Here is a 424,302-nt window from a genome sequence, read left to right on the forward strand (position 1 = left end):
TCTAATCTCTCTAGGATGTGTCTGCTTGCTCTAGTCTTAGAGAGGCTTTCATATTGTGCCGTACATTGCGCTTCAATGAGCTCGTCTATAGTGTTGTGTTGGCCTAATTGCAGCAACTTGTCCGTGCTGGTGCTGATCGGTAGTCCTTTGGATAGTTTGTATATTTTCCGAATGAGGCATTCTAGTTTGATCTTTTCCGCGACCTGCCATTTTAAGTACGGCGCTACGTACACTGTTCTACTTATTACGAAGGCCTGTATTAACCTGATTGTGTTTTCCTCTTTCATCCCGCTATGTTTATTTGTTATCCTTCTGATTAGCCTCATGATTTGCGCTACAGTTCCCTCCAGTCTTCTGAGGGTTTCTCCGTTGTTGCCCTTAGCTTCAATGAGGAGCCCCAATACCCTGATCCTATCGACCTTGGTTATGGGTTTCCCATCGGCCGTCTTTAACTGTATCTCCTCTCTATGGGTGAGCTCTTCCCTGTAGTTGCCTGGTTTGCGACCTCTGCGAGTCGGTCTGTAGAATAACAGCTGCGATTTCTCTACCGAGCATGTTAGCCCTGTCCCGTCGAGATATTTTTCGATTGTTTCGACCGCTGTTTGAAGCGTTTGTTCTATCTGCGCGTCACTTCCGTTTCTCACCCATAGGGTGATATCGTCTGCGTATCAGGTATAATTTAAACCCTCGATTTCCTGTAGCTTGGCTGGCAGCCCGATTAGCGCCAGATTGAATAGCATCGGTGATAAGACCGAGCCCTGTGACGTACCTGCGCTGCCTATCTCGATATCCTCCGAAACTAGGTCCGCTATCGTGATCTTTGCCTTTCTACCAGTTAAAAAATTGCGTACATAATCGTACGTGCGTTTTCCCAGTCCTAGTTCGCCTACTCTATCTAGTATCGTTGCATGTGTTACGTTATCGAAGGCCTTTTTTAGGTCCAAACCGAGGACTGCCTTTGTCAATCTGCCCGAATCGTCTATGATCTGATGTTTCAGTTGTAACAGAGCGTCCTGCTCTGAGAGCTTTCTCCTGAATCCTATCATCGCAGGCGGGAGCGCGTCGCAGTCTTCGAGGTAGGTGGTTATCCTCGCTAGGACCACGTGCTCCATGAGTTTCCCACGCAAGAAGTGAGAGATATGGGTCTCAAGTTCTCAATTTGCAGTCACTTGCCCGGTTTAGGTATTAACACGATTTGTGCCGTCTTCCATTGCTGCGGAATCTGCCCTGCCTCCCAACATTCGTTAATATATTCGGTTAACTTAGCTATAAACTCATCGTCCAAGTTTCTTAGCGTTTTATTCGTTACACCGTCGAGTCCGGGTGCCGACTTGGTATTGAGTTTCTGCAGGGCTGCCCTGACCTCTGACTCGCCGATTTTGCTGTCTAATTCGTCATTTACCTGCCCTTTGTAGTCAGGGTGTACGACGGGCAGCGCTTGCGAGATGTATCTTTTCTCGATTTCCCTATCTTTTCTGCTCTGTCCCTCGGTATGTTTGTATTAGCCGATTTATATTTTGCCTATGTGCCGACTTTGTCCCGTCCGGGTCTAAAAAATATCGAAGGATGTTCCACGTTTTTGCCATTCCTATCTCACTGTCCATGTTGTTGCATTTTTCCTCCCACTGTTGTTTGCATAGCTGCTGGGCGTACTGTTCTATGTCCCTGTTCAATTTGGCTATCTTTCTACGAAGCGTCCGGTTGTGTTCTTGTTTTTTCCATCTCCGTTGCAACCCTGCCTTAGCTTCCCACATGTGTAGAAGCTTACTGTCTACGTTCTCTAAATGCGCCTCCTGCGGGACAGTTTTCGTAGCTGCCGCCACATCTCCCTTTAGTTTTTCGGTCCATTCCTCAATACCTTGTGTCGTGTCGTCGGCCTCCTCCCTTATTTTCCTGAATTTGTCCCAGTCGACGATCTTAAGTGGTCTACCCTTTGTCTTGCGCGGTCCTGCCCTTACCGTTATTTCTAGTATATTGTGATCGCTCCCAAAGTCGCGTTGCGTATTTGTCCACTGCGCGTCCCGTGTGTTCTTGGTGAATGTTAAATCTGGCGTAGTATCCGCGCAAATACTAGTACATATTCTCGTGGTAACCGATGGGTCGACCTAGAGGGTCAGGCCTTCCTGTTGCGCGTCTAGCCATAGGTTCCTGCCTTTTTGAGTTTCGATTTTGTAACCCCATGCCGCGTGTTGGGCGTTAAAATCGCCTCCAATCACTACCGCTCGGTTGTCCGCTATGGCTAGGGTTTTTTTAAAGAGCGATCGAAATTTATGGTGTCTGCACTTTGGACTGCTATAAATATTTATTACGAAGAGGCTGTCCTTCGTTTTCCGCATGGGTATGAGTTCTAAAAGAATGTGATCGATTGACTTAACTTCCGTGTCGTGTTGAACGACCGAGTGATTTCGCTTTACCAACGTCGTTAGCGCCTTCGTCTCCCCTTCGGCACTACCAAAGGACTTGTAACCCCACAATTTTCCCAGCCCATTTGTTTCCTGCATCATTATAATATCGGGGTTTTCTTTGTCTTTAAGGTGTTGTTGCAAAATGTATCGTTTTCGATCGTATCCTCTACAATTCCATTGCCAAATCGTGTATCTAATTCGTCTGTCCATGGCAGCGTTATAGGTTCTCCAATCCTCGGCGGGTACGGGGGGCCTAGTGTACGGCTTAATGGCCGTCTTAACCGGTCCCCCATACTCGTTTGCGGTCCCCATATTGCTAGTTTGGCTTCGAAGTCAGCCATCGTTTGTTGCACTTGCTGTAGTATCGCCTTTCCTAGCGCCTCCATCTTTGCCTCTATCTTCGCCTCAAGCCTCACTTCCAGTTGTTCTAGTTTAGTTTCAAACTTTGTTTCGTTTTGTTTGATGCTGGTTTCAGTTTTCTGTTCAAATTCCTTTTGTCTTCCTTGGAGCGTCGTGGCTGGCTTGGGTTTCTTTACTCCGGTTTCAATCGGAGCGTTCTCGGTTTTACGTTTAATGGCGGTGAGGGCTACGTCTTCTTCCATTGCTGTCTCTTTTTCCTCCCTTATAACTCGCGAGGTTTCCTCGTTGCGTGGCACTTTCCCGCTCCTGAAACGGTCGTTCTCTTGCCTGAGTTCTTTAATTTCATCCATAAACGCAACATTACTCTGCCTGATTTGCGCCAATTCTTTCTCTAGCGTCTTAACTCTATTTTGAAAAGCAGCCTCTGCCTCCGCACGTGCCCCGGAAGCCGCGTCCCCCCAGCTCACCTGTAAGGGTCCCGCGGCGCCGTTGACGTGGCTCTTTCCTTTTGGGCTCTGGGATCTTCCTCCCCCCTGTGCTCTGGGAGATTCGGTATTACTGGTCTTGGTTCTGGATCTCGATCTGGACCGCGATCTCGATCTGGTTCTGTTCGACGTCGAGCGGCCCCTTTCCCTTGCCTGGAGCTTGGGGAAATCTTCTAGTCCAGATCCGTCCCTTGTCCGATGTTTCGACCGCTGTCTCCAGTCTTCCCGTCCTGTCCTGTAGAGTCTTTCAGCTTCCCTTTCGTGGTACATCGCTGCTTCCTCCTCTCGTCTGACTCGCTCCCAGCGGCGCCTCTTTACCAAATACGGTAACTTGTACCTGGCATTACATCAGCGATCCGCCGTAGGGTGGTCTTTGCCGCAGAGCTGGCACTTCGCATCGCACTCGTGGTCCTGTGGCGGGTTCTCGATGCCGCAGCCTCTGCATATCCTGCTGTTCGGGTTCCGGCAGACATCGGCTCTGTGTCCGAGGCGTCCGCACTGGTAGCATATGTCTATTTGCTTCCGGTATAGTGAGCACTTGACCAGTGCCCTTCCGTATCTCACGTAGTTTGGGACGTGATGCCCGTCGAAAAGGATGATGACGTTCGTGGTGTTTCCCATCCTTTTGGCCATGAGGATCGTCGGATTCCTTGGTGTTACAAGCATCTCCACTATTTCTCTAGGAGACACCTCGTTCGTTACTCCTCTTATCACTCCCTTAGATGTATGCTCCGGAGCCGACTCGTGCGCGTTGGCTTCGAACTCCTTGTCTCCCATCCTCAGTCGAGTGATAGTCCTGTATTTTTCGGCGCGCTCCTCCGATGGCGTGCTGATCACTACAATGTTCTGTTTGTAGTTAGCACACACCGTGTCATCTTCCGATTCCTTCCTGGCGATTCCCGCGGCGTTGGCGACGCAGCATTCTAGGCGATTGATCCCATAGTTGGTGACCTTGAAGCTGTCACGTGGGCGCACTATTATCTTGTACTCCGCCTTCGGCAAACTGGGCATCCTGCTTGCCGCCATGATTTGTCTTGCTTTTTGTCCCTTGTTCCACCTATTATTGAATGCGTTCTCGCTGGAGAAGCGCGCTGCCTGATCCTTGGTTCCGTGAGATATTGTGCGCTCATTGGCAAATCCTCCTCTCTTCACAACACGCCAACCTGCTTCGTCTCAATACTCTTCTCTCGTTCTATCATCCCCTTCGACGCTCACCGCTGCCATCTTGCAGCTCTAACCCGAAAAGAGGCGGGGCTCCAGCCACCAGCTTCGTTGGGTCAGGCTTAGCGGCCGTGTAGGCGTGGCGCTATATAAAGTGGTCGATGTGCCTAAAATAAACGGTCCACCTACTTGAGAATGATATCAGGGTGGTCCGTGGAACTTGCACTTCCTTCTCGATAATAAGGCGTCGGTGAATTCTTCGAATGTACGCCGAGAATCAATCAAAATCTGCGGAGCCGGCGCGACACACATCCGCACTTTGCGTCTTCTTCTTCTTCCCCCTCAGTTTTAGTGGGAAAGAATAAAAAATGTAAAACGTTGTATGCAAGTTCGTTTCACGTTCTTTTTTTCTGAGGCTCGAGTCAGCTAACGGATGTAGTTGAAACTAGGCCTAACGTGTGCCCTCTTGTTGAAATTCTTTCTCTACGGTAACATTCAACCAACCGTCCTACTCTCACAACCTGTACAGTCGATGGGGCCAATGTTAAGGCAGTGCCACGACGATACTACATTGTATAACCCACGTAGTTTTTCTGCTTACCTCTACAAATTTTTGTCCAAATTTCGTTGAGTCCAAGTAATTTGAAAAAAACTCAACAAACAATGGAATGCAATTCGACATCGCGCGTGTGACTTTTATATCCATGCCTCGGTAGAACGCATGAGAGAAACAAGTATCGTCCTTTTCTAGCAGAAATGAAAGCACATTTCTGCAGACTCACTAAAGACTGGGAGTGCGAAAGTACTAGAGCCCCTTTGGTGAAACGTATCTTTCCATGCTTTCCTCATCCGCGCAAGCTCTCGCCTGCGTTCAATCTGTGCCTCGGTAAGGCCAAATCAAAACGCTCAAAACGCCTCAACGCGCTCGCTTGCCCGCTTGGAGTTTGTTGCGGCTCGAGTTGGTGCTTGGGCCGTGAATCCACCAAGCCCATCGTCGATATGTCCGGCAGAAGGAATGAAGGAAGAAATCACAGCCCAAGCATTCATTATAGATGGTTAAACAGCCAAGCTGAAACGCGCGGCCCAAGTTTTTATCACTGGGTTAATCCCGACGGTTCATTAAATAACGGATTGTTAGGGATCTCAATCTCCAGCACGGAGTTCCTGCTTGCGCTCGGCTGCACGATCCTGTTCTTGTGCCCGGGCTGCAGCATCGTAACGATGTTCTCGGTTCTGCTCGCGGCGTTGCTGATCGAAAGCTGCCTGCTCCTCAGGAGTACGCATGACGTGTGGCCTATCCATTTCGGACCCGGAGAGGCTGCTGCGCGAGCGCTCGGCTCCGACTGAGACCAAAGATGTCACTTCTGGCGCAGCCAATCGCGCGACTCCCATTCTCTCTTTTTTTTTGCACATGCGCATGGGGTTCCACCGGAGGAGTTTGTGGCGTACAGGCGACAGGCCGATGGACGGACGAATCTGCTAGCCATACACAGCTTCACTGTAAAAGAAGGTACAGAATCGGCCCCAGAACGGAATCTTGCGCCACCCCGGATGTAGCAGTAACATTATCTGAGCATCTCCCATTCAAAACAGCCCTTCGAGGTACTTACTTAACATTGTGTTAGAGCATGCACATTCGTAAAACTGTTTACTGGTTCTTATTACCGCTAATCTCTCCTGGTCAACTTATATCGACATTAGTAACAATGCGAATCGAATCGTGGGTTTCTTTGCTCCGCTAATTTTAAAATACCACCATCCCATCTAAAGTTACTACTATATTAAACGCTAATACAAACAATATTAGAGTATGCATCCACCGTGCGAAATTTCATGAAACCTATTACCTCATTAGAAAGTTTCAAAATTCCTCCGCTCGTTTTATACCTTCAACTTATGATCGCAAACCGACTCTAACCGTACGTAAAAATAACCTTGTATTTCCAACTGCTAAACTAATACCTCAATCGAAAGATGTAGCGCATCGCAATGGTCAGCTGTATAAAGTAGGCCTCCAATCTAACCACATTAACTTTTTTCAGCTCGTTTTAGCCAAGCACATCCCATGAATGGAATCGCCTTCCGAAATAAATCCTAAAGAGTTCTCACAAACGCAAGTTTCATTTCACATTAGCTAGCGTATGTCGTGTAATCGGAATTACTGATCATTTTTATTATTTTGCAAGATCAGCTAATATGGTATAATTGTAAGCTGCCTTCCTGGCGCGCACTTAGTTTTTTTTTCGGACATAGAAGAGTGTTCGAATTACCATCCGCTAAAATTGCATGATTAGAAAGACAATTTTTAATCATTGCATTTTTTATGCGGTTCCATTAGCGAGAAATATACACAAGGAACGCGCTCGTACGGCAGCTCAAAGATCGCAAGCATGCGCCATTACTCCTCAACGGTTTAGTCGCGTCTTTGGGGGAAAAAAAAGCGGGGAGTGACGTCATTTTTTAACTACAGGCTGCCACTCCTGTGGTTATTGCAGATGACGATTCGCGCCAACGTACCGGGAGTTCTCGTGATGCTGTGATGGTTCATTCTTTAGAGACGGCATTTATTTTTGTTCGGCGACATTACTTACGCCATCAGGGCCGATTTAAATTTCTACCTATCAGGTGGTGGTACCTAAGAGAAACGAACTACACCCTATGCACTCACAGGGTCACTTTCTTTTGGAAGGAATGATAACGTTAAAGAACTAATTAAATCATGAGGTTTTACGTGCCAATAGCGCGATTCGATTATGAGGCACGCCGTAGTGGTGGCTTCGGAAATTTGGACCATCTGGGGTTCTTTAACGTGCAAATGAATCTAAGTGCACGGGTGTTTTCACCTTTCGCTCCCATCGAAATGCGGCTGCCGTCGCTGGATTCGATACTGCGACCTCGTGCTTAGGAGCCCAACACCATTGCCACTAAGCAACCACAGTGGCTTAGTGATAACGCTGTAATACACAAGAGAACTTCATACAGCGTGTTTTTCCGGTAGCTTAAATAGAAGGCTAAGGAGTCCTAATATTATTGAACATATCACTTTTTTATTGGAGACCCTCCATATGACATTAATATATAAAATAAAGGGTTGTGGTATTTTCACCGTTACCTACCGTATGTACCTTGGCCTACTTCACGTAATAATTCCAGTTAGCCTATTCCCATATAGAGCACTACTAATCACATCTACCATGGCATCGGCTACATCACAAGAAGCAACTGCCTAACTCTCATTGAAAAAAGCAGGCGTAAGACAGGCGAAAATTCGAATAGGTATGCGTGGTATGAAATGCACGATATGAATGCGCGGTAGAAATGCAGAAGTATGAGATCGTTATATCGAATTTAGCTCTCAATCTACGGTTAAAGCTGCCGGAATCAAGAGAGCGATATTTTAATGTTAAGCTTCGTTGCTTGTGACAGAAAATCCTGTTAAATTTTCGCAATCTTCGTCCCAAAAAACCAAACTTCGGAAATTTTGACCACCTGGGGTTCCTTAACGTACACCTAAATCTAAGTACACGGGTGTTTTCGCATTTCACCTCCATCGAATTGCGGCCGCCATGGCCGGGATTCGATCCCGCAACCTCGTGCTCAGCAGCCCAACACCATGGCCACTCAGCAACCACGGCGGGTCACGGTTATGCATCGAAAGTTAACACTAAAGAGGAAAAAATTGGTTTGTTCTCGCATATAATTACCTGGCTTGAAGCATATGCATGCAACCGTGATCAGTGTGTTAGCGTTGACATATCATGCTCGCGGCTTTTAGACATATGGTTAGGCGTTCCGCGGGGGTCTGTTATGGGACCATTTCTGTTTAATATTTATAATAATGATTTTGTAGTCATAAAGAAATTCTGGGGTTTTACGTGCCAAAACCACTTTCTGATTATGAGGCACGCCATAGTGGAGGACTCCGAAAATTTCGACCACCTGGGGTTCTTTAACGTGCACCTAAATCTAAACACACGGGTGTTTTCGCATTGCGCCCTAATGGAAATGCGGCCGGCATGACCGCGATTCAATCCCGTGACTCGTGCTTAGCAGCCCAACACCATAGCCACTAAGCAACCACGGCGGGTCGTTGTGGACGTGGTGCAGTCGTTTGTATCTTTGAACTTATTCGCAGATCACTGCATACTATTTACCCCTGTAAGTTCTGTCTCTGACAAAATAACTTGGAATAACTGCTTGAATATAATGGCATATTGTAACGCTAAACGGGAAATGGTAATTAAGCATCAGAAAACATCGCACCCCCATTGTGCATCGCTGATAAACACAACAAACCTCCCTTTGTCTACCATGCAAAAACAACCTCCTTGAAGAGGTTGAGGAATGAAAATATTTAGGACTGGCATTACCTACCAGTCTGAAATGGTTGACCCATTTAAATAAGACATGTTCTGCAGCCCCCCAAAAATTAGGCATTTTGAAACATACATTGGGTGAATCTTTCGTCTGTCTAAAATTTCCGACATACAAAATTTTACTAGAGCCTCTTTGGAATACGGCAGTGCTGCATGGGATCCTCTTATACAGGCAAATGCAGAAAAGCTTGAAAAAATTCTAATTAGCTCCCCGCTACACTTACAAACGTTTCAAATGTCTTGAGTCACGTTCGGCGATGTTACGATTGGCCGAACTTGAACCACTTGCTCAATTGAAAAAAATTTCTTAGCTCTTTTTTGTTTCCGTAAACTGTGAATTAAACCTTAGGACTATATACTTGGCGAAACACCATTGTCGAGCCTCACGTCATTAACACAGTCATGCAATAAAACCTGTATTCGCAAGGACTAACTATTATAAATATGCATTCTTTCTGCGTACATTTGCGGAGTGCAATTCAATACCGTCAACTTCTTCCTTACTTCGTAATAATTTGTGATTTGTTAACGTGGATCTCTTCCTTTTTTTGTTTGCACCCTCTCCTGCTTGAACTGTTGCCCACAGCAATGTACCAATTAAAAATGAAATAAATAGTATGCAATATTCAGTGGTATAGAACCTATGCTGCCATTCGATTCTGTCCAAAACAGGATGGTAAGATTCATTTGCTCTAACTATTCATTCATCATGAATGTTGCTAAACAAAAAATATTCGCAGTTCTGCCGGGAAGGGGAAGCATAGATTGCGCTACAAAATTAGTAGATATTTGCACGAAGTAAGCATAGTAGTTATTTCGGCTGTATAAACGTGTAGACATTCGGTAACTAACTAAATTGACAATGATAGAATCTGTAAGCGGGACTCAAGGAGGACGTAGAAGGAAGCAGTCACACCGAGACAGCGCTTTCTTTGTGCGTCTTCGTCTTTCTAAGTCCTTCTTCAGTCGCGCTTACACATTCTATCATGGATTCAAACCAAGTAGCCCGTCTACGTGTTTTAACTAAATTAACCGGCATGGTGTCACGCGGGCACAGGTAAACATGAACACACATTGCTCGATGATAGCGGAAACTTTCTGTGAAAACGCTGGAGTTTGGAATCGCGGCAGCAGCCACGAGACAATTGACCTCCGTGCATCTGTCGCTTCAACGAGCACGAAACGTCGAAAGCACAGAGCATACGAAGCTAGCAGCCCTACGCGCACTCTTCAAACATCACAAATTGCTTTGAAAAATTGGAGGACGCTTAAGCTTCGCCTTCGAGAGTGGAACGCGACAGCGTTCCCGTCGACCCTCCAAGGGGTGTAAGACAATGGGCTACGGCGCAGCGACTACGCGCCCCGCATCGGACGTGGTGAGCGTCGAGCAACGCAGCGTTCGGCGCGACAACGAAATGTGCGCCTGAGGAAGCGACGCACGCCTGAGCCTTAGAAACAGCTCGTTTCTAAGGCAACACCGCGTTCACTAGAGGCGCTTTTGTACCGCTTTGAAGCATCGTGGCTCAGTGGTAACGTCTGCGCCTCACACTCCGGAGACCCTGGTTAGATTCCCACCCAGCCCATCTTGGAAGTTGCTTTTTATTTATGAAGTGCCTGCCGTGATTTATCGCTCACGGCCAACGCCGCGGACGCCGACGCCGACACCGACACCGACGCCGACGACACCGGCTTTTCTGCGACACGAGCTCCTTAACGCTATCGCGTTAAAATGAGGTCCGCGCGGCCACGCACTTTAGCCACATCGCAGACCGCTTTCAAGACACACGAGCGCCGGCAAAGCGTCCCTACGGCGTCCCCCAAAAGCTTCTGCTACGGCGTCCGCGATTCGCGTGGACAACGTAGTAGTAGACGCCGCGGTTGCCTCCACTGTGTACGGAGCGGCGGGCGAGGAGGACATCGAGGCACCCTATAGCAGCCGCCGGAGAAGTGCGCCCCTCCTTCCTCGCCTCACCCACCTGCCTCCCGCGCCGCAGGATAGGGCACGCATCCGGGCCGCGTTGCAACCTTCACACGCTTTCACTCATACAGAACCTCACGGCGACGGCGACGTCGGAAATGCGCCTGGAGTGTCCATGTAATTGCTCTCGGAATAAAAGGTAAGCTGAAGCTTCTCTCACTAGAATTACATCCTGAAGTTGCCTGAGCTTGCATAAGTTCCACCATTGTATCATCAAGAGATCGGCGCTTTTGATCACGTATAAATTAAAAAAGCAGCCTCGCCTTCTGAACGTACAGTAAGCATCAAAAGCTTACGGAACGCGGAATTTGATAAATGCCTAATATTTCTACCTCCTATGAGCGCAGCGTGGTATTCTGATTTACGGTATCTACTGTCTAGAGTAAACAATATTTTTGCGTACTCTTAGTAGTTGGGGAACTAGCTGCGTGGAAAATGAACTTACTCGCAGGATCTCGACCGCGTAAGCTTTTAACGGCGACTGTGCCATTGAGCACAGCTATTTTCTTTATTCTGCAGACAATTCTTTAAAGGAATAGCCTTCCAGGCAACGTCGCACATTGCTTACACCTGGCTAATTTTCGGTACATCCATCGCAAACATGATGTAAAAAGTATAGCAACTCATCTCCCATGTATTACATCATTATTAGCACAAATTAGATATACTACATATGTAAATAAATGATGGTTCATAACAAACTCCAAAAAGTTTCACTCAAATGTCAGGACTACTTCAAAAATTTACCTATCGTCTTGTGTGCCTCCCAAAGCTTTATGGGAAATAAAAGTAAACATATCTGCAATAGGGATTAGTAAGAGGCGATGGGAGGATTGGTGGAAGAAAATAGGGAAACAGCAAAAACGAAGACGTACAAAAGCAAAGTTCGCAATAGGGCATCAGAAAATTTGGTTGTGGGAGTACGTAGCGTTGTTTCTTCCTTATTTTTTCTTGTTTAACCTAGGTACGACATCAGGCAATATAATAGCAAGAGCTTGGGGGCGCAATCCACCGCCCCATTCCAAAAAGGACGCTCATAACATCCATCCATCCATGAATCCATCCATCCATCCATCCATCCACCGTGCCATCCATCCATCCATCCATCCATCCTAATTCTCGGTCATGACGGAGGCCAGGGAAACCATCATGCACGGCCCTCCAAAAAACTAGCAACGACAAATGGCTACAGCAGCTACGTCTTGGATTCCTGAAGGGCGCAATTGGGACAGAGCGACTACGCGACCATGCCCCACCATTCGTGTTTATCACGAGTTTAGAGAACTTGCCACCCTAGACACCAACTGAAGACACATAGACGACCAGGTAGAGGGGATACCGTTAATAATAATATTTGGGGTTTTACGAGCCAAAACCACTTTATGATTATGAGGCACGCCGTAGTGGAGGACTCCGGAAATTTTGACCACCTGGGGTTCTTTAACGTGCACCTAAATCTAAGCACACGGGTGTTTTCGCATTTCGCCCCCATCGAAATGCGGCCGCCGTGGCCGGGATTCGATCCCGCGACCTCGTGCTCAGCAGCCCAACACCATAGCCACTGAGCAACCACGGCGGGTGGATACCGTTATCGCACTGTGACACACTAACAGAACATGTTCAGTGCGCTGGGGCAGACAGGGAAAGCAGCAAGACTGCCATTGTATCCACTACATGGTATTAGCGGACGTTTTTATCAGGACAAACGTGTTGCACATGGAGATAAACTGCCACTGCCATAGCCTAAAGTGAAGACTCGTTTAATATCTGCGACCCGCAGTTCAGGCATATGCCCGGTAATAGGTAGAGAATTTTCGTTCCAAGCAAAGCGCAGCGGAGTTCCCGCACCGGACACTGGTCCCCATGTATCAAGTGGAGGTTCCATAGGTGCCCACTACAAGAAATGGAGGGGGGAGGGCAGGGGCTCCGTGGCGCGAAGCCCATCTGAAGATTTCCGGACGATGGGGAGGGAGCTGTTACTATAGTTCGGACACCCACATCATTTGAGGTGTTTTTTGAGTTGCCTCTACCTTTTCATTTAAGATTTTGTTTTGGCCAAAAACATACTGCATCAATAACATCAGTAGCGTACTATGCTGCGAGAAAGACGCGGGCCGAAAGAAACGTATCTCACTATTCGGAGGCCTAGAGCATCAGCTTGAGCGTCGACATCGCGGTTGCTATGGTACCGTTGGCGTTTATGGTACCAGTTCCAGTGCTCTTTTGAGAAAAACATCACGTGGCCTCCACCATACTTTTTGCAACACGTCCGTGCGGGCCTGGGCCTCTCCTACGCTTCCCTTCCTCCGTGCAGCCTCGTCAGTCGTCTCTGTAAGCCTAACTGCGCGAAAACAAAGAGCTGATCTTATAACAACGACAACTTATACCCAATGCTCTGCCCTCAACATGAAGTGAGGCTAAGCGATGGCTGACTTCATATTTTATTTCTTGCCGTCGGAATGGAGAGCAAGTAACAAGCGTGCATTTGGATTGAAGCGGGCGCATGCGAGGCGCCATGGCTGGTAGTATAAAATATAAAAGATGCCAGACTTCAGTAGTTCGAGAGCCAGCATTACGCTTCTTCCTCTACTGTACCTTGTACTTTGAACTAAGTAACTGCTTATTCTACATGCGCTTTACTTCTATCAAAACTTATGTGTTTATATTCGGCGTGATAACACAAACCACCCATTACCTATTTTATGCACGCCGTCATTAGTTTGGACCCTCCTTTGGGGCACTTCAGCCCAGTTCGAGAAGGAGGAAACCAGCAGGAAAGGAGGGGTGGCGCTACCTTAAAAACATGTTTTACCTAAGGACCTTACGTCCGGCACGCCCGTAGTGTCTGGCGCACCGCGGATGGTTGTGTGACCGAGACAAGACCTGCATACTATGGTGTGGTGCGGTGTGGCGTGTATTCCGGGGCGGGGGAGAGGGTGTTGAGGAGGGTGCCGTTGCGAACATGCACTACACCCATTTTAAGATTGTGGCTAGTATCATCTCCAGCCAATCTGCTTCGGCGGTAGCCACTTCATGCTCACATCTACTCTCGATTACGGGAGAGCCAGCATTTTGCTACTACCAAAGCGCTCTTAGGTTTCTTCAGTGATGTCCTGTTGTATGTTAATAGTCCAGATCTCAGCTACGGGAACAGCCATATACACTGGCTGGATCTCGCGATTCTGATTCCCCAGCGTGCTTAGAACATGTCAAGGTCGCCAGTACGAATCCGATCTCTTTCAAAAACTGGCATGACTATTTTTACGTGTGCCATGTCCATACTACTACTTACCACCCATCGGCCAATGGAATGACCGAATACATTCTTCGGCAGCTTAAAAGTACCATCGTGACCAATGACGCTAATGTGATTAGAACCGACGGCCTTCCTCTTGTCCTGCTAGGTGTGGGGTCATCCTTGAAGCAGGTCATCGTGCGTGCAACTGCAGACCCTTTTTCCGGCACAACGTTGCACTTTCCCGGCAAAATAGTTCGCTCCGAATACTGTTTCCGCGTTACCTCCCGGCAGCTATGCTCAGCAGTATCACCTTCTTTACAACCAGCTGCGTCTGACTCCTAGCAAGTGTTCATCGTGTCGTGAAGTTATTGTCTGCGAAGAAGTGCCACCAGCGTGCCACTTCCTACTCTGCGAATGCAACGTACTTATTTATTTCCACTCCCATATGACGGCTCAAATAAACTTCTGTAACGACCACAAAAGATTTTTCAAGTCATCTTCAAAGGACGTGAATACATCGTCGTCGCGATTGGAAGGGTCAGGCATGGCTACCAATAAACTCGTCATTCATATCCGCCATCCCTCACTTTCCTCCTGTTCCTGCCACTGCAACTATGCTGGAACTGCGCCGCTACCCACCCGCACAGCAGGTGCGGATGGTTGCGAGGAGGTGCTATTTATTATGGGCTTACATCACAGATCACACAGCCGAATAGGGCTGGGATATGTGAGGTCACAGCGAGTGGACGCGCCTAGTAGATGGACGCCACAAGGAGTCGTGCTGTCGCCGACACTTTTCAACGTGGCCATGATGAAACTCCCAGCCCATCTCGAGAAAATACCGTGGATCATATGTACCTTGTATGCAGACGACATCAAGATAAGGACGGTCGGAGGGTACATAGGACAACAAGAGGCCTTACAGCGGGTAGTAGACGTCGTAGCAAGATACGTGGAGGCATGGAGACTGCAACGCGTGCAGAGAAGCAGGAGCTTCTCGTAATTATGAAGCGCTCACGAGGATGATCAACAACCCTGGCACCAAACACCCACCTGCGAATTTGGTTCTATAGAAATCTCCAGGGCGTGCAGAATTCGTATCCTCGGCTTACACTTACAAAAGGGCGGGGTCGCAGGAAACGCCGTACAGAACTAGAATGCACGACCCCGCAGGACTTGTGCATGATGCAACGAAGTATCAGCAGGAAGAGGATAATCAATGAACAGGACTTGATCTGACTAGTGATGGGTGTGATTGTGAGCCGCATTCCGTACTCGGCCTCATATTTAAATTTCAGCTATGCGCAAAGGGAGGTACTCGACCGCCTGATACGAAAGACGTATAAGCAAGCGCTAGCTCTCCCACCCGGAAAGGCTACTTTTCGTCTCGAGGAGACCAGGGTGTACAACAAGTTCAACGCAAGGAAAATCTAGAGGCCCAGCTGATAAACCAGAAGAAAAAGCTACAACGTAAAATAGCGGGACGTTGTGTCTTGAAACGGCTTGGATATTCCGTACGGAAGACCAGCGCATACAAAAATGCCAACACGAATACTTGAGACCAGGCAAGTTTCGCTGATTCCCAGGAACATGCACCCGAACTTCCACATCGGATGGCGACGTGGCCGAGCGCAGTTGCTCGCCAGGAAGTACGAGAATGACTCTAATATTGTATACCTAGACGCCGCCAGCACCGCAAGAAGCACCGCAATGGTCACCTGCGTAGTCGACAATCACTGAACCGAAATAAATGCCTCATCGGCTTGAAGAGCGAGTGCTGCAGAGGCACAGGGACTAGCGATAGCGTTAGCTATCACGACGAGACTGCAGTGGGAGTGCGGCGTAGGACTCTCAAAAGGCATGCAGAAAGTTTTCCAGGGCCACGATTTCCAGGGCCGCACACCGCATCCTGATTGGGGCGCTCAAGCTCACGCCACGCATACAAATCGTGTGGACTCTGGGGCATGAATCCCTACGCGGCTATCAGCAGGCACACGCCTACGCCCCAGCGCATGCACACCGGAAGCCGCGCGAGGGTCACGCCGAGCAGTTCCACCCCGAGCGCATACCATTAACCTACAGGCACATCCTACAACACTGTCGCCTTTCACAAAGAAGGCTGCCGCCGCCTCATAATGCTCTGGCGCGAGAGGAAGCCGTAATATGACGAAAACTCCAAACAAACAAATATCCACATCAAACTCCAAAGAAACATATATCCACATTTGAGTCCCTATCATATCGTACACCTTGTGTTGTATGCATATAAATGCCCACACTGCGATCTCAGAACACTTTTCGTGTTCAAATTTTATTACATACGGTCAAGCCACCCTAGTCAAACACATGGAGCATAGTGCCATGGAGTAGAATTGCCATTTTGCACGCCAGCAAACATAACCTTCAAAGGCATGATGGTCAATCGCTTGACTTTGCTTTATATATTTCATTTATTTTTCAACTATTCACTCGGTATGAAGACCACTGCTACAACACTTCATCTGCGGGCGTAAGGATTTATTTGATTGTATTTCAAATGGAACTGTAGAAACGCAGAAAAAGCAACAATCACGATTGCTTGCTGGGTGTCGCACCTGCAGCTGGAATTCCAAAAAAATGTGCGCGATGATGGTTGTGTGACGCACGTACACAGGGCACATTTCCTCTCCAGCTCAACAGAGAACATTTTCATGTTAAATAACATTTCTGCGCTCCCGTGCATTCGGATAGGAGCCCCCGAGCAAAAGCGTCCTCTTTACAGCTATTACTATTGCCATCTATTTGGCCATCCCTTGAGCTTGCATCATAACACCCCATTTTTATTACTACTTCAAGAAAGCAAATCTAATGTAGACTAACCACCATATTTTCTGCCACTAAACGCACAAAATAGCACAGACAGTAGATAACCTGTGCGCGAACCAGGTGTTGTATTGTGTAGAGATTTCGCGATGTGGCTTCCGTATGACCTAGATAGATATAATTGAATTTGACAATTACGCAGCGTTAAACTGGGAAAGAAAAAGTCTAAACTAAATAAAAGTAGGAAAGGGAGGAAAATAATGCGAACAACAAAGATAGCTAGAGCATCTGTAAAACTAATAGACAGTGCATGACAAGGAAACAATTTGTCAGTACATAATTATTTATTTTTGACACTGTTGTGTAAAACGCTTTTTACAGAAACAACTTCGAATGCTATACATGCCATGCGACATTTCTTTTCACTGGCCTTATGCTGCGATGTGAAAATTCCAGTCAGCCCAAAAATTCTGAAAAAAATGAAAGAGAAAACAATAAATGCTGTGCCTAAGGCAATTATGTGCAAAATATTTATGTTATCATATGATGCAGACTTTTTGCGGACAAAACATCGCTTATCAAATGTTATATCAATAAAAAAATCCTGTACGCTGTTTCTCATTCGCGACATGCATGTATATGAACAGGCTTCACTGCGTAAGTGTGCTTTGAGAATTTAAAAGTCGAACAGACCATCTAGGTACAGAGCTGAATCAAGAATAAAAATCAACTGATCACGACACGCGAAAACTGCAATTAAACAATTTATCTCACATGTTTGGCAGAATAATTATTTAACACAACAAGAGTAAATGAAGGTGGAACTATCTTTTTTATATTTTGTGCCGGAAACGTATCTGAATTCTCTTATCGCGTAAAAAAGTTACAAGGGTTGAGATGTGTAGTTTCTATTCGTTTACACGTTACTGTAGATAAGGTCATGAAATACATAACTATTTTTGTTCATGCAGATCCAACCACAATTTATTGCACATGGAGCTGGTTCATACAGTACTACTTCTCATTTCTATTTATGTTGCATATTTAGCAGAATTCCGGAGTCCCAAGCCTCTACACGTTGACCAACTTGGTAGTCTGGCCTGCTAAGGCCCAGCATTGGAGTATTTGTCCAATATGTCGCACATTATAAAGCTGCCTGCAGCTGCCTGAGAGACACCGCTGACGCTACGAAAAATCGTTTTCTTTTTTTCTCTTTATTTTTGTAGGACAATCGACAGGGTAATAACAATGTGTGCTTTTTCTCGCCAAAGCAGGAGTTCTTGAAATGGCGGAATGGGAGCTTTGCCCTCGCGCGAGCTCCCATAAGAGCGCTCATCGCAAAGGCGAGGTAATGTATTGGTATTTATCTAAGTAACAATGTGTTTTCAAAAGCCCTTTCAGTGGTTGCGATGATTCGATGAATACGTGGAAACTAAAATCTGGCCGCTCAGTGCAGTAGACTTCTTGCAATATCAGCAGTCTTCAGTATGCTGACCAATATATTGTCCAATTTAATATGGGTTTTATAATATATTTGGAAATGTCCAATGTAATGCACGTTGGCGTGCTCGCTACAATAACTTTGAACCAATATAGAATTTGGTTTTATGGTTTTCTGGTAACCAAAATAACAAAATATAAATACGTGAAAAATTCATAACAGAAAATGCACACCAGGCCTCGGGAAGCTTGAGGAGCAACGTACAAAGCTTGCTAAGCATTCCTTTTTCGTGAGTTCGCTTCGACGTACCATTCGTTCTTAGGCTCTAATTGGCCAATATTGGACAAATAATGTCTAAAAAACAGTTAATGCGACTAACCAGCTTTGACTGTGGTTTAGTGGTAGACTATCGCAAGCCAAAAAAAATCTGTTTTTATATGTGTTTTGAAATATGTATGTTTTTCAATTGTTCTGAGGAGCGCTTTGAAAATAAGGTTTGCACATTGCGGAGCTGACCTGTTTCCTCACTGGAGACATCGTATGCAGCGCTGTGGAGGTGTTCTTGCGAGCCCCTGCAAGAAAGGTTTCAAGTTGCACTCACTGCATGCAGTTGACTCAAGAACGTGCTCCACAACACTAAGCTACTACATCTTTTGTCAGAAGAAAAAAAAACGTGAAAAACAAAACTCTTGTGAAAAGTGGGCTTGCAGTGTGATAAGAATAACAAAAAAGATTAACATAAACGACTAACAGTCAAAACAAGAATTTCACGTCCCGAGCCTCACCTGCACGAAGCATTCGACGTAGTGAAGGACTAGTTTTAACCATCTGAAGTCAATAAGCTTCATCTTACCATCAATCTGCTTCATCAATATATAAACGGCACAGAAGCTTTTGTTTTCTTATGCCACAACACTGCTGCTGCCACGTAAGCAGCACTCAAAACTGTGACCTTCTGCTCAGCTGGAAAACCCTATAACTGCTCAGCTGATGCCATAAAGCAATAGTAGTGAGAAATTAAGGAGCACCGTTTCATATTTTTAGAAAAGAAATGAACCTTCGACCATAATGCGGAATTCATGTGGCATTAAGCAGCAGTAGGCAAGGTATGATGCTATATCAGCGCACTCCTGCATAGCAGCAAACTATTACTCGCGTTAGGAGAGTGAATGCGACGGTATTGAGATAAATGTCAGGAACAAAAGTGGCTTATTGAACTGTAAATGCCCGTTTAGGAACATTAGTGTACAGAGATGCGCACATAAAAGAGAGACAAACGCCAGCACTGTGTTTTATGTGTGTGCTACATTTTAGCGCTAATTCCACTTAGCGGGTAACTACGAACAACTAGCAGAGCAGTCAGTCTTCCCGAAAAAGACAAGGGCTTGCGAAGTTTCCTAAACCATAGAAACTAATCAGGTTAATTGAAGTACGGAATAGTATCGTAAAAATGCTCACATACTTGCTGAAGTTCGCAGTACCGTATAGCACTTGGGATGTCATTCTACGAAGGAAACTCATAACTTCTTGCACAATAGCACCGGTCGGAACAAATAAAACTAAAGATACAATCAGTCCGCGCTAAACACTTACTTCATTGCACGTCGTCTTCTGATAATGATGACTGCAATTACAGTTCCAATTAAGGCTATTGCCAACACAACCAGAATTCCGGTGACGATGGGCCCAGAGCTGCCCGATGCTAAAGAAGAATAAAAAAAATAGCGCTTAGTGCACGTAGCATAACTTGCCCCTTGCTGTTACAGCAACAAAATGCCCCCGTATAGGAAGCATATAGAATACTAAGACTAGACAACGAAGCCGTCCAACGAAGCAGATAATTTTTATTTTGAGATACATTTAAATTGTAGACAGAAAACCTACTAGGATGTCATGAAAGTGGCTTTCTAAGCAAGATATTAAGAGTTGACAAATATTTATCCCTCGGCAAAGATTCGTGGCCTTCCACTTTAGATGTGTGCCTTCAAAAAATTGAAGAAACAGTGGACTGCTGCATACTGTATTACAATTTTGTCTCAATTTATTAAGACTAAAGTATTTGTCAGGCTGTTTAAGTTGAAGGAGAATCAAAATGATGTGTCACGTTATGTAAGTATATAAATGCTTGTTAACATATGTGGCTGCTTCCAATTATTACTATAAATCATTACAGTTTTTCAGCCAGATCACTGTAAATATGACTTCGTGATGCAAAGACAGCGTTGGCGCCTATTATTTGTCAATTTATGACTCTACCATTGCACATATAAGAGAGACGCCGCATGCACACAAGACAAATTATAACTTGGTAGGCGTGTAAATCTAAAAAAAGAAAAAAAGAACCGGACCAAACATTGCTTCATGAATGCAGTCATGAAAGTGAATCCCTTATCCTCGATTTCATCATTGACACAGCATGGATTCCGTACGCGGTGTCGATGACTTATTTAGTTTAGATGAGCGAACGTACCTAGTATGCGATAATAAGAGAATACACCCATATTGCTAACTTGCTTTCGTAGTGCGTTATGAGACCAGTATGCACTAGTGTTCAGCACATTGCCCGGAAAGGTTACATTGCTACTATCTCAATTTCCGTTAATGCGGGTTTACCTTTGACTGCATCCTTCTCTCCTTCGAAAACACTATTCCTGAAGTACTGGCAGCGTGCTCCCGCATAGCTTCCGGTACAGTTGCAAACTGGGCTCCGCTTGTTCTGTGTCCATGAGCAGATGCCGCCATGTCGGCAGTAGGAGTCAGGGCACACTGGTAAAAAAATGAATGGCATTTAACATGCTGATATTCACTTTATTGCGATTACCATTCTTTGTGATGTCTGCCTGACTGTCCGTTCGTCCGTCCGTCCAAGCGTCTACGTTTAACGTCTTTCACGCTAACTTAGGTCACTAGCGAACCTGCAGATGTTACAGGAAAAGGCAAGCGAGAACAATTTCAATTATTCATTTGAAGAAATGTGATTCATTACAGTTACCGATGACTGCCACACGAAAGTAATGTCGCGATTATAAAAACGTAATAGATTGCTTTAGCGTTACTTTCATTCCTGCATTTATTAGCATCAAACAAATACACTGAATAGTACGAGCTAGCATGACCCATTTATTGCGCTGTCCGCTGCCTTTCACACGTTTTTTTAACATCACTTAGAAATGCTTTTGAAAATTTCCTGATGTTTCTTCTCTAGTTTTCTGGTGACGACATCGTCAGGAACAGTGCAAGTTCACTCGATGAGACCACTGGAGGGAAAGGCGGTCTTATACAGGACGAACACATTCGCATGCACAATATGGGATATATGAATGGATACTCAATGCCACAGTGGCATGGGTTTCAGTCTCCTATGAAGTGCAGTGCTTCATCATTGCTGTGACTATCGAGGAAAGTGCTCCTCAGTTAAAACACTTTGTCCATAGGACATCCGAATCATGTCTTAATGTTCGTGCGCCATATAACATACAAAAGTGACATCCACTGAACGTTCAGTTCTGGATATCCTACCCGGACCGTCCCAACAGTATTCCACATAAACTTTTTCTTTTTTTGGTACACATACGAATATTTATGCTTCAAGAGTCTTTTGCCTTTGAGGTTGCTTGTAACGGAATTATGTACTCTAGCATGTTCGAAGCTCATTTCGAAGCTTTGCATGTCTGCAGCTCACGTGTTGGCCCTACTTTGCGAATTTTCTTATGCAATTTACTTTGAAATGTTTAGTTAGTTCAATGAGGCACATTCACGGGGTGGAAAGCCGAGTAGAATTAGGAATATACTGCACTTCTGAACCTCTGAGTGCGCGTATAACGTAAGCGCTTGATGTATCTGTTCTTGGTGTGTGCACGTGTGCTCTGCCTGTTGCATCGCTCACACAGCATGTGCTTGGAACGCAAGAGACATTATAGCAAACACTGTACAAAAGGCGCTAGCGTACGCCCGCATATGTACGCATTATGTGCCCGTGATGTCGCTCGCCGATGTACAAGGGATGTCTTCAGGACGCGGGAAGTCCGGCCAAGTGATCGCGTGAGGAACGGTCACAAGACATTCGGCACATCAATAGGATATCGATGTCCTGGCACTGGAGGTAGAGAGAGAGAGAAAGTTCTTTATTGAAAATGCAGAGTGTTTCGCCAGCGTATTTTTGCCTACATGCTACTCTGCAGGGGATGGGATGGCCATAGAATATCCATAGGACATCATTGTTGTCACTAGGTCCTTATAAGAAAGGCGAAAAAATGAAAAATCTTTCATAGATGATTCCACGGCATAAACCTCCTAAGTAGCCATAGCTATCAAGCTATAGAAGCCAAGTTTTCATTTGTCGGCCAGTATCTGGTGGACTTCGACTTTTTGTTCATTATCCATTTTGAATTCGACTTATTGTAACGGACAACAGCGAACGTTCACATTCTTTGAAAAGTAGACCAAATCTGTACTGTAATACTATATAAGGATCTGCGAGTATATCATAAAAGATGGGATTAGTTTATTTACAAGATACTGGAGGGTTAGCGCAGTGCAAGGGACAGGACGGTCATTCAAGGCCAACAGGCAGCCGCCAGCTCTTCGCGAATTCCTCAACTTTCTTTGCCTTCGGCACCGCTGCGCAGCGTGACAGCTTCTCTACAAGGGAAGATTGGTTAAATAGCCCGATGATGGTGCAGTTTCCGTCCGGCAATGTGCATAGCTTGGTTTTCAGTGACGGCTGCTTCTGCGAAATCACTCCTGCGATGACGTATTGCACGTCACTCAAACGTGTAAGTATGACGTATTGGCCGATGTATCTTGACAGAAATTTCGTGTACAGCCCCTTGTTTCCGTGCAGGTTTCAAAAGCCAAAAGACTCCCTAGGGGCAAATATGACGAGCGTATGTCGAGCGTCGTAACGAGTCTTGGCATAGTCATCAGAGACGAGTGTCCTGATGCTAGCCATTCGACGCGCTTCTTCGGCATGACATAGAGTCTGGCTTACTGAAGAGTCATCATGTGGGGTCCATGGAAGGATAGTGTCGATAAACCTTTGGTGGGTGGCGGGCACAGAGAAGAAGTGCCCATAGCCTGTCACTGCGTGACTGGCAATATTGTAAACGTACATTAGACATGGTAAAATAGAATTCCAATTTTTGTAATCTGTGGAGACATTCACGACAAGCACGTCTGTCAGGGTGCGATTCGTGTGCTGAGTGAGGCCGTTTGTCTGCGTCTGGCATGGTGTCGAGTACCGGTAATTAGGTCCACAAAGGCGTAGCAGATCTTCAGCAACGTCCACCGTAACCTACCAGCTACAATCACTAATCACAATGCGTGGAGCACCGTGATGGTTAATGACGGAGTAGAGCAGTAAAGACGGAACGTCTTCTGCTGTAGCCGAAGCAAGCGCCGCCGTCTCAGTACACCAGGTCACATAATCGACACTATATTTCGGCGAAACCTTGTAGTAGACTTGGGGAAGGGACATAGCAGGTCCACAGCAACTTATTCAAAGGGAAAGGTTGGCGGCTTAACTGGCTGCAAGGCACCTGCAGGAGGTCACGTTGACTGCTTATGGCGTTGGCAAATAGCACAACGGGAAACGTACTGCGGCGCTGTCCTCCAGAGGTCAATCGAAACGCTGGCGCACTCGGTGCAGTGTCAGAGCAAATCCAAGGCGGCCTGACATGATATCATCGTGCATGGCGCGAGGGCTAATAGGTGTCAATCTCTGGGGATTCACGAGGAGAATTGGAGCGCTTCAGCATAAAAAATTCTTTTTGTACTATAATCGTGAAAATGAATGAAAGATGAGTCCTGTGCAGATGACCGAGCGGCGCCAACAATTGTACTGATGTAAGAGTCATGCTTTGCCCCAGACTTGAAGGCAATGGCATCAGGAAACTCTGCGGGTATGGCACGGAGGTATTCACATAGGTCAACATCCGTCACTGGCATACTTGCTGACGGAAGGCGAGATAAACCATCAGCATCAGTGTCGTATGTGATAGAACCGTCTTGTATGTGAGATAAAAGTCGTATTCTTGAAGCCCTAAAGACCACCGAGCTAATCGGCTTGATGAGCTGCGTAGTCCTATCAACCAGCAAAGAGAATGGTGTTCTATCACCACCCTGAAGTGGCGGCTGGCCAAATAGGATAGAAAGTAGAGGTTGGTGAAGACTACCGCTAGGAATTCAAGTTCCGTTGCGGTGTCAATCCGCTCAGCCGTGGTAAGAGTACGGCTTGCGTAGGCAATTACTTTCTGGCGCCCGCCATGTACGTTTATAAGTATTGTCCAACGCACACGTCACTAGCATCTGTGGGAAGCTTAGTTCGGTCTCAGCGTCAAGGTGACGCAACATTGAACCTGAGGTGAGCAGAAGTTTAAGTTGGCACAATGCAGACTCACACACGGTAGTTCAAATGAACGATCTCACCTTCTGAAGTAGTGAGGTGAGCGTCCTTAATGAAAGAACTTTACGAAAAGCTAAATTACGAACACAGTCCCAGGAAGCAAAGGAGGTCTTTTGCTGTCTTCGACTGGTTGAAGTAACGAACTGCTGCAAGCGCCTAGAGGGTCGGGGTGGATGAGTTTGCCATCGAGGAAGAACTACAACGCAAGGGTATGACGCTCGCCAAAGTGACATTATTTTACAGCTTAGAATAAAGAGGAAACCAAGAGGTGCTGCACATGACCCACCTCAGAAACATGAGTGCGTTGCTTGCATGCGTTGCGTTGTGAACACGACTTCACCAAAGCACCAAAGATGCGTAATCGCCCTCTTAATGAGTTTTTATTTTGTGGAGATAAACAGAGGAATAGATTTTCTAGCTCGTGGTTCATAGCACCAGCCCAAATGATTGTCAGTAAAAATGCACCCAATACCCAGGAACCGGATGCTTGCGTTGCTGTGCAGTTCATGCGGAATTAGCAGAGCTTTTAAACATTCTTCAGGAACCGGATGCTTGTGTTGCTGGGTAGTTCATGCAAAATTAGCAGAGATTTTAGGCATTTTTCTGCGATGGACAGTACTTTAGGGGCTCCTCAATTAAATCTGACGTGTTGCTATCTAAACGAAACAAAAATATCATCGATATATCTAAAACCTTTGAACACCTTCTTATGTGGAAGTTGAGTGGCTAGTCTTTTGTCCAGGTGCGACAGAAATAAATCGCTGAGTCTGAGGCCATACATCATCCTCTGCATGTCCTGCTTTTGCAAATAGCAACTGTTCTCGCACTTATTAAAGTCAGACTTAAAATAATACTGTAACAGCGCTACAGGGTGCCCTCACAGACGTCATGTCTCAGGGCTGCCACGCCAACGTGGTAATCCTTCACACATAAATTAGTATGTCGTCATGAGGCAACGATTAGTAAAATTCACTAATGTCAATTAAAAAGGCTCTTAAATTCTTCTCGGGATTCGATCTCACAAAGCGAGATATCCCGTCAGAACACGAGACTTTTGACATACGCAGTAGGTTGCCGATTGTTTTCCTTGCAGACAAGAGAAACCAGAAAAGTCGCAGCTTCACCCGAAAGGCGAAGCATCGATTGCGAAACCAAATTACCGGACAGCCATTCGAAGTAAGGATAGTACTTTTATCGGCCATATCAACTTGAAAACAGTCGCCTGTTAACTACAGTAACAAGGATGTTGTCAGTGCGCACAGCAAACATGAACACATCGTATTCTATGACCGCGGACACTCCCTCTCAGAACGCTGGCGTGAGGAAACGCGGCAGCAGCAGCGAGCGAAGTGATACTCGTGCTATCTATTGCTCCAGTGCAAAGTGAACGCCGAGAACACAAAGCACGCACTAAGCTACGACCCGCCGGCACAACTAGACTTTTCCCCAACGCAGGTCGCTCTCAAGATACGGCCGCACAACCGCACGCAGCCGTCACATGCACAGTTGCAGCCGGAATAGAACGCCGCCCCTACCCTTCTCCCCCTCCGGTCACTCGCAACGTTAGGTGCCTAGCCCGCCCCGGAAGACGGCGTACTTCCTCTCAGCCTCTGTCCCTTTCGCGCGTGTGAGATTCAGCCGTGATCGTCGTCTTTCTCTCGCACATACAGCGTAGACTTTCGGCTATGTTGTTGCCGCCCTTCGAATTTGTACGGAACCTCACGGTGACGACGACACCGACGGAAGGAATGCGCTTGGAGTGTCGATGTAATTGCTACCGCAGCAAAACGAGTCCGAAGGATATGCTTACAATCGAAACACATTTGTACACCATGTGCAGATTTGGCTTTTCGTGCACGGACACATCATGACTGATTACCCCCGCTATCCTCGTACCGCCAACAATGGCTGCTGTGTAAACTAATAAAAGGGGAAAAAATTTGTTGATATGTAAATTGAAGCTAACTGACCTCTTGCATGAATCTAAACTAATTTTGCCCATTTCTCTATAACGAAAGTATTCTGCAATTTAACAGGCCAAAACTATTTTTACCTCTTAAATGCCCATTTGCTTGAGATACTCATATGAGATACTTCTATAATTACACATTTTCATATCAGCTCCTACTAGTTTGCACTAATCAATTGGCTAGCGTGTCGAGGCCGCAAAGAAGGCGTAGTGCTATGACACCCCATAGTTATTTTGCATGCTGGCGCATATGCAAGTAGTGCTTGAACAGAACGATTTACCAACGTTATTAGCAGCACCTGGAACTCCGATGTTGATAATTTTGATGGCAAGTTGGATTTTAACGCGATAGCGTTAAGGAGCTCGTGTCGCAGAAAAGCCGGTGTCGTCGGCGTCGGCGTCGGTGTCGGCGTCGGCGTCCGCGGCGTTGGCCGTGAGCGATAAATCACGGCAGGCACTTCATAAATAAAAAGCAACTTCCAAGATGGGCTGGGTGGGAATCGAACCAGGGTCTCCGGAGTGTGAGACGGAGACGTTACCACTGAGCCACGAGTTCGATGCTCCAAAGCAGTACAAAAGCGCCTCTAGTGAACGCGGTGTTACCTTAGAAACGAGCTGTTTCTAAGGCTCAGGCGTGCGTCGCTTGCTGAGGCGCACATTTCGTTGTCGCGCCGAACGCTGCGTTGCTCGACGCTCACCGCGTCCGATGCGGGGCGCGTAGTCGCTGCGCCGTAGCCCATTGTCTTACACCCCTTGGCGGGTCGACGGGAACGCTGTCGCGTTCCACTCTTAAAGGCGAAGCTTAAGCGTCCTCCAATTTTTAGACTTTGCCGTGGGCCCACTTTGTGCATCGCATGTATCCGATAAAAGAGCCTCGTTCAAAGATTGAGTGTCGTATAAGTACAGCAAAACTTCGTTCATACGTTAAAAAAAAGAAAACGCGAAGAAAACGTACTAACTGGGAAGACGTACGATCCGAAGTAATATTTAAAAAAATTGGAGGACGCTTAAGCTTCGCCTTCAAGAGTGGAACGCGACAGCGTTCCCGTCGACCCGCCAAGGGGGGTAAGACAATGGGCTACGGCGCAGTAACTACGCGCCCCGCATCGGACGCGGTGAGCGTCGAGCAACGCAGCGTTCGGCGCGACAACGAAATGTGCGCCTGAGCAAGCGACGCACGCCTGAGCCTTAGAAACAGCTCGTTTCTAAGGCAACACCGCGTTCACTAGAGGCGCTTTTGTACCGCTTTGAAGGATCGAACTCGTGGCTCAGTGTAATAAAGAAAAAAAATCTCATGGCTCAGTGGTAACGTTTCCGTCTCACACTCCGGAGGCCCTGGTTCGATTCCCACCCAGCCCATCTTGCAAGTTGTTTTTTATTCATGAAGTGCCTGCTGGGATTTATCGCTCACGGCCAACGCCGCCGACACCGACGCCGACGACACCGGCTTTTCTGCGACACGAGCTCCTTAACGCTGTCGCGTTAAAAATTGAGAGATACAACTATTGTTTACATCTACGTACTGCGAAGCGTCGCGCGGATCCTAGTGGCACGAGACGCGGACGCGCATCTAGCTGGTGGTGCTCGAGCGGCCCGAGACGCGTTTTGTTGTTTTCCTTTTGCCTGGTATTTTTTAAGAGGGCGACGGGAAACCGAAACGAACGAGATTTGGTGGGCGATGCCGGATGCAGCCAAAGCGAAACGTAATACCCAAATCGTGCCGCCTGCAGCAGGGAACGCCGGTGCGTTCGTATTGTCGCCTACTAAAAGTGTAAAGCACGCTAATGATGGCACTGCGCACCACGCGCAGTAAAACAGATAAGATGCTTATCGCAATAGGTTTGGCGCTGATAACTGTGAACGCGGCGTGCGACGACCCGGGCGGAGATTTGCTGGTACCGGAATAAGAAAGTGTGCGCGCAGTCGCTTTCACGTGAGACGGGGAGCTATATACTGTCCTCGCTCACGCGCGCCTCCCGCCTTTTCTTGTTCACATGGGATCTAGCGGCAGGAAAATGTATACGATCGCAGTATGCAGGAGCGTTTCGGTTATCTCCTATTAAAAGCGTGCGCTACGCTTCCTACGGCACCACGTGCTGTGAAACGCATAGGTTCAGATGCTTATCGCAGTAGTATTGGTGGTGATAGCTATAAATGCCGCAGCAACGACTCGGGAGAAGATTTGCTGGTACCGGCCAACTATATGCTGTTCGCGATCGCGCGCGCCTCGCGCATTTTATTACATGGTATCTAGTTGCAGGAAACCGCATCATACGATCACAATTTGGCGACGTGTGAACGTCAGCGGGTAAAAATGTGCTTCCCGCGATCGCATAATCCGGTAACAGACGAGCGTATCTCTTTTGGGTCATTGTTTGTGTTCTCGATTGCGAACGTTGGCGCCGGGAAAACGTACCTAATGGGCAGGCATGAAAGGAGTTCTACTGTATTCAGATGAGCAGCTGCGCTAAGACAGAGGCTATAACATGAAAGTACATGTCACAACATGCACACGCTGAACCTTAAATTCGCCACAGGGCGTTAGTTCAACTGTAGCACAAGCAGCAGGTCCGCGTTTTTTTCCCCACTTAGATCAAGCCCATCCCCGCCTGGGAAAAAATGAAACTGTCTCAGGCAAAACTTAGAGAACGCATCATTGCACTCGCAACAGCTTTGCGATGCGGAGATTCGCAACCCATGTGGCTCTTCGGCGCCAATCTTCTGGTGCAAGGGGAAATTTCTCAAAGGAAATAGACTTGTCTGTGCATCTTGCTGATGAACGCTGCCGCAAGCAGAATGATTTTTTGGCTGTAATGCGTTTCTTACGCTGCGGCACCATCGTTCTAGAAGCGCACCTGATCACAGTATTAGGGCTATACGAAGGCTGCAGAAGGAGCGTCTGCTTCGATCTTCGTGCGAGGTTTCCTGCGCTTGCCGCTAAGTTTCACATTAATCTCTGGATGCGCGCATAGCAACCAGCGTCTTAGAGTCTGTCGTGATGCAGTGGCCAATCACGGGGGGTACTCCAAGTCACCCTGGAAGTTTTGTGAATACTTAAGACTGAAATTCCTCCTTCGAAGAAAGTGAGAGCTGTCTGGGAACTCGTGAACGCCGTCAAAAGTGAACACCCTTCATCCCACACCGCCCCTCCCAAAGAAAACCTTTACCTAATGCTAAATTCACAAATTCGCATTATTTATCGCATAACCTGATGCCGTGTTTTAGTATATTGGAGCAACTATCCAATAAGCTAAGCGAGACATCTGAAAATGTAATCAAGAAAATTTTTGTGAATTACGTGAGAATTTTCATGAACGACTTCATACTTTCCGAAAGTTGTCAACCAATATTGAATTCGTGGAAGTCAAACATTTACCACACCCAAATCCCTTCCTATACTCACCCCCGCAGAGAGATTCATCAGCACTGCCGAAGCAGTCTTCATGACCATCGCAGAGGAGCAAACGTGGAAGGCAAGTGTCAGGATACTTAGTTGGACAATAGAACTTATCTTCGCTACATAGGTTGGTGCTCTTCTCACCTGTAAGATAGAAAGTATTGACGTAGGTATTATAAAAAAACGTCACAATTGAGCTCGATGGGCGAAACATTGACACCGACAGCAGTACTAATATATTGCACAATGCATGGCGCACAGTCCTATGGGCACTATGAATTACAGGAAACGTTCACTTTCTAAATTAACACGCAAGGTTTGATGCACACAAGAACGCTCATAAACAGGGTCCTATCGATGATAAAGAGCACACATGGCCATCAATGACAACATACAGATGTGGAGACTGCGTTTTTTTTTGTTCAGAATGAAATAGAACTTGCTCATGAAGATATGTATATTCTGTGTAACATTAACTGGGTGCGATTCTAAAGACGTAGTCATAAGCGAAGTTTTTTATAGTAAATATTACGTGGCACACTATGAATACAGATACATGCAATTCTCAAATACTTGACATGTTTTGCCCTGGTAGTCTGCAGTTTGTATGATTGTTGCAGTGCATTTATAGTAATTATTTTCAGTGTCCTTCCATCCAGCGGGCAAAGGAAGCCGCCGGGAGGCAAGTACTCTACGCCGCAACCTCGGCGGGTGCCCGAGCCCACTACGACGCGAATCTTTCTGATTCGAACTAAAGTCTTGCTACTCACTCCTTCCGATTTAAATGGCAAGCAACGCTCTCAATACATTAAATCGAATGGCTTTGACCAGTATTTTTTGTTACTTAGAGAGACAGAGAGATGCAAATGAGAGAAAGGCAGGGAGGTTAACCAGAGTTAGAACCTCCGGTTTGCTACCCTGCACTAGGCGAAGGGAAATGGCAATTAAAGACGGGAAGAACAGCGTGAAAAAAATAAAAGCGTGAAGTTTGTCATTCACGTATGAAATGGTTCTGACCTGTCTTCTTTTGTTACTTTCTTCGTTACTGCGGACAGCGTAATTGAAATTGAGTGCCTCTTTCACACAAAATGTACACCTTGTTCTTCATGCTAGGTAATAATGTGTTACCATTTTGTTATCAATTACTTGCAATGAATAATTAGGAAAGATACATGCAAAGCAAAGTTCCGAACAATAGGAAAATTGTGCTTTTGTTGTAGATTCAGAGCTATGATGAACTGATAATCAGAATGTGAAAACTAATTCATCGAAGACTATTCCGTATGACATATGCTTCACGCTCAAGGACCGCTAGATGCGTCATTCAATGGTCGTTGAGAGATAGGCTGGCATTGACAAGGTGTCGTAGAAAGCAGTAATGAAAGTAGCCATAGCAGATCATATGGGATTTGGAGCCTAACCTTTTAGGAGCACTTTGGCCGACAATGGTGTTGTTCGCTTTCGTTAAGCCATAATCGTTCTTGAAATAGGTATATGCACAGTACCTTAGTGGTTATGGCAGTCAGCTGCTAAGTTCGAGGACGTGGGTGTTATCTTTGGCACTGCAACCGCAGTTCGATGGAGGACAAACGCAAAAGCGCTCGTGTACTCATATTTTGGTGCAGGTTAAAAAACCCTACTTGGTGGAAATTATTCCGGATCCTTCAGTATATTGTGCCCCTTATAATGAGACCGTGGTTTCGCACGTAAAACTCCAGAATTTATTAATTTTTCATGTGCCGAGTAATAATTTTTGCATGTGCAAAAAATAACAATTTTCGCATTCGAAAACACCAAGCATTCGCTTTTCTCACCTATTTTCCAAATGTGGACGAAGACGCTGGTCGTATGCAAGAGTGTGTTATACCTCGATAATGGAGGCACGCCACCGTACGGAACAAGGTCATGCAACTGCCATTCTTTCTGCAGGCCGCCCTTCAGTGGGCCATCGCCCCTCTGCCCAACTGCTTCGTACGTAGCGAGGTAGCCTGGACGCTCCATCGCCGCCTGCCATCTCACACGGAATACCTGCCCGTCCAACCCGAAGCGGATTATCGTCTTTTCACTTTGCCTCCGTTCCTGGCCACGAACGCACTTTCCGTCTGGCAACGTGGCTGTACTATCAGCGAGGCCGCCCCGTCCCAGCTGCTACTTAAACCGGAACTCTTTCTCGGCCCGTCGGGGCACGCCACCGTACGGAACAAGGTCATGCAACTGCCATTCTTTCTACAGGTTAGTTACCTTGAAAACGCAAGCTGCTTCCGTGCCAATGAACGTTTTGTAATAGCGGTGTCGTGCACTCCTGAGTTGATTAACAGTTGTCGCAATCATTTATGCAAGTTGTTATGCTCCTGTTACGTTACCTTTCACAATGTATCTCTTTTGCTTATACTGGCTGGCGACGTGGAATTGAACCCCGGCCCTGTCACAGGCACTGCTTCTTCACTTGAATCTATTTCCAAAGCACTAACTCGCTTAGAATCTTCCCAAAGCACCATGTTAAATGAACTCGCACTAATCCGCACTTCCCAAACTAACATTGAAGCTACGATCAGTGCTCTTTCTGCTCGTGTTGATATGTTAAAAAAAAGAGTTGATGAAGTTAAATCGCTGCACTCACAGCCTTCTTATGGCACAAGTGACGCTAATCTTTAAATTAAATTATGGGGTTTTACGCGCCAAAACCACTGTCTGATTATGAGGCACGCCGTAGTGGAGGACTCCAGAAATTTTGACCACCTGGGGTTCATTAACGTGCACCTAAATCTAAGTACACGGGTGTTTTCCCGAATGCGGCCGCCATGGCCGATGTCGCTAATCTGGGTTGCCAATTAAAAGCGCTGGCTGGAAAATGTGACGGCGTGGAAAACCGACAAAGGCGTCCTAACCTGCTGTTCTTGGGAATTGCTGATGCTAACAACGATAGCTGGGCACAATCAGAAATGCACGTAACCTCATTCTTATCCGAGAAGCTTAACATTTCCATTGCAGCGGCTGATTTAGAGCGTGCACACAGACTAGGTCAAATTCATCATCGCCAAATTCGCACGTTTTAAAGATACAACAGCAATCCTTCAAGCAGCTTCCAAACTTAAAGGCTCCTGTTTTGCGGTTCGCGAGGATTTCTCTACGCGCGTGCGCGCAGCACGCAAAAGTTATATTCGTTTGGTATACAAACGGGCTCCCAATTTAAAATTAGTTTTGACAGGCTCATCATAGAAAAACCAGCAGTTTGTCTATGACGCCGAGTCTGATTCAGTCATAGAACTAACAAGGTGACCATCAACTCGAATTGAGAATCTTCCATTATCCCACTCTACCCAACCCAGTTTTGCGCCGTCAAGGAGCCCCACGTTTCACACAATTAAAGTTATGTTAACCAATGCTCGAAGCTTCATGCCGAAAAAAGAAACACTCTAAACGATCATCACGGATGATGACACTGACACTGTTGTGATCACAGAGTCATCGCTAAACTCTGATATCCAGGACCACGAACTTCTGAACAACCCATCGTATACCGTTTATAGGCAAGATAGGACCGGTCGTCGGGGGGGGGGGGGGGGGGGGGTGTCTTGGTATTTGTCAAACAATGGCTCGTCTCTTTTAGCTTATCTACTGAAAGTCACCACGAGATCCTTTGTCTCAAGATAGTACGGCCGACAAGCACGACCATACTGATTTCTTGTTACCGTCCCCCTGATTGTGACATTACTTTTACATCATCATCATCATCATCATCAGCCTGGTTACGCCCACTGCAGGGCAAAGGCCTCTCCCATACTTCTCCAACAACCCTGGTCATGTACTAATTGTGGCCATGCCGTCCCTGCAAACTTCTTAATCTCATCCGCCCACCTGACTTTCTGCCGCCCCCTGCTACGCTTCCCTTCCCTTGGGATCCAGTCCGTAACCCTTAATGACCATCGGTTATCTTCCCTCCTCATTACATGTCCTGCCCATGCCCATTTCTTTTTCTTGATTTCAACTAAGATGTCATTAACTCGCGTTTGTTCCCTCACCTAATCTGCTCTTTTCTTATCCCTTAACGTTACACCTATCATTCTTCTTTCCATAGCTCGTTGTGTCGTCCTCAATTTGAGTAGAACCCTTTTCGTAAGCCTCCAGGTTTCTGCCCCGTAGGTGAGTACTGGTAAGACACAGCTATTATACACTTTTCTCTTGAGGGATAACGGCAACCTGCTGTTCATGATTTGGGAATGCCTGCCAAACGCACTCCAGCCCATTCTTATTCTTCTGATTATTTCCGTCTCATGATCCGGATCCGCCGTCACTACCTGCCCTAAGTAGATGTATTCCCTTACGACTTCCAGTGCCTCGCTGCCTATTGTAAATTGCTGTTCTCTCCCGAGACTGTTAAGCATTACTTTAGTTTTCTGCATATTAATTTTTAGACCCACTCTTCTGCTTTGCCTCTCCAGGTCAGTGAGCATGCATTGCAATTGGTCCCCTGAGTTACTAACCAAGGCAATATCATCAGCGAATCGCAAGTTACTAAGGTATTCTCCATTAACTTTTATCCCCAATTCTTCCCAATCCAGGTCTCTGAATACCTCCTGTAAACATGCTGTGAATAGCATTGGAGATATCGTATCTCCCTGCCTGACGCCTTTCTTTATTGGGATTTTGTTGCTTGCTTTATGGAGGACTACGGTGGCTGTGGAGCCGCTATAGATATCTTCCAGTATTTTTACATATGGCTCATCTACACCCTGATTCCGTAATGCCTCCATGACTGCTGAGGTTTCGACTGAATCAAACGCTTTCTCGTAATCAATGAAAGCTATATACAACGGTTGCTTATATTCTGCAAATTTCTCTATCACTTGATTGATAGTGTGAATATGGTCTATTGTTGAGTAGCCTTTACGGAATCCTGCCTGGTCATTTGGTTGACAGAAATCTAAGGTGTTCCTGATTCTATTTGCAATTACCTTATAGAATCAGGAACATTACATTTACAAACGAACTTAATTCCTACGTATCCAATCCAATCTCCCGTTTTCCTCGTGCTAATCTCGTGCTATGCGGCGACTTGAACTTCCCGGATATTGACTGGGAAAACTGCATGGCTTCTACCCGCGCGTCCAAAGGTTTCCTAGAAGCAGTTCTTATGTACAATCTTAGCCAAGTAGTTACCTGACCTACTCGCAGTAATAACATTCTTGATTCAGTACTTACTACCAATAATGAACTAATAAATTCATAACAGTATGTTAAAGGTGTTAGCGACCACAACATCTTGTTTTTTAACATAGCTATAGAACTTCCCACGCGCCAGCCGTCTACTAAATACAGCCGAGATTACAATAAAGCAAACTTTGCAGAAATTAACAATGAGCCAGAATCATTTCTTGGCGACTTCCATCAATCAGTCCCTTCCAGAACAGTTGAGCAAAACTGGTTACTCTATAAACATAAACTTTTGTCTCTTCTTGATGCTCATGTTCCTCTTGTACGTATTCGCGGGGATGCCGGCAGACCCTGGTATTCGAACAACCTTAGAATAACTCTCTAGGAAAAAAAAGCGCATTTTTCGCGAACTCAAACGACGCAACAATTCGCAAAAATGGGAAAGATACTTGACGGTATTGCGGGAATACACAAGTTTGCTGAGACAATCTAAACGCAAATATTTCCACCAGAACCTGCTGAGCATTCTGCGTGTCAACTCTTGCAAATTCTGAACGTCATTATCACTTAAACGTTCTTCATATCATAGTAACGCATTAATCAACTCGGACGGGTCTCCTAATTCAGTGAATCAGCGTCCCGATGTCATGAACTGTTATTTTTGCTCGGTTTTCAGTAATGAACCTCCCACTGATATTCCTACGTTGCCATGCACTCACTTTTCGGAAATGCCGGCTGTTATTATAAATACTCAAGGAATCTCCAATTTAATCGATAACCTTAAGCTTTCCAGTGCGCCAGGCCCAGACGGCATAACGGCCAAAGCTTTCATGATCATCATCATCATCAGCCTGGTTACGCCCACTGCAGCGCAAAGGCCTCTCCCATACTTCTCCAACAACCCCGGTCATGTACTAACTGTGGCCATGCCGTCCCTGCAAACTTCTTAATCTCATCCGCCCACCTGACTTTCTGCCGCCCCCTGCTACGCTTCCCTTCCCTTGGGATCCAGTCCGTAACCCTTAATGACCATCGGTTATCTTTCCTCCTCATTACATGTCCTGCCCATGCCCATTTCTTTTTCTTGATTTCAACTAAGATGTCATTAACTCGCGTTTGTTCCCTCACCCAATCTGCTCTTTTCTTATGCCTTAACGTTACACCTATCATCCTTCTTTCCATAGCTCGTTGTGTCGTCCTCAATTTGAGTAGAACCCTTTTCGTAAGCCTCCAGGTTGCTGCCCCGTAGGTGAGTACTGGTAAGACACAGCTATTATATACTTTTCTCTTGAGGGATAACGGCAACCTGCTGTTCATGATTTGGGAATGCCTGCCAAACGCACTCCAGCCCATTCTTATTCTTCTGATTATTTCCGTCTCATGATCCGGATCCGCCGTCACTACCAGCCCTAAGTAGATGTATTCCCTTACGACTTCCAGTGCCTCGCTGCCTATTGTAAATTGCTGTTCTCTCCCGAGACTGTTAAGCATTACTTTAGTTTTCTGCAGATTAATTTTTAGACCCACTCTTCTGCTTTGCCTCTCCAGGTCAGTGAGCATGTATTGCAATTGGTCCCCTGAGTTACTAAGCAAGGCAATATCATCAGCGAATCGCAAGTTACTAAGGTATTCTTCATTAACTTTTATCCCCAATTCTTCCCAATCCAGGTCTCTGAATACCTCCTGTAAACACGCTGTGAACAGCATTGGAGATATCGTATCTCCCTGCCTGACGCCTTTCTTTATTGGGATTTTGTTGCTTGCTTTATGGAGGACTACGGTGGCTGTGGAGCCGCTATAGATATCTTCCAGTATTTTTACATATGGCTCATCTACACCCTGATTCCGTAATGCCTCCATGACTGCTGAGGTTTCGACTGAATCAAACGCTTTCTCGTAATCAATGAAAGCTATATACAACGGTTGCTTATATTCTGCACATTTCTCTATCACTTGATTGATAGTGTGAATATGGTCTATTGTTGAGTAGCCTTTACGGAATCCTGCCTGGTCCTTTGGTTGACAGAAGTCTAAGGTGTTCCTGATTCTATTTGCAATTACCTTAGTAAATACTTTGTAGGCAACGGACAGTAAGCTGATCGGTCTATAATTTTTCAAGTCTTTGGCGTCCCCTTTCTTATGGATTAGGATTATGTTAGCGTTCTACCAAGATTCCGGTACGCTCGAGGTCATGAGGCATTGCGTATACAGGGTGGCCAGTTTCTCTAGAACAATCTGTGCACCATCCTTCAACAAATCTGCTGTTACCTGATCCTCCCCAGCTGCCTTCCCCCTTTATATATCTCCTAAGGCTTTCTTTACTTCTTCCGGCGTTACCTTCGGGATTTCGAATTCCTCTAGACTATTTTCTCTTCCATTATCGTCGGGCGTGCCACTGGTACTGTATAAATCTCTATAGAACTCCTCAGCCACTTGAACTATCTCATCCATATTAGTAATGATATTGCCGGCTTTGTCTCTTAGCGCATACATCTGATTCTTGCCAATTCCTAGTTTCTTCTTCACTGTTTTTAGGCTTCCTCCGCTCCTGAGAGCATGTTCAATTCTATCCATATTATACTTCCTTATGTCAGCTGTCTTACGCTTGTTGATTAACTTCGAAAGTTCTGCCAGTTCTATTCTAGCTGTAGGGTTAGATGCTTTCATACATTGGCGTTTCTTGATCAGATCTTTCGTCTCCTGCGATAGTTTGCTGGTATCCTGCCTAACGGAGTTACCACCGACTTCCATTGCACACTCCTTAATGATGCCCACAAGATTGTCGTTCATTGCTTCAACACTAAGGTCCTCTTCCTGAGTTAAAGCTGAATACCTGTTCTGTAGCTTGATCTGGAATTCCTCTATTTTCCCTCTTACCGCTAACTCATTGATCGGCTTGTTATGTACCAGTTTCTTCCGTTCCCTCCTCAGGTCTAGGCTTATTCGAGTTCTTACCATCCTGTGGTCACTGCAGCGCACCTTGCTGAGCACGTCCACATCTTGTATGATGCCAGGGTTAGCGCAGAGTATGAAGTCTATTTCATTTCTAGTCTCGCCGTTCGGGCTCCTCCACGTCCACTTTCGGCTATCCCGCTTGCGGAAGAAGGTATTCATTATCCTCATATTATTCTGTTCCTCAAAGCTTTAAAGGGTACCAAATCTCAATCTAGCCACTTCTTGAAATTGATTTTCACTCAATATATTGCCTCTTCCACTATTCCGAATGCTTGGAAAATTAGCAGTATTGTACCTGTGTACAAATCTGGTTGTCGTTCCAGGCCATGAAATTACCGCCCTATTTCCCTAACCTGCATACTTTGTAAAATTCTAGAGCATATATTGTACTCCAGCATTGCATCTCGTTTAGACAAGCACTCTTTTTTCTTTCCCAATAAACATAGATTGAGACGAGGATACTCATGTGAAACACAGCTGTTCGAATTCACCACAGATCTTCACCTCCACCTTGACTCCCGTTTCCAAACCGACGTTATCTATCTTGACTTTGCAAAGGCGTTTGATCGTGTCGCCCATCTACGGCTTAACGCGAAACTTGCTTGCCTTAATCTCGACCCACTTGTATTGTCCTGGATTGAATGTTTTCTCACAAACCACTCACAACACACTGTCATCGATAACCTCAAGTCGACAATTAGGCCAGTCTTGTCAGGTGTACCACAGGGCTCTGTGCTCGGACCTGTTTTGTTTCTAATTTTTATAAATGACCTCCCTAATAGCATTCTTTAATCAATTCGGTTATTCACTAATGACTGCGTATTGTATCGGCGCATATCCTCCCATAATGGCCAACTAATACTCCTGGAAGACCTAAGCAAAATAGCAAATTGGTGCTCTATTCGGCTCATGTCCCTCAACGTTTCCAAGTGCAAGTACATGTGTGTAACTCACAAGCGGGACATCATTAACCATCATTACTTTCTTAATTCCACACCCCTGACTAAAGTTGACTCTTACCGTTATCTAGGCGTTACTATCACTAATCAGCTTACGTTGTGTGCGCACATAACTCAATTACAAACGACTGTTCTAAATCACTTCGCCTACTCAAAAGATCGATTTTCCTATCTCCTGTTCCCGTACGTAAGCTCGCATATGAAACATTCATTCGGACGAAACTTGAGTATGCCTCAGCAATCTGGAACCCTCACCAGTCTTATCTTACTAACTCACTCGAAGCAATGCAGAATCGCGCAGCGCGTTTTATCGCTTCAAACTATGACTGACATACAAGTATAAGCGGCATTAAATAATCCCTCAGCATCCCTAGCCTAACACTTCGTAGCAAGATTTGACAACTTTCCCTTTTCTACAAACTATATTACAATTCCCCCCCCCCATCTCAGGAACACTCTCTTACTTCCGCCCAACCGCTTTTCTAAGCGTCTCATTAGCAACCTGAGTCTACAACGTCTCCATGGTTCCTGTAATGCCTTCAACAACTCTTTCTTACCTAGTGATATTGAATTATGGAACGCGCAACCCAACGGCATAGTAAATGAAAGTAATCCAGATAAATTTAGACACCTCTTGTCATGTTTTCTAAACCCTTAACCTACCACTACTATGCTTTTACTCTAATGTCTAGCTTTGTTTTACTACTTTTCTGTCATATTGCCGGTTGTGTTGCCATTTCTACTGCCGGTTCGTACCTTACTTTGTTTTGTTTTTTAATTTTTCTTGCCCAGTGTCTACTAGCATGTATACTAAGTTTGGTTATCGTTGTACAAATGAGTTAACCATTGTATAATAATGACCATAGTGTTTGGTGATGCTCTTGCCCCCCCCCCTTATGTGATACCCTGAAAAGGGTCCTTCAGGGACAATAAATGATGATGATGATGATGATGATGATTATTATTATGATGATACAGCATATTTTCTGGACAAAAAAGACTGTTGTACGCTGACCTAGGGAAGTACTTACTGCATATTTCATCGAGTCCATTAGGACAATCAGAAACATCATCACACAGCAACAAGGCGGGAATGCAGGTGACGCCATCTCTGCAGCTGAATTCACCGCGAGAGCACTCCGACGATGGTTCTGTCGAGTGTGGGCCTGGTGCTGCAGTTGACGCTGTTGTTAATTTAGCGCTTGCTGATGGAGTTGCTGGTCGCTCTGAAAGGTAGAAACAATACTAGCTCGTTACACGGCTCAAAATAAAAGTGTGGTACGACAGATCTACATAAGTTGTCATCAACGCAATTTTGTAGAGAGCGGGTACTTGTAGAAGATGGGTGTTGTTATTTTATCAGCAAAATCAAACAGCTTCTTCTCTACCTCGAGTGGTATCGTAGAATGAAAAAATAGAAGTGAATTACCAGCGTCGTAACGCGAGTGGAGGAAAACTGTGCATGTAGAAATGTAACACTCCAGATAAGAACGACGTTACAGGTAAGTACCACCGTGGCAAGACGACAGCGTGCGATTTTTTTGCATGATTGCAAGCTTCGCCCTTTGATTGAACGCTGATATATATGTGGGATTATCGGATCTTTTTGTTGCAAATTAATAAGAATGTCCCACGACTACTAAGAGTGTAATAATTAACGACAGCACGCGCTTTTCCTATATATTACGTCTGAGTGATCGCCAGCATCCCGGCCTGTGAATCGAGGTTGTTTTTTTTTAGTGTGTTTGCCTGACTACTCAGCTTTCACAAGTGTTACCGCACATAACACCGCATTGTGAGTAAGTGTCAATGAAAGTTTCCTGGATCTAGTAATGTCGGGGCCTATGGCACCCATCCAATGTTTTCTACACTACATAAAGGATGCGACAGAGAGCATGCTGCACTTCTTCCACAGATTTTAAGCAGCTAGTAATAAATCCACAAATGCTTAGAGGGCCATTTCTTGATATGCTGATACCCTACTAGTAATAATAACGTTTTATCTAAGCCATATTATTGTATAATTGATCCTAATGGCAAAATTCAGAACTTTTCCCGTTTGTCACGTACTTAAGGCCTGCGAAAGAAGTGGCGCCTTCAATAATTTCTCGCATAACATACTGTTCCATAATTCGAAGGTGAATGTTCATTAACCTAAAGAAAAAAATCACGACATCGAAGGCTCAGAACATTTCCATCACCTGTTGGTAGCTTTCCTACACTGTTTTAAGGCATTCAAAGACGACAAGAGCAACCACTTTTTGCGAACATTTTTGATGACGCGAGAAGGCTTCAGAACTGCTCAGTGCAGCCATAGCTCATTGACTGGCAGAGTTCGTCGGAACTAAATGCGATGCAACAGGAACATCGCCGGCTTAAGTTTTTCAGAAAGATATAACTGCGCAAACACAGCTAACAATATCTTGTGGCATCTGTCTTCGAAAGTGCGTATCTAAGTGAGCAACCATTTGCTCTTTTTAATGAGTAGATCTGAACTAGAGTTACCTTGAACTCGACCATTGGACGCGGTTCCTCTGATTGGAAAGTAAATTCCTATTAGAAAAACAGTACGCTGAAGACAGTGGTGTTGTCAAAGGGGCTGACCTTTCGGCTTCCACACGGAAGCATTGCTTACTACGGATCACAAATGGAGTCAAAAGGATTTCCCAGTCTAATCCATAATTTCACGGCGTTCAAGAACACCTTCATTGGGGGCATAAGCTTTTTTTTCTGTACCTAATATGAACAACAAATTTCCGTCCTACTTGCACAACGTCAGATTATAAAGCTTGCTGTGGAGCGCTATGAAGCGCTGAGACGAAGCACAGATGGCTTTTCTATAAGCAAAAGTTGCAGCACTTCCCCTATTCGCATAGGCTAGTTTTGAGTGGTCCAGCCCTCTGTCATAAGAAAAACTACCAGAAATGTGATCTACGTCAAAAAGTGACCTTAGCAATAAAATGTTTAGTAAAATTTGACAAGCATTCGCTTTTCTTCAATAAATGCTCTATGTGACAAGTACACTAATATGCGACTTTTACTGTGCCGGCAAAATAGCGGTGTTGCAGAATTCAACCCAAATTTTTTATTCGTAGAAATCTCCAAAGGTAGTTATGACGCCTGACGGACTCCTCAATATGACCAACAGTGAGCAATTTTTATGTTTTCCTTCCTTACCCATGCCGCTGCAACTACCGTCCTCACCTCACCCTCACATTGAAAAATTCAGCCGCCCTTCCTCACCCTAACCTTCATTTATGAAAATATTACCCACCCTCCTTCACCCTCGCCCTTACGCTGAAAACAATATCATCCTTCTCTTACCTACCGTTTTCTACAATTTCAAATAAACTATTTTCTCGACCCATGAGCTTAGTTCACAACACGAATTTTCTAGGGTCATTCCTGCTGTCAAAGCCTGCCACACTGGTTTGTTTTTAGGCGCTTGGCCATAGGTCGGAAAAATAAAGGGCACTCACTCAGACTCAGACTCACTGAAATTCTACTCAGCCGGAATAACTGGGACTCAGTCTTATCAGAACTATACCAAGCTAGGCTCACTCGGACTCAGTCACCTGATCTATACTTAACAGGGCTCACTAAGGCTGAGCCTCACCAAAATTCCACTTAGCCGAGTTCTCTCGGACTCAGACTCACGAATATACTACTCAGCCGGGTTTACTTGGAAGCAGACTCACCAGAACTGTAATTAGTCAGGCTCACTCGGAATCAGGCTCACGAAAAGTCGACTCAGCCGGGCTCACTTTGACTCCGAGTTATCAGAATTGTACTCAGCCGGGATGACTCGGACTCAAACTCAGCAAAATTCTACTCAGCCGAATTCACTCGGACTCACTCATTCAGCTACAGAAACGTCTTCTTGACCCAGGGACCTCACGAACTCAGATTTTCTCTTGACCTGAACTTATCAACGATAAAGATATATTCATACCAGGGAATATTCATATAGGGAATGCAGAGTGATTTCAAACGCGAATAATTTAGATAAAGAGTATGAACAAGAGTCGTTATTGTACGAGAAAATGCCTTATAGACTCTAAACAAGATTACACCCTTTTGCCACACAACAATAATCGTCATATGTCCTGTCCGTGTTTCCTTTCTTTAACGCTGCGAGCCCTGTACTTCCCAGCAACGAGCGGCATGCGCGTTATCAGCATGACATGGCATTCCCGACAGGAAAGTAGCGGGTGCGGCGTTTTCAAGAAAGGAAACGCAAGCAAGGCAGATGACGATTATTGCTGTGGGGCAGATGTACACCTCAAAGGGTGTACTTTTTGTCGAAGAGTCTATATTGTTCACCATGTTTTCATGTATGAACTAAATCAGTATGGCGCACGACCTTCGCAGAGCTCAATTTATTTCACCTAAACATAATATGTGCAAGAGTGTTCTGTAAAGAATACGCGAATTCTTATTTGGTTTTACATGCGTGAGTGCATGCGTGCTGTGCGCACACGCTTTTGTTTCTGTAGCGCATGCGCATTTTTGACAGTTCGGGAGAGATTGCACTCCTTTCTAGCACAGTGCTAAGTGATGGCTTGCCTTCTAAAGAAAAGTTTTCCCTGCTGGAATTGTGCACAAAGAAGTTTGACAATACGTGATGCCACTTATCCACGATTAGTATCGAAACGCCAGAGGTCCAGCTCACTGTAATGTCTTTCTGAAGCATCGGACATAACGCAATAAGCGCTGAGAATTTCTTAAGTACTGTTTGGTGCACGAAATCAACCGTAGCTTCGTCTGTGACAATATAAGTACCTTAATTGCAGATGCCAAGTTTTAGCAGTGACATTGCTCACAACCATATTTGCTGTCAATATGGTTCACGTGCATCAAACACTGGAAAAGACATTAGAGGGAGCTTCACGTGATCATCTTGAATCGTAGTCATAAAAATATAAAAAAAGCTCATTGGAACTAAGACCCCGCCACCTGATGCGTAAGCATTAATTTTTTATTTATGATTACGAAGGCAAAATAAGCAGAAGTTCCTCAGACTACTCACAGAATTATTTTCTTTTTTGCTCAGGACTCACTCGGACTGAAACACACCAATATTATACTAGGCAGGGTTCACTAGGACTAAGACTCCCCAAACATTTACTCAGCCAGGAGCCCGGCTCATTCCCACTCAGACTCACTAAACTACAACTCGCCCGGGCTCACTCGCACTCAGACACACCAAATAATGCGCCGCGTAACAACGTTAAAACGTTTCCTTCTTGTTTTCGTAGTGCTAAATCCTCGGACGGCGTTGTTCATATTGTAGAAATACGAAATGCCACTTGAGATGTTAACATTATCAAAGCTTAATTTTAGAGAGTGCATCCTAGCCCGGATCTCTCAGAAACTAATGGTGCTTTTGTCATGCATGAGGTCACGTCTTCAATTTCTGCCACAGCGGTTGCATATCGGCAGTGGGAAACATAAAAAATAACATCAGTATCAATTACTACACTTCGCTAGTAGTTACATAAGCCCACATTATTGCTTGAAAAGGCGAAGCAAATACTTTTCCACTAATAGATGTATTTATTAACAGCATGAAGTAGTCTATTATCTTTTACAATGAATGATGAATTAGATGGACCATGAATGTATGTACTGAGTGCTATCACGTTTCTAATAAATGGCTAGAGATATTTTTCATGCCGGATGTGTCAGGCTATTCACAGAGATTTGAAAACGGAAAATTTGTCGGGATTCATGAATATATACTAACCAACTACGAGTTAATCTGTTCAACTATTGTCCTATGCTTGTTCTTGAAAATACGTGCAACTGGACGTTGTGTAGGTTAAGCTAAAACACTTAAGCTGAATGTTTACTGTAAGTAAATTAGATCGGCTGTTGTTGCCAAGCTAGAGCTTAAGAATAAAACAAGCAAGTTTCGGTTGCAATGTAGACATACTCTAGGTACATGAGATATTTTTTTTCTTCACCTTGATGTTTCCTTTAGTTCATATGTCAACAAATGCTATCAGTGCCCGAAAATGCTCAAATTAAATTTTATTATTTCATTTAGAGCAAGAAAATCTAAATTCCAAGCTGTTCACTTCAGATAAAGGAGTGTGTTGATGGGTGGTGATCAGTAAAAGTCGAATTCTCGCCCGAAAGGCGAAGCATCGATTGCGATAGCATATTAGTAGACAGCCATTATAAGTAAGGATAGCAGTTTTATCTGCCGTATAAACTGGTAAATATTCGCTTATGAACTAAGTTAACAAGCATGGTGTCAGAGGGCACAGGCAAACGTGCACAAATATCACTTCATGACCGAGGTCACTTGCTGTCAAGACGCTTGCATGAGGAATCACGGCAGCAGCAGCGAGTTAAGTGACGTTCGTGCTGTCTGTCGTTTTAACAGAAACAGAGCGGTGAGAAGGCAGCGCACGCAAAGCTACGAGCCGTCGGCCCACCTCGGCTCTGCCCCCAAAGCAAATCGCTTTGAAGATAAAGTCCGCGCGACTGGGCACGGCCGCGCCATACGTAGTTAACGCCGAAGCACAACGCCCCCTACTACTTCCCTCCACTCCTCCCGGTTCCATGGGCCTGACAGAGGACGCCGCGCTTCCTCCACGTTTCGTTTTTGCTTGCACGTGCGAGATTGAGTGGCTATCGTCGGCTCACCCACTAATGCTTTCGCTCGCACATACAGAATACGGCGCGCGGCGAAAATGCTATCGCCCTTCGACCTTATACGGAGCATCACGGTGGTGGCAGTGGCAACGACGACGCCGCCGACGACGGCAGAAATGCACCTGAAGTACCCATATACACATTAAAAATAACCTCGGGGTGACATCAGGAAAGTCGTTGTCATCTTTCCATAGGTATAGCTACAGCTAACATCTAAAGCCGTTTATGACTTTATGCTGTTGAAAGTGGGCTTTGACGCATATCTTCGCTAGAGACTACTTGCCAGCGCACTCGATAAAGACTTTTGGACTTTTAGCCCACCACGCATACTATCGCAGTGAATTTTCTCCACTTCAACAATATGAATCGTCTTTCCCTCATTTAAGCTCACATCGTCACCACACCCGTCCTCACCCTTCCCTCCCAACCTCCGCCCTCCCTCACCTCACCCTCACCAATCTTCCCAAAGAGGATCCTCAACTCACCGTCACCTCACCACGTGCGGGTGAGAGCAGATGAGGGTGAGGAAGGCCCTCGTCAGGGCTCGCCCTCGTGGGGTGCCCATGTCTGGACATGACATCAGGGCATTTTGCTGGCAAAGACGCAGCATTTGAGGCATTGCGGAAGTGTTTCGCTGCGATTCTGCATCTGCTCACTGACCTGTGTTTCCCACCGAGTCGCAGCTGCAGTAGCTGCACTATCGTGTTACGCGCACAACACCTGGCACTACCGTTCTGAAATTAACCCTGCACAATATAGTACGAGGACTTAAACTGGTTGTTGTAAGCATAGTGTAGCCTCGCTTAGTGAGAAACGTAAGCTGCTTCTTTAGAGCAACAATTCTAAACTTCATTTCACTGCATGAGGCTCCAACAGCACTTTCTACATTTCCGACTACGTACGTCTACAAATTCTCTCCCGCTATCAAATAACAGTTTTGAACCTGCAAAATATTTCATATACCTAAGATAAATGTAGGGTTATCTGCTCTCAGGTAGAAAGCTTACGGCCAATGTTTGCAGCAACAATATTATTTACTTTCATTGCTTCTGAAATCCAACAGCAATTGAGAATTTTCCTACCGTATCCAAACACCTACAACTATCAATGTTCCCGAGCGCACACCCCTACAAATATTTTGCTCCTACTAAGTTTTATCTTTGGATTCCCAATATTTCTGAAATGACCATGCTAATAAATGTGATAACTTCAGACAGCCTTCATTACTCCATGGTTCATTTAACTTCGCCAAACATGGCTACAGAAGTGCCCAAGGTAACCTTCCAATCTGTTTGTGGTATACTTATTCCGTTCCCAAAATAATTTGTGTTTCATATTTCCGAGGCATTCTACACCACATAGGTCTGCCACGGCAGCTTCATTCTGAAAGATGCTGAAGCAGCTGATTGAACATTTCAGGTTGCTTCCGTTTAAGTTCTAGCTAGAAAGAATTTCATTTCAGGCTACAGCCATTACCATGCTGAAGAATTTTGAATGGCGCATTGGTGCTAGATTAAGCAGGACAAAAGGCAGCAAAATTTACCCCCACATGTTCTATACTTAACTGCAACACTTTCTGTAAAACATCATTAGGAATAATGCACTGATTGTCTATTTTTATCGCTCAAACCGGCATCGCTTTTACTGCTATGATTAATGGCGAATCGACTTAATATAACCAGAAATAGGGCGGACATGCTCCAAAAGTTGAAGTGTAGAGCATGCATGTGTTCTTGCACTTTTGTATATTACGGAAACCATTTTAATAGCAACACTGGTGTTGTTATGCTCAGTATTTTACACTCGAGCGCGTATGTGTACGTGAACAGGGCGGGAGGGGGGGGGTATTACAGAGGGAATGTTCGAATATTGCAGCCCAAGACGATTGGCCAAATCTGCGCTCTTGTTTGCTTAAGCAGAAATTTTGTCCGAGATGAAAATCAAACACAATTTTCGACTGAGATGTTTGCGCACAAGCTCTTCATTAAAGAAATTACATTAGACATGATGCCGAGGAAGAAGTTGGGGTTATTACATTACTCAATTGGGCGAATGCTGAAAGCAAATAACTAAAGAGCATTCACGTGGATCAAACGTGATGCCTCTATCAGCTATATATGGGAAAACAAGAAGCAGGACAAGGATGCAAAGTCCTTGGGGGAGACCACACCGTGAAAGGTTTAGTAAAGCAATAAACGGGGCTAGTTGGTGAACGTTGATGATTATGTTGCGCTTAGTGTTACACTGACGATCGTAAGTGACGGACAGGACATGGACGTACGTAGTGCAAACTACCAACTGTTTACTACTGTTAAAGAACGCGCTTATATACAAGGAGATATGGCGCGGGGGGAGGGGGTGAGATATAAAAAGATGTGACAAAGTGACGACATGTGATCATACTTTGGGTCAGGCATACATCGTTCACTTGCACCCGTTCGACCTGGCAAACTCGCGCTGGCGCTTATCGAAGCTGAGGTCGAGTTTGCCAGGGCGAACGGGTGCAAGTAAACGATGTATGCCTGACCCAAAGTCGTCACCTTGTCATATCTTTCTATATCTCCCCTCCCCTGCGCCATATCTCCTTTTATATAAGCGCGTTCTTTAAGAGTATTAAACAGTTGGTAGTTTGCTATACGTACGTCCACGTCTTGTCCTTCACTTAATGTCGTCAATGTAACACTGAGCGCAATATAATCGTGAAAGTTCCGACATTTGAAACAGCTGAGTTTTCCCATCATTTAATTGGCTTTCCTAGAAAGGAGTGCCAAGGGTATCACATGAAAAACTGCATCACCTGTGATTGGTGGCACTGCAGTCTCAGCTGTGGATGGCTGCTCAGGAACCACTGAAGACGTTGTTGGTCTTGTGGTGTCTGTAATGAAAATTCACCGTCCATCGAAGATAGAACAGTGCGTAACGAAGACTAATTCAAAGAAAACTAAACATAAAAACAAAACAAACTTACAGAACTCCCTTGGAGATCAGTACTCTATATTGTATATCAAATACTACACGTTGTGTGTAACGTGCTCTGACCAGTAGCGTATTTGAAAAGATTGCGTCGCCAACTCTAGGATACAACGTTAAAAGCTGTCTGTTGAACCACCATTTTTCTTCAACTATCTTATTGCCAAAGCTGCAAGAAAATACTTTTATAAAGGCGTTACAATTAGAAGAGTATTGCTGTAAGGAGGTTCTATTATCCCGGCGTAGTAAGCGCCTTTAGGCCACCTGCACAAATGTGGCTATTATTTTCTTTAACTATATGACAGTGTAATATTAGAATTGTAGTTAACATGACGCCCATTGTTACAAATTAATTCTAGCGACTTATTAGCCCCTTCTGTCCCATCAAACTTTAAAGTACTCAAAAGCGTCTTCGACGCACGGGTGAACGTTTTTAAGCTAACATAGTGCAGCGCAACAGGACAAGGTCAGGAAAGAATTTCCACACACACAATTTTTAGTACTTTTCTTTCTAATAAAGTTTCACAAGCGTTTAGACAGGTAAAGCTCTCTAATAATAAACAACCTGCTTCTGCTGTGTGCCATATTCTGCGAAAATTTCCTTGTATTACCTACAGTGCAAAGAATCATAGTTGTGTAACTTTTTATTCCACTATGTACAGTAATAAATTTCATATTTCTTCACGCAAATATGCGAAAACTTCATATTTCTCTTGATCAATACAGCTTTTTCGCGATAGTAACGTTAGAGAACTTGGATCCCCCTTAAGACAAGGAGTATCGTCTTTAACCGGTCACGCAGGATCACAGAGAAAACTTAGCGAAGTAACTTAGGAACAGTCAGTAATTGTCATAGATGCGTTGTTCCCATATGAATAAACCGTAATGTCAAATTGATATCAACATATTACCCGAATGGGCTTCAATTCTGCCATATAGCCAATACTTGCCCAATATATATGGGAAGAGACTTTTTCCCTAGTGCACACAGGGTGGCATCCCTAATTTCTTTATAGTGTAAAAACTCTAAAGACAGTTATAGAAAACCGTCATGGCCTCTAGAAAACCATTATAAATAATTAAAAATTTATGCAGTGAAAATTTTCACGTTAGGCCCCCCATTTCGATATATTCACTCAATTTACTGGGCGCTGTAGCAAACAGCCTGTGACTAATCACCAAAAAATATTATTCTAATCAATGTTTGTCGATTGTACTTTGTACCAGACTTACAAGTTCGTGCGGCAGTTGTTGCTTGTGACGTTGCTCCACAGTTGCCAGAACGTACATAAATGTCGTCAATAGCAACATTGCCAGCAAACTCTCCTGCCGTCGCGGTGATCACAACCTGCACATACAAGGAGTAGTTAACAGAATGATAACCCTGAGCAAAATAGATTTTTTTTACTGCGGTTGTGAAGGGTTGCATAATACATTGCATCGGTTGCGCACATAGGTGAACTAGGTAAAGTAGTTTATGCAAGTTTTTTCCGAATAGCCAAACTGTATACGTGAAGAAAACAAGACAAATTGAAAGCTTTTTTGAGATTTCTCATAGCACAAATTTCTGACAATATCGTTGGCCCGGTTGGTTCAGGCAGGAGGAAGAATTAATAACTAAGGTAAGGATACGAGGGAATGAATAGACGAGGCAGGCGGTACTCGAAGACGATTTTTACATTGAGCAGACAAGCGTACATTATCAGAAATTTGCAAGTTGCACAGAATGGCTTAACTGGATGACCATTATGGGCTACTGAAAATTACAATTTTAAGGACCACATATGCGACAGCTAACTTTGCTGAAACAAGTTCGCGAGCTCATTCCATGAGCAACAATTCTTTACTGCTGCGCATTATCGCACGTATCACTAATACAGCCCCGAAAAATGTCTAAATATGAAATGCGTCAATTAACGCAAGAAGACGTGACTGCGCTTAGCGAGGGTTGAAGTAAATAAATATTAAGCGCACACATTCATTGCAGCGAATACAAGTGCGCATAGGAGAGAATATACCGTTCATTGCGAGGCCGCTTTATTATTCGCATGTGACTGATTTACACGAGCTCAGTTACTCACGCAACGGTCCGTCTTAGATGTCATAGCGCTGCTATATTTCTCATGTGACAAGAATGTAAATTATGCACACGGGCACAGGAAATGTAATTCCTAAAATGTTTTTCAATACAAGGGTAGCTTGAGTCAATTAGAAGTGCATGAGCAAAAGCCTATCAAGCTCACACAGGACATGAAATAGAAGGAGTGTGTTGTATTTTCACCAGGTTTTCATGTCATGCGACATTATGTGTTTAAACAGTAACGCTTGTGGTAGGAGCCTATATTACAATTCATTTTACGAAGGAGAGTGTAACGGAAAGGCTATATTAACAAACAGTAGGATAGAGTAGCTTAATAATAATATCTGGGGTTTTACGTGCCAAAACCACTTTCTGATTATGAGGCATGCCGTAGTGGAGGACTCCGGAAATTTTGACCACCTGGGGTTCTTTAACGTGCACCTAAACCTAAGCACACGGGTGTTTTCGCATTTCGCCTCCATCGAAATGCGGCCGCCGTGGCCGGGATTCGATCCCGCGACCTCGTGCTCAGCAGCCCAACACCATAGCCACTGAGCAACCACGGCGGGTGATAGAGTAGCTTAAGTCGTTCAATCCTTATATAATACTATTTTGCAGTAAATGAGCACACCAACATATTATAGCCAACCCAAGACACAAGAAACCTATCATCCTTTTCATTATCGTTATTTCCACGGAATCTAGCACTTTTACTTGTTCTTATAGTCACTCTCGCACACTTCTCCTACTCTGTGCATAGAAAAAACTAGCACTTACCGAAAATATATCAGGCAAATCATCCCGCTCTACAGAAAGCAGCGTCCAGTCAATGGAGTTTGTGGAATAAACAGTCGTGTGACCGCCAGAAAGCAACCCGGAGGGCTCCACAAACGTGACGTTCAGCCAGGCTTTGGCTATAAGTGGACCAACAAAAAAAAACAATCATTTTGGTTTATTAAAAAGGTGCATTTCATCCCTATCTTCAAAGGCGCATTTCAAGGGCACTTTCTCAGCCGAATTGTAGCGCTCCGTTTCGTTTCTTTGATTTTTGATTGCCAATTATTTGACTACGAATATTGCTGTACTAAGAACGCCTCACAGCAACTCTTCACAAAAAAAGTGGGGATGCGCACACGCGCCCCTAGCATAATACAGCCCTTACTATCATCCAATCAAACAATCTTGAGGTGTGAAATTTCGTTCATTAAGATCAACACGCTGATCAGACGGGCTTACAAGACGGTGCTGGGTTTAATGGAGACCACGAGTACGGCTCGGCTCTTGCAGCTCAGCGTCCATAACAACCTAGAAGAAATAGCCGAGGCGCAGCTCACCGCGCAATTCGAGCGCCTCTCTACCACCAAGACGGGCCGCAGTATACTAACGTCCCTGGGTTACAACACACAAGCTCCCAGCCGGCAACCGTGCGAGATCACGATGAGGCGCGGGCCCACATTTACGTGGACCCCATACCGAAGGACATGCACCCAGAGTACAACCAAGAACGGCGGCAGGCGCGGGCCAAGGCCCTCAACGAACAACACGCCCAAGACCCGCACGCCCGGTCCGTGGACGCCGCGGAATACAGGCGGGAAGGCTTCGCGGCAGTGGTCGTTGCGGCGGCTACCGGCACCAAGACAACGGCAGCGAGCGTGCGGTGCACGAACGCCACAGACGCTGAGGAGGTTGCCATAGCTCTGGCGATCACCGAGGCCGAGTGTCGCACCGTGCTCAGTGACTCGAGGAATGCCGTGCGCAATTTTGCCAAGGGGCGAATATGCGCGCCGGCGGCCGCCATCATCGGCAAGCTCCAACTTCAAGACCGCGGAAGCACCGTCCGTATCAAGTGGTTCCCGGCGCACGCCGGCGAGTATGCATCTTCACCGAACCACAACGAGACGGCCCATTCGGCGGCGCGAGCGCTTACCTTCCGCGCCCCCGAGAGTGACCGTTCCGTGTGGAGGTTCGAAGCCAAGGACAGATTGACTAGTTATGCCGAAGTAACCAAGTGTTACCGCTTAGCTCGACAGACAATGCCGCTTCGCCACCCGGCACTCAGTCAGGAGGAGGCCGTAATCCTAAGGCAAATACAGACCGCATCACTCCTATTCCCCGCAATGCTGCACGTGCTTCACCCAGAGCTCTGTCCGAGTGGGCTGTGCGGTGTTTGTGCCGCGGGTCCGGCGGACCAATGGCACATCATATGGGACTGTGCCAGGCAGCTACCTACAGGACTTGCCCACCCGAACTTCAAGGTGCACTGCAATGTGAAGACAAGGACTCACAGCTATGGGCCGTCCAGCAGGCCCGGCGTGCGCTCAAAAAGCACAAGCCTCATGACCCGCTACAAACGGGCCCAACTGGGCTAGTGCAGAGTAGGGTATAACCCCGGGTCGACGCTTGGCCAGCGTCACGACGCGTTAAACTGTCGTTTGCCGGCACTTTATGAAAGTTATCCCTATCCTTTCCTATCCCCCCTTTTTCTACGAGCAATACAGCTTCAAATGGTTTCCGCCAATGATCTCTGTGCGGTGACCTGTAGTGCGTGCGTGCGCGCGCGCTTGTGTGTGTGTGAGTGTGTGTGTGTGTGTGTGTGTGTGTGCTTGTGCGTGTGTGTGTGCGTGTGTGTGTGCGTGTGTGTGTGCGCGATTACTTGAAGAAAGTATGATTCGTTTGAAGTGGATCAATGACCTTACTAATTACGTACCGACTTCATCAGTCTCTGTGTGAAATTTTACTAGGTGTCTATACACTTCACATTTACCGCGATAGCAAATAGCTTTATCTTGAGGCGCTATCGCAGCCTTTGGAACCACCTCTACCTTTGTGCGGTACATTGATTCATTTCACTTGAGTTAGGGGATGAATTTCACTTTACTGCCTCAGCACTAAATTCATGGTGGTATATGAGCAAAGACGGCGTGCTTGTTTCTCTTTGCTTTACCTTATGAGGCTTTAGCAACGACATGCCTTGAAAGCGTTATTGTTATAAGCACCAACCAATTTATGCCCTTCTAGATGGGGGATTTTCTGAGCAACACACCATCCCTCCGGTCTTGCATCAACCGATTTCTTGCTAATCCTAATCCTATACTAATGCTAATTTTATAAACAAGTCGCATTACCTCGTTCTCATTTATACTCTAATACACTGCCGGTACACTTAGATCATCGCACCTGTACTACATGATTCTAAGACCGAAAAGCCCTTACACTTCACTCAATACCGCTGCCTTCCTGTCAATTCGCAGTACGTCAGTGGTTTTCAAGGGACGGTATGAAAGCGCATTATATCAGTGGCTTTAAACTGCATGCATTCAAGTGCCATCAAAAGCTTTTTTTTCAATTACGTCTGATTAAAACTTTAAATTCTTCACGTTTTATTTCCAATATGAGTTACAGTAATAGACTTGGAATTTTCCCTGAACGCCTACTAGCAGAAGCACTCATGTGTGCATGCGATGATTTCATATGGTTATATATCTTCATAAACGGACATGCCAGTTCTTATACAGGATGCTATTGTTTGACGTGTCCCATTACGTATATGGGGCATAGGAGTGATACAAGATGCATTCACTATGGCTCGAGAAAAAGTGACTACATTTTCGTTTCTTTCATTGAGCCGCGCAGGCTACCCAGACATCTCAACCCCCCGATGCCTTTCCCCACGCGGAGTAACATGTACGCGATTATGCGCACGCAGCTTTAAGAAAAGTATATTTCCTGTGAGAAAAAGCTCATTTATAAAGGTGCTTTATTTCTCTCTCTCAGAATAGGTCACTAAAAAAATTCGTCTTTAAATTGCGCGGCACTAGTGTGAACTAAGCTTTTTTGTAGAAACAGCAGGAACAGATTAATACAAATAATTTTCAAGATATCTGGCACCATTTTACCAGTCGAGGAGGAAACCGCAAAAACGGAAGCTATGATGGATGATGCATACCGGTACATGAACTTGCTCAGTGATGAATGATGTAGTGACTGACCCTTTGGTATGCCAAAGTACATGTCAAGCTTGTTTATCAGATGAAGTTGAAGTAGTACGTTTACAAATAACGAGACGCGAACAAGCAGACAGTCCAAAAAAGCAACCCGTTAGTAGCAAGATTTTAAATTCCTACGCATGCTTGGGCAACAAAATCCTATAAACTTACTTCCTTTTTGCATGTGGTAATAGAGCTGGAAACACACGGTAGGACCCAATGCAAGGGTCTGACTCTGCAAAATTCCAACTGGTATTGCAGCCTGGTCCTCAGAATCCAGAAGCAGGTAGTATCCTGTAATACATGTTTACCGTGAAGACAATTTATACAAAGAGTGAAGCCTATTATAGAGTATAAAACAAAATTTTATTTCATCAACGGCACCTTAATGACAGAGGACTGCCACGTCCTTGGTGCGGAAAATACCTAAGTATTGAGTTTAACGTGTTTGAACTCTACATTTCTACATTACATAAGTATTTGAAAACTTAGCCGAGATGGTGCTTCTCAACAAGCCATACTGAACACCGCTGTTTCAGCATAGTGGCTGCGAAAATTATACCGCACAAATTTGTTGTTTTAAACAATTAAGATACATTTGACCTTCATACGGTAGACATAATTATCACTACAACATCCGTGAAGTAAAATATTTGAAGTACAATATTCTCTTAGCTTGTATGTCCCCATAACTTTCTATCTGCAGAGGATTAGTTGCGGTTGTTTCTGCTGCATGATGCAATGTCACTGGTTTGATGGCCGGACGCGTTACACAAGGTGCACATATTAAAGCCCTCGTGTAGGAAATTCAGACGGCATTTAAAAAGTATTAAGGAGTTTAACATAGAGGCCATTTTGAGTACGCGTTTAGAGCATACCTAAAGGTAAAGTAGCAGCTTTACATGAAGACCATAAATGGCTTATATGCTTCCTATAAGCCTTTTCATGTAACTCTCACGTTGCTTTAGTATCTTTAATCTGGTTGTTCAGTAATTGTTCTGTTTGGCAGCGTACCATACAGCATGTTACTGCACGTAGCTTAAAGATTTACAACCGCGATACTAAAGCAGGAGGATTGGATGGTACCTTGCTAGTTTTAGCAATATTGATACAAATGGTTTCTCTTGTGGGGAAGTAAGGAAGAGAAGCTGCCGTTTCTTTATTCATTTTTTTAGTTAACTGACTTCATAGCAGTCACAAGTGGTAAACAGCGCAATTCTATCACATCAGCTCGATTACTTGAAAGGTATGAGCATTGCTTCTATGGTAGCTCACGATGCAAGGAGTGACATAGACAAGATCACCGATGCTCTCTCTTGTAATGCATTTGACGCTACCAACCAATGTTTCATCGACAAGAGATGAGCAGCTTTGCACTATACCCATCTGCCTGTGGTCACCTCCTCTCTTCTTCGTGCCTTTCCAAAGGACTCTCAACCCTTTCTTCTTTTTCTTTCCCTAGGTGTTGGCGTAAACAGGTGTTGGTGAAAACCCTTTCATATATCAAAATATTCGGACGCCGTATAACGTACTTTTGATGTTGTCACCCCGAGAAGTGGTACGGACGGGATTTTTTCATGCGAACGCATTATATGCCCGATTACGCGAAAATCCGGCGTCGTCCTGGACGGCGTGACCGAGCAACGGCCCTGATATGGTCGACAGCGCAAAAAGTAAAAAAAAAAAAAAAAAACCCAAAAATGCCCGAATGTTCGTCAATTTTTCAGGAAGGTCCCCGTAAAGAAATTAAAGTAATGGCATTGAAAGTAACCTTAGTTAAATTTCGCTCTTGTTAGGAACCAGAACCCTGGGCTCCGGGTGCAAGACGAGCAGGCTTCCTCGACGCCATGGCGGTTCTACGGTTGTGGCTGACTGAAGCTGTTCCTAGTGCGTGCGTCATTGCACACGTCACGTCGCAACCATCTGACTGGCTAAAGGTGTGGCCTAGTGTGTGCGTCGCCGGGCACGTGATGGCGCAGTCAATGGTGAGGAGGTGGCGCCACGTCTTTCGTGTACAAAAATGAGCGCGCTGCCTTCGGCATCACCTGCTCTCCGGATTTCATTGGTGCTGGGTCTACTGTGATAGTATCTCGACGCCACGTCATGAGTGTATAAAATGAACCGGTCTGTGGCCAACGTATACACAAACACACAGATTGAATAAGGAGAAACAACTTTAATGCATGTCGAACAAATCAATCGAAAATGATTCGCCAAAGAGACTACAATGCTTCGGAATTCCCGCAGGTAAGCAGTCTTAAGTGTCTCCGCCGAATTTCTTTTATCGGCGTGACGGCAATCAGTAAACGTACGATCAGCCGAATTAAGTTACCCATCGCACTTCTATTTGCGGCGATGTAGGCGATAACAGCGCATCGTTTGAGTGCACCACCACGGCATCTTGGCGTTAATGGTGCTTGCGGCCACGTAACTAATCTAAGTAGAAAGCCTCATGAAATGCTTTGTGCTTGGATCGCACAATGAGACTACATGCGCGAGCATGACCTGAATAAAACTGCACTTTTTTATTAGGCGGAGTTCAAGCATAAAACGATTGGGTTGACCCTCGTGAAAACCTACAGTGTACACTCTGTATATTTAGGGTATTGCTGCCACAAGTACCAAAATTAAGTGGCGTAGTGTGTGGTAAATACACCTGTAGTCTTTAATTGAAGCTGGAGTTTTAGCCTGGCTGCAGGACACTTATAATGTATATCACGCTGCCTGAACCATGTCACAACATAGGCCAAAGTATACGGTCAATAAATATTCAGGAGCGCAGACGCTATACAAGAACACGAGCAAGTAATCAGAGCGATACATGTGATTTTTTCTTAGTAACGATCTGAACTGCCTAGAATCAGGAGAAATTGCTTAAAGTTTTATTTGTATTCTTCTTTAATCTTACCTAACGTAACTTCTCTAGAAACATGCCGACGTACAAAATCCGATTGTTTAAGAGCTGTTACCTTGTCACTGGCAGTTGCTGCGCGAAATTTGCATCCATTTAATATCACTGAAATATCCCGCTAACTTCGGTAGGCAAAAAGCGGACACATCAGTCGCGCACACAGCGCCACGCGGGCAATGGTGTAACGCGCACACTGTTTTCGAAGCGATTAGTCAACAAACAGGAAGCGTGCTTTGCTTTGTGACACGCCTCATCATCTGCAGAAAACTGCAGGCGACGCAGTGCGACGGAGCTCTATGTGCTAGTAAGCTTTCCACGCCATCCGGGACACAAATGCCTTATCACACGAGTCAGCACTCCTATTCTTCATACTCGGTGTTACCGTGTGTACGTTTTCCCGTTAAAGAAGCCTTCCAATTAACATCACTAATTATTACTTTAACACTACATGTTTATGAGCTGAATTGAAGTACTGCCGTTGTGAGGACATATCTGCAGATGGGTGGCGAAATGACTGAGTTGGAATGTATGTATAGTAAAACTATGCAGGAAACGTTACACCCATGAAAAAAAAAACATCTTTGTTTAGCAGGAGTTCTAGCGTTGCACCAGTTTCTATAAATAGGCCCTTTAAGTCTGTTCCGAAGAGCATTAATGATTTAGTTAACGCTCATGAACGCTGTAAAAAATGCAGTCCTTATAAGCGTGCAGTAGACCTCCAACGTATTTGGTCAATGGCATCAAAGATCGTTGTCTTTAAACAGGTACGGAACTTTAAATGCTCAGCGAATTTTACTGCCCTACCGCGCGGAAAACCGCCGTGGTTGCTCAGTGGCTATGGTGTTGGGCTGCTGAGCGCGAGGTAGCGGGATCGAATCCCGGCCACGGCGGCCACATTTCGATGGGGGCGAAATGCGAAAAAACCCGTGTGCTTAGATTTAGGTGCACGTTAAAGAACCCCAGGTGGTCAAAATTACCGGAGTCCTCCACTACGGCGTGCCTCATAATCAGGAAGTGGTTTTGGCACGTAAAACCCCAAATATGATTATTATTACCGCGCGGAAGTCATGTTTTCCTCTTCAACTTGTCGATAATTTATTACAGAATTGTGCTTCCTACACTGGCGAATGCTGAAGAACAACGTTCAGTCCCTTTATACACAAAAAAAAATTTTAGCACACTGTCTTTATTTATCCAATGACAAATCCCCACTATTACCCAAAATAACGCGGGCCGAAGGTGCCCTATCTGAATTTCATGCTTCAACCTAATTGCTGGTACTCCAGTGCGACAGCACGGATTTGAAATTATCATTTTGCGTTTTCGCTATTTTAGCGCTAGATACGTTCTTCAATTTTGCGGCGTTCAGTTTTGTTTCTTTTGAAATGCAATATAATACATCATTGCAGATAAGCAATTACGGGCGTCTTATGGCTGACAGTATCGAAAGAAGCAAAGTCGAAACACCATGAGGTGTTCGATTTCTTTCAATAAACGGAAAACGAGAGGCTACCGTTTGAACGGCACGAGTATGTCGAGAAAGGAGAGTTTGTTGCGGCTCTCCACTTTGAAGGTAAACTGTATGGCCAGCTTGACTGCACTGAGGTTGAACAAAGTTGGTCGACGTTATCCTTGTGCAAAACCGAAAGCCTGTATTTCACACAGCGTACGAACAGACTGGGCGTGGGTGTGAAGTTTACCAGTAGCTTGCAGTAAACACTACGGTATTACTGGACAGCACTGCCTACAACCAAAACGTGCTGGACACGGTCGAGACGGACGAAACGTATGCATGACTGCAGACTGACCCCAGGAGCAGCCCCCCCCCCAAAAAAAAAATAAGAAAAAGCTGCAAGAAAGGCTGGATAGTGTATTTCCATCGACGACTACAAAACAAGAAATAATATTACCCCTTGCTTCTTGCCGATGACTCCACTCCTTCACCTTACCCATGAAGATATACTAATCGGCCGTAATTCTTCGGCAAGCAATTGTTTTTACTCGGTCCGCATTCTACAGGCTGTCGATACCTACACCAAGTGCGGAGCTCGCTAGCCACCAGCGCGATCGCGCACATTGGGAACTCTTCAGCGTTCGCGCAGACTCAACACATCGGTCACAGTGCTAACTAGAAGTTGGTGTGGTATGACGTCACATTATTATTCACCTCTATACCAATCGACTTGGCCAGGCAAGTGAGCCTTGACTCGCGATTACAACTTCAGCAACAGGGTACGTATTGTTACGCGGGAACTTTGTGACTTGCTTCAGTTTTGTTTGCGCAACACGTGTTTTTCCTGCGGTTCCAGGGTAAACCGACCAAAGCAGATGATCGCTATGGCTGCGTCAATTTTGGTAACTACCAGCCTGATGATGGAAGAACTGGAGCAAGGAGTACTAGCAAGCTTCCCACTTGTGGCCAAAGTGTTCGTACGTTATATGAATGTTTTTTTGTATTATACACAAGAACCACGTCGATCGACGTCTCCAGTGCGTCAACGCAGTCGCGCCGGCCATGAAGTTCATTTACCGCACAATATAGGACAACAGCCAATTGCCGTTTCTCAACGTATTCAAGGGACATTCTCACAGCAGCCTCTTCTCGGTTTATCTGAAGAAAATGAACGCAGGAGATCAATTCGAGTCTTGCAACTTGATCGGTCACACGACGCGCGTTGTATCATCTGCAGTGACAGGAGCAACACGCAAAGGTTCTCGCAAAGGTGAACTTCAAGAACAGCTACAGACAATATGCCAGTGATATTCGGTGAAGAGTGAGAAGCGTGTCCTAAATTCCTAATTAACAAACAAGTTGTGCTGGGCACCGCTAAAGTGTACCGCCTAAGCGTCGGCAGCCCATACGTGTCTAGAACCAGTAAAGTTTTGTCACACCTGCCCGACAGATATGATTTCGATTTTGCATAGATACAATCAAACAATATCGGCAACAGCGTTATCAAGGTAAAGAATTAGTTCGAAGATGAAAATTCTTAAGGGTCGTTGCAGAATTCTCTGTGCTGGCGGTGGCCTGTACTGCAGGGTGAAGCCGGAAAACTGTCGAGATTGTTGCAATAACTTAAGTCGTCGCGTCCAAAACGTCTGTTTTGGACGCGACACTAGCACACCGTGCGCACAAAGATGTTATTATTGGAATTTTGCTCCTTCAGTCGACCCGTGATATCGTGAACAGGACGGATGGCACCTTGCCCCAAGTGTACATATATATATTACGTCGCGTACTGCGTGCTTAAACTGACGACGTCATTCGGTCTACTGTATTCCGAATAAGAATTCCATATGGTATCCAAAACGGCAATAAAATTTTTAGTTGGTCAACGAGCAGAAGCCTCTGTATTTTTTAACATGTTAACAGACAAGTTCTCGTCAAACCCCTCGCTGTGTGAGCTTACAGTACAGCTATCTTTTCTTAGGTTCCTCCCACTGATAATTCTCACCATCACTAGTGCCTCTTGTGTGGTCCTTCTCCAGCCTGCTCAGGAAGGAGACAGTGGGGCCCTTGTGTCGGTACCACTGTGCGTAGGCGCGGCTTTTGTTGTTGTACCAGTTGCACATGTCTTCCTCAAATGAACAGCTGCCTGGTGCTGGACAAGGCGCCCCACTCAGACCAATGTCGTCCACAGCTACAGCAGTGCCGGGGTCGCCGGAGGCAACGCCTTCGAACACCGTCTGCATGGAAGGAAAATATTTTTGCTGCACAGTGAGTGCAAGACTCTTTACTGGAAAAGCTGGCTCTCTTGGCTTTGTTGGAGGGCTAGAATAATAACAGTTATGATCAATCAATCAATCAATCAATCAATCAATCAATCAATCAATCAATCAATCAATCAATCAATCATTAGTTTAATGAGCACAGGAAGCTTTTAATGAGCACATTAAATGAGCACAGGAAAAACGCGAAGTTCTGAGCATTGGTGCGCTGAGAAACAAGAAAAGCAGAAATGTAGAATGACTACAACAAGGGTTATGGCGTGAAAAATGAGATTAAAACAAGAACAAAAAATTACTGCATAAGCTGGTTAATAATGTGCAAAAATACAGCATTAAGAAACAATCGCGCGATGTAGTAGACATGCGGAAAAGGAGGAAAACAATGTCAAGACAGGAGAGGAGACAGGCTACAAAGAAGACAACATACTTTGAAAGTTAATTAGATGGAGAAAATGACAATTACACTGACTTTGCACTTTATGGGGAGGCGATTGTCCACTGAAATAGAGAGAAACGTGAAAGAGTCTAGCTTCCCTGGTTTGCTAGTCTGCTGCGGACTCCACAGGATCGATGTTGTAGAAATCGAGAACATCAGCACAGCTACATGTACACCTAAGTGACATGGGATAGGATAATTATTCAAACATGAAAAATTGTATAATCCTCATAAGCTTTTTCTCTACCCGCTCAAGTAGTATGTAATTTTAGTCCTTTGTACCTTTTCACAACAATGAGGTGTATTCATGAAATGGGAGACACGTGGATAAAAACAATTTGATGAAGAGAAGTAGGATACGGAATTCTCTTGTAAGTCGGCAGGCAGAACCGAGGATGCGAAGGCCTCATGATGCTACATACAGTATCAAAAAGTAACAGTTATTCAAAAATTTATTTATTTTTGATCATTTTTTGTACGTGCCAATTTACTCATTCATTGTACGTGCCCAGGAGCAAGGTGAGTTGTGAGTGCTGGCGCACGCATACATTGACATCAAGAAAAAATAACAAAAAATCTGTGGCACAACAAAACAACAATGCAAAGCTAAGAAAAGAACAATGACAGTGAGTGATGAAAAATATTAGGATCTTGAAAATAACAGTTAGAAAGAGTCAATATTCTTTGGATGGTTCAGCGTTAGTGACAACTGGCAGGAATATGGAAAGGTCTGTGTTTTTCGGTTACATTGCACGCAATACGAAACATCATACGCGTACATTTAAGGACTTTTGGGGCGGATGAGGATGACATGTAGTTTGAAAAACAAAAACAAAAACAAGGTCAAGATGATTAGGTCGGCAGCGAAGTAAGGGTAGGGACAGTATTTCAACAGTACTCGAATAAGGTGGCAACGGCACTAGGGGAACAGTAACAGTAACAGTGATAATAATAATAATTTCTTCAGTTAACATTCCAACACGCTATGGAACGAGCATAAAGTGTAAACACTGCCCCACAAGTAGAGTTACAGAAAATTAGGCCATAAACAATTACTTTCAATTTAGATTATTGCGAAAGAGAAGATGCAGCAAAACAAGTGCTTTCGGACACGAGAAAGATATCGAAGTAGAAATATAGTTTTAACGCGAGTTAGTAGAGAGTTATTTAACGCGAAGTTTTCAGTGCAACAAGAGAAATAATTGTACGTTGCCGAGAAATAACTACGATTTAACACTCACGAACCTTGCACAAACCAATGTCACCGCTTTATTAAATTTTGTGAAAATAGTCAAAGAGGTTTTATAAAGAATGTGTGTTCTATGTACTGTTGGAAGATTGCTGTAAGAGGCAGCAGTGACGAATAGTGCATGCTGCTTGGCAATGTTACGTAGAAATCGAAGACGAGCCAAATTGTCAGTTCGCAGCAGGGGAGCACACCAATGAATGATAATTATAATCTATACACCATCAATCTAGATAACTAATAGTGGAACAGTCGTATTTTATCTTGTACTGCAAGGAATTGCATAGATACGGAAAACCTTTTTGGCACTATCATAGAAAAACTTCTTTCGAGCGATTTTTTGCCACCTGTCCAGGGTGTATAAAAGTGATTATGCGTGCGAGAATGCATATGAAATAGTATCCCAATATATGTTGCGTAACGTTGTAATGCCCGCCCTATCATATATTAGGGTGTATTGGTAAATAAAGGATTAGATTTAATCTCGGGAAGCAACCTGTAGGCTATTGTAGCGTGTTGAAGCGAAGCTTTCCTTGCGCACCTTTCCTTGCGAGTGTTTAGCTGCGAATCCTTACAGTACAGAATGTATAATTATATTGACTGTTACGTATTAATTGACTGCAATAAGGCTATATTTGGAAAAAAAATCATCATTTTTTTGTGGTGCAATGAATTCTCCATGACCAGAAATCAAGCGAACAAGTTATATTTTATTTGATATTAAACAGTTTTTTGGGCATAGGAGCGATAATAAACTTACCTAAATGTATACAGCTTTGTGTGCAATAAATTTTACTGACGTCATGTCAATATACGTCGAAGTGCAAACACCAAATGCCGCTAGAGTATTTTGGTATCCACCACGGGGCACTGTGATCACTCGCCCAGAATTGAAGGTCAGAGCAAGTGAGGCACTCACGACAACATCTCCTTGATGACTGGTCAGGTTGACAGCGGCAGAGTACCAGATCTTCGAAGGGACGTTAGTTGCTATTTCGGACCATATGAACTCCTGGCGGTTCTGGTCCAGCACCCGAGTGACGTTAAGAGTCTCAGCCGCCGTGCCGGAGAGAAAGAACCAGAAGCGGAGACATCTGTCCTGGGCAGCATCGAACCAACCCGGCGGGCTTGTCATGCGGCCTCCCGGGGACTTCACCAAGGCGAAGTTTCCTGCACGTTTTCCAACCACATAGTGTATAAGAACAAAAGTGATAAACGTTCTTTCAAGAAGGAAGCTGGGTCAGTATAGAGCAATGATTCTACTCCAGTACCACTCCTTTTCGCGTTTCGTAATAGCCCGAGTGGATTCCTGCCCACGTATCAGCGGCATTGGCTGGTCGTGCACGGGAAATGGTAAGAATGGTATAAAACTGAGCAGAATAAGTCCTTACGTTATACCGGCGCTGTGCAACTATACGCCAGCAATAACGTAGTAATAGATCCATCAGAAGAACGCAGCAATCAAAAGAGGCCACGGAATCAACATTCAACAAATTATTGCTACGTTGGCAAGCCAAAAGTCAAAAAGGACAATTCTTAGAAGATATCAGCAAATATACATTAACGTGATGATGGTCAGTTGTATAAGAATGCTGCGTTGGTAGTAAATTGGCCAATTGGCAGTAATTAACACAATGGCGAATTTCTCCTACTTGTCTGCGCTGTTTTGATATATTCGGTGAATTTCCCCTCCGAGGTAATATTATCTTTGTCTGAACGACAGTAATTTATATAAATTTTCTCAATTTTGCTCGATTAATGCGCTATTCTGCGTCGGTGCTGGCGAGCCAACGTGAAAAGATACATACTCGTAACTAAAGTTTACATGCCTCCAACCATGACATAGTAATGAAGAAGTTGAAATACTGCATGAACTCGCCATTCTCAGAAGTGCGACGGCATCTCATATTGCACTACAAAGCACATTAGCCCACTTGAGTAGCGTCCAGTATTTTTTAGAGCGCAGCTCTTTGGCGTCCGTTCCTGGGTTTCGCGTCGTCGTCGGCGTTGTCGTCGGCCTCGTAACCAGCTCCGCCCCCCTTTCATCCCCCCAGCGCTAGCAGCGACCGACTGATACCGCTGGATGCCGCTGACGCCGCTAGAGAGTCAAGATAACGTGACTGCATAGAACACCGTCGCCGCCATGCAGAAAGAGGAGGAAAGGGTCCCCCCCCCCCTGTTCTTGTGTGGCGGATAGGGTGCTCTTCAGTTGCCGACGCGCCGGTTATTTCACGTAGGCCCCGGCACGTCGACGAATACGTGACCACCTTCCCACGGCTAGACCTGGTTCTTAGCGCTGCGGAAGCGAGGGTATCATATTGTTTGTGTCGGCATCGGCGGCGTTGTCCCTGAAACCAACTCCGCAGCTGGGGTTGACTCACTATCGGCGTCAGCGGCATCAGTCAGTCGCTGCTATCTCTTCCCTCCTCCCTTTATCGTGTTGTCCGCTTGCTGCGCGCGCTTCTGCCCCCATCGTTTGCCGCTGGGTGTACACGCCGCCCCCCTCCCCCCTCTTCCTGCGAGTCTCCGGTTGTCAAAGCGCCGGCTCGAACTTAATTCCTTTCTTCGCTCCTCCTCCAATGCAACCCCTGTGCGATGGCAATCAGAGAGCCAGATCGGTGGCGGCGGATCTGTATATGTGCACCGCCCGAGCCGAAATTGCCGCTGCCGTTCGCCCTGTGCGGTGGCAATCAGAGAGCCAGATCGGTGGCGGCTTGACATAAAGACAAACAGCAATTTCCTAACACTTATGCGGGAGAACATCCCGTTCCTCTCGCTCGTAACGCGTCCCACGGCTGTGACAACCTCGCGAGGCACTTGTATAGATCTCGTCTTTGAGAATCAAGCATTGGTGTACCAAGTCGAACATATATCAGTCTATTTCTCCGACCACAAAGCTTCCTTCATGACTGTCAAGAACTGTTAGTGGAGTCTTTGTTAAAGGAATACGTGTGAAAAATAAAAAAAAATTCTGTGATAGCGCATACATGTGTTGCTCGATTTCTTTGCCTCAATCTATCGAAAAGGTGAAACAGCTTATTTGCTGCGCTCAAATTTCGCGTTAGGAAGTAACGTAATCGTCGGTAATTTTTTCTCGCTTATTATAAAGTAATATTTCTGACCGTGTAGTGCGGACTGTTGCAAACATCGTATTATGAACACATTAGACACCCGTCATCACCCGCACAAACTTGGCTTGTTGAAGCTTGTTGTTGTTAATGACAGCCAGGCTGTCATTAAACAGTTGGTAGTTTGGCGCTTCACTGTCTTCCTTTCTTCTGTCCCTTTTCAAGAAATGTATTTTGCGCCACAGAGTATACCTAGGAAATCTAAGCACCAACTTGCCCAAGAAGAAGTCCTTTCAAAAATAGGTCTCAGCGATTAAAAAATGTACCAAAAAAGCGAAGGCAGGAAGTATAACGGATAAAGAAAACAGATCATTGCGGCATAAGCTGCTATTCTTTATAAATAATGTTCTGTAGAACGCTATATATAAGCAACACACGACAAGCGAATGACAGCGTATATTACCGGTACAACTTGTACAGTGCGACAGAGATTACACACTGTATCCCACATCGTAGGTACGTCGGAATTCATGTGTTCCCCCATCCTTATTTCAGTAAAACACTCAGCAACGAAAATACGCAACGCTACACGAAGCGCTCTCATGCCTTTCATCGCTTGATGGTAAAACATAACGTGTGCCGTCATTCGGGTGACAGTGCGCAGAGTCACCCCGATATTGAGTGTGTCGAAGTTGCTTTCCGCCCCTACTCTTCACAGCATATCTGTTAAATGGGAGCGAAATGTTTCCGACTAGTCAGTGATTGAATTAGATACCAACACCTGTGCCACGGCCGCTTTACGACGAATCGCAATCTCGACCGGCACTAGCCAGCGAAAGATCTAGTTACGCTGGCACCATTTGGCAGCAACAAGTGCAATTTTTTCCTTTTCTAGCTTCTCAAAACATGCCCTCTCTTAAACCAGCAACAGGGCTCATCCGGTGTTGAAATTTCGCCGGAGCGTTCCGAAGTTGTACTAGTCTCGGCGGTGATGAGCCTGCCAGTCTGAGTTGCGTCCCGCTTAGACAACGTGGACTAAACCGTAACACACAAATGAATAACCGTGACGTAAACCCAGCGTGTACTCAACCAGCCGTAATTTCATCGGCAAAGTCCTTTTGATGCTTCGTTTATTAATGATCATTTTTATTTGCTGTTTTTTTCGGTAATGCTCTACTGCGCTGCCTTAGCGGCTATGACGTTGCTCTGCTAAGTACATGGGCACGGGTGCGATTTCCAGCGGCAGGGGCCAAATGCAAAAGAAACTGTCATGTACTTGGATTTATGAGCATGGTAAGGAACTCCAGGTAGTCAAAATTACTCTGGAAGCTTACGAGGGACTCATAAATGTCATGTGCTTTCATAAGAAAAACTCCAAGAGGAAGATCGCGAGAAAAAGCAAGAAGACGAAAGGCGGGCATGTCGACCAGACGAGTGCCCGGTTCGCTACCTGAAACTGGGGGATAGGGAAAGAGGGAATACAAAGAGGAAGAGAGTTAGCACTGAATACCCGCGGGAGCATGCTCAGGAGCACTATAAGCGGTCGTTCAAATCGGTGTACCTCTAGAACTGCTCTAGGGCACGAATCACTAAAATTTATATTTCTTCGGTAAAGCTGGATTCGCGTGGCGGGATGGACTCACACGACAGTCAGAGGACAGCTGTGACGTGGCTGAGCTGGAACTAATCATACCGCAAGCAGCTCGTCAGCGGCTTTCTTTTGTGCGACGTGATCGGGCGGCACGTGGGCACGTCATGCTCGTCCGCAGACCGAACCATCGATCCGTCCCATCGTGTGACGCCAGTTTAAATGGCTTTCTTCACCCGTCGTTGTTGGCTCGGACGTAATACACCTGCTGCCGGACCGTTATCTCTAAGGTCAGCCGCACGGCATGACCAGTGATAAGAAAAGAAAAATGGAAAAAGGAAATGGAACGCTACTGTACGCCGGCGCTAAGCGGTATATTGCTTAAGTTTCATTGAGCTACCGTCTTGCTTTTTGTCGTTGATTCACACATGAGTCGCACCCTGCTACATTCTCATTATCAGTGGAATCGGCCACGTGGCGTCCCAAGTGTGCACAAAACCCTAAATTCTGGGCAGGCTCGATGTGATTGGGAAATTGCAATGTGCACTTAGCGAATAACAAAGGCCAATATTTCACTCATTGAACTATTACCTTTTAGGATTGTATGTTACAAAGGTGGAATATCAATGACCCATGCTGTGACATCTAGCATCAATTCAGAGAGTAAACAGGTAACGAGAAATTTGCCCACAAAGCTGGCAAAACGTATTTGCGGCTGGCTTTATTGCTGATAACTTCGGCCATTCAGCAAGAAGCACAATAAAGTGGAAGGCAAATGTGTTCCATAGCATATTGGGATGATTAAAATTAACCCCGGCTCTCAAATCTGCAATAATGGCTGGTTATTTAAGAGGGAATACCTGGAATTAGCTGTAACAAGTAAATGAAATATTTATTTATTGGATTGTTCAGTAAAACCTTGAAGATCAGCAGATAACATGTTTCCTCGGCCTCGGAGAGAATAGCCAATATGTAATTCATTCGAAATAAAAAAGTTGTGTTTGCCCAGGCATATTCCACCCCATTCGAGAATGGTTTGTGTGATTATTTCCGGCGGGTAACAATGGTCATCACCCCCGGAAAAGTGCCGTGTGACTTCACTCCGTCGCCCTACGCCGATTGTTTCTATTCGGAAGAAGTTGCAGGCTAGATATTTATTCGTGTAGTACTGGTGTACTGATGAGCCCGTGGACACTTTCTAAAAGGTGGCAAGTGACATATCTAACCTGAAGGTGCTCTCGTACTGTGGTCTTCCCAAGGCAATGTGGCACTGTTGCCTTTCGTAAGCTCCCAGTTGTGAAGCTCCCAGCCGCATGTGCCTGTTTCAAACGTGCATTCTGTGAAGAGAAAGCAGAGGAAATAATCATAATTAGTCTTTATAGCTGCAATATATGTAATGCACTCTTAATCAGTCCTCGAAAGTTAGTAAAAGAAAAAAAAAATGATAGGGAGTCATCCCATCTCTTGCCTGTCTGGCACGAAAAGTATTTCTGGTTAGTAAAATCAAGATGAAATTGTTCAAGGGGCATCCTTCGACTTAACTGAATGGCTAGTCTGCCAGCCATTCGTAGAAATTAAAACCATGTAAAAACCTAATGCTACCACTTCGGTGTGATGTAGCAAATAATTGAACCGACATAAGGAAAATTAGAGCACTTGAAGAACACCAGCACATAAAAATGAAAACGTATATTTACTCTGCATCGTATTACATTGTTTTCAACAGCCGTTATATGTTTTAACGCCCTGATTATACTTCACCCATGAATACACAACTAGCCTATAAGTATGAATCAAACCAAGATTGTAGAAAAAAGCTGGTTATTCCCACGTACAAAAAATTGCTACGACGAAAAGGTCTAATCTTGAGCAGCCACGGTGCAACTAATCTCAGTAGGCATTTTAGCACGATAAAAATATTACTTGACGCGTCGAATTGATCACGTAACCCACTGAAAAATATCATTCGATATATGTGGTTTCCGATCCTCAAGCAATACTGGGGTACATCAGAGTGTTATAATGGAATAATCTTGATTATCTTTCTGGAACCTGTTCTTTCTTTTTTCTAAGCGTGTACCTAAATCTGAGCACCCGACCGCTTTTGCAATTCTCTTTAATGAAATGAGGCCTCCGTGGCTGGCAATCGCACCCGCGAACTCGTTCTCAGCTTTAGAACCCTTAGCCACTGAACCAGCGCGGTAGGGGAAAGTACTATTAATAATGCATTTAATAACACGTTGTTGGGCTAGATGACGGATTACCGTAATCATCATCATCAGCAGCAGCAGCGGCAGCCTGGTTACGCCCACTGCAGGGCAAAGGCCACTCCCATAGTTCTCCAACCCCGGTCATGTACTAATTGTGGCCATGTTGTCCTTGCAAATTTCATAATCTCATCCGCCCACCTAACTTTCTGCCGCAACCTGCTGCGCTTCCCTTCCCTTGGAACCTAGTCCGTAACCCTTAATCGCCATCGGTTATCTTCCCCCCTCATTACATGCCCTGCCCATGCCCATTTCGTTTTCTAGATTTCAACAAGGATGCCATTAACTCGCGTTTGCTCCCTCCCCTAATCTGCTCTTTTCTTGTCCCTTAACGTTCCACCTACCATTGTTCTTTCCATAGCTCGTTGCGTCGTCCTCAATTGAAGTAAAACCCTTTTCGTAAGCCTCCAGGTTTCTACCCCGTACGTAAGTACTGGGAAGACACAGCTGTTATACACTTTTCACTTGAGAGATAATGGCAACCTGCTGTTCATGATCTGACAATGCTTGCCAAATGTACCCCAGCCCATTCTCATTCTCCTGATTATTTCAGTCTCATGATCCGGATCCGCGGCCACTACCTGCCCTAAGTAGATGTATTCCCTTACCACTTCCAGTGCTTCGCTACCTATCGTAAACTGCTGTTCTCTTCCGAGACTGTTAAACATTACTTTAGTTTTCTGCAGATTAATTTTCAGACCCACCCTTCTGCTTTGCCTCTCCAAGTCAGTTAGCATGCATTGCAATTAGTTCCTGAGTTACTACGCAACTCAATAACATCAGCGAATCGCAAGTTACTAAGGTATTCTCCATTAACTGTTATCCCCAATTCTTCCCAATCCAGGTCTCTGAATACCTCCTGTAAACACCCTGTGAATAGCATTGGAGAGATCGTATCTCCCTGTCTGACGCCTTTCTTTATTGGGATTTTGTTGCTTTCTTTATGGAGGACTACGGTGGCTGTGAGCCACCATAGATAGCTTTCAGTATTTTTACATACAGCTCGTCTAGACCCTGAGTCCTTAATGCAGCCATGACTGCTAAGGTTTCGACTGAATCAAACGCTTTCTCGTAATGAATGAAAGCAATATATAAAGGTTGGTTACATTCCGCACATTTCTCTATCACCTTATTGATATTGTCATTATGGTATATTGTTGAGTAGCCTTTACAAAATCCAGCCTGGTCCTTTGGCTCACAGAAGTCTAATGTGTTCCTTACTTCTTTTGCGATTGCCTTAGTAAATACTCTGTAGGTAACGGACAGTAAGCTGATAGGTCTATATTTTTTTATGTCCTTGGCGTCCCCTTTCTCATAGATTAAGATTACGTTGGCGTTCTTCCAAGATTCCGCTACGCTGGAGGTCATGAGGAATTGCGTATACAGGGTGGCCAGTTTTTCTAGAACAATCTGCCCACCATCCTTCAACAAATCTGCTGTTAACTGATCCTCCCCAGCTGCCTTTCCCCTTTGCACAGCTCCCAAAGCTTTCTTGACTTCTTCTGGCGTTACTTGTGGGATTCCAATTTCCTCTCGACTATTCACTGTTCAATTATCGTCACGGGTGCAACTGGTACCTGCTATATCCTTATTATTCAGGAATACCGACTCCTAGTTCTCGTCTCTCCGCTAAGTCCCGATAGCACAGGACGTGCCCGCTTTTTAGCACTGTATGTGCTTCTTTTGTCCTCCTAACTTCACTGAGCCCTATTATATCCCATTTACTGCTCTCTAATTCCTTCAATAGCACTGCTAGACTTGCCTCACTAGATGAAGTTCTAGCGTTAAACTTTGCCAGGTTGACATTGTAATGGCGGCCTGTCCGGACCCAGGGATTCTTAGCACCAACTGCTACGTCACTGGTCTGACCACCGCCGTAGTAAGTAGCAGATTACAGTAAATGAGTGCACTAATTTGCGAAGCAGGTGGTCCCCAAATAAAATGGGCAGTATCGCCCGAAGGCCCATGCACTCGCGGTGATTCTAAGGTATAGCGTTGCCGTCGAACTCCTCGAATGGTGTTATAGCGGTTCTAGCATGCGCCACGTTGGCGTGGCGTAGCACTAAAAGCAATCGTTGCACGGAAGAATAGATAGCTCACCGGCAGCTCCCATATTCCTAAAAACACTGGAGTGCTTAGGAGCGCTGCCAATGACATTGCAGTCGTTCTACCTCGATGGTGCACAGTGGGCGTTATTCAATGCCCAATGAAATACCGGATCACGTTGTCTTGATGTTCACTATTAGGCATGTTCAAACCAGTTCTTACACGTACCAGTTCAGTAGTAATGCCGGTATGGTATTGCATACATGTGCACAACGCCCATGCGAGCCGCGGAAGGCGCAACGCTATAGTTGATTCAGCATCCCACCGATGGAGCGGAGCGTTGACGGTGCGCCCACTTAGCTTCGTTACTTCTAGCGCCGCTCTTCGATTGGTTCAAGTATAGCCCCACCACCCGGCAAGTCAAATAATACAATGACCCAAGAACACAGATTGTTCGCCATCATATGGAGTACTGGCATTCGTACGAGCTCGAGCAAAGTAATGCGATGGTAAACCACTGCTTGACAATATATGCTCCGCGTGCCATGTGTGCCTGTTTATTTAATGAATGCAGGTCTACTGCAGAAGCGCTTGTCAATTACTGTTCTGTTAAACCTCGATATGACGAAGTCGGTAAAATTTCCAATGTGCTTCTTTGCATCGAAATTTCGTTGTATTGAAATTCTACCTTTTATGGAAATAAGTGCAGTCACGAATTGATCTTTCTTACAAAGGAAGGGGCCGCAGAATTTTCCGAATTATCAGGCAATCGAAAACAAGCAAATTTGAATGAGGAAACAATTCATTTTGATAAATTTGGGAAACGGCGACCAATTACAAGGTTTCACGCCACGTGCGTCGACGATATTTTCCCACCCGTGGCACGAATTAAGCGAAGCCATGGACACGCTTTTGCGTACACTATGCCCCTGCGGCTGAGAGCGTCCCCCCACTGAAACGACGCTACCAAAATAAAAAGCGCCGGCCTTCGTCTTCCTTTCGCTCGAATGGATCAAGGAAACGGGAAATTACACAACCTGCAATATTAAACACGCGGGAAGACAGCTTACATGGTGCGATGCCGTCTCGGCACGACCGCTTTTTGCACACGAAGCAGATTACGTCTAAAGCAGGGTGCGCAGCTGCGTGCGCGCTCAGCTGCGCTTGCACCCATGCCCAGCCAAGCCTGAGACGCGCGCCATAAATCGAGACGTACGCCAACACCGACTCCGCCTCTGTCCGCCCCCTCGCGCGTTCTTGATTGCGTTGCCGCGATCTCGGTCCTCTCCCTTGTTTGCTTTGCTCGCGCGGGAAGGCATCACTCGTGCACCCATCATCTTTCTTGTCTCACCCTCGCAAACTTGCACTCCCACCAGTAATACTGTTTATATTATATTAGTGAAATATATATTCGATGTATGCTCGCCCCTCCTTTCAAGCAATACCATTCAATAAGGGAATTTAGGATTATTCAGTCTAAATTAAGTGTTCATCTTGTGCAGTTGTCTACATATTACCTAAGGAAGCAATAAATGTTGGCTTGAAGTCACTGCAGCCTATTATCCCAGAAACTACGTCATCATTTGGAAGCTTTATTCACCCTAACAGAAGAAAAATGACATGACGTTTTGATAATATCCGCATTACCTATTACAATAGAACTTACGAGCTACTTCAAAATAATGATGAAACCCCAAACCTTTGCCAGTGTCACAGGGACCATCCTTCAGTGTAAAAAGGTCGATGGCTATTTTGCCAGGTATGTTGGGTTTCAAGACAGCTTCCATGACCAGCTACATGGAAAAGAAATAATACACAACCAGTAGTAAATAACATCTTGGGAAGCTAAACGAACGTTAAAGGAATGTATTTGAACACTTCACTAAATATTTCTAGGTCAGCTAAACTGAATAGCGAGCAAAGCCGCTTCCCACGCCGACAAACACACTGCTCTTTTATATCGTGGACAAATCTCTACTATGTTCAGATTACAGTTCAGATGCACGCGTAGAAACTAGCACTTAGGAAGTATTAGGACAAAAGAAAGGCAGACAAGCAGGTATTTCCAGTGCAGCAACCTTGAAGTTATTCGCTTGCTTTGAAGATACCAGCAGTCGTCAATAAATTCAGCGGCTGTGCAAACAAAGAGAAAAACACAGGGAGTTTTTTTTTTAATCTCGTGTGCGTTCAATGCGCTATTTGTTTGAGTTCTTTCTTCATATAGTGATAATGACGTGTGGAGACGAGATGAAAAAAAGCACGTTTCTAATATGTCATAAACCGCAAAATTCGGGGGAGGGGGGTGCTTTGACCTTCTAATTATAATAAACTGAAAGGAGACATCGCTCTTATATCTAGCTGACAACTATGTAAGTTTCGGATATTCCCTTCCACAATGCGCAGTTTTCGTAGTGGTAGGAGCAGTGGGCGATTTCACAAAAAGAAACTAAATATTTGGCGCAGATTGTGGAGTTAACCATGCGGTGCTAGAATAATAGTAATAAATAACACTCGCAATAATCTTAATATTATTGTAGGCAACATTGGCATCATCATCATCATCATCATCATCATCCTTGTTACGCCCACTGCAGGGCAAAGGCCTCTCCCATACTTCTAAAACTACCCCAGTCATGTACTAATTGTGGCCATGTCCTCCCTGCAACCTTCTTAATCTCATCCGCCCACCTAACTTTCTGCCGCCCTCTGCTAAGCTTCCCTTCCCTTGGAATCCATTCCGTAACTCTTAATGACCATCGGTTATCTTCCCTCCCCATTACGTCTCCTGCCCATGCCCATTTTTTTCTTGATTTCAACTAAGATATCATTAACTCGCGTTTGTTCCCTCACCCAATCTGCTCTTATCCCTTAACGTTACAACTATCATTCTTCTTTCCATAGCTCGTTGTGTCGTCCTCAATTTAAGTAGAACGCTTTTCGTAAGCCTCCAGGTTTCTGCCCCGTACGTGAGTACTGCTAAGACACAGCTGTTATAAACTTTTCTCTTGAGGCATAATGGCAATCTGCTATTCATGACCTGAGAATGCCTGCCAAACGGCATTCTCAGATCATGAACAGCAGGTTAAGAAATAGAATAATATTAATGATAAAGTATCAATTATTCTAAATATTCTTAATATCAATTGTTTCTCTAAACATTCTGCAACGGCATCGTTGACAATGTGCGACGCTCTTGTGGAAGATTCCATATAACCGCATTTCCACACGTCTAACACGATCACGAATGTCGTGGGACGGGGAATCCTTAACAAATATTATTTTTATACAAATTTTTATTCTTCCTGTCTCTTCTACTTACGTTGTACTCAAGCACTATAAACAGTAACCAACTGTTTCAATCCGTGACATATACGCAAGCCACGAAAAAGGCTTTCAGCATAGCTTCATTGCCAATTCATTACCGTAATGGATGCTTGCGCAACTGGTGGCGGCGCTTATACATAGGGTAAAAAATTTGTCACAACGCTTTGTCTGGCTGTGCTAAAACGGAGCAAAAGGAGCCCACAATGCGCAGCACTTAAGAGTTCACCGAGGCACTTAAGCTATCAGAGTCGTGACACATCATAGGGCATGGTCCTAGGCGATCCAATCGCAGAATGTCATCTCTTGGATAAACGTGTTACTGTAACTGCACTGCTGCCTCGTTGGAGCTTCGTCGCGCTGAGTTACGTCTTGCGCAATGAGCCCGAGCCTACTGTAAATAAAGGGTTAATTCTCCCGTGGTTAACTCCACGGGAGAGTTAACCCTTTTACCTCGGGAGAGTTAACCCTGCGGCTGAGTTCACCGCTCTGTAATTGCTATTGACCTCACATTAAACAGCCCGGTTCTGATTATACTCTAATATACCTCGTCTTTTACTTTAGAGTTAACTATAATCTATAATCTATAAAACTCACCTGTAGCATAAGCACAAATCTACTCGGTCAACTTGATTGTTCCAGCAGGTAGATATTACTTGCACAAGAAACCAGAACGCATAATTAACCAATTAACAGAGCTTCCCTACACCATTTTCTAATTACCTTATGGCAGATATTGCTGCTTAAGAAATGAAGTTAATGTCTCCAAGGCACAACCACTTTCACCGATATTGAAAGCCAGCACCAGTTTTAAAAAAAGAGCTATCGAACTTCCAAAAATTGCCCCACTGCTTCGCTTTCCATAAGATCGAAACGTTTTATTATGCATTTAGGAACATGAATAAGTAGAATGTCGATGTATTTCGTCACATGTTTGGGAAAAAGAAATCGCAAAATGAGGGAGATCATCAGAATTCGTTCCAAGTGGATATGCCCTGCGAACTCTCAGACTACAATTTGTATATTGCAAAGTGTGTCTTAAAACAATAACTTTAGAAAGCTTTGCGAGAATTAGGTAATAATTTAGAGCACGTATTTCAATGTATCACGCAAATCATGACCACCGGTTACAGTAATCCTGCCGGAAGAGTAGAATCATGATATATTTAACAGGCGACTTGTACAAACTGCGTGAGCTATAATAAAACGGGTTTTTCCTACAGATGTCGTAACACGTAAGCTACATCGGGGGCTAAAATGCGCTTACGATTCAAGGCACTCGCGCTTGTATGCTCACTCATCCCATTGGAAAGTGACGGTGAGGGCTTGGAATGGAGCATGCGGTACAGCAGACGGACGCCATAGTCGTGAAACCAGGCATGTGCTCAATACTACGGTCACTCCTGGCGCCACGTCCTGATGATTGGGTGTTATGCACACTGCTGAACCTTTAGAATCAACGCCACATCTTCACGACCAGAGAGTCAAGTCTTCAACTCAGTGTGAAATTTCGGCTGCGGTCGCCTTATCGCCGGTCACCTTTCGTTACGTTCACATTAAAACCTACCCGGTAGTCTAAATTAATCATCCTTTCCCCCTTCCCTCGCTATGACATCTCATTAGCCCATTGTGCCACTTCAAGATGGTAAACCCAATGATTTATTTTTATTATAGACAGCAATTTTGATACAATCGTGCCGAAGCCGGAGAACCTCTGCTCCTAGTGACAGATCATGGGACGATGACTCGGTTCGTCAGGATACCAACAGTGAAAAGCGTTAGACAAGCCAGGTCCTGGTGATTAAAAGCCAATGTGCATTTTCAAAATATGCCGAAAAACAAAGATTCGGTACTTGGTCATTAAACAGCGTAATGATCAACTGCATAGTAATGTTCAATAAGCAGACTCGCCGAAGGCACGGCCTGGTCTTCCTACCTGGTGGGACTCATAACTGTGCAGCTGCACCTGCCCAAGGTGCCATTCCTTGCCCTGTGGTCCCGCCCGACGCCAGAGCAACGTGGTTGAATCATTGACTCCACGTTGAAGAACGTGAAGCTCCCCGCTGTTTGGATGCCACATGTTGTACCTGCGATAAAAACGCCCCTGCTTTAGGGTATGAGCGATGCATTTAGGCATCGTTGTTCGCCTTTACAAGGCCGACAGCCTAACAGAGCCAGCAATAAATTTAAATGAAATTCTAGGGTGCTACCCGCAAGAATCCAGATAAAGTTATGAGGCGCTCCATAGCGGGCAACTACGGAATAATTTGCACCATCTGGGATTTTTTAACACTCACCCAATGCACGGTTCACAGAGGTTTGTGTATTTAACCCCCATCGATATGTGGCTGCCACGGCTGCGATTCAACCGCTTTCTTCATCTTAGCGGCGCAAGACGAAAGCCACTACGAAACCACGGTGGGTAAGCATTGTATGAAACTCCCAGTAACAACAACACCGCAGCGGAAGATATGAAAATGGCAAGAAACGCTAACAGCCTAACATCTTCTTTTTTTGAAAACGCCAGGATAACGCACAAAGTTACAGGTGGTTTGGCTGCTCTAACCACAGAATATCATACGAAGGCACATTTTATTAGACCAAATTAGCCATTTGCTTGCACCAAGTTTGGCATTGCTAGGCCTTTGTTCGACCATTTGCAATAATAGCCTTTGCAGTCGCGATGTTGTTGTTAAACTGTTGTTTTATGGCACACATGATATAGATAGTCATGCACGCTGGTTTGCATTGCGCAGGCAGGGTTAGTCGGCGGACACTGGAGGAGGAGGATTGCATACTTGCGCAAAAACGGTTTTGTCGTTTAATGTCGGTTTGTCCGGTGAGGTAGAGCAGCCTTCGCGCTTGCATAAAAGGTTTTCGAGGCGAAATCACGCGCTCCGCTATACAGTTGAGCGGCGAGAGATGCACAGGCTTGGAGGGATATTCGTGCCCATTGCTCCCATAGTACACAGGCACTTTAGCACAGGCGAGGGAAGACTTTCACGTTCTACACACACCATAAGCGAAAGGAACCCATCAACGTCGGGAAAGGCCCAAGCCAAGGTCGCTTACATGGGGACAATGACGCAGTCAAAGTCCTTCTTTAGCGATAGTCTGTGATGAAGTCCCGCTTGAAGATGGCCATCGCAGCCGTTGCCAAAAACCGCCGTTCCTCGGCCTTTCGATGAGGGTATGCAACGTCCGAAGCTATAGTCGGGCTTGTCGCTGCTCACTCGTTTTGGCAGCGCACTTGGCACGTTTGTGCAATCTGTCGTTCTCAAATCACTTCTGTCGTTCTTCGGCAGTTTCATTTGCCATGAAGTGCCTTCTTTGTTGGTGCGGTCGGAATCGCTTGGCCAGAACTTCTTCGTCTTCGTCACTGCGCTTGGTGCGACAAGCCTCTTCTTAAAACATTTCTGGCGACGATCCCAATACACTTTTCATATTCATTTTACACGTACGCACGCGGGCCTATGTGCGAGCAGAAGAAGCAGATGTGCACGCGAAACGAGCGTGATTAGACGCACGTAGGAAGACGCTTCACACAGAGGCGGACGGCAGGTTGGTAGGCTAGTGGTGCTCTCAAACTAATAAGTATATTGAATGGCCTGGGACAGATAGAACAATTATACTTTCATAGGTATGTTGGACGTAGAGGTGGAGATTATTCTGCTGAGAAATAAAAATGAATGTACAACTATAATATATATTTCATATCGAAAATAGTGGCTGATCACTTTACCACATAGCAATTGATGAATTGAAGCCCCTGAAATCACAAAAAAATAAAAACCTGAAAAGCATATTAAAGGTAGGATCGCATTTCCTAGCGTCTTCAATCTTGCGGCTAACAAAAATATTTTTAACCAGTGAATCTAGAGCATTTCAATATGCATGAACTCTGATGTTTGGGGGAATGCATTCGAAACATTTCGCCCCGCAAAGGGTTCGGTGACATTTGCATGGCGCAGGCTCCTTTAGAAGGCCAGTTAACCCCCTAAAGAAACTGGAGTTTCCGGCCGAGGGATAGCTGTGCCCATTTTGGCATGAGGTCGGTTACCAAGGGCCGCGTGCTTTCGAACCCATGTCTTCACGCAGCCGAGGTGAAACGTAAAACTGGTTGCGGCCTCAGAATTTTTCCTAAGCATATATATATCCCTACCGAACTCCACAACTCCAATCCGTTAATTTCCATATGCGCGCCAAAGTAATCAAAAGACAAAATTGATGTCAATGCATTTGTCTAAATATAAAGTTACTTATTTAACGAGTTATGCTTGCCCGAGACAGACTATGCTTTCACTGACAAGTATATAAGAATATAACAGTACATCAACATATCCGTAAGCATATTACTGATATTGTTACGCAAACAAAGTATTAAGAACGTGAGGCTGTTGACAAGGTATATTTATACAGGATAACAGCAGCGCTGGTCACTTCAGCCGACAGCTCGAATGCCAGGGAGCGTTGGTCGTCTTCGTGGGGGCGCCCGTGTGCCTCGGCCACAAGAAACACGCAATATGCATGTCTGCTTACCGCCGGCGGCAGAAGCATCGTCCCGGGGCGTTTAAATATCGGTGATAACATGAGTGTAATACGGTTTGAGGCGTGCAACATGCACAGCGTCAGTGAAATTCGGGGCAGATGAGGCACTCGTACTGACCGAGGCGATTTCGCACGTAACTGGAGTCACGGCACGGAGCACGCGGTATGGTCCAGTGTACCGAGATAGGAGTTTTTCTGGCAGGCGATCGCGACGAATCGGGTACCACAGGAGTACCAGAGATCCAAGCGAAAAGTGGACGTCTCTGTGTTGGCGATGGTACAAACGACGTTGCTTCTCTTGCGAGGTCGGGAGGCGAGCGCGGGCAAATTAAGCTTGCTTGGGCTGCCCTTGTGATGGCGTCAAGTGCATGCTCACTGATCTCTGCTGTAGCGGATGGAAGGGATGCGTCCAGTGGCAATGTTGGTTTTCGGCCGAACAACAGAAAGAACGGGGAATAACCTGCAATGTTGTGACGCGAAGAATTATATGCAAAAGTGGCATAGGGTAGGGCATGGTCCCAATCAGTATGGTCGGACGAGAGGTACTTTGCAAGCATGTCTTTTAGGGTGCTATTCCGACGCTCCGTTAGGCCATTAGTCTGTGGATGGTAAGACGTAGTCAGCGTGTACTTGGTTGAGCAGGACAGCAGGATGTCGGCGATGACTTGAGAAAGAAATGGCCGACCACGGTCTGTGAGCAGTTGGTGTGGAGCACCAAGCTGCAGAATCACGTCGCGTAAAAGAAAATTGCCAACATCTGTGGCACAGCTTGTTGGAAGCGCTCTGGTGATGGCGTAGCGCGTGGCGTAATCTGTCGCCGCAGCGACCCACTTGTTGCCAGACGTGGATAGAGGGAAAGGGCCAAGTAAGTCTAAGACAATGCGAAAGAACGGCTCCGAAGGAATGCCGAGCGGTTGAAAGCACCCGGCAGGGAGCGTTGATGACGTTTTTCGGCGTTGGCATTTCTCACACGCCGAAACATATTCCCGCACGGAGCGGGCAAGGCCCGGCCAAAAGAAGCGTCGGCGAATCCGGTAGTAGGCGCGGGAGACGCCAAGGTGGCCTGCCGTTGGTAAATCGTGAAGTTCGTGGAGGACAGCTGACCGGAGGTGCTTAGGAATGACGAGGAGCAGGGAAGGACCGTTGGGACGTGCATTTTAATGGTATAATACACAATTCCCGAGAACAAACAGGTGAAGGGACGAATGAGAACGCGAAAATTCCAAACCATCAAGGATGGCGCGCAAAGTGGCATCACGGCGTTGCTAGTCGGCAACGTGTAGCCGCTGAGAAACTGAGAAAACCCAAGCGTCGGTATCGGGGTCAGGCTCGACGGGTAGCTACTCCACTGTATAGCGTGATAAACAGTCTCCGTCTTGATGTAATCGGCCCGACTTGTACACTACTGCATACGAATATTCTTGCAGCCGCAGAGCCCAGCGACCAAGCCGGCCGGTAGGATGCCTGAGTGAGGAAAACCAGCAGAACGCGTGGTGCTCCCTGATTACGGAGAAGTGCGTGCCATACAAATATGGGCGGAATTTGGAAACCGCCCAGACGAGAGCCAGGCATTCACAATCTGCAATCGAATAGTTACGCTCCGCTGCTGAGAGGAGGCGGTTAGCGTATGCGATCACACGATCTTGACCCTGTTGGCGCTGGGCTAAGACGGCTCCGATACCGTAACCACTGGCATCGGTACGCACCTCTGTAGGAGAGGATGGGTCAAAGTGGGCCAGTATAGTTGGTGTGGTGAGAATGTTGGTGAGGGGGGCAAATGCGGCAGCTTGAGCGGGGCCCTACGTGAGCGGCATGTCCTCTAGAAGATCAGTAAGAGGTCGGGCAATCGCTGCGAAGTCTTTAACGAAGCGTCGGAAGTAGGAGCAGAGTCCTACGAAACTTCGAACGTCTTTGACAGACTTAGGTACAGGAAAAGACGTGGCAGCACGAATTTTCTCCGGGGCTGGTTGGATATCTGAAGGGTCGACGAGGTGGCCCAGTACTGTAATCTGCCGACGAGCGAAGTGACACTTCGATGAATTTAGTTGGAGCCCAGCCTCGCGGAAGACTTAAAGAACAGCTGATGACCGCTCAAGGTGTGTTTCAAATGTAGGCGAAAATACGAGAGCGTCGTCTAGGTGGCAGAGGCATCTTGACCATTTGAACCGTTGAGGCAAAGAGTCCATGATACGTTCGAATGCTGCTGGAGCGTTGGATAGACCGAAGGACATAACTTTGAATTGATATAGGCCATTAGGGGTGACGAACGCGGTCTTCTTTTGGTCCTTTTCATCCACAGAAATTCTCCAATAATCTTACTGAGGGTCTATCGATGAAAACTAGTTGGCACCGTGGAGACAATAGAGGGCGTCGTCAATGCGAGACAACGGGTAGACGTTTTTCTTGCTAATGCAATTGAGATGACGCCAACCTACGCAGAAACGCCATGTGCCACCTTTCTTTTTAAAAAGCACCACGGGCGACGCCCAAGGGGTCGACGAAGGTTCAACAATGCCTTTGGCAAGCATCTTGTTCACTTCAGCTTCACTAACCTTACGCTGTGAAGCAGAAACTCGGTACGGCCGGCGATGAATAAGTACTTATGTGATGCTTAGCAATTGAAGTCTGGCCCAATTGGCAATTGTTGAAGTCGAAGATGTCGTGGTAGGAAAACTAAAAGCGACATAGGTGCTGCTGCCATAGGCAATAGGTCCACAGCAATCATAGGACGAAATGTTGCATCCGGGCAAATAGCATCCTGTGGACATGGTGAAGAACCTGAGCAGACGTCTACGGAAAATGTCGTGGCGTGGTCATCTCCGATAGCACGCAGCGTTGCAACCGATATGCCTTGGGGTAGAACTTCCTTTGTCAGGCCTAAATGGAGAACGGCGAGGCATGTCCGGTTATCGGCGACGGTTACGACGGAGTGGGGCGCAGTGGTATTGCGCATCAAAAGGAAAACAGGAACAGGTGTGGCGACGTAATCACCATTGGGCGCAGGAAAAGATGTTAGCAAATCGACGAAAGTCTACGCTTTAGACGGCAGGCGGACGAAGGCGGTCGTAGTAAAGTTGTTCTGCAGTTCGGCACGAATAGTCGCGCGTAGAGGAAGTTCGAGGCAAAGGGTACCGGCAGAAGAGTCGATCAAAGCAGAATGCGCCGTAAGAAAGTCGAGTCCGAGGATTAGGTCATGATAACAATTGGTCAGCGCTATAAAAGGAACTGGAACGTGGCGTTCGGCGATACTTACACGGGAAGTACACATTCCAGTGACCTCAACAGCGCTGCCATCGGCCACGCGTACGGCTCTTGTAGTAGCAGGCGTAAGGACCTTCCTCAGGCGACGACGGAGGTTAGAACTCATTATGGACACCTGGGCTTCAGTATCTAATAACGCCGTCAAAAGGACACAGTAGAGGTGTACATCAAGTAAGTTCTGGTTCGTTGGGAGCGTCAGTGGAGGATTTCAACACGACGAAGATAACTGAGGAATATATATAATAAGTAAGTACGAGAAATGTTTGGGACCACTGCAATCATGACGCGCGAACGGCAATGTCACGTGGTATTTTTTTTTTGTGTTTCGCGGGCATCCGCAGTAAGCGGAAAAAACTAAGCCATTTTAGATAGAAAGTTATAAACTGTCAAATCAGAAGTTTTGCAAAGCGCTCTAAAACTTTCGAATCACAATTTTTCGCCTAACTGCGTTGCTTCAGAAGTTAGTTATTTATTCTGAACTAATTACGCAATTAAGCAGAATACAAAAATATTTGGCTTACCCCCTGCAAGATTGAGCAACATGCATTTGGTCACGTCGTCTTAGATGCATCGCCACATTTCTAAACTCTACTAATTTATGTGTATTTGAAATGGCATTTGTATTGAATTAGTGATGAAGTTTGGATGTGGTTTGTGGGAATAATTTTTTTTGTACAACTTCTTTTGTAGGCTTAATTCTGTACTTATTTTTTGTTGTACAGACATATATTAGCGTTTTCGTTTGCTAATGCTATGTACAAGAGGGGCTCAGGTTCCCTACAAGCGAAGTTGTGCCTTTTTGCCTGGTTGTCCGCCATCTTCCCGAGGTAAACAAGAAAATGATTCGCTGAACTGGATTACCTGTCATGCCATCATCACATCAGTCATCTATCGCTATAAGCATTATTATCACTGTTCACATCAAGAAGACTTCATGGTAAACCTGTCTCTTGTGTTTTGCAGATGGAAACGCGACTTTGCCCGGACTTTCATTCCACGAACACCACATTGGGAGAACCTACCATAAGACATAATCAGAAACTCTGATCCTCACAAATATGATAAATCAGTTGCGCAGGCTCTCTAAAGTATTGCGCATATTTTTTTTCTATCTAGCTGGAGGTCGTTGTCATTTGTAGTGTTCGTCGAAGTAGCAGCGGTTTTTGTTGTGACTATTCAGCGGTTGTTTCTTAAATTCTGTTGAAAATTGTTTTTCTAGCTGTTACAGTGGTTTTGAATTGCAACTTTTCTTTTTCATTGGTCTCTAAAACACTACTGGCGCTTTAGATAACTGCACCATGAGTTTTACGAGGTATTTTAAGACTCATTATAGCATTCCTTGATTATTCTGGGCTGTTCTAAATATTCGTAGTTATAAGTGTATCTAAATTTGTATCCTCCACTATGTAAACACTCGCCAAAGAGTCTTTGTGGGCAGTTAGAAAAACTAAAATAATAATAAAAACGTTTTCCTAAATGCTGTTTATTCAGTCAGTAACCGATTTTGATTTTTCTTACAGGTACTAGTTACCACTTTGCGTAAATTAACTGATGGAGTGCAACTAGCCGCAGGCGATTTTTATCAATTCCGTTAAGATTCAAAGAAGACACGTGATACATTTCGGGAATCTTTGAAGAATGTAATATTGATAACGCAAACTAACATGCCTTCACATGGTTTAAAATAAGTAAGTTAAGCAAGCCGTCATTTCATATAGATTGCCTGCTATGATTACACTAATTAAAGCTTCGCGGCAATCACCTTTATATCACCTATTGAGCTGTATATTTTAGCTACGTCCAGTGTAGACCAAACTTTCACTTGCCAGAAGGTGAAGCAGCGTCCACTGTCAGGTGTGGGACTCATTCGGATTGAGACAAGATGGGCCTTCTTTATAACAGGAAACTTGCTCTCGGCGATCATGAATGCACCTGAAGAAGAACGGATGATAAAAAATAAACACAGTTCATTTCCGTTGATTGGGCCCCTACAGGACGGTCTAAATTGATTGAACTGTCCGGTTGATAGAATTAAACAAGATCATTAAAAAAGGCCACAGAACACCGCCGATTCATTTGGCAGTATTTGCCCGAATAGGCTTCCGAATTAATCGCGCGCCTACTTTCTATGTGTTCGAAGTAGAGCACTAACTTAGCAATGAAATTAAAGCTCCTAAACAAAGCAGAAATCTCAAGTGAACCTGTGTTTTAGCGAGAAAAATGGGCAAAGGTCTCATATGCGTTTCACAGTAGCGGCCGGTTTCCTAACGTTAACTTCGCCGCATGGGTTTCTAACGTCCGCTTTGCCACAATATCATATTGTAACGCAGTATTGCATATGAGCGCCGCGAAGGCGGTTTTGGTTGCATGTCTGATTGTAGCGGGAAGGCAATTTTCAAGCAAATTTTATAGAAAGAAAGAAGACACGCGTTAGCTTCGAGTAAGTACCGTAATGAAAAATTGTGAGCTACGGTTACTACTTGAAAATTCTGTCGTCTATGCTCCGCCGACACAGCTATACCACTAATGGGGCCGCTACTGGGGTCACCATAGGGGTCAGACAAGTGCGTGCTGACGGCTGAAGTTCTACTTATCCGGCAAAAGCCAATATTAGGATCGAAATAATGAAAGTTCGGGCCCATAGAACTGCGCAGGTGCAGGCAGGGACCTCCGGTCGGGATTCAATTAACCCTAAAATGGAAATAACCACATTCGAATTAACGGTAGTCTAAATATTAGAATACATTAGCAGGCCTATAAGCACACATACAGCGCACGTTAGTACGCACCTTGGCACACATACAAAAGTTTCCTGTGCTGGTAGAATAAAGTCCTTTAAAAATTTAAAATACTCATTAGTAGAGCGATTCTATTTCGTTAACGTGAAAACATATTGCCTGTCACTTTTCATGGCATCCATCATATTATTCAAACTTAAGAGTAGATTAAATGTTTCACCCTCTGCTTTTCATGCATTGGTCACTCCTACGTAACCTTCAGGATGCTGACATGTGATTGCAGTTTGCAATAAATATCATGACTTTAAGCCTACAACAAGAAAGAGATATCTCTCCCTCATCCTTTAATACCAGTCTTTTGTCATGCGACACTGACCAATGGATGAAAAATTCATGACCTCCACACATTATCTAATGCTCTCCTGCCTTTCACTGAACCTGTGTTGCCTTCATACTCATGTTCTCACTCTTATTGAACACCAGCTACTTTCTCCACCCACTTTAAAGCCGCCCCAAATGCACTTCTCCCGCCCAACGTCAACTACAAGATCGCCTAGCAAAATTTACCCTCTAATCTGCGCGGTCGTGCTGTCCTTGGCAAATGCCAGAGAACATAATTTATGTTACTTGTAGTAAGCTACATTACATCAAGATTAACTTTAAAGCATTTACTTTGCATTTTCATAGTAATGATATAGAGGTTATTTGTGTTTGCAGACAAGAATTTCGTGTTGCAAGTATATTAAATGGACCTTCATTTAAGAGGAAAATTTAGCTCGGGAGCTCCTACCTAATTACAAGTTAAGGAAGAAACTGTCTTCTGCGGCAACTACAGCACCATTTTGAGTTGTATTTGTTGCATTGAAAAGAAAAAGATAAAATCTGGTGAAGGAATGAAGAAGGTTTTGGTACTAGAGTTGTCAATCTTTCTTATTTTTAACATTGTGATATTATAGGAATATAAACTACAAAGTTTAGAACTCTCTAACTGACCAATAACAAACCTTACCACAGTTCTGTAAATTGCGCGTTATATTACATACACAGCGGGCAAACTTCATGTGTTGTACAGCGCTACGAAATATGCCATAAATTTGCGAATGTGACTTCGCAAAACTCCCGTATAGGTGAAAATTTCGCGTAAGCTGTATACTTACATATGAAATCCGGTTGCTTGACATTATCTAACAGATGAAGTGTATAGAACTGCGATTGCCTGGGTTTGGTGCAGAGTTACGGATTTGTAAACTTAGTGTTTACAGTTTACAAATTTTCGCCAATGTTTGTTGAAAATTAGGCGGCTCTAAATCACAAATTGGCTTCCTAATGTTCTCTGCTAACCGCAGCCAATTCATTCAAATTGGTACAACGGCTGTCTCATGAAAGTGTTTCTGAGTTTCACATGTGTTTTCATAAAGGAACTCAAGTAGCTAAAAGTTCACCTTAATCATCAGCTCCAGCAGCCGATATAAGTGAAAAATCAGCTCCGCAAAAGTGTGCTCAAGAAGGGCACGTTACTCTTACCAACTTTCGCGAAGTGAAGACTCACAGCTTTTCAAACCTGCTTTGCAAAACAATTAAAATGCGCGTTTCGGTGCAATGTTTGTGTGAATGAAAACTACTGACTTTAGCTCAGCTGCGACTGCGCATTGCGGCGTGGCAATCTTTGAAATTAATTTTGAAACTACTTCTTTGGCGCGAATGGTACGAAAAAGTTGTACTGTTCTCCAACACAGTAATGTAGACGCAACTGCGTAAACGGAATTCCAAGTGAACTTACCCACCAGCTGAATGAGCATGCCTTAACCGGTGTGACAATCTTTGAAAATCGTTCCAAATTTTTTTTGCCCGAATGGCAAGACTAAGCTATAGTGTTCTCCCCTGCAGTTGTGTAGGCCCTACTGTGTGAGAGGAATTCTAAATAAACAACTTACCCACAAGCTGTATGAGCATGCTTTAATCTGTCCGCACATCTTGCTTACTAAACTGCGTACTAAAGTTTGCCTGTGGCCTATGCTCAATATTTCTGATCTGAGATACACTTGCTATCGCAGGGTTTATCTTGCAAATATGATGCTATATTGGGCGTTCTGCGTAAAAAATGCAAAAGTTTCCCGTTGGATGATGCACGCGCGCAGTGGACCCAACTGGGAGGCTGTGCACTGGTTGCTTTATTTTCCATGCTACAAGACTATCTCCGTTCTCCCCAAAAGTATGCCTAAGCAGGGCACGTCACTCTTGCAAACAACGTGAGCAACCACATTGGGCGGCTGACGCCACTGTTATGCACTAGACGGATAGCGGCAGTACATTTCATGTTTTCGACTGCTTCGTAGAGGCACCCCTAGCACTGAACACAGTAAACAGCTGATTGGTTCATGATCCGGGCACATACGTCACTTAAAATTTTCAGGAAATGTAGAAAAGAAATGCTGTCACTGTTTTACCTAGTGTGGTTATTGTCATCGTGGGCCGATTCATTCCAACTACACTTTTTTTATGCCTTTCGCAGAGATCTCCGTATCACTTGAAGCCAAATTCATCTTGTAGGCTCCAATTCCCTAATTTCTTGATGTATTCCTTTACAGCCATTGACCACGCTTCCCTTACTTTGATGCCCCTTTTATCGCTTTAATAACCCACTGCTTTTATCTTCTACGTTTCAGACAAGCTGGTCTTACTCTACCGTCCACTGTTAAAATATACTAGAGTTTCATGTACCGCATTCCACATATACCAAAATCACATATACAAAATCACGTAACAAAATCCACATATACCAAAATGTTATTATGCTCAAGACGCCACTCCCAAAGCAAACAGCTATGTAACGTACCGCTGGGTGCGAGAACAAACGGGGGTTGCCACATAGGTCGAGGTAGACCATTACCGCCCGTGTAAAGAACCCACTCGATGTGGTTGGCCTGACGCTCGGGGAACCAGCCACACTCCTTTGGGTTGGAGAAATCGCAGCTCACCTGTTTAGTCAATTCAGCTGAAGAAAAAAAGGTCAACCATGACAATACCTTCCACACATATAAGTATTCGACAGATGTAAGTTCAAAGCTTCTGGGAAACAAAATCGGGTACGAAAGCCAACTGGAAACAGATCATAGACAGGCGGTCAGAAAACAATCACAGGTTGAATATAGCTACTAAATAAGCCGGCAGTCCCTGATATACAGAAATGAAAATCAGAATAATTGGTTTTAATATTAGTTTGTTTAGTTCGTATAACAGAATAATATTTGTTCTCTTTTCTGTAGAAAACAAAGAGAAAAAGTGATCATGGCAGAAAAAAGAACACGTCATCCAAGTGTCCTTCCCGCCTGCTGTTATAGCGTTTCCGTTCAAGTAATATAGATGAAAAATGGTAAATAAAAAGAGGATTTACACGTATCTATGTCCAAATAAAATGCAACAATTCTATATATCGAGTAAGTGAATGCTGGCTTCGTATACTACCTTGAATTAACGCAATGAATCTCACATGCATAAATGTGGATGGATTAAGATGATTTATGTTTTGTTTATCGTTTATGCATTTCAATTTATGTTTACAATGCATGATCATGTATATTATGAACTGCCTGGTAGTGTCTGCAGTAATGTACTTTGATGGCATCTAACTCATAATTTCAAAGCCCGTGCAAGGCTTGATCATCAAGGCCTGCGACCCTATTCGACGCTGTTGATGCGGTCATTTTTCGCACTTTTACACATGAACATAAAGCAGGATCAATTGTCATCTACAGGTATAGCACGCTAGATGCGTCTTTCACAACGTGTGACCCGTAACAGCACAACCATCCTTCGCTTCGCATAATTTGTCTATTTGATTTATCATTTATTTGTTTTCATTGTTACAGTGATTCACTAGATAGATTTTTCTCTTTTACGTTTCGGGACACGATATATATGTCTAGACGACGCGTTATTGTGTACACATTTCAGCTGAACAGTGGTCTGTGTAATGATTAAATCAGAAAGGAAGTTGCGCGTGAAACTCTTGTGAGCACTTCATTTACTGCAGTGCTGATAAGCCTACATAGAAACATCAACTTAACTTCAGTAGATTTTGCGGCAGTATTTCGCAACACTTGCGCTAACCATGTGATTTCTGCCAAAGGGACATTATTTCATTACTGCTTGGCTTCAGTTCTGCAGTAGGCACTTGAGCTCTAATGTAAGAAATTTTGCAATTGAATCGGACAACCGTTAATTAACGCATACCCTGCAGTTAACCTTGCTAATGGTCTTCCCCATTTCAATTATTCCAGTTGATGTGACAAAATGTCGACATCAACCGCAGGAGATATTTAGTTGGGCTTTTTGAAGCGTTAGTGGTAACGTGGTATATTTCCTCATTCTGTGCCGTGCGCTTTTCCATTCAGGCATTGGTTCAACGAAGTACTAAGGAAACGGCTACGATTTTGCTTAAGGTGTGTCGCTCCTGTGGATAATTTGCTTTATTGCAATAGCAACTGCACAGACACAGGAGGCGAATTTCCGCCGTCGCCGTCGTGTTGTTCACAGTGTAAACCAAGCTCAAGGAGAATGGGCAGGTGGCAGGTCGTTGAGGCTGTTCGCTCTATATGCGCCGTCTTCCCATAATCCCAAGGTCCCGTGATCGAGAAGCCATGCCCTACAAGCTGGACAGAGGAGGAGAGTGCGCATCTCCTCGTCTAGCCCAGCCGAGGCTGTGCGTAGCTGCCAGCATGACCTACCGCATATGTGAGTCACGTGCCACATGTTGTCGTTAGAGGGAGAACGTAAGCAAGAACCGCAAGGACACGTGGCTTCAGGCTCGCTATCTTTCAGCGCACATAGTGTTCTGGTTCGCGCAGTCTGATTTTTTGGGATGAGATGCAATTGAAACACTGAAGCTGTTAGAAGCGCGAAACGTTCCCTTTCCGTAAGGAGCATGCGCAGATCCCGCTGTCAACGCTGCTGATCACGCCAGTGTTCCCGCAGCGAGCGCTCGCCGGCATCACGTGAAATCTCTTCAGATTTGTATTTGAGTGCATGCCGCAGCTTGTGTAGTCAGTAATCAAATGTTTACTGCATATTATACTGCCCATAACCTTACCGATGCTACTTCGTGTAAATGCCTACTAGTGTGCTACCGCTATCAATTCTTTGCCGTTCGGACCAAACTGTTACATTCTTGTGACCACGGCCGCTTCATTCTCCCCTTATAATAACCGATTTTTGTTTGAAACCACCACACTTCTGCAGTAGCAACAAAAAAACCTAATCTCTCGAATAATGTTCGTTTTAGCGCGATTAAACATATGCAGTCTTCATTTGCATGAGTAGGGATACAGACGCCGGAAAGCTTGATAGCACACTTTGGAAATTTGAAACTAAGCCCCGTTTATGTCAATATTTCCAATAGTGCACCCACTGAAGCTTGAATTCATGCATGCGGGGAACCTCCACGTGTTGCATCACAACATATGAACTTACATCCTTCGCTTTGTGCATCTGGATGGCAATTGATGTATTTCGGACGGTCTACGCTGACACCCACGTTTCCGGCACGGTAAAAAAACTGCAAGAAATAAAAAACAATATTACTGCAGTGCATAAGATTCAAGCAAGGTATGCTACTGGGAAATTTGGTGCATGTATATAAATAACCAGAAAAATACACAAACCCCTAGAAGAGTCGACAAGAGATGACAGAAAACGTGCTCCTCCTGTACTCATTCGTGCATTCCTGTCTTTTACCTTGCCCTTATTTATGTTTATATATGAGTTATAATACAGATTTAGCAGCTTTGGATGCTTTATTTAGACTTATGCGTTATATACCTGTTTTTCTATTTTACAAATTTTTATTTCCTCTATTTCTTTCTATTTTTTCGTCTTGTTTTTTTCTAGGGCACGCTCTTGCTTTGCTTGCTAACTGCCGTCTTACAGCTGAATAATAACGTTTTGTAAACTGACAAGTCAAGCTGCCATGACCTAACAGGCTAATGTCCATAAGACAATGCCTAAAAGTAGTACATCCTGATCTGATAAGAGATAACTGTTGAGATAGCTCAACCGTGTTCCCAGTTCTCTGCTGCAAATCATTGCTAAACCACAATCTAACCTGTCTTTTTATCGGTGTCTGTTGTTCTTATTCTGTTTACCCTGATTGTTTATATTATGTGTTTCTTTCAATGAAACATTAAAAGTCAATAGCCGCTCTTGTCGTCGTCTTTCATATATGTTCCGGTCGTACTCCAGCTTTCTTTCACTGTGCAACTTTTCTATTCGCTTCTGACAGAGAATTACCAAGATTATGCTGTGGTTAGGCGGGAATAAAAACAGATAGACGGGCCACAGATACTATACTGGTCTGCGGGTACATTAACTACAAAAATATCTTCTTTTAACATTTCTAGTCTATAATGCACACCTGGTCGAAGCGACCACATTTCCATTGGCGATGAAACGCAAAAGCACCGGTAGTGTGTGCTTTGATGTCCGTGCCCTTTAAATTGACCCAGGTGCTCAAAACTAATGCGCATCCCTGAAACAATGGCGTGTCTCAAAGCCCCCATACTCTCTTGCGTTTTTAAACCTAATTAATTAATCTGAACCACTCATAAACTCGTCATCCGCTCAAGCGAGCTCATATCTTTTTTTTCTACAATTCTCATCAATGACATGTACACTATACGCTGATGACACCACAGTATTATATTCAGGTACGTCTGCTAGACTGCTGGCTTAACCGTGAACTAAGCAACATTACCACTGAGTATCAAAAATATACATGGAGAATTATTCATTCGAAGACTCATTTGTAATAGTTACTTTATACAAGGGCTCACAAAGTTGTTCCAGTGCACGCACATCTATTATTCAACATATGAACTCTGCAAGTCATGGCTGCGCATATTTAGCAGTGGAACTCAACTGAAATATTTGGCTTCCTCCGAAATAACTGATGTCTAAGCGAACTGTATGGCATACGGACGATATACTTTACCTTAAGTGCGTTCAATGTTTGTGAAGCGATGGTGATGTCATTAAGTGATTGAGCTTCAAGCTCTTGGTTGTTTACAAAAGCGCTGGCTTTTGCAGCAGACGTTTGTAAATGTAGCTTGCTGCAAAAAAATAATTTTCACAACTGTCGTCAATTTGCGAGAGACCGATTGGAATTGGAATTCGCATTAGGATTAAACGCAGCATTCGAGATATGATATAGCGATAGTCGCCAGATTAATCTTTACCACGGACGGAAATATCGGCTGGCGAGGAGTTGCTTCGAAGGCATATTCAAGTGTTCCCCTTGTATTCTGATTCATGTCGTTACGCGGCTAACCACTCTCTACTCCTCTGCCATCTATAAATAAATTTATTTATCTGTGTGTTATAAACCACGTTATATCATTACTGCAGTCTACATTAATAACTTCAGCTGCGCCCAGCGACGGGTTTTTGTCTACCTTACTGCAATTGCCAACATTGGTCAGCCGCATAAGAGGATACTCACACATACTCTCAAGTAACTCTGTAGGTTATACACTCACTTGCAATGATATGCACTCACAGACGTCGGCACTCACACTACTACTCATGCTCACCAGCACTCGCTTACGCCCCTAGTCGCTGCCATTTCCGCACTTGCCGCCACCGACTCACACTCATACTCGAGCCCATTCCCCTAACCAGCACCTGCACATTCACTCACTGTAGCCGACAGTCGCTTACTTTTGTTCGTACTTACGTATGTCGGCATTAGCCCTGTTCATACACACCTCCGCTCAAACTCACCAGCGCTCCTTGCCAGGCATACTAACGGTCACTGGTGCCTTTCTTCCCTCACTGACGCTCTCACACTTTTCAATTGAGTTTGCAGCTAATATGAAACAGTGTACTCGTGAGAGGGTATGCAGAGCTGCGGTCGCGAAAACAAAATGTACTCTCTCCGGAGTGCTTAGCTGTTGCGAAACGGCAAATCAAGTTTGCCATCAGCGTTTGCCTATAGGGCTCATCAGCATGTGTTAAGAGCTCATCATCCGCGAGCTCCATTTGTATTTACCTGGCCCCTATAAGAACGGTGTGACAAAGTATCGATATCGAACCAACAAACTAGAACTTAGCAACTAGTTGCCACAGCTTGCTGCGCCATTGTACAAATAATGCGGGCAATACGTCCGGGTACACATTACTTAATGCAGAATTGCCCATAGGCATCGAAAGCTTACGCTATTTGTTTGCGGTGATAAAACAGCAAAACACTTACCCTAGCTCCTGCGTCCCAGTTGCCAACCTTCACGGTAACCTCTACCCATTTGCCTTTGTCGCGGTTACCACGCAGTTCAGCCAGCTCAAAGACGTCGTTAGATTGATTTCCAGCCGCTGACGGAGGCAACACTCCAAAAGTGAGGATTGAAGATGCTGCAAATACGGAAGACATTATACGTCAAGGTTTTGTTTATGGCTTCGTCTAGCCCCTATGAAAATGGTCATTGCCTTTATGTTTCCTTTATGTTTCCTTCTTGTGCCCTATGTGACCTTTATGATTCCTTGTCCTTTGTGTGACCTCCGGGACGCCAACTTTGTGTGTACCACATGTTTACTCATCCTAACGTATACCTCGAAGAAGTGACCTTTATGATGCCTCTAGGATGTGTCCTTTATGTTTACGGCAGGATGTTAACTGGGTGTGCTATGTGTTACCTGCGCGTACACTTGAGTGCACATGTAGGTGACATAGAGAGCACATAACAACTGTCTGTACATATAATACAGGCAGTTATATCTGTACTGTGTGACAGCCATTGATACACTCTGCAGAGTCATTGTAAGTACTAAATCTTGACTTATCCTTTCCTTTGCCCCAAGAAAACAACCCTTATTATAATTATTGTAGGATGTGCGCTTTGTGTTTACGGCGGGATCTTACCTAGGTGTGCACTTCAGTGCACACGTAGGTAACATAGAGCATTAATCTATATATGGTGCATGCACTCTTTATATGTTACCTACATGTGCACTTGAGTGCTCATGTAGGTAACAGAATGTGTGCAGTGAGCATCTTTTGCAAATAGTACAGTTGGAGCTATCTGTACTGTATGTTAGTCACTGGCAGATTCAGGGAAAAGGCACTGCTTGCCCCCCTCGCACTAGGCATGCCGACCGGCACTAATTGTGGCTATATTGTGCGGAAAATTGAGCATGCCATGAAATAGGATGTTGTATATAATGATTTATGCCATGCATTCTCTTAATATATAAAGTATTTCTTGCTTTTTCAACCTGCTATTCTCCAGTAGCAAGTGAGATGCAGAAATCTGCAGTATTTAACCTAATATGCAAGGATTTCATGAAAGTTTTGTGCCAGCAAACTATGAAATATAGTTGATTGAATGTTTAAGACGGTTCTCATAGCAGAGGCGTCTTTCAGATGCTCCGCTTCGCCTCCAGTTTGGGAAATAATCTACATAATTTATATATATATATATATATATATATATATATATATGAACACTATGTTACCTGTGTGGGCACTCTATGCTACCTGGCTGTGTACTCCCTCGAGTGCACATCCAGGTAACATAGAGTGCGCCCAGTGATTATCTTTTTACTCATGCTACAGATGGATCGTCTACCTGAAAGATGTATTAACTTTAACTACTGGCGTATCAAAGTAAAAAAAAAATGGGGGGCGCCTGCCTCCCCCTCCCTATATATCTTGGCCGTATTGATCACCACGCGCCATCAAAGCCTCATGCAGCGAATAATGCCTCACGACAAATAACAATTGCGCGGCGGCTGGAGACGCGGTGGCACGACGCGCAGTGTTCGATGGCTTGCGCTACATGAACCGCAAAAGAGGCGGACGCCTCCGCGGCCAATCCGCCGCTTTGCTGTGAGCGTATATGATTACACAACCATTTAAGTAGCTGTTCGCGGTGTTATATTGGTTTCATGATGGCCTCATTACACATAAATATCTAATACGTACATTACGATTGTCTCTATATTACGCTCGTAAGATTTTTTTGCAGCCATCAGCGGGAAATGCAAGCGCTGCCACCTCCAAAGCTGAACTGGAGCTGCCGCTAACTTTCACAACGCCTAGTTCAAAAGAATGTAGTGAAATTGAATATCTGTAACGTTTCTGATGCTCTAAGCTAAAAAAAAAAACTCGAACATTGGGAGACGCTGCCACTGCTCCACCTCAAAACCGTGGTCTTCGAAGCACTTTTTGACATGTTGCTTTTTCTACGCTATTTTTTTTCAGCCCTCGGCCTTGTCATGATACTTTTTCTCTACTACTCACACAGATTATACACAAAAGTTTGGTCACTAACCAATGCAGAACCGGCGGTTGATGCTATAGGTGCCTTTCTTTTCAAAACTGCGTGGGATTGCTGTAGCGAGATAGCAAAGGGGGCGAGTTGGTTACGATTCATCGTAGCTTTAGCAACAGCACAAAAGCAACGCGGAATCAAGGAACAAACACTCCGAAGAAACAGCGCCGTGTTGTTGTGTTTCTTCCTTTTGTCCGTGTCGCTTTCGCGCTGACCACAAGTACGAGTAACTGCTGTGTCGATATTAGCACGCGTAGAAGTAGGGCAGCGCGGATTCCGTAAATGCTAGCTTGGGCGTACAACTGAATAACTTATAATTGTGAGTTGGCTGACTATGAAAGTTGTGTGCGGAGTATGGCCGTATTTGATTACGCGAGCATGCAAGCAGTACGCCTGTTTCACTTTGGCCGAAGTTCCGCTGCCGCTGCAAGCCAGCCATCGCCACATTTTGTCGCCTTTATTCCTTACGCTACGAGGAAATATGGTTCCACCTATTCAAGATAAGGCATGACATTCTCAAAAACACGCCACTGGGCGCCATAAGCAGCGTGTATATGTGTGGCGATTCCGAATTTCTGATCGGTGGGTGTCACAGCTATCGCGGCTGCACGCACACCGTACGCCATGATGCGCGCTGATTGGCTCGTGTCCGCCGGCAAAAGTTCGCGCATAGTTCGTCTAAAATCTCTGCATATACTTTAAAAAACAAGGCAGTGCACCAAGACACTTTAAGCTCAATAATTTGTGTTTAAATACCAGCCTTCCTTCCAGCTACGACTTTTTTTTTTAATCTCGAAGGCCGTGCTTTTCCAAAATGCACGCCCTAAAATTAAATGTAGATCTCGGAGGCTAAATTCACTTGTTAACCGCAGTGTGGCGCTGCCGCAGTGTGACGGTTGACGGTGAGCTAAGCCACGTTGTGTTGCTGTGAGCGGTGAGAGTGCTCGTTGCAGTTACACGGTAATTTAATCATATTTTCGAAGTGCCTAAGCAAACTGTGATCCGTACTGTGTGCATTAACCATCAGGAAACCTCTGGAGTCGTGTAACGCCATTAGTTCGCCTTATGTTTCTTGTGATACGCCAGTGTCTTATGTGTACTATAGTACATACAGCGCCCGTCCGAGCTGCCTTTGTTCTCGCCTGTCCGCGTTCGCTCGTGGAATACCTGGTACTGTGGCTTCGAATTATGGTGCGTGGAAGAATTTGTTGAAAGTTGTGCTTTCGGGCGCTGGTGTTCATCGGCAATTCGACAGTGTTCGCGCCGGAAAGAGCGTCGTCGTGTGGTGCCTGCGAGACGAAGCCGTTTGCCGACCACATTGAAGGTAAGCAGGTCTGACGCTTGCGCGCATTCTCGCAGCTTTTGGTTCATGTAGTAAGCTTTGTGGAATGACAACAGAAGGCTTTCTGAGCGTACGTTGACAATGTTGCTGTGCACATTTAGCAAAGCGTTTCACGAGGGGAGTTTCCGTGAAATGTATTATTTCTTACCGCTTACTTGCTTTATGGGGTGATGTGCTACCACCGCTGATTGTTGGGATTTAATGGGCAAATATTTACGTAAACGCTGAAAGTTACTGTTTTCTCGGTAGTTTCCCGGCAAGAAATTCTTCCGTAGATATGAATTTCCGCAAGTTACGTGTGTAATGCATGTCGATGTGTCACGGACATCGCAAGTTGGCACGCGACTGCGATGTTTGACACTTGAACAGATATTAGATTGTGTGAAGATTACTTTATTGATAGTGTTCAGTTTGAAGTCCAGCTTCGCGAGAACTTGTCTGCATTGTTTGTATTCTTCGACGTGCTCGCGTATTTGTCTTTTATATTGTAGGGCAAATATAGACCGACATTACAACAGCGAAATTTGTTTTTATTCGAGGCATGTCAATCAGACGCTCGTTTTTATTAATATTTTCATCCGAAGAACAGGATGTCAGTTCCTGCGATTGTTACAGTGGCTTGTAGCACTGCCTAACAAGGGATGCGATTTTCTTGCGATGCTTTGCGCTCAATGTTTGCCACTCTTATAACCCACCTTCCACTGCTGGCTGTTCTAGTTAATAACGATAGCGGAATGTCGGTCAGATAAATGAGCAAAAGGTGTAGCATCGGAAAAGGGATCGCTGCATAATCGCGGCCTAGGTTTTAGACCGTTCATAATCGGTTGTTCGTTTGATTTACTAGATAGTTAAGTTTTGTGATAATTTCCCAGGTAGTCTGATGTTTGCTGCTGGTTTTATTCCCGCCTGAATTTTACCATATAACAGTGTAACCTCTTGAGATATAACTACGAGACATCTGTACAAGCAAGCACACAAAGGTTTATTGGCCAGTTGCCCACTTCTAAAGGTCATGTACTACTTAGCAGCTGCTGCAATAATGTTTAAAAAAATTTGTGAGCAGTTTAATACCTGAGTGGACTGGCAGCTCAGTCTGTTTCAAACAACAATTAGTTAAAAGCTTCTGTGTTGCCCTGATGTTTTTATGAGCTGTTTTTGACTGCTCCACGTTTCTTAGCTGTGTGCATACAGGCCAGGCTGTTCTTGCTTATATGAATATTTTTGAATAAGTGAAAGATTGGCTTTTGTTTTCTTTTTCAGGTGCCTTGTGAGCTCTCACCCAAGCACCACATTCCAGAGGTCTGCTGTGAGCAGACGTGGCAAATTGAAGTAACATCCAGATAGTCCAATAAACTGTTCGTAGTTTCAGACACACCTTTGCAAAGTATAGTCAAAACTTTCTTTTAGAAGTGCAAGCACTGATCGAACCTGATCTTTCTATCCAAAAATTACATTTTATATTAGTAACAAAGGTATAACTACAACAGCAGCACTGCAGTGAGGAACTTACAGTGGTACTCCAAGTGTTATACTGAAATAATCTATGAAGTCTAATTAGTTTGTAACTTTAGAACAAATTGGCATGAATTTCTCTTCCATAGCAGAGTTCCAATCCGTGCGCTGCATCATGTACGGAATAGTAACCTTACAATGAAAACCAATGCAACACTTTTTAACTCAGGAAAAGTTTATAAATATAAAATGTGTACACGGAACTCTTCATCTAAGCATGTCTACGTAAAATACAGGATTTAATCATTGCGGCCACATAAAGGATGCATAAAGGTAGGACACACGAAGGAAACATAAAAGCAGTGGCCAAATTTCAACATGGAGGAAACATAAAGTACGGTAACATAAGGGATATATAAAGGGAGGACACATGAAGGAAACATAAAAGCAGTGGCCAAATTTCAACATGGAGGAAACATAAAGTACGGTAACATAAGGGATACATAAACGGAGGACATATGAAGGAAACATAAAAGCAGTGGCCAAATTTCAACATGGAGGAAACATAAAGGACATTTCCTCATGTGAACTGCAGGAAACATACAGTAAACATAAAGGACATAACCATTTTCATAAGGGAGTAGTTATTCGCAAACTTGCCGAAGGGTGCTTAGGCACCATTGTAAATGGCAGTATAAATGAGCAAATACTGCAACAGAATACTAAAACAAAAAAGTACTACTGCAGTCAAGCCAGCTCCTTCCACTAAAGCATTCGGCGCCTGGTGTGCCCCACTCCGTGCTAAATGCATTGTACACATACTCAAATTTGGAACTAGCGGCAGCATTAGCTAGAGTATTATTGCGATGCCGATTACACGAACAATCAGGGTAAGCTTGGCTCGTTGCTGTCAACATGCTGTCCAGGGTGCGGCAGCGCATGCTCAGCCGTTGAGCCAACTATTGGGCGACACGTGATATTTTGCTAAAGAACATGTGACCGTGAAGGCGAGTGCGAGATTTTAAGGTAAGAAGGCCGTAGCCTTGACGGGAAGCGTCTTTCCGCGTGCCCAGTTACTTGGAACGTTATGTCTGGGACAAGCATACTCGTGAAGCGAGGCTCCTTGCTTCCGTCGCTCCTGATTACGCCAGCATATAGACCACCAGTGTTCGCGGTACCTTCGAATGAACTCTGTACCCGTTAAATTCCATTGGCGTAGCGCATACAAGACGGGACGAAGAGGCGCAGAAACACATACGCACCGCTAAGTTTCAACAATCGATTTAATTCCCGAGATCACCAGTACAGATATCCTTCACTAGCTGTGTCACCGGACACCTTCGTCGCAAAATGTCAGTAAAAGCGAAAAAAAAATCCTCAAAACACGGGCAACTTCGGCTTTATCAAATGCGCAAAAATTCTAATTCTTTTGTTTATAGTGCGATGGAAAGTTCGCTGACGCATGCGTCACCACACATGGCTATTGTAACGCTATGGTGTTTCGGTGGTCACTCTAGTCATTTCGTTTGCGTTCTTACACCGAATAACGGCGTCGCTAAAAAGGTACTGGCAGGCGCACTTATTGCAGTGAAGTGCAAGGCAACCATGGGATTGGACCTTGCTTACTTTATTCCTGTGTTCGCGCAGCCTACCATTAAGGCATTCACCAGTTTGGCCAACACAGCTCGCTCCTCATGTCACTGGGATACAAAAGATCAGACCTTTTGCAGTCACCTACGTAACGTTCTCTATGGTTGTTATGTCAATTTGTTTTGTCTCTATGCTCTGACCTAGTTTTCCAGCACAGACTGCTCAACGTGTTTGTTATCTACCATACCCGAATGACATGTGGAGCAAGCTATGTGCCTAAACTGGTAATCCCTTAATGATAAGTTGGGCAAACACAGCAATAGAGTCAGCAAGGTCTAAACGCATGGTTTCCTTGCACTTCACTGCAATAAGTGCGCCTGCCAGCTCCTCTTTCGCGAAACTGCTATTCTTGCTAAGAGCGTTCACGAAATGACTAGGATGATCACCGAAGCACAATACACAGATATGTAAGGTGACGCATGCGTCAGCAAACCTTCCATCGCATTATTAAGAGAAGAATTATAATTTTTGCGCATGTCATAAATGAACACGACGAGCCTCCTGTTGTAGTATGTGTATTGTGAGCTTTTGCTTTTTTTTTTTTTGCTTTTGCTGACGTTTTTGAAGCACGTGTCCAAGGAAGCACCTAGTGAATGATAACTGTACTCCTCATTTCGGAAGTAAATCTTCTGTTGAAACTTAACGCTGGGTGCGTGTGTTTTGGTGCTTCTTCGCTAAGCCAATGGCCATTATTATGAGGCCCCAACAAGCCCAACATGGGACTTTAGTCTCCTGACGTGTGTCGTTCGGCTTGTGAGAACACGCCTATTTAGTTGTTGAGCTAACGCTCACTTCAATATATGCAGCACACAAAGCTCTGAAACTTCGTGAATTCTAATAACTTATTACCGCTGTCAACGCACAACCTTACGGAAGAAACTGTGACTATTTCTATCGGACGAAATAAATGCAGTCTTCTGCTAGGTTTTGATGAAAAAAATTATCAACACTTGTGTGCGGAAATTTTGCTACGGTAGGGAATGGCATTTGCTTCCTCAAGTTTATGACCATATGCTTTCCTGTGTGCCACCTCCGCTGCATCCCTGGGCGGATTTTTCATGTGTCATGCAGTGTACCATACATTGTAAACCTCGACTCGCAAGCTACTACTGCTCTTCCCGCTCACACTGCGTTCATTACCCTGTGGCACACTTGGTGGGAGCGGCCATTTTTAAAAGACAATGCCGTAAGTTACACTTGACTGGAAAATGCGCCAGAATTCTTTGGAGTTTCTTATATGACAATCGCGCTGTCGATAAAGCGTGATTAGAAATCAACGCAACTCATACTTCACAGTTCTATTTTGTAATTCAAATACAAACCTTTTTTTGAAGGAACATCTAATATGGTTTTTTGCAGTTTTGGACTGGCTTCAGGTAGAAGCCAATTTTCCCTTTCGTCTAATGAAGTTTTTTCTTTTACGGTGACAAATTTTCTGTAACCATTTAGGTAAACATGTGGCATCAAGCACTTCATTATACATATAGACCTTGCCTCGAATAGAAAACAACGTTAAAGGAAATAACCTACTACCTCAAGAAGTCTTGAAACATTGCGCTGTTCCGTGATTCTAGAGGTATTTTGCGACATGGGCTAAATAGCATGCTCCTGTCATGCCATTGCCTTCCAATCAGCCGCATTACCCTTTGTCATCTTCTTCGGGTCAGGCAACAAAAATGCATTACCCATTGACGTGACGGGAAATCTTACGGAAACGTTTCTATTTTCTTGCAGTTGCGTGACGTCAACAAAGGTAGCAGCATTGATGCCACTTATGAATGGACATGCGAAACACGCGTTATTCTAGAACAAATTTTTGTAGATAGTATTGCCGAATTGACTTCATAAAAATGCTGCCATCAATCTCTTAGTTCATTTTCACCGGTACTAAGCACGCATTTTATTTTCTCTAAGGGTTCAAACTAGCGAGAGTTTGGTGGTAAGTGCGGCTGGTGAAATGGTGACTAGGTATTCGCGAGGCTCAGACGTCTAACCGAGGGCGCAATGGGCAGCACTAAATCAAATAAATCATCGCTAGTCTTCTTAAGAACCTGCAGCTTGTACACAAAAAAACACATGATGCAGAATTAAAAATTCGCTTACCGTCGTCGGCAATGTAGGCATAGAAATTCACGACGCAAGAGTGCGCAATCTGGCCCAGTCGCGGTGTCACCATCAATATGCCACTGGTAGGCACGGGTACATCTGCAAATCGATCAACGCCAACCTTACATGTGGGAACGTGCGTGTTTGTATAAAAAGAACTACCTCTCCCTTTGTAACATCTGTGACATGTGAAACGGAAGGAAAGTAATGAAAACAAATCAATATTGCACTTATAGCCACATACACCTACATCAGCGCCTTTGACATCTAATAGCGCTAGAACTTCCTACTGTAAACGGCAATTTATCTTACGGGTTAGTGAGAACATTAGCAAATGCCAGTATTGTTTCCGTACTGTAGAATAAATTAGAGACGTCCATTGACATGCCGATGTTGCTATGTACAGTTTTTCAGCGACCTGGTTCATGAAACTCTATATCTTAAGCACAATCGCTGAAAATAAGAATGCTCAAAATAAGAATGTTCTATTTTGTACCTGACAGACTAATGTACCGGGAAGGACAGTGTAATCATTACCCCAAGCTCTGCAGGACAAGTGTATATGCAACACCTGCATATTTTTCGCCACCTAACAAATGTTATCGCACAGCACGAGACGCGCCTGCATGTATCCGAACTTTCTGGAAAGTTATCGATGCTTCTATCCGCTGTCTGTTGTCGCCCAACCTTGTGTTATCTGATTTCATCGCGTGACGCGAATGGTGTAGAACTTTGTGGAAGGCACGCGGGTCCCAACGATTAGACTGGAACATTCGATGACTACTGTATAAAAGCCGACGCGCTGGACCCGCTGATCAGATTTCCGACGATCGCCGACCGTGTTCGCCGCTATCGTTGTGCTATAAGTGTAGCCTGTTTTTGTGGGCACAGGTTCGCCCAATAAAAGCTAGTTTTGTATTCCACCGTATTGCTGCTTTCTTCACCGTCACTACCACGTGACAATATTCTCAAAATGTTTTCGAAACTCGCGTATCTTCACAAGATTCCCATGTTCCCCTTGGCAAGTCTGAATATGTTCCTAACCGATATTTATTGAATGCGAGGTTCTGAATCTCTGTTACTTAAAATTCAATCAGTGATGAGCGCATTAAGCCCGACATCTGCCATGTCAGCTGATATGTCGCCAAGAGAAATCACATCTGCCCCTTAGCAGAACTGCTTTTTTTAACAGTGAAGCTGTTTAAGCTTGAGTTCCAGCCGGGCCCAGCGACCGCTCAAAACTCGGCGCAGCTATGCAAAGGATGTGGAAAGGAGGAAAGGCTAGGCGAGATATAGAGGGGCCACATCTAAGAGCGCGCGTCGCGGCTCAGAGGTATGGGTGGGAAGGCGCACATAGGGGATTCACTGCGCCTATCGATGACCTATCTTCTGACGTGCACGTGCACTCCTAGTTGACAGACGCGAGATCAGTGTTCGATCCACCAATAAAATGGGCAGACTAGGAAGGTGCTCTCTCCCGGAGAAGCGATGGCGAAGGATTACGAGGAGACCAATGAGAGGTGGCGCAGGGCGAGAGGAGAAGAGGTGATGGCAGGTGTTTCTGTGCGGTGCGCCGTTTCGAAAGTTAGAATCCGCTCGTCCCAAGTGCCAGCGGGAGCTCTCACGAGGATGCGGTCAAGGAATCGGCAGCGGCACCAACGGCCACCTCCCCCGCCGTGGCTGCTTAGCAACATGACTGCGGCTGCTGCTGCCTCAGCGACACAGCTGCTTGCAGAAGCCGCAACCTACCGCTGCCACTACCGCGCGTGTTCAGGTCCGTCATGTTCAGGTCCGTATGTCCTCCAAATGTAGTTTGCAGTGAATTCTGCTCGATTTGTCTTCCCGGACTGCATCTGGACTGTCTAAGCAGCTGCGTGCACCAAATCTCATTGGGTACCTCTACTGTTTTCTTGACCGTCACTACCACGTGACAATAGTGCACTACCCGGCCGACCTTCGGTGGAGATGAAGAAGGCTTTAATCACTCCCCATACGTGGGCAGATCCTGAAGATAGTGAAATACCGGGCCAACCCGCGGCGGATGTGTAGTTCGCCATTAAGGGGCCCACATATATACACAGCTTCGCTGGTCATCCTTCTTCACAGAGGGGAAGGGCATTGAATTTTTTTTTCACTGTTTTGAAGACAAGGCATCCTTAGTCGAACTTAGCCCGATTTTGTATTTGGAAAATCTCGGTGTATGGCGCCATTCGTCTCGCCAAATTAGATTATTTGAGGCCTTCCATTACACGTAGGAAAACAAAAAAGGCGTTAAAATGAAACTTGAAACAAAACAGACGCACCAAGTCCGCGTAGAACTGTATAGGCAACAGTATTAAGGCGTAATTATCACAAAAAAAACGAAATAAAAGCCATATACGCTAGGTCAAACAACGGAACGCCTAAAACAGGAACAGGAAGTGCAGTTTTACTCAAGGAAGAACATGGGCTCATCCTGGATATTGCACAGTATACAAATATGGGCTGATCCCAAAAGTAATTTTGTGTAAAAAGAAATCAAGTAAAGGTTACGCAAAGGGCCCTAAGTAAGCCTAAAATGGCACTAAAGCAGGATAAGACCGCATAGGTGAAGTCGGCTTAAGAGCGGCAGACATCGAAGAAAGAAAGACAAGGCGTACTGGGCAAAGCTTTCTTCTCTAACGAAGAACAAACATAGAAATACATGTAACGACAAATCGGACGGTACACTAATGCCTCCTTGAAGCACTTGTCTTTATGCAGCGTCAACTCCTGTTGAGTAACCTTTCTTAATTGTTCTTGAAGTTAAGATCTCTGCCGTAACACCGGGTTACCGGCGCCATTTCTCGCTTTATCAAGTGTTCCTTTGTGCACGACGAGACGACATGGTTGCATACCATGCAGCCTGATATCAATGCTTGCCTACTGTACTTGGTACACACGTGCAAGTTTCTCACCAGCGTTGAGCACGGAATATGCAGCGTAGGCGCCATCTGGGTTGAACCTGCTGTCGGTGGCCGGGTAGAGCTTGTTCTGCTTAGCGTCTCGAGCTGTCGTCCGCTTCCATCCATAACGCCCATTCGGCTCTTCGTTTTCAAGGCCGCACAAATTTGTCGAAAAACCATCACAAGCACCTAGAATGGCAGTAGTAAGTTATAAATCTCAGCATTACGATTCAAGAAAAAAAAAAACATGTCTTCACCAAGAAGATAGCGGAATAAACGTCCGCCATATGGCTGAGTTGTGAAGCTCTGTAATAAGAACAGAGGAAACGTGCGCTGTAGAATTTCTTCATCCTCATATTTGCGCAACTACAATGATGGTACGGTAATCAGACTCCAGATATTTTAAAGCCCGCATCTAAGGGTAAATTTACAACGCCACAGTGGTTTCACCTTCATGTAATTAAGAGTAACATCCTCGTTCCTCGATAGCAAGGCAAGGAAGCAGATGCCACATGTTTTGTGTACCATACTGTTACGAATTTTAATCGAAACACACAGGCTATTTCACAAATTAACTTGTTTTGTCCAGATATCTGATTCAAACAACCAATCTCGGTCTTTCTTTTATTGCTTTTGAGAAAAACAAAGACGCGAGTGCTTTCTCGAACAACCGTGAGTGCTTCTGTCAGATATCGAATATAATTAGCGAATAAATTTTAAAAATACGTTTGATCATGCAGCGCTTACAAGTATTTTCACGCGATATTTTCTATCGAACATCAGGCAAAGTGGAAACGAATTTTGAAACAACGGTTCGAAATATTCCCAAAGAAAATCCATCCTCAAGCACCCCTAAATACCTGTAGGCAGAGTCCTGTCCAAAAACAAAGCTATTAAGAATCTAGGAAATGCAGATTTTCGTAGCTTTTCTTGGTAAAACCAACCTGTACGCACTTAGTGGTCAAAGCCATTCTGTCTAGTCTGCAGTAGGCTTGAACAGAACAGAAAGAAATCTTATTGCGCTCCGTTCCACTGACCACTTGCACATAAGGAATCACTATCAGCGAGCAGCAGTACACCTGACTTGATTTTTTTTTAAATGTCATTGATAAAGATCAGGAACAGGAGTACAACACGAACAGAATCTAACATCCCGGCTTTCTTGGGGGGTTTACCGCAAAGGACTTGAGCTGACACCTGAGTCAGCTAAGAAACTTACCACATTGAGCTTCGTCTGCGTTATTGGAGCAGTCATTTTTGAAGTCACACACTTGAGGCACGGGAATGCACTGCTCACTGTCGCCACACTGGTACTCGTCGCCCTTACAGGTGAATGATGGTGGACTTGGTGCCTGGTTCTCTGGCAGGCCTTCGGTAAAAAAATGAAGACGTATAAAACACTGCTCAAGCATAAGGAGGACATGCTCCAGTAAAACCGGTGTCTATAGGTAAAGGAAAAGCTGATTCCAATAGGTGTGACAGTGCATGGGAGGGATTTAGTTACAATCTTGTGTCATCACGCTAAAAAATTCACAATAATTTGGAATAGGCCATTGTGTCATCACAGATGACGTAATGCAACCATGAAGTGTGTTGGGAACACATCGAAATGACATGAAAGCCCAGCATGCAACATCAGCATGATGAACCGCTACACGATGCTGCGTCTTCACCTCTCTGATAAAGCGAACAAAACAAGGTTTTACAATAACAAACAGGAGGAAGTGCTCACTTTGTCCACGTACACAGAGACGCTGTTTCTGGCATCTAACTGGCATATTAAAAACGGGGGTTTTCACGCTTGTAGGGTACCAGTCAATAAGAACCAACTTCAAAAGTGATTACGCCTTTGACTTACCTTAGGGTTTCGGGTTGTTATAGAAAGAGAAGAAGAATAAGATTACACTTTCACTCAGAATGGGGCAAGGCTTATGTTCATCAAAATTCGTACACCTGTGTGACATTGTATATGAGCGAATGGTACTGGACATACATCTGGCATACAGCCACAGCACTCACCTTCGTGGTAAAGCTCGCATTCTTCTGAAAACGTGATGTCATCAATGGCAATGTAGCCGGACTTTCTAGATGTCCCATGTTCTCCAATAAAAGCAATCTTTAGCAGAAAAGAGAATGGACGAGAGAAAATGAACTTTACACTCAATCAAGAATACATACCTCAAACCTTTCAGTGACGTTAGCTTCAATTTGTGCAATAATTTACAGCATGAACAGCCATTTAACTTTATGCAAGTTTGTTCGAGTAAATGTAATTTCACTTCAAAGAAAGCACATCCTAAACCGAAATTAAGATACCACGTGACAAGTTGCCATTGCAACCATTGAAAGCTATCTGCTCAATTTCGCCTTTTGTAGTCATGTATGGCTGAGCACGTACGCGTCCTCAACGATACTTTGCATTTATTGCAACATAAGGGCACGAATTTCGAACGACATCAGCAATATCCGGATTTGTTTGCCAAGACCATGTAATAAGTCTGCGTAAATCTTTTGTTGCATAAGAAGAAATGAGAAAAAAACATGTACGTCTCCAAAATGCTTCTCACCACACCTAGTTCCCAAGTAAGGTTGAAATACAAGAATTCCTCAAGAAATTACAGTTCATATCCGAAGCACGCTGGTGTATTTACCCTTTCTTACACTGGGCACCATATCTCACGTGAATGCTTCACGGTCAATCTTTTAGCTAAAATTACCATATAGTCCTTTGCTACAATGCAGTTAGAAATTTATTTTCAATATAGTTAAATTACCAAAAGGGCCCTGACGACGTACTCAGGTGGCACGAGGAAACAAAGTGAGCTAAACAGGTTCGAAGGATATATCGCATAAAGTTTGAATATTTAGAACTAGCAGGCTATTTCGTTGTTTGGCAGCGTCAAGCCGAAGTAACTCACCAAAACAAGTACTAGCTCTATATCTGAGCCACTGATTACAAAAAAAAATATTTTACCCCCAAACGCGTCACGCAGCTATGGCGGGTTCGACAGTTTGCTGCTTCACAGACATTGTAGCATACGTATGCGTAATTGCGCACCTCTTCAAGCTCTAAGAAAACACTATCAATAAGAGGAAGCACTGCATGTGTAAAGTTTTTCAAGTTAGTGCGAGTGGCTTCAACAATATAATGTGAGTTAGCTACAACGCCAATGTTTAGAAGAGGCGTGTCCAACTCTTTTCTTTCTTGCCGCTATGATTTCAATATGACTTTTGAAAAGCAGCACAATGTGGTTTGGAGTTATGCGCTGTCCCATATGAATCTACTTCGCCAAGTAAAGTGAACAGAAGGCAATCACTGAAGGTGACGCCTCACAAATGCTTCTTTGGTCGTATCACACGATCGTCACTCAAAAGGACTACAAAGCCTATGCGTTATAAATGAATTGCGTCACTTTCTTTCAATTACAATTGCCCTCGTTCAAAATTATTTCGCAGCTAATGATCTTTAGAGAAACTTTTTTGCGCAGCTTCCAGTAGCTGGAGGGTAACAACTTTAGCATGGTAGCTAGCCAACTCACCCTAATGGGCTCTCTGCAATAAAGCTTGATGTTAACGCTTAATATTTTGTGTTCTTTGCTTCCTCATCTTATTAGCCTCCCCCTGCTTAGCTCCCTGAATTTCATCACTGACAAGAGAGAACAAGTATACGATCTTTTGAGTTTTGTTGCCTGTAAAACCGTTTGAACGCCTTTAGTTGCAACAACGGCCCATGCTATCTCCCTTGAAGTAAGCATCTCACATTGCTCAACGCTCGTGCTGCAGTTTGCGAAACCCGCTTTGCTACATGCGGCAGCACGCTTTTGAATTTAACTCGCATGGCTGTGTACACACAACTTTTTGTTTCGTACAACAAAAATCACTCTGATAGAACAGTAAAGGAAGAACGATCGCCACTTTCATATAGGCAAAACCATTTTCTCCCACCACTTTCAATCTAGTTGACTAATACAAATGTGTGCACAAGCGTGTTTTGTTATGGACTGAAGCTGAATAAAGTGGTGGTGTAGGGAAGATACTTGCTGAATAGCACTTAGTCAACGCTGTATACTAATCAGCTGCACTCACAAAGGTTGAAATGACACTCCAGTATTAAAAGAGAAAATGCGCTGACATTGCCGCATAGAAATGTTAATGAAAGCAACACCGATAATGAAAGTAGTCAGGATTGGAGCTTATGAGCGGAGGAAAGGTATTCACCGCCTATATAAAAGTGGTCAGATCTCTCTAAGAGTGGCAGCATCAAAGTCGAGGACTACAAGTTAATGAATGAACAATACGGTGAACTGGAAAAACTCATTACCAGTGTAAAACGTCCAGTACAATTTTAGTGCGGAGCTAACATAGAACGCAAAAGTTTAATGTTACCTGTGCGCAACCATGGCTAGAGAGAGGTATTTATCATGATATAAAAGGTGAGAGGTCGGCCTGAATCAATGTTTTTACCTGGTACTTGGCGTTGGGAAAGGGGAAAGGGTGCAGACAACCAAGGCTGACTGAATGTTGGCAATGTGTGGACAATAAGTAGCAATATGAACAAACTGGTGGTGGCCTTACCTGGTATGGCTCCTTCTCCGTGAAAAATACAGTCTCAGGAACGAAGTGCCAGAATTGGGTAGGATGAGGCTGGGCCCACACACGTTTCCAAGGCCCATTTTTAGTTGTGCGCACATTCAGCGATAGCTTTGGTTTGCTCTCGCCTTGGACAGTGTAGAAGAATGTAATCTAAAACATGCACAAAAAACAGCGAGCTGTACTGACCAGTAGCAATCTTCAGTGAAACAATTTTTCCATATGATGAGCAAGCTCACCTTGCTGTGATGTTTTGGTCACTATCAATAATTTGGTTGTCACTGTGTATATTTCGACATCAGCCTTTAGTTCAACATCTCTCTGTCGGCGTTTTGCAAACGAATACTGAAAACATTGCGCACTTATACAAAGACTGATGTGCCAATGAAATTGAATAAAAATTATAAGGGAATCAGAAAAGAAAATTAGAAACAGAGAAAGAAAAAAATGCCTAATTTCAATATATATAAAAAATTAGCAACCACTTCGCGATTGAAAACATGCAGTTTATAAAATCAAGGCAATCAATATATCCTTAAAAGCCACACAATTCCTACATAAATGGTATATATGTTATTGACACAGTGTCTAAGTATGTGCGCGCCTTGATTTTATGTCGAACGTTCAAATTCTCCGTCTTACGCGGTTATCATATTTAGGTTTTACCGAACTTTTGAAAAACCGCCTGTGAGAGCCTAATCATGCTTCCTGAGATGGATAATTGAAAGAGGCGCACATAATTGCCTAAATATTCAAATTTTACTCATTAACTTGTCGGTCAATTACCTTAGAGTACATACCGCAATTTACTCATTGTAGCCGGTCACCTTGTAAGGCGAAATCCACTTTGAAATAATGTTCAGGATTCTACCAGTTTCGAGATATTGATTCTCAAAGTGTGTGAAGAAATACACGTGTGTTCGATTTACATTAGGGCTTCAATACAGAAAATAGCGTTTTCTTGAAAAAAAAAGATAATGGAAAAATAATGTGTTTTATCGTAAGTTTAATGCCATATATCTCGAAACTCACGCCATCCTCAACAATTGTTCCAAGCACATATGCTTTGCAAACTCAGCGGCTACAATTCGCAAATTGCATATGTGTCAAAACGCAAATAATTAGGAAGGTATTTAATGATATTTTTCTCATTTATTTGATTATTTGTTTTATTTCTCGCGCAAGTAACATTCGCATTTTTAACATTCCAGCTCAAGGACTGTAAATATTCCATCTGCCACAGGCAATTAAAAGAAATACTCTACAACTTATACATAACCACTATGTATAAATAAGAGCACGAGCCAACCATAAAGTTGAAGAATTGACCTTGGTGGAACTGTGTCTTAGTATGGCGGAAAAACAAGAATCCACACACAAGTACAGTTAGTATATAGTAGTGAATTGCTCTAATAAGTACAGCCTTTAACCACGCAAACTTTATTCGTAATAAGCGTCTTTTCACTGGCCCACAAACTTCTCATTCTATATTTATAACGAAATTTTGATTGCTGCAAATGTGTGAAGACTGAAGTTAGCAATGCTCCTAGTAATGAAGTGCTCAATTAAGTGCAGCCTTAACCGCGCAATCTCTATTCACAATAAGCGTCATTTCACTAGCCCTGAAATGCGCAGCTTCTCATCCTTTATTGATCACGATATTTTCATTCCTGCAAATGTGTTAAGGGTGAAGTTGAACAATGCTCCGGATAATATAAAGTGCCAATAAGCCGTCATGCTTTCTGAATTCTGCCCTTAAAATGTGTTGTTGAATCTGCCTAATGCGAGAGAAATGGCGAAAATGTCGAGTCAGCCCTGTTTTCCGTAAATAGCCAAGTAAGCGTGGCAACAGTCGACCCCCTATTTAAGTACTTTATGTATTATCCTGGCAGTTGTTTAGTTAAGCATATTTGTGCTAAGTATGACTTGGAAAGCTGAGCTTGAGGTATCACATTTCGCACTCATTGGGCAGCCTGTACATTACAGGTAAAAATGTTGCGGCGAACACAAACACTCTGCGTGTAGAATGAAATGCCGGCTTCTAAATGATTATCCATTCCATTCTTGTTCCATCAGTTGTAAAACAGTTTTGATACCGGCTAGAAAAAGTTATACTATTAAGAAGCACGATACACTCATATGATCTTGTGCAGAGCAATTGTTTACTATATATTTCCTTCATGGTTTCATTGTTTTTATTAGTACATGCCTCCTCAGTGGAGCAAGCAGAGAGGTAAGTACCACAGAGTGGACAACCAGCCGTAGCAAATTAGGTTAGTGTAGTAATATAGTATCTGTCCCTTTTTTTTCTTGCGCTTCCTACTTCAAATACATTTTTTTAGATTTCCCGATAAAATTTTGCGTTTTTCTGCCTTTTCAGGCACCTTTATGGAACACATGAGTCTTACCTTCGCAAGAATCACAATGTTCAAGTCTCTAGCTGAAAAATATTAATTAATTCACTTTTCAATCACTGACTTCAGCACACATGTTGCAATAGGACAACGAAAGCCAAGCAGCAGTGAAATCATGCGTGCTTAGCAGAAATTGTGAATTTAGCCCGATTTTAGAGACATAGAGCCTTTAAAGTACGCTACAAATACAACGGCGCTCCACCTAACCGTTTCCCAAAACGTGAATCGCGCAGTTAGGCCTGATCTTAACCCCAACGTCAGCGCACTTTTTTAGCAGATATCGAAGCATCTGCAGCTTCACCATTGGAGTATATGTTGTACGGTTGGCAAAAAACATTTAGTTATTGATCCTTTTCATTTGCAACATCGACGTTGCAATTGGTGCTCAGACACTGACGGCATCTTCATGTAACCCAGATAAACAGGCCGACATGTCTTATACGCTCTATCGAATGTCTGTTTATTTATTTCGAATTAAAAACGACACCGTATATTCATTACAGTGAGTAGATCAAGTTTCTAGTTATCGCAATAAAACATCTTAAGCGTGAACGCAACATTATACCATTCCATTTTTGTTTGCCTTTTTAGTGTTTTGCCCGCGTTCGTTTGTTCCAAATGACATATAGAGAAGCACACCACAGCAAAGGTGACGACATTTGACGAGTGTGCGGTGCACACGCTATGTTGCAAAATGGGCTCAAGCAAATTGCGTGATTTAGAGGTGGTTGCAATACCTCAATGTTGGGATTAGCTAGGTAGATGTGTCTGGTGCATGTTAACACAATTATAACTGTGGTCACTACGCCGCGCGTTCTACTGCATTAGCTGTAGCATGTTATGTTACATGGTGGATTTGCATAAAGCCAACAATCCTGCAGTACCTACAGGCACTGCAGTCAACCGAAGCTGGTTTTCGGCCGCTATTGTGAGAGATGAACACAGACGTGCTGATGTAGCCGGTATTATCAAGACCTCCCTACCTGCTTATTTGTTTTATCCTGCTTCTCCGGCCTTCTTTTACTGAAATTCGATATGCCGTACTGCACCTGCGTGCCGCAGTGCACGCAGTGCTCTTTATATCAACAGTTCCGGCCGTAAGGTACAAATAAGTGCGCATAATTTAATACGGCCTTCAATGCACCGGCTTCACGCGCCAACGGACATGTACAGCGCACACATGACTACACATACACTTTTCACACCTAATAGCTACGGTAATGTTTTAATGAGGTAGCTGCGCCATCAGCCTGAAGCCATATGGGCGACACCAGTCACCTTTCTTGAGATCAGGATAATATGCCGTGCAACGATGGCTTCCACAAGCTTACCCTATCATGCGGTAAAACGCTCTAGTTTGCGACACCACTCGTGCTTTTCTAGATTACTATGCGATATAGTTTTAGCTTCACTACTCTAGACAGCTCAGCATGCAGCGATTCTTGTTTTTGTTTCCCAGTTTTTCGTTTACTTACTGTTTAATCCTGTCGCGGGCAACAAAGCTTGTATTCGAGGGGTCGTGTTAGGCGGACACACGCTATACGTATATGAGAACACCAAAGGAAACTGAATTAGACCAGTAGTAGAGCCCGTGGGGCTCGCAAACCTACTACGCTTGTCCTACGTTGGCCCGCACGTCTATCCTTCAGGACAGAGGCGGGAAACCAATGCGTGCCTGGTTGGTTGCGTTATGCAAAATATTTATAATGCTTGCATTGGTGCACAATATCTTTTGTGTTTAAGACACCCTATAAAAAATAAATCTGCAGATCTCCTGCGCTGTGCGAGTCGCTTTAAGTTAAGCTTTCGTTGGTGTTCTTGAAGAACGTGGTTCCTGCTTAGCGGTAATTTACAAGCACAGATTACACGGCCAAATCGGACGCGTTTTCCCAGGGAACCGCCTCTCTGAGACAACATTGTCGACGCCCTTCTGCTTCACGTTCCCTCAGCTCGGTATCCACATCTCTTCAGTTACGTTTGACATCGGCTTGGCGCACACTGAGCTCGGGATCCGTGTGTCTTTGTTGTCGTAACGCCTCGACTTAGCGCTCCCTCACGGCGAGGTCGGACCGACGACGGCGAGCCTTTTGTCGAGCGAGTTCCCGGCGGCATTCATCAAGCGACGCCTGGTCTTCGGCCGAGCGCACGACGCGCGGCCGACCCATCGCAGATCCGATAGTGTTCTGACGCGAGAAACACCCGGTTCTCCCATCTTACCAAACCAAACAACTCCTATTGACGGAGAGAATGACGTCCACAGTGCGGTGGCGCAGCAGGATGCCCCGTTTAGCGGGTCTATTGCTTGTTTATATATATATATATATATATATATATATATATATATATATATATATATATATATATATATATATATCCCTGTACCTGCGCAGCTATAAGAGCAGCTGGTTTTTTTTTTTATAATTACATCGCCGGCGCAGGCTAGCGTATACAAGCTTCACTTGGATAGGCACAGTCGTGCTATTATGTGGCTTGGTGAAAGACTTTCAAGGTTTGCTCGACATTTTATTTCGGCGACACTAGCACGATATGAGTATTCTGATATAATGAATAGGGCTGCACAGTTCTGTACAGATTCTAGCACTTTATTAGGGTTACTCTGCTTATGGCCCCAAACAGCACATGCGTATTCAAGCTTCAGTCTGATTAATGTCTGATAGGGGACAAGGCGAGAAGGAAGTGCTAGATAATGTTTACGATGTAAATAGCCAACAACGCGGTCATCTTCATTACTAATGTGCGTTACGTGAAGAGAACATGTTAAATGTCACGGCAAATTAACACCTAGGTACTTGTATGTATTACACATTAAATTTAAGATTTATAAGGCAGATAATTCGACGATGGGTAATATTGCCAGCGATGAAAAGAAACTGGTGATGTTTAGTTCATGTTGAATTCCGTGAGCCGCTCATCATTCCTTTGCTGATGAATGGTTAGCTAGCCTGTTTGCAGAATCAACTTGTAGCATGTAATTTGCCATCTATATTTTCTTTCGGACATTTTCTGAATGTTTTGGTACTGTCTGAAACGTAATATTTATCTTCGAAAATTATGTGACAACGATGGTCATTGTGAAATAATGACGATATTGGTATGCTAATGATGCCATCACGACAATGTCATGGCGGTTCTGTAATGATGCCGATATATTTGTTTATCTATGTGTAGTTGTTTCAGTAGCGCTCTTTGAGCATATTTCGGAAAGAGACCTAACAATAATGAGCGTCGGCGTAACAGAAAGGACGCGATGACCCACACAGCAGAACCAATTTCAATTTGAGACTGTGGTCGCAGTAAAAACGGGATGGGAATTCTAACGTACTCGCCGAGTTCTCCCTCAGCCGCGATATGAAAAAAAAATGAGGAAGCCAGGTATGAATGTCACTCTAGGGCGCTTGTAGAGGCAATGAAAGAATGTCCCTGCTGGGGAATGGTTGGCTAGGCTATTTGCACAAACGACTTTTATCATTTAGTTTGCATCTATATTTCGTGTCACTGAATTTCTTTTCAATACCTTTTCAGTTAAACTCTTTCAGCAAGGTGCTTCGCAACTTCCACCATGCGACCAAAGTTTATAATTGGGTCTGGTAACGGACCTTTAAATCACAATTATTTAAGTCATGAGCAACTTGTGAGCATATTTTGCTTTCGAACATTTTCCGAATGTTTCGGCACTGTCTGAAACGTAATATTTATCTCCGAAAACCATATAATTAACTGGGTGCCTCAGCAAAGACACAGACACACGCGACCTCGAATAAAAGCCAGAATAACAAACTAAGTTACAAATTTCAGCTATAATTCATTATTACTATTTTTTTCCTGCCTCTAGCCTAGTGTATCTCTTATTACAAGAAAGGGAAACGGTACGCCAAAATCTGGTGCATAGAATGGTGCATAGTGCATAGAACTTAGTCTCATAGTTTTAGACTTGTATCGTCATCACCTTATTATGTAGCGAATATGCCGGTTAACTTCTAAGGTTTATTAATAATGCTTGCCAGCCTCTATATATCTCACAATTGAAGCAATTCCAGGCCAGAATACCATATAATATGGTCGAACACATAATGGCTACAAATATAGTAGAATGTCTGACCTTGTGCGCAGCCACGTCAAAAATATCAGCTTAGCGTGAAAATTCCAGTACCCTCGTGATGCCATTAGTTTCAAGAAAGATGGTACCAAAGCAAATTTTTAACTGAAAAGAAAGCTCTCGCCGTTTTTCAGTGCCATTGCTATAAGCTTGAAAATGATTTCGCGAGGGATTTTTAACTCGGCTGTCAACGCCACCTACATTTCGCAGTTTGCGCTTCACTTCTGCTCGTAAATTTAGCATAAATGTGTGTACACCAATTATAATAATCATAGCTGATTGTCCAGCAAATGATTCAGTTGAGAATTCAAAGAAATGTCGGTTTGTAAAAAAAGAATTCAAATATATGAGTCGTAGTTAAACTCCTATACTAAGAGCAACGCTTGATTTTGACTTTATCATCCTATATCACTGCTTTACTATAATAAGCATCCAACGCTGTTTATATTATAGAAAGCAACAAGCAATAACAAAAGCTCAAAATTGAGTTGAATGTCTAAAGGAGCAACGTGCGCACTTACTGCACAGAATTTCGCGTTATGGAGAGTTGGACCGATGATTGTGGCATTCTTCTGTGACAAAGTTGAATGCAGGACAATAAATTTTCCTGAAAGGCAATATACAAAGCACACATAAATATGAAGCCATAGTCAAATACACAAAAAATCACCAGTCAAAGAAGTCGACAGCTCTTTCCAGTAATTACGACACGCGAACTAGCCCTAACCACTATCCTTTTAATTCCAATGCTCGCCCGCATATGTGACTTCGCAAGCAAGTGACAACAGTTTACTTTTTTTTTGCCGCACGTTATGAAGCATTCAGCACGACATTTAAACTAAGAATGTAATCCAAACACTGACTGCTGTTTATCGCTTTTGATGTAGGGAAGTTATTTTTATTGGTGACCCCATAATATTTTGCAGCTAAATGCCGAACACATCCCAGATTCTTCAAGCGCAAGTGGTGAAAAGCAGTTAAGGTGGTTTTTTGAAAGTTCACTAACCTGTCTACAAAACAAATATTAAGTTTCGTTTTTAGATGATCCTACTAGAAATATTTGCGGAAGTTTTGTTTTTCAATATCAATCTACACTACCTCCAGCACATCCACACTCTAGGCTACCTATAATTATTGGGCATTGACCCTCCTCCCAGACATCACAGTCACGATCGCTATGCGAAGACAATGGCTTGATTGCATGTGGTCCGTGGGTTGTTGCTTTCTCTCCCGCTGTCGCAGTGCCGTATCCGGCAAGCCACTTTCGATGAAAAATAGGTAAAATTCCACTCTTAATAAGTTCTGATGTCTGGGACGCAGATATGGATCAGATTTAAAGACTTGCTTTAGAATTTTCCAAGGAGCTTTTCTTTTACGTCAAGGACTGTAGAAACTACTGCGAACGACATTTATTGTAATTAAATAGCTTCATTGTATTCTAAAGTGTAATAAAATTAAACTACAGGGTTTATGGTTAAAGTTACTACAGAACGAATAAGGGGGGGATATAGCCGTTATAACACTTTACCCTACAGGGTAGAGACCGAGAGTTTCTACTTCTTAATGTTAGCTTATTTCCTTATTACTCATTTTGTACATTGAAGAAGAAACTATGAATACGCAAGAATCAGGTGTATGCGTTAAGAGACAAAGCCGACAATATCATTACTAATATGGATAAGATAGTTCAAGTGGCTGAGGAGTTATATAGAGATTTATACAGTACCAGTGGCACCCACGAAGATAATAGTTGAGTGAATAATGTAGAGGAATATGACATCCCACAAGTAACGCCGGAAGAAGTAAAGAAAGCCTTGGGAGCTATGCAAAGCGGGAAAGCAGCTGGGGAGGTTCAGGTTGCAGCAGATTTGTTGAAGGATGGTGGGCAGATTGTTCTAGAGAAACGGGCTACCCTGTATACGCAATGCCTCATGACTTCGAGCGTACCGGAATCTTGGAAAAACGCTAACATAATCCTAATCCATAAGAAAGGGGACGCCAAAGACTTCAAAAATTATAGACCGATCAGCTTACTGTCCGTTGCCTACAAAGTATTTACTAAGGTAATTGCAAATAGAATCAGACACACCTTAGACTTCCGTCAACCAAAGGACCAGGCAGGATTCCGTAAAGGCTACTCAACAATAGACCATATTCACACTATCAATCAGGTGATAGAGAAATGTGTGGAATATAACCAACCCCTACATATAGCTTTCATTGATTACGAGAAAGCCTTTGATTCTGTCGAAACCTCAGCATTCATGTAAGCATTACGGAACCCGGGTGTAGCCGAGCCGTGTGTAAAAATACTGAAGGATATCTATAGCGGCTACACAGCTACCGTAGTCCTCCATAAAGAAAGCAACAAAATCCCATTAATGAAGGACGTCAGATAGCGACAAACAATCTCTCCAATGTTGTTAACAGCGTGTTTATAGGAGGTATTCAGAGTACTGGATTGGGAACAATTGGGGATAAGAGTTAACGAAGCATACCTTAGTAACTTGCGATTCGCTGATGATATAGCCTTGCTTAGTAACTCAGGGGATTAATTGCAATGCATGCTCACAGGCATGGACAGGCAAAGCAGAAGGATGGGTCTAAAAATTAATCTGCAGAAAACGAAAGTAACGTTTAACAGCCTCAGAAGAGAACAGCAGTTTGCGATATGTGGCGCGGCACTGGAAGTGGTAAGGCAACACATCTACTTAGCGCATGTAGTGACCGCGGATCCGAATCATGAGGCTGAAATAATCAGAAGAATGAGAATGACCTGCGGTGCGTTTGGCAGGCATTCTCAGATCATGAACAGCAGGCTGCCATTATGCGTCAAGAGAAAAGTGTATAACATCTGTGTCTTACCAGTACTCACGTACGGGGCAGAAACCTGGAGGCTTACGTAAAGGGTTCTACTTAAATTGAGGACGACGCAACGAGCTATGGAAAGAAGAATGATGGGTGTAACGTTAAGGGATAAGAAAAGAGCGGATTGGTTGAGGGAACAAACGCGCGTTAATGACATCTTAGTTGAAATCAAGAAAAAGAAATGGGGGGGGGGGGGCATGGGCAGGGAAGATAACCGGTGGTCATTAATGGTTACGGACTATATTCCTAGAGAAGGGAAGCGTACCAGGGGGCGGCAGAAAGTTAGGTGGACGGATGAGATTAAGAAATTTGTAGGGACAACATGGACACAATTAGCACATGATCGGGGTAGTTGGAGGAGTGTGGGAGAGGCCTTTGGCCTGCAGTGGGCGTAGCCAGGATGATGATGGTGATGATGATGACGACGACATCGAACAGAGACTGAGAGAATGGAAAGTTTATGCATCCGCAATAGTATTACTTCTGCCCTGGTTCTTTCTTTGATCCCCGTTCCCCCTACGCAAGTGTTCGTTTTGCTAAACAATACGCATTCAATTTCCTATAATTATAGAAGCTTTACCTGCTTGCGTGCCTGTTGTATGATCCCTGGTGGGGCCACTTGACAAGCGTGACGAAGGTGTAGCCAATTCCCAACCCCTCACTTTCCCTTCAGACGGCACTTGTGGCAACCAGTCACAGAAGGATGAGTCGAAGTTGCATCCAAGTCGATGGTCAGCTGGAAGTAAATGATTTCTGCAGGTCATTCTACTGAACCCACTAAATGGTAAGTAGGCACTTTCCAGCCTGGTTGCCAGCTTCTTCTACACAAGAATGAGACGAACTTAAAAGCACAGGACATTTTCTAAGTGGCAATACGCCATCTCCTTTAAATAAGATTCAACTTGGAGATCAGATCAACCATCCCAAACGAATACGTATTCCATGCAGATGCGAATGTGGAGTGGTGTATATTCATTCTTGCCACTTGGAGGCTATTACAACACGCCTAAATCAATGTACAGTCGGCGTGACACTTGTGTAGAGCGCGGACAAGGCGGCATCCGGGGCTCTGAGGAGCAAACCAGCGACGTCTAACGGTAGCTGCTGGGCCTAAACGTGCCCAGCAGCTGGTGTTAGAGGTCGCTGGTTGCCTCTGGATGCTGCCGTTCTCATGCTTTACGCGAGGGTGACGCCGGCTGCACATGTACACTGTGTTACTCGAGTACTCAGGACGATTGAGTGTGGCAGCACATTACGGCCTACTTTCTTGTTAGAAGCATGGTGTAATTGCCACTTAAAAATGCTATGCGTGGCTTACCCAAGGCATAAAGATTGCGCTGCCTATGTATCTATAATTCACAGTATGCGCCATGTTCTTGTAGTGGTCACACTTTCTGTGGCACCGTTTCTTAATGCACCAGCCAGGTTATTTATCGTGCGATTTGTTTTTACAATGCAACATAACCTCTAAACATTCCATAATGACTGAAGTTTAGAGCAGGATCAACAATAATATTGTTAGGAGCCACCTCCTTGGCCTAACGAAGAAGGCGACGATGTTCGGGACGTTGCACTTATTCAGCCATCTTGCCCACCTCTGTAAATAGTCTGTTCCTAAATCGTGCTTCACTTTTCATCTGTTTGACGCCCCGTCAAACTATTATTGTTCATATTTGTCCGCAACTATCCTGTACCTAAGATCAGTGAACCACTTTTATGCAGTCAAGAGGAAAGTGTCAGTTAATACAAACTGCTATTTCACTTATGCTACAATCTTAAACAAAGCGGTCGATCCTACCTACCCCCGTAATTATTGGCAGATGCAATCTGCATACCGTCGAGCAGATTCCATTAACAAAGCACGAATAGAGCTTCATTTCGTTTGTCTATGGTAAGCGAAAAAATCTTTCAGTTGGTCTGGTCATTTCCTTGTACTTCCAGTTATACTGTACACACAGAAACAATTCGTAAATTAAGGCAGTGGAACTCACCGCAGTCCTCTTCGTCACTATTGTCACCACAGTCGTCATCATAGTTGCAGCGCTCGTATGAATCCACACAGGCACCGTTCGCACAATGAAACTTGGATTCGGTGCAGTTCGCCACCTTAGCTGTAAATGGCACACCATATTTATTACATTTCTAAAAATATGTTTACAATAAATTATAGGAAAAGCTTGATAACGAGCTAACACTGGGAAATGCTTGCCGCAATCCTCAGCTTTCAGCCACTTGTATGCCGAACATTTCCCTGAGTATTCCCGCTGAAGAATACTTGAAAATCAGAGCTTCCACACGATATCCGCTATTCTTACAAGCGAGCATGTCCAAATATTTGCATTAAGCAATGGAAGTGTAAATGCGTAGAGTAAGCTTCTGTAGAGTACGCCTGCAAATAGCCACTACAGAATAATGCGAATAATAATGAAAGAATAATGGGATAACGGAATAATACTGCAGTAGCCCTACAGAATCAATTGAATTCGGTTTATCTGTCACTCACACCAGCGGGTGTGAGAGAAACGTCAAATATATGGCCATGTGACTACAGCATTCGCAATAGTGCGCCTTATAAGTAACTAGTGGGATAATGCCGAGAGCGGGACACCACTTGGAAAGCATACCAGGCACCAGCGGACAAGGACAGAATACGAGACGACCAACACGATGTCTTAACTTCAACAAATTAATTTCCAGAAAACAACCACCTATATAACCCATGCACAGTGTAGCCACGCCATCTACGTTTATCCTTTAAAAAAGGCCGTCTCCTTATCTAACAAGTCCACCGACGCGACCCCGTAGATCGACTTTACAAGAGTTTTCAACTGCTTCCACAAATGCCAAAGATGACACTGCAAATTCGGGTGAGGTAACAAATTGCGGCTCCAAATTAAATCAAAATTAGTAATGGCTCAACTTTCAGCATTTTTCTCAAGGCCAAATCACCCTCCTCTCATGGTTAGGTGGAAACAGTAACACCACAGCTATATATACATCCCTAAAGCTCTGCGTAGCTTGCAAAATTAAAAGAAGCACCTCTACAGGGTAACCAAAGTACATGATGCAACTGAATCCCTGGCAAAATGTAAGATTTCCGATAAAGCTCATTGCAGTATTCGGCGTAAAAATCGGAGTGCTTAACAGCACAACACCAAAGCCACTAAGGTACCACGGCGCGTACGCTCTTTCTCTGACGACTGCGAAATTTATCATAAAATCTGCTCACTATCCGGTCACGTCACTCTTCAACGTGATTTTTACACCATTACTAACTATTACACTTCTTCGCAAATGGTCCTAAACACTGATGAATGTAAACTAACATCACTGTCCCACAAAAACGCATCTTCTGCTTTCGATCACTCAGAAAATACTATGCCTGTTACACGCACCAACCTTCACAACTACCTTGGCGTACTCCTTGCACCTAACTTCTCATGGTCCAGTGGGCATCGAAAAGAAACACAGTTTTCAGCCAAGTTAGTGGTGCTCAAGTGCAAGCACCAACCTCAACGGAAGAATTAACGTAGAGACATATTTATGGAAAGAAAAATATGCGTTCACAAGTCTTTCACAGGAAGCAATAAGCCTGACTCAAATAGGAAACGTTCCTGTAAAACCCTTACAAGTGCTTTCCCACAAGGTTTCCTACAAATATTACTGCGAAAACTCTGGCAATGTGACCCTGCATATATTATGGAAATTACTGGTAGTACATATACTTGTTTACTCTTCAGGCTTGCGGCTTCAAAATTTCTTCTGACATTATGCAATGCCCTTAATCGAAATTTCAGGATGACGATGGTCTTGTAAAAACAGCAAGGTAATATCTGTGTGCGCATGCATAATCCTAGCGGATTGTTACTTATACCACTCAATGCTTTGTGAATATGGGCACTTTGTAAAGTTACAAATACGTTTGAATCCAAAAGGATGTACTTCAGGCCTAACCATGTACTGCCTAAATAGGATGTTGTATATTTATAAGAAACAATAAAGATTTATTTATTTATTTATTTATTTATTTATTTATTTATTTATTTATTTATTGCACATCCTTCCCGTGTTAGGTCAACCGCCATACTTATAGCTTCTATAAGACATTATCACCACAGTCTCCTCTGGTAATTTCTGTAGAAAACTCTATGCATTCACAACTTTATTTTAGAATGATGTGAATGCAGAGCAACTTCAGGTTTCACTATTCCGTGAACATTTTGATATATAAATATTGTCAGGCTTAGCAGATTTACTCAATTGAAGTTTCAGTGATGCAGGACAACTAAGTATCTGGTCTCCGCAAATGCTAGCCATTCTCTATAGTGTTGCTATTAGTTTAAACTCACATGGTAGGGTGCATGTACTGTAGTGTATGACGTCCACGGCAAACAGCGCCCTTGCTTGAGGGTACTGGTTGGTTGAGAAGTAGAACTGCAACGACAATGTGGTTCGCACTTCAGTACTCAGGGAAAGTACAGTGCAAGTCAAAATCAAGGCACATTGTCCTTCGTAATGTGAAAATATGGTTATTAGTAGTGACTTCAGGGCACCGTTTCAAATATTTTTAATGATAGATTATAGTTCAATGTGACGTACAGAAGAAGCACGGAGTAAACATATTCATAAGATTTGGCACCTAATCACTCCCGAATCGTGGGAGATCTTTTGTAGCTTTCTAACAGGTGTGGGTATTTTGGGCCGCACCACTTCACTGTGAGCGCTTCGCCGCAGTGTATGACTGCGGCACTTTTTCTTCGCCCGTCGTTTCCCAGTCAGATTCAGCCATACAGTGGCCGCTTTCAGTGCTGTAGCAACTTTTGCTTGCCCTGCTTTCAATCCATCACTAATTCAATCACTAACCAACATAAGATATGGTTTGCCGGTACCGCACTAACCCATAGTGCGCAGGGACGCAACCGACTGTGGGTTTAGAGAACCCTCACGTGTTTTTTTTCCTACATGTATTATGCCCACCAGTTAGACTGTTACAGTTGTGACAACAGTAAAGCTTCAGCGAAATGGCGCTGGTACTTAGGTGGATTTATCACAAGGACAAGCTTGTAATAGTCCTGGCCGCTGTTTTTAAACACAAGTCGCACTGCAATCAGGCTGGATCTGTGATAGCGTACGGATCACGGAGGTATGTTTTTTTGCTTAAAAAATTATGCTCGGCCCTGTTATCGCAAGCACCAGATACCAGAGAGCTGGCGGAAGTTAAAGCTTCAGAAAAATCCATGCCGTCTTCCTCTGTGAAGGGTTTCGGTTGGGACGGCATGCCATTAGAGGCGCAGCCGCAACACAAGCGGTTTGCTGAGACGTCACATCCCGTCCTCGTGCCGTAGTCGCCGTCATACAGTCTTAAGGGAACAGGGTAGGCAAAGTTTCCGAAAAAAATAGATTTTTTGTTTTTGTGTAATTTAATATCTCTATTCTTTCCGTAACATGGCCCAGTGTGTCATTTGCGCGCACGTGAAATATTTACCTCAAAATCAACATTTTTCGAAACCTAGGCAGCATCCAGCCACGCCCCCTTCGACACATGCTCGGGATCTGTGCCTCTCCTAAATTGAAAAAAAAATTTTTTTTCACCACCTATTTTTTGTCATGTTTAGCGGAATGGCTGCCACTCATCTGGGAACAGTGAAAACCTAGCTAGCATATTTCACTTAGCAAAACGAATCCTAAGACGCAGCTGGATTACTCGCGAGGCGCGGCGTTTTGCTCGTGCTTCGACGTGTTTTCGCGGACAATCGAATTTCTTTATACTTTGGTGCTGGTTATTTAGCGGTAATGCAATGACGAAGCAAAAGAAGTGCTTTAAAAACGTCTCTTCCACGGAAACCGGCATAAGTCGATTTCCAATGACGCGAATTCTCCGCAACGCAATCCAGGAGTGGGCGCCGCGGCCACCACGTGCGCGTCTGCACTACCATTATGATGAGATCGTGGTCGTTCAATGACCATCATTCCAGCTTCGTGATCTGACTCTCGTCATGCTGCCACCCGCTCACTTTCTGCTTGTCCAAGCTGTCCAAGTTGTCCGAGTTATCTAAGATACACAATATGTGCGGGATCGTGATGGTTTCGTGTTTGTTGCATTGACATCATTCCAGCTTTGTCACCCGACACTCGCCATACCGTCGTAATCACGCCATCGTTGTCATGCCGCCGTCGTCCTACCCTCTTTCTCGTTCCATCAACGTCAATCTTTCATGGTCATTGAGTTACAATCACACTGCCCTCATTCAATCTTGATTATTCCTCCCTTGTAAAGCTGTAATCATCTGTCATTCGTTATCATGCATCTGTTGTCGCACCGTCGTCGCCATGGCGTCGTGGCCGCGCCAGCGCCTTCACTTCAACTTCGTCAGCCGTCTTTCGTCATGCCATCATCACCATACAGGTTTCATGATACAGCCACTGTGACGCCATTGTCATCGTATACTCGTCATCATCTCATTGTTCTCATCTCGCTGCCGTGGCATCGTCGTCATTGAGTCGTGGTCATACAGTTCTCGTCATACAACCGTTGTCATACCATCAATGGGCTGTGGTCGCATTCGTTCCATCGTCGTCATTAGAAGTTCGACATTTCACTATCCTGATGCTATCTTCGTCAGCCATTCTCATTGCACATTCGCCGCATTGTAATCGTCATGCCATGGTTGTTACGCTGTCGTTTCACCATCGTGATCGCTTCACTAACACCATCCTGCTGTCGTCATACCATCTTTGTCAATTTATCGACATAATTTCTAGCTCTTCATTCTATGCTAACCATGCTGTCGCCATTCAATCGTGATTGTTATGTCAATCGCTGTTTTTATGTCACCATTGTGATAACGCCCTCTTATACAGTCGTCGTTATGCATTGGTTGTCATACCACCATTGGGATGCCGTCGCGGTCCTTCCATCGTCGTAATTGTAACTTTGACACCCGACTCTTGTCTCCCAGTCGTCGTGGGCCATCTTCGCCAAGCAGTAGTTATGATGATGTTGTCGTTAAGTCATCGTCGTCGCGCTGTAGTTTTACCATGGTCATCACTTCAGTAACGACATGTCACCATGTTTGTCCCGTCTTCGTGATTCCAGCTTCTTCATACAAAAATTGGCATCGGATTGGGGACAGGTCATCGTTGCTATACCGCATTTGTCCCACAGATATCATTCCTTCATCATACTACCGTCACGGTGTAGGCACCATGCATTTGTCGTCATGCCGCCATTCTCATAGGTGGCCTTGACAAGCCAGTACTATAGCAAAGTATAGCGTGTGGAGCACAACCAAATCAATGAACATCTCAGAATGACAACTAGACGCTTTAAATAAATGTGGCTTCAGGAATACGGTCTCCCGCTGCTTTGCTCAAACGCTATTCGCATTAGCATCGACCGTCATTGTGAGATGAATTCTGCCGCAATTTCTTTATATTGTATTGAAGAAGAAGAGCACAAGGACAAGGGCAGCCAGATCGTCTGTTCCGTGCCTGCAGTGGAACTAATGGGCCAGCCGGATCGCCAGTGCTTAGCAAGAGCTTGAGCCGTTCGGGCAGCCAGCTGTTCCTGCTCTGCGTGACCTTCCTTCTCGATTACGAACAGAGGCTGCCAACTGAACTGTTCAAACACTCCATTACAATTGGTGGAAGGTGCGGGGTATTCAAGAACATCTACACCCTGGAACTCCGGTCTCGGACTCTGCCTCCCGTCATGCCTGACTCTCCCCAGCCGACGTCGCCGCCACCCTCCGTTGCCTGCTCCGGCGCTGTCCCGCAACGCCATCCAGCGGTTTTCAGGGGTACGGATGAGCAGGACGTCAATGACTGGTTGTCTACATACGAACGGGTGAGCTTGAACAATCGATGGGACGATACCGCCAAGTTAAATGCCGTCCTCTTCTACCTTGCGGGAGTGGCTCACCTGTGGTTTAAAAATCACGAAGCCGACTTTGAGTCCGCGTTCAAAGCCAGTTTCGCTGAAGTTTCCGGTCGCCCCGCCGTCCACAAGTTGCGCGCCGAGCAGCAGTTACGAGAGCGAGCGCAACAACCCGGTGAAACATTCACCTGTTATATCGAAGAGGTTCTGGACCTGCGCAAACACCGATGACATTTTTCAAATGTTAATCGCCAAGAGTCCGCGCACCGTAGCAGAGCTCATAAACTTGTGCCAAGGCTAGGACGAGTTGAGGAGGCAGCGCGATTTGACCAGGCGCCCCTCAGTGGCTGACGAGGCCCTCTCTTCCATGACCGTCTTCCATGACCGTCTTCACTGATCGGTCCCCCCTGCTCACACAAATCCAAGCTTTCGTGCGGGAGCAAATTGCACTACAGCTCTCTCTACTGCCCTTCGCTGAGCTACCCCAACAGCAGCCGCTGCCGTCACAGCCTCCTACAGAGCTCGCCCCAACGCTCCGGCGGGTTATTGAAGAGCAAGTTGCTGAGGCTCTACCTATGCAGTATCAGCAGTACCCTGTCGCCGCGCCACTTACTTACGCATCCGTCGCCGCGCAGCCTCAAGTTGCTGAGGCTCTACCAATGCAGCATAAGCTGTACCCTGGCGCCGCGCCACCTACTTACGCATCCGTCGCGGCGCAGCCTCCTCGTCAACCACTCGTTGCGCTACATCCACGGTCGCTACCACCCGCTCGTCATCCCGTTCATCGACCTGCTCCTGCGTTTGCTAATCCTTGGCGCACACGAGACAACAGGCCCATATGTTATGCCTGCGGTATTCCCGGCCATGTTGCACGACTCTGCCGCCGCCGCATGCTGCACTCTGATGGGCTGGTGCAGTTGCCTCCGTACGCCGACGTGCAACCTTTTCATACACTTATTTTAGTCGGCAGACGAACAGGCCACCAGCCGAGCATCCTGTCTTTACGCGTAGTTCGCCTTCCTCGCGTTGCCACTCGTTATCACCCATGCGTCGACGCCCTTCACCCACGCAAGAGGAAAACTAAGCGCCGCAGTTCAGGAGGCAAGAACTGCGTCGCCATCGATCTGTACAAGTCCTCCATTGTCGCCTTCGAACGTTGTCGACCCTACTGTTCACGGCGTCCCTACCGTTGCGCTAATGGATACTGGAGCAGCCGTGTCTGTCCTAAACGAACGCCTCTCTCGCGCCTTACGAAAAGTTACGACGCCACTTTCTGGGTTTTCTCTTCGCACAGCAAGCGCCCAGCCAGTGCAGCCTTCTGCAGCATGCACAGCTAGAGTTGTTATTCAGGGCGTTCTCTATATTGTGGAATTTGTGGTTCTTCAGTCCTGCTCTCACGACGTGATACTTGGGTGGGACTTTCTTTCGCGAAGTCATCAATTGTGCACGTGCTGAAGTCGAATTATCGCCTCTGTGTAACGTACCCCTCGTCGGCGCCACTTCTCTTCCCGCTAAGCTTGTCCTTTGGGAAGACATCGCCATACCGCTGTACTCGTCCGCCGTTGTTCCCGTCTTCTGTGGCGCTGTCTCTGAAGGCACTGTCCTCTTCACTCCTTCGGAACTCTTCATAACCCGCAAAGATGTTCCCCTTCCTTTCGCCACGCTTGACATTTCAGCCGGTCTCAGCGCCATCGTTGTCTGCAATCCTCTTCCTACAGCCCTGACGGCTCTTTGCGGTGAAGCACTTGCCCAAGTTCAGCCTCTTGATGACATGTTTATAACCGACGTACCGGATGCTTCGTATACAGAGCTCACTGACTTCTGTACACTTTCCACTTCTGCTCCGCCATCACCTGACTTATTCACACCTTTCATTGCCGATGATCTTACTTCCGAGCAGCGCTCCCAGCTTCTTCACCTGATTGCCCAGTTCCGTTCTTCTTTTGATGTGGCTCAGCCTAATCTGGGTCGCACGTCAACCGTGAGCCACAACGGGCCATTGCGGCAGCGCCCGTACCGCGTATCCGCCAAGGAACGTCAGGTGATCAGTGAGCACGTGGACGACATGCTTCAGCGCGGCGTTATTCGACCTTCCAATAGCCCGTGGGCATCACCGGTGGTTCTCGCCACAAAAAAAGATGGTTCTATTCGGTTCTGCGTCGATTATCGCCGTCTTAATAAGATAACGCGAAAAGACGTTTACCCTCTACCACGCATTGACGACGGTCTGGACAGCTTGCAAGGCGCTGATTTTTTTTCTTCGTTGGATTTACATTCGGGCTACTGGCAGGTCCCGATGTCAGCAGTTGATCGCCCTAAAACTGCATTCAATACTCCGGATGGTTTATACGAATTTAATGTGATGCCATTTGGCCTATGAAATGCGCCTGCTACGTTTAAACGAATGATGGACAATATCTTGCGCGGTCTAAAATGGAGCACGTGTTTGTGCTACCTCGACGACATCGTTGTGTTCGCCCCTGATTTCAGCACACACCTTCTTCGCCTTAGGCAAGTGTTGACGTGCTTGACCAACGCAGGCCTGCAACTGAACCTGAAAAAAGTGCCAGTTTGCCGTGCGCAAGCTCATGATTCTAGGTCGCGTCGACATGTGCCCCGACCCATCAAAACTTCGCGCTGTGACAGAGTTTCCAAAACCTAAGACACTCAAAGAACTCCGTGCCTTCATCGGCCTCTGTTCTTACTTCAGACGCGTTGTTCGCAATTTTGCCTCAATTATATCACCTTTGGCACAACTCTTAAGTGGCGCCAACGACCTAGCCTCCTGGTCTCCTGCTTGCGACACCGCGTTCGTGACCTTAAGCCGTCTCCTGACGTCTCCGCCTGTACTGCGACACTACGACCCCACCGCCCCAACTGAAGTGCATACCGATGCCAGTGGTATTGGCCTTGGCGCTGTCCTTGCGCAGCGCAAGCCTGGCTACTCCGAGTACGTCGTTGCTTACGCCAGTCGTGCGCTGACCAAAGCGGAACGCAATTACACCGTCACAGAAAAAGAATGCTTGGCCATCGTTTGGGCACTCGGGAAGTTTCGCACTTATTTATATGGCAGGCCTTTCCATGCCGTTACTGACCATCACGCCCTTTGTTGGTTATCCTCTTTAAGAGACCCGTCTGGACGCTTTGCCCGCTGGGCTCCGCGCATTCAACAATACGGTGTAGACGTCATCTACCGCTCAGGTCGCAAGCACGCTGACGCCGACGCTCTGTCCCGCTCTCCGCTGCCAGCCTACACGGCCTCCCTCTCCACCACTGAGGCGGTATGCTCGGTGGACATCGCCACCTGCGCATCAGAGCAGCGCAAAGATCCTTGGGTGGCCTCTCTTCTGGATCTCCTTTCTGGCTCGCCTGCATCTCCCATCCCCGCTGCCTGCGTCGCCAGGCTGCCCACTTTGCTGTCCGGGATACTCTCTTGTATTGACGCAACTAACAGCCCGATGGTCGCAAGTGGCCCCTGGTTAGTCCTAAAGCTTTGCGTTCCGACATGTGCGCGTCTTTCCATACTGACCCACAATGTGCACACGCAGGCGTTTTGAAGACGTATGAGCGCCTGCGGCAACGTTACTACTGGCGAGGCATGTTTACTTTTGTCCGAAAGTTTGTCCGCTCGTGCCCGCAATGCCAACGCCGCAAATCTCCGCCTCGTCCAGCCCACGGTTTATTACAGCCGCTTCCGTGCCCTGCTCGTGCCTTCGACCGTGTGGGAATTGACCTGTACGGACCGCTACCGCTAACACCCGCTGGCATCATCATCATCATCATCATCATCATCAGCCTGGTTACGCCCACTGCAGGGCAAAGGCCTCTCCCATACTTCTCCAACAACCCCGGTCATGTACTAATTGTGGCCATGCCATGCCTGCAAATTTCTTAATCTCATCCGCCCACCTAACTTTCTGCCGCCCCCTGCTACGCTTCCCTTCCCTTGGGATCCAGTCCGTAACCCTTAATGACCATCGGTTATCTTCCCTCCTCATTACATGTCCTACCCATGCCCATTTCTTTTTCTTGATTTCAACTAAGATGTCATTAACTCGCGTTTGTTCCCTCACCCAATCTGCTCTTTTCTTATCCCTTAACGTTACACCTATCATTCTTCTTTCCATAGCTCGTTGCGTCGTCCTCAATTTGAGTAGAACCCTTTTCGTAAGCCTCCAGGTTTCTGCCCCGTAGGTGAGTACTGGTAAGACACAGCTATTATATACTTTTCTCTTGAGGAATAATGGCAACCTGCTATTCATGATCTGAGAATGCCTGCCAAAGGCACCCCAGCCCATTCTTATTCTTCTGATTATTTCCGTCTCATGATCCGGATCCGCCGTGACTACCCGCCCTAAGTAGATGTATTCCCTTACGACTTCCAGTGCCTCGCTGCCTATTGTAAATTGCTGTTCTCTTCCGAGACTGTTAAGCATTACTTTAGTTTTCTGCAGATTAATTTTTAGACCCACTCTTCTGCTTTGCCTCTCCAGGTCAGTGACCATGCATTGCAATTGGTCCCCTGAGTTACTAAGCAAGGCAATATCATCAGCGAATCGCAAGTTACTAAGGTATTCTCCATTAAATTTTATCCACAATTCTTCCCAATCCAGGTCTCTGAATACCTCCTGTAAACATGCTGTGAATAGCATTGGAGATATCGTATCTCCCTGCCTGACGCCTTTCTTTATTGGGATTTTGTTGCTTGCTTTATGGAGGAGTACGGTGTCTGTGGAGCCGCTATAGATATCTTTCAGTATTTTTACATACGGCTCGTCTACACCCTGATTCCGTAATGCCTCTATGACTGCTGAGGTTTCGACAGAATCAAACGCTTTCTCGTGATCAATGAAAGCTATATATAAGGGTTGCTTATATTCCGCACATTTCTCTATCGCCTGATTGATAGTGTGAATATGATCTATTGTTGAGTAGCCTTTACGGAATCCTGCCTGGTCCTTTGCTTGACAGAAGTCTAAGGTGTTCCTTAGACTTCTGTCAAGCAAAGGACCAGGCATACGATGGATTATTGTCGCAGTTGATCACCTTACATGCTATGCTGAAACCGCTGCTCTACCTGCAGGGACCGCCAGTGACGTTGCATCCTTTCTGCTCCATCGTTTCATTCTTCGTCATGGCCCACCTCGGGAGCTGCTGAGTGATAGAGGCCGTGTGTTTTTGTCGCAGGTGGTTGAAACACTGCTTGCTCAATACCGCATAGTTCACCGGACCACCACGGCGTACCATCCTCAAACTCACGGGCTTACGAAGCGTTTCAGTCGCACCCTAGGTGATATGCTCGCCATGTACGTTTCATAGGAGCATACAAACTAGGACATCATCCTCCCGTTTTTCACGTACGCATATAATACGGCTACAGAAAGTACTACAGGATTTTCTCCATACTTTCTTCTCTGCGGTCGCGATCCTTCCCTTACCATCGATACGATTTTGCCTTATAAACCAGATGCGTCAGAGTGTGCTCCCGTTTCAGCCGTCGCCCGATACGCCGAGGAATGCCGTCAATTAGCCCGAAAGTTCACCTCCGCCGACCAACAACGACAAAAAGCCAATCGTGATGGCGACGCTACGAATCCGGACTCCGCTCCCGGCCCACTTGTCTTGGTGCCTGTGCCTGCTACCACGCCTGGACTTTCGACAAAACTTCTCTCGCAGTATGATGGACCATACCGCATCGTCGAACGCACCTCTCCGGTCAACTATGTCATAGAGCCGCTTACACCGACATCCGACAAGCACCGCCGTGGACGGGATGTTGTTCACGTTCACCGCCTGAAACAATTCTATGACCCGCTCGTCTCCACGTCGTAAGCCGCCAGGATGGCTCCACTTTTTGCACCGGGGGTAGTTGTAATGAAGAAGAAGAGCACAAGGACAAGGGCAGCCAGATCGTCTGTTCCATGCCTGCAGTGGAACCAATGGGCCAGCCGGATCACCAGTGCTTAGCAAGAGCGTGAGCCGTTCGGGCAGCCAGCTGTTCCTGCTCTGCGTGACCTTCCTTCTCGATTACGAACAGACGCTGCCAACTGAACTGTTCCAACACCCCATTAAAATATAATAGAAGTAAAGTGTTATGTCATAGATAGCTTTAATATTGCTAAATATGTATAGATAAGCGAGCTGCTCCAGATAATTGGTCGCAAATTATTTTATCGCTGTGTTCATGGTACTGAAGTTGGTCGGAGATGCCATTTTTAATGCAGCATGAACGCTAAATCACAGCTTACGGTACACAATGAAAAACTTCAGATGGCCGGAATTTACCATGAGCTGTTTACTGCACTAACTCCCATACCGAGGGTGCGGCCGTACTGCCACCCATGTGGCCTTCGCCACAACGCCCCGTGAAGCACTGAAGCACGAGTACGTTTAGCGGAACCTACGCTGACTTCACTCGGGTGTCGCCCAATTTGCACGGCCCCTCCACTCCAGATTCCTTCTGGCGGGGATTTTCCCAAGGCGTTGAGGGTCCACACTGGCATGGTGTATCCACCCGCCGTCATATACAGGTCCACGTCCAGGTCAGCTCCTGCGCAAATTTCCAGAGAATCACAAACGTAGTGTGTTAATGCCGCGGTGGCGAATGTGATTTATGCTTTACACACTATATTATCGCGTCTCCAAAAAGGTAGCGCACAGATGCTACATTCTGTAAGAAGCGCCCAAAACAGTTTAGGCTATCTTTATTGCGTGCATTGTATTCCAGGTTGGTTTACACATATATGATGTAGCGTGCCGGCAAAACATTCGTTTCAGTCGCGTGTTTTTCTTTCTTCTCACCCATCATTCACGACCAGCCGATCGTGATGGTACTGTAGGTAGAGCGTCCGCGGATTGCTGACGAAGCAAGAGAAGGAATTACATTGGAATAGAATCGATACATTATCTCAGCCTTATATTGATGGGCAATGGGGTGCTGCATAACCTACATATCTACAACTATTACCCCGGCCACGAAGACAGGCATCTAAAATCACAGTTTCTTTTTTTCAGTTATTATTATCCACAGTGAACCACTATTGCCAACTCTTCATTCGATGTCGTTTTACGTCGATGAAGTGCGCAGACCTACAAGACAGGTGAAATTGTTCATAAGTAAACAACTAAACATGTTTTTTTTCCGCACAACGTATTTGTGGAACACACACATAGCACGAGAGCTACAGCCAGCATCTCTTTTATTTACTTATTTTCAAGAACACACAACACCAGACCCTGCTGGAGTTTAACGGAGAACTTGTCTGCATTTCCATACCGCATGATATCAGAAAGAGCAGAAATTTTCATCCTCGTAAAATAAAAGTTTGTAGAATACGTAATGTACGCCTGCTTATGTATGTTGCGTTGTTGCTACGTTACTCGGATTATCTTAATTTCACTGCTTAACTCTCTTTGCTACAATAAATGTTGTTCAGTAACATTCACCCGACACTAGTCATGCCAGCCTAGGATGCTATAGGGTTTGAAACACGCGTGTATAATCATTCAATGAAATATTAATGCATTATTTAGTCTATCGAACCCATAGCATGAGGAGTTAACGGTAAAGCTAACGAATTACCAGTAAGAAGGAAACGAGATGCGCCCTTGAAAACACAGTTACTGCGCAGACTGAAAGTGAAGAAGGGGTTCGGTAGCATTTAGTAAGTTTGCAAGCACCTTTCTTGAATAATAGGCATTCCAACGTAGAGAACTAAACGGGTGCTGAGAGGAGGCGTGGAGGAAGTCAATCTGTTCATTGAACATTAAGCACCGTCAGCGACAGCAATGCACCAGATTTTTATCATAAGGATTGAGCAGATTTTGTTGCTCCCTTTTACTATGCATAATGTACATAATACAAAAGTCTTGTAAACTCGATAAGACGATAAGACCACACACAAACACACACACTCACACACACACTCACACATTTGGGCCGTATCAAGTACCGGTAGGTATTTGTCCCACAGGCCACTGCAGTCCGTAGGGGATATTACATGGTCGGGCAAACACAAGCAGTCCCTGTTGTTCAAAACCCATGTGGTGCTCATCTTTCTTCAATGTAAACCATGTGCATATACAGAGGGTTGGCGTCGTCTTCTCGGTCTGTCGACTTCTGTGCGTACCTTGTGTGCGTGCATTCTGTGCGTGCCTTGTTTGCAGACACACAGGGTCGTCCTTTACTAGCAATCAGGCCAGCATTTGCCGAAAAAAAGAACATTAACTGACAATTACGACACTCCCTAATGCAAAATTTGAGAGCACCTCTGTACGTGTTTTTATTAAGCGACATATGGAGACAAAGAATTTGGGAGAGACATGTAGCAGAGTCTTCGATCGCCGAAAATCTGATCCGCGGGTCAAGCACGTTGGTTTTTATAGATGACAAGGCCAAGCTTCCAGTGTAATCACTAGTTTGCGCATTGCTTCCAGAAAGTACTACACGATTGGAGTGGTGCACACAAGCAGATTACAAAACAATCGCAAGGCAAGGCAATCGAAACAAGCGCGAACGATAGTTGACATGCGCGCACGATACTACATATATATATATATATATATATATATATATATATATATATATATATATATATATATATATATATATATATGGCTCATGAGCCGTCCGAACTTTGAGACAGAGTGCAGGTGGACTAAACACTGCGTGGGTTTCTCACCGGCTTTGACGTAGTTGTACCAAAAGAATAGAGTACACAGTTTCCCGGTGTTTCTGATCGTGGGTGATTCGATGCTGGCCCGGCCATGCTGTGTCACCATTGTACTGTTTGCGTACACCAGCAAATAATTTCCTGAAAAAAAGAAAAACAGGCCCAATGTTGGCGCTCATAGTTAATGCAAATCATTGTGCCACCAGCAGATGACACAGTCTCACCTCCACATGCGATGTGCGAATGAATTGGTCAGGGCGATGAGCCCAATTACGACAAATAAAGCAGCCGGCCCTCAGCCAGAGAGATTATTTGCGTCGAGTACTGCTGTTTAGACGGGCTAGGAAATGAACAAGTCATGAGCAAGAAATTTCTTGCTCTTTTTGCATAAACGTTAGCCTGCGTTTATACAGTTAGTGCAAACTCGGTCCTACTATTTCTTTAGTGGTTGTGCCTTTCGGGTGCCAAGCACTAGGCCATAGATTGAATTTCTGAACACGGTGGATGAATTCAAATAAGAGCAATATTTTCGGCGCCGGCTCTTTTAAGCACGCCACAGAGGCCAGGCCATCACATTTAATGGACATTCCTCTACAACTACAAGAGCTAAATCCCAGCAAGCAGTGCCATTTTCGTTTAAGAGCTACCATAAGGTCAAACTGAAATGCTAACAGAGAGTAACTGGTCCCACTGCCGGTTAAGCGTAATTACATGGAAGCGCGATGTGTAACCGTTCCCTGTAGCAGGTTTCCAAGCGAGGAGTAGTCTTAAGTTGTTTTCGGGTTAGCCACTGTTACAAACGTCGACGAATATGGAAATAGAACAACGCATAGTAGTAGATTAGTTGTTCCCGTTTGAATTCATCCTGACAATATATTGTAATTAAAGCAGAGGTACAAGGGTATAAATTTTTCTTAACTAAATCTAGAACTCCGGGAGAAACCTGCCAATCCAAAATAAAAAAAAAATTGTTTTATGCGGAAAACTGCTACATTCGATGTTTCCGATCACTGCTGTAATATGGTCGTTGCCTTTTCTTAAAATAGAAAAAAGTCTTCACGCTTCATCGGGGAGTGGTAAGAAGCGCAGCTACAGCTGTGACAACAGCTTTATCTTCTTTCTCTTTCTTTCCCAATGACTCCAATTCTGAACACCAAATTGAAAGTCCTGCTGGCCAAGACCCCATAGACTACAGTGTTCAACGTCGACCACGGCCATAAACCTGGCGCAAGCACGGGAAAAGTAAATGCGAGAATTGGGATAGCACGTGATTTCGCATTGCTACGACACGGAGAACCTGTTACAGTGCGGTGAACGTGCCACACTAAATGACCTTCTCTTTGTGACGTGGCACTACGGTTTTCATCCCTGCCATCTACGTTTACTCGGATGATAGGGCGAAATATAAAAAGAAAAGCACTGCCGCGTGTTGGAGGGCTTCATCGACATCTATGTAGGGATGTGCGTGTTTATGATTCCTTGCTGGCACGCCAATCGCCTGTCAATATTGACCTGTATGACTTTATTTTCCTGCATAAAAACATATTTCTTCAATGGACTACCTAAAGACCGTGTGTCTAGGACTACCTGGTTGCCTCGAAAACCTCTATTATGATGTCGGCCCGCCGAAATGGCAACGTGCAGGAAGCCAAGGAATCCAGTTCCCATATCAATGTCCGGCCAAACGCGCGCTGCTCTTTCTCGCGTTCGGTTGCACATGGCACAATATCCAGTACTAACTGACCACGGCGGCGGCGGTCGGCGCCATTGGGTGGCGACTTGGGAACCAGTCCTATGGGGACCAACTGCCAGGCTGTCGTGCCCTGGTTTCGGGCACCGTCCAAGTTCCAACCGCATGCGTCCTCGCTGAAGCCGCACTGTCCGCAGTTCCGCTCGTCGGCGCGGTCGTCGCAGTCGGCCACGAAGTCGCACACTCGTTCGCGCGGCACCATCTTGCCGTCGCCGCACTGGAACTCGGCGCTCCGCGACTCACCTGCGCGAGGGGCAACCAACGGCAGGAAATAGTCGGCACTGTGTGGCGCTGGGTTCGTGACTTCGAAAGCCATCTACGATTGAACCACAGCAAATTATAGCATAAATTATGGTTAGCAACGTTACAGCAACGGACCGGGACCCGTGTTCACAAAAAATGTTCTTGCATAAAAGCTCTTCGTAAAAGCGCATGCCAGCTGCTCGTGATGCTGGACGTATTATTAACGAAGACCCCCTGTCGAATGCGAGGAACACTTACGAACAGAAAGCTCTATGGATCATGAGAAAGCTTTGTGAATACCGCTCTGTTCTTCCGCTCGGACACTAACACTACAGTATAAACTTTAGCTTCGAGCCCGTTGTCTTTCACAGACGTGACTTGACCTTATCAGCAGTTCTTCGCTCCATATAACCTTTAAAAGGTGCTGCATAACACCTCATTAGAGCTCTCAGCTTGCACTGAAGCTTTCGGCCAGTCATACTTTCGTAGCTGTTTTAGTATCTTTTTATGCTTTATTTCCGAACCTGTTTTCCGCTGACTTTTTAATGTTATTATCAGGTTAGAATGCCTGATAAACGGTATTATATAGCGTGTTAACGACGTCAGTTTATTTGCTGATGCCGACATTGTTTTCAGAGTTCCTTATCAGTCTATTTGTAGGTGTTGCACTGCGTTTCCAAAAAGAAAGCGAGAGATTCACGACAACTTCGAGTCGCACTGCGCAAGGCAGCTCAATTTTCTATGCCATGCTTCCGGAACATGGCTTAAGCAACCTCCGCGGCGCCCCTATACCTGTCGCCTATACTCACAATACGGTACCTTAGCAGTCAGTACATCATATCCCTTCCTTCATTAGACCCCGTGACATTTTTCCCGCTAACCATCGACCAACACTATCGCTGGTCGCTCACCTCAGGCGTGCCTCGACCACACGCGAGTTCTCGACGACGCGTTTTTAGTACATTAGTATATTTTCATTTGCGCCGGAACGGCATCCTCAAACCTTTTCCCATCGGTCATCGTTGCTAATGATTCGCTCCCGCTAACGAACTACACCTTTTTATTAGGAGGCATGTCATCACTGTATACACTGGTGCCGCTAAAGGAGTGCGTAAATTCTAGACGATGTATGCGAATAGAATATATGTTGGACGCCACCACATATATAGATTGGGGTATACATTATTTCACCACCACAATATTTGCATGGAAGTGGTGGGTATGGTGACACAAAAAAAAAACGGTGGCCCAACAGCATCTTGGCTAGCACCACATCCTCTAGGAAGCAGGCCAACAACATCGCGTACGCACAACATACGTGCAATACGAAATGTGGGATCGCAGAATGTAATCATAATTAGTTCGAGCTTAGAAAATTCGGAAAAATGTCAGACAAGGAAAAAGAGAAAACAATCCACTCAAAGGAACAAGTGAGAAGCATGTTATGATACATGGGAAAACTCTTCATTAGTTCGTTTACGTTTATTAGGTTAGTTGTAAAATATTAAGCACATGTCTGAAATTCATAATTGGTGAGTGGGCTTGGAATTAACTAGTATTCAGTGCGTTGGCTGAGGCAAAATGTCGTATGTTGACGCAAATTAGCAAGGTTCGTAGGAGTTAGCTTTTGTGGAGTACCTCGTTTCTACAAGATCTTGAGGGAGGATAGTCATGCTCACTATTAACTCACAAGACCTTGTACTTTGCAAGCAAATAAGTAGTGAGTTTCTTTTTGAGTGGCTTAACATAGTGCGCATGGCATTGCCCTGTAAAACTATTAAACTACTTAGAGATGTTTCAGTACCATTGCATCAAAAAAGATTGCAGTTGCGCAGATCAGAAGCAAGGAGTGAGTTATTGTAAGACAAACGCAAGACTGGCACACATGATTTGTTTAATGTTGCTGGTAATGGCTTCCACCGCGCAATTAGACACTTTTTTGGCGTATTCTTAACTACATAAACGCTATCGCCACTTTTATAGCGTGATAGGCCCCTCTAGTCAGATTGTACGTACGCCAGGAATAGCTACGTATTACATCCTCCTACTAATGCGAGCGCCAAATTAAAAAAGAATTCTCTGAATGAAGTGTCGGATGTTTTCATTCGTCATTTCTGCTGATGTTTCCGGGTTTTACTAATCTATATGCCGTTGCGACGCAAATTACTTACTAACTTTCAAACGAGGGGACGATGTCAATGGCGGGCATTCAAAGTTACCTATTGTTTTGAGCCACTGTTCTCTCAGATGAAATTTCTATCTGCTTATTTGCGCTCGAAATTGCTGAAGCAACGAAATAAAGTACACCCTAGAAATTCATTCAAAAGGTTGTCTTGCAAAAAACTCGTAGTTTCCTGATTACTGTAGAAGCTAAACGAACACAATATAGCTATCAAAAAAGAACAATAAAACCTCTGCCATTGCCTTGAGTTTCAATTTTCTGGCAGAATGTCGTAGCGCAGGCGGCACTTACTTTGGTCGTTGCAGTCGGTATTATCAATTAGCAAGTCGTCGATTGCAACAAATCCATCGGCGTTACTTCCAGCGATCGCCTCAATGGGAACTTGCTGGAAAAAAGAAAAAATATATATATAGCAGGGAGAACAACGAAGTTGCAACCCGCATAGATATATTTATTGATATTTAAGTGTTACAATATAGCACGTGAATGTGCCTGCAACAAAAGGCGGCCGAACTGAATTTTTGGCCTATGGCAATTATGATCATGGTCATCGGAACGTTCAGTCTCCACAATCATCAGCTGGGAAGTCAGATCATTACAATAACGTAAAAGGTTTGCAATTAGTAAGTACCTACAGTCATGCTGTGTTAATTTCTAGTGCCCCCTTTCTCTAACCCTGACATGCAATGACAAGCAGAATTTCATGCCGCTAATATGAACAGGATAAAGAAAGAGTAAGGCAGAGGAATAGCTACGCTATTTTTTTAACTTATCAGTCATAAGGAATATACTATTTCAGAGTCCAGTGAAACAGATGGTGAAAACAACGTTTCTCGCGGTCTAAAAGCCCTTCACAACACCAATGTTATGCATGTCGTTGATCACGATTACGAAAGTTTATAACACAAGCGTGCCAAATTTTAATTCAACCCTAGTGGGCCCAGAAAGCTTACACTTTGCAGTACATGTTAAAAGTACATGTTTAATCGTTGCAGTACATGTTTAAAGGTTGTGCAAAACCTTTAAACATACAACCTAATGGCACTAGTGCGATTCATTTGCGCAGATTTCACGATGCTACTGATAAGAGTTAGTGGTCGTCTACGCATTCGCATTCCTTGAGTAAAGGATTCTAGCGCAGCGCAAATTGTAATGTATAAAAACAAGCAATAAATCAACGAATAATGGCGAGTGGTCGTTAAAGGCATTATTTACATTTATTTTCCGCAAGAAGTTTGAATAATAACGAAGGAAAGGTGAAACGTTCGTTTTAAAATATTTAAGAGGTACGGCGCTTGCGGCCTCAGTGCGATGTCGCTAATTTTACTTTTTTAACCGTTGGACATGCTTTTAAACAGGTGACGTTACAGCAGACTGGGAGATTAAGCGATTGCCTGCGTTCTGAACGCAATGTAAAATATGTTCACTAACAGGCAGACATGTAGCGCTGGGTTGGCGCTGTCGAAATATATGACACCACGTGGAGCCACATTCGCGGGAAACGTCCGGCCCATTTTCCATTTCACGAGTCTTTTGTAGCTTACCAAGCCCCCGCTCTTATCGAAACTCAATTATTTGGCATTTCATACGGTTGTTCTAACCATTTAGCTCACCGCAATATTTCTCTTTGATGTACTTCTGTGTGGACGTTGTAAGGAAATTGGTGAGGTTAATCTTTAAAGACAAGAGACATTTAAGTAAATACGCCGATGTCACGAAACCTAGTGTTTCTCCAAAGCACTATATATGTATGTGCCATTAACGTGCGTCCTAATAAAGGCTGAACCCACACACCGCGCCCCTCCGACGATGCCGATGATTCGGAAAACGTCCAAATGAGTTAAGTGCAGATAACAGCTACCTGTGCAAAGGTAACTGGTTTTACCGAGACAGCAAACACTGGAAGAGAGAAAGCCGGCACAACTGCAGAAACGCTCGAACGATGTAAATTAAGCTCCCTAAAGATAGCCACAAGGGGAAGCACCCCCGTTCTGTATACAGCCAGCGCCATTTTAGTGAATGTATTGTTCTTTTTTTTTTTTGGTACTCTTTCTTTTATCACTGATTGTAATGAAGGTGATTCAATGCTTACCTTAATTAGTGAACTTACTGATTGGCGTTGTTTGTGTGTTTTATTCCGTCGTCGCCATATCATCCCGCGCTTGCAATAGCATGAGCATAAGGCTAATTTTTATCTCTACCCATTTGCAAAAAGAAAAGGCTAACAAAAAAAGCAACCTCACACACACTTTAATCATCGCACTATAAATATTCAATATCACTTACTCTTGCACGAGACAAGCGAAACCGCTTCTGGTTCCAGGTGCTGGTTCCATCGGTGACGCTTTCTGAGTGTAGCAATAAACTGACTCCATTCGGTACAGAAGGCAGGTAGTACCATAGGGATATACATGAACCTAGGTAGCGTGACGGCTCGCGCAGTTCCAACGATGTCCGGTTGCCCTTGATACCGGGGCTTCTGTAGAGGAGATAGTAACCTGCCAACGAGATATGACAGCATGGCACTGCGTGAATGGGGTAACATAATTACTTAAGTGTGCGAATTGGACAAACGTTCTGTATTAATTTTTATATTTTGCTAAGGGCGTCCGTCACGAATACGGTGCAGTACCATATATATATATATATATATATATATATATATATATATATATATATATATATATACGACCAAATTTAAATGCAATTATTTTATTTTTACTATTGCAGTTGAGATACTTTCTCTCATGCCGCCTCACTTTCCACAAATTCTAAAAGTTTACAAGGTGGATGACATTACTAGGGGCCCTATAACGTAAAACTATTCCAATATGTTTCTATTCCAATCTCCTGACGTCAAATTTGCGTAACCACCGACGCGAGCACCAGGCGGTCACCCACAGGGTTGTCTGTACAGACCAATAAAACACTCTCCTCATTCATAGCAGGTCCCTTTTGTTTGCTAGAAACTTGTTTGCTTGTTTGCTTTGTTGCTTGTAAAACGAATAACATTGCCTACACTGAGCGGCTTGTCGTATATAATTGGCTGACAAGAGGCGAGGAGAACGCTCAAGTGGAGAGGGATCCGCTGCGGCAGAACCAGTGCACTGAAAATTGACAACCGGATGAAGAGGGTGGTGCCAGCGTCTGCGATTGGTCGGCTTTCCCGGCGGCATGCAACGGAAGCTTAAGAATGACGCTAAAACTGACCCTCAGCAAAGAAGAGTTGGCAGAATGAGGGGGTAAACGTGCCGAAAGTGCTTGAAAACGTTACATGGCGACGCAAGAAGTTTTATTGTGCGCAAATACACCCATGCTCTCCGGCAGGTGCGAGTAGCCAGCGTCTCAGCGATCGGCGGCAGCCATCTTTTATTTCTTTCGGAACGGGGCAGCCTGCGGCTATTCCGAAGAAAATTCAGTTTTGTTCGGCATATTAATGCATCTTTATCGCGTACACGTCACTTTGACGCGGTGAGTTTGTGCGGTTTTTTGACGTCGCGTGACAGGCAGGTGAAGTGGGCGCAGCCCTAAAGCTCTTTACCAATAGCCGAGGGCTAATGGCGAAAAGGGGTCGAATCAGAAATAAGTGTTTTTCTTTTTTCTGTCAAATCATGCATAATCAGTGTGTACACATCATATCAGATGGGGACCTATCGCGGTTTTCGTGACGTCGCGTGACAGACGGGTGAAGTGGGGGTGGTCGAAAAAAGTTTTTGACCAATCGTAGAGGCCTGATAGCAGAATTGGAATAGAAAAGTTTGGAATAGTTTTACGTTATAGCGCCCTAGTTCAACTTGGATATGTTGCGCCATATGTATTACACATGGCTGACATGACCTCCTGTCACCTTTATCGCTCTTCGTCGCACGGTCTAGACATCGCGTGCTTCACGAAGCAGGAGCTGTTGAATCAGGTGATGTTAGAGGACACTGGCCCACGTCACGAACTTATGATTAGTTGTTGCCGGACTAGTCGGCTTATGCTGGAAACGACGCCAACTCACGCGGTAAAACGACCCTGACAGTAAAAAGTGTTTTTAAGATGGTAAATCGTCTTTTACGCTCTTATAAAATTATGAAGAAGCTTGATTAAAACTTTTTGTGGCACTCGTCTGCAGTTTTCATGAAATAGACATGCTTGATCCGGTGCGTTGTGCCTAGTTCTCGCTTGTTTTTCGTCATTTCTTTTTCTAGATTAGACAGGCTGGCGAGCCTGGTGTTACTTTCAAGAGAGAAAAAGAGTGTTGGGTAGCCGTGTGAGACTGCTTGCCAATCCACTTTTTCACCTGAGCATCGCCTTGGAGAAGACTTAAGGAACCCTAAAATCAATATGCGTGTCATTTAGTCCGTCATAATTTGGAAGTGTGGAGAGTGCTAGACATAAAGACAACGCTCACAGCTTGGTAGAACAGAAAGCGATTCAGTCGTCTGTAAGCCATCCCGGGCACGATTGGTTTAATAATTATTGCTTCCTTTATTTTGTGCTATTTATTTATTTTTATGTGCAGAATTGCAACAATACTGCTGCAATAAATTGTGCTGCACTTCATACGCTGCCAATGTCTAAGCAAAAGCTCTTTACCAATAATCAATGTTCGTTCCTAGTGAACTAATCAGTCCTCCGATTTGGTAATCTTCTGAGTGGTATTTTAGGCCAATAATTTTTCTTATTCCAAACTACAAGGCACGGAAAATATTACCGTCCGCTCTTACCGGACTTCTTGAAGCGTGTACTGAGATCATCTGCGATACATTTAATAGCCGCTCCTCCAGCCGCCTTTTGTCAACCCCGTTCTAGTTCGCAGGTAGGTGTTAGATCAGCCTTCTGTGTGCGTGAAATGCACGATGTAGGAAAATGTGCGGCCTCACACAGCAAATAAGTCTCGAATATATCAAATGCTCTAGGTTTACATACATCAGTGTGAACACTACTGCTTTCGCGTCCATAAAATTCAGTTTTTTAATTGAGCCAACTCAATTAGGCCCACCACTTGAAAAGGATCTTTTCCTAAATAATTCTTATTCAAAAATAAAGCTCAGCGAAACTGTATGCGACCAGCAAAGAAGTTTCGTTTTTGAACGACGTAAAATTTGCGCTGTTGAAAATAACACACACGCTTGATAATCTGTCAGCCTCTGAAGTGAAGTTGGTTTCATCTTAGAATGAGTGAAGCCAATTTTTTAAAAAAATCGCGTTCCGTGTTTTAGAAGACGCGTTCATGGACAATTAGACTGGCATGTTACTTTCCAAAATATTTTCGGAGCGTGAATACACCCATGGTTACTTAAGTCTGCTGTTATAGACCCGCTTAAAAAATTTTCAACATTTTTGTGCACAGACACAAGAGGCATCAAGTTCTTTTGGGCAATAAGCGATGTGCTGCTTCTTCTCTCTTGTTCGGTCTCCCGTTGAGAGCCCTGTTGCTTGTTAAAAGTATGGACCATTCATATGGACGCTATCTCGATATAATAATTCTGTTGGTAATGACATGTTCAAGCAATCATTGAGTCGGCATCACAGTGAAATATGCCTTCTGATACGTTGCGCGTCCAATGCGGTGTATAGTTTCGACAGCTATATTATGCTAATCTTGCTCTTTTTTGTGAGCTGACCGGTGGCAATAATTTCTGCTCCAATTGGTCCCTCTTACGTAATATCTAGGCGAAAAAACGCCGCTGGTGTCCATTCGCGGCAAGAGCTTTTATTTTCCGTTTTAGTTTGTCAGCATCAGTGCACTGATTTAGCCCTATTCGCATTCCTAGCTCCGCTATATATACATATGTTAGAATGTATTTGTATAGCCGCAGGTCTATATCCTGCTCAGACCAGACCAGCTCAATGACATAATCACTTCTCAATCCGGCGCATGTTGCTGACTGGTTGTTACCAAGTTGAAAATCATATCTTTTGTTTCCAATCAATGTTATCCAATCATTGTTACTTGCCAGAAGAAGCATCTACGTCAACGTGGACAAAGTAGCCTTCTTCTCGTAGTTTTCTTTTCTTTGTACAAGTATGGAGGTGAAGATGCAACATAGCATGGCGCGTTGCCAAATGAACATTGCATATTGTATTTGATTTTCATGTCACTTTTGTGGTATTCGAAACGTATTCCATGTTTCTTTTTTCCCAACTGTGACGACACAAAGGCCCGTTTTAAACTAGAGACAAGTTTCTGAAAGTTCGCACCAACAATCAGAATAAATCCCCTTTGTCTACGTTTCGCTTGCATCTGTCATCATATCCGGGCTACATATGTTACGTAATCTCTTCCTTAGTAATTACTGATAGGGATTAAAATCGACGTGAAATATAAGGTTTAAGGGGTCTCACCTTCTTCGGTAGATGTTGTGTGATCTTTAGACAGCTTACTGAAGGATCCTGCCCGTTCAACCTCGAACCTTGACTCTTCGCCTGTTGGGAGATCAGAAGCAAATAAGGAGTGTTCGAAATACACTAGTTAAAAATAAACATCATTGCTGATGACCGCTTGCGCAGATGTTCCAAGCAGAACATCAACCATGCACTAGAGAAAAGTAGTTGACGCGGAAAAGGTTGCAGAGCTTGCCAGAGCTCGTAATATTCCTCTGCTATGGCGAAGGGATTGGGTTTTACTTCTTGAGAATGCCTACAATGTGTTGCAGCCGCAATGATACCTATTGAACGAATAATGTACCCCTTTCCAGGTACAAAACACAAGGCTATCAACCCTATCACATCAGGTTTTCATTTCCGTGCTTGATCAGGTAAGTCGGCTGTCGTAGTACTAACTACGTTGGAATGTTACGCACGCAGATGGCTACGCATTATAGATCGATAAACAAAAATTGTGGCTTCAGGCAATGCATCGCGGTAGTTCAGAAAAGGGGGACCAGGGCGGTGGAAGATCTAGAGTAAATTTTTACACAGTAGTTCAGCTGTAGGACTAAAGAACTGTTATGGACCACGAATTTGGGCTGGTAGGTGCATATTGCATACAGGAAAATGTAACAGCGCAAGACACGGGACATAAGGAGACTGACAAAGCACTAATTATCAAAAATGTTGTCCGCTTCCTCCTTATGCCATGTATCTTGTGCTACTACTGGTTTTTTAAGCAGCATGTATCAACCAGCCGAAATTCTTACTTTATAGCAGCTTTCTTTTCCGATAATCTAAGCAACCTTTCTGCCATAGCATTTGAAAGTGGTTCATTACGTTCCACATTTTAAATGTTATTTACCCCCTACTAGTCTTAAAAAATAACAAGCCTGCTTTAGCGAAAGCATATTTTTCAATGTCTAACCGCTTTCTTTATTGCTGTAAGTGACCACAGCAGTTCCTAACACGCACGATCCCACTCGGTGTGTTGCGCTCGCCCGCTAATTTCCAGGCGCTGCGGACTCATTGCGATTTTTGCTGCCTCTGGTGGCTTTCTCGGGTGTTCCCGCTGGCGCATGAGAGCACAATTTACAAGACATTTCTGTACAAAGCAAGGCGCGTCAGTTTTTTACAGCAGTTTTTAAGAGGATAGCGTTAACGGCCCCATGTCGCAGAAAATCTGGTGTCCGTGTCCAGCATCGGGGGTCCTATGAGGAAAAGTTGCCCTGCGTATCTGTACGGCACTGAAGTTCCTTTTCTACAACTAAAATTGCTCATACCTTGTGTTTCATTCTTTAGAAAGTTGTGCCTCGGAATTTTGGGAATCACAGGCAAGCAGGAAATGTCACGAAAGAAAACACCGGCAGCGCATGAGTTTTAAGTTAAATCTTCTTAAACTGAAATATTAAAAGTCCGAAACAATAACCGAAGAACGGCGCATACACGAGGCTGCGTTTCTATCATAAAGCTCGCCTTCGTGCATAGCGTTCGCCGCCAGGGTTTCCCGGAAAACAGTATGGTTACATAGGTTGCAGTTGTCTGGAAGCGGGAGAAGTAATCAGGGATCTTTAAATGCTGTCGTGTTCCGCTCTTAAAAGCCAAGCTTAAGCGTCTTCCAAAGCTTTGAAGCTGGCGAATGGCGGTGCCAAGCAGCACGCGATCATAGAGTTACTGTATAGGTTTGAGCATATACATTAACTCTACGCTCTCTCGCTCTCTCGGCAGGAAGAGGATACTGTGAATTGCTTGATCCGCAAGATACAAAAAGTCGCTGCTGTTGTTCCAATTAGAGCATCTACACAAAGGGTGATGGCCACAGCCACGCCAAATGCCCTTCAAGAATTAACCGAAGCCCATCTGTCATCGCGATACCACAGACTCACCACCACTGAATCTAGGCGTGAGATACTGAGACAACTTCATCATTCTCCACCATTCAACGAGAGCAAGCGACATCAACTTCCTCCGAACATACACGGCCAATACCACATCCAGGCCCTACCCAGAAACATGCACCCCGAATTTCACGGCAAACGCCAGAAACTTCGAGCCAAGGCGCTACAACACAGCTATGGACAGGCGGAAGGAGTCTACTATGTGGACGCTGCAGCCTATACCACTAGATATCGTTATGCTCTAGCGGTCGTAGACAACCAGGGCAACATTGTTTGTTCAGCATTAGTCAAGAACACCTCGGCGGGTGACGCGGAAGAGGCCGGCATTGCACTCGCATGGGGCTACCCGATAGCGACGTCATCATTAGTGACTCTAAGACTGCAATCCGGAACTTCAGTAACGGCTACATTAACAACTTCGCGCACTCTGTACTGGTCGCTCGCCCACCAGAAAACGACGTCGCTCTCGTCTGGACTCCAGCACATCAAGGACTCCAAGGCAACGACATGGCTCATGGCGCTGCTCGAGGATTCACGGACCGAGTGGCCGCAATTTTAGGCCTAACTCTAGAACCCAATGACTCCCAACAACACGCCAACAAAGGCCCACTCGTCATATTCTATGAAATTTTCACACATTACAGATACCATCGCCTAATGTATCCACCTCTCTCTGTGCCTAAAATGCGCCAGAGAGAAATTCTGTGGCGCCAACTACAAACTCGCACTTTTCTTACCCCGCGCACTTTGCACTTATTCTTTCCCGCCACATACCCGACACCCAAATGTCGCGCTTGCCCTGTCTCGATAGTCGATCTCTCCCATATCATGTGGCAATGCCCCATCAAGACTCCCTCCCGCACGCTCAAACCATTCATTAGTAGCGAGGAGCTGCGGGAGACTGCCCTGCGCAGCTGCGGGCCCACCCTGCAGGACCGAGTCCTGAGGTGGGCTGAGGAAGTAGCGGAGGCCTACCACGACTGGTAGACCGACGTCTAGCCACATAATGTGGGGACGGACGCCTGCTGAGACTGGAGTACTTAGACATCCCTCTGTCCCCCCAGCCCCTCCCCTCACTTAAAAGGGGAATAAAGTTCATTCATTCATTCATTCATTCATTTAACTCTACGCGACCTGCTCCCGTGCGTGCCAATGAACAATTCACCTCACTATTTTTGCATCCGGCCAAATACAGCTGCTTCGTGGCCGCGCGCTTCGCTACGTATGTACCCTCTAGAGCGCTGCGTGCGTGTGTGGTTGCTAAAATGTACTGAGAGCGTTTAGGTAGCCGATCGATTCCCTTTGGAAAGCTTTATGCTCTCAACGATTGATTTTTTTCAAGCGAAGCTTGTATTGCCTGACTCGCCCCGTCGGTGTGGCTGTCGTCGTAGGCTAAAAACCAACTCCTACACACCCGCAGCTGGTGGCCGGAAACCCTCCGCACCCAGAGCTGCTTGAGAGGTTCTCCTCCTTACTCGCTCTGCGAGCGTCGTTTATCGCCATTTTCTTTGCTCAAAAGAACTATGTCTCTTTAATGTGTCTCGGCAGTCGTATGGGGAGGCCTCGTTTGATTGGTTATGCCGAACAGCAGGCTGCGTTGAAGGAATGGCAGTGGGACCGGGCCCGTGAACGTGCTCGCCAGGCGAATCTACCCTTTCTCATCCACCAACAACCTCTTTAGTGCGTCTCCCCTCCCCTAGGGTTGGACAGGCTTCGCGTGCACCACTGTTTCTGGAAGGGCAGGGTTCTAATTCAATTTTTTTTAAATGCAAAGCATTGCTTTGTCTAGCCGGAGCCCACAAACGCGAGGCTCACCAAGGTCACTGAGTTTGTCGCCGTTGCACAAGCACTCCCGTACGCGCGCTCGTTGGCCGCTATTGGCTCGGCGCTCGCACGCCGCTACTCGCTGGGCGCCTCCTCTGCTTGCCCCACTCGCGGGTGCACGTGTGCACTTCACAAATAAACGTGGCTTGGTTAAGCTGACCTTGGTACCTCTATACTTGCAGGTACCTCAATGGGCCCTTAACGTTTCAAGAGGAAGATGAGTGAAAGAGTGCGAAGGCTCTGCACAGACGCGTACTTTAAAGAGCGCTTTGTCGAAGACAAATTTCTTGCGATGTGTAGTGTATGCGACCGCCTGTGGTTCTGATCGTGTGCCGTCACGGCATTGCGACCCGCGAATGTGGCGGTCTTCAAGCGAGCGTTTCCCGTGGAGGACGTTGTTTGGTGTTGGCGCCATGTGCAGGAGGGAAATGCTTCGCATTGACTTAGATATCCGGGAGGGTGGCTAATGTCGAAATTTTCTTTGTATTTCTCCCAAGAACTGCTACACAAATACCACTAGGTAAATAGCTTTTTTTAGTGACTGGAGGGAGCGAATTGGGGTTGTTGCATGAGAACAAAGATGTACATTAGGTGATTTTTTTTGCCGAAACGTTGACTTGCCTTTCGCCGGAATTATCCACGGGAGGCACTCATCTTCGAATGTGCACAAATCTGCAAAAGGTAATACAGGGTGGCTGAAAACTTCGTTGATATTTTTAGAAATATCGACTCGGAGCCTCTGGGGCTGGAGCTCGTAAACGAAAACACCATGCTTTCTTCGCAAGTACGTAAATCTAAAAAAAAAGTTTAAATCTTTAAAGCTTCAAAAAGGTTGTACGAAAATAAATGTTTAAACAAGTAATGAGATATCCTTAAAATTTACTCACTGTAAGGTGGGCATTCGCCGTCCGCGTATTCGATGGTGTCGACCATGACACCAGACTGACGCTTTTCACCAGCGGGGGCCACGACTTCGAAGACAAGCTGCGCATGAAAGAGCGGGCTGTTGGGAAGTATCGCTTCCGTTTTAGTTTGAACCGAGCTTTAAAAAAAGCGCTTGCGGGAAATACCGCATTTTGAGTTTAAAGAGATTGAATACCTGCATAGGTGGACGTTGATTCACTGAATATAGTTTTAATTATTCTCTTTAGGCTACCTTGTGGCAATGGTAATGAACCGTTCCCGAGCTTTAGGTGAGACTACCGTGAACATGTGAGTCAAATACTACCACCCAGTTGACAATCTCGTATAATGGATCGCTTACTCTACTCTTCGCTATGACGTCAGCCACACCATAACAAACTGGCGAAAGAGAGCCAAGCAGCTCCTATGTGTTATTGGGCAGATTTCGTGATTACAACACCCTCACCTGAATTGTGAGATATCAGGTTGCGCTGATAAGGTGGCGCGCAGGGAAACTGGTATAAGAAAACGTGAAACGAATGCGTACCTTATGATCTGTTATACTATTACCGCTAATTTTGAGTTCGATGAATTAATAATGAAATACCTGTGCGATATGAAAAGGAACGAAAGACGACTTAACTTTCGAACTTCCTGTCTCCATTGACGATCGTCTGCTAAAGGCTCTGTTTTCTCCTCTATTGCGATCAGTGCCGTAAGCACGATGGCCATCGGCGGTTTCGGTAATCGCTGATTATTCGGGCTCTTGCAGCTTCGTGATTTTGCTTTCACTTCTTGCGTGAGCACTGCGAAATTCGCTACACGAAAGCTGAGTGTCCTCCATACAGTTGTGTACTGCGGTTCCACCTCTATTCCTTGCCACTTATGTGCTGGCCAACGCTCTCGTTGATGTTTGAATTTGTCGATATCTCTGGCAAGCAATAGTACTATTGAGGAGTTGCACGCTGTAAGGATGTCATAAGTAGCAACAGAACGCTCTATCGAGTTCCTCAAGACGGCCCAATGGCGGCAAACGTAATGCTTGCGCGCCCAACTGACGGAGCGGATTCGAGGACGCTTACTCCAAGCGCAATTTGGGATCAAAACTCATCTCAGCTGTCATCTGGTCTATACAGGCGGACAAATACGGGGTTCATGGATGTTCAAGTGCAGACAACACAGCGAACGGTCGCCCATTGTTGAAGCAAGCGTAGTTGGCCCAGCGTGGCTCGTCAGCCCGTTCCAAGAGTCGTGACCAATGGGCCAACTACGCCAAAAAAATAAAATAAATCTGTGGCCTGGACGAGTACGAGCGAGCAATGCCCACTCCCCAATCCGAAGTAGTGGCCAGCACACCGTAAAGAAGAATAACGAACAAAACAAAGAAAACATTCAACAGTTTGAAGCGCGACCGACGTAATTCTGGGTAGGGGCGTCGGGGTTGGTGCCGCCTCCCTATTCTCGCTGCTCCCCCTCCCCCCCTATTCGCGTGCACTAGCGGCAACGAATGAGGAGAGGAAGGCGCGCGGCAATGCGGAGCCCACCTTAAGCTACTGCTAATTTGAAACTTGAAGGCCAATAAACAATATTTGTGGCAGTAGATTCGTCAGGTAAATCACTTCAACACTTAGGCATTTTCATTATCATTTAGAAAGTGTCTCCAGGGCCCCTTACAAGTACGCTTTGAAAAACATTAACGTTCCCATTAACAGCTTACCAGAAAAGTGTGTCAAGCAGCTCCGGATAATCTTAGATGTGACGCAAATGCATTTTCTCGAAGATTTTGGATGCATATCTATAGTCGGTAACAACCTAAGAATTAAAAGCTTATTTGTACACTGTCCCACTAAAACAAAATTTGCATAGATGCGCCAGCCAATTAGATTCGCTTATTTACGTGTAGTCAAGCGGTTTCAGATTTTCGAAGCAACACTTTTCACTTTACAGATTGGTCTTTACGTCTACAGTTTGCGGAAGAAACGAAGTCATATTTTACAGGAGATCCTGATGTCACTGCTCAGCCAAAGGTAATATTGTATCTTGGAACCACTAGCTTTTATTTTCTAATTAGCCTACATTTACATTAGCCGACCATCAGTAATTAGGCTGTGGGCGGACTCCAGCTGGTTAAGTTCTCTTGCAAAGGTTAAGTGCAGGTGTACTGCATTTTTATGGGTGGAGCTTTCTTGTAATTCTTAGGTTGTCAACGGCTACAGAAAGTGACACTTATCTGAGCAGACATGGCTACCCTACTTATAGTTAAGTTAGCAATACGAACTTAAGATGGACCTAAAAAACTTAAAACGCTAGTTAACTTGTGAACGTTTTTTAAAAATCCACCTCCACATTGTAATTTGTGAGGCATGTAACGTCGGCCTCTTTAGTAATTCACCTGAAGGGGCTCAATTACGCTGTAAACTCCATGGCTTAAATATATGTTTTCCAGATAAACACGCACGCATGGTACACACCATGGTATGGTGTGCCTTTGCAAGCACACACATGCATCTTGGAAAAAAAAAACGCACTTTGCGCTCTTACGAGAGAATTCTGCTTCCAAGTAGCGGGACGAATATTGAAATGTACTTTATGGCTTGCATGCCAACATCACGAGTGAACAATTCCGCTCACTGCTAGACATAATGCAGCAAATGTTCTGTGACTCGGGAGTAGTGCTTAAAAAATTCATTTCATATGTGAACGTCCTTGTAATAATCACTAATGATTCATGTAATCACTAATGTAATAATCATGTAATTCACTAATTATGAATTTATACCATATTTCACTTATTCTTTAGTTACAACCACAGGGCACATTTTTTGGGACAAGCTTGCTCAAACCAACTAGTGCGTAAGGCGCGGCAATTTGCCAGAGAATATTTGCGAAGTAGTTTGGATAATACGTACAATAACGTGGGCGCTGAGTGCACGTATTGCTGTTCCATTAAACATTGTTCCACAAGCGCGTCACACGCAATGCCTTAAAAAATGAACACTCTTGTAACTCACTGTGCATTTTAACTCTACGGTGCGTAAGGTCATCAGACAACATTCCACACCGCCATTAGCAATATATATATATATATATATATATATACATATATATATATGTGTGTGTGTGTGTGTGTGTGTGTGTGTGTGTGTGTGTGTGTGTGTGTGTGTGTGTGTGTGTGTGTGTGTGTGTGTGTGTTTGCAAGCACTATCAAGGCAATGAAAAATGAGCTTTTGGCAAACGTCCCATTAAGTCCACTTGTGCGTTCTTTCAGAAGCTTCAGTAAAGTACAATAATAATAATAATAATATTTGGGGTTTTATGTGCCAAAACCACTTCCTGATTATGAGGCACGCCGTAGTGGAGGACTCCGGAAATTTTGACCACCTGGGGTTCTTTAACGTGCACCTAAATCTAAGCACACGGGTGTTTTCGCATTTCGCCCCCATCGAAATGCGGCCGCCGTGGCCGGGATTCGATCCCGCGACCTCGTGCTCAGCAGCCCAACACCATAGCCACTGAGCAGTAAAGTACAAGAGAGAGAGAAAACTCACGGCCCAGTAGGTTTTCGCCGAGACGGTGACCGAGCGCGCATTCCACCAATTGCCTTCATCATCTGTGCGCACTGAAAGCAGCGGGTCCCGAAATGCCGTCTCTTTTGTGTACCTGTAGAACGGTGTCCAATAAGATCACCGTTCAGCACACATCGCGAATGCGGGAGGTGCGGCTGAGCTCCAAACGTCTGTTTAGTATAATACATGGCTACAGCGCTAGAGAATACCATGACATAAAAACAAGCTGAGCAGGACCCGGCGCCCGTCCTGTGTAGCTCGTCTTTATGTCATCGAGCTCTCTAGCGCTGTAACCATGTATCATAATGCCAGCAACCAAGTCGGGCCGAGCAATCAACATTAGTCAGAACGTCTTCTCACTTTTCCTAGAGACAACGGGAAAATAATACATTTCTTTATTTAAGAGTACCTTAAACATAAATATATAACATTGCCGAGGTAAGAAGTTACCTACCCACTGAATTTTAAAATTTTTAAATAAAGCAAGAAAATCAATATTACAACAACATTTAAAGCACAGAAGAGCCCAATAACTTAAACTAACGCTAGTTTGTTAGTCTAATATATTACCAATGGCAAAATGAAACAATGAAACAACAAGAATTGTGAAAACGGTGGAGGGACCCATGGGCAATTCTAGTCGTAGCATGTGCGAGAGCTCATGAAATAAAACATTGCTTGAATTTTAAAACTGTACGCACCCACGAGCACTAGCCTTGAATATGATAAATGCAAATGTGTTTAGCAATGCGTTCGGTATACGCACGCTCTCACGGATGAGGTGAAGAAGTGCGCTTAGATTTCCTCGGTTAACCTTGTAATATGCTGCTTAATCATTTGGTGCCTGGTCCACACACTACAAGAACGCACGAGTACACCAACACGAATGTTCTTCTTTTTCTTTTGCCTATGTATATGCTTGAAACTTTCATGACCAGGGCTGAACGTAATAACAAGGTTCCCACAAGAGGAGATACCGTTCAGCTTTTCAACTGCGTTCAAATTCGTGCAATTTCCGTCCCAGTCAAGGACTTTATTGTGAGAATTCTTTTGTAAATTTAGATTTAACTCATAATTTCATCATGTTGGGCTCACAAGTAAGTGCACAAGAGAGTGGTGGATTTGTGTGGAAGTTTAAAATGTTGCACCTGCAACACAAGCACAAAGAAAGGTTATGTCATGTGAAGTAAGAAGAGAAATGCAACATTACATTACTTCTCCTAGTGTGTTCCATGGTGCCCACAGAAACATTGTGATGGCAATTTGTGATCGTTCATTGCAGTTGCAATGGATGAAATATTATAGGTATAAGATTAAAAAATATATTTTTTGTATTCCTTAAAAAGAAATCATAAAGAAGACCGGGCTTGTAGCTTTAGTAGTTGTAGAAACGCCTGTATTGTTGGCGTAGGCCTGAATGCCTGCGAAGGGCTGGGGGAAAATGTCCCAAGCTCATCTATCCTCAGACTTGTATATTACCCTTACTGAAATACTCGTGGTTTCAGCCTGCCAAGAAAAAATTCGAAAAAGAGCACTCGAACGTAGATGAACGAGTTCCTACCGTTACCTTTAAATTTTGCCCCGACGACCCCATCGCTGCGTCAAAGATTCGGCGGTGTAGGAGACATTTCCCTATTAAAAACATTATTCACACATTGTGCTCACGTTTTCGCCCTTAAGTTTATTTCTAACGCTATGTGATTACTTCATGTGTTTGTTTATTGAACAGCTTGCCTCGTCCAGAAGTCACGAGAGCGTATGACACTATGGGGACCCGATGCAGGGATAGCAAGGTCGGCTCGCACACCATCCTTCTCTCCTGGCAAAATTTTTCGCCTACCCCACCTTTGAAACTAGTAACGGGTTTAGTGTTTTATATTGCAGGTGTCACCTAAACATGTAGCCTAATTTATTATTGAGTAGTCGCTCAGCTTGTTCATAGTGGCCCACCTGTACACATTCAGTTGGCTTCGGGCGCCCTTGCCCCTCCACCAGAAGGTGACGCAGGTGGCTTCAGTCGGCTTCCTGCTGGACATGAACACTCTGGACATCGGGTGGTGTGAGTCCAGTGCCGTCGTGTTCAAAAACAAGTAATAGCCTGCAGGGTATCATGTCATGGAATAACCATTACTGAGTAAACCAGTGCCCCTAACGCTTAATGCGTAATAACGGTCATCGCTCACACAGATTAATTGAGCAGTTGTGTATAGAAAATGAGCGATTTATCTAATAAGGCCACTCCTTCAGTTGCTCTTGCTTAACCGTATGTGATCCGCAGGTTTTGCGCCAGTAGTGCAGAATACAAGTCATAAGGCAAGGTAAGGTCTGTAGGTATATACAAAACAGGTTTATTTTATTGAATAGACTACAATCCTGTACAGAAAAATAAAAAATAGTGATGCAAAGTAGTCCTCCAGACTTTATACACCCGCCGTGGTTGCTCAGTGGGTATGGTGTTGGGCTGCTGAGCACGAGGTCGCGGGATCGAATCCCGGCTAAGGCAGCCGCATTTCGGTGGGAGCGAAATGCGAAAACACCCGTGTACTTAGATTTAGGTGCACGTTAAAGAACCCTAGGTTGTCACAATTAATCCGGAGTCCCCCACCACGGCGTGCCTCATAATCAGAAAGTGGTTTTGGCACGTAAAATCTCATAATTTAATTTTTTTAGACTTTATAAGCAGGCTAGAGGCTGTGTAAAGTTATCTGCGTTAGGATTGAGTAGGGGAAATTCTGGCGCAATTAAATAAGAGATAATTGAATAAGTGATCTTGTGAAAAACTATGAAGCGTTTTTAATGTCGTATAATTATTATCATGCCAGGTTGCTCTCAACTATACTTAAAGGGGTCCTGAATCACTCATTATTTAAATCGAAAAATGCACTACTCATTAAAACAGACTATTTCAGAAATATTTTGCCGAAAAAAGTGCATCAATGAGGCCAGCAGAAGCGTAATTATTGGCGATCAAAGATCACCTGTCATCTACTTCACCATGTTTTCAATTTTCAATTTATTTCCGTAAGAACGGAGGAAGTCACGAACAAAAAGTGCGAATGTTTCCTGGTGCTCTCGGTCCTTCTTCAATGCCTTGCACTGCGAAGGCTACAGCGGACCGGGCCGGTGCCCACAAGGCTTCGACTACTGAACGTCAGCGTGGTGTGCAGTTCAAATTTGATATTAGATGTTCACATAGACGTCAATACATCCGATTTCGGTGCAAACTATGCGCCATACTTCGAGGCTATCGCTTAACTTACGGCTGAATTCACGGTGTCGCATTGCTTTGCCGCGCTAAAATGTAATATAGGCTATTCCCGGCTGTGTTTTCTCGCACCGAGTGGAAAGTGCTACGCTGCCCTTTGCACTTAAACGTCGTGGTGATGTTCCCTCGCGTGAGTGCCTCGGCAGTGCCCACATCGAGTAAGCGATGGATGCCCCACTCAGCGCTCGCATTTGAAGTATTCCTAACCAAAAGAGCTTCGACAATGTTGGTGACAACGTTTCGAAGCTGAGCAACCCAAGAAGCAGAGGGCCTGTTCTTGTCGGATTTCGGCGCTCGGGCTGGCTCGAAAATCTGCCTGGAGCCACGTCAGTCACCCTAAGTGTCCATTCTGAGCACGCGATTATGCTCAGCGAGCTGCACCGAGCTCAGCAAACGGGCTCGCCTTGGCATTCCGCGGCGGCCGTGGTGTCTAAGCAATGTAGCAGAGGCAGCTGCGTGCTACTGTAGTGACCAACTGTAGTGCGCAATATTAGCTATGCTCAGGGGCTGGAGTGTGTAGTCACGCTCATGGGCGCCAGGCTGGCTGTGTTATGTAGGGCGGATCGGCTTTGTCCTGCGCCCGCTTGCCGGAAACTTAGTATAGCCTGATATAAATGGCGTATTTTGGAGCGATGAAACTAAATCAGTACGAAGGGAAGTCTGCCAAAGCGTCTAGCCAGGAGCGGGAAGGATTTAGCGCGCGTTGGCAAGCATACATCTGTTCTGACCTTAAGTTTCGCGCGGTTCAGCGCTAGTTCAGTGTTCAAAACTAACTGAGAAAATAGCGAGACCTGACGGCTACCACACTCATCAGCCGTGTGACCAAAGTTTCATTCCCACGTGGGCGACGCGCGGACGAGCATTACCAGACTACAGTCGGCGATAGTACGAAAGTCGTACTTCAGGAAGTACGCAGTCTTTATTGAAATTTTTTAACGCAGATTCTCGCTTACTTCAGCCTGCTTATTGCGCTGCGTCAATAAATATGCACAGCGGCAACAGGAACAAGCGCACTGATCTCAACACCCGTGTTGGTTGATGTCAGCTATTAGCTTATATAGCAGCCGCGTATGGGAATCTCTCTTATGACGAAATATAGCAGCCCGAAAGGAGCGAGACGAAGGCTTCTGTTGGAAAGTGAGTCTCTGAGAAAAAGATGACTTCGCGCTACGCTTGCGAGCCCCGCGCGCCGCGCACGCCTGCACATTTTTGGCTGAGATGCTTACAGCAGCATGTGTTACCCGAGGACTGTGTGTTCACCAACTACGGCGCTGCTTTACCGTTCCACAAAACTGTCAGCAATTGTTCTAGGCACTAGAACGTACCCGCTTATGCATAAGTTGCAGCCGTAGTAGCTGACCTATGTTGGCGACAAGATCAAAGCACGATGTTCCTGCCTTGCTTTTCAATGGAACGCGCGACAAACGGTTGATCGAATGATCGTTGTAATTGCAAGTGAATCCTTCAGAAGGCAGCACGAATTCTAATGGTAAATGGTACAGTTCGTCGAGGAGGGTCGTGGTCTTTACATATTTACCACGAATGGCAAGTATAGGACAGCGTACCGAACAACAGTTAATGCACTGAAATTGCGGTATCTTAAAATCATTGAATTCGAAATGAGGAATAATTCAAACTGCTCCATTGACCCAGGCAGAATCTGATGTATTTCAATCAGGAAAAAGTTCCTCAAACTTCAGCTTCAGGAACAGTGTGACAGCTGCTTGGAGCCAAATTCTTCGTGCCAACCTTTTGTCTATCGGAAAAATCCGAGCCAATGACCAATGTATGATGCGTCGCTGGCCCCGGTAACGTCTCGCACTGTTGAAATGGCCTGTTTTGGCTTTTGTAACTCGTGACACGTTACGGTGATACGCCATACGTTACCTTGGTACGTAACGCATTAGGCAGGCCGCAGTGCAAGTGCGGCCTCACTGCGGAACCGAGGTAACGTCCTTTCAACTCTCCCCTTTTTTTGTATAATCGAAATATTTTCACAGCAGGCAGCGAAACGTGATGCCATGAGCTGGTGCCCAGGGTCCGAATTTACACGGATTTCTACTCGTAGGCGCTGTTCTTTTTATTGGCTGGCGGCCTTGCTATTAATCATTCGCGTGTTAGAAATTGTTCACCATGCCACTAACATCTTCGGATTTTTTAAATGAGTGATTCATCGTGAACAGCTTTCATTACTGTAGTGTCAGCAGACAGATTGCTATTTTCATTCTCTATAGGTGTCAATATTTTTTTTTTCATATTTTGAGTTGCAAATAGGTGAGTTGCAGGTAGACAGAAACAGTCTATATAAAGAGCTACAGTTCTTGAAACAGCAGTCAAGTGTGCTTTCGTTATCGTCCACTTGACGGGTTAATGCTAGCCGGGCCTGGAAAATAAATCACAGAGACATCGGCGATAAATCGTTTTTGTCTAGCCCCCTCTACGCCAGAGGTCACCAGAGATTGTAATTAAACCTTTCTCGCAAACGTGAGTACTAAGTTGAAGCTACCAACACTGCTCACTAGTGCTTTGCAGGTACAATTGTTTACTTGAGGCGAAGCAAGGTGCAAAGGCACTGAAAGTTCGACGAGTTGTTAGGCATTCATGGTAGAGAAGTTATTAGCAACGCGAAGGAACGTAGACAGAGGGGGGGAAAACGGACAAGCTGTGTCTTGTCTGTTTTTCTGCCTTTCTGTCCACGTTTTCTTCTTCTTTTTTTCGTGCTGCTTTTACCTTCCCAAAATAAAATGAAACGTCTGAAGATATCCAAATACGGGCATCAAGGGGCGGCTGTTGTCGCTGTAATTGTCCGTATAGCCATTTTTAAGATTCCGAGAAGGCAGACTTCCGTTGCGTTTCCGCAATCTGTGCACTCAAACAGTTTTCTGGAAGCGTGTTACAGCGCAGAATTCACCCCAAAATGGCGAAGAAACTGCCACTCATGCGTGACACTCAGCAAATTAAAGGAAGTTCTTCGACCAGTGAGATCCGCAACTGTCACATTTTGGAGAGAACATCTGGATGATTGGGACTTGTGCTTGGCACGGAAATTGTTGATATGTCTATCATAAATATTGGCTTGAATTCCCGTTTAGTAAGGATTATAACATAGGAGCTCTTGCGAACATAAGTACAGTTTTGGTATAAGGAGAAGGGATGGCGATTCTCGTTTTGTAATACCTTCGCAGGAGCTTTTGCGCGCCCTTCGCATAGGAAACCACAGAAACCAGTCCCTTGGGCTCTCTGGAATGCAGTTACCGATGAGTTCTAGGCTTTAGCCTCATAAAATAAAATCAGATAAACGTATAATTTCAAATGGCCGCTAAATAGAAGTAATGAGTCGGTGTGCACGCCAGCCTTCTTCAACTGCACTGTGTGGCATAGGGGGGGGGGGGGGGGCAGGCGGTTTTCACCTATAGTGTCTATCACAGCTATGCCCGCTTTTACAAACGGGCAGCCTATATATATCCGCGGCAAGTTAGGCCTGGAGACACTGCACCAACTGTACACACGTGGTGAACACACTTCCTCACGGTGTAGCTACGGGTGGAGACGGACTGCCTTGTTTCTCTGTGCGCGGATTTAAAAGCGAGGTTCGCCACATACCTTCGAGGCTGTTGAGCGTGTGGTCAGGGACACCAATTTTCGATGCGAGGCGACGTCTCCACTGGGCGACATTGCCTGGACTGTTGAAAATCTTGCACGACAAACCATCCTCCCAGGAGCAAGAATCTGAAGTGGAAGATTTATGTTTGTCATGGAACCCTGATAGCGAAGAAGACCTTGTGCAGGAGCTATTTCTGCTCTTCTGAACGACTCAAGCGCATATCAAATTTTGTATCTGCCTCCCACGATATTATTTCTGCACGCTTCTCTAAACTCTCCGTTCTTTCTTAAAAAATAATTGATTACCTATCTTTATCACCGTCGATTGCAGCTTTGCACTGATTGACAATCCATGTTGGTAAAAAAAAAAAACTTCAGCGCTGAAGACACACCGGGAGAACGAAACAGGCATGCGTACTGTACCCAAGAATGCACGCACAGTCCCTTATTAGAAAAATTCATCGTACTTAATAGACCTCTGTGACAGCTGAGTTAGCTAAGACAGCTGACGCGAAAAAGTCTAGGAAAACTTCAGAAAAATGTCTCAGTAGGCAGTCACATGCTATGCGTAATTTGACGACTTAATATGAGCGAGCCTATCTTGGGTAGGAATTTTGGTATAAAAGTGTCGATAGAGCTCAGCCTGAATTCGCCATTGTGTTCATGCGTTTGTTTTTAGTACACTGCCACTTGGTCCAGTCAATCTAACATATAAAATCAGCTATTCTCTGTGTATCTTATGACTCATTTCGCACTTTTTAGGTATGTAGGCCTGTCATTTCCTTTTCATCACCCGTCGCTGTGCCCTCAGATTTATTCGGAAACCTTTTTGTTAGCATTAAATAACAGAAAGTGTATCCCACGTGCGCAATCATGACCTCCTCGCTACTGTTGTTCACTTGAGAAAACTGCTTAAGGAGCGCACTCATTATCAATGTATTCGTTTTGTAATACTCGGTCGACAAAACTATGACAATCTTAGCGACATTCATTTGTAACGAGAGCTCAAAATCGTTAGTACATTTCGCACCTCTACTTATTTGAGTGAAATTGTCAAAGTAGCCACGATTCACAGCAAGAAGACTGAAACACGCAGTTATGGACACGCGACCACATACAATCGGCTGCGGAGCATTTTAATGCGATTAAGTTTTACAAAGATTATAAAAAATGAATAACGCTTCTGCAGGTAATTGTCATCAGTAGAAAATTGTCGATTATGTTATATACATTATACTAATGCAGTTCATTACACCTAAGAAAGATAAATATTTATGCTAAATATGTATTTTCTTATGTATAATCAACTGCTCGATAGCCTATACTAATCGCAAAACTTATTTTACACCCTAAATTAAAACGCAATATATTATCGAAATACTTATCACGGCCATTCGCGAAATCCCCACTTTGCTTTCTTCCTAATATTTACTGCAGCATTCATTATTTTTAATGAATGTTTCGTTCAGAAATTATTTTCAATTGTTTATGAAGTAGTAATGGGGATTTAAGGGGCAGCACATGTGCCATACTGCGATAGCCACTGCGATAGCCACTCTGATCTAGTTCAACGTAATTTATTCAAGCAAAATAGAGCGGCAAACCGCGGGCGCAGAACGAATGCGCACAGCTAGGTTCTCACTACAGAATTTCGTGCATTCATTATGTCTCTTCTTCAGAAAATCGTCCTCTTCTAAAGTTCCGTATCTTACCGAAAGCTGTGATCTTGCTAATACACCTGCCTTGATTCTGTCTCTTTTGTAGCCGTGAAACAGAGCTCTAGTTTGTAGTCTCCCCTTGTCTGATCTAATAATGTGTTTGTAGCATAATATTCAGAACACCATAGGGTGGCTCTCAATAGCCTCGCAAGAAAATTATAATACTCCATTGGCTACTAGTTTCTATAATCTCTGCAAGTGTTCGTTTATGAAGGTCAATTTATGAAAGCCTCATTTTATGCACCACGGAGGCCAAAATATAATGACAAATTCATCATGGATCCTAACTTTCACTGTATTGAATGGCAATTGGCGATGTTTATGGCAGAAAAACAGAGGTAGCAACCTTATTGCGCAAGCCATCCCTCAACAGGACATTGATTAGCACAGGACATGCCAGTATTATGCCAATCGCTTTATTGCAAACAGCATGGTTAACACGTTAATTTTAACACAAAGAGCGGGTAGCGTGAATTTATTAGCCAAATTTAAATTCTTACAATGGCATCAAGTGGAGCAGGCACGAAAAACGCAAAATGCGTAGGAAGCAGCTGAACGGTTGCAGCAAGAGGCTAAAATTTGTGCCTAATGAACTGAAGTCAACAAATGTTCCAGCGAAAAAAGAACAAATAAATACTATACGTGTATAAATCTTTTGAAGACCTATCACACTAAGGCGTGGTTATCATCTGTAGTTTTCGAAGCTCAAGATTACGCGTTTTCTCACTCACAATAACATTTTATAGGTTGAAAACAAGCGCTAAACATAGATACAGGTGAGGGTATCATTTCTGTACCTCTCTATTTTTGAGGGCGTCACAATCTCTGGGATTCAATTAGTGTTTGCTTGTACGAATCTCGGAAAGTCATTTGATTAGAAAGAACGTTGTTTCTTTTTTAACACAGACTCCCATGTTGCAAAAGCTTTTTTTTTTTACAGCTGCTGTAAAACACATGGATGCATTAAACTTCTGTTAGTATAGTGAATGACTAATTTTTAACAGTTCACAAAAAGCGCTCGGTCAGTGCCTTACTATATGTCTCTAGGAGTTCATCCTTCGCAAAGTTTTTTTGTTGTACTATCACACGTTGGGGCACTTCGTGTATCTTCATAATACACTTATTTAAATGAAGAGATCAGGGCGAACGGCAGATCTTACTGCTGTAGATAAACCGCGATTGGCTAAATACAACCACGAGTGCAACCATACGAGAGCGGAGGCGCTGAAAAGGGATACCACATAACTAGACTATAGTGGCTCCAGTGAACTTTGCACTCTTCCTCATAAAATACCCACAATGTCCTCTACAGTCTGCATTCTATCCGAGGTATCTCTATTGAAATGCTATGCGTTCTTATCTCAAACCATAGCCTGCGAAGTAACATGGAGTTGCATGTCCATGGGCGAAGAAACAGACTTTTAGGAATCTTTTTCTCTTTCACTGCTAACAAGTGTCCGGGAGGTGTTGAGAAACCCTAGAAAGGTCATTAGGCCTTGCAACGCGATCCCTTATTTGTTGTACCACATTACTGGGTGCACTGTCATTAGCAAGATCGGCCTGTGCTGCTAGGTCTTGTGGAAAGCAGAATGTGCTTTGAAAACAAAAAGAGCGCCAAATGAAGCATTGTCAGGCGCTGAAGGCACGAATACGAACATATACGAACAAATGACCTAAATGGACATATATAGGTGAAATACAATGTGTGCTAAATGACTTCTTATCACATAATTTGTGCTCAGACACAAATAAGGCCTTATGGTGCGGGAGGAAATAGGCATTTGCCTATAAGTCAGTCTCCAGACATTAAAACATAAGGGACAGAAACTTCTAGTCTAACAAACAAGCTCGAAAAACTCTTCGGTAATAAATGATGAAACGACAAATGACAAGCCTAGCTTGAATAGACAGGAGTACAACACTTTGGATTAGAGAGGAGAAAAGGTAGCCGGCATTGCAGTATAGTTGCATGTAAAAGGAAAGGAGAGTTGGGCAGGCCATATAATGCGCAAAACAGATAACCAAACATGGCCAATTAAATTTTGCCATCCCAATGGAAGGAAAATGCAGTAAATGACTGCAGATAAATAGGTGGTGTGAGGAAATTAGGAAATTGGTGGTCCTAAGATACAGCCCGCCGACAAAATCAGACCTAAGTATTTACAGGTGACTGTGAGGTGCCTTCATCGTGCAGTCTGTAAAAATAGAATGATGAATTTAGATGACAAGTAGAAACGAAAGCATACTAAATGAAAAACACTGTAGTTATAGGAGAAACGTATAGCTCGCGTACGTGTATTATCTCCAAGTTCTTTATTTTTCTCACTGACCACCAAAGTGGTGGGAAAGTCAGGTAACACCCTGATAGTTAAAATGTCAAATAAGCTCACAGTAGCTATGTTAAAGAAATGATTAGGAAAACGTGAACTAACCTCGTTGCGGGCATGGTCCAGCGGTTACCTGCAGATCGTCCAGCGACACTACACCAAGTCCTATGGACGCCCGGATCTCCATCTGCATAGGCCAGAGCAGTTTGGTATAGTGGCAAAGAACACCAACTTCGATGCACTCTCTGAGATACCGCCTATGACAGTACTCGAAGTAGCGAATAACATTGAGCGTGCTGTAGTCTGGTCTGGCATTTTCGCTTGCGTTCTACAAGCATTACAATACAGACGTTATTTCATGACTCCATTGAAAATAGGCGCCTCGTACGCGTCAGGAGAACGCGCAAGCGTAGCGCAATAATTGGTAACTGTAGTGGAGCCTTAACGAAGCTCCATTTTACCACTGGGCATCGTATCCACAGTGCCACGTCACAACTTCCTCTATAGCTAACATGAGAAGGATAATACATGCAAACAGCTCAAAATGCAATCAAGATGGAGACATAGGCAATCTGCCTAGGTATCTGAAGAGCAACCCATGCTTCCAATAAGTCAGTCAAATTTCGCAAGCTACTCTTGTGCCACATGCACACTACGGACATAAGGTGCAGATGCCGATTTTTGGTCTTACAGGACGCCTGTCACATGTTAGGTTCTGGCAAGGACTAACGAATAAAAAATTGGGTCATGCAAATTAGTGAAAGGCGAAAACAGAACTGGTCTGGCGTGTTGTCCACGTGTTTCACGCTGCGGCTTTGCGATGTACCTATTATCTCACACTGCCCAGGAGCGTCAGAACATATTGATGGCTTTGTGAGGGAGTTAGAGGAACAGGCTATCGGGAGAGAGAGCACTCCTTTTATTGTTATTGAGCTGCGTGGCTAACAGTTGTAGTGGCACACGGGCAGGGAATCGACAAAGGAGCCAATACCTTTGACGTATGCCCCTTGTATTCTGCCTGCCTGCCATTTTGAGGCCAGTCAATCTTATAAGAAGAACGTTTCGCTAGGTTGCAAGGAATGCACCTCTACGAACTTACTCTTGTGGAAGAAAACAGTAAAAAGGCAGGTGGTCATTGCCATAAAAGTACTATGTATTTTGGTCAAATGCAGCGACACAAGACATCGTCACCAATGCTACTGGTGCTGTATGCACACTGGTATTGTAGTGCACGTGTGCGCTCGTGCATCGCTTCTATGACAAGCTCCTCTGTTATGTAAAATTCGTCATTGTTTGCATCTGGTCTTAAGAGGAAGCTTTAGCTCAAGTGCTCCTATCTAAATACATGTAAAAGGAGAATTCGTTTTTCTCGGCAACCACTGCACCAAATTTGACGAGGTTTGTTGCATTTAAAAGGCAAACTTAATATATAGTGACTGTTGGTTTTCAATTTTTGAGTTAGATCGTAAATTTTTTATTAAAAATTGGCAAAAATCGAAAATTTTCAAAAAACGAAACTATCAAGTTTACAACTCTGTAACTTAACCACTAAAAATGATAATACAATTCTGTGAATTGCATCTAATAGTATATCTAAAGCGGACAAAATTGATATGTTACACATGAATATAAAAAAATTTAATCATAGAGAAATACAACTTTTGCAAAACCGTCGTAACCAACGTAACACATTCACGTAAGATGTAAAATGACATATTGAATTTGTCCGCTTTGAATGATCTAATGGATGCCGCTTACAGAACCGCGATATCGGTTCTTTATGCAGAGCTATGAATTTATAAACTTCGTGCTTCTATTTTTTTCTAACGGTCAAATATTTGAAAATCGTTTTAAGAAAATTCAAGCCCTAAATCGAAATTCCGCTTCCAACAGTCACTAGAATTTAACTTTCTCTTTCAAATGCGACAAATTTCATCAAAATTGGTCCAGGGGTTATCTCATAAAAACGTTTTTGCGTTTCACATGTATTTGAATAGGCCGCGTCGGAGTTGGGCCCGAGCTAAAGCTTCCTCTTAAGTGGTTGTCTACCGCAAGAGACGTAGGGGCGCGGTAACTTCCAGGCTACTTCTTAGGAGATGTCTAATGGGCTGACAGTACTATATAAGCTTAAATGTCAATGAGTGTAACGGCATTACAGACGCGTACAATCCGTATATTTAGAACTCAAGAAAGTTGAACAATCTGGCTACTTGGTTTAGACTTTTGATGTTTTCTAGGTACCTTCACTGTTGACGTTAATCCCCCCCCCCCTTCCCAACATTAATTTTGCAACAATAGGCTCCTCTCCGGCACCGATGACATCGGGATTTGTCTTCAAAGTTTGTGTTACCCGTGCTTCGGGTAAAATGTGGGGGTTCTGATACTATAGTGCTACTTCAAGGTAAGCCAGAGAAAGAAGGCATACCTCGAACCCTTCTTTAGGTATGCTGAAAGAGCCCAGTACGTGCTCCCAGCGGTTACCGGTCCGTGTGACCACACGGAGCAGTTCCTGCTTCCCCGAGAAGACGGAAATCCTGCGGAAGGTATTGCACCATGACACGTTAACCTCAAAGTTGACGAAAGCACCCGAAAATGCGACATTGTATCTGTATATACTTTTTTGTTGCTTGGTGTACTTTTTGCTTAGTGCTTAGTATTTAGTAGTGTACTTGGTATTTCTTTTCTTTTCTCCTTTAGTAGCATGGCTCGCATGAATAAATGGAGCTCTTTTGTATAAGGACTGGTCCATGGGCTTACTATTACCGACATTTATTAACATTGTGCAAAATTAAACGCATATAGAAATATCCCAGATAAATTTTTTGAACGAGCCGCATATAGTTACACGTACATGTACTGGATGGCTGATTACATACATGTACTCAGCCATTCTCACATGAATAAATCTTTTTTTTTTTTAAATATTGTGCGGATGTGGGTGAGTCAGCATAGCGAATGTAAGGTATTTTCAGCACAGTGTACACAACACACACGTGAATGCAAACATGGATACAACATAGATTGAGCATTCGATATCCTACCCATTTTTTTTTCGTTCCTACGGGTTTTGTTTATTTGTTGTAATGAAAGCTACCATGTTTTTAATGCGTAAGCATTCTTTGGCGAGCTCCTGAGCCCTCTCACGCGAAAAATGTAATGCCTTGTATCTACACAAAAGTGCGTAACTTTGAAAGATATGACATTTATTCGTTGTGATAGTGTAAATGTAGTTGATCGGTAGCTTTTAGGTGATAATGAACAATTCAAAGCAAAAAAATACAATAATACGCGTATAACACGCAGGGTTCCTTAGAAAATGCATGGGAAAGCTTACAGTAGGGGTACCTCAATTGGGGGCGGGGGGGGGGGGATTCGAGGGTGGGTCAACTTGAGACATGCGGTTGGGTCATCTTAAAATTCCGAGGTAGGCAAACTGAAATTTGAGTGTGCGCCAGCTTGACATTTGGGAGTGGGCCAACTTAAATTTGGAGGTGGGCCAACTTCAAATCGACAAGTGGGCCAACTTAAACTTGGGAGTAGAACAAATTGAAATCTGGGGCTGGACCAACCGAAATCTGGAGATAGGCCAAGGGGTGGGCCAAATCGAAATTTGGGCGCGGGCCAACTTGAGATACTGGAGTGGCCCAATGTTCAAAGGAACGCTGTTGAGCGTCCCTAAACTTGTGAACAACTCGCGGGCAAGCGGGCTAGAGAGCAGACGCTTGGCGTGTTTGGATTGGTCCTTACCAAGGCTCAGTCACAACGCACACGAGACATTGCGTGGAGACGGAATACGCGTGTAACACAGGCTTGCGAGAGCGACAGCGATGGTCACATGGCATCGCGGCGATGCATTCTCCCCTCACGCAACGCCTCATGCGCTACTGCGGCAGCTGGTGTTCGCTTTCGGCCACTCTGCTCCGTCGAGGCGCGCCGGTGCCCGGAGTTGTGGCTCAATTGGTACGACTGCATTGAATGGGCTGGATGCCGCGAGAAAAATCTGACAATTGTCTACTAAAGCCTAAGCATTCTTTGCCGCCGAAATGGCCATAGGTAGACGCATATGAGCTAGGAAAAGCAATTGCGCGAAACTAAGCAAAAGCAAAGTCTGAGGCGAGCCAAACCGTGCTTACGCATTAGTACACCATTCTGAGCATCTCTGTATTTTTTCTGCTTTTCTCAATTTGAAATTGCTGTTTTATTTCAAATACGTGCCACTTCGTGTTTTTTAAGAGTTACGTTGTGAATCTGTAGCTTGCAAATGGCGACAATCAACTATTTCACGTTTACTGAATACCTGCGCACACGCTGGCGCGTACACAAACACCCGCGTATTCACTTAGGCTAGCGGTAGTATTGCATTATTACTGATGCAGCTTTCAAGCGCATACAACTCTCTGAGTGTTCACTTTTATTTACTCACTCGCCCAAGTATTGGTGAGCAGCAAAGTGCCAGAAGCTGAAGCAGGCTCCGCCTGTAGCGTTCACATCCAATACGGGGCTCTTGAGAACAGTCGTCTCCTCCGTAACATTCTTGTTTTCCGCGAAGATGAAACGACCTGTCAAAGCAAGCGAAATTCCGAGGAATCTTTCTTGTGACGGGTGAGAAATATGAGACATAGAGCCATAGAGAGAGAGAGAGGGCTCTTTATTAGAAAAACAGAGAATTTTGCCGGCGCGTATATAACCGCTGGCATGCTACTCTGTATAGGGATGGGGAATGGGATTAAAAGATTCCAGAAGAGAGTGGGAGAAAAAGAGGATAAAAATAAATATGAAATGTCCGAGTGGTCCTGATACTAATATTTACAGGTGACATGGCGGGTAAATTTAGGCTTTTGTATAGGAAGTGTGCAATTTTTAAAGCTTTCCTATTGGACCAATTTCTGTCAGGTATTTGAACAATAAATCCAAAACCCGTCGCTGTTTTGAAGGGCCGGGCATCGGACCTAAGATACTCGGTAACGTTAACGGTTCGTGGCAAATCATGTCCAGTTGGTGCTCAGAAAATTGTCTCTCGTCGCGGTACGCGGGGCATTCTCGTAATATGTGCTTTATTGTCTTTAAGTTGCCACAGCAATCACAGTAGGCGTTAGTGGTAAGCCCTATGCGGTACAGATAATTGTTCGTGTATGCAACGTTCAGTCGAAGACGATGGTACAATGTCTCTAAGTGTCGAGGAAGTGGTGGTGGAATTTTCGGTCTCATTTCCACGACCATATACTTATTATATAGACTATATAATATATTATATATAATATTATATAGACCATATACTTATTATATATACTATATATATAGTATACAGAGCCATATAGTTATTTTGTCTCTTATTGATACCATACCGTATGTTACTTTCAACAAATTCTAGCTTTATTATCTTGGTTTCCTGGGTATGTTGTATTGAACACAGGTTTTATACCATTTGACTGGGCCCTCATATTTTATGTTTCCTCAACTGGTTGCAATTGACGTGTTTGTTTCGAAGAACTTAGATAAGTACGTGCGGCAGGGAACACTTATATCGGAGTTACGGGATAGCATTCCCGGCAAAAAAATAAAATTTATCATTCAATTTTGGTTTGAACGCTGCATTTTGTATTAGCGCGACGTTCCGAGGCATACAGTGTAGACTTTGAGTGAATTTGAAAAGTCTTAATAAACGGGTGAGGAATATCATCCCTGCATGGTCGTTGTGCTTTTATGCATGGAATTGTGTATATGTTCTTCTCGGACAAATGTCACAGACATAGTGCAAGACTGACAGAACTAATAGAGAGGAGGCTAAAAGTTTACACAATAAAGCTTTTACCGCATCAAAGAGATTCTCAAAGGCGCACACCGAATAAGAGGAGGCAATCAATCCTCTCATTGTCATTGAAGAAGGTCACTCGGAAGGTAAATGTTCTTTTTTTACGCCGACAGTATTAGCGTCACAAATCACATTTCTGTTATATACTGTTATAAAGAAAGAGAAAGAGAAGGACAGTTGAAAGACAGGGAGATTAACAAAGGCCAAGCCTGATTGGCTATACCCCGCGCTGTCGGATGTGGAAAAGGAAGGAAAGGTTATTTTTTCATTATTAATTTATATGAATAGGTACAACACCTACAGCTAGTAATTAGCCAGAAATTACAAGACAAAACTTATATTTTGCCACTGATAATGAAAGACATTCACGGCCTCTCAGTCAACCGTCAATATAGGAGCCGATCTATTAAGATATACACTATAGAATCGTCTATTTATAAACATGTATAGAATGCATTAAAACAAACCTACTGTAGTATTCTTCCCCAAGATCGTGCAGTATATTTTGTTAGGATAATGTAATACAGAAAATTATTTTATAGACTGAAACCTCCCAAAGAGTAGTCCTCTTCTTTTTAAAGGGAAGCTTTAGCTCGAGGCCAACTCCGATGCGGCTTATTCAAAAAACGAAAAAAGAAAACGTTTCTCTGAGATAGCCCCTGGATCGATCTTGATGAAATTTGTTTCATTTGAAAGAGAAAGTTCAATTCTAGTGACTGGTGGAAGCGGAATTTCGATTTAGGGCTTGAATGTTGTTACAAGCATTTTCAAAAATTCGAAAGTTTGAAAGAAATAGAAGCGGGAATTTTACAAATATTTAGGTCTGCATCAAGAAGAGATATCGCGGTTCTGTAAACGGCATCCATTAGATCATTCAAAGCAGACACATTTGTTATGCCATCTTAAATCTTAGGCGAATGTGTTACGTTGTGCACAAGGGTTCTGCAAAACCTGTATTTCCATATTACTAAATTTTTCAAGATTCATGTGTCACATATCAATATTGTCCGCTTTAGATATGCTCTTAGATGCAATTCACAGAATCGCGGTATTATTTTTTCATTGTTGAGTTACATAGTCGTAAACTTCATATGTTTGTTTTCTGAAAATTGACGACATAAATAAAAATTTGATACTAATGGTCACTATATTTCAAGTTTTTCTTTTAAATGCAACAAACCTCGCCAAATGTGCTGCAGTGGTTGCCAAGAAAAACGAATTCTCCTTTTACATGTATTTAGGTAGGAGCACCCGATCTAAAGCTTCCTCTTATTAAGAAACTGCCGCTCCAGTAGGCTCAAACGTGCGGAACACATGGGCTTGTGACTGTGAGAAAGGTTACGAGGGTAGCCATGATCCTTAGATAGCTTGAAAGGAAGGTGACACATTTGAGAACTGAATATTCAATGTGTGCCGTACATTGTTTTGTTAAATGTTTCTTTCAAATATTTAATTTTTTCCCTTTGTCCTGCGGGTTTTGCGCGTGTCTGCGAGGTGCCAAACCAGTTGAAGATCATTTTATTGTCTATAATATTTTCTTCCCATCTCACAGGTATAGTTTGAAGTGCTGCAAAGAAACGGCGCGGCGCATATTCGACTGCGAATTCTCGTGAATTAGTAAAGCAAAAAAGATAAACAAATGTAGGCCGTCAAAGCAAAGAGCTGTTCTGCAAAAGACATAAGTTCAACAAGAATACTAAGGTATGTTGACCAAATCTAGCGCCAGCTGTCATTGGTTATTAGCTTTCGTACAACAAAGATGGGATTTTAACGGTCTCATATCTACATAAAGAAAGGCAAGGCGACATTTGTTCTTTTTTTTTTGCTGATTGTGTATTTTTCTTAGCACGCTGCAATTTACAAGCACAGTACATTTTTCTATACGTCAGGAAATCGTGGTCAGTCTTTTGCGGTGCAGTAGTAAATTACTATAGGCTCATATGGGAACTGTTGTTGCTGATTGTGAAAAAAATTGTGAACCTGAGAAGAAAGCCCAACATAGAGCTGACTCATCCTGCAAGTATTAAATGAACCTGCGGAACTAAAATGTTAAGGAAACAAAGAAATACCAAATGAAGGTAAAAAGCAAGATGGGCGGAGTCAAATATCACGCAAGTAGACTAAGTAGACGTAGACGTAAGTGGCATGTCATTAGAAGTTTAAAGCTGGCAACATACGATATTCTCGGGCACGCCGCACGATATACGAATAAAACAACAAAGTTTGACCTTATCGCCAGAACACGTTGTCGAGAAACTGTATCTCAGTACAAAGCAAGGCTTTGTCCGTACACATAGAAAACGAACAAGACAAAGCCTGGTAAACAGGACCGCCTTAAACAAAAAGTATCGCTATAGCTTTTGCGAGAAATTAGAAAACAGCATTTAAAAAAAACTGGGCCAATTATTGTGCTTGCACTAAATCTTACCAGGGACTGCTCACGACGCAGCACGCGAGTCTCGCGAGAGTCTGGTATCTACTGTAAGCGGAATACATTCGCTTACTCGTTCTGAAATATAGCTTGAGCCTGAACTTCGACATTTTTTTTCTGGTCCCATAATTTATATTAATTCTGACTATCCTGCACAAAGCATCAGCAGACATAAGGCTCATCTAGGTGAACCAGGAGCACATAATGGCGGCCGATCTGTGTAGGATTCTGAGCATAATCGCTCAAACTAGGCCGTCACCTTTGTAAGATCGAAGGGTGCGGTCGAAGCGCGGGTAGTCCGGGACTTTCTTTACTGGATCGTTGAGCGTCCACGTCAGCGAGCCACCGCCTGTTTTCCAACCACACATGGTTCCGTCTTCAAAGGTGCAATGCTCTGCAATTGAAGGACGCTGGTGAATTACATGGCGCAAAAAACAGGTTGCAAATACAGCCCTCATATATATCAAGCTACGCAGCTGTATCAAGAGCCCTGATTAGCTTCGAATTAAGCGACATACTGCATTAAAGACGGCCCTAAACAGCTTAGTTACAATGAGATTGTAAGCAAAGGTGCAAGCACTTGCAATTTGAAGTATAGCCCTAAGAACGGAACTAAACCCATGCAGCAACTACTGGACACTGCTCACATCTGAACACGTTCAATCTAAAGTGTTCAGCGATACAACGGTACTCCCAGGTTACAGCTGCCACGCTGAGAGACGAAGGCCCAGTTTTGCCGACACTTTGACACGCTACGTCTTCCTACCACTGTAACAAAATGTCCCATCTATAGGCAGGCTTGAACCACTCCCACAATCTTCACAGGACAAAGGAGGAGGAGCAGATTTTAATGAAGAGAAAGAAGGAGGGGTCGGCCTGGAGAGCGTGTCTTTAGCTTGCTACTCGTCAATGCGGTAAGGGGAAGGGAAGATACAGAGAAAGGTAGACGGTAGGTGATTATGATATGGTGTACAATGAACTACTGTAACATGTTCCCAAAGACAGGGATGCGCACTTTACACACACTACACGCAGGAGATAAAACACACAATGGAATGTACGTCAATAGGGTCAGTTCTTTCGCACTGCAACATCCACTGTCGACGTTTCTTTTGAATTAGAGACAACTTTTTTGCAGCATACGCACCTCTAAAACGTAAGATTTGGTGGTTTGTAACAGGACACAGCGAGCAGCACGCCTGATAATTCCTAGCAAATAAATGTTGGCGTCCTTTTGTGAATTTGTAACATGGGTGACCCTAAACAAATGTCACGATCGCGGGCATTCATTTACCTGCAAATATGCCTATTTTCGCAGACTTTCTCTCTTCTTTACTTGAAAGGGCTCCGGATTACATGTTTGTGAGCTTCTTTTTAAGAAACGGTGCTCTTCGAAGAACCTGTTAAATATTCCATGATATATTCTGCGACTCTACGTGCAACTATTCCCCAGTAGTTTTCCTAGGCACAATAAAAGGATGTTTATATTACCAAAATACGCTATCTGATCGTCGCTCATGCAGTGGATAATTCAGAGCTGCGTAGCGCAAAGGAAGGGTTCTGGCCTCGGTCAGACTGTTATTTATTTTATTCTGAAATAATAGTGTCGTAATGCCCTTGTGGGTGTTCGAATGAGCTGATATTTTTCTGCAGCTGTTGACCTTCATAATATGAATTACAGCGCGGGAAGAACTGCTGGAGTAAAGGGAACGCCTGCCACTTTCTGTAAACTTCTTCAAGATGAGAACGTCTGAACTAGCCCGACATAATGAAATAAAATAAGTGAGAGTTTACAAATACCGATCGCTGAGGATTACGGGCGCTATCAATTTCCAACGTAACTGTTTTTAGGTACAGCCGATGCTGTCAGTGTAAGGAAATGTTTTCTGTTGAAAACAAGAACAGGGGGAATCTGCGAAAAAACATGTGCAAATATCAATTCTGTAATCACGCTGAATGTACACTTATAAAGGCAGCCACCATTGGGATAGGGACGACGCCATTACACTTTACTAATTTACCTACGGCTTCGCCGGTAGTTCGCGCTCTTAGCGTGTGCGCTTTTACAGTCACGTGAACACCGACAACGTCCTAAACTCTCCTTCACGCTCGGTAATTTGTAGGAATTAACGGTTGAAAAGCGGATTGCTGTCAAACAAAAGAGCGCACTCACCCGCTGATTCTTTATCCGGTTCTTCAATGGTCTCTAAAAGCAAGAAAGCAACGCTAATCAATAATCAATAATAAGACCAACGCATTGCTGGGTTAGTCCGTGCGCGGCAGTAATTAACAGTCTTGGCCGAATGGGATGACCATATCACAAATAGATGGGTATTGTCTATGTGTGCTTGGATGTGGGGCCGTCGATGCGCAAGAATTTTTACTTATTATTGATCAATATCAACAGCAAGAAAAAAATATAGTTTATTATTATTATTATTATTATTATTATTATTATTATTATTATTATTATTATTATTATTATTATTATTATTATTATTATTATTATTATTATTATTATTATTATTATTCAGAAGAGCCGCTAACTGTCAGCTTAATAAGACTCGACAAAGCAAAACCACAAGCAATACTTAATTGCAAGTAGATTTCACTGGATTGCGACCAAGCAAGATAAAAGAGAATAAGCAAGATAATTAACGCAACGGAAATAATTTAATGTAGTATAGCTGAAAATTAAATTGCATTAGGATCTCGGACGATACAGGCACTACTAGTATCAATGCTTAGACATCACGCCATGCTCTAGTAGATGGTGGAAAACCGTGACGTTTGATGGCGTGATTTAGGGAGCACAGGCAAGCACATCGGTGGCATCACTGTGTGCACACAACACAAGAGATAGAGAGAGGGACAAAAGGGAAGGAAAGACAGGGGTGGTTAGCCAGTGCAAATACCTGCTGCCTACCCTGTGCTGGGGAAAGGGGTAAAGGGAATAAAAAGAGAAGGAAGCGAGAAAAAAAAAAGAAAAATGCACACAGTAACGCGATGTTACGCTCAACAATAGTCAAAGGCGGTCGCACAATTCACATGTTCTTAAGAACTTGAGCAAAGCCCTTAAGGCCTTGAGTATCGAAACCCGTCTGCGCTAGTGTCCTAGCCTTCAATGTTAATATCTAGGTTTTTATTCTCGCAAGTTGAGGCCTTACATTCGCGATTAAGGTCGATCTATTCGCACTCAAGATTGCTAGCGAACACGTTTACTTTCAGAAATTGCTGAAATTGATGTTCTCCACGTGCCGAAAATCCACAGCAGGTTACAAGGGACGCGCTCGTGGAGGGCACCAGATGGGGTTAGACACAGGAGGTTCTTTAGCCTGTACCTAAATCGCAGCACATGGGAGTTTTTTTTTTTTTGGAATACAGCCCCATCAAAATGCGGCCGCCGCGATTGTGGATTGAACCAGTAAGCTTATTTTCAGCTACACAATGCCACAATCATGGATACATGGCGGCGGGTCGATTTAAAAACGCAGAGCTTACATGTGCGCTTGAATAGGAAAGAGAGAAAGTGTTGGTGGTAAAGAACGCGAACTTCGAAAGACATTTGCTTTACCTGACTGCACTCGGATGGCACCAATTGCCATTGCCCCGTCCATGCCATCTCCTCGTGTGACTTGCACCGACAGTTGGCAGCTGGTGCCTTGCTTCAAGGACACGCTCAGTTCACTCCACTCAGACACTTCAGCCATATCCGAGGAAAACTGCGTCTCAACTTTGTCCAGTTTGCCGTCGCCGTAGCAGGAGACGGACAAGTTTGCTGCCACAATGTCTGGGTATGTTGAAGCAGATGAAGCACATTTGAGCAATTTACGTGTTCACTAGCGCTACTTGCCAAGGCCCTCCGGAGAAAATGCGACGATGGAGTGTTTTGAGAAGCCTCTCTATGGTAGCCAATGCATTATGTGTTTATATTTGAGGTACCCACACAACATGTTCTGGGATCGAGTTATGGCTGTGTTGCGAGGACTAAAACAACGATAAGAAGACATTCTCAGGAGGACTGCTGATAGCGCCTGCATTTTTTTTCTTTTTGGCTTCCGCGTAAGTTTCAGAATACAATGGTTTTTAAATGATGGTTCTGTGTAACACTACCGTTAAACCATTGTCGCCTTCTGTAGAAAAGTCAGCAGATACTTTACTTTAACACTGGGGCGAGGTATGACAGTGAGTGTCACATAATATAAACCAAATGTTGTACTCGTTAAATTACTCAGACATCACTCACCTGGCCCCTTTCGGTAGTACTGGATGACAAGAGTGGTTTGGTTGTCAACGACGTTGAACAGAGGGCTCAGTAGGTCAACCGCTGTTACTTTTTTCGACTTGGCCGTGGCCGTGTTCGTTGCTGTTCCCGTCGTCAGATCCAGGTAGGCGAATGATGAGCGAGCACCTATATGATAAACTCTCGTGTGAGTCGTCTGGTACAGTACGTAGCTAGAAGACGCAAGCTGGCTAATGCGACGTACGTATGCATTTAAGTGATTCTGCTGTGATTTACTTTCTTTTTAAATAGTTCTTCTTTCACTTTTCCACTTTTGCAGGGATAAATTACTATACAGCACATTGGCGGTCTCTATGTAGTGCACGGTTTAATCACACTCTCACTATACTACGGGGGAATAACTTGGTGGAAATTAGTCATGTGATTTGGCCTTGGGCAATCTATGCTATGAATACCCGGTTCTTTGGCAGCGTTATCGAGATTAAACTGTGCAAACGAACCAATTGCGTCTACCGTGATACATTAGCCTATTTAATTAGCAGTGCTCTTTCACTGACATAACCAATTTTTTAGCTTATAACTGCTGCTATAAATCTTCATATTGCGTAACGGCTGTGATTTCTTTGTCCCTTCGTGGTTCGGCATTTCTTGCATTGTTAACGGCGCGCTTCTGTAGCACAGCCTCTAATCCTTCTAGAAACACGTGACGGCTGCAAGATTCATGTTATTACGCCATCTAGATGGCACTGCCGAAATTTCGATACCTTCGCTTCCAAATTTTCAGATTCACAAGCCCCCTATTCTGAATGACCTTCCATACGCGCCCCTCAGCGCTGGTCGGTAAAATGTCTGCCGCTTCACGCGATATGAGCATGTGGGTCGTAATCGTATGTGCCTGCCGCTTCAGGCACTCACCTTTATTCAGATATGCTCCTTATCAGGCTAGCAAATAGTTTGTATATAGGGTGTTCCCACTGACATTCGCGAAGTTATACGAAGAAAAGAAAGAAGAACAAACAGTGTAAAAACGGCTATAATACCTGCAGTTTTCAGTGGTAATTAAGGCTCGTGACGAACGAAGACCGTAAGTAATGCAATTGCACCTTGCATCACGGTGTTTTCTTCTTTCTTTTTGACTGCTTGGCTAACAGATGGGATACCTGGTGTAGAGAGCACGAGAGAACGCGACACAGGTCTCGTGCCTTTTTCACTGTGTAACCACGCATACGGTTACCGTCCGGTCCTGCAGCTGACAGTCGCTTTATTCATGGATCTCCCGACGTGCTACAGGCTGCAGAACAAAACCGGCCTTATGACGCGCAGTCGTTGCGAGCCTGCTGTGCCACATAGCAAGAGGTGGGCACAGGTATCTGTGTGGTAGTGGTTTTGTTACATTTGCTAATAAGGCTTTAGCACTCAGAAGAGCGAGGCGATCCTTCTGCTTACGTTTCCAGGGCCCGCTACACAGTGAAGAAGACATAAATGTGACAAGGCCACTCCACCAGTGATCCCCGCTTTATTTAATCAGGGCTTTCCCTCAAAACCCGACCATTCTCCTTTTTTTTCGTCTTTTCCTTGGCCTAAGTTGCCACTTGGCATAATGTGAGGATGAAATTACATGTAAGATTGGAACCCTGCTTCATGCAGATACTGCAAAGTCCATTTATAAAATGTATGTTCTTCATGAGCCACCGTTCAAAGTCCTCAGTTTGATCACTTTTTCACTTCACATGTTTAAGTTCTAATACGTCGACTGGCACTGTCCCAGGGCAGGTCAAAGGTACATGACGGGCGTGCGCTGGAGGTGCAAGAGCAATTCGGACATTGGAGATTGTTTTCGTATGATTAACCTGAAGCACAAGTGATAGATGTGTTAAGGGCCACCACAGACCGAGACATGTGGTGGAGATGTGGGGATATCGATACAGTGCCCCGCCGCAGAAGAGATTTTCGGAAAATAATAGCCGAACAGCAGTCGGAACGAAGGGAAAGAGAATGCCGGGACTTAAAAGAGACGCAATTCGTATAAGAAAGGTCATTGTTGTGGTTATTACCGCGTGGTTGCACCCAGTGAAGAGCCATGTTTACACGTAAGGACTTATGAAGTCAGTGAATGTGCTCACAAATCAGCAGCGTCATCGCTATTCTATTTTTTTTTGCGATGATCTTGTCATAACTACGAGTTTGGACAATTCTATGCCATGACATTATACAACGATTACCTCTAACAAGACAAGGAAAATCAGCTGACGGATTCTACAGTTTCCAGCAATTGAGACGACCGTTCCTGTGGGACGCTGTGTGATATTGATGAACGTGGCAGTTAGTCCATTAGGAAGACAGGTATCTTTCTTAAGGCTGACATACACTGCGACCCAGGCTGCTCGCAGCTATGTGGTATACTTTTCAGATGGTGTTATTACTTGAGCTTCCAGCTACATAAGCGGTGCGCTAGAAGACCTTTTCAACTTACCTAACGCCAACGAAGCCTGCATATCTACCGCGATAAACGCTGCTGCTATGAGTACCAAATATTGGCTTCATCGAAATTATTAGGACTTTTCAGTGCTTACCCTGAGGAATGCGTTCCTTCGGTTGCATTTGAGGAGTTTCAAGTCGACCGCTACCGATGAGCCAACGGAAGTCTCCATCGAATTTGTTCACGTATCCGCACAGGCCTTCTGTGAAGTCGCACTCTACTGGGTGGACGCACGGCTCAGGCCGCACTGCCACATTGTCGAGACTCAGCGACACCGCATAATTGGCTGGTAAGGTCGCCCGGAACGCAACCTGTGCATGAGGAAAGCAAGGCAAGGAAGTCAGGAAAATAAAGTGAGGGAGGCGCGAAGAATGAAATTACCTCAGCACTCCGAACCAATATGAAATGCAAGTTTATTCTAGTAACACATCGACGAAATTTAAAAAAAAAACTTATAACGCCAGTAACGGTCGGTGCCATGGGAAAATTTGGTGCCTGCTCGCTTCACCATTGTGATGCGGGATCTACATAAGAATACTTTCATCTTATTTCGAAAGAAATGATGAAACGGCACTAAAAATCCATACACACGAAGTGACCATGGGGGGTAAAAAGAAAATAAATGGTATTACATAATAGATCTAAGGAAGCGAGACATTTCGTAGAAAAAACAACAATGTAAGGTGGGCTCTGTTTACCTGTAGAATCATTCTTGAGTCATATTTAGATTCATGGCTTTGAGATATCCCTTGGTTATTAAGGAGGTTGAGAAAAACCAATAAATAAACTTTCGTCATCACTGCTTACGAAGTTAACCTGTGCAGATCGCAAGAATACGACGGAGTTCGGTTTGTGTTTCTGCTTGCTGACGACAAAGAGTTATCTCAAAGAATACCGCAACCCAGGTCACCGAAAGATTTACCCACGGTATGTAAACGGGCTCATGAATGTTTCAATATGCAGTGTTTTCCGCCTCGCCCGGGCAAAGCTGCTTAAAAAAAAGGGAGCAACGCGATATGAAAGTGCCACCAACGCCGTTTTATTGGGGCTCGTACATACTGGTAAATTTCTTGGTTGTCAATGCTATTTTAAACAGTAAAAATTCTTTGCTTGAAGAAGTAATTACCTGTATTTAAAATTGCGACCTCCAATCCTGCATCGTATTCGAAAACTTCATGCGAAAGAAATTTCCGGCAGGCAACATCACTCGTAGTAAAATTTGCTGCGTTTCAACTTGTGGCGCCAAAGACGAAGAAAGATTAAAAGCCAGCGCGCACCCGCGACATCAGCGTGCGAGATGTCACTATTTTCGCAACTATGCTAAGAAATAATTATTTGGACAATTAGTTTCATCAATTAACTAAGCATTGGCAATTGCCAGTATGCGCGGTGCTGCAACTTAGGGACGTCGTTGATAGCATCTTCTTATCCCGTCGCACGTTTCTTTTATTTGCTTGGCCAGAGTTAGCTGGGACCCGCTTTATTTATAATGCCATTTATTATTAGGAACCGCCTAATTCCAGTAATGGAGAACAAACTATAAAAGCGATTGAATTATATTACGGGGAAGTTTGGGCAAAGAGAGAAAAAAACGCCAATTCTGAATAAGAAGCGGCCCAAATTATTTCCCTAAAAGATGAAATATTGTAATTGCATGATGATCACAGTAATAAAAAAAGACGTGTTCCTTTGATTTCTCCTGGCGCATCGCCAACTGGCCGCAGTTCCTCGATTTTGCGTTTAAATGCGTTAGCATTGTCAGGGTATGTCATGCTCTTTACGGGGGCAATGTATGTTTACCTCTAACAGTTTGCCCAACTACCTAGGTCACTGGGTTGTCTATGGTCCAGTGGATAGCACATCGGGCTACTGTGCGCTAGCGAACAAGGCTCGAAGCCAACCTTCGGACCAACTTGGATCACTGAGTATGTTGTTGCTCTTCAACGAAACTCTTCCACGCCGACATGAGTGACTGCAGATGCGGGCTGAATAGGTAACGCTGTTCAATGCAACACTGACGCCGACTTTGAAGTACTGGGTTTGCGCCAGTAGATGTACGTCGCTCTTCAGCGAAGGTCGTAGACGCCAGCTTCGGTAACTAGGTATGCCGTTCTACAATGACGAAGAAGATCCTTCAAGTTTATGCGATGATGGACGGAATCGAACTCACGTCAGAGGGGTTCCTCAAGGACAGTAATCCAATGTTTTAGCAGGCAGGGCTACAAATGCACTCGCTATGGGTCGCCGTTCAATGAACCTCGCTGACGCCATCGCCTTAACGAACTGCACTATGAATGCAGCGGGCATGTGCCGCTCTTGAATGAACGACTTGGCAACTTGGTTCACTGGTACGCGCCATTGGGTGCGCGGTAAGTGCGGGAACCATTCTCAGCGTTCGCAGGCACCGGCGGTTAACGCTTCTCGTCACAGAGGCCACGCTCTGAGTTCTCAGTAGTGCCACTAGATGGCCCGTCGTGTCGCGCACAAAGCGCGAAAGGTTCGGCTGCCGTCGCACGCCTCATACATAACTCGTTTCGACCGAGTTAAAACGTTGTGTCGCTATAGTGATTCAACGCTAAACGCGATACCGTTGCCAGCCATCGTGAGGTGGGTGCTGCCGGATTTTGTATTTAGACATGTACATAAATAGTGCCACCAAACCATATACAATTAAACAAACATTCTGCAATTGAATATATTATAGAACCCTGTCTTTTTCTCGGTAAATCTACCATCACAAGAATCCAGCACGTACAGTCACTAATTAAACGTCTGCTGCGAGAGACAAGGCTAGTCGCATTACCTTCGCCAGTCTTCATAGGGTGAATGGAATTACTTCAAAAGCATAAGTTCAATTCCTAGTGGTGGTGGTTGGCAAAGATATCGTATGGTGGCAGGGTCGTTGACCAAAACTAGAGGGTAAGAAAATAACGGAACATAACTGTCGCCTTTCTTCTTACGTTCTGTCTTCGTTTAAGTAGACCTGGGGCCATATAACGTAAAACTATTACAATACGTTTTTATTGCAATCTACTGAGGGCAAATTTGCGTAACCGCAGATGCAAGCATCGGGCAGTGACCCGCAAGGCGATCTGAACAGACCAATCAAACGCTCTTCTCGTTCATAGCAAATCACTTTTATTCGCTTGAAAGACTAATAACATTGCCTACACTGAAGAGCTTGTCTTATCTAACCGGCTGACAAAAGGCTAGGAGCATGCTCAAGTGGAGAGGGATTCAGTGGGGACGAGCAACTGCACAAAAAATCGATAACCGGGTGAAGAGGGCGGTGCCGGCGTCTGCGATTGGTCCGCTTTCCCTCACTGAGCTTGCGGTGGCTGGTCGAAAATCGCGACGGCATGCAAAGGAAGTTTCGGAATGACGCTAAAACGGATCCTTAGCAAAGAAGGGTTGGCGGAGCGAGGTGGTAAACGTGCCGAAAGTGCTCGGAAACGCTACATGGTCATGCGAAACGGTTTATTACACTCAAATAAACACCTGCTCTGCGGCAGGTGTGAGTAGCTAGTTCCTGAGCGATCGGCGGCAGCCATCCTTTTTCCCTTTCGGAACGGGACAGCCTGCGGCTATTCAGAAGAAAATTCAGTCTTTTTCGCCATATTAATGCATCTTTAACGCGTACACGTCACTTTGACGCGGTGAGTTCTTGCGGTTTTGGGATGTCGCGTGACCGGCAGGTGAAGAGGGTGCAGCCCAAAAACTTTTGACGAAATGCTGAGGGCTAATGGCGAAAAGGCGTCGAATCAGAAAAAAAGATGTTTCATTTTTTCGGTCAAATCATGTATGCTCAGTGTGTACACGTCAAATCAGATGAGAAGCTATCGCGGCTTTCATGACCTCGCGTGATAGACAGGGGAAGGGGGAGTGGTCCCAAAAATTTCTGACCAATCGCGGAGGCTGATTGCAGATTTGGAATAGAAAAGATTGCAATAATTTTACGTTATGGCGCCCCTGGGCGCTATAACGTAAAGCTATATTCCAAACTTTTCTATTCCACATCACAGAACAAGATTGGAGCTCTGCCATCCGGAGCTCAGAATATGCACGTCAAACTTGGGCGGTCCAGAGAGCCCACGATGCGGCGGTTAGGCTCGGCCTACCCGTCCCCACGTGGGAGCGGCCCGCAGCTCTGCCCTAGGGCAAAGCTTCTCAGGACTTTGTTATTAAAGTTCTTTGTCTGTCTGTCTGTATCAGCCCTCCACGATTGGCCAAAAACATTTTTGGACCACGCCCGCTTCCCCAGTCTGTCACGCGACGTCACGAAAACTGCGATATCTCCCCATCTGATATGATGTGTACACACTGATTATGTATGATTTGACAGAAAAAAGAAAAACAGTTATTTCTGATTCGACCCCTCTTCGCCATTAGCCCTCGGCTATTGGTAAAAAGTTTTCGGGCTCCACCCACTTCACCTGCCTGTCACGCGGCATCACAAAACCGCACAAACTCACCGCGTCATAGTGACGTGTACGCGATAAAGATGCATTAATATGCCGAACAAAACTGAATTTTCTTCGGAATAGCCGCAGGCTGCCCCGTTAAGAAAGGAATAAAAGATGGCTGCCGCCGATCGCTGAGACGCTGGCTACTCGCACCTGCCGGAGAGCATGGGTGTATTTGCGTATAACAAAACTTCTTGCGCGGCCGTGTAAGGTTTTCGAGCCTTTTCGGCACGCTTAGCACCTCATTCTGCCAACTCTTCTTTGCTGAAGATCAGTTTTAGCGCCATTCTTAAGCTTCTGTTGCATTCCGCCGTGATTTTCGACCAGCCACCACAAGCTAAGTAAGGGAAAGCCGACCAATCGCAGACGCCGGCACCACACTCTTCATCCGGTTATCGATTTTCAGTGCACTGGTTGTGCCCCAGTGAATCCCTCTCCACTTGAGCGTTCTCCTCGCCTCTTGTCAGCTAATTAGATACGACAAGCCGCTCAGTGTAGGCAATGTTATTCGTTTTTCAAGCAAACAAAAGTGACCTCTTATGAACGAGGAGAGCGTTTATTGGTCTGTTCAGATAACCCTGCGGGTGACCGCCCAGTGCTTGCGTCAGTGGTTACGCAAATTCGACGTCAGCAGATTGGAATAGAAACATATTGGAATAATTTTACGTTATAGGGCCTCCTGTTTCATACAACGAGTGTTCACCAAGTAACACGTGTGTGTGTGTGTGTGTGTGTGTGCGTGTGCGTGTGTGTGTGTGTGTGTGTGTGTGTGTGTGTGTGTGTGTGTGTGTGTGTGTGTGTGTGTGTGTGTGTGTGTGTGTGTGTGTGTGTGTGTGTGTGTTTAAATGGCTGGTTACTCGAGGTAACCAGCCATTTAGCCCTGTTTCGTCACTATGCGTCACCTTGCCAATTGTCTTTCTCAGCAAGTGCATTTTATTTACGTCTTCGCCATTGTTGCATCTTACAGACTATTTCTCATCCGTACAGTTTTTTTTTCATCTTTTACCGGTGATCTACATTTTTCAAGATTTTCCATCATATTTATTTCATTGTCCCTTTTCTTTTAGGGAGACCCTAGATGTAAACTTCAGGTGTTCTTTTTCTAAATCTTGAAAGTGTTATGAATGTGTTATGAATGCGTCTACTTTTCTAATGAAATAACGAGTGCGGATAGCTTTTTTTGCACGGTGCTTTACATCTTTCAGGTTTTACGGTCTTCTGCACGGTTTTCTCATGTCAGCCTCGAAGAAACGCGCTGAACAACACACACATGCCCTGTCCTTACCCAAACAGTGACACCTACCTTGAAGTTCCGGCCCTGCACAAACTGCACTCGAGCCAGCATCCAGTCGCCCTTTGAGAAAGATGGCTTGGTCCAGAGGACTTTGTTTTCTTCCTTCGCCGAAATCTCGGCCTGCGTGCACAAAAAACAGAATCTGTTTGTCCGCATGTGCTTCCAGCCATTTTGGGGTATACGCAGTCAATGCGGAGCTACGCTATACCGTGCGCTCCATGAATGTGTTGCCTGTCACTCAGGCCAGTTCACCCATGTTGAAGCGCCAGATTTACCTGCAGCTGGGCGTCGCCGGTACCCGTGTGAGCGTACCAGAACTCCAGGCACTGCGGCCCCCTCTGGCCAGGGAATTCGGCGCTGGTCACGGTGGCAACTTTCTCAGTGTACGAAGCCACGGCGGCCATCAGAACGTAGGCTGCGCGGGCAAGGAAGGATAAATTGAGTGGCGTTACTTTCATGCATTTATTAAATAAACAACCCTGGAATCAAAACTGTAGATCGTGCGCGAAAAGTTGAGAAGGACTATCAAAAAAGCCTTCCACCGTGAGGATTTTCGTTAAGGATCTAGCAGCAGCCGTTTAGCAGCAAATAAAATGTGGTAGTTAACTATCCCAGCAGGCGAGTTGCCGTTCACACAGGTGAGCTTCCGTCTCGTTCCTTTACCAACGCCCGCAAGTGACGTTTCTCTCCTGCCTTCTATATAAAGGAAGTGAAGCACTATCGCTCTTGCCGCATAATCCAAATTATTGAATTAAGGGGCCGGATAGATTTGACCACGTGGAGACCCACTTCGATATTATCTAGCCCAAAAGTAAAATTGTAGAATAAACTAAATTGACCAGTTTTACCCGAAGGCGGTATCATTGAACTTGATATTAAGATTTAGCATTATGCTGAAGCTCCTTGGACGCTGTTCAACAGTGCGCTGGCTTGACAGGTTGGTGCAACACAGCAGCTGATGTAACTGCTTGTGCGGCGTAGCGGATACCCGACGTCTCGCAACGCTTGAGTTGTGAGGGGCGCAGCCAGCGGTGTTGAAGGGATCGAGTCTCAATGGAGCCCGACGTGAGACCGAAGGACAGCCATTCGGTGGAAAGCCTCTTCCATCGAGCGTCCGTGTCGTACGGAAACTGTAGGCGCCCGCAACTTACTGTGCGTTGCACTTAGACCGTCGTATGCACTGTGGTGTGGCACGAATACATCTGCTCAGCAGGTACGCCAATGTTTTCGCGGACGAGGGTCATGCCTGCAGCGAAAGCTATAAGCCTGCCCCGGCTTCGCTGCTGAGTCAATTGAACGGAGGGGCACTGACGGGTACACATATCCACGCGCCAAGCATTCTGGCAATACCGAACTACCTTGCCTCGTTCGCAGCCGACGCATGTGTCCGTAGGAGCAAGCTGACATGACAGGGAGGGTTTGCGGGAGTCCGGGGTTTCCGCGTCTTGCGCGCTTTCTCTGCTAGTAAGTTTAGCTTTCAGCAAGTCTGGAAAGGGGCAAAGAGCGTACACGTAGCTCCCACGACGTCTTTTGTTTTAATTTAATATGGTCAAGATAGATTATATCGATGATGAAATTCAAGTGCTTTAAAACGATGTGAATAAATAAAACGTCAATCAAAGCATTTTTGGAAATTACGGCAATACTGCTTTGCATTACGTATCTGTTGGCCTACAATATGAACGTTCAAGTAAGAAACCGAAAGCCACCACAATTTATCACCCCTATTTTAGAAGTTATGTATAGGAGTAAAAACGGCTGATATATTTATTTAATTTAACTTCATTTCATTTCATTTATTGAGCCTTCAGGGCCCGAATGCATTACATAAGGGGGTGCGTACACCACAGTTGCACAGCTTCATAGGAAAATAAGAGTAATAAAGTCCACATCGATTGTAATAGGTATAAAAAAGAGAGAAAATTGCAAAAGATAAAGAAAAAGGAACATATAAACAATACCAACGAGGCGATAAATAAATAATAATAAGACAAGTGCGGTATTTAGGTGGTAACGTTGGAATTGTCAAAATTGTTTAGTTTTTCGCAAAAATGTTTTGCGGTCGCTGCACGAAACAATATTATCCGGGAGTGCGTTCCAAAGTGTTACGGGATGGGGGAAGATTGCAATAATTGTGGGTGTAAGCTGCAAACCTTGTACGAAAAGAGCAGTAGCAACTCCCTCACGTACCAGAATTGACAGGTCCAGAACGCAGGTGGTGAGCCGGGTCATCATATGAATATATCTTCGGTCCCCGCTTCCAGACCGAGTGGGACTCCCAGTCACATTGGTCGATTTCAAAGTCACAGTAGCCTGGACCGAAAAAAGCCGGCACGTTCGTACTATTGAATTTATCAAATAACTTTCGCACCATATTAGTTAATACTGATGAATGGTGATTCTGTCACCCTGTCTGGCCGCTTCAGCACCAAGGCTACGACACTTTCGTCCCTAACTTCTAAGCAGAACACTGACAATATGCGTCTTGCTACAGCACGACGTCATACGCAAGCCTCACTACAGCCGCGTGCACCAGAATGGGCATTGCGTATTTTATGATACATATATAAACAGTAGTAGCGCATTCATATGAGGGTAACAATATCATCCAGTGCTTCCACATTAACATTTAGAAGGTTCGGTGTATTCTCGAAATAAAACATATAATAATATTAGCAGGGCTTACCTTTAGAGTCTGTAAGCACGTCGCATGCACCTTGTGTGAAATCTAGCGGTCCCAAGGCAACAACAGCTGCGTTCGGATTTTTACGAATGGCCATCGAGGAGAACGCGAACTGCGTGACGAAAACACAAAATGGTGGAAGATAAAGAACTTCACTTTGCCTTAGAGTAATCTTCTCAATTTCGGTTGTCTCCAACAAACAAAATATATCGGGCCCTAAAATCTAATTTGCTACAAATCCGCCCTACCGGGACAAACAACCTGTAACTGACGGCGAAGATCCGAAATATTTCTAACGCATAGCTGTCATGAACCCCGTATTTTCCATCATATTGCTAAAGCGTTTTAAATACTTTTAACAGCTTCGCTGGCCCATCAGTGAAGATCACCGTGACTGTATAATTTTATCAGGGAAGTGTAAACCACCGCGGATGAAGTAATAGCTCGCGGTATAGCTTCTTTTGGCACTCAAACCACGAGATCTTGCTTTACTTTAAGATAAACTGTCCACAACTTGCAGATATGTAGTAAAATATGACGACAAAGCAAAAATAAATCAAAGAAAAAGAAAGTCAGGAGGTGAATCACCTAGCAAACTGCACAATTAATGATTTGTTTGCAAAAATTTGTTTTTTGGAGCTCCCTGATGGTACCGACAGTTTGTTCGTTGAGCAGTAGCCCTCAATATAGCATGAAGGATAAATACGGAGTGCACAAAAAAGTGAACCTTGCAGTCAACACCGAAGATGTCATTCTATTTTGTCGACTGACAATGTAGCGTGGCTTTCACTGAGTCTTTCCTTAACTTAACGCTCGGCCGTGGAGATATATTACTTCGTATAATCTCGTCTTTGCGTGCCGGTATACATAAGCTACGCATACCTAACTCTTTGTTTCCTCAACTGTCCAGAACATACGCTAACGAATATACGTTGAGCAAATTACGTCACATTTAGCGTTTCCTCGTCGACTGCCTATTATAGTTACTCGTATCTTGCTTTCGCTCCTTTGATGCCTGCGGGGTTACTGGTGCACTGCGTTGTCATCTGGCGCACATTTACGTAGCAAACGCAGGAAGCAGGTGTAATGCAGGGTTTGACGGAGTCGAGTCTGGTTGGGAAGAGGCATGATGAAAAACAGATCGCTGACCAAGAATTGAAAGCCTTTCGTGAAAAATTAAAAGGTGTTTCGGTTCCTACACAGGAGCCTTGTAATCCTTGGGTTTCAGCGTTGATATGCTACCTATATCTAGCTGTTTACTTCTTCAGTTCTTCTGAAATGTCATTGTGAAGAAGGCTTTTAATGTTTCGCTAAATGTTTGTAGTTCTTGGTGGACGATTTCTTTTTTCATCATGCTCCAAGGAATCATATCTAGAGAGCAAACGTATAGGGAGGATCAAATATATGGATATATAGTTGCCATCCGCATTATTATTTCAATCACATGGTAGATAGGCTAAGGAAGTGTATCACTAGAATAAACCTCCTTTCCCGAATTGCTGCAACAAGCCACGTATCGCAATCGAATGAAGAAGGAATACTTTGCTCTGGAGCAGGTTCCTTTTGCCACTTGCCTTATTGCTCTCTTCCTCCAGGAGCACAGTTCGGCGCACGTTGTACCACCGGTCTGCCGTTGTACGGTCCTTGTGGCTAAAGAGCTGGTCGTTCTTCCACTTGGCACCAGCTGAACGGTCCAACTTTTTCAGGTACAGCTCCAGCTCCACACCGTCGCCTCCGAACATGTGGTACCAGAAGGAAAAGCAGGCCGCCTCTGTCTGCGGCCCTACCGCAGTGGAGTACAGTAGAGCGGGCTTGGTTTCGTTCGCTAGTGACGATCCAGTAAGGTGAATCATGCCGTCTGCACAGAAGGTGAGCACACGCAAAAGATTGCCCATTCAGATTCTTTCTGCTGCGGATCTGTAGGTTGTCCTAGTGTCTGTACCCTATTTGACCATTTTCGGAAACGTATCTGTCATTCTGTATTTAATCCTATGTGTTCATATGTGCTATGCGCCGCTATACCTTCGCTTATTTCTTGCATCGTGCTGCGGTGCACATATTGAGCGATCACTGTCTTAATTTCGTTATTCATTACTCTTCATTTTAATGTAAAGCATGGGCCCTATAACGTAAAACTATTTCAGTATGTTTCTATTCTAATCTCCTAACGTCAAATTTGCGTAACCACCGATGCAGGCACCGGGCAGTCAGACGCAGGGTTGTCTGAACAGACAAATCAAACGCTCTCCTCATTCATAGGAGGTCACTTTTGTTTGCTTGAAAAACGAATAACATTGCCTACACTGAGCGGCTTGTCGTATCTAATTGGCTGACAAGAGGCGAGGAGAACGCTCAAGTGGAGAGGGACTCACTAGGGCAGAGCCAGTACACTGAAAATCGATAACTGGATGAAGAGGGTGGTGCCGGCGTCTGCGATTGGTCGGCTTTCCCTTACTTAGCTTGTGGTGGCTGGTCGAAAATAACGGCGGCATGCAACGGAAGCTTAAGAATGGCGCTAAAATTGACCTTCAGCAAAGAAGAGTTGGCAGAATGAGGTGGTAAACGTGCCGAAAAGGCTCCAAAACGTTCCACGGCCACGCAAGAAGTTTTATTATACGCAAATACACCCATTCCCTCCGGTAAGTGCGAGTAACCAGCGTCTCAGCAATAAGCGGCAGCCATCTTTTATTTTTTTCGGAACGGGGCAGCCTGCGGCTATTCCGAAGAAAATTCAGTTTTGTTCGACATATTAATGCATCTTTATCGCGTGCACGTTACTTTGACGCGGTGAGTTTGTGCGGTTTTGTGACGTCGCGTTACAGGCAGGTGAAGTGGGTGCAGCCAGAAAATTTTATCAATAGCCGAGGGCTAATGGCGAAAAGGGGTCGAATCAGAAATAACTGTTTTTCTTTTTTTCTGTCAAATCATGTATAATCAGTGGGTAGACATCATATCGGATGGGGAGGTATGACAGTTTTCGTGACGTCGCGGGACAGACAGGTGAAGTGGGCGTGGTCGAAAAAAGTTTTTGACCAATCGTGGAGGGCTTATAGTAGAATTGGAATAGAAATGTTTGGAATAGTTTTACGTTAGAGCGTCCCATTATTCGCACTTTGCGTTAGGTAGGTATGTAGGTTCCAGTCTAGCCTCGCTTGAATGAAAAGGAAATAATGTGAGCCCGAATTTGGATTCGAACCTCTGCCGTGGAGCACAGAAGCCATGGGCTCTAACCGCTAGACAGCGATCGGTATTTCTGTCTTTGTTGCAAGCAAAGCTCAGTGCACATAAGAATACACAAGAGAAAATGCCACAGTAATACCTCGGATGCTAGCTCAGCATGAGCTCACGTTGTTGAAATTACAAAGGTTTCATGCGCAGTACAGTTTCTACACGTGACACCCACTCCAGAAAATAACTGTGTGTTTTTTGAACTTCGAAGAAAATAGCTATTACAGCCTCGCGAAAATACTTGCGTACCAGTTTTGCATCAACATCATTGTGGCTAAAAGCCAACAGAGATCTTCATATACTGTGAAGGCCTAATACCATTAACACATCACAACGTATATGATCATCGTTTTTTATTGCTAAAAATATTATTTCATGCACACTGAATGGCAGGTCCTTCTTCAAGGTACTTTAAGTACATCCCAAATGAAAACCGCGTCCCAGCAGTCAAGAAACACGTGGTCAATCGTCTCCGGCTGGCGACATAGTAAACAGTTTATACCCAAAGAGAACGAGAGGTTTTTCTGTTCCATGCTTGCTTTTACAAGTACCGTAATAGTATTAAATTAAAAAGAATGTCTTGACACCAGATGGCAAGCATCCTCCCCTCGTTGGAAAGGCAGCCAGATTTTTGGCATAATTTGAGCGTCCGACACGTGTCACTTGATCGTCGTCTTTCCTTGTGACTACTCGTGCTTTGAGGCGCCGTGTGGGACTGCACTGTCTCCGTGACCGGCCCAATTTCCCCAGCACTCTGCTCGTAGCAGTTTATACTAAGTAGAAACTGTGCGGCGTTGTACTAACTTCATGATCGCCCATATTAATCATGTTTTAATGTTTCTTCGCCACATGGCAAAGAGATATGTGCGTAAGGTTCTATAATACGTAGTTCTTGATGACTTTACAATCCATGTTTCTCTCTCTTACGCTCGCCTCCTACCCGTGTAGAATCTAACAGTAGCCCTGTCGTAATCTCGCGTCATACGACTCCCCTATTGCTGCCATACCATCGCTATCAACGCGGTTGTCGTCGGGTTGCTGTCGTTACACATACGTAGGGTCGCGGTCCACACAAACAACTAAATATACACTAACACCTTGATTCATCTAGTAACAGTTTGCGGAGGCCAAGACATTGCCGGATAGCCGGGTAAACGCGAAATGATTCGCATAACATCGATTGTCCCCTGTGCGTTGCGTCTCCACACGTTTTCACTTGCGTTCTCTAGGTTCTTTCAGATGCTCCTCTACTGGGCAAGAATCGTGCTCTTCCATAGTGACAGCGGCCGGTATGTTACTCTATGTCATGGGTTCAAGCAACCTTATCAAAGATAACAAGGACCAGCATGAAATACGGAGACAATAACACAATGGTAGAGGTTTGGGTCAACCAAATAGTCTGCCACGTTGGTTTGGCCCAAACCGAACATGACAAAATGCTCAACTGATGGTAAAAGGACAACAAAAAGGCGCGTAGTTTTAGACTGCGCACGTGATCCGGCTAGTACTGGGAGACACACGCACACGCACACACACACGCACACACACACACACACACACACACACACACACACACACACACACACACACACACACACACACACACACACACACACACACACACACACACACACACACACACACACACACGCACGCACACACACGCACGCACGCGCGCGCGCACACACACACACACACACACACATATATATATATTCGGTGAGGAGGAGGAGGAACCACATTTATTATAAAAAAATAGAAAGGACAAGCAGGTGTCTTCCTGCTTGTGCGGGAGGCGCCCTTATTTCAGGGCTCCTGGTACTCTTGCTGTCTCCCGGGCCCGCTGCACCAGTTGCTGCTGGTTACGAGGGTGAAAAACTACGAATGTGAAAGCCCGGGAAATAGGCAAAGAAAGATTCCTTTTAAATGTGTGGTAGTCTCTTTTGCAATATTCTCATGAAGAGAGAAGAAGAATTTAGGTGTGCCCGTACAATCAGCTGTCGGCTCGGAAAACACTTTATCAGAATCATTGTTTGCATGTGTTGGCTTCGTGTTCGTTCATTAGAAGATTTATACCGCCCTTATATGAAAACAATGCACACAGACTGCCTTCATTGTTTCTGACAAAGTAATTCAGCATTTGCGAAAGAGGTGATATCTATTGGTAAATACTACCTCTGTCTTCTGGCGGCTGAAGAGGTCCCAGGGAGGTGCTCATGGGTGGTCCAAATTTCCACACTGTCACAGCTCGACCTTCCGAAGTCCAGTGGCAAAGGTTTCCTCTTTCGAAGTCACAGCTGATAACGTCATCTGTTGAGAGAGTAAGTAGAACAGTTCACAACGCGTGTTCTAAGAAAGCATCCACGGGGACAATACATAGAACGCCACGAAGGCCGAGCATGAATAATAAGAATGCCTAAACTTAACGATAGATTCCGGCACTACTTTTGTTCCCTGTGTAGTTATCGTTTGCCTCTAATCCATAGAAAAATGTAAGCATAACGAGTCGCTCAAAGCACTCGTGCTCTATTGTGGTTAGATAAGTTGTCGCCCTGAGTACACTTGTCACTCTAACCCTGTAGTGGTCATTCTAACCCGGTAACATACATTTCAAGAAAAAAGTATAAAGAAAGGAGAAAGCATACGTTTTGGTCATTCATTCTCTCGGTTTCCTCTTTCACAAGTACTTGACATGTAGCACCCTCTTGTTGGAATCAAGTTTGTCGCTTGCACATGTATCAGTGCGCCGACGCCGCTCAATGCTTAAAGCAAAATTTTGGGGTATGAAGCTAAGCGTATAGCAGAAATGATGCGTTGGATCAGGCAAGAGCTAAACTACGGCAAGATTGTTAATTTCTGTGGCTCTATACGTGTAGAGAAACACGATATGAATATGAGGAACGCCGCAGCTGCTCCTCCTCTGCTTTCCGCCTCGCGCTTTCACTGCAGCCTCCTCCTCCGCTTTCCGCCTCGCGCTCTCTTCGCTGTCGCCGCCTTTCAAGAAAATCAGCTACAACTTGTTTTTGACGGAAAATACTGGAAGATAGGATAATCTGACATTTCAAAGGTAACATATCGCGAAAAGCAAGCAGTATAGTGTCAGAAATCAATCCCGAACGGGGTTTCGATACGAGAAAACACGCTCGTAGCTAATGTCCGACCGCCGATGCACAGCGAGGCAACAAGCTCGTACTCATAGCAGATCAGGAATATAGAAGTTATGGCACGCATTCATCGCTCAAATTCGCTGCGCGTCGTTCAACAAGTCCTAGCACCTGAGTGTAAATGAGCTTAGTTCGGGAGTCCAACGGCGTTCCTCCCTTGTCTTGCCTGCCATGGACCATTTTAGTTTTGGAAAGAGAAGAATCATCCCTCCCAAGCAAGAGGGAGGAAATTACCAATTAAGAACAAATATTTCACTTTCATTTTTTTCATTTTTTTATTTTTTTACGCAAACAAAGGCCACTCCATTTTTTCTTAGAGAAGTTCCACATGAGGGAAACTTTTGAAAAGATCTTCCCTTTCATTTCTTGCCATGGAGAGTTGATCTGTTCAAATAATATATGGTATTTTAGTGAAACGTAATTGCTATTGTAAATAATTCTTCAGCCTTTCTTTTGTTGTGGAAGCCGTACAGGTAGCGCAGTACCGGGCGCAGAAGACGGCGCCAAGAACTACCCACAATTTAGAGCTCGCTCTAATCTAAGAATAACGCTTCTATAGTTTATATATTGTTTCGCGTCCTTAAGTCATAATTTTGAGGCGTCAAACTCAGCGCAGCATGCGTTACACATAGGGAATTATAGGGTTAAATCTATATACCTTAGATTCGCATGCAGTTAAACGACTTTTATTCACTTAGAAACAAAACCACAGGTTATAGCCAAATCAATGCCATTTTTATTTGAAATCAGGAACATATGACAGCATTTGCTATCATCATTTTTTTTGCCTCCGCTTTCTTTATTTGAGTAAGCAAATAATTATGCATGACTCTGCTATCGCAAACACCAGAGACCAGTGGAGCTGGCGGAAGGCCAGTAAAGTATTGCCACACCACACACAAGAGACACGAACTCCGGCAAAGCGTCGCTGGGGCGTCTGCCAAAGGCGTCTGCTACAGCGTCCGCGATTCGGGTGGCCAACGCCGCAGTAGACGACGCGCTTGTTTCCGCTCTGCACAGAACGGAGGGCGAGGAGGATATCGAGGCACCCTAGCAGCCGCCGGAGAAGAACGCCCCTCCTCCCTCGCCTGACTCCCCTGCCTCGCGCGACACAGTAGAGCGCACGCATGCGGGCCGCGTTGCTCGCTCGCGTGCGCGCCGCTCCTTCTCGCGCGCTAGGCTCCACCAACCCTCGACATGTCGCTATGCTGCGCGATCTCAGCTCTCACCCGCGGCCACTCCGTGCTCACGGCTCGGCGATGCTGAGGACGCATTGCGAAACCCAACGAGGTGCTAACAGCTCCACGGTAAAACGTATCCGTGGTACGGCGCAATAAAGAGTGCAAGATGCCCCAATATATGTGCGGGCAATAAATCAAGAACGGATTCGTATCAAAGTGTGCAGTCATAATTATTGCCTTACTTCGGCACTTTTACTCATAAGAGTTTCCTACAAAAATTACTAGAGGGAACTCTGGCGCTAGTGTCTACGGGAGCTGCAATGCGAGCGGTTGTCCCAGCATGGGAATTATGGGAAGTACATGGATTTGCCTAAACTTTGTCTTTTTGGCTTCAAACGGCTTTGTGACTTTGTAAACTCGTCATTTTCAACAGTATTTTACGTAATAAATAATTAAATAAACCACATTAAAACTGCCCGACGGCAGGATTCGAACACTGGGACTCTAGCACAGAAGCCTGATATTGAAACCATTGAGCCACGGACGCATGTATCGACAAGCAAATGAAACGCCCTTATGAATTCATCGCGAGCATGCCAGTGCCTTGAGAAGCTTGGCGCGTTCCGATTTGGCCACCTGGACAAGCTCAATCGTTGCAATTAATAACAATTGTACGCGTTCCCGGCGTCTTCTGCACTTCGAAGAATATAGATTGCGCTGAAATATACGACAATAAGGTTTATATAGCGTAATATACAAAGCCACAAAAACGTCTGAATCCACAAGCACGAAGATCAGACAAATCTATGTACTTCCCATCATTCTCATGGTAGGACAACGACTGCAGCGCCAGAGTTCCCTCTAGTAATTTTTGTAGGAAACTCTATGCTTTTACCAGAGTCCTTCCATGTTTTTCTGGTCACGAAACTCCGCCGTCACGCTATGGGAGAGGTTCATATGCTGCCCAAAGGTGCCGCGACGCGGCGCCACTGTGCCACAGAGGGCATCGTTCGCGTACCGAAATGCGTGCGCAGTGCGAGGCGAGCTGACTTTTCGGGTACGTTCTGTGCATGTGCTGTGCTATTTTTCGAGTGTTGGGCTGTTTGGTTGAAGTGGTGGGGTGGGACAACGATGCCGAACACGTGTTGCGTGCCTGGGTGCCGTTCCGGCTACAAGGGCACGACCGAAAAGGTGTCGTTGTTCTGTTTACCTAATAACAAGGAGCAGCGCGAGAAATGGAAGCGGGCCATACCGCGGCAGGAAAGTGGCGGTTTTAATTTCGAATCGAAGTATACACGTGTGTGCGCGAAACACTTTGACGCCTCGGACATCGTCATTGCGTACAATTTCAACATCAACGGCGACGACGTGTCCCTGGAGCGTGAGAAGCTGACGCTGAACACATTTGCTTTATGCTTTGTTGCAACCTCAATTTGTGTTATACCAGGATAGAGTAGTTCACAGCAATAGCGCCCTTACCCCGACCATCTATGAAAGGTATAGCATTAGAATTCCTTTAAATGCAAGTGTTAAAACAGAATAATATGCATTGTTTTATTTTCCATTGTCCTTTAGTCTTGGCTAATGATGGGCTACAATTCTTCAATTGCAGGTACTTTTAAGTCTATAAGCTGCTATGAGTAAGAAGGTTATTAGCACACTGTTAGCTACATTTGTATTGTGATTTGCTGAGCAAGTTTTGTCTGCATGTTTAAGTAACAGCTGAAGAAGTAGAAAGGTGGTATCTCTAACAAGCCATTTAAGAAAAATTGCTGTATTTGTGATGTGGCTACTTGTGTTCATTTGAGAGTTCTTTAGCCGTGTGTTATGAAATGCTTATGCTTTACACTTTCTTGTTTATAGAAACAATCGACTATGCATTCTGTACTTATTGCCATTCGTTTGCTGGTGTTTGTTTCCTGCCTCCCAATGCATACCTCTCACGTTTGATCTTATTTCTTTATGCGTATTATATCAGTGTCATGCTTTTAACAAACTTCTTGCATTGTGAATGGTGGACCATTTGTGACCGGACGCCTCCGTGCTATCTGTATTTCGCTCCGCTTATTTTACATGATAAATAAATGATCGTACTTGTATTTTGTTTTTGCACCAACACGTTTTATTTATTTTCTTAATCGAATTATAAAGTTTTTTTTTTTCATTTTTCGACCATGATAAGAATATCAGGACCGGCGATTGCAGCATTTTAACATATTGTAAATAGTTGCGAATTAAGAACCAAAATACCTAGTCTCGTCGTTTCTGCGTCGAAACCACGAGCAGTGAAGTGCTGGGCTTACTGACGCTTCTAAACGACTGCTTGCTAAGGCAATTGCCTAATTACAGCTAGTTTCAACTGTGCAGGTCCTAACACTTCAGGTTCGCCTTAATCCGTTGTTAAAAGCCGCACCGAAGGCATTTAGCAGGATGCGTTGTTGGGCAAGTTGGTTCATTGTAATAGGAAACATTGGTTGCGCTTTCTAGACAATCACATGTAAGAAGACAGGACAGGTCTGTCTGTCTGTCCTGTCTTCTTACATGTGATTGTCTAGGAAGACATTTAGTAGCGAAGTTCGTCTTGCATTAATTCTACCTAAATCTTATTCAGAAATGACATCGCTTTGCAAGAAATCTTAAGCGCATGGAGCAGCTCAGTTCCCTTTTCTTTGTCATTAAGTATTCTACGGTAGCAGCCCTTTGCAATAGCAATTTCATTCTTTTGATCTCGTTATAAGATACTGCCCACAGAGTCCTTCTATGCCACAGTTTAACAGAAACTGAACAGCTGTGCTCGGCGAACAATCTGGCGCTATGCGCAACGGAGAATTGGCGCTTACTCCTCTGGTGATAAGTGGGACCACTGGCGTTTTGTTGCGAATGCGCGGTGTTTAATTTAAGGCAAATATTAAAAAGCGGAGCCCACCGAAGCGTTGAGGCGAACGGCGATGACGAAGAAATCCGGACCGGGACCGCCCGGCCGTGTACAGCGGACTGTTGCGTTTCGCCTGCGACACGTGGTTTTGCCGGCGCGACTGCGGCGGGGCGGCAGACATTTTGGCCCGATCGTCGTCGCCGCAACACTCATCGGCAGGTGTTTCCAGGCGCGACTGCGGCGATGCGACCGCAAAGGATCATCCTCTCATTCCAGTCATTGTGCCCGAAACAGGCGATGCCAAAGCAGGGATCATCCTCTCATTCCAGTCATTGTGCCCGAAACAGGCGATGCCAAAGCAGGGATCATCCTCTCATTCCAGTCATTGTGCCCGAAACAGGCGATGCCAAAGCAGGGATCATCCTCTCATTCCAGTCATTGTGCCCGAAACAGGCGATGCCAAAGCAGGGATCATCCTCTCATTACAGTCATCGTGCTCGACATGGTGCTACGGCAGCGCTACAACAGGGTGCTACGAGATCGTGCTCGACATGGTGCTACGGCATCGCTACGACAGTGTGCGTCACCATTAGCCCATTGTACATTCACGTGCTCGTCTTTTGAGGGGTTCCTTCTTGCCCTCAACTGCGAGAGTATAAAAACAGCTGCCCCCGGACGCCAAAAGGAGGGCTCCGATTTCTTCTGCTGAGTAAAGTGCTCTCCCGTCTCTCTACTTCGGTCAAACCTGACCGCCAACTCTTTGCGATGTTAAAATAAACAAGTTGTTTCGTTGTTACCAGTCGACTCATGCTTTGCCGGGACCTTCGGATGCTTCCAGTTGTACCCCAGGCCGCCAGGCCAACGCTACCCTTGGGGCTTGCGACCCAGGTACAACCACGGGCGTCAGCGCCGAGTTCCCAACAGATCGTACCAGCGGTGCGATCCCAAACATCTGGTTGGCAGCGGTGAGATCGCCTCCGACTTCAAACAACTGTCTGCCAGCGGTGGGATCGCGACAACGGAGGCCAGCAGCGAAGAGATGCAGTTGACTGTATGCTGAGCAGCTCATCGACGATCCGGGAGCAGTGCAACGAGCCCTGTGTGATGACTGGTTGCCTGCAGCGGAACGACTGCGCTGGACTCTTGGCTGCGAGGTTTGGTGAGTGCGGGACTTTCTTCTTCTGAGCTTTGCCAGGCTTTTGTTAGTGTTAGAAACAGAGCTGGTATTTGTGGTTGTCGTTGCTGCCGGGTTAGTTTGCGGCAAGACAATAGTAAGCAGTAGAGAAAGCAGCATTCAGAGCAGCCATGGATTTGAAGTCGTTGCGCAAACCGAAATTGTTGGAGCTTGCAAGAGAGTTGGGTCTGGATGTCTCAGACAAACTCAGAAAACCTGAACTGCTAAGGACTATTCTTGAGTTAGAGGCTGAGGATGACGAGCTGTCGGAATGCCTTGAGACTATTGAGGAGAGGTCAAAAAGACAGGAGCGCGAACTTAAAGAGCAAAAAGAGAAACAGGAGCGCGAACTTAAAGAGCAAAAAGAGAAACAGGAGCGCGAACTTAAAGAACAGAAAGAGCGAGAGCAACAAGAGCGTGACCGTCAACACGCTTTGGAAATGAAGCGTCTTGAGGTAGAGATGGAACGCGCTCGTAATGGAAGTCAGGCACACGGTGCAGGAGAACGCGTATTGTTCAAAATGACTGACCTGATGCGGCCGTTTAAGCTTGGAGAGGACATTGGTTTGTTCCTGGTTAACTTTGAGCGAACGTGCGAGGAGCAGGGGTTCTCTCGGGAAACGTGGCCACAGCGCTTGCTCACTTTGTTACCCGGCGAGGCGGCCGACGTAGTCGCTCGCTTGGATAGAGAGGAGGCAGAGGATTTCGACACAGTGAAATCGAGTCTTCTAAAAAAGTACCGGCTGTCTGCGGAGGCGTTCCGTCGGAAGTTTCGGGAAAATGAGAAAGGCAGAAGTGAGTCATATACAGAGTTTGCGTATAGGCTTATGTCGAACATGCAGGAGTGGCTCAAAGAAGAGAAAGCGTTTGGTGACCACGATAAAGTTCTGCAGTGTTTCGGGCTAGAACAGTTTTATAGTCGGTTACCGGAGAACGTGCGATACTGGGTCTTGGATAGGCCAGACGTTTGTACGGTGGCTAGAGCCGCTGAGCTAGCCGAGGAGTTTGTGACGCGTCGAGCTCGCGGAGCTAAGGACGGTCAAAAGGGTGAATTTGGCTCGAAGTTTAAGAGGCCGAAGTTCACGCCCATGAGATTAAAGGGGGACACGCGTAGTGAGGATGCGAGTGAAAGCAGTCCGACCAAACGTAAAGAGACGGCGGCAGCCAAACGCAGAAAGCGGTTCGAGATGAGGCGAGCGCGCTTGTGTTATACGTGCCAGAAGCCGGGTCACTTTTCGGCGCAGTGTCCGGAAACAACACCAAAAGTTGTGTTTTTTTCAATAGGCAGCACTGACGAGAACATGAAGCTTCTCGAGCCTTACATGCGAGACCTCCTCGTGAACGGGAAAGAGTGCCGAGTGCTTCGCGATTCCGCAGCTACGATGGATGTAGTTCACCCGTCTTATGTAGAACCCCATATGTTCACGGGCGAGTGCGCGTGGATCAAGCAAGCCGTGGAAGCTCATAGCGTGTGTCTGCCAGTAGCAAAGGTGCTTATTGAAGGACCTTTCGGAGCGCTTGAGACAGAGGCGGCAGTGTCATCTATGCTGCCACCCCAGTACCCGTACCTATTTTCAAACAGGTCCGATCACCTCCTGCGCGAGAAGGGGCTTTTGTTTGGTGAAGCTAGTGTTCTGGCCTTAACCAGATCGAAGGTTCGGGAGCTCGCTGCAAAGGCGGTAGTTGCGGGGCCGACGTTATCAAACAACGAAAAAGGGTCAGAGGCGCAGCAAGCTGATATTCAGAGCACGCCCGAACAGAATAAAATTGAGTCTGTAGCGTTGAAGGCGCCAGATACTGGAGAGGAAAATCCCGATTCGGGAAAGTTAGAAGAGCTATCTACTGATTTGCTCATCGCGCCTACGTCAGACGGACTTGATAGGTTGCTAAAAGTCAGCCGGTCGGCTTTGATAGCCGAGCAAAAAAAGGATGGCAGCCTGGAAAACGTGCGCTGCAATGTCAAAGAAGGTATCGCCAGGAAAACTGCGCGTTTTGTGGAAAGAGGTGGAGTCCTGTACCGGAAGTATCTAGACCGCCGAGGAGTGGAGTTCGATCAGCTGATCGTGCCTCAATGCTATCGTCAGGATCTGTTGCGCTTGTCACACGGGGGTTCGTGGTCCGGACACCTAGGAGTTAAGAAAACTAAGGACCGTCTCTTGCAAGAGTACTATTGGCCAGGGTGTTTTCGGGACGCAGACCATTTCGTGAGGACATGTGACACTTGTCAGCGGGTGGGCAAACCAGGGGACAAATCGAGGGCGCCGTTGAAATTGGTACCTATCATTACGGAGCCTTTTAGACGGCTCGTTATTGATACTGTGGGACCTCTGCCGGTAACAGCCACGGGGTACAGACACATTTTGACTGTGATCTGCCCAGCGACAAAGTTCCCTGAAGCAGTGCCGCTTAAAGAACTCAGCTCAGTTGAGATAGTTAATGCACTACTGTCCATATTTGCGCGAGCTGGTTTCCCTGCGGAAATCCAATCAGATCAGGGCACAGTGTTTACTAGCGCTTTGACGACAACTTTTCTCGAAAGGTGTGGGGTAAAGCTGTTACACAGCTCAGTGTACCACCCACAGTCGAATTCCGTTGAGAAGCTCCACTCCGTCATGAAGCGCGTGTTGAGAGCCTTGTGTTTTGAACATCAAACTGACTGGGAGCTGTGTCTGCCTGGGGTGATGTTTGCTTTAAGGACCGCGCCGCATGCGGCTACGGGGTTTTCGCCAGCTGAACTGGTGTACGGTCGCTCGCTTCGGTCTCCGCTTCGCATGCTTCGAGAATCATGGGAAGGTAGGGGCGACGACCCAGTCGTGGTGGAGTACGTGCTTAAGCTCCTCGAACGCTTAAGAAGGGCACAGGAGTTGTCAGGTGAAGCAATGGCAAAGGCCCAGCAGAGGGCCAAGGTTTATTATGATCGGACAGCCAGGGCCCGTCGTTTTGAGGTTGGAGATGAGGTCATGATATTGCGCACATCGCTAAACAACAAACTAGACGTGCAGTGGGAGGGCCCAGCACGAATTGTTCAGAAACTGTCGGACGTTAACTACGTGGTAAGTCTGCCAGGAAAGCGGAAAGCACAGCAGGTTTACCACTGTAATCTGCTCAAACCTTATAGACAAAGGGAAGCAGTGGTGTGCATGATGGTAAACGTTCCTGAAGAGCTTCCGGTCGAGCTTCCGGGACTAGGCTCAGTGACGAACAGGGAAGACACCGGTCAAGTCATTAGTGACCTTATCAGTAAAGCACCGCTGTCGCCTGAGCAGAAAACCGAACTACACCAGCTATTACAAGAGTTTCAAGGTCTGTTCTCTGAGAGGCCTGGTAGGACTTCTGTACTTACTCATGATATAGAACTTACCTCCACAGAGCCAGTACGATCCAAGGCGTATCGGGTGTCACCCCGCCAGAGCGATATTATGGAGGCTGAGGTAAAGAAAATGCTACAGCTCGGTGTTATTGAGGCAGGTGAGAGTGATTATACCTCCCCTTTGATTTTAGTTGAGGTACCGGGCAAGGAACCTCGTCCTTGCGTCGACTACCGCAGGCTTAATTCCATCACTAAGGATCAAATTTATCCGATCCCTAACATCGAGGAGCGCCTTGAGAAAGTTAGTAGCGCTCAGTTTATTTCCACCCTAGATCTTGTCAGGGGTTATTGGCAGGTTCCACTTACAGAAGAGGCTAGTAGGTATGCGGCGTTCATTTCACCAATGGGAACATTCCGTCCTAAAGTGTTGAGTTTTGGTTTGAAGAACGCGCCATACTGTTTTTCAAGCCTCATGGATAAAGTGTTGCGGGGACAGCAAGAATTCGCTTTACCGTATCTAGACGACGTAGCGATATTCTCCGCATCCTGGTCTGAGCATATGGCACACTTGCGGGCAGTGCTAACCCGCCTACGCGAAGCGGGCTTGACAGTCAAGGCTCCTAAGTGCCAGTTAGCACAGGCCGAGGTTGTCTACCTCGGTCACGTGATTGGTCAGGGTCGTCGCCGCCCCTCTGAAATAAAAGTGGCCGCTGTGCGAGACTTTCCGCAACCGCGCACAAAGACCGATATTCGGTCGTTCTTGGGTGTCGCCGGCTACTATCAGAGGTACATCCCTAGGTACTCTGATATCGCGGCTCCCCTGACGGATGCTCTAAGAAAGACAGAGCCTCAAACAGTCGTCTGGGACGAGACAAAGGAAAGAGCTTTTAGCGCCCTAAAGAGTGCCCTAACAAGCCAGCCTGTGCTACGATCGCCAGACTATACAAAAGGGTTCATTGTTCAGTGCGATGCTAGTGAGCGAGGCATGGGCGTTGTACTGTGCCAACGGGAAAATGGAGAAGTAGAACACCCCGTCCTGTATGCTAGTCGTAAGCTGACCAGTCGTGAGCAGGCGTATAGCGCCACCGAGAAAGAGTGTGCGTGTCTCGTGTGGGCCGTTCAGAAATTGTCATGCTATCTAGCCGGCTCGAGGTTTATCATTGAGACGGATCACTGCCCTCTCCAATGGCTGCAGACCATCTCTCCCAAAAATGGCCGCCTCCTGCGCTGGAGCCTCGCTTTACAACAATATTCCTTTGAGGTGCGTTACAAAAAGGGGAGTCTCAACGGTAACGCCGATGGCTTAAGTCGAAGCCCCTAACGTAGGAATCAGCCTCAAAATTGTTTGTTACTGATGTTTTTCTTCCTGAGGCAGGATTTTTTTTTTAACATATTGCTTTTGTTTAGTGTTTCAAAGTGATGATATGCTTTCTAGTGCAATTTTTCAATTTGTGGACGCGTTCTGAGTGATGCTAGACTACTGTAAGGAACTAGGCAGTGGTATAAAAAGGGGGAAGAGCCTGGCAGGGCTTAGTGAGGGTTGTGCCGTGCTTGCTGACTGAGCGGTTGAGTTTCAGCGTAGTTCTAACGCTTGCCGGGAACGAGAACAAAAATGTGAACTCTCCCGAAGTCACTTTGCAGTGTCCCGTGCGAACCTGAACTAGAGAACGAGGCCTTCTCTGTGCGCTGCGCTCAAGAAACGTCAAGGGACGCCCGACTTCGGTTATGAGCATCATCGAGCGACATCCCTCCGGACAGCGGATGCAGTCCCCTGTCCATCGGGATCTCCTTCCCCCGGCGGGGCGGTCTGTTGCGTTTCGCCTGCGACACGTGGTTTTGCCGGCGCGACTGCGGCGGGGCGGCAGACATTTTGGCCCGATCGTCGTCGCCGCAACACTCATCGGCAGGTGTTTCCAGGCGCGACTGCGGCGATGCGACCGCAAAGGATCATCCTCTCATTCCAGTCATTGTGCCCGAAACAGGCGATGCCAAAGCAGGGATCATCCTCTCATTCCAGTCATTGTGCCCGAAACAGGCGATGCCAAAGCAGGGATCATCCTCTCATTCCAGTCATTGTGCCCGAAACAGGCGATGCCAAAGCAGGGATCATCCTCTCATTCCAGTCATTGTGCCCGAAACAGGCGATGCCAAAGCAGGGATCATCCTCTCATTACAGTCATCGTGCTCGACATGGTGCTACGGCAGCGCTACAACAGGGTGCTACGAGATCGTGCTCGACATGGTGCTACGGCATCGCTACGACAGTGTGCGTCACCATTAGCCCATTGTACATTCACGTGCTCGTCTTTTGAGGGGTTCCTTCTTGCCCTCAACTGCGAGAGTATAAAAACAGCTGCCCCCGGACGCCAAAAGGAGGGCTCCGATTTCTTCTGCTGAGTAAAGTGCTCTCCCGTCTCTCTACTTCGGTCAAACCTGACCGCCAACTCTTTGCGATGTTAAAATAAACAAGTTGTTTCGTTGTTACCAGTCGACTCATGCTTTGCCGGGACCTTCGGATGCTTCCAGTTGTACCCCAGGCCGCCAGGCCAACGCTACCCTTGGGGCTTGCGACCCAGGTACAACCACGGGCGTCAGCGCCGAGTTCCCAACAGATCGTACCAGCGGTGCGATCCCAAACAGGACGCACTTCGACGGGGGCGAAATGCAAAACGCCCGTTTATTTAAATTTAGGTGCATTTTAAAGGATCCCAGGTGGTCAAAACTAATCCCGAGTCCCCCACTACGGCGTGCCTCATAATCGTATCGCGGTTCTGGCTCTTAAAATTCCAGATCTTTCTTCTTTTTGGTCTGAGACCGCCGCAAGCTCCATGTTATGAGCGGCTTTTTTTTCGTCCCGTGCGCTCATATCGTCGCAGAATACACGCTCAGGCAGTAATTTAATTATATTCAATGTTAAAAATAGTTACGTGAAACTAAAGCGATCGTTGAGGAAGTTGAGAAAGCTAGAATACCGAGGCTGCCCCACACACAACCACAGCGGTAGCGGCGTTCGCATGCCCTCTCATGCACGGTTGCGCCTCTAGCGGCGGGCGCTGACGCTATATGAAACTGAGGCGGCAGTTTCGTGACCAGAAAAAACATGGAAGGACTCTGCTTTTACTCAACTGCCGGCAATCGCGCGCCAGTTACAGCATAGTGATAACCACGACAAAGACGACGGTCTATAGCGGAAACTAATTAGGGACATTTAGCTTGTCCGCTATTCCGGCAAACGGGGGTGGTTTGGGCGGATTGACGGATGGGCGGGGGCATAAACGTGAGCGGCCGGAGCCGTGCAGCCGCCTGGTGGCGCAGAGTTCAACCAGACGGACACAGTGCTAAAAATGCAGTAACCTTCTATATCCTGCTTCGCTGCTGGTACAAATTTACGGCAGCGGCGTAATTGTGAACGCGATTCTGCCAACGTAGAAAATTTACAACAGCAGCTAAGTAGAATATAGTAATTGGCTCTATTTTTGTGCGGCTCAGCTTTGCACCACCAGCCAGCGTCACCAATCTGACCGGACATGTTTACGCCCCCGCTCATCCGGCCAACCGCTGGCGCTTGCCAGAATACCGGACGCACTAAAATTCTCTATTAACTAAAAGTTTTCCGGATGCGAGCCCCAATTTTCCTAGTGGATATAGGACATCGAAGTAAGCTTCTGATGTCGTAAAATATAAGAATACCGTCAACTCTCCGCAAACTTCCATCTCCATGTTACCGACATTATTGAGTAAACGATTTTTATTGTTGCAACATACCTATTACAGTTAAACCGCACCTGAAAATATGTATGGCGGTGCCTCGTTTTTGTCGTGTCATAAGAAACTATTGATGATAGGTACTCGAAGAAAATTGTGTGAAATCAGTCTATAAATTTGTAACTGAAGGTAAATTTTGTTACATTTTCGGTCATTTTCTGAGTATTCTGACCAGCAGAGGCGGTTGCTATATTTTTTAGAGTTTCAGCGACATATATATAATTTAAGTCACGGAAAGCGACATGATTACAGCTGGCAGCGCATTTACCATATTAACTCGATAGCGTTAAGGGCCCCGTGTCACAAAAGAATCCGTGTCGGCGTCGAACTTCATTTCGCGAAATTTCATTGTGAACCCAAACAACGCAAGCCCTCCACGAGACGCAGAGGCGTTGCTGAACCTAATTGAATTCCTCAAACTGTAATGCGTCAGAAAAATGGTAACATATTACCTCAGCATAACATATGGACATAACACCGTCTGAATGTAATTTGAACATACCAGAAAACGTAATTCTGGTACGGAGAAATTCAAACACAAAGCTCTTTTTTTTTCAGCGTTTCTATCATTTACAAAGCGTCGCGGCCCGCTCAGGTCCTTGTAACAACACCATTCCGACGGCACTCGCTTCTGCGCATTCGCAAGCAAGCTGCGGTTGCCGGGAAGCGTGGCAAAGCTTCAGGGACCTTTGAATGCTATCGCGGTCCACTTTTAAAAGCGAAGCGTAAGCGCCCTCCAAACTTTAATAATGACCGACTGAACAAACTTTTGGGACAATTTTTGATGTGCGTCTTTTTGTTTACTGAATGTCTTTCAGGCGCAATATTTTACGTAAATTTTGCTTTGAAGATTTTAACACAACTAGAACCTTTCAGAAACGTTATGTGCTTTGTGGCACGGTTTTCTTAATAAAACTAGGTCAGTCACGAAGTTTATATTTCGAGGAATTTTGAAGAATATAAGTTACAATATGCAGGCATAGGTTGAAGAGTGTGTGTTAAGGGGGTGAATGAAAATTGGTAAACCTTTGGATTTCACCTGTTTAGAGAAGTGACATCAAAAACAAAACTGGCCCGCTTCCCAGGGTGGCCTGAACACAGCAAAAAGTGCGTGTTTGCAGACAGTTGGGGCCACTCTATGGGTGACTAGTAACGAAAGTTTGTAGCGTAATTGTGTAGGGTAGGCAGTCAATCTATTTCGAAGATAATTGCATAATACCTGTGTTCTCCCAAATTGAATGCACTAGACGAGGCATGTAGTCGGTTTTCCTAGTCTCCTGGGTGAACTATGTTATGTAGATTGTTTATATTTTGTTATAGTGGGAAGCATGTTCGCAGCGACGAACCTCAAATGTTTAGTTTGTGTAGGTGAATACAAGCTTTTGTAAATAATTACTTATGCAAGTTCTCCAGGGTGTTTTACTATCAATGTTTTTTTTTCAATGTTCTAAAGCAATTGTACAAGATCAAAAGTTGAAGATAGGGAAAAAACGGGGAAATTTTGAGCGTAATATGCGACGATACTTTCGCACTCATGAGTTTATAAAAAACGATGCCAAATAGTAAATAAGATCTCGTTTTTTTTTTCAATCATTACGCATTATAGGAAGTTCATAGTTTCGTTTCTCTGAGTCCTCGGTGAACTACACAAGGCACCTTATTAATATGGTGAAAATAAGGGGCAGGTTATGAGCAGGGTGTAGATCTAGTTCAGAGTTGTGGGTGGTTTCTATCTTTCCAAAAGGCTGCGCTCTAAGGAAAATTGCATCCTTAAGATCTCACTACCTTAGACAATAAAAAGTATGATAAAGCGAATGTTTATTATTATTCTAACCGTTACTACATGAGATATCGCAAGGCCTACCCCGCATGTTATTGCACCACCCTCAATGATACACCAGAAAGAACATGCGCTTAAAGAACTACGATTGGCTGAATAGCTATGATTGGCTAATGATTGGAAACTGATCAGTAAAACAACAGCGAACTGTAAGAACTTTAACGAACTCAGGGGTGAAAAGTGAAACGCAGGATTGGAAATAAGTGGAAAAGCTGTCGCTTGCCCCGCACCACTGGGGACGCCAGGTATACGTGAAATAGGAGGTTGACACCCATAGCCTACGATGAGCATATGGCGTCATCAAACGATGGCACGGCACAAACTGCTGAAAATAGGCATTTACGGCTTTTTACTTGCATAAGATGTTCATGTTCCCGAGCACCCTTAAATTCTACAACATGAATGTTTCGCACAGAACACCTTTTTAACACCGTGAAATTAATGAAGGGTAGCAGCAAGGGTGTTCTGTGAACGAATGCAGGCGGTTTTTCTTTCTTCAGAGAAAGCAAGGATGTTAAACGGGTGCTTCGACATCCAATACACCCTCAAGGGAGTAATTCCCTGAGTATTCAGGCGCGCTAGTGCCCCGGAGCAGTAGCAGTGTATTTTACAGGGCGGTAAAATATTTTACTCGCGGTCGTAGCCTAAATACTAATACAATACAGATCATATTTAGAGAACAGTAAAAATTACGGGTGACTTAATTTCAATGTGCTGCGAAATTTGAACGATTACGCTTAAATTGGGAGGGTCCGCAATACCTTTAAAACCTTCGTTCTTTCAGTATTTCATGTGTTATACGAGGTTCGCCCGGTGTCCTGAATTAGCTAAACGAGGAAGCTTGTTTAAATTTAGTCAATGCAAGTACCAGGTGGTAGATAATTTACAGTCAAAGCACTAAGAAGATGGGTCATGTTTGGCCTTTGCAATGACTCACGTACGCAAGTGCTTCGGGACGGCATGAGGGTGTCTTACAAATGGCGCAGAATTTAGCCCTTTGGCCTGACAAAACTACAAATATCCAGCGAGATGAAATTCAGTGAATAAAAGGGGAACACTATGGTACATTTGTGTGCAACGCCAAATACATGTTCATAAAATACAGCATTTGGAAGACATTGCTTAAATAAGTGTTAACGGCCATTAACAGGTGTGCTTCCCAACGTCCCTTGATAAGTAACCTTAGACCAAGCTTATATTTGGTTGGAATGGGAGGGGGGGGGAGGGGTCATGTCAAGTGCAACGTGTGCCGATACTTTAACGTCTGTGGCTTATTAGAAAACGTTGGAAATATTTACTGAATACGCCTTTTCTCACGTTCTTATGGAGGGAGAACAAGGGGTAGGCGAGAGATGGAAATTCAAGGCGGTGAGCCAAACGAGAACAAGGGAGCCAACATTTCGACAAGTGAACATCTTTTTCAAGGCGAGTCCACTTGTCGAAAGATTGGCTCCCGCTTTTACTTAGTTATCGTGTTGCTCATCTAGTTTTCATGCGTTATGTGAAGTTCGTTGTAGATTTGCCCGCTGTTCTCGGTGATCTGAACAATCTTCCTTGTCTATATTTCTTTTAAAATCAGGGGCACGTTTGAATAATGTGCAGGAGAAGTGGAATTGTCTGCACAAATTACGGCTTTACCGGTATATTACGCATGTAAAAGATCAGGAGCCTTATAGGTTTGGTATACGAAGAACGCAGAACTTATGCCGGTGTTCTGGAGCAGCTGAAAACTCAACCTAAATCAAATTTAGCTGAAAACGAGTGGCAGAAAACAATATAGCCAATGTTCTGGCGAGATAAAATGTAGGTCGAGGAATTTGGCCCGTCGTAAACAGATTTTCATGAGTACTAGGAAGCGTAATACCTGGGCCAGGTATGCAATAGACAGTCACATACGGGTAGCATGTGAAAGCACTTGATTTAATTACGGTCGATTAAGATTATTATTGAAACTACTCGGAAAATGCAGCTTCGCCGAAAGTTAAGCTCCGATTCGGCCGGGTTACAGAAGTAGGCTTTCTTTTTTATATCAGTCATGTTCTTAGATTTCACAAATTCTGGTGCCACACACGATTTCATTAGTACCTTCTATATTAAGCAATAAAATTCCCAAATAGCTATGCACCCGTTAAAAATATAACAGTGCACACTATATCGGTGAACGAGATCCTATTTTTGCAACTATGCGAATTAAGACCTCCCTCACTCCATTTTGCCGTTTACTTACCTTGTAAAAGACTCATATATAAGACGCTTCTTTTATTTCAGAGTAGAAAAGAGGGAAATTTAGCGTCAGTAAACTAAAATATTTTATTCGGTTTTCTATTGGCGCGCGATGGCATTTTAGTGGCGCTTTCCTGTTTGCTTACTCACCTATTCAGAGAGTTCGCTCTGCTCTACCACATCTCTAGGTCTCGCTTCTTGTACGCGTGCTCAAGCATTTCTTTCTGATGTTTTCCTTTTCAGTGGTAAGCTGAAATTGCCTGTGTTATCTGCTGGTATGCCCAGCATTTCATTACGTCGCTTCAGGGCGAGACCAGCGTGTCATCTATCCCTTCAATCACGTTTTCAGAGTTCCTTTGACCTGAAAAGCTTCAATTAGAAGTAACTTCTGCAATTTGTACACAACTGATGGGAAAAATGCAGTGGTGATATAGGTAGGGGTAATTGCCTCAGAATTGGGCTCGCACAACCTCACACCTTCTTGATGTCGCGGATCCATGATTTCAATCGCGTTCCCCACATACCAAAGTGATGTACGCTTTTTGAATACTCGCGCTGCAAAAAAAGGACAAATGTAGAACGTGGTGTACGCGCTGCAAATTGTATGAGACCAACGTCAGTCACGCAAATGTCACCTGCGTCTAAGTGGCCAGCTCCTTGGGGCAGCGTTTCGCACCGATCGTTGTCACTGACACTGATGTCGTCGAGTGCGATGTACATTGGCTCCACTGATGGTCCAACGGCTCCACGAAAGATGAGCTGGAACAGGATGAGAGCCATAGGAAGGTAAATTGCTACATTTGTCAGTGTTGGTTAACTGCGGCCATAAAGAAGTTCTTAATGGATCAAACTGAATTAGTGCTTCAGTTCAGTGCCACTGGACAGGGTATGACAAACCACATCACCAAATAAGACAAGCTACTACAGAGCCCTAACATTTCAAATGCTACGATAAAAATTTGTGCGCTGTTTTGTTGCAATATCGCAATGAAAATGTTCATAAATTACACGCATGTGTAAAAATGACTCCAATTATTTACGAAGTTACTATGGACGTTATTGTAAAATAATATAACATTTCGAAAATAATCGAGAAAACCAACAACACAAGACTGTTATGAACTCACAACACTGACGCTCACTCGAACTAATACACCGAACTTCATGTTGAGATTACGAAAAACTTTTATTGTTGACCGAACCACATAAGTCAAAAGCTGAGATAGCGGCTGTAGCGATTGGTCCAATGCTTGTCGCGTAATGTCTGGCTTCACATTAAATAAACGTAGAGGCAGGTCAACGAAAAGAGGACCGTACAAGGAAAACCAGGTAACCCAGTTTAACATGCGCATACGCGGACACGCATAACCACCGCATTTCTCACAAGCCAGATTACTTCCGAAGAAGCAAAGTAGCAGGGAAGCGTAGAGGCAAGCATTGTCCGATTAGCCCTTACACCCTGCGTTTAGTGTTATGAGTGCAAGTGTCGTACCCGGTTGTATTGAGCCGCAGCGACTCGTCCCATCTGCCAGGCGCTTCGGTCGGCACCTTTCTGCTTCCACAGGGGTTGGGCCTCGTGCGACTTACTGGTCGGATTGACGCTCAGCACCTAAGCGAAACAACAGCACGAAACAACAGGACAAGATCATCATTTGCATGAAACTCGACCGGAGTGAGTCGAGTCAGAAGTCGAGCTGACAAAGCACGACCATGCATCTTGCAAAGCGCAGCGGCAGGTGAGAGAGAGAGCGAGGAGGTTAGTGGAAGAGTAGGCTACAGTGAAAGCATGAGGCGGAAAGCAGAGGAGGAGCGGAGGGTTGACGGCCTGTGCATGCGCTGAATTGCCGGCGGCCACGGCATCCGCACCCGCATGGACGATCTCATCAGCGCTTCCGAGGGGGGAGGGGTACGATGGCGTATAGTTGGGAGGGCTACGCTCATCCGCCGCGTCAGCTGCTTAGGTCAGTCCGCGTTATCATCGTGCGTGACGGGGATGACTGCTGCTGCAAGAGACGATAGTGAGCGGCTACGAGTATGACTCGACGTGGTGTCGCCTTGGGTGTTGTCGCCCCTGACACTGGTGGCACGATTTCCTCGTGAAAAAGGGCCGCTCTCGTCGCTGGTGTAACGAAAGCGCACGAAGAAAAGCGTAGTGACGCGCAAGACGGGCTGCATGGAGACGATGGCTACTATATGGCGTCAGAGTAGTGCGCTTCGTCTGCATGGAAATAAAGTGCTGCATAAGTGGAGATCTGTCTGCGGCGGCTGCTCGGAATCGTGCCCACGCGTCACCCATCCGCTGCCTCTCACGATCTCCCGATTAACGAAGCAGTAACGCCAGGCTTCGCTCTGTTTACAATGTACCGCACAAGACAAACTGTCTGCGCCATCGGCGCAAATCACAGCGTTCCCTTCCTAATATAAAGCGCGTAACTATATATCACGATACAAAATATTGGCATGCGAAATGAAAACACGTATAGAGCTGCGCTGAAATTTCGCATTAGGGAGTAGCGTAATCGTTGGTGATTTTTTTCAATATGCAAGTTGATTTAGTCTTGCAATAGACTAGAAATATATAAGGGCAATATTGAAAAAATTACCAACAGAAGTAGCTTATAGTGGCGCCATGAATGAATTTCCAAGAGCAGGGTTATAGATACCGCTAAAACGATAGGGAAAATATTCAGAGACCAGCCGGCACGATTGATGAGGAATCAAACGGCATTAGATGGTATTTTATGGGCACATAAGGTAAAAGAATGGAGGCGGCTAGCTCATGTGATACGTAAAGTAGATAACCTGTATATCTCCGCGATTTCTGACTGTCTTCTCTAGGCAGTGTAGCGCATATGCAGTTGGATATGCGCTGGAAAATTTTGCGCTTTTCTTAAACAGTTGCTTTTTTTCTCTCTCATGAATGGGTGCAATGGAGAGGGGAAAATATTCACTGATGATTACGATAATCCCTAATGCGAAATTTGAGCGCAGCTCTGTACGTATTTTCATTTGGCATGTCAGTAATTTTATTACGGTTAGACAGGTGCAGGCTTTATATTAGGAAGAGAACGATATGGAGTAGCGTAGCTGGCGCAAACAATCTGTCTCGTGTGGCGCACTGCAAACGGAGCGAAGTGTGGCGCGACTGCCTCGCTAATCGGGAGATCACAGGAGGCACTGCGTGGCTGCCGCCTGGGCGTGATTCACAGCGGCCTCAATAGAGCCCATGCAATGCCTTGTTTTCATACAGACGGCGCACGCTACTATGGCACCACATCACATAAATTGTCGCCGCAACAGTCCGCCTTGCGCGGCACTACGCTTCGCATACTTTCGTTTCACCAAAGACAAAAGCGGGCCCTTCGTCGAGGTGAAATCGTGCCACCAGCGAAAGCTGCGACAACACCCAAGGGAGCCTCGCATCGAGCTTTACTCGTAGCAGCTCGTCATCGCCTCTTGCAGGAACGGTGCTCCCCGTCCCCCACAAGCTGCATTGTTTATTCGGAATAACGATGGCTGTGGACCATCGAATGCGCCATCTACGCAAAGTATTTCAATGTATTTCAAGTGAGCTGGTGTGATTGAACAAGCCGTTCGTTTCTGTTTTGATGCATAACGCGCAAAATCTGATCTTACTGCTCCAGCACCCTCACCTCCAGACTTGTGTCCTTGTCTCCGTTGATATCGTACCAAAACTCGACGCATTGCGTAATCGAGCTGGATGGGAAAAGGACCTCACCGATAAGATCGGCTTGGTCACCTGTGTTCCTCTCGAAGTTGCTGAGGAACAGATATGACCCTGAAAATATAAGAAATATTTCAGTTGAACTTTATCATGAGAGTAGGAAATGCATTACGCGTTGTCACTGTGGAAATGAAACTAGGCGTGGATGCATGGAACAAGCTGTTGCAGTCTGCAACTGCAATGCTAGGCGATTTTAGCGAATAAATGGCATGGAATATGCGTACGAAGCAACGCCTTCATGTTATTAGGCTTCAGAACACGCACTAATTGCCGCAGGACGGTGTGTCCGTACACTTCCATCCATAATGACTGTTGTTTCCTTTTGAATATATATTCCGCTTCACTCACGGGTATCAGTTTATTCCTGGTAAAAAAGAGCACATTAACTATGAGAAATGAAAACGAGACTCTATGGCCACCCTCAAGGTCAGCGAGCGACTCTAATCGAACGACTGACGAGTTGAACAATGAATACACCAAAACTGATGTTGCCAAAACAAGTGCGTGGACAATTCAGATTGGGCATGTTGCGGCAGTATAAAGCGAGTAGCATTGGTGCTCTTTGTCATGTCGGGTATATTTACTATCGGCTGGCATGGCTATTATATACGAAATGATTATGTCCTGTCCATGAGTTGTAGAGATGTTTGCAAGAATGGGAGAAATCGCTGACTATTACTGACAACCATAATGATTGTCGGATTACGATTGCAGCAATGCATACAATTTATTCGTAATAATAGTTTAATAACGTTTCTGACAATTATGCTTTTTTTCTCCAGACAGCAGTATTATTTTACTTCAGCGCAGCCTCTAAAATACTTGTGCTGCAGCAATCAACATGAGAAACTATAAATTACAAAATTTTATGCTACACATTTGGGTGCTGTGGGTCTCAAAGGGTAAAAACGTGGCAACGTCTCTGATTTTGAAGTCACTGCCTGACATTGCCGTTTGCGCTTTCATGCCTAGATTTTCTCGTTCATTCGAAGTGCCAGCGCTTCATCTGCGATAGAAACTTATCGAGGTAAACCACGCGACTCCTTTGCATCGCCTTCAGTGCAGTCGGGTCGCGGTAATATTCAACATCTCAGCCTTTCGGGAAGGACTTGCTTTTTACTGATTATCGCACATTTGCTGAATATAATAAGTTGGTAAAGCTGCGTCGAGAATTGATGAAGATTTTAAACCGCCATGACTTGCAAAATGAGACTCCGCATGCTGCAGTCGACATGCATAATCATCGCCAGACTGCTTCTCAATTGATCGCATGACGCCTACAAAGGCGAATCCAAAGCTCAAAGCAGAGAACCACCAATACTCCATGTCAATTTTTCTTTACAGTTTTACAAGCTGGTAGTTCAATTACCCCCATGAATGTTTCTAGTAAAAATAAGTATCAACACGCGCCCAGAAGAAACAAATTTTATTCGCGGAGCCGAATACAAAGCGTAATGCAGTACATGCTTTTTGCCGAGCAATGTTTTACCTACAGTTGGTTGAAAAGCTTGAACATTGCGAGCTTCTGATGACTGCCAATTTCTGCAGAAGTAAATTGATACAAATGGCGATGAATATTTAAGAGATTTCTCTTTTTGCTTACGAGAGCACTTCTATGAACTACAGCGACTTTGTTTTTTGTTCAGAATTCACCTTTTCATGACAATGTTACACTGTCCAACCAAAGTGACAGTATGAAGCCGTCCTGGCCAAGGATATCTTTGTCAATCCAGTGGAAGAGCTGTTCCGCACTAGTAAATTGAAGCTTATTAAAAGCGTCAATATATGTTCTCTTCTGGCTTAAATTTTTCTTTTCTCTGCGTGCGCGGTTTCACTTGCTGATTTCCCGCACACAATAACATATCCGAGTGCTAGCAGCAGTGCGCTAATTTCGATCATTAGACTCTTAGAAACGGCATTGAAGGCCTCGAGGTAACATGTGGCCGTAAAACGGGAAATAGTTAAGCGACATGGCCGAAATGATAGCGTATGTCGAATCCATGAGATTATTGAGGTTGGGAGCTCTGGCTAATTTCTTTTGCAGTTATAATTATGACATAGGACGCGTAGAATATACATATATATATATATATATATATATATATATATATAGTGATATATCATGAGTGTCCTAAGCTGCGTTCTGGTTCAGCTTTCATATGCAAACATAGTTTTTCTGCTTGTAGTTCAGTAAAAGTGCGGGCAAAGGCAATTCCACACTGTCGCACGCACATACACACACTTTCCTCCAGATATGTACAATAAGAGATGCTTCCGTCGTCTTGCGGATTTTCTCTGGCCAATAAGCAGGCAAGTGCATGATTGCGCTAAGAATATTTATACACCCGACAGTTTGTTTGGTTGCCTTTCCTTGGCAACAGCTAGGAAATAGTGATTACCAGTTTTATTTCCGTAGGTGTGGTCGTGGTTTGGCCTGAGGAGCGTAGTTTTCAGATTTTCTCCCCCTAGCATCCAGGCGAGATCGTTGTTCGACGTGTTGTTGTTCTTCCATGTGCACCAGCCATCCTCGAAGTCGCACTTTCTGAGTTCGGGCACTGACGAATGGAGGTAAAACGTTAACGTTTGAGCGAAGTATAAGCGCTTTACATGACAGTGGCTGGTGCATTTCGGTGGTTGACAATGCGAGAGCAGCATGCGCGCGTTAAGTAATTAGGTATACGAAGACTTGCATGCAATTTTCGAAAAAAGCCTTTGTCGAGAGTTTTCGCGCGCTTTCACTCCTACGACCAGGCTTGTATTTCTTCGCACGATTTTGAGTTTTTTGGTAATGAAGAGACAGCTATTGAAGTAAAGCCGCGTTTCTCTCCTAGTCGCAACCACTGCCTACACTTCAAATGGTCATATATTGCCTGGTGACCAGACAAATATTCAAAGGCAAACAGATTTAACAACGTGCTTTAAAAGTCACTAAAACTCACGTGCTGCGGAGACTTCTTTGCTTGATGACAAACACGGGTCTAGTTCGTTTCCATATGCAGCCCATTAAAGATTCACAATGAATGACACGAAGACTCTGACAGCGCTAACGCTTACTCATTTATTGAAGCCAATAATGTTTTAGAAGAAGAAACTGAATATGCACAGTCGTAATTGGCAACGAGGGTAAGAATAACACCCAACTTGTGATAAAAGATGCAAACAACTGCGCCGTCAACTACACATCACCGTGCACGTGGTTGATCTAGCATTGGAAGACTGACTTTTCTTCTGCGGTGTCATGGCAATCGCAAGTGCGTAAACCAAATCAGCCTGTGAAATCACAAGCATTACGACACAAAGAAAGCATCAATACAAGGCCAATCAGAATGCAATCTTTTAAAAGCAACGGATAGGAAATCCAGGCTATTGTACTGTTCGGCATTGAGCAGGCACAGAGGAACGCTAAACGCGAGTGCCACGGTAAGCTGTATAGTAAATTAGGCTAACCCAATTGCAACAAGGCCGCTTTCACTGTGACAGGGAGCGTGATATGCTCAAAACAATGCTAACAATGAAAGATGAGAGTGGACCCCGTCTTAAAGCTCCCACACCAACCAGCAGCCGCGTCCTACATTTTTGAACTGTCTGCTCTGGTCTGGCCAAGCGTCTTGTTGAAGAAGGATGTAGCATCGCATTTTGAAGATTCCTGCTCCAGGACAAACGAAATGCCAGTTTTATATTCAGGATGCTGCACTGACCTGTCGCCACAGCCGTTGCTTGGAGAAGTTGAAGCACGTAAGTTTGACCTCCCTTTCTCCACTAGTAATCAACAACTTCCCGCTCAATGAACGAAACCAAGATTTTCAATGAATGCTCTACCAAGACTAAAATTTTCTTATGTTGCTCTTTAGGTTACCTTCAAATGTGCGGCTAAAATCCCTTCAGTGCATGACGGCTACATAAGGCACACATTGCCACCTGCACCTAAGAATAATCCCCACTATTGCTAAAATTCGGTACACAAACTTCACTGCGGTGTTCCGATAAATGTCAGCGATGGTGTAATTTAAGGCCGTCATTTGGACCTTACCTTTTGTTCCCGCACAGTCGTCAAGCTCGATGGCATCTATCGTGCAGGCAGGCTTTGGGATGGACTTGTCTGGAAACAGGCTGCACGTGAATTTCATCTGCGCATGATATATTTAGCATGAAATTTTGGAGAATTCGGAACAATATTTCAAGCTCAATACATCATAGACACCTGCAGACGCTTCATATAAGGCGCAGCTTCGCACAGAAATAGAGACCCTGTCAGCGTGAAAACGACTTGTTAACAAAGCGTTCGTTTAAGCCCTTTCACTCTGATTTCGTCTACCAGAGGCTTAAAAGCATCAAAGCCTGTATACAAGGTTTGCCTTAACGACATCGTACATAAAGTCCATTTGGAAAAGCGTTGATTATGTAACACAGAATGAGAAAACTATTAAATTTATTCGGTTTCACCACATTGATGATCATTTATTTATTGCTATACGTTTTCATGGTGGCTGAAGACCAATTGTGAAAATAAGATAGGGGCAGGAGCGCGATAACGCGCACAACCTGATCTTACACTCCGTGAGACGCTAAGAAAGAATAAATGAAATTACTGAAATGTTTTTACACGCCAACTCCAGAATTGGGTAAACAGACTGTTATCGGATGCTCCTTAATAATACTGAGAAGTTTCGTTAAAGTGGAATAAACTATTTGCACACGAAATTATTACAGCACTGCGCGCGCATCGGAGTGCAGTCGCCACCGCCGAATACTTACAACGGAAAAATCTTCAGCAGTTGTATGCCAAAGCGAAAGACTCCTAAACATGTAGATGACGATGCATACTAGTGTTATCACAGCCTTCGGAATTCCAAAGCCTCAGCTTTGCAGGTGCCTCGAAATATAACCCAAAGCTTTGCGAATGCTTCATTCCTCCGGGGAAATTTTATCGCTATACCCCTGCCTTTTAATATGACTCACTATACCCAAATTTCGGCGTATCTTCCCGCACGCTGGTCGGCTCTGCCGACGCGAGCATTTGGCTGCACGCTCCGACAGCCTGCTATGAATGCGTTCCTTGCTGCTAGCGTTAGCTCATTAGTTACGGATTAATTATGCTGTCTATATTCCACTAGTGGCCAGGTCATAAGGCTGCTTAGGGGCTCTATAGGTGCCTACTGCGTTGAACACCGTTCTCTGATTGACATTTGGCACCGACTATGCCGTCGCAAGCCCTCGTGGGCTCTCGCCAGCTTCCATGGCCGCCTCAGGAAAATGACATTCTTGACACAGTATTCGGATAGCAAACAGAACATCGCATTTTGATTCCTACCACCTTTATTCAATCATATATAAGCATTGATAAACATTGGTTCTTTGAAATTGAAGAGTGAGATGGAATTGGCTAGCGGCATGTACAATAGATAGACAACAAATGGTTTTGCTATTAACTGCTGCATAATTGTGTGGCAAATGTAGGACGGACGTTCATAGCGCACATTAACGCATTAGCTAGAAGACCCAGATTATGTATTTGTTTATTTTCTTTACCTGACTATATTCAGCAACAGTTCCTGCGGAAAGCTTGATAGAGTCAAATTGGTCTTTAGCAAAGAATCTCTGTGTGCCAAACCGGACAGAGGTCGATCGGGCCTGGCTCACACCTACGGGTCAGGTTTCAAACCATCTTGCCTGGGTCGGGTGGTTGAGCGCACGGAACTTTCGGGCCATACGGGTGGATCGGAGCTAAGAAAATGGTCCGTACAATGGTCTAAGCGTATTCATGTAAGTCACATATTCCGGTGGCACTTTAGCGGAGTCCTCTGACGGAGGGAATGCATGACTAACTTGTTTTTTTTTTACTATGGCCCCAGGATGTGAAGGCAAGCCCCCTTTACTTGGCAGATGTTGCTAAAATGCTCACATTTAGCGCAACCAAATCTTCGGATGGATACATGAACAAAGAAGTTGCTGCAGGAGTTTACTGCATTGGGTCACTAAAAAGCAGCCCCGCAACAAACTATCAACCAAAACAATGTGGTTAAGATACAATGACGAGGAACAAAACTTTTCCGGACGTTTTTCAGAGAGCACTCACGGTAAATTTTTGGGTATGCTTGAAAGCCACGTCCACTGCGGTCCAGGTGTCCCGGATAATTCCCTTCGTTGATCGCTGCCAAATAGTCTTGTTCTTCCCTGTTCCTGAAATATACAAAAGATAATGACTATTAGCATATGGCAGGATGTAGAAGTGCTAGATAGATTAAAGTACAGTGATCATAGGTTAGTGAGGTCTAGCACATAGCACAATTTGAAGTTGGAAAGTTGAAAATTGGTGATGAAGCAACAGGCCAACTGTCAGACGCAGTAAGGGTAAAAGCAGATGAATTCAGGCTGGAACTTGCAAATAAATATGCAGATGAAGATAACATACAGGTAATCAATGAAACCGTAACTAGGTTGGCTTCAGAAGCAGCAATTGAAGCGGGAGGTAACACACCAATCAACCAATAGGTAAGTTCTCCAATGTAAGAAAGGACGTAATAAAGAAACAACAAAGAATGAAAGTGTTCAACTCAAAAGATCAGATAGAATTTGCGTAATTGTCAAAACGGATCAACAAGGAGAAAATAAGGTATATTGCAAATTATAATGCAAGAAAGACTAAGGAAGCAGCAAAAGATTTACGCAGCATGAAATCCCTGAGAATAAAACTTGGCATAGGACCAGCCAAGATGTATGCACTGAAAGACAAGGAGGGTAATATCATCAATAATTTTGAAGATATAGTAAAAGCAGCGGAAGAATTCTATACTGACCTGTACTGTACCTAGAGATGTCACGATACCTCCATTCGTAGTACTAATGAACGGATTAAGAGGCTCCTTCTATAACTAGCGATGAAGTTAGAAGGGCCTTTCAAGACATGAAGCTAGGAAAAGTGGCAGGAGAAGAGGGAATTACAGTCGGCTTAATGAAAGATAGAGGAGATATCGTGCTCGAAAAGCTGGTGGCATTTTACACGAAATGTCTCATGACTTCAAGGGTCCCGGAGAGCTGGAATAATGCCAACACTATACTAATCCGCAAAAAGGGAGACGTTTGTGAACTGAAAATTTATAGGCCCATTAGCTTACTTTAAGTACTGGGTAAAATATTCACCAAGATAATTTCCTATAGAATAAGGGCCACACTTGACTTCAGTCAACGAAGAGAACCGGCGGGCTTCAGGAAGGAATACTTTAAAATGAATCATATCTATGTCATCAATCAAATTATCGGGATATCTGCTGATTACAATCAGCCTCTCTACATGCATTTTCTATATAACGAAAAGGCATTTGATTCAGTAGAGATACCAGCGGTCATAGCGGCCTCACGTCATCAAAGAGTGCAGGAGGCTTATTTAAATATCTTCTAATATATCTTCAGTTTCCACCGCTACCTTAATTCTCCACAAAAACATAGAAAGATACCTACAAATAAAAGAGTCAGACTAGGAGACACAATTTCTCCAATGCTCTTCGATCCCTGCATGCTTGGAAGAAGTATTCAAGCTATTAAACTGGTAAGGCTTGGGAGTAAGGATAAACGGCGAATATCTCAGCTACCCTGTGTTTGCAGATGATATTTTCTTCACCATCTATCACAGTTTTTTTTCTTTTTGATTTCGCATACTCACCGATTACTTGTAGAAAACACAGCAGTTTTTATTATCAACCTATTTAGTAGCTTTAGATAAATGCTCACAAACGGGCATATTTTGCGTTACTTTAGCGCCATACGTTTGTTGAATTATTTCGCAGGAAAATTTAATATTGCAATGAGCGAAGCAGAACTAAAATATCGGCATATAGTTGGCAATACTGGGTAAAAAAATGAAAATATAATAAAAACACTCTAGCTTTCAGTTTTTAGAGTTTTATGTGAATGTTCCATTTTGGAACATTGGCGTTTTACGGTGTCAAAAGCAACGTGGACTCGCGCATGGATTTTGCCGTGTTTTTCTGCTTTTTCGGCGTGTTGATGGCGCCCTCTAGGTGTCGTTTGCACAAAGTTGAACACTATCTTTCCTTGGCATTATTTTGACATTGCGTTTTTGCGTGGCACATGGAAGGAGCAGCATTCAACTGCAGCGCATAGCATCATCAATCCATGTGAATGTAAGTATAAAACGACTTCGCAGCTAGTTTCATATTGTAGTACTATATTTCTCAACGCAACAACTGTCGTTGTAGGTCATGGCACAACGCTTCCTCACACTAGAGGCTGCAAATCATCTTTTCTTCAGCCTTCACGATGACGAACGCGAAGGTGCGTCTATATACCGATTGCCGTCTGATGATGGCAATATTACTCACGAGGAGCACGTGAACGAAAATTATTTTCGGAAGAGTTTCCCGATGATGTGTGCGGGAACGTTGAAGTTACGCAGTACTGCGATGAAGACGTTGATTCGCTTACTGCATGTTTGAGTCCTGAGACACGACAATAGAAACCAGCGCGGATGCAGTTGACTACTGGAAAAGGGCGCAAGTTTTCAAACAAGGCTGGAAAAACAAAAACCCCAAAGCGCTCCCTTAGCGCAGTATAGGGTGACCGTACTAGATTCGACAGAATACTTCCAAGAGAGAACCCTCCATTGTTTCTAGAGGTATTTACTAGGCTAGCGGACATGAGCCCATTTGTGCTGTTCAACAAAATTGTTTCGGCAGAATATCTTGGTTCACGGGCTGAACTGACTGCAAGGTACGCACTCCTGTATGGGGAGGAGGTGCACGTCCCAGGAGCGGACATAAGTCAGCTTTTCGGTCTCTTACTTTTGAGCGGATATCACTTTTTTCCATCTGAGGACTCGTATTGGAGCACCCCCGAAGACCTTTGTGTGCCTTTATTCGCGACAGTAATGGCCCGCAATAGGTTCCGGCAGCTGAAAAGGTTTTTTCAAGTACTGGACAAAACTCAGTTGAAAGTAGGTGAGAAGATGGGCAAGATTCAGCCGTTTCACGACGAAATCTCCAAATCTTTCCGCCAGTTTGGCGTGCTCCATGAAAGCCTCAGCATCGACGATTCAATGGTGCCCTATTATGGCCACCACTCGTGTAAAATGTTGAATCGCGGTAAACCTATTCGATTTGGGTATAAGATATAGATGATGTGCTCTTCAAATGGGTACCCCTATGCAATGGAAATATATTGCGGGAGAAACGAGAAGGCACCTCTCGGGTGAGGGTTGTTAGCAATATGGCATCTGTCCTGCCCGTACCTGAACAGCACCAAGTCTACTTTGACAACTTTTTAACTTCGCATGGTCTCTTGACGAAACTGGCTTACCAGGGGATTCGAGCGACGGGGACTGTACGAGATACAAGAAGCGGTGGTTGTCCACTGAAGAGCTTGAAAGGCGTCGGAAGAGAGGAAGGAGGTTCTTTCCACTACAAGTGTGGCGGGGTGCTCTACACATACACGTGGAACGACCATGCAGTCTTCACAGTTTCTTCAAACCACCTCGGCCATGAGCCTCTTCGAACTGCAAAACGCTTCTCACGACGCGCAAACAAAAAGGTAGACATTCCTCAAACATAATTTATCAAAAAATGCAATGAAGGCATTTGGGGAGTAGATGTTCTCGACTGCCTCCTCGGAAGTTATCGGCCGAGAATTCGTAGCAAAAGATGGTGGTGGAACTTTTTCGGCAATGATCTAAACATGGCTGTCGTCGCAGGATGCCTCCTTCACTGCGAGCTTCACAAAGAAACTGATGCCGCCATGACGCACATAGCATTTCGGCGGGACGTCCTCATGTCCTTGCTGCACCTCAAGGAGAGAATCACTGTGCGGCCTGAACCTCGGGTTCATCCGAGACGGGAGGATAGGAAAACCGATGGCCACTACATCATCTCAGCAACTCAGGGGACGTGTGCAGAGCGCAAGAAAGACACGACGAACGAGTGTCAGCAGTGCAAGAAGCGCCTGCACACGAAATGCTTTGCAGCATACCATGACTTGTGAAGTGTTCACAGACCTACAGCTAGTAGGATGAAAAAAGAAACTTTCGCAAGCATTGTCATAAACATTTATACTTTTGAAAGGCCTTGTATGATGCTAATAATTATTCTTCTGTTAACATGAGTAAGCAATCCCCATTTAACAGTCAATAAAAGTTGCTGCAGACAAAATTTGTGTTTTTCACATGGGAAATGCCATTGTTCCAAAAATGGAACATGCAAAAAACCTACCAAGTCTTTGTGAATGCGGCTGTATTCTTTATCATAGGTAATTTAAAAGACCAATGCAAATTATCAAGATCAATTTCAGTTTTTTGACAACTGCTTCATAGTGCGGCGCTTAATAGGCACAAGACAAAAATAATGCTCAATAGCCGGGCAAGGGAGCAAGAGTTTAGGATCCGCAGTCAGCCTCTAGAGTCTGCGAAAGAGCACGTTTATCTAGGTCAATTGCTTACAGGGGACTATTGATCATGAGAAGGAAATTTACAGAAGAATAAAATTGGTAGGAGAGCATACGGCGAACACTGTCCGATCCTGACAGGCAGCTTACCATTACCATTGAAAAAAAAGCTCTAAGTCAGTGCATTTTAGCGGTGCTGACATATGGGGCAGAAACTTGGAGACTGGCAACAAAACTCGAAAACAAGTTGAGGACCGCACGAAGTGTGATGGAACGCAAATTGTTAGGCGTAGAATTAAGAGTAAGGAGAAAAGCGGTTTGGATCAGAGAGCAAACGGGGATAGGCGATACTCTAACTGACAAAAAGAGAACAAAATGGAGCTGAGCAGGTTATGTAATGGGTAGGTTAGATAACCGGTGGACAATTAGTGTTACAGAATGGACGCTAAGGGAAGTGCAATCGAGGACGGCAGAAGAATAGGTGGGGCGATGAAATTAAGAATGTCGCGGGCGCTGGTTGGAACCAGTTGGCGCAGGACAGGGGTAATTGGAGATCGCAGGGAGAGGCCTTCGTCCTGCAGCGGACATAAGATAGGCTCATGATAATGATTATGATCATCATGATGAGTAATTAATTTCTTCGCCGGTTATTCGTAGACGTCGATATCAGCTTATTCCACATTTTCGTGCGAAAATGTTACATTTTGACACGCTGTGAAATATATGTGGCAGCAATGAAAATATGCTATTCCAACTGACAACGCTCACTGTTTTCAACTTGGGCTTAATTGTTAACAGAAATTTCCCTGCTATTACGTTTCAGAAATTATGTTTAAAACCTAGTCGTAAGTTTCACGAAATCTTTGTCACTTTGTGAAACTACTAGTCATATAGGTTACTAAAGAAACTTGAAACGCTCAATAACATAAATCTAAAGTAGTCCATAAAATGTAAATGAAAGGAATATTTTCATAAAGAGTGACAATTCATCTGCACTTGTAGTAATGATTGACAGCGAACTTTGCAAAATGAAGTTTTTTTTTTTGCAGCGACAAAATTGTCTCCTCTTTCCTAAGTATAATAAATTTATTTCAGGAACGTTCAAATGGTGTAATAGTAATTTAAGAAAAAATTCAAATTGTGTATTAGTAAATTAGAAATAAAAGTAGAAGTGAAAAAGAAGTTTTCCTATATAAACCCAATTCTCATTATCAGTGTGGATCGGGGGAAAACGACGCATGGGGCAAAACGCATCATTTTGGGCTTACCCCTTCTAACCTTATAAGTGCGCCACCGAAGTGGCGTGATATTCCGCGTACAGCTGTACCCACATGTATGTCTAGCCTGACTTGACAACTGTCGTGATCGTACGATGGACATCACTAACAAAATTACCACTTCATTAGCTACGCTTTTCCATTGTTGTTCCTCGGTGAGCCTTCGTTTTCCCTCTGCTAAAATTGTTTGAATAATATTCAAAGACATGGCCAAACGCACCACGGATGTTTTCATGAACCCTAATATTATTTTTAAGGAAGTCATTCTTGTGGCTTCTCTATGTCATGGCCGCCTTCTTGCAAAAAGCGTACGGTCGCCCGTGAAAAAGACATCCGGTGCTGGTTGCGCCGAAAATGGCACGCAACGAGCACATTAAGCCGTACATAAGGGGAACCGCTTTACACGAACTGCAAGAAAATTGTATTGTACTCCGTATAGGCGTTTCCGAAAACCGATGAGGCTACTAAAAGTGACAAATTTTCGGGAAGTCCCAAATAAAGTAAAAATTAGAGCAAATATGGCGAAAGTGAGCACAATTCTCATATCACCTCTCTACAAGACCACTTTGTTGCAAAAGGCTGCGAGAAGGCTTTGAGTCTCGCTCACCCTCAAAAACGGAAATCGAAAAATACTAAAAAAACGTGCAGGAAAAATATCTCTGTGAGCTTCCACTCTGGGAACAAGGATGTCTAGCGAAGCTGTGTAAGTGGGCCCCTTAATGGTGAACTACACCTCCTCCGCGGGTTGGCTAGTCATGGCACTATCTTCGGGATCGGTCCACGCATGGGGAGTGCGTAACGCCTGGTTCACCTCCACCATGGGTCGGCCAGGCATTGCACTATCTTCGGAATCGGTCCACGTATGGGGAGTGCTCAACGCCTGCTTCCCCTCCACCGCTTGTCGCCCCGGCATTGCACTATCTTCGGGATCAGCCCACATATGGGAAGCGCTTAACGCCTGCTTCACTTCCACGGCGTGTCCGCCCGGCATAGCACCATCTTCGGTATGAGCCTATGTATGGGGAGTGCTTAACGCCTGCTTCACCTCCGCTGTGGGACGGCCCGGCATTGCACCATCTTCGGGATGAGCCCACGTATTGGGAGATAGAGAGAGAAAACATTTGTTTGTAACGAGATTGGGCCACTCTCTCGTAGGGTGGAGGCCTTAGTTCGGGGTTCCATTGGCTCGCGCCACTCCGCGAGCCTGCCTGATAAGCCGTCGCTGCTCTTGCCGGTCTGAACTCGTCAGCGCAGTCTCCCAGGAGGAAGGTGAACGTGAAGGAATAGGGGAGTAACCCGGAGGGTGTGGGCACTCCCAGGTGCAATGATATACTGCGGGCTTTGCTCCACAACAGCGACAGTATGTGTGCTTAACGCCTGCTTTAGCTCCGTCGCGGGACGGCCCGGCATTGTACTATCTCCGGGATCGGCCCACGGATGAGGAATTTTTTTTCTTACCACAACGACACAAAAATTTTCTTGGACAGTAAAGGTATACAGCTTCGCAGTAAAAGCACTCACTCGGTGCAAACGCATGTGAAAAAAAAATGATTCTGCCGGCCACATGGCTTGAACCAAAAGACACTGGCTTTCAGTTGTCTGAAATTTTGTATGAATTCAGCGCACCAGAGGCAGCGAACGTGGCCATAAAGCTTGCTTGGGGGCCCACGTAGACGGTTCCCAAAGCCTCATTAGCAAGCAATTAATTATGTTATTTTTTCGGCTAGTCTCCATTTGTTCCCTCTACGTGTTTCCTTTTTCTTCAGAGTAGGGGCAAAATGAGAGACCTCTGACATTTCTAAAATAATTATTATTTATTACTTCTGCTAATTGTAGTGGCATAATGCTTGCCAACAAAGAATTCAAGGGCACAAAGAACATTATAATTGCATTGCTTCCGAAATTATCTATAAAGACACAATATCGACATGAATTTGTAATTTTTCTCCTCAATTTTTCCTACCTTACAATATCAGGTATGGTTCCCTCTCGGCGATCCAACTTCGTTTACAGCTGCTCTTCCATACTTCAGCAAGTACGGAAGTGAAATAGTGAATTAGCCCGTAGAACGAATTGGGACCCAAAGAAAAAAAAAGTTGTTGGAAGCATACTTTATTTATTTATTCATTTCCTGATACCTAATTAAACGTAACTTGATTGTGTAAAAAAATTCTACATATTAGTTCCACTGTTTCAATGTGAACTCCATTGTAGAATCGGAAATTTGTATATCCAATTATTAGATATTGCTTCATGTTTTTGCTATGGCAAACAGTTGTATTATTGAATTAAAATTACTGCCTATGGTTATTCATTGTTTCACTGGAGTCAACTATTCTACAATTTCAATATCTACCACATTTTGCTGTGCAATATTTCATTACTAAATTCCTGGCTTAATACGTTTCAGCATTATCCTTGCTTTCATTTTTTACAAGTTTCTCATGTATTCCTTCTTTGTATTTTCCAGGGGGATGCTGTGTTCTGCTTAGATGCCAGTAAGAATATATGGATTTTTTTTAAATAAGAGCAAAAGAGAGAGAACACATTTAACATGCATGTAACTGAGTGAAAATTTCTGTCGTACTGCACTTTTTATTCTCCTTATATGACAGCGAAACAATTATCTTTTAAAAAGATATCTGCCGTCTCGTTTGTAAAGAAAGAACACGTTGTTTTATGGTATGGCTCCAGAGAGCCCTGATTTATAGCTTTTGAATTTACTGGAACATCATTTTCGCTTCCGCGCTGAGTTGCCAACGCATGTATAAAAAAGGTTGCGCAAGAAGATATAGCAAATATCAAAATAGGATTTCTTTATTAAACCTATTTGCAAGGCCCGCGTAAATTAGGGCGCTTCAAAAGCTAAGTGGAACGCGATGGCAGGCCTGGACGCCGCGGCATAATCACTGCGACGACAACACAAAGACAGCGAAGCGACAAATTCACTGAACTCTCCTGCTTCCCCGCGTGATTCTGAAATGAAATGTAGGACGCCCATTTTATGCGCATTTAAAACACATGCGTATTGAAGGTTTTGCTAATGCAAGAAAGCGCAAAAAAAGGAAAGATGCGAATCCAGCTGCGTACCTGGAGAAGAAATAGTAGTTGACAGCATTCCTGTTGTTTTGTCGCTCCCTGATACGTAGTAATGAAAGCGAAGGCACTGCACATCCGCTCGGCCGGGCAGTGTTGGTGACGTCAGAGATTCTTGCAGAAGCCTGCCGTCTGCTTCCAAGTAGGCCATGCCACCTGCAGGAATGGATATATCGGTATTCAAAGTTGTTGTGCAAGTTGGTTGATACGTGTTGAAGCCACGATAGCGCAAAGTAACAAAGACAAAGAAGGAGACAGGAGACCATTAGCCCTAGGTGTCTGCTGAGCGCTCCTGGTGGCATGCCCTCTTCACTGTATCTCTTCGTTCGCGCTACACGTGTAAACACTGATTATGCATAATTGGACCGAAAAGAAAAATAGCTATTTCTGATTCGACACCTTTTCGCCAGTATCCCTCGGCTACTTGTTCAATAGTTCTCGGCATGAACCCTCTTCACCTGCCTTTCAGGCGATGTAACAAAACCGCGAAAGCTAACCGCGTCAAAGTGACGTGTACACGTTAAGGATGCATTATTATGCCGAACAAAACTGAATTTGCTTATGAGGCCCTATAACGTAAAACTATGCCAATATGTTCTTATTCCAATCTTCTGACGTCAAATTTGCGTAGCCGCCGACGCAAGCATCGGGCGCTCACCTGCAGGGTTGTCTCAACAGGCCAATGAACAGACGAGGCTCTCTTCGTTAATAGGAGGTCACTTTTGTTTGCTTAAAAAAGGAACAACATTGCCTACACTGAGCGGCTTGTCTTATCCAATTGGCTGAAAAGAGGCGAGGAGCACTCTCAAGTGGAGAGGGATTCTATGGGGACGAGCCAGTGCACTGAAAATGGATAACCGGATGAAGAGCGTGGCGTCTGCGATTGGTCCGCTTTCACTTAATTAGCTCGCGGTGGCTGGTCGAAAATAGCGGCGGCATGCAACGTAAGCTTAAGAATGACTCTAAAACGGATCCTCAGCAAAGAAGAGTTGGAAGAATGAGGTCGTAAACGTGCCGAAAGTGCTCGAAAGTTTTACACGCCCGCACAAAAGCTTTTATTATAGGTAAATAAACCCATGCGCTCCGGCAGGTGCCAGCAACCAGTGCCTGAGCGATCGGTGGCAGCCATCATTTATTTCTCTCGGAACGGGGAAGGGTGCGGCCATTCAGAAAAAAATTCACTTTTGTTCGGCATACTAATACATCTTTCACGCGTACTGGTTACTTTGACGCGGTGAGTTTTTGTGGTTTGGTGAAGTCGAGTGACAGACAGATGAAGTGGGTGCAGCCTGAAAACTTTTGACCAATAGCCGAGGGCTAGTGGCGAAAAGCCATGGAATCAGAAGTAACTATTTTTCTTTTGTTCGGTCAAATCATGCATAATCAGTGTGTACACGTCATATCAGATGGGGAGCTAATGCGGTTGTCCTGACCTCGCCTGACAGACAGGTGAAGTGGGGATGGTCCAAAGTAGTTTTTTACCAGTCGCGGAGGGGTGACTGCAGAATTGGAACAGAAAAGTTTGGAATATCTTCATGTTATAGCACTCTAGAATAGCCGTCGACTGCACCGTTCTGAAAGGAATAAAAGATGGCTGCCACTCATCGCTCAAGCACCAACTACTCGCACCTAGTGGAGAGCATGGGTTTATTTGCGGACAATAAAACTTTCTGCACGGCCGTGTAAAATTTTCAAGCACTTTCGGTATGTTTACGACCTCGTTCTGCCAAGTCTTCTGTGCTAATTATCCGTTTTAGCGTCATTCTTAAGGTTCCGTTGCATGCCGCCGCGATTTTCCTCCAGCCACCACTAGCTAAATAAGGGAAAGTGGACCAATAGCAAGCGCTGGCACCACCCTCTTCATCCGGTTATCCGTTTTCAAAGCACTGGCTCGGGCCCATCGAATCCCTCTCCACTAGAGAGTGCTCGTCGCCTCTTGTGAGCCAATTAGATAAGACCAGCCGCTCTGTAGAGGCAATGTTATTCGTTTTTCAAGCAAACAAAAGTGACCTCCTGTGAGCGAGAACGTTTGATCGGTCTGTTCAGACAACCATGCGGGTCATCACCCGATGCTTGCGTCGGTGGTTACGGAAATTTGACGTCAGAAGATTCAGATAAAAACATATTGGAACAGTTTTACGTTATAGAGCCCATTGTTGATTATTCTGTTAAGCAGAAGCCACGAAACAGTGCAGGGAAGTAATGTTTGGGATCAATGTTTAAATATGCATCCATGAAGCATGACATTTTTTATCGAATGATCTGGTCCTTTTCTAGAAACACGGAGTGGCTGCATCACGCAGACAGGCTGCGTCAAGAAAGACTATGTACGTCAAGGAAATTGTACTGTTTGATTGTGAACTAAATAAAAAACTGCTACAATATATTCAATTTTTGTATAGAAAGATAGGCCGCCGGAATATAAGTAAATGACATGTGAGCACAACTAACTATGCAAACAACGCAAAGCATATAGTGACCTTCATGACAGCGACAAAAGCTAACGTTACTTAAAACTGCTGACGCGTCATTGCGGGATATGTGGGGTTATCCAGTGATGACTCATCCAGTGACAGTAAGGCAATTCTCGATTTGTGTTTTGATTTCCACGTTACTCAGCTGATTACTCAACCAACTCGAACTACAGGAACCAGCGCTAGCATCCTCGACTTAGTTTAGATTACCGCTCCCGATCTTGTCATTTCTTTAAGTATTTTGCCAGGGCTTAGCGATCATTGTTTTATTCATTTCCAGCTTAAATAAAACGTCAACTGTCCCACTAGCAAACAAAAATACATTAGAGACAACAGTAAAACCGACTATGCATCAATGAACAAACAACTTGAAGCTTCTGTAGAAGAATATGTGCCACTCGGAGCGTTGAACAGAACTGGTCGCTATTTAAAAATAAAGGTAATGAATTAGTACTACAAAAACACATACACCTCCGAGTTTCTCGGTGTAACCATTGATTAGCGTGGCTTACTGCATCCCTAAAACGTATCTTGAACAGGATGAAGCGGCTGTTTCACCAAGCTAAAAAACAGGGCACAACTGATAGCTGACGGGTGTATAAGCAGGTTGCTTCACTGTCTAAAAACGCAGTCAAAGAAGCTAAACGCGTTTTCATTTACAGTGCTTCCATCTCTGCTGACTGAAAATGCTAAAATATTTTGAAAAACTGTCAAAGATTTAGAATGTAACACAATATCGTTAACTGATGTAGATGGTGCTGTTGTTCTGCAAGAAGAATGTTGTTCTGTACTCAACGATGTGCTTTGTAAATCATTTTTGAATAACGTGCTGCCCTGTACTTCTTTACCTGAAGTTGTTAAGATTAATTACCTTCTGATTGAGCTATTGCTCACTGATTACGATGGTGTCATGAACTTAATTCGTAAATTAAAGATTTCGTCATCGTCAGGAATACACGATATTAATTCCAAGTTTTTGAAAAATACCGAAGTGTACTCCTCCATAATTTTGTGCAACATCTTTTCGCAATGTATTCTGTCGTGCTCATTACCAAAGGATTTTAAAGTCAGCAAGGTGGTTCCATTATTTAAGTCTGGCGACTTGCATTCACCTTTACATTAAAGGCCGATTTCTCGAACAAGTGTGCCACGCAAAACTCTAGAGCATATAATATACTCTAATCTCGTCAACTTCTTGGAAACGAATTCATTTTTTTTTCATCTCCTCAGCATGAGTTCCGCAAATTGTTTTCCTGCCATACTCACCTTATTTCATTTGCACATGACATCTGTGCCGCGTTGGATAATAGATTTCACATCGACAACATATTCTTAGACTTTTCTAAAGCATTTGATCTCGTCTCTCACCAATTACTTCGTCTAAAATTAGAGACACTCAACATTGACCGTAATATTATATCATGGATTGAAAACTTTTTATCCAATAGAACACAATTTGTCTCTGCTAACGATTTTGACTCGTCGCTTTGTGCTGTCAGTTCCGGGGTGCCGCAAGATTCTATTCTCGGGCCCTCACGTTTTGCATTTATATTAATGATTTGCCTAACTGGTGTAGCGTCCTCCATTAGGTTATTTACAGACGATTGTGTCAGTTACAGAGTAATGTCATCAAATTCTGACACTCTCAAATTACAATCTGATCTAAAAAAGCTATCTAACTGGTGCGACACTTGGAAAATGCGACTTAACAGCCAAAATTGTAAACTAATGAGGATTTCCCGCAATACTGCTCGCTCTAACCTATCCAATTATCACTTCAGGAACTCTCTACTCGAAGAAGTCACTTTCTATAAATACTTAGGCGTCCACGTAACATCTATTTTGTCCTGGCAAACACACATAAACCACATCAACAACAATGCTAAAGGCAGGCTTGGTTACCACCATCGCAATTTCTCTATGGCCCCCGCTAACTTAAAGCTACTTCTGCACAAAACATTAACACGTCCTAAGCTTGAATATGCCTCTTCTGTCTGGGACCCTGGATTATATTACTTAACAAATGCAATAGAACCAATACAAAATCGTAGCGCCCGTTTGATTCTTACTATCTATTCCCGGAGATCAAGCGTAACATCTATGAAGGCTACTTTAAACCTCCCTCTCCTCTCATCCCGTAGGAAGTTAGCACGCTAATCACTGCTGCACAAAATTTATTACTACAATCCGTAATTAAAAAGTGAACTTTTTCTCTGAACCTGCATACGTATCATCTCGTACTGAATATCACCAGAAATTTAGCGTTCCACATTGTCGCATGAACATATTTTTTATTCATTTGTTAAACTGCCAATCAATCGAATCATCCGCCGCCCTCAATTCTTAACATAACCGATACATCTGCTTTTAGAACTACTATTGAAGAATACTTTTGGTAATCTGCATTTTTTATTTCTTTAATATTATAACCTGTAATCTCTACATGCTTGTATTTCGTTCCACTCCCTTCTGTAACGCCTTCGGACCTTCAAGGTACACCGAATAAATAAATAAATAAATAAATAAATAAATAAATAAATAAATAAATAAATAAATGTCTTTGTAAAACTAATAATTGCGCGCTTCCCAATTACTGAAATAAAGATTGGTGCCGCAGAAATAATATTTTCATTACAAGGAAACAGAGTAATAGCGAATGTTCCACAGGTAATATAGCCGACACGTCATGTGGACTCAGAAATGTTATCCCCTTGTTGGATCGTCGCACAACGCATGCTGAGTTAACTCTATAATCTTAGATATCCACCGGGTGTAGATGTACTGAGCCAACAATTATTAGATTCTGCTGCAAAACATATTTATATTCAATATGAGTCATAGATCATATATATTCTATTGGTATTTAAATCGCAAATAGTTGCTCACCCCATATCGAGAGATGAAACGCTGCTTCGCCTATACTTCAGGGTAGCGGGCGCATCGATATATCTTATGCAACTCTGGTGATAAGAACCTTTACTACTTGCAAAACGCGTCTTTCTTCTATGTAGTTGACCGATGGTGGCTCATTGCACCAATCATAGGGGTCTTATATCATGTGTTTGGTTAAAATTTATCGTACACAAACAAAGGGTAATATTACACTTATCGGGAAAGCTTAATATGTGTTCCCTTTAATTATCTTAAGTACCTTAGCGACGCGTACTTCTGGGAGTTCGTAACAAGAACTGCGTTAATGAAAGACAATAACTGTGGCTCGTGCTCACAAGCGACTTACCAAGCATTCCACCGGTTGAGTAGTCTTTGAAGGGCAATTCGCCTGGACGTTCGTTGTGCTTCCATGTGCTGTTTTTGCCTCCAAAGTTGTACCCACAAGTTTCGCCCCAGTCGAAGTCGCAGGAACCATCTTTAGGCTCTGAAGTTTAAGTGTAAAGCATGAGAATTAGTGTCAGGACCAAGATAACAAGAAATGAGCTCCACAATTTTTATTTCAGCAAGTCTCATTATGGGGGGCTACCGAACATGCGTTAGATGGATATCCTGATTGACGATTTATAGGCAACAAAAAATTTGATACACTTCAGTGCAAGGCTGTGTGTGATTGTAAGGGGCGGACCCTCACTTTTGATATAAGACAATGTCACGTATGACCTCTTGATTCTCGTGCTGAGCTGGCGGAGACTTCTATATAGAAAGCAAAATTTGCTTTCCGGAGAAATATGTTATTGGTTTTAAACAAAATTTCATGTCTCTTTCTTGAACCCTGTAATATAAAACAGTTACACATTACCATATATATATATATATATATATATATATATATATATATATATATATATATATATATATATATATATATATATATATATTGAAACAACTTCTTCACCTTTCTTTCTATGCACGGAGCATACAACAAACTATCCGACATAAAAGCGAATTAAACAATTAGTAACTGACGTGTTCAATGATCAACCACTGCAAGTGCACTATAGCATTTAAAAAACGCAATTGTGGAAGTTAAGCAATGTTTTACGTTATTCATGCATTTCGCCGTAGCCGAAACAAAGACAAAAGCGTGGCAGTTTGAGCGAGTTGGTATGTCATGACTGTTTTAGGCTTATAGCGCTTATAGCGTGTAGCTAACTATCTGCGTGACAATTCGATTTGCGTGTTACCGGCAGATAAAGAAGGCGGGTTCTGTGTACTCTCAGACGGAAATTTTCACGCAAAAACTGGTCAGGCAATTTCTGCCGTTTTAAGCGTCAGGATACAGTGTCCTTAAGTAAGGTAAAAGCTAAAGCTAAGAAACTTTGCAGGGAATGCAACTTGGACAAAATGTTGAGAAACATTGCCAGCAGCAAACGAGATCACCTAGAGGTGTTCTTTAGCGGGAAAACGCACAAACCTGACGTCGCGTTGAGGGTTATTGTTTCAGAAAAGGACACGTGGCAGAAGTCTATCGCACTATTTCTGCAGGCCAAGCTAGCTAGCCATTTTACCCGTGAATGACCCGTTGTTAATACGCAACTCCGATGAAGTAATTGGATTTTTAAAGGACAACTCTGATCGAGGCTTTTAAGTCTTCTACATCAATGTGAAGGACCTCTACTATTCTATTCCTCACAATAACCTAATGTCAGCTATTTCGCACACAATTGATGAATTTGGCGTCACCCGTTTTCAAAATAATGCTGGGCTGTCAAGTAATCACTTTTTAGAACTTTTGAGGTTTTATTTGTCATCAACGTTCATTACCTGGAATGACCTAGACGTCGCCATGTCAGTGAACCTTTATCAGACTAACATTTTTAAAATATTTCGTTATGTGGACGATTTTTTGTTTTTTGTTCAGTGTTCTCTGGCTGACCTTGAGACTGAGGTTGCCTCGGTAGTGCCAATAGTCCAAGAATGCCTTGCGCCCCTTGAGGTTACTTACGAGCTCCCACAGGATCATAAGATCCGGTTTTTGGATTTGCGCTTAGCTTGTTCGGATATTCATACGTGTTGGTATTATGAACCTCGTGCTAACAAACCACTTCTTCCGTTTCATTCTGCCCATTCTATGTTGGTCAAGAGAGGCATTGCTAACCTTTGCCTTAATAATGCTTTGAAAAAGTCGTGCCACCATAGTGTTTCGTCTAGCTTCGCCTTTCAGTGCGAACGGCTTTCGCAGGCTGGTTATCCCGTGTCCCTACAAGTGTCAATAGCAGAACGAATTCTAAGAGAGTGTAGAAAAGACAACCAGCACGCAGATAATCCTGCAACTACTCGGGGCAGAACAAGCATCATCCCTTATATTCACACCGTCTCACATAATCTTAAGAAAATCGCCCAGCGAGCGAATGTTCGTGTAGTGTTTTCTGCCCCTAACAAGCACATGAGGATTTGCGCGCTCACTAATCCGAATAAGGTAGCTCCTCTTTCCTGTGATAAGAACCACAAAAATAAGTTCGTTAATTGCGCACATTGTGTTGTTTATTGTTTTCCACTCAAGTGCGGAAAACGTTACGTTGGTCAAACTGGCCGATGTCTGAATGACAGACTGCGCGAACATGGTTACAATGCCAAGAATTGTATTACAGCTGGGGGGTTTCTTGCACAGCACTGCAAAACGTGTGGTTGCGAACCTGTCTTAGAGGAATGCGTCATTCTAGGTCGCAGTCGTAAGCAGCTCACAAGAGAAATCATCGAAGCAAAGGCTATCATTGGTCTGGGCCATGCATGTGTAAGCTCACCTTCATTATCATTATCAAGCAATGAATTGGCATATTTCCGACTGAAGCCACAGACTGTCTGAATATCTTGCCACTTGGTTACTATCGGTTTTGTTGCTCGGTTTCTTTGTAATCTCTTGATGTCGTATGGTTTGCCAAGTGTATAAGTAGTCTTGCGTCACGAAATAAACCATCAGTTGGAAGTTAGCGCTCACTCTGTTTTCCGTTCCCTTTGATTACCCCTACCTCCTTCCTTTTTTGCTCTTTCTGAGCTGCTCTATAAGCCTAAAACAGTCATGAAACAAGCAGTTGAATTCAACGGACGCTGAGTCTGTTTCCCGCCAGAACCAGACAGCTCACGAATCACCGTCCACCGGCTTTGTTATTTGCATCGTAAAAATAAAGCGCCAATAAACAGGGGACCTAAAAAGCATACAGATACCGGCACTGGTGCCTGTCTGATTTACTACGTCTCCCGTTTGTTAGTGCTCTGTTCTAAAGATGGCTGTTTTCCAACTTGCCTAGGTTTCGATTCTTTTTATTTTTATGCGCTGGAGGAGAACCAGACTTTTCTGTACGTTACACAAAAAATAGACACTTACAATGACTGTTACTTGATTCAAAAATTTAATTGATTGCAGTGACCCTTTACTCTTCCGTGAAAGTTGTGGAGCAATAAAAATGTAATTGATAATATACTTTTCAAAGTTTTCGTTGGTCATCTTCCCGCATGCTCTCGTGAAGAAATTAGCTGCAACGCTCATCACGCTGGAGGGAATGGCCGTGCTCTAACGAACGAATACCATGAGCAAAAAATTGAGGTAACTCAATGTCGCGTTACTGGCGTCTGGGCTTTTATCAAGCCCAACGCTTTATTACTGCTGGGGCTCAGAGAAAGCGCTCCAGGTAGCGCCAGGGGAAAGCTGGAAATTATCGTCCGTAGAAGATTTACGGGCTTTCAAGCCCGAAGCGTCCATAAGCTATCCACCCATAGCAATGCTGGTTCAAATTGGGAGCGGACATCTGATGGGGCGTTTTGCTCAGGAAACACATAACTGAGCGACCGTGTTTTCCGGCATAGGCACGCGCATGCGCGAGGGTTCTGCATGGCACGGCAGCGGGCGTTCTACAGTAGATCCCCCAAAATCCGTGTGCTCAAGTTACATCGCCTGTTACCAGCTGGTCTCGTCAATAAAATAACTGGTTCCATGTAATTGGTTACCGTAAATGTAATTTATTTGCGTACAAGGTTACGCAGTAAAAAAAAAGAAAAAATTATTGACACGCCGACTATAAATATAATCGATTAGAAGTACTTAGTTACGTAAATTACGTTACGTAAAAATCTCACACGGACTAATTCGCATCAAAACAACGAGGTTCGCGGAATGCTTCGCAAAGCTCCCGGTGAGATATTCAATTCAATATTTACTGAAGAAATTGTAGCACAGCCTCACATATTACTGCGGAAGGAGAAAAGCGGCGAGACGGAGGAGGTAAAACTGCGCTCTTGCATAAGAATACCTGCTTCGAGGAAAAAGCGCCGCAGCGACTGCAGTAAATTCCAGCAGCACGGGTTGGCAGACAAAACGATTCACTGTTTCAACGATGTCACGCTAGCACGGTAGAGTACTACAATATACACAGACCCGGACACACATTCCGCATATGCTTACCGTTGTGTTGGTCACATGGGTGTCGCCACAAAGTGGCCTTTATATCAGTTGTAAACAAAAGAATAACTTAAAGGCCATTTAATATGAGCCCTGCTAGCGAAACCATCTCCAGAATGTAAGCACTGCCATGGGCACCATGTCATCATGCATAAAATCATGGAGATCAGGACACCGGCCACCATCACTCCACACTAAAGCGGTGCTCATCGTACACACAGCCTTCTCTGCAGCTGCTGGCTTGTGTCATATCCAGTGAGGATTGGCGGTGCATGGCCACTTGCCTCAAATTCGTAATTATGAAAGTGGCCAGTCAGCCTTTGGAATAAAAGGTTTGGTCGCTCACTAACCTCTATTAAACCGTATTTTTTAATTATCTCTCCGTAACACATGTTTGTTAAAGTATACAATTAGGACCTTACATCATGTCATCATAGACACATCGTATTTGATTCTAATAGTCGACACTGAAGACAATCGCAGGATCACGCTGAGCAGCGCACAAATTTTGTTTTAGCCTACCCACAGTTGCGAAAGAAGCAGGCCCTGTGTACACACAAAAAAAATACGTATCTTTCTTAAGGCAGGTTGAAAAAGGAAATACGAAAATTGCATCAGTCCCTTACCCGCCGGACACTCTCTCCTCTCCACTGTGAGGTCGTCCAGTGCAAGGGTGCCCCTCTCCAATACATCTCTGATGTGGTAGCGTACACGAATCTGTACACAATAATAACACAATGTTTACAGATTGTATACCAATTACCATGGCAGGAGGAAGAAGCTATTTTTTACATGGAAACTACTAGCAGACTCCTAATAAATTATCTACAGACCCAAGTTATATAAACTTCTGTTGCTAATAATATAATTAAGAACTCTCGCCGTCATTAAGGATTTACGGAAGCTTGTTCATTCGCAGCCCGAAACTCAACCATTCTTAGCCCTTTTGTGTTTGACATTCGAAATAACAGTTGAAGGCGCACTTTCATGACTGTGTAATTTGAGGGAAAGCGCAAGCAATATTGCGCACGACTGGAGCCCTCATGCAAAATATCAGAATAGAATTTATATGTCGAAAAACTGGGCTTAGTGCAAGAGACAAGGAACATTTCACCTTGCAGAGAAACAAAATTACGCACTGAAATGGCAACTCCTAATGAATTATTGTTGTTGCGTTCCTATTTCAATGGTCTTATCTCATTTCCATTTTACATATTCGCACAGAGCAGTTACGAAAGTGACAGTAGGCGCCACTAAGGTGAGAACTTCGCTATTTATTCGAATGCGAGAAACTGACACTTCCACGTATACTCTTTTCTTTTTGTTTGTTTCTGTGTCTGTTTACTTCTTATTTGTTTGCATGTAAAGCGGGTTCTTTTATCAGCAACACTGAGTAACGATAATTCGTGCAAAGATCTTCGAATTAAATGGCTAGTGCCCTATAATAAATGGCCAGAAAAAATTTCATTCTATTTCCGAGCTCTACCACCTTCAGAGCACACAAACACGGTGTCGGAACAATCAGAGTTTGCAAATTCACCGACGATTACGATACTCCCTAACAGAAAATGTATTGGCTGGTCCGGACAACGTGTGTCGTGCGGCAAGTTGCGAACGGAGCGAAGTCTGGCACAACTGCCTCGCTAATCGAGAAATCACGAGAGGCAGCGCGTTGTTGACGCCTGGGCACGATTCACAGCAGCCGCCGCATTCAGACCTCCACTCATGCAGCACTTTGTTTCCACACAGACGACGTGCGCTACTGTGGCGCCATTTCGTAGCCATGGGCGCCGCAAAGCCCGCATTGCACGGCACTAAGCTTTTCTTCTCACGCTTTTCCCATACCCTCCTCCTCCGCTTTTGAACTCGCGCGCTCTTCGTAATAGCTGTCTTTCATCTCCCGTTGCGTTCCTAATTCGCATTCATCTTTCGCTGTGTTCATTCACTCGGTTGCGAGGGCCGACGCCGACACTCGCCGCAGGAACGGGCGCCTAAGAGCTCCGCTCTAATATTCAACATTGAGTTTTTTTAGCTGCAATCGTTCCAACCAGGAATTGAACACATTAATTTCGTCTCATGTGCGGCACTCATCAATAACTAAGGAACCGCAGTTTTTTCTCAGAGCACCGAGTAGCGTGCTGTATTCTGATGGACAGCGAACGTGATAATATTCTCTAATATGCTTGCTTTGCTTAAAAGCCCTAGCAACACTCTTCGAAACTAAAGAACGAAACCCAGTCATCTAACCAATACCAGTGAGCTGGTTGGCAGGTATCAGTTGCTGGGAAATAAATACATATGAACATAAAAGTAACGTTCGTCCCCTTTTTTGTACTTGTGTTCTTGTTCAATGTACACCCAGCTATGGCTTCTATTCTACGTAGACCTAAATCATCATCAGCTTATGTTTACTTCCACTGCAGGACGAATGCCTCTCCGTGCGATCTCCAATTACCAGTGTTTTGCGCTAGCTGATTCGAACTTGCCCCCTATAAATTTCCTCATTTCATCACCCCACCTAGTTTTCCGCCGTCCTCAGCTCAACTTCCCTTCCCTTGGGACCCATTCTGTAACTATAATGCTCCACCGGTTATGTACCCCACGAAATACATGGCCTGCCCAAATCCATTGTTTTTCCTCTTAGTGTGAACTGAAATACTGGATATCGTTTACTCTCAGATCCGTACGGCCCTCTTCCTGTCTCTTAACGTAACGTCTAGTATCTCTCGTTCAGTCACTCTGGGCGCGGTCCTTAACTTGTTCTCGAGCTTCCTTGTTAAGCTTCAAGTTTGTGTTCCGTATGTTAGCATCGGTAGAATGAAATGATTGCATACTTTTCCTTTCGAGTACAGTGGCAAGCCGCAGTAATAATTTGGTATTGGCTACCATATGCACTACAACTCATTGTTATTCTTCTGTAAATTTCCTTCTCATGCTCAGAGTCCCCTGTGAATACCTAATCTTTTCATTATTTGAACGAAAACAGTTTTAACTGTCCTCCCGGCGTTGAAGGCGTGCTATAGCTTCTGCTGCTCTCTGCACAGTCGTCTGCTCAGCCCATCATTACCTGCTTCTCTCCGCGCGCCTAGTTCTGCGATTCTCTTCTTGAGCAGCGGTTCCGACCTGGCGAGAAGGCGCCATGAAATTTACCGAAGAATAAACATGTCCCATGCCTTAACCCGTCGCTCGATACAATGCTGCTGCTGCTGATTATTATTTATTGGCATCCCTTTAATACGGGGCAGTGACAAATAGTCCTCTAGCTTTTAAGAGTTAGCCAGGTCCAGCTACATGCAAAATACAACTGCTACATGACGCGTCACAAGGAGGAATACAACCCAACTCGAGTGCGAAGTTTGAACATATGAAAGCTACGCTGCGTGCACCTCACATCGCGTGTCAAGTGGCACGACTCGATGCTGACCCTGCTACTGCTGACGACAATTTATTCACATCCTATTTGAAACGGGGTGGTGAGAAACAGTCCCCTAGCGTTCTTGATCGAATCAGGTATGCTATATATGTTTTACATTGTAGCATTAATGCATACTTCCGTTAATCTTCTTGTTCTTTAAGACAATTCCTCCATTTCTTCGTGAATACCCCATAGTGGGCAGGAGCCACATACTTGATATGCAACATCCTTGTACCGCTACCTATGGAACTGCTACATGGCGTGCCACCTGGTGTAACAATATGCAACTGCAATGCAAAGTGCGCATGTATAAACGTTAGGCGACGCACATGTCGCCCCGCATGACAAGTAGCACGTACAGTGCTCACGATGATATTGACAATGATGAGAATGATTTAGTGGCATCCCTTTTGAAACAGGGCGGTAACAACCAGTCACCAAGCCTGTTCAAGTTATTCCGGTATGCCTTACAGGTTTTTAATTCAAGCATTTTTGATACATCTCTTTAATCTTCTTTTCCTGCTCGAGTCAGTTGAACCATTTCTTGACCAATCCCCCCTAGTGGGGAGGAGCCTGACGATAGCTGAGATTGATACTGGGGGCGGCGGCGGCGGACAACATCGCTAACCGAAAAAGCTATTGGAATGAGCCTACAACAGCTTACGTTGCAAAATAGAGTACTCAAATTTATGAAATTCTACTCTACATTAGCAACGGCTGTCAAGTTCTTTGTGTCATTACTAAGCAACCATTTCACTTATTTTTGTACGCGGTGATTGAGCAGCAGCGGTCCTATGTTTGCAATCAAATGTTTGCCCTTAACAGCACAATAGGATCCAATTTGATATTCTATGCCAACTGTTTCAGAGAAAGTATTACGTCACCTTTTAATAAATCCTGACCCATGCGGCACTGCCGGCCGTATGACGTGTCTCTATCTGCTGGTTAAGACGGTCTTCAAGAATAGATGCCACTGACAAGCACGGATACAGCAAGAGCTGTCTGCATGCATGCACACTACGTTACTGCATCCTTGTGGACCTTGCTGATCTTATCACCCAAACGACTGCAAAACTGGACCTTCTTCTCTGCCTCTTACCGCCTACCTTGTTCATCATTCAACTTATCTTGTACTGCCTGTTCTTTCCGGTTTTGGCAGTTACAAGAACTATAGCTTCCCATGTTCAAAGCTTCCTATGATAGATCTGGCACCAATGGCCAGCTGAAATTTGCCAACTTGATTCCTCGTAACAGCCAAGTCACCCAAGTTGTATACTGACTTGTGACAATAGGTTCGGGCTCATGATCATGATTCCATCGTGGTCGTTGCATCGCAATCATTCGAGCTTTGTCCTTCGACACTCGTTATGCCGTCGTCGACACGCCCTCATCGCCATAGAGTCGGCATTCATTCCTTAACACACCGCCATAGTGCGGCCGGCTTTATCGTTCAATTGTCGTCATTCCAGCTTCGTGATGCTGTCGTCGTCACTAATTCTACTCCGAGCAGTCGAGCAAATAGCTTGGTCACTATATGTGTTATGGGTCGTAATGCCGTCGTGGTCTTTGCATCTTCATCATTCCAGCTTTGTCATCCGGCTGTCGTGATACCGTCGTCAACACGCCATCGTCCTTACATAGTCGTCGTCACGCTGACTTTTTATCGTTCTCAGCGCTTCAGAAACGTAGTCCCATTGCCATCTAGGTCACCGTCGTCATACTGCCTTCATCATTCCATCGAATTAAATTTTTTGTTATTGTGTTGTAATCATACTGTCGTTCTTGAATTATTATTATAACCTCCTTGTCATGCCGTCGTCGTCCTTCGGTCTCATGCCTCCATTATCGGACCGTCGTCGGGATGCCGTCGTGGTTGTTTCACCATCGTCCATCCAGATATGTCATGCGACTCTGCTCATGCCGTCGTCAAGCCATGATGGTCGTACAAGTTTGGTGATACACTAATTGTCATACCATTGTCTTGGTACAGTCATCGTCATCACATTGTCCTCACTCTGGTATCTTGCCATCATCGCCACTACATCGTCGGTCGTCATCCATTCGTTTTCATACCTTTGTCGTCATGCTACCATCATGAAGCTGTCGTTTCTCCACACTCATCACATGAGTACCTTCATTATATTGTCGTTATGCCGTCGTCGTCACACCACTATTATCGATCAATTGACGTCATGCATTTTTCCGCATTCTATGGCAATCATGCTGTTGCCATTTAATCGTCATTATATCGTCGTTGTAATGAATTCGTACTCGTCATTTCGTCGTCGTCTGTGATAGGATTTGACACTACTTGAATTACGCGGCCGAATGCGCGTGACTGTTGTGGTGCCGCGATGGATGAAAAAGAGGAGGAGCCGGTGACTGGCGCTGAAGGGGCAGTCACCAGCATCAATGAGATTTGAACTGTGAGGAGGAGGAGGAGGAGAGGGAGGAAATATCTTGAATGTGTGTCCTGCGAGTTGGTGAATACTCAATATTTGAGCCTCCTTTTCCTTCCCCAAAATTGAACTTGAATTGCTTTTACTTTATGGTCATGGTACAATTTTCAGTTTCAAAAAATTGTGCAGGCTCTAAAATCTCTTTCATTACAGCTTACCTATTATAAATTTTTTACATATTTTACACTCTACTGTAACCTATCCGATTCCTGGCCAATCCCCCAAAGTGGGTATCTGGCAGTAGATCACAAGGACCTACATCTACATCATACCAGTGATCGTGTTGGTTGGAGGCAGTGTTCCAGCACGTCCATCACGTTCGATGCGAGAGAGGAGGCAGAACAGTTGTGCCTTCTTGACTCGAATTTTGTGGTCCGCTGCCAGAGTGCCCTGTCGTTCTTGTGTGCCCTGGTACAGACCTCATCCGGGTTTGCTCATCCAAGTAGCCGACGGTTAAATTTCTTTTCTTAACTTTATTGTTTTGTTTCTCAGAGCCAGAGGGCTTCCCTCTGGTCTGCTTCCATTTCCCCGCAGGATCTAGGAGTGGAATTGTTCATTCGCAGTGGAACCAGTAGCGTTCCTGTGGCTTTGATACGTACGAATGGAGGAGCTATTTGTATGAAGAACCCCAAGGCTATTCAATCAGATCTTCTCGCCATCTCGTGGCACTTCTACAAAATAACCGAGGTCCGACAGTTTCGACGTGGGTGGATCCTCTGTTGCTCACCACTCCAGGCCTGTGTACATGAGCTGCTGAAATGCTATAATTTTGCCACGCAGCCGGTGCGCTTCTTCAACCTCCTCACCTAGCTCGCTACAAAGGCCTAGTTCGCGGTGTAGACATAAGCTTAAGTCGATTACAAATTCTAGAGATATTTTCTGCAGCAGATGTAGTTTCCGTGTACCGCTGTATCAGGCTTGTAGACAATAAGATAATGCCTACAGAAACAGTCATAGTAATATTTGCAGGGACAGTTCACCCATCAGAGAGAAAGGCGTGACAATTAATCTAGAAAGTAGTTGCCTTAGCTCTACGACCACTACAATGCCTCAAATGCTGGCAGTATGACACAGCACTAATAGCTGTCGGTCAAGTGCTCGTTGCCGTTTATGCGGGGAACATCATATTGCCAACGATTGCAGGTCTCAGGCTGAGTAATGCTGTTTGCGCAGTGAAAATCATGCTGCCGACTATTCCAACTGCCTCGCAAGATTGAAAAAGATCCTGGTAATCGAAATAATTTGGAGGAGGTGGTGCTTTCATCGAGAATCCTAGTGTCGTCGAGTACCTCGACTCGTCGGGGCTCTCGGCGAGACTGTAGGAAATTTCTACAAAGACGGATAGCCTAACGGCCATCCCACTACCTCGGGCTTCCTGATCCGCCACTACTCCACTTCTGCTCGGCCACCTCCTATACGGTCTATCACCAGCCTACTTCTCCAGTCGAACCCACTGGGCCCGCCCGGCCTGGCTGGTCTGATACTGCTAGGACGACCCTCTACCTTTCTCCCGCCTACCCTCTCTCTCCTTTACTCCCATCTCCTCCACCCCGCATGGGTTGCAAAAGATAGTGCTAGCCTTTCCTCCTTTCCCCGCAAGAACCACTTTTCTCTCTCTCTCTTGCAGAAGTTCAGAACAGGCCCCAGGGTTATGCAGGTGTAACAGCCCGTCAGTCACTTGGCATGGAGTCGTCAGTTTCCCAGACAATTGCAACAGAGATAGAAAAGCGATGGAAGAAGCACTAGAAAAGATTCTTCTAAACCTATCTCGACTTTTTGGCTACAGTAGTATCCACTCTGTCTGGTATGTCTCTGACAGTAACAGAAAGCGTGGCAAATGCGGCCACCCTATTTATGAAATCACCTGACTGTCAGGCAGATCTTCCCCCCACAGTGTGGATTTAGCAATACCTTCAACTTCAACTCAGGCTAATCATGAATGCCATTCTGATTCCGACTCTCTAGACAATCGAGATGTGGATATGGACACTCGAGTTCTTATACGCATAAGATCACCTAACAACAAACTGCCTAATTTTTCTAACCCTAAAACACAAAAGTGCGCGTAAGAATCACTTACGAGGGCTGACTTTCAGAAAGATAGTATTCTGGACCAAGCAGTTGCGGCTACTAGTCTACCGTCAACATAGGGTGCCTGGGAATACTTCAGTTGAACTGCCGATTAATACTTTCTGCAACTGCATATTTATTATATTTAACCACCCGACAATGTACAGACGTTATATTATTATAAGAAACTCGTACGTCCACTGACCAAGATTTTCATTCAAACAACTTCAAGTGTTTTCGATTGGATAGACCTTCCCGAGGTGGTGGATTAGCTTTTTTGCTTTCGTCTAAATTCTGTTATAAAGTAACAATTTCACATCAAACTCTATCATGCGAGCCTGAAATCTTAATATTAGAAACAACTATTCTGGGTTTCACCTCGCTCTCCATAATTGACGCTTACTTTTCGGCTGGGGTGCAATACGTATGCTCACTTGATGTCACAGTGTCCTATTGCAAAAATAACATATTGTTTGTGCGAGACTTCAACTCATGTCAGGTGTCATGGGGATTCCGCACTGACTCATCTACAAAACATTTATGGGATTGGACTAATGTGAACCATTTCACATGTTTAAATGCTCAAGTTGACATTTCCGTGCGTTCGCAGTCGCGATCTGTCCTATATTTGTCATTTGCTACCACAGACGTTTCCATCTCTTCTTGGGCTGGGGTCGATGCCGCCACTAGTAGTGGCCACCACCCGATTGTCATAGATATTAACAAGCCCCTCATTTCTATAAATAAACATGCGCAGACTTTGGCGGAATAATCAAAATTTAATATAATTTATACTCAACTTTGCCTTCCATGACAGGTTTGGAAAGGGATATTAAAGCGATGGGTCTTCGTGCAATATTGCAAGATACCACTAAAAATCTGAGTTTGCAGTGTCATCAACAAAAGGGAGTACGATTGTCCTTGGTGGAATAGTGATTGCGCACGAGAGTAGAGACGCGGAAAAAGAAAATACGCATGGACGAAACTTATTTTCAATCAGTGCCCAACTAATTGGAGTATTTATAAGTATATGTATGCTGCTGCTGTGTTTAAAAGAACAATTTCATTAGTGAAGCACAATTATGATAAAAATGGTAGTATATATTATAGAAAAGCGGTAATAAAAAAGGACTGCTTAGCTTTCCCGGCTCTCGCAAGGCCATTTCAGTGCCCCGCAATATTGACTCGGTTGCTCTGTCACCAAAAGAATTCTTAGAATCCTTAGATAAAATTGCTAAAGGCTTAGAACAGTGCTTTCCGACTCAGCTGCAGGTGAACTTCGTAGGGGATAATTTCTTAGCGGTAACAGTTGAAGAACTTCAGCACCTTGTTCAGCTGCTCCCTGGCACAGCTCCGGGTCCAGAGTGCATTACATCAGGCATGTTAAAAATATTGTTGGCCTCTCCCGCAAGACCTCTACAATATACTTAAGAACTCCCCTCGTGAACACACGGATACTTCCTTACTGGAAATTCGCAAAAAAATCCAACTGCTTAAAATCAGGGAGCGGGAATGAATATAGATAATATACGGCCCATCGCACTTACTTGGAATGTTATAAAATTAATAGAAACGGTATTGCAGATTCATATAAAAAATTTTTTAAAAATAATACATTATTAACCTCATGTCAGATTAGATTCAGACCTTGATTCTCGTTATGGTGCGCATATGTCGATTTAGCAGGACGGATTAAGCTTGCTCAAAACAGGCGCCAGCATGCGGCTTTAGAGATCCTTGATTTAGCTAAAGCAAGCGAACGTAGAGCATATCATACTCCTGGACGCTTTAAATAGCATGAGTTTTACTCGGTATATTATAAATTAGATATACGAATTTTTAAAAGGTGTAGGAACTTTTATTGTTCCCAACGTGACTTGTTGACGCAAATATATAATCAATCTAGAGTAGTTCCGCAGGTATCTGTCCTTTCTCCTATATTCTTAAAGGAAAAATCTGACATCCACCCGTTCGCAAGGCTCCGTCATAGCACCATAACTCTTTAATGTAGTTCTACTAGGCCTACCCGAGAAACTAACAGAAGTAGAAGGATCGCACCACAATCTCTAAGCGGACGAAATTACCCTCTGGGTTCCCGGGGGAGGATGTGACGGTCACGTCGAGTGCACGCTACAATCGGGAGTAGGTGCGGTCCAGGATTACTTGCGAGGAACGGGTCTCGAGTGGTCGGCGACCAAGTCCGATCTCTTAATTTATAAACCCTCAAGACGAGGTCGTAAATGCCTGCGCGATAAGAAACTGGAGTACTTCAAAATACGCATTATATACGCTAACGTACCGCACGTTGACAAAATTAGAATCCTAGGGTTAAACCTGCAGGCAAATGGCCATGACGGAGAGTTGGTGCGAAGACTCTGTCGTTCGCTGGACTACACAATCTGACTCTTGCGTCGCATCACGAATAGACGCAACGGTACGCGCGTAAACGACGCGATCCGTCTTCTGCAGGCGCACGCGATAAGCAGCATAACGTATGTTGCCCCCTACATGACGCGGATAGGATAAAAAAAAACAAGATAAAGTGCATGATGCGATAGGCTTTCAAGAGGGCGGTCGGCGTTCCACTCAACATGAGCACCGACAAGTTTCTAGAGTTCGCACTTAACAGCTCACTTGACGAGTTAATCTGGGCGCACAACGTTGCGCAATACAAACGATTAGCCAAGTCAAAGACAGGTCGACGCATCCTTGAGTCGCTCGGCATCACGCACAACACTCACCATGGAGAAAAGACGGCGGTTCTCGCGTCGGCTCGCGACCGCCTGATCATCCCGCCGCTCCCCAAGAACATGCACCCGACGCACCACGTCGGGAGACGCAACAAACTTGCAAGAAACTTTCAAAAGACGTTTGACAACAGCAACGAGGCGGTGTACGTAGACGCCGCGCGGTATGGAGAAGGAAGAAGCGCACACGCCATCGCGGTTGTAGAGCGCCACGCTGACCACGGGACACACGGAGGCCGCCGAAGGAGCCGCGATTGCCCTAGCACTCGCCGCGGTGCCAAACGCTGCGATCGTGATCAGCGACTCGCAGGCGGAAATCCGCCGCTTCGCCCGCGGCCGCGTCTCGCGGGAAGCGGCTCGCATACTTCAAATTTGTGACGACGGCAACTCGACATCGCCCTCACAACCCGAAAATTTTACGGTCTTCTTCTTCTGGACCTCGGCACACACCGACGTACCGCTCGCGGGTAAAGAGGTGGCCCACGTCACTGCTCGAGGTCTCACATGCCGAGCCACCGCAGATTATGTGGCCGCCGAGAGCGGGAAACAATGACAGTAACGCAGCAACAAGAATCACAACTGGCGTGGGGCGATCTCGAGACCACGTTCAGAGACCTCACCCAACACTACAGAATCGAAATCGACGCACCTTTACGCCACCGCGCGATAAATTAGACAAGAATGAGGCCGTAACCATACGCGTACTGCAAACACGCACCTACCCTAGTCCAGCCGTTTTGCACCACTGTTACCCAGGAATATACAAAACAGGTGCGTCTAAACGTGCGGACACAGAGCAACGCTGCGACACATGCTCTGGGTATGTGCCAGCATAGACGGTACTGAAACCGCCGCCGTTCTCGAGGCTTCCATAACGGCGGCCGTTACCAGCGTACAGGACGCCTCGAGCTCACTGCATCCCGACGCCGCCCAGGCTGCGGGCGCCGCCGGCGACCTTCTCCGTTGGCGTAGCCACAGCTGAATAGCGGCTCTCAAAAGTACGGAGTTCGAAGAGCAGCGCTGGGCCGTCCGGCAAGCCGAACGTGCCGCCCGAGTCTAAGGACTTTGAGCCGCCACCTGAGGCCACCACAACAAAAACTGTTGTACCATTCTTTTTAATAAAAATTAATTAACTTATTCCATTATTCTACAAAACTGAAAATCCAAAACGTCAGAATTTAATCAATTGTCCTTTTCATGGGGTAATAAATGGTTTCCCACACGCAAATTAAAAATATCCATAAAAAATTACGATGCCGCATTCCACCATTAATTTTTTATGTAGACAGGTCTGGTCTGGCACCGTCCCACCTGTGTCCTACCTGCCAGGATCCCGAAAACATCGATCACTTTCTACTAGCATGCCGTCGATTTAGAAATCAGAGGAACAACTTATAATTTTCATTCCGAAAATTGGGTATTTCTTTACCTACTCAAAATCGCCTCGCCTTCGGCACTTATTCGTTGGTCTTTAGCCACAGGAACATAGGCGTGGCCATTGGCGACTATTTCTGTGACGCAAGAAGGCTACGATGTTAATTCTCGAAATCGATGATTGGATACATCATTAAATCGCTGATTGTGTGTTCGACATTATTCTAATTCACCCAAAAACAAACACAACATTTGCTGCTTGTATATAATTACAAACATTTTTATTTCTGTATCTGCCCAACGTAAACCTATTTCTTAATTAGCGTGAACGTTATACATCACCCTGATTTACTTTTGCGATTAGGTTTTTCTCTCTCCCCTTCCCTTCAATCTTTAACCGCCGGCTGGTTGGCCAGTGCCCCGTAGTCCGTAAGCGCCACAAGTGAGGAGCAAGCAAGCAAGTAAGCAAACAAGCAAGCGGGGCAGTCATGTCACTAGCCTCAGTTGTTTGGTCGGGGCATTAATGCCGAACGAGCCAGGCTGTCCGTCTGCCCAAGGCATGTGTCCCTGAGTGAGCTGGGAGAACAGGTCGGGCTGTCCCTTTGTTTGAGCCGGCCTGCACCACTGCTGTGTGAGGATCCGACGCCGGCGTGTTTCGGTGCAGCAGAGGGTTCAAGTGGGTTGTCTTGTGCAGACACACGATCAGACGTCATCCTACATTGCGCAGCGCATGGATGTCTAAGCGACAGACAACCATGAAGTCAATCATGTGTGTTATCGTGTGCGTTGCCCTAGTCCCGTCCCCGTGCCATTAAAGCCTCTCTGTGTTCATTTTGTCATTCCTGTGTGTCTGAGGCCTGCACCCACACTTCCGATCACACGACACACAGACACAATCATGCATCCGTTGCCATGCGCTCTTCGCCATACCCTCTTGGTCGCTTCATCTTATTGTCGTCGTACAATGATCGTCACATGATCGTTGGGATCTCATTGTCCACATGTTGTCCTTATAAAACTGTCGTCGATGTACCATCGTCATCATTTAAGTATTGTCATGTAAATGTCGTCATGCCGTCGTCGTTATACGCCACTGTCTTTCCATCGATATCATTCCTTCTTCCTCATACCATCGTCACTGTGTTAACACCACACCGTCTGTAAAGCATTCATGTTCATAGGCGACCATGGCGTGCGGGCGCCATATCAAAGTGGAACGATGTCCAATAGTGTAGCATATAGCTGATTCAATGGAAGTCTCAGAATCGTCACTACATGTGTTAAATAGGCTGGACTTCGGGGATATGGTGTGTCACTACGTTGCACATTTGCTATTGGCACTGACGTCTCCGGAAACAACTCCCTTTCCTCAGTACTTTCCTCGTGGCACGCTACGTAGAAATTTTGCGACATGTGTGGTGATATTAGGATGAGAGGAAGAGAGAAGTGCACTGCCGCAACTGTCTCTCAAAGGAGGACACCTCAACAGCACTCTACAGGGTAAGGGGAGTGGGGAGAAAAAGATCAGAGAGAGAAAGAAAGAAAGCGGAAAAAGTGCGACGTTGTACCGACTCCCACTTAATCATGTTCGAAGATTTCTTCGCCAGAGTGCAAGTGTCATCGTCGTTTTAACGTACACTAGATGACATACACTATAACATGTTTTAACATACACTATAGGTACGTACGATTGCATTACGCGCTGATGACGTAAAGTTCCGTGTTTCATACGCTTACCGTCCACTACCTAGGTAGAGACCAACAACGGCCATGTCGTAAGATCGCATCGAATAGCCGGCTTAGATAGCACGCCATATGCCGACATACGAGCGTCTTCAACGTAGTCATCGTCGTGCTGCTCTTGTCACATGCACGTACGCTAGCGGGCCATGCACAAAGCTACCTAATTTGCAGAAACACGTTGGCCCAGCTCGTATGGCATTGCGGAAATACAAGAAATCGTAGAAAGCCAAGTACCACCAAAATGCTTCGCATAACATCGATTTCCGCAATGCGTGGTAATTGCACTTTTTTTCAGCTCATAAGTCGCACCATAAAATAAGTAACTCAGTTCATTCATTAGTCAGGAATTATTGAAGGTTTTGCCTTCTCAAGTGGTTTCGCAGAGTTGTTTTATACAAACCTATCTTTCACCCAAGAGCGCATTTCTTGACTCCATTGGCTAGCATCCCTTTTAATCTGAAGTCAGCCACAGAATACCAGTTGGTAGATGCGCCTGGTTTATAAAGTTATCGGAATTGTTAGTCTAGAGACAGTTGACTTAAGTCTAAGCTCAAATGCTGCATTTTCTAGGTTTGAGGCAATTAAATGCTTCTGTGGGCAAGCAAGAAAATCTGGGGACCTTTACTCCTTGAATATGTGACTCTGCCTAGGCACTACGGTGAAGTTTCTTTGCGCGTGTAGTGTGCGTTTGTCCCTAAGCGTGCGGGCATGGCGGAGGGGGGTCGAGTTTGTTTACACTCCGCCGCTGACTGCCCGCGCGGTGAGGCAGTGGGCACGGATGTCCCATTTGGTGATCACTGTCTCTGAAGGGGCAAGGTTCTGACTGATGTTGTATAAGTAGCGGGTCACTTCGTTAGTCGCGACAATAAATTGCATTTTTTACAAGCACTGCTAAGGAGGGCCTTGTAACCGGCAAACCGAGGCCTCAAGAGAGCACCTGAGGTTATATTAAAGCCGGCGGCGCCGGATCCCCGGGACACCCAAGTGGTAGCGGGCACATCAAAGTTAGAAGCAAGGCGGCCCGTGGGTTGGGACTACGGAGTGCGAAGCGTGCCAGGGGGTGTTCGCATAAAACATTGGTTGTCCGTTATCGCGGACAGCCGATCTTATACTTTCCTGGCACGCGCAGGCCTATGCGAACCCCAACCCATGAACCAGTCCGGCTTCTAGCTTTCATGTCCCCGTTGCCGCTTTGGTGCCCTGGAGGCACCGCCATAAATGCGAAATAGTGACACGTTGTTTTAATTCGCAAACAACACGATTGAATAAATATAATTGCGTCGAGCCGCCAACTTGCGAGGCTAGGTTCAGCACTACAACGCCCCGCGACTTCTGCCGGCGCGCCTAGGGACAAGCGCATACAACACACGCTAAGAAACTCCTCCGTAGTGCCTACGCAGAGTCGTATATTCAAGGAGCAAAAGTCCCCACATTGTCTCTCTTGCACCCACTCTTACTCGCGCAAACACTCGTCGTCTTTGCAAGTGCCACGCCCCGCTGTACCTATTAGAATTTGGAAATACGCCGCCCGGACAGCTGTATCTTGAACGCCAACTGCGACGGCGACACGGAACGTCATGGCTAGGGTGAGGTAGGTGGGGCGCGTTCTACTCAGGCTGGCGCGCCCTGTGCGGGCCGCTGTGTCTTCAAAACCATCTGCGACGTATACAGAGTCCGCCTGGCGCAAGGGTGCCGACTGTTGCGGCTCAATCTCGCGCGCCATATATTCGGCTGCGCCAACAAGTGTGTAGTTTGCACGTGCGCGCGCGGTCACGCGCGCCATATATTAAAAGGGATCTGCAGTCGGCTCATATTTTTGTGCGCGCTGTGTTCTCGCGACTCTTGCGTTGAAGCGATAGGCCACGCGGCCGTTTCGCTCGCTGCTGCTGCCACGCTTGCTCACACCAGCGTTTTGACAGCGACTGTCCGCGCTCATCGAGTATGATGTGTTTGTTTTTGCTTGTGCACGCTGAGACCACGCTTGTTAATTCGGTCAGTAAGCGAATGTTTTCCAGTTTATACGGCCGGTAAATTTACTATTCTTACTTCGTACAGCTGTGAAGTAATTTATCATAATCAACGCTTCGCGTCTCCAGCGAAATTGCGATTTTTTTTTTACTTTTAATACTACCTACCTGTACCTCCCCGCTGTGCTTCTCCGAGTACCGCACGCGTTGCCAGCGGCCGGCGGCGTCCCGCCGGGTGGCGTAGAAGTCGGTGCAGACGCCGCCGTCATGTTCCATCGAGAACACGGCCGGTGGATGGTCTGTGCCTGACTGGTGGTACCAGGCAGTGAAACACAGCGGGCCCGTAGCCTTGTACGTCAGCATGGCGGTGCGGCTTCCGTCGCCAACGGAGCCGGTCGTTGCGTAGTAGCACGAGCCCTCGTCTGGGTTAGAAAGAAATTAGAGTGTTTTTTAGGTTGAGTTAATAATCCGCCATCTGCATCTGTGCGATCCTCTTTCTATATGACTTAGAATAAGCTGCGCTACACATGTTACTAGGAAACAAACACGGACGGGAGGCGTAATAAGACACGATACGAAGTGAGCAAATACCACATGAGAAAATAATATTCTTGAGAAAATGTATCAGTTCACGCGACGAACGACAAGACAGCATAAGGACTTAAATAAATTACGCACATGACGAAAAAGCAAACCAAAGAAAACCCGCCACTACGCCACTACGGTGGGTGTGGCAAAGAAAGTACTGAATATCGTTTTTATAGAACGCGTTTTGCTTAAATGTTCCCCCTTAGCGCACAATAGAACGAAACGAAAAGTTTGGCCGATATCTACAGCATGGTGCTCATATTTTAGATGGAGGCCAAAGTCTCTTCTGACGTATACGTGGTGGTGGTCAATGTCCTGGGAATCTACTTGGCCACCAAGCACAATCTACGCTGCTAGGCTTTTCCGGTGACAAATCCTATAGCGCACAAACACACGCTCAAATTATTAAAAAATTGTACGACAGACCGTCTGCGGTATGCCATGATATCGAACAGAGACAATTCCGTACTCTTCTGGTCAATAGTTCAGTTCGCGTGGGTTCTGCATGCGTTAGTTATTTTTTTAATGCATACGATGAAAACTGTGCGTACAGACATGGCTCGGCGTTTGCGACGTTTGAATTTTCCGCCATTTCCCGTGCACTCAATTAGCTCCGGCGGGTGCACTGCGCTACTGCGATAAAGAATGTAGTTTATCAAGGAAGCTAAGCAGAAAACTTCAGTACACTTGCAAATCGCAGCAACTGTTAAGGAATAACATTAAATTCTGAAATTTTTTACTAAATATTACAATTCATGATGATATAAGCGTGTATTTGTATGCATGTACTTGTACGATTGCGCGTTTGCGCTGTTGACGCTTCGGCGCGTTCCGGGAGTTTGTGCACGCCGTTTGCTTAAGAGCTTCCTGCGTTTACTGCGTTCTTTCTGTGCTTTCCTGTGACTTCTTTGGGATATTCATGCGTGTTGCTCGCTTTTTATGGGCATGTTGCCTCGAAGATCACCATGATCGCCTCCGACTGAGCGACATCAAAGCTGAGTGGGTGTTTCGAATTCCCCTTATTCGTCCGTTGCGAGGCGGTGAACAAAAGCGCGGAAATGCGTACAGCGCCTGTGCGTGTATTCAGCGCGCCTCTTTTCTTGTTTTTATTCCTAGTACTATCCTTCCGTTGCGAGAATTCTTTGTACAACACTGGATTTGTGGTATACAACGTGGACTTTTGTCCTGGTGTAACTTCACAGTCCGCCTGTGGTGGTGGTTAATTGTAGCAACAGGCAGGTTTAGCCTGGCGATCAAGGCCGATAATTGCTCGTGACGTAAGGCGGTGAACAGCTAAAGCAGGGCATGTTGTGCGCCAGGATTTCTGGTACGGTGTTCGAGCAACGACTGAGTTAGTCTTATCGACTAACTTGAGAGTGCAAAACAGTCCCATGTGAAACCATCCGAACTCTATTGTAATCGAAGATATTTCATTTGCACCACGCAGTTACGCAGTTTAGTACATGGCGTGTGAGCGGACTTGTGGCAACGGGGGGCGGTGACATCGGCGACAATGTATTCTGCTGTGCTGTTCGCTTCAGGATAGAGTGCTCCCGCGTTGCTGCAAGGCCCCTGACAGGCCATGCGGCCGACATTTGCGCGATCAGAAAACACATAGGAGGCTATGGCGCGATAATTATAAAGAATTTCAAGGGTGTAAATGTGATTCTATGTGACAGGGATCGTGCCACCGAGTGCTGCGAAATCATCGAGTTATGCGCCTTTCCAACCGCGTGTGTTTTGTTTTACACCAGTTCGCGCGCATTCAGCTTTCTTTTTTCATCTTCTCCGTTTGACGCCATCGAATGCTTCGAGCAAACAGCTTCACGCATGCGCTCCTTGCATTCACGGAAAAGGCAGATTCCATGGCACTCTAGGTCCTACTTTACTGGGACATAACATTCAAAATAATGTAATAGCGTGAAATTTCAGCTTTTCGCACTTCGGTAACTGATTGATTTAACCAAGTTTTAAAATCAGTAAAGCAACGAGATGCCTGGGCATATAGGCCCTGTCGTTCCGAGGTGTTTCCAGGTGGCATGTATACGTAATCGTAAACACAGACGTCAATAATTAACAAAGTTTCTTGTGACCATAGAAAGAGCTAGTTAAGTCGAAAAGCTATTTTTGCTTTAAATTTCAGCACTATAGAGAGAACAGATACAAAGGCAAGCACATCGTTCTGAACTAAATGACGCTTTGCCACAAGCCTGAAATAATGCTTTGTCGGTGAAGCAGTTCTGTGTAATACTTTCTTTGAGAGTGAGCAAAACTTCAGCAGCATCAAGTAGACCGGGAGTAAAAAATTCGACACTGTGGCTTTATATGACGGAGCTTCCTTTAACACGTGGTCATAAGAGTTACGTAGATCAGTAGGAAATATCTTGAAATTAAGGAGAGGAATGAGAAATATATTATTTAACTAGCTCACACTGGCATTGGCAAGAGCAGCCACACATTAGTGTTTTCAATCAGTCATTTATATTCGCACATTTATGTCAGCCTAATGGCCCATGTAGCTGTTCTGATTGTTGCTTTTGGTGCATCGTGGCTTCACGTTTTAATACTGACCTACTGACATCTTTTTTCTTATTCAAAGTGAGCCGAGAGACACCCCAGCTGGAACGCGAAAGGTGAATAGTTTGGCCATTGATTCTGTAGCGTCACCATAATCAAATCCAGTGATGCCGTGAAAATGTATTACAGAGAGCAGAAAGAAAAACATTGCTGATGTAATTACAAGCATTTCCTCCAGTGATCAATTGGTGTACAGTGCCTTCAGTAGCAGACCTGATGCCTTTAAGCACTCATCTTAAAGACTTTGCAACTGCACTGGGACTTGGAGTGAATTTCAGTGTCACTTGTGAAAATATTAAACGTAGAATGTGCCTTTGTCAGAGTATATGCTTGATATAAAAGGGGGCGTTCAGTAATTTGGTGTAACATTAGTGGCCTACATGAGTGCATGTCTTTCTAGTTTTACGAGAATAAATGCATTATGTCCAACGTCCTACAGCAGTGCACTGCTTGGAGCATCAAACCAAGCCAACAGCAACCGTTGACAAAGTTGCTTGAAGAACGAGCAGTGATCTAGGCTTTCTGCATTTCAAGGGACAAATTCCAAAAAGATTGATTTCAGAGCTGGACGGTGAGCAGTGCCGGTCACCACATACTGTAGCCAGCGCGGCATGAATCTATTTGGCATTGTTTCTCTTTAAGGTGCAGGAATCGCATCACTGCTCATAGAACGATAGGATAATGGGAGGTTGAGGTGATGTGACAGGACTCCCCTCTGGAGCAACCGGTGCATGCCCTCTGCTATACTAACAATCCTACCTTAAAGAGAACCAGTGATACATGTTATTCTATTTGAGTTGAGTTGAGTTGAGTGGTTGTAGGCTACTGGGGGGATTAGCCTTGCAGTTGCTGTTATTCTATTACATAGCCAAGTGCATTCTCTGTTTTGTATTTAGGGGACACTAATGACACCCTAAATCAATTTAAAATAAAAAAGCATCGCTTTAAATATCTGCTTCTGTAAATTTCATGGTAGTTCTTTGATTATTACACAAAATAAAGCTCGAAGTAGAATTTTTGAGTATCGCCCCAAAATCTTGGTGGATTTTGGTGGATCTTGCTGGATCTTGCTCACATCGTGGATTTCAAGTATTTTTACAAACTTGTGTCGTTTTGGTTTGATAAAAGTTCCTGATGCTTTTTAATTTGGGTTTGTGGCTTTTTGGAATAGAATGAAACATACATTTATTTGTAAAAAATAGCTACATCTGAGCAGACGCCATCAAAATCCAAGACGTCACAGCAAGCTGGTGTGCTAACTTCGAGACAGCAGTGCCACCAATCATTCTCCTTGCACCTTTTACAATTTACTCGACGTCTTGTCAGGGTATGAGTGAATCTCTTGAATTGCAGGAGGGTCACTTACAGATACATCTGAAATTACCTTTTTCTTTAGTGCTTTTATGCAGTGCTTAGTTGCTTAGTTGCTTAGTGGCGTTGGCACAGCTCCACTACAGACGATGTCACAGGATCAAACAACCGCATTTTGATGCAGGTGAAATGCAAAACTACCCGTGTACCGTGCAAACCGAGGTGGTCAAAATTAATCCGGGTTCCTCACTATGGCGTGTCTCAAAGTCAGATTGTCATTTTGAAACATAAAGCCCCAGAATTTAATTTTTTAAGTATTTCTTTAGTGCCCCTTTAAGCTGCAACATTCATTATCTCTGCAAAAACTCATTCTCTAAGTATTCTCCATAAATATTTTAGAAACAGTAGATATACGTGTGTATTTATATTTTAATTAATAGTGATACGTGATGACTATGTTTAGGACGGTGGCACTAACGAGAAACACAGAATTGTGATAGTGTGAGGGCACGATGACGCACGTCGAGCAAATCACCGAGTCTCCCTCGAGGTCCCTGACGTGGACATCAACTGACTGTCCGCAAACTTTTCTGAGTTCATTCCGTGATCCTGTATAGCCTGTGCTTTGCGAGTCGAATAACTTAATTAATGAGGTGGTGGTTGGCACACACTGTCTTTGTAGCTTGTGTACATTTCATACAGCAGAGTAGAGTCTCGGATATTACTTCTCGAGCACAGGAAACCAACCTGATGTGTAGTGGTAATCTGAGCAATGATCGAGTTTCATGTCCTTCTTCGAGCTCCTAATGCTGCTTGCCAAGACAAGCAGCAGCAGTTGTCCAAGATGGCGTGAAAGATATTCTTGAAGAGTGGTACATGCCCAGAGTCACATACCCAGTGACCCAAACTGGTCTGACGGTTGATTATGAACCCGCTTCGCTCAACATAGCAGCCCGATCCTTTCCCATAAGACCATGGAACACCCACTGACTCAAATGGGTGGAAAAATAGAGAAAAAACACCCCAAAATGTGAAGTACACTAAGAATGAATTGCAGTAAAGAATACTAGATGCTTTGGATACTTTGGTTTACTTATTGTTTTTCTTTTGGGTGCTGGATAAATCGTTGTTCTTCTGAAACAGGTGGCATTCAGACAGCATAAGAGGCTAGTTAAAAGACAAGCAAGTTTAGCATTCTAGATCGGCAACCGGCACTATTGTCGTGATTTATTTGTAGTAGGGCTTTTATGTAAATGTACTTGAAAGGCTTAAAACTGCTCTGCTAACATTTACTTAAACATGCAGGTTCACATAGGTTGGAGGAGTGCGCATTGAGAAGGTTATCTTGGCACAGTTTACCATGGCCTCCCACGGTGGACAAGGAAAGTTTGTAAGAGCCTTGTTTCCCCACATGTCCACAGAGGAGGAGCTCATGGGCCATTTACACTTTGTAAGCAACCCCAAGGGGCAAAACAGGCTCTTGACCCCACCAGGGTCAATACTGTTTAGGCAAGTATCATACATTCTTTCCCGTTGCATGTTTACATTCACATTTTGTATCTTAAGTTAGCCACTTCCAATTGGCACAACAAATGACTTCCATGTAGTCCGTGTGTGAAGTTGTGTGCTACAATAGCCTACCATTTGGAATGATTGTTCATATGATCTTAAGGGCCTAATGCCACCTACGCACATGCTTGTAAAATTTAAAAGCTGCCTTCACTGCCAGATATTTTTGGCGGCTCCACCAGATGAAATGAGCTGGATTTGCGCATTAGCAGTACTGCTTGGCTGTCATTGCAATAACTAGTCTGTGGAGCACGGTCTAAATCTAATGGCATGGAGGACATGTGTAAGTAGCCTGTAAGCGTTATTCTAATACACAAATTGCGGAGAAGCTATGCTCAAGTGTGGTTACTGCTCAGTTCGAGGAGCAGCACATTAACCAAATTTAATCAATAAAAACAGCTCTCCAGGTTGGTAATGCGAAACAATGGTTTCACCAATTTTAACAGACCACATTGAATTAAAGTTGCTCGTATCATGAAGGAGGTCCATGTGATTCCAGACAGCTGCTATTCAGCAGAGGGAACATGAGTTGTGTGGTATTTTTCTTTGGTTGTTTCAGTCCAAGAAATAACAGGGACAAAGTTGCGAGCGTCTTAACAGCTCTTAACAGTACTACGTTTAGTGCATGCTTATTCATTCTAAGCACCTTACCTATTTATTAACGTGCTATTTATTACTTTCTATTTGAAGATATGAAAAAGAAATATTGATCTGGCTTTTCCCCATATGTCTAAAAAAATTGAGCAGCACTGAATAGGCCCTTGGCGACTCCTGTCTAAAGCTTGTTACAGACCATTTGACATCTATACTACTCCCATTCTGAAATTGTTGTAATTGTCTCCTGTTTCCTTACTTCCCTTGCCTGTGTACAGGGTTATTGTAAACCGTTCATAAGAAGCCTATATGCTTAAATTTATCAAAAGGATGAATGGGCTTTCGCGCCGCTCTTGTTTAGCCCGTTGAGGATCACATTTTGTGGTAAAATGTCTCCAATTTAGGAGTTATGTATTGTTGAGTGGGTGTGCAAATACTCGAAACTTCCGAATAACCAGTTGAATAGTGTCCAATTCGATACGGTATTTTAATGTTCACTATTCGTAAATGCAAATATTATTGAATTTCGAAACACCAATGCAACATAAAATTTGAGCCAAAGTACGCTAAATTTTCTCCTCCAAGAACATAGTATAAACACTAAACATGAAAACTTGTACAAATAGCAGACGAGGCTATGTTAAATAAGTAGCTGTACTTTAGAGGCTGTACAGCAATTATTCATACCTACTGAAGAGTCCTGTGCATGCGAAGAAACGTTTTGCTGCTCCATTTGTGCTTTCAATAAACAGCTCTTCATAACATTGTATGCAATGACACAAACTTGCTAAATTTAAGAATACTAGGATGTGAACATCATTCTATATTAATTGTGACATCATCTGTTCACTATTCAAAAGCTATCCAATATTCGGTTCGCTCCTGGCATTATTCGGTTCGGTCTGAAGATTCACTATTCGCACTTGCCTAATACTTTTATTGCAGATTTAAGTTCTTCAAAGTGACTTTTCGAGAAAAAAACCAGGTAAATAAGTTTTTGAAGGACAATAAAGCGACAAAACATATTTATTATTTGCAGTTTTACACATTTTATTTTTCTATGCAGGATAAAGCTGCATAATTTTTGTGTAATGAAACCTACAAAATCTTCTCTTATAGTAAAGTAGTTGAAGCGGCAACACTCCCAAACTACTGAAGTGACAGCCACCAAGCAGGTAAGGGAAAAATCCCTTTTGGAGAAACACAAGGAGAACAGCACAATAACAATTTTTGTATAAGTCTCAGATGGCTGCACCACCTGGAGTGGGATGCTAGGTGACAGCTTGTTCTGAAAACGCACATTTTTTTTCAAAATGTTCCGTCGCATCCACAGATGGGCGGCAGTGCACCTCAAAGGGTTAAAGAAGTGAATCCACTGGCGTATGGCTTTTACAAGACTGAACGTTTATTCGTATGTGTCACATTCTGCATCTGTCATGGTAACTAGCTTGGTGCACAACTACAGTGAATCCTCATTATAACAGTCGTTCAGTCGTTGAGGCAGAAAACACAATTTGCTGTAAGCTGTATTTTCTTTAAAGTAGAGAGTCCTAAGCCATTGTAAGGCGAGAAGTGCGCTCCATCCATGTGAACTCGTGAAACCTAACTTGAAATGAAACCACACTCAATTCTAGTGACATGACAGTATTGTATTTGGAGCATGGAAAAGCACAGTAAATTACTGCACATTGTAATTATGGAAGTTACAAAAAATAATCTTAGTTGTCTGCAGTTTAGGTTTCTTCCTGAATGACATGAAGATTTCTTTCACCATTTTGTTTATGAGCAAGCAAAGTCCACATCTTCAACATTGAGGATATTCCTAAGGTTATATTGCTACAGTGTGTTGCTGCTCTTTGCCGTTTTTTTAGATTTGACACTTAGTGGAGCCCTGTACCACTTTGAATAAATTTAAATGGACATGCTGTGAAGCTGTACCCGTGGAAAGTCGGAATAAAACAAGACAAATGCATAAATGAATTTTCCTGTTACGAGGGCATATTGTATGCCACACTCTTGTATGTGCAAGTTTCTTTTTAAAGCTTCTTCAGGCTTTTTGTCGTTTTTGCAGGCTTCGCGTGTCGCAAATTTCTTGGAAAGACCACTCTGGCCTCGCTTCTCGCGCGGGAATAAAAGCCTCTGAAGAGCCCAAATTGGACTGCTCAAACCAAAACACAAGTGTTGTGGTTTTGTGTAACTCTCGACATTTTTATGTTCGTTTTTGTTTGTTAGTCTCCTCAAGAGCCTAATAAGGATCAGACGAGCGTACAAATGTTGTGCCTTTGTATCCATTGACATATTAATGTTAATTTCACTGATGGTAATTGTGTTAATCTCCTGAAAAGCCCACGTTGGATGGCTCAATCAAGCATGCAAATGTTATGCTTTGTTATATATTACTACATGTTTATGTTGGTTTTTTATATAGTTCCTGCAAGGATAGTGTTTCCTTATAATTATATATTTTATGTATCTTCAGTTTTCCATGCCAAACCGCCCAGTTAATCAAGAACTGCTCCAATATCGCAAACCATTTCTAGTTTGCTTGATATGCAAAAGTAGGTACAATGAGAATGTTCTTTGAAAAAATTTGTTTTTGTGCATACACCTGTATCATTCCACATCAACCAATCCGCGTATTTTTGACCATCGCAGATATAGTTGAAAAAATTTTATGTTTCTTGAAGCTCTAAACTCTTTCTCCTCATTCAATTTTCATCGCAAATTTTTTTACAATTTTGCCAAACATTTATTGCTCTTGCCCAGCTAAGCTATAAGGCACTGATCTACGTTTATTTTCAAAGAGAAATTGTATGATCCAATTATTCAGGTGGTGTCCATGTCAAGAGAAGGAAGTGCTGTGGCTGCCAGAATTGCAAAGCTTACATTTTTTTTCTTCCAACACAGGGTAATACAGCAGGTACACAATAAAACATAGAAACGCAGCCTGGTTGACTTGGAAGCTGCAAAATATTTGGAGCCTTGGAGGTTCAGTTGATCGCCTAAAAACTGTAAAGTGCTACTGTTTCGCAAAATGCTTCGTGTTGAAGGTAAAATTAGCTTTGGTGGCCAGCGCAAAAGTATGTGACCCATCATTACGTAGCCCTACTGGTTTGCTATTTATGTGACAAGTTACGAAGAGCTATTATTCTTTAAGTGCGATAAATTATTTTTTTCTAATATTGATTTGTAGATCAGGCATACAGCATAAATATATGAAGCCTTGTGATTTAGCAAGGAGAGATTGTTAATTTAATGAGCCACAAAATCTATTCAACAAACTGTAACTGCCTTTTTTATCAATACAAAGGCAGGTGATATGATGCGGAGCAGTCTCGACTCGTATTTTTTAACAGGAACGCGAAAAGGGGTCGCCAACCACATCTGACTACATCAGCGTGAACACGGCACATATGACTTTTATAGATATGCATGTTCCTGCTCTCAAACAGTGGTAACACGCAACACCACAAGGATTTTTCATACTCTTGTAGGTTTTCAGTTTTAATAATCAAGCTACTTTCTACTTGCATCGTCACAAGGTTGCAGGGAGCAGGGCCGAAAGTGTCTCGCTCCCTGTATGTCGCCTCTCATGTTGATATGTCGCATCGCATTACAGTGCGACTGGCCTTTAAAATGCTTTGCATGAACAATATCAGTGCTCTTTCTGCATTTACTGGCTATGTAAAAGCAAATATTTCTTTTTGTAAACTACGTGAAACGTATCTTTTAACACTGCAGCACTCCCTCATGAATTTAACACATATTCATATATTATGTGCAATGGCTGCGTGGTTTACCCGGCCCAAACCAAGCACAAATCTCGTTGCATTAGAGCGTGCATCTCTTGGGAATAAAATGCAGACCCAAACACCACTTCTTCGTCATCTGTGTTGCAGAAAAAGCCAGCTTTGTCGTCTGCCTTCCTGGCTGGCAAGCTTGTGCGCACATTGTAGAAAAGCCAGTGCTGACAAAAAATGAAAAAATAATTTTTTTTTCATTTAAAGATAATGCCTTTTTTCTTAACTTCACCCATACATAGCAGACACGTAGAGCTATTTAATATTTTATAACATCTGTTTTTTTGCCAACCACTAAAGCTGTTTTTACCTTGAACATGAAGGTTCTTGCAAAATATTAGAATTGTAGTTTCTTTACAGGCGATCGGCTGAGCCTTCAGAGTGTCAAATATTTTTCTGGTATACTATGTCACCTGGGCTGCTATTCTGTACCGTAATTCCCGTCTTCTGAATTGTCGTTAAGGGAGAAAATTAACGCATTGCAATTTTACTCACTTTTGCCGGTGCCAAAAGCACTCGAAGCATTCGAATATATGAAAAATTGGCTATTTTGGCAGTCACATCAGTTCAGTGTATTTGCATGGACTCTATGAAGGTCTCGGTTCATACAATGTGTGTTTTAAAAAATGATGACTCCCGTCCTCTAGCTGAGCTGAGCGGAAAAAAACTTCTGGAAGAAACAAAAAGTGGGGAAGGAGTTTAGAAATCCAGTAAACATGTGGCAATGTTTTTAGCCATATCTACGGTGTTCAAGAAACGCTCATCGATTCGGCATGGAATGAAACACCTGCAAGTGCATCGCTGCCATTGTCAGAGTGGTTCTGTTAAGTAAAAGCTCCATTTTGCACAACGTTGCAAAAATTGTTTATTTTGCTATCGAAAATAAATTTAGAATTAATAGGTATAGGTTGGCTTAAAATTAATGTGCAACAAAGGCTATCCGGTAACGACAATGACGTGCCTTTCATGTTTGCATGAAACCAGATTTCTCTGTGAATTGTTTCGTTATTTTTCTGCACTGAACAAAACTGAAATGGAACGCACACGAGGAATAATTTTTTTGTCTTCCAGCACGTCACTAATAGCTGTTTTTTTTTCATCTAAAAATCTGAATTAAGTATGAATAAGTCGCTTGATACAGAATGACCTCAGCAGGAATGTTATCATGGCACAAAGCATAACTGGATCATGCAACAAGCAATGCAGCATAATAAGCTGTTCCCGTGGCATCACTTATTGCGATCAAAAGTAGATAATATTTACTGAAATTGGCACGCGCCATTCAACCAACAAATAAGGATTCTACAGAGTGATCTGTTTTGAGTTTTACAGACTTCTTTAAGTGGCCTGCGCCAGGTTGCATAATTCTTGTTCTTGAGCTGGATTATTCAGAGGTGGACATTACTAGCAAAAGAAATGCAAACACATTCTACTGAGTCTCACAAATTAACTAATTGACTTTAACATTACAGCACATATTGCTGTTTACAAATTGTAACCAGTGAGTTTTATAGACGCATTGACTTGAAATTAATTTCCACGATGACAACAGTTTAGAGATATTTCCATAAATATGAGACAAAATGCATGGACATTCCAGTTACTTTTGTGCTTCAATGCATAATAGCGTGTTTTGTTAAAAAAAAGTAAGTAGAACAACAGTGAACTTTTCCGGCCAGTTTGAGGGCATGTGCCTGGTCACTTGTATCTTTCTGGAACTTCATTCTAAGTGCACACACCTTGTAAAATTACTGGCTACAGTTCATAAAAATTATTAGGAAGTGAGTTGTTGTTAATTATTTGAATATGTGGCTTGATTTCTTATGCAAGTAATATCTGGCACTCTGTATCTAGGATTATGTTAGCTGGTACAGCCAGTCCTTATTAAATTCCATAAAACTTAAACATAACCTCCCTGTATATCAGTGTCTGAGCGACTGCTATAGCCTCGAGCTAATGGTGTCATGGTTATAGTACCACTACTGACCTAATAAAGAAAGCAAGTACCTTTTTTGAAAGTTCTTATTTACTGTCATGTCCGTGTGCGTGTACATTTATTAATTTAGGAAATCGTTTTTTAAGATTTATTTCTTTTTGGAAAACTGCTTTAAATGATGCCGGACAGACTACATCTGTCAGTATTCAATATTGTTATAGTGTCAAGCTGCAGAAAGCTTGTACGTTGCAATAGTTTATCAGAAGTTTCTGATGTTCTCAAAGTACAAATGGTCGTACTTTTACGCTTTTGGTTACAATTAAACACGTCACCTTGAAAAATGTTTTCTTTGTCTGGATCAGTTCAGCACTCTTGGTTTTGTGAAGGACCATTCAATTTTAAATTGAAAAAGTGGCATAACAGTGCTGCTAGGAGCATACTTTTTTGCCCAGGGTGACCGAGGGCTGCAATACAGAAGCGCCTGTATTTAAATGTGCCCCTATCTTTTCACAGCAAACATGTCAATGTGACATCAAAGATCATGACATGCACCACAACATAGCACAACAATATTTTAAATGCAGTTTTAAACTGCTAAATACATACTGGGGGACTAAGGGGCTTTCAACATAATTTGATTGTTGCCGTTCAACACAGCTCCAACAATATTTCAATGGACTTTCAATTTTGGCACTCGACGCATCTGCAACAATGCTTCAGTGGGCTTTCAATATTGACAAACAACATATTTCACTAATACTCCAATGGGCTTTCGATTTCGAGACCCAAAACATCTTCAACAAAGCTTGAATGGGCTTTCAATATTGAAATATATCATAGTTTCAACAATACACCAACGATCTTTCAAATTGAAAGGACCCAATGATGTTCTGAAAAAATGTCGCGGGCCAATTATCAACATTGTCCGCAACTTTCTCTATAATATTTCAACAATTCCCGAATGAGCTTTCCATACCACTTGCTGACGTTGAACAACGACATTTGAACACCCTTTCACCAATTTTTTTGGAAGAGGCAAGCAGCTATCAATACGCACGAACCGGCCAACGCCCTTTTCAAAATGTTTTTTTTTATTTGGCTATCGAGTGGTATGTCATGCGTCAGCAATATGCTTGAGCGCCTACGTACGTGGGTTGAGTGAATCAGAAAAATCATGCTATGGAAACAAAGAGCGCTTGTGGGATTGTGTTGAGCCGTACTTCTTATATAAGTGACTGGTTGAGTCCCCAAGGCGAACGGCGGGCCCAAAGTTAGCGATCAGATATACGCGCGAGGAAGACCACTGGCATTTTCCCGACGGTCCGCTACCAACGGTACCGTAAGCATGGCCCCGGCGACGCTGTTGCCGCCTCGCGGATTGAGCTCAGTGCATACACCCTGTACCCAGACGAGCATGCCCTTCCCAAAAATCGATAGCACGACAAATTAACGGATTGATAAGTACCCGTGCCTCACCTGTGTGTAGGGTGTGGTCTATGGTGGGGCCGTGCTTCATGTCGGACACCTTGTGCACCTGGAAACAAGCACCTTCGCTGCAGTCGCTGGACACCCACTCGCTGCAAGGACCGTCCTCGAATGTGCACGTGTCTGCCCACGAACGGCATGAAAAAAGAAAACCTGTTACTCAAGAACACCTATAACGCCGTCGTGTTGCGTGATGTATGGTTAAGAGACACATGCCCTGTACAGAATGACAAGGCTACAACGTTTCTCCAGTGGTTGCGATTTAAATGCTTCTGAACTCGCACTGAACTTCTGTTCATTGAAATTTTGTTGGTAAGTTTTACAAGTTGCTTAGTAAACTATTTTATTCGGTGATTAATTAATTAATTTATGGGGTTTAACGTGCCAAAACCACTTTCTGATTATGAGACACGCCGTAGTGGAGGACTCCGGAAATTTCGACCACCTGGGGTTCTTTAACGTGCACCTAAATCTAAGTACACGGGTGTTTTCGCATTTCGCCCCCATCGAAATGCGGCCGCCGCGGCCGGGATTCGATCCCGCGACCTCGTGCTCAGCAGCCCAACACCATAGCCACTGAGCAACCACGGCGGGTTTTATTCGGTGACGGAGTTGTTCACAGTGGCAAAGGGTAAAACGGTAGTTCGCAATAAAGAAGCACGAGGGCAGAACACGCGATTGGCACTGTCTTTCTACTAAGGTTTGTCGAAGGAACGTGACATTGAAATGCAAGCACAAGATCAGCATCGGGTATCACATTCTTGATAAAGCAACCGTTTCATCGTACCGATAAACCACGAGGACCCCTATAACCACCCCACGAAGCCGTGCTTCATGTCAGATTCGCGCGAAGTAATGTTATACAGAGGGGATAAAAGACGATCAAGATAGCGCTGAACAATGCTTGCTTATAGAAATGTACGGGAAGGCAAGTAAAATATACACATTGGCTTATCTACCAAATAATAAAGTAACTGAAAAAGAGACTGAATAGCAAATACACCGTTGACAACCAGCCCCTGGAGGAATGCATAAAAGAAACTGCAATTCAAAAACCGCCAGAGAAACCGTGGCACTCGTAAAAAAAATAACGACAGCGGGTCAAGAAAAACAAAATATCAGCACTTGAAGATCGAAGCGCTGCGTCAATATTCAGGAACACTGCACATGTCCTTATAGGAAGGCCATTTTATTGGCAAAGAACGCTGCAAGGGCGTTTTAATGCACTTGCCATCCGACATCAAAATATGAATCTCATTATTATTCCTCTCTCTCTTATCTCGAGACCGCCTTAAAGAGGTGGCGCGCGCAAACTCCGGAGTCATTTCACTAAATTGTGCGTCTAATGTGCTTCGCTGAGTTGTGAAAATGTTTACATAGGACGGGCAAGAAAGCACAAGTTATAGATTAAGATCAAATCATGAGGGCATCCAGCAAAACATCCCGCTCTTTGCGCGCAATCTTATAGATATTATCCTTGAAATCAGTTCTAGCCTCCGATTTGTTATACAGTGCTCTGCCGGGTCTAGGCCGAGTAAAAGCTGAGGAAGCACACACTTTGCGACTTTGAGATCATTTACATAGCTTATTGTCGATTGCTCATCGATTGCGGCAAAGTAGATGTCCATTTTTCTTTATTTTATAAATGATTAGGCGTGTGAAAAAAAAAATCAAGATATCAAATACCAATCGAATTATCTTTCCTATGACCGCTTCGAATTTCTATATTATTTGTGGTTGTTCAAATGCTGCAAGCAGTTTATAAAAAAGCTATTTCAGTTAGGGAGAAAGACCTGCATATACACGTACGAAATAAAGGTTAACTGCAATCGTTGAGTCAGCAGACCAGTCACTGAGAGAATGCATGAACAGGATCACTTCTGCACATAGGCCGAGTCATATAAAAATACATGCTTTTTTCGATGTCTTTATTCCCGCCAGACATTTCATTATATACAGAAAACATTGTTAGACCCTATAGCCATCGCGGCTAGTGGCGTGTCCGTTTAACAAAATACGCGTTTTTATTCTTAAGCAGCATAACATACGGCGAATGTAAATCTCAAAAAATAACAATAAATACAGAAGAATGTCATAGCTCGCAGTAATATCTATTGACATATTAATAAAAATACTTCTTGTGATAGTAAAATACGATCAGTTTCAAGATTATTCAAGTTCCTTATCGATCACACGAAGATATGTACATGAGGTATGGTATAAAGGTGGGGCCCTATAACTGTCCCAGGTGTTGTGAAGGGGGCCCCTATGGTAAATGCTGTTATATAAACACTAGAACACATGATAAAAAAGAACCATGCGTGAGTCAGTAGTAATAAAGTACACACTCATTGAGCAAATGACGCCAGCATAAAAGAGTGAAGCCTAGTTTTGTAGCTCATAAATGGCTGTTGCACTGTTAGATCTGTTAGTAATTTATTCCTGTGCTACGAAGCGCCATGGGAGAATGTAAATGATCCATAATTAGTGCGACATTTTGGAACGGTTAGCATTTTCGAGGTGACTGATCGTAATAGGTGTGTGGTATTTTGATAATTAGTTTTTACAGTAGGACATGGCGTAATTTTGTGCGTGAGTTGGTAGTGCAAAATGAGAACGGTGTAATCAGTGCAATGTTTCGCGGGTAGTATATAAAGTAATGTTTACGTGAAAGTGATTGAGTGCGATCTTTTTAGATAGAAAATAGCTTCAAGCGCCGTAGTTTGTGCCGCAGTAGTTCGCAATAATGTGTTGGGGCAAGTGAATCCGTATATGGTAATAGCATACGTAATATGCGAGTGTGTAAAACTGACAGAGTACAGAGTGTGTTCAAAGGGAAAATGTAACGCAGTTTATACAGCATTAGGATTTTTTACAGATGGTTAGTGTAGTTTCATTCATATGTTTATGCCACTTTTATTGACTGTCAAGGTAAACGCCTAAAAATTTCGCATCGTTAACTTTTTGCAAATTAGAGTTGTTGACGTTTAATATTTGTGCATTTATTTGTCGAGTGTTCTTTGGCAGTAAAAACTGTATAGTTACATTTCTTTGTGTTTGCAAGCAGACAGATTAAATCCATCTGAGTTGTTTTACCAGGACAACATTGCCTTCTTCGTAAAGATCTGTTTGCGCAGCAACTGTCAGGAAAATATTGGTATCTCCGTGTATAAAATGCAGTCTTGTTAGAGATAGTCGGGTAAATCGTTGATTTATGCTACAGAAAGAAAATGACCTAATATGGATGACTGAGGGATGCTGCTGTTAGTTATCATTTGGGATGGCGGGCTATTGCTCCCCACTGTGTACTGCTGCCGGTTTCTCAAATATGTGCTAATTATGCTTAAGGGCGCTCGAGAAATAGCATACTTTTCAACTTTCCTTATTTAGTAATATGTCGTGGTTCACAAGGTCAAAACCCTTGGTTAGGTTCATGAAGATACCCATGGTTACCAATCTAATTTCTAAGTTTATTTCAGTTTTTCTACAATGTTAACTAGCTCTTTCTGAGTCAAATTTTTTTTTATATATCCGCAGTGCTCTTTAGCGTAAACGTACATAATAGCAATGTGAAAAACTTACTCAGTAGGGCTTCCACTACTTTTTCGAAGCGATAGAAAGCGGGGACAAAATGAATTTTGGTCGGTAATTGGACATGTTCATATTACCCCCCTTCTTAAACACTTCCGCAACCATGGAAATCTTTAGCAGCGTCGGGAACTACCCGGAAACGAACCCAGGCGGCACGTCAGGTTGGGCCAACGTTGGAAACATATTGGCACTTTTTGGCACAATGACGGCCTAAGATTAACAGCTTGGTTCCAATATTGGCAGTGCCGTTCTGATTCCTGGCCCAATGATGGCCTAAGGTTAACAGCGTGGTGCGAATATTGGCTGTGCTATTCTGATAGAGATCCAACGTTGGCCCAGATTACACAGTCAGTAAACAATATTGGCTGTGCCATTCTGATAGAGATCCAATGTTGGTCCACATTACACAGTCAGTAAACAATATTGGCACTGCCGTTCAACAAGGCGGGAATTATTGAACCGACTTTCGTATGGATTTGCCAATATGGGTTACTAGTTGGCTTTCTTTGGAGGACATTGGCCCGTAATAAGCCAATTTTCGCCTTGTCAGCTAGCTTTTAGTGCTCTACGACTTGCTGAGATTGAACAACGTATTTTGAAAACTAACGCACTGATCACAGGCACACTGCGCAGGAACCAGAAATATGTTCTCCCATGTCAACTCCATGCAAGGTATACCGCCATTTTTGCACTTCACCTTTACCGAAATGCGTCCCCTAAAGAGAAAAGCCAGTCTACCACGTAGCATGCAGGGGAAGTCGCATAAATTTACCCGCTGTTTTATTGATCGTGAATAAGAACATGAGCTTTCCATAAGAAGCAACGGTATTGCGAATTTGCCTGCGCATTGTATATTTTGCTTGTACGCTCCGCGGCTTTGGTGGGTCAGGATTCTGAGGAGAATCGAGAATTACAGTGCCTCAGAGCTGATGGAACCGTTTTATATTGCATCGAGATGGAGCGCATATGTATTAGTGAAACTTTTGTTTGTTTTTTTAGCATGCATGGCATGTTGCAGCGACATAATCATCATGCTCCTATTCTAATATATTTGTTTGTTCGTGCATGTGCAGTAAACTCCTTGTTTGAATGCCCCTGGCAGAAAAAAAAATAATTGCACGTTTTGGCATTTGCGTGTACACAACCTCTTGTCTTTGCCTTTAGAAGACACGGCGCATTCCGGATTTTTTTTTTCGGCCTAGCTTTCCGTCCTTCAGCCCCCACTTGCCTCTCCCCCACGCACCCACGTGAGCCAGGTCAATGCTATCAGTCAAGCGTTCAGACAGCCATAAGCTGCTGTGTCGAATTGGGTGCTCTCGGAAGCACGGGGGAAAGCGGCGGGGTCACTATTGTCCTCCTTGTCGCCCTCCCTCGCTACCACCCCAAAACGCGGTCGGGCTAGGTCCAGCGGGGGAAAGTGGCGTTTACGCCATATTCTTCGTTCACCCTTTCCTTTCACTCTTTCCTTCTATGCGTCGCTAGCACGCCGACTGGGTGCCACACCGCCTGAGTGCTTGCCGTCTTGTCCGTTCTTGCCAGCGCACTCCTCTCGTGAAAAATGCTCGCTTGCGGTCGTCATTCCTACTGAGAAGCCTACATCTTGAAATACGCAGCAATGTGGCCACGAATTTTTGTGAGTGTTAGAATTAATATAGGCGAAACAACAATTACAAAAAAAGTCGGCGCTAGTGGCCAACGTCTTCGATGTGGGATGAACTCGGATACACAGAAGCATGGATCTTACAATGGTGAGTGCATTTTTCTTGCGCATGTTATATGTTTTATAAGGAGCAATATCACCCAAGCAATATCACGTGGTATATATATTACTGAAACAGGCCTCGCTAATGTAGAGTGCCTGTAATTACATAGCTCTCTTTATTTGCAGCCTTTGGATAGTGCCCGGAGTAGAACCACGTGTAAATCTCTGTGAATTTCACCTAAATTCCAGGACTATGATTTTATCAAGCCACGCGCGCGGCCTGATCCTGCTAGTGATACCGAGGAACCACGCTTCTTCTCACTGTTATAGGTCAAGCATCATTTCCAGCCGACAGCATTTCTTTCTTTTCGTATAATAAATGCCTCTTTTACTAGTGTTTTCTGACGGAACTTCTCGGTTTCCACATTAAAAATTTCGCACGAAGGCCGCATTTTGTCTACACAGTCTGAAACTAGGCTTTTTGTGCTGTAGCAGGTATTGCTGCAGTTCTTTAATTATAAAGTGCTACGCTGACTAGGTGTGGGCTGTAAACAAGGCGGACGGATCCTGCGCATTTTATGTCTGTTCTAAATATTACGTTACACCTTGTACAAGATATGCCATATATGTCGAAATATTAAGAAGTGTTACCTGACAAATCTCTTGCAAGAAAGTTTCTTGATTCACCCCTTCGAACTCTCTGCTCAGACTTATAATATTGTTGCAGTATATCGATTTTTCAAATGAAAACGCTGCCACATACATTTGTCATACGAACATCTCTGATAATGTTTCTTTTTATTTTACAGTACAAGCATTTCCTCCAAGTAAAGGTGAAGTCGCTATGGGATATGGTAGCAATATCAACGAAACCACCGCGTTATCGTGGTCCTCGGGGGCCTGATCAGCCCGCCGTCATCCAAGCACTGTCCAACCTGCCTACCGACGTCAGCTCCCTGCCCTGAAACCCCTGGCCAGCCCACCGTCCTCGGCACCTCGCCCAATCCCTATCCTGAGGGCAGTGCCTTTAAATAAACTGTTTGAAGATAACCGAGCGTCACCCATCTAGGTCCACGGAAAATGCCTGTTTATGAAAATTTATCCGCAAATAAACTGTCATAAACGTCAATTTCAGTATTCTTTTATTATTATTTGCAAGCATATATGACTTCTGCTTCTTGACATCTTTTTGTCGAGCTTTCCTAGCTACTATTGAGGAAGACGGTGAGGGGACAATTGCTACAAAAAATGCCGCTAGCAAAAGGTTTGCGGTAAGAATGTGTGCGTGCTCTAAAGCCAGCGTATCTAGAATATTCGGCATGCAAAGGGCATTGGCTCAAAGCTGGCATTAATAATGGCAACGATATGGCTCAACACTGGTGCTACGCTGGCAGCACGATGGCTGCTGCATTGGCATAACATTGGTCCAATCTTGGCTTTAACGCTGGTCCTACGCTGGCAGCACAATGGTTGCTGCATTGGCATAACATTGGTCCAATCTTGGCTTTAACGCTGGGCCAGCATTGGATTGTGTTGCGCTTTGCCAATATGCCAACATTGGTACCAATTTCTGCCAGCATTGGGCCATGGTTGGACCAATGCTGGTGTGCTGTCTGGGAACAGTTCCTAAGTGATATGTGTTAGGGATTCGCATATAATAAACGAACAATATTTGATCAGTAATTCAGGTGCGAAATCTCGACTTGTTGATGAAGTAGTTCTTAAAGAGAGGATTGTGTTGTTGACCTCATGAGCATCAGTAGGCTTAAGAGAGAGAGAGACAGAACTGGAAGGATTAGTGGTTAGGACGGTGCCTTATTGTGATCTGTGTGAGTTATTTACAATTGAAATATCGGTCACTGTAGTGAACTAACTGTTGAAGCTCTCAGCAATATTAGAAGGATCACTTACTTTCGTGTCAGTTATCGAGACTTCACATATAGTGTTTGTGTTGCGCATGTTTGGGAAGCTACTTATTACTTTCCGTTTAGCTTTCGAGTCGCCATGTGCTTGCTTAATTTTAGCGTGAAAATAATTTCGATAAAAACTGTGATTAGGCTTTCAAGCTTCTTGTACGTCCTATACTTGTTTTCTAAATTGACGTTTTGTGGTTTTCGCTTTAGTTTCTTGAACATGTTGTCTATGTTACATGCTATCATTAACTTTAGAATGCCGGTTGTTAGTCACAGTTTTTGCTTTACGTTTCTCCTGGATGCCATTGAAACCGATTTACTTAGTTTTTTACATCTAATAAAAATTTCATGAACTGTTCATATTTATTGTTAGCTCTATCTGCCGCATATACAGAGTGTCAAATTTCTTTCATTAGGGCGTCAGAACAGTCATATTTGTATCTTATACACTTGTTAACAGGCCCATGTTAACAGACTTCCGCCGAGTACGTAACCGGCTACAGGATGTGATGGTTGCAAAAACAGAAAGGTGCTCAGCAGTATCATAGGATAATGTTCCAATTGAAAATTTGGTGTCCGATATGTTTGTGGTTATGTGATCAAATGTGTTCTGTTTTGAGTTAGTAATACATGTTGGTAATGTAATGTTGTCTTTCGAAAGAAATTTTTACAAGCAGACAGGCTAGTGGTAGTGTAGGCACTCGTATTTCGTGCAGGTGATGTAAATATCATTAATTAAAATGCTCGTTCTTAGCTACCACTTAATCAATTACTTAGCTGATCTTGTATATTTGTACGCTCTTGAATCGAAAAAATATACTGGCTCTCCCATAATCGAGCGCAGATATCAGCATCAAATGGCTACCGGGAAAGCAGACTGGTTGGAGATGATACTAGTCACAATCTTAAAATGGGTGCAGCGCATGCTCGCAACGGTACACTCCACCACAGCACACCGCATCACGCCATAGTGTGCACTCGTTCATCTGGAGGCAATAATTTCCTGTCACCGACAGAACCCCATTGCAAGTCTCGGCTCGGTCAAACAGCCATACGCGGTTCGCCGGACGCTACCGGCCCTGCCAACGCGCCGGACGCACCACGGACCCCACGGACCACCGCCTTCGAAAAGAGTACAGGCAACTCTACCTCAGCGCCATAAAATGAGTGTCAAATGTATAGGGCCCTGTATCTGCCTTTTGAACGTTGCTGTTGAAATGACAAATAAAATTTCAGCGTACTTGAAGTTACAGCTTGAGTCACATTGTGAACAAATATTTGCAAAAAGATGGAAAGAATATTTCTTGTAACTTGTTTGGGAATTAGCTAGCGTACGTAATGCGGTCTTGACTGATTGCTCGAATGATCTCGTTTTGTTCTCGCAACTTAACCGGATGTTCTCGTTTGACTGTCCGGATAACGGCTTTAGCTTTTGGCTCAAGGTCACTTGAACGTCACCGACAGCGATGGTAAAATCATTTCATGCTTAGTATTCAAAGTGGTTCATGATACGTGCACTATGGTCGGTTGAGAGAGAACGTTTTTATATTTGGCTAAGCGGTTATGAACAGACAGGATCCCCAGGATTCAATACAATAGACTAGGTCTGTTTGAACAGACCAAATAGAGTGAGCGCAAAATATACGTAGTTCACGGGCCCTCAGCAACGTAAGGCACCGATATCCGGCTTTATTGCAGCGGACGTGTTCGGTGATCCTACTGCTGCGCAGCACAAACAGCACCCAGGCAGCTGCCAGGCTTCTCACAACGCTGACGTAATGAGAACGCCCGTCGCCGGCGTTGGGAGCGTTGCATCTCGATGGTGCACAAGACAAGACCGAAGGAATACCATCCACGTTTGTAGCTTGGAATGCATGGCCTGTTTCGATCATACCACTGTGTGCGCACCACATTTTAACGCGACAGCGTTAAGGAGCTCGTGTCGCAGAAAAGCCGGTGTCGTCGGCGTCGGTGTCGGCGTCGGCGGCGTTGGCCATGAGCGATAAATCCCAGCAGGCACTTCATGGATAAAAAACAACTTGCAAGATTGGCTGGGTGGGAATCGAACCAGAGTCTCCGGAATGTGAGACGGAGACGTTACCACTGAGCCACGAGTTTTTTTTTTTTTCTTTATTGCAACTGAGCCACGAGTTCGATGCTTCAAAGCGGTACGAAAGCGCCTCTAGTGAACGCGGTGTTGCCTTAGAAACGAGCTGTTTCTAAGGCTCAGACGTGCGTCGCTTGCTCAGGCGCACATTTCGTTGTCGCGCCGAACGCTGCGTTGCTCGACGCTCACCGCGTCCGATGCGGGGAGCGTAGTCGCTGCGCCGTAGCCCATTGTCTTACACCCCTTGGGGGGTCGACGGGAACGCTGTCGCGTTCCACTCTTGAAGGCGAAGCTTAAGCGTCCTCCAATTTTTGTTAGTCACATAGCTGCAGAGCTGAAGCACTGGTGTTTCTTTTTTTTCTGCATCCGTCGTCACAGTAGCGGAAGCCAGAACCAAGGTCCCTTAGTATATATATATATATTTTAATATTAAGGGACTCTGACAGAACACGTAATTGGTTCAGCTGTGATAGCAAGGCGTGAGACCGGGCTCATTGGTAATCCATGATGAGCAAAGCGCAACTGCAGATAAATGACGGAAAGGCACGACGGAGAGACGCTGCAAAGACGATTGCTCGGAGCGTAGTGGCGCGCCCATTTGGTTTGTCGTTTTTGCAGCCAAACACGCTGCGCGACTATCGCGTCTCTGGAGACCATCGAATTCTCCATGAGCGACCATTGCATGCGTCATCGCTACTTGACAGAACGATGGTGGCAGCAGCGCAAACGCACCGCGAGTATTCGTATAACTACCGCCGCAACAAAAAATCCTAACATTTGCTGCCACTAAATGCCTAAGGAAAGCTAGTTCACCACGCGGAATTTATGGCTTTAATGTCGACCTTACTCGATAGATGCTAAGAACAGTTTAATTCGTTTGTCGTCTTGCCCGATTAATAAAAGTACTGCGCGTTGATATATATATATATATATATATATATATATATATATATATATATATATATATATATATATATATATATATATATATATATATATATATACTCCCATAATACATTTTTACACGTACAAAGGGGGACAATCTTGATGGAGTTCTTAATTTTGCTACTGTGTTGTCCCGATAGGTGAGTGTAGGTGAACACTTCACAAGTCTGTAGCCAAGCCTGCGGCAATGCAACTTATCTTAAGGGTTGGTGGTTGCCGTTGTACCAAGCGCTGCTCTTGCGAAATCGGGATCTATGTTCGGAATGTACCGAGACTGTCATTGAGATTTCGCTTCCCCTTTCGTAACACAACCAAGCAAACACTTGACGTACTAGAAACGTCGTTTATGTCCCCAGACAAATGACAAGATTTTTGAAGCTCCTGATACTCGTTGCAGGTGCTGTGAGTGGATCTTGAGTGCGAAATTGGGCATGAAACGCGTCGTCATAATGTTTGTTCCCCGCCTGCTCGCAAAGGACAAAAAAACAAAAAAAAGATAAGGAATGCATGTTTCAGTTTGTGCCGGCATTTGAAAACTCACATCGAAAGTGACCCACACCTTCTTTCGGAGATCTTCACAGATGAATAAAGTTGGTGCTATAGATATGGCAAATCGGTTCTGCGGAATTCCACAAGGTGGAGCATGCTTCGTGTAAAGAAGAATTGACATCCACCCGTATGTGAAATGAAGCTACAAAACAACTTAAGCTCAATTCCTCATGTTATGAAACCTCCTCCACCTTACAAAGTTCCGCAGAATTAATCTGTCATACTTACTGTCCTTGTGATTCGAGTTGTCGATTAATTTGCCCACGTGCTACGATCTGCTAGCCTCCTAGTCAACTGAGATGGTAAAGCGACCGACCCGGAGAGCCGTTGGTCGCGGATTTGAATACCGAACCTGGACGAATGTTTATGGAACTACGAAGCTTTTTATCTGAGAAACACGTGTGGTTTTCCTTTGTAGGTTTGTGCTACATTCGGCTGGTGCTACGTATGTTACCTCGAAATCAAGCTAATTTCAAGCCACCTAATGCCGTCTTCTACACGGCCGAAAAAAAAGTGACAAATGGGCTCATGGCAAGATGATAATTATCATTTCTGTTTTTATTCTTTGGTGTTTTCGGAACTGAGCAGAGGGAACTTGTTCCTCGTAATAGACCGACAATCAGAAATTTGATTTAAAAGTTATAAGATGATTGTAAGACCTTGATTTCGAGGAATCGATTGCGGCAACAAGTTATTATACAGCTATAAGATGTAACTGTGGTTATTTTCTGGACCGTATAAGCACGTAAACGTTCCCTTAATAACTAAATTAACAAGCGTGGTGTCACGCGCACACCGGCAAACGTTAAAACGTCTCATTCGATGAACACGGACACTGGCCGTGAAAACGCTGGCGTGAGGAAGAGCGGGATCGGCAGCGACCTCCGTACTGCCTCTCGCTTGAATGCGCACTAAGCGCCAAGGACACAGTGCACGCGAAGCTATTAGCCTTCGGCGCGCCTAGACTCTGTACTTATTGCAGAGCGTTTGCAAGCTAGGGTCCGCGCAGCGGCGCTCAGTCGCGCCTACACAGCCGTCGGCGGAGTAGAACGCTCCTCCCCCCCCTCCCCCCGCCACAACAGTGCTTCGCACGCGGTGGAAGACGGCGCGCTTCTTCCCCACCTTCCTCCTTGCGCGCCCGAGATCGAGCCACCATCCTCGGCTTACGCCCGCGCGCTTTCACTCGCACCTACAGCATACAGCGCGCAGCCAGGATGCTATCGCACTTAGACTTTATACAGAACATCCCGGCAACGTGCACGGCGCCGGGATGTCTTGAGTGTTAAAAAATCATTATGGCAATTAAGGTAACATGCGAAGGAAGCACGCGGAATTGCAGAATACGGGTGATTGGCTTCACTATAACGACTGCGCCGCAGCTCGCGCTGCTTTGGCTGTGATATGTTGTTTAGCTTCCGAGGCATGGCCCGCGCAAGTCCCGAAGGACCCAGTCTGTCTAAAAGAAGTCGCTGTGATCGTTCTTTATTTTAAAAAAAGAAAATTAAATAAAACACGACAATTTACGACTGCGCACGAGGTCAAGACAACTTCGCTAGGCCACTCAAGTACATTAAGCTTCGGAAGCTCCACAGTTACTTCGAACCATGACTCAAAATTTGAACAAGTGTGTTGACTACGTTGGAAAATATTTTAAGTGTAACTAAGTGGTTTTTGTCCTAAATGAAAATAGATTTTTATTTTGCTTTTGGAAACTATCCGGATATCTTGTGCTCCCCCTTGAGCACAGACCTACAAGAAAGCGGATGGGTGGATAGAAACCACTGCAGCTTAATTGCTCAAGCATCTTGCGGTGCGATGTGGAAGTTGTGGTTTCGTTCCCCACCGGCCACAGGTTTTCTGGTTTGCTTTCATTTCCTTTATTCTTCATTATTTTCCACATTCTGATTTCAACGATAGACAATTGCCCCGTTGCTCTCCTTGACTTCATTGCTTGCTGGCTTTATATGGTAATGATTAATAAAAATCGAGCCCCTCTGCTTCCCTTCTCCTCATTTATTCATTGTAAGGGTCTCGTATAGGGCAGTCTTGATGCCCTTATGTAGCAAGCGAGGGTTCATTACGCACGTGCCGGCTGTCCTTAGTTCCTGTGCTGCATGACGCCAACGTGCAAAAAAAAAAAGGTGCTCTGTATCTGCCCGCTTGACTGGGAAAAGTGCTGGCTAACACTCCTATGGCCAGATCTAATACAACACAATAAACACCAAAGTTTGTGGACAGATTAATGGCTCTCATGGTTGCACAATTGGTAATGCGTCTCAAGCCTAATGCGAAGGTGGTGGGTTCATCCCCACCGGCCACAACTTATCTTTTCGTCCCCTTTATTTTGCCTTTATTCATTTGTAATTTTAGATTTCAACCACATTTAATCACCCCTATGCGTTCCTTGTCTTTATTGCGTACTGTCTATATAGGGTCGTGATTAACAAGAATCCGGCCCCCCTGATTCACTTTTTCTCCAAATACTATCGATATATTTTCCGAGGCTTCTATTAGGAACTTCACTGACGTGCCTATAACGGCCAAGGCTGTTTCTTTAGCGAAATAAGGCTGCAGATTTCTGATTCTACAAAAATTTTCGTATGTCATCATATTTAAATTCCTCCCCATGTTAGTTTTTAGAGTTGAATGAGAGTACGCTGTCTTGTATTCTAATGAAGGGGCCATTGCACAATGAGCATACGCGACTAGTCTAGTGCAGATGTCTATGAAGACCACGTCGCTGAGCTTTTATGATCTATGGAAAGTAATAGCTGAAACGCAAATGACTATGCATTCGCCTAACTGACCTGAACTTACAAGCGGCACATTTCGAATGTCTCCTAAGTTGCCAAAGAAGTTCACACTGGTTGTTTCTGAAACTAACGTTCTGCGTGCCACGATACAGATTATAACCACTGAGAAACTTGTGTGGCAACAACAACAACAAAACAAATGAGATGTAGGCAGAGCTTTCGTGCAGAAAATTCAATTCGCACCATGGTGATATATATTCCTACTGGCATTTGATGACTCGAAGTACTTGAAGTAGCCCCGCAATCTGCGCACATGCTACTCGGCTTGATTGTCGCGTACCCGCCTCTTCCGTTGCCGCAACTACTGAACTGAGCTTGGAATTCGGGGCAGCAGGCTATTAATTGATTAGCTTATCGAACAATTGGCACATCATTGTCCATGCGATAATTTCCACGGGAAAGGAAGTTCACTGAACTGGATGGCACGAGTACGGACCAAGTGCACTCGCCTTATCATATCTGGCGTATTTGCTGGCTAGCATCATCCTTTTTTGGCAACAGTGCCCAATGGTAATTTATCATCTCAGATAAGCGCGAAGTGTCAATCGAAGGGATATTGCAGATTCTGGTCGTTTGCCCGTTATCGTCCGTCGTAGTTGGCGCAGCGGAATAAAAGACTAACATTGTAGTGGTATTTCGCCGAACATGAAACCTTCGGCGTTTGCCTCCACAACAACGCCCTCAAAGACGTCTGGCCATATTGCTCTTTATTCTGCTTTGAACTTTTGAGAATTTAACGTTTGGATCTACTGCTCTCCTAGTTTTTCCGTTGCCTTTCTGTTTCGGTTCCTGTGTGATATGCTCAACAAATTTATTTTTCTGTAGATACTCTCAGGGACAAAATGTCAATGAGATGTGCTCTCTCTTATATCAATTTACAATGTGTAGTTTCTTTGTCAATGGGGTGTTCGAATCACCAATTCATTACGAGAATTACTGATGAAATGATTGGCTGTCCGCTATATACTTTGAACTTTAAGTAAACGCATTGCTCAGGCAGTTAAAGCCAGCGGCGCTGCAACGTTTATGCTTACTGTCCCTCACCTTGGGAGCTCTGATGAACGACCGCGAGCTTTCAGCACAAACCACCGTATAATGGCCATTACCATTAGGCAAGCCGCGCAAAGCCGTGCGATAATGTAGGGAAAATTTGTAATTCTTTATGCTTGCAGAACGGTGACCGACGAAAGCTTTCGTGCCCCTTATTTGTGAACTATAAGTACCTCTATTGCATGGATAAATCTGCGTCCAGCTTTGCATTGTCATACATGGATAGCTTTGTGATGCTGAAATAAAACTGTCGACTAAATGAGGTGTCGCATGGGCCCTAATGAATATTAATTTTGAAGGGAACCTTTCTGCGCCCCTTCTCGCCACTTGTAAAGCTTGAACCACTTGGTATTTGGTTCTATAGCACCGGCGCGAATAGATAACTTGGACAATTGGGTAGAAGAAACTGGGCATGTGCTACTGCACATGTTTTCGAATTGAACTCTTGCGTAACTGGGTATGTCGAACTGGTCATGATGATAAGAGATATGTATCAAAAAGACAACTTGGGCCACTAGGTATGTTCGACTGGTCAGGCACAATTGGGTAGTTACACGAATGACAAATTTGGCCACTGGGTATGAGGAACTAGTACTGTGCTATTGGTTAGGTGTCCAAGTAGACAACTTGTGTCCCTGGGTATCTGCAGCTGGTCATGTACTACTTGGTAGGTACTAGAATAGACAACTAGGTTCACTGGATACGAACAACTAGTTACCTTCTACTGATTAAGAATTCTAATTAACAACTCAGGCCTCTGAGTATGTGCTACTCGCCACGTACTACTGGCTAGGTATCCGAATAGACAACTTGGACCATTGGGTGTCAGCCACACGGTAAGTATCAGGACACACAACTTCGGTCACTGGGTATGTGCAACTGGTGATGTGCTACCGGTTAAGTGCCCAGACCAGCAGAACAAAAGGCAAGCAGTGACGAAGTCCGTAACAAAAGCAGAGTGCAAAAAAAGATGTTGAGGGAACAAAATTTGAGCAAAGCGTTCCTTGAGCGAGGAACGTTGAGCTGCAGAGCAGCGAACAAGTCAGCTACAAAACAAAATTCCGGCAGACATTATCCCTGGATGACTGTCGACGTCAATGCGAATTAACATAGAAGCAATGTAGGGAGACGCCATGTTGCCATTCCCTAAACGTGTCACGCATAGAGTGTGTGCTGCAGCAGGGATCCTCTCACGCGCTTTCCCGGAGCACGTTGCGCCATCTAACGCCACTGCCGCAAAGTCCGCGCATGGCTCATCTCCGAAATTATATTTAGAAAAGATTGTCTGAATATGCGCATATGACTCGAGTTTGGTTTCGCCAAGCACCAAAGCAATTTGAAAAGATTCTTTTTTTTGTATTTGAAGAGCATCACGCACCTAGTGCCCTAAGTTTGCATGAAAGGGCTTCATTGGCGAGGGCCGCATGCCTAATGATGCAGACCCAGGAACCCTAGTTGGTGTGAAAGAACTAGATACAAACGGACAGATCAGAAAGCGGGTAAAGGCCATAAGGAATGCTAACCGCATTAAAAAATGACGTTAGGCACAGAGAATCGAGAAACTCGGCAACAGAAGCCGCAGAATAAAGTAATTTAGTGAACAAAATGGAAACAGAGTATTCACTGAACGAGAAGCCTCGAATTACTAGAAGGACAGAAGGGAATTAACGTTTAACTAAACATCAAAGTAAACAAAGAAAGCTTCAGTAGAGCAGCTACCTGGGCAACTTGCTACAACTTCACATGACAGCCAACTACGTAAACGACAAGGAAGCCTTTCTTGTCTGCTTCTACAGTCCCTTGTCCTTCGCGATGTTCCCTTCCATCTAAGAAAGCTTGGCTCATTAATGATTCCCACATATGTGTGCGATTCACTCAACTTTTGTGTGCAAGAATATTGGTTAAACGCTCCATTTTTATTATACTACATACAAGAATATCGAAATATTCACACCAATTTACTAATATATAACGTGTACTTTATACACGGCAACGTAGCTCCAGAAGTTTGTTTCGCCTTGGCGAAATCACCGTGGGGCAGAACATGAGGATCACGGTAGCTAGTAGCCCTTTGGACGATAAGGATGCGCACATTCAAATAATTATTCAATGAACAAAAACTCAAATTTTCTATCATGGTGTTTCGAACAAGCCACCGTCAAGCGTAATAGAATTTTGTTTCTGTGTAGTCACTATCTGGAGAAGCCTTCTTTTCGCACTCTTGGTACATAAGAGCTAGTGGTGATAAAACAATAGACAAGCGGCAACTCCCAAGGTTTTCGATAATGTGCTTGTTCGCAGAGGCCACTTGACAGAATTGATAAAGGACAAAAGACACTCACTTAAACTCTCAGGCGCACTGGCCAAAGAACTGATATTCTTCCCGCTAAGGCGCCAAGCAAATTTCCCGCACACAGTGGTGCGCGCCGTTTGTGAAACAGCCGCATTTCTCTAAAAAAAAAATACCTGCCTTCTGCTTGCGTCGTAATCGTAATAAATGTTCCAAGCAAGCCCTTTATAATGCTCATGGGTTAAAGCATTAAACTAACAGCTCTGACAAAACACGTTTACACGAAACTAGTTCCAGGACATCCCGCATGTCTAAGCGGGTGATGCCAGTGCGCGGTCGCCGTCACCTACTTAAAAGACATAAAAATTGGAACCGCGGCCGCACAAGCAAAACCAGCTTTTTTGATATTCAACAGTATTTGCGACTACATTCCTATTTAGATACCTCTGACGTCGCACTCGCAACGTGCTCGAGCAAACTACGCAGCCGCAGACACAAGTATTCATGCCTAAAACGTTTTCGACAACATTTATCAGCGTTTTAAAAGTTGGCTAAGTCTAAAGTCTTTTGCTATGACGTCAAAAATGAAGGAGGCTTTAAATCATAGGTACTTAAAGTGGTATTACACTTTACCACTCAGCCTCGCTTGCAATGACTTGGTGATAATCTTTTCTCACAATAATTGTTCCTACAATGAGGAGCGGGCACTGAAAATACAATCAGGTTCGACTGCTCGACAGCGTGCGCCTGTAGCATGCGCCGTATGCGCATTGCAGGGGGTTGCACCTCGATGCTATGTGCACCTCGATGCTAGCCCCTCGATGCTATGGGATTTTTTAAACAAGCTGCTGACTAGCAACATAGACTTGCAGCTGTTTCTCACTTTAAAGCAGTGACAAACGAAAGAGCTTCCACTGTTTTTCCACACTGCACTGCTCTCCACACACCTGACATTTTCTCTGACACAAAAGAAAGAGTACACAAACGCTTACTATTATCACCTCGAAAATAGGGGCTGCCACGGGATCTGGTGTATCCTAGTTTAGGGCACAAGTGCGTGCTGGCATAGCGAAACGTTCCACGTGATCGAATCCAATGTAATCAGGCATCATTTTCCAAAAAGGGGCATGGGCGATGCCTTGGGCTTTGCGGCGTAAAGTACATTATTCAAGGCATGAAGACGAACCCAGAGTAATGAACAACCGACACATTTCGTAAATGTTTGTCGACGTTGTTCGCTCTCCTGTACGGGAATTTTTCACATTGACCCTTCGATTATATGCCGAATTTTACCGCAGTCCACCAGTGTAACTCAACATGCACCATTCTGGAAAAAAGTGGTATTTCAAAACACCGCCGGAATTTCAACAACTTTCTGTTAGCAACGACGCTTCGGTACGCGCTTTTATTAACGTGCGTATTTACGGCCCTTGGTCGCAACGTCCCCGCTGCGTTGTAGCAGAATTTTGGTTAGCCTTAAAATACCACTACTGGACTCTCCGCGGTGAATGCGTGGGCGCCACCATGATTGATAACGTGGTGACGCGTCCAGTCCTTGCCTCAGCTGCCTCCGTTGCCTCCGTTTTTACAACACATATGCATGACGCCTTTGCGACCCACAAAACCTCTGTTTCGGCGGATATCGTAGATGATGACTGAGCCGATGACCGATTGGCCGCAGTGCTTCAGAGGACATGCAAGCGCTTCCGGAGCTCATTACGACTACACGGAGCAGTGCTTACGAAGTGGGGCTAGAAATGTATTCCAAGCTGTACAAAGTTTCCGCTTAATACTTAAATCAGCATGGGTGTGCTTTGCTATTCGTCCTTATTTTTGGCAAATACTTTTAAGCAGCGGCTTCCCAGATTTATGACTCCGTAACGCTGCTCGGTGGGGTCACTGTCTGATTGCTTATTTTCCACCTAATCGGTCACTGTGAGCTAAGCAGCGGTATGTTTGTTCTTGCGGCTCAGCAGGCTTCGAAGTTGGATGGTAGATATTGAGCACTTGGTAACAGCCTGTGGCAAAGATATACTATCTCTACTCGCTACATTACTCTATGGATCATCAAACAACGTTCAGCATTGAACATTCCTGCGCTGTCAGAGTAGCCGCCGTCACCCATGCTTTCCTGCGCTGTCAGAGTAGCCGCCGTCACCCATGCTTCGGCGAAATGATATAAGGGCGCACCCATTCACACTTATTCTCCACACGTTGGCAATATAATGGCCATCAGTTTGGGACGTTGGAGTTTGTGGTGGATCTGTGTAGATAACGCATGAGAATCTTGCTATGACAGGAAGCGACGCTCCTTCTGTCACTTTGTAACTAGTGGTACTCACGCTTGCCGGCGTTCTGGAATTGAAGTTCTTTATGTGGAGGTTTGCGGTACAACACAGGTGGATGAGTGAATTTCTTTATTCTCAAGGAAAACCATGCATTGCGAAATGCGGTGGCAAACGCAGGCAGTCCTTATGTAGCTTGGTCGATGCACTTCACACAGTAGCAGGGCAGAAGCGGTAATGGTTTTGCATTGCTGCGCTTTCGTTGAGGCAACGTGTTGCGCGACGCAGAAAGCGCCATTTTGTTCCTCTACAGCAAATTGCTCCGCGAATAAGGTCTATAACGCATAATAAAGTTAGGAATAACTGGAATAAACACGCATATTACTAGAAGATTGTATCCCCTATATGCTTGTAAATAAAACTTCTTGAAATCTGAGCAACTTTTCGAGTAATCAATTTTAGAGGTGCTACCGAATCAGTTACCCTGGTGCATTACCATTAACTTTAACAGATACCTGCAGGGGCAATGTCATTAATTATTGAGTATGCGATAGTTTTATTTAGTCACCGTCTCCATCTACGCCGTTACAGGTCTTGCTCCTCTACCGAATGTTACTTATGTCTCTCTGAAAGCTTCCTTCATTCTTAACGTCAGCTGGTACAGTTGCATACCTGGCGGATGCAAGTTGCTAGATTAGTTGGTTTAGATCATAGGCCAATTAACAATGCATGCTCTCGGCCACGGCGACCTAGAGCTGTAAGTGAATCGTGTTAAGTTGGGCTGATTAGCACAATTAAGATTCATTATAAGAAGACGAATCATCGATTGCGGTAGTAAATTAGTAGACATCTATGCGAAGTAAGGATAGTAATTATGTGGGCTGTATTACCTTGTAAAAATTCGCTAACTTAAAAGCACGGTGTCACGTGTGCATAGCTAAGCATAAACACATCTCACTCGATGAGCGTGGAAATTCGCTGAAGAAACGCTAGAGGGAGGAAGCGTGGCAGCAGCCGCGAGCGAAATAACCTTCGTACTGCCTCTCGGCGAACTTATCGTCGAAAGCAATGTACGCATGGTAGCGAAGCTCCCGTATAGAAGTCCATACGTCCTGCAATGGCGGCTCGTGGAAGCATGAAAGCGCCATCTACATCTCGCGGGGCCAGCTTCTCGGTGGAAAAAGATCAACGTTTCCGTTCGAGGTTTCTTGCGCAAAGTCGTTAACTGTGCCAGCTCGCATCACATGGCATACAAAGTGCTAGCAGTAAAAATGAAGCTTAAGTGAGAACGTTGGCCACAACGACGCGTCACAGTAAATTACCGAAGCACCCATCCCTATTTATAAACCTCATTCTATAACAGTAGTAATTACACCGGTGAGCATTGAGAGTTGTGCGCCAATCCAGAGCAATTGGTTCATACATTTTGAGCACATGCACCGCATACATGTGTTCTTAGTACCAAAACGCATTTATTATTTCGGTGTTAGTATAACACTAACATTATATTGAAGTAATTAACAAAACCCACAATTTAACCTTGATGCAAGTGCCACGTTTAGTTTTTTCTTTGATGCTGAAGATGTAGCTAAACCATATCCTTTAGCGAAGAGGCAGTAAAAAAAGTGAGGGATCAAATATGATAAGGGTAGTACTATATATATTGCCATTACTCTTTATGGCTACTCATAAACGAGTTTTTCATGACATTACAGTGTCAAATACGCTAATACAATTTCGGCATATCTCAGCATGCGTCGCCCCAAGAAAACTTCAGAAGCCTGCCGAGTTGCGCACACACAATTATTCTTGAATGAAAGCAAATGGAATGTGACTTCATATTTTCCTACTTTCATGACATTACCCGTACTTTTTCACATGTTTCCATTCGTGATGCGTTGGATGCACAGGTTTCATGAACTAATTCGTCCCACGAGATGTAGTCGCACTTCAATCGCACGCAACCGTATCTCAGCCTCGCCTCGACCAGGTCATTGTGAACTGACCTTGGTCGAAAGCACAGTGCACGCTAAGCTGCCAGCGCTCAGCGCATTTTGTCCATATCGCAGATTGGTTTTAGAGTGAGGCATGCGCACTTTGTCCACATCGCAAGTCGCTTGCAAGATAAGGCGCCAGCGCGTCCGTGCCATTTGCAGCAGCCGCCGGAGTTGAAAGCGCTAAAGGCTTCAGAATGCCCCCCTCCGTGTCCCTTCCCTACCCCCAGAGCCCCACGTGCGATGGAAGACAATGCGCTTCCTCCTCCTTTGCCCACGTGAGATTGAGCCACGATCGTTGGGTAACCCTCGCAAGTTTAGCTAGCACATACAGCATACGGCTCGCGGCGGCGATGTTATCTTGCTTCGACTTTAAACGGAAAATCACAGTAACGGCGACGGTGACGCCGACGACGACTGCAGAGATACGCCTGGAGTGTCGATATAATTGCTATCGCAATAAAAAAAAGCGCGTATGCGGGACACATTGGCAAGAAACGGACATAACGAAGCGCTCTCTTTTGTATTCCCACTTCGTTGTGCCAAATACCAGAACTATAGCAACACATCACAGGGATTGGCTGGTGTTTGCAGAGCAGCGCATCTGTCCATGAATTTGGGCCGCATCTGTCACAAAAAGAAAAGCTAGAGTATACGGAGGACGGGTGAATTTCTCAAGCTAGAGAGAGAACTCGTGGTGATACAGCAGACGTAAATTTGACATATATTGTAGGCAATATCTGTGATAGACTTGCTTGTTTTAAAATTTATGTTGGTAGGTCTCCCTTCGACAACGCTTTGTTGTTGTGCTTCCTTTTAAATGTTGTAATTTTACAGCACTTCTCACTACTGAACACACAAAAGCGAGATTTAAAGAGGACAAAGTATCAGAGGCCTATCAAAAGATCGACTCTTTGGCCTGATTCAGTGCAATAATGGCAGCTGACTATGCATTAACGCAATGAAGTATACAGAAAGCGTTCAGTACGCGCGGTGTCCGAAGCATGTCAACTCAAAACGCCCATTGCTTCCAATCGAAATCACTACCAAGTTGACCAACAAGTTGACCACTGCAGGATGAGGGGATCGCATAAATAATAACCGACTTATTGTCGACTTATAATTATTATGAACAGAGACTCTTATTCCTTTGTGCTGACGCGGCACTTCGCTTTGAAATTTACTCGAATGTTAGCACATTTCGCGTTTTAGCTACAAGAAAAAGCAAGTCCATCTCATAGAAAGGAAATGCGCCCCCGATGATGTCATGTCAATTCAGATTGTATGACGCCTAAAAACATCCATCTAGAACGCCAAAAATACTAGCAACGAAGCACTATGGTTTGTATAGGCCCGTCTGCTTCGTCAAGTGGTACTATCTTAATACGTGGCGCCTATTTCGCCGTGCACCATCACATGAGAGGCGTGCATTGGCGTGTTTACCACAAGGGAAGCTTCTTTGTTGTGTTAGCACAAGACAGTACACGAAAACACAACAGAAACGACGAGGATCGCGAAGTGTTTGTTCTCGATAAGAAACTTTAGCTTCAACTTAGTAAACCAGCGTAGGTGCGGGGCGGTAAGCAAAGATGTATTTTATTTTCCTTTTCTTGATGCTTCCGTGCAATGCTTACCCTGCATGAAACTTCGAAAACTCAATTTCTTCCTTTCAGTGACCCATAAGAACATTATCCGGTACCTCCTGGTCCGCATAAATCAACACCTCCCGTCATATATGACTATATCAGAGTCCCGTAACATTGTTCAGAGATTGAAAAAAAAAAATACGGCGTGCTGGCTTCGATAGCGGGCAGAGTGGAAGCGTGGTCATGCTGAGGGGTTTAGTGGATATATCAAGCGCGAATCATTATCGCCAACATGCTCTATATACAATGTAGGACGATGGCATTTTCTAGTGATCTTCAGGTACTAATTTTTTCAGAGGATCTGATCGTCGGTGACCTTAGACCATGCTTCTATACCCTTGGAACCCATTATGTTTAACTAGTAAATAACAATGGCTATATTAAACTAATTACCACAAGTACCTTCGTCATTGCATGGGAGGGGATCTCTATTGCAAAAATTCGCAACCTCCCTCTAACTTCTTTCAACTTTTCAGAAAAGGCAATTACTTATTGAACACATGAGAAATGATGCTTCCTCAGTGTTTCGTTGCTCTGCATCATAATATAGGCTCACACGTATAGCACAACACTGCAGTCACGGCGACCGAGCTCAGTGAGCTACGGTGAAGTTCTTCTGCTTTCCTACACTGATCTCTACAGTACACAGATCAGTAACACAATCTCCATATGCATACAACTAACTCGCGCCAAATGCCACGCTTACCTGCGGGTATTGTTGACGCCTGTAGCAACAACAATGTCAAAGTAGCGGTCACACATCGAGTGAGCCATGTTGGCATCCCGAGCTCCACCATCCTTGGATCGCACACCGTACGTAGAGACCTGCCTGTCTCGCGTCGGCGGCTCACTCCCGCGTGGTCAGAGTCCGGCGTCTCTCACGGAGGAGCGCTCATAGGCAACGCGACAGCTCTGGCAGCGGCTACTTACCCTCCACCGATAAGCAACGTACGGAGGCGTATGTCGCTCATATCGCAATGATGCGGGCTGGCCGTGATGAACGCAAAGATAACTTGTCAAGATAATGCCGAATTTATTGGAACAATAGCGGGCACAGGGTCGCCTTTCGGAATTCTGCCGTTTCCTAATAAAATTGCCTAAGTGATCGGCCTCACAGAGCAGACAAAAGGCAAGGGGTGTGGGTGTTTGCTTTAGCTTAGCGGTTAGTGGGCCATTTTCCCTATTACCACAAAAGTGCCTTTCGCACTGTCATTGTCGCATATCACTCCTTTTTATTTTACGGCAGTAATCAAACAATGGCTATCTGTCGACGGGATGTTGAAAGAATGTGGCTTTTTATTTGCGACATCAACCTCCCATTTGTTTCTCATTAAAATGGAATATGTCTGTCTCTATCAGCTAACTCGAACAGTGGCAACAACACGAGAAAATACCTGGTGAGGGTGTTTAACAGTTTCACGGGAATAATTCTTCAAGACGAGTAGACCGTTCGCCGGTGTGCAATGATTGCCCCTTAAGGTGTTTAGATATTAACTTCAGAAGCGGTGTCTTAAATTCATTCTGTTGCCGGTACACATACAGCCCTCGCACATCTTTTAAGTCTGTTTTTCGTTCGGGAATAAAAAACAAAATTTAGTGGTGATTCAGCGGTAAATGCGGGACAAATGCGTTAGCATTAGGTCGGGCCACATTGAAGTCCCACACTGCAAAGTGTTGCTGAGGAGCACACTTGACAGTAGTACTACCTCTATGCTTGACGATGTAAGTGCAACTGACGGTGAAATGAAGAACGAGACGACAAGCCTTTCGGAAGAGGTATTAACGCTTTTTTTCAGCTGATGTATCAGCCTTCGTCCACCAGTCCACCAGCCGAAAACGTCAAGTAGATACGTGATCCAAAAAATTCATCTCTTACCAGCCTATATATATATATATATATAGTCTATCCCTTTCTAGCTATACAGCGTGACCAGCTTCCCACCAGTCACACACATACACATTTGTCAACTTTACCGCTCCGATACTCGCGTATCCGCGAGTATCAATGAAAGCCCTTTTCATTGTTTTGTCCAGCTATACGGCTATCGTTTTTTTAACATCGATAGCGCCGCATGGTTTACTAAGCACTCCCGTTGCGTTGATTTGACAGTATGGCGGCTGCGGTGCAGCATAGATCTATCAAGACTACGAAAAATCTGAAAACTAATTATCCTGGCGATAATCCAGAGAAAAGACGGGGAATGCGGGAGATGGGAAATTCAAGACGATGAGCAAAACGTGAACAAGGTGAATGCAGGAGCCAACGTTTCGACAGGTGGACTTGCCTTCTTCAAGGCGAAGTAGGCTTTCCTCACCACAGTATATATAGGTGGGGTTCTTCTAAAGGGGAGAGGGTGTGAGGCGGGATGATGCGGAAACGAGGGAAAATGTGTTAGCGTGTCGAATTGATAGTAAAGGAACGCTGTGTACAAGGTCAAAGCCAGGGCACCCCCCCCCCCCCCCACCCCGGTCTCTCAACGCACGCGCGTTAGCCGGCGTGTCAAGGGCGTCTGACACGCCGGCTGACACGTCTGACACGCCGGCTGACACGTCTGACACGCCGGCTGACACGCCGGCTGACACGTCTGACACGCCGGCTGACACGTCTGACACGCCGGCTGACACGTCTGACACGCCGGCTGACACGCGTGCGTTAACAGACCGGGGTGGGGTGGAGGGCGGGTATTGTGCCCTGTGTTGCGTACTCCAGGGTAGCGTACCGTACTGCTGCCGAGAAGTAGCGACGCCTGCCTATCGAAGCTCGACCGACGTTACTTATTGCGTAGCGTGGCATTGTCGGCGGGCTGCAGGCATCCGGTAGATCATGGCGACCAAGCAGGGGCGAGACGATTTGCTAGTGCGAAACTTGCACGGTTTATTCAAAGGTAGTTGAAAGAAAATAAGAAAAGCATGAAGTATAAAGTATCAAGTCTGAAGTCTCACGAAAGTACATTTAGGAGCCCCTTAAATAGGCTCTCTACAAGTGTGGGCGGGATCTCGCTTCCGTCGATGACACGTGACAGGCACGGAGAGAGGGCCCCTCCTCCTGCAATACCGAGCACGGTTAGGAGAAGTCGATCCTCTTTTCGACGAATCCGGGGAGAAGGTCGGGTGAATGACCTCTCCTGCGCCGTGAGGGCCGGCCAAGAGAAGGTGAAGGGGATGAGGTCACCCGTGTGCTCAGGCTCAGGGGGTAGGGTGAATGACCTGTCGCCACGTGGTGTCAGACGCCAACCCTAACACAATCTCCGGCGGGGGAGAAAGATCCCGATGTGTAGGGGCCAGCAGCCGCTGTACGAGGGATCGCCGTTTCGGTATCAGGATTCCCCGTAGAGGTCACGAACCCTTCGTTCGTAGCAGGTAGATTCCGGGGAGTGGTCATCCGTCCTCGTGGCGCTCTTGTGACTTTTCTCCTTGGTCCGGTCCGGTGAAATTGGTCTTTGCAAGCAGTTCTCGCAACTTTACGTCTCCTGCGTGGGCAAGCAATCACCCCAGAACAGTGCCGGATCCACAACCACAAAGCAGCGAGCACAAGGCCACTCTCTCCCAAGACACACCCGGCTTTTAACAGAAAAAGAAAACCCGCTACACCTTTCACATTTCCTACGCGCGTCCTCCCTCCCCCCCCCCTTAACACTAAAAACAGCCATTTCTTGAAAGCGTTAAGACGTGGTTATTAAAATCAGCTAACAATCGGCTTCACTTCGGAAAAACATATGAATGCACGAAAAAAATGCCACGGAAACCCGGATGAGCATGAGGCTTTCGATACTTTAGGGGCAACGACTTAAACCGTCGGCATTGCCGTTCAGCTTACCCTTCTTGTAGCGAATATCGAAGGTGTACTGTTGAAGAGCCAAGCTCCAGCGCAAGAGACGACCGTTTTTCGTATACATGGACTGCAGCCATGTGAGGGGGCAGTGGTCAGTCTCTATGGTGAATCTTGAGCCAGCGATATAGCAAGCTAGCTTCTGTACCACCCAAACTACGCAGGCGCATTCCTTTTCTGATGCACTGTATGCTTCCTCACGAACTGAAAGCTTTCTACTGGCGTACAGTACAGGATGTTCGTTCTCGTCATCTTTCTTTTGACAGAGCACCACCCCCATACCCCTGTCACTGGCATCACACTGAAGAATGAATGGCTTAGAGTACTCGGGCGCGTTCAACACTGGCTGACTCGTTAGTGCGTTCTTCAGCATACTAAAAGCCGTTTCTTTTCCGTCATCCCACTTTACCGCTTGTGGTTCTGTTTTTCTGAGAGCATCCGTTAAAGGACTCGCAATCTCGGAATACCGCGGAATACATCTTTGGTAATAACCCGCCAAGCCAAGGAATGATCTGATGTCCCGCTAGGTGCGTGATTGCGGGAAGTTGTCTATCGCGGTCAGTTTAACCTCGGAAGGACAACGATGGCCTTGTCCTATTACATGACCTAGATAAGCTACCTCCGCGCATTTGGGAGCCTTAACAGTTAAGTTGGCCTCTCGTAGCCGACACAACACGGTTCGCAGGTGTTGCATATGGTCCGCCCATGATGAAGAAAAGATAGCTATGTCATCGAGATAGGGAAGTGCAAAGTCCTCCATTCCTCGTAGCACGTGGTCCATAAGGCTAGAGAAGCAATATGGCGAATTCTTCAATCCAAAACTCAGGACTTTCGTACGAAAGGTTCCCATCGGGGAAATAAACACTGCAAGCCTGCTTGCCCTCTCGGTCAACGGAACCTTCCAATACCCTCTAAATCGAGCGTAGAAATGAAATTAGCACTGCTCACTTTCTCAAGCCTTTCCTCGATATGCGGTATTGGATAAGTCTGGTCCTTCGTGATTAAATTGAGCCTGCGGTAGTCGATAAATGGCCGCGGTTCTTTTCCTGGGACCTCAACCAAGATAAGAGGTAAGGTATAATCACTCTCTCCTGGCTCGATTACACCTAGCTCTAACATCTTGTTTATTTCAGTGGTCATGACTTCACGTTGACGAGGCGAAATGCGATAAGCTTTCGAACGAACAGGGTCCGACGAGGTTAACTCGATATCGTGAACGATCGCAGTCGTCCTGCCCGGTGTGTCTGAAAATACGTCTTTAAATTCAAACACGAGTTTCCTCAGTTCGGCCCTCTGAATGGGATTCAACTCCGAGTGTCCTACTAACTTATCAATGGGCTCGTCAATGTCTTTTGTCTCCGTCACTGCTGGTAACTCTGGAAAGTCGACGGGCATTTCCTCAGGTTGGTTAAGGGACATGTTCCCAATCATTCGCTTTTCCCCAACTTCAAAGCGTCGCGTGCGAGCCGTCCTGTCATAGTAATGCTCATCATTGTTTTGTGCTTTACGCATTTGCTGCTCGGCAATCATTGTGGCAGGGCTTACGTTTAACAACTTTCTCCTACATTCTGCCTCTCGCGACATTTCAGGCTTCGTTGCTTTCCTGGTTTTTTCATTAGCTGTCGTACTTTCCGCCTCATCCCCTATAGGGCTATCCTGTTCAGTACTAGTTGACCAATCAGCTGTCAAACAGGTTTCTTTCACTACTGGACTTTCATCCACTGCTTTAGCCGCGAGCTGCTTTGCCTTGGAACGAGTTAGGGCTTGCACTATTCCCTCACTAAACCCGATTCCCTTGCGTCGTAGCAAATCCTCTGATTTGTTAGAAAACAAATACGGATACTGCGGCGGAAGATGTGCCGAGACGGCGGCTTCAGTGTCCAGTACTCCGAAAGGGCCTTCAACACGAATTTTGGCCACCGGGAGACAAACACTGGAGGCATCTACGGCTTGCTTTATCGAAGCACATTCCCCCGTGAACTGGCCTGCATCTACGTACGACGGATGCACTACGTCCATTGTGGCTGCCGAGTCGCGAAGCACTCTACACGGTTTGCCGTTTACCACGAGGTCTCGAATGTACGGTTCTAGCAAGCTCAGATTTTCTGCGTTACTACTTAGTGACATCAACACTAGTTTGGGATTTCTGCATCCCACGGAGATATGCCCCGTTTGCCGGCAGTTGTAGCAAACTACTGGTTTCTTGGCCTCGAAAGCCTTTTTCTTTTGCTTTTCTGCCCTCTGTTCGGGTGACTCCTTTTCTCCTTCGCTGTCCTCGTCACTACTTTTCCCTGAATCTGATCTTTACATTGTTTTATACCGACTCGACTTTGACCATCGTTTTGGCTTGTCGGGTCTGCATTTATTCATCTCCTCCTTAGGAGCTTCGCTGCCTTCGTCCGCACGGCGAGTTACGTACTCCTCAGCGAGATCGGCCGCTCTCGAAACAGTGTCTACGAATGGCCTATCCTGAACCCAATGCTTGATGTTTACTGGCAGCCGGCGGTAGAACTGTTCTAAGGCAACGCACTGCATTGTCTTTTCGGCATCGCCGAGTGCACGCTCTTCTCTGAGCCATTCCTTCAGCTTTACCTCCAAGGTGTACGCAAAATCTGAATATGACTCACTTTTGGTCTTCTCGACTTCCCTGAACTTTCGCCTGAATGCTTCAGCTGATAATCTATACTTTTTAAGCAAATTTGCTTTGACTTCATCGATGTCCTCTGCTTCTTCCTTCCCCATGCGGGCGATACTATCAGCTACCTCACGTGGCAGTAACGTAAGCAAGCGTTGCGGCCATGTGTTTCTCGCGACTTTTGCCTTCTCACGCGTGCGCTCAAACTGTACCAGAAAAAGACCTATGTCCCCTCCTACTGCGTAGGGTGCCATCAAGTCTGTCATTCTGCGTTCATTTTCGCGTGCCTCTGTGCTTGGTCTTTCAGAATTTTGTGCTTTCAAGAGCTCAATCTCTAGGCGCTTCATTTCGAGGTCGCGGTCTTCTTTGGCCTCACGTGCTGCCCGCTCGCGCTCTTCTTTTGCCTCACGTGCTGCCCGCTCGCGCTCTTCTTTTGCCCCACGTGCAGCCCGCTCGCACTCCTCTTTTTCCTTTAGGCGCTTACGCTCTTCTTTTTCCTCTCTCTCAAGACGCTTACGCTCTTCCTCTCTCTCTTTAATGCTCTCTAGGCATTCCGTCAGTTCCTCGTTGTCTGCCCCAGCCGCTTCGATCGCCTCAATGATCTCCGGCTTTCCCTTTGATTCGGCAATTTGGAGGCCCAACTCTTTGGCCAAGCTCAACAATTCCGGCTTCTTTATTGCCTTCAAGTTCATGGCTGCCATTAGTGCTGCTAAACCTTCACTCTATACAACCTTGACGTACTCAAACTTCCGTCAACGGTTTAAAGAAAAATCACTGCAATGTACTTTCCAAAAAATACGTAAAAGCCAAGTGATATCTCAGGGAAGAAAAGCCGTGCACTCACCATATGCAGTCATGATCCAGACACCTTCCTTCCGAACGTTGTTGCCAGGACGAAGAGGCTGCGATCTCGTAGTTGTCGTCCAAGTTGGGGTCTCCAGGATTCCGTATCCCAATCGCTGCCAGCCAGTTTGTTGCGTACTCCAGGATAGCGTACCGTACTGTTGCCGAGAAGTAGCGACGCCTGCCTATCGAAGCTCGACCGACATTACTTATTGGGTAGCGTGGCGTTGTTGGCGGGCTGCAGGCATCCGGTAGATCATGGCGACCAAGCAGGGGCGAGACGATTTGCTAGTGCGAAACTTGCACGGTTTATTCAAAGGTAGTTGAAAGAAAATAAGAAAAGCATGAAATATGAAGTATCAAGTCTGAAGTCTTACAAAAGTACATTTCGGAGCCCCTTAAATAGGCTCTCTACAAGTGTGGGCGGGATCTTGCTTCCGTCGATGACACGTGACAGGCACGGAGAGAGGGCCCCTCCTCCTGCAATACCGAGCACGGGTAGAAGTCGATCCTCTTTTCGACGAATCCGGGGAGAAGGTCGGGTGAATGACCTCTCCGGCGCCGTGGGGTCCGGCCAAGAGAAGGTGAAGGGGATGAGGTCGCCCGTGGGCTCAGGCTCAGGGGGTAGGGTGAATGACCTGTCGCCACGTGGTGTCAGACGCCAACCCTAACACCTGGCTTTGACCTTGTACACAGCGTTCCTTTACACTCAATTCGACACGCTAACACATTTTCCCTCGTTTCCGCATCCTCCCTCCTCACACCCTCTCCCCTTTAGAAGAATCCCACCTATATATACTGTGGCGAGGAAAGCATACGTCGCCTTGAAGAAGACAAGTCCACTTGTCGAAACGTTGGCTCCTGCATTCACCGTGTTCACGCTTTGCTCATTATCCTGGTGATAGAGGGAGAATGTTCCATAATAATGAAAGCTTATTACTGTTTTATTGTCCGTAGGTCCATGCCTTCGAATTCAGACATTTTTGGTTTACTTTCTGCGAAAAACCATCCCGACTCTACCTTCCTACAATTTAAGTTTACTAGCCGCACGGAGACGATATTTCAACAAAATTGCAATATATCAAGACCATAGATGAATGTATCAAACACGATCCTTGCACACCTTGTCAAAAACGCAACAGTGAAAGACAACCATTGTTTTAATACCAGAGATAAAATCTTCGCTGTACGTTACAGGCTTTATTACCGCTACATAATACGACCCCATGCTTTCTCTAACGGAAGAAATGACTGCGAGCGTACAACAACAGTTGCATGAATCCAAATAATAGCATTTACTATGAGTAAGTTTAAGATTGCTGCTCCTATACTGTGAATATCAAGAGAGATAACAAAGAAAGAACGACGCATACCAATATGCACATTAACAAAAGTACAAAGCGCGCACAAGGAGGCAGACAAACGAAAAAGAAAGACATCACCACCATGCCCGCTCGTCCACCCTGCGAAGAAAGAAGAATAAAGGCGAAAATTTTATTTCTAGTAGGAAAACATTATTTCAATGAAAAGCAATGCAGCAAGACCGGCAGTACTTCGGAAGGGGGGCGAGAACTCGCTTCGCTATATCAGTTGCCAGGCTGGCACGCTTTTAGCTTGAATCCAACCAACTCTTCAAAATCAAATCACCTCCAATACGTAACCATGTGAAAAAATATTTTAGCTCCTCAAACTTAGTCAAACATTGGCTTTTCCATGAAATACGTACTTTAGGTTAAAAAACATGGGGGAAGCTTGAGTGGTACCAGCTTTCTCGTGATGAAAAAATTATCGGCGATGTTTGAGTGCTACCAACCTAATTTAGGGAATTAGCGTGACATTTATACGAGATAAGCCTCGTAAACTTAGGATGTGTCTCCGGCTATCCCGGCTGAGCTGTGGCGATTTTCGCGTGGTTCCAACTGACGCTTGCCGTTACGCAGAAACTGCAGCTTAATCTCATGAGGCAATTCATGGGCGCTTTAATCGCCGAAAGAGACACCTCCAGGAAGAAGTTCTCCTATTGGACGCGAGAAAAGTGCGGGAAAACCGCCTGCGCCTGCAAGTGCCAGTATAATTCCTGCGGACAGCACATGCGGTACCTTGTCGATCGTGGTCTCTTTCCCCCGGCGGGTCATTCTGGTAAAATTCACGTCTGTAAGAAATAATTCTTGTCACTGCACCCAAACGTACAAAACCGTGGAAAAGTCCTGAGGTTTAAAAGACGCCGAGGCACTCGCCAAGCTTAATGACCGCTGCCATTCGTAGCGCGTTTGTGCCTCCTCTCCCCCTCAGCGCACGCAACGGTTGGAAAACTGTTGGACTGACTCCTGTGTGATAAACGCCGGCTGTAAGCGTGGCGAGAGCCCGCTGCCTCCCTCTCCTGGGCAAGGGCGTTCCGGTGATGTTGTCAAAGCACCCTCGCCTACATCATCATCATCAGCCTAGTTACGCCCACTGCAGGGCAAAGGCCTCTCCCATACTTCTCCAAGTACCCCGGTCATGTACTAATTGTGGCCATGTTGTCTCTGCAAACGTCTTAATGTTATCCGCCCACCTAACTTTCTGCCGCCCCCTGCTACGCTTCCCTTCCCTTGGAATCCAGTCCGTAACCCTTAATGACCATCGGTTATCTTCCCTCCTCATTACATGTCCGGCCCATGCCCATTTCTTTTTCTTGATTTCAACTAAGATGTCATTTACCCCCGTTTTTTGCCTCACCCAATCTGCTCTTTTCTTATTCCTTAACGTTACACCCATCATTCTTCTTTCCATAGCTCGTTGCGTCGTCCTCAATTTTAGCAGAACCCTTTTCTTAAGCCTCTAGGTTTCTGCCCCATATGTGAGTACTGGTAACACACAGCTGTTATACACTTTCCTATTGAGGGATAGTGGCAACCTGCTGTTCATGACTTGAGAATGCCTGCCAAACGCACCCCAGCCCATTCTTATTCTTCTGGTTATTTCAGTCTCATGATCCGCATCCGTGGTCATTACCTGGCCTAAGTAGATGTATGCCCTTACCACTTCCAGTGCCTCGCTACCTATCGTAAACTACTGTTCTCTTCCGAAACTGTTAAACATTACCTTAGGTTTCTGCAGATTAATTTTCAGACCCACCCTTCCGCTTTGCCTCTCCAGATCAGTGAGCATGCATTGCAATAGGTCTCCTGAGTTACTAAGCAAGGCAATATCATCAGCGAATCGCAAGTTGCTAAGGTATTCTCCATCAACTTTTATCCCCAATTCTTCCCACTCCAGGTCTCTGAATACCTCCTGTAAACATGCGGTGAATAGCATTGGAGAGATCGTATCTCCCTATCTGACGCCTTTCTTTATTGAGATTCTGTTGCTTTCTTTGTGGAGGACTACGGTGGCTGTGGAGCCGCTATAGATATCTTCCAGTATTTTTACATACGGCTCATCTACACCCTGATTCCCTAATGCCTCCATGACTGCTGAGGTTTCGACTGAATCAAACGCTTTCTCGTAATCAATGAAAGCTATATATAAGGGTTGGTTATATTCTGCACATTTCTCTATCACTTCATTGATAGTGTGAATATGGTCTATTGTTGAGTAGCCTTTACGGAATCCTGCCTGGTCCTTTGATTGACAGAAGTCTAAGGTGTTCCTGATTCTATTTGCGATTACCTTAGTAAATACTTTGTAGGCAACGGACAGTAAGCTGATCGATCTATAATTTTTCAAGTCTTTGGCGTCCCCTTTCTTATGGGTTAGGATTATGTTAGCGTTCTTCCAAGATTCCGGTACGCTCGAGGTTATGAGGCATTGCGTATACAGGGTGGCCAGTTTCTCTAGAACAATCTGACCACCATTCTTCAGTAAATCTGCTGTTACCTGATCCTCCCCAGCTGCCTTCCCTCTTTGCATAGCTCCTAAGGCTTTCTTTACTTCTTCTGGCGTTACCTGTGGGATTTCGAATTCCTCTAGGCTATTCTCTCTTCCACTATCGTCGTGGGTGCCACTGGTACTGTATAAATCTCTATAGAACTCCTCAGCCACTTGAACTATCTCATCCATATTAGTAACGATATTGCCGGCTTTGTCTCTTAACGCATACATCTGATTCTTGGCAATTCCTAGTTTCTTCTTCACTGCTTTTAGGCTTTCTCCGCTCCTGAGAGCATGTTCAATTCTATCCATATTATACTTCCTTATGTCAGCTGTCTTACGGTTGTTGATTAACTTCGAAAGTTCTGCCAGTTCTATTCTAGCTGTAGGGTTAGAGGCTTTCATACATTGGCGTTTCTTGATCAGATCTTTCGTCTCCTGCTATAGCTTACTGGTTTCCTGTCTAACGGCGTTACCACCGACTTCTATTGCGCACTTCTTAATGATGCCCATGAGATTGTCGTTCATTGCTTCAACACTAAGGTCCTCTTCCTGAGTTAAAGCCGAATACCTGTTCTGATGCCTGATCCGGAATTCCTCTAGTTTCCCTCTTACCGCTAACTCATTGATTGGCTTCTTGTGTACCAGTTTCTTCCGTTCCCTCCTCAAGTCTAGGCTAATTCGAGTTCTTACCATCCTATGGTCACTGCAGCGTACCTTGGCGAGCACGTCTACATCTTGTATGATGCCAGGGTTCGCGCAGGGTATGAAGTCGATTTCATTTCTAGTCTCACCATTCAGGCTCCTCCACGTCCACTTTCGGCTAACGCGCTTGCGGAAAAAGGTATTCATGATCCGCATATTGTTCTGTTCTGCAAACTCTACTAATAACTCTCCTCTGCTATTCCTAGAGCCTATGCCATATTCCCCCACTGACTTGTCTCCAGCCTGCTTCTTGCCTACCCTGGCATTGAAGTCGCCCGTCAGTATAGTGTATTTTGTTTTGACTTTACCCATCGCCGATTCCACGTCTTCATAAAAGCTTTCGACTTCCTGGTCATCATGACTGCATGTAGGGACATAGACTTGTACCACCTTCAATTTGTACCTCTTATTAAGTTTCACAACAAGGCCGGCCACCCTCTCGTTAATGCTATAGAATTCCTGTATGTTACCAGCTATTTCCTTATTTATCAGGAATCCGACCCCTAGTTCTCGTCTCTCCGCTAAGCCCCGGTAGCACAGTACGTGCCCGCTTTTTAGCACTGTATATGCTTCTTTTGTCCTCCTAACCTCACTGAGCCCTATTATATCCCATTTACTGCCCTCTAATTCCTCCAATAACACTGCTAGACTCGCCTCACTAGATAACGTTCTAACGTTAAACGTTGCCAGGTTCAGATTCCAATGGCGGCCTGTCCGGAGCCAGGTATTCTTAGCACCCTCTGCAGCGCCACAGATCTGACCGCCGCCGTTGTCCGTTGCTTCGCGGCTGCTGGGGACTGAGGGCCGGGGTTTGATTGTTGTATTCATATAGGCGGTTGTGGCCAAGTGCTGCACCAGGGTGGCCAATCCGGTTCTGGTCACCGGGATCAGGCCGCACTCCAGGCCTGTTTGTGCAATTTTCTCAACACACGGTTTTTTTTTATTTTCCGGTGGAGAATTGCGCGGCACCAGGATTTGAACCACGGTCCTCTTGCACGGGAGGCGGATACTCTACCGTCCCCGCAGGAGTTAAATTAAAAATTAAATTATGGGGTTTTACGTGACAAAACCACTTTCTGATTATGAGGCACGCCGTAGTGGAGGACTCCGGAAATATCGACCACCTGGGGTTCTTTAACGTGCACCTAATTCTAAGTACACGGGTGTTTTCGCATTTCGCCCCCATCGAAATGCGGCCGCCGTGGCCGGGATACGATCCCGCGACCTCGTGCTCAGCAGTCTAACACCATAGCCACTGAGCTACCACGGCGGGTCCCGCAGGAGTTGTGCGCCTCATTTCACCTACAGTGGTGCCGTATTTGATCAGTCAAGGTGGACCAATCTGAGCTCGGTTATACCGCACGGATGGCACTCGGCTAGAGAACCTGGTATTTATGACCAGCACATGTGTGGCCATATATAATTGACCATATATATCTTTTTTTTGAAGGAGGGTTCCCGTACAGTGATAAAATAAAGGAAAAGACATTAAAAAAAAATTGGGGGGAAAAAAATGAACATAAGAGGTGATTTGAACTCGTGACCCTTGGATGTTGCCCGGAAAGATAGCTCAGTCGGTTGGTTCGTCAGGCCGCAGGTTACTTTCAAGCGCCATAGCTACTGCTCCAAGCCTCATACTTACGTGGAAAGGGACTGATGATGTCCGCTATAGTCAGCAAGATAGAAGCATACTATAGAAGCATACGATAGTCAGCAAGATAGAAAGCATACTTTCTTGGAAAAATGGCCGCCCGAGGAGAAGAGCGAACTTGAGCGGCTTTAGAGACTAGGAAAACTGCCTTAAAATATTTAGACTTCAGGGAAAGCTTCGTTAACAAACTATAACGCGGCAATCAGCACTCGAATACGACGAGATAAATTATTGAGACGTGGAAAACTCCCTTGAAATAAATATGGTTTGCGAGACAAATGCTTGTAAGTATTGAACCTCTTAAAAGATAAGGGGGAATAAGCGCTCACCGAAAGGGCATCGTCCGCGCGAGACCACCACCAGTCACCTTACTGAGACGGGGAGGACTCTGCGGCCGGAACAAAGCCTCCGTTCTCCGCCGGCCAAGAGGGGAAAACGCGCTTTCCGATCGCTCAAGGTTGCGCGGACCTAGTATAACTCTAGCGGCTAGGAAAAGCTTAAACAGGTGCGAGGGCGGCACGCATAGCGTGGGAAGCTAGCCGCCAGAATAACTATCTCAGGGACTGCTGCTGACGAGGGCGAAATACCATCGTGTAATTATAATAACCCTAATAGGACTATTTTCGAAGAAAAAAAAAGGAAACTGCCCAGAGAGCTATTCTACGAGAGCTATGACTGATAATTTTATATATATATATATATATATATATATATATATATATATATATATATATATATATATATACATATATATATATATATATATGGGATCATATTTATCTCATCTATGGGATCACATGCGCGCTGTTGCTTTGTCTCTGCGTGTAGTAGTTAAGAGAGCCAGTTTAAGGGCGGAGAAGAAGGAAGGAAAGGAAAGTCTCTGAAGCGAAATTGCAGCGCCGTGGTTTTAAACCGCACCCGGGGTAGAGAAACGGAAGGCGATATAAGCGTGCGTGGCCATGATACGCACACAACAAACTGCCTTAAAATATTTAGACATGAGGGAAAGCTTCGTTAACAAATATGGTGCAATGCAATTTTGTATCCTTGCAAAAGTACCCTTGAATTGTGCATTGCTAGTAGGGATTATTTCGCTATAAGCTTGACGAACAGTGTATCGTATACAGGTTGCCCCACATCAATTGAGCCAAAGCTTTAAGAATGAAAGGCACTCGGGTCACGCGGACAACACTCTTTAAGTATTGGCTGCAGGCCCTAAGTGTGATAAGCAAAGTTGTAGAGCACCTTGAGAAACATTTCAATAGAGTGTGTTGCAAATGGGTCGCAAGCCCCATGGATAGCGTTGACCTGGCGGCCTGGGGCACAGCTGGAAGCATCCGAAGGTCCTGGCAAAGGATGAGTCGCCTGCTAACAGCACAACTTGTTTATTCTAGCATCGCAAAAGAGCGGCCGGTCAGGTCGACCGAAGTGGAGAAACTGGAGACCACGTTACTCGACTGAATAAATCGAAGCTTCTCCGGCGTCCGGGGCAGCTGCTTTTATACTCTCGGAGTCGAGGGCAAGAAGGAAGGGCTCGGAAGAGGCGCACGTGACGGCGGTGCACGGAACACGTCGCGACAAGTCTCCGCCGAGCCGGCGCCGGTCAGACCTCATGGCTTCACAGTTGGGGAGCTCCTCTCCCTGGCTGCGCGCTTTGACAAGCGTGGGCACCAACACGCACACGCACACGCACACGCACACGCACACGCACACGCACACGCAAACACACACGCACACGCACACGCAAACACACACAGGCGCGCGCGAAGACACGTGGCATTGAAACATGCCTGGACGCGCTTAGCAGGAGGCGTTGGGACAGCGCTGAACTGGCCAAAATGTCCGCCGCTGTGAACGAAGCCCCGGCGTCCGCTGCATCCGCGCCGGCTATACCGCACGTCGGAGGCGAAACGTAACAGACCGCCCCGCCGGGAGCAGGAGATCCGGATGGTAAGGGGACTGCATCCGCCGTCCGGAGGGATGTCGCTCGATGATGCTCATAACCGAAGTCGGTCATCTCTCGGCGTTTCTTGAGCGCAGCGCACCGAGAAGGCCTCGTTCTCACGTTCAGGTTCACACAGGACACTGCAAAGTGACCTCAGGAGTGTTGCCTTTTTTTCTCGTTCCCAGCAAGCGTTAGAACTACGCCGAAACTCAACCGCTCAGTCAGCAAGCACGACACAACCCTCACTAAGCCATGCCAGGCTCTTTCCCCTTTGATACTACAGCCTAGTTCCTTACAGTAGTCTAGCAGCACTAAGAACGCGTCCACAAATTGGAAAATTGCACTAGAAAGCACGTCATGACTTTGAAACACTAAACGAAAGCAATATGTTAAAAATCCTGCCTCAGGAAAAAAAACATCAGTAACAAACAAATTTGAGGCTGATTCCTACGTTAGGGGCCTCGACTTAAGCCATCGGCGTTACCCTTGAGACTCCCCTTTTTGTAGCGCACCTCAAAGGAATGTTGTTGCAAAGCGAGGCTCCAGTGCAGGAGGCGGCCCTTTTTGGAAGAGATGGTCTGCAGCCATTTAATAGGGCAGTGATCCGTCTCAATGATAAACCTGAAGCCGGCTAGGTAGCATGACAATTTCTGAACGGCCCACACGAGACACGCACACTCTTTCTCGGTGGCGCTGTACGCCTGCTCACGACTGGTCAGCTTATGACTAGCATACAGGACGGGGTGTTCCTCTTCTCCATTTTCCCGAAACTTCCGACGGAACGCCGCCGCTGACAGCCTGTACTTTTTTAGCAGACTCGATTTCACTTTGTCGAAATCCTCTGCCTCCTCTCTATTCAAGCGAGCGACTACGTCGGCCGCCTCGCCGGGTAACAAAGTGAGCAAGCGCTGTGGCCCCGTTTCCCGAGAGAACCCCTGCTTCTCGCACGTTCGCTCAAAGTTAACCAGGAACAAACCAATGTCCTCTCCAAGCTTAAACGGCCGCATCAGGTCAGTCATTTTGAACGATAGTCGTTCTCCTGCACCGTGTGCCTGACTTCCATTACGAGCGCGTTCCACCTCTACCTCGAGACGCTTCATTTCTAAAGCGTGTTGACGGTCGCGCTCCTCTTTCTCTTTTTGCTCTTTACGTTCGCGCTCCTCTTTCTCTTTTTGCTCTTCACGTTCGCGCTCCTGTCTTTCTCTTTTTGCAGTCTCCCTCTACTCAATGGTCTCAAGGCATTCCGACAGCTCGTCATCCTCAGCTTCTAACTCAAGAATAACCCTTAGCAGTTCTAGTTTTCTGAGTTTGTCTGAGATATCCAGAACCAACTCTCTTGCAAGCACCAGCAATTTCAGTTTGCGCAACGACTTAATATCCATGGCTGCTCTGAATGCTGCTTTCCCTACTGCCTACTATTGTCTTGCCGCAAACTAACCCGGCAGCAACGACAACCACAATTACCAGCTCTGTTTCTGACACTAACAAAAGCCTGGCAAAACTCAGAAGAAAAAAGTCCCGCACACACCAAACCTCGCAGCCAAGAATTCAGCGAAGTCGTTCCGCTGCAGGCAACCAGTCATCACACAGGGCTCGTTGCACTGCTCCCGGATGGTCGTTGTGCTGCTCAGCATACAGTCAACCGCATATCTTCGCTGCTGGCCTCCGTTGTCGCGATCTCACCGCTGGCAACCTGTTGCAAGTGGGTCGCAACACCCAAAGGTAGCGTTGGCCTGGCGGCCTGGGGCACAGCTGGAAGTATTCGAAGGTCCTGGCAAAGGATGAGTCGACTGCTAACAGAACAACTTGTTTATTATACCATCGCTAAAGAGCGGCCGGTCAGGTCGACCGAAGTGGAAAAACGGGAGACCACGTTACTCGACTGAATAAACCGAAGCTTCTCTTCGGCGTCCAAGGACAGCTGCTTTTATACTCTCGGAGTCGAGGGCAAGAAGGAACGGCTCGCAAGAGTCGCGACAAGCCTCCGTTGGGCCGGCGCCGGTAAGACCTCCTCGCTTCACAGATGGGGAGCTCCTCTCCCCGGCTGCGCGCTTTGACAAGCGTGGGCACCAACACACACACACACGCACGCACGCACGCGCGCACGCACACACACACACACACACACACATACACACACACACACGCACACACGCACGCACACACGCACACACACGAAGACACGTGGCATTAAAACATGCGTGGACGTTCCGCAGGAGGCGTTGGGACAGCACTGAACTGGCCAAAATGTCCGCCGCTGTGAACGAAGCCGCGGCATCCGTTGCATCCGCGCCGGCTATACCGCACGTCGGAGGCGAAACGTAACAAGTGTTACCAACAATTTAGATCTCACGTGGTCCTTTATTCCGCGTTCGAAAGAAAGCCCGCGCAATAATAAAAAATACCACGTGACTGGGCGATTGCGCACTGTTATGGTATCTTCGACTGGTCGCCTGTATGCCCCGAAGCAGAGTCGGGTAGATCGGTCGTTTCCCGAGCTCAAAGGTAGGGGACAAACGCGCAAGCCGAACGTGCGACTCGCTATCGGAGGAGGAAATTGCTGATGCGAAGCCACGTGACTGCTGCCAACGTCCGATGTTTCGCCTATCCAAAGCTCCCGGCGCTGTCGGAAAAACCGGCGGACGTGCCGGCGGGACGAACGTTCGTCGAGACGCCAGCATGCAGTGGCCTAGGTTGCTAAGGTTACGGTGGGCCGTCGCCTACAGCAGCGATGCGGCGCTGCGATGACGTTTCAATCTCGATGACTGCTCCGACGACAGGGCTCGGAGCGCCTCAGAGGTCTCCATGATAGAGGAGAGCAATCGAGAAGAACCAGCCGAACGCAGGGCGCGCACGCTCTTTCAACCAGCCCAAGACAACGGCGCTCGCGAGAGCGCTCCAGAGTGCTCAGAAACGACCAGCCGAAAATAGCATTAGTGTGCTGCTGGATGAACAAGGTCGGCTGCATGGTCTAGGCCGGAATTATTTTCCAGTGACCTCGAATCTAAAAAGCGCCCTTTGATTGTAATGCGTGTTCGAAGAGGTCACCATGTGCTGCAACAAAGATTTTACATCTTAAAGGCACATTTTCCTTGGCGTTCTTGGTAATGGTGTCAGGGATGGAGTTACAGACTTGCCTTGAATATAGTTAAGGTTTATTTTTTCCATTAGTTAGTTTTATCCCCGTGTGATTTATCCGCTGTTATTCGAGCCCTAACGTTTAAAGTTCTAACGTCATCGCTGAATTCGAAAACTACTACAAGGTCATTTGTGTACAAAGGCAAAATTGTAGCAGCCATCATCGCCTTCTATCGTTCGCATGCGCTTCGCCCTTTGCTTTTTTCAAGCAGAATAAAATCTGCTTTCATCTGTTCTTTTTCGTAACCTTAGACGCTTTATCATTTCGGCAACTCCGACCAGCAGCATGCATTTGCACCGTCATGCGATAAAAGCCGCATGCCCTGATACCTACACAAGACATAACACGCTGTCGCGGGCCAGTCTCGCTGCAGCCGACTTTCTTCATCCATCACATGCTTGAGAGCAGCACAATAACAGTGCGCAATCGCCCCGTCACGTTGTATTTTTTCATATTTCGCGAGCTTTCTTAGGAACGCGGAATAAAGGACCACGCGAGATATATCGTGTTGGAAACAATTTATTGAGAGCTTTCTGCAGGTGCTCTACAACTTTGCATCACACTTGGAGCCTGCAGCCAATGCATAAAAAGTTGATTAGGTAGACATAACTGCGTTAGTTAAGGGGAAAATAAAAAAGATTGCTTGAGTAATTCTAGGCCCGTGCCAACATAACGCATTTGGTTTAACCGGCGTATGGAGTGCCTTTCATTTTTGAAACTTTGGCTCAAGTTATGTGGTACAACCTGTATACTTTGCCACAAAGCTGAGGCCTTCTAAACAAGATCGTAGGAGAAAAAAAACCTAATAAGTTTAGGTCAAATTTTTTACCACAATTGGCGGACCAATCCATAGCTGGTGAAACTGAGAAGCTAAAAACGAAGAAAAGTCTTTGACAACGTTGAATACGAAGCTATCTAAAAAACAGCAAAAATATTAGGTCTAGGTCAAAGAATGTACAATTACGTTAGAGATTTCATTGCGGGCAGGCGCTTACGTGTCGTCACTGGCGACGAGGAATCGCCGGAATTCGAGAGGGGTTGGTCTGACACGCCGCAAGGCTCCGTCATACCACCATTACTCCTTAATTTAGTTCTACTCGGCCTGCACATGAAAATAAACAGAAGTAGAAGGATCGCATCACAGTCTCTATGCGGATAACATCACCCTCTGGGTTCCCGGGGGAGGAACGCTACAGGCGAGAGAGAGCAGATGCGGTCCGGGATTAGTTGCGAAGAACAGGCCTCGAATGCTCGGCTACCAAGTCCGAACTTTTAATCTATAAAGCCACAATGAGAGGTCTCAAAACGTTGCGCGACGAGGAACGGGTGTATATACTGCAAAATACGCATTATATTGACAGACGGTTCTCCCATACCACACGTGCACAAAACTCGAATCCTGGGGTTACACCTGCAGGCAAACAGCCATAATGGAAAGACTGTGGGAAGACTTCGTCGTTCGCTGGATGACAGGATCCGACTCTTGCGTCACACCACAAATAGACGAAACGGTATGCGTGAAAATTGCGCGATACGTCTGGGGCAAGCGTACACGATAAGCGGCATAACGTATGTTGCCGCCTGCCTAAAGTGGATAGGGTAGTGTTTGGATCGCACCGCTGGCGCGATCGGTTGGGAACTCGGCGCTGACGCCCGTGGTTGTACCTGGGTCGCAAGCCCCAAGGGTAGCGTTGGCCTGGCGGCCTGGGGTACAACTGGAAGCATCCGAAGGTCCCGGCAAAGCATGAGTCGACTGGTAACAACGAAACAACTTGTTTATTTTAACATCGCAAAGAGTTGGCGGTCAGGTTGACCGAAGTAGAGAGACGGGAGAGCACTTCACTCAACAGAAGAAATCGGAGCCCTCCTTTTTGCGTCCGGGGGCAGCTGTTTTTATACTCTCGCAGTTGAGGGCAAGAAGGAACCCCTCAAAAGACGAGCACGTGAATGTACAATGGGCTAATGGTGACGCACACTGTCGTAGCGATGCCGTAGCACCATGACGAGCACGATCTCGTAGCACCCTGTCGAGCACGATCTCGTAGCACCCTGTTGTAGCGCTGCCGGTCGGGCACAATGACTGTAATGAGAGAATGGTCCCTGCTTTGGCATCGCCTGTTTCGGGCACAATGACTGGAATGAGAGGATGGTCCCTGCTTTGGCATCGCCTGTTTCGGGCACAATGACTGGAATGAGAGGATGGTCCCTGCTTTGGCATCGCCTGTTTCGGGCACAATGACTGGAATGAGAGGGTGATCTTTTGCGGTCGCATCGCCGCAGTCGCGCCTGGAAACACCTGCCGATGAGTGTTGCGGCGACGACGATCGGGCCAAAATGTCTGCCGCCCCGCCGCAGTCGCGCCGGCAAAACCACGTGTCGCAGGCGAAACGCAACAGACCGCCCCGCCGGGGGAAGGAGATCCCGATGGACAGGGGACTGCATCCGCTGGCCGGAGGGATGTCGCTCGATGATGCTCATAACCGAAGTCGGGCGTCCCTCGACGTTTCTTGAGCGCAGCGCACAGAGAAGGCCTCGTTCTCTCGTTCAGGTTCGCACGGGACACTGCAAAGTGACTTCGGGAGAGTTCACATTTTTGTTCTCGTTCCCGGTAAGCGTTAGAACTACGCTGAAACTCAACCGCTCAGTCAGCAAGCACGGCACAACCCTCACTAAGCCCTGCCAGGCTCTTTCCCCTTTTTATACCACTGCCTAGTTCCTTACAGTAGTCTAGCATCACTCAGAACGCGTCCACAAATTGAAAAATTGCACTAGAAAGCATATCATCACTTTGAAACACTAAACAAAAGCAATATGTTAAAAAAAACCCTGCCTCAGGAAGAAAAACATCAGTAACAAACAATTTTGAGGCTGATTCCTACGTTAGGGGCTTCGACTTAAGCCATCGGCGTTACCGTTGAGACTCCCCTTTTTGTAACGCACCTCAAAGGAATATTGTTGTAAAGCGAGGCTCCAGCGCAGGAGGCGGCCATTTTTGGGAGAGATGGTCTGCAGCCATTGGAGAGGGCAGTGATCCGTCTCAATGATAAACCTCGAGCCGGCTAGATAGCATGACAATTTCTGAACGGCCCACACGAGACACGCACACTCTTTCTCGGTGGCGCTATACGCCTGCTCACGACTGGTCAGCTTACGACTAGCATACAGGACGGGGTGTTCTACTTCTCCATTTTCCCGTTGGCACAGTACAACGCCCATGCCTCGCTCACTAGCATCGCACTGAACAATGAACCCTTTTGTATAGTCTGGCGATCGTAGCACAGGCTGGCTTGTTAGGGCACTCTTTAGGGCGCTAAAAGCTCTTTCCTTTGTCTCGTCCCAGACGACTGTTTGAGGCTCTGTCTTTCTTAGAGCATCCGTCAGGGGAGCCGCGATATCAGAGTACCTAGGGATGTACCTCTGATAGTAGCCGGCGACACCTAAGAACGACCGAATATCGGTCTTTGTGCGCGGTTGCGGAAAGTCTCGCACAGCGGCCACTTTCATTTCAGAGGGGCGGCGACGACCCTGACCAATCACGTGACCGAGGTAGACAACCTCGGCCTGTGCTAACTGGCACTTAGGAGCCTTGACTGTCAAGCCCGCTTCGCGCAGGCGGGTTAGCACTGCCCGCAAGTGTGTCATATGCTCAGACCAGGATGCGGAGAATATCGCTACGTCGTCTAGATACGGTAAAGCGAATTCTTGCTGTCCCCGCAACACTTTATCCATGAGACTTGAAAAACAGTATGGCGCGTTCCTCAAACCAAAACTCAACACTTTAGGACGGAATGTTCCCATTGGTGAAATGAACGCCGCATACCTACTAGCCTCTTCTGTAAGTGGAACCTGCCAATAACCCCTGACAAGATCTAGGGTGGAAATAAACTGAGCGCTACTAACTTTCTCAAGGCGCTCCTCGATGTTAGGGATCGGATAAATTTGATCCTTAGTGATGGAATTAAGCCTGCGGTAGTCGACGCAAGGACGAGGTTCCTTGCCCGGTACCTCAACTAAAATCAAAGGGGAGGTATAATCACTCTCACCTGCCTCAATAACACCGAGCTGTAGCATTTTCTTTACCTCAGCCTCCATAATATCGCTCTGGCGGGGTGACACCCGATACGCCTTGGATCGTACTGGCTCTGGGGAGGTAAGTTCTATATCATGAGTAAGTACCGAAGTCCTACCAGGCCTCTCAGAGAACAGACCTTGAAACTCTTGTAATAGCTGGTGTAGTTCGGTTTTCTGCTCAGGCGACAGCGGTGCTTTACTGATAAGGTCACTAATGACTTGACCGGTGTCTTCCCTGTTCGTCACTGAGCCTAGTCCCGGAAGCTCGACCGGAAGCTCTTCAGGAACGTTTACCATCATGCACACCACTGCTTCCCTTTGTCTATAAGGTTTGAGCAGATTACAGTGGTAAACTTGCTGTGCTTTCCGCTTTCCTGGCAGACTTACCACGTAGTTAACGTCCGACAGTTTCTGAACAATTCGCGCTGGGCCCTCCCACTGCACGTCTAGTTTGTTGTTTAGCGATGTGCGCAATATCATGACCTCATCGCCAACCTCAAAACGACGGGCCCTGGCTGTCCGATCATAATAAACCTTGGCCCTCTGCTGGGCCTTTGTCATTGCTTCACCTGACAACTCCTGTGCCCTTCTTAAGCGTTCGAGGAGCTTAAGCACGTACTCCACCACGACTGGGTCGTCGCCCCTACCTTCCCACGATTCTCGAAGCATGCGAAGCGGAGATCGAAGCGAGCGACCGTACACCAGTTCAGCTGGCGAAAACCCCGTAGCCGCATGCGGCGCGGTCCTTAAAGCAAACATCACCCCAGGCAGACACAGCTCCCAGTCAGTTCGATGTTCAAAACACAACGCTCTCAACACGCGCTTCATGACGGAGTGGAGCTTCTCAACGGAATTCGACTGTGGGTGGTACACTGAGCTGTGTAACAGCTTTACCCCACACCTTTCGAGAAAAGTTGTCGTCAAAGCGCTAGTAAACACTGTGCCCTGATCTGATTGGATTTCCGCAGGAAAACCAACTCGCGCAAATATGGACAGTAGTGCATTAACTATCTCAACTGAGCTGAGTTCTTTAAGCGGCACTGCTTCAGGGAACTTTGTCGCTGGGCAGATCACAGTCAAAATGTGTCTGTACCCCGTGGCTGTTACCGGCAGAGGTCCCACAGTATCAATAACGAGCCGTCTAAAAGGCTCCGTAATGATAGGTACCAATTTCAACGGCGCCCTCGATTTGTCCCCTGGTTTGCCCACCCGCTGACAAGTGTCACATGTCCTCACGAAATGGTCTGCGTCCCGAAAACACCCTGGCCAATAGTACTCTTGCAAGAGACGGTCCTTAGTTTTCTTAACTCCTAGGTGTCCGGACCACGAACCCCCATGCGACAAGCGCAACAGATCCTGACGATAGCATTGAGGCACGATCAGCTGATCGAACTCCACTCCTCTTCGGTCTAGATACTTCCGGTACAGGACTCCACCTCTTTCCACAAAACGCGCAGTTTTCCTGGCGATACCTTCTTTGACATTGCAGCGCACGTTTTCCAGGCTGCCATCCTTTTTTTGCTCGGCTATCAAAGCCGACCGGCTGACTTTTAGCAACCTATCAAGTCCGTCTGACGTAGGCGCGATGAGCAAATCAGTAGATAGCTCTTCTAACTTTCCCGAATCGGGATTTTCCTCTCCAGTATCTGGCGCCTTCAACGCTACAGACTCAATTTTATTCAGTTCGGGCGTGCTCTGAATATCAGCTTGCTGCGCCTCTGACCCTTTTTCGTTGTTTGATAACGTCGGCCCCGCAACTACCGCCTTTGCAGCGAGCTCCCGAACCTTCGATCTGGTTAAGGCCTGAACACTAGCTTCACCAAACAAAAGCCCCTTCTCGCGCAGGAGGTGATCGGACCTGTTTGAAAATAGGTACGGGTACTGTGGGGGCAGCATAGATGACACTGCCGCCTCCGTCTCAAGCGCTCCGAAAGGTCCTTCAATAAGCACTTTTGCTACCGGCAGACACACGCTATGAGCTTCCACGGCTTGCTTGATCCATGCGCACTCGCCCGTGAACATATGGGGTTCTACATAAGACGGGTGAACTACATCCATCGTAGCTGCGGAATCGCGAAGCACTCGGCACTCTTTCCCGTTCACGAGGAGGTCTCGCATGTAAGGCTCGAGAAGCTTCATGTTCTCGTCAGTGCTGCCTATTGAAAAAAACACAACTTTTGGTGTTGTTTCCGGACACTGCGCCGAAAAGTGACCCGGCTTCTGGCACGTATAACAAAGGCCCGCTCGCCTCATCTCGAACCGCTTTCTGCGTTTGGCTGCCGCCGTCTCTTTACGTCTGGTCGGACTGCTTTCACTCGCATCCGCACTACGCGTGTCCCCCTTTAATCTCATGGGCGTGAACTTCGGCCTCTCAAACTTCGAGCCAAATTCACCCTTTTGACCGTCCTTAGCTCCGCGAGCCCGACGCGTCACAAACTCCTCGGCTAGCTCAGCGGCTTTAGCCACCGTACAAACGTCTGGCCTATCCAAGACCCAGTATCGCACGTTCTCCGGTAACCGACTATAAAACTGTTCTAGCCCGAAACACTGCAGAACTTTATCGTGGTCACCAAACGCTTTCTCTTCTTTGAGCCACTCCTGCATGTTCGACATTAGCCTATACGCAAACTCTGTATATGACTCACTTTTGCCTTTCTCATTTTCCCGAAACTTCCGACGGAACGCCTCCGCAGACAGCCGGTACTTTTTTAGCAGACTCGATTTTACTTTGTCGAAATCCTCTGCTTCCTCTCTATCCAAGCGAGCGACTACGTCGGCCGCCTCGCCGGGTAACAAAGTGAGCAAGCGCTGTGGCCACGTTTCCCGAGAGAACCCCTGCTTCTCGCACGTTCGCTCAAAGTTAACCAGGAACAAACCAATGTCCTCTCCAAGCTTAAACGGCCGCATCAGGTCAGTCATTTTGAACAATACTCGTTCTCCTGCACCGTGTGCCTGACTTCCATTACGAGCGCGTTCCATCTCTATCTCGAGACGCTTCATTTCCAAAGCGTGTTGACGGTCACGCTCTTCTTTTTTCTCTTGTTGCTCTCGCTCTTTCTGTTCTTTACGTTCGCGCTCTTCTTTTTCTTTTTGCTCTTTAAGTTCGCGCTCCTGTCTTTTTGCAGTCTCTCTCTCTTCAATGGTCTCAAGGCATTCCGACAGCTCGTCATCCTCAGCCTCTAACTCAAGAATAGCCTTTATCAGTTCTGGTTTTCTTAGTTTGTCTGAGACATCCAGACCCAACTCTCTTGCAAGCTCCAACAATTTCGGTTTGCGCAACGACTTCAAATCCATGGCTGCTCTGAATGCTGCTTTCTCTACTGCTTACTATTGTCTTGCCGCAAACTAACCCGGCAGCAACGACAACCACAATTACCAGCTCTGTTTCTGACACTAACAAAAGCCTGGCAAAGCTCAGAAGAAGAAAGTCCCGCACTCACCAAACCTCGCAGCCAAGAGTCCAGCGCAGTCGTTCCGCTGCAGGCAACCAGTCATCACACAGGGCTCGTTGCACTGCTCCCGGATCGTCGTTGAGCTGCTCAGCATACAGTCAACTGCATCTCTTCGCTGCTGGCCTCCGTTGTCGCGATCTCACCGCTGGCAGACAGTTGTTTGGATCGGAGGCGATCTCACCGCTGCCAACCAGACGTTTGGATCCGACTGCTGGTACGATCTGTTGGGAACTCGGCGCTGACGCCCGTGGTTGTACCTGGGTCGCAAGCCCCAAGGGTAGCGTTGGCCTGGCGGCCTGGGGTACAACTGGAAGCATCCGAAGGTCCCGGCAAAGCATGAGTCGACTGGTAACAACGAAACAACTTGTTTATTTTAACATCGCAAAGAGTTGGCGGTCAGGTTGACCGAAGTAGAGAGACGGGAGAGCACTTCACTCAACAGAAGAAATCGGAGCCCTCCTTTTTGCGTCCGGGGGCAGCTGTTTTTATACTCTCGCAGTTGAGGGCAAGAAGGAACCCCTCAAAAGACGAGCACGTGAATGTACAATGGGCTAATGGTGACGCACACTGTCGTAGCGATGCCGTAGCACCATGACGAGCACGATCTCGTAGCACCCTGTCGAGCACGATCTCGTAGCACCCTGTTGTAGCGCTGCCGGTCGGGCACAATGACTGTAATGAGAGAATGGTCCCTGCTTTGGCATCGCCTGTTTCGGGCACAATGACTGGAATGAGAGGATGGTCCCTGCTTTGGCATCGCCTGTTTCGGGCACAATGACTGGAATGAGAGGATGGTCCCTGCTTTGGCATCGCCTGTTTCGGGCACAATGACTGGAATGAGAGGGTGATCTTTTGCGGTCGCATCGCCGCAGTCGCGCCTGGAAACACCTGCCGATGAGTGTTGCGGCGACGACGATCGGGCCAAAATGTCTGCCGCCCCGCCGCAGTCGCGCCGGCAAAACCACGTGTCGCAGGCGAAACGCAACAGTAGGAAAAGAAACAAGGTCGAGTGCATGATGCGAAAAGCTTTCAAAAGGGCGGCCGGCGTTCCACGCAACGCGAGCACCGACAAGTTTCTAGAGCTCGGACTTCACAACTCACTTGACGAGTTAATCGAGGCGTACGACGTTGCGCAATATGAACGATTATCAAAGCCAAAGACAGGTCGGTGCATCCTAGAGTCGCTCGGAATCACGCACCACATTCAGAATGGAGAAAAGAGTGCGATTCCGGCCTGGTTCCGCTACCGCCTGATCACCCCGCCGCTTTCCAAAAACCTGCACTCGACGCACCACGTCCGGAGACGCAATAAACCAGCAAGTGACCTTCAAAAAAAGGTTTGGCAACAGCAACCAGGAGGTGTACGTAGACGCCGCGCGGTATGGAGAAGGAAGAGGCGCACACGCCATCGCGGTTGTAGAGGGTACGGGTAGGTAGGTGCCTCGCGATCGCCACGCTGACCACAGGACATGCGGAGGCGGCCGTAGAAGCCGCGATAGCCCTGACGCTCGCCGCGGTGCCGAACGCTGCGATCGTCATCAACGAGTCGCAAGCGGCAATCAGAGGTTTCGCCCGCGGCCGCTTGTCTCGAGAAGCGGCCCGCATACTCCAAATTTGTATCGCCCTCGCAACCCTAAAACTCTACGGTCTTCCTCCTCTGGCCCTCGGCACACACCGATGACCCACTCGAGGCCACCGAGGCGAAAGACGCACACTCCCGCCACCGCACGATAAATTATACAGGAACGACCCCGTAACTTTACGCTTGCTCCAAATACACACCTACCCTAGCCTCGCCGTCCTACACCACTGCTACCCAGGATTATACTCGACTGATGATTATACTCGACTGACAGAGCAACGCTGCGACACATACGCTGGGAATGTACCGGCAACAACGGTACTGAAACTGCCGCCATTCGCGACGTGTCCGTAACCGCAGCCCTTTACCAGAGTACAAGAAGCCTAGAGCTCGCTGCTTCTCGACGCCGCCCCAGCTGCGGGGCCCGCCGGGGATCTTCGCCATCGGCGTCGCCACCGCAGGGGGGGCGGCTCTAAAAAGTTTGGGGTTGGAAGACCATCTCTTTGCCGTCCGGCAAGCCGGAGCCGCTGACCGAGTCCAAGGACTTCGAGGCGCCACCTGAGGCCACCACAACAAAAACTGCCGGACCATTCTTTTTAATTAAGTCCTTCTTCTTCTGCTAATATATTTTTGATAAATTGGCAGTTTGGTGGTAGCATAGCACGACTTGCGAAAAGAAAATACTTAAATGATTACCCACTTTTTATTATTATTACATCTGAACGCATATCCGTAAGGATCCGTTTCCGTGGCCAGGCTGACGCGTTAGCTTGCGTAAATGAATGCACAGGAAGCTTGACCCCGTATTCAGAAATGCAACTTAACTTGAAGCCTATGCCTGACTTGATTTAAAGGACGCCTAGCGTCGATGAGCCCAAGACGTTCATTGCGCTTCATTTGGCGCGTTCTCAGATGGGCGTGATTTATATCAAGTCAAGCATGAGCTTCTCGTTAAGATGCATTTCCGCGTATGGGGCTTCTTCTACTTCACACTCGTATTTGTTGGTGTGAACAATGTGAGGTGGGAGCGAGCTATCTGCTTTCGAGAAGTAAAAGACGTGTAGTCGTATTCGTTTCTGTAAGTATCGCCTCCTTGTGGTGAACTTTAAAGAATCGGCTTTTCTGCGAGCTGTCAACTATCCACACTTACCAAGTGCTGTTTGCTAAAACAACCCTTTAGCTTGCTGCTGCTGGGTTCGTTCGACGTTTTTCATATTTTGTTTTTGCTATTCCAGTAATAAGTCATGGCACGCATGCATAAAAAAAGATAACGTCAGCTACATCTCGTAAACTTATGAAGAAGCCGAATGATATAAGAAGGAGGCTACAGAAGACAAAAGTAGAGCCTAATAAATACCTTGGAGTGATTTATAACGCCTCTCTCAACTAACGCCCTAGCATATATTTTGTGAATGGACAAGATGCCCGTGCAATGGACATTTTGCGTAGACTGAGCAGTCGTCCAGTAGGATTGAGAAGGTACACTCCTAATGATATCTCGTATGTATACTCGTCCTGTACTTGAATTTCGTTGCGTGCTCTTCTCTGGAGCTTTCGCCTACAAGTCACGCCCGCTGATTCTCTTAGAAAGAGAAGCATTACGCTTGTGTCTAGCGCTTCTAAATGTGTTGCAAATTCTATTATTTATCTAGAATCCCTAGTTCTCCTCTTTACAGCAGGTTCCGTCTTTTGACAGTGAAGATGTTCTTGAGAATTTATGGATTGCAGCTGCGACGTTCTGAAGCAATATTTATTTCCCTGTCTGCATTGTTATTTTGTTGTCAATTGGCCGCGAATATATCTATACTGCGCTATTTGCGTTCGTACAAAAACTACTTGACCCTTTAGATGTGCGCATCTGCGATGCAGCTCCTATTCCCAACAACTCTGTTACTATTGACGGTCATTTCTGTGATAATTCAAGTAATTCGAGACGGTGTAATACAAGATCATCTGCAGAGCCTTAAAACTATGTAACCGCGTCAGATGCTTCGCAATGGGAATAAGTCAGGTATAGGTATAATTCCCAAATTTTTGTCTGACTGTTTTCTCTTCGACTGTCACCTTTTATATCCATCATTCTGGCTGATTCTATGGAAAAGGGCCAGGCTGGGATATGACTTAGTCCGAAGGCTTTTAACTCTACTTGCCCGGATTCTAGGGCTTTTAGCGACCTCGCACACATGCTCTGGCGATGCTCCTCGTTACAGGGACCCAATCGTATCACGGAAGAGGAATGTAGCTCTGCCATCCAGAGCTCAGAACTTTCATGGCATACTTGGGCTGTCCAGAGAGCCCACCATGCGGCGGTTAGGCTCGGCCTACGAGTCCCCGCGTGGGAGCGGCCCGTAGCTCTGCGGCAGAGCAAAGCTTTTTAGGACCTGGTAAATAAAGTTCTTTGTCTGTCTTTCTGTATTCTGACTGAGTTTGTTGCAGTGGTGCTGGCTCAATGCAAATTAAGTCCATCAATTGCACCAGCCGTGATAGTAACTGATTCATTGTCGTTGTGCTCATCCCTTACCGCTTCTCGCTGCTCTCATTTAATTAGGACGTTTCTTTCATTGGCACATGGATACATGAGGAGTGTGCGTTAGTTTTGGGTGCCTGGTAATAATCGATGAATTATAAATGAAATTGGAGATTCTCTTGCGAAAACATCGATAAGTGGCGCATTTTCTCCGGAATAGTCCGTTGACTGCTCATGTCAGTTCTGCTAGCTAACTAAGCCTGTGAATTACTTACATCTTGCATACCCATGGCGCAGAAATTTTTGACAAACGCGAAGAAGACTTGTAGTGGGCATTGAGAAGCTGCGCTGCACTTCAACCTGCACTTGTCTGGACTACTCCCTCCACATTACGCTCATTCTGTGGCGAAGCGTGGACAATGGGCAATTGCTTGTTAATCTGTAGACGCTTTTCGGCAATAACAAAAGGATTGCTGCGAACTCAGTTTCGCAATGTTGGTTTTCGCAATATTTCGCAACTCACCAAACGCCTGCTGCCGCAGACGCCCCAGCGGGGATCTATTATTGGGCTCAGGCACACGAACGTTCGCTTAACAATCACAAATTGCCTCATTGAGTCTGATTGGTTACCATTCTAGACTGATCGTCTCCTCTCCCCATAACAGTTACTTTATTTATCTATATGATTATTTACTTTCTTAATTTTTTTCTCTTATACTAATTACGGTTCTCTTCAGATTCAGTTTTTCCTGTCGCAAGAATTTTACTAGCTAAGTTCAAACAACCAAAGTTCTGTTTCCTTTCTTTTCATCCGCTTAACTTAATCCCGCGCTTCATGACAATCCCCCCCTCCCCCCTTGGGTATGCGCCACAACCACGCAGCTCAACAACAACATTAACTAAGCGAACCTACTCAATCATCGTCTTTACATGCAGAACAAGAAGAAGAAAAAGTTAATTTAGAACCACCTGCGCCATTTGTGCGGAGGATAATTATCATCATCATCTAAATTGGGACGACGGCGACAGCCTTGTACACGAAGACATGGGCGCCAGCTATATCCACTGCACACACCTTGAGCGCGCATTAGCCGATCGTGGCAGCTCTTGGTGCGATCGCGCTCTACCGATTAGTATTCTCCACTGCTGTAGCCTAGGCGGAGTGGCTCTGCGGCAGAATACTAGACTTCCCATCTGTTGGCGGTAAGTTCGAGTGTTCTCGTAAAAAATAATATTTGGATTCCAGTGACGAAACCGAAGCACACGAAACGATCCGGTTACTTAGCCCATAACATAGATCGTTCTCAAATGTCAGAGAATTCCATTTTCCAGTAAGTTGCAATGCATTTAAATGCAACGTTTGAAATGCCACCAGATTAAACGCTGTCGATTGGTCAACCGACGAGAGCGCCGACGTGATGAGAGTCGGCTGTTTGTTCAGGGAAGGATGGCAGGCTCGCCCTTCGCGCGCCATTGACCCTACGGATAATCATCCGTTGAGTGGGCGTCGCGCTAATTGCGATAAGAGGTAGATAATAGAAGACCCATTTTTCTGGTTCTCACTTCGGGTTGGCTTGCATTGCTTGTAGCTTTGGCTGCAGTACTCTGAGTTACGGACAACTACGCGGCGGGGAGGAAAGAGCGTCTGCGGGGAGGGCAGCGTAGGCGACTGAGAAATTGCGATGGTTGCCTACTTTTCCACTATGACATCCCTTCAAAAATTTATTGCTGATTCAGGTTCCCTGTACGCTGGTACACTTAGGCCATTGTATGACAAATGATAAAGCTAAGATCTGTCTAGGAGCTCTAAAAGACATGAGATGTCGTGCTAGTTGAGGAGAGTATTCATTCGCCTGTAGCATATGGGACATATCATTTCGTTGAGGGTATTTTTGTACTGTTGAGTGAGGACCTGTTTGACATATTAAGAATTTGTCGGAGAAAGGTTGTGTTTTGCACTTTCTTTTGTTTTTCAGCAACGCTACTCTGCTGGACCAAACATTTAAGGAACGGTGCCCGGATTCTATATTATAGAACGTCATGGTAAACCAGCAGCAATCATTAAGAACGGTGGGAGAAAGCAAAAATTACTGCAAAGCTCATCACACCAAGACTGTTCTCGATGATGCGAATAACATGCGAACGATGTAGCGGCATACTGTATTTCTGAAGGGACGTGTATTTAACACGTGTAATATCATTGCACACACTTTTGTCGCTTCAGCTGAAAGCCATATACTCCGACATCGTCCCACTTCGCTATGGCACTCGCTTTCCAAAGTCACCCATGTCCATGCCGCCATGACGAGGACTGTCTGAAGCCGGCGCAGTGACAATGCAATAACGAAGGAATGGTATCGATGGAACGACAAAGGTGGTACAGCGACAAAGACATGAGGACATTGAGATGTCAGATCTTAAATTGTGACGATGTTCCAGCGAAAACAGCTTGGCTACGATATGGGGACAACAAGCGGGCGAAGATGACCTGACGACGATAGTGCGACGACAACCGGATCAAGAAGGTGCATTGATGACGATGGAATTACCCTGGCTTCATGATGACGATGGCATGACAGCGGATACATGACGACATCTGTCTGACGATCACGCAATGATTATGATGGCATGACAACAGTGGCATAATTACGATTGATTGACGACAGCACGATTAAGATGGAATGACAAACCAGGAATAGCGTCCATGGATCGACGAAGGTGGTATGACGACAACGGGATGACAATATGAGGATGTTACAGAAGTTATGACGGTCCTGAAACGTCAGTGTAACGACGATGGTATTACGAGAGATATGACGATGACTGTGTGATGACGACGGCTGACGACGAAGGATTGACATGAGTCAGATGTCGAAGTTACAAAGACGATGATGTAACGAGCGCGATTGCATCCCGAAGAGGGTATGACAACGAATGCATGATGACAACAGTATGGCGACTACTCAATGACAACGATGGCGTGACAACGGCATGTTGACGGATGACGATATGTGTATGGTGACAACGTTGTAACGATGACTATCGGAAAAGCTGTATGGTGGCGATGGCGTGCCTACTACGGCAAGAAAAGAGTCAGATGACGAATTGTTTGAAGACGGTGGCATGAGCACGACGGCATGGCGACAACGGTCTGACAACAGACGCGTGATAGCCAATGTCAGGCGATGACATCATCACATTGGCGGCATAATCAACATGGGATAGCAACTATATGATTAAAATGCAATAATGAAGAGAGATTAGGACCATAGAAGCGCTATGAAGACGATGACATGAAGACAATGAGATGATGGTATTCAACTGATGACAATGATAAAACGTCAGCGTGATGACGACATCACGACATCTGCGTGATTACGTTTGGCTGACGACAGTATGACGAGAGCTTGATGACAAAGTTGGAATAAAACAGTCTCATGATAACGATGATATGACCACCAGGGACGCATGATAGAGGGCCAAGCTATTAGACAACTTGGACCGCTGGGTCGCTGTAGAAGGCGTGACGACGACAACCTGATGAGTGAAATCACGAAGCTCGGATGACGACACTTTAACGACCGCGACGGCCTCACGGTGGCGGTGCGAGAAGGAATGCTGACGTCGCCATGACATTGATGGCCTGACGACTGCAGCATCAAAACCATAAGCTCATGCCTTATGGCCCAAGTTAGTAAACGATTTGGGCCACAGGGTTGGGGTATAAGGCATGACAACGACATCATTGCGCTAGCAAGATCACTAGGGTGTAATAACAACGATGAAACTACCATAGCGGCATCACAACCAGGAGCACATACCTAGTGGCCCAAGCCTGGGGCCAATGATCAATTTAATAGGATGGATGGATATATGGACTGATGGATGGTTGGATGGATGCATGGATGGATGGATAGGCTCAAACGGCTGAAAAAGGCAAGCAATGCGTTTCATATTAAACGAGTTCTCTTGATGTTCTAAGTGATGGGCAAGTCAGGCTGAGGGAGAATTGCTTGCAAGAAAAGACAACGGATCAGATGGAACGGGGAACTTAGCGATAGCTTCAACTCAGATGCGTAAGTTAGCACTGCGTTCAGCCTGTTTCTCTAGTCCATCCTGAAATGCTAATTTCTGAAATAGCTTAATTCTCTCTTTTATACATTGAAGACAGGGAAAGCAGAGTAAGAAGAAGCTTGTTACAATATTGTATACTGCGATACTTAAGGCCTACAATTGAGGGAAGTTATCAAACCCGTTCAAGTGAACTAAGAATAATACCTATCTTTCCCCTTGAAACAATACTACAACACAGATTCTTAAAACATGAGAACACATTGAAGTGAGTGAGGTGTTCTTCATTGAATATATTCCTGCACAAAGTTTTGATGCGTATATAGAAATAACGGAGACGTATAAAGAGCACAATATTTACTTTCTCTGCTCGTCATCTTGTAAATGTAAATCGGTTTCCGGTGCTAGTCATCAATGAATCAAACGTGACAAACATCCTCGGACTATCGGGATACCAATTTTTTGTTTCCGTCACTTGTGACAAAAGCACAAGGTCCTCGTTTATGTTCGCAAGAGCTCATTTACGTGGCCCAGGCCGTGCCTCCCCATGACGACAACCAATATATGTGATTAACATGAAGAAGAAGAGGCTCTTGTTCACACTTATCGCAAGCTACATTTCCCCACCAAGTCGTTTAGACTGCAAAAGGCTTGAATATTTTTATGACGACCTGCAGTCCTTGGGTAATCACAGGAGGTTTTAAGGCTCACCACGCAATTTTTGGAAGTACAAGAACCACTTTAAGAGGCAGGATTCTTGTATCTTTTGCTTCGGACCATGACCTCCGCCTTTTGAACAACGGCAGCCCAAGATTTTTGAAATGGTCGTCGCCCAGCGGCTGCCTAAATCTTACTTTCGTGTCACCATGCCTTACTTCGAGCGCTAACTATTTTACTGATTTCAAAACACGTGGAAGGGACCATATTCTTATGACGTTGCCATCAGCAGTATGCCTTCCACTAAGGTTTCTCGAGCCATTGATTGGCCTGCATTTCAAGCCTTTGTAAACGCTGAATACAAGCGCAACCTTGCACATAGCATAGAGCTTGTGATTGCGGACGCGACGCATGTTGACTGACTGACTAAAAAACATTTATTTACAGGAGTTTTGTACATTGAGGGCGCCGGATCTGTCCTTGAGGGGCGGACTCTTACAAAAATAAGGTGGGCTCCCCCTTAAGAACTCCCCTTGGCGTCGGCTGCCGCCCAGGCCCGCTCTACCAAGGCCCGTAGGGCCGTCAGGTCAGAGCCACCAAGCACAGCTACCTCCCAGTCCTCCCGGGAAGGGCTGGGTAGGGGTCGTAGATTTGGGGTTTTTTGACATGCCCACACTATGTGGAAAATGCCCGAGAACTTTTCCTCACAGTGCGAAAAATAAGTCCACTTGCACTTCCCCCGTGCAAGCGGGGTCAAAGTACTTTACGACTGCCGGGCACAGCAGAGGTTTCAGTGTAAAGGCGAAGGAGAATGCGCCCCTCCGCCTTTGTGAGGCCCTTACAGAGCTTAGGATAGATGGAATGGTCGAATTAGTAGAGTTCAATGATTTCTTTGAAAGTATAGGTGGGATTGGGTTCGGGGTTCGAATCAGTAGGGGACAAGGGTTGTGCCTGGAAAGTGAGCGCGCGGGCGACGGCGTCGGCCCTCTCGTTTCTGTCGAGGCCCGTGTAAGCCGGAATCCAGGTAATTGTCCGGTGTGCGGAGGCACCGAGATAGTCGCTCTTTTGCAAAACTTTGTAGGCATACTATGGCGTGTACCACTGCTCGATATCGCGGCCGGCACCCGTCGATACAGTGCGCCGGCTAGTGCGATGGCAACCACCTCCGCGTGTGTAATGATGTGTGCACGGATAGTGAGTCCGTCTACTGCAGTGTTTTGGTGGACGACTGCCGCCGTGTACCCACGCCCATGGTGCGGGCCGGAGGCGTCCACGTAGAAGACTCCGTCTTTGTATCCGTTTCGGCGAGCGAAGGCTTCGGCCCGCGTGAGGCGTCTGCCACTATGGTCCTCTGTTGTCATTATGGCCGGAAGAGGGCGCACGTGCAGGGCATACCTCCCCTGTGATAGGATATGTACGCTCTCTTTCATATGTATTGAATGATGGATGTGTAGTCGGGCAAGGAGGCGGCAGCTAGATGACGTTTTAGAGAGTTTTGTGTACTCGTTCATCAAGTGTGCCTCTCGCAGCTCTTTCAAGGTGCTCAGCGTCCCCAGGCCCAGAAGGCGCTGGTGCAGAGGTACTGACCGGGAGGTCGAGGGTACGTTTGTAGATTTTAAGGAGAATGACTTGCAATGCTTCCTCGTCATATTTTCTTAGGTGGAATTATGGAGCCGAGTAGAGGAGTCAACTGGTTATAAATGCATGCGCCAGCCGCATGGTGTCTTTGCATCGTAAACCCTCGCGCTTGTTCGAAACCCGGCGGACCAACCAGACCATCTCGTCCCCCACCTTACGCAATTTGTAGAATGTTGTGTCAGCTCTGCAATTTTGGGGAATAAAGAGCCCCAGTACTCACATGTTATTGTGTTCGGCTTGGTCCAGTGTTAAGGGAGAGGTCGACATTGCTGGTGCACTTTGGTGAGGGGTGTATGTGCGAAAATTCAGATTTGGACGCGGAACGTTGAAGGCCGCAGTGACGGGCGTTGTTGTCCGGGATGTCCACCGCTTGCTGCAGCTTCGCCTCCATTTCTTCTACCGAGCCGTGCTTAGCCCATATGGTGATGTCGCCGGCATACAGCGTGAGCTGGATGGCGTCGACCCTCGCCAGCTGAGCGGGAAGCTTCATCCTTGCCAGACTGAATAGGATGGCCGAGGGGACCGCTCCCTGCGGGGTCCCCCGCGTGCCTAATTTGTATGGGCCGTGTTCGGTGCCTTGATTCCAAATGTATGATTGTCGGTCAGTCAAAAATTGCCTAATGTGGTTGAAAGTGTTTTAGCCGCAATCCGTTTAGGAAAGATGTGTTAGAATAATTTCACGGGTGACGTTGTCGAAGGCCCCCTTCAAGTCCAAAGCGAGTACTACTTTTTCATTGGGGGGATATTCGATCGGGTCGAGCATTTCTCAGTCAAGTTGAAGCAGGGGATCCTGTGTGGACTGGTGTGGGCGGAACCCGAACATGGTGTAAGCGAAAACATTTCTTTTCTCCAGAAACTCTGAGACCTTTCGCGCACAATCCTCTCCATTTATTTTCCCACACAAGTACCAAGGGAGATGGGGCGGAGGTTGTCTGCGTTAAAGCCTTGACCAGCTTTGCGAATGAAGGTGACCAGAGCAGTTTTCCAATCATTTGTGACGTGTGTTTCCCTGATCCAAATCGAGTGGATCTAAGCGAAGAGTGTAGAAAAGGCAGAGTCGGGAAGATTGGCAAGTAATTTGTGATTTTGTCTTTTCCCGGTGCCATTCCTCGCTTCATTTTTGCTGGGCCCGCCTTTACGTCATGTAGCTGGAACGGTTGGACCCTCTCCGCGTTCTCGGAACCTGCATACGAGTACGCGGGCACTCGGGGATCCTGCTGTGTACAGAGGATTCGATCTCGTAGTTTGCATACCAATTTTGAGGTGTCTCTATCCAAGCTGTGAATCGCTCGTTGGAGATGTTTTTGTGTTTCTGTTCGAGTTTGTTTGGGGTCAATTAGGGCGCGGAAGAGGCGCCACTTAATGCAGCTGAACATTTGTCGTGCGGCCGTGTTGCATCGGTCCACCCAGTTAGAAGAAAAATTATGGGCTTTTACGTTCTTTCTGATTACCACTTTCTGATTATGAGGCACGCCGTAGAGGAGGACTCCGGAAATTTCGACCACCTGGGGTTCTTTAACGTGCACCTAAATCTAACCACACGGGTGTTTTCGCCTTTTGCCCCCATCCAAATGCGGCCGCATAGCCACTGAGCAACCACGGCGGGTTGTCCACCCAGTTAGAGTCGGCGAGTGGGGCCGCATACTCTGCCGCTCGTTGGGTGAGCCCAGCGAGGCGAAGTTCGAGCTTCCTATTGTTTTTGCCGGCGCCATCGGCGGACAAGGCTGTGCCGGGCTTCCCAGAGGTGAAAGAGGTGGTTGCCCACCTCCGGGGTGGCGTCTGAGAGTTGAATTTTGGTTTCCGTGGAGCGAAGGGTGGAGACCAATTGCTGGGAACAGACCTGGTACCCTTGCTCATGAATGGGGTCAAGTTGGTGTATGTCAGAATTTGGTACAATCGCGTAATTTCCCTGTGCAAAAGGTCTTGCCAATGGATGGGTGCGCATGGTTGTATTGAGCATGCAGTGGTCGCTGCCAACGGTTTCCTCGTTGTTGACACAGTTTGCATATTGAATGTTTTTGGTAAGGGTAAGGTCCGGACATGTGTCCTCAGTTAAGGAATTGCCTACGCGAGTTGGGTGGGCAGGGTTGGTGTGGAGAGTAAGGCCCAGCGTGGGCATAAGTTCCGTGAGCCTACCACGTGTCGTTTCCCGCGCGTATCCCCAGAGTGGGCTGGGGGCATTAAAATTGCCCAAGATCACTAGGGCAACCCTGCCCGCAGCCTTTAAGGCGCGGCTAAAATGGTCAGCGAAAGTTATGTTGGCTAGTCTCGGGGAACAATAAATGTTGAAAACATGTAGTGGTGGGTCCTGTTTTCGGAGCGGAAGGAGGGTCACCATCACCTAAGAGAAGTCCGTTTTGAGGTCAAGATCAAGGACGTTGGCCGTGTGATCCTTCGAATGCTATAATTTTGTTTAGCAGCATCTCATCTAGTGACCGGAGAGCGGCGACCATGTTTTGTTCGGCACTGCGCGCCCCAGGAGGGGTAGAGGGAGGGGAGGAGGAGGTGGCCCTGCCCGTGCCGCTCACCTTTTTCCGTTCTTCACGGCTTAGGCCCAGTCCCGGCCTCGCGGCGTGGTGACGCCGTCGACTGCTTCCCAGTTCCGCCGTGCGGTGACGCTCCTGTCGTCGGCTGCTTTCCGGCTCCTCCAGCAGAGGGAGCTGGCGTGTCGGCCTTGGTAGATTGGAAGGTTCACAAAAGAAAAGCGAGGAAACGACAAAAAAAAACGGAGACGTGCAAAAACAAAGTTCACAACAGGGGGTCAGGATATTTGGTTGCGGGAGTTTATCATTTCTTCTTTTCTTTTTTTTCAACCTTGGTAGGACATTAGGCAGTATATAGGTGTTCTGGATTTCAGCCTACATGAGTAACTCGGACTATCTTCCGGTCATTATATGGTATCCTCATACTAAGCGCAAGATTGTCTTGAACGTATTCAGTGAGAGGCCATAAGATTTATATTTAATAAATTTTCAGCTTTAGACTCACCTTCCGATTTATTAGAAGCAAATAGCATTCCCCTATTACAGGCACGAAGGCAAGAAGTTTAGATTAGAATTTCTTCAACTCTTGGAAAACAAACTAGCACTAGATTCATCAACATATTTGTCATCCTTAATTAGTAGGCCCACCCGACACCACAATGAAAACGCTCTAACCCCATATTTTGCTCGCACAGACTTACTTAGGTGTTCTTATTTCCCGAGAACCATTAGTGAATGGAACTGCCTAATCAAAGCAAGCGCACTGTGAAGTAACCTATCTGAGCCTGTATTATTGTTGCTTTTTTTCGTAACTGTTTCTATTGTATCTCTTTTGTAGTTGTATCGACCACCCTGCTTGGACCATGAGTCCGCAGTATTGTATACATAGGTAAATAAATAAATAAATAAATAAATAATAGCAAGATCTTGGTGGCGCAACCTACCGCCCCTTTCCTAAGGCGACGCTCATAACATCCATCCATCCATGGTAGTGTTCCTGTATATGCTCCCGCAGGAAGCAGAGTTGCGAATAACTTTTCCGGCGCCGCTCGCAACGGTATTCGCTTAGCGCTATCAGGTGGTGTCAGATGACGTGAAATGTTCAGCTGACATATTGAGAAGCCAACTTTACAGGCGCGCCGCCGACTCGTCGTTTCCGTCTCTGCCATCGACATCACAATCAGCGGAACATGGAGCCCGCGTTGCATTCATCGGCTCCGGGCTGTAAGTACAGTATTCGGCCATATCAATTCAAGGACCTTGTTTAACTGATACGAAACACATCACATTGACACTTGTGTACCAGTATGACGGGGTGCAGCGTAGGAAAGGGCACAAACAGCACGGAAAGCGGCAATGCTTTTTACGCGGTGCCTTGCGGACACACAGACACTCGCCGGTGACTGGTATGGCTACTGCGTATGGGCGGAGACTGGCCGGCTCCGAAAGGGACCAGGAATACGAGGTTTGTTGGCCTTGTTTTCACTAAAGCAACATTTATTTCGGGTAACGCCCCTGTTAACGCTGAGATGAGTTCGCCTGGCATGATAGGTTGTACCATTTTTGGCGTATATGTGCAGCGCAACACAGACGCGGGTCAAGGAATTGACACGTCTGTGTCTTGCTGCAGATATACACCAAGAATGTTGGCCTACCAATTTGTCCAATTCGCTGTGCTGCTTGTGTGGTTGTACAATGTCTTCTAAACAGAGTAAATACTAGCAGATGCATTCTGCCCGTTGCACCCTATTTTTCTCTCCTGTTTCTATTTTATTTTTTGTCGGCTTTCTGATTTTCAGGTAACGTTGATGTGCTAGTGTTCATTTCTTGTAGTAAGCGGCAATCTCGCGTACTCTCGCTTATGAGACAACTCTATTAGCTTCAGCATTTATTGCCCGCAATTAATGCTCTTTAGATCGACCTTAGTCTACATGAGAAATTTAAAATTCTGCCTGTATGCTTAATAAGCGCTGTGTTATAGTAAACTGAACTGAGTGGTACGAAGAGGCCAAGAAAGATATGTTCTCCTATTACAGACTGTAACGTGTGAATAATTCATTGGTAAGTTTGCCATCTTTATGTGATTAGTGCAATAAAAATGACCTCTTATTACTAATAGCCTGTTGCCCTTCCAGTTACCTTAAATTCTGCATCCCCCCTCCCCTCAAGGCTCCAAGAACCATGAATTTTGCCCTGCTGCCAGTAGCCATTGGTCAACCATTGCTTTGTCAGAAATAAAGTTCATCTAGAAGCTCCTGTATCTTGAATCTTTTTCCACCTGCAGATTTTTTCTCCTGCACGCGCGAGGATTGGTTTCACTGCATAGCTGGAACATAATGCTGGACCTATGCACAACTCTGCTCCCTGCGGGAGCATATACAGGAACACTAGGTCTTGGTGATCTGCCCAGAGGTCGATTTAGGCACCACTGGCCTCCTTGAAGCCCTTGGGGTCAGCGACAGAAGGGGAGCAGGGTCATGTGCGCAATAAAGATTAGTAAGAGGCGATAAGAAGATAGGTAGAAGAAAAGTAGTGAAACAAGAAGAAAACGGAGATGTAGAAAAACAAAGTTCACATTAAGAAGTAAAAAAATTTGGATATGTGACTTCATCGTGGGTTTTTCTTTTTTTCTTTTTAACCTAGGTAGGACATTGGGCATTATAATACTAAGAGCTTGGTGGCGAAACGCACCACCCCGTTCCAAAGGGGACGCGCATAACATCCATCCATCCATCCATGGTGATGTCTCGGTGCAGTGACTCACCAGGAGGCTCAAGATCTTTTTTTTTTTTTTTTTTGGTCACCATGTTACTCCTTCCGCCTTTGTGCGGCCATCTTGTAGTTGAGGAACCTTGCTTTACACTCGCGGGAGTTTGTGGCGTGTCCACCGCCACACACTGAACAGTTGGGCGCGCATTAGTGAGCCCCTATAACATTCTAACATTCTTAGCATGCTGTTTATTTGATGCGCCGAATTTTATCACCTCAACAACGGTGCCTGCTCTCCAACGCACTTTTTGCTGAAGTGTCGCCGTCGTGTCCGAGTTGCACAGCACGATGACGCCTCAGGAGATCTTTCCGCCATTTTGCCGTAGGTATCCGTGGAGCGGGACCGCTCCGCGTTCGGCGTTGACAGCAAAATCCCAGAAGACTCGGTCGGCCGTCGAGAGGTCCGTGGTGTGGATCACAATGAGATTTAATTCTCTCGAAGGGAGAATCGAGGCGGTCTCTGCCCGCTCAGACCCAAGGTAAGCCATGAAAGTGGTCCCGTATCGATTCTCGGAGAAAGTTTCGTGGAAGGAAACATGCTTACGTGGCTTTATAATGATCACGTAGCTGTTCGGGTTGGGCCTTGGTAGCGGGCGAGGCTTCCAATTCGTGAGGACCTTGCCCTTGCTTCCTGCAGCACGTGAGGCGGGAGGCTGCGTATTGCCGACCGGGTTGTCAGAGGTAGAGGCGGCGGCGGGCGCCGCCATCTTCACTTTCTCTTGCAGGCTGTGCTGGCTGCGTTGAGGAGCGCTTGGCTTCGAATATTCGAAGGAATTGCAGAATTTGGCTCCTCGGTCATCGGGACCGTTGTCCAGGACATGGAGTCCGGGTAGTAACCGCGCTGGGTTAGTGTAGAGACGACCACCTTGCTTCGGAGAGGAGTCTCCGTACCGCCGGGCGTCGGCGTCGCCCTTAGGCTGAACGGCGTTGCCCACGTGGTGGGGTGAAAGACTGCTCTAAGACTGCCAAGAATCGGCCCACCTGGGTGAAATTTATTCGCACATGCGCCGGGAGACTTGCTTCAGAGGGTAACAAATTCGGTGGGGTACGGTGGAGTTATCCGTGGTTCCAGCAGAGAAGCGGCGGAGCCCATACTGAGCACGTCTGAAGCGAACGCTCCCCAGGCGCACTTGCCATACCTGCTGCGACGCGCTGCTTCTCATGGTCAGCTATTCGCACGGACTTTAACATTGAATTAGAAAGGATTCGAGCAGTCCGTCGGTGCGCTGGGAGTAGATATAGACGCACAAAGTCGATTCGAGACCTTAGGAGGAGGAGGAGGAAAAACTTTATTAATTATTGAGGGGGAAGAGAGAAATAAGGAAAAGGGAAGAATGGGAGGGAAGTGGTTGGGTGGGTCCCTATTCCAGGACACCCGTGATCCTGGCTACTCTCTCCACCTGGTCCAAGAGGCCGTTTTGGGCCTCTAGTCCCGGCAGGGCGAGGAGGATGAGTTGAGTTTGAGTTGAGTGGTTGTAGGCTACTGATGGGATTAGCCTTGCAGTTGCTGCCGGCAATTGCTCCACCGTAGCGACACTTAAAATACATAAATCATATAAATGAGACACAGACCTCACAACTACACATAGTCGCTCCTAAGGTCACCATATGGAGGCCAAATCCGTGTCCTGCAGGTAATTTAAAAGAAGGCGAGAAACCTCCTTCCTATCTGACCGGCTCCCGCGCGGGAAAACAATATCTTGAAGAGAACTGTGAGTAATTCCTGTCTTCTTGAAGGACCCGAATAACAAACTCCTTTCCGCGTTATACAGAGTACAGCACATAAGGTAATGTTCTATGTCACCACACACACCACACGTCGAACATAATGGAGACAACGCCAGGCCAGTCCTGTACATCCACGCAGGGGTACGAGCAGAGCGCGTGCAAATGCGGAGCAGTAAAGTGGCTTGGTTTCTTTTGAGACCCTTGGTCACCTTAATTCTGTGTGGCGAGGAGGATCTCCCACGGCTCCCTATTTAGGTAACCATCTCAGGCAAGTTCGCTTCTTGTGGTCTTCCTTTTTTTTTGTACATTTGTACTTTTACCCGCCGTGGTTGCTCAGTGGCTATGGTGTTAGGCTCCTGAGCACGAGGTCGCGGATCGAATCCCGGCCACGGCGGCCGCATTTCGATGGGGGCGAAATGTGAAACACCCGTGTACTTAGATTTAGGTGCACGTTAAAGATCTCCAGGTGGTCGATATTTCCGGAGTCCTCCACTACGGCGTGCCTCACAATCAGAAAGTGGTTCTGGCACGTAAAACCTATTAATTTTTCTTTACATTTGTACTTTTGCAATTCGGGGGAGTATGTGTCGTATCTCTAACTGTGTATGCGTTTGTGTGAGTATGTGCGAACGTACGTGCGTGCGTAGATTTTTGTGCGTGTGTGCGTCCTTTAGGACGTGTAAATGTGAATGCGGGCTAGCCTGTGCCGTATCTGTGTGTGTGCGTGCGTTTCTATGAATGTGTACGAACGTGCGTGTGTGTGTGTGCATTCGTACGTAGATTTTTTGGGCGTGTGTGCATGCGTCGGCGGGTGTAAATGTGATTGCGGGCAAACATGTGTCGTATATCTCGGTGGCCTGCGCCCTTGTATTAGCATGTGGGAACGTGCGTGCGTGTGTGCGTACATTTTTGGACGTGTGTGCATGCGTGGGCGCGTATAAAGGTGAATTTGGGCGAGAATGTGTCGTATCTCCGTGTGTGTGTGCGTTTGTGTGCGAACGTGCGTGTGTGCGTACATTTTTGGGCGTGTGTGCATGCGTGGGCGCGTGTCAATGTGAATGCGGACGATTATGTATCGAATCTCTCTGTCTGTGTACGTTTACGTGAGTGTGCGAACGTGCGTGTGGGCGCACATTTTTGGCGTGTGTGCATGAGTGGGCTCGTTTCAATCTGAATGTGGGTGAGTATGTGTCGTATCTCTCTGTGTTTGTGCGTTTGTGCGATTATGTGCGAACGAGCTTGTGTGCGTACATTTTCGGGCGTGTGTGCATGCTTGGACGCGTTTAAATGTGAATGCGAGCGAGTATTTGTCGTATCTCTCTGTGTGTACGCATTTTTGTATGTGCGAGCGTACGTGTGTGTGTAGATTTATGTGCGTGTCTGCGTGCGTTGGCGTGTTCAAATATGAATGCGCACTACCATGTATCGTATCTGTATGTGTGCGTTTGTATGAGTGTGTAGGAACATGCGTGTGTAAGTACGTGCGTGCGTAGAGTTGTGGGCGTTTGTGCATGCGTGGGCGCGTGTAAATGTGATTGGGGGCAAACATGTGTCGTATCTAGGTGTGTGTGCGCGTTTGTGTTGGTGTGTGCAAACATGCGTGCGTGGGTACATGTTGGGGCGCGTGTGCAAGCATGGGCGCCTTTAGATATGAATGAGGGCGAGTATGTGTCGTATCTGTTTGTGTTCATTTCTGTGAGTGTGGGCGAGCTTGCGTGCGTTCGTACAATTTTGGAGTGTGTGCATGAGTGGGCGCGTGTAAATGTGAATGCGGGCGAGTATGTGTCATATCCCTCTGTATGTGTGCGTTTGTGTGAGTGTGCGAATGTGCGTGTTTGCCTAAATTCTTGGGCGTGTCAGCACGCAACGGCGCGTATAAATTGGAATGCAGGCGAGCATGTGTCGTTTCTCTCTCTGTGTGTGCGTTTGTGTGTGTGCGAACGTGCGTGTGTGCGTGCATCTTTGGGCGTGTGTACTTGCATGGGCTCGTTTAAATGTGAATGTGGGTGAGTATGTGTCGTATCTCTTTGTGTTTGGGCATTTGTGTGAGTGTGCGTGAACGTGCGTGTGTGCCTACATTTTTGGGCGCGTCTGCATGCATGGCCACGTTAATATGTCAATGCATACGAGTATGTGTCGTACCTCTCTGTGTGTGCGTTTGTGTGAGTGTGTGCGAACGTGCCTGCGTGCGTACATTTTTTGGCGTATGTGCATGTGTCAGTGCGTGTAAATGCGAATGCGGGCGAGTATGGGTCATATATCTCTGTATGTGTACGTTTGTGTATGTGCGAACATGCGTGCGTAGATTTTGGTGCGTATGTGCGTGCGCTGGCGTGTTTAAATGTGAAAGCGGTCTAGCATGAATCGTATCTGTGAGTGTGTGAGGTTGTATGAGTGCGTGCGAACGTGCGTGCGCGTGTGTGTGCGTGCGTAGATTTTTGGCGCGTGTACATGCATGGGCGCGTTTACATGTGATTGCGGCCAAACATGTATCGTATCTCGGTGTGTGTGCGCGTTTGTCTGAGTGTCCGCAAACGTGCGTGTGCGCACATTTTGGGCGTGTGTGCACGCGTGGGCGCCTTTAAATCCGAAGGCCGGCGAGTATGTGTCGTATCTCTCTCTGTGTGTGCGTTTGTGTGAGTGTGCGAACGTGCGTATGCGCCTACATTCTTGGGCGCGTCTACATGCGTGGGCGCGTATAAATATGAATGCAGGCGAGTATGTGTCGTATCTCTCTGTGTGTGTTCGTTTGTGTGAGTATGTGCGAACGTGCATGCGTGCGTAAATTTTTGGCGTGTGTGCATGCGTGTTCGCGTGTAAGTGTACATGCGGGTTAGATTGTGTCGTATCTCTCTGTGTGTGTGTGTGTTTGTGTGAGTGTGTGCAAGTGCGTGTGTGCCTACATTTTTGGGCGTATCTGCATGCGTGGGCGCGTTTAAACGTGAATGCAGGCGAGTATGTTTCGTATCTCTCTATGGGTGTGCGTTTGTATGAGTATGTGCGAACGTGCATGCGTGCGTAAAAATTTGTGCGCGTGTGCGTGCGTTGGCGCGTTCAAATGTGAAGGCGGGCAAACATGTGCCGTATCTCAGTATGTGTGCGCGCTTGTGTGAGTGTGTGCGAATGTATGTGCATGTGTACAATTTCGGGCGTGCGTGAAGGCCTGAGCGCGTGTAAATGTGATTTCGGGCAAATATGTGTCGTATCTCTGTGTCTGTGCGTTTCTGTATGTGTGAACGTGCGTGCGTGCCATGATTTTTGTGCGTGTGTGCGTGCCTTGGCACGTGTCAATGTGAATTCGGGCTAGCATGTATCGTATCTCTGTGTGTGTGCGTTTTTATGAGTGTGTGCGAACGTGCATGCTTGTGTGAGTGCGTGCGTAGATTTTTGAGCATGTGTGCATGCGTAGACGCGTGTAGATGTGATTGCGAGCAAACATGTGTCGGTATCTCGATGAGTGTGTGCGAACGTTCGTGCCTGCGTACGTACAATTGTGGGCGTGTGTGCATGTCTGGGCGCGTTTAAATGTTCATGCGGGCGAGTATGTGTCGTATCTCTCCGTGTCCACGCATCCACGCTGTCAATGCATAGCACGCCCTGAACGCCGAACATGAATAATAAAGAAGTGTAAGTTTAACGATTGAATCCGACAACACTTTTGTTGCCTGAGTAGTTAGTATTGGCCCCTAATCCACAGAAAAGATGTAAGCATAACTATTTTTTTCAAAAGCACTCGTGCTCTTCACACTGTATTGTGCATAGATAACTTGTGGCCCTCAATACACTTGTCACTCTAACCCTGTGGTCGTCATTCTAACCCTGTTACATACGTTCCAAGATTATAAAGAAAGGAGGAAGCATGCGTTTTCTTCAATTATTCTGTTGCTTTCCTCTATCACAAGTACTACTTAACGCGTCGCACCCTCTTGTTGGAATCAAGTTTCTCCCTTCCACATGCATCAGTGCGCCAACGCCGCTCATGACCTATATATGAGCTATAACTTGTTTTCGGTGGAAAATACTACCAGGTAGAATAATCTCATATTTCAATTGTAACATATGTGAAAAGCAAGCAGAATCGTGTGAAACATCTAGCGCAATACCAGAAAAAGACCTATAGCCAGTGTCCTGCCACCGATACAAAGCGAGGCAACAAGCTCGTGCTCATAGCAGATAAGGAACATAGAAGTTACGGCAAGCGTTCATCACCCATATTTGCTGCGCGTCGTTCAAGAAGGCCAAGCACCTTGTGTACTGTGATTCAACAGATTTGAACGCTGCATAAAACTTCCCCTTCATGTGCAATGTCCACCATGGTGCAGAAGAGACGTCTTCGTCACTTAATTCTGCTGCATGTTTGTTGTTGTAATGCGCTATTTTGCCTTGCTAGCTAATGAAAGTTTCACTCCCCGATTCCCAGAGTATGAACGGCCTGCATATCTTTGTTTGTTTATATATAAAATTAGACGTGAAGAACTTTGATTTATCTGAGCATATGCAGTTTATAAAGGTGAACATTTTTGGTTTTTTTAAGCATCATACGCTACTGCTTCGAAGGTAAATCAGGACAGGCTTAGTCGCCCAGTCAGCCCCGAACTGATTTTTGGAAGTCACTAATTGAAAGACGTTTAATATAGTACGGCTCTATAAGAGGTCTATGTGGCTTCGAAGTACTGACTGTATACATAAAAGGATTCCGTGGAGACTTATTGTCTGAATCCGTAGAACATAGATGCGTCCACTGGCTCAAATTATTAGGTAAAAAATCATTTATATAAGCCTGTTAGTAGATCAAAAACATTGGGAACCATGGTAACAGTTGCCATGCCAGATTTCCTTTCTACTACAGTCATTGACCCTCGTAACACGATTTCGTACTCTTTGGGCGATGTTGTGAAGTCCTATCGGTTCCCCAGGGCAAGATTTTCACTTGAATACGTGCCCAACCTAAAAACAAGCGTCTTATGAAGAATCCTATTGAGAGCATGTTCTCTCTACCAATGTATCCGTTAATGTTTCAAGAATGGCGTAAGTGAAACGTACTCAATAGGGCTAAAAATATGTGGATACCGGCGAATGTTACAGCATTTTTCTCCAAGCTTCACAGGGAACCTTGCTTGCTAAAAAGTTGTTAGAAGAAAAAGAAAATTATGGACAATAGGGAAGCAGATGCTTTCTGCAAAACAAAGCTTAAACCTTTGAACATGTTTCCATTGATTTTATTGATGCCTTATTCCTTTGTCATATGTTATACAGAACAATAAACATAGACCTACCCCTCAATGCACGTGTTATTAGTTTTTTTATCGCCTGAACGTGATTTTCAACAGATGGACGCTGTCGTTTTACTCGCCCTACATGCAGTCTGGCGTAGTCTGTTTGGATACAGACACTGTGCTGTTAAAAGCCGATCAGTGCTTTAATACTTTGTAGAAATCGTTGTGAGAGTACGTGATGTGTCTAAGGTGATTGACTGTGAGGAACATGCGATGTCAATGTTCACTGCTGTAATATATTTAACAAAAGTAGGATCTGCGATCACAAACACCTATTTAGGCTTGTAGCCCGGATGTACATAAAGAAAAAAATTCTAGGACGAGCAGTCTTTCTACTGGATATCCTTGCACGCGGAAGTGTTTGCATGCGAATGTTCTGTTATGCCATCTGTATCTTTGACTTCCCTTGAATCTTCATCCGCTGTGACCTTCACTTTCTCACCACCGCTTAATATTTTTCTTGCAGATTTTAATGAATTGGTACATCCAGTAACTACCACGTTTTAGTGGTTGTAATTCTCTCCAGGAGGCGCTAAGCACGCTCGTTACGTTGAGCGTGGATGTATGTGTATGTATGGAGGTTGCTTGTACTAGCGTGAGTGGAACGCGCGTTCTTGTGAGCGTGTAGTACTTGGATCTGGTGCCTTGTATGCGCTAAAGAAATAAAGTAAGATGGTATGCGATGCGGGTAGGCACGGGTTTGGCGAAGGTTAGGATCTCCGTAAGCTCTGGCGATGCCCTCCAGGTGATCGAGCTTGTTTTGTCCATACATAAAATTGAACCCTCACCGTGGCTCCAGTTTCATAGGCTTATCTCAATTCACTCTTGACTTATCATCAGTCGGGTGTTACCACTGGGGTGGCCAAAAAGAACCGACTCGCACGGTCAAGCTGTTAGGGCTTTCTTTCATTTGTTTATCGTTCCACACAATGCATTAGCTGTGCAAGTCAGTTATATAAAAAGTATCTTTTAACGTATTTGAAAGAAAGGACTGAGCTTGCGTGAGAATGCAGCGTGTCTGCACTGTTCACATTCGACGTTGGATATGCAGATTATGTCCGAAAGAGCAGACTTGCACATGACGCGCTCCAAAAAGGCGCAGGAAGAGGCTATCGCCGAGGGTGGAGATAGACAGCGGGAAACTCACGCGATTCCGACATCGCACGCTTAACAGTAAAATGCACTGGCGCGTAACATTGGCCTTTCTTCTGTGCTTGAAACGCGGAAGTGGCATGCACAGGGCACGCTCGTGTCGACGTACGTAGTTTGTTCCGACATTTTATTGTCTGATCCTGCGCAGCTTCGCGCTTTGTTCACTGACTGCTGTCGTGCAAGCTCGGACGAGTGAGAAATTTGGGTACCCTGTATAGCAAGCCTGCGCAATCTTCTTTTTTATTTTGCAAATAATAATACATTACGCTTGTGACGTGCCCGTTGGTTCCTAGCTGTATATGAGTGTAATTCGAGAGCCCAATGGCATCCATCGCTTCTCTTGCCTGCCATAGACCATGTTGGTTTTGGAGGGAATCTTCCCGCCCAAGAATGAGGGAGGAAAATTGCCTGTTAAGAACGAACGTAAAAAAATTCACCATTTCGTTTGACGTGAAACAATGATCACAACATTTTTTCTCTGAGAGTAGTTCCCCATGAGGGGAACTTTTGATAAGATCTTCCCTTTCATTTCTAACCATGGAGAGTAGATCTGTTCAAATAATACATGGTATTATAGTGAAGCGTAAATGTAATTGTAAATAAAGATTCACTAATTATTTTGTTGAACTACCCATAATTTAGAGCTCGCTCCACTGTATGAAAAACGCTACTATAGTTTAACCGCTGTTTCGCTTGCGTAAGTCATAGTTTTGAGGCGTCAAACTCAGCGTAGCATGCATGGTGCATTGGTTATTACAGAGTTAAGTCTGTGTACCTGAGCTTCGTATGCACGTTCGCCATTAATGACTTTTATCCACTTAAAAACAAAACCACACTATGATAGCCAAATCAATTCCATTTTCCTTTGAAACCAGAAACATGTGACAGCCTTGCCTATCATTATTTTTTTTTTACCTTCGCTCTTTACGTTCCAGTAAGCAAAAAATTATGCGTGGCTATACTATTGCGAACACCAGACACCAGTGTAGCTAAGGGAAGGTCAGTAAAGCAGTACCAAACCACACACAATAAGATACACGACCCCTGGTAAAGCGTCCCTACGGCGTCCGCTAAAGGCGTCTACTACGACGTGCGTGATTCGTGTGGCCAACGCCATAGCAGACGCCACGGTTGTACGGAGCGGCGGGCGGGGGGAGGACTTCGAGACACTCTAGCAGCCGCCGGAGAATAACGTCCCTCCTCCCTCGCCTGACCCCCTGCCTCGCGCGCCATAGGAGAGCGCACGCATCCGGGCCGCGTTCCTTCTCCCCTGCTAGGCTCTACCAACGCTCTATACTCTGTTTTCCCTATCTCTCACCTGTCTCTCCCCCAGCTCGGCGAAGCTGCGGACGCAATGCGAAACCCTGCGAGGTTCGAACAGCTCCACTGTAAAACGCCTGTGTGGTGCAACACGTTAAAGGGTGCGAGATGTCCCAATAAATTTGTTGGCAATAAATCGAGAACATTATGAGGATACCAAAGTGTGCAGTCACAAAATAGGCCGTACTTAGGCACTTTTTCTTCTTCTGCCGACAATCGTGCGCCAGTTACAGCATAGTTATAACCACGACAAAGACGACGGTCAGTAACGGAGAGTAATCAACTAAGAGTTTTCCATATGCGAGCCCCAATTTTCCTATAGTAGATATACGAAATCGAAGTAAGCTTCTCATGGCGCATATAAGAGAATACCGTCAATTCACCACATTAGTGGAGATACTTCCATGTGCACGCTGGCGACGCTGTTGAGTAAACGCGGACTTGTTAATTGTTGTAACATCGCCATCGACAGTTAAACCGTACCTCAAGGGGTGTATTGTGGTGCCTCATTTTTTTTCGTCTCATAAGAAACTATTGATAGCTACTCAAAGAAAATTGTGTGAAATCAGTCTACAAATTTATAACTGACCGCCATTTATTTTACATATTCGCTCATTTTCTGAGTACTGTGACGGGCAGAAGCGGTTGCGATATTTGTCAGAGTTTCAGCGACACACCTATAATTCAAATCACGGAAAGCACAAGCATCACTGCTGGCAGCGCTTGTACCATATTAACGCGATAGCGTTAAGGTCCCCATGTCACAAAAAAAAAAATCAGGTGGCGGCTTAGAACTTCATTTCGCAAAAAATTATTGCGAACCATAACCATGAAGCCCTTCACGTGGCGCAGTGGCGTTGCTGAACTAAATGAATTCCTCACATTCTTATTCGTCAGAAAAATTGTAGATTACGACCTCGGCATACCCTATAGACATAATAGCGTCTGACTGTAATTTGAATACACCAGAAGACGTAATTCCTGTACGGAGAAACTGAAACACAAACCCCCCCTTTTTTAAGCCTTTCTACCATTCACAAAGCGGCGCGGCCGGCTCGGTTCCTTGTAACAACACCATTCCGATGGCGCTCGCCTCTGCGCATTCGCAAGCAAGCTGTGGTTGCCGGCAAGCACGGCAAAGAGTCAGGCATCGTTGAATGCTATCGCGTTCCACTCTTAAAAGCGAAGCTTATGCGTCTTCCCCGACTGAACAAAGATTTTGGATAAATTTCAAAGTGCGCCTTTTTGCTTGTTGGAGGTCTTTAAGGCGCAATATTTTATATAAATGTAGCTTTGGAGCTTTTAATGCAACTAGAAGCCCTCAGAAACGTTATATGCCTGGTTGCATGGTTTTGTTCATAAGGTATATAGGTTGGTCACGAAGTTTATATTTTGAGGAACTTTGAAGAACATAAGTGACCATATGCACGCAAATGTTGACGAGTGTGTGTTAATTAAGGGTTGAATAAAAATTGGTAAACCCTTGGGTTTCACCTATTTAGAGAAGTGATATCAAAAGCTTAGAAAGCTTGCCCGCTTAATGCCTGGTTGGGCCAAACACAGGAAAAATTTCATGTTTACAGAAATTTGGGAGCACTCTATCAGTGACAAGTAACGAAAGTTTGTAGTGTAATTGTGTTGTATAGGTAATTACCCATTTTATATATAATTGTAGAACAGCGGTTTTCTCCCAAATTTAATTGGATGGGACGGGAATTTAATGGCACCAGATGAGGCATGTAGTTGGTTTTCCTCGTCTCCTCGGTGAACTATGCAAGGCAGATTGTTTTTATTTCGTTAAAGTGGGAAGCATATTCTGAGTGACTAACTTCAAGTGTTTAGTCTGTGCAGGTTAATACAAGCCTTTGTAAATGATTACTTATGCAGGCGCTCCTGAGTGTTCTTCTTCCATTATTCTCAATGTTTTTTCAATGTATTAAAACAACTGTAGAAGATAAAAAGTTGGCAATACGGGCAAAACGGAGAAATGCTAGGCGTAATGTGCGGCGAAGCTTTCGAACTCATTAGTTTATCAAAAACGATGCAGAATAGTTACAAGACACTCGTTTTCTTCCGTAGTATTACGCATTGTAGGAAGTACATAGTTGGATTTCCTCTGAGTCTTCGGTGAATTACAAGAGGCACCTTGTTCATATATGGTGAAAATAAGGGCAGATTATGAGTATTGTGAAGATAAAGTTCAGAGTTCTGGGCTGTTTTCCTGTTTTCCAATAAACTACAGACTAAGGAAAATTTCACCCATGAGATTGTTTTCTCGTGTCTATGACTCACTCCCTTAGAGGTACAAAAAAGGGTGGTAAAGCGAATTAATTCATACATATGAAAAGGGGGAGTATTTTTAGAATTGCACCTATTCTTCCAGTGCGTGTTTAGCAGAGATTCAAACTACCATTCATTTTTACAGCAATATATTTTTATTCTATTGCTACCCTATTCTCTCTAACATCCGCGGAAGCATGGTGTTTTCGTAGATATTCACAAGAAAATAAATTGAAGAAACTAAAGGAAAAGCTGCCTGAATTCGAAATGCGGACTTTCTGATTGACAGTCGGAAGCATTACCTGCCGAGAAGTTTTTTTTCTCTTTATTATTCCCTGTGGTCGTGACGGCTTAGTGGTCGACAGAGATCTCACACACTGGACCACTCAGGCGACATAACCGCAGGGAATAAGTCAGCTCGCTAAGAGTGCTGCACTAACTCTATCTTCTCTGATAGGTTGACATCATGTTCTTCAGTCATTTATTTCATCTATAAATTGGCACCAAGGGGAGACAATCTAAGCGAAGCTAACTGTAGGATGAGAAAGACAGAACGGAGAAAACAGGACAATGTAGTTATGTCTTCCCGCTTTATGACCGAAGCGTCCCACTTCCAAAATAAATGTTAATGATGGAACAGTGCGGCGTGTACGTCTGCGAATGTTTATTATTCTAGCCGATGTTACATGATATGTCGCGAAGCTTACCACGCAAGATATTGCACCGCCATCAATGATACACCAGAAACAACATGCGCTTAAAGAACTATGATTGGCTGAAGCGCTATGATTCGCTAGCGATTGGAAGCTGATCAATAAAACAACACCGAGCTGAAACAACTTCAACGAACGCAGTGGGGAAAAGCGAATGGTAGGACCAGAAATAAATAGAAAAGCTTTCACTTTCCACTTCACCACTGGGGATGCCATGTTCATGAAATAGGAGGTTGACACCCATCGGCTACAATGACCATGGGCGCTATGACATAAAGTTTTTCCAAAGTTTTGTATTCCAATTCTGCAATCAGCCCTCGGCTATTGCTCAAAAACTTTGTTGGGCCTTCCCACTTCGCGTGTCTGTCACGGGACGTCACTTAAACCGCGACAGCTCCTCATCTGATATGGCATGTGCATACTGAAAATGCATGATTGGACTTAACAAAGAAAAATAGTTTTTTTTCTGATTCAACGCCTTTTCGTCATTAGCTCTGTGATATTCGGCAAAACGTTTCGGCCTGCACGCACTTCACTTGCCTGCCATGCGACGTCACAAAACCGCGAAAACTCACCGCGTGAAAGTGACGTGTACGCGTTAAAATACATTAATATGCCAAAAAAAACGAATATTTGGGGGGAATAGCCACGGGCTACCCCATTCCGAAAGAAATAAAAGATGGCTGCTGCCGATCGCTCTGGCACTAGATACTCGCACCCATAGTGTTTCTCACTATATTACCTAGAGAGAAATCTAGTGCTGCGGCGCTGTGGTATGCATGGGAATGCCGGTGTATTAAGAATTCGGATTGACATCGTTCTCGGATAGCCAGGCAAGCCCCATTCCGTCTGTCAGAATGATCCATTTTCTAATAAAACAGCACGTAAAAAACTGTTTTAGCTTTATTATTAGACAAAAACATGTTTTGTTTTACTATAAAAACTTGTGATTGCATGCACAATTATATGATACGTAAGAACTATCAGCGGGCCGCTGAAGTTGGAGGACGGACAACAAGGTTCGCGCTCGCTTTGAAGCAGTTTGTCGTCTGTTCTTGCTTTTCTTCACTTGGTCATGCATTGCAGGTGAGCAAAGATGTAATGTGCATGAATGCAAACATTTTATGGAGATTTTACTTTAAGAAAGCGTTATTTGTGTAGTCATATCCACGTTTTAGACGAAGCCTCTTACAACACCAGCCAACACAAGCCTCGCAGACACATATACCGTCATTCCCATGACGGCACGGCGCCCCTTAAGAAACACCGTAGACGGTGGGGCCAGATTTCCCTCTAGGTGTTATAGTGAGAAACTCTATGGTCGCATCTGCCGGAGAGCTTGGGTTTAAATAAAACTTTTTGCGCGGCCGTGTAAAGTTTTCGAGCACTTTCGGCATGTTTACGACCTCGCTCTGCCAACTCTTCCTTGCTGAGGATCCGTTTTTTCGCACGCCGCCGCGATTTTCGACAAGTCATCGCAAGCAAAGTAAGGGAAAGCGAAAACCAATCTCACACGCGGACACCGCCCTCTTCATCCTGTTATCTATTTTCAGCGCCTTGGCTCGGCCGCTTCCAAACCCTCTACACTTGATCGTGCGCCTCGCCTCCTGGCAGCCAATTACAAACGAAAAACCGCTCAATGTGGGCAATAATCATCTTGAGAGCAAGGAAAAGTCACCTCCTATCGACTAGGCGAGCGTTTGAGTGGGCAGTTCCGACAACGCTGCGAGTCACCGCCCGTCGCTTGCGTCGCGGTAACGCAAATTTGACGTCAGCAGATTGGAATGAAAACATATTGGAATAGTTGTACGTTATAGTGCCCCATATGGAGAGATCACACGATGGCACGGCGCATACTGCACGAAAATAGGCATTTACGGCTTTTTGCTTACATAAAATGTTTATGTTCCCGAGCGCACATAAATTCTACAACAGGAATTTTTCGCGCAGAAAACCGTTTTGACACCGTGAAATTAATGAAAGGGTGCAGTAAGGGTGTTCTGTTAACGAATGCAGCCATTTTTTTTTTTCAGAAAAAGCAAGGATGTTAAACGGTTTCTTCGACATCCAATACACCCTGAAGGGAGTAATTTTCCTAGGTATTTCGGCGCACCAGTGCCACGGAGCAGTATCAGTGTATTTTACGTGGCGGCGCAACATTTAGGCCACTGGCTTAGCATAAGTAGTAATACCATATAAGTCACATTTAGCCACAAGTAAAAATTACGGGCGACTTAATTTCAATGTGCTGCAAAATTTGAACGTTTACGCCTAAATTAGGAGGATCCGAAATATTTATGGAACCCTCGTTTCTTTTTAGTATTTTCTTGCGTTATACCAGGTTCGCCTGATGTCCTGAATTAGCTAAATGAGGAAGCTTGTTTAAATTTGGTGAATGTAAGTGCCAGGTGGTGGGTAATGTACGGCCAAAGCGCTAAATAGGCGGGTCATTTTGAGGCCTCTGCAATTAACTAAGTATGCAAGTGCTCCTGGGTGGTATGAGGGTGCACTACGAACGGCGCAGAATTTAGCGCACACGCCCTACAAAATTTTTATATACAGTGTATAGACATTTGTCTATCAAGTCTATAGACTGTCTATAGACTTTTCTTTAGACTTATGACCATACACTTCTTATAGACTAGTCTATATAAAGTCGAGGAACCTAGACTGTCTATAGATTCTCTATAGATTAATGAAAACTGGTTTGCAGACAAATGCCTGCAGGATATCCATAGACAAAAGTGTGTTGGCTTTACAGTTCTACTTTTGTAGGCTGAAGTCTATAGAATGTCTATAGATAAAAGTATGTAGACTGTCTATGGAGAATGACCTATAGACTGTCTATAGACCTTTCTTTAGACTAGTCTATAGATTTATGGCTTTACACTTTTTATAGGTTTGTCTATAAAATTTATTACTCTACAGACACCCTATAGACTGTCGATAGCCTAATGAAAATTCACGTTTGTAGACAAATGTTTGCAGAATGTCTTAGACAAATGTGTATGGGTTTGTACAGTTCTACTTTTGTAGACTGAAATCTATAAAATGGCCATAAGCAGATATGTATAAACTATCTATAGTCATTTGTATGCAGACATTCCATAGACATCAGTCTACAAAAATAGAGCTATGTACAGTTTTACTTTAGCAGACTGGAGTCTATGAAATACCTATAAGCAAGTGTTTATTGACTATTTATAGACGTCTATAGGCATTCTACAGATTTCAGTGTACAAAAGTAGAACTGCATATTCCGATACACTTTTCTCTATAAATATTCTGCAGACATTTGTGGACACACAATAATTTTCATTAATAAATTGACAGTTTATACAGTGTCTATAGACTCGCACATCTTTTAGCCGTCTACAAAAAGTGTAAGGTGTCCATAGAGTGACAGTAGACAATTCCTGCAGAGTAATTATAGCTAATCCATAGACTTTAGCCTGGGACTATTTGTCGTCTATTGTGGATACAGGGTGTCCGAGTTCACATAAATTCAGTGAAGCTGTTCAACGAAGAATAATATAAAAAGTTCGGTGTGGTAAGATCCGAATTTAAGATTTATGGTGTTCAGCCGTCAGAGATCTGACTTGTAGATACTTTTTAAAATATTATATATTGCACCGTGTTCTTTTAAATCTTTTATTTTCATTGCCAAGATGGCTAAAATAGCCGGGATCGACAGGCTATATACTAGCTATATAAAGCTCATTTTGCTAACTATGTTTCAATTATATAACACTCCCTGCTGGGGTTGTTAATAAGCAGTCTATTGCAAACGTCTATAAATATGCACTGCCTCCAGCATGCATATGGGTTCATACCCAGGGAACTGTACATAGAAAACCATGCATGCGGATGGAAGCAGTCGAAAAATCTCGAATACTTGTAGTCGTGAACCTTTATGCAAGACTGCATGAGTATTCGTGCACGAGCGTACTTAAGAAATAATACAGTTGCATGCAATGCATCCGCTTGAACGAAATCTGCTAGCTATCTGTGACCTACAAATCAGTTTATATCTTTGTTAACATATGGCAGCAAAAAATGTTTGAATGTATATTATGTGTGTTCACGTGTTGCTTCTCATCTGTACTTATGCATTAATGTCGATATCTCGATAATTCTCCTGAACCAGAGGCACTCTCATATTTTGCATAAACAGAAAAAATCGAAGCAACTCCACTAGTGCTGAATCATGCAATGCAAAAAAGAAAACAAGCGCACCGACATTGAATAAACTTTTTTATTGCGCGATATATTTTTTTTCTTAAAATGCAGGTCTTATGCTATGATCGAAAGAGACAATTTACAGATTTACAGACTACTTCCCCAGTGCAAGCAAGTCCACCAGGCGGGCCTTGACCTTCTTGTCAAATATTCCAGAGATGCTGTAAGCGGATGCTGCAAATGAGCAGATGCAACAACGTGAGGCAAAAATAACAATTGTGTATTCCTTGTAGGTTCATTCGGCATCTTAATATATTTATTCAAACCACTTAGGTCAATACTCAATGCGGTTTAACCATGAGTAATGGCTGCATGTGAATACAAATCAGTACTTTTCATTTTATGCCATGATGAACAATTAAACAGTCCAAATTGCTGCTGCTTCTTGCTGAAACAATTTGCTCAAACAATGCTGAATCAATTGTTGAAACATTGTTACCGGCTTGGACTGTCTGCGCATTTTTTTTGGCTGGTAATTAAATATACCCGCGCAGAGGGATATGCTCAGAAGAGTGACTGGACTATTCAGAGAAAAGACGGGGAATGCGGGAGATGGAAATTCAAGACGATGAGCCAAATGTGAACAAGGTGAATGCAGGAGCCAACGTTTCGACAAGTGGACTTGTCTTCTTCAAGGCGACGTGTGGCCTTGACGTGTGACGTGTGGCACACGTCGCCTTGAAGAAGATAAGTCCACTTGTCGAAACGTTGGCTCCTGCACTCAACTTGTTCACGTTTTGCTCATCGTCTTCGACTATTCAGAGTATCATGCCAAATATGGTAATTTATTTTTCTTATCACGCAGTTAAATGTATTTGTCATACTCTTAAATGAATGGGTCATTGACCAACTCTTCAAGAGAAGGCAGATGGATTGATTCTGATGACATGGTCACTTAGTTTCATAAAGATAATGAGGCCTCTTGGGCATGCTAACATGGTTGCAAGTTAGGTATACCATATCAGGACCCGAAATACCACGCGAGAACTTTGTGCGTTGGCATCACAGATATGCAGCTCCTGGGATACAAAACTGACACTATAGTTCGAAGGAAGGCTGTCACAGTAAATTATTTAAGGTGATCTCAAACATGAATAATTTTCTAGGGTTTGGAGGTTCAGGACTTTTAGTTAACGAAAAAAATGAGTAATAAATGTCATGTCAGTGGGCTTGAATTTAACTTTTTTAAAATAAATTGGACCAATTTGCCTCAATTCTTTATGAGATGAAACGCTTTAAAAATATATTCCACAGGGAGATTCTCTGGAAGCCTGGCATGACATATAACAAGAGAGCATACCTTTGTTGCCATTATCAAATTCCCCGAGCTTTTTCCAAGCCTTCTCAGACTGTTCTCATGAAAATCACCTGGCAATCAATAACACCCGCGGCTTAAGTGCAATAAAAAATGTTGTGGTTTAATGCTTGCCAAGTACTGCCACTCCGTGATATTTAGATAAAACGAATAACACGCCAGTCACTTGACAGGCAGTATTATATTCAACTGAATTGAATCACTTGTTTAATAAAGCTGGCAAGGGCTTGGGCAAGTTCGGAATTGATGGCCACACGAGCACAGCACGGAGGTCAAGGACACAGAGACACACACGTAAAACAAATGCCACAATGTGAGGGCAAACTATTCGATAAGTTATTTTTACGGTTTCGTAGTAGTAGTAGTCTCTAGTTAACATGGTTTACTTCTGACTAAGGACTACATGACAATATGAATCAGTACCATTATGATGTTTCTTATTGAAACAATATGATGAGCAGTTAGACAACCGTAATGGTCGCCAGTGCCTGCAACGGCATGATTCGTTTCAAGACAGGTTCATGTGACACATAGTGTAGTTATCAAATTAAGAGACAAATGCGAGAATTACAAACGATTTCTGTAATAACAATTGCTGAAACAAAGATACCCAGCGGGACTGTGCACATTTTTCGGGTGCCAATGCAATGTGCCTGTGCCGAAAGAAAATTGCTCAGAAATGTGACTGAAGTTTTGAACAATCACGTTAGGAATTGCAATTTATTTCCGCTTAGAACAGTCCGCAGTGGATCTTTTCTCATACTCCGAGATGCATACATTTGCCACCCTTTCAGTAGAATGCACATGAATGGGGGCGTATTGATAACGTTACTGATCAGCTAAAACATGTTATCATCTTTTAGGTGTGTTGATAAGGGTAGAACAAGTACAATGTGCCCTAAATTATTTCAATAAGCTTTTTCAAGAAAAGGACACGAAATGGATAATCTGGCTCTTATTACGCCATACAAGGACTTCATACCATACACGAGTGGCAAAATGTGAATCTGCGCCAGCAGCCGCCTAGTGATTAACAGCACGTGAACTGCATAACGTCGAAGCATTGAAAGTCGCTTAATGATTTTCAGGTAGCCCTAAATATAACTTCTGCTGCTAAACTGTTTATAAAAGAGACAAAAAAGAAGAAATCTTCCAACTATCTTGAAACGCAATGCCTTCAGTTTGAAACGTGTGAAGGTGCTTCCCCGAGCGACGAATTTATTGTTCTCTAATTTTTTCGGCTAATTTGCCAAACTGCGAGTGATTTACCTTATCTCAGGTTTCATGCTCCAAAAGTTTTTGTGGTTGCACATATTTAGATTCTGTGAATATAGATATATGCATGAACATATAAATGAATGTAACCGCTTTGTATTGTCCCTTTCTTAGGGTCTCGTGTTTTACTTGCGGTACCTTCCCAAATTTATTGAAAGTGGTTGCCAGGAGCCTCGACGATACCGCTACATTTACCCTAAATGAAAACGGCAGCGCACGCACAGCTGATGCATGCCCCGTGTTTGGATCGGACTGCTGGTACGATCTGTTGGGAACTCGGCGCTGACGCCCGTGGTTGTACCTGGGTCGCAAGCCCCAAGGGTAGCGTTGGCCTGGCGGCCTGGGGTACAACTGGAAGCATCCGAAGGTCCCGGCAAAGCATGAGTCGACTGGTAACAACAAAACAACTTGTTTATTTTAACATCGCAAAGAGTTGGCGGTCAGGTTGACCGAAGTAGAGAGACGGGAGAGCACTTCACTCAACAGAAGAAATCGGAGCCCTCTTTTTTGCGTCCGGGGGCAGCTGTTTTTATACTCTCGCAGTTGAGGGCAAGAAGGAACCCCTCAAAAGACGAGCACGTGAATGTACAATGGGCTAATGGTGACGCACACTGTCGTAGCGATGCCGTAGCACCATGACGAGCACGATCTCGTAGCACCCTGTCGAGCACGATCTCGTAGCACCCTGTTGTAGCGCTGCCGGTCGGGCACAATGACTGTAATGAGAGGATGGTCCCTGCTTTGGCATCGCCTGTTTCGGGCACAATGACTGGAATGAGAGGATGGTCCCTGCTTTGGCATCGCCTGTTTCGGGCACAATGACTGGAATGAGAGGATGGTCCCTGCTTTGGCATCGCCTGTTTCGGGCACAATGACTGGAATGAGAGGATGGTCCCTGCTTTGGCATCGCCTGTTTCGGGCACAATGACTGGAATGAGAGGATGATCTTTTGCGGTCGCATCGCCGCAGTCGCGCCTGGAAACACCTGCCGATGAGTGTTGCGGCGACGACGATCGGGCCAAAATGTCTGCCGCCCCGCCGCAGTCGCGCCGGCAAAACCACGTGTCGCAGGCGAAACGCAACAGACCGCCCCGCCGGGGGAAGGAGATCCCGATGGACAGGGGACTGCATCCGCTGTCCGGAGGGATGTCGCTCGATGATGCTCATAACCGAAGTCGGGCGTCCCTCGACGTTTCTTGAGCGCAGCGCACAGAGAAGGCCTCGTTCTCTTGTTCAGGTTCGCACGGGACACTGCAAAGTGACTTCGGGAGAGTTCACATTTTTGTTCTCGTTCCCGGTAAGCGTTAGAACTACGCTGAAACTCAACCGCTCAGTCAGCAAGCACGGCACAACCCTCACTAAGCCCTGCCAGGCTCTTTCCCCTTTTTATACCACTGCCTAGTTCCTTACAGTAGTCTAGCATCACTCAGAACGCGTCCACAAATTGAAAACTTGCACTAGAAAGCATATCATCACTTTGAAACACTAAACAAAAGCAATATGTTAAAAAAAAATCCTGCCTCAGGAAGAAAAACATCAGTAACAAACAATTTTGAGGCTGATTCCTACGTTAGGGGCTTCGACTTAAGCCATCGGCGTTACCGTTGAGACTCCCCTTTTTGTAACGCACCTCAAAGGAATATTGTTGTAAATCGAGGCTCCAGCGCAGGAGGCGGCCATTTTTGGGAGAGATGGTCTGCAGCCATTGGAGAGGGCAGTGATCCGTCTCAATGATAAACCTCGAGCCGGCTAGATAGCATGACAATTTCTGAACGGCCCACACGAGACACGCACACTCTTTCTCGGTGGCGCTATACGCCTGCTCACGACTGGTCAGCTTACGACTAGCATACAGGACGGGGTGTTCTACTTCTCCATTTTCCCGTTGGCACAGTACAACGCCCATGCCTCGCTCACTAGCATCGCACTGAACAATGAACCCTTTTGTATAGTCTGGCGATCGTAGCACAGGCTGGCTTGTTAGGGCACTCTTTAGGGCGCTAAAAGCTCTTTCCTTTGTCTCGTCCCAGACGACTGTTTGAGGCTCTGTCTTTCTTAGAGCATCCGTCAGGGGAGCCGCGATATCAGAGTACCTAGGGATGTACCTCTGATAGTAGCCGGCGACACCTAAGAACGACCGAATATCGGTCTTTGTGCGCGGTTGCGGAAAGTCTCGCACAGCGGCCACTTTTATTTCAGAGGGGCGGCGACGACCCTGACCAATCACGTGACCGAGGTAGACAACCTCGGCCTGTGCTAACTGGCACTTAGGAGCCTTTACTGTCAAGCCTGCTTCGCGCAGGCGGGTTAGCACTGCCCGCAAGTGTGTCATATGCTCAGACCAGGATGCGGAGAATATCGCTACGTCGTCTAGATACGGTAAAGCGAATTCTTGCTGTCCCCGCAACACTTTATCCATGAGACTTGAAAAACAGTATGGCGCGTTCTTCAAACCAAAACTCAACACTTTAGGACGGAATGTTCCCATTGGTGAAATGAACGCCGCATACCTACTAGCCTCTTCTGTAAGTGGAACCTGCCAATAACCCCTGACAAGATCTAGGGTGGAAATAAACTGAGCGCTACTAACTTTCTCAAGGCGCTCCTCGATGTTAGGGATCGGATAAATTTGATCCTTAGTGATGGAATTAAGCCTGCGGTAGTCGACGCAAGGACGAGGTTCCTTGCCCGGTACCTCAACTAAAATCAAAGGGGAGGTATAATCACTCTCACCTGCCTCAATAACACCGAGCTGTAGCATTTTCTTTACCTCAGCCTCCATAATATCGCTCTGGCGGGGTGACACCCGATACGCCTTGGATCGTACTGGCTCTGGGGAGGTAAGTTCTATATCATGAGTAAGTACCGAAGTCCTACCAGGCCTCTCAGAGAACAGACCTTGAAACTCTTGTAATAGCTGGTGTAGTTCGGTTTTCTGCTCAGGCGACAGCGGTGCTTTACTGATAAGGTCACTAATGACTTGACCGGTGTCTTCCCTGTTCGTCACTGAGCCTAGTCCCGGAAGCTCGACCGGAAGCTCTTCAGGAACGTTTACCATCATGCACACCACTGCTTCCCTTTGTCTATAAGGTTTGAGCAGATTACAGTGGTAAACTTGCTGTGCTTTCCGCTTTCCTGGCAGACTTACCACGTAGTTAACGTCCGACAGTTTCTGAACAATTCGCGCTGGGCCCTCCCACTGCACGTCTAGTTTGTTGTTTAGCGATGTGCGCAATATCATGACCTCATCGCCAACCTCAAAACGACGGGCCCTGGCTGTCCGATCATAATAAACCTTGGCCCTCTGCTGGGCCTTTGTCATTGCTTCACCTGACAACTCCTGTGCCCTTCTTAAGCGTTCGAGGAGCTTAAGCACGTACTCCACCACGACTGGGTCGTCGCCCCTACCTTCCCACGATTCTCGAAGCATGCGAAGCGGAGATCGAAGCGAGCGACCGTACACCAGTTCAGCTGGCGAAAACCCCGTAGCCGCATGCGGCGCGGTCCTTAATGCAAACATCACCCCAGGCAGACACAGCTCCCAGTCAGTTTGATGTTCAAAACACAACGCTCTCAACACGCGCTTCATGACGGAGTGGAGCTTCTCAACGGAATTCGACTGTGGGTGGTACACTGAGCTGTGTAACAGCTTTACCCCACACCTTTCGAGAAAAGTTGTCGTCAAAGCGCTAGTAAACACTGTGCCCTGGTCTGATTGGATTTCCGCAGGGAAACCAACTCGCGCAAATATGGACAGTAGTGCATTAACTATCTCAACTGAGCTGAGTTCTTTAAGCGGCACTGCTTCAGGGAACTTTGTCGCTGGGCAGATCACAGTCAAAATGTGTCTGTACCCCGTGGCTGTTACCGGCAGAGGTCCCACAGTATCAATAACGAGCCGTCTAAAAGGCTCCGTAATGATAGGTACCAATTTCAACGGCGCCCTCGATTTGTCCCCTGGTTTGCCCACCCGCTGACAAGTGTCACATGTCCTCACGAAATGGTCTGCGTCCCGAAAACACCCTGGCCAATAGTACTCTTGCAAGAGACGGTCCTTAGTTTTCTTAACTCCTAGGTGTCCGGACCACGAACCCCCATGCGACAAGCGCAACAGATCCTGACGATAGCATTGAGGCACGATCAGCTGATCGAACTCCACTCCTCTTCGGTCTAGATACTTCCGGTACAGGACTCCACCCCTTTCCACAAAACGCGCAGTTTTCCTGGCGATACCTTCTTTGACATTGCAGCGCACGTTTTCCAGGCTGCCATCCTTTTTTTGCTCGGCTATCAAAGCCGTCCGGCTGACTTTTAGCAACCTATCAAGTCCGTCTGACGTAGGCGCGATGAGCAAATCAGTAGATAGCTCTTCTAACTTTCCCGTGTCGGGCGTTTCCTCTCCAGTATCTGGCGCCTTTAACGTTACAGACTCAAGTTTATTCAGTTCGGGCGTGCTCTGAATATCAGCTTGCTGCGCCTCTGACCCTTTTTCGTTGTTTGATAACGTCGGCCCCGCAACTACCGCCTTTGCAGCGAGCTCCCGAACCTTCGACCTGGTTAAGGCCTGAACACTAGCTTCACCAAACAAAAGCCCCTTCTCGCGCAGGAGGTGATCGGACCTGTTTGAAAATAGGTACGGGTACTGTGGGGGCAGCATAGATGACACTGCCGCCTCCGTCTCAAGCGCTCCGAAAGGTCCTTCAATAAGCACCTTTGCTACTGGCAGACACACGCTATGAGCTTCCACGGCTTGCTTGATCCATGCGCACTCGCCCGTGAACATATGGGGTTCTACGTAAGACGGGTGAACTACATCCATCGTAGCTGCGGAATCGCGAAGCACTCGGCACTCTTTCCCGTTCACGAGGAGGTCTCGCATGTAAGGCTCGAGAAGCTTCATGTTCTCGTCAGTGCTGCCTATTGAAAAAAACACAACTTTTGGTGTTGTTTCCGGACACTGCGCCGAAAAGTGACCCGGCTTCTGGCACGTATAACAAACGCGCGCTCGCCTCATCTCGAACCGCTTTCTGCGTTTGGCTGCCGCCGTCTCTTTACGTTTGGTCGGACTGCTTTCACTCGCATCCTCCCTACGCGTGTCCCCCTTTAATCTCATGGGCGTGAACCTCGGCCTCTCAAACTTCGAGCCAAATTCACCCTTTTGACCGTCCTTAGCTCCGCGAGCCCGACGCGTCACAAACTCCTCGGCTAGCTCAGCGGCTTTAGCCACCGTACAAACGTCTGGCCTATCCAAGACCCAGTATCGCACGTTCTCCGGTAACCGACTATAAAACTGTTCTAGCCCGAAACACTGCAGAACTTTATCGTGGTCACCAAACGCTTTCTCTTCTTTGAGCCACTCCTGCATGTTCGACATAAGCCTATACGCAAACTCTGTATATGACTCACTTTTGCCTTTCTCATTTTCCCGAAACTTCCGACGGAACGCCTCCGCAGACAGCCGGTACTTTTTTAGCAGACTCGATTTTACTTTGTCGAAATCCTCTGCTTCCTCTCTATCCAAGCGAGCGACTACGTCGGCCGCCTCGCCGGGTAACAAAGTGAGCAAGCGCTGTGGCCACGTTTCCCGAGAGAACCCCTGCTTCTCGCACGTTCGCTCAAAGTTAACCAGGAACAAACCAATGTCCTCTCCAAGCTTAAACGGCCGCATCAGGTCAGTCATTTTGAACAATACTCGTTCTCCTGCACCGTGTGCCTGACTTCCATTACGAGCGCGTTCCATCTCTATCTCGAGACGCTTCATTTCCAAAGCGTGTTGACGGTCACGCTCTTCTTTTTTCTCTTGTTGCTCTCGCTCTTTCTGTTCTTTACGTTCGCGCTCTTCTTTTTCTTTTTGCTCTTTAAGTTCGCGCTCCTGTCTTTTTGCAGTCTCTCTCTCTTCAATGGTCTCAAGGCATTCCGACAGCTCGTCATCCTCAGCCTCTAACTCAAGAATAGCCTTTATCAGTTCTGGTTTTCTTAGTTTGTCTGAGACATCCAGACCCAACTCTCTTGCAAGCTCCAACAATTTCGGTTTGCGCAACGACTTCAAATCCATGGCTGCTCTGAATGCTGCTTTCTCTACTGCTTACTATTGTCTTGCCGCAAACTAACCCGGCAGCAACGACAACCACAATTACCAGCTCTGTTTCTGACACTAACAAAAGCCTGGCAAAGCTCAGAAGAAGAAAGTCCCGCACTCACCAAACCTCGCAGCCAAGAGTCCAGCGCAGTCGTTCCGCTGCAGGCAACCAGTCATCACACAGGGCTCGTTGCACTGCTCCCGGATCGTCGTTGAGCTGCTCAGCATACAGTCAACTGCATCTCTTCGCTGCTGGCCTCCGTTGTCGCGATCTCACCGCTGGCAGACAGTTGTTTGGATCGTAGGCGATCTCACCGCTGCCAACCAGATGTTTGGATCGGACTGCTGGTACGATCTGTTGGGAACTCGGCGCTGACGCCCGTGGTTGTACCTGGGTCGCAAGCCCCAAGGGTAGCGTTGGCCTGGCGGCCTGGGGTACAACTGGAAGCATCCGAAGGTCCCGGCAAAGCATGAGTCGACTGGTAACAACAAAACAACTTGTTTATTTTAACATCGCAAAGAGTTGGCGGTCAGGTTGACCGAAGTAGAGAGACGGGAGAGCACTTCACTCAACAGAAGAAATCGGAGCCCTCTTTTTTGCGTCCGGGGGCAGCTGTTTTTATACTCTCGCAGTTGAGGGCAAGAAGGAACCCCTCAAAAGACGAGCACGTGAATGTACAATGGGCTAATGGTGACGCACACTGTCGTAGCGATGCCGTAGCACCATGACGAGCACGATCTCGTAGCACCCTGTCGAGCACGATCTCGTAGCACCCTGTTGTAGCGCTGCCGGTCGGGCACAATGACTGTAATGAGAGGATGGTCCCTGCTTTGGCATCGCCTGTTTCGGGCACAATGACTGGAATGAGAGGATGGTCCCTGCTTTGGCATCGCCTGTTTCGGGCACAATGACTGGAATGAGAGGATGGTCCCTGCTTTGGCATCGCCTGTTTCGGGCACAATGACTGGAATGAGAGGATGGTCCCTGCTTTGGCATCGCCTGTTTCGGGCACAATGACTGGAATGAGAGGATGATCTTTTGCGGTCGCATCGCCGCAGTCGCGCCTGGAAACACCTGCCGATGAGTGTTGCGGCGACGACGATCGGGCCAAAATGTCTGCCGCCCCGCCGCAGTCGCGCCGGCAAAACCACGTGTCGCAGGCGAAACGCAACACCCGCAAACACGGCCTTTCATCCGAGTACGCAGCATTTATTCAACTATACGTCTGTGTTTCAAAATTCATCATTCTAACACAATTTCGAGATATATACGTAAAGCGTATTTCACTACACATTCATGGCTGCCGGAGCGAGCGCCACGAAAGGAGACCTACCACAGAGGCTGCTCAACACAAACAATCCGCTTAAAGGCTACTCAGTAACAAGGTAAAACATGGTGTATGTTCTTTTTTAAGCACATCAACAAGCGTGAGCGATTGTTGCCGTAAAACATTCGGTATAGCAGAAGAGAGAGGAAGAGCGCGTTATGAAATCATGTAAACGAAAAACCGACACTATGCCCGAGTCGCCTGCGCTACATGCAGCCGGATCGCACTTCGAAATGCGCTGCCCTAATCGTGAGCTATTGACGCAAAACATATTTGCTAAAGCTTACCGTTCAGTGTAGTTTACGTGTGATGCCACAAAGAAGACACGCATACACAGACACCAACGTTCAGGAAGACGCCGCACACCGCTAGAAGCGTTTAGGTGCCTGGCGCAGTCGTCGAGAATTCAAATTGACGCGGACAGATGGCGCACCGCCGTCGATGCCATTGCGCATGCTGAGGAGCTCGGATCGCCGAGGCGTTCGCGCTTTGAGAATTCTGAGCGCCTTTTCCTTTTTCATTTTTGGTCTCATTCTCTCTCTGCGCGCCATGCACGTGAAACGGGTTGCTATACTTTTCCACTTTTCATTTTTTTTCATGGATCAAGCAAGTGCACTGGCAAGTTGTACTACAAACGTTGTGGGCTACCGTATGGAATTGGAACGCGCACTTGGATGAATGCGCTGTTTGTAAAAACCGTTACAGGGCCCGTTCGCGCTTCCGTTATCGCCAGCGACGACGAGTAATACAGTGCATTTCTAGCATGTCATCCTGCGTACCACCAAGTATGATAGCCGCACATATGGTAGGGCAAATTTTCTTTTCCGGTGATAGGTCAAAGAAATCAGTACAGGAATGACCTACTCATATGCATGGCCGCGAAGGCATACCGCCGGCGAAATACTGGGTAGGCTCAGAGGATTTGACACATACTTTAGTGAATGAGAAAGTTTGATGAGTTTATGGTGCAGGATATCGATCAACAATAAACCACACGATGTTAGTCATGCAGCCGAGATATGAGGACAGCGTGAAAAGTATCTGAGAATCGGATGACACATAACGCGCACATCACATGCACAACATCTGTTCATCACACACTCACAAAGTCTGCGTTTTGCGCGTCTCTGTGCTGTTAGCTTAATGGCTGTTTGGAAACCGCTTGAAGCTAAAGTTGGCGTTCATAACATCTATTACCACGATTGGATTGGCGCTTTGTTTTCTTTATTGTACTGCCGCAAAAGTCATGCTATCACAACTGTGACGGCGGTCTTGGGATCGCCAAGAGCAACTACGTAGATCATATCATGTGGTAAACAAATGCAGAGGTATACAGTATGTGTATGCTAAAGTATACAAATAGGCTCTGCAGCAATCTCAGCAGTATACAACTTCAGTGGCTTATATCAAACGTAGCTCCGTATTACCGGTATCTGCACCGGCATTCTCTAGCGGTACCTGCGCTTGGTTATAGCGTACACGGGTTGGGCTGAGATTAACGACTTTTGTCTATAGTCACTCTATAGGCAGCATGTAATACTGAAGCAATAAGAATTTTACAGTACCGGCTGTTTTCTACTTCGTCTCACGCCTTACCCAATCGGTATGAGGGCTGTTCGCACAAACTAACACGACCTTTGGTGACGTCCCACTTTATGGCCTTCACCGGCGTTGATGTACGAAACAGTGGAGAATAATTCGAATCGCAATGAAGTATAGGGGGTGTTTCACTTAATTTGAGACAGACTTTAACATATGCAAATGCTACGTAGCTGCAGAGAACCAAGGTAATGTTGTTTGTCGTCGCTTGGAGATACTCAGATTATTTTTCCCATTCCCTCTGATAAGTTAATTAGTGGTAAATAATTTCTCAATTATCATGACTATATGAAAATTCTCAAGCAGAATATTGTAGAGTAGCATGAGAAACGCCACATGGACGTCCGCACGCGAAGTTTCATCCCAGACGCCAGCAATCGTTCCTCCCCTGGCGGCACAATTTCATCTCCAACGGGTGTAGGTTTCCGCCGCCGCTTTTCTTTACGATGGCGCCCGCGTTCAGTTCGCGCTGCGCGCGAAACGTCTCTTGCTTGCGACAGCGTCTCTTCGGATGACCGGAAATTATTATTTTGTTGTTAACTGTCACGTCAGCAATGTAAACACGAAATGGTTGATGCCACCAGTGAAATTCTGCCGATTCACAAGAAAATGCTACGAAAAAAGCAGACGACAGACATGGATTAGTGCGGTGCGCCGAACGAAGTAAACAACTGGCAAACGAAGCGAGCTCGTTCATTGATGACTCTTGAGTGTATGACGGTTTTTATATGTTACCCACATGAATTTAATAATTACTCGCTATATAATCTTTTTATTCATATAAAAACTTTCGGTTGTTCGACCAGCGCTTGTCCTGTCTTCTTTCTCGTGTTTCCTTTGTGTGTGCGCTGCCCAAGAATGGAAACCACTTCTGCTGTATGGCTGCATATTTGTTTACAAGTATCAGGTTGAATTTGTCTGCTTTTATCCTTACTGCTTCTAGGTTGACCTGTTTCCTCGTGACCAATTTTACTCTATATCTTTTCAAATTGAGGCGAATCTTAGCTCTCACTAACCTATGATCACTGCACTTCACCCTACCTATAAATTCTACATCCTTCACTGTGCTAGGATCAGCAGCAAATATGAAATCAATTTCATTTCTTGTTTCACCAGTAGGGCTCTTCCAGTTCCACTTTTTGTTGCCAGGCTTTCTGAAAAAAGGTGTTCATTATTGGAAGCTTATTTCTTTCTGCGAATTCTACCAGCACCTCTCTTCTAGCCTTGCTAGAGTCAACGCCGTAGTTGCCAATTGCCTGTTGACCAGCCTGCTTTTCCCCACTTTGCATTGAAGTCGCCCATTACTACAGTATACAGAGTTTGCGCTTTTCTCATCGCTAATTCAACAGCTTCATAAAACTGATCTAATTCGTCATGATCGTGACTGCATGTTGGAGCGTAGGTTTGTACTACGTTTAACATATACCTCCTTTTAAGTGCGATTAAGAGTACCGCTACCCTCTCATTAATGCTGTAGAATTCGTCAATTTTCCCGTTAGTCCTTATGGAGTCGGAATCCTACCCCGTATTACTTCTTATCTGGCAGACCTCTATAGCAGAGGACATGTCCGTTATTAAGCAATGTATGTTATTGTACGTATGTATGTATGTATTGTATGTAGTGTATTAATGTATGTTATGTACCAGTTATTCTTATCCCACTAAAGCCGATAATATCCCAAACAATGTCTGATAGCTCCTCAAAGAGACCTGCTAAACCAGTCTCACTGGACAGAGTTCGGCAATTAAAGGTTCCCAGAGTCAGTTTCCATTGGCTATAGACTGTCTATAGACAGTCTATAGCCATAGAATGGACAAATGTAAATAGAGATTGTATCGACTTTCGTCTATACGTAATCTATAGACGTGAAGTAGACAAAACAAACACTTCATCGACATTTTTTTATAAACGGTCTATAGAATTTGAGTAGACAAGAAGAAATATAAAGTTGGTCGACTCTCGTCTATACACAATCTGCAACCAAGAATGGACTAAAGTAAATAGAGATTGTATTTACTTTCCTCTATAGAAAGTCTATAGGGGGAGCACAGACAAAAAAAAACAGAAACCTTATCGACTTTTTTCTATAGACCCTCTATAGAATGCTAGTAGACAAATATAAATAGAAATTTTATTAACTTTTCTTTATAGACAGTCTATAGACTTTGTATCAACAAAAGGCCAAATCTATAGAAAGGCAAGGTCGTCTATAAAGTGTCTATAGACTTTCTGTACACAGTCTAAACTCATTTTTGTAAGCGTTCTCCTGACAACTACAAATATCCAGCGAGCTGAAATTCAGTGAGACGGAGGGGAACGCTATGGTACATTTGTGTGCAACGGTAAATACATGTTCATCAAATACAGCATTTGCAAAACATTTCTTAATAAAGTGTTAACGGCCATTACCAGCTGTGCTTAATGACGTCCCTTGATGACTTAACGTTACACCATGTTTAAATTTGTTTGGAATGGGGGGTGATGGTCATGGTAAGTACAACGTGTTCCGAAACTTTAACGACTGTAGCCTACTATGAAACGTTGCAAATATTTGCTGAAATATTTGCTGAATGCTCGTTTTTTCCCGTTTCTAAGCAGGGGAAACATGGGACAGGCGGGAGATGGAAATTCAAGGCAATGAGCAGAACGAGAAAAAGGGAGCCAACGTTTCGACAAGGGGACGTCTTCTTCAAGGCGAATCCACTTGTAGGAAGATTGGCTTCCGCTTTTACCTAGCTCTCGTGTTGTTCATCACGTTTTTATGCGTTATACGAAGTTCATTGTAGATTTCCCCGCTGTTCTCGGTGAGCTAAACAATCTGCCTTGTCTATATTTCTTTTTAAATCAGGGTCACGTTTGAATAATGTGCAGGAGAAGTGGAAGTGTGTGCACAAAAACGGCTTTAGCGGTAAATTACGTACGCAAACGATCTGGAGCTTTATAGATTGGGTTTGCGAAGAATTAAGAATTTATGGCGGTGTTCTGGGGAAACTGAAAACTCAACCTAAATCAAATTTACCTGAAAACGGGTGGCAGCAAACATTATAGCCAATTTGCTGGCGAGATAAAATGTTGGTTGATGAATTTGTGCCGTCGTAAAAAGATTTTAATGAGCACTAGGAATCGTAATACCTGGGACAGGTATCCAATAGGACAGTCATATAGGGGCAGCGTGTCAAAGCTGGTGACTTCATTATCGTCAATTAAAATTCTTATTGCAGCTGCTCTGAAAATACAGCTTCGCAGAAAATTAGGCTCCGATTCTGCCTGGTTACTAAAGTCTGCTTTTTTATATCATTCGTGTTCTTACATTTCACATATTCTGGCGCCACATACGATTGCCTACCATATCAAGGAGTCAAACTCCCTAATAGCGGCGCACATATTAAAAATAATAGAACAGTGCACAATTATTCGGTGAACAATATCCTATTTCTTCAACTATGCAAATTAAGACCTCACTCACTCCATTTCGCCGTTTAGTTATCGTGTAGAAGACTCGACTTTAAGACGCATCTTTTATTTCAGTGTGAAAACAGGAAAATTTAGCGGGAATAAAATGAAATATGTTGTTCGGTTTCCTATTGGCACACCATAGTATTTTAGTGACGCCTTCCTGTTTGCTTACTCACCTGTTCAGACAGTTTGCCCTGCCCTACGACATCTCTAGGTTTCACCTCTTGTATGGGTGCTAACGCATTTCTTTCTGATGTTCTCATTTTCATTCATAAGCTGAAATTGCCAATGTTGTGTGCTAGTATGCCCAGCCATTGAATATGTCGCTTCAGGATGAGACTAGCCCGTCATCTATCATTTCACTCACGTTTTCAGAGTGCCTTTGACCTGAAAAGCTTTAATTAGAAGTTAATTCTGCAATTTATGCACAATTGGTGGGAAAAGAATGCAGTGGCAATACAGGTAGGGGTCATTGCCTCAGAAATACGCTAGCCCTACATCACACGTTCTTGAGGTCGCGGATCCATGATTTGAACCGCGTTCCCCACATTCCAAAGTGGTGACCATCTTTTTTAATACTAACGCTGTAAAAAAATTAACAACAATAAAACTGGTGCAAACGGTGCAAATTGTAGGATACAAATCTCAGTCACGCAATTGTCACCTGTGTCTAAGTGGCCAGCTCCTTGGGGCAGCGCATCGCACCTATCGTTGTCACTGATGCTGATATCGTCAAGCGCGATGTACATTGGCTCCAACGATGATCCAACGGCTCCACGAAAGATGAGCTGGAACAGGATGACAAGCCATAGGACGGTAAATTCTTACATTCTTCAGTGTTGGTTAGCTGCTGCCATAAAGAAGTTTTTAACGCACCAAACTGCATTAGTGCTTCTGTTCAGTGCCACGCGAAAGGGTATGACGCACCACATCACCAAATAAGACAAGCTACTATAGAGCACTAAAATTTGATTTACTACGACCAAAATTGGCGCCCTGTTTTGTTGCAATATGGCAATGAAAATGATCATAAATGACGCGCATGTGTAAAAATGACTCCAATTGTTTACGAAGTTACTATGGACGTTATTGTAAAATAATATAACATTTCGAAAATAATCGACAAAACCAACAAAACAAGACCGTTATGAAATCAACAGATCAGATAGAATTTGTCAGATAGAATTTGATAGATAGATAGAACTGTCAAAACTGATCAACAAAGAGAAAATAAGGGATATTCGAAATTATAACGCAAGGAAGACTGAGGAAGCAGTAAAAAATTGACGCAGCAGGAAATCACAGAGAATAATACTTGACATAGCATCAGCTAAGATATGCTGTGAAGGACAGGAGGGCAATATGATCAGCAATTTTGAAGATACAATAAGAGCAGCGAAAAAAATCTATATTGACCTGTGCTGTACCCAGAGCAGCCACGATACCTCTGTTCGAAGTAGTAATGAACACGTTACAGAGGCTCCTTCTATAACTAGAGATGAAGTTAGAAGGGCCTTGCAATACATGAAACTAGAAAAATGGCAGCAAAAGATGGAATAACAGTCGACTTAATTAAACGTAGAGGAGCGTTCATGCTTGAAAAGCTCGTGGCCCTTTATACGAAATGTCTCATGACTTCAAGGGTCCCGGAGAACTGGAAGAATGCCAACATTATACTAATACGCAAAAACGGAGACATCAAATAATTGAAAAATTATAGACCGATTTGCCTACTTCACGTAATGTATTTAATATTCACCAAGATAATATTCAATTGAATAAGGGCCACACATGGCCGCACTTGACTTTAGTCAACCAAGGGAACAGGCTGGTTTCAGGAGGGGACTCTAGAATTGATCGCATCCATGTCATCAACGACGTAATCGAGAAATCTGCAGATTACAATCAGCGTATGTGCGTTTCATAGATTACGAAAAATACATTGATTCAGTAGAGACACCAGCAGTCATAGCGGCATCACGCAATCAAGGAGTACAGGAGGCTTACCTAGATATATTGGAAAATATCTACAGAGATTCCATCGCTACCTTAACTCCCCACAAGAAAATTTGAGAGATACCTACAAATAAAGGGGTCAAACAAGGAGACACATTCTCTCCAATGCTATTCACTGCATGCTTGGAAGAAGTATTCAAGCTATTAAACTGGGAAGGCTTAGGAGTAAGGATCAACGGCGAATTTCTCATCTACCTTCGGGTTGCAGATGACATTGCCCTGTTCAGCAACACTGGGTACGAATTACAACAAATGATGGGGGCCTTAACGGAGAGAGTGTAAGAGCGGGGTTGAAGATCAATACGCAGAAGACAAAGATTACGACTAATAGCCGGGCAAGGGAACAAGAGTTCAGGATCAGCAGTCAGCCTCTAGAGTCTGTGAAAGAGTACGTTTACCTAGGTCGCACCCGAAATTGGTATATAAGTATAATACTGTCTTAAAACATAAAAATCTAAAAATGATTCTCCTTATATGTTTCTATTCGGGATCAATATGTAGATTTTGGGGGTTACCAGTCTAGCACTCTACCCGTTGTCTCTGGGGTACCACAAGGTAGTGTTCTAGGTCCGCTTTTATTTTTGATTTTTATTATTGATATAGAAAAAAAAACATTTATCTGCCATTAGAACTTTTTGCTGATGATTGTGTTATCTACAGTAAGATGAATTCAATCCAAGATCAGAGTGAATTAAATTCCCTCCTTCAAAAAATATTGAAATGGTGTGAGGAATGGCAGATGGAGTTAAACCTTAAAAAGTCAGTGTTCACGACCATAACTCGGAAGGCAAATATTCTTAATTGTAATTATCAAATTACCGGGCATACGCTTGAACGAGTGAATCAATATAAACATGTACAAGCAACATTTACATTATACCTACGATGAAATACCTATATAGATTCGGTAGTCTCCAAAGCTTCCAAATCACCATGCACAGTGATACTCCCGATGAAAATAGTCTCGCATACAAATCTCTCGTAAGGCCAGTAATAGAATATGCAAAAATAGTATGGGACCCTTACACAGTAATTAACTGCCTCAAGCTTGATAAGATTCAACGACTTGCCTCAAGATTTATATTTAATAAATACTGCCATGTCTATTTCCCAACCCAGCTTTGCGAACAAGCTCAACTTCATGCTCTTGAAGCAAGCACCAGATATAGAAGATTGAAATTTCTTTACCTTATTATCTACAACTACATTAGGATAGACAAATCGGCGTATTTCGAAATTAAAACTAAGGAAACATCCAGACACCGCTTCCTGTAAATTTATTCAATTACCCGTTTTAAAAAATGACTGCTTTAAGTTCAGTTATTCTCCCCGCATTTGCAACGATTATGACAGTCTCCCAAACTCCGCTGTTTCATCTTCCACGTTGACCGAATACCTTCATAATATTGAGAATATAACGTTTGCTAGTGAGACCGAGCTGTATTGCCTGTGCGAACTGATGTTTTTTAGACTTTATGATGTCCTGTTGTTTTGTTTTGTGCCTAGAGATTGTACCTTCCAACGTCCGTGCGTGCATTTATTTTCAGTTGAATATCTGCCCATCTTTGCATCTTGTACTTTGTATTATGTTCAAATTTGTCCTCTCCCACCAATGTTATAGTCCCACCAATGTTATGTTATAGTTATGCACGTAACTGAGTAAAAATTTGTCTCGTACTGCAATTTTTCTTGCGCCCATATGACAGAGAAACAGTTATCTTTTAAAAAGACGTCTGCCGTCTCGTTTCTAAAGAAAGAACAGGGCGTTTTAAGGTGTGGCTGCAGAGAAGCACACATGTAGAGCTATTCCTTTCACTGGAACCCGATTTTGGCCTCCACGCTTAGTTCCAGCGTATTTGTAGAAAATCTTGAGGAAGAAGGTATAGCAAATATCAAAATAAGATTTCTTTATTAAACCAGTTTGCAAGGCCTGTGTAAATTATGGCTTCAAAAAAATAAGCGCAACGTGATGGGAGGCCTGTGCGTCGCGGTAGAACCGCCGCTACAACACAAAGAAAGCGAAGCAACAAATTCACTGAACTCCCTTGCTTTCTCGCGTGATTCCGATATGAAATGTAGGACGGCCATTTTAAGCGCATTTAAAAACACATGCGGTCCGAAAGTTTTATTAAAGCAAGGTAGTGCAAAAAAAAAGGACAGATGCGAATCCAGCTGCGTACCTGGGGAAGAAATAGTAGTTGACAACATTCCTGTTGTTTTGTCGCTCCCTGATACGTAGTAATGAAAGCGAAGGCACTGCACATCCGCCCTCCCGGGCAGTGTTGGCGACGTCAAAGATTCTTGCAGAGGCCTGCCGTCTGCTTCTAAGTAGGCCATGCCACCTGCAGGGATGGATATATCGGTATTAAAAGTTCTTGTGCAACTTGATTTCTGCGTACTGCTGCCATGGCAGCGCAAAGAAACACAGACAAAGAAGAAGACAGGAGACCACGAGCCCTAGGCGTTTGCTAAGCGTTCGTGGTGGCCTCTCCTCTTCATTGTATCTTGTCATTTGCGCTAGAATGGCCTCACTATATATATATATATATATATATATATATATATATATATATATATATAACTGCACAGTGCCATAATGTCTTCAATAGAGGTGCAATGTATTCCGATGTCTTCTGCAAAAAATAATAAGGGAGCTGTCAGATTCAATAGACAATGTATCGCAGAAGCGTTTGGTGCATTGCTCACTAGTGCAGAGGCGCTTACGTTTACAGTGGACTTTCTGGTCGGTGACTAAAGCTCCAAGGAACGCCAATTCTCAAATGCTTCCAAGAGCTGCAGGAAAGCTCAAGTACTTCACGGACAATATTAAATTAGCAGTCCATAAGCACAGATATTTGGGCTAGTTGGTTTGTTGCAATAATTGGGGTCATAACACTAGAACATCAGAATTAACACATAACATTAGATTTGCAGAATTACAGAAGGGGTGCCCAGAGCGCAGACGAGGATGGCGTAAAATAAGGGCGGGTGTTGGGTGATGAAATGAGGGAAATTGCAGGTGAAACTTAGAATTAGCTAGAGCATGACAGGGGCAATTGGACATTTCTGGGACAGGCATTCAGCCTACATTGGACGTAAAGATTACTGCTGCTGATGATGATGACTTTAGCTTGAGGCCGATGTAGTGCATTGTTTGGCTTTAGCAAGCATGCTTACATTGAGTGGTAGTTAAGCTTATGTGCCATGTTTATTTATTTATTTATTTATTTACTTACTCTCAAGGTCCAAGTGCATTACAGAAACGAGTGGTGAGTAGATATATTTAGTTGTTGACAATCTTGTTGAAATTAGTGCTGTTACAGATGGCAGCAATGGAGGCGGGAAGATGGTTCCAGTCGTCGGCAGTGCGTGGTATAAATGATTGAAAGTAAGACTTGGGGTTGCATGGTGGTACCCCCACCTTCATTTGGTGGGGGTACTTGCATAGTAGAATGTTTTTTTTTTTTAAAAAGCTCAGATAGCTGAGCAATTTTAGTGACATAATTTTTCTGTTTCCATTTTTTTTTTAGTTATGCTGACTTTGTTGTTCATGCCATTTTCCATCCTTTTATATAGCTCAGCAAAGTCGGCTGCATCGTGACTGGCGACGAGGAAGCGGCAGGGCGTTCGTGATCATCGGCAGCGCCCTGCCAGCAGCATGCATCTTCGCCGTCATCTGACGGGAGCCGACCTTGTTCACCTAACGCACGCTTGAGAGCAGCACGATACCACTGTGCAAACGCTTCGTCACCTGGCTTTTCTTAATATTTTGCGGGCTTTCTTTGCAACCGGGAAAAAAAGACTATGTGAGACGTATCGTAAAGAAAACAACTCGATCGGTGCTTTCTGAAGGTGCTCTACAAATCTACGTATAATACTTGGGGTCATCAGCCAATAATTAAAAAGCTGGGTAAATAAACTTAATTAATTAGTGAGTTATGGGACAAACAAAAAAATGTCTGAGTTACTATAGGCTATCGCGAATGGTATGTGATCGGTTCAATTCCCTTCCGACGCACCTTTCATTTTTAAATTTTTGGCTCAGGTTATGTGGGACACCCTGTACTGTGTCCGCATCAGTCGGATTCGAGTATAGCTAGAACAATGTTTTATCGTACAAATAATTTATCGTACACAAACACATGTTTCATCATCATCATCAGCCTTGTTACGCCCACTGCAGGGCAAAGGCCTCTCCCATACTTCTCCAACTACCCCGGTCATGTACTAATTGTGGCCATGTTGTCCCTGCAAACGTCTTAATGTCATCCGCCCACCTAACTTTCTGCCGCCCCCTGCTATGCATCCCTTCCGTTGGAATCCAGTCCGTAACCCTTAGTGACCATCGGTTATCTTCCCTCCTCATTACATGTCCGGCCCATGCCCATTTCTTTTTCTTGATTTCAACTAAGATGTCGTTTACCCGCGTTTGTTGCCTCACCCAATCTGCTCTTTTCTTATCCCTTAACGTTACACCCATCATTCTTCTTTCCATAGCTCGTTGCGTCGTCCTCAATTTCAGCAGAACCCTTTTCGTAAGCCTCCAGGTTTCTGCCCCATATGTGAGTACTGGTAACACACAGCTGTTATACACTTTCCTTTTGAGGGATAGTGGCAACCTGCTGTTCATGATTTGAGAATGCCTGCCAAACGCACCCCAGCCCATTCTTATTCTTGTGGTTATTTCAGTCTCATGATCCGGATCCGTGGTCACTACCTGCCCTAAGTAGATGTATTCCCTTACCACTTCCAGTGCTTCGCTACCTATCGTAAACTGCTGTTCGCTTCCGAGACTGTTAAACAATACTTTAGTTTTCTGCAGATTACTTTTCAGACACACCCTTCTGCTTTGCCTCTCCAGGTCAGTGAGCATGCATTGCAATTGGTCTCCTGAGTTACTAATCAAGGCAATATCATCAGCGAATAGCAAGTTGCTAAGGTATTCTCCATCAACTTTTATCCCCAATTCTTCCCACTCCAGGCTTCTGAATACCTCCTGTAAACATGCTGTGAATAGCATTGGAGATATCGTATCTCCCTGTCTGACGCCTATCTTTATAGGGATTTTGTTGCTTTCTTTGTGGAGGACTACGGTGGCTGTGGAGCCGCTATAGATATCTTCCAGTATCTTTACATATGGCTCATCTACACCCTGATTCCGTAATGCCTCCATGACTGCTGAGGTTTCGACTGAATCAAACGCTTTCTCGTAATCAATGAAAGCTATATATAATGGTTGGTTGTATTCTGCACATTTCTCTATCACTTGATTGATAGTGTGAATATGGTCTATTGTTGAGTAGCCTTTACGGAATCCTGCCTGGTCCTTTGGTTGACAGAAGTCTAAGGTGTTCCTGATTCTATTTGCGATTATCTTAGTAAATACTTTGTAGGCAACGGACAGTAAGCTGATCGGTCTATAATTTTTCAAGTCTTTGGCGTCCCCTTTCTTATGGATTAGGATTATGTTAGCGTTCTTCCAAGATTCCGGTACGCTCGAGGTTATGAGGCATTGCGTATACAGGGTGGCCAGTTTCTCTAGAACAATCTGACCACCATCCTTCAACAAATCTGCTGTTACCTGATCCTCCCCAGCTGCCTTCCCCCATTGCATAACTCCTAAGGCTTTCTTTACTTCTTCTGGCGTTACCTGTGGGATTTCGAATTCCTCTAGGCTATTCTCTCTTCCACTATCGTCGTGGGTGCCACTGGTACTGTATAAATCTCTATAGAACTCCTCAGCCACTTGAACTATCTCATCCATATTAGTAACGATATTGCCGGCTTTGTCTCTTAACGCACACATCTGATTCTTGCCTATTCCTAGTTTCTTCTTCACTACTTTTAGGCTTCCTCCGTTCCTGAGAGCATGTTCAATTCTATCCATATTATACTTCCTTATGTCAGCTGTCTTACGCTTGTTGATTAACTTGGAAAGTTCTGCCAGTTCAATTCTAGCTGTAGGGTTAGAGGCTTTCATACATTGGCGTTTCTTGATCAGATCTTTCGTCTCCTGCGATAGCTTACTGGTTTCCTGTCTAACGGCGTTACCACCGACTTCTATTGCGCACTCCTTAATGATGCCCATGAGATAGTCGTTCATTGCTTCAACACTAAGGTCCTCTTCCTGAGTTAAAGCCGAATACCTGTTCTGTAGCTTGATCCGGAATTCCTCTAGTTTCCCTCTTACCGCTAACTCATTAATTGGCTTCTTGTGTACCAGTGTATTCCGTTCCCTCCTCAAGTCTAGGCTAATTCGAGTTCTTACCATCTTATGGTCACTGCAGCGTACCTTGCCGAGCACGTCTACATCTTGTATGATGCCAGGGTTCGCGCAGAGTATGAAGTCGATTTCATTTCTAGTCTCACCATTCGGGCTCCTCCACGTCCACTTTCGACTAACCCGCTTGCGGAAAAAGGTGTTCATTATCCGCATATTATTCTGTTCAGCAAACTCTACTAATAATTCTCCTCTGCTATTCCTAGAGCCTATGCCATATTCCTCCACTGACTTGTCTCCAGCCTGCTTCTTGCCTACCCTGGCATTGAAGTCGCCCATCGGTATAGTGTATTTTGTTTTAACTTTACCCATCGCCGATTCCACGTCTTCATAAAAGCTTTCGACTTCCTGCTCATCATGACTGCATGTAGGGGCATAGACTTCTACCACCTTCAATTTGTACCTCTTATTAAGTTTCACAACAAGACCTGCCACCCTCTCGTTAATGCTATAGAATTCCTGTATGTTACCAGCTATTTCCTTATTAATCAGGAATCCGACTCCTAGTTCTCGTCTCTCCGCTAAGCCCCGGTAACACAGTACATGCCCGCTTTTTAGCACTGTATATGCTTCTTTTGCCCTCCTAACCTCACTGAGCCCTATTATATCCCATTTACTACCCTCTAATTCCTCCAATAACACTGCTAAACTCGCCTCACTAGATAGCGTTCTAACGTCAAACGTTGCCAGGTTCAGATTCCAATGGCGGCCTGTCCGGAGCCAGGTATTCTTAGCACCCTCTGCAGCGTCACAGATCTGACCGCCGCCGTGGTCAGTTGCTTCGCGGCTGCTGGGGACTGAGGGCCAAGGTTTGATTGTTGTATTCATATAGGAGGTTGTGGCCAAGCACTGCACCAGGGTGGCCAATCCTGCTCTGGTGAGAGAGTCACCAGGCCGGGATCAGGCCGCACTTCAAGCCTGTTTGTGCAATTTTCTCAACACACGGTTTTTTTTTTGTATTTTCCAGTGGAGAATTGCGCGGCACCGGGATTTGAATCGCGGTCCTCTTGCACTGGAGGCGGATACTCTACCGTCCCCGCAGGAGTTAAATTAAAGATTGAATTATGGGGTTTTGCGTGACAAAACCACTTTCTGATTATGCACGCCGTAGTGGAGGACTCCGAAAATTTCGACCACCTGGGGTTCTTTAACGTGCACCTAATTCTAAGTACACGGGTGTTTTCGCATTTCGCCCCCATCGAAATGCGGCCGCCGTGGCCGGGGTCCGATCGCGCGACCTCGTGCTCAGCAGTCTAACACCATAACCACTGAGCAACCACGGCGGGTCCCGCAGGAGTTGTACGCCTCATTTAACCTACAGTGGTGCCCTATTTGATCAGTCAAGGTGAACCAATCTGAGCTCGGTTATACCGCATGGATGGCACTCGGGTAGAGAACCTGGTATTTATGACCTGCACATGTGTGGCCACACATAATTGAGGATATATAACTTTTTTTTTAGGAGGGTTTCCGTACAGTGATAAAATGAAGGAAAAGACATTAAAAAGAAAGAAAAAAGGGGGGAAAAAGGAACATAACATGTGGTTTGAACTCGTGATCCTTCAATGTTGCCCGGAGAGGTAGCTCAGTCGGTCGGTTCGTCAAGCCAACGGTTACTTTCAAGCGCCATAGCTCCTGCTCCGAGCCTCATACTTATGTGGAAAGGGACTGATGTCCGCGATAGTGGTTGGAAGGCATAATTTCTTGAAAAAATGGCCGCCAGAGGAGCAGCGTGAACTCGAGCGGCTTTAGAGACTAGGAAAACTGCCGTAAAATATTCAGACTTGAGGGGAAGCTTCATTAACAAACTATAACACGGCAATCAGCACTCGAATACGACGAGAGAAATTATTGAGACGTGGAAAATTCCCTTGAAATAAATCTGGTTTGCGAGACAAATGCTTGTATGTATTGAATCTCTTAAAAGATGAGGGGGGAAATATGCGCTCACCGAGAGGGCATCGTCAGCACGAGACCACCACCAGGCACACATGTTTACATCACACTTATTGGGAAGGCTTCATATGTGTGCCCTTTAATTATCTGAAGTACCTTAGCGATGCGTACTTCTGGGAGTTCGTAAAAAGAAGTGCGTTAGTGAAAGGTGATAATTGGTGCTCATGCTCACAAGCGACTTACCAAGCATTCCGCCGGTTGAGTAGTCTCTGAAGGACAATTCGCCTGGACGTTCGTTGTGCTTCCATGTGCTATTTTTGCCTCCAAAGTTGTACCCACAGGTTTCGCCCCAGTCGAAGTCGCAGGAACCGTCTTTAGGCTCTGAAGTTTATGAGTAAAGCATCCAAATTAGTGTCAGGACCAATAGAAGAAGAAATGTGTTCAATAATTTTTATTTCAGTCGTGTCCTTATAATTACTCTATACATGAGTTACATGGATATCCCGATTGACGATTTATAGGCAACAAATAATTGTTACACTACAGTGCAATGCTCTGTGTTATTGTACGTGACGCACCCTAAGTCTTGATATAAAACAATGACAAGTCTGATCTCTTGTTTCTAGCGCTGAGCTGGCGGAACATTCTATACCGAAAGCAAAATTTACTTTCCGGGTAAATATGTTTTTTGGCTTTAAACAAAATTTGAAGCCTCTTTCTTTCTTTAACCCTGTAGTATAAAGGTTATAAACAGGGAAATAGGGAAGGCTGGCCAGCAGATAAGGAAGGCTGGCCAAAATTTGTTTCCTGCTACTATTCAATTTAATATACTCTTTCATGTTTTTACGTTTATATAAACTGTACGACCCCTTTTCCCCAAGCACACCTGCCCCCACCCGCTTCTGCTCACGTCACCCTCCTATTTGTGATTCCGGTTCCGGTTCCCCCCATTTTGTTTGTTTTTATAAAAAATATATATTTTTCCAAACGCCCTCACCAACAAATTCCAAAGTCCCAGACGCCAGAATACCTTTTCCGGCGCCTCAGGCTCACAGCGTATCGCCATTTCTGCATACCGCCGTAACGACACCTACGTTTGAGATACTGGGGCTAACGTCCCTTGAAAGACCATGCCGCTGATATCCAACTACCCCATGCATTTCACGCCAGACTCCTTATCGCTATCTCAACTCCTTAAAAATTACTCGACGCATTGCTGCTACGCTACTAAAGTCTTTCTCTCAACTGATGTCCTTTTGAGTATTTTTTGTTACTCGCGCACTGACAGCCTGACCGGCTATTTTAAAGCCACAAAAACACATCGCCAATGACAGCCCTGAATGATCCCTAACTACTCGCTTCCCCAACACCCTCCCATGCTATTCTTCTCCCGTGCCCCGTGGCAATGCTGGTACAAATTGCGAGCCGACATCTGGTGGGGCGTTTTGCTGAGGAAACACGTACTGAGCGACCTGTTACAGCTTTATCTCGTCAATAATGTAACCGGTTACATGTAATTGGTTACGGTAAATGTAGCTGAAGTGCGTAGAACGTTACGAACTAAAAAAAGAAATAATTATTTACATAACAACTACAAATTCATCAATTAGAAGTATTTAGTTAAGTAAATTTCGTTACGTACAAGTCTCACAAGAACTTACACGCCGTACCAAAACAACGAGGTTCGCGGAAGCCTTCTCAAAGCTCCGGATGAGATATTCAACTAAATACTTATTGAAGAAATTGTAGCACAGGCACACATATTACTGCGAATGGAGAACAGTGGAAAGACAAAGGAGGTAAAACTGCGCTCTCGCATAAGAATGTCTGCTTCAAGGACAAAGTGCCATAGTGACTGCAGTAAATTGGTTGAAAGGCAAAACAATTCACTGTTTCCACACAGGGTACTAGAATACACACAAACCTGGACATAAGCTCTGCATATGTTTACCGTTGTACTGGTAACACAGGTGTTGCCACAAAATGGCCCTTATATTAGTTACAAACAAAAGAATAATTCAAAAGCCATTTACTACGAGCACTGCATGCTAGCGAAACCACCTCCAAAATGTAAACACTGCCACGGCGACCATATCACCACGCATATTCATGAAAATCAGGACACCAACCACCACGACTCCACGCTAAATGGTGCTAAGCGAGCATACAGCCTTCTCCGTAGCTGCTGGCTTGTGTCATATCCAGTGGCAATTAGCGCTGCATGGCCAATTGACTTAAATTTACAATTATGCAAGTGGACAGTGAGCCTTTGGAATAAAAGGTTCGGTCGCTCACTAACCTCTATTAAATCGCATTTTTTAATTATCTCTCCGTAACACACGTTTGTTAAAGCATACAACTAATTAGGATCTTGGATATCATCTTGGATACATCGTATTTAATGCTAGTAGGCAACACTGAAGACAATCGCAGAATCACGCTGAGCAGCGCACAAATTTTGGTTCAGCCTACCCACAGTTGCGCAAGAAGCAGGCCTTATGTGCACAGAAAAGTATACGTATATGATGAAAAGTTTCATTAGTCCCTTACCCGCGGGACACTTTCTCCTCTCCACTGTAAGGTCGTCCAATGCCAGGGTGCCCCTCTCAAATGCATCTCTGATGTGTTAGCGTACACGAATCTGCACACAACAAAACACAATGTCGACAGATTGTGTACTAATTACCACGGCTGCAGTCAGAAGCTATTGTTAAATGGAAGCTATTACTAGACTCCTAATAAATTATCTACAGACCCAAGTGATATAAAAATATGTTGCTAATAATAGAATTATGAGCTCTCTGCATCGTTAAGGATTTACGAAAGCTTGTGCATTCGCAACTCCAAACTCAACCGTTTTTATCCCTTTTTCGTTTTATATTTGAAATAACAGTTGAAGGCGCACTTTTTTTTCATTGTATAATTGGAGGGAAAGCAGGATCTGCTAAGTTTGAGCTAATGAAATGCTTTTGCAAGCAAGCGTTAAGCATATCCAGCGCAAGAGAGCGGCAAACAGTGTAGCGAAAATTGGGTTGTGAAGCGATGCGCACGTTTAAAATCAGCGAACGTCTTTTTAAGTCGTGTTAAGTCGTTTCGTAACTAGACATAATGCAAGCAACGTTTTCGCGCGTAGTCCGTTGCACCAATGAGGGTGCCAAGTAAAAGGTTTGATTGTGAACTTAATTTCAGGAACTGAAAGTTTCGCGAGTTCGTACACGAATGCATGGTTGCCATAACTGCGTACAAAAGACGCAGACAATGACCGGTTAACTACTCTCTTCGTCTATCTAGCGACGTTGGGCCAGTATTGGCTATCTACCCTTCAGGGCGGGTGTAATTTCGGCTTATCGGGTACTTTAAGTTAAACAGAGCTCAAATCCTTTTTTGGGAATGCGGTATCTAGAAGTAAATAAATTAAATAAATAAAGCGTTTTCTCCGAAGCCCTTGCCATCAACACCCCTCGTTATTTATCTCCAGTTTAAGGTACACATGAAACACCCAACTATTTCATTGCGATACCAATTATATGAACACTCAAGGTGCATTTCTGCCGTCGGTGTTGGCGTCGCCGACGCCGTGAGGTTCCGCATAAACTCGAAGGGCGACAAAATCGACGCCGTGCGCCGTATGCTGTATATGTGCGAGGGAAAGCGTGCGTGAGTGAGCCTGCGATCACGGCTTAATCTCGCTCATGAAAAACAGGAAGCGCGCCGTCTTCCTACACGCGCAAGTCTCCGGGGTAAGGTGAGAGGGGGGAAGGGGTCGTTCTCATCTGATCAGCAATCCTGGCCACGCTCGCTTGCCCGGACATCTCTATCTCTAGCTCTATCTGGAACGCCTGTTAGGAATGGCCGGCCGGGGTGGCAACGTGCCAGCTGTTTCAGCCCGCTGCACGTGCTTCGACCGAACCGGGGTGGTGGCGCACTACGGAAAACTGCGGATGACCGGAAGTCACGCGACGAGGGGTCAGCTCAGGGGAGTTCTCAAGGGGAGGTAATTGGCGGAACCTCCCCACGCGATTTTAGAGACACCAGACAATGTGCAGCGGTGGAGGCCGCTGTGCGAAGTCCGCTCTGGAATTTAGAGGCGCCGGCTAGGGTCGGGCGTGACCACCTTACTATGGGGACGCAGGACAATGGATCCCACGACGCCTGCGCTGTAAAGGTCGTCTGACCTCGAGACGACCTTTACACGGCCGCACGGCTCACGGGCTCACGAGACGACCGCACGGCTCACACACGTGCCGTGCGGCACGTGTGTGAGCCCTCCTCCTCCAAAAAGGCGTGTAGTCTGCGATGCCGTCGAACGGAGTGGTTATAAGCGGCTGTTGTCGGCTGCTAGAGGGTGCTCGTCGTCGTGCTCTGTGCTCGAAATGTACTCGTGAGCTTTGTGCTCGTTTGCTGTATGCTTCGTCTTGTGGGCTCCATTTGGGAGTCATGCTAGACCGTCGATGTATGCCTTGTTTACACTGTAGATAATGTAAATAAACCCTGTTCACCTAGTTTCTCCCAAGTTCCTCTCTACAACCTTCAACTCCTTCAAATGGTGGCAGCGGTGGGATCGTCTCTAATCCTGTACGCCATCTGCGACGGCAACAAGGACCGTCGTGGCAAGGAAGAGGGGGGTGGGGCGCGTTCTACTCGGGCTGGTGCGCCCTGTTCGGGCCGCTGAGTCTTGAAAGCCATCTGCGACGTGTCCACAGTTCGCCGGGCGCAAAGGGAACTGACTATCGCGGCTCAACCTCGCGTGCCGTACATACGGCTCCACCAACAAGGGCGTAGTTTGCACAGCTACGCGCGGTCACGAGCACCGTATTTTGAAAAGGATCGGCACGCGGGTCATACCATTGCGCACGCTGTGTTCTCGCCGCTGTTGAGTTCAAGCGATATGCCACGCTGCCGTTTCGCCCACTACTGCTGCCGCGCTTGCTCACACCAGCGTTTTGACAGCGACTATACGCGCTCATCGAGTTTGATGTGTTCATGTTTACTTGTGCGCGCTGACACCATGCTTGTTAATTCAGTTAGTAAGGGAATATCGTCTACTTTGTACGGCCGATAAAATTACTATTCTTACTTCGTACAGCTGTGCACTAATTTGCAATCGCAATCGACGCTTCCCCTTTCCGGCGAAACTGGGACTTCTTTCTTTTAATACTACCTACCTGTACCTCCCCGCTGTGCTTCTCCAAGTACCGCACGCGTTGCCAGCGGCCGGCGGCGTCCCGCCGGGTGGCGTAGAAGTCGGCGCAGACGCCGCCGTCGTGTTCCATCGAGAAGACGGCCGGTGGATGGTCCGTGCCTGACTGGTGGTACCAGGCGCTGAAACACAGCGGGCCCGTAGTCTTGTACACTAGCATTGCGGTGCGGCTTCCGTCACAAGCGGAGCCGGTCGTTGCGTAGTAGGCCGAACCCTCGTCTGGGTCATAAATAAACGAACGTGCACTTTAAGTGGTGTTACTAATTTAAAGTCTACTTCTGCGCGATGCGCTTTCTGTCTAAATCCGAATAAGCTGCGCTACACATGTTACAAGGAAGCAAACACGGACGGGAGCCGTAACAAGACACAAGAATAAGTGCGTAAACACCGCATGAAAATATACTACTCTAAAAAAAATGTGTCATTCAACGCGAAGGACGACCAAGACAGACTAAGAACTTAAAAATATATACACATGACGAAAGGTCAAACCGAATAATGGATGTTCCTAAACTTCGCTAAGTAAATAAATCTGAGTCGATATTCACAATGAAGTTTCTAATGCTAAAATTGTAAATAGAAATGTAGGTACCAGGCATTCGTGATGAGAGATACATTATTATCGAAGGCGGTCGGTCAACAACAAACAGCACTAAGAAACTAAAAGCTTAGTCAATCAACCACTGTTCTTAAAAGGTATAAAACTGCCTTGTTCTCTCCAAGTTGTCGTCTTTTTCATGTGTACATATACGTTCCCGATAAAAGCCTAAGCTTCAGTTTTTACTTCGTGCTACTCGCTTGGTTGTTCCGCGTTCCACCCATGCCATTTGCCAGCAATATGATACCTAATGCACAATGCTTCTTTTATTTCGTGGATTCCCTTTGCCATTGGCCAGCCTCCGTCGCTTATAATATGCTCAACATCAAGATTGCCTGAAATATTCTTTTACGAAACATTCTAGCGTACGAGCTCTTCGTGAATACGGACTCTGTTTAACGCAACTTAGCCCGACTTGGAAGACCAACTGGTTCATCTACAAGCATTATTAACTGTCTCTAAGATCTGGACGCTACGGGCTGTCATTTAACTTTCATGAACAATAATGGCCACCTCAAAGACCTTGAGATTGACCATCGCACTGATGCCTAGGTGACTCAACGCAGCTTGATGTCACCGATCGCACCAACAGCGCACCTCGTAAGGTGAAGGCGTTCGCTTATTGCTAAGGAGGAGCCGTGCGTGGACAAATGCAAATCCCACAGCTAAATGAACTGCGAGACAGGACTCATCAGGTTATTTCAATTACAAAGTTAGTGACTTTACCTCGAGAAATCTTGCATACTATACTGAATGGCTTAATTCGCTTAATTAATAACGTTGTATACCATCCGAGCGTGCAGTGTAAGAGCGTAGAGTACAACACCGCATTACACAAAAATCAACTTATTAAAAAGCAACTCTTAGAGCTACACTCCATTGTGCAGCAAAACATTACGGGTTTTCGTCTTGCCAATGGGTTTCGTTTTTATGCATCTTCAATGTGCCCTGATAGTATTCTGCATTCCTTCGGACGCGTAGTGCTATATCATCATCACCATCATCAGCCTGGTTACGCCCACTGCCGGGCAAAGGCCTCTCCCATACTTCTCCAACTACCCCGGTCGTGTACTAATTGCGGCCATGTTTTCCCTGCAAACTTCTTAATCTCATCCACCCACCTAACTTTCCGCCGCCCCGAGCTACGCTTCCCTTCCCTTGGAATCCAGTCCGTAATCCTTAAATCCATCGGCTTTTTTCCCTCTTCATTACATGTCCTGCCCATGCGCCATTTCTTTTTATTGATTTCAACTAAGATGTCATTAACTCGCGTTTGTTCGCTCACCCAATCTGCTCTTTTCTTATCCCTTAACGCTACACCCATCGTTGGGTCGTTGCTCGTTGCGTCGTCCTCAATTTAAGTAGAACCGTTTTCGTAAGCCTCCAGGTTTCTGCCCCGCACGTCAGCACTGGTAAGGCACAGCTGTTATACACTTTTCTCTTGAGGGCGCTATATATAGGGTCGCTACTCCTTGCATGGATGCCTGCGCATAAAGGGTATAGGGGGCATGCACATGACGTCATCCGCTAGGAGCGCCAGCGCGTCCGCCATAAATTGGGTTGCGAGTTCGTCGTAAGCCTGTGCGGCAAGCAGTACCAATACGCACGACCCGGCCAACGTACTTCTAAAAACGTTTTTCAGACTTGGCTATCGAGTGGTACGTCGTACGTCAGCGATCTGCTTAAGCGCGTACGTGCGTGGGCTGAATGGAAAAGGAAATCACGCTACGAAAACAAAGTGCGCTTGTGGGATTGTGTCGAGCCGTACTTGTATATCAGTGACTGCTTAAGTCTCCGAGGCAAAGGGCGGGCCCATAGTTACGGATCAGATGTTCATGCGAGCAAGACCACTGACATTTTCCCAACGCTCCGCGACCGACGCTACCGTAAACATCGCTCCGGCGATGCTGTCACTGCCTCGTGGATTGAGCTCAGTGCATGCACCTTATGCCCAGACGAGCATGAGCTTCCCAAAAATCGGTAACACGACAAATTAAGGGATATCTCGGTACCCTTGCCTCACCATTGTGAAGGGTGTGGTCCACGGTGGGGCCGTGCTTCATGTCGGACACCTTGTGCACCTGGAAGCAAGCACCTTCGCTGCAGTCGCTGGACACCCGCTCGCTGCAAGGACCGTCCTCCAATGTGCACGTGTCTGGGTACGAGCGGCATAAAAAAAACCTGTTGCTCAAGAACGCCTATAATGCCGTCGGCCTGCGGGATGTACGGTTGAAAGACACATGCACTTTACAGAACGACAAGGCTAGCACGTTTCTTCAGCGGTGGCGATATTATGCTTGTGGACTCGCACTGAGCTTCTGTTCATTGATATTTTGTTGGTAAGTTTTAAAGTGGCTTCGTAAAATGATTTATTGTGTGAGTTGGTTGTTCACAGCGACAAAGGGTAAAACGGTGGTGCGCCATGAACAAGCATGAGACCAAAGTACGCGACTGGCACTGTCTTCCAAATAAGGTTTTTCGAAGAAAGGTGACATTGAAGTGCAAGCACAAGATCAGCATCGGGTGTCACATTCCTGTGAAAGCAACCATTTCATCGTACCGCTAAACTATGAGGACCCCTAAAACAGCCCCAGCAAGCCGTACATCACGTCGGAACCGTGCGAACTGGCGTTATAGAGAAGCGATGAAAGACGATCAAGTTGGGCTGAACAATGCTTGCTTCTAGAAATGTACGGAAAGGCAAGCAAAAGATGCACATGGGCTCAACTACGAAACAATAAAGTAACTGATAAAGAAGACTGAAAAGTAAACGCGCCGTCGACAATCAACCCCAGGAGGAATGCAGAAAAAACTACAATTCAAGAACCACCGAGAAAACCTTGGTACTCGTAAAAAAATAACGACAGCGTGACAAGAAAAAAAAATACCAGCACTTAAAGAGCGAAGCCCTGCCGTCAATATAGAGGCACACTACACATTTTTTTTTTCGCACTCTTGGTAAGTAAGAGCTAGTGGTGATAAGACAACAGACAAGTGGCAACTGTCGAGATTTTCTATAACGTCGCTGTTCCCCGAAGCCACTTGAAAAATTGATAAAGGACAAAGGAAACTCACGTAAGCTCTCAGACACATTCGCCACAGAACTGCTATTCTTCACGCTAGGGATTCAAACAAGTTAGCTGGGCACTGCGGAGGGTGCCGTTCGTGAAACGGACGCATTTCTCTCGAAAAAGCACATGTCACCTGCTTGAGCCATAATTGTATCAAATGTTCCCAGCAAGCCCTTTATAATGCTCATGGGTAGCACAAAAATTACAGCTCTGACAAAACATGTCTACATGAAAGGAGTTCCAGGACAGCCCGTATGTTAAGCGCATGATGCCAGCGCTCGGAGGGTGTCGCCTTCTTAGAATTGGAACCGTTGGCGCGCAAGGAAAACCAGCGTTTTGCAATTCAACAGTATTTCTAACTAGATTTCCGATTTCAATACCTCTGATGTCGCACTCGCAACGGACTCGGGCAAACTATGCAGCCGCAGACACAAGCATTCATTAAGCACAAGTATTTTGCTATTAAGGTAAAAACGAAGCAGGCTTGAAATCATAGCGTCATAAAGTTGTATTACACTTTACCACTCAGCCTTGCTTGCATTGACTGGGTGATAATTTTTTCTCACAATAATTTTTCCTACAGTGAAGAGTTTGCACTGAAAATACAAGCAGGTTCCCGAATGCTTGACAACTTGCGCCTGTAGCATTGCGCTACATGCGCATTGCAGGGGGGGGGGGGTGCACTTCGATGTCATGTGCACCTCGATGCTAGCACCTCAATGCTATGGGCATTTCTTAACCAAACTGCCGACTAGCAACATAAACGAGCAAATGTTTCTCACTTTAAAGCAGTCAGAAACGAAACGTCTTCCCCTCTTTTTCCACCTCGCACTGCTCTCTACACACCTGACATTTTCTCTGACACAAAATAAAGAGTACACAAACTCTTACTGTTATCACCTTACAGATATGGGCGGCCATGGAATTTGGTGTATCCTATCAGCCGATGACATTTCATCAAACATTCGGAATAATTCTCCCGAAAAACTGCGACAATGCTGCGAGGATCCTATGAAAATTCATTCACACTTTTTTCCTGCAAGTATTATATCAGAGAAACCCGCATGAATAGCAGTAGTTTTTGCTAGAACCATAACGTAGTATACAGAGTGACGATATGGTCAAAGTTGTCTTCCATGCCCCTACTATTAAATTCAGTCATGACAGTCGCAAACTCTGAAGGTTGCACTCGTGCTGACGATGTGTGCAGAGTGCACATGTCCTGACTCCCATCTTATCGCGCTTTCCCGAAGTGTTCTCGTACATGTGTACAAAACTCAGTGTTCAACCACATTGTGAAGTTTCTTTGATAGTCCGTTGATTGTGCTTCTTTCGCCCAGCTCGTAACGTTCCATGTGTAGCTTTGTGCTGCTTCGGAGTCCCTCATTGCAACCGCTGAACGTCTGCTCTAACACGACAGAAAGCTTCGCCTTTTACTGCCGTCGCGTTTTACAAAGGACACGTTTTCTTTGATCGAGCTGCTTTCCAGCCAGTGTCGCGTTCCACGGTCGTTTGGGCAGCTTGAGGTTTTCGCACTGCTTCAGCACGGCCACGTGGCCATCGCCGCTGCGGAGCTCTCCTATTTGCGTATGACCGTCTTCTTGCCAGGCTGCTTCGGCCGAACATTCGGATATATGCGACAGGTGGAACATTGCGAATGAAGAGAATGAAGCCCCTTTGTCGGGTGATGCTGAAGTCATCTGCTACTGTGACCTGCTCTCACTTTGACCTATTTTCTTTCTCTTCCACTCCACGCGCATTCCTTTTCTTTTCCCGCCTGTTTTCGGTGACAACCGATAACACCAAACGCCTTTGAATAAACTGCATAATGCTATAGCGTTAAGAGTGCAATCAGTAATTCCCGCAAGACATAGGTTCGCGGCCAGAAATATATTTTAAAATGGTGAACATTGGTTAGGCAAGGCACGTTTTTGGCTGGAGCGAATGTTTGCAGAAAAGGACCTTTCTTCGACAGGGCTTGTCCTAATCTCTAATTTGCGTTTGTGCCTCCTCTCCCCTTCAGCGCACGCAACGGCTGGAAAACTTTTTGACTGACTGTACGAAACCCCGGTAGTAAGCGTGGCGAGAGCCCGGTCCCTCCCTCTCTTTATCAAGGGCGTTCCTGTGATGCCGTAAAAGCACCCTCGCCTACATTGTGCAATGCACCTGTGTATCCTTGCCAAAGTGCCCTTGATTTGTGCGATGCTAGTAGGGAGGAGGTCGCTAAAGCCTTGACGCACATTGCATGGTATACAGGTTATCCCACATAACTTCAGGCAAAGATCTAAAAATGAAAGACCCTGCGTACGTGAGTTGAACCAAATGCATAATGATGGCGCTGGCCTAGAGTTAATCAGGCTAGTTTTCATTTTCCCCTTACCTAACGGATTAGCTATGTTTCAATAATAAACTTTTTAAGTATTTGCTGCAGAACCCAAGTGTGATAGGCAACGTTGTAGAGCACCTTGAGAAAAGTCTCAATACGGTGTTTCCAACCCGATATACGTCACGTGGTGCTTTCTTTCGCCTTCTAAAGAAAGCACGCGAAATATGAAAAAATACCACATGACCCGGCTCTTGCGCACTGTTATTGTGCTGCTCTCAAGCGTGCGATGGATGAACACGGTCGGCTGCAGCGAGACTAGCCCACGAGAGTGCGTTATGCCCGGTGTAAATATCTGGGCGTGCGGCTTTTATCGCATCACGGCGCAAATGCGTGCTTCTGGCCGAGCGGTACTGAAGCGATAAAGCCTCTAAGGAGACGAAAGAGGGCAAGAACAAAGATTTTTTTTATGCTTCAAATGGGGGCAAGAGCTGGCAGCCTGCTGACGGAGTGCAGTGGGGTTGGGTGGGGAGGCGGCGTTAGGGCCCGGCTCTTGCGCACTGTTATTGTGCTGCTCTCAAGCGTGCGATGGATGAACACGGTCGGCTGCAGCGAGACTAGCCCGCGAGAGTGCGTTATGCCCGGTGTAAATATCTGGGCGTACGGCTTTTATCGCATCACGGCGCAAATGCGTGCTTCTGGCCGAGCGGTACTGAAGCGATAAAGCCTCTAAGGAGACGAAAGAGGGCAAGAACAAAGCTTTTTTTTTATGCTTCAAATGGGGGCAAGAGCTGGCAGCCTGCTGACGGAGTGCAGTGGGGTTGGGTGGGGAGGCGGCGTTAGGGCCGCATTGATTTTCCAGTCACCTTCAAATCGAAAAAGCGCCCTATCATTATAATGCGTGCTCGAAGAGGTCGCCATCTGCTGCAATGAACATTTGGAATCTCATGGGCACATTTTCCGAGACGTTCTTGATCATGGTATCAGGAATGGAATTGCAGACTTGTCATATTTTTTCTTTTAGGTTCTCTGATGTTGTGGCAGGTGTGCGGTATACTTGATTCTTCACGTAGCCCCAGAGAAAGAAATCGAGGGGAATTAAATCTGGCGACCATGCCGGCCAAGCAATGGGCCCATGCCGTCATATCCAAAGCTGCGGGAATACTTCTTGCAGCCATTTGCAAACCTTGCTAGTGCCGTGCGCGGGAGCACCACCATGCTGATGACAAGTATCCTTTATCCTAGCCAATGCAACTTCGCAAAGAAAAGCCTCAAGCGCCCCATCACTGATGTCGTTGACGTATCTTTCGCCTGTAAGCGTGCTATCAAAAAACACGGGGCCAATGGGATAGTCCCACCGTTAATTCCACACCACACATTAACCGACTGCTCATATTGGTGATGTGTCTTCAAAACCCAGTGATGGTTTTCGCCGCTCCAATAGTGACCGTTGTGGATGTTCAATTGGGCATTACGTGAGAAGGTAGTTTCATCGGTGCACCGTATTTTGTTGACAAAGCCGGCGTCCTCTTTTGTCTTGATCATAATTGAGTTTGTAAAGTCCTTTCAGTTTTGGAAATCGTGGGGCTCCAACATCTTATGGTACGTGGCTCGGATGGAGTTGCCTCTTCTTAAGTACTCTCCACACTGAAGGCTTAGACACTCCAGCTTCAACACCCACATTACGAACACTAGCATGTGGGTTTGAAGAAAACCTTGACAGAATATGTGTCTCCACGTCCGTGCCCACGAATGAAGATTTATGTCGTTTCTGAGTAAAAGTCCCAGTCTGTCTTAGCGTTGCACGCACAGTCGTCATTGAGCTCGGACGCGCACCTGGATGCCCGCATTGAAATAACTCAACTGCGCGCCTTCTATTTGCACTTGACGAACCTAACCCCAAAACGATATCCCCTCTTTCCTCGTAGGAGTAAGCCATATCTGCTGATCAACGTTGGTGACAGCCAAATAGCGTGGCTGTGGAGAACGCGCAGGGATACGTGCGCCTGAGGAGCACTGGATATATTGCAGCTCGCTGGGATTGGTTCATACTTGCTACATAAGGTATGATCTACACCCAGTAAACTGGAGCAGCCAGCGGGCGCACTCTCTCAGGGTCTGACGCGCCGGACAGGGTGCACAATTGTGAAGCCATACACGGCCACCCAATACTGCGACCACGAATCGATGCGCACGTGCGGGGTGCGAGATCAAAAAAAGAACGTTTTGTAGACATTACGTGTGATAAGGAGAGCACACAGGGCCAGTGCGAAAAGAGTCATCGTCTGAAGAAGACTTGCATAATCTCCTTGAACATAGCCAAGTTTGTTTTTTTTTACCACTAGTTAGTTTTGTCCCCGTGTGATTTATCCGCTGTTATTTGAGCCCTAAAGTTTAACCCTTTACTGCTCCTCTTTGCATTTACGCAACACTGCGACGATCGGCGTTAAAAACAGAAGCAAAGTCAGTTTGCAGCTGCCTGTACACGTTGTTGCATTTCTGCAACATTCGTCTAAAAACGGCGCCTGTGCTGCCATCTGTGCTCATCCTTCGCATCTGCTAGCAAAACAAACGTGGCGGAGGCTGCTCGCGCCCGAAGGCAGGGATACAGGTAAGTTTTGCCAATTGTACATCTATTTCTTGATAAGACAAAGCGCAAAAAAAATTCTTACGCTAAGCTCCACATCCTGCTGACTCTGTAGATTCAAAAAAAAAAAAAAAACTTTATCTCGCTGTTTTTCACAATAAACTTTCATTCCTCCTCCTCTCGGAATAGTATGTTCCTGGCGATGGAACGTTGCTATGTTGCGCAAATGCAACAACGTTTACATGGTTTGCTTTCTTCGGAAAAGTGAAATGGCTCCCGAACACTTTTATGGCCGAGCAATTCCTCCTGACAGCGAAGGCAGCGACCTTTCAAAGAATGACGACAGCCAAGAGTGTAAGTCCGTATCGATTCAATATGCGCGCAAGATGCTTTCTGGTCTAAGTCCTTTTTTTTTAAAGGATGAGGTGCCTCCGCACGCTGCCGTGTCCCGTGGGCAAAACCTTACGTGTGTCTCTGATTCTATGTTCTAAATTTTGACAATAACACAAAAATTCTGCATTGTTTCCTGGCTGCACGGGGATCTGCATGACAGACTGCACAAAGTGTGGGAACCACATTTGTTGCACAAACAAAAACAATTGTTTCTTTTTGTTCCCCACCAACAAACAAGTGCACCGATGATCGTCACGTGCAAATAAACATCTGAGTATGAATCGCACTAAATCCTATCTTTCATCTTCAACTTCTTATTTATTTGCGCGTTGCTGCAAATATGCAACATAACCTTTTTATGCAAATTCAAACCACAGAAATTCTCTAGAGTTAGTTTCCATGGGAGTGCAGCTACTGTTATGCTTCCCTACAACTCCATGAATAATATTTTGAGGAAACAAAAAATTGTGCAGTAAAGGGTTAACGTTGTAGCGTAATCCTTCAATTCGAAAACTACTACAAGGTTATCTTGTGTACAAAGACAAAATTGAAGCCGCCGTCATCGCCTTCTATCGTTCCTACGTGAGTCGCCCTTTCCTTTTTTCAAGCAGCATCAAAATGCTGATTTCGTCTTTTCTTTTTCGTAGCCTTAGACGCTTTATGGCTTCGGCAACGCTCGGCCAGCAGCGTGAATTTGCGCCGTCATGCGATAAGATTTGCATGCCCAGATACCTACACCAGGCATAACGCCCTGCCACGGGCCAGTCTCGCTGCAGCCGACCTTGTTCATCCATTGCACGCTTGAGAGCAGCACAATAACTGTGTGCAAGCACCCCGCCACGTGGTATTTTTTCGTATTTCGCGATCTTTCTTTGGAATGCGGAAAGAAAGGAACACGTGAGATATATCGAGTTGGAAACAATTTATTGAGAGGTTTCTTAAGGTGCTCCACAACTTTGCGTATAACACCTTGGGTCTGCAGCCAATGCTTAGAAAGTTCATTAATTAAACATAAATAACCCGTTAGTTAAGGGGAAAGTAAAAAACATAGCCAGAGTAACTCTAGGCCAGTGCCAACATTATGCATTCGGTTCAATTCGCGTACAGAGTGTCTTTGATTTTTAAAGCTTCGGCTCAAGTTATGTGAGACAACCTGTATACCTTGCCACACAGCTGTGTACTTCTAAAACAACAACGGAGACGAAAGAAAACCTAATAAGTTTAGGTCCAATTTTTTATCACATCCAGCGGACCAATTCATAGCTGGTGAAGCTAAGAAACGAAAAACTAAGAAAAAGAAGCCCTTGACAACGTTGAACACGAAGCGATATTAAAAACAATAAAACTTTAGGCCTCGTTCAAAGAACCTACAATTACGTTAGAGATTTCCTTGCGTCGTTGGCGACGAGGAATCACTGGAATTTCGGACGGGTCCGTCCAGCACACCGCAAGGCTCCGTCATATCACCATTGCTCTTTAATTTGGTTCTACTCGGCCTGCGCAAGAAATTAACAGAAATAGAAGGATTGCACCAAAGCCTCTACGCGGATGACATTACCCTCTATGTACGTGACGGTCAGTATGTGACGGTCACGTCGAGCGAACTCTACAAGCGGGTGTAGATGCGGTCCGGGATTACTTGCGAGCAACAGGCGTCGAGCGCTCGGCTACCAACTCCGAACTCTTAATCTATGAATCCACGAGCAGAGGTCTTAACACCTTGCGCGACGAGGAACGGGAATACTTCAAAACACGCATTATATTGGCAGACGGTATTCCCATACTGCACGTAGATAAAATTAGAATCCTGTACACTGCACGCAAACGGCCATAACGGAGATACGGTGCGAAGACTTCGTCGTTTGGTGGATGACACGATCCGACTCTTGCGTCGAACCACGAATAGACGCAACGGCATGCGGGAACATTGCGCGATCCATCTCGGGCAAGTGTACGCAATAAGCCGCATAACGAATGTTGCCGCCTGCCTGAAGTGGATAGGGTAGGAAGAAACACAAGGTCGAGTGCTTGATACGAAAGGCGTTCAAGAGGGCGGTTGGCATTCCACTCAACGAAAGCACTCACAAGTTTATAGAGCTTCGACTTCAGAACTCGCTTGACGAGTTATTCGAAGCACACGACCTTGTGCAATACAAACGATCATCGATGTCAATGACAGGTCGATGCATCCTAGAGTCGCTCGGCGTCACGTAACACACTCAGCATGGAGAAAAGACGGCAGCCGGCCTGGGTCCCCGACCGCCTAATCAACGCGCCACTTCCGAAGAACATGCATCCGCCGCAACACGTCGGGAGACGCAACAAACGAGCAAGCGACCTTAAAAAAAAAATACCAGTGCCCTTCCACTCTCTGACGAAGGATGACCAGCGAAGCTGTGTATGTGGGCCCCTCAAAGGTGAACTGCACCTCCGCCGTGGGTCGGCTCGGCGTTGCACAACTTCGGGATCGGACCCCGTATGGGGAGTGCTTAACGCCTCCTTCACCTCCCCCGCGGGTCGGTCCGGCATGATAGTATCTTCGGGATCGGCCCACGTATGGGGAGGGCTTAACGCCTTCTTCCCATCCACTGCGGTTTGGTCCGGCTTTGCACTAATGTCGGGTTCAGCCCACGTATGGGGAGTGCTTAAAACCTACTTCACCTCCGCCGCCAGTCGGCCCGGCATCGAACTATCTTCGGTATCGGCCCACATATGGCGAGTGCTTAGCGCCTGCGTTAGCTCCGCTGCAAGTCGGGCCGGTATTGCACTAACTTCGGATTCGGCCCACGTAAGGGGAATACTTAACGCCTGCTTCACCTCCGCCGTGGGTCGGCCGGCATAGCACTATCTCCGGGATGGACCCACGTATGGGGAGTTTTTTCTTACAATACGAAAATTTTCTTGTAGGGTAGAGGTATACAGCTTCGCTGTAAAAAGTTTGGCAACAGCAACGAGGCGGCGTACGAGACGCCGCGCAGTATGGAGAAGGGAGAAGCGCACACGACATAGCGGTTGTAGACCGCACGGGTAAGTGCCTCGCGAGCGTCACGGTAACCACCTGACACACGGAGGCGGACGAAGAAGCCGCTAATACGCTAGTGCTCACCGCGGTGCATAACGCTGCGATCGTGAACAGCGAGGCGCAGGCGGCAATCCTTGGCTTCGCGCGCGGCCTAATCTCGCGGGAAGCGGCCCGCATACTCCAAATTTGTGACGACGGCGACTCAACATCGCCCTCGCAACCCCAAAATTCTACGGTCTTCCTCCTGTGGACTCATGCACACACCGATGTCCCGCTCGCTGGCAACGAGGTGGCCCACGCTATCGCTCGAGCTCTCACACGCCAAGCCGCGGCAAATTATGTGGCCGCCGCCTCCGCCCCAAGAGCGAGACGTTGTATCTGCCGTATCGGGACACTACGAAAGAAATGCAGCAACAGGAATCACAGTGGACGTGGGGTGATCGCCTGCCCACGTTCAGGGATTTCAAAACACACCACAGACTCGAAAGACGCACATTTACGCCATTGCACGATAAATTATACATGACTTAAGCCGTAACCTTACGCTTTCTGCAAACACACACTTGCCCTGGCCCAGCCGTCTTACAATACTGCTGCCCAGGATTATACTCGACTGATGCGTAAAGCGTGCGGACAGAGAGCAACGCTGCGACACGTGCAGCGGGAATGTGCCTTCAACAACGGCAATGAAACAACGTCCGTTCGTGACACGTCCATAGCCGGGGCCGTTACTAGAGCACAGGAAGCCTCGAGCTCGCATCTTCCCGACGCCGCCCCTCCTGCGGGGGCCGTCGGGGACCTTCTCCATCCATGTCGCCGCCGCTGGGAGGCGGCTCTCAAAAGTTCGGAGGTGGAAGACCAGCTCTTAGTAAACATATGAGTAAGCGGAATGATATAAGAGGAGGCCTCAGAAGACGAAAGTAGAGCGTAATAAATACCTTGGAGTGATTTATAACGCCTTTCTCAACTGGGACCCAGGCGTGAATTGCGTGAATGGAAATGATACCCGTGCAATCGACATATTGCGTAGGCTGAACAGTCGTCCAGTAGGATTGAGGAAATGCACTCCTAATGATATCTCGTATCTATACTCGCCTTGTAGTTGAATTTGGTTGCGTGCTCTTCTCAGGAGCTCCCGCCTACAAGTCACGCTTCCTGATGCTCTTAAAAAGAGAAACATTGCGCTTGTGTCTATCGCTTCCTAAATGTGTTGTAAATTCTAAGATTTATCTAGAATCCCGAGTTCCTCCTCTTTACTGCAGGTTTCCTCTTTTGACCGTGAAGGTGTTCTCGAAATGTATGGATTGTAGCTGCCGTCGTTCTGAAGCAATATTTATTTTCCTGTCTGGATTGTTATTTTTTTGTCAATTGGCCTCGATTACGTACCCCATGAATTGCATACGTACAAAAACTACTTGACCCTTTGGATGTGCGCATCTGCGATGCATCTTCTATTCCCAACAGCTCTGTTACTATTGATATTCACTGCTATGATAATTCAAAATTACGTTCACATCGTATTCTAGACGGTGTTACGAACGGCCTGCGTGGGCTGGCGAACTAGAGGAGAAGCGACCAACGAAAGCTGCCTGGCCCGCTGCGATGAATCACTTTGCGAAAACGATAATGCGCCGAGTCCACAGGCCGTCGGCGCCACCATGTCTACTGCGGCGACTCGCTTTGAAAGGATGACAATACTTCAGTCCCCAACCGTGCGGCGCCGGGATGTCTACATACAGTCGGCGGACTATGTATTCTTAGAGGATTCGCCGTCACCGTCACGGCATATTTGAAGCGGTAGAATTCCTGGAAGAATAAGTTTTGTAGCGCCGTCTCACGGGTCTTAGAATTCGTCAGTCAATGAACAGACGCGGCGGCCACTGTCTGCGGAGTCACCACTGGGATCAAGAGGCGCCTGCTTGGGGCAGGACCATTCTTACACCGTGGGCAGGACCCTTGTCTGCGAGAACCCTCTCAATTTGGCGTGGTCAGTGAAACCTGTGCGGAAGTGAGTCTGTAAACCCTCCTCCTAAAAGGTGGATCGGCTACGATGACTTTGGACGCTCCGAATTGTCCAAAGGCTCAACAGGCGTTTTTTCTCACCTAGGGATCTAGGGAGGACAGAGTGTTTATAAGAAGCTGTTGCGCGGCTGCGGAGTGCGCATTACTTGTTCAGTCATGCTGGACTGATGAACTGTAACGTTCTCAAGTAGATACTGTAAATAAATCCCGCATTCCTTGTTCTCGATGAGTACAAGTCCCTCCTTTCGACAACGTCCTCAGCGTGGATGAGTTGGATGACGGCATGGGCCAGCTACCATCTATTTCATGCCCGACTCCAATCATTACAACGGTGTAATGCAATATTGTCACGTGGTCGGGACGTCAAAGAACACAGTAGCAATACTGTGAAAGGCAAAAACTAGCTTTTATTGGGCGAGCCTGTGCCCACAAAACAGGCTACACTTAAAGCACAACAAGAGCGGCGAACACAGTCGGCGATCGTCGTAAATCTGATCAGCGGGTCAAGTGCGTCGGCTTTTATAGATCGGTCGTCGAATGTTCCAGATTAACAGCTGGGACCCGCGTGTGTTCCACAAAGTTCTACACTATTCGCGTCGCGCATAGATGATATCAGATTACACAAATTGCGGTGAAAGATAGTGGACGGAACTATCGATAACATTCCAGAAACTTTTACATGCAGGAGCGTCTTGCGCTGTGCGATAACATTTGTTAGGCGGCGAAACGTGGTCGCCCGATAAAGTTAAGTACATGTGTCAATATCATCTTCAGAGCCTTAAAACTGAAAATGTAACTCTGACAGATACTTCTCAATGTGAATAAAAGTGAGGTGCAGGTATATTTTCCCAATTATTGTCTGGCCGTTTTCACTTCGAATGTCAGATTTTACACCAATCATTCTGGCTGATGGTATGGAAAAGGGCCAAGTTGGGAAAGGACTTAGTCTGAAGGCTCTTAGCTCTACTTTCCCCGACTGTGGGCTGCTAGCACTCTCGAACACATGCTCTGACGATGCGCCTCGTTACAGGGACCCAATCGCCTCACGGAAGAAGAATGGACCTTAGCCATGCAGAGGTCAGAACCTTCACGGCATACTTGGACTGTCCAGAGAGTCCACGACGCTGTGGTTGAGCTCGGCCCACCAGTCCCCACGTGGGAGCGGGCCGCAGCTATGCCCTAGGGCAAAGCTTCTCAGGACCTTGAAAATAAAGTTCTTTGTCTCTCTGTCTGTCTGTCTGTATTCTGACTGAGTTAGTTGCCGTGGCACTGGCTCTACGCAAATTAAGTCTATCAATTGCTCCAGACATGATAGTAACTGATTCATTGTCGTTGTGCTCATCCCTTACCGCTTCTCGGGACTCTCATTTAATGACGTTTCTTTTATTGGTACGCGGATACATGAGAAGCATGCGTTAATATTCGGTGCATGGTCATAATCGACTAATTATCAATGAAATTGGAGATTCTCTACTGAAGACGTCGTTAAGCGGCGTGACTCACCAGAAATGTGCTTTGACTGCTCATGTTATTTCTGCTAGCTAACTAAGTCTGTGGATTACTTACATCTTGTATACCCATGGCACAGAATTTTTTGGCAAACTCGAAGAGGACTTGTAGTGTGCATCGAGAAGCTGCGCTGCACTTCAATCTGCACATGTCTGGACCACTCCCTCAAAACTACGCTCATTCTGTGTAGAAGCGTAGGCAATAGGCAATTTTTCGTTATCTTGTAGACGTTTTTCCGCAGTAAGAAAAAGATTGCTGCAACCTAACTTTTGCAATATTGGTCTAGATTTATCTGTCCCTGTGACCCTACCTTTGGAAGGATCTATAATTGGGCTCAGGCACATAAATGCTCGCTTAACAATCCAAAATTGCCTGATTGGGTCTAATTGATTACCATTCTAGTCTGATCATCTCCTCTCTCCACCACAGTTTACTTATTTATGTATGTATTTATTTATTTGTTTGTTTATTTATTTATTGATATTTATAATTTTTTCTCCTATTTTAATTACGGTGTTCTTCTGATTTTGTTTTACTTGTTGCAAAAATTTTGCTTCCTCGGTTCAAACATCCAAATTATTATTTCCTGTCTTTCTATCTGCTTAACTTAACTCCGCGATTCATGACTGATCCCCAACCACTCAGCTCAACAACAGTAACTAAGCGAACACACTTAAACATTGTCTTTAAATGTAGAACAAGAAGTAAAAGCTCAATTTAGAACAACCTGTGCCATTTATACGGAGGATCATTATCATCATCATCTGTAACTTGGGACGGCGACAGCCTAGAACACCAAGTCGCGGAAGCCACCTATATCCAGTAGACCGATCTTGAGCGCACATTAGCGAAAGTAGAAGATTTTGGTCCGATCTCACTCTGCGGGTTAGTATTCTGCTGTAGCCTAGGCTGATTGGCTCCGAGGTATAATGCTAGACTTTCAGTCTATTGGTAATAAGTTCGACTGTTCTCGCAAAGCAAATATTGCAATTCCATTGAAAAAACCGACACACATCTAAACGATCCGCTTAGTGAGCACATAACATGGATCGTTGTAAAAAGTCAGAGTTCCATTTTCCATTAGGTTGCAATGTATTTAGATGACACGTTTTAAATCCCACCAGGCTAAACACTATCGATTAGTCAACCGACGAGAGCTCCGACGGGATGACAGTCGGCTGTGTGTTCAGAGAAGGACTGCAGGCTCGCCCTTCGCGCGCCATTGACCCTTCCCAGAATTATCTGTTGAGAGGGCGTCGAGCTAATCGCGATAGGGGGTAGGCAATAGAAGACCAATTTTTTTTTGGTGGTCGTTTTTGGCTGGCTTGCATTGCTTGCAGCTTTGGCTGCAGTACTCTGAGTTACTGACAGATTAACGGTGACAGTGCGGGCCATTTGCAGTGCGGGAGGTTTTATTTTTAGCTGTGCGCTTTTCTTCAGTGAACAAGCTGGGCGGTAATCCCTGGTCACGACAACCGCTGTTGTTAAAAATACGATGCCATTGGTGTTCACCGGCCGTTCTGACCTCGACTTACAATTAAGAGAATACCGGTGGTTAACGAGTCTTACAGAAGACGTCTTGAGTGTGCTTCTGCTCTGCAGTCACACTAAACTTATGTTTCTCAAGTTGTATCCGTACGTGACCCCTTTCTACATTGCCAAACCTAGCACACGACACCCCTTTCCCTTCCACCATTATAAGTTTTCTGTAGATGTACTTTCTTCGGTGATGCTGGATATGTTACAGTTTAATTTATTGCAAAGACGCTACCCACAGCAGAGCTACCAAAATACTTCTTAATGAAGTATTTTAATGAGAAAGATGCAGTTCAGCCCTTGAGACCCACGTTTTAAGTGCGATAGTATTTGTTTGGCTAGCTCCCAGGCATAATTTCCCCCAATATAACACCCACAGGTGGGCTAAGTGGTACTGCATAAACTGAAGTAAAGCGCAAAAGAAGTGCTATAAGCCCTGAGGAAAGAAAGCCATTCTGCTATTTTCATCAGCGTATTCCGAACTAGTTAAGCGGGGCATCATTAATATTTGTTTTAAAAACGCTCTTCTAAAATCCTGCCATCACCTTGTACGCAGAAGCTTCGAAAACCAAGTCTCGCGCCTAAGCGCTGCTGGGTACTCCTTGAAAATGTCGACAGCAGTGGCTGCCAGCATGTTAAGAAAACGACATGATCACCCAGATTCCGTTGCCCAACAGAGCAGAGGCAGAAAAATCGTTGCCATGCCGTACTTGCACCAAGCTAGGCATAATCTGAAGAAAATCGGGAATTGCATTGGCGTTGACGTGGTCTTTTCAGCCCTTTTGAAATTGTCTGGTTCGCGCGCGAACGTTAACAATACTACAAGAAAGCTTCATGTCTGCACTAAACAACAACGAAAAGAGTTTGTTTCGTCTATGGAAAGAGTGGTGTACTGTATTCGTTTAGACTGCGGGAATGAATGCATAGGTCAGGGGGGAACGTGTCTCAATGATAGCGTACGGGAACGCTCGAACGATGTACGGGAGCATTCGAACATTCGTACATCTTTAAATTCCTTTTTTCCATAGTACTGACGCGCTATTAAGCCGGCAATGTCAACACAAGTGGCGCTCTGAGCTTGCTGACTGGTTTAGTGCGGCTTAATACTTTTTTGTTGTAGTCCCAATGGTTGCTACTAACGACACTCAGCAGTATTGGTCCCGGTTTACCTACTAACACACATAAATATTTTTCTTTCAACATAAAGAAAGAAAGAACATGCTGTTTACTCATTTGGCCAGTGTGCTACAAATGGCCTCACCAGATGACAGCGTTGTAGTTTTTCCTCAGCTGTATGATATCTTTATCTATTTAGCACCAAACATCGAGAAGCCGTGTTACAGGCGGCACTGGTGCGTGCACAGGGTAATTGTTTTTTAACGTCTTTAGTGTTTGCTTTCCGGAGCTTAAGTGTATCTGTTTGTTTTATCAAATAGTGCCTTAAATGATAAAGCTTTGAAATTTTATATACGATGTATTTTTTAAAGCGTTACAAGAAAATTAATGAAGGTGTACCTAATAAACTACGGTAGGATTCTATTTGTGCCAAGAGGCATTACTTGTTCTCGAACCGCTTATGACGATTTTCACCTGTATATCGGCAAAATATTTCTGGCTGGCTAGAAAAACCTGTGGCTCTGTTGTGTGCGCAAAAAAGGAATAAGGTTCCTATCAAGGTTGTCAATATTCCTTCCACTTCCTTTCTTTATGTTGACGAAGTTCACGATCTGTTGTGTTTACAGTCATTATTATAGTGAACATTGTAACGGTCAATAAGAGTAAATATAGGAACATATTCAGATACGTTTTTAATTAAGCAATCATTTACACATGCTCTTCTTACAAAGTCTGTGGGAAAGTAACTATGACTGTATAATCATAGTTATGCATAACCAGTGGTAAAGTAACTAATTGTGCTATGTATTAAAAGTAGGATAACTCCTGTCAGAACCAATCGCAGTCACAATTTCGCGATATGCTAGAAATGTCAAGAATTATAGTGTTTACTTTTGTGGCGCCAAGCAAAAGCACACAACACTATTTTACTGCGATAAATCGACTGTCATTGCAGGAGTGGCCACAATTCATGCTTAATTTTTCTACATTCATTGAACAAAGTACTCAGGGTTTTATATTTTATGGCTGCATTCATTATAAAATATTGTAACATGTAGCAAATAAAAATCTATTACTGCATGCGTCTCGTAAAGCAATACCAATGCACTTCCTATTACCTGCCGCAGTTATATCATGAGAAGCCAACAAACACTGACACCAAGAACAACATAAGGAAAATTACTTGTGCTTAATAAATGAAGTAAAGAAACGATACATTAATGGAAATTAAAGTAGATGAAAAAACAACTTGCCACAGGTGGGAACCGAACCCAAACCTTCGCATTTCGCGTGCGATGCTCTACCAATTGAGCTACCGCGGCACTGTTTCCCCACCCACTTTTCTTGGGTATTTATGTGTCCTATAAGAACCCTGGGAGCGTTAGCCAGCGCCACCACTCACAGACCTTGGCGGTGGACGTGGAACGTCCTTTTTGCCGCAGGCGTCACGAGAACGTGATCTTTTTGGTTGAAGGCAACTGGTCAATAAACCCACGCATGCTACCTGAAGGCATCAATGTTACCGTATTCGAGAGCCCCTAATTAATTTTCCCTATGTTGTCCTTGGTGTCAGTGTCTGTTGGCTTCGTATGATATGACTAATGAAAATCGGGCCCCTCGGTTAACCCCCTTTCTTCTAGTTTATTACACAACGAGGGTCTCGAATCCGGCAACACTGATGCCTTCAGGTAGCATGCGTGGGTTTATTGACCAGTTGCCTTCACCCAAAAAGATCGCGTTCTCGTGACGCCTGCGGCAAAAAGGACGTTCCACGTCCGCCGCCAGGATCTGTGAGTGGTGGCGCTGGATAGCAGTCCCATGGTTCTACTAAGACACATAAATACCCAAGAAAAGTGGATGGGGAAACAGCACCGCGGTAGCTCAATTCGTAGAGCATCGCACGCGAAGGTTGTGTGTTCGGTTCCCAAATGCGGCAAGTTGTTTTTTCCTCCCCTTTAATTTCCATTAATGTATCGTTTCTTTACACAATTTATTAGGCACAAGTAATTTCCTCTATGTTGTCCTTGGTGTCAGGGTTTGTTGCCTTCTCATGATATGACTAATAAAAATCGGCCCCCTCGGTTAACCCCCTTTCTTCTGCCGCTTCAACTTGCCACTTCAATTTACCAGTAAAAATATCAACCAAACAACAAATAAGTCCTACTAAAATGCTAATGTAACAATTAGAAAAATATCCAGCTATGCGTGAAGCTTTGCGCTGTTCTACGTTTTAATAATTTTGTTTTAAGAAGTTCTGACATAAAACTTACGACTGAGTACCTGCAGCGGGTTTTGCGGCATAAAGGCCCAACTTACGTTATAAAATACACCATTCTAGTATATAAAATATTACTACATGACTCAACAAAGTTTCACATTGAATTTACGGTATAAAATGTCCTTATGTACCAAAAGATCAATCATCACTGGCAGTAACAAAAATCGAGGTTAATAATGGGTTTAGAAATGGCAACACTGCCATCTTGGTAAGTAATGAACACCACAAAATATACACGTCACAGCAGTGGTACAGATGAAGATAGGGACAGCATCTGAGGCTAAACCATTCACATTTAGCATACTTTAATGTGATGCGTATATCCGTCGACATCAAGGAGGTATTTCTTTAGGTACATAGTTGTGTGAAACAAAAACCAAGCAAAGTAAAAAAATGTGAAAAGGGTCACACTGCAGATCTTTATTTGTAAAAATAAATAACTGTGCTTTCAAACACCGAAAATGTCCTTGCAGGCAAAGGCACGGGTAAGCCTCCCTTTTGTAATGCTGCTACAGGCGAGATTCTCTGTCATTCACGAAACTCTGTAACAAAGAAAGTAAAGCTCAAAGTAAAATAATTATTTGTACATACATCCTAAGAAATCGAGTATATGACATTGTATTGATTATCGACAGCAAAATACCCTGTTAAAAATTTTATCCGCAAATATTATACAGAAAAGACACAGAAATTCTTAATGCTAGATAAACTACGAGAATGAGCATGTAGACTACGTTTATGTAAAAAAAGATATTCACCGGAGATCACGATACCCCTTAACGCGAAATTTGAGCACAGCTGTATACTTGTTTTCCTATCGCCATGTACTGGCTGGCGCGGACTATCCGTGTCGTTCGGTGTGTTGTAAACGGAGCGACGTGTGGCGTAACTGCCTCGCTAATCGGGAGATCGCGACAGGCAGCGCCTGTGTGACGCGTGGGCGCGATTCACAGCATCTGCCAGAGGCGGACCTCCGCTCATGCAGTGCTGTTTCCATATAGAGGGCGCGTGCTACTTTGGCGCCATCTCGTAGTCGTCGTCGCCGCGAAGTCCCGTCTTGGGCGTCCCTACGCTTTTTTTTCTCACGCTTTCGCCATACCCTCCTTTTCCGCTTTCCTCCTCGAGTTCTCTTCGCTATCACCGCCTTTTATGTGCGGCAGCGCTCCGCGTTCGCTGTCAGCCTTTGTTGTGTTCATTTGCTCGGTTTCGAGAAACAACACCGACTCTCACCGCAGGAACGGGTACTTCAGAGCTGCGCTCTAACAAGAAATCAGTCGCCCACTTGGCTTTGAAACCAATTTTTTGTATTTTCACAATAACTAGCAACATTGTAAACATGTGAATATCTACTAAGCGCCTTGTTATTACAGCACTATATCTTTCGTATTTATTGCCTAAAGAACCATGCATTTCTTTAATATAAAGGCATTCTCCAATGCCCAAAGTAACAGTTAACTAAAAAACGCGTTTTATTGTGCTTGAAGCAATGTATTTATTCAAATGAGAAAGAATATAATATGAAGCTCACCTGTTTCCTCAGTCGTAACATCATATGATGCTGCATGATAGAGTAACCGTGGATTTCTGAAAGTGTAGAAAGACACGCAGCATTGTATATATGTGCCTAAGACTCAACGAGTCACTCGCTGGCCCGTTGCATGATATGTAGTAGCAAATATATGGTACACTTACGAATGGATGGATGTCTGAGTTTCCCTTCATTAATTGCTCCTGTCCACCTTGCGGGTCTCCGGAGAACTGTTATGTCAAACTCTTGCCTTTGCTTCGAGTTTCAAAATCAGACACCCACCCGTTCATAGTAATTCCTACAACTGCTGTCTGATTTTTCCTCTATTAATTACTCCTCTTCCCTTTAGAGCTTTCCGCAGAACTATTACGTCAAACTCTTGCCTTTGCTTCGAGTTGTTGACAAATTCGACTGTTGACAAAGCCGCCTGGTTAGCTCAGATGGTAGAGCGGTTGCCCCGAGAAGGCGGTGGTTCCGTGTCCGAGTCCTCGACCCGGACGAATTTTTCTTACACTGTGAGGCTTTTTCTTTCGGGAACCCGTACAAGTTTTCTTTGTAGCAATTGCTACGGACGGTGGATGCCTGATTTCCTCTTTATTATAGATTTATAATACTGCATGAAATTTCAACGTTACATCTTTAGCTGATACCAGTCTAGCGTTTTTATACACGCATAAATATTTGAAGGTGGCACTGCCAACTTGCACACTTGAAGCATGTGCACAGTTGGCTTTCAAACTTCCAACTAGCGCTATCACATTTGGTCGTAATGCTTTTCTGTGGTAGAACATTTCCTGTTGCACTAAGGTCTCCATGCTTTCCGGTAGTTCCCATTGTCATCACCTCGCTGTACTTTTGGCGCGGTTGGCGGGCTTTGAGTTGCGCATACTGTTTTTCAGAACAATAATGTAATCCAACGCTGGGTTAAGCCAGCAGTTATCGGGCATTGCCTATCACGTACTCTAAAAATCTACAGAACTTGTCAAAAGTATGGAGGACACAAAGCCTTTGATTGGGGATGTTTGGGACATGCAATGGTGCGATGAATTGATGCGTCTTTGTAGTTGCACTTCCTCCAAGAGTTTGAAGAATCAATATGAATTGTGCAAGCAAAAGTAAAGCAATATATTTGACGGAAACAGTTATATTTAAATTTGTAGCAAACGCATACAAACATTTCTGATTATACCTACACAGTACCTTTGTGTAATATGTGTAAGGCGTTTAGCAAAACGAGTTGAAAGGTTCAAATATGAGTGTTTCTTCCGGTAATAATAGGTCAAATAGCCGGTTCACTTCTTTCATTCTATATCACGATGCTTCACATGCAGCATATATGTAAAGTGGCTGACCATAAAATAGTTGATGTCGAAACTAGAACTTCACTACATAAATATAGCTTTCCTAATTTTGTCTGAAGCGAAATGCTTTTGATAATAAAAAAACTATGGATTTTACAGACCCATAGTTTCAACAGACAATTTTTTTTCATGCCTGAATAAAATACTATAACATATTCTTAATATCTCTTTTGTGAAAAAAGAAAGGTTAAGACATTTAAAAAAAACGACTTGGAAGGCGATTATACCGCCAGTTGAAGTCTATTAAAGAAAAACTTCGTGAGCACGTTGGGGCTGAGATAGGCGTCAATTTATTGCGAAGGGTTCTCTATCACGTCCCCCTCCCGCGCGAGGGCATTAGAAGGAGCGTCGGACTCAGGTTTTTTGATGGCGCGCCTTCGGGATCGGCGCAGGGGCTTAGAGTACGCTATGTTGTGAATCGGCTTACATTTGTCACTCCATCATTTCCGCGGTCTGCCCACTTTTTCGAGTATGATGACGCGTAATTATCTTAAATAATTTTCTGGGTTCACCACGCCAAAACTAGTACCGATTATTGAGGCCATTCGGGGGAGAAAGCGTCTGCACCGTAATCATTAAAGCATAGCACTTTTCTCCTAGAGGTGGTCTGTTTGAATCCAAACGTAGGATAACTTTATTGATCGATTTATTTTAGAAAGTCTCAGTTTCGCCCGAAAGGGCGAGTTGTTGACAGCGATAGCATGGTAGGGCAACGGGCAAGCATTCTGCTTGGACTCACTGGACAGTGTTCAAAGTATAGATAGGTGCGGCCTCTTTTCGCGACCCAGAACTTAGAGCGACACCTGCTGAGTAGAACCAGCAGTGGCCTCTCAGCTACAAAAACGTCTGACAACCCTGGCGTTTTAAGGGCGCTCTACGTCGGCCTGAGGAAGTGCACCGCCTGTGTTGTCGCCGGCGTCGCACATTGACGGTGCACGAGGCGAGACCGACAGGAAACCGTCGCCGTTCGGAAAACGCGCCAACGGTTACAGTAGCGGCCTTCTGTGCTCGCGGCACTGCAGTCGAGTCACGCGGGAGCTCATTTGAACTTACGTCTTTAAACAAATACTTGTAGGGAACATTACAGCGACTCGTGGTCTCACGGGCACATACCCGATATAGCACGTATCGGCCCACATTTTCGGGCCACTCCATCTCAGGGACGAGGGCACGAGAGAGAGGCTAGAAACGTACCCGATATGCATAGAGGGGTTGTAGCTCCCTAAGAAAGACTTCTCCTGTAAGAAAGTTGAAGAAGGGAAGAATACTTACTGTGCTGCACGTCTTCTCCTGCTAATAACCACTGCTGTTACCACTCCGACTGCAACAAGAGCCACCGCTACCAAGACGCCGGCTACAATAGAAGCAGAACTGCGAGCCACTGAAATAATGAGATACATGGGCATCGTATAACACGAACCGTGTATTCAAGCAATAACATAACGAAATGAGTTCTTCGAGGACACAGCACAGTAAATGGGACTACTTATTACATAAAGGTAGAGGCGGGAAAATATTTAGTTTTTCGTATATGAATCGGGTACGAATAGAATGCGAATAGTAAAACGCAGACGCGTTTAATTTGAAGCAGGAACGCATATTTAGGCTTACTTAGATACCACGCTTGTATTGACCAGTGAAAAAAAAGATACGTCAGTATAATGGTGAATTACGATCAGTTTTTAACATAAGATTACTAACTGCACGAATAGCCTCTTCACGTACTTCACGCCGAATTGCAGGGAAGCCTTTCCAGAATACATATAGCTGCTGAAAAAATGTTTGCTGCTAATCAAATGCTTACCAAAAAAAAAAGGTCAGCAGTTGCGAAGAATAAATGCTGCTTAATTACCTATGTGCCGTTATCACATGTTTAAGGACTCATTGTAAGACAAATAACACTGCCTGTAGCTTAAAAGACGTACCTACTACATGACGATACTGTCAAGTACTCTGAATGACACAGTACAAGCAAAAATCACAGGTGGTCATAAAATGCAGGCTTCCGCCATGAAACCGAAAGAAAGCTCAATTACACATTGTGTAGTTGCACTACTTTGGAAACTTTTTTGGCCTTCCTTTCACTTCTGGCTAATTCTGATACATTGTTTAGCAGACAAAGAACAGCAACCAATTCAACGTGGTAGGGTAGTGACTGTGGCATTGCGTCAGTGTACCGTGCATTGAGTGCACGTTAAAAAACCCCGGGTGGTGAAGATTAACCGAGAGTTTCACACCATGGCGAGTCTAATAATCAAGTTGTGATTATGTCAGGCAAAATGCCAGAATTTAAGTTTTACACCGAAGCTGCTAGTCTCTATTTGGGCGGAATTTTTCGTTTCCACGCGCGCGGTGCTCACACAAAAACAAACACAAGCTGGAAGGCTATGTATCTTAGTTTCGGCGTAACAGAATTATGTTTTTTCGTGCGTTCGAATTACAATGCGATGCTACCAACCATGTCTGCAGGTTGTGTGGGAGTCGTGCTTGACAAATTGTGTGACGCATTTTAATTTGAGAAATTCAATCAGGTCTTTAACGCACTTGCGCTAGGCGGAAGGCCTACAAGAATGAGAATGTATGTATGTATGTGTGGATTGATGGATGGAGGGATGCTATGAGAGCCCCCCTAGGAACGGGGAGGTGGGTTGCGCCACTAAGCTTTTGTTATTATATTACCTAATATCCTACCCATGTGAAAAAAAGTGAAAAAATACACATGAGGAATTACCATCGCGAACTTGCTGAACTCCTATTGGGAAATTTGTTTTTGTACGCCTCCGTTGTTTGTCGTTTCTGTACTTTTCTTTCACCAATATTGCAGTCGCCTCTTATAATCTCTATTGCGGACATGTTCACGTTCCTCCTGCTCTCGCTGAATCGAAGGGCTTAAAGGAGGCCAGAAGCGCCTAAATTGATCCCTGGGTAGATATCCTCACGTTCTAAGAAAACATGCTTCATCGTTTCCCTAGCTTTACCTGTGCAAGCACCTGCTCCTTTTCGTTGTTGTATCTCGCTTGATAAGTGCGTGTTCTAAGGCAACCTGATCTCGTGGGAATAGAAGAATGAGCATGCATGCTGCACGCGCGCGTGATGTATGTTGCTTGTCGTGGCGGTGCTTGCCTAACGTTGGCAACAGCTTCGCTGTACATCAAGTTTCACAGGGTGGAATAGAGGCGGATTCTTTTTTCTAAAATAGCAACCCGACTTTCAGCGTTGGTTGCTGCAAAATATCTGCTTAGTTTCGATATGTGAAATAGTAAATAGTTCATTTTCGAATACGAATGTTCAGTGCGTAATATTTTTTCGTATACGAAAGTTCGAATAGTCGCCCAGCCCTACATAGAAGCAATTACTGTTTGAAAGTGCAGAAGATTATTCTCAAAGACACTGGCTTCCTTTTTCAAAAAGTAGAGAGTTGCCTGAGCAAAATTCGCAGTGAAAAAGATTACCAAATAAAATTACTATTATTTCTTGAATTATCAAAATTCTTGAATAACTGAGTTGTCATTATGCCAAAAGGGCAATTTCATTTCATTTCATTTATTGAACCCTTAAAGGCCCGGAGGCATTGCATAAGGCGGGGGCAAACAAAGTGTGAGGAACTCTTTATCACGCAAAGGATGGAAATGAGGAAGAAAAGATAGACGAAGAACAGAAGAGGAAACAATGCTCAGGAGGGAACCGAGCTAGCGGCACTATCATCAGAATCACTGTAAAACAACTATGAAATACAACAAAATTTATATATATATATATATATATATATATATATATATATATATATATATATATATATATATATATATATATATATATATATATATATTCATACTGAACCTTTTCCGAATGTTAAATCACATTGTTCTAATAATAAACTGCCCTTATTATTTAGAGAACATGGCCAATTCAGAGGGTGCAAAAAAAATTAGAGTTCAGTAAGCTGTGCCTTACTGGCCACCTTACTGAAACCAGGAGTTGAAGAATTAAACATGAAAAAGCTTGTGCACAGTCGCAGCAGATGCACAGGTTAAATACCAAAGTAAATGCTACAGGCGAAATCACAGATAGCCTTAAGATAAAATTATCAATATGCAGCCATGCTCTAAGTGCCTGTAAACACTTCCTTATCCGCATAGAAAAGGTATTCCCAAACATGGTACACGGGTGAGAAATTTTAATTATCCGTGTCAGCAAAACACAGTGTATCGTCCCTTTAACACTGTCCTGAGCAAAGATTCACACTGGCCAAGAAGCCTGAGATTCACTGGTGCCAACATTGCGTGTACAAAAAATACACAGTTTATGAATGCCGAAAACTAGGGGGCGAGTCTAAAGTGTATTCTCAAAGCACAGTTATGTACTGTCGCAGCGACAGAAAACAAATTGTGTTACTATTAACAAAAATTAGTATTCATCCCTCGTTTCAGTATGCAGATGTTTGTAAATTAATGAAATTCTAGTTCATTTCGATGCTACAACATGTTTATTCATCGGCAGATTCAAAATTTTGCGTCAATTCTAACGATAGGTAACACCATGAGTTTCATGTGTTCTAAAGAGAACGGAGGAAACTTAATTGCAAGTTATCCAAGGTGAAACAAAATTCATATGTATGTACCTTCTTAACAAAACCAAGCGAGCGTTGCAGTTGTCTAGAATAGAAAAAAAGGTCACCCAGGATTACAATACTCCCTAAAGGGAAATTTGAGCTCAGAGCTAGAGGTGCTTTCCTTTCGCGATATACTGGCTGGCGTGGACGACTTGTCTCGCATGGCACGTGGCATATAGAGCGAAGTGCAGCGCGACTGCCTCGTTAATCTGGAGATCGCGAGAGCCAGCACCTGGGTGACGCGGGGGTGCGATTGACGGCAGCTGCCGCCGACAGACCACCCAGACTACGCTCGCTACTATGGCGCCATCTCGTAGCCACTCTCGCCGCACTACGGTTTTCTTCAGACGCTTTCGCCATACTCTCCTCCGCTTTCCGCCTCATGGTGCCAGCGCATCCTCCTCTCCCCTCTCATCCTCGTGCTTTTCGTCCACCGCGTTCGCTTTCATCTTTGACTGTGCTCGTTGGTTGGGTTACACCGAGGTACGACGTCGAGGCGCATGGACGGGCGCCTAAGTGATGCGCTCTAAAAGTCTGTACTACAACTACAGTGCATTCTATGTGTTGCAATATCTTCATCTGCCGTTTATTCCGTCACGCTACGCTTTACTGACGATGAACAGAAAACTAACTTATCACACGATAGTACAGCATTTGTCGTTGTGGATATATGGTTTTTAAACAAAAGAAGTAGCGGTAATTATTGTTCAGAGGCTTGGTATTTATGTGGTTAACTTGTCTTGAATCTTGTACCAGCTGCGCTTCTCAGAGTTCCGGTGTAGGTTTAATACTTTTATTGCGAAAAAGGCACAACTTCATGGTTTCCTAACTTCCACGAACATCTTTTTCTTTTTCCAAAAGTGCTTAGATAGGCCACCACACAAATAAAGAAGCAGCACAAGTGCATCTCCTGCACCCATGTCATTTAAAAAACATCGTCGCCATTTCTCCTCTGTAATGTGTGGAAATGATTTGCATTCTCAATAACAATTTCATCAGACAGACGAACACAATCTCTGCCAGACCTTCCATTTACCGATGGCTGTGAGTGATGTGCTTTCAATACAATATGATATACTCTTTTCCGGAAATGCAGCACATAGACACCTAGGTAGTGATTGCGGACGCAACAAAAGCACATAACTCATCTTGATGGCTTATATATGCATCTACCTTATTCACACACATGAACAATAGCATGGGAATTTGCATGCTTGTTTTGTCGGTAAGTAATACTTGAGCTATATCAAAAAAATAATCATAATGAGCACAATTGAGCAAGGTAACTATTCAACGTGGTGAAAGAAAGCAGTTTCCGATACTCTTACTGCTTCTCCAACCAATAAAGACGAGAAATTATCCATTTTCATTGACCTGATGTTTACGTATTTTGAACCTAGAGAAGGTGCATTTACCTCTAAGTCTGTCCTGTTCTGCTGAAATACTCGTTGCGAGCAGCTGGCAGCGGCTTCCTTTATAGCCTTCGGAACAGTTGCACACAGGACTCCGGCGTTCCAGCGTCCAAGAGCAAGTACCCTCGTTTAGGCAGAATGAATCAGGGCACACTGAGGGGGGAGTGAATAACCAAATGTGAATGTTATAAAAATTCTATGCACATTTTTGTTTTACAACCTCTCTTTTTTGTCAGCGAAAATGCTTTCAAGAAACGAGGTAGTCGCAAGCAACAAACCACATAGAGCAGAAAAATCAACACTTAGAGAGAGAGAGAGAGAGAGAGAGAGAGAGAGAGAAATTTATATACAGAAAGGCAGAGAGGTCGGTCGGAGCTATAACTTGCTCTGGCCTGCTACTCTACTCTGGGGAAAAGGGACGGGGAGGGAAAGGGCTGATGAATGATGATGGTATAAGGAAGAGATGCGTATATACAAATTCACAGAGTTGTGGTATCTCTAAAGGCGTGCATCCAGCCCAGTGGCTTGGAGAAAAGCTACAGCGGCTCTTGTTACCAGGGCTGCACTGGTTGCATTAGGCCAAGGGCCTCAAAGAAACTCGTCCGATAGCGGTCTCTCAGGGATGTTTGCTATGGAAGAGACAAGTTGCTGTCGTTCTTGCGCGTACGCGGGACGCACGCAAAATATATGTTCAAGTGTTTCTGGCACCTCACAGCATTCACAGTTTGGGCTAATATCACTGGCACTTATCATATTTCTATAACGGTTGGTGAATGCGACACCAAGGCGAATTCGGTGCACCATGCTCGTGTGGTTTCTTTTGAACTTGTGAGGCATACGAAATCTCATTTCTTGGTCCCATTTATGTAATCGCTTGTGTTGTCGATCTGGTTGGGTCCAGTGTTCCAACGTAGAGTTGCGGTTTACGCGACGAAGTAGGGCGTTTGTGTCTGTTCGTGAGAACGGAATGCGCACTTCACAAGCATTATCTAAAGCAGTTTTCGCTTCAGCGTCTGCCTGTTCGTTCCCTATCACGCCACAGTGTGATGGTATCCACTGAAAGGTGACATTGTGGCCATTTCTAGTTGCGTGGTCGAGATACTCTGTAATTTCTATAGCCATAGTATAATACGGGCCCCGTCTGAGGACACAGTCAATCGTTTGCAGAGCTGGCTTGCAATCGCAGAATATCGTCCATGCGTGAGGAGGCTCCTCGGAGAGAAATCGAAGTGCTTTCCGAATAGCAACAAGTGCTGCGGCAGTTGATGTTGAGCTATGGTTTAGTTTAAACCGGCGAGCAATGATCATATGTGGAATGACGAATGCTGCAGTGGAGGCATATGGTGTGACGGAGCCATTGGTATACACATGTACAGTATCTCCGAACTCTGTAGAAATCTGAAACAGGGTTAGTTGCCTGAGGCCAATAGATGCAACGAATGACTTTTCAGTAATTCCAGGGATCTGCAATGTAACGACAGGTTTAGGCAGAACCCACGGGGGTGTTCTCGGAATACAGTCGGGAGAAAATCTTGACGGCAAAACACTCTGATGCTGCGATATAGTCCTTGAAAAGCTGGAACCTGGGTGTGTGGTAGGGAGCGATGACAGAGGATGGTGCCTGTGTCGGGTCAACACGCGAAGGTACATTCGAAGAGGCTCGCAGAGCAAGTACACCCGAATAGGACAAGCACGAGCTTCCGCTATTGTTCCATTGGTTGACGTGCATCGTGGGAGGCCCAAACATGTGCGCAATGCTTGAGCTTGAATGCTCTCCAGCGCGCGCACACAACTAAGTCCCATGCTTGAGAGCGCACTTAGAGCAATGAAAGAAAGAACAGGGATAGTCATACCTGCTTTAACGCAGTGAAATATTACTCGTGGAAAAAAATTGCGGAAACAATGAAATGAATTGCACAAAGGACAACACTCAAACGGTAGGGAGAAAGGCCACGGCCTTTCTATTTACGGGGTGTCGCATGTAACTTGTGCCAAAATTTTAATACATGGGAGTGCCACGTAGGTGGACGTAACCCTGGTAATATTGTTTACCGTCGCTTGGAGCACCAGACTTCTTTTTTGTATTCCGCCGAATCCCATAATTAAGTATTAAATAATTATCTTCTAAAAAGTCTTAATCAGAGCGAATTTGTCCATCAGAAAAAAAGGCCGCTATGAAAAATACCTGATGCATTTTTCCGACGCTTTATATATGCTATATAAAAGGTTTATTTAAAGGCTGAAAGAAGCCCACAAGAGCACGCGAAAATTACAGCGTGACTACGGCACTTTTTCGCGCTTTACGGGCTTGTTTCATAGGCGCCGCCATATTGCTTGGGCGGTCGCGCCATCTATAAGGAGCCGGCATGCTGGCTTGGGCAAGTCCTCCGTGTTGTTGTTGTACTCGAGGTATATATATGACTGGCGGGAATTTCTGGTGGTTCTTTTAGTACTCGCGCAGTAATTTTAGTATGATGTGGTACCTTTCATGCGAGAAATGGTTTTGCGAGAGGTACTAAGGTTATTTAGGTCGACACGACTGGATATTCCACTGGTCTTGAGACTGACGGAGAACCCTGCGTGCGCGCGCGTTTGAGCAACTACAATTTGTCTCTGAGAAACTGCGTATTTCTTGAATTCCTTTCCCGAATATCATCTTACTGGGACATTTTCCCTGTAATTCCAATTTCCTGTTTAGCAGCATATGTAATTAATAGACATACCCGAGGACGATATCAGCGTGGATACCGCTCTGCTACAGGATACGTTCTGCTGTTTACATTGAAAAGAGTTCAAATTGTCATCTGTGAATATATTGCACGACTAAATTGTTTGTTGGACGCTGTTTCCGGCTGCGAATAAATTAATTGTTATTAGTAATAATAGTGTACCTTGCAGTGCGGATTACGCTTATCAAACGATCGAGCGGTGGTTGATCATGGTTAATCATCTGTTTGTTCTATAGTGCATGGTAATGCCGCAAGCTCGTGGAGCTCCCTTTCTTCTTCGTCCAATGAAGAGTTTTGCTATGAGAAGCACTACCAAGGTCGGCAACAAAGGTGGTTGTCGTTCCCATCACTTTAATTAGGACTTGTGCCTAGTTACGCAACATAATTTTGAGAGCATGAAATAATAATATATGCTGGGAAAATATAATAATGGATCACACATCTTTACACCCTTGAGAGGTCCTTTCGCGAAGGAGAAGGACATTTTACACGACAACATCAGTATGCAAATTTAGGCTTCACGCCACAACATTCTCCGACGCTTTATAATTTTATGTTATCCTCATGATATTTTGCCGATTGTTTTGGTACATTATTCTATGAGGAGGCTAAAAGTTCCGCACGTGAATCCTTTTTCTTGTACCTGACTTCTAATGCGTTTTAACACAGAAGAGTAGAGTTGACCTGGAATATTTAAGAATTTGTCAGACCACATAGTGCGTGTGTGGGAACTTAACACTAATGTTGGTATCCATCATTTCGTTTTAGTTCACGCTGTCAAATTCCTCTACGCGATAAAGGTGCACTATACGTGTTTGCTATTTCAGCACTTCACGTAACTTATCGTAACGTAACGTTCTATATTAAAATGCTTTATACTAAGGTAAAAGCATCACTTCGACGATGCAACTTTATGTTCTGAAACCAAAATACAAACGTGTGAGCTGTTATGTCGCGCAGTATTCACTGGATAACTATAGGCTTTGCACATGCTGGCCTGTGCCCTTTGATAAATATAATACGAAAACAATATAGGTATATTTTAAGTTCATCTGGGTTATAAGACATCTGTTTGGAAATAAACATTAGAAAAGTTTATTCACACAGGTAAAGCGCTCAGTCTCTAACACTATCTCAGGCCCCTCTCCCGACTGTTTATGTACACTTTAAACGCAGACTATGCCAGTTTTCAGCTTCCGTCTCCCGTGGACCCAAGCTAACACCTAAGCATCGGCTTCACTGTACATCTTGCTCTATCCTTTTTTTGTAGTAGTGTGATGCATCAGCGTCGTTTCTTTTTTTGTGTGTAATGTGGTAATCTCATTTGCACCCCCTAGAGATAGCCCTGTTGGAATGAAATGCGAGAGCAAAATTCAGCAATGTTTGGACAAGAGTGCTGACATCTTCCGGGATTTCATTGATCAGCTTTAGCATCTGAAATCAACACAGGGGTTGTGATGAAAACCGTATCCGAAATCTCGACATCTTTCAGCAATCTCAGGTATTTTTGCGCGTAAGCATTTTCAGGCGAGTACCCCAGCAAAATCTGACAGTCACGCAAAAAGTGTAATGCCTTGTATATGCACAAATATGCGTAATTTGCGATGTTAAGACCTTTAATCGTTATAATACCATAAATGTACATGACTGGTAGCTTTATAAGTGAGAAGCAACAATCGAACTAAAAAGAATTGATCAGAGAGAATACCCATATGGTGAGATTTATGCATACCGATAGTGATACATAGGCTACCTTAGAAATTTCATGGGAGAAGCCTATACTTGGGGTGGGCCAACTGCAATTTGGAGGTTGACTAGCTTGAAATTGAGGGCTGGCCCAACTGAAAGTTGGCTGTAGGCCAACTTCAAATTTGGAGGTGGGCCAACTTAACATTTCGGTGTGGGCCGGCTGAAATAGGGGGCTATATTTGCGCATATTTAGACAATTGCAGTGGAGTTTCTGCATTTTTTTTATGTTGCAGCCTTAGCCTAGCATATAAACAACCCAGTACTCTGCGAAGTGCAACTGCGTAGCTATGCAACCTAGCTGCATAGCCATGCGCTACAACCTAGAGTGAAAGCATGACACATGCTATCTTAAGCGCCTTGGGGAGACCATTTGCGCATCCAAGTTTCATTTTTTCTGAATTGTTTGAACATTAGGTTAAACCAGCAGCATGTACAAAAGGTGGCGCTCAAGAAAAAGTCCAGGCGGCGTAATCGTTCTCATATTATTAAAAATTTAGCGTGTAACATGAGCCTAAGCAATCAGGTTAGTAAATGGATGAATAGCGGAAATTTATGTTTAAGGTGGCTAAGTAAAGACATTCATTTCAATGGTTATGTGTGGGAAAAGATGTGCGCAGAAATAAATAAAATATTAGACATAAGTTATTCCAGAATGTGGCGAGCCACATGTGCATATTCATGGGTCATAAGAACAATTGATTTTATGTGAACACTTCAAATTTCTATTATGTATATACTATGGGATACCACTGTGTCAATCTTGCATGACCTTGAAATACTTCTCTTCAAGTATTTGAGATAGAAAGGCAGATAATTAAAAGCTCTTGTATGGTGCTTGAAATGAGGCACCAAAAACAAAAACTCCTAGAATACATGACCTACGCCCATTGTTCTTTGATACATTCCTTTGATACACTGTTTATTGAAAAGTTCAGTATTCGACGCTACAATCTACCAGATAATTAGCTGTATAGGCGACGCACCTTCGCAAAGAGACTCGTCCGCACCGCCTAGGCAGTCATCAGTACCATCACAGAGGAATAAACTTGGAAGACAATCGCTGGGAGATCGGCTTGGGCAGTGGAACTCATTTTCTTTGCACATGTTCGTGGCACCTGAAGTGAAAATACAGTAAATGGTTACATCAATTAACCTTAGTTCAAACGTTATTCGGTCGATTTCAAGAAAATAACAAAAGGATAAAGAAATTGTAGCATGTAGCAAAATTTACGCTTGTACGTAGCGTTCTGTAGCAAGTAAAATCAAGATCAACCAAGCTTTCAAAGTGACTGGAACATGCCGTTAAATGCACACAGGAGAAGTTCATCTGCAAAATCAAGGAGCGTTTTGACCTAATCATAAATTGCTCATCCAGATAATTGTCAAAAGGTATGGTGAAGCTTACCAAAAGGTTCTGAAGGCTCTAAGTGACTTCGGCATCACCAGTAGCTGGAAGCTTTAGTGTATTGTTGAGGCGTCAATATTCTAATACTAGTCGCAAGTAAATACATCACATGCATTGTGAACGTTGTACTGAGCGCAAAAGTTGCAGGAATTGAAGACAGGCGCGGCGGACAGGAAAGGTGCTCTCTTCTACTTCTGTAATTTTTAAGCCTACCGCAGCGTTCACAAAACATAACGAACTAGCGAAACAGTTCAACAGGACCCAACTAGCCCTCCTAAATAAAACATGACATGTACGTGTACTTTAGTCAGCGTATGCTGAGACTTTAATTCTATGTTTTTAAAGACTTTCCTTCTACAGACTTCGCCAAACTAGTTATTTACAACTTTTAAACAGTTACATGAGTCTACCGTCGCGTGGATGTCTTGCAACGAAGCTTTCACATCTAGAGAGCAACACCGAGCTGAAGACCTTTGCTGGGAGACTGTGCACAAGTGCATAAACTTTGTTTTTTATTAGTGTACTCACAATATAGAGACCTCTAGTACGGCATAGATTCGCACCTGACAACGCACAGAAATATAGCGGAATAACACTTCACTGATGCGGGGCACAAAGCTAGCTTTGTCAGGTGTACACTTCTTTTATTGAGTGAAATAATAACGCCGCATAAGGAGGAATAAAGTGCCACAAAAAAGCTGACAACGTTTCAATAGATAGATTTTGCTTCAGACAAAGGTAGATCCGCCGATTAAAACGTTGGCCGGCCTGTCGGAGAAACTTTATACTTGTATATCTATCTCTTCTATGCCACTGTGGGCTACTCCCAATCTATTGGCCCCCTTCCCGTTCTTATTTTGAGCATTTAGTAAAAGAGGACAACATATGCAAAGAGTGATAAGCATCAAAAATATGATAGCATCTTTTGGGCAAGAGCCACGGAGTTTCTAGCAAACAGCTTATGATACTTTAAATTTCTGGTGTACTAAGACTGTCTATCACTGTGCAACATTTAGGCACGCTCTATGGACAATTAAGTATTTCAATATATCTGGCTGCTTAGAAAAAGGCACCGGACACATAATTACTTGTCATTATCTATCAACAAGGCGGAGTAAGCTTGGTTGAATTTTTTTCACTATTGCGAAGACTTCCTTTTTATTCATATGCGTTATGTTCAGTGATTTTCAGTCTCAACGTTCTGGCAGATCTTTATTTATTTAGGCTTTGCATGTTGTCTTTCAAGGCACAAATACCACCATAACTAATATTCACCGTGATTTTGTCAATACGTCCTGCATTACTCGTTATCATGTTTTTGTGGATTTTCCTTTCAGTAGAAGCTCACATGGCAGTGAAAGCTAAAAGAATTGCTCGCCCCCAGTGATCAGGAAACTTAGCGGTCTTAGTTTTGTGTTCCAAAAAAAAACCTTGCCCACTATTGGCCAGTTCAAGGGGTTATGAGCAGCCACGTACTGCAGTCCTCGTCGAGTCCATTTGGGCAATCACTTATGCCGTCGCACCACAACAAAGACGGGACACAGGTGATGCCATCTCCACAGTCGAACTGGCCATGGGAGCACTGGTTTGGCGTTTCCGATGGCAGAGCACTAGACGGTTTAGTACTCGTCACACGTGTTATGGTATCCTCTTCGGTAGCAAACGTGGAGTGTACTGAAAGATAATTAAAACATTTCAATAAGCCACTGTACGACAAAATGTGGTTCAACAAACACTTCAACCTATATGAGCATGGAAATGGAGAGTGATAGCAGGGGTCCGAGGCTTACAGATTTATTGAAAATTATAGGTTCAACATTGTGATCCTCATAAGTATAAATGCATGCCCATATTTTTTCTAGAGACCACTCAAGTATATTTGGCTAAAGTATATACCAAAAATACCGGCATCGTGTGATTCATTCATTTGACATGAAACATTCCTTAAAGCTGGCTTTTTCACCTGCACGTGTATGAAGGGTTTGCAAGTTGCCTTTTGTTCAGGTCAGGCTTGTCTAAGCGCACTGATACAGACGCATCCTTTTCTTTTACATCAACTGGTCATTTCGTGCTGAAATGAGCAGGTACGGATAGCAACCATAATTCTTAATAACAAAGTAGCAATGGCAAGTGCATAATTAACAACGACAATATGCTGCTTCTAGGGAAAAATGTGATCTTTGTGCCACTACTAACTAGAATTTTTGTTGGTAGATAACTTAAAGTAAGACTGCCTAAAGGGAGACATATAAAACTAGTTAAAATCTAGCTACAAAGAAATTTTCCTTTCGATGTATCGGCCTTAAATAATATATGGGGTTTTACGTGCCAAATCCACTTTCTCATTATGAGGTACGCCATAGTGGGGGCTACTGAAATTTCGACTACCTGGGGTTCTTTAACGTACACCTAAATCTTAGTAAGATGTTCTCCATTTCGCGCCCATCTGGATATTCAATACATGGGCAGTCATGATCGTTATTACTAGAATATTCATCAACATAATTACTACCATTGTAGGAGGAAGGACCGACATAACAATCTGCAATAGCCACTTTCTTACATCAACCGTTTAATTTCTTTTTGTGATGTATTACACTCTCGAAAAATTGGAGGACGTTTAAGCTTCTCCTTTAAGAGTGGAACGCGATAGCATTCAAAGATTGCTGACTGTTGTCCAGCTTCCCGGCAATCGTAGCTTTATAGCGGATATCCGGAGCCGAGCGCCATCTCGATGGTGTTGCAAGGAACCGAGCTGGCCTCGCAGCTCTTAGAACCGTAGACACGCTGAAAAGGGGGTTTGTGTTTGAACTTCCCCGTAATAGAATTATGTTTTCTGGTATATTCAAATTACAATACCAATCTATCACGCATGTAGGTTGTGTTTAGATTGTACTTCAAAATTTTTTGACGCATTTTAGTTTGAAGAATTCAATTAGTTTCGTAACGCCTCTGCGCCAAGCGGAGGGCCTGCGTAGTTGTGGTTCGGAATGATTTTTCACGAAATGACTTCCTACGCAACAAGCCAACCTCAGATTTCTTTTGCGACACGGGGCCCTTAACGCCAACGCTTTAATACACCGCGTAATCCTGTGTCACATAATACATTTGTACACTCTTACTCTACTAAAGTGCCAGTTATGTGCTCAAAACATTACGCGACCTACCCTTACTTTACTGAACTAATATTGTCAACTATAATGTTAAACAGAATGCGCTATTTGGAGCCTTTACCATTCTTATAGCTCCGAATTTTCAAGCCATTGCGTGTACTTGTTTCACGCTTTCTAGAGGGAACATGCATGTATTACAAGGAGCCCTTTAAAATTTGTAATATTTCATGAAAAACTGAGAAATCTTTTTCAAGCACTTCCGAACACTCCTACCGTGTGAATACCATAATAATGTTTGAAAGTTCACTTTTAGGGATTCTAGTGTACTTCCCCTAAGAAACACTCATTTTACATATGACATTCATGAGCCACTTCCTATCTATTTATATGCTCTTCTAATTATAAATTAATTCCTTTATTGGGCTACAATACATATTGAGCAGAAAATATTTCTGCTATATAAACTCGAACCAATTTATAAGTGCCTTTCGAAACATTTCATGATTCAAAAAAGTGGCATTTAGAATGATTTCTTGATGAAAGAGCTTGAATTTCTCGAAGTGTGTTGCAGCAAATTTCACAAGCTTCTTTTATTGATATTCCATGCTTGTAGAAGCTATATTTATCAATATACAGACCCTAGAACTTCCAAATATAGAAATAAGTATACCTAGCGTAAGCTGTAGTTCCATGATATATCTCACGGCTACATCAACATTCACTTTAAATTCACATATGACTTCCAAAGTCGTATGTGCATAAGAAACACAATAAGAAAGTAGCATTGCCTGTGACGGACGCTTCAGAAGTCCTCATTGTGGAGGAGTCCTCTGGTACTGCTGTTATAGTCACTGTGCAAAAAAAAAGAACGATCGGATTTGTACACGTCCCAGCACGCATGCAAAGTATATTATCTCACAGCAGGCCTGCCATGTAGCGTTCCTAGTTAAAAGCACACAGTAGAATCAAAGATTTGCTGTAAAACTGGCGTCCATGTTGTCTTCAGGATAGCTAAAGATAGGATATCCGACTACGACTGCGCGTACCCAGCGTGGAAATTGGTCAAGATTTGGATGGAATTAGGCAGATGCTGTTAATACAAATCGTGGTCAAGTGTCAGGAAATGGATAAAACAATTTTTGAACAATTTAGGAGAATCGCCTTGACTCTTTATTCCAACTTCAACCTTATCTACTCCATTTCCCAGGGTGTTGCGTTTGTTCATCTTTTATCCGAAGGCTCGTGAAACTTCAAATCATAAGATTTCATGAAAAACTGACGAAGCTGTCATAAAGCCGGTCCGACCACTCCTAGCGTGTGATTAGCATTATTATGTATGAAAGTTCATAGTTAGTTAATTATAGTGTACTTGCCCCAAGCAAATCATGTTTTACATATAAGTCAAACATGGCCTCTTTCCCAACTATTTATTTCTTTACGCTTTTACTTATCGATCCATATATTGATGGACCGGACTGTATCTTGAGCGAAAAAAGATTCCGACATTATAAAATTGAACCCAACTATAATTTCCTTTGGAAATGTTTAATACTTCACGAAAGTGGCATTTCATAGCGGTTTCTTGATGCAAGAGCTTAAATTTCGCCAAATGTGTTGCAACTAAACCTCAAATATTTCTTTTATTGACATTCCATATTTTGTATAAGCTATCTTTATCATAGTACAGACCCTCGAATCTCCAAGTAAAGGAATATCTAGCGTAATCTAGTGTAATCTTGTAGTTGGATTCTATATGTCACAGCAACATCAACAGTCGCTTCAGATTTAATGCCTCTCACAGTAAGCTAAAAGAATTAGAAAGTGTAATCACCTGTGGCTGACACTTCAGAAGTCTTCATTGTGGAGGAATCCTGTGGTACTATTGTCGTAGTCGCTACGCAAAAAAAAACATGATTGCTTTAATATACGTCACAGCATGCATGCCAAAAATATATCATTTCACAGCAGGCACATCATGTAGCGTTCCTAGTTAAAGGCACACAATACAATGAAAGCGCTGCTGTGGAACTGGCTTCCATTTGCCATAATTTATTCCACCTGAAGCCGCTTTTTCTCTATTTCCCAGGGACTTGCGTTTGTTCATCTTTTATTTGAAGACTCGTGCCGCTTCAAATCAGAAGATTTCATGAAAAACTGAGGAAGCTGTCATAAATCCTGTCCGACCACTCCTAGCAAGTGAATAGCATGATTAGGCCTCAAAAATCATATTTTGGTAATATAGTTTACTTCCCTCAAGCAAATTATATTTTACATATAAGTCAAGCATGACCTCTTTCTCAACTATTTATTTATTTACTCTCTTACTTACGGATTCATTCATTGATGGGAGTGGAGTGTATCTTGAGCAGAAAAAGATTTAGGCTGGATGAAATTGAACCTATCTATATTTCCCTTTCGAACTGTTTGATACTTCAAGAAAGTGGCATATTAGAGTGGTTTCGTGATGTAAGAGCTTCAATTTCGGCAAACGTGTTGCAACTAAACCTCAAATATTTCATTTATTGATATTCCATATTTTGTATATGCTATTTTTATCACTATTTAGAGCCTCGGATCTCAAGTATAGAAAAATACACCTAGCGTAATCTTGTAGTTGCATTCTATATGTCACAGCAACATCAACAGTCGCTTCAGATTCACATGGCCCTCACAGCAAGCTAAAAGAATTAGGAAGTATCATTGCCTGTGACTGATGCTTCCGAAGTCTTCATTGTGGAGGGCTCCTCTGGTGCTACTGTCGTAGTCACTACGCAAAAAAAAGAAACATGATTGCGTTAATATACGTCACAGCATGCATGCCAAGTATATATCATCATCTCACAGCAGGCACATCATGTAGCGTTCCTAGTTAAAAGCACAGAATACAATGAAAGCGCTGCTGTGGAACTGGTTTCTATTTGTCATAATTTATTCCAACTTCAGCCGCCTTTTCTCTATTTACCAGGGACATGCGTTTGTTCATCTTTTATTCGAAGACTCGTGCCGCTTCAAATCAGAAGATTTCATGAAAAACTGAGGAAGCTGTCATAAATCCTGTCCGACCACTCCTAACACGTGAATAGCATCATAAGGCCTCAAAAATCATATTTTGTTAATATAGTTTACTTCCCTCAAGCGAATTATATTTTACATATAAGTCAAGCACGACCTCTTTCTCAACTATTGATTTATTTACTCTCTTACTTACGGGTTCATTCATTGATGGGAGTGGAGTGTATCTTGAGCAGAAAAAGATTTAGGCTGGATGAAATTGAACCTATCTATATTTCCCTTTCGAACTGTTTGATACTTCAAGAAAGTGGCATTTTAGAGGGGTTTCATGATGCAAGAGCTTCAATTTCGCCAAACGTGTTGCAACTAAACCTCATATATTTCTTTTCTTGATATTCCATATTTTGTATTAGCTATTTTTACCACTATTTAGAGCCTCGGATCTCCAAGTATAGAAAAATACACCTAGCGTAATCTTGTAGTTGCATTCTATATGTCACAGAAACATCAACAGTCACTTCAGATTCACATGCCTCTCACAGTAAGCTAAAAGAATTAGAAAGTATCATTGCCTGTGGCTGATGCTTCCGAAGTCTTCATTGGGGAGGGCTCCTCTGATACTACTGTCGTAGTCGCTACGCAAAAAAAAAGAAACATGATTGCGTTAATATACGTCACAGCATGCGTGCCAAGTATATATCATCTCACAGCAGGCACATCATGTAGCGTTCCTAGTTAAAAGCACAGAATACAATGAAAGCGCTGCTGTGGAACTGGTTTCTATTTGTCATAATTTATTCCAACTTCAGCCGCCTTTTCTCTATTTACCAGGGACATGCGTTTGTTCATCTTTTATTCGAAGACTCGTGCCGCTTCAAATCAGAAGATTTCATGAAAAACTGAGAAAGCTGTCATAAATCCTGTCCGACCACTCCTAGCACGTGAAAAGCATCATAAGGCCTCTAAAATCATATTTTGGTAATATAGTTTATTTCCCTCAAGCTAATTATATTTTACATATAGGTCAAGCATGACGTCTTTCTCAACTATTTATTTATTTACT

At 45.0% G+C, this 424,302-nt stretch overlaps 2 protein-coding genes across 2 annotated transcripts; both read right to left on the minus strand.

Moving 5' to 3' along the window:
• Positions 1 to 17,139: 17,139 nt before the first annotated feature.
• Positions 17,140 to 293,847, minus strand: LOC142579877 (MAM and LDL-receptor class A domain-containing protein 1-like). The gene is made up of 65 exons (XM_075690514.1): positions 293,628 to 293,847; positions 270,028 to 270,159; positions 256,345 to 256,598; positions 241,028 to 241,118; positions 236,292 to 236,429; positions 230,574 to 230,735; positions 221,894 to 221,997; positions 219,848 to 219,944; positions 218,217 to 218,372; positions 215,726 to 215,871; positions 213,565 to 213,681; positions 212,708 to 212,831; positions 194,716 to 194,850; positions 190,887 to 191,170; positions 189,316 to 189,424; positions 188,820 to 188,942; positions 186,905 to 187,044; positions 186,639 to 186,749; positions 180,967 to 181,183; positions 178,397 to 178,561; positions 177,725 to 177,940; positions 176,324 to 176,356; positions 174,410 to 174,544; positions 170,331 to 170,466; positions 168,333 to 168,441; positions 166,013 to 166,094; positions 161,863 to 161,988; positions 156,945 to 157,092; positions 154,977 to 155,088; positions 151,413 to 151,509; positions 151,147 to 151,197; positions 146,780 to 146,860; positions 142,733 to 142,944; positions 140,738 to 140,831; positions 138,016 to 138,264; positions 136,281 to 136,412; positions 134,004 to 134,149; positions 124,073 to 124,157; positions 121,715 to 121,834; positions 120,304 to 120,459; positions 117,377 to 117,462; positions 110,310 to 110,477; positions 107,754 to 107,850; positions 106,954 to 107,103; positions 105,747 to 105,923; positions 102,808 to 102,909; positions 94,187 to 94,341; positions 91,411 to 91,495; positions 88,778 to 88,936; positions 85,030 to 85,135; positions 77,331 to 77,481; positions 73,773 to 73,866; positions 68,987 to 69,097; positions 64,024 to 64,274; positions 61,149 to 61,380; positions 54,954 to 55,076; positions 51,574 to 51,710; positions 49,950 to 50,064; positions 48,544 to 48,621; positions 40,115 to 40,309; positions 30,022 to 30,159; positions 20,860 to 21,012; positions 19,840 to 19,948; positions 18,763 to 18,818; positions 17,140 to 17,275 (listed from the first exon to the last, which is right to left on the minus strand). Exons 1-65 carry the CDS (start codon positions 293,716 to 293,718, stop codon positions 17,262 to 17,264), a joined length of 8,658 nt encoding a protein of 2,885 aa, XP_075546629.1. The 5' UTR covers positions 293,719 to 293,847; the 3' UTR covers positions 17,140 to 17,261.
• Positions 293,848 to 402,723: 108,876 nt separating this feature from the next.
• On the minus strand, positions 402,724 to 419,549 carry LOC142578380 (MAM and LDL-receptor class A domain-containing protein 1-like). Its single transcript, XM_075687774.1, has 7 exons — positions 419,522 to 419,549; positions 418,591 to 418,788; positions 416,693 to 416,824; positions 411,235 to 411,384; positions 406,480 to 406,588; positions 403,847 to 403,902; positions 402,724 to 402,860 (listed from the first exon to the last, which is right to left on the minus strand). The coding sequence occupies exons 1-7, from the start codon at positions 419,547 to 419,549 to the stop codon at positions 402,847 to 402,849; spliced, it is 687 nt and encodes a 228-aa protein (XP_075543889.1). The 3' UTR covers positions 402,724 to 402,846.
• Positions 419,550 to 424,302: the final 4,753 nt, after the last annotated feature.

The sequence above is a fragment of the Dermacentor variabilis genome, chromosome 4, assembly GCF_050947875.1.
Source record: "Dermacentor variabilis isolate Ectoservices chromosome 4, ASM5094787v1, whole genome shotgun sequence".
Taxonomy (NCBI): Eukaryota; Metazoa; Arthropoda; class Arachnida; order Ixodida; family Ixodidae; genus Dermacentor; species Dermacentor variabilis.

Excerpts from the sequence above, each read along its gene's own strand:
- LOC142579877 (XM_075690514.1), bottom strand. The coding sequence starts at position 293,718 with ATGGTGGAGCTCGGGATGCCAACATGGCTCACTCGATGTGTGACCGCT. Across the intron at positions 178,562-180,966 it reads GAAGGAACGCATTCCTCAGG|GTGCTCGCTCATCATTCGCC; the intron begins GTAAGCACTGAA and ends TTTATCATATAG. Across the intron at positions 69,098-73,772 it reads TCCCTGTGACACTGGCAAAG|AATGCACGTTTGAAACAGGC; the intron begins GTTTGGGGTTTC and ends TTCTCTTCACAG.
- LOC142578380 (XM_075687774.1), bottom strand. The coding sequence starts at position 419,549 with ATGGAGAACATCTTACTAAGATTTAGGT. Across the intron at positions 418,789-419,521 it reads CATCTTACTAAGATTTAGGT|TACACTCCACGTTTGCTACC; the intron begins GTACGTTAAAGA and ends ATTATCTTTCAG. Across the intron at positions 406,589-411,234 it reads AGAACAGGACAGACTTAGAG|TGGCTCGCAGTTCTGCTTCT; the intron begins GTAAATGCACCT and ends TCATTATTTCAG.